At 42.1% G+C, this 487,587-nt stretch overlaps 6 protein-coding genes, 1 long non-coding RNA gene and 1 other non-coding gene across 31 annotated transcripts; 3 read left to right on the top strand and 5 right to left on the bottom strand.

The window, feature by feature from the left end:
* The first annotated feature begins 1,249 nt into the window (after positions 1–1,249).
* Positions 1,250–207,657, top strand: katnal2 (katanin p60 subunit A-like 2). Of its 13 annotated transcripts, none has more exons than XM_087990905.1 (18): positions 1,251–1,473; positions 8,087–8,212; positions 12,974–13,073; positions 136,521–136,591; positions 142,627–142,793; positions 152,987–153,029; positions 154,183–154,285; positions 168,926–169,015; positions 169,124–169,222; positions 175,380–175,457; positions 175,996–176,094; positions 176,179–176,242; positions 180,708–180,826; positions 182,398–182,489; positions 192,272–192,382; positions 198,101–198,263; positions 203,952–204,054; positions 207,518–207,657. In XM_087990905.1, the coding sequence occupies exons 5-18, from the start codon at positions 142,721–142,723 to the stop codon at positions 207,655–207,657; spliced, it is 1,377 nt and encodes a 458-aa protein (XP_087847031.1). In that variant the 5' UTR covers positions 1,251–1,473; positions 8,087–8,212; positions 12,974–13,073; positions 136,521–136,591; positions 142,627–142,720. The 13 variants fall into 13 exon arrangements, 7 of the variants coding, with proteins under 7 accessions (XP_087847036.1, XP_087847031.1, XP_087847033.1 ...); XM_087990900.1 differs by having other exon boundaries at positions 1,252–1,438; XM_087990910.1 differs by lacking the exon at positions 8,087–8,212 and having other exon boundaries at positions 1,250–1,473.
* On the bottom strand, positions 1,503–97,159 carry pias2 (protein inhibitor of activated STAT, 2). Of its 5 annotated transcripts, none has more exons than XM_043715166.2 (14): positions 97,118–97,159; positions 92,833–93,304; positions 84,368–84,452; positions 82,236–82,286; positions 74,221–74,311; positions 72,787–72,921; positions 65,767–65,872; positions 50,065–50,138; positions 49,134–49,294; positions 39,751–39,890; positions 37,402–37,582; positions 33,719–33,852; positions 30,805–30,842; positions 19,460–23,120 (listed from the first exon to the last, which is right to left on the bottom strand). In XM_043715166.2, exons 1-14 carry the CDS (start codon positions 97,139–97,141, stop codon positions 22,920–22,922), a joined length of 1,893 nt encoding a protein of 630 aa, XP_043571101.2. In that variant the 5' UTR covers positions 97,142–97,159; the 3' UTR covers positions 19,460–22,919. The 5 variants fall into 5 exon arrangements, with proteins under 5 accessions (XP_087847014.1, XP_043571101.2, XP_043571175.2 ...); XM_043715240.2 differs by lacking the exon at positions 97,118–97,159 and adding an exon at positions 96,950–97,076; XM_087990883.1 differs by lacking the exon at positions 97,118–97,159 and adding an exon at positions 94,461–94,716.
* Positions 8,313–8,448, top strand: LOC122556048 (small nucleolar RNA SNORA5). The gene has a single exon (XR_006313448.1). It is a non-coding gene; the product is annotated as a small nucleolar RNA SNORA5 (small nucleolar RNA).
* Positions 203,336–246,956, bottom strand: hdhd2 (haloacid dehalogenase-like hydrolase domain containing 2). 5 transcript variants are annotated; one of them, XM_087990932.1, is made up of 8 exons: positions 246,809–246,956; positions 233,736–233,856; positions 228,298–228,506; positions 225,991–226,075; positions 219,431–219,647; positions 214,445–214,508; positions 212,217–212,346; positions 203,336–207,649 (listed from the first exon to the last, which is right to left on the bottom strand). In XM_087990932.1, exons 2-7 carry the CDS (start codon positions 233,834–233,836, stop codon positions 212,243–212,245), a joined length of 780 nt encoding a protein of 259 aa, XP_087847058.1. In that variant the 5' UTR covers positions 233,837–233,856; positions 246,809–246,956; the 3' UTR covers positions 203,336–207,649; positions 212,217–212,242. The 5 variants fall into 5 exon arrangements, with proteins under 5 accessions (XP_087847058.1, XP_043572189.1, XP_043572246.1 ...); XM_043716254.2 differs by having other exon boundaries at positions 203,336–206,632; XM_043716311.2 differs by having other exon boundaries at positions 203,336–204,012.
* Positions 246,957–253,904: 6,948 nt separating this feature from the next.
* On the bottom strand, positions 253,905–269,914 carry ier3ip1 (immediate early response 3 interacting protein 1). Its single transcript, XM_043716598.2, has 3 exons — positions 269,780–269,914; positions 259,945–260,046; positions 253,905–254,174 (listed from the first exon to the last, which is right to left on the bottom strand). The coding sequence occupies exons 1-3, from the start codon at positions 269,868–269,870 to the stop codon at positions 254,119–254,121; spliced, it is 249 nt and encodes an 82-aa protein (XP_043572533.1). The 5' UTR covers positions 269,871–269,914; the 3' UTR covers positions 253,905–254,118.
* Positions 269,915–276,819: 6,905 nt separating this feature from the next.
* On the bottom strand, positions 276,820–291,464 carry LOC148152223 (uncharacterized). 2 transcript variants are annotated; one of them, XM_087994626.1, is made up of 4 exons: positions 291,400–291,464; positions 290,650–290,705; positions 280,730–280,820; positions 276,820–277,162 (listed from the first exon to the last, which is right to left on the bottom strand). In XM_087994626.1, exons 1-4 carry the CDS (start codon positions 291,408–291,410, stop codon positions 276,910–276,912), a joined length of 411 nt encoding a protein of 136 aa, XP_087850752.1. In that variant the 5' UTR covers positions 291,411–291,464; the 3' UTR covers positions 276,820–276,909. The 2 variants fall into 2 exon arrangements, with proteins under 2 accessions (XP_087850752.1, XP_087850733.1); XM_087994607.1 differs by lacking the exon at positions 291,400–291,464 and having other exon boundaries at positions 290,650–290,749.
* Positions 291,465–306,977: 15,513 nt separating this feature from the next.
* skor2 (SKI family transcriptional corepressor 2) lies at positions 306,978–478,967 on the bottom strand. 3 transcript variants are annotated; one of them, XM_087994584.1, is made up of 11 exons: positions 478,835–478,967; positions 458,157–458,227; positions 341,538–341,765; positions 338,249–340,062; positions 337,793–337,856; positions 337,217–337,291; positions 336,006–336,071; positions 334,693–334,791; positions 334,121–334,188; positions 309,894–309,985; positions 306,978–307,113 (listed from the first exon to the last, which is right to left on the bottom strand). In XM_087994584.1, the coding sequence occupies exons 4-10, from the start codon at positions 340,022–340,024 to the stop codon at positions 309,923–309,925; spliced, it is 2,211 nt and encodes a 736-aa protein (XP_087850710.1). In that variant the 5' UTR covers positions 340,025–340,062; positions 341,538–341,765; positions 458,157–458,227; positions 478,835–478,967; the 3' UTR covers positions 306,978–307,113; positions 309,894–309,922. The 3 variants fall into 3 exon arrangements, with proteins under 3 accessions (XP_087850710.1, XP_087850715.1, XP_043572745.1); XM_087994589.1 differs by lacking the exon at positions 337,217–337,291; XM_043716810.2 differs by lacking the exons at positions 341,538–341,765; positions 458,157–458,227; positions 478,835–478,967 and adding an exon at positions 341,012–341,114.
* Positions 388,745–390,169, top strand: LOC148152222 (uncharacterized). The gene is made up of 3 exons (XR_015759457.1): positions 388,745–388,858; positions 389,029–389,255; positions 389,444–390,169. It is a non-coding gene; the product is annotated as an uncharacterized LOC148152222 (long non-coding RNA).
* Positions 478,968–487,587: the final 8,620 nt, after the last annotated feature.

Genomic DNA, 487,587 nt, shown 5'->3' with positions numbered 1-487,587 from the left:
TATTTATGGACAAATAGGCAGAAAGCCGCAACTAAATTCCTGAAGAATTCCTGAAGAAGGGCTCATGCCCGAAACGTCGATTCTCCTGCTCCTTGGATGCTGCTTGACCTGCCGCACTTTTCCAGCAACACATTTTCAGCTCTGATCTCGAGCATCTGCAGTCCTCACTTTCTCCCAGAAAGCCACAACTAGTACCCCAAAAGGTCGCAGGTCCCTCACCTAGTCCATTCCAATACCACCAACACCACTGCTCCTCCCAATACCTTCCCATGTAACTGCAGAAGGGGCAACACCTGACCCTTCACATCTTTCCTGCTCACAATCCAAGGGTCTAAGCAGTCTTTCCACGTGAAGCAGCATTTCACCTGTACCTCCTCCAATCTTGTGTATTGTTTTTTTTTCTGCACCAATGTGGCATACTGTACATTGGAGAAACAAAATGCAGACTGGGTGACCATTTTGCAGAACACCTCCAGTCTGTGCATTTGCAGGATCCTGACCTTCCAGTAGCCAGTCATTTCAACACAGTGTCCTGCTCGCATGCTCATGTCATCTTCAGACTTTGCACTTTACAGCCTTCTGGACTTAACATTGAGTTCAACATCTTCAAATTGTGAACCATTTCTTCCCTTTCATTTAGCTTGTTATCATGTCCTCTCTCCCCTTCCCCATCCCAGAGGCACTGTCTGTCCTTTCAAGTCTGGCAGGAAACACACCATTGTTCTGCCATTCTCACATTTTGATCACTTCATCTGAACAATCAACATCTTTTCTCCATCAGCACTCTACATCCTTCCAGCGCCTATAGCATAAATGCTACCCTCTCCACACTTCACTTCAGCTCTGACGAAGAGTCATCAGACTCGAAACGTTAGCCTGCTCTCTCTCCATGGATGCTATTTGACCCGCTGTGATCTCCAGCATTTATTATTTTCAAACTGTACTGAAGACTGCGGTCACGGTGAGGGGCGGGGCCGTTGGCGTGCGCGTGTCCTGGAAGGGGCGGGGCCGTTGGCAGGCGCATGTCCTGGAAGGGGCGGGGCCGTTGGCAGGCGCGTGTCCTGGAAGGGGCGGGGCCGTTGGCAGGCGCGTGTCCTGGAAGGGGCGGGGCCGTTGGCAGGCGCGTTTACAGGGAGAGGCGGGGTCTGGCCGTTGACGCGCGCGTTTATTGGGAAGGGGTGGGGCCGGGCTGTAGAGACGTGCGATTACAGGGAGAGGCGGGGCCGGGCTGTGCTGTTGAAATGCGCATGTGTGTACGTCTCTCTCTCTCTTTCTCTTTTCCCTGCCCCATATTGGTTGCTGACGTTGTTGTGAGTGTGCTAGCTACAATCTGCCTGCATCTGCAAACATGTTGGGACGTTATCTATCGCTATCATCGGCAAAAGAGAATGCAGTGTTCCAGCTACCGTTACGTATCTGTATTTCAACTTTATTCCAGGTACATCCGATGGAATTCGCGAAACTTTATTCCAGGTACCTTTTTTCCCCGCGTGTGTGGTAGTGTTGGAAGGGGGTTCCAAAACCATCAGCTACTGTGGTGCGAGTTATTTCTAACGGAATTTTCTTAGAAAGCCAGTCTACAAACAGCTTGGAGTTTCGAACAGACCGAGAGTTGAGAACGATCATCAGCTTCCCCTTCAGTTTAGGCGCAAGTGTTATTCTCATCTGTGTTAACGTTTGGTTCAAATTTCTGGGGAACGTTGTCAATCTCCTTTATCTCAACTCTCATTAGTCAGAGGGAAATGGGTCTGGGTGGGTTACTCATCGGAGGGTCGGTGTGGACTGGTTGGGCCGAAGGGCCTGTTTCCACTCTGTAGGCAATCATCGTTGATCATCCGCCTGCCCAACAAAAAAAACAAGTGTGTCACACAAAAAAAGATATTAGTTAAGAGGCGATTATGTTAAAAGATCTTGGCGTAAACATCGAAAACTACAAACTTTTCCCCGCGAGATCGTTAATAATTATTCAGTCTTGCGAATTATACTGTTTAATTTCTCCATCCATTGACGCTTTCCAGCCTTTCTCCTTAAGCAGAAGTTGCTTAAGTTTTCTTTTCAGCTCTGATGTCCTGGATGTTTCTTTCTAATTCTCACAGCCTGGAGATTGTACAAACTAAACTACTGTAAATCAGTTACCATGACGTATTTTTTCTGAACTCAACCATGTATTTCTGTGGTAAAGCTCAACTGTGTAAACAGTTAACATGACCTCCCCAGGTAATTGATGTAGTTATTTAACTTACCTCCCATGCTTTCCTAGAAAAGCTGTCTTGAGATCATTATTCAAAATGACTTCTGCCTTTGTTTAAGGAACAATCACATTCGCAGAACTGAAAACTAGCGTCTTTATTTTCTCCACTTCCAAATCCATATTCCCAAATAATAACATTCTATAATCCTACGTCACACCCTCTTTCTCCCCCTCCCATAAGAAATAAGAACAAGAGTAGGCAGTTCGAGTCTACTTCATCATTCCATAGGATCATGGCTGATCCAACATTTCCTCACATCCATTTTGTGTATTTTCCCTGTAATTGTTTATTCCCCTCCTGGTCAAGAGTCAATTTCAGCCTTAAATATACGCAAGAACTCTATTCATACAGAGTTTTTACAAATACATTAAGGACAAAAGGGTAACTTGGGAGAGAATGGGGCCTCTCAAAGATCAGCAAGGTGGCCTTTGTGTGGAGCCGCAGAAAATGTGGGAGATACTAAATGAGTATTTTGCATCAGTGTTTACTGTGGAAAAGGATATGGAAGATATAGAATGTGGGGAAATAGATGTGACATCTTGCAAAATGTCCATATTATGGAGGAGGAAGTGCTAGATGTCTTGAAACAGTTAAAGGTGGATAAATCCCCAGGACCTGATCAGGTGTACCCTAAAACTCTGTGGGAAGCTAGAGAAGTGATTGCTGGGCCTCTTGCTGAGATATTTGTATCATCGATAGTCACAGGTGAGGTGCCGGAAGACTGCAGATTGGCTAACGTGGTGCCACTGTTTACTGTTTAAGAAGGGTTGAGGAGGGTAGTTTTTTAGTCTGGAGGTCTGTGACCAGTGGAGTACCACAAGGATAGTGCTGGATCCTCTACTTTTTGTCATTTATATAAATGATTTGGATGCGAGCATAAGAGCTGCAGTTAGTAAGTTTGCAGATGACACCAAAATTGGAGGTGTGGACAGCGAAGAGAGTTACCTCAGATTACAACAAGATCTTGACTAGATGGGCCAATGGGCTGAGAAGTGGCAGATGGAGTTTAATGTGAGGTGCTACATTTTAGGAAAGCAAATCTTAGCAGGACTTATGCACTTAATGGTAAGGTCCTCGGGACTGTTGCTGAACAAAGACCTTGGAGTGTGCCGAGTGCTGGCAGGTGGGACTAGATTGGTTTAGGATATCTGGTCGGCATGGGTGGGTTGAACTGAAGGGTCTGTATCCATGCTGTACATTTCTATGACTCTATACAGCTCTTTGTGGCAAGGAATTCCAAAGATGCTCGACCCGCTGAGAGAATAAATTCCTCATCTTTGAGGCATTTTCATTTTCTGTTAATTTCCTCAGTTTGTGAACTGTTGTTTTACTGACAGTAATGCACTGTTCATGTATTGTTATGAAAATCAATGTTTCATGTAAATATATTACTAATATATTCACATTGATTTTTCAGAACAAATCATTTTCTACATGAGTCCACCTCAGTCATCGAACGTTGAACATTACAGTGCAGTATAGGCCCGTTAGCCTTCAATGTTGCGCCGACCTGTGAAACAATCTATCTGTCCCAACACTATTCCATTATGATCTATATGTTTATCCATTGACCGTTTACATGCCCTTAACATTGGCAAGTCTACTACTGTTGCAGGCAGTGCGTTCCACGCCCCTACTACTCTTGAGTAATGAACCTAACTTGGGGATTGGCTGGCAGAAGGCAGAGAGTTGGGATAAAAGGTTCTTTTTCGGAATGGCACCTGGTGACAAGTGGTGTCCCACAGGTTGTGTTCGAGCCGCAGCTGTTCACTTTATATGTTAATGATCTGGATGAAGGGACTGGGGGCATTCTGGCAAAGTTCGCCCATGATCAAAGTTAGGTGGACAGGCAGATAGTACTGAGGAGGTGGGGAGGCTGCAGAAAGATTTCGGCATTTTAGGAGAGTGGTCCATGAAATGGCTGTTGAAATTCAACGTGAGCAAGTGCGAGGTCTTGCACTTTGGAAAATAGAATACAGGCATGGACTATCTTTGAGAAAATTCATAATGCCAAAGTACGAAGGGATCTGGGAGTGCCTGTCCAGGATTCTCTAAAGGTTGATTGCAGGTTGAGTCCGTGGTTAAAAAAAACAAAAGTGATGTTATCATTTTCCTCAAGGGGGTTGGAATATAAAAGCAGCACTGTGCTTCTGAAACTTTATAAAGCTCTATTTAGGACCCATTTAGAATACTTTGTCCAGTTTTGGGCCCCACACCTCAGGAAGGACATATTGGCACTGTCCAGCGGAGATTCACATGGATGATCCCTGGAATGGTAAGCCTAACATGATCGGCTGAGGATCCTGGGATTGTATTCATTAGAGTTTAGAAGTTTGGGGGGAGGTCTAATAGAAACTTACAAGATAATGCATGGCTTAGAAAGAATGGTCACTGGGAAGTTGTTTCCGTTAGACGGGGAGACTATGACCTGTGAGCGTAGCCTAGAGGGGGTCAATCTAGAACGGAAATGAGACATTTCTTCAGCCAGAGAGTGGTGGGCCTGTGGAATTCATTACCACGGAGCACAGAGGTGGCCGGGACGTTGGGTGTCTTCAAGGCAGAGATGGATAAATTCTTGATTTTGCAAGGAATTAAGAGCTATGGGGAGAGTGTGAGTAAGTGAAACACCCATCAGCCATGATTAAATGGCGGAGTGCACTTGATGGGTCTTCCTTCCACTCCTTTGTCTTATGGTCTTATCTGTCCTATATCTATCACCCCTCTATATCCCGTCATGCTAGCCATCATCATCCAAGGAAAAAGGCTCTCGCTGTTCACACTATCTAATCCTCTGATCATCTTGTCTCTATTAAGTCACCTCTCAACCGCCTTCTCTCTAATGAAAACAGCCTTTCCTCATAAGACTTTCCCTCCATACCAGGTAACATCCTGGTAAATCCCCTCTGAACCCTTTCCAATGCTTCCACATCCTTCCTTTTAATGCGGCGAACAGAGCTGTATGCAATACTCCAAGTTCGGCTGCACCAGAATTTTGTACAGCTGCAACATGTCCTTATGGCTTCGAAATTCAATCTCTCTATCAATAAAAGCTAACACACACTGTATGCCTTCTTAACAACCCTATCAACCTGGATGGCAATTTTCTGGGATTTGTACACATGGACACAGAGATCTCGCTGCTCATCCACACAGCCAAGAATCTTACCATTAATACTCTGTATTCCTGTTGCTCCTTCCAAAGTGAATCATCTCGCACTTTTCTGCATTAAACTCCATTTACCAGTTCTGCGTCTTATGTGTGTCTCTCTGTAACCTGCAATGTCCTTCCGCACTGTTCACAACTCCACCAATCTTAGTGTCATCTGCAAATTTACTAACCCATACTTCTATGCCCTCACCCAGGTCATTTATGAAAATGACAAACAGCAGTGGCCTGAAAACAAATCCTTGCAGTACACCACTAGTAACAACTCCTGGATGAACATTTCCATCGACCGCCATCCTCGGTCTTCTTGGAACTAGCAAATTTCTGATCCAAACTGCTAAATCACCCTCAATCCCATGTCTCTGTATTTTCTGCAGTAGTGTGGGGAACCTTATCAAACGCTTCACTGAAATCCATATACACCACATCAACTGCTTTACTGTCACCTGTTTTGTCACCTTCTCAAAGAACTCATTAAGGTTTGTGAGGCATGATCTACCCTTTCACAAAACTGTGTGACTATCCCTAATCAAATTATTTCTAGATGATTATAAATCCTATCTTTTATATTCTTTTCCAACACATTACTCACAACTAAAGTAAGGCTCATCAGTCTATAGTTGCCAAGGTTGCCTCTACTTCCGTTTGTGAACAAGGGGACAACGTTTGCTATCATCCTGTCTTCTGGCACTATTCCTGTAGATAATGACAACATAAAGATCAAAGCCAAAGACTGCAATTTCCTTCTTCGCTTCCCAGAGAATCCTAGGATAAATCTCATCTGGCCCAGGGAATTTATCTATTTTCACACTTTCCAGAATTGCCAACACCATCTCCTTATGAACCTCAATCCTGTCAATGCTAATGGATTAGTATATCAGTATTCTCTGCGACAATATTGTCTTTTTCCTGTGTGAATACTGATGAAAAATATTTATTTAGCGCCTCTCCTATCTCCTTGGACTCCACGCATAACTTTGATTGATCATCTCCCCCTTTCCCCATCATCCCCCAAATCCCAGTTCTCCACCATTGGAGGCAGTGCGTTCAGCTGCCTGGGGCTCTGGGCTCTGAAACTCCCTCCCTGAACCTCTCCGTGCCAGAGAAATTGCTGGACAAAGGTACAGTTACAACATTTAAATGACATTTAGACAGGTACATGGATAGCAAAGGTTCAGAGGAATGTGAGCCAAATGCAGGCAGATGGGACTAGTCGAGTTTGGAAAATCTGGTCTGCATGAATGATTTGGGCCAAAGAGCCTGTTTCCGTGCTGTCTGATTCAGACTCTTAATTGCCCAGAGAGCAGCTGAGAATCAGTGACATCTGTTTTGAATGGTTTTTGTTCCACATTTAGCTCTTGCTCCAAGTCTGATATTCTTGGGTTGCTTGACTGACTGCTGCTGGTACTCCTGCTTACATCTGCTCTGTTACGCTGATACCTTCAGTGTCACTGTCTCTCAATCTTTGGCATCTCCAGCTTTTCTCTGGTAGGCTCTATGCTGCAATTCCTTCCTGTTAGATGTTGCCTTCTCTGTTATCTGTTGGCCTCTGACATTGTTTGCCTTCATGTTCATGCTCTGTTCTGACTATGCTGCTGTCTCTCAATATTTCATCTTGAACGCTTTCACTTGCCACCATACTTTTCAGTGTCTCCACAAGTTGGCAATTATCTCAACCCTGTGTTTATTAATCTAATAATTTGTTCAGGATCAAAGGTAAGTGTGTGATAGCATCAAAAAGGGAAAAACGTGGGTAAAAGGCTTCAATCTCATTGTTTGCTGGAGTGTGTGGGTGAAGGTGTATTTTACCTGTTGTCTTCTCATTGTGTTCCAGACTTGTTAACACATACTGGATGGACTGTTAAAGAGAAAAGTTACAGTTTTTTTAATAGTTCTATGAGCTTGGGTGGCACGATGGCTCAGTGGTGAGCGATGCTGCTTTAAAGTGCCAAGGAACTGGGTTCAATTTCACCCTCAGGTGACTGCCTGTGTGGAGTTTGCATGTTGTCCCCAAGTCTGCCTGGGTTTCCTCCTGGTGCATCAATTTCTTTTCACAGTCAAAATATGAGCAGGTTAAATTGATTGACCATGGTAAATTATCTATAGTGTCTAGGAATGTGCTGGCAAGGTAGATATGCTATGGTAAGTTTGGAGTTACGGGGCTAGATGCTCTTTGGAGCGTCAGTGCAGACTTGATGGGCCAAATTGTCTCTTTTCATACTTTAGGGAATCTGTGATTATAAATGTTAACTGACAAATAGGGATTATTTATTTTGTATTCTGACTTTAAAAAATTTTTTTCAACAGAAATATGACCAAGTTGTGACATAATTTGAAATAATAATTGAAAAGGCAAGCTAGTTCTGTCTATGCAATTATCCATTGAGTACAGTTGATTGAATATGAAGGATCGCCCCTTCCCCTGCAGAAGGGCAAAGGGGATGCATCTGATCACCAAGTAGGTGCTGAGAAATAGAGTAGATCATTTCTAAGGTGTGTAAGATCTGGTGTTCAGGGCTCACGATATAAGACCATAAGACATAGGAGCAAAATTTAGCCATTCGGCCCATCGAGCCTGCTCCATAATTCAATCATGGCTGATATTTTCCTGTTTTCTCCCTGTTTGATCCCCTTGCTAATCAAGAGCCTATCTATCTCTGTCTTGCAGACAAACTTCTGGCTGAAGAAATTCCTCTAAAGGGATGTCAAAGGGTATCTTAGTTGACATTACCAAGGGAGTTCAATATCTCTTTGAAGAACTATTTTTTCAAGTGTCCAGTGGGTGTTCAAAGAAGTAAGTTCTGACAGTACAAGGTTTTGTCATGGGAAATATCAATTAAATTAATATTGAAAAAGCTCAAATTGGGGTAATTGGTGGATTAAAATTTCGACCATGCAGTCATGTATACTTGCGTGTATTCTTTATTATAGTCTACACTCTGAAATGGCTGCTGATACTAAACATGTAGCTCATGGGCCTCTGTGCTCTGACTTGTGAACATGGAGGATAATAATATGCTACGTACAAAATAGTAGATTTTTCAAATAATTTTGCTAAATCTGGATCTAGGCTGTCAGCCTTCTTGATGAGATTCTTCATTAGGATGGAAAGTGAAATTATAAAATGGCAACTCAGACCCTAAGCCTAACAAGAGAAACTGCCGAGGTATGAGTAGTGGGTTGGCTATGATAGATTGGGTAACTACATTGAAAGACATGATGGATAAGCAATGGCTAATATTTAAGGAATGTAGGCATTGCATCAGTTATACATTTGTTTTTGGTGTTCACTCACAACAGGAAAAGTGGTCCAACCATGTCTGACAAAATAAGATCCAGAGAGGAGTCCTATAAAGTTGCTGGCAAGATGAGCAAGCCTGAGAATTGGGAGCAGATTGGGAGTTTAGAATTCAGCACATGAAGACCAAGAGATTAAGAGGCGAAAAATAGTGAGAGGTAACTTGCAAACAACATAAAAGCAGAAGAGAGTGTTGTGAAATTTGACCAGACTAGTTGCTGAGATGGCATGCTGAAATTTGGTCAATTAGGCCTTTATTCACTAGTTTAGTAGAATGAAAGGGGATCCTGTTGAAACATAAAACTCTGCTAGGGCTAGGGACACAGGATGCAGAGGTATGTTTCCTGTATCTGTGGGTTCTCAAGTAAGGGATCATGGTCTCAGGATACAAGGTAGACCGTTTAGGATTGAGAGGAGAAATTGTTTTGCTTGGGGTGGTGAATGTATAGAATAGATTTCTAAACTGTAAAGTCATGGGTGGGTATGGAAGACAGCAGGAATATGGCTTTGCAATAAAGGATCAGTGATGGACTCTGTGAATTTGAATGATTGGTCACCAAATAGCCTACTCCTCTTTATGTCTCTATGATTTTGTCCTCTCCATAGAGAAGGAATAAGAACGTTGTTCCAAGGTAATGGAGGGGAGAGAGTTGCATAATGCCACTTGATTAGCAAACCAGAAGCCCCAGCAAATTCACTGGTGATATGGGTTCAAATCCCACCATTGTAACTGGTGGAATTTAAAATCTGTTAATTAAAATTCTGAAATACGAAGCTAATCTTTGTTATGATGACTATCATCCATCATTGTAAAATTCCATCTGGTCCAATAATGTCCTTGAGGGATGAAATCATCCGTCCTTGCCTGTTGTGACCTACATGTGACACCAGATCCACAGCAATGTGGTTGACTCTTAACTCGCATCTGAAATCCTTTCAAGAGGTGAACCTGTATATGCAGCCCTTGTACTTCTGTGAGGTAATGGTCACTGGTTAGAAGATGTAGGTCAAAAGGAGCCTTGGTGAGTTGCCACAGGATATGTTGTTTATGGTAGACAATGTCACAGTGTGTCAGGAGGAGAGGAAATGAATGTTTTGGATGTCAGAGGGGTGTCAAGTAGACTGCTTTATCCTGGATGGTGTCAAGTTTCTTGGTTGTTGTTGGAACTGTACTTAATCTGGCCAAGTCAAGAGTATTCTATCACACTCTGACTTGTACCTTGCAGATGGTGCACAGGCTTTGGGGAACAGGAAATGAGTTACTTCCCATAGAATTCCGAGCCTGTGACCTACAATTACAGCCATGATACTTATATGATCTATTGAGTTGATTAGAATGCAGGTCAGGCATGTCCTGTGAAAATGAGGGGTAGAAATGGCAAGACTATGGAACCATGGATGACAGGTGAACTTGTGAGACTAGCAAATAGAAAAAAACATACATAAGGTTTAGGAAACTGAAAACAAATGAAGCTTTCGAGGAATATCGGGAAAGTAGAACCAATCGAAAATGAGGAATTAAGAAGGATAAAAGGGGTCATGAAATATCTTTAGCGAACAGGGTTAATGAAAATCCCAAAGCTTTTTACCCTTTTGGTCTGTCCGTTCAAGGACAAAGAAGGAAAATTATACGTGGAGTCAGAAAATGGGTGAGATTCTTAAGGAGTACTTTGCATCAATATTTACTGAGGAGAGGAACATAACAGATGTTGGGGTTAGGGATGGTTGTTTGTTTACTTTAAGTCAAGTCGGCATAAGGCAGGAGGAAGTTTGGGGTATTCTTTAAAAGGCATTAAGGTGGACAGTCGAGATTTGATTTATCCCAGGTTACTGAGGGAAGCGAGAGAGGAAATAGCTGGGGCATTAGCAGATACTTTTGCATCATCCTTGAACGCGGATGAGGACGTGGAGGACTGGAGAATTGCTAATGTTGTCCACTTGTTTAAGAAGGGTAGCAGGGATAATCCAGGATAATGATAGTCCAGTGAGCCTGACGTCCGTGGTAGAGAAGCTGCTGGAGAAAATACTGAGTGATAGGATCTATTTACAATTGGAAGGAAATGGGCTGATCAGTGTTGGACAGCGTGGTTTTGTGCAGGGAAGGTAATGTACTATCAACTTAATAGAATTCTTTTGAGGAAGTGACAGAGTTGATTGATATGGGAAGGACTGTAGATATCATATATGTGGGCTTCAGTAAGGTGTTTAATAAGGTTCTCCATGGTAGACTGGTGGAGAAGATGAAGTTGCATGAGGTCCAGGATATACTAGCTAGATGGAGAGAGAACTGGCTGGGCAACAGGAGACAGTAGTAATAGAAGGGAGTTTCTCAAAATGGAGAACCGTGATTAGTGGTGTTCCACAAGGATCAGTGCTGGGAACTATTGTTTGTAATATACATAAATGATCTAGAGGAAGATATAAGTGGTCTGATTAGCAATTTTGCAGATGACACTAAGGTTGATGGAATAGCAGATAGTGAAGGGGACTGTCAGAGAATGCAGCAGAATATAGATAAATTAGAGAGTTGGACAGAGAAATGGCAGATGGAATTCAATCCAGGCAAATGTGAGATGATGCATTTTGGAAGATCTAATTCAAGAGCAAATGGAAAAGCCCTGGGGAAAATTGATCTGAGTGTTCAGGTCCATTGTACCCTGAAAGTGGCAGGCTGATAGTGGTCAAGAAGGCATACTGCATGCTTTCCTTCATCGGACGGGGTATTGGGTTCAAGAGTTGGCGGGTCATGTTACAGTTGTATAGGACTTTGCTTCGGCCATGTGTGGAATACTGCGTTCAGTTCTGGTCACTACATTACCATAAGGATGTGGGTGTTTTGGAGAGAGTGCAGAGGAGGTTCACCAGGATGTTGCCTAGTATGGAGGGCACTAGCTATGAAGAGAGGTTGAGTAGGTTAGAAGACAGAGGTTGAGGGGGGACCTGGTTGAGGTCTACAAAATCACAAGAGGTATAGACAGGGTGGATTGCAAGAAGCTTTTTCCCAGAATGGGGGACTCACTTACTAGGAGTCACGGGTTCAAGATGAGGGGAAAAGTTTAAGGGAGATATGCATGGAAATTTCTTTACGCAGAGGGTGGTGGGTACCTGGAATGCGTTGTCAGCGGAGGTGGTAGAAGCAGGCAAGATAGCGTCGTTTAAGCTGGATCTTAACAGATACATGAATGAGCAAGGAGCAGAGTCATAGAGATGTACAGCACGGAAACAGACCCTTTGGTCCAACCCCTCCATGCTGACTAGATATCCCAATCTAGTCCTACCTGCCTGCACCCGGCCCATATCCCAGATAAAGGATCTGAAGAGGCGCAAGCCTGGTGAGCCGAAGGGCCTGTTCCTGTGCTGTACCTTTTTGTTCTTTATGACTGGTCCAATTCAGTTCAATTTTTGGTCAATAATAATACTGTCTTTTGAATGTGAAGAGGTGCTAGATTCTTTTGTTGATGGTGGTCATTGCCTGTCACGCGGCGTGAACACTACCTGCCCCTTATTAGCCTAACTTGTCCACATCTTGCTATGTATGAACTGTTTCAGTATCAGAGGAGTGGCAAATGGTGCCGAATATTGAGCAATCATCAGTGTACATTCCCACTTCTGACCATACAATGGTGGGAAGGTCATGGATGAAGCAACTGAAGATGTTTGGGCCTGGGACACATCTGATGCGATGAAGTCCTGGAACTGACCTCCAACAACAGCCATTTTCATTTGTGCTAGGTAGAACTCCATATCTTGGAGAACTATGCCCAATCCCAGATGATTCCAGTTTTGCCATGGCTTCTTCATACCACGTGCAGCGAAATACTGCTTTGATGTTAAGGACAATCACTCTTTCTTGCTGTGATTCTTGTACTATTTAGATAAAAAGGTGCATGCAACATATTTTCTGGGAAGGATCTTGTAGCATTGCAATTGATTGTGAACTTTAACATTTAGCTGCATTTGCACCCTAAGTATTGATTGTCTATTAAAGATCACAATGATATAGTCTCTCGTTTTCATGGCCATTACTGGTCAAAACAATATTACCATTACAGTGGTTGAATTATTATGTGGGGAAATTAAGTAATGAATGTCTTGAACCAGCAATGAGTCCATTAAAAAGAGCTTGGAGCATGACACTGGCCATCTTTCAGAGATATCACTTCATGTGATTGATATTCAAAATGGGAGATAAGCGATGGAGAAATGAAATCAGCAGCAAGTGTTGTGAAAGTCTGAAACCCTTTTCCTCCTTTCCAGCACTGCCAAAAAGACTGCAGATGCTGAACCAAGTGCACATTTCATGGCTACGGTTGATACCCTTGCTTCATAACAAAACATCACCGGGTTTGGAGCAAAGGTAAGTAAATAGAGGTACAGTGAAGTTCATAAAAACCCTGTGTATTTTGGCTTTCACAAACACAGAACTGCTATAAACGTTTCACAATTGTTTAAATATCTTAGTGTTGTTAATATTCTATGTAGAAAATGCAGTAGCTGGTTTACATATGGAAAACTCATACAGCAATGTGATAATGGCTATATAAACTGTTATGATGATTAATGGGACATAAATGGCCAGGACACTGTTTTTGCAATAATGCCATGGAATTTTTCTAAAATCCATCTGAGATTACATACATGGCTTCAGTTTCACATCTCATCTGAACTGAATCATAGCTGACAGAGCAGACATGATCTAATCTAGTAAACCAAAATCAGTTGAAGTTTTACATTTATTTTTCATTGGATTTGGCCATTGCTGGCTTGGCAGTATTTATTGCCAATTCCTGGTTGCCTTTGAGAAGATGATGAGCTATTTTCTTTGAACCACTGCAGTCCCATTTTGTATAGGTAGACCCACAATTCCATAAGGAAGTTCTATGATTTTGACCCAGTGACATTGAAGGAACAAGATATATTTTGACATCAGCATAGTGAGTGGCTTGGAGGGGAACTTGTAGGTAGTCGTAAGCCCATGTATTTGTTGCTTCTCTCTTTCTAGATTGATGTAATTGTGGTTTGGAAGATGCTAAAGAGCTTTGGTCAGTTTCTTCAGTGCATCTTGCTTTTTGTGCACAACTCCTCTCTGAGCAATTTTCTACAATGGTAATTGTTAAATGGACTTGTTCTGTTTTTTTTTTCACCTGATGATATTTTAACAAAGAAATCAAGACTGACATTTCAGTGCAGCACTCAGGGGATACCGAACTAGTGAAGGTACCATTTCAGATTAAACATTAAGCAGAGGCCCAAACTGCGATATTTTTTGAATATGTCTTTTAAAAAATCCATGGCACTGTTTCAAAGATGATTAAGAGGAGTTATGCGCAGTCCCTTATTCAATATTTATTCCTTCAATCAATATCTTTAGTACAGATTTTGTTTTTACTGAGGGTTGAGACTTTGTAGCTTTCTGCTTCTGAAGTTGGGTGAGGGTGTTATTGAGTATTTTTAAGATAGAGGTAGATAATCTTCTTCATACTCATGTTTAACAAAAAAATTATCAGGAGAATATCATCTTATTGAATGATGGAGTAAGCTACTTGTGTTCCTAATTTATATGTTTGTATGCTAGCATTAATCAGTGAGGAGAAAAGTGGAGAGATGGAAATATTTCTGCAAAAAATGCTTCAAAAAATGAATGTTATGAAATGAGAGATTCTGCCAGTTTCAAACTGATTATGAAATTTTATTTTTGTTACTTTTAACTACTTTTGCAGCTGACTTGAAGTCTAACACTATTGGCCAGGCTTTTCCTTAGCATGTCTGAACATTGGCAGACCCTACTGAAAACAAATGCTGGAGATCAGTGGGTCAGACAGCAGCTGTGGAGAGAGAGCAAGCTAATGTTTTGAGTCTAGATGATTCTTCATCAGACTCTACCTAGAGACTCCATTGCAACGGCCTCAGTCTAGCCAGATCATTGCAGAGACCCACAAGTCGAGAGTGTGGTGCTGGAAAAGCACAGCAGGCTAGGCAACATCCAAGGAGCAGGAGAATCTATGTTTTGGGCATACATCCTTCATCAGAGACCCACAAGTGCATGCAAGAGCCTTGGAAAACTCAGTGTAAAATCATTATTTCATGTTGTACATGCTTTTTCTATTTTAGCATTCTGCACCAAGTACAGAATTTTAAGATAAAAAGGTATTCGATCTAGTTAATATAAAACCTATATGGTTTAAAAATTCATCTTAACAGATAAATCAAAACCAGTGAATGAATTAATAAAACTGTTAAAAGTTGGCTATTGTGTATTATTAATTTATGCATGTAACACTAAGTCATGTTCCTAAATAAATAGCTTAAAAATGTGTTGCTGGAAAAGCGCAGCGGGTCAGGCAGCAAAGTAACAGGAGAATCAACGTTTCAGGCATAACCTTCCTGAAGAAGGGCTTATGTCTGAAACATCGAGTCTCCTGCTCCTTTGATGCTGCCTGACCTGCTGCACTTTTCCAGCAACACATTTTTAAGCTCTGATCTCCAGCCCTCACTTTCTCCTTCCTAAATAAACACAACTGTGGAAACTGGAAATCTGAAACAGAAAGCTGGAGAAACAAACGGGTCCAACAGCATCTGCAGAGAGAAAAATAATTGATGTTTGTGTTCTAACATCAGGTCAGTGGACTTGACAATGAGTTCCTGTCAGCAGACCTGCTGTTTCTTTGCAAATCATATTCCTATTTGTTTAATCAATATTCTTATCAATTACTTGTATGTCATTAGTTACAAAATAAAGTTTGAAAACTTGTGTTAATCATGAGCACTATAATGCAGTATAACTATGGCATTTATCCCTTTTGAATAACTTCTACAAATTAAAATTGTTTTTTTTCACAATTTTTCTCCATTTGTTCAAATGGTGTGAGCATTGATGTTTTTCCTCTGACAGCATTTACTGTCGTGTGGTGCTGGAGAAGCACAGCAGGTCAGGCAGCATCCAAGAAGCAGGAGAATTGATCTGACGAAGGGCTTATGCCCCTGCTGTGCTTTTCCACCACACTCGACTGTGATCTCCAGCATCTGCAGTCCTCGCTTTCTCCTGACAGCATTTATTGTCCATTCTAATTGTCCTAGTGTAGATGACTGTGAGCTGCTGCCTTGAGTTCAAGGGGTGGTCAGCCACCTATAATGGTGTTAGGAAGGGAAATTCTTGAATAATCTCAACATGGAGTATTAATTAATCAGCTGGGTATGGTTAAGGGCAAGTGGTAATCAGGCAGTTCCTTTACCCCTGTTTAGTTGGATGGCATGAGATCCAGGATAACTACACCTTAACCTCAGTTGACTCTGTCCTGCCAGTGGGATATGATGTATTAGGTTTAGTGATGGTTATGCATGTGATTGTCAGGTTGTTGCTTGACTAGTGCGAGACAGCAGTCTTCCTCAATGCTGCTTTGCGCCAAGTCAAAAGGTTAATGTTCATTGTTGATTCTGGTGCCTAGCTTGATGCCAGACTTTGTTTTTTACTTTAAAAATTTGATGTGGTCAACTAATGTGACAATATTGTTGGTTCCCATAATCTACATTGTAAAAATACCAACTGAGGTTAGTAATCTTCAAACCATGTTGATAATCATTGCTGGTACAAAAGTTTGTGCTAGCAATATCATCTTTAAAGTATTTTTAGAAATTAAAGTTTACATTTTTGATGAGTTCTCCTGTGTCTCAAAGGTACAACTTCACCTCAAAGTTTTAATACCATTCTAACTTGGACATAAAATTCCTTCACTGTCAGAAACCTTTGGCACTCTGTAGCAGCACTCTGGGTGTATATGCACCCAAATGACTAGAATTCAAGTCAACAGCTCACCATCTTTCAGGCCAAGCCAACTGTACCTATATCTTGTGACTGGATTTTAAGATGAACTTCTGGGAACTTTCCCAAGGATATTGCAAGGGTAGGAGTGTTTGAGTTGTAGGATGAAGCTGGGGCTATTTTCCTTAAGAGATTTATAAAATCATGAGGGGCATTGATAGGGATGTCCAAAATGAGAGAAGACAGGTTTAAGGTGAAAGACTTCAAAGGGACCTAAGGGGCAACCTTTTCATACACAGGATAGGTGTATGGAATGAGCTGTCAGAGTAAGTGTTGGAGGCTGGTAAAGTTAAACATTTAAAAGGCATCTGGATGGGCATGTGAATAGAAAAGATTTAGAATGATATAGGTCAAATGCTGGCAAATGGGACTATATTAACGTAGGCTTTCAGGTCGGCCTGAACAAGTTAATCTTTCCATAGTATACAACTCCATGACTCAACTTCAGAAAATCAGTGGACTACCTGATGAGAGGGGAAAAAACATATTCCAACATTTTCTCGAAGGCTAAATTTTACTACTAATTTTCTAGCTGGGTGTAGTTCCCTGCTTAAGTTTCTGCTTATCATATTGGATTTTTCAACATTTAAAAATTCTTAACCCTCTACTCTGCTACGGTTTTGATTTTGGCTGAACCCTGTCCAGCTTAACATTCTTCCTATAATAGGGCAATCAGAACTGGACACATTACTCCAGAACAAGTCTCACCAATGTCCTAATTCCTATACTCTAAAAGTTTGAGCAATGAAGACAAGAATGCTAAACACCTTAACCATTCTACATGTGATGCAAACCTCAAAGATTTGTGTACCTGAGCCCCTAGGTGTCTCTTCCAACAGTATCCAAAACCCTTCTTTTAATTGTATAAGTCTTGTCCTTGTTTGTTTTACCAAAATGGAATCCTCTTCGTAGGGTATGTGGAACAATCCATCTTCCGCAACTACACTGGCCCCACCCCCCATCTTTTCCTTCGCTACATTGATGACTGTATCGGCGCTACCTCGTGCTCCCACGAGGAGGTTGAACAGTTCATCCACTACACTAACACCTTCCACCCCGACCTCAAATTCACCTGGAGTGTCTCGGACTCCTCCCTCCCTTTCCTAGACCTTTCTGTTTCTATCTCAGGCGACCGAATCAACACGGACATCTACTACAAACCAACCGACTCCCACAGCTACCTGGACTACACCTCCTCCCATCCTGCCCCCTGTAAAAACGCCATCCCATTCTCCCAATTCCTTCGTCTCCGCCGCATCTGCTCCCAGGAGGACCAGTTCAAAATACGTACAACACAGATGGCCTCCTTCTTCAAGGACCGCAATTTGCCCCCCGACGTGGTCGACGATGCCCTCCACCGCATCTCCTCCGCCCTTGAGCCCCGCCCCTCCAACCGCCACCAGGACAGAACCCCACTGGTCCTCACCTACCACCCCACCAATCTCCATGTACAGCGCATCATCCGCCGTCACTTCCGCCACCTCCAAACAGACCCCAGCACCAAGGATATATTTCCCTCCCCTCCCCTATCAGCTTTCCGTAGAGACCACTCCCTCCGCGACTCCCTTGTCAGATCCACACCCCCCACCGACCCAACCTCCACTCCCGGCACCTTCCCTTGCAACCGCAGGAGGTGCAACACTTGCGCCCACACCTCCCCCCTCACTTCTCTCCAAGGCCCCAAAGGAAACTTCCATATCCGCCACAGATTCACCTGCACCTCCACCCACATCATTACTGCATCCGCTGCAGCCGGTGTGGCCTCCTCTATATTGGGGAGACAGGCCGCCTACTTGCGGAACGATTCAGAGAGCACCTCTGGGCCACCCGGACGAACCAACCCAATCACCCTGTAGCACAGCATTTCAACTCCCCCTCCCACTCCACCGAGGATATGCAGGTCATTGGACTCATCCACCGCCAAACCACAACAACGCGACGGTCGGAGGAGGAGCGTCTTATCTTCCGACTGGGAACCCTCCAACCACAGGGGATGAACTTGGACTTCACCAGTTTCTTCATCCCCCCTTCCCCCCACCTTGTCTCAGCCGAATCCCTCCAGCCCGGCACCGCCTTCCTGACCTGCAGTCTTCTTCTTGACCTCTCCGCCCTATCACCCTCACCTTGACCTCTTTCCACCTATCACATTTCCAACGCCCCTCCTCCAAGTCCCTCCTCCCTACCTTTTATCTTCTCCTGCTGAACACTCTCTGCTCATTCCTGAAGAAGGGCCTGTGCCCGAAATGTCGAATCTCCTGTTCCCTGGATGCTGCCTGACCTGCTGTGCTGTTCCAGCAATAAAGTTTCAACTTACCAAAATGGAATACATGAAATTATCCAAGTTAAACTCCATCTGCCACTATTCAGCCCATTGACCCAATTCATCAAAATCTCTTTGTAAGATAACCATCTTCACTGTCCACTATACCACCAATTTTGGTATCTGCAAACTTAGTAACCATTCTTTCTATACTCATTAAAATTTATATAAATGACAAAATCATGAACCTAGTACTGATTTCTGTGGAACACTGGTCATAGGCCTTCCAGCAGAAAAGACGACTTCCATCACGCTGTCTCCTACCGTTAAGCCACTTTTGTATCCAATTGGCAAACTCTCCCTGAATTCCATGTGATCTAACTTTACTGATTAGTCTACCATGCAGAACCTTGTCAACCTGGTCATCTGGATTAGCTCTTAATAATGAAATAGAATTCCTATGATCTAGACTTGGAGGGAGGAAACTACAGGAAAAGTTGAGATTGCAAAAGGTGACGCCATTTCTTTTCTAGAATTTCTCAGTCGTGGTCATTGGAAGTTAGGGTAGGTTCTTAGCAATGTTCTTGCAATAAATTGTTACACAAATAAATACTTTATGAAAACCTTGAATAGTGCTTCAAAAATACTTAAGGCTATCAGAATATTTAATTTCAGAACTTTTATTCAGAACTTCTCTAAAACAAAACTTACAATCATTGTTCATATCAACAAATTTTAAACCACTGCCTTCATAACTGTTAAGATGTAGCACAAAAAAGCAAAGACCTCCTTCCTCACTGATCTTATTTTCCTTGTTCACTGTAATTTTAAGATGAACTAATTTTGCCCTGAAGTGTTGTTTGGATTGTTCTGTATTTTTCAGTACAACAATGTTCTTCTTCCAGAAATCTGATTTCCTGGAGACTTAGGTGCTTTTAAACAGGATTGTATGTTGCTAATGATGGATTCTGGAGTTAAAGAATAGCTGCGGATCCATGAGATGTTTTCCGCCAATAGCTAATGGATCTGGGAACTGTATGGACTCAAGATTCTTGAACTTCTCAGAGGCACAGCTCGCTCAAAAAAAAACATAGTTACAGACATTTAAACAAAATGCTAAAAATGTAACTTCTCGTAAATGTTTTGACATTAAGTAACAAGGACTCAAATTAGTAAAGCAATCAAGAGCCCTCAAGTGCTATATAGTAAACTTGTAAATTGCTTTAGTAGCATGTTTTTATTTGCATATTAATTACATTGTGATTTAAAGCTTTTTTAGGATTACAAAATTGAGTTGATGTAATGCATATGTGACACAAAACTGCTATAACACAACAAAATGGAATGGATGCAATCTCAGTACTGTAATGAAGTTTTTTTTTACAAGTGGTCATGTGGGTAAAATGTTCATATTTCTGGGAATTTATCAGATAGTTTGATTAGGTTTGCCCTTAACCTTCACAACCAGCTATATTAATTGGAAGCTATGCCAAACAGGCCAGAAAATTCAGAAACTGCATTATTCAACATCTTCCAACTGTTTACAACCTAATGATTTGATGTTGCATCAAAATATAATAAATGGAATCTTGACACAAGTACAGGCACTTTGTAACCAGTCAACAGGGTGTTCTAAATACCACTGTGGCAGTACGGCATTCACATTCCAATCAATTATGGCTTCCAAGAATTATTTCAGTCATTGCACAGCAGGCCTACCAGTGGCTGATTTACATTCCTACATCTGCAAGGTCATGTACTGACATTTCGTGCATCAATTTCAAAGAAAGATTTATGCATTAAAGCAAATATAAGTTAACACTAAACTTTATAATTTAAGCCACAGGGAAACAAAGGTACAACTCAATGTTTAGCTCATCTTGTCCAGGGCAATTAGTGATGGGCAATAAATGTTGGCCTAGAAAGTGATACCCATGTCCCAGTAACACTTTTTTAGAAAACTGGAGCACCACACACACACACACACACCCCAAAGAAAAAAAAACATCTCAAAGAACAGAGGCAGATCTTAGGCTTCAGAGAACATGTTTTAGTTTTTAGGTCCCAAATTTATATAACACTACAAGCTTCTTTAGCATAGAAGAAAATAGTGGAACAAGAACTTTATTTCAAATCCCATGACAGAACAAAAGAGACAATATCAATTGCTTCAAAATATTAACTTTCTTTTAAAAGGAATCAGAGCTTTCTCTAAAAAAATTCAGAAAACATCTTTAGATAAATGCCCTACTTTAAGTAGATGAAAAATAGGTTTGACCTATTTTGACCCAGTCAATGCAGCCAAGATGATTTTTTTTTTAAGAATTGCATAATTTCAAAAATAAAATTTAAAACGTTCAACCAAATTAATGAAAGCCTTTTTTGCTAACTCCTCCATCATTCTCTCCTGAAGGCACTATTACTGGGGTGCAATTTCAAAAGGCACCATCTTCTATCACAGAAAAGTGCAGAGCAAACTGCTGCTCTGATGTTATCCAAGGCTCATTCACCAGGGCAGATTTTGGAGGATTCATTTAATGGACATTAAATGAGTACTCCCATTTAGCTTAGAGATGAGACCAATCAAAATATCACAATAAATAGTCTGGCTGTGATCAACAAGCTCAGGATTGACTAGAAATTGTACCTTGAACCTTCTGGACTACATTGCTTACTACAGCACATGGTGCATTTATCCACACTAGATTATTAAGTGACCTAGAAACTAAAGATAACCAACTATTTTCAGCATGTCCTGGCTTTCAAGTACTAAGCACTTCCAGGTCAGAATTGTTACTTTTCTGAAATGCGGAATTGGAATCCAAATCAGAAACTCCAGGGCTTGGCTCTAACTAAACAACTCTATTAGGATTTGTACAAATATTGTGTAACTTTAGGTTCTGCTCCAATCTGGCCCCCATAACACGAAATACAGATCTCCCTTTCAGATCAGATTCATCAACGTTTCAGGCTCAAATGAAGGGCTGTGGCATACAGCAAGAGGAAGTAATCCAAGTGTATACGATTTAATGATTAAATTTTACTACTTCTAATTTTCTCCAATCTTAAACCATAAGAGTAGAGGAATGGGACGTTGTCCACAATTGGTGGTCCATTTACCTCATCTGCATTTCCATTGTGTGTGTAGGAGACCAGACAGTGACTGCCAGCAAGATATTAAATTGGACAGTGCATGTCTAAATAAATCTTGCCTACAGTTTCTTTTCTCCCCACTTCTAAACAGTAGTATCTGGATTTTCTTTTCTGAATCACTGAGACATTACATCATACTGATACTGTCTCAAAATCGGCTAGATCAACAGGTACTGAAATCAGATTCTTCCTAATTTTAATCAAGACCATGCAGTGTTTGCCAGAAGTACAGATTGTTTGCTTATTCCCTGCTTTTCCCAAGAAAATTGCATTAAAATTACAAAAGGAATGCAAACCATTTAAAAAAAGTGTATTTTCTCCATCCTAGAAACACTGTACATGCTTATAGGTAATTCAATCATTGATAAAGAATTACATCTCAGAACTGACTACTACAATATCTTATACTAAAGATCTCAACATCTGGCTCAGTTATTGCATTTGAGTCAGAATTACAGTACTTAACACCTCAGCAACTGTGAAACAAAGGAATTCTTCACAGTAACCAAGGGTATAGTATACTTCGCAATAAAGCACCAATTCTTTGAACTGTTACAGAGACGATGCATGTATTTTGGGTTGGGAAGGGCACCTTGAAAATTCAGAGTCAATAGAGGAATAGAAAATTGCTGTGAACTTCAACAGTGGCTGTAAATGGAACTACACTACATTAATCGCAACAAAATATTACAATTTTGTCTTCTGCTTCCATCAGACTTCAAGCCAAGGATTTCAGATTCCATTTCTGTCATCCATTTTTGTTCTCATTCCAAGGAAGTACTGCACCAGCACTCTGAATGCTGCCAGTCAACAAAGTTTTTGATACTTTGAAAACAAAAAAGTGGCAGCATTGTGGAGAATGCAGTGTTGAAATCGAGTTCTTGGCTGCAATGCGACTACTGTTTCATTCTTCTTCCCTTCAACCACCCCATCCAGCTCCTGAATACAAAATCAAGTCTATGCAAAATTTATCAATCTAAAGAGATGATGTCTGGTATGCTGCTGCCCCCTCCGGCTCCTGCTATCACCCCAGTTTCTGCTCGACTGTTGCTGCTGCCGCTGCCCTCATGATGCTGGGTTGATGAGATGATGCTTCCACCCACAGTGGTGGGTGTTATAGTCGGTGATCCAACAGCAGTGGAGAGATTGTCCAGAAATATAGATTGACAGTACTGTAGTTGAGGAAATAGAGGGAACAATAAAAGTAAATGAGTGCTCTATGATCCAGTATGACCTGACAGTTTGTTAGGAGAAGGGTAAAAACTTTTCCCTCTGAACCATCCCACAGTCGAAGTTATTCAAGTAAAATGCTCACAGACCTCCGACACATTTGCAAGGAAGTAGCAAGGAAAATACTAGAGCAGACGATGCAGTAGATCCTCCCTTCTGGTAGAGTACTTGCTAGACTGTTTAGCACACATCAATATCGAGAGGAATTACTGACATGAAAACTAGAGTTCTTTGTTTCCTTTATGGAAGTGTTTTTGTTTTAAAAACCCGTCAAGCTTTAATTTGAAAAGGTTATTTAATTCCCAATCAATTTACCAAAACATCATAGAATCCCTACAATGTGGAAAGAGGCCATTCAGCCCATTGAGTCTACAATGACCCTCCCAAAAACATCCCACCCAGTTTCTACATTCAGCCTATCCCTATAACCCTGCTCTTCCCATGGCTAATCCATCTAGCCTACACATCCCTGGACACGACAGGGTAATTTAGCATGACCAATCCACCGAACCTGCGCATCTTTGGACTGTTGAAGGAAACGGGAGGACACAAAGACACAGACAGAACAAGGAAACTCCACAGTCACTCAAGGCTGGAATCTAACTCTGGCATTGTGAGACAACAGTGCTAACCACTGAGCCACCATGCTGCCCCCGCCTTGCTAAATTACTAATCATGCTAACTTGTGATCCACTATACAATTAAGAGAAAGCACAAAATTATACATATCATGAAGATGATCTTGAACACTATTATTTCTGTGCGAAGATGCACCTGCATAATTTTGTATTTAAAATTAATAGGAGGGAAGTCGGTCTGGATTACAGTCTGGAACAGTATTGCAATTGTTAGAGCAAATAAGTTATTTTAATTAGACAATGTGTAGGAGTAGGCCATTCTGCCCTTTGAGCCAGAACCATCATTCATTATGATCATGGCTGAGCATCCTCAGTCAGTATCCTGTTCCTGCCTTATCCCCATTACCCTTGATTCCACTATCCTTAAGAGCTCTATCCAACTCTTTCTTGAAAGTATCCAGAAACTTGGCCTCCACAGCCTTCTGGGGCAGAGCATTCCATACACCCACCACTCTCTGGGTGAAGAAGTTTCTCCTCAACTCTGTTCTAAATGGCCTACCCCTTATTTTTAAACTGTTTCCTCTGGTTCGGGACTCACCCATCAGCAGAAACATGCTTCCTGCCTCCAGAGTGTCCAATCCTTTAATAATCTTATACATCTCAATCAGTTCCTCTCTCAGCCTTCTAAACTCTGGCATATACAAGTCCAGTCGCTCCAATCTTTCAGCGTAAAATAGTCCCACCATTGCGGGAATTGACCTCGTGAACCAACGCTGCACTCCCTCAATAGCCAGACCGTCTTTCCTCAAATTTGGAGACCAAAACTGCACACAATATTCCAGGTGCGGTCTCACCATGGTCCTGTACAGCTGCAGAAGGACCTCTTGGCTTCTATACTCAATTCCTCTTGTTATGAAGGCCAGCATGCTATTAGCTTTCTTCACTACCTGCTGTACCTGCATACTTACTTTCATGGACAAGAACACCTAGATCTCATTGTACTGCCCCTTTACCTAACTTGACTCCATTTAGGTAGTAATCTGCCTTCCTGTTCTTGCCACCAAAGTGGATAACCACACATTTATCCACATTAAACTGCATCTGCCATACATCCGTCCACTCACCTAGCCAGTCCAGGTCACCCTGTATTCTCCTAACATCCTTTTCACATTTCACCCTGCCACCCAGCTTTGTGTCATCAGCAAATTTGCTATTATTTTTAATACCTTCATCTATATCATTAATGTACATTGTAAAAAGCTGCGGTCCCAGCACTGATCCCGGCAGCACACCACTGGTCACTGCCTGCCATTGCGAAAGGGAGAAAGTGAGGTCTGCAGATGCTGGAGATCAGAGATGGAAATGTGTTGCTGGAAAAGCGCAGCAGGTCAGGCAGCATCCAGGGAACAGGAGAATCGACGTTTCGGGCATAAGCCCTTCTTCAGGAATGGGGAAAGTTTGTCCAGCAGGCTAAGATAAAAGATAGGGAGGAGGGACTTGGGAGAGGGGCGTCGGAAATGTGATAGGTGGAAAGAGGTCAAGGTGAGGGTGATAGGTCAGACTGGGGTGGGGCGGAGAGGTCGGGAAGAAGATCTCAGGTTAGGAAGGCGGTGCTGAATTTGATGGATTTGACTGAGACAGGGTGGGGGGAGGGGAAATGAGGAAACTGGTGAAATCCGAGTTCATCCCTTGTGGTTGGAGGGTTCCTAGCCGGAAGATGAGGTGTTCTTCCTCCAACCGTCGTTTTGTTGTGGTCTGACGATGGAGGAGTCCAAAGACCTGCATATCCTTGGTGGAGTGGGAGGGGGAATTGAAATGTTGAGCTACAGGGTGGTTGGGTTGGTTGGTCCGGGTGTCCCAGAGGTGTTCTCTGAAACGCTCCGCAAGTAGCCGGCCTGTCTCCCCAATATAGAGGAGGCCACATCGGGTGCAGAGGATGCAATAGATTATATGTGTGGAGGTGCAGGTGAATCTGTGGCGGATATGGAAGTTTCCTTTGGGGCCTTGGAGGGAGGTGAGGGGGGAGGTGTGGGCGCAAGTCTTGCACCTCCTGCGGTTGCAGGGGAAGGTGCCGGGAGTGGAGGTTGGGTTGGTGGGGGGTGTGGATCTGACGAGGGAGTCACGGAGGGAGTGGTCTTTACGGAATGCTGATAGGGGAGGGGAGGGAAATATATCCTTGGTGGTGGGGTCCGTTTGGAGGTAGCGGAAATGACGGCGGATGATGCGCTGTACATGGAGATTGGTGGGGTGGTAGGTGAGGACCAGTGGGGTTCTGTCCTGGTGGCGGTTGGAGGGGCGGGGTTCAAGGGCGGAGGAGCGGGAAGTGGAAGAGATGCAGTGGAGGGCATCGTCGACCAAGTCGGGGGGGAAATTGCGGTCCTTGAAGGAGGCCATCTGGGTTGTGCGTTTTTGGAACTGGTCCTCCTGGGAGCAGATGCAGCGGAGTCGAAGGAATTGGGAGAATGGGATGGCGGTTTTACAGGGGGCAGGATAGGAGGAGGTGTAGTCCAGGTAGCTGTGGGAGTCGGTCGGTTTGTAGTAGATGTCCGTGTTGATTCGGTCGCCTGAGATGGAAATAGAAACGTCGAGGAAGGGGAGGGAGGAATCTGAGACTGTCCAGGTGAATTTGAGGTCGGGGTGGAAGGTGTTGGTGAAGTGGATGAACTGTTCAACTTCCTCGTGGGAGCACGAGGCGGCGCCGATACAGTCATCGATGTAGCGGAGGAAAAGGTGGGGGGTGGGGCCAGTGTAGTTGTGGAAGATGGATTGTTCCACATATCCTACGAAGAGGCAGGCATAGCTGGAGCCCATGCGGGTGCCCATGGCTACTCCTTTCGTTTGGAGGAAGTGGGAGGATTGGAAGGAGAAGTTGTTCAGGGTGAGGACCAGTTCAGTCAGTCGAAGGAGGGTGTCAGTGGAAGGGTACTGGTCGGTACGGCGGGAAAGAAAGAAGCGGAGGGCTTTGAGTCCTTCGTGATGGGGGATGGAGGTGTACAGGGACTGGATGTCCATTGTGAAAATAAGGCGTTGGGGACCGGGGAAGCGAAAATCATTGAGCAGGTGGAGGGCATGGGTGGTGTCCCGAACGTAGGTGGGGAGTTCTTGGACTAAGGGGGACAGGACGGTGTCAAGGTACGCAGAGATGAGTTCGGTGGGGCAGGAGCAGGCAGAGACAATGGGTCGGCCGGGGCAGTCAGGTTTGTGGATTTTGGGCAGGAGGTAGAAGCGGGAGGTGCGGGGTTGTGGGACTATGAGGTTGGAGGCGGTGGATGGGAGATCACCCGAGGTGATGAGGTTATGGACGGTCTGGGAGATGATGGTTTGGTGGTGGGGGGTGGGTCCTGGTCAAGGGGGCAGTAGGAGGAGGTATCTGCGAGCTGGCGTTTGGCCTCAGCGGTGTAGAGGTCGGTGCGCCAAACTACTACCGCGCCTCCCTTGTCTGCTGGTTTGATAGTGAGGTTGGGGTTGCAACGGAGTGAGTGGAGGGCTGCGCGTTCCGAGGGTAAGAGGTTGGAGTGGGTGAGTGGGGTGGGGGAGTTCAGGTGGCGGTTAATATCGCGGCGGCAGTTGGCTATGAAGAGGTCGAGGGCAGGTAGGAGGCCAGCACGGGGTGTCCAGGTGGATGGGGTGTGTTGGAGGCGGGAGAAGGGGTCGTCAGAGGGTGGGCGGGAGTCTTGGTTAAAGAAGTAGGCACGGAGGAGCCATTTATCACTACTCTTTGTTTCCTGTCAGCCAACCAATTTTCAATCCATGTCAGTATTTTGCCCCTAATACCACGTGCCCTAATTTTGCTCACTAACCTCCTATGTGGGATTTTATCAAAGGCTTTCTGAAAATCCAGGTATACTACATTCACTGGATCTCCCTTGTCCATCTTCAGAGTTACATCCTCAAAAAATTCCAGAAGATTAGTCAAGCATGATTTCCCCTTCATAAATCCATGCTGACTCTGACCTATCCTGTTACTGCTATCCAGATGTGTCATAATTTCGTCTTTTATAATTGACTTCCGCATTTTTCCCACCACTGAGATCAGACTAACTGGTCTATAATTCTGTTTTCTCTCTCCCTCCATTCTTAAAAAGTGGGACATTAGCCACCCTCCAATCCGCAGGAACTGATCCTGAATCCATAGAACATTGGAAAAATGATCACCAACACATCCACGATTTCTTGAGCCACCTCCTTCAGTACCCTGGGACGCAGACCATCAGGTCCCAGGGACTTGGCCTTCAGACCTAACAGTCTCTCCAACACCATTTCCTGGCTAATATAAATTCCCTTCAGTTCAGGTCCTTCAGCCACTATTTTTTAATTAACATGAGAACTTTTCTAACTGACCATGCAAAGAAACCAAAGGAGTACATTTCTCATGTTTCTTAGGGAAGGAAATCTTCCTTACTTATCTGTGGGGTCTGGCCTACATGTGACTCCAGTCCCACCTCTGGGCAAATAGGAATGGAAAATAAATGGATGTTTAGCTAGCAATATCCACAACCCATGAATGAATGAAATAAATTGTCCATGGGACTATCAATTTCATCCTATGTTTCTAGAGGTTTTAAAACCATCTAAGTTAAAATTGGATGAAAGTTGGTTGGCTGACAGGAAACAAAGTTGTGATAGACGGCTCCATTTCTGAATGGCAGGCAGTGACCAGTGGGGTACCACAGGGATCAGTGCTGGGACCGCAGCTTTTTACAATATATATTAATGATATAGAAGATGGTATTAGTAATAACATTAGCAAATTTGCTGATGATACTAAGCTAGGTGGCAGGGTGAAATGTGAGGAGGATATTAAGTGATTACAGGGTGACCTGGACAGGTTAGGTGAGTGGTCAGATGCATGGCAGATGCAGTTTAATGTGGATAAATGTATGGTTATCCACTTTGGTGGCAAGAACAGGAAGGCAGATTACTACCTAAATGGAATCAATTTAGGTAAAGGGGCAGTACAAAGAGATCTGGGTGTTCTTGTACACCAGTCAATGAAGGCAAGCATGCAGGTACAGCAGGTAGTGAAGAAGGCTAATATAGCATGCTGGCCTTCATAACGAGGGATTGAGTATAGAAGCAAACAGGTTCTTCTGCAGCTGTACAGGGCCCTGGTGAGACCACACCTGGAGTATTGCGTGCAGTTCTGGTCTCCAAATTTGAGGAAAAACATTCTGGCTATTGAGGGAGTGCAGCGTAGGTTCATGAGGTCAATTCCTGGAATGGCGGGACTACCTTACGCTGAAAAACTGGAGAGAGTGGGCTTGTATAGCCTTGAGTTTAGAAGACTGAGGGGGGATCTTATTAAGACATATAAGACTATTAAAGGATTGGACACTCTGGAGGCAGGAAACATGTTTCCGCTGATGGGTGAGTGCTGAACCAGAGGACACAGATTAAAAATACAGGGTAGACCATTTAGGACAGAGATGAGGAGAAACTTCTTCACCCAGAGAATGGTGGCTGTGTGGAATGCTCTGCCCCAGAGGGCAGTGGAGGCCCAGTCTCTGGATTCATTTAAGAAAGAGTTGGATAGAGCTCTCAAGGATAGTGGAATCAAGGGTTATGGAGATAAGGCAGGAACAGGATACTGATTAAGGATGATCAGCCATGATCATATTGAATGGTGGTGCAGGCTCGAAGGGCAGAATGGCCTACCCCTGCACCTATTGTCTAAAATAGTTGCTTCGCTTATCTTTGTAAATTTTTTTGAACAACAGAATTATTTTTGCAGCTCTCTGGTACCATCCCTCAAACTAAGGAAGATGAAAAAATTATTGCCTGTGCCTCTGCAATTTTAATTCCAACATCCTCCATATTCTTGGATGGATCTTAACTGGTCCAGGTGCCTTGTCAACTTTAAATACAAAACAGCCTATTCACTCAAATTCTAAACTCTTCTAGCAACTAAATTTCCAAGGGCTATTTAGAATCTTCCTCCTTGACAAAAAGATTCATATGCAAGACAAAGACATTTGTTTAATATTTCAGCCATGACTTGTTCCTCCACATATACAGCAGCTTTAATTTCTCCTTTGCTCTGACTTCACAACTTATTATTCTCAATTTTAATGTTATCCTTTTCTCCCAGTATTCTGTGCAACTTGGTATTCCAGCCTATTATCTCCTGATCTCCACATCTTTGCTGAGTTAGCATAAATTCTCCTGATCACCAAAAACAAAGCTACCTCCATCACACTCCCCCATAGTCCCAGCTCTATCCAGGTGCGAAACGCCTGTCGAGGTTCCATTTTCACCATGCCGGTCCCAGTGTCCCAAGAATCTAAAGCCCTCCTTCCTGTATCAACATTCCAGTCATGCATTCATCGATCTTATCCTATTTCTGTTATGAATTGCATGTGGACCGGGGAGCAACCTGCAGAGGGCAGGCACAATGCCTGAGAAAAAGTTGATCTAGATTTCTTGAGTGCCGGGCAAAAGGCCAAGAGACAATTTGGAGAGATGCTAAATCTGTATTGACTGGTATGATGAGTATGATGAATTTTCGTCTCCTGCCACTGGCTCCCTTTGTTCCTTAAGCATCAGTCTGCTCAATGAGCAATTCCCAGTCAAGTCTACATGAAGATGCTGCGACTCCTACTACAGCGGTCTAAGAAGCAGTCATTGAATCTATCACTGTCTCTGCCAAGAACTTGATATGAATAATGTGTGGGGGAGGAAGAGTTAGAGCAGAGGACAGCAGTATTGGGGTACTGTTAGAATCAATCTCGCAAAAGATGTGCAATACAGTCTGCTCTGAACGCGACAGTTCTGTTCTCTTGCCATCTCGTTAAGAAAATCACAAAATAGCCACGCCATTTAAACTAATGGGACTGGAATCGCATTATAACCAATACAGTTCGCGTTCTACAAATAACCATCTAAATTCTTCAATCGTGTTAAAGCGAGTTTGCGTTGAAGAAACATGTTATAGCAGAACTGACTGTATATACAGCACTTGAAGTGTTTCAGGACAGGTGACAAGTATGCCTTGGTGTATTATAGATAGCACCAACTATCACAGTAAAAACTACATTACATGCATACATACCTGAGGATCACTCTGAAATAATGAGAAAAAGTCCAAATCTGAAAAAGAAATTGCATTTACAAATCAGATGAAATACTGTAAAACGATTTGAAATTTAGAATCAAATCAGTATGCTCAATCTTCAAATGTAGTTTAAGTGCAAGCGTCATTTGGGTATGTCTTCCATTTAAGAGAGAAGCACCCATTGAGACACATGGTGTTGCTTATTTTCCAAAGGAAGTGAGGCAAATTGTTGGACAGTAGGAGGGGCCTGAGTGAAGTTTAATTAATATGGGTTACCGCTAATCACATGACAATTCGGTGATCATTGCTGGAAAGTGTGATGTATATTAAAGTCGGCACACATTGATAATAGGAAACATTCAAGTTTATTCACACAAAACAGGAAGCATTGTCACAAATTGATCCTAAGAGGCCAAAGAAACCATCATAGCCAACACAGAGTTTTGGAAAATATATAATTTAATTTTATGTTAATCTGTTAGTATGACCACCTTAAATCACCTTGCATCACTATGATGGCCAGTTGTGAAAAATGAGGAAAATTTCCCAGGTTCACGAAAAAAAGGACAATTCCAACCTGACCAATTATCACTATCAGTCTACTCCCATTCATCAGTAAAGCAAAGGAATGGGTCATCAATGTGCTACTAAGTGGCACATGCAAAGGTCTAACCTGCTCACTGGTGCCAAGTTTGCATTCTGCCTGAATCATGTCTCCTGACCACATTACAGACGAGGTTCAAACATGGAGAAGAGAGCTAAACTCCAGAGGTGAGGAAACTGTCCATGACATCAACACAGCATTTGACCAAATATGGTAAGGAGGAGCTCTAACAAAACTCAAGTCAATGGAAATCAGAGGAATTCTCTCCATTGATTGCACAGAATTAAAAAATGGGTACGGCTCTTGGGGGTCAAACATCTTACCCTCACTGCAGGAGTTCTCAGGCACTATCCTCGGTGCAACTACCTTCAGCTGCTTCAATTACTTTACCTCCATCATAAAGGTCAGAAATGCAGATATTCTCCGATGATTGCACACTGTTCAGCACTACTCACGACTTCTCACACACTGAACAAGTCTGTGCTCATATGCAGCAAGACTGGAATACATCCAGACTTAGGCTAATAAGTAGCCAATAACATTCACACTACACAAGTGCCAGGCAATGAGCATCTCCAAGAAGAGCATCTAACCATTTTTCCTTCATGAACAATGGCACTACACTTACTGATTCTCTCGCATCAACAACCTGGGTAGGTGCATGGGTTTACCACTGATCAGGAATTGAACATCCATATGATGTGGTGGGTAAAATAGCAAGACACAGGCTAGCAAATTTGCAGTAATGCATCTCAGTCTCCCTAAAGCCTCTCCACAATCTACAAGACATGTCAGAAGTGTGATGAAATATTCTCCACTTGCTTATTTGCAGCTCCAATAACATTCAAAAAGCTCAAGTAGTTCATTTAATTGTTATCCCATCCTTCCTCTACCACTGATGCACAATGCCAGCGTGTACTACAAGCAGCACTGTGGTAGTAAACCACTGAGGTTCCTTCGACAGCAGCTTCAAAACCTGTTACTCCAACTAGAAAAGACATGTTCAGTAGATGCAGAGGAATTCACTGCTCTGGGAGACAAGGAAGAAAATTACAGGGGCTTGGACCAATAGTTTTAATCCCTCTCAGGTTACAGGGATGTGCAAGAGGATTGGAGGACAGATGATATGGTTCCATTTTGAACAGGGATGGTTGAAATAAAATAGGGAATTTCAAATCAGTGTGATGGAGTAGGTTCAATGGGTCATTGAATATATTGTTTTGCATATTCCTCAAGCACTTATTGGGTGAGGAGTGCAAATAGTTCCTTGTGCCATAGTTCAAAGATTACACCCATCCTAACCTCATTGAGGATTCCACAAATTGGGTTATCGCTCCTATTTCTCATCATTAGCACACAGAATAAATGGTCCTCGTGTTAAACAGGAGACTATTCAATGCTCAGTTTGTATCAGATATTAACGAGTGAGGGGTTTTACAAGAACTACAATTGCGTGGGAGAAAGAAACATTAACAGATACAGGGAAGCAATAAGGATGAGGGGGCACACGGTGGCTCAGTGGTTAACACTGCTGCCTCTCAGGGTCCCAGGTTCGATTCCAGCCTTGGGTGACTATCTGTGTGGAGTCTGCATATTCTCCCCGTGTCTGCGTGGGTTTCCTCCGAGTACTTCGGTTTCCTCCCACAGTCCAAAGATGTGCAGGTCAGGTGGATTGGCCATGCTAGATTGTCCACAGTGTTAGGTGCATTAGTCAGAGGGAAATGGGTCTGGGTGGGTTACTCTTCGGAGGGTCAGTGTGGACTTGTTGGACCGAAGGGCCTGTTTTTTCACTGTAGTCAATCTAATCTAAGCTAATTAGAATAATTCACAAGGAGAAAAGTACTGAACCTTAATTAAGCAAAATGTCCATTCAGTGGCATAGACACACTGACATTTTGTGCAATTATTACTCAGGGAGACAACATGCTGCTTTACAGCTCAGCAGGTCTTGCAATTAAAGTATCCTCAGAAATGGGCAAGCTCCGAACTTTCTCTATTTATATTTAAAACTAAAGCTAACAAGGGAAATGACGAGAAGAGATAGTTGGAAATAATCTTTAAGGATGCTGAGTGAGCATAGGCTTGAGTACTGGGTACAGCTGTGCTGCACACCACCTATAAAGAAACCAAGTTTAATTTTGCACCTATACTTGTGATTTTTTGATGAGCTCCCAGGCCACAGACACCTGTCGTACTATCCTCCAAGAATCATTGCACTCAAATCAGGGCAGGTTAACTGGGAAATTGACAAATTGCCCTTCTTAATGCGTAAAAGGAGGTATATGCCATATCATAACCTGTCCTTACTTTGAATCTCAGGTGGAAGGGCCATTGTTGAGTGATGGAATGTGGCTGGATAGTCTGCCAACTGAGGCAGAAAACTTGTATCAACAGTCGTGACATTTGGCAATCGAACTGCAGGTGGCTGATAGGCAAGGACCCTGTAATTCAGAGAAATAACAAGTAGTAAGCTTTTTCCATTAACATGAAGAGTGTTTAAAATAAGCCATTTAACACTTAACACAGCCATTGTTATTAAAAATTCCGTGAGGAAATGTATAATTTGTTGTGTACTCAAGACATATAGAAATTTTTAGATTTGAACCTTAGGATTTCTAGACTCAGTCTCCATCTTTGGCACTTGCTAACACCATAGTGGTAAAATAAATGGCCAATTTCTGACTTAAATATGAAATGGACTAAAATGTTTTCTTATTTAAAAAAAAGGAAAAAAAAACACTGACTTACGATAGTCACAGTGATCATTCGACTATTATGATGTGGAGGAGCCGGTATTGGACTAGGGTGGACAAAGTTAAAAATCACAACACCAAGTTATAGTCCAAAAGGTTTATTTGAAAGCACTAGCTTTTGGAGTGGGGCTCCTTCATCAAGTGGTTGTGGAGTATAAGATCATAAGACAGAATTTATAGCAAAAGATTATAGTTCAAAATTTGTGAGAAGATTTGTAGCTCGGGTGCTTATTGTTGTGGTTCTGTTTGCCGAGCTGGGAATGTGTGTTGCAGACGTTTCATCCCCTGTCTAGGTGACATCCTCAGTGCTTGGGAGCCTCCTGTGAAGCGCTTCTGCGATGCTTCCTCTGGCATTTATAGTGGTTTGTCTCTGCCGCTTCCGGTTGTCAGTTCCAGCTGTCCGCTGTAGTGGCCGGTATATTGCGTCCACGTCGAGGTGTTTGTTGATAGAATCTGTGGATGGGTGCTAAGGATAGCTGGTCATGTAGTTTTGTGGCTAGTCACGAAACTAGCCACAAAACGACACGACCAGCTATCCTTAGTAGCCACACACGCAGATGACAAGCAACATGAGTTTGACTGGGACAACACTACTATTATAGGACAAGCCAAACAGAGAACAGCCAGGGAATTCCTAGAGGCATGGCACTCATCCACAGATTCTATCAACAAACTCATTGACCTGGACCTAATATACTGGCCACTGCAGCAGACAGCTGGAACTGACAACCGGAAGCGGCAGAGACAAACCACTATAAATGCCAGAGGAAACATCACAGAAGCGCTTCACAGGAGGCTCCCAAGCACTGAGGATGTCACCTGGGCAGGGGACGAAACGTCTGCAACACAAATTCCCAGCTCGGCGAACAGAACCACAATAAAGATTATAGTGTCATACTGTGATATATTGAACACACCTGGATTGTTCAATCTTTCATCTTTTAGAATGGGTTGCAGATTTTGGTTTATTAATATGTAAACCCCAGAACTTCTTTTACATCACCTTCAAGATAACTTAAGGTTTTATAACAAAAGGTGACATCTCAGCTCAGACAATGCATTAAAGGTGTGAAGTCAGAGTCAGTCTGTATCCCAATCTTGAGTCAGACGTGTTCTATTTCTAGGTGTATGCATGCATAAGCGAGACAGAGAGCGCGGTAGACAGAGACAGAGGTTGAGAGAGAGAGTGAGAGAGCGCATATGAGAGATGGTCTGTGTGATTAGATTAGATTACTTACAGTGTGGAAACAGGCCCTTCGGCCCAACAAGTCCACACCGCCCCGCCGAAGCGCAACCCACCCATACCCCCTACATTTACCCTTTACCTAACACTACGGGCAATTTAGCATGGCCAATTCACCTGACCTGCACATCTTTGGACTGTGGGAGGAAACCGGAGCACCCGGAGGAAACCCACGCAGACACGGGGAGAATGTGCAAACTCTACACAGTCAGTCGCCTGAGGCGGGAATTGAACCCAGATCTCTGGAGCTGTGAGGCAGCAGTGCTCAGCAGTGTGCCACCGTGCTTGTGTGTGCACACATGATAGAGAGTATATAGTGTAGAAGGGTCGTCTGTAGTGTGACATGAACCCAAGATCCTGGTTAAGACCATCCTCATGGGAACTATATTTGGCTATCAGCCTCTGCTGGACCAGTCAACACATAATATTTTGTAAATTCCACTTTGGAAATAGAAGCAGTCTGACTGATGAACGGGATACAGACGGACTCTGACCTCACACTTTTAATGCATTGTCTAAGCTGAGATGTCACCTTTTGTTATAAAACCTTAAGTTATCTTGACAAGATGACTTAAAAGAAGTTCTGGGATTTACATATTAATGAACCAAAATCTGCAACCCATTCTAAATGAACAATCAGAGGGTTAGATAGGGTGGACAGGGAGAGCCTTTTTCCAAGTATGGGGACAGCAAACGCGAGGGGACACAACTTTAAAGTGAGGGGAGATAGGCATAAGACAGATGTCAGAGGTAGTTTCTTTACTCAGTAGTAAGGGTATGGAATGCTTTGCCTGTAACGGTAGTAGATTCGCCAAGTTTAAGTGCATTTAAGTCGTCATTGGACAGGCATATGGACGTACATGGAATAGTGTAGGTGGGATGGGCTTCAGATTAGTATGACAAGGTGGCGAAACATCGAGGGCCATAGGGCCTGTACTGCATGTAATGTTCTATGTAAGCCAGGTTTGTTCAATATATCACTATATGACACTGTAATCTTTTGCTATAAATTCTGTGTCTTATGTTCTTATACTCCACAACCACCTGGAGCAGCAACTAGTGCTTCCAAATAACCCTGTTGCACCTGTGGTGCTGTGCGATTTTTAACACTTGACTACTGGTTGAGCCAGTTCATGAAACCATCAATAAGCTAAACCAAGTATGAACCGAAATCAAATTGACTAAAACCAGTCACTCAAATCTGTACCTCCCATTTGAGTTACACCTTTTGGGATGAAAGTTACCGAGAAATCATCCAGTCTGGGGAGTTACAAGTGAAACAGAGGAGAACACATAGGAACTACCTTACAGGCGATATCTTTTGGGTAGGCAAAGAGAGAAAAAATGGGATTTCTTTTAAAAACTGGAAGGTTTGTTCTCTTTCACTCATCTGTCTCAAAAATATTTTGATTAAACAATTTGGACAATTTGTTGAGGACTCAAGATAATTTCAAATTTTGCTAATGTTGAGAATATACGTCACCAGTTAACCAACCATGATTTCATGTTAAATCTAGCATCAAGAAATGTTTTAAACTCCATGTCATGGACAGTCACTCCTTATAAACTTTCATACTTGTGCTCATGTGTGCACTTGAAGTTGCATTCCTTAGTAATAGAATTCCTCTCTTTCACTCACTTGTAATTGGCTCCTAAGAGTTGAATAGTACCGTTTTAATTAAAATCTGAGATAACTGAATTCAAAATAGTTTTGCAGCTATCCAATGGGAGGGGTTTCACTCCACCTCACATACACACTAGCACCTGATGACAGCAGGTGGTCAGTTACAATGCTGCATTTTCACCAGAAAATTATTTTCTATTCTCACGTGAAAAACGCATCAAGTGAACAATGAAAAGATGGTTGGCCGCATCTGCAGAATCATGGTACAGCAACAACAGCTACAGGAACAAAGATCCAGAAGAAATAAAAACACCTCTTGCCTGCAAAAATCATCTGTTAAGAATAACAATGCAATATACATCTTACTAACCCTTTGCTGGCAGTGTCCTCTGTATCTGCTGGATATAAGCACCTCTTCTTTAGTGGAGGTTCTGTCTCCTCATCAGAAGACGAACTTTCAATGGTGAGATCTATAACCTCAACCTTCTTGTTGATATTTGCTTCACTGGTTGGCACTGCAGAAGCAGTCTTGTTAGTTACGTTTGGAGTTGCTGGAATTAGAAAACAAATGTGATGCAATAGGAAAATAACAAGGGAAGGAGGTAAAGGTTGGAATTCTAAAATAAAACTTGAAAATAGAAATATGTAGCATGTCAATTGCCAACTGTGAAAAATAATCAGTCTGTCTGACATTTCAGATGTATATCTTTCATCAGAAATAAATCAAAATTTCTTATTCCTACAGATGACAAATATATTCATTTTTGTTTTTATAAGTGAACAGGTCTCAGTTTTAAAATGATCAAAGGCTTGCTAAGATGCTGATTGCCAAGATAAGTAGTTTTTAAAAAATGCCTCGTATTCTTTCCATCCTATTCTCCCACATTAAATATCATTCTCTGATCAAGAGAGCAGGCAAATTGTTTAACACATCTGGACAATCCTGATTTGCAAATGTCATTAGACTGTACACTCCGAGCAACTTTTTTTTCAATTGCAGAGTACCAGCCTGGATAAGAACAGAAGAATAAGGAGCAATAGTTGATCAGCTTCTTCCAGAAAACAAAAATTAAAACAGCAGAGTCTGGAGGTGACAAAGGCTTGGGTGGAGGGTGATGCTATGGAGATGGATGAAAGTGACATCTATGAGATGATTTAGAATTGAAACCTCAAATAGGTCCCTGAAGTTCAAAATAGTCCCATGCAACCCGAGACAAAGCTCCAGGAAAGGGGGAAGGAAAGTTTGATTCAAGGTACAAAGGGATTTTCTTACGAGAGGTTGAGTAGCTTGGGGTGGTACTCATTGGAGTTGAGGAGAATGACAGAAGACCCATTAAAACATTCAATTCATAGGGGGCTTTACAGGGTAAATGCAGAGAGGTTGTTTCCCATTGTGGGACAGTCTAGGGCACCATGACAATCTCAGAGTAGGGGGCCACCTATTTAACACAGAGGAGGAATTTCTTCTCTCAGAAAGTAGTGAATGTGTAGATTCTTTACCACAAAGGGCTCTTGAGATTGGGTCATTAAGTACATTTGAAACAGAGATGGACAGATCTTTTAATCAGGAAGGGAATGGAAGAATACATGGATAAGGCGCAAAGTGGAGTTCAGGATTATAATGTCAGCCATTGGATCACTGAATGGCAGAGTAGGCTCAATAAGCCAAATGGCCTACACATCCCTTTAAATTTACTGTCTTAGGAAATGGTGGCGAGGGCATGAAGCCGAGATAGAGGTCAAAGACAATAACTTTGAGCTTTCCAATATAGACTAAATCATTCCTATATTTTCCTCGTCAGTCTTTCATTCTGTACTCTCCACAGGCACCCGATTGCTCAAGCCTCTAATGTTTACACACCAATCTTAAAAACAAATCCTGCACCTTCCAAACATTTGCCTTGCTAATCTAACAAAGTCCTCAAAATATAAAAAAAAAGCTCTTTTTTAAACTGTCACACTTTGTTCAATCTCCACAAACTTCTCTAACTTTGCCATATCTGTTCCTCTGACTTGACTATTTCTGTATACAGTTCCTCCTTTTGCTGCCTCAATAGTGGCGCTGCCTTCAGTTGCCAGGTTCAACTCAAAATTTTCTCCCATTTCCTCCTCTTTTAATCCTCATCCTTTTTAAAAGATTATATAGACACACTTCTAAGTACATCTTCTTTGTATCAGTACCTCTTTTCCACATACCTCGTCAAAGTAACTAGAGCCTCTAACTAGTGAAACCACTACAGCAATGCCAATAATTAAATAAATGTTGAAGGTTTGAGACAGATTACATGCTAATTTGAAGGAACACTCTATAGATCACAGACTGTAGAAGATTGTTTGATGTAATATGCTGAATGAACCAATGTTTTAGCATCCAATTTGACTATATTTCTTTAGCAAGGAAACCTGTGCATCTCTTTTGCTGGCATGCCAAATTCTCACCATTACACTTCAATGAATCACAGCACAATAAAGAATAAAAAACGTAATGAACTCAAATAACCACCGTCTGCTAATTATGTAGATTGGCTCAAGGCAATATAGTCAGTTATGAAAAAGTAGAAAAATGAGCATTAAAAAAGTGTGCTTGCACTATTTTTCTGGCTAATTTAACCCCCAGACTTATAATGTATCAAATTACATAAACATTAAGAAAGCAATAATAAACACTTAACATTGAAATCACTCTCCAGAGAAAGTATCCACACATCTCAGAACTCACATGAAAGTTCAACTTTTGTACATTGAGAGTTGGGTAGTTTTAAAGATTCCTTTTTGGGCCTCATCGGACACCAGGAGCCATCTTCTTGGAATTTAATCTCATCTACATCTGTGCAAGAATTCAGGATTTCCATAAACAGACTGGAAGAGAAAACTAAGAGTTACTGCAATATTAATATTAATAGTTGAAATCTAAAATACCATCAACCAAAGCTTAAATATTTCACTTTCCACACCCAGACAGGGCACCTCTTATTCTACAAAGGAGAAAGAAAAGGGTTATACTAATGAGCATACTGCCACTACTCCCTGATAGTGAATTTTGGCATTACCAATATCATCTTGTTACGGACCTGTCTGTGGCACAAATCTAAAATACACAAACACCGGACAACCTGCAATTGTGTACAGATTTTAATATAATACATCTCAATTACTTAAAAGATACAAAAATTTGAGGGGTCTTGAATGCATATGGATTGGAGTTCGCACATTCTCCCGGTTTCTGCATGGGTTTCCTCCGTGTTCCAGTTTCTCCTATAGTCAAAATATGTGCAGTTTAGATAGATTGGCCACAGCAAAGTGCCTCGTTGTGTTCAGGGATGAGTAGGCTACGTGAGTTAGCCATGGTAAATACAGGGTTACTGGGATGCTGGTGGGGTTGGGTCTGAATGGGATGCTCTTTGGAGAATCAGTGTAGAGTTGACGGGCTGAATGATCTATTTTCACACAGTAGAGACTTAACGGTTCTATGACTGGGTGTTTCCTCTTATGGATGAATTGAGAAATAGTCACAGTTTAAAAATAAGTGCTTGTCCATTTAAAACCGACGAGGCAAAAAAAAAAGAGGATCATGAATCATTAGGCAAAAATGGAGGACAACATATGCTGGAACCCAGAGTTTAGATCATAGTGGTGCTGGTAAAGCACAGGTCAGGCAGCATCCGAGGAGCAGGAAAATCGACGTTTCAGGCAAAAGCCCTTAATCAGGAATAGAGGCAGGGTGCCTCCAGGGTCCTACCTGCCATTCTTCTTCCAGGAGCAGATAGGTGGGAAGAAGATTGGCAGGTAGGACCCTGAAGTCACCCTGCCTCTATTCCTGATGAAGGACTTTTGCCTGAAATGTCGATTTTCCTGCTCCTCGGATGCTGCCTGACCTGCTGTGCTTTGCCAGCACCACTCTGATCTAAAATCATGAATCATTAGAACTTTCTTTGCATAAAAGGTGGTGAAGTAGAGAATGTAAGATTACTGGCATAGGCAGGAATGTGGATTTGAAGTTACAATCAGATTGCCATGATCTTATTGAATCATAGAGCAGAATCAAGGGGCTAAATGATCTACTCCTGTACCTTATTTATATGCTCCCAAGACACTTCACAGGAGTATTATAAAACAAAAATTGATAGTGAGCTACAGAGAAAGATGATGCCCTAGACAAATGATCAAAATTTGAGAAAAAAATACGTTTTGAAGAATATCTTAAAAGAGGAAAAGGGGGTAGTGAGATAATTTAAGAAATGAGTTTCACAGTTTTGGGCTTTGCAACAGATGGCACACCTAATGATGGTGAAGAGACTAAAATTACACAGATGAAGTTCAAGACACTCGGATAAGAACAATGCAAGTACTTCAAAAGGGTTAATGGCTCCATGATATTACAAAAATTAAAAAGGGCAAGGCGACAGAGGGATTTGGAATTGGACTGAGATGAGCATTTTAAGATCGAAGAATTATCCCGATAATACTCAAAATCACAGGCAACAGCAAATGAATCACCAACAATTGGATTTAGGAAGCATTTATAGCACAATAAAATGCCCCAAGACACTATGCATAGGAAAGAGAATGACCAAGCAGGTGATTTAAGAGAACTACCTTAGTGATTAATACCAAATGGCAAGTGTTGAGGATTGCTTTTTGCCTTAAAAAGGCAGGAGAAGTAGCTAATGACTTGAGACAAGTGCTCAAGGAGCACAATCAATCTGGCTGAAAACTCTTAAGAGAATGTGAGAAGGGCATACAGAGGGACCGACAGATGAAGGTCAACTGCGTGTATCCAGGAAATCAAGTTACACAGAAGTAAAATGGGATACAGGTATTTAACATTGGAAAAGATTTTGACTCATGCTGGAGACACGCTAATTTAAATGAGTTGTTATGCGATGTGGGTAGATTCAATTTTAGAAAAGTGTATTGCCATTTTGTGCTGGTCATTAGGAAAAAGACAGATGAACCAGGGCAGAGTGGAGTGAAGTTGTTAGAGGTAGCTGGGATTGGCCTTACTCTAAAGGAAGATGTTAGAATAGTAATAAACATAGGCTGTGAAGTGAGAGTCACAACATTCCTCTATGTGAGGATTTTAGCTGGCCACCTTATAGGGAGATCCAGGAGGTAGTACTGAAGGAGTCTCAGCCCTTGAGTTCATCTAACAGCTTTGAGATTCTTGCTCCCTGTGTGGATGAGAGTGGGAGCTGTAGGGAAGATAAGCAAATTGACTATAGCATCATATTACAAGGAATCATTCGGGCGAGGGAGAAAAGAGAAATGCGATTGTAATCGGGCATAGCGTGGTCACAAGGAATAGACACTGTTCACTGTGGTCAGGATCCAGTGTCCCAAAAACTGCATTGCATGCTTGGTGTCCAGGATCAGGATATCTCATTTAGGCTGCAGATGAACTTGGATTGGGGAGGCAAGATCCAGTTGTCGTGGTGCACAGAGGCACCAGCAGTATAAAGAGAAACACAAAATGCCATGCATCTAGAAACGTGGCATTCCAACCAGAACTCCATCAACAAACATATTGACTTGGACCCGATTTACCATCCCCTGAAAAAAAGAAAGAACAGGAAATAACATCACCATAGGAAATGGCATCACCAACCCAAAGAAATCCAAACATATAAACAGAAAGCAGGAATCATCAGCAATGCTTCGTCTAGAAGCTCACTGAACATGTTACTTAGTATGGTGTCAAAATGTCTGAACATGAACCTTGCAGCTCAGTGAGCAAGCCTACATCCAGTAGTCAAGATGTGGGCAAGAAAATAAATCAGGAGACAGAAAAGGCATGCAAGAAAGGCACCATTACAATAATCATGGGGGACTTCAATATGCAGATGGACTTGGAAATTCAGGTTGGTAGCAGACCTCAAGAAAAAGGAATTTGTGGAATGTTTATGAGAGCTTTTTTGGAGCAGCTTGTGATACAGCCCACTAGGGAAGAGGCAATTCTGGATTTGGTGATGTGTAATGGGGCAGACTTGATTAGGGAGTTTAAACTGAACAAACTCTTAAAGGGCAGTGACCATAATATGATAGAATTCACCCTGCATTTTGAGAGGGAGAAGCTGGAAACAGATGTAACAGTATAATAAAGGTAACTACAAAGACATGAGGGAGCAGAAGGCCAGAGTTGATTGGAAAAGAAGCCTAGCAGGGAAGATGGTGGAGCAACAATGGGAGGAGCTTTTCAGGAGGAACAGCAGAAATTCGTCGCAAGGAAGAAGAAACATACTAAGTGGGGAGCAAAGCAGCCATGGCTGACAAGGGAAGTCAGTGTATGCTTTTGCTTTTATGCTGTCAATGTAGTAAAAGTTAGCAGGTAGCCATAGACTGAGAAACCTTTAAAAACCAGCACAGGATAACTAAAGAAAAGATGAAATATGAGGGTAAGCTAGCTAGATATATCAACCTAAGAGATAGGCAAGAGGACATTGAACCACTGGAAAATGAGGCTGGGAATAAAGAAATAGTGGAGGAACTAAACAGGTACTTTGCATCAGTTTTCATTGTGAAAGACACCAGCAACATACCAGAACTTCAAAGGAAGTCAGGGTGCAGGATTCAGTGTCGTAGCCATCACGGAGGAGAAAGTGTTAGGGGAACTGAAAGGTCTGAAGGTGGATAAATCACCCAGATTGGATGGACTGTATCCCAAGATACTGAAGTGAGATAGCTAAAGAAATTATAGCGACATCTTTCAGGAATCACTGGAGTTAGGGACAGTCCCAGAGGACTGGCAAATGGCTAATGAAACACTCTTGCTTAAGAGGGAGGCAGGAGACAGGAAATTATAGACTAGTTAGCCTGTTTTGGTTGTTGGAAAGATTTGACAGTCCATTAAGGATAAGATTACAGAGTACTTGGAAGTGCATGGTAAAAGTCAGGTTAAGTTGGCAGCTAGGAAGGCAAATGGAATATTAGCAGTCATTTCAAGAGGGCTAGAATACAAGATCAAAGATGTAGCCTTGAGGATGTATAAAGTTTTGGTCAGACCTCATTGTAATATTATAAGCGGTTTTTGGCCCTGTATCTACAACGGATATGCTAGTATTCTGAGGGGAGGCTTGCAAGAATGATCACAGGGGAGAAAAGACTCATTACGTGAGGAGCAGTTGAGGACTATGGGTCTGTAACTCGACAGAGTTTAGAAGGATACTGGTAGGAGAGACTAGGAACCAAAGGCAAAGAGTGAGAATGAAGGGATGATCCTTTAGAACGGAGACAAGGAGTGTGAATCTGTGGTACACATTGCCACAGACAGCTGTAAAGGCCATGTAATTGAGCGCAATTAAGACAAAGATAGATGGGCCCTTGATTAGCAAGGAGATCAACAGTTATAGAGTCATAGAGACGTACAGCATGGAAACAGACCCTTCGGTCCAACCCGTCCATGCCGACCACATATCCCAACCTAATCTAGTACCATCTGCCAGCACCCGGCCCAAGAAAGCAGGAGAGTGGGGGTTGAGAAACATATCAACTGTGACTGAATGGGGCCGTAAGGCTTAAGGAGTTGAATAGTCTACTCTTAATCTTAACTTTTGACTAAACAAAACTCAAAAATTTATTCTATATTTCTACAAATAATATGGTAGACTAATGGAGAAAGTGAAGTCACATGGTGTGCAGGGTGTTCTAGCTAGGTAGTTGAAGAACTGGTTGAGCAACAAGAGACAGACAGTAGTATTTGAAGGGAGTTTCTCGAAATGGAGAAAGGTGACCAGAGGTGTTCCACAGGGGTCAGTGTTGGGGCCACTGTTGTTTGTAATATACATAAATGATCTGGAAGAGGGCACTGTTGGTATGATCAGCAAGTTTGCAGATGACATGAAGATTGGAGTAGATGACATGGAGTAGCAGAAAGCATAAAGGACTGTCAAAGAATACAGGAGGATATAGATAGACTGGAGAGTTGGGCGGAAAAGTGGCAGATGGATTTCAATCTAGACAAATGTGAAGTGATGCATTTAGGCAAGACTAATTCTAGAGCAAATTATACAATGAACGGAAGAGCCTTGGGAAAAGTTGATGGGCAGAGAGATCTGGGAGTGCAGGTCCATTGTACCCTGAAGGTTGCTGCACAGGTGGATATTGTGGTCAAGGAGGCATATAGTATGCTTGCTTTCATTGGATGGGGTGTTGAGTATAAGAGCTGGCAAGTCATGTTAAAATTGTACAGGACGTTGGTTCGGCCGCAATTGGAATATTGTGTACAGTCTGGTCGCCACATTACCAAAAGGGTGTGAATGCTTTGGAGAGGGTGCAGAGAAGGATTACGAGGATGTTGCCTGCATGGAAGGTGCTAGCTATGAAGAGAGGTTGAGTAGGTTAGGTTTATTTTCATTAGAACAAAGGAGATTGAGGGGAGACCTGATTGAGGTTTACAAAATCATGAAGGGTATAGACAGGATGGATAGAGACAAGCTTTTTCCCCAAGGTGAAGGATTCAGTAACGAGAGGTCATGCTTTCAGAGTGAGGGGTGGAAAGTTTAAGGGGGATACACGCAGCAAGTACTTCACACAGAGGGTGGTGGGCGTTTGGAACGAGTTGCTAGCAGAGGTGGTAGAGGCAGGCACGGTAGATTCATTTAAGATGCGCCTGGACAGATGCATGAGTAAGTGGGGAGCAGATGGATACAGATGCTTAGGAACTGACCGACAGGTTTAAACAGTACATTTGGATCGGCTCAGGCTTGGAGGGCCGAAGGGACTGTTTCTAGGCTGTAAATTTTCTTTGCACAAAATATTTAGGGGAGTCAGTGGTGTAGCAGTAAGGTTGCTGGACCAGTAATCCAAAACCAATGGTTAAAGTTTTGGAGACATGGGTTTGAATCTGACCATGGTAAATGGTCAAACTTCAATTCATTAAAATTCTGGAATAGAAATCTAGCCTAATGGCAACAATATAACAACTATTGATTGTTATCAAAACCCGACTGGTTCACCAGTGTCCTTTAGTAAATCTATTAATAACAGTAACTCTGCCAGCTTTTCCTGGTTCTATCCAACATATGACTCTGGATCCATGGTAATGTGGTTGACTCTTAACTGCTTCCGTGACAATAAAGAATGGCCTCGTCAGTGATGCCCACACCCCATGAATCAATTAAATGAAAATAAAATGCCAAATTAGATATAACAATTATTGTTCCATTTATGCCTTTGCACTATTTTCAAGCCTTGTTTCTTGAAGAAACAGATGACCTCCATAACGGATTGACTTTTTTCATCTGTTTAATATCTACCTACAACAGGGTAAAAACAAAGACCGCAGATGCTAGAAACCAGATTTTAGATTAGAGTGGTGCTGGAAAAGCACAGCAGTTCAGGCAGCATCCGAAGAGCAGGAAAATCGACATTTCGGGCAAAAGCCCTTCATCAGGACTAGAGGCAGGACGGAGAGACAAATGAGAGGAAGGTTGGGGTGGGGAGAAAGTAGCATAGAAAGTACAATGGGTGAATGAAGGTGGGGATGCAGGTGATAGGTCAGAGAGGAGGGTGGAGTGGATAGGTGGAAAGGAAGATAGGCAGGTAGGGCAAGTCATGGGGACAGTGCTGAGCTGGAAGTTTGGAACTAGGGTGAGGTGGGGGGGGGGAAAGGGGAAATGAGGAAACTGTTGAAGTCCACATTGATGCCCTAGGGTTGAAGTGTTCCGAGGCAGAAAATGAGGCGTTCTTCCTCCAGGCATTAGGTTGTGAGGGAGCAGTGGTGAAGGAGGCCCAGGACCTCTATGTCCTTGGCTGAATGGGAGGGGGAGTTGAAATGTTTGGCCACAGGGCGGTGTAGTTGATTGGTGCGGGTGTCCCAGAGATGTTCCCTAAAGCACTCTGCAAGGAGGCGTCCAGTCTCCCCAGTGTAGAGGAGACCACATCGGGAACAATGGATACAATAAATTATATTGGTGGATGTGCAGGTAAAACTTTGATGAATGTGGAAGGCTCCCTTGGGGCCTTGGATGGAGGAGAGTGGAATGTGTTGGTGAATGTGTTTCAGCCTGACCATTTACCTGGACCATCTCTGACACCTCCCTCCCCTTCCTGGAACTCTCCATCTCCATTAATGACGACCGACTTGACACTGACATTTTTTTACAAACCCACCGACTCCCACAGCTACCTGGATTACACCTCTTCCTACCCTATCTCCTGCAAAAATGCCATCCCGTATTCCCAATTCCTCAGACTCCGCCGTATCTGCTCCCAGGAGGACCAGTTCCACCACAGAACACACCAGATGGCCTCCTTCTTTAGAGACCGCAATTTCCCTTCCCACATGGTTAAAAAAGCCCTCCAATGCATCTCGTCCACATCCCGTACCTCCGCCTTCAGACCCCACCCCACCAACCGTAACAAGGATAGAACCCCCCCGGTGCTCACCTTACACCCTACCAACCTTTGCATAAACCAAATCATCCGCCAACATTTCCGCCACCTCCAAACGGACCCCACCACCAGGGATATATTTCCCTCCCCACCCCTTTCCGCCTTCCACAAAGACCGTTCCCTCCGTGACTACCTGGTCAGATCTACGCCGCCCCCCCCCCCAAAAAACCCACTCTCCCATCCTGGCACCTTCCCCTGCCACCGCAGGAATTGCAAAACCTGTGCCCACAAATGCAGCTAACACGTACACTTAGGTAAAAGTCAAATTTTTGAGTGCAATTTTGTGAGTCAAAGATAAGTAGTAAATTTTACACAGGTAATGTTTTTGAGCAGCTTACTTTCTATTAAAACACACCTGCCTGGCACACCTCATGGTTCTCAAAAGAATCCACAAGGTAATGGGGAAAGGACCACCCACACCAACCACTTGTTCTTTCTCTTTCTCTCTTGGATTCTATTTTAACACCCTGCGATAGGAAGTGGAAGCACCCGCTGTTACAATGTTTCTCAGGGGACAGGTGAAGAAAAAAAAGAATAACGACTGCACTATTTGAAAATGTCACGCTGATGGCCCCCAGCCCCTTACGTAACCTTTATTGCAGGGGAATCTGAACTAGGTCAGTATTCACTAGCACCTAATTGACAAGGGCTGAGCCTCCTTTCTGAAGGAAGGCCGAGGTACAACGATTAAGGACCTAAGATCCAAATATTTATTTATTTTATGCTCACTCTAGCAGTTCGTCCCTGGATTCTATTGCTATGTTAATTTTTTTGTTACTTTTTTATCTGTAAGCTTCTGCATATCAGGTAGGAACTGGACAGAGTATGGCAAGTATAATTTTTCTGAAATGGATAATGAATTGAGTTTTTCAATATATCTGCAGAAGTTATAATTCAGTTCTGAACCTTCTAGACTTTGATCCCTTTAAAAGCAGGGTCCATATTTGGGATGTGAGCATTTCTGGTGAGGCAGCATTTGTTGCCTATCCTTAATTACTCTGGAGAAGGTGGCAGCAGCTACCTTCCTGAACTAATGCAGTTGTTAGGTATACAGACACCCACAGTGCTGTTAGACTTAGACACAGCAATAATGATGGAACATTAATATGGTTCCCGGTCAGAATAGTGAGAGACTGGAGGGGAACTTACTAAAATGTATAAGATCTTGAAGGGACATTTCAGAGTGGATACAGGAAGATGCTTCCGCTGGTGATGGGAGACTAAAATTTAAGAAGTGGTTTTACTTTTAAGACAGAAGACAACATTTTTCTCTGAGGGTCAATAGTGTAGAATTCTCTTCCCCAGAAGTTAATGGAGAGCAGTGTTTAAATTTATCCATGGCTGAAATAAATAGATTTTAGATAAACCAAAGTCATCAAAGGTTATGGTATAGACAGGAGAATGGATGTAAAAGAACAGCTAAATAGCCCACAATCCACAACTGTGGAGCAGACCCAAAGGGTCAAATGTCCTTCTCCTATGAGGTATATGAAAACCTACTTTAAGCTAAAAATCATGGAATCAAGTTTCATTAGATTGATTTTTACACTAGTATATACAACATTTCTCTACTAACTCCAAAGCATTATATAATTTCTGCAACCTATTAAAAATTCATTTCTCTATTCCTGAATCTTGTGGAAAATTCAAGAGACAGTTTTGTTTTAAAAAGGTTGTACTGAATCAATTTTGATGCTAATGGTCTGGACATACCCATCTATTATTAAACTATCATAGGATGCCTTTTTATCACACACTGGACAAATCCACGTGGGCTTCTTTTCATTCATCTGAAGATAGAGGGCAGCATCGAAGCATTGTAGATGTGTACAGGTGACTGCACGGCAAGGGACTATCAGCCGCATCTTCCCCAACTATAAAATAAAAAATAAATCGAGGGTAACTTATTAATACTCTTAAAAGGGTTACTGGAACTCAATACTGAACCAAACCTGTAATGTCTGCGCTTGTGAAATTAAATGATTATGTCTACTTTAATCATGATAATAAAACTAGTTAGTTTAGGTAAGGGGTAAATGTAGGGGTATGGGTGGGTTGCGCTTCGGCAGGTTGGTGTGGACTTGTTGGGCCGAAGGGCCTGTTTCCACACTGTAATGTAATCTGCAATCCTACACTTATTTATAATGAAATTGAGCAATGTGAAATATTGGGGAAAAGAAATATGAAAGAAAATTATACAAAATTTAATTTTGAACTTTTAAGCCATTATCTAACATGTAGGAAAATTGGAAACTACAAAAAAATCTTTTGAAAACACACTAACATAACAACATTTTTCAATTTCTCTTATAAAAAACATTTATAATTCCAAATAGCAAAACATTCTTTTGTAAAAGACCTGGGAGGTAAATCTCTGCAAGGAGAACTTATGCTAGCTTACAAAGTCAAAAGAATCCTTGCCACAAATATTTGCCCAGATCACAGCATATTCCACAGAACTTTGCTTTTTAAAAAAAAACGACTATTTCAAAGCTTCACGTAACTCGCACAATAAAAGCAAGAATACAGAGCACAGAGTCCAATGTGTGCTTGCTTGAGGAATGAAGAAGAAAAGCATTGCTTAATGACCCCCCCCCCATTTCCTAACTAAACCCTGATCAAATAACACATTTATGAGACTTACGGGACACATCAACGAAACTCTTAGGCTTGTAGTTGCAATCTCGCTATCAGGATCTGCAGTCAGCTTTTCTTTAACTATTGAAAAGACAAGTTGAGAAATGGTCACAATTGTAGCAGAGTTATTGGCAGTTTACAAAAGATTGAATTTGGGTTGCTAATTTTGAGTAATGTAATTGAAGGAAAAGTTCATCAAAATGGTTTTCTAATTGATTATTAGGATAAATTCAAGTTTCTTTGGCTGATTGCTTTGGTAAAAGTACCACTGCAGTTTTTTTCACCTTATATAATCTCAAACAACTTTCCTTACTTGATCACACTAGCCAGAAGATTACCATTAAATAGCTAATGTAATAAATGCCAATCTTTGTAGTTTCAAAAAGAGAGAGTTATTTAAAAAGGGTTCAACTAAAAGTCTGATGGACAGCTCGACGTATATTGCATCTGTAAATACACACTTAATTACAGGCTGTCCTTGTGATTTTCAAGTCCCATGCTTTCTAAACTGAAATACACTGAGTAATTTTTGTTAATTTTGTCATTTCTCTGGGATATAAATTCCTCTCGTTAAGTTAATTATTTAATACCATAAAACCTTGAAAAGCAAAAAGAAAGACTGTTTTTCAAGTGCAAATAGAAACTGCCTTTGATGGAAACAGCAGTAAGAACGAACTTTCAAGGAAGGCTTCCATTCTCACTGAAGTTAAAAGCTTGTGCAACAAGGTGCAAAAGTCAGCATATTGAAAAGGCAGGGAGACAATAAAAGCCACACAGTTTCTAATTAGACCAAAATGAGACTTTTGTGAAACAGAACTCAATAGAACATAAAACATTCTAATGGCAAAACATCTTCCACCAGCACCCTGGTGAAGACAAGGCTCCTTGAAATCTGTAAATAATGAGTTAACAGGAGCCACTCTGGCAGCCAACTGCATTTCTCTACCAGAGTTATACTTAGACAGTGGTATCCTGGAGTCGTAGTAAAACTGGAAACAATGGGTATCGGGTGGCAAACTCTCCAGTGGTTGGAGTTATACCTAGAGTTACATATAGGAAGATGGTTGTGATTGTTGGAGGTCAATCCTCTTGGTTCCAGGACACCTCTGCAGGAACTCCTCAGGATAGTATCCTAGGTTCAAATCGCTTTCAGCTGTTTCATCAACCACAAGGTCAGAAGTGGGGATATTCAGCACCATTCACGAATCCTCAGAAACTGAAGCAGTTCAAGTTCAAATGCAACAAGGTCCAGACAATATCCAGGCTTGGACTGACATGTAGCATTTGTACCACACAACCTCCAGGCAATGACCATCGCACCTCATTGCTGAAGAAGGGCTTATGCCTTTGATTCTCCTGCTCCTCAGATGCTGCCTGACCTGCTGTATTTTTCCAGCACCACACTCTCAACTCTGATAAGAGGTAATCTAAACACTGTCCCTTGACATTCAAAAGTGTTACCATCACTGAGTTCATCAACTATCAACATCCTTGGGGTTACCATTGACCAGAAACTTAACTGGACTCACTACATAAACAGTGACTACAAGAGCAGATCAGAGGCTAGGAATACTCCTGCTCGTAACTCACCTCCTCAATCCTCAAAGCCTGCCCACCATTGAGAAGTCAGGAGAGTGACAAAATACTCACTTGCCTGGATGGATGCAGCTCAAACACACAAGAAGCCTGATATCATCTAGGAAAAAGCATCCTGCATGATTGCCACATCTACAAACATCCACTACCGCCCGACACCTCAGTAGCAGCAGTGTGTACGATTTACAAAATGCGCTCCAGAAAGATTGGATTAGATTCCCTATAGTGTGGAAACAGGCCCTTAGGCCCAACCAGTCCACAATGACTCTCCGAAGAAGAACCCACCCAGACCCATTTCCCTCTGACTAATGCACCTAACATTATGGGCAATTTAGTATGGCCAATTCACCTGATCTGCACATCTTTGGACTGTGGGAGGATTCCGGAGCACCCGGAAGAAACCCATGCAGACACAGGGAGAACGTGCAAACTCCACACAGAGATGCCAGAGGCTGGAATCGAACCTGGGACCCTGGTGCTGTGAGGCAGCAGTGCTAACTACTGAGCCACTCAGCAAAGTACCTGAGACAGCACTTTCCAGACTCACTACCATTGCATTCTAGAAGGACAAGGGTAGCAAATGGATGGGAAATACCACCTGCAATTTCCCATCCAAGTCACTCACCATCCTGACTTGGAAATATATTGCCATTCTTTCACTGTCACTGGATCAAAATCCTGGAATTCCCTAAAAGCATTGAGTCTACCTACAGCACAAGGAACAAAGAAAATTACAATGCAGGAACAGGCCCTTCGTCCCTCCAAGCCTGTGCCAATCCAGAAACCTGTCGCCTACTTTTCAAAAATCTGTATCCCTCTGCTCCATGCCCATTCATGTATTTGCCCAGATACATCTTAAATGATAATGTTTGAGAAGATTTGTAGCTCAGGTGGAAGTTTGTAAGTTTGGTCGCTGAGCTGGTAGGTTTGTTCTCAGAAGTTATGACACCAAGCCAGGTAACATCAGTGAGCTTGCATTGAAGCGCTGGTGTTCTGTCCTGCTTCCTATTGTGTGTCTTGGTCTGTTAAAGGTGGGTGATATCATTTCTGGTTCTTTTTCTCAGTGGTTGGCAAATAGGGTCCAATTCAATGTGTTTATTGATAGAGTTCTGGTTTGAATGTCAAATCTCTAGGGTTTCTCATGTGTTTCTCTATTTAGCCTGTTCTAGGATGGATGTGTTGTCTCAGTCCAAGTGGATCCTAGGACAGGCTAAACAGAGACACGCACAGAAATTCCTAGAGGCCTGGCATTCAAACCGGAACGCCATCAATAAACACATTGATTTGGATCCCATTTATCAACTCCCGAAAAAGAACATGAAATGATATCGCCCACCTTTACAGACCAGACACACAAATAGAAAGTGGGACAAGAACACCAGCATTTCAACAGAGACTCACTGATGATGTTACCTAGCATGGTGATGGACCATCTGAGAACAAAGCTACCAGCTCAGCAGGCAAAATTAAAACCTGAACATCTCAAACGATGTTATCGTTCCCATCTCTACCACCTCTGCTGGCAACACATTCCAGGCACCTACCACCCTCTGTGTAAAGAACTTTCCACGTATATCTCCCTTAAACTATTCCCCTCTCAACCTGAACTCATGACTCCTAATAACTGAGTCACCCAATCTGGGAAAAAGCTTTTTGTTATCCACCCTGTCTATACCTCTCATGATTTTGTAGACCTCAATCAGGTCCCTCCTTCAACCTTTGTCTTTCTAATGAAAATAATTCTAATCTACTCAAGCTCTCTTCATAGCTAGTGTCCTCCATACTCCAACACTCTGGTGAACCTCCTCCACACCCTCTCCAAACATCCACATCCTTATGGTAACGTGGCGACCAGAACTGTACACATTATTCCAAATGTGGCCAAACCAAAGTCCTATACAACTATAACATGACCTGTCAACTCTTGTATTTAATACCCCGGCAATGAAGGAAAGCATGCCGTATACCTTCTTGACCACTATCGACCTGCTTTGCCACCTTCACCTGAATATCCAGATCTCTCTGTACATCAATTTTCCCCAGGGCTTTTCCATTTACTGTATAGTTCACTCTTGAATTGGATCTTCCAAAATGCATCACCTCACATTTGGCCAGACTGAACTTCATCTGCCAGTTTTCTCCATCAGTCCAACTCTCTAATTTATCGATATTCTGCTGCATTCTATGACAGTCCCCATTCACTATCTGCTACTCCACCAATCCTAGTGTCATCTGCAAACCTGCTAATCAGACCATCTATACCTTCCTCCAGATCATTTATGTATATCACAAACAACAGCACGGATCCTTGTGGAACACCACTGGTCACGGTTCTCCATTTTGAGAAACTCCCTTCCACTACTATTGTCTTCAAAGTTTGGGAGAAGATTTGTAGCTCGGGTGCTCGTTGTTGTGGTTCTGTTCGCCGAGCTGGAAATTTTTGTTGCATACTACTATTGTCTCCTGTTGCCCAGCCAGTTCTCTATCCATCTAGCTAGTATATCCTGGACCCATGCAACTTTACTTTCTCCACCAGCCTACCATGGAGAACCTTATCAAATGCCATACTGAAGTCCATGTATATGATATCTACAGCTCTTCCCACAATCAACTTTGTCACTTCCTCAAAAGATTCTAAGTTGTTAAGACATGACCTTCCCTGCAAAAAAACCATGTTGCCAATCATTTTGGAAGAAAATGGAGAAGCCCATTTTCTTCCAAAATGAATAGATCCTATCCCTCAGTATTTTCTCCAGCAGCTTCCCTACCACTAACATCAGGCTCACTGGCCTATAATTACCTGGATTATCTTTGCTACCTTTCTTAAACAAGGGGTCAACATTAGCATTTTTCATTCCTCCAGGATCTCTCACACGTTCAAGAATGCTGCAAAGATATCTGTTTAGGCCCAGCTATTTCCTCTCTTGCTTCCCTCAGTAACCTGTGATAGATCCCATCCAGACCCGGGGTCTCATCCACCTTAATGCCTTTTAGAATAACCAACACTTCCTCCCTCCTTATGCCAACTTGACCTAGAGTAATCAAACATCTATCCCTAACCTCAACATCCGTCATGTACCTCTCCTCAGTGAATACCGATGCAAAGTACTCATTAAGAATCTCACCTATTTTCTGACTCCATGCATAGCTTTCATCCTTTATATACAAATAAGACTTTAGGATTTTCTTTAACCCTGTTACTAAAGATATTTCATGACCCCTTTTAGCCCTCTTAATTCCTCGATTCAGATTGGTCCTACTTTCCTGTTATTCTTCCAAAGCTTCGTCTGTTTTCAGATCCCTAGACGTTATATATGCTTCTTTTTTCCCTTAGCTAGTCTCACAATTTCACCTGTCATCCATGGTTCCCTAATCTTACCATTCTACCCCACATTTTCACTGGGACATGTCTGCACTGCACTCTAATCAACCTCTTGAAAAGCCACCCATATTCCCATATATCAAATGTGGATTTATACTCAAACAGCAGCTCGCAATCGACATTGCCCAGCTCCTGCCGAATTTTGCTATAGTTGACCTTCCCCCAGTTTAGCACTCTTCCTTTAGGACTATTCTCATCTTTGTCAATGACTATTTTAAAACGTACGGAATTGTGATCACGACCAAAGTAATCCACTGCTGAAACTTCAAATCACCTTGCCGGGCTCATTCCCCAACACCTGGTCCATTATGGCCCCTTCCCAAGTTAGATTATTTACATGCTGCTCTATAAAACCCTCATGGATGCTCCTTACAAATTCTGCTTCATCTAAACCTCTAACACGAAGTGAATCCCAGTCAACATCAGAAAAATTAAAATCTCCCATCACCACCACCACCTGTTGCTCATATCTTTTCATAATCTGTTTACATATTTGTACCTGTATCTCACGCTCGCTGTTGGGAGGCCTGTAGTACAGTCTCAACATTGTTACCGTACCCTTCCTATTTCTGACCACTGTCTCTATTGCCTCATTGCTTGAGTCCTCCATACTGCCTTCCTTCAGCACAACTGTAATATCCTCCCTGACCAGTAATGCAACTCCTCCATCCTTTTTATCTCTCTCTCTATCCCACCTGAAGCATCTATATTGTGAAATATTTAGTTACCAATCATGCCCTTCCCTCAACCAAGTTTCAGTAATAGCAATAACATCATACTCCCAGGTACTAATCCAAGCCCTACATTCATCTGCTTTACCTACTACCCTTCTTGCATTAAAACAAGCGCACCTCAGACCACTATTTATCAACTACTCCCTGCCTACTCTTCCCTTTAGTCACACCGACTTCATTATCTGGTTCCTGCAGCTTTTAGTTATTACCTCTTCACCATCCACTAACCTCCTCATTTGGTTCCCTTCCCCCTGCCACATTAGTTTAAACCTTCCCCAGCAGTGTTAGCAAAAGCATCCCCTAGGACATTAGTTCCAGTCCGGCTCAAGTGTAGACTGTCCAATTGTAATAGTCCCACCTCTCCCAGAACTGGTCCCAATGTTCCAAAAATCTGAACCCTTCCCTCCTGCCCCATCTCTCAAGTCACTCATTCATCCTGCCTATTCTTTCATTTCTACTAGCATGTGGCAATAGTAGCAATCCTGAGATATTATCTCTGAGGTCCTACTTTATAAACTCCTTAAATTATGCTTATAGGACTTTATCCTGTTTATTACCTATATCATTGGTGCCTATGGGCATCACGGCAGCTGGCTGTTCACCCTCCCCCTTCAGAATGTCCCGCAGCCGATATGAGACATCCCTGACCCATGCACCTGGGAGGCAACACACCATTCAGGCGTTTTGTTTTCGACCATAGAACCCCTAACTACTCCAAATACAAGTGAATCCCCTATGACATAGGGAACGTTACAGCACATATACAGGCTCTTCGGCCCTTGATGTTGCACCAACCTGTGAAAATAATCTGATGCCCGTCTAACATACATATGGATAATAATGGAATGGCGTTCCCTCCGGGACTACCTGGTCAGGTACAAGCCTCCCTACGACCCACCCTCCCATCCTGGCACTTGCCCCTGCCACCGCAGGAACTGTAAAATCTGTGCCCACACCTTCTCCCTCACCTCTATCCAAGGCCCTAAAAGAGCCTTCCACATCCAAAGTTTTACCTGCACATCCACTAATATCATTTATTGTATCCGTTGCTCCCGATGAGGTCTCCTCTACACTGGGGAGACTGGGCACCTCCAAGCAGAGCGCTTTAGGAAACATCTCCGAGACACCCGCACCAATCAACCACACCGCCCCGTGGCCCAACATTTCAACTCCCCCTCCCACTCTGCCGAGGACATGGAGGTCCTGGGCCTCCTTCACCGCCGCTCCCTCACCACCAGACGCCTGGAGGAAGAACGCCTCATCATCTTCCACCTCGGAACATTTCAACCCCCGGGCATCAATGTGGACTTCAACAGCTTCCTCATTTCCACTTCCCCCACCTCATCGTAGTTTCAAACTTCCAGCTCAGCACTGTCCCCATGACTTGTCCGACCTGCCTAGCTCCTTTTCCACCTATCCACTCCACCCTCTCCTCCCTGACCTATCACCTTCATCTCCTCCCCCACTCACCCATTGTACTCGATGCTACTCTCTCCCCAGTGTATGTCCAATGCCCATTTAAACACCCTTAACATCGGCGAGTCTACTTTTATTGCAGGCAGGCCATTCCTCATCCCTACTAAGTAAAGAAACTATCCTTAATATCTGTCCTAAACAGGCCCTTCGGCCTCAAGTTAAAGCTATGTCCCCTCGTGTTAGCTTTCACCATCTGAGGAAAAAGGGTCTCACTGTCCATCTCATCTAACCATCTGGATTATCGATTAAATCACCTCTCAACCTTATTCTCACCAACAAAAACAGCCTCAGTTCCCTCAGTCTTTCCTTGCAAGACCTTTCTACCATACCAGGCAACATCCTAGTAAATCTCCTCTGAACCTTTTCCAAAGCTTTCACGTCCTTCCTATAATGCGGTGACCAAAACTGTACACAGTGGCTCAGTGGTTAGCACTGTTGTCTCACAGCGCCAAGAACCTGGCTTCGATTCCAGCCTAGGGCAACTGTGTGTGTGGAATTTGCACATTCTCCCCCTGTCCGTGTGGGTTTCTTCTGGGTGTCCCGGTTTCCTCCCACAGTCCAAAGATGTGCAGATCAGGTGAATTGTCCATGTTAAATTGCCCATAGTGTTAGATGCATTAGTCAGAGGGGAATGGGTCTGGGTGGGTTACTCTTCGGAGGGTCAGTGTGGACTTGTTGGGCCAAAGGGCACGTTTCCACACTGTAGGGAATCTAATCATACTCCAGGCACGGCCTTACCAGTGTCTTGCACAGCTGAAGCATAACCTCGTGGTTCCGAAACTCAATCCAGCTACCAATAAACAGCAATACACCATATGCCTTCTTAACAAGCCTATCAACCTGGTTGGCAACTTACAGGGATTTGTGCACCTGGACACCGATCTCTCTATTCATCTACCCTGCCAAGAATTTTACATTAAGCTCAGTACTCTGCATTCTTGTTACTTCTTTCGAAGTGAACTACCTCACTTTTCTACATTAAACTCCATTTGCTACTTCTCAGCTCAGCATCTTATGCCCCCCCTCTGTAACCCACAACATCCTTCAGCACTATCCACAGTTCTGCCTACCTTAGTGTCACCTGCAAATTTACTAACCCACCCTTCTATGCACACATCCAGATCATTTATACAACTTACAAACAGCAGTGGCCCCAAAACTGATCCTTGTGGCACACCACAGGTAACTGAACTCTAGGATGAACATTTCCCATCAACCACCAGGTTTGAAAGAAGTCAGAGGGTGGTGGTTGATGGGAAATGTTCATCCTGGAGTTCAGTTACCAATATCTGATCCAAACTGCTAAATCATCTTCAATCCTGAACTCCGTATTTTGTGCAATAGCCCAAGTGTGGAACCTTATCAAACACCTAACTCAAGTTCATATACACCACATCAACAACTTTACCTTCATCCATCTGTTGTCACCATCTCAAAGAACTCAGCAAGGTTAGTTAGGCAGAACCTACCCTTAACAAAACCGTGTTGACCATCCCTAATCAAATTATTCCTTTCTAGATGCTTATGAATCCTATCTCTTATGACCTTTTCCAACACCTTACCCACAACTGATGTAAGCTCACTGACCTGTAATTACTAGAGTTCTCCTGACTCCCCATCTTAAACAAGGGAACAACATTTGCTGTCCTCAAATCTTCTGGCAATAATCCAGTCGACAATGATGACAGAAAGATTAAAGACAAAGGCTTTGCAATCTCCTCCCTGACTTCCCAGAGAGTTCAAGGATAAATCCCATCCGTCCCAGGGGTTTGATCTATTTTCAAATCTTCCAAAATTGTTAAAACCTCCTCTTTGTCAACCACAATTCTATCTAATCGAGTCGCCTATATCTCCGTATTCTCACTAACATTGGAAAATGGCAATGTAAATACTGACTGAAAGTATTCATTAAGTGCTTCCCCTATGTCCTCAGATTCCACACACAACTTCTCACTCCTGTCTTTGATTGGCCCTAATCTTACTCTAGTCATTCTTTTATTCCTGATGTACCGATAGAAAGCCTTTAGGTTTTCCTATCTGCCAACAACTTCTCATGTTCCCTCCTGGTTCTTCTTAGCTCTCTTTAGATCTTTTCTGGCCAACTTACAACTCTCAAGCCATCTAACTGAGATTTCACTCATCTTCACATAAGCCTTCTTCTTTCTCTTGACAAGAGCTTTAACCTCTTTAGTAAACCATGGCTCCCTTTCTCAACAGCTACCTCCCTGCCTCATACATGGCAGATACAGCAAAATTATTTGCTATACTAAGGAACTTTAGAACAAGACAATATAATTTTAAGATAGAACTGGGCTAATTTTCCCCCATTGAGTATAGCAGTTGGGATGTCACATTGCAGCTGTACAGGACACTGGAATACAGTGTTCAATTCTGGTCTCCCTGTTGTAGGAAAAACATTGTTAAATTTGAAAGGGCTCAACAAAGATTGACAAGGATGTTGCTAGGATTGGGAGCAGCTGAATATGCTGAGGCTAGATTCCCTGCAGCGTCACAGGCTGAAGGGTACCCTTGTAGATATTTATAAAATAATGAGGGGAGAAAGGTGAATTCCCCAGGGTAGGGGAGTCCAAAACTAGAGTGCATAGGTTTAAGGGAAGGAATTTAAAATGGACCCAAGGGGCAACTTTTTCATGCAGAGTGTGGTACTTGTATGGAATGAGCTGCCAGAGGAAGTGCTGGAGGCTGGTACAATACATCATTTAAATGGCATCTGGATGGGTATTTGAATAAGACGACTTTAGAACAATATGGGCCAAATGTTGGGACTAGATTAATTTAGGTTATCAGGTAGGCATGGACAAGTTGGACCAAAGGGTCTGTCTCCATGCTGTACAACTGACTCTAGGATAGGTACATACTTATCAAGGACCCGCAGTAGCTGTTCCTTGAATAAGCTCCACATTTCAAGGGGGTCCATCCCCGGCAGTTTCCTTCCCCATCCTATGCATCCTAAATCTTGCCTAATCGCATCATAATTGCCTTTACGCCAGTTATACCTCTTTCCCTACAGTATATACTTATCCCTGCTTATAGATATTGTAAACATAAACGAATTATCACTATTGCCAAGCTGTTCAACTACCTCCAAATCAAACATTTGGCTGATTTCATTTCCCAGTACCAAATGCAATGATGCATCGCCCCTTGTTGGCCTGTCAACATACGGTGTCAGAAAGCCCTCCTGCACACATTGGACAAAAACTGACCCATCTAAACTACTTGAACTAAAGAATTCCCAGTCAATATTGGGGAACTTTAAGTCCCCCATAACAATTACCCTGTTACTCTCGCTTCTTTCTAGAATCATCTTTGTTATCCTTTCCTCTACATCCCTGGAACAATTCAGAGGCCAACAGGGAGACCTCTCCTTTCCTGTTTCAAACCTCAGCCCAAACTACCTCAATGGACGAGTCCTCAGACGTTATCTCAACTGTTGTAATACTACCCTTGATTAATAATGCCACCCCCCCTCCTTTTACCATCTTCTCTGCTCTTACTGAAACATCTAAATCCTGGAATCTACAACAACCATTCCTGTTTCTTCTCTAGCCATGTGTCTGAAATGGCCTCAACATCAAAATACCAGGTACCAACCCATGCTGCAAGTTCACCCACTTTATTCCGGATGGTCCTGGCAGTGAAGTACACACACTTCAAACCAACATCCCAATTGTCATTGTACTTTTGCGACCTTGTAAACCTATCCCTGACCTCACTATCCTCAACCTCTTTACACTGGAACTACAATTCAGGCTCCCACGCCCCCTGCTGCATTCATTTAAACCCTCCCGAAAAGCATTAGCAAATATCCCCCCAGGATATTGGTACCCCTCTGATTCAGGTGAAGACCATCCTGTTTGTACAGGTCCCAACTTCCCCAGAAATAACTCCAATTATCCAAGAATCCAAAACCCTCCCTCCTGCACCATCGTGTTCAGCTCCACACTCTCCCTGTTCCCCGCTTCACTAGCACATGGCATGGGCAACAAACCAGAAATAACATCTTGTTTGTTTTAGGTCTAAGCTTCCCCCCTAACTCCATGAATTTCTGCCTTAGATCCCCACCTTTCTTTTCCACACTGTAGGGAATCTAATCTAATCTGTTTATGTCGTTGGTGCCTATGTGGAGCACGACTTGGAGCTGCTCCCCCTCCTCCTCAAGGATCCCAAAAACACGATCAGAGACATCACGAACCCTGGCACCTTGGAGACAACACACCAATTGTGACTCTCTCTCAACTATAGCCGCCCCCACCTTGAGCCATCTCCACCAACAGTATCCAAAACAGTATGCCTGTTTTGAAGAGTGATGACTGCAGGGGACACCTGCACCGTGTTCCTCACTCTATGCCTTTTGGTTTCCGTTCCCTTTCTCCCTCAGCAATCTTAATTTGCAGTGTGACCAATTCACTGAATGTGCTATCCATGGCCTCCTCAGCATAGCAGATGCTCCAAAGTGAGTCCATCTGCAGCTCCAGAGCTGTCATGCAGTCTAACAAGAGCTGCAGCTGGACACACTTGCTGAACGTGAAGGAGTCAGGGACATCAGCTGCATCCCTGAGCTCCCACATTAAGCAAGAGGAGCATAACACTGGGTCTGAGATCTCCTGCCATATTTACTCTTAAGTTTAATTTAGTCCAGAAAATAGATAAATTAAACTAAAAAAATTTTTTTTAAATCAACCATACTACTTACTAGGACACAATAAAAAGAGAAAAAGAAAACCCTTACCTTATCAACAAACCAAGTTTTTTTTAATCGTTAGAGGAGGAAGGCGGGTGGGAGACACTACTAGTGCCTCGGGTTTAGTCACTGCCCAAATATATCATTCACTCCCCTTCCCAGAGCGCAATTCGTTCACTCCCACTCAGTTCCTCTCTCACTATTCCTACTGCTGCTGCAAAATGGAGGCCGCTTTCATGAGCTAAGTATTTAAATGGTAAATATACCTTCTCAGCAGCCCCCCGGTCATCGCTACCACTGCTCCCATCACTGCTACATCAGGTGGACTACAGTGGTTCAAGAAAGCAGCTTACCACCATGTTCTCAAGTGCAACTACGGGCAGGCAATAAATGTTGACTGCCCAGCAATATCCCTGTCCCATGAATGATTAGATTTAGATTACAGATTAGATTAGATTACATTACAGTGTGGAAACAGGCCCTTCGGCCCAACAAGTCCACACCGACCCGCCGAAGCGAAACCCACCCATACCCCTACATTTACCCCTTACCTAACACTACGGGCAATTTAGCATGGCCAATTCACCTGACCCTGCACATCTTTTGGACTGTGGGAGGAAACCGGAGCACCCGGAGGAAACCCACGCAGACACGGGGAGAACGTGCAAACTCCACACAGTCAGTCGCCTGAGGCGGGAATTGAACCCGGGTCTCTGGCGCTGTGAGGCAGCAGTGCTAACCACTGTGCCACCGTGCCGCCCATAGGCCAGAGTGGTCTGCAGAGCGGCCAGAGCTGCAGATGGACTTGGGGGAGGGGCATTGGAATTGCGATAGATGGAGGGAGATCAAGATGAGGGTGATAGGCCAGAGTGGGGTGTCCCAGACCAACCAACCGTAGTTGAATGAATAAAAGGAATTTGATTTTATAAACACTACTCTTATTGGGCAGAACAGTGATCATCAGTGCAAACCGCAGACAGCATTCAGCCTTGGTTGCCCAAATAATACCAGGCTAGCCACAAGAAAAGGGCCAAAAGAAAAAGGATATTGCTTTAAGTTGCAATTAAACTATAGTCTGGGCTTGAACTGCCATTGTCAACTGAATCACAAACATATTTGTAGGCAACATAGTTGGGATACAATTACAATGTTCACAATTACCGAAGGAAAAAATAAATTCTGTAGCAAAGGCTGTGATCCAATTTGAAAAAGAAATAGATAGTTCTGCTGAAAGGTCACAGACCTGAAACATAAAGCTTTTTGCCTCCACAGATGCTGCCAGACTCGCTGAGTATTTTTAGCATTTCCTATTTAATTTCAGATTTCCACTTATGTGCCAGAACAAGCGCTGCTAAAAATATAGATTCTTTCAGAAGGTGATAGAAGTACTAAATGGAAGAAAAGAAGTGGATGAGGTGAACTCGGAGTTTCAAAAAACCCTTGATAAAATATCATTCAGGAAACTACTGAAGACTAAGAACAATAAAATGAAGGGTAGGGTAACAAGTTGCACTAAAGGTTGATTAGAACAAAGAACGCAGCAGCATTTAGGGGCAGTCACTCAGTGGCTTGAACTATGCTCAACTATGCTGAGGAGAAAGTGAGGACTGCAGATGCTGGAGATCAGAGCTGAAAATGTGTTGCTGAAAAAGCGCAGCAGGTCAAGAGGCATCCAAGGAACAGGAGAATCGACATTTCGGGCATAAGCCCTTCTTCAGGAATGAGGAAAGTGTGTCCAAAAGGCTAAGATAAAAGGTAGGGAGGAGGAGGGACTTGGGGGAGGGGCATTGGAATTGCGATAGATGGAGGGAGGTCAAGATGAGGGTGATAGGCCAGAGTGGGGTGTCCCAGACCAACCAACCCAACCAAGTTTCAGAGAACACCTCTGGGACACCCGGTCCAACCAACCCAACCACCCCGTAGCCCAACACTTTAACTCCCCCTCCCACTCCACCAAGGACATGCAGGTCCTTGGACTCCTCCATCGCCAGACCATGGCAACACGACGGTTGGAGGAAGAGCGCCTCATCTTCTACCTGGGAACCCTCCAACCACAAGGGATGAACTCAGATTTCTCCAGTTTCCTCATTTCCCCTCCCCCCACCTTGTCTCAGTCAAATCCCTCGATCTCAGCACCGCCTTCCTAACCTGCAATCATCTTCCTGACCTCTTGCCCCCACCCCACTCTGGCCTATCACCCTCATCTTGACCTCCCTCTATCTATCGCAATTCCAATGCCCCTCCCCCAAGTCCCTCCTCCCTACCTTTTATCTTAGCCTGCTGGACACACTTTCCTCATTCCTGAAGAAGGGCTTATGCCCGAAACTTCATTTCCCCTGTTCCTTGGATGCTGCCTGGCCTGCTGCGCTTTTCTAGCAACACATTTTCAGCTCAACTATGCTGAGGCCATGTCAGTTCACTATTAAGCCCATAATTTTAAAATAAGACTCAAGGGAATGATAGCTCAAATTGCAGGAGATCGTGAAGTAAAAGGCATAATAATCAAACCTGAGAATCAATGAAAGGACAATTTGATAGAATGGCAAAATAGACAATGTCAGAGGAAATTCAATAATAATAATGAGGTGGTACATTTTGGCAATAAAATTAAAAATACTTTTAATATGGAAGGGTTAAATGATATGCAACAGCAGAGAGTTTGAGGTTTAGTTCAGGTGGGCAAGTTATTAATCATAACAGCTTAAGTCTATAAGCCCTTAAACAAGCAAATAGAACACTGAGTTTTATGGTAAAACCTAAAAGGTATGATGGGAATCTCCATCATACTTGGAATACTGTGTGAAAACAGAACTACCAATGCTGAAAAGCTGAAACAAAAATAGAAATTACTGGAGAAACTCTACAGGTCTTCAGCATCTATGGAGAGAAACCAGAGTGAACATTTCAGGTCTAGTGATCATAAATGACAGAGCAGGTTCGAAGGGCTGAATGGCCTTTTCCTGCTCCTATATTTCACTTATTTTCTATGTTTTCTTCCTAAGGCCATAATTGGAACCCTGTATGCAAACAGTAGGAGGGATGATACAATAATAATTCATTGAGGGCATTCATAATTACCAAAGATAATGAGGAAAAATTTCCCATCATCATAGAAATTGACAGCACGAGGTAATTGAGCACATTAGGCTGTTTCATTTTGTGTGTCTTGGCCTATAGCTTTGTAGACTGTTGCACTTCAAGTACATTTCCGAGTACTCTTCAAATAGTCAGAAGACCATCTCTATCATTCTTTTAGGCATTCAGTTCCGGACTCCAACCATTCTCTGGATGAATAGATCTCCACGCAAATTTGCTCTAAATCTTCTACCTCAATCTAAATCTTCTACCTCAATCTAAATCTATATCCCTCAATCAAAACAAATAAGAGCCTCCCTGTTGTCTACCCTCAATTTTATACAGTTCAAGTTTCCCCTTGGCCTCCTGTTGCAAAAACAACCTTGTCTATCCAAACTTACCTCATCTTTTAAACTGTTTTAATCAGAACTTGATAATAGACATACTTAAAATTATGGAGAAATGTAACAAAGTTAGAAATAGACCATAGTTAAGGAATCTAGAAAAGCTTAAAGTTGTATAAGCTATTCACAGCTTATGATGTATTACCGAAAAACAAATATACATTGACAGTTTCACAAGCTTTTAACCCTGCTAAGCTCATCAGCTCAAATGGACATCAATGTTATTGTTCACATGATAAAGGAGTTGCTCCAGAACTGAATAATCAACATTAATTTTCTCTCAATCAAACACACAAAAATGACATCAACCCAAAAAATGTATTAGTATTCAACTTACTAAGTGCTCTGGAATGGTCAGAATTCCTAATGCCTTTGTTCCGCAGTCTCTGCAGTAATACAGCAGATGTCAGTTGCTTCACCAAGAACACAGACACGGAATAATTCTAGAAAACAAAAGATACAGATTTGCTTCACAAATTTACTTTTAAGTTCTGGAGTTGGATTAGTCTGAAAAGTGGTAATGCACATGCGCAAGTTATCATTTCTGTAAGACACTGATATGTTGTATTATGTATACACACAGCAATTCAAATCCATAACTATTTAAATTACTCAGTTGCTGCAGTAAGGTAATCCTGGCTATTGTCATCACATATTGCAAAAAGACAACAGTGACATACACAGGAAAGATTTAAATTGCAACACCAAAGAAAAAAAAGTTCTCTTTTAAGAGTAGTTTGCAATAGTGCCTTTAAGGGCTATTTTTAAAAAAAAGTTGATTGTAGCAATGTATTACAGCTTGAGATGCAGTTAAAAGGTCCTACTTAACACACTTCTAAATCTGCTCCCCTTTATTTTGAAGATATGCCCCATGTTCTCATTTCACCAGTCAGTGGAAATAACCTCCCGGCTACTACCTTTTCCCTACCCTTGCGCAGTGCCCTCAAATGCCTCAACTGAATTAGGGCAACACGGCAGCACTGCTTCCCCAGTGCCAGGGACCTAGGTTTGCTCACTATGTCTGCGAGGGCTTCCTCTGGGTGTTCCGGTTTCCTCCCACAGTCCAAAGATGTGCAGGTTAGGTGGACTGGCCATGCTAAATTGCCCAGAGTGTCTAGGAATATGCAGGCTAGGTTGATTAGCCATGGGAAATGTGGGGTTACAGGGATAGGGTAGGTGGTGGGTCGAGGTGAGATACTCTTGGGAGGGTTGGTGCAAACTTGATGGGCAGAATGACCTGCTTCTACACTTTAGGGAATTTATGAGTCCTCCTCCAAGCAGCACATTCCAGACCTGAACCACTTATGCGAAAAAATGCAACCCCCGGTGTCTCCAAAACATCTGGAAAATTCAATCACCAGAGCAAAGAAAAAATCAGAATAGTAATCTCAATACTGTCTTCAAGATGATTTTCCATTCAAAGGCTGGTTTCCTCTCATGTTTGATGTTAATAAGCTCATAACATGCCTATCAACAGATGTGGGAGAGAGCCAGCTGTGATTGTAGTAGCACAAAGAAGGTGAATGCAGCAGCAAGGTTGATAGGTGAAAGGAAGTGAGGGCTACCACGATAAGTGGAGAAGAACTGTTTGCAAGGGTGGCTGACGCCAGGAGATGATACTGTCAGGCCAGGGCTGGGGAGTGGATTAGTGAAGCTGGAAAGAGGAGTGAGGAGTTAGTGTGTGTATGGAGAGTAACTTCAGTCTTTCAACAATGGAATATTCACCTAACTGGGGAACGAGGAAATCTTGTAAATTATTGTACAGTGTCTATCTCAAGGTTGCAGAAGTTCAGAAGCTACTAAATCAGGAAAATTACTGCTTTAATGTACAATGTCCATTGGATAATTTAACACCAGTTTTATTTCATAAGGATTTGCATTGATGTGCTAGCACATCTGAAACATTTTATGTATTGTAAATCGTTTGAAGCACAGTGATGTTTACTGATTCAACCCATTACTTGCTCCAATTTAACTGCTACTATGCCCAGGAAATTGATTCCCCTGTTTGTTGTGGCCTTAGGTTTAATGGAACAGTGATGATTATTGATCATAGTGATGGATTATTCAATTGAACCAAGGGATACTAATATCCTGGGTGGGAAATTTACTAGTGCTATACGGGTGGGTTTAAACTAGCTCAGCAGGGAGATGGGAACCTGTGGTGTAGTTTCAGTGCACAGGAGGATGCGAGTAGGGAGAACATGGACAGGATTTCACAGTCACAGGAGTATGCTGGCAGACAGCAAGCTAGTTTGAACTATGTCTACTTCAACTCCAGGAGGATCCGGATAAGGTAGGTGAGTTTGCAGCATGGTTAGGTACCTGGGACTTCAATGTTGTAGCCATTTCGGAGACATGGATAGAGCAGGCTCAGGAATGAATGTTGCAGGTTCCAGGGTTTAAATCTTTCATTAAGATCAGGGAAGGTGTAGCCTGGTTAGTCAAGGATATTATAATAGTGGCTGAAAGAACTTTTGACTAGGACTCGTCTACTGAGATGGTACAGGCTGAGATTCGAAACAGGAGGAGAGGTCACACTGCTGGGAGTTTTTTTTAAAATATAGGCTCTTCGCAAAGTTCCAGGGATGTGGAACGGGGGATTGGCAAAATGATTCTGGGTAGGAGTGAAAGGTACAGGGTGGTCATTATGGGGGACTTTAACTTCCCCAACATTGAATGGAAAGGCTATAACTCTAGTGCGTTGGATGGATCAGTTTTTGTCCAATGTGTGCAGGAGGGAATTTCCTGACACAGTATGTCGAAGGGCCGACAAGAGGGGAGACCACACTGGATCTCGTACTTGGTAATGAACCAAACCAGGTGTTTGATTTTGTGGCAGCTGAGCACTTTGAACAGTGTGACCATAATTCGATTAAGTTTAGTTTAGAAATGGAAAGGGATAGGTACATGCCACAGGGCAAGAGCAATTATAATGCGATTAGACAAGACTTAGGAGGCATAGAATGAGGTAGCAAAATACAAGGGTTGGGGACAATCGAAATGTGAAGCTGGTTTAAGGAACAGATATTGCATGTCCTTGATAGGTATGTCCCTGTCAGGCAGGGAGGAAGTGTTAAGGTAAGGGAACCATGGTTTACTCAAGAAATTGTATCTCTTGTTAAGAGGAAGAGCGACCATGTGACATTGAGACGTGATGGTTCAGATGAGGCGATGGAGAGTTATAGATTAGCTAGGAAGGATTTAAAGAGAGAGTTAAGAGCAGCAAGGAGGGGACATGAGCAGTCTTTACCAGGTAGAATAAAGGAGAACCCTAAAACTTTCTATAGGTATATGAGGAATAAAAGGATGACTAGGGTAGGAATAGGGCCTGTCAAAGACAGAATTGGGAAGTTGTGTGTGGACCCTGTGGAGATTGGAGAGGTGCGAAACTAATATTTCTCATCTGCTTTCACGGAGGAAAAGGAGAATATTGTAGAGGAGAAGAGTGAGATACGGGCTATTAGACTAGAAAGGATTGAGGTTAATAAGGAGGTGGTGCTATCAATTCTAGAATGTGAGAAAGCAGATAACTCCCAGCTGGCCCAGGGGACTTATCAGAGGGTTTTCTGGGAAGTTAGGGAGGAGATGGCAGAGCCTTTGGCCTTGATCTTTGAGTCATCATTGTCTACAGGTTTAGTACCAGAGGACTGGAGGATTGCAAATGTTGTGCCCTTGTTCAAGAGCAGTAGAGATTACCCAGGTAATTATAGACCAGTGAGCCTTACGTCTGTTATAGGAAAAGTTTTGGAAAGGATTATAAGAGATAAGATTTATCATCTAGCAAGGAACAATTTGATTGGAAATAGTCAACATGGTTTTGTCAAGGGCAGGTTGTGTAACACAAACCTCATTGAGTTGGCCAAGCATGTGGATGAGGGTAAGGCAATTGATGTGGTATATACGGACTTCAGTAAAGCCTTTGATAAGGTTCCACATGGTAGGCTATTGGAGAAAATGCAGAGGCATGGGATTGAGGGTGATTTAGCAATTTGGATTTTAAATTGCCTTTCTGTAAGAAAGCACCAAGTGGTGTACTACAAGGATCTGTTTTGGGACCACTGCTGTTTGTCATTTACATAAATGACTTGGACGCAGGCATAGGTGGATGGGTTAGTAAGTTTGCAGATGACACTAAAGTCGGTGGAGTGGTGGACAGCGTGGAAAAATGTTGCAGGTTATGAGGGACTTGGATAAACTGCAGAATTGAGCTGAGAGGTGGCAAATGGAGTTCAATGCAGATAAATGTGAGGTAATGCACTTTGGAAAGAATAATAGGAAGGCAGAATACTGGGTCAATGGAAAGATTCTTGGTAGTGTGGATGTGCACAGGGATCTTGAAACATTGTGTTATTGAAACATTTAATTATTCAGCAATTGCTGTCCATAAACATAGATCCCTGAAAGTTGCCACCCAGGTTTATTCTGCTGTTAAGGCTGCATACTGGTGTGTTAGGTTTTATTGTTGGAAGGATTGAGTTCCCGAGCAATTATGTCATGCTGCAATTATACAAAATGCTAGTACGGCCTCGCTTGGAATATTGTGTAGAGTTCTGGTCGCCCCATTATAGGAAGGATGTGGAAGCAGAGGAGATTTACCAAGATCTTGCCTGATCTGGAGGGAAGGTATTATGGGCAAGGCTGATGGACTTGGGTCTGTTCTCATTGGAGAGAAGGTGGTTAAGAGGAGATTTGATAGAGGCATAAAAGATCATCAGAGAATCAGATTAGATAGTGTGGACAGTGAGAGTCTTTTTCCTAGCATGATAACGTCAGCTTGTACGAGGGGGCATAGCTGTAAACCGAGGGGTGATAGATTTAAGACAGATGTCAGAGGCAGATTCTTTACTCAGAGTGGTAAGGATATGGAATGCCCTGCCTGCCAAGGTAGTTAACTCAGCCACATTCAGGGCATTTTAACTGTCCTGATGGATGATGGGATAATGTGGGGGATAGGCTTAGATTAGTTCACAGGTCGGCACAACATCGAGGTCCGAAGTGCCTGTTCTGCACTATATTGTTCTATGTTCTATATTCTAATCTTGCTTCTCAGTGTCCAAATACTCAACAGAATAATATACTGGAGACACTTATTACAAGTGCGTTAGCTGATAAAGTTGCCAAAGCCCTACTGGACCATAGGGCTGCTCTATCATGAGACAGCGAGAGTGAAAGCAAGGATTGACAGCGGTTTAACCAAAGAACCACAATGCCTTCCATGAGAGAGTTGGAAAGGAATTTCCAAGTTCTGAAAAAATGTCACTGTACTTGAAATGCTAACTCTACTTTCTCTTCACAAAAGCTACCAGATCTGAATTCCTCCAGTAATTTCTGCTTTTGTTTCAGATCTTCAGCATCCGCAGTTCTTTGTTTTATCTTAAACTGGTTGCTAGTGTTATTGAAACATTTAATTATTCAGCAATTGCTGCCCAATTGACATTTACATTTAATAGCAGGCACTTTCTTTTGCATTGAGTACACTGCTTGTACTTTGCTTCTTATTATTATACTTTGAGCTCTGACATTGTTTAAACAGTTATGACCTGACAGCAAGGTTGTCACCACTACATTATAACAATGGCCAAGATACATTCTTAGAAAAATAGAAACAGAAAACAGGAGCAAGAGTGGGCCATTCAACCCATCAAGCTCACTCCACTATTCAACTTGAACATGGCCAATCGTCTAACTCAAAGCAATGCTCTTGCTCTCGCCCATACCCCTTTAAGCTTTAAACTCCAGAAATCTATTTCTCTTAAATATATTGAGTGATGTTGACTCCATAGCCTTCTGTGCAACAGAATTCCACAGATGAAGAGATTTCTCATCAATGGAAAATCACCTACTGCACATCCAGAGACAGTAGCTTCTTGTTCAGAGATCCCCTCTCATTCCTCTAACCTCCATTGAATTGACCCAATCTCTCCTCATACATCTGCCTTTCGAGCAATTATTTGGTGAATCAAAGTGGCAAGATGGTACTAGACTGTGGTAATTCTTTGCATCTGTCCCCAGAAGATCATCTCCTTCCATGTTTTACAATCGTTCTACTCTTGTAAATCTCAATTTTAATGCCAAAAAGTGGTGCTGGAAAAGCACAGCCAGTCAGGCAGTATCTGAGCATCAGCTCTTCATTGTTTCGCTCCTCAGATGCTGCCTGACCAGCTGGTTTTCCAGCACTACACTTTTGACTCTGATCTTCAGCATCTGCAGTCCTCACTTTCTCCTAAATCTCAATTTTAAGTCTGAAAAATAACAACCATGACCATCTTCTTATGTGCCAGGGTATGACTCCAATCAGCAGAGTGTTCTCCCTCTGAAGAGAAAGTGAGGTCTGCAGATGCTAGAGATCAGAGCTGAAAATGTGTTGCTGGAAAAGCGCAGGTCAGGCTTATGCCCGAAACGTCGATTCTCCTGTTCCCTGGATGCTGCCTGACCTGCTGCGCTTTTCCAGCAACACATTTTCAGCTCCCTCTGAAGCCAAGTGATTCAAATTTTGCAAGGGCTTCTTGTTGCCATATTCTATCAAATGCAGCCTTGACATCAAGGGCTGCACTCACCTCACCAATACTCCTTGGGGCAACATTTTGATTTTCAGGAGTTATTATTTTCATTCTCTGTAACTAACTTATTAGGTGACATAGTTAATAAATATATATTTCATATTTGAACTGAAACTTGGGATATTTGGACACTCAGTTGAAATTAGAAGAGCTCATCAATATCCAAAACCTCCATTAAACTTAAAGCCACATGCACAAGGAAGCCAATTTTTTTTAATGCAGCATTTGAATTGAAACAAGACAAGAAATAGTTAGCGATAAAAAATTGTAAAATAATTGACACTTCTAAACACATTCCATACATTAGTGAGGTCACAGCTAATATGCTTTCAACATATATTCATTAAACTGATTGAATTCAAACAGGCTGTTCCTAAACTTTTCAGTACCTCAAGTCTGTTTCAAATTCAAATTCAACAACCGAAACAGTGGTCATTATAAGAGCATCCACCACATTTTTCCCCATTTCATAGCACCTGAATATATACAACCCAAAGCTCCCAATTCCACATTCATTTGCGAGGTGCACGCTGCCATAACAATTTCAAGTTTCTCTGGTCCCTAGTTTGCTGCAAATTACTTCCTGGGCATATTTTAAACTCTTCTTTCTCCTTTGCAGCTGTTCTTTCCCACTCAACCTCTTTTTCTATCTTCCTACTTACTGCATCTCTTTTAGTGCTTTCCTCTCCCCACTCACCACCTCCAGCCTCTTACTCCTGCCTTGTATCTTTTAAAATAGGCCACCAGTACCTTTATGAAAGGCACAGTTTTAAACATTAGCAGGAGTTACTTACTCTTCCCATTTCTGGTGCCCAAGAAACTGAAATTTGATTGGGTACAGCCGATGAGAGTCTAACTTGTGATGTGATGTTTAAAGGCCGACCAGGTCGCTTCTGCTCAACACCGTTTTTAGGTGGCGGTGTAAACCCCTGAAAATTAAAATTAAAAATAATGATCACGAAGGAAGGTAATAGGACATGAATTTGAATCCCACCCAAGTAGATAATGAAATTTGCATTCAACAAAATCTTTAATGTTAAAAAAATTGCTAGTCAAGCGGTGAGCACAAAACCAACGTAATTTGTCATAAAAGCACATATTGTTCATTAATGCTCTTTCGGAACAGTAATCAGCCATCATCACCTAGTCTGGCCTGTGTGTTAACTCCAGTTCCACAGACACAAATCTTAGCAGGACTTATACACTTAACGGTAAGGCCCTAGGGAGTGTTGCTGAATAAAGAGATCTTGAAGTGCAGGTTCATAACTCCTTGAAAGTGGAGTCGTAGGTAGATAGGATAGTGAAGGTGGCGTTTGGTATGCTTTCCTTTCTTGGTCAGAGGATTGGGTACAGGAGTTGGGAGGTCATGTTGCAGCTGTACAGGACATTAGTTAGGCCACTGTTGGAATATTGCGTGCAATTCTGGTCTCCTTCCTGTCAAAAAGATGTTGTGAAACTTGAAAGGGTTCAGAAAAGATTTACAAGGATGTTGCCAGGGTTGGAGGATTTGAGCTACAGGGAGAGGCTAGGGCTGTTTTCCCTGGAGTGTCGGAGGCTGAGGGGTGACCTTATAGAGGTTTACAAAATTACGCGGGGCATGGATAGGATAAATAGACAAAGTCCTTTCCCTGGGGTCAGGGAGTCCAGAAGTAGAGGGCATAGGAGAGGGGAAAGATATAAAAGAGACCTAAGGGGCAACTTTTTCACGCAGAAGGTGGTATGTGTATGGAATGAGCTGCCAGAGGAAGTGAAGGAGACTGGTACAATTGTACCATTTAAGAGGCGTTTGGATGGGTATTTGAATAGAAAGGATTTGGAGGGATATGGGCCAGAAGCTGGCAGGTGCGACTAGATTGGGTTCGGATATCTGGTCGACATGGACAGGTTGGACCGAAGGGTCTGTTTCCATGCTGTACATCTCTATGACTCTATGTGGTTGACTCTTAAGGCTTCTGAAATGACCAACAGTCAATCGATTCCAGTTGCAAGATAATAAATGCTGGCCTTACCAATAAAAGAAGATGAACATGTACTTAGCATTCTTCCCAAGGCAAGTCCTTCAAATAAACAATGCAGGCAATAGTTCTGCAAGATTCATTTAATTCAGATGCTCAATAAATAAAACATTCCACTTCCCAAGCATTGACAGATTTCCTCTGACCAGCAAATTTCCCTCTTAAATAAACCTCTCCCCTCAACCCCCAAATCTTTTAAAAATATAAACTTACCGGTAGTGGATAAAGTTTTCCATTTACTTTTATACATAAATTATTAGGATAATTGTCTTCCTGCGGACAGCTCGTCTCTGCGAGACAAAACCTGAAATCATACGATTGGGCAACTGGATTAGCAATTGCTCTGGTAAGAATTCTGAAGAAACAAAATTCCTCTTAAGAAACAGTAAATGCCAACTCGGTCAAATCCACTTATCAGATTTAAGACTATGTCCAAAACTAACAATATTAATATCTTGCATTTACAGAAAAACATTCAAAGTTTTAAAAAGTTGTCCCAAGGATATCTTGAGATATCAATTTAGAAAAACAAAATCTAGAATTAAATTCAATATAGCATAGTGAATAAAAGGATAGAACTATTGAACATATTAACTATCTCGGAAGGCTTAAAATACAGAGTTATGAATATTGATAAAATAGGTTTACGACAAAAACAAATGACATTAATGTCCTCACCATTAAATCAGTTAATTCAAAATTCCAAACATTCAGCAACCAATTATCGGGTGAGAAACTGGGCTTGTCAGTGGAAACACTTTGATTCAGGTGAAGAGCTTATGCCTGAAATGTCGACTCTCCTGCTCCTCAGATGCTGCCTGACATGCTGTGCTTTTCTAGGGCCACACTTTTTGACTCTGACTCTCCAGCATCCACAGTCCTCAATTTCTCCACGTTTGGATTGCAGATGTTCGTACGCACAGCAAACACCTGAACAGCATTCAAATTATCTTGCCAGTGTGCAAATCAGGTTTAAGGGGTCTTATGGCATGGTGGTAGTGTCCCTATTTCTGAGGCAGGAGACCCAAGTTCAAGTCCCACCTTCTCCAAAAGTGCGTAATACTTTATCTGAGCATGCTAAGAAGAAAATATCCAAAATAGGTTTCTTGCCAGTTGTGTCACTCAAGACTTCAACCAATATCCTGGCTTATCCCCATTGATTAGGTACACGTTAGCTGCTGATTTGTTCTGGCTATTTCTAGGACTGTACAAACATGTCCTTATTTCTATCATTTGAAGTTATAAATGTCTATAGAAGAAATTGTATGGCAAGCGTTGGAGGAGTTTTCACTGATTTCAAGGCTTCGGTGCAAGCCAATGCTTCCCAGACATGGGTGCATTAAAATCACAGAATTGTACAGTACAGAAGAAAATCATCATCACACCACGTCTGTACTAGTTCTGAAAACAGCTACCCTGCTCACACTCCAGCCCTATTTCCGTAGCCCTCCAGATTCATCACTTTCAAATATATATCCAGCTCTCCTTTGCAATCCTTGTCCACCACTCTCCCAGACAGTACTTTCCAAATCCTGACAACTGACTAAGAAATTTCTCATCTCACTCCTAGCTCTCTTGCTGACAATCTCGAAATTGTGACCCCCTAGTTACTGACATATTAACTAGTGTAAATAGAATATCCTTCTTTACCCTGTCAAAATAGTTCATAGAAGACAGAGGGCAGGGGAACAGGGTTTTTTCTCAAACTGGAAGCCTGTGACCAGCTGCATATCAAAGAGGGATCAGTGCTGTGTCCACGTCATTTGTTATTCGTCACCTACATAAATTATTTGGATGAGAATTTAGGACTAATGGTTAGTATGTTTGCAGATGACACCAAGAATAGTGGTATAGTCGACAGTGAAGGAGGTTAATTGAGAATACATTGAGATCTTATCAATTGGGCTAGTGGATTGAGGAATGGCTGATAGAATTTAATTTAGATAAATGAAAGGTGCTGCATTTTGGTAGATTCAACCAGGGCAGGACTTACAGTCAATGGTAGGGCCCGAGGAAGTGTTTTATTGAACAAAGATCTAGGAGTACAGGTTCATAGCTTCTTAAAGGTGGAGTCACAGATAGACAGGGCGATGAAGGCAGCTCTCAGCATGTTTTCTTGCTTTCATCCCTCAGAGCATTGCGTACAAGAATTGGTGCATCTTGTTGAAGCTCTACAAGACATGGGTATGGTCACATTTGGAGTACAGCGTGCAGTTCTGGTCATCCTACTATAGAGAGGACATTTAAAACAGAATGCAGAAAAGATTTATCAAGATGCTATCTGGACTGGAAGGTTTGAGTTATGAGGAGAGGCTGGATAAGCTGGGACTTTTTAATTCCTGGAATGTAGGAAAATGAGGGATGACTTTATAGAGGTCTAACAAATTACAAGAGGCAAATATAATGATAAATGGCCAACAGTTTTTCTTCACGGTATAGGAGTCTAAAACTAAATGGTATAGGTTTAAGGCAAGAGAAGAGAGGTACAAAAGAGTCCAGAGGGGCATTTTTTTCCACACCGAGGATGGTGAGTACCTGGAATAGGCAGCCAGAGGTAGTGTAGAGGAGAGTACAATTTTATTTTTTTAAGAAATATTTGGATAAGTGCATGGGTGGGATAGGTATGGAAGAATCTGGACAAAACACAGGCAAATAGGACTACATTAATTGTGAAACTGGGGGGCATGGACACATTGGGCCGAATGGCCTCTTTCCATGCTGCAGATCTCTAGGAATTCTAAATTCTAGGAAGGCCAATTTTGATTTTATTGGGAAAGATCTTTCAAAAGTTGATTGGAGGTATATGTTTGCAGCTAAGGGGACAGATGGAAAATGGGAACCTTCAAAAATGAAATCGAGAGTCAGTATGTTCCTGTTAGGGTGAAGGATAAGGCTGGTAGGTGTAGGGAATGCTGGACAGAGGGATAGATAACAGAGCTTGGTACTTGGGAAATCTCACTAACTTGATTGAGTTTTTTAAAGTAGTAATGAAGAGGATTGGTGAGGGCAGAGCAGTGGATGTGATTACATGGACTTCAATAAGGCGTTTGGCAAGGTTCCTCATGGTAGATGGACCAGAGAAATTGAGGTTTTGGTCAAGAAAAGGAAGGAAACAAACATCAGGTATAGACAACAGAGATCGAGTGGATCCCTACAAGTGGTTAAAGACAGTAGGAGTATGCTAAAGAGCGAAATCTGGAGGACAAAAATGGGACATGAAATAGCTTTGGCAAAGAGGGTTAAGGAGAATCCAAAAGGGATTCTACAAACACATTAAAGTCAAAAGGGTAACTCGGGAGAGAATAGGGCCACTTATAAATTAGCAAGGCCACTTTTGTTTGAAACAGCAGGAGATGGGTGAGATACTAAACGAGTATTTTCATCAGCGTTTACTGTGGCAGAGGATATGGAAGCTAGAGAACGTGAGGAAATAAATGGTGATATTCCAAAACACATACATATTAGAGGTGCTGGACATCTTAAAACGCAGGAAGATGGATAAGTCCCCAGACCTGATCAGATGTATCCTAGAACTCTGGGAAGTGAAGGGAGAGATTGCTGGGTCTCTTGCTGAGACGTTTGTATCATTAATCGCCACAAATGAGGTGCCGGAAGACTGGAGGTTGGCTAACGTTGTGCCACTATTTAAGAAAGGTGGTAAGGAAAAGCCAGGGAATTATAGACTGACATGGATGGTGGGCAAGCTGTTGGGGGAAATCCTGAGGGATAGGATTTACACTTATTTGGAAAGGCAAGGACTGATTAGGGATAGATAACAGAACTTGGTACTTGGGAAATCTCACTAACTTGATTGAGTTTTTTAAAGTAGTAATGAAGAGGATTGGTGAGGGCAGAGCAGTGGATATGATTACATGGACTTCAATAAGGCGTTTGGCAAGGTTCCTCATGCTAGATGGGATAGTAAGGTTAGATCACACAGAATAAAGGAAAAACTAGCAATGCGAATACAGAACTGGCGGTGGAGTTTTGTTTTTCAGACTGGAGACCTGTGACAAGTGGTGTGCCATAAAGATCGGTCTGGATCTACTTATTTTTAATCAATTACAGGATATTGGTTCAGCCATTTTTGATGTATTGCGTGCAATTCTAGTCTCCCTGCTATAGGAAGGCTGTTCTGAAACTTGAAATTGTTCAGAAAAGATTTGAGGATTTTGCCAGGGTTGGAGGATTTGGGCTATAGGGAGTCTGAATAAAAGGGGGCTATTTTCCCTGGAGCGCCAGAGGCTGAAGTGTGACCTTATAGAGGTTTATAAAATCATGAAGGGCATGAACAGCATAAATAGGCAAGGTCTTTGCCCCGGGGCAGGGGAGTCCAAAACTAGATAGCACAGTTTTAAGAAAAGAGGGGAAAGACATAAAAGGGACCTCGGGGGAAACCTTTTCACAGCGGGTGGGGCATGTATGGAATGAACTGCCAGAGGAAGTGTTGGAGGCTGGTATGATTAAACATTTTAAAGGCACCTAGATGTGTATATGAATAAGAAGGGTTTAGAAGGATACGGGCCAAATGGGACTAGATTTATATCGGATGTCTGGTCAGCATGGATGAGTTGGACCGAAGGGTGTGTTTCCATGCTGCATATCTCTATGACTCTATTTGAAAATATCAGTAAGGTCACTTTTCTTTATATGTAAATTCTTTCATTCCTGGTATCATTCTAGTAAATCTCCATTGAACTTCATCCAGAGCTTTAACGTCCTTCCTTAAATAAGGTGCCCAGAACTGAACACAATGTGGTCTGAGCAATGATTTGTAGAGGTGTAGCATCATTTCCTTACTTTTACACTCTATGCCTCTATAAACACCAGGATCCTATAAGCTTTCTTAACAACTATTTTGACTTTCTTGGCCACCTTCTGAGAATCATGCATGTGAACTCGGAGGTCCTTCTGCTCCTGTACTCTTTTCAAAGTTGTACCATTGAGCTGGTATTGTAGCCATGTTTCTTCTACCATTTCTCTGCATTGAAATTCATTTACCAAGTGTCTACCCAATTGGCCAAATTGTTGCTGACATTGCTCAGCATTACCCTCCCAATTAATTATATTCTCTAGCTTAAAGCACCGATCCCCAGGGAACACCTCTTAACTTGCCTCCAGTCTGAGAAATGCCCATCCATGCCTACTTGTGTTTTCTACCTTTAGCCTGTCAAGGGCACATCAATCCGAAACATTTCTAATTTGTTAACCAACCTGCCATGTGGCACCATATCAAATGCCTTTGGAAAGTTCAAATATACAGAACTACCCTCTGTGTCACCTTGTCAAAGAACTCAACTAAAACGGTCAGACAATGACCTGCCCTGACAAAGCTCTGTTGACTGTCTAGTATTCATTCGTTTTTCTCCAAGTGTATACTTACCTCACCATATTACTTACTGTATTACAGCCTCCATCAGTTTTCCCACTACTGATATCAAGCTGACAGTTTTGTAGTTTCCTGGGTTGTCCTTTATCCCTTTCTTAAAGGAGTATCACATTAGCAATCCTCCAGTCACTCAACAGTTCCAGGATTTGTTCCCTTAATTCTGAGCAATCTTGGATGTATCCCTTCTGGGTCTTGAGTGTTTTCTATCTGGAGTTCACCAGCCTTTTTAGTACCAGTTCTTTACCTATCACTATACTGTTCAGTTGCTCAACATCCACACTTTCAAATAGGGCCATTGTCACATCTTCTGAGCTGGTAAAGACAGGAGGAATACATAAAAGCAGCAGTTCTGCCATGTCCTTTGCTTCAGTGAGCAGCTTTCCCTGCTTGTTCCTTTTGGGCCCCACTTTATTAACCATTTACTATTAACACATTTGAAGAACATTTCAAAATTTGTTTTAGAGCAACCTGACATCCATTCCTCATGCTTCCTTTTAGTCTTCCTTATGTCAGCTTAGCCTCTCCCCTGCATTTGAGATACTCTTCCTGATCTCTGTCGGAACTGTTATGCATCATATGCCTCCTACTTTTTCTTTATTTTCTTATCAATATCCTTAGTCATTCAGGATACTAGTAGATATTTTTCCATATCAGTAGATAATGGACCTCAAACAAAATGGTGTTCCTTGATCAACAGCAGTTGGCACTGGCTGGTCATAGATTGTTCAAATACATCAAGGCTGCATTCATCCGGGTGTGGTGTTGAGGAGCCCTAGCAAAACTGAATCAACAGGGGCAAAATCCCCTCTGGTTGGAGTCATACGTGGCACATCGGAAGATGATCATGATTGCTGGACGTCAGTCACTCAGCGCCAGGACATCTCTGTAGGAGTTTCTCAAGGTAATGCCCTAGGCCCAACCATCTTCAGCTGCTTCATCAATGACTTCCCTTCCATAAGGTCAGAAGTAGGGATGTTCCCGGATGATTACTTAATGTTCAGCACCATTTGTGACTCCTTGGACGCCGAAGCAATCCATGTTCAAATACACGATCTGGACAATTTTCAGACATGGGCTGACATGTGGTAAGTAACATTTATGCCTCACAAATGCCAAGCCATGGCCACCACAGATAAGGAACAATCCAACCACTGCTCTTTGACATTCAATGGCATCACCATCACCGAAACCCAAACAATCAACATCCTTAGGGTTACCATTGACCAGAAACTGCCACATAAACAGAGGCTACAAGAGTAGGTTAGAGGCTAGGAATTCTGCATTGACTAGCTCATCGCTTGACTCCACAAAATCTGTACATCATCTCAAGTGTGATGGAATACTTCCCATTTCCCTAGATGGGTGCACCTCCAACAATGCTGAAGAAACTTGACACCATTAAGGACAAAGCATCCCACTTTACTGGCACCACATCTACTCCTTCCAGCATGACACTTGTACTATCTACAAAATGCAGTGCAGATATTACCAAGGAACCTTTGACAGCACTTTCCAGACCTACAACTACTTCAATCTAGAAGGATAAGGGCAGCCAACACACTAGCACACATGAAAACCTGCAAGTTTCCCCTCCAAGCCATTAACCATCTTTACTTGAAAATATATCACCATTTCTTCACCGTCGCTGGGTCAGAATCCTGAAATTCCCTGCTGAATGGCATTGTGGGTCAACCCGCATTATGTGGACTGCAGTGGTTCAAGAAGGCAGCTCATTACCACCTTCTCAAGGGGCAACTAGGAACGGACAATAAATGTTGGCCAAACAGTGACACCCACTATCCATGAACAAAATAAAACAAAAATGATTAAGCAACAAAGTTGCTAGCAGTCTTCTTGAAAATTCTTAAAAACTTTGTTTCGGATATGGCTACCACCGATAAGGGCACCTTATTGCCCATCTTTAACTGTCCTTGAACTAAGTGGCTGCTGTGATAGGATTCAAATCCAAGTCCTCATATCATTAGCTTGAGCCTCTGCATTTACTTGTTCAATGAAGTTATTGCTGTGCCACCACCTTCCTGTACTGTCGTCAGCATTCAATAACATCATATTGTTTGCCCGTTTACACTACACCCATAGCAAATTTTTTTTATTCAGCTATCAGATCCTTAATATCACTGTAATAACTCAAATAAGGTCTTCAGGATGCGATTGGTAATTTTATTTTATGTTTTTTCATACCATATTCATATATCTTCTATGGAAGAGGATGAACATATACTTTGCTTCTGGACCAGTTCTGATGCATAATTCTTCCTTATGCATTACTCCTCCATACTCAGGAGAAAGTGAGGACTGTAAATGCTGGAGATCAGAGTCGAAAAGTGTGGTGCTGGAAAAGCACAGCTGGTCAGACAGCATCCGAGGAGTAGGAGAGTCGACGTTTCAAGCATAAGCACTTCATCACAAATGAGGGGGTTGCCCAAAGGGACAGAGATAAATGGAAGGGGGTGGGGCTGGGGGGTGGGAAGAGAGAAGAAGAGGTGGGAAGAGAAGAGGTAGCTGGGAATATCCATTTTCCTTCCCACCCTCCTCTCCGACCTATCACCCTCACCCGCATCTTCATCTACCTATCGCATTCCCAGCTACCTTCCCCTCTCATTTATCTCTCATCCTTCTTGGACCACCCCCTCATTCCTGATGAAGAGCTTATGCCTGAAACGTAGATTCTCCTGCTCCTCCATACTTATATTCTACAACTCGGATTTATGACCAAAATATTGTGCAACTTATTTGTCTCTTTAAAGGTAGAAATGAAACAAATGAAAAAAACAAACTCAGCTCATTTGAACAAGCTGCGAAAAATGGATTAACTTACCTCAACTGAACCTGCACAATATAGTCTCTTCTTCCACCTGGCAAAAAGTCCCTATACGGAATTTGAAAGATCAAGTTACTCAGAGGTAAACAGCATTGCTCCAAGTTCTCTCAAACCGTAAACATTCACGTACCTGTTTTCCCAGTCATAAGAACAATCTTTGAAAAAAGTATTAGTCAAAGATAAAATACTGAAAATCAAAACTACACCCAATAATCTCAAATGAGTACAAAACACACAAACTCATGGGTTTTTTTTTTAAAACATACTCTTTCCTGAAGGCATCAATTCATCTCAGAGGACTGTTTCACAAATCCCAGCTGTACTTTGTTCCGAGTGAGTCATTCCAAATTGAAGTATCTTGATATTTTTCTCAGAAATTGAAACCATTCAGTACAAAGAAGCCCACTTCATTCACCACCTTCAACATTCATACAGATCACCACCGATGTACAGTGGCAGTAGCTGTCTATCATCCATAAGTTGCACTGCAGCACTTCAAGGGTTCATCAGCAACATCAGAAACCCATAAACTTGACCCTCTAAAAGGACAAGAGCAGAAAATGCATAGGAACACCATCTGCAAACTCCCCCCAAAGTCTCTCACTATCCTGACTCAAACATATTATGGCACCTTCACTGTAATTCGGACAAAATCCGTGACAACCTCCTTAATGGTGAGAATGTACCTACACCCCAAGAAATGCAGTGATACAAGGCAGCAGGCTCAGCACCAGCTTCTCAAAGGCAAATGAGGGACAGGCAATAATCTTTGGTGTAGTCAATGATGCCCACATTCCGTGAACAAATTAACAACAATATTATTACAGTTGAGAACGCAGTGGACATTTACAGTGTGCAGTTCCCCCACAGGAGACAATAGATCATAAATCAGAAGCAGGTAACCTGGCTATTTTTTCTTTGGTAAAAACAATGATTGCAGATGCAGGAAACCAGATTTAGGATTAGAGTGGTGCTGGAAAAGCACAGCAGTTCAGGCAGCATCCGAGGAGCAGGAAAATTGACATTTCGGGCAAAAGCCCTTCATCAGAAATACAGGCAGAGTGCCTGAAGGGTGGAGAGATAAATGAGAGGAGGGTGGGGGTGGGGAGAAAGTAGCATAGAGTACAAGAGCTTCAGGGCAGAGGAAATGACCTGGGAGTTGCAGTGGGAGAGGGACTCCCTGAGATTCTTGTAGAGAGAGGAGGAAAACTTCTTCAAGGTAGGCATCCTTGCAAGAGGGTGCCTAATCTAGGGTTGCTAAAGCCAAGTGTATGACCCCAGCTGAAATCACGTAACAATCTGATCAGGATAAAAACCTGTCAATAGAGTCATAGATATGTACAGCACAGAAACAGACCCTTCGGTCCAACTCAACCATGACGATCAGATATCCTAACCTAATCTAGCCACATTTGCCAGCACTTGGCCCATATCCCTCTAAACCTTTCTTATTCATTTACCCATCCAGATGCCTTTTAAATGCTTTAACTGTACCAGCTTCCACTTTATCTGGCAGCTTATTCCATACACGCACCACCCTCTGCTTGAAAAAGTTGCCCCTTAGGTCCCTTTTAAATCTTTCCCCTCTCACCCTAAACCTCTGTACTCTAGTTCTGGACTCGCCCATTCCAGGGAAAAGACCTTCTCTATTTATCCTATCCATGCTCTTCATGGTTTTGTAAACCTCTCTCAGATCACCCCTCAACCTCCAATGCCTCAGGGAAAACAGCCCCACCCTATTCAGCCTCTCCCTGTAGCTCAAATTCTCCAACCCTGGCAACATCCTTGTTAATCTTTTATGAGCCCTTTCAAGTTTCACAGCATCCTTCAGATAGGAAGGAGACCAGAATTGCACACAATATTCCAAAAGTAGCCAAACCTGACCTTTTTTTTGTTGCACAACTGGCAATGTCTTTATCAATTAAACCTTTATTGAACTAAACTTAGAGGTACTTCATAAAATAATTAAATCACTTTCAAGTAACGGAAACAAGTCAGAGAGCTCCATCAAAGTGCATCATGAAGCTTCTGCTGCTTTCCCACCCTCACCTCTTGAGGACAGAAATCTTCTAAAAGACCTTAAGGAAACCCTGGCACTACGTTAACAGAAATACATTTGTCATTCTTACCTAGAAATGCATATTTCTTTTACTTGTTGAGGAGTCAATGCGAAGATGAAGTACTTTTCCTGGAATCGTTGAATGTTTGATGGCACTGAAGTTTAAAAAAGTAAATAATCATTAAACTACACAATGGTAATGCAGTGGATGTACTGTAGCTGCATTTTCAGTGAGCCTTTGATAAGGTGCCTATAGCCACCTTATCAAAAGACATGACCCACTATCACTAGTATCTTTATGTACAGCCGAAGAATGACACCACTTTGACTGGGACAACACATCCATCTTCTCTTCCTGAAGAAGGGCTAATGCCCGAAACGTCGATTCTCCTGTTCCCTAGATGCTGCCTGACCTGCTGCGCTTCTCCAGCAACACATTTCCATCACAACACATCCATCGTAGGATAAGCTAAACAGAGACACACATGGGAATTCCTAGAGACCTGGCATTCTAACCAGACCTCTATCAATAAGCACATCGATTTGGACCCCATCTACCATCCTCTGAGAAAAAGAATCAGAAATGATATCATCCACCTCAAGAAACCAAGACTCAAACAGAAAGTGGAATGTAACACCAGTGCTTCATCGGATGCTCGCTGATGTTACCTAGTATGGTGATGATATGTCCAAAACAAACCTCCCAGCTCAGCGAGCAAACTTACAATCTGAACCTCAACCTGAGCTACAAATCTTCTCAAAAATCACAAAAGATGCCTATAATAGACTCGTGAATAAGGTGATAGAATGTAAAGCAGAATAGATTGCTAGTTGGCTTCTGAACAGAAAGCAGAGTGGCAGTTAAGAGTAATTATGGTGGCAGAAAGTAGGAAACAGTGTCCCACAGGGATCTATACTGGGACTATGGTGTTCATAATATAGGTAAATGCAAAGTAGAATCTATCGGTAGCAAGAATAAATAAGTTACTTATTAACATGTAAGTCAAGATGGATTAGAAGAACAAATGATCTCATAGGATAAGTGCAACAATCACTAAAGTTGCAGACTTATTAAGTCTAAGTATCCCTTGGCAGAATGGAGGATACAATAAATATTAATTCCCCCAACCTTCAGCTATAATGCAAGTCCACAGGGAATTCATTCTCCAACTGAGTCAGTCACAAATGATTATACTGCCTCTTGGAACACATTAATTCAGTTATGCTTTTTGTATATTGGCACTTTGAATAATTTACAATTTTAATAATAGATTCAAAGAATTGTGATTTGTACATGTTTGTACTTTCCCAGTATGTACAAAATCTGATGACAACTTACAATATAAACAGCTCTTAACATAGCAAAATGTCCCAAAGGACTTCTCAATTCCCATGTTAGGTTTTCTCAATCTGGGAAGCAGTGTGCAAAGAGTACCTTTGCGTCCTCATGTTTTAGAAGAATTTGAAAAATAAGAAAATAAGCAACCAGTTTTGATGCCTGATTGATTGAAAGGTGTACAAGTGGACATATTAGAACAAGACTGATATCAATGTTGATACCCTTTCAGGTTGATGCCATCACATCAGAACTGCCAGTTGATTCCTGGAAAATATCTAAGTCCATAGTATTAAACTACTGTCAAAGTTGACTCATAAACTGACTAAAACTGAAACTGCGACATATTGAATTTGTTTTGTTAAATTCTATATTGGACTGTGAATTATATACTGATCTAGTGGGGAAATCATAAGATACAATAGAATATTACTTCATGCTGGAAAAGAACACTCCCTTTATACATTCAAAAACTCTTTATTATGAAACAGAGTCATAGAGCCAGAGTTGTGCAGCATGGAAACAAACTCTTCAGTCCAACTCTTGCATGCCTACCTGATATCCTAAATTAATCTAGTCCCATTTGCCAGCATTTGGCCCATATCGCTCTAAAGACTTCCTATTCATATATCCATCCAGATGCCATTTAAATCATGTATTGTACCAGCCTCCAGCATTTCCTCTGGCAGCTCATTCCATACAAGGACCATTCTCTGCATGAAAAAGTTGCCCCTTAGGTCCCTTTTAAATTCCTTCCCTTAAACCTATGCACTCCCCTACCCAGCGGAATTCACCCTTTTCCCCCTCATGATTTCATAAATATCTACAAGGTTATCCCTCAGCCTGTGACTCTCCAGAGAAACTAACCCCAGCGTATTCAGCCTCTCCCTATAGCTCAAACCCTCCAATCCTAGCAATATCCTGGTCAATCTTTGTTGAACCCTTTCAAGTTTAACAACATCTTTCCTATAGCAGGAAGACCAGAATTGAACACAGTATTCCAAAAGCGGCCTAACCAATATCATGTACAGTTGCAATATGACATCCCAACTGCTATATCCAATGGGGAAAAATTAGCCCAGTTCAATCTTAAAATTATGTTTTCTTGTTCGAGTTCCTTAGTATAGCAAATAATTTCACTGTATCTACCATGATCAATACACGGTACCATGATCATTTTAAAGATCCTGATTAGATATTATAAACTCAAACATTATAAACTCAAATTAGTAAAAGCCAAGCTTAAGCAACTTCTCCTTCCAAGTTAATTTATGGCTAATATCATTCTGACAAATCTCCACTGCATAGTTCTCAAGAATAATTCATCAGCTTGTTGCCTCATAATGCCAGGGACTCAGGTTCAATTCAGCCTCGGGTGACTATGTAGAATTTACACTTTCCCCGGGTCTGCACAGATTTCCTCTGGATGCTCTGGTTTTCTCCCCCACAGTCCAAAGATGTGCAGGTTAGGTCGATTGGCCATGCTAAATTGCCCACCGCGTCTAGGGGTGTGCAGGTTAGGTGGGTTGTGCTCCAGAGAGTTAGTGTGGATTTGCTGGGCTGATTGGCCTGGAGAAAGAGAAGGCTGCAGAGTCAGAGTTGAAAAGTGTGGCGCTAGAAAAGCACAGCACGTCAGTCAGCATCTGAGGAGCAGGGGAATCGACATTTCAGGCATAAGCCCTTCAGCAGGAATGGCCCGCTTCCAAAATGTAGGGATGCTATGATGATCTTTTCTGATTTTTAGTATCAGAAACAAAATGCAGTTTTAACAAAGCTATGTTTAATTCTATCATCTCCCTTTTCAATCTAACCACTTTGAAGTAAAACCCAACATGCTACTTGTCTAATTTATTTTTCTGCGTATTCAACAGCTTTGAGCGACGTGTGTTCACAGATAACAAAATTTCATTGTTTCTCCACAATTTTTTGTCCCTTGTTATTATGAAGGCATACTAATTTGTTATTCTCCACAACCGGAGAGATCAGGAAGTTTAAACGTTTTAAACAATTCAAAAATTGACTTTTATTGTTACAATTCGGTTTTTCTCTTCCCCCATCTAGTCATGGCGGAAAGGGTAGCTTTTGACTTGTTTTGAAGGTTGGATCAATCTGTCTGAATCTTATTTGGGAGAGGGGCGTTGAAGAAAGCATGGCAGAGATATCAGAAGGACCATCCAACTCATATGCGCCTACTGAGGTCCTTAGGTCGCTAATCCGTGGCCACTAAACAGCCGCATTCCACACCCATTGGGATTTAAAATCACAGCAGGGCAGGGTGTGCTCAGGCCATGTAGAAAACCTAGTAGCCCTGAAGGTTAGTATCAGGCCAGGAGGTGACACACCCCCTTTGTACATTTATGTCCATTCTCCAAGCACCCAAAAGTCCAACTTTCCCATTTATCCCACCACCACCCAAATGGGAAGGTGACCTATTATCTAAATGGGGAGACACTTCAGGGTGGTCTGGTGCAAAGGGATCTGGGTACTGTCCTTCATGAGTCACAGCATGCAGGTACAGCAGATAATAAAGAAAGCGAATGGAATATTGGCTTCTATAGCTAAAGGAATAGAATATAAAGATAAAGAAGTATTGTTTCCACTATACAAAACATTGGTAAGACCACACCCGGTGTATTGTGCCCCTTATTTGAGGAAAGATGAAGTGGCGTTGGAGGCAGCTCAGAAGAGATTCACTAGATTGATCCCAGAGATGAGGGGATTGTCGTATGAAGAGAGAATGAATAGTTTACACTCTCTGGAATTTAGAAGAATAATGATAAAAGGTATGGACTAAATAGATGTGGAGCAGATGCTTCCTCTTGTGGGGCATTCTAGTACGAGAGATCATAGTCTTAGGATAGGGAGGAGCAAATTTAAAATAGAGTTGAGAAGAAACTACTTTTGCCAAAGGGTTGTGAATCTGTGGAATTCATTACACCAAAGTGAAGTGGATGCTAGGGCAGTGAGTAAGCTTTTGGAGTTAGACAGATTTTTAAATTGGTAGTGAGTTGAAGGGTTGTGGAGAGAAGACAGGAAAATGAGGGTGAGGAGCATATCAGCCATGTTTGAATGGTGGAGCAAACTTGATGGGCTGAATAGCCTAATTCTGCTCCTACATCGTATGAACTACCTCCTTCTGGCCTCTCACATTAGGCTCCCCAACACCCTCACGAGGAATTCTGTCACCCTAAACCCAAACAATACCCAGAATTACCTTTGGGTTCCTCTTTTTGGGACAGCCTGTAGTCCAGAGCAATAATTCCCCTTCCTAGTTTTCTCTGGGATGCAGGAGAGAGCCTTTAATAAGGTGAAAACAACAAATGATGGAGATCACAGTTGGTCATACAGCATCCATGGAGAGAGCGCAAGCTAATATTGAGTCTATTTGACTTTTCAGCAGAACTGTGGAGGGGACAGCATTTGTGGAGACAGAGGGGTCAAGGAAAGGAAGTGTCAAAATTGGACGACATAAAAGTTATAGAGGGATGGAAATGGGAGTCAAAATGAAAAAAGGTTTTCAAGGTCCTGACCACTCTGTCTCCATTTCAGGGAATAAACTATCCACTGCCATCCACTACAAAGCCACTGACTCCCACAGCTACCTTTACTACAGTTCATCGTACCCTACATCTGCAAGGACTCCATCCCATTCTCCCAGTTCCTTGGGCTATGTCGCACCTGTTCAGATGATGCCACCTTCCAAAACAGCACTGCTGACATGGCTTGTTTCTTCCATGACTGTAGTTTCCCACCCACTGTGGTTGACAGGGCCCTCAACCGCATCTGACCTCTCACCCGTTCTTCTGCCCTTGCTGTGTCCCATCACTCGACAGCATGACTGGGTTCCCCATTTTCCTCACTTTTCATCCCACCAGCCTCCTCATTCAAAGGATCATTCTCTGCCATTTCAGAGAACTCCAGCAGAACACCACCAAATACATCCTCCCCTCAAATCAGTCTGTATTTTGCAGGGATTGTTATCTCTCAGAAACCCTGGCCCATTCCACAACCACCAACACCACCCACCTCCCACCCCGCCCTCTTCTTGGCACCTTCCCACGTAGCCACAGACAGTGCAACACCTGCCCCTTCACCACATCCCTGCTCACCATCTAAGTGCCTAAACAATCTTTCCAGGTGAAGCAGCATTTCACCTGTACCTCCTCCAATCTTGTGCATCATATTCACTGCACCCAATGTGGCCTACTCTACACATTGGAGAAACCAAACGCAGACTGGGTAACTGCTTTGCAGAACACCCCCGGTCTGTGTGCACATGGGACTCCAACCTTCCCGAGTCAGTTATTTAACACAGCATCCTGCTTACATGCCCACGTCTGTCCTCGGCAATGAATCACAACACCAACTGGAGGAAGCTGAAAGCTGTGTTGCTGGAAAAGTGCAGTAGGTCAGGCAGCATCAAAGGAGCAGGAGAATCGACGTTTGGGGCATAAGCCCTTCTTCAGGGCTTATGCCCGAAACGTTGATTCTCCTGCTCCTTTAATGCTGCCTGACCTGCTGCGCTTTTCCAGCAACACATTTTCAGCTCTGATCTCCAGCATCTGCAGTCCTCACTTTCTCCTTGCCAACTGGAGGAAGAACATCTCATTCAGAGTAGGCACTTTACAGTCTTCTGGACTTAATATTGAGTTCAACACCTTAAAATCGTGAACCAACTCCCATTTCTTCCCTTTAATTTGTTAAAATGTCCTCCCCTCCCCCCATGCTACTTACTGTCCTTTCAAGTCTGCAGGAGACACACCACTGTTCCACTATTCTCACATTCCGAGCAATGTGAACTAAGAATATCTTTTCTCTATCAGCACCTTCCATCACTAACTGCACCAGCCCCCGCCACTCCTCCCCCCCCCCCCCTCCAAACTATGGCATAAATGCTGTCCTCTCTGCACTTCACTTCAGCTCTGATGAACAGTCATCTAGATTCAAAACATTAGCTTGTTCTCGCCCTCTCTCTCTCCACGGATGGTGTCTGGATTAGAGTGGTGCTGGAAAAGCACAGCAGTTCAGGCAGCATCCGAGGAGCAAGAAAATCGACGTTTCGGCAAAAAGCCGTTCATCAGGAATCCTATATTCCTGATGAAGGGCTTTTGCCTGAAACGTCGATTTTCCTGCTCCTCGGATGCTGCCTGAACTGCTGCGTTTTTCCAGCACCTGCAGTCATTGTTTTTACCATGGATGGTGTCTGACCAGTTGTGATCTCCAGCATTTGGTGTTTTCAGTACAAATTCCAGCAACAGCAGTAATTTGTTCCCACCTTTCACAGGGTGATTAGCTAGCTATATCACATTTAGCCCAGCCTTCTAGAAAACAGTCCAGAATCTGCACTATGACAGGAAACGAGCACAACAAACTGCAGTGGCAAATTATAGGCCTGCCCATCTCTAGAACCAGTCCACAAGGTCTGGTCCATCAAACCAACATAATGAGTGCAATATATATAACAATGAAGAAAAATAAGTCCACAAGGGATTTAATATAGCTCTTCTAGAGTGTTTTTGATTCAGTTTGACTGAAATTTTTAAAAATGCATTTTGCTTTAAAGGAACAATAATTGAAATGGCTATTGCTAAGAAAATTAAAAAATTTAAATATGTGGGGTGCGTGTATGTGTTCAGATTTATCCTCTTAAAGCTTCATATTCTTTTCTTTGAAAGACTAAAGCCGTTCATTTTCCCACTCAACATTAAAAACAATTATTCAAAGATCAATTCTTGCACTAATCAGGAGGCCCTTACATATCACAATTAATATTACTTTTGCTTCTCTCCGCATTAGGGTCATCTCAAGAGATTTCCAATTAATTACTGAGACATTTTATACTATGAAGAAAACTTTGAAGATTAAATCAGATTATGAAACTCACTAATCATACCAGTCATTGGCCTGTGTTCCAATCCCAAAAGGCTATTTTCCAAATGTGAGTTAATCGAGCAATTATTAGCAGGTTCTTTGACCTTTTTAACTATTATAAGGCAGAAACTCTGACTAAACCTTTCCGTCAGTCAGGACCACAGGCCAATTACAATACCTCAAATAGTAGCTCAGCGAACAATATGCACCCAAGAAAACTCAGGCTAAGTTATGCAGTACAGTTCCCAATTAGGATAATGCTGTGGCTTTCTTTGCCTATATGATTTACTAATTTAGATTGTGGTAATTCAACACAGAACAACTTTGGTGCAAAGGAGGCTATTTGGCTCAGCTAACTGACATCACCCAGTGTTAGTGTCAATTTCCTACTTTTCCCTCTTACCCTTGCACACTATTTCTATCCAAATAATCATTCAATGTTGTCTTGAATGCCTCATTTAAATCTGCCTCCATTACACTTTCAAACAGTGCATTCCATAGCCTGTTCCTGAGTGAAAACATTTTTCACGTCAGCCTTGCTTTATTTGCACATCACTTTAAATATATGTTCCTTTGCTTTTAGGAGTGGGAACAGCTTCTCCCTATCTGCTCTATCCAACCCTTTCAGGATTTTGGACAGCTCTATCAAATCTCCTCTCAGATAAGAGTGCCAACTCTTCAATCTACCCTCACAATTGGAGTTTCTCATTTCTGTACTCTTGCCAATACATTCATGTCTTTCCTAGAATGCGACACCCACAACTGTACATCATAGTCCAGCTGAGATCTAACAGCGGAACAAATGCAAATTAGGAAAATTCTCACCAATGTATATTAGATTAGATTCCCTACATTGTGAAATCAGGCCATTTGGCTCAACTTGTCCTCACCGACCACCCAGACCTATTTCCCTTTGACTAATGCACCTAACACTATGGGCAATTTAGCATGGCCAATTCACCTCGCCTGCACATCTTTGGACTGTTGGAGGAAACCGGAGCACCCAGAGAAAACCCACACAAACATGGGAGAATATGCAAACACCACACAGACAGTTGCCTGAGGCTGGAATCGAACCCGGGGCCCTGGCGCTGCGAGGCAGCAGCGCTAACCACAGCCACCGTATATAGTCAAGTAACTTACTAACACTTGCAACTGAGACAAATGTACTCAAATTTTACCCATTTTTGCAGCTGTATACCATGAAAGTTGCTACCCTGCAGAAGTATGGGCTTGTTAAAAAAGATGCATGCAGCTACTTGGAACTGTGTTCTGGTTAAGATATGCCTTTATTCAAATTACTGTAATGTTTGAATAACAAAATGTACCTAGACTTGTCGGTTTAATAAGCACGTCCAGCACATCATAAAAGGGTATGCTTTTCAGTTGGACATCTGGATGGACAGGATGGATGGAGGGAGAAGCCTCTTGCATTTCTATATTTGGCTTAGTCTCATGTAGCAGCACAGAGCTAACCAATGGAGATGAAGTCTGAGGTGTGGCTGATGTGGATGCCGAAGAATGCGCAATCCCAGAGGTCAACTCAGAGTCACTAGACAGGTTATTGTCCAAAGAGAAAACCGAAGATTTTATAGCTGACAAGTCAGCAAGGCTTTCAATAGTTCTAGGAAAACGTCGTCTGTACAGTTCCTTAATTTTGATCTGAACAGCTGGACTACAACCACTCTTTAAAAGGTGTAGTGCTCTCACAAGGAGTTCATGCTTGCGACCACTTTTGTTACGACCAGCAAAACCTAACAACACTTGAAGCTCTGAGACACGAAAACTCGAAACCATATTCTGAAAGATAAAGCATTCAATGTAAATAATTTCATCAACCATCAATGTTTAGTTTCAACAACATTTAAGCTTCTAATGCTTAACAATTTGAATCAATACTTATCTCAATAGTCCTATTATACTCAATACTAAATGTTGCATAACCTATACAGAAGTTAACTTAAAATTGGTAAATGATGTGGGAGCTGGAACCTCCTTAGTTTTATTCCAACTGCACAGGTCTTACATTAATGAAATAACTGTGTACGGTGTTATTTGTATGTACTAAATAAATGCTATTCCAACAAAGAATTATGTTTGATTGAACTTATAGCAATTTACTGTCATTCATTTAAACTGGGTACATAAGAACAGGGATAGGCCATTCAGCCTATTGAGCCAGTTTTGCCGGTTAGATCAGAGTTGATCATCTGCATTCCAGCTTTCAAGCCTAATGGATGACTATCTTCTCATTAATTTATGACAAAAAGTCAAGGTTATCATTAAATCCATGCTGCAGAGAAGAATGCAACTTACAATACTTTCTGACAAAGTAACTGGTGAATCATTGATAAGAATTGTTAGACAAAGAAATCAAGATCCATCAAGTTTAGCTCCTCCTATTCTGGTAGTCGTTTAATAAAAGGGAAAAGAGTTATTGACTGATGATAACAATGAACCTCCAATTAATTTGCAACAGACCCAGAATTGACAGAGAAAACCTCAAGGATGGGGAGCTTTGGGAACCATAGATCCAAAGTCATTATTTTGCTTCCAAATATGTCATGTCGTGTCGTGTCTTATCACATCACATCTCAACTTATTCATACATTGCATCCTAAAATATTATTTTCTGAAGTAAATATACTTAGTTGAACGTAGATTTACTAACTGCTTCCTCCATCTCCCAAAGGAGACTGTCCCCCATGGTTCTTTTATTGTCTTTTTCCTTCCCCCAAGGAGAGAACGAAGGTTAAGGGAGGTATAAAACAATTTAATGATTCATATCTATTCACAGCTCACCAAATGTTTCAGTCCTCATTCAGATGGGTTACAGAACTCAATAGAAATACATGTATAAGTTACAACAGCCAGCTCAAATCATAAGAGAGCTTTCTGTTATGCATCTGGATCATTCACATATAATAAGTAGTAAAAGATAATTTATGGAAGTCACCAAAGGAACACAGGAGTAGGCAATTCATCCTGCCATCCAATTAGATCTGCTTTGTCTATGTCCCTTGATGTTTTTAGCTGCAGAAGTCTGTTGATTCCAATCTTGAAGCTGGTCAACACAGCTTTCACAGCCCCCTGGGGTAGAGAATTCCAAAGATTGACCATCTGCTGAAAAATTCCTCATCTCTATTTTAAATAGGTAATCACTTAATCTGAAATTACATTGCATTTTAGAAACTCCAGCCAAGGTGATATCCTACTTACAACTATCCAATCATGACTTAAGAATTGTCTTTAAAAACAATGCAATTAAATTAACTACCATTCTTTGAAACTCTAGAGAATACAGGCCCAATTTCCCCAGTGTCTTATGAAACAATCCTGTCATCCCAGGGATTAGTATCTAAACTCCCTACCTGCAGATTTGAGAATTGCAGAAAGCACTCTTAAAACACAGTACTTTATGTAAACACCCAGAATTTGCATGCACAACTCAAAATATAACAAAGCAATCAAAAGCCAAAGTTAATTGCAAAGGAGGATACAAGGTCAGAGCTTTTCGCAGAGCGAAATACTGCTTCAAGGTTGCAAACAGTTCAGTAAAGACTCATAGTGGCAAGGAAGGTGACTGGAACTGGCAGTAAGCGAATAGTTAGGCATGGCATCTGAAAACACTGGCTTGCTTTGGCTGGTCTTCCCAATGTTCAATTTGGTGAAATTGCAGTTTATCCAGGCCGGACATCAGTGAAATTAGTCTACCAATAAAGACACTGGAGGAATCAAAAGAGATGTGGTGAAGTTGAACCAGGTGATTCCAACCTACGTTAAGAACCTGACATCATGTCCTCAGATAAGGCAGTCAAGGGACAGCATTGAAATGAGCTGAGAATTAGTATGGGTCAAGGATAGATCTCTGGATGACTCCAATGAGAACAGGGCTGGGGTGTGTTAAAGTGGTATTGGAAACAGAAAATCTTTGGAGGAGATTTTCTGCCTACAACTGGGTAGTTCAGAGCAGGATCATAAAAATACACTTTAAATCAGCTGGGGATCACCAAAAGCATAGGTTACAGTGTCAATTTGTGAATCTCTACCTAGCTCCTGTTAAAAATTGTTTTCATAAATTAGAAAAACTGCTTTTATGCCTTACCAACTTTCAAAACAGCTATTAACAAAGCTCTAAGTTCTTATTTGATTGAGTATATGCTTTTCATGAAATGACCATGCAAACACATGAACGTGCCAAGTCGAGTGGTTTCAGGCTGCCAAGTCTAAGAAGTCTCTACATGAATCTACTCTCCAACTAGGGAACAATTTCTTCTTAGTTTGTTAATTGTTTGTGAAAATACACCACTAAAATAATACTCTTAGCTTGTCAATATATACTTAATCCATTATCTCAAGTTCATCCATCAGTACTAAGCAACACCCTGCATAACTTGAGAATTTTCAGAATTGATGGAAAATCACTTCAACAACAAACTGTATTTTAGCACTGGGTTATCATTTACATCAGTCAGACCCTCAAATTAGGTAAATCATAATATTTTAGCATTAAACTAATTATGTTAATTCAATCTGATTACATCGTCAACCCTCTTCCTCCTTTTCCATCTGTACATCGTTAACACCTTAATGACAAAAGAAGTGTTCATCAGAATCATATCAATGGCAGTATTCTATATTCTTTATCTTATGACACTGTCAGTACTCACATTGCACCCAGCTGAACCCAAATATCAACTTGTGTTTTATTTAAATCAGTTAACTTGACCTAACAGCAGACATCCCTTATTTGGATTCAAAACATCCAATCAGATTGTGACACTTTAGGTTTGACTATTCAAGTGTGTTAAAAAGGGACAAGTTTTTTTTCCCCACAAGGGAAACTTGACATGGCTAAGTGGTCACGGACTTAAGACAACGGGAACAGACAGCTCTTTATGTAAAAAGGGAAGTTTTTATGACTAAAGTTTTTTTTTTAAAATGTTCAAACGACATTTGTACATTACATCACAATTGAAAAAAACATTTTATTTACTTAGATAAGAAAAAAAAACAAACTAAAGATCTGAAGAATTGGCACCATCAAAAATGCCCACCAAACATTAAGACAAATATAGTTTGAAACATCAACATTAAAAGATATGGAAATTGCTGTCTAAATCATAAAAGACAAAAGAACGTGGCAGGAAAGAAATCACCGAAAATGCAGTTTAGTAAAACGAAAACTTAAAGTAATCAGGACTAAATTCCCTTTAAAGAGTTAGGAGATAACCTCCTGCTCCCAGGAGCAGCTGCCCAGAGAGAAAAGGCGGGGACAGTTGTCAAATCAAAGGCCTAACGGCCCGGTCACTAGTGGGGAGGTAAATATCTGGGCTTTCCAGATCATTACAGACCGACTGATTCGTTTCATATAAATTTTCTCGCGGCGGCCAATTAGTTGTTGAGGTTCCGGTTTGAGGATTTTTTTAAAAAAAATCTAATTACCAGGAACGCTTCCCTGGTCAGGGTTGCTCGTTCCTCAGTGTCTTGCCTTGCCTCTTTTCCCTTGGCCCGCCGTTTCCAGCTGGGCTCCTTCTTTTCTCCAGTTTCCGCTCCCCCCTCTCTCCCTCTGTCTCTCTGACTCCCTCTTCCCTCTCTCACTAGACCACTCACCCTCAACTCGTCAAAATCCGCCATCTTTCGGCCCGTCCCATTATGCACTGCATCGTGACGCCATGCTCGACGTCGTGACGCAGCACGTCAGCCCTGGCCGCACCCCCATGCTCCAAAACCTGCTTCAATGGCTCACATGGCTTCAACTTTGGTCAATTTGTGATCACTATTGTATGGTGTGACTCTCATCTCACCTGCTGAAGTGCAAAGGCAATTTTGGATTCCATACGTTGCACCCCACCAAAATGGAGGGAAAATAAAACAGCATGGTGTAGATCCCAATGTCCCGAGGTCTCTGTCAACAAGTAATCTCAACCCTTGAGGAGAATGAGGTTAGGCCCTCACAGAACAATCTCGTGCCTTATCAGCCTTTCCAACAATACGATATTTCCAACCTTATCTGGAAATCAACATTTGTCTGAACACCCTGTAAGTCTCCAATCTATATGGTGAATGATTAGTCTCCTTGCTTAACACTTAATTTCACCAGTTTACTCATCGTCCCTCCCTCCAACTCAGCACCATCCTCTTGAACTGTCCTACCTATCCATTTTCCTTCCCACCTATCTGTTCCACCCTCCGCTCTGACCTATCACCATCACCACCCCCCCACCTGCATTCACCTATTGCCCTCCAGCCAAGTGCCCGCCCGTGTTTATCTCCCAGCTCCCCACCCCTCCGCCCCCAAAACTGCTGATGAAGAACTAATGCCTAAAACACAAACCTTCCTATTCCTCGGATGCTGCCTGACCTGCTGTGATATTCCCGCACCACACTTTGACCCTTGCTTGTCACGCAACTATCCAAACGAGAGACAAATCTTTCATCCCCATGAAAGAGACCAAAGGTTATGATGATGATGATACCCTCATCGAGGTGTTGGAGAACTGAACATCTTTGCTATTTCAGTCACTTCATATTGACTACCAACCACAGCATGTATTTGTAACAACTTTAACATAACACATTCCAGAGGTGTTCAAGAGAACCTAATCAGCCCAACCAAAATCCTGAGCCACAGAAATGTACACTACTAGAGGAAGAGAATTGAATGGAATTGAATTTATTGTCAATATGTGAAGGCACAGTGAAAAACTTTGTCTTGTGAGCAATACAGACAGATCACAGAGTTAAGTAGCATAGACAAGTAAATAATAGGTAAACAGCGGCAAAAACAAAAACACATGTATAGGCAAATATTAAGAGTTTAAGATTCTAATCGGTATTCTAACAACAGTAGGGTAGAAACTGTTTCAAAACCGGCTGGTGCGTGTGTTCAGGCTTCTGTACCTTATCCCCAATGGTAGAAGTTGTAGAAAAACTTTGCCAGAGTGGGATGGATCTTTGAGAATGCTGGCGGCCTTTCCTTGACAATGGGCATGGTAGACGGATTCTAGAGATGGGAGGTTGGCCTTTGTGATTGTCCGGGCCGAGTTCACCACTCTCTGTAGCCGTCTCCGATCTTGAATGGTACAGTTGCTATACCAGGTATGATACACGGGTGCTGTGTTGCCTCCCAGGTGTCAGGCTTCTTGATGTCTCTGATCGTATTTTCTGGATATTTTTTGGGGATGGGGAGCAGCCCCAAGTCGTGGTCCACATAGGTAAGAAGACAAAGGTTTCCACACTGTATGGAATTTAATCTAATCTGATCTATATCTCTAAGCACAGGGGGTGGGGGGGGGGGGGAGTCTCTTGGTTCTGCGATTGGTCAAAAAACACTAGCAATTCAGTCTGGTTCTGCAAGATTTCACACTTTATTATCACGGCCGGGCACAGGTTGTGTTTGTAGGAGAAAGCTGTGCGCATGGCTTAAGACAAAGACATTTTAATATCGTTTTTTGAAAAGAAGTACAGCCATGGTTACAGAGCAAATTCAAACAATTACCAATCAAATTTAATAAAATGACATTATTGACAGCCACTTAGCCCAATGATATTTACTGGGAACCAACTTTGTTTTACACAAACAAGCTTCTTTATCTCTTTTTGCACCTGCAATTGCAAGTTAAGACGGCTAGTAATGTCCTATCGATTCTAGTTATTTCTATGCTGTAAAGGAAGTATCATCTGCTGATCTTTGATTCAGTACTCAGGAATGCAGCTTTTAGCAGGGTTAAAAACCATTTTAAGTAAAATTGTCAATTTGCAGCCTCGAAGCTGTTTTGTCATGCTACTTGCATTAGGAAGCCATTTTGTTGTTAGTAAGAGCATGTATTAAATGGTTACTCTTGACACAGCCTGTATTCAGACTTTAGGTCCTCCAAAGGCAGGAGGTTTAGAGCTAGGACAAACAGAGTTGTTATCTTTGGTTTGTTGCCTGTGCTATGTACTAGCGAGGCAAGGAATAGGGAGAGAGAGGAGTTGAACACTTGGCTACAGGAATGGTGCAGGAGGGAGGTTTTTGGATTCCTGGATGTTAGAAACGAAAATCGCTTCTCAATAATCGCTCTAGACAAATTCAGGAAAACAAAGTTTTATTAGCAAGTCTGCAGAGTTGGGCACTCTTCTGAGAAAAAGCGCGCTGAGGCTTACAAAGTCTCCCATTATATACAGCACAAGTCCCTCCTCTCCTTGGCTCCAACAAGCCATGAGGTTCACATTCTTAAAAACATCATTATTTTTATCACAAAGTCTGCAACAAAAGGCTCCAGAGTCTCCAAAGTTTGTTGTTTTTCTCACCCTGTAGTCTTATCAGTCAAAGGCTTTAATCTGAAACAGATGTCTCAAGTCGTTCCCCCATCCTGGAGTCTTATCAGTCAAGGACTCATCCTTCCCTGCCTGTGTTAGTGGCTTCATCAATCAAGAGCCTGCTTGTTTTTACTCTGTTCACAAATTGTCAGCATTCTGCACAATTTAAACTATTCTACTTTTGAGTATATAAAATGGTTGTTAGAAAAGAAACAAAAGTTTTGTCTTTTATTATAGATCAGTCTGTGGTCCAGGCACATCTTAAAGTTTAAACCGAAATTACCTCTCACACTGGATAATTGCGGCTCTTTTTGGGGTAGGTGGGACTTCTATAAACAGGATGGTCTTCACCTGAACCAGAGGGGTTCCAATATCCTGGGGTGAAATTTGCTAATGCTCTTTGGGTGGGTTTAACCTAATTCAGCAGGAGGATGGGAACCTAAATTGTAGTTAGAGTATAGAGGAGGTTAAGAATAGGGAGGTCCGAAATAAAGTTTCAAGGTCACAAGAGGGCACTGGCAAGCAAGAAGTTCATTTGTAATGTGGCTATTTCAACGCCAGTAGCATCCAGAATAAGGTGGGTGAACTTGCAACATTGGTCAGCACCTGGGATTTCGATGTTGTGACCATTTCAGAGACATGGGTAGAGCAGGGACAGGACTGGTTCTGGGATTTAGATGTTTCAGTAAGAACAGAGAAAATGGTAAAAGAGGTGGGGGTGTGGCATTGTTAGTCAAGGGCAGTGTTGCGGTGGCAGGAAGGACATTTGAGGACTTGTCAACTGAGGTAGTATGGGCTGAGATTAGAAACGAAAAGAAAGGTCACCCTGTTGGGAGTTTTCTATAGACCTCCAAATTGTTCCAGAGATGTTGCAGAAAGGATAGCAAAGATGATTTTCGATAGGAGCAAGAGTGACAGGGTAGTTGTTATGGGGGAACTTCAACTTCCCAGATATTGACTGGGAATACTACAGTAGTTTAGATGAGTCAGTTTTTGTCCATTGTGTGCAGGAGGGTTTTCTGACAGTGTATAGACAGACTAACAAGGGGCGATGCCACATTAGATTTGGTACAGGGTAATGAACCCGGCCAGGTGTTAGGTTTGGAGGTAGGTAAGCACTTTGGTGATAGTGACCACAATTCAGTTATGTTTACTTTAGCGATGAAAAGGGTTAGTGTACACCGGAGGGCAAGAGCTACAGCTGGGGGAAAGGCAACTATGATGCGATTAGATAAGATTTAGGATCCATAGGATGGGGAAGGAAACTGAAGGGGATAGGCCCAATAGAAATGTGGAGCTTATTCAAGGAACAGCTACTGTGTATGCTTGATAAGTATGTACCTGTCAGACAGGGAGGAAGTTGTTGAGCACAGGAGCCGTGGCTTACTGTGGAAGTTGAATATCTTGTCAAGAGGAAGAAGAGGACTTATGTTAGGATGAGATATGAAGGTTCAGTTAGGGTGATTGAGAGTTACAAGGTAGCCAGGAAAAACCTAAACAGAGAGCTAAGATGAGTGAGGGGAGGACATGAGAAGTTATTGGTGGATTGGATTAGGGAAAAACCCTAAAACTTTCTATTGGGATAAAAGAATGACTAGAGTAAGATTAGGGCCAATCAAGGACAGTAGTGGGAAGTTGTGCATGAAGTCAGGAGATAGGGAAGTGCTAAATGAATATTTTTCATCAGTATTCACACTGGAAAAAGACAATATTGTTGAGGAGAATACCAAGAAACAGGCTACTAGGCTAGATGAGATTGAGATTCACAAGGAGGTGGTGTTAGAAATTCTAGAAAGTGTGAAAAAAGATAAATCCCCTGGGCCAGATGGGATTTATCCTAGGTATCTCTGGGAAGCCAGGGAAGAGATTGCAGAGCCTTTGGCTTTGATCTTTGTTATCATTGCCCACAGGAATAGTACCAGAAGACCGGAGGATAGCAAATGTTTCCTTGTTCAAGAAGACAACTTTGGTAATTATAGACCAGTGAGCCTTACTTCGATGTGGATAAAGTGTTGGAAAGGTTATAAAAGATAGGATTTTTCTCAGGGGGTGGTAGATGGGGTCTAACTCAATGCGTTTGTTGATAGAGTTCCGGTTGGAATGCTATGCTTCTAGGAATTCTCGTGCGTGTCTTTGTTGGGCTTGTCCTAGGATGGATGTATTGTCCCAGTTGAAGTGGTGTCCGTCCTCATCCGTGAGGGCCTTTTTCCTCGGATGGTGATGGCTATCATGAGGGGGCATAGCTTCAAACTGAGGGGTGATAAATGTCAGACAGATGTCAGAAGTAGTTTCTTTACTCAGAGTAGTAGGGGCATGTTCTAAGACTGAGATGAGGAGGAATTTCTTCTCTGAGGGTGTGAGTCTTTGGAACTCATTTCCACTGAGAGCTATGGGGCAGAGTCCTTGTCTATGTTTTGAGATAGATAGATTCTTGATCAGTAGGGAAAGTAAGGATGATGGGAAAAAGGCAAGAAAGTGGATGTGAGGAATGTCAGATCAGTCATGAATGGTTTCACTGTTAAATGGTGAAACATGCTTGAGGGGCTGAATAGCCGACTCCTGTTCCTATTTCTTACGGTTTTATGGTCTTATACATAAACAAGGAAATTCCACAACATGGTTTCTAAATTGCTAAAGGTATGTTCACCAGTAGTGTAGCAAAGGAATAGGGAATCAACAGTAATATTAGAGCCCAGAATGTAGTAGGGCTGAAGGAGATTAGAGAGATCAAGAGAAGTAAAACTATTCAGAAATTTAAATACAAGCATGTGAATTTAAATTGGAAGTAAAATCCATTGAAATTCATCAAGCACAGTACATTTGTCAAAGTTAGAAGAATGGAGGCTTACTAAGAGGGCATCGAGTTGGTCTCAAAGGTAGTGACAGCAAGTACGGTAGAGAAAGAAAATAGCATTCTTTGTGGTGAGAAGGACATAAAGTAAAAATAAACAGAATTCTAGTAGACTCAGTAGGTCTGGCTGTGGAGAGGAAAAAGAGTTAACATTTCAAGACGAGTACGTCTCTTCTGCAGAACTGAGGCTGGAGGTAGGAAGCTCAGCATGTGATCAAGTAGCATGCAGACTTTGAAACAGTGACCAGGGAATGGAATCAGTGTCTGTGGATTGAAGTTTGTGATTAAGATGAAAGGCATTTTTTCCTGTCTTCCCAGTGTTTAATTGAAAGATACCTTCTAGGTTACCCAGGACCGGACTTTGGAAAAACAGTTTGAAAATATTAAGACAGCAAAGATGTTTTATTGTATACAAGACATCTGGATGGATATACGAATAGGAAGAATTTAGAGGGATATGGACCGAGTGCTGGCAAATGAAATTAGATTTATCTAGGATATCTGGTCGGCATGGACAAGTTGGATTAAGAGTCAGATTCCATGCTGTAGATCTCAATGACTCTAGGTGATGGGCATTAGCTGAATACTCTTTATTTGCTTGCGCTCATAACTACTTTCTTATTAACTGAAACTGTGGAATGGAGTGCTGAACTCCCTCAGCTGTAAAGGAAAGGAATGGGAACCCACTGAGGAAAAAAATCAGCTGTTGTGCAGCCATTTAATTGCCAGTTGGCCAGTAATACATTGGAGGCAGGGCTTCCGCAACTCAAGTACAGAAAGTCCTAACTTGGAAAGTTGTCGGCTGGTCAGAGACTGGTGGTTTTGGCATTGTCATCAATAGTATTACACCTGGGATTTGAGGTGATGATTTGCATTTTTTCAGTCCAACAGGGGAGTTTTCCCGGAGTACCAACCTTACAGCCCTGGGCAAGGTGCTTCATGCCTTGGTGAGAGAGAAATCTGGAGGAGATGTCTTGCAATGTGCCTAGGTGGTTACCAAATGCCAGCTGCCAACCTAGGCAGCGAAACTTGCTGGACTGAGGACTTGGTGTGGGCCTCTTCCACTGCCAGTTAATTCTCAATAGACAGGCAGGAGGCTGGAAGAACACAGCAAGCCACACAGCATCAGGAGGAGGAGAAGCCGACATTTCGGGTGTAACCCTTCTTCAGGACCGGGGGTGGGTATAGGGGGAGCTGCAGATAAAGGGGGTTGGCGGGGGGAGGGTGGTGAAGTGGGGATAAATGAAGACAGGTAGAGGATATGACCTGTTTGGTCAATGGGAGGAATTAATCTGGTTGATGGCAGGGAGGAGTGGAAGGGAGGGGGAGGGCCTAGGAAGGTAGTCGAGGGATGCGAAAGGAGATTATTTGAAACTGGAGAACTCAATATTGAGTCCTCTCGGCTGTAGGCTGCCCAGCCGGAAGATGAGGTGTTGTTCCTCCAATTTACGGTTTAGTTTATTGTGACCATCTTTGGCCTCCTCCATTGCCACAATGAACTAAACTGTAAATTGGAGGAACAACACCTCATCTTCTGGCTAGGCAGCCTACAGCCCAGAGTACTCAACATTGAGTTCTCCAATTTCAAATAACCTCCCTTTCCATCCCTCGATTCCCTTCCTAGCCCCTCCTCCTCCCTTCCACTCCTCCCTGCCACCAACCAGATTCATTCCTTCCATTGACCAACCAGGTCATACCCTGTACCAATCTTCATCTATCCCTACTTCACCACCCCGTCCCCCGCCAACCCCTTTATTTACAGCTCCTTCCACACCCACCCCTAGTCCTGAAGAAGGGTACACCTGAAATGTTGACTTCTCCACCTCTTGATGCTGCCTTGCTTGCTGTGTTCTTCCAGCCTTCTGCCTATCTACTTTGGATTCCAGCATATGCAGTTTTTTTGAATCTCACCAAGTTAATTCTGGGAACCAATGAGGTAATGGCTTTAAGTGGACATAAGTTATTTTATAACCAGAAATAATGTTGTTAACACAAAATTTAACTTTGATTAAGTTACAATCAAACAGTGGATCAAGATTTTTAAAAAATCACAGTGTACAGAAGAAGGCCCATCAAGCCATTGAGCCTTTGGTCAATCTTTGAAAGAAAGATACAATTGGTCCCACTAGCCACTAGGTTCCATAGCCCTGTAATTGTTTTTCATGTGAAGTATTTGTACAATTCCCCTCTGGGATCTCTGTGTTCTCAACAACACATAACCTTCTGTCTTTTCTTCGAATAAAAAATCTAAAGCTTCTTTAGTTTCAGACATTGAGGTGTCATGGTGAGTTAGATGGGGCCGTGGCAAAACAGTCATCTTTAACTAAAGTCGAGAGTGCGATGCTGGAAAAGCACAGCAGGTCAGGTAGCATCCGAGGAGTAGGCAAATCAATGTTTCGGGCATAAGCCTTTCATCAGGAAACTCCATCTTTAACTAAAGGGCTGCCGTAAAAACAGAAAATACTGCTATTAAACCAACAGCCTTAATATGAATGCAAGTCATTGATTATGATAGCAATGACTATTATAACAGTTAAAAAGATTTACTCTCATTACATTTTCTGCTGTTTTTCAATCCAGATTCCAGATGTGTAACTCACTACATTGTCCACATTAATAGAGATGATATTCATGTAAAACTCTTAACTGCTGTAAAGTCAGCGTGAAAGAGGAGCAATTGCAACAACAACATATACTTATAGCCTTTAACAAAAAGAAAGCTAACAAGGCATGCATAGAAACATTGTGTAGGGAAACCATTCCAGAACCTGAGGTCTAAACAACTGAAGGTGCAACCATCAACAATGGAGCAATTAAAATTGGGGGTGCATAGGGGCCAGAAGCAGAGGAGTGCAGATGCCTTCGATTGTTGTGGGGCTGGAGAAGATTATAGAGAGAGGGACAGATGAGACCATGGACTGACTTGAAAGCAAGGATGTGAGTTTTAACGGCAGAGTTTTGGAGAATAATGACAGAAACCAGTGCTTGTCTTGGAAGCGATATGATTAAGGTTAGGATCTTCACCCAGGTGGTCTTCCAGTTGCAGCTGTCATGCCTAACAAGAAATCTTGCTTAGATCAGCGACAACGTAATACATTGGAATTTGTTCTAAAAGATGTGTGTAGGGTAGGTGGATATGGATAAATTTCCAATATGTGGTAAGGCACAAGAGAAGACAGCTTAAACAAATTTTTGTAAAGCGTTTGACCAAAGCCTCATGTGGCCCATTTAAATGGCTGTAGGTTATCAACATGCTTAGTTAAATTACATATCTTTTCATGGTTGGCTTGACTTAGCTCCGAGATCCACATAGTGTTAAGTAGAAGTTTCACAGCGCTATTACTTTATAACTAAGGTGTGAGACACATGTCACATGTCATTTTCAACGTCTGTAATACACTTCAGAAGTTCAAAATAACTTCAACAGCTATTCAAATCTCTCTACTACTTCATAATTAATATAAAGGAAAGGCCTGTGAGATGAAAATAATTATTTTTATAAATATGATAATGACTGATTTTTGCCATAACTAACAGCCAATTAATAAAATTCTATTCTTGATACTTTATTAATTGTCACAGAGGTATAGAAAAAGTAGTTCACCCTCTTTGTTTGTGTTATAGTTCAATTTCCAGTATTAACTTGGAAGTTGAAATTTAAAAATAAATAAATATATATAGTTGAATAAGAAATTGACCAATTAATAGGAACATTTTGTTCTATGTACAAATTAGGAGCAGAAGTAGGACCCTTGTCCACTTAAACCTGTTCACCATCAATAAGATCAGAGTTGATTTGATTACACTACATTTCAACCTACCACCTTTCACCCCTTTGCAAATCCATTTCTGCCTTAAAAATATGGAAACACTCTGCATTCACTACCTTCTGAGGAAGCACTCCAAAGACTCATAACCCAGTGTGAGAAATATTCCTCCTCATCGCTCTTTAATGGGCAACTTCTTATTCTCAGTAGTTGTAGATTCTTCCAAAAGAGTTAATATCCTTTCCACATCCATCCTATAAAAACCCAATGTCATATATATATCAATCAAATTGCAGCTTACTCTTCAAAACCCCAGCTGATATAAGTCACGCCTTCTTACTTTTCCTAATTAGACAACTCACCCATTCCAAATATTAGCCACTTGAGCCTTCTCTGAACTGCTTAAGATGCATTTACATCTTTCCTTAAATAAAGAGACTGATACTCCAAATGTGCTCTCACCTGAAAAAAAACTGAAACATTACTTCCTCACTTTTCCAATGAAAAACAGTGCTGGAGAAACTCAGTAGGTCTCACAGCATCTGTAGACAGACTATAAAAATAGGAATAGCTGGAAAGCTCAGCAGGTCTGGCAGCATCTGTGAACAGAAATTAAAGTTAACATTTCAGGTCCGGTGACCCTTCCTCTGAACATACTGAAGAAAGGTCACTGGACCTGAAACGTTAACTCATTTCTCTCACAGATGCTGTCAGACGCACTGAGCTTTTGCCACAGGTCAAGAGTTATCGATGGGGCAAGGGCAATTATAATGTGATTAGGCAAGAATTAGGATGCATAGAAATTGGGTAGCAAAATGCAGGGGATGCAGACAATGTAAATGTGGAGCTGGTTTAAGGAACAGAAAGGAAGGAGGGAAAGAAGGAGAGTGTTAGTTATTGGGGACTCAATAGTTAGTGGCTCAGATAGAAGGTTTGTTGGGAGCGAATGAGACTCGCGATTGGTGTGTTGCCTCCCAGGTGCCAGGGTCTGTGATATCTCAGATTGTATCTTTGGGGTCCTGAAGGGAGAGGGTGACCAGCCTCAAGTCGTTGTCCATGTAGGTACCAACGACATAGGTAGAAAGAGGGATGGGGATGTAAGGCAGGATTTCAGGGAGCTAGGGTGGAAGCTGATAGCTAGAACAAACAGAGTTGTTATCTCTGGTTTGTTACCCATGATAGCGAGGCAAGGAATGGGGAAAGATATCAGCTGCAAGGATGGTGCAGGAGGGAGGGTTTCAGGTTCTTGGATAATTGGAGCTCATTCTGGGGAATGTGAGACTTGTACAAACAAGAGCACTCCACTGGTCACAGGCCTCCAGTCTGAAAAATAGCCCTCCACCACCACCCTCTGTCTGCTACCTTTGAGCCAGTTCTGTATCCAAATGGCTAGTTCTCCCTGTATTCCGTGAGATCTAACCTGGCTTACCAGCCTCCCAGGGGGAACCTTTTCGAATGCCTTACTGAAGTTCATATAGTTCACATCTACTGCTCTGCCCTCATCAATCCTCTTTGTTACTACTTCAAAACATTCAATCAAGTTTGTGAGACATGATTTCCCACGCACAAAGCCTTGTTGACTATCCCTAATCAGTCCTTGCCTTTCCAAATACATGTACGTCCTGTCCCTCAGGTTTGCCTCCAACAACTTGCCCACCACCGACGTCAGGCTCACTAGTCTATAGTTCCCTGGCTTGTCCTTACCACCCTTCTTAAACAGTGGCACCACGTTAGCCAACCTCCAGTCTTCTGGCACATCACCTGTGACTATCGGTGATACAAATATCTCAGCCACGGGCTCAGCAATCACTTCTCTATCTTCCCACAGTGTTCTAGGGTACACCTGATCAGGTCCTGGGGATTTATCCACCTTTACCTGTTTCAAGACATCCAGCACTTCCTCCTCTGTAATCTGGACATTTTTCAAAATGTCACCATCTATTTCCCTACATTCTTTATCTTCCATATCCTTTTCCACAGTAAGTACTGATTCAAAATACTCATTTAATATCTCCCCCATTTTCTGCAGCTCTACACAAAGGCTGCCTTGCTGATCTTTGAGGGGCCCTATTCTCCCCCTAGTTACTCTTTTGCTCTTAATGTATTTGTAAAAACCCTTTGGATTCTCCTTAATTCTATTTGCCAAAACTATCTCAAGTCCCCTTTTTTCCCTCCTGATTTCCCTCTGATAGGCTTCTGATAGTCCTCTCATTAGCAACTCATTGGAAGTTCAGAGAATAGAATCTCAGTTTTAATAATTAAACAAATATTCCTCGGAACTTACTGAAAGGTATCTGCATGCCTTGGTGTCATCTGAAGCCAAGCAAAATCTAATTCCATGTCCTAGTTACGTTATGGATTGTGGAGTCTGTTTAAGTGAACTGGCAAGTTACATCTCATTTATTTATTTTTGATTTATTCCTTAACTGTATCTGTTTGTCTATCAGTCTTTGTGTGAGAGTGGGATCTAGAATCATGGAAAATTGGTTTTAAATCATATAAATGAATTAGATTTATCTTGTGATTTAACATTGCTCTGCTAAAGCTGCTGTACTGTATTATTAATGTATTGTTAAACCTTTTGCTTACACTATAAATGTAGTGTCTGGTAATGGTTATTCACAAAATCTGATACTGGTTATTAAAAACGCCTGGTTAATTTTGAGGGTTATTGAGTATGTTAACTTTACAGTGTTATGAGTATAAGGATAAGGAGGCTAATTTGATTTGGCTGCCTGTCTCCATGTTGTAATACAGCCCGCTGCTAAAACAATTTGTTCAGTCTCACTTCTCTGGCAATTGTAATTTTCTTCAGACCCTCGCTCCCTTTCTTATCCTGATTTACAGATATTTCTGGGATGTTATTTATATCCTCCAAAGTGAAGACTGATGCAAAATATTTGCTCAATTCATTTACCATCCTCTTATTTTCAATTAATAACTCCTCTGTAATGGAGAAACAATTTTTAACCTTTAAGAATGGAATAGATTTTAATTACTTAAGATACTCACCTAACAATTTGCTTCTCTAGCAGAGCAGGAACAAATTCCTACATTATGAAAATGTTAGAAAAAGCAAAAGGAACATCATCTTTCCCACTTTACCTCAGTGCCTTACTCAAAATGTCACCATCTATTTCCCCACATAGATGGTGACATTTTGTTCAGTCACCAAAATGTCTGAACTCCCAGCACTTTGTTCAGTCTCAGTCAGTGACAAGTCACACTGAGATGCCTGTATTAATATGATCTGAGTTACATCAGCCCAGGTTAAAAGAAAAACCAGAACAGAAGTTGCTGGAAAAGCTCAGCAGTCTGGCAGCATCTGTGAAGAGAAATCGGAGTTAACTTTTCTGGTCCAATGACCCTTCCTCAGAACTGAAGTTACAAAATTCATAATTTAAATAAATAAATTTCAATTAAATGTTAATTGTGAAAGACAACAAATTCAATTTTTTAAAGAGAAGAAGATTTCACCTACTTACCAAACTCTCAGCACTCATTTCAAAGTTCCATTTGTTCTTACATGTCTAAGTCATTTTTTTTATCTTAGCTACCAAAAGAGGAATGGAACTTGCTCAGTGGTTGTCTATTTTCTTTCATAATACTATTGCACTTGGAACTTTCAACACTTGAAACTATAATATAACTTTTAACTTATGCATTTCAATGCACATCATGGTTTTTTAAATGTCTTTGTTGTTAAAATTGTATTCTACTAAATCATCTAGACTAAAAAGATACAGTTCAATCCCTGGTCTATTAACTCATTAAACGAGCCTCCTGCTATTGAAATGAGTCACGCAGAACAGGAGGGCCTCCATTTGGCTTTAAGATTGCCAAACCTGGATCTCAGTTTTTTTTCTCCACAACTGCGACAGGAGAGATAAGTTTATATTATTGAATCATTGGTTTCTCTGTGGTTGCAATCTGTGATATTTCATACTGGAATTTGAGGCAGGGTGGTGGACTGGAAGGGAATGTTCTCAATACATGAAACTGAAATTATGTTTTCTAGGCCTGTGACCAGTGGAGTGCCACAAGGATCAGTGCTGGCTCCTCTACATTTTGTCATTTACATAACTGATTTCGATGCAAGCATAAGAGATACAGTTAGTAAGTTTGCAGATGACTCCAAAATTGGAGGTGTAGTGGACAGCGAAGAGGGTCAGATTACAACAGGATCTTGACCAGATGGGCCAATGGGCTGAGAAGTGGCAGATGGAGTTTAATTCAGATAAATGTGAGGTGCTGCATTTTGGGAAAGCAAATCTTAGCAGGACTTATACACTTAATGGTAACGTCAGAGGGAGTGTTGCTGAACGAAGAGCCCTTGGAGTCCAGGTTCATAGCTCCTTGAAAGTGGAGTCGCAGGTAGATAGGATAGTGAAGAAGGTGGTTGGTATGCTTTCCTTTATTGGTCAGAGTACTGAGTACAGGAGTTGGGAGGTCATGTTGCAGCTATACAGGACATCGGTTAGGCCACTGTTGGAATATTGCATGCAATTCTGGCCTCCTTCCTATTGGAAAGATGTTGTGAAACTTGAAAGGGTTCAGAAAAGATTTACAAGGATATTGCCAGGGTTGGAGGATTTGAGCTATATGGAGTGACTGAACAGGCTGGGGCTCTTTTCCCTGGAGCGTCAGAGGCTGAGGGGTGACCTTATAGAGGTTTACAAAATTATGAGGGGCATGGATAGGATAAATAGAAAAAGTCCATAGCATTAAAGGTTTAGATGGAGAGGAATTTCTTAAGTGTGTACAAGACAATTTTCTGATTCAGTATGTGGATGTACCAACTATAAAAGGTGCAAACCTTGACCTACTTTTGGGAAATAAGGCAGGGCAGGTGACTGAGGTGTCAGTGGGGGAGCACTTTGGGGCCAGCGACCATAATTCTATTTGTTTTAAAGTCGTGATGGAAAAGGATAGATCAGATCTAAAAGTTGAAGTTCTAAATTGGAGAAAGGCCAATTTTGACAATATTAGGCAAGAACTTTCGAAAGCTGATTGGAGGCAGATGTCTGCAGGTAAAGGGACGGCTGGAAAATGGGAAGCCTTCAGAAATGAGATAGCAAGAATCCAGAGAAAGTATATTGCTGTCAGGGTGAAAGGGAAGGCTGGTAGGTATAGGGAATGCTGGATGACTAAAGAAATTGAGGTGAAAATGTGTTGCTGGAAAAGCGCAGCAGGTCAGGCAGCATCCAAGGAGCAGGAGAATCGACGTTTCAGGCATGAGCCCTTCTTCAGGAAAGAAGGGCTCATGCCCGAAACGTCGATTCTCCTGCTCCTTGGATGCTGCCTGACCTGCTGCACTTTTCCAGCAACACATTTTCAGCTCTGATCTCCAGCATCTACAGTCCTCACTTTCTCCTAAAGAAATTGAGGGCTTGGTTAAGAAAAAGAAGGAAGCATATGTCAGGTATAGACAGGATAGATCGAATGAATCCTCAGAAGAGTATAAAGGAAGTAGGAGTATACTTAAGAGGGAAATCAGGAGGGCAAAAAGGGGACATGAGATAGCGTTGGCAAATAGAATTAAGGAGAATCCAAAAGGTTTTTACAAATATATTAAGGACAAAAGGGTAACTAGGGAGAGAATAGGACCCCTCAAAGATCAGAGTTGAAAAATGTGGTGCTGGAAAAACACAGCAGACAAAGCAGCATCTGAGGAGCAGTAGAATCGACATTTCGGGCATGAGCACTTCTTCATTCCTGTAGAAAGGCTTATGCCCGAAACGTTGATTCTCCTGCTCCTTGGATGCTGCCTGGCCTGCTGTGCTTTTCCAGCACCACATTTTTCAACTCTGCTACTCCAGCATCTGCAGTCCTCACTTTCCCCTCAAAGATCAGCAAGGCGGCCTTTATGTGGAGCTGCAGAAAACGGGAGAGATACTAAATGAATATTTTGCATCAGTATTTACTGGGGAAAAGGATATGGAAGATATAGACTGTAGGAAAATAGACGGTGACATCTTGCAAAATGTCCATATTACAGAAGAGGAAGTGCTGGATGTCTTGAAACGGTTAAAGGTGGATAAATCCCCAGGACCTGATCAGCTGTACCCAAGAACTCTGTGGGAAGCTAGCGAAGTGATTGTTGGGCCTCTTGCTGAGATATTTGTATCATCGATAGTCACAGGTGAGGTGCTGGAAGACTGGAGGTTGGCTAAAGTGGTGCCACTGTTTAAGGACAAAACAGGGAACTATAGACCGGTGAGCCTGACCTCAGTGGTGGGCAAGTTGTTGGAGGGAATCCTGAGGGGCAGGATGTACGTGTATTTGGAAAGGCAAGGACTAATTAGCGATAGTCAACATGGCTTTGTGCATGGGAAATCATGTCTCACAAACTTGATTGAGATTTTTGAAGAAGTAACAAGGAAGATTGATGAGGGCAGAGCAGTAGATGTGATCTATATGTACTTCAGTAAGGCGTTCGACAAGATTCCGCATGGGAGACTGATAAGAAAGGTTAGATCTCATGGAATACAGGGAGAACTAGCCATTTGGATACAGAACTGGCTCAAAGTTAGAAGACAGAGGGTGGTGGTGGAGGGTTGTTTTTCAGACTGGAGGCCTGTGACCAGTGGAGTGCCACAAGGATCGGTGCTGGGCCCTCTATATTTTCTCATCTACATAAATGATTTGGATGCGAGCATAAGAGGTACAGTTAGTAAGTTTGCAGATGACACCAAAATTGGAGGTGTAGTGGACAGCGAAGACGGTTACCTCAGATTAAAACAGGATCTGCACCAGATGGGCCAATGGGCTGAGAAGTGGAAGTTGGAGTTTAATTTAGATAAATGCGAGATGCTGAATTTTGGGAAAGCAAATCTTAGCAGGACTTATACACTTAATGGTAACATCCTAGGGAGTGTTGCTGAACAAAGAGACCCTGGAGTGCAGGTTCATAGCTCCTTGAAAATGGAGTTGCAGGTAGATAGGATAGTGAAGAAGGCGTTTGGTATGCTTTCCTTTCTTGGTCAGAGTATTGAGTACAGGAGTTGGGAGGTCGTGTTGCGGCTGTACAGGACATTGGTTAGGCCACTGTTGGAATATTGCGTGCAATTCTGGTCTCCTTCCTATTGGAAAGATGTTGTGAAACTTGAAAGGGTTCAGAATAGATGTTGCTAGGGTTGGAGGATCTGAGTTACAGGGAGTGGCTGAACAGGCTGGGGCTGTTTTCCTGGAGCGTTGGAGGCTGAGGGGTGACATTATAGAGGTTTACAAAATTATGAGGGGAATGGATAAGATAAATAGACAAAGTCTTTTCCCTGAGGTTGGGGAATCCAGAACTAGAGGGCATAGGTTTAGGGTGAGAGGGGAAAGATATAAAAGAGACCCAAGGGACAACTTTTTCACGCAGAGAGTGGTACGTGTATGGAATGAGCTGCCAGAGGATGTGGTGGAGGCTGGTACAATTGCAACATTTAAGAGGCATTTGGATGGGTATTTGAATAGGAAGGGTTTGGAGGGATATGGGCCAGGTGCTGGCAGGTGGGACTAGATTGGGTTGGGATAGCTGGTTGGCATGGACAGGTTGGGCCAAAGGGTCTGTTTCCATGCTGTACATCTCTATGACTCTATGACTCTAGTTCACCTCTCAACCTCCTAAATTCCAGTGAAAAAAGTCCCAGCCTATCTAGCCTTTCTTTTTAACTCAAATATTCCATACCTGGCAACCTCCTGGTAAATCTCTTCTGAACCATGATTCACATCAGGGCTACTCAACTCATGGCAATTGGAGGAGTGCAAATATCTTGGGGGCTTGTCAGCCTGTAGCATATTACACAGATATATGAAAGATTTTTAAAAATCAAAACAATATACGTTCTCTATTACAGGGAGGCCAATCTCCATGTTTTCATACACCAGCAATTTCAGGCAAAAATGGCAGAAAATTAGCGTAAAAAATTGAAACTTCAGTGCATGTAGAGTCCAGAATATATTAAAAAAAAACACGAAATTGGTGGAAATAAGTTAGACTGCAAGATTGTGTGACATAAAATCATTAGGCACGGATAGAATGGAAAGTATGAGGCCTTTTCTCAGGGTGGATGGGTCAATTATTAGGGGACACCGATTAAAGGTGCCGGAAGTGTGTGGATGTTTAAAAGAGCTGTGGGAGGCACGTTTTCCACACAAAAGGTGGTGAGTGCCTGGAACGTACTGCCAGGAAGGGGTGAAAGCAGACACAATAGCAGCATTCAAGAAGCATCTACACAAATACATGAATAGGAAGGCAATAGAGGGATAAAGATCCTGGAAGTGAAGACAGTTTTATTATGGAAGGTCAAAATGTGTCAGCACAGGCTTGGAGGGCCAAAGGGTCTATTGCTGTCCTCTATTGTTCTTTGTTCAATTATATAGTATAATGCAGAAACAATGAATGATACAGTTCCTTTTTAAATCTTTTAAATTTTAAAAATAAAAATATTGATCTTTAAGATTTAGGCTTTTCCACAATCTCATAGATAATAGTAAGTTTTTTTGAGAAAAGCAAGAGAATATATTCCAAACAAATTCAAATGAATGTTGTTTTTCTGTGCTTTATTGAAGATATGCAACAAAAATAATTATCCTTGTATAATAAGAGATTGTCACTAGAAATAAGCAAAATTTGTAATTGAATTGAATTAAATTGAATTGATTTTATTGTCACATGTACCGAGGCACAGTGAAAAGCTTTGTCTTACGAGCAATACAGGCAGGTCACATAGTTAAGTAGCATAGATAGAATATAATAGGTAAACAGCGGCAAAAACAAAAACACAGCTCCAGGCGAATGGTAAGAGTTTGTGAGTCCATTCAGTATTCTGAACAGTAGGGTAGAAACTGTTGCAAAACCGGCTGGTGCATGTGTTCAGGCTTCTGTACCTTCTCCCCGATGGTAGAGGTTGTAGAAAAACATTGTCAGGGTGGGATGGTTCTTTGAGAATGCTGATGGCCTTTCTTTGACAGTGGGCCTGGTAGACGGATTCCATAGATGGGAGGTTGGCCTTTGTGATTATCCAGGCCGAGTTCACCACTCTCTTAACCGTCTCCAATCTTGAATGGGTCAGTTGCCATACCAGGTAGTGATACAGCCAGACAGAATGCTCTCGATGGCGCACCTATAAAAGCTGGCAGGGATATTCGCTGTCATGCCAAATTTCCTCAGCTGCCTTTGTAACCAGTGCATCCACATGCGTCCATAGTTCGACCAACTATGGTGGTGTCATCAGCGAATTGTAAATGGCATTAGTCTGGTATTTGGTGACGCAGTCATGGGTATACAGTGAGTACAGTAGGGGGCTGAGTATGCACCCCTGGGGGGCTCCAGTGTTGAGTGTTAGTGACAATGAAATATTGTCACCAATATTTACTGATTGTGGCCTGTGGGTCAGGAATTTGAGGACCCAGTTGCAGATAGAAGGGCTTATCCCGAGATCACAAAGTTTAGTAATCAGTCTCGAGGGGATATTAGTGTTGAAAGCTGAACTGTAGTCAATGAGTAGGATTCTTATGTAGCTGTTCTTGGTGTCAAGATGTTCTAAGGAGTAAAGGTCAAGCGTTATAGCATCTGACGTGGATCTGTTGGTCCAATAGGCAAATTGGAGTGGGTAAAGGGTAGTGGGGAGGCTGGAGTTGATTAATGCCATGACCAGCCTTTCAAAGCACTTCATGACCACGAAGTTAGGGCCACTGGGACATGCTGCATGAGCCTTCTTGGCACCGGGGTGATGTTGGCCCTCTTGAAACAGGCAGGGACTAGCCTGCTGCAGGGAGAGGTTGAAGATATCCAAAAAGACCTCTGCCAGTTGATCTGCGTATGCTCTGCGTGCATGGCCTGGTACTCCGTCTGGTCCCATTGCTTTCCTTGGATTCACATGAAGGAGAACTTATCTGACCTCTGATGCAGTGACTGTTGGGATAGGTTCATCAAGACATGTCAGAATAGGTGTTACCTCTCCACCGAACTTCTGCTCAAGGCATTGAGACGATCTGGGAGGGATATGTTATCGTCTGCTATCTTGCATGACTCTTTTTAGAACCTGTGATGTCAGGAACTGGTGTATGGGAGAAGGATTGACATTTTTGGATCATTGGAATCTCTTTTTGGGTAGAAGTGATCTGTACAAGAAGGACGGATTGCACCTAAATTGGAAGGGGACTAATATACTGGCAGGGAGATTTGCTAGAGCTGATCGGGAGGATTTAAACTAGTAAGGTGGGGGGTTAGAACCCAGGGAGATAGTGAGGAAAGAAATCAATCTGAGACTGGTACAGTTGAGAACAGAAGCGAGTCAAACGGTCAGGGCAGGCATGGAATACTGGTAGGACTAATAAATTAAACTGCATTTATTTGAATGCAAGAGGCCTAACAGGGAAGGCAGATGAACTCAGGGCATGGTTAGGAACATGGGGCTGGGATATCTTAGCAATTACAAAAACATGGCTCAGGGATGGGCAGGACTGGCAGCTCAATGTTCCAGGATACAAATGATACAGGAAGAATAGAAAGGGAGGCAAGAGAGGAGGGGGAGTGGCATTTTTGATAAGGGATAGCATTACAGCTGTGCTGAGGGAGGATATTCCCGGAAATACATCCAGGGAAGTTATTTGGGTGGAACTGAGAAATAAGAAAGGGATGATCACCTTATTGGGATTGTATTATAGACCCCCTAATAGTCAGAGGGAAATTGAGAAACAAACTTGTAAGGAGATTTCAGCTATTAGTAAGAATGAGAGGGTTGTTATGGTAGGGGATTTTAACTTTCCAGACATCGACTGGGACTGCCATAATGTTAAAGGTTTAGATGGAGAGGAATTTCGTAAGTGCGTACAAGACAATTTTCTGATTCAATATGTGGATGTACCTACTAGAGAAGGTGCAAAACTTGACCTACTCTTGGGAAATAAGGCAGGGCAGGTGACTAAGATGTCAGTGGGGGAGTACTTTGGGGCCAGTGACAATAATTCTATTCGTTTTAAAATCGTGATGGAAAAGGATAGATCAGATCTAAAAGTTGAAGTTCTAAATTGGAGAAAGGCCAATTTTGACGATATTAGGCAAGAACTTTCGAAAGCTGATTGGAGGCAGATGTTCACAGGTAAAGGGACGGCTGTAAAATGGGAAGCCTTCAGAAATGAGATACAAGAATCCAGAGAAAATATATTCCTGTCAGGGTGAAAGGGAAGGCTGGTAGGTATAGGGAATGCTGGATGACTAAAGAAATTGAGGGTTTGGTTAAGAAAAAGAAGGAAGTATATGTCAGGTATACACAGGATAGATTGAGTGAATCCTTAGAAGAATATAAAGGAGTATACTTAAGAGAGAAATCAGGAAGGCAAAAAGGGGACATGAGATAGCGATGGCAAAATAGAATTAAGGAAAATCCAAAGGGTTTTTACAAATATATTAAGGACAAAAGGGTAACTAGGGAAAGAATAGGGCCCCTCAAAGATCAGCAAAGGTGGCCTTTGTGTGGAGCCACAAAAAATGGGGGAGATACTAAATGAATATTTTGCATCAGTATTTACTGTGGAAAAGGACATGGAAGACATAGACTGTAGGGAAATAGATGGTGACATCTTGCAAAATGTCCAGATTACAGAGGAGGAAGTGCTGGATGTCTTGAAACGGTTAAAGGTGGATAAATCCCCAAGACCTGGTCAGGTGTACCTGAGAACTCTGTGGGGAGCTATAGAAGTGATTGCTGGGCCTCTTGCTGAGATATTTGTATCACCGATAGTCACAAGTGAGGTGCCAGAAGACTGGAGGTTGGCAAACGTGGTGCCACTGTTTAAGAAGGGCAGTAAAGTCAAGCCAGGGAACTATAGACCGGTGAGCCTGACCTCAGTGGTGGGCAGGTTAATGGAGGGAATCCTTTGGAAAAGCAAGGACTGATTCGGGATAGTCAACACGGCTTTGTGCATGGGAAATCATGTCTCACAAACTTGGTTGAATTTGTTGAAGAAGTAACAAAGAAGGTTGATGAGGGCAGAGCAGTAGATGTGATCTATATGGACTTCATATAGATGGATATAGTTGGAGGATTTGAGCTATAGGGAGTGGCTGAACAGGCTGGGGCTGTTTTCCCTGGAGCGTTGGAGGCTGAAGGGTGACCTTATAGAGGTTTACAAAATTATGAAGGACATGGATAGGATAAATAGACAAAGTCTTTTCCCTGGGATTGGGGAGACCAGGACTAGAGGGCATAGGTTTAGGGTGAGAGGGGAAAGATATAAAAGAGACCTAAGGGGCAACTTTTTCATGTAGAGGTTGGTACGTGTATGGAATGAGCTGCCAGGGGATGTCATAGAGTTATAGAGATGTACAGCATAGAAACAGACCCTTCAGTCCAACCTGTCCATGCCGACCAGATTTCCCAACGCAATTGCTCGTCCCACCTGCCAGCACCTGGCCCATATCACTCCAAACCCTTCCTATTCATATACCCATCCAAATGCCTCTTAAATGTTGCAATTGTACCAGCCTCCACCACTTGCTTTGGCAGCTTTTTGTACCGCAACATGACCTCCCAACTCCTGTACTCAATACTCTGACCAATAAACGAAAGCATACCAAACATCTTCTTCACTATCCTATCTACCTGCGACTCCACTTTCAAGGAGCTATGAACTTGCACTCCAAGGTCTCTTTGTTCAGCAACACTCCCTAGGATGTTACCATTAAGTGTATAAGTCCTGCTAAGATTTGCTTTCCCAAAATGCAGCACATTGCATTTATCTGAATTAAACTCCATCTGCCACTTCTCAGCCCATTGGCCCATCTGGTCCAGATCCTGTTATAATCTGAGGTAATCGTCTTCGCTGTCCACTACACCTCCAATTTTGGTGTCATCTGCAAACTTACTATCTGTACCTCTTTTGCTCGCATCCAAATCATTTATGTAAATGACAAAAAGTAGAGGGCCCAGCACCGATCCTTGTGGCACTCCACTGGTCACAGGCCTCCAGTCTGAAAAACAACCCTCCACCACCACCCTTTTGTGCCAGTTCTGTATCCAAATGGCTAGTTCTCCCTGTATTCCATGAGATCTAACCTTGCTAATCAGTCTCCCATGGGGAACCTTGTCGAACGCCTCACTGAAGTCCATATAAATCACTGCTCTGCCCTCATCAATCTTCTTTGTTACTTCTTCAAAAAACTCAATCAAGTTTGTGAGACATTATTTCCCACGCACAAAGCCATGTGTGGTGGAGGCTGGTACAATTGCAACATTGAGAGGCATTTGGATGGGTATATGAATGGGAAGGGTTTGGAGGGATATGGGCCGGGTGCTGGCAGATGGAACTAGATTGGGTTGGGATATCTGGTCGGCGTGGACAGGTTGGACTGAAGGGTCTGTTTCCATGCTGTACATCTCTATGACTCTATGACTCTATTCAGTCTTTGCCATAGTCATCGGGTGTCTGTCTAGGTCTCTAGTTTGTATCAGAAGTGATTCTTGGCTGTTTTAACGGCTCAGAAAAGGTCATATTTGGATTCCTTATATGTGAGTGGGTCTCCTATAAGTAATTGGTAGTATTCCTACGCAGTAATTGGCTATGGTGTTTCCAAAACAAAGAATTTAATATTACATATGGACGCCATTCAGCCCCTTGAACCATTGCTAGCTATTTGAAAGATCTGTCCAACCTGCGCTCCTTCCTTTCCTTGTAACAACAAATTTTTCATTTTTAATTATTTATTGCATTCCCTTTTTAAACAATGATTACTTATTTTAGTTCGTTGGAGAAGACACATGCATTTCATCTTGCACTCATCAGAACTGACAACAAGAATTCCAAATTTCAAAGAGAGCAACAATATTACCATGTGAGTAAATAACAATAAGTGGTTGGTAAACCAATTCTGACTGGTTCAGGCATTACTATGGAGAATGCACCATTGTGCTACTATCTGAATTTTTCTTTACTCAGAGTGTAGTAAGGGATGGAATGCCCAGCCTGCAACAGTAATAGATTTGCCAACTTTAAGGGCATTTAAATGGTCTTTTGATAAATGTATGGATGATAATGGAATTGTGCAGGTTAGATCAGCTTCAGATTGGTTTCACAGGCCAGCGCAACATCGAGGGCCAAAGGGCCTATACTGAACTGTAATGTTCTATGTTCTATCCCATTATTGCTGAAAATGTATTGCTGGAAAAGCACAGCAGGTCAGGCAGCATCCAAGGAATCATTCCTGAAGAAGGGCTCATGCCCGAAACGTCGGTTCTCCTGCTCCTTGGATGCTGCCTGACCTGCTGTGCTTTTCCAGCAACACATTTTCAGCTCTGATCTCCAGCATCTGCAGTCCTCACTTTCTCCTCTATCCCATTGTTACCAATTTTGTTTAATTGTATAAAAGTCACAGACATGGATATGTTCCCTTTCCCTGCAGTGGACAGGCCCCTGTGTATAAATATAAGTAGCTTCTTGCAAGAATAACTGAGCCACATTGTGAGTTTGAATGACAATCTTAAATTGATTTTTAGTGCAATTCCTAGGACATTTGGATTTGCACAGTAAGTGCTGTTAAATGTAGAATCAACACATAACATTAGACATTACATATTGTGGGCACGGTTAGCACTGTTGCCTCACAGCGCCAGAGACCTGGGTTCAATTCCCGCCTCAGACTACTGACTGCGTGGAGTTTCCACATTCTCCCTGTGTCTGTGTGGGTTTCCTCCGAGTGCTCCAGTTTCCTCCCACAATCCAAAAATGTGCATGTTAGATGAATTGGCCATGCTATATTGCCCGTAGTGTTAGGTGAAGGGGTAAATGTAGGGGAATGGGTCTGGGTGGGTTGCAGGTCGGTATAGACTTGTTGGGCCAAAGGGCCTGTTTCCACACTGTAAGTAATCTAATCATATAAATACATATCCTGAGTTTTGTAAGAATTGATTGATTAGGTGTGAAGAATTCTCTGCTTTTGGGAACAGCCAAAGGATTACTGTATGAGCCAATCAGTACCCTTTCTCATGCAAAATATTTTATGCTTCCTTTGAAATTTAGAATTCTTGCATTAACAGTCAAAAACTTTCAGTAGCATGCTTTTTTAACAATATGTAAGTTCTGTACTACAATAATGTGAAACTAAAAATGAAACAATACATTTAAAACCAAAAGATACTTTGAAATTTTTAAAACGTCATCTTTGATTGACTTTAGATTATTAGGCACTGACAAATGCATTTGGACAGTTCAGAGAAGGCTTACTAGACTAATATCTGGAATGGGGGTTTGTCTAATGAGGATACATTGGACAGCTGGATTTGCATCTGGGGGAGTTTAGAAGAGTAAGAGGTGGTTTGATTAAAAGTATAAAGTCCCAAGTGGTCTTGAGAGTATAGATGTGGAGAAGATATTTTCTGTCATGGGAGGAACTAAAATTTGAGGCCACTATTTAAAAATCAGGGTTTCTCTTTAAAACAAAGTCCAGTTGCTTCTCTTAGAGGTTATGAGTTTTTACAACCTTTCTGAAAAGGTTTTAAATGTTTTTAAAAGGTTGGGATATTCTTATTAATCAATGAGGGTAGAAGTCATCATGGATAGGTGGCATTGCAAATTTCAAATTAAAATCAGTTCATAAGGTCATAAGAAGTAGGAACAGAAGTAGGCCATTTGGCCCATTGAGACTGCTCTGCCATACAATGAGATTCATTTGTGGGACTAGGACATCGCTGGCTGGCTGAAATATATTGCCTACTCCTCGTTGCCCTTGAGAACTTTGTGATGAGCTACCTTCTTAAACCACGGCAATTCATGTGCTGTAAGTAGACCTACAATGCAATTAGCAAGGGAATTCCAGGATTTTAACCCAGCTACAGTGAAGGAACATCAGTATATTTTCAAGTCTGGATGATGAGTGGCTTGGATGGGGACTTACAGATGGTGCTATTCCTATGTATATGCTGCCTTGTCCTAGATGAAATTGGTTATTGGTTTGGAAGGCACTGTCTAGGATTTTTGATCAATTTCTGCAGTGTATCTTGTAGATAGTGCACACTACTGCTACTGAGCTCGGTGGTGGAGGGAGTGGATGTTTGTGGATGTAGTACCAATTAAGCGGCTCCTTTGTTGTGGATGGTATCAAGCTTCTTGTTGGAACTGCACTTGTCCAAGCAAGTGGGGAGTATTCCATCACACTCCAGACACATGTGTATCTTATGAATCTACGTAGAATAATCTTATGGTTCTTAGATTGCCTTCTTGGTGCTCCCTCACTATGTACTTACTTGGAGGCTGCCAATCTCTGTATACTTCACATTGGTTTCTTAATACACAATCGCTGATTTCAATCAAGCAAAAATAGAAATTGCTGGAGAAACTCAATAGGTCTGGCAGCATATATGGAAAGAGGAACAGTGTTAATGTTTTGAGTCCAACGACCACTTGTCAAACTGAAAGCAGTTAGGTAATTGTGGTTGTAGGTATGTTCGCCGAGCTGGGAAGTTGATTTACAGCTGTTTTATCCTCTGTCTAGGTGACATCTTCAGTTTTTTGGAGCCTCCTGTGAAGCACTGCGATACTGTGTATTTTGGAACTTATTTGGTTCCGTTCCTGCTGCTTCCAGTTGCCAGTTCCGGTTGTTCATTGTCGTGGCTGGTATATTGGATCTAGGCCTATGTATTTATTGATGGAGTCTGTGGATGAGTGCTATGCCTCCAGAACTTGCTGTCCTCTTTTTAGCTTTTCCTATGATCCTTGTGTTATCCCACCTAGGCAAACGTACCTACAATGACAGCCATGGGCACCTGAGCTACAAATCTTTACGCAAACCTTGAGCGGTTAGATAATTGGGAGTATTTACACTGATGATGGGGTGGGAAAGGAGTGAGCAGATTTGTGGAGACAGAGCCCAGGGAAGAGAGAGAGAAAATAAGAGCTGGGCGAACAAAAGGGTTGTTGTTCGCAAGATAGGGAAAAAGAAAATCTAGATGGCAGAGACTATGAGTAGGTGAAAATGGGTTAGCTATGCTGAAAGCAACACGTATCATGACAGGGCTTGAAGTGTGTCATAATGTTCGAGGACCACAGTTTGGATGGATCCTGGCTTACAGCATCGAGAGTGGTGTCCAGCCTAGACTTTAAATATGGTGCCAGTGGCATGTTTGCAGTAAGGTCTTGGCATTGCAAGCACCTTGGATTCTGCAAATCTATGGGGATTGCCAGAGTGCCTGGTTCAGTAATGAATGAGGTTAAAAATGGGAAGACAATATGAGAAAAGTCATTCCAAGCCATGGTAGACCAGGTGCCATGAATGTCACTTGACAGTACGAGAAAAGTTCACCTCATATTTATTTTGGTGATTGTAATGAGGTCAGCCAGCTGGACTTTATAGAATTTAAATTCCCTGTATGGGGCTGTTAATCTGTTCCAATCAGGGAGCCCTGGCTGTCAGATAAAAAGATAAATGCCCGGGATCCTGATACTCTGGATAACTGGACCTGGAATGTTACTCTGCTTTCCCTCCACAGATGCTGCCAGACCTGCAGAGTTTGTCCAGCAATTTTTGGCTTTAAAAATGGATTAGTTGTGCTGGGAGAAGCCCATCCACAGCAGGACCGAGGGGAAGGTAAAGAGATTATTCACATTCTGAAGTGGTTAAACTCAGTGTTGAGTCCTGAAAGTTTTAATGTTTAAATGCCTCTGCCCTCCCTCCCTACAGTTTGAAACAATCTCAATGCCATCCTCCAAACCGTCAATCACTGGAACCCCAGCCCACTCTGATAGTCACCACTGATTGGATACAATTTCCCAAGATGGCGGCGTTTATGTATTTCCGGGAATCGGATTGGTTTATGCTCACGTCAATCACCCCAGTGGTTAAATTGGGTGCACGCCTCATTTTGTTCACCCTTCATCTTTTTGTCAAATATTTAATACGATAACATTTTAATAAAGTAAGGAGACAACAAAAGTGCTACAAACAAAACAATGTCTTTGGAACTCTCCTATCAAACTCTAAAAACGGCGCATCAAGCGAGAGAGGCAGTAAGTTATGACAATGACGCGGCTCTTAATGAAATGAGAATGAAGTTTCCCAAATGTTCAAATTTAGTTTTATCCTAGATTTTATCAACTTATTTGTTATCTAGCATGATATTTAAATTCACAGTGGGAATATTAGAAGTGCGGCAACTTTTTTTTGCGATTGTGTTTTGACCATTGATGATGGCAACTACATTGGACTCCGCAAATCCATGATTAACTCGCACCACTATTGGATTAAATTAATATTCAATACCAATGTGATTTTTTTAAAAAGTGCGGTTGAAACACTAAATTATAACTTGAAACTATTAATTCGAGTTCATAAGGTTTGAAGTTATTTGTATGAGTCACTAAAGTTAAAGCAGCGACAGAAGTCTGACAAATGAGGAAATTCAGTATTATTGAACCAAAATTTGACTATTTTATATCACACGGTGGAAGAGTGAAATTTCCTTTTTATTTCATTATTTTTTGTTGAAGTTTATTGTAAGCGTCAGGCCAGTAGAATCGACCGTTTCCATGGAGACTGACTCTGGAGCGCCCCCGGCTGCACGGGAGAATCTTTTCACACTCACCTGGATACGGCAACGAGAATTGGATGCCAGAGCAGGTTGGCCTTCTGGGCTCAATATCAATTTCAATATTTGTAGAGCCTGAGTACCTTTTCCCATGTCCTTACCTCCAGCCTCCATGAACCAGGCCTTGTCATTCACATGGACTGTTGCCACAACCATCCAATTATCAGAAAGTAATGGTCCTGATTAGTAGCTATTGACCCCCCCCCGGTTGACCCTTAACTAGTACTTTGTCTGTACAACTGCTGTTCTCTCTCACTGACTTTCATCGCCACCTATTGTTTACTGCACTCTTCCCCCCGCCCCCAAAGCCAAAACACATCTTCAGCATATATAGTAATTTTTATTGAGCTATGATCAGGTCTGAAAAAGGGTCACTGGACTTGAAATGCTAACTCTGCTTCCTCTCCACAGATGCTGCCAGACCTGCTCAGCTTTCCCAGAAATTTCTGTTTTTGTTCAGGATGATATAATTGATAGACAAGTCAAATGTGTTGTATATCAGAATCCAGTTGGCAAAGGCGTGTCACAAAATTGCAGCGGTATTAGTTTACTTGTGTCAGATGGTTTCAAATTCCTCAAACACTGTGCTGCACTCTCTAGTTCAGCCCCAAACCAAGGGTAGAGAAGACAAGCTTATTCTTCCTTTGCCTGATAATTGCCATATTTTAAAAACAAATCATCTTTCACTTCCTGCAGTTATGACATGGAGTTAATCCCTCGACCAATTTAAACCAGACACACAGAAAAGCTGACCTCGCACTGTGAAATTTTGAGTGGCAAAGAACTATTCCAAATATCACTATTTAAAGAAAAGATTGAGCAATTTTATTCTTTAAGTCCAAAACAGAACATTAAACAACAACGATTTACAACTTCTTTCTCTTAAACCTATTTTTTTATTTCCCACTCTAAAATACTGGCCCCATAAATTCCCTCTTAAATTTATGGTAAATCACTTTTCAAAACCAATTTCCATCTTCAGATGTCAAACTTCCTCTGTGAATTCCTCTAGATTGTCTTCTGTCTTCTGCTGAACAACTTTCTTATGGACAGGTATTTATCAAAGAGCTATTCTGCTGGCGGTCTGTTGGTGCTTGGCTGCTCTTTGCTGTTCAAAGTAACCAATTCTATATATCTCAAAACATTGGACTGTCTCATTGTTTCAATGTCATCAAACATTAAAATTCAAATTCATTGGATTTTGGTATCTTGGGGCATAATTTAAACTGGCCGAATTTCAATTTGTTATGTACCTTGGCAGCGCAGGTCCAGCTATTTGTTTCACAACCAAATGTTACATTTTTTAATTGTTCAGAACACTCTGTACTTTCAGTCAGTCCTTGCCAGCTTTCACGGTCTCTTAAAGGTACAATACACAGCTACACCTTTATAACACTGCCAATACTTACAAGTTTCTGGCTGCTTCCTCATTGATTCCCAGTTGGCCACTGATCAAATCAAATCTCTGAATGCTCAGGCTGGCTGTGACATTTTGCTTTCCTGCAATGGCATAAAGGGAAGGATTGAGTGAGTGGCTCAGAGAAGTGTTAGTGGTGATGCAGGGACAGGAGAGGTGGTGAAGTCTTCTCAGTGAATGAATAGAAAGTGCAGAAGGCAAGGAGAATGAGGTGGGTTAGAGTCATCGAATGGATATGCAAGACCAAAAGAAATAGAAACAGGAGTAGGTTGTTCAGACCTTTGAGCCTACTCCACTATTCAGTAGGATAATGGCTGATCTGATATTCCTCACATTCCCTTTCTTACCCTTTCCCAATAATCCTTGATTTCTCCTACTGATCAAGAATCTATCTATCTCAGCCTTAAGTATGCACAAGGACTCTACTTCCACAGCTCTCTGTCATAAGGAATTCCAAAGACATTCCTGTCTTAGAGAAAAAAAATCCTCCCTTGGCAGTCCTAAATTGGTTGCATTTTACACTAAGGCTATACCTTCTGGTCTTAGATTTTCCCATGAGGGGAAACATCCTCTGAGCAGTTATACTATGAAGCTCCTTAAGAACCCTAAATAAAACAAAGTTAATTCTGTTTTCTCTCCATAGATGCTGCCAGACCTGCTGTGTTTCTCTCGCACTTAATGATTTTGTTTATTTCAGAATCTTGTATATTTGAATAAGCTCACCTCTCATTTTTCTAAATTGCAATGAGTACAGTACCAACCTGTTTACTTTTTCTCATCAGACAATCCCTCCATACTGGGATTATTCTGTTGAACCTTCTCTGAACCTTCTCTGAAATAATATTTGTCCTTTAAATAAGGGGATCAAAGCTGCTCACAGTATTCCAGATTTAGTGTTACTAGCATCTTGTACAGTTGCAGTAAGACACCCTACTCTTATACTCAAACCCCCTTAAAATAAGGGCCAACATTACATGAGCTGCCTTGTGTACTTGTATGCTGGCTTTCTGTACTTTGTGCACAAATAACCCAAGTCTCTTTGGGATTTAAATGATTCTTTTGTTCTCGCTTTTCAAAATGAATAGCTTCATGTTTTCCCATATACTCCTATTGTTGTTTTGGTGTTCATGTTTGCAATAAGGCACTTGACAATTTGTAAGTATTTTCTGATAGTTTGTGATGAAGCAGTTATATAGCTGCAATACATTAGTTATTATATGAAGAATCTGTACAACTACGACAAATGGGGATGGTTCTCTGATACCAGAGGACAAGCAGGTTGTCATTGCACAATGTTGTCTCGTTAAAGTCATGGGAGCTGTATCCTGCTCACAGCTGAGGTGTTAGAGGTCTCTCCCATCAGTCACCCTCCTCTCCTTCTGGTTTGTCTTCCATCAACCTGCTAAGGGGAAAGTGAGGACTGCAGATGCTGGAGATCAGAGGTGAGAGTGTGGTGCTGGAAAAGCACTGCAAGTCAGGCAGCATCCGAGGAGCGGAGAATTGATGTTTCGGGCACAAGCCCTTCAGGCATCATGCCTGAGGAAGGGCTTATGCCCTGAGGAACGGCTTATTCTCCTGCTTTTCCAGCATCATACTCTCGGCATCTACCTGCTAAGGACTGTTCAATGAAGATTGATTTTGACAAAATCTGCTTGATGAGAAACTCCTCTTTGCTCTGAGTCTACCTACTCTTGGTCCCTGTGTGGTTCCTCTAGCACAGTCCCTACACAGTTTTTTCCAGTGTGAAGTGGCTTCCCTAAATTCCTTGCCCCTAGTGCATTTATTCCAGTGCAGAATTGGCCTAGACTCTGTAGACTTCTCATGTTGCCTCCCATCCTGAGTAGTCTTTTCTGACCCCTGACATTTGTTGTTTATATCATATTTGTAGGGGCAGGTAGCTTACACAGTGTCAATCAACTGTCTGAACCCTTTTGACTAATGGCCATATGACAGCCACTCATGGTGCTGAAGGATGATCATCCATCGCCTGCCTTCAACTGAGGATTAGTTTACCATTCTTTCAAAGTTATTTTCAAAAATGACCCACTGATAATAGGGTGTATTTGGTGCCAGATACATTGTTGGTGCTGGTTCAACTGACATCATGACTTGTTTTTTGTATTTCTTCCCTTTATTTTCATATGTTAACATTTTTGAAGTTGATTACTGTTGTAATAGCTGTTAAATCAAATCTCATACTGCACGGTAAAGACTAGGAATGTTCAGCTTTTAACAGATCCTGATATTCAACACTTCATTTGCCAACATTTTGCATATTTGCATAATCTATCAATATCTCTCTGTAAACTGTTTACATCCCTCTCGCAACTTGCCTCTTCACCTATTTTCTGTGTTGTTTGCAAAATTGGCTACAGTACATTCAGTTCCTTCCTCTGAGATGTTAATAAGTTGTAACCATTGTGTACCGGCATCTCCAGCTCTCTATTAGCAAAGAGGTAGCTAACTTGCCTTTCAGAGCTATCTAGCTCAGGATTAGAGTGCAGGAGTTGTTCCTGGCTTTCAGTGTCTGAGTTGCTGGGGTTGGGAATTTAAATATGAACATAGCATGAACATGAATCAAGTTCCAGTATGAATGAGCACTTATGCCTTTCTTGCTGCATGATTCCATGAGCCAGGAAACGTGGAGGCCAGTTGCATAATTGATGAGATGAAGAGCAGACAATTGTTTGAGAAAGTCAATTGTGGACCATGGTGGACCATCTGGCATGAATCTCACTGAATAATAAACTTTGCTAAATTTTGTAAAAACTTAGCCCTTAGAGTTGTACGTAGTTCCAAATAAGACTATCTCTGGGATTCTTTGTTTCTTTAGCCTATGTATAATTATTTTTTAATGGAGGATATGGCCTCCTTATTCTTTTTAGAAAAATACATATAGCCAGACTCCATCATTAGCAGAGATGTATCAACAGATAAATTGTCTTTTCAGTGTTGAAGTTTTTTTAATCTGGTGTGCTGTGTGTGAAAAACATCTCTTATTCTATTTGTTTTATGTCCTCTGAGTGATATGGTTCTCTATTTCAATTGTGCCTTGAATTTGCTTGGGAATTCTGATGACCCTGCGCTACAGGGATTCCTTTAAATCACAAACTGTCCATTTTTGCCTCCTGTGGGTCATGTAGTATGTAAAGACCAATTTTAGTTTTTTTTCTTGACTATGGGCTAAAATGGGAGAAGATAGTGCTTTAAACCAAAAATAAACAAAGGTCTTTGCAATTTTTAAACACAAGTTATTGAAACACATTGTGAATTGTTTTTCTAATGAGTACAGTAGCTTTTATTTGTCATATCTACCATATACAACTGATACAGTAAAAACGAGACAGTGTTCCTCTGGTACCGAGGGTGCTACATTGACAGCATAAACTGCACAATCATACACAGCATAAAGTGCATAAGTGCAAAACACACAAGTTACAGTGTAACAGAAGAATGATGAATAATAAACATTTTCTAGCAGCAATATGGAAGAATTTCAGATGGGAAAAAGTCCGATTATACTGTGTTAAGGAGCCTGATGGCTTGAGGAAAGAAACTGTTGCACAGTCTGGCCGTGAGAGACCGAAGGCGCCGGTATCTTCTGCCAGAGGCAGGAGAGAGAAGAGTTTGAGAGAGAAGAGTTTGCTCTTAGCCTTTCGGATGCAGCGTGTGGAGTAAATGTCTGTAATGGAGGAAAGAGAGATCCCGATGATCTTCTCAGCTGTCCTTACTATCCGTTGTAGGTTCTTACAAGCTGAGACGGTGCAATTTTCGAATCAGGCCGTGAAGAAGCTCAGGGTACTCTCAATGAACCATCTGTAAAATGCAGTGAGGATGGGAGGTGTGGGCGGGGGAGTGGTGTGGTGGTAGTGGGTGTGGTAGGTGGGCTTTCCTCAGCCTGTGCAGAAAGTAGAGACACTGCTGGGCTTTCTTGGCTATGGAGCTGGTGTTAAGGGTCCAGGTAAGATTCTCCGTCAGGGGTATTCCAAGGAAATTTGGTGCTCTTCAGGATCTCCACGGTGGAGCCATCGATGTACAGCGGAGAGTGGTCACTCTGTGCCCTCCTGAGGTTAACAACCATCTCTTTCGTCTTGTCCACGTTCTGAGACAGGTTGTTGGCTCTGCACCAGTCCGTTAATCGCTGCACCTCCTCTCTGTATGCTGACTCATCGTTCCTATTGATGACCCACTACAGTCATATCATCAGCGAACTTGATGATGTGATTCAACCTGTGCTTCGCTGCACAGTCGTGTCAGCAGGATGAACAGCAGTGGACTGAGCACACAGCCCTGGGGGTTGTGTGATGGTGTTGGAGATGCTGTTCCTAATCCGGATTGACAGGTCTTCCAGTAATTGCCAGACTATAGCAACACGACGGCTGGAGGAAGAGCGCCTCATCTTCCACCGAGGAACCCTCCAACCACAAGGGATGAATTCAGATTTCTCCAGTTTCCTCATTTCCCCTACCCCCACCTTGTCTCAGTCCCAACCCTCGAACTGAGCACCACCTTCCTAACCTGCAATCTTCTTCCTGACCTCTCCGCTCCCGCCCCCACACCGGCCTATCACCCTCACCTTAACCTCCTTCCATCTATCGCATTTCCAACACCACTCCCCCAAGTCCCTCCTCCCTACCTTTTATCTTAGCTTGCTTGGCACATTTTCCTCATTCATGAAGAAGGGCTCATGCCCGAAACGTTGATTCTCCTGCTCCTTGGATGCTGCCTGACCTGCTGCGCTTTTCCAGCAACACATTTTCAACTTCCAGTAATGTTGCCTTGTTCAAGGAGTGAGGGAGAATTTCAAACAAAAAAGACAGTGCATGTGGCAAAGTTGCCCAGAGACAACGTTTTGATTGGCTTTTTAATCAGCAATAGATATTTGCTTAAGAGGACTCAACATAGTAACCGTCACTTGATTTAGTTCCTGGACAGGTTAATACAGTCTTGTGTGTTTCAATATAGCTGAAAGCATCAAGGTCTCTTGCTGTCTCTCCTGTCTTTGTAGAGAAGTAAAATAAAATTCCTAGTAGTTAGCTGTTCTCTCTTTTCTCTGCAAGCTGAGCTCTCTGCAAATCCCCTATTAAAAGGAAAAAGAGGGCAGGGGGGTACAGCATGAACATTTTCAGAGCCCCTAAAAGGATGCAATTTCAGTCAGCAAACAGAAGACTGAGAATTGGTGTATCCATCTTGTATCATTTAGCAAAAAATCAGAAGGAATCGAAAGCACCTGAATTTATCAGCATCTGTGATTCAAACTGGTGCCAGAACTCTGCTTTCCTATTCCACCTTGCACCTTCACCACCCCCAACCACGACGGTATTTGTCTTTCATTGTCCTTTACATGTCTATATATGTACAAGAATTTTATGAAAGAGGTAGAATTGAAGTTAGAGTTATGGATTAGGAATTCAAGATTACAATAAAGGTTTTGTTGTTAATGGTGGGGGGAAGTTGTGCATATTCTTTTTAACCTGAACTGGAAATTGGATAGAATGGGCAATCATGGTTTAATCAAATTTTCACATTTGTAACGACATAAACAATTGAGAAATTTGGTGAGAATAGAAAAAAGAAATTCTGGATATCCAGAAAATAAGACCAATCTTTGCATGCAAGATGTCAATGACTAAATGAAAATCTTGCTAGTGAGCAGCAAGGTGTCTATTTATATGTATTAATGTCTCATTATTACCTACTCTTGACTCATTTGTACATAAGTTTCTATTTTCTGAAGGAACAGGTAGAAACTAGACAGCACCAATTCCTACTGTGCCTCTTTTCTGGGCATCCACCTTGGTCAGCATTCCCCAGCATCTCCAGGTCAGTGATCACATGTGCATTCAATCCATGGAGGCTGGAGATTAGCGAAGCAGCAGTTTCATTGCACATCTTTCTTACTTTAATAAGATAGTTCACTGCTTCGATATTGCACTTTGGAGCTTGTTGATAATGTTCATAGCAATTTTGTAAGCAGGGATATGCACACATCTCATGGATTGGAGCAGAGTGCATCTCAGGACTCTAAGCTCACTTGCTTACTTATTTTGTGCCTACTTGGATGTCACAGCATCTCTACATTTTTTCGTTATTGCACACTGCTGCCTCATTCAGAACATGGCTCACACTACTTTATGTCTTAGCTTGCCTTTTTAGTACAAATACAAATCCAGGCATTCTGTAGTGTTTACCAGCAATGGTCAGTCAACGGGGATGGACTTGTTGATGTTTAGCCCTGTGTTATGTCAATGCCACATCAGCAATATGTGCGAGCAACTTATATAATGAATGTATTGAATGGGCCTCAACCAAATGACCCTGATCAGAGAGTAAGAGGAATAGTCTTCAGTTAAATCAAAAGGTCTGTCATCAGCTAGGGGTAGAGTTGTTTGGTGGATGGGAGAGGAGGATGAGAGATGTTGGAGTCATGGTCTGCTCATTGAAAGTTGAGATTTATCCAGGGCCGCTAAATCTGTTGTGAGGATTGGACATACTGGTATGCAGAGGAATTAATAATTGTGAAAAGGGGTAACCCAACTTGAGGTTGGGAGCTAATAGAAGGATAGATCTTGGGAGGGCACTGGAAGGGGTCATTGATTGGCTTTGAATGGGGAGGGAGAATGGTGTATCATAATGTTTAGCATAACTGAGCTGTAGAGTCATAGAGATGTACAGCACAGAAACAAACCCTTCGGTCCAATTCATCCATGCTGACCAGACATCCTAACCTAACATAGTTCCATTTGCCAGATCTAGGCTCAAGATAAAGTAGGGAGACGTAAGTTAGGTGGGAACATGGAGAGGCTTAAATCTGATGGAATTGAGTGCAAGACACAAAAGGAACATGAAAGTTTGGGGGTCACCTAGATTGATGGACTGAGACTAAAGTAATAGAGCCAATGCAGGCAGGATGGGCCAAATGGCCACCTTCTGCACCATAATGCTTCTGTGAACTCGTTCCACATGAGTTGTTTTCTATCCTCATCTGAACCGAAATGGAAATGTAAAATGGCTACTGCCTACAAGCCAGAATGGACCCTCTGAGGGTCTGGGTTCTGTGAGCAATCTGAGGCCTTTCAAAGGGCACTTGCATTAGCTAGGCACTGAGTGCAGGTTAATTAAATCTGTATTCACAAAATTCTGCAGAGAGGCCTCATGCAGACACCACCTGTGTCAACTAAACACCTACGCCACCAGCACCCTTGACTATATCATTGATCATTACAAGTTATCCATAGTAATGACTGTGAAACAGAGGTAGTTTCTGGCGAGCTGTAAAGTTTCATCTACATTCAACAATAAACAAACACATTCCAAGATCTCTCAGCCTGTACAGATCCAGGACCAGCTTACCCCACAACTTGGACTACAAAATGTTCACACTATTATCTTATATACAATACTGCCCTTCTTGGATAATGTGGGGTTGGGATCAGAAGGTTTATTTTAATCGCCCCATATTTGCAACATGGCTTGTACAGCATACAGCAGATCTGCTGTGCAAACGTAGAGGCAAATCATTGCCCTCCTTCTCAGATGCCTCAATGTTTTGAGGATCTTGTTTAAATATTTATTTGTGATGTGACTGCTTACTGCCTTGTTTCTGATACTCCTCACATGACTTATTCAAACCATTGACAGTGAATTTAGACACAGAATCTGTTGTTGTCTGTGCAGTCACTACACTTGGAGCAGAAGTTGTTGAGGAACACATGCACCTGGAAGCCTAGGATCAGCCTAATGCAAAGGTTCCAGCAAAAGGGTGCCATCCTGAAGCAGAGAAATTTGGGTAGGTACATGAATAGGAATATATGGGCCCATTTAACTTGGGGAAACATAGCATGGACGAATTGGACTGAATAGTCTGTTTCCATGCTGTATGGCTGTATAAGTGCAGGAGACTTCCAGACATTCCATCTTCAATGGAATGCCCTCTAGGTCAGTAGGGATCAATGTCACTGAATGGGAATAGTTTTATCATCTACTACAGCATTCTAGGTACTGGGTGCTAAAGTTTCTACAGAGGTAATGGTCAGAGCATCATGTTATGAAGCTCACCCTATATACAATGCAACAACAACTTCAATTGGAGCCATTGATGACTGTAACATGTCTCCTCAACATGACATTCCCATGCTTTCTCAAATCTGGTGGTTTACTGAAGTACAATACAGACTTACGGCTTCATATAATCCTTACATACTGTGCTCTGGACTGTGAGGAATATTGGAAATGAGGCAACTGCTGAAGGTCAAAACAAGTGTACATGGAGGACAGTGAGGATTTGTGGAAGCTGCAGCATTGGACCAAGTTGGAAAATGAGAATGTACACCAGAAGGAATGTTACCTTTTATCATCTGGCAATACAGCATCATCAACTGTAGTAATCCAGACGTGACTTCTTTGGCAACCACTTTCAATAGAAGTCAGATAGGTGAAGACGACTGTAAACATATTTTTACTATAGAGGCAAGCAACCGCTGTTTAATTCCCAACCTTAAATGCAGCTTATCAGTTTGTTCCTTCTTTGCTTTTCCTCTTTTGTGACTAGGTGGCTCAGACAATTTTTAGTCCTGGCCAAATGAAGGCTTCACCTCATATGCTGAATTTCCACGAGGTTGAGGTTTGGAGGTAGATGGACTGGACATGTCTGGAGTGTCCTGAGGGGAGACCTCTTGGGTGTGGGGTGAGGTGGAGGCCGAGGTGCTTATGTGCAGTTTCTCTTCTATCTGGGTGCCTATTGACACCACCCTGGCCCCTTACAAGGAAGGGGCACCTGAAATGAGGTCAAGGTCTCTCATATCCTTGTTGATTTTGTGTGCTGACTACCAATGGGTAAAGCGATGATTTGCAGATCTGAAAGGTCTGTCATCTTCCTCATAAGTGCATGAGGAGATGTGTCCGGGGGAAGGGGGGGGGAGGTGGTCTCTTCATGGTGGAGGTTATGTGGATGTTGCTCGTGCTTGCAGAAAACAAAAGATGAAATGAGTTGCAAAATAGGGATAGAAACTTGGGCATGTTAACCATACATTCACAGTGATAATGGGAGAGCAGAATAGCGCACTGCTTGGTATTAAATCTTTCTTGGCATCATCACATGATCGGTTGTGGTCCTCTCATTTGGTAAGCATTTATACCTTATAGTGGTGGGCAGACACCACGCGGGCACCTGACTACCTGTCTTAACCCATGGCTGCTTTCTCCTGGGATGAAACAAGGGCAAGGATTGATTGAGATATATATGGCTGGCACAGCTGTTTATGGTTGGTGCAGGTTGAGAGAAACCTCACCATTTTTCCAAGTGAATAGGAAGCACGGAGTGCAGGAATGATAAGTAGTCTGGGAAACTGGGGTGGGTGAGGGCAGTTCATGAAAGATGCAACATGCAGTAGTGGGAGTGGTAGACCATGAGCCTTGGAGAGGAGTGTGTAGTGGCAGAGTTGGAGTCAGTGTGTGGTTGCAGAAAGAAGATCATGCCACTTATCTTGGAGTTCAGAAGGTCATTTATCTTTTTGCATGGATTGCCATTCCTCTAGATTGTGGATGTTGCACTGAACTGGATGGTAACTTCAGATCAGACTAGCAGGGTCTGATGCTGTGGTCTACTCTGACAGTCCTGAGGAAATAAGTTGGCCCTCTGTCTACAACCTGGCCTACCAGTACTTCCGGGTACCAGTCAACACCCCTCTGAAGCAAATCCTCACAAATTTCAACTATTTCTGGTTTGTAGCAATTGCAGTGGTGCACAGCTGGGCTTTAAAAATGGCACTGAGAAATCTTGAAGGTCCTGGCGGCAGTGAGTGCACCCACTGCTGGTGAGCAGAAGCTAGTGTGACACAGGCGCCATGGGGATGTGGTGCATACTTAATGGGGTCCGCACAGTAAAATTGCGTGGGAAAACTTGGTAGAGTTTACAGAGAGAAACCTTCCATAAAAACCCCTGAAATTGACACTTTGACGGAATTTTCCCAAATTCTGTGGAGTCAGCTCTGGGATTCAGCTGACAGATTTTTGATATCCAAAATATTTTGTAATCAATGCTAATTCAGTGGTTTTATGGTATACTTGCCAATACATTAACAATACTATAAATCCCTGTCTCTTATAGGATGAAATTCGATCAGAAGCCCGGCGTAAGAATCTTTTGATTCTAATTTTGCACTACTTAACTGAAGAAGGGTGAGTAAATCACTCAGAGAAAAGTACATTTTTGACTGTCTGCTCACTGCGGACTTCATTTTTTTTCACTAAACCAATTTTCTCTGCTTTCTTTACCCCCTCAAATCTAACATCTGATGAAAATAATTTCTTGCCAAGTCTGTTCATTGTTGTTCCCGTGTCATATCTTGCAGTCTTCAACTCTAAGAGTGTCTGTAGCAAATTAAGTTCTTTGCCTTTGCTCCTCACCACAAAATTTGTTCCTATTTACTAACTCCATCTCTATCTCCAGACATTGTCTGATTGAAGTAGGCTGTTCACAACCTTTGCATCCTGTTTAATCTTTTACTGAGCTTTCATAGCATGGATAGGGTGAATAGCCAAGGTCTTTTCCCCAGAATAGGGGAGTCCAATGCTTAGGGAATAGGTTTAAGGTGAAAGGTAAAAGGGACCTAAAGGGAAGCATTTTCACACAGAGGATGGTGCGTGAATGGAATGAGTTGCTTGAAGTGGTGGAGGCTGGTACAATTACAACATTTAAAAGGCATCTGGATGATATATGAACAGGAAGGGTTTAGTGGGCTAAGAGCCAAATGCTGGCAAATGTGACTAGATTAATTTAGGATATCTGGTCAGCAGGCGATGAGTTGGTCCGAAGAGTCTGTTTCCATGCTGTACAGCTCTGTGACTCAAAAGTTTGCCAGAAACCCCCCCTTTAAAAACCTGGAGTAACACTGTCATTGGCATAGAGATGTACACCACGGAAACTGACCCTTCATCCAACTCATCCATGCCGATCAGATATCCTAACCTAATCTAGTCCCATTTGCTAGCAACTGGCCCATAATCCCTCTAAATGCTTCCTATTCATATACCCTTCCAGATGCCTTTTAAATGCTTTAATTGCACCAGCCTTCACCACTTCATCTGGCAGCTCATTCCATACACGCACCACCCTCTGCATGAAACAGTTGCCACTTAGGCCCCTTTTTTAAATCTTTCCCCTCTTATCCTAAACCTATGCCCTCTAGTTCTGGACTCCTCCACCCCAGGGAAGAGGACCTTGTCTATTTATCCTATCCGTGCCCCTCATGATTTTATAAACCTCTAAGGTCACCCCTCAGCTTCCGATGCTCCAGGGAAAACAGCCCCAGCCTGTTCAGCCTCTCCCTATAGCTCAAAACCTCCAACCCTGGCAACATCCTTGTAAATCTTTTCTGAACCCTTTCAAGTTTAACAACATCCTTCCAATTTGGTAGGAGACCAGAACTGCACGCAATATTCAAAAAGTGGCCTAACCAATGTCCAGTACAGCTTCAACATGACCTCCCAACTCCTCTATTCAATGCTCTGACCAATAAAGGAAAGCATATACCAAACACTTTCTTCGCTATCCTATTCACCTGCGACTCCACTTTCAAGAAGCTATGAACCTGCACTCCAAGGTTCCTTTGTTCAGCAACACACCCCAGGGCCTTACCATTAAGTGTATAAGTTCTGCTCTGATTTTCTTTTCCAAAATGTAGCACCTCACATTCATCTAAATTCAACCCTGTCTGCCACTCCTCAGCCCATTGGCCCATCTGATCAATATCCCATTGTACTCTGAGGTAACTTTCTTCGCTGTCTTCTACAGCTCCAATTTTGGTATCATCTGCAAACTTACTAACTGTACCTTCTATTTTCACATCCAAATCATTTATGTACTTGACAAAAAGTAGTGGACCCAGCACTGATCCTTGTGGCATTCCACTGATCACAGGCTTCCAGTCTGAAAAGCAACCCTTCACCACCACCCTCTGTCTTCTACCTTCGAGCCGATTCTATATCCAAATGACTAATTCTGTCTGTATTCTATGAGATCTAACCTTGCTAACCAGTCTACCATCTGGAACCTTGTCGAACGCCTTACTGAAGTTCATATAGATCATGTCCACCGCTCATCAATCCTCTTCATTACTTCTTCAAAAAACTCAGTCAAGTTCATAAGACATGATTTTCCGCGCACAAAGCTATGCTGACTATCCTGCCTGATCTGAAGAAGAGTCACTGGACTTGAAATGTTAGCTCTGCTTTCTGAGTTTCTACAGCAATGTATATTTTTGTTTCAGACCTTTAGCATCTGCAGTTCTTTGTTTTACACTTTGCTGCTCCAAAGGTTGCAAACAATTATGTAATTTCATTGTCTACTAGCACTTCGTCACTCATTGTATCCATATACTAGAAAAAGCAGTCCGTTTTATAGAAACACTTTATAGAATCATGGAAAGTTTACAGAACAGAAATAGGCCACTTGACCCATCAACTGTGGGTGAGCTCAAAAATGAACACTCAATCTAATCTCACTTTCCAGTTATTTGGTCTGTACTCCTGCAGTATACAGCACTTGAGGTGCAGATCCAGACATGTTTTAAATTACCTGAGTGTATCTGTTTCTGTTACCATTTCTGGCAATGATTTCCAGATGTGTCTCCCCCTCTGATGAAAAGTTTTTTTTTGTCAACTTCCCTTTTAATATTTCTATCATTCAGTTTATGTTAATGACCCCTCCCGTAATGATTGATTCCTCCCGTAAGATGGATAGACCTTTCCCATCCAATCTTTCCAATCCCCTCACAATTTTACACCTCTCTATCAAGTGTCTGCTCAGCCTCCTTTTGTGGAGAAAGTGAGGTCTGCAGATGCTGGAGATCAGAGTTGAAAATGTGTTGCTGGAAAATCGCAGCAGGTCAGGCAGCATCCAGGGAACAGGAGAATCGACGTTTCGGGCATAAGCCCTTCTTCAGGAATGAGGAAAGTTTGTCCAGCAGGCTAAGATAAAAGGTAGGGAGGAGGGACTTGGGGGAGGGGCGTTGGAAATGTGATAGGTGGAAAGAGGTCAAGGTGAGGGTGATAGGTCAGACTGGGGTGGGGGCGGAGAGGTCGGGAAGAAGATTGCAGGTTAGGAAGGCGGTGCTGAATTCAATGGATTTGACTGAGACAGGGTGGGGGGAGGGGAAATGAGGAAACTGGTGAAATCCAAGTTCATCCCTTGTGGTTGGAGGGTTCCTAGGCAGAAGATGAGGCGCTCTTCCTCCAACCGTCGTTTTGTTGTGGTCTGGCGATGGAGGAGTCCAAAGACCTGCATATCCTTGGTGGAGTGGGAGGGGGAATTGAAATGTTGAGCCACAGGGTGGTTGGGTTGGTTGGTCCGGGTGTCCCAGAGGTGTTCTCTGAAACGCTCCGCAAGTAGCCGGCCTGTCTCCCCAATATAGAGGAAGCCACATCGGGTGCAGAGGATGCAATAGATGATGTGTGTGGAGGTGCAGGTGAATCTGTGGCGGATATGGAAGTTTCCTTTGGGGCCTTGGAGGGAGGTGAGGGAGGAGGTGTGGGCGCAAGTCTTGCACCTCCTGCGGTTGCAGGGGAAGGTGCCGGGAGTGGAGGTTGGGTTGGTGGGGGGTGTGGATCTGACGAGGGAGTCATGGAGGGAGTGGTCTTTACGGAATGCTGATAGGGGAGGGGAGGGAAATATATCCTTGGTGGTGGGGTCCATTTGGAGGTGGCGGAAATGACGGCAGATGATGCGCTGTACATGGAGATTGGTGGGGTGGTAGGTGAGGACCAGTGGGGTTCTGTCCTGGTGGTGGTTGGAGGGGCAGGGCTCAAGGGCGGAGGAGCGAGAAGTGGAAGAGATGCGGTGGAGGGCATCGTCGACCACGTCGGGGGGGAAATTGCGATCCTTGAAGAAGGAGGCCATCTGGGTTGTGCGTTTTTGGAACTGGTCCTTCTGGGAGCAGATGCGGCGGAGTCGAAGGAATTGGGAGAATGGGATGGAGTTTTTACAGGGGGCAGGATGGGAGGAGGTGTACTGCAGGTAGCTGTGGGAGTCGGTCGGTTTGTAGTAGATGTCTGTGTTGATTCGGTCGCCTGAGATAGAAATAGAAAGGTCGAGGAAGGGGAGGGAGGAATCTGAGACTGTCCAGGTGAATTTGAGGTCGGGGTGGAAGGTGTTGGTGAAGTGGATGAACTGTTCAACCTCCTCGTGGGAGCACGAGGCGGCGCCGATACAGTCATCGATGTAGCGGAGGAAAAGGTGGGGGGTGGGGCCAGTGTAGTTGCGGAAGATGGACTGTTCCACATATCCTATGAAGAGGCAGGCATAGCTGGGGCCCATGCGGGTGCCCATGGCTACTCCTTTCGTTTGGAGGAAGTGGGAGGATTGGAAAGAGAAATTGTTCAGGGTGAGGACCAGTTCAGTCAGTCGAAGGAGGGTGTCAGTGGAAGGGTACTGGTCGGTATGGCGGGAAAGAAAGAAGCGGAGGGCTTTGAGTCCTTCGTGATGGGGGATGGAGGTGTACAGGGACTGGATGTCCATGGTGAAAATAAGGCGTTGGGGACCGGGAAAGCGAAAATCATGGAGCAGGTGGAGGGCATGGGTGGTGTCCCGAACGTAGGTGGGGAGGTCAGCCTCCTTTTGTACCAAGAAGAACAAACCCAGCCTATCCAATCTTTCCTGTTAGCTGCACTTTTCAGCCCTGGCACTATCTTTGTAACCTCCTCTTCTCCTTCCTGGTGCGATTTTGTAATGATGTGACTAGAACTGCACAAGATACTCAAGTTTCAATACCGTTTTTGTCCCAAATGTTATGGAGAGGACGTTTTAAAGTTTCTGTTAGTAGAAGAAAGTGCGGACATTAGAAGCTGGAGATCAGAGTCGAGAAGTGTGGTGTTGGAAAAGCACAACCGGTCAGGCAGCATCCAAGGAGCAGGGGAGTTGACGTTCGAGCATAAGCTCTTCATCAGGAATGGGAGGGGTCCAAGGGGGCTGAGAGATAAATGGGGAGGGAGTGGGCTGGGGGGAAACTAGCCGGTAATGCGATAGATAGATGAAAGTGAGGAGTGATAGTGATAGGTCAGAGAGGAGGGTGACGCGGATAGATGGGAAGGAAGATGGACAAGTAGAACAGTTCAAGAGGGCGGTGCTGAGTTGGAGGGTTGCAGCTGGGATAAGGTGGGGGCAGGGGAAATGAGGAAACTGGTGAAATCAACATTGATCCCATGTTGTTAGAAGGCCCTAAGGTGGAGTTTGGTGGTGGAGGAGGCCCAGGACTTGCATGTCCTTGGCAGAGTGGGAGGGGGAGTTGAAGTGTGGAAAGATCCTTTGGGGCTTTGACGGAATTGAGGACAGAGGTGTGGCCCCAAAGGATCCTTCCACATCTGACAGAGACTTACCTGTACTTTCATACACGTCATCTGTTGTGTCCGTTGCTCTTGATGTGGTCTCCCCTACACTAGGGAGACAGGACTCCAACTTGCGGACCATTAAGAGAGCATCTCTGGGACACACGCACCAATCACCCCACACCCTGTGGCCGAACACTTCAATTTTCCCCTTCCAGTCTGCCAAGGACATGCAAGTCCTGGGCCACCGCCAAACTCTAGCCACCCAATCTCTGGCAGAAGAACGGCTCACCTTCTACCTTGGAACCAACCTCATCACCATCCAACCACGCAGGATCAGTGTTGATTTCACCAGTTTCCTTACTTCCCCTGCCCCAACCTTATCCTAGATCCACCCTCTAACTTGGCACCGTCCTCTTTTTTTTTAGCTCCCGCTGTGCCACTCTGCTTCCCAAATGAACTGTCCTACCTGTCCATCTCCCTTCCAACCTATCCACTCCATCTTCCTCTCTGACCTATCACCATCATTCCCCACCTTCATCTACGCATCACATTCCCAGCTAACTTCCCCCCAGCCCCACCCCCTCCCATTTATCGCTCAGCCATTTTGCCCCCCCCCCAATTCCTGATGAAGAGCTTATGCTCAAATCGTCGACTCTCCTGCTCCTCAGATGCTGCCTGATTGGCTGTGCTTTTTCAGCACCACACTTTTCGACTCAGTTTCTGTTAGTAGTTGGAATAATCTTGAGTTTTTTTTTAATGTTTTGTTTTTCTTTTTCTAAATGTTCTTTTTGGATAGTACAGTTCTGTCAATGTCTTTGAGTGTTACATTTATTTGAATAATATAATCAATTGAGATTTACTTTACATTTCTATTCTGTGTTTGTGAATAGTTATATAGATACAGCAAACACTCTGGAACAAGAAACTAGTCTAGGATTACGACGTTTTGAAGTTTGTGATAATATTGACCTGGAGACTATCCTAATGGAGTATGAAAGCTACTATTACGTCAAATTTCAACGGTATCCAAAATTAACTAAAAAAACAGCAGATGATGGTAAGTATAACATAGTCCCAGATTGTTGAAATGAAAACTGCATATAGAGAGTTAATTCATTCTATCCAGCAAAGTCAAAATTCCAAAGAGTACTTTAGTATGCATGTAAAATTACCATATTTTATATGAACTGGAAGCAGAAATAGACTCTACCATTCAATAACATTGTGACTAATTTGTTTGTGTTTCAAATTTCATATTCCCAACTACCCCAATAACTCTTGATTTCCTCTGTCTATTCCAGAATCTAACCACCTTTTGTCTTGGAAAAAATGCTAAACTCTCACACAGACACACTCTCTCACACCACTCTTGCAGATATAATTTCTAATCTCCATCTCAAAATTTTAAAACACTGCCTCTTAGGTCTGGAGTGGAGAAGGAGGAGAAAGTGAGGACTGCAGATGCTGGAGACCAGAGTTGAAAAACATGGGGCTGGAAAAACACAGCAGGCCAGGCAGCATCTGAGGAGCAGGAGAATCAACTTCCTGAAGAAGGGCTTATACCTGAAACATCGATTCTCCTGCTCCTTGGATGCTGCCTGGCCTGCTGTGTTTTTCCAGCCCCACATTTTTCAACTCTGGAGTGGAGAAGAACTATCCTTTGTACGCTCACCTTTTTCAAGACCATTCTGGATCTTGTACATTCCTTCAATCAAGTCACCCTAGAAATTTCTAAACTTAAGAACACAGAACACAGAAGAGTACAGCACAGTACAGGCCCTTCGGCCCTTGATGTTGTGCAGACCTTTTATCCTACTGTAAGATCAAACTAACAGATGTACCCTTCATTTTACTATCATCCATGTGCCTATCCAAGAGTCGCTTAAATGTCCCTAATGTATCTGACTCTTCTACGCAGTACAATCCACACACCCACCACTCTGTGTAAAGAACCTACCTCTGACATCTCCCCTCAACATTCCTCCAGTCACCTTTAAAATTATGCCCCCTTGTGAAAGCCATTTCCATCCTGGGGACGAAAGTCTCTGACTATTCACTCTTATCTATGCCTCTCCTCATCTTGTACACTTCTATCAAGTCACCTCTCCTCCTCCTTCACTCCAATGAGAAAAGCCCTAGCTCCCTCAACCTTTCTTCATAAGACATGCCATCTAGTCCAGGCAGCATTCTGGTCAATCTCATCTGCACCCTCTCTAAAGCTTTCACATAATTCCTGTAATGAGGTGACCAGAACTGAACACTATATTCCAAGTGTGGTCTAACCAGGGCTTTATAGAGCTGCAGCATAACCTCAATCCCCCTGCTAACGAAAGCCAACACACATACGCCTTCTTAACAACCTTATCAACTTGGGTAACTTTGAAGGATCTGTGAATGTGGATCCCAAGATTCCTCTTTTCATCCACGCTGCCAAGCCTCCTGCCTTTAACCCTGTAATCTGCATTCAAATTTGATCTTCCAAAATGAATCACTTCAAGCTTTTCCAGGTTGAACTCCATCTGCCATGTCTCAGCCTAGTTTTGCATCCTGTCAATTCCCATTGCAACCTACAGCAGCCTTCCACACTATCCACAACTCCACCAATCTTCGTATCATCGGCAAATTTACTAAACCACCCTTCCACTTCCTCTTGCAAGTCATTTATACAAATCACAAAGAGCAGAGCTGCCAGAACAGATCCTTGTGGTACTGTTCAATGAGCTGAATACTCTCCATCTACTACCACCCTCTGTCTTCTGTGGGCAATTCTGTATTCACTCAGCCAACTTTCCCTATATCCCATGCCTCCTTACGTTCTGAATGAGCACCTCCTTACGTACCATGGAGCACCTTATCAAACACGTTGCTAAAATTCATGTACGCCACATCCACTGCTCTACCTTCATCAATGTGTTTTGTCCTCAAAGAATTCAAGAAGGCTTGAGAGGCATGATCTGTCCCTCACAAGTAATCATAAATCCTGTGTCTCAGACTTCTCTCCAATAATTTGCCCACCACCAATGGAACACAGACTTGTCTCTAATTCCCAGAGTTATCCCTATTCCCTTTCTTGAACAAGGGAATAACATTTGCCACCCTCTAATCATCTGGTACTACTTCAGTGGACAGTGAGGATGCAAAGTTCGTTGCCAAATGCGCAGCAAACTCTCTCTTGCTTCCCATAGTAACCTTGGGTATATCCCGTCTGGCCCAGGAACGTATCTATCCTAATTTCTTTTCAAAATTACCAGCACATCATCGTCCTTAACGTCAACCTGTTCAAGCATATTAGCCTGTTCCATGCTGTCCTCATAAACGACAAGGTCCTTCTCACTAGTAAATACTGAAGCAAAGTATTCATTTTGGACTTTCCCTTTCTCTCCAACTCTAGGCACAGGTTCCTTCCACTATCTCTGATCGGCCCTACCCTCAGTCTGGCCACCCTCTTATTCCTAACATGTAGAACGTCTGGGATTTGCCTTAATCCTACCCACCAAGGCTTTTTCATGCCCCCTTCTAGCTCTCCTAAGTCCATTCTTTAGTTCCTTCCTAGCTACCTTGTAACCCACTATAGCAGTGTCTGATTCTTGCTTCCTCAACCTTAAGTAAGCTTCCTTCTTCCTCTTGACTAGATGTTCCACATCTCTTGTCATCCAAGGTTCCTTCACCCTACCATCCCTTCCTTGCCTCAGTGGGACAAACCTATCCAGCACTCACAGCAAGTGCTCCTTAAACAACCTCCACATTTCTATCGTACATTTCCCTGAGAATATCTGTTCCCAATTTTTGCTCCACAGTTCCTGCCGAATAGCATTGTAATTCCTCTTCCCCCAATTAAATACTTTCCCATATCTTCTGCTTCTATGCCTCTGCATCACTATAGTAAAGGTCAGGATGTTGTGATCACTATCACCGAAATGAGCTCCCACCAAAAGATCTGACACCTGACCTGGTTCATTGCCAAGCACCAAATCCAATATGGCCTCCCATCTACATACTGAGTCAGGAATCCTTTCTGAACACACCTGACAAAATCTACTCTATCCAAACTATTTGCACTAAGAAGGTTCCATCCAATATTAGGGAAGTTGAAGTCACCCATGGCAACAACCCTGCTACTTCTGCACCTTTCCAAAATCTACCTCACAATCTGGTCCTCCATATTTCTCTTGCTATTGGGGGGGTCTATAGAAAACTCCCAATAAAGTGACAGATCCTTTGCTATTTCTGACTTACACCCATACTGACTCTGTAGACAAACCCTCCTCAATGACCCCCCCCACTTTTCTGCAGCTGTGACATTATCTCTGATTGACAATGCTACTCCCACACCTTTTTTTACCTCCCTCCCTATTCCTTTGGACCATCCAGCATCCATTCCTGCTCTGTGATATCTAAGTCTCCATAGTAGCCACAATATCTTGGCTCCAAGTACTGATCCATGCTCTAAGTTCATCACCCTTATTCCTGATATTTCCTGCATTAAAATAGACATACTTCAGCCCTTCACACTAACTGCAACTTTGCCCTATCAATTGTCTGTCCTTCCTCACAGACTCTTTGCATGCTGTGTCTGCCTGTTCCCCAGCTACCCGACTCTCAGATCTGTGACTCTTGTTCCCATCCCCCTGCCAAACTAGTTTAAACCCTCCCAAAGAGCTATACCAAACCTCCGGCCCAGGATACTTGTGCCTTCCAGTTCAGATGCAACCCATCCTCCTTGTAAAGGTCCCGTCTTCCCCAGAAGGTATCCCAATGATCCACATATCTCCTTCCTACACCAGTTCTGCAGCCATTTGTTCAGCTGCACTTGCTCTCCGTTCCTAGCCTTATTAGCCCATGGAACCAATAGCAGTCCTGAGATTGCGACTCTGCTTGTCCTGCCTTTTAGCTTCCAACCTAACTTCCTATATTCACTTTTCAAGTCCACTTCCTTTTTCCTAGCTATGTCATTGGTACCGATGTGTACCGCATCTTCTGGCTGCTCACCCTACCCTTTAAGAATCCTGTAGACTCGATCCGAGACATCCCTGGCACCCAGGAGGCCACATACCATCTGGAGGTCTCATTCGCAACCACAGAATCTCCTCTTACTATCATTCTCCTATTCTCCCCGCTTCCCTTCTGAGCCATAGAGCCAGGCTCAGTGGCAAAGACCTGGTCGCTGTGGCTTTACCCTAGTACTCCCTCAAAGAAAAATAGTATCCAAAGCAGTATACTTATTATTGATGGGAATAACCACAGGGAATCGCTGCACTATCTGCCTGTTCCATTTCCCTTTCCTGATGGTCACGCAGCTATCTTTACCCGATAACTTATGTGCAACTACCTCCCTATAACTTCTTTCTATCGCCCCCTCAGCCTTCTGAATGATTCAAAGTTCATCCAGCACCAGCTCCAGCTCCCTAACTTGAGTGGAAATATGACCAGTCTGTCCAATCTAGCATCATCACCTCTGAAAAGCCACCAATGCATTTACATTCATTTTTAAATCAGGAAATCAAAACTGCACATGGTTTCAAGATATGGTCTCCCTTCCCTCCGTTTTTTCCCTTATTCCTCGAAACCTTTCCTATTCATGTCTAAATGTCTTTTAAATGTTGTAACTGTACCTGCATCCACCACTTCTGGCTATCCATTCTAAATACTAACCATTCTCTGTATGAAAAAGTTGGCCCTTACTTCCCTTTTTTAAATCTTCCTCTTCTCACCTTAAAGATATGCCCCCTAGTTTTGAAGTCTTCCAGCCTGGGGATAATATCTTTGCTCTTCACCTTATCTATGCCCCTCATGATTTTATAAACCTCCATAAACTCACCCCTCAACCTTATGCACCAGTTTTAAAAAACTCCCACCCTATCCAGCCCTCCTTATAACTTAAACTCTCCGGTCCCAGCAACATCCTGGTAATTTTTTTTCTGAACCCTCTCCAATTTAATAATCTCCTTCTTATAGCAGGTCGACCAGAACTGTACACAATTACTCCAAAAGTGGCCTCACCAATATTTTGTATAACCTCAAAAAGATGTCCTAATTCTTATAGTGAATCACCTGAGCAATCAATGCAGCCGTGCTAAAATTTTTATTAGATTCCTCTCTTGAGTTCCCGCTGTTACTTGAATATTTTTGTATCCTCTATAGTGAAGACAGAAACAAATTATTTGGTAATTTCAGCCACATTTCCTTATTATCTGCGATTCGCTCCCCTCTGTGTTTGCATCTCTCTTCCTGTGGAGCATAGGTGTTAAGAAGTATTTACCCTGTATAAGGAATTAATATATCAGAAAACTACAAGTAAATAAATAATTGGCTTTAAAATTCAGCTTTGATTTTATATTGACAAGAGATTAGATTAGATTACTTTATAGTGTGGAAACAGGCCCTTCGGCCCAACAAGTCCACACCGACCCGCCGAAGCGTAACCCACCCCTACCCCTACATTTACATTTACCCCTTACCTAACACTACGGACAATTTAGCATGGCCAATTCACCTGACCTGCACATCTTTGGACTGTGGGAGGAAACCGGAGCACCCGGAGGAAACCCACGCAGACACGGGGAGAACGTGCAAACTCCACACAGTCAGTCGCCTGAGGCGGGAATTGAACCCGGGTCTCTGGCGCTGCGAGGTACCAGTGCTAACCACCGGGTCACCGGGCCACCAGAGGGCTAGCAGTTGCCTAAAAAATGTATACATTCTGTTATAACATGTGTTTCGTCAATACGGATTCGCTGTAACAATTGGGGACGCTGTTACTACAGTGCAAACTTTTAAAATTTGTGTTGGCTGTAATGTGATTACAGCCAGCACTTTAAGCGCTATTTCTAAAGCATGATTTTTCTATAATGCAGGGTTGTAGAAGAACGCAACCATCGCTTTATAGAAGAACTGACTATCTGTTTTTAGACTCATTCTCGCTCTCACTATCTGTAGCACATATATATCAGAACACTATTACTTTGTCAAGCAGTGCCACAACATTTTAAAAAAATAAAATTCAATACAAATATTACCTCCTGTTCTGAAAAATCATTCTTCTTTCAGAAATATGAGTAGAAAATGCTCCATACTGAAGAAAGTTATTCCATCAGTTGATAAGTACTATGACATCTGAGAAAATTAGCTTCTTTACACATCATAGAGTCATAGAGATGTACGGCACAGAAACAGACCCTTCAGTCCAACTCGTCCATGCTCACCAGATATCCCACCCAATCTAGTCCCACCTGCCAACACCTGGCCCATATCCCTCCAAACCCTTCCTATTCATATACCCATCCAGATGCCTCTTAAATGTTGCAGTTGTACTGGCCTCCACCACTTCCTCTGGCAGCTCATTCCATACACGTACCACCCTCTGCGTGAAAAGGTTGCCCCTTAGGTCTCTTTTATATCTTTCCCCTCTGACCCTAAACATATGCCCTCAGGTTCTGGACTCTCCACCCAGGGAAAAGACTTTGTCTGTTTATCCTATCCATTACCCTCATGATTTTATACAACTCTATAAGGTCAACCCTCAGCATCTGACGCTCCAGGGAAAACAGCCCTAGCTATTCAACCTCTCCCTATAGCTCAAATCATCCAACCCTGGCAATATCCTTGAAAATCTTTTCTGAACCCTTCAGGTTTCACAACATCTTTCCGATAGGAAGGAGATCAGAATTGCATGCAATATTCCAACAGTTGCCTAACCAATGTCCTGTACATCCGCAACATGACCTCCCAACTCCTGTACTCAATACTCTGACCAATAAAGGAAAGCATACCAAACACCTCCTTCACTATCTTATCTACCTGCAACTCCACTTTCAAGGATCTATGAACCTGCACTTCAAGGTCTCTTTATTCAGCAACACTCCCGAGGACCTTACCATAAAGTGTATAAGTCCTGCTAAGATGTGTTTTCCCAAAATGCAGCACATTTCATTTATCTAAATTAAACTCCATCTGCCACTTCTCAGCCAATTGGCCCATCTCATCAAGATCCCATTGTAATCTGAGGTAACCTTTTTTGTGTCCACTACACCTCCAATTTTGGTGTCATCTGCAATCGTACTAACTATACCTCTTATGCTCACATCCAAATCATTTTTATAAATGAACAGTGACCCAGTACCGATCCTTGTGGCACTCCACTGGTCACTGGCCTCCAGTCTGAAAAACAACCCTCCATCACCATCCTCTGTCTTCTACCTTTGAGCCAGTTCTGTATCCAAATGCTTAGTTCTCCCTGTATTCCATGAACTCTAACCTTGCTAACCGGCCATCCTTGGACTGAAGAATTTAAATTCACCAGTGTCACACCTGTTGTCAAATATCAATGTTGAATCCATGTTTTTGAAAGAGACAGAGGTTTGAAATGTATTAATTAATGAAGAAAATATAATGGATATATCTAATCATATTGACTGTGACGCATGTATTCCCTAAATTTTATTTATACTCTTTTGGATATTAGAAATTTGACTTGCAGTTTTTTTATACATTTAAGGTAGTCGTGAGATTTTCTGGAAACTCTGTAAAAATTGTAAAATTATTGATGTCTTTGCATAATGAAGATAGTGTTTCAAAAAAGGGCACAAGTTTCAATCTAAAACACCATGGCTACATACTTGATCATACTTAAACATACATATGAAAAGTAAGGCTTTGCATAATTTGAGCAAAGCTTTTAAAATAAGGAAGGCACTACTTTGAGATTGTGAGAACCAATTAGTTCAGTTGGGTTTTCAACTTAAGCACCTAAGCTATTTGTGGAGAAAATCTGGAAATTTTCCTACAACCACTTTTAGGTTGTAACAATGATTATTTTTACAAGGTAGGTAAAGGCAAACTTGCTCTCATTCTTAATTTCCATCTTGGTGCCAGTAAAGTGTTCCCAAGGAACCTCAATGAAAACTGGAGCAGCAACATAGCACTTTCTGCTTGGGTACTTTACAGCCTTCAGGACTCAGTACTGAGTTCGGCAACTTCAGAGCATGTTCTCGGTCCTATTTTCCTTGTCTTTCCCTGGCCATGTCTTGTTTACGTCTTGATGTTTCACTGAGTGAATCCATTTTCTCCTTATCACACCTGTCTTTTGCATCTAGTTTACATGTTTATTGCTTCTTTACCACTATTAACACTCCCTTTGGGTTTTGGTCAGGGCACTCTCACCCACTTCTCATCCTCCCCTCTTTGTCGCCAACATCTAAAAATCCCTTTCCAGTTCCAAAGCTGTCAGATTGCAATGTAAATGTTGATTCTCTTTCTCTCTTCAGAGGTTGTCAGACTTGCCAAGTTTCTCCAGCACTTCATGCTTTTATATAAGGGCAAGATTGGGTTGGATGTTAAACTATTATTTCCACAGATGTAGAAGACAGAGGGTGCTGGTGAAGGGTTGCTTTTCAGACTGGAGGCCTTTGACACAAGGATTGGTGCTGGGTCCACTGTTTTTCTTCATTTATAAAAATTATTTAGATGTGAATGTAGGAGGTATAATTAGTAATCTTACAGATGACATCAAAATTTGGAGATGTAGTGGACAGTGAAGAAGGTTAACTCAGAGTACAACAAGCTCCTGATCAGATAGGCCAATGGGCTAAGGAGTGGCAGATAGTATTTAACTTAGATAAATGTGAGGTGTTGCATTTTGAAAAGGAAAATCAGGGCTGGACTTATACACTTAATGGTAAGGTCCTGGGTATTGTTGCTGAACAAAGAGACCTTGGAGTGCAGATTCATAGTTCTTTGAAAGTGGAGTCTCAGGGACAGGATAGTGAAGGAAGCATTTAGTATGCTTTGTTTTATAGGTCAGAGCATTGACTATAGGAATTGCAAGGTCATGTTGCGGTTATACAGGACATTGATTAGCCACTTTTGGAATATTGTGTACAATTCTGGTCTCCCAGCTGTAGGAAGGATGTTGTGAAACTTGAAAGGATTCATGAAAGATTTACAAGGATATTGCCAAGGTTGGAGGGTTTGAGCTATAGGGAGAGGCCGAATAGGATGGGGCTGTTTTCCCTGGAGCGTCGGAGGCTTGAGAGGTGATCTTTTACAGAGGTTTAGGGGCATGGATAGAGTAAATAGACAAAGTCTTTTCGCTGGAGTGGGGGAGTCCAGAACTAGAGGGCACAGGTTGAGGGTGAGAGGGGAGAGATTTAAAAGGGACCTATAGGGCAACATTTTCATGTGGAGGGTGGTGCGTGTATGGAGTGAGCTGCCGGAGGAAGTGGTGGAGGCTGGTACAATTGCAACATTTAAAAGGCATCTGGATGGGTGTATGAATAGGAAGGGTTTGGAGGGATATGGGCCAAGTGCTGGCAGGTGGGACTAGGTTATCTAGTTGGTATGGACGAATTGGACCGAAGAGTCTGCTTCCAGGCTATACATCTCTATGATTCTATTTGGGCAATAGGAACATTTTGTATGATGAATGCTTATTTGCAGAATCCTTCAAGAAAATGTTGGATCTCTTTTGGGTGAGATGGCAATTAGGAGATTAGTTTGCACAGAAAGTGGGTATTCTGTAATCCATTCTGGGTTAATCTGATCTGAATAATTGCCTAAAGGGGTTGTGGAAAATTTGAAGTTTTTCTCCACAATTGGCCCAGTTTTATAATACTTTCCACCTTTTATTTGTTTTCAAAGTTTGGGAGAAGATTTGTAACTCGGGTGCTCGTTGTTGTGGCTCTGTTCACGGAGCTAGGTATTTGTATTGCAGACGTTTCGTCCCCTGTCTAGGTGACATCCTCAGTGCTTGGGAGCCTCCTGTGAAGCGCTTCTGTGATGTTTCCTCCGGCATTTATAGTGATTTGTATCTGCCGCTTCCGTTTGTCAGTTCCAGCTGTCCGCTGCAGTGGCTGGTATATTGGGTCCAGGTCGATGTGCTTATTGATTGAATCTGTGGATGAGTGCCATGCCTCTAGGAATTCCCTGGAGAGAACAGCCAGGCACTCATGGCACTCAACATCATGGCACTCATCCACTGATTCAATCAATAAGCACATCGACCTGGACCCAACATACCAGCCACTGCAGCGGACAGCTGGAACTGACAACCGGAAGCGGCAGGTACAAATCACTATAAATGCCGGAGGAAACATCACAGAAGCGCTTCACAGGAGGCTCCCAAGCACTGAGGATGTCACCTAGACAGGGGACGAAACGTCTGCAACACAAATTTTATTTGTTTAATCATTCCAATGTGCTTAAATGAAAAGATTGCTGATTGTTTTAACTTAACTTTCTTTATTTTGCTTTTAGAAAATTCAAAATTGCAATCACGGAGTGGAGGTAAATTAAAGAGGTAAAAATAAATAATCCAAATATAACATCAAAAAGAAATGTTATATCCAACACCATGTAAAAGTCAATTTTCTTAACTTATTAACTTATTTTCTAATTTTAAATATCACCTTAATTTCCTAGGATGGAATAAGATATAGAGAAACTTTTTATTCACTATCTCTGTGCTGAACATGCCACTCAATGGATGATGGTCACTCTGAAGTAAAGTTAGCAATGAGTTATTAAATCATGAATCACTGACCCCAGCAACCTCTCTCTGTGGCAAGATATTCACCTCTCAATGTTCAGTTAATTGAAGCATTCTTTAATGGAAGATTGTGTCTGGATTTGCTTTCATAAGCAGCAATACAGAAAATAAAAAGCAAAAACAAAAATATTTATTTTTTAAAAGTAAATTCCACTAAATGTAATAAGAATTAGAACATGCACACAAGGTGAAATAGCTAGTAAAATACTTTCTTAAAGGTATTTACTTTTTAAACATGACTTTTTTGTAACTTGTTATAATACAGACATTAACAAGATGCTGCATTTACTTTCAAGGCACCATAGGTTGTTCAATACTTGTTACTCAGATGATGGTCTGATTTTGGAAGGCAGAGAAATGGCTGCTGGGCTTGGGCAGGAATCTCATAAGTGCTAATTTCTAGCTTCTAATGTTGATTCATTTTAACTAGGGTCAAAGTAGCATTTTAACATTCCCACCGTAGCTTCCCTGCCAGGCTGAAGCATATTGGCAATCAATAGGAGGACAAGTGTAAAATGTTGTATTTTGTGCTCCTCTGGCACCATTAGGTAAATTGCAGCATCTTTTGCTGGGATTTTTCTTACCACATGAAATCCTTCTGATACCCTCCTCTCTGCTACTTAGCTACGGCTGTGGAATCAGAAAGTCAGTGATTATGGCAGCACAATTGTCATGAAAATGTATATACATATAATTTATATAAATCTAGATTTGGAAATTATAATGAAAAACCTTAATAAAAGAGTATAGCAGAAGTGTCACAACAGGAAGTACTTTATGTAGACAAGAGGTGCATACAGATGTAACATTTTTAGTGTAGGTATTTAAATTAGAGAATAGTCTTGAAATAGTCTGTAATGCAAATTTATTCTAAATGAAGTTTCTGCTGCATTCTTCAATTTAGGACTCTAAGCTGTGCTTCTAAAGCGCTTCCTAAAATCTCCACAGTACAGCGTCCATGTTCCAAAACTGGAATGAAAAAAACTGAGCAGAAAAATCAAAATCAGGTCAGTTCTGGCGAGTGTTATATAAATTGAAATGTGACCTCTAATATTTCTAATTCGGATTTATCTCTTTTAAATAGAGGTCTGTGCAACACCAGAGAATGAACGTCCTTAGTGGTACACTATATTTGAGTGTTGCGCATCTTTCTCTTTAGGATTTGTAGTTGGATTTGTTGTACAAACCAGTTAGTTCCTGAAAGGGTTAACTAACATCACAAGATGAATTTGGTGAATCAAATTGAATGACTGTTTCTGAGAAGAGATTTCCAGAGTTATGTTTCCTATGAGGTTTTCATGTGTTCCTGAATTGTTAAAAGTATTAACAGCATGTAGCTAATTTGTACTTGGTCTTAAGTTGCATATGACTGTGTGCTTGTTTGTGAATGTGGGCATTGCTGGCTGGACAGTGCTTATTGCTTATCACTAGTTGCCCTTGAGAATGTGGTGGTGAGTTGCCTTCTTGAACCACTGCAGTTCACCTGCTGTGGGTTGCCACACAATATGATTTGGGAGGGAATTCCAAGATTTTGACCCAGTGACAGGGAAGGAATTGCAATTATTTCCAAGTCAGGATGATGAGTGGCTTAGAGGGAAACTTAAGGTTGTTCCCATGTATCTGCTGCCCTTGTCCTTCTTGATGAAAGTAGTCATGGGTTTGGAAGGTGCTGTCTGAGGATCTTGGGTGAATTTCTGCTGTGCATCTTGTAAATAGGACACACTATTGCTGCTTCTGACTGCCGGTGGTGGAGGGAATGGATGCTTGTGGATGTGGTGCCAAACCTGAATGGTGTCGAGCTCCTTGAGTGTTCTTGGAGTTTCACCCATCCAGGCAAGTGGTGAATAATGCATCACGCTCCTGATTTATGGTTTGGAAAAGATGGACAGGCTTTGGTGAGTCAGGAGGCGAGTTACTCAAAATATTCCGAGCCTCTGACTTCCTCTTGTACACATTGTGTTTATGTGGTGAGTCCAGTTGAGTTTCTGTTCAATGGTAAGCCCCCCCTCCCCAGGATGTTGATCATGGGGGATTCGATGATGGTAATACCATTGAATGTCAAGGGGTGGTGTTTAGATTGTCTGTTATTGATGATGGTCATTGCCTGGCATTTGTCATACCCAGGTAAAAACAAGGACTGCAGATGCTGGAAACCAGAGTTGAGATTACAGTGGTGCTAGAAAAGCACAGCAGGTCAGGCAGCATCCGAGGAGCAGGAAAATCGATGTTTCGAGGAAAAGCCCTCTATTTCTGATGAAGGACTTTTGCCCGAAATGTCGATTTTCCTGCTCCTCGGATGCTGCCTGACCTGCTGTGCTTTTCCAACATCACTCTAATCGAGACATTTGTCACACCCAGTTGTGTGAGGTCGTCAGAGGCTAGGAATACTGCGAGTAACTCACCTCCTGACTCCCCAAAGTCTGTCCATTTGGCAATTGTGGCATGACTGTTATTTGCCACTTGTCAGTTCAAGCTTGGATATTGCCCAGATCTTGTTTCATTTGAATATGCACTGTTTTGATATCTGAGGAGTTGCAAATAGTGCTGAACATTGTGCAGGAATCAGTGAACATCCCCACTTCTGACCTTGTGGAGTATCCAGCGTCACCGACCGTTTCATAATATCACATGGAGTGAATCGAATTGGCTGAAGTCTGGCATCTGAATTGGTGGGGACACTGGAAGAGACCAAGATGAATCATCCACTCGGTGTTTCTGGCTGAAGATTGCTGTGAATGCTTCAACCTTATCTTTTGCACTGATGTTCTGGGTTCTGCCATCATTTGAGGCTGGGGATATTTGTGGAGCCTCCTCCTCCATTGAGTTGTTTAATTGGCCACCACCATTCACAACTTGGTTTGACAGATTTGCAGAGCATAGATCTAATCTTTGTTGTGAGACCTCTTAGCTCTGTCTATCACTTGCTGTGTATGCTGTTTGACATGCAAGTAGCCCCGTTTGGTAGCTTCACCAGGTTGACACCTTTTTCACAGAAGACAGTTATATATCTTAGTGGTGGATATAAACAGGCAAAGGAATGGCTGGAAATTGGGAAGCCTTCAAAAAGAAGATCAGAGTCCAGAGAGAGTATGTTCCTATAAGAGTGAAGGGGAATGCTGGATGACTAGAGAAATTGTGTTCTGGTCAAGAAAAAGAAGAAAGCAAATGCCAGGTATAGACAGCAGGGATTGAGTGAATCTCTAGAAGAGTATAAGGTCAGTATGAGTATACTTAAAAAGGAAATCAGGAGGGCAAAAAGGTGACATGAGATAGCTTTGGCAAATAGTGTTAAGGAGAATCCAAATATATTAAGGACAAAAGAAAACGTAGGAAGAGAATAGGGCCTCTTAAAGTTCGTAAGGCTACCTATGTGTGGAGCCACAGGAGATGGGTGAGATACGAAATGAGTATTTTGCATCAGAAACAAAATAGAATTGCTGAAAAAGCTCAGCAGATCTGGCAGTATCTGTGGAGAGAAATCAGAGTTAATGTTTCGGGTTCTCTGTTCAGAACAGAGTATTTTGCATCAGTGTTTACTGTGAAGAAGGATAAGGAGCCACGAGAACTTGGAGAAATAAATAGCGATATCTTGAAAAGTGCCCATATTACAGAGGAGGACATGCTGGATGTCTTAAACAGCGTAAAGGTGGATAAATCCCTGAGACCTGATCAGGTATACCCTAGAACTCTGTGGGAAACTAGCAAAGTGATTGCTGGACCCCTTGTTGAGAGATTTGTTCATTGTTCAGTGAGGTGCCAGAAGACTGGAGGTTGGCTAACATCGTGCACATTTTAAAGAAAGGTTGTAAGTAAAAGCCAGGGAACTATAACTGGTGAGCATGACATCAGTGGTAGGCATGTTGTTGGAGGGGATTCTGAGGGACAGGATTTATGTGTATTTGGAAAGCAAAGGACTGGAGAGGGATAGTCAACATGGCTTTGTGTATGAGAAATCATATCTCACTAAGTTTATTGAGTTTTTGAAGAAGTCTAAAGAGGACTAATGAATACAGAACGGTGGATGTGATCTATATGGACTACAATGAGGCATTTGGCAAGATCCTGCATGGTAGACTGGTTAGGAAGCTTAGATCATACAGAATACAGGGTGAACTAGCTATTTGGATACAGAACTAGCTTGAAGCTAGGAGACAAAGGGTGGTGGTGGAGGCCTGTGACCTGTGGTGTGCATAAGGATTGGTGCTGGGTGTGCTGCTTTTTGTCATTTATATTAAATGATTTGGATGTGAACATAGAAGGTATGCTTAGTAAGTTTGCAGGTGACACCAAAATTAGTGGTATAGTGGACAGCCAAGAAGGTTACCTCATCATACAATGGGACCTTGATAGGATAGGCTAATGGGTTGAGGAGTGGCAGATGAAGTAAATTTAGTAAATGAGAATTGTTGCATGATGGTAAGGTGAATCAGGGCAGAACTTATACACTTAATGCTAAGATCCTGGGGAGTGTGTCCAATCAAAGAGACCCTTAGAATGCAGGTTCAAAGTTCCTTGGAAGTGCAGTCGCAGGTAGATAGGATAGTGAAGAAGGCATTTGGTATGCTTGCCATTATTGGATAGTGCATTGAGTACAGGAGATGGGAGGCCATGTTGCAGCTGTACAGGACATTCATTTGGCTGCTTTTGGAAAACTGAGTTCTGTTCTGGTCTCCCTGCTTTTGAAAGGTGTTGTGAAACTTGGAAGAGTTCAATGATTTCCAAGAATGTTGCCAAGATTAGGGGTTTGAGCTGTAGGGAGAAGCTGAATAGCTGGGGCTATTTTCCCTTGAGTGTCTGACCTTGTTTATAAACTCATGAGGGGCATGAATAGAGTGAATAGTCAAGGTCTTTTCCCCTGCATAGGGGAGTCCAAAACTAGAGGTTTAAGGTGAGAGGGTAAGATTTAAAGTGGATCTAAGGGGCAGTGTTTTCACATAGAGGGTGTTGCATGTATGGAACAAGCTGCCAGTGAAAGTGGTGGAGGCTGGTACAATTGTGACATTTAAAAGGCATCTGGATGGGTGTACGAAGAGTAAGTATTTAGAGGGTTATGGGTCAAATGCTGGCAGATTTATTTAGGTTATATAGTAGGCATGGACAAGTTAGACCGAAGTGTCTTTTTCCATGCTGTACAGCTCGATGACTCTGTCATGTGATTTGCTGGTAATACTAATAAAACCAAGAGTGAGGCACACTCTCAATGAACAAGCTTTTGCTGAAGACCTCATGTGTACGTCCTTCCCTACTTTCCAACTGAGGTACTGATACTAATAAGGATTCAGTTGTTGACAGTGAATCTACCCATGTAATGCTGGTTGCCAGTGTACCAAAATTTAAAGAGCATTCATCTCTAATGATGTGGGAACTCAAAACACCATTCAGAGGACATAGAGGAATTATGAAATTAAATTAATAAGAAACTTTAAACATAGCAACATATTCTACAGCACATAAATAAAGTGAATGCAAGTCTTGGCGGCACGGTGGCACAGTGGTTAGCACTGCTGCCTCACAGCGCCAGAGACCTGGGTTCAATTCCCGCCTCAGGCGACTCTCTGTGTGGAGTTTGCACATTCTCCCCGTGTCTGCGTGGGTTTCCTCCGGGTGCTCCGGTTTCCTCCCACAGTCCAAAAATGTGCAGGTCAGGTGAATTGGCCATGCTAAATTGCTCGTAGTGTTAGATGAAGGGGTAAAATGTAGGGGAATGGGTCTGGGTGGGTTACGCTTCGGCGGGTCGGTGTGGACTTGTTGGGCCGAAGGGCCTGCTTCCACACTGTAAGTAATCTAATCTAATCAAAATGGAACTAAAGCTGCAAAGATGAGGATAAAATAAATAGTAAAATGACAAATATTAAATATTTATTTTGCTTTCATATATACAGACCAGGGAAGTGGTTTGGTTGGACACTATCAGAGGATGAGATTCAAAGTCATATAATTGCATTTAAAATTAAAAGCCAAGAAATAACAAGCAAACAGATGATAAAGCTCTTACTCTGGAAAGATTGCTTCCAGACATTTTAAAATGATCTGGTGATGAGCTAGCAGAAAAAACTTACATATATTTAGTAATACTTTAGTAAAATGGTACAGTTCTGCAGGACTGACAGATCATATTGTACTTATGCTTAAGAAGGGAAATCTGTAGAGAAGCCAGCTTAACATTAGAATTAAATGGGGAAATTCTTAGAACTATTGAGATTTTGGCATTGAAAGGGGCCATTCTTGTTTCATCAGCTTAATTAAATTGTGTGAAGACTTATGACTAGACATATGATGGCTCAGTGGTTAGCATTGCTGTCTCAGTGTTAGGGACCCAGGTTCAATTCTAGCCTTGGGTGACTGTGTGGAATTGGCACCTTCTCCCAGTGTATGCGTGGATTTGCTGTGGGTGCTCCAGGTCCCTCTCACAGTCCAAAGATGTACAAGTTAGGTGGAATAGCCATGGGAAATGCAGTGTTACAAAGATAGGGTACGGGGTGGATTTAGGTGGGATGCTGTTCAAAGCGGGGTGTGGACTGATAGACCAAAAGACCTGCTTCTGATCTACAGGGATTTATGATTCTAAAGCAATAAATATATTACTTGTCAAATATATGTTTAAAATCTCACACATAACAGACTGATGAATAAGATCAAAGCATGTGCGGCTTGCTAACAGTCTACAAAGTAAACCAGGGAGTGGGGGGTAAAGATTACCTATTCAGAATGACAAAGGTGGGGAATGTACTCAGATCACAGCTCACAACCTATATTTTAAGATTTGGTCTTTGGAATCAGAAGCTCCATTTCAAAATTTGTGGACAACACCATATTGGGAGCGATTGTTAACACTGAAGATACCCACAACAAATTACAAGATATAGACTTTCAGACTGCTCAACTGGTTGGCAAATTAATAGAAAAAAACATTAACATTTGGTAAGAATCAAGAGGTCGGATATAACATTAAAGTATAGTAATAGGATCAGAGAATTGAGATCTGGGAGTGCATTAGCTAAACCTTTAAAAGTTCAAATAATGCCATGCAGTATTAAAGAAATAATGTAGAGCAGACCATTAAACTAATGTTTAATTCCAGAGGGAGAAAATTGTAAAGTAGAGAATTTATGCAAAGCTTGTATTAAATGTTGATTAAACTGCACATTACGTATTAGGTACAGTTATGGTTGCTGTATTACAACAAAGGATAGAGAAGCATTGGATAGAGTGCAAAAAAGATTTTCGGGAATGCTGTGTGAACTATGATTTAGCAACAATCAGGAAAGGAGGAATGGTCTGATTTGCTTCACCTTTGACCTAGTAGATAAACTTGTGAAAAGTTTTGATTAAATACACCAAGAAAGATCTGTGTTAGTTTTTGTGGGGAACATCAAATCTAGAAGTCATCCATACAGGATAGTTGAATAAAACTTCCATTTTGATTGCAGTAAATCACTTGATATGCAAACTCAATTCTCCTGATACAGAATGTTGATATAGCCTATTTCGAGAAAGTGGAACTGGTGTAGGTAGTAGTACATTTTTGATAATACAGACTGCAACATTTGTGAAGATTTGTAGCTCAGGTTGAGGTTTCGGGTGTACGTTTGCTCGCTGAGCTGTAGGTTTGATATCCAGACGTTTCATTACCTGGCTAGGTAGCATCATCAGTGGTGACCCCCAAGTGAAGCGAAGCTGTTGTCTCCTGCTTTCTATTTATATGTTTGTCCTGGATGGGGTTCTTGGGGTTTGCGTTGATGTCATTTCCTGTTCATTTTCTGCCGGGTTGATAGATGGTATCTAGATCTATGGCACTGTGGTTGGAGTGCCAGGCCTCTAGGAATTCTCTGGCATGTCTTTGCTTAGCCTGTCTCAGGATAGATGTGTTGTCCCAGTCGAAATGGTGGGGTTTTTTCATCCGTGTTTAGGGCTACGAGGGAGAAAAGGTTGTGTCTTTTTGTGGCTAGCTGGTGTTCGTGTATCCTGGTGGCTAACTTTCTTCCTGTTTGTCCTACGTAGTGTTTGTGGCAGTCTTTGCATGGAATTTTGTAGATGACGTTGGTTTTGTCCATGGGTTGTACTGGGTTTTTTAAGTTTGTTAGTTTTTGTTTGAGAGTGTTGGTGGGTTTGTGTGCTACTAGGATTCCGAGGGGTCTTAGTAGTCTGGCTGTCATTTCTTAGACTTCTTTGATGTATGGTAAGGTGGTTAGGGTTTCTGGCTGTATTTAGTCTGCTTGTCATGGTTTGTTCCTGAGAAATCTGCGGACTGTATTTTTTGAGTATCCGTTCTTCTTGAATATGTTGTATAGGTTGTTCTCCTCTGTTTTCCGAAGTTCGTTTGTGCTGCAGTGTGTGGTGGCTCGTTGGAATAGTGTTCTGGTACAGCTTCGTTTGTGTGTGTTGGGATGGTTGCTGGTGTAGTTAAGTATTTGGTCAGTGTTTGTCGATTTTCTGTATACGCAGGTTTGTAGTTCTCCGTTGTCCTTTTTTTCGACTGTGATGTCCAGGATTGCGAGTTTGTTGACGGTTTCTTCCTCCTTGGTGAACTTTATGCCTGTGAGGGTGTGGTTGATGATGTTAAATGTCTCTTCTATCTTGTCTCATTTTGTGATGACAAAGGTGTCATCTACGTAGCGGACCCAGATTTTTGGTTTGATGGTTGGTAGGGCTGTTTGTTCGAGTCTTTGCATTACCGCTTCTGATATGAATCCTGATAGCGGAAGTCCCATGGGTGTGCTGTTAGTTTGTTTGTAGATTATGTTGTTGAAGGTGAAGTGGGTGGTGAGGCACAGGTCCACTAGATTCATGATGTTTTCGTTGGTAATGTGATTGATGGTGATTGGGGGGGGTGTAATGGTCTCATCTAAAGGTGTGGTAAGTGTTTCCTTTGCCAGGTCGACGTTGATGGAGGTGAACAGTGCTGTTATGTCGGATGAGATCATTATTTCATCTTCCTCTATTTTGGTGTTTTTGATGATTTTTAGGAATTCCTGAGTGGAGTGGATGGAGTGCTGTGACTCTTCTACTAGGTATTTCAGTTTTTGGCCAGTCTGTAAGTTGGTGTTCCGGATAGTGAGACTATAGGTTTGAGCGGGGCTCCTGGTTTATGGATTTTTGGTAGTCCGTAGAATCGTGGGGTGTTGGTCCCGTCTGGTTGCATTTTCTGGAATTCCATCTTATTTAATTGTCTGGAACTGTGTAATTTTCTTAAGTGATATGTAATTTTGTTTCCTAGTTGTGGGGTCAGGTCTAGCGTCACCTGTTGGTGGGTGTTGGTGTCTGCGAGTAGTGCATTGGCTTTCTCTATGTAGTCCCTTCTGTCCAGGATGACTGTGAGCCGACCTTTGTCTGCAGGTAATATAACGATGTTTTTGTCTTTTTTGAGGTTTTCTTGGGCTTTCTTTTCTTGTGTGTTCAGTTTGTTTCCTTCCCTCTTTCGGCTCAGAGTAGGTGCAACTGTCTGTCTGATCGTTTGTTGTGTTTCTTCCGTGAGTTTGTTGTCCTTCAATGTGGTTTCTAATGCCGCTAGGAAATCCTTCTTGTCAGCGTCTTGGTAATTGAAATTTAGTCCTTTTACTAGTACTGCTTTTTCTGTGTCTGATAGGGTTTGGTCTGATAAGTTCTTTCTCCATGCCCCTGTGTTATCAGTTTTGTCTTTGTTTGTGAGTTTGTCAAGTTTTTTTCTTCAGGTCCCGATTTTTCGTTATCTGTGTTTGTCGTTGTTTAGTGTTTATGGCTCATTCTACCGCGTCTGTCCATTGTTGATTTGTTGCTTGTTTGAATAACGGTTTTTGGCATGCAATTTCCCTGTTGTATTTTCGGGTACAAACAAACCAACAGCAGACCCATGGGATCTCCGCTATCAGGATTCATAGCAGAAACGGTAATGCAAAGACTAGAACAAACAGCCCTACCAACCATCAAACCAAAAATCTGGGTCCGCTACGTAGATGACACCTTTGTCATCACAAAACGAAACAAGATAAGAGACATTTAACATCATCAACAACACCCTCACAGGCATAAAGTTCACCAAGGAGGAAGAAACTGACAACAAACTCGCATTCCTGGACGTCACAGTTGAAAGAAAGGACAACGGAGAACTACAAACCTGCGTATTCAGAAAATCGACAAACACTGACCAAATACTTAACTACACCAGCAACCATCCCAACACACACAAACGAAGCTGTATCAGAACACTACTCCAATGATTACATTAGATTATTAGATTAGATTACATTAGATTACATTACAGTGTGGAAACAGGCCCTTCGGCCCAACAAGTCCACACCGCCCCGCCGAAGCGCAACCCACCCTTACCCCTACATTTACCCCTAACCTAACACTACAGGCAATTTAGCATGGCCAATTCACCTGACCTGCACATCTTTGTGACTGTGGGAGGAAACCGGAGCACCCGGAGGAAACCCCACGCAGACACGGGGAGAATGTGCAAACTCCACACAGTCAGTCGCCTGAGGCGGGAATTGAACCTGGGTCTCTGGTGCTGTGAGGCAGCAGTGCTAACCACTGTGCCACCGTGCCGCCCACTACACTGGGCCACCACACACTGCAGCACAGACGAACTTCGGAAAACAGAGGAGAATCACCTATACAATGTATTCAAGAAGAACGGATACTCAAAAAATACAGTCCGCAGATTTCTCAGGAACAAACCACGACAAGCAGACCAAACACAGCCAGAAACCCTAACCACCTTACCATACATCAAAGAAGTCTCAGAAATGACAGCCAGACTACTAAGACCCCTCGGAATCCTAGTAGCATACAAACCCACCAACACTCTCAAACAAAAACGAACAAACTTAAAAGACCCAGTACAACCCATGGACAAAACCAACGTCGTCTACAAAATTCCATGCAAGGACTGCCACAAACACTACGTAGGACAAACAGGAAGAAAGTTAGCCACCAGGATACACGAACACCAGCTAGCCACAAAAAGACACAACTTTTTCTCCCTCGTAGCCCTATACACGGATGAAAAAAAACACCATTTCGACTGGGACAACACATCTATCCTGGGACAGGCTAAGCAAAGACATGCCAGAGAATTCCTAGAGGCCTGGCACTCCAACCACAATGCCATAAACAAACACATAGATCTAGATACCATCTAACAACCCCTCAGAAAACGAACAGGAAATGCCATCACCACAAACCCCAGGAACCCCATCCAGGACAAACATATAAATAGAAAGCAGGAGACAACAGCTTCGCTTCACTTGGAGGTCACCACTGATGATGTTACCTAGCCAGGTAATGAAACGTCTGGATATCAAACCTACAGCTCAGCAAGCAAACCTACACCCCATAATACAGACTTGATGGTCAAAGGGCCTTTACTGTACTACATGATTCAATGAGGCTTATAATGAAATTTGTTAGAACCTTTTTCTCCAGGTATTGTTCAGATAATATTCATCTTGCAATCATTTTATTCAAAAGTTTAAAACTAGCTTCAACCCGTCTGCCTGGATGTAGTTATGTGGTAAAGCCACTGGGTGTCAGGATAGGATTTGCATTTGGTTCAATGTTGCAATATATTAACTGGATTGTAACGCTACTTTGTAGTAAACCATTTGAGATTTTAAAAAAAATTACAACTCTTTCTTCAATGCAATATGGTTTATCCAGTTTAGGGTGGCAAGGTGGTTAGTGGCTAGTACTGCTGCCTCATAGTGCCAGGGACCTGGGTTCAATATTAACCTCTGGTGACTGCCTGTATGGTGTTCGCACATTATCCCTGTATCTGCATGGTTTCCATCGATGCTCCTGTTTTTTCCCGCAGTCCAAAGATGTGCGAGTTAGGTGGATTGTCCATGCTAAATTGCCCATAGTATTCAGGGATATATGGACTTTATGGGCCGAATGGCCTGTTTCCATACTGTGGATACAATGAAACTACGATTCTGAGTTTTCTTTCTCCTGTAGCCAAATCACCAAGTGTTATTGTAATTTGGGCCATGATGTGACTGCTGAATTGTAGCACCTTTTTCATTAACAAAATTTTGAACCCCTATATCCCAAGCTAAGGTTGTCAAGTTTGGTTGATCCTATTCCTGAGGGTTAGGTCACATGATATTCAACAGCATGACATTTGCTGCAGTCTAAGTCAGGGGTTGAAGTACACATTGGTAAAGACAGAATGAGGGATGAGGTCTTGCATCACGAATTAATTGAGCTAAGCAGTAGATTAAAAAGCAGGACCTCAAAAGATTGTAACCTCTGGATTATCCCTCGTGCCTCATGTTAGCAAGTACAGAAATAGCAGAAAAGAGGCAATGAATGTGTGGTTCAGGAGTTAGAGCATGAGGGATGGTTTTAGATGTCTGGATCATTTCTGGGGAAGGTAGGCCCCGTACAGAGGGATGGTCTGTACCTTTACCAGAATGGGACTAACATCCTTGTGGATGGGTTTGCCTGTGTGGTTGGGAGGAACTTAAACGTGTTTGAGGCAGGGCATTAGGTCAATAAGGACAAAGCATACCTTTATAAAGCAACTAAGGCTGAAGGAGTTCAGTAATGTTGAATTTCAAGGGAGTTGGGCGAGGCTGGATGGCCTGTATATTAATGCTAGGAATATTATAGATAAGACAGATGTGTTAAGGGGAATGGATTGAGATGTGGCATTGCGATGTTGTTGCCATCACAGAAACATGTTTGAAGGAGGAATAGGACTGATAACTCAACATTCCAGGATGTAGGATCCTCGGGTAGGATAGGAGATGCAATATTACTTTTATTAATTAAAGAGTCAGTTTCTGCAGTAAGGAGGAACAATATTTTGGAAGGGTCCTTAGAATCCCTACAGTGTGGAAACAGACCCTTTGGCCCAACAAGTCCACACTGACCCTCCGAAGAGTAACCCACCCAGACCTATTCCCCTACATTTACCCCAGACTAATGCACCTAACCTACACATCCCTGAACACTATGGGCAATTTAGCATGGTCAATTCATCTAAACTGCACATCTTTGGATTGCGGGAGGAAACCGGAGTACCTGGAGGAAACCCATGCAGACATGGGGAGAATGTGCAAACTCCCTACAGACAGTTGGCTAAGGCTGGAATCGAACCCAGATCCCTGGAGCTGTGAGGCAGCAGTGCTAACCACTGAGCCACCGTAATGAGGGTCTTTAAATGAGGTTTTGTGGGTAGAGCTTAGGAATAAAAAGAGAGTAGTAATACTGCAGGGTGTGAATTATAAACCCCCAGACAGTGAGTGGGGAATAGAGGTGCAAATATGCAAACAGTTCACTGAAGTGTGTAAAAATAACAATCCTATTTTGTGCATCTAAACCAAAATTTTCCTGGCTAACATCAGTTCTAAGGAAGGATCTCTGGACCGAAACGTTAACTCTGATTTCTCTTTACAGATGTTGCCAGACCTGCTGAGCTTTTCCAGCAACTTCTGTTTTTGTTTCCAATTTACAGCATCCACCGTTCTTTTGGTTTTGATTTGTATCTTCAACTGCTCTTGGAGACAGGGAAGGAAATTACAAGGACTCTGACCCAATTTTCAATTCCTTTCTGGCCTCAGGAGAGGACAGCTAATATGTTTCCACTTTTCAAGAATGGTGGTGGAGAAAAAAATGGGGAAATGACCGGCTATTAAGTCTCTCTTACAACTAGTATGAAAACTATTGGAGCTAATTCTGAAGGAGAGAATTAATCTCCACTTGGAAAGTCAAGGTTTGATCAAGGCTAGTCAGCATGACTCTGTCAGAGGGAGGTCATGACTAACAAGTTTGATAGAATATTTTGAGGAGAAGATCAGGTGTGTAGATGAAGGTAGTGTAGTTGATGTAGTTTGTATAGATTTCAGCGAAGCCTTTCCTGAGGTCCTTACGTGGAAGACTGATGAAGGTAAAAGCACATGTGATCCAGGGTAGTTTGGGTAGTTGGATCCAAAACTGGCTTAGGATAGGAGATGGTGGAGTGGTGGAAGAAGGTTGTTGTGTGACTGCAGGCTGGTAACCTGTGAGATTTACAAGAATCAGTGCTGCGTTCCTTATTATTCTTTGAGAAGAGAATGTGGAGGAGATGATAAGTAAGTTTGCAGATTACACAAAGATTGACCAGATAGTTTCCAGTGGGAGAAGGTCTTAGTTCACAGGAGGATTTGGACATGTTGGTCAGCGCAGCTCAGTTGTAGATGAAATTTCACTCTGAAAAGTGTGAGGTGATACACTTTGGAAGAAGTATCAAGATAAGGGAATACTCAATGAATGGCAGGACATTAAAAAGCTCAGAGGAATATCCCAACATGTCTTCACAACATCATGGCATCTTGTCCTGCAATTGCAGAAGGTGTAACACATGCCCATTTACTTCCTAACTCCTCAGTATCTAAGGCCCCTAACAGACCTGCTAGGTGAAGTAGCACTTTAACTGCACTTCACTCAATCTAGTCTATTGTATTTTCTGTTCACAATGTGGTCTCTTCTACATTGGGAAATGAAGTGCAGACTGGCTGACCGTTTCACAGAACTCCAATGTTTTGTCTACAAAAAAGACCGAGTTTCCAGTTACTTGCAGCCTCAACACACCAGTGTGTTCTTTGGCCAACATCTGACTAATGCACCATTGGGGGGTGGCATGGTAGCTCAGTGGTTAGCACTGCTGCCTCACAGCGCCAGGGACCCAGGTTCAATTCCAGCCTCAGGTGACTGTCTGTCTGTGTGGAGTTTGCACGTTCTCCCCTGGTCTTCGTGGGTTTCCTTCAGGTGCTCCAGTTTCCTCCCACAGTCCAAAGATGTGCAGGTCAGGTGAATTGGCCATGCTAAATTGCCCATAGTGTTAGGTGCATTAGTCAGACGGAAATGGGTTACTCTTTGGAGGTCGGTGTGGACTTGTTGGGCCAAATGGCCTGTTTTCACACTGTAGGGGATCTATTCTAATCTCTGTCTCGGGCTGGCTGCAGAGCTTCAGTGCAAGCTAGAAGAACAGTGCCTCACTTTCCGCTTGGGAACCATGTAGTCTTCTCAATTCAATATTGAGTTCCATAATTTTGGGGCCTGAGCAACTTTTCCCATGCTTTCCCCATGCTTTCCCCTATCCCCATACACCAAACCTTGTGATATAGGCTGTTACGACAGACTACCCATTGTCAGCCACTAATAGTCCCCATTTGGAGCTAATCATTCCCTCAGATGGACGTATTGACACTCCTTTATGTGTCCAACTGTTTTTCTCTCTCTTTGGGCTCTATGCCCACCTAACGTTTACTCCCCCCCCACCCCCCATACCTCCATCTTCTGTATAAAATCCATACCTTTCTGATGAAGGGTCACTGCTGAGATTTTCCAGCAATTTCTGTTCTTGTTTCAGATTTCTAGCATCTGTGGCTTTTTCTTAGAAGGTTTAGAGGGACTTTGTGAAAATAAGTTTTCACCCAGAGGGTGGTGGGAATCTGAAATGCACTGCTTGGGCAGTAGTTGAGGTAGGAAACCTCAACCTTTAACAGGTGCTTGGATGAGTTACCTGAAATATCACAACATTCAAGGTTGTGGTCCAAATGCTGAGAAATGGGACAACTGTAGATTTGGAGTATTTTTTGTTGGCGTACACTCAATGAGCTAAAGGACCTCTTCTGATCTCTGACACTATGATCACTTTTTTTTGGTGCTTAATTCAGGATAATGGGCAGTCTACACCTCCTGAGACATCAGAGTTTGGTTTGAATGTGTCTACTATTAAAGTTGGAGAAGGACTTCATCCCAGACGGGTAGGTGCTAAAATGCTCATTCTTGGTCCTGTGACTGATAAGAGAAATGTTGATGTTGAAACTTGAGCAAGTTTTCTCAATTTTATTTCACTTTTATTTTATGTACAGGGCCAGATCATTGACTTGCGAGGTATGATTCAAAATGCTGTCAAAGATTCATCAACTGAAATAGCAGTCAACAGCCTACATTACAACCAAGATCCTTCAGTGAGTTTGGTTATGAAGATATGAAAGGTTTTGAGACCAGATTTGATTTTCTTGAAAATGATGCTACTTGAAATCCAAAAATACACCAGTACAGTACAGGAACAGGTCCTACGACCCACCAAGCCTGTGCTCATTTCTAGTCCTTATTTAGACCCACTACTTATTGCCCATGAGTGGTTTCTATCCCTGTTTGCCTCTCATTCATTTGTCTATTAAGAGGCACCTTAAATGTTGTAAACATGCCTACTTCCATCACTTCCACTGATTCCAGGCACCCTCCGTGGGAAAACTTCTCCCTTAAATTTTCCCCTTCTCACCTTGAACCTGTGCAGTCTTGTAGGGCCTTTCTACCAGGGGAAAAAGCCTTTGAGTATCCGCCCTGTGTATGCCTCTCATCATTTTGTAGAGAGCTACTAGGTGGCTCCTCAGCCTCCATCTTTCCAGTGAAAACAATCTGAGTTTATCCTACCTCTCCTCATAACTAAAATCCTCCATACCAGGCAACATTCTGGTAAATCTTCTCCGCACCCTCGCCAAAGCATCCATGTCCTTCTGGTAGTTTGGCAACCACGCTGCATGCAAAATTCCAGTTTTGTACAGCTGTAAGATAACTTGCCAACTTTTATATTCAGTGCCCCAGCCGATAAAGACAAGCGAGCTATCTGCCAGCTTGACCTTATCCACCTGTGTTGCCACTTTCAGGGGTCTGTGGGACTATACGTCCAGATCCCTCAGTATGTCAGTGCTCCTAAGGGCTCTGCCATTCATTAAATAATTTGCACCTCAATTTGATTTTCTGAAATGCATCACCTCACATTTGTCCAGATTAACCTTTTATGTGTCATTTCTCTGCCCATATCTGCAATCTATCTATATGATGCTGTATCCTTTGACAATCTTCCTCACCAATTCTAATTTTGGTGTCATCTGCAAACTTGCTAATCAGACAATCTACATTTCTTTCAGATCATATAAAACAAACAGAAGTCCCAACACTGATCTCTGCGGAATACCTCTAGTTCCTGATCTCCATTCCGAAAAGCATCCATCCACCACAATTCTCAGTATTCTATGACCAGACCAGTTCTGGATCTATCTAAACAGCTCACCCCAAATCTCATGAGACTCTGTTTTTGTATCAGTCTGCTATGAAGTACCTTATCCACTGCCCTTTCCTCATCAATCTTTGTCACTTCACGAAAACTCAATCAAATTGGTGAGACATGACCTTGCCTGCACAAACCCATGCTGCCAATCAAGAACCTATCTACCTCTGCCTTAATTACACTCAATAACTTGGCCTCTACAGCCTTCTGTGACAATGAGTTCCACATACTAATCATCCTTTGGCTGAAGGGATTCCTCCTCATTTCCGTTCCAAAGGGTTGTCCCATCACTCTGAGCTTGCACTCAGGTCCTTGTCATCCCCAATCTACATTCCCCAGTCCCTGCCTAATATCGTCATAGGTGGCCTTCCCAAAATTTAGTACTTTTACCTGAGGACTAATCTTTTATCTATCTATTTATAAAATTATGACCTCTGTTCTCAAAATGCTCCCCCATTTGAAACTTCAATCACTGGTTGGGCTGATTCCTCAACACTAGGTCTAGTATGCCCCCCTCCCTAGTTAGATTAGATTAGATTCCCTACAGTATGGAAACAGACCCTTTGGCCCAACAAGTCCATACCGACCCTCTGAAGAGTAACCCACCAAGCACCATTCTCCTACCCTATATTTAGAGATAAAAAATCCATTTACCCTTGACTAATGAACCTAACACTATGGGCAATTTAGCATAGCTAGTTCACCTGACCTGCACATCTTTGGATTGTGGGAGGAGACCAGAGCACCCACGCAGACACAGGGAGAATGTGCAAACTCCACACAGACACTCACCCAAGGCGGGAATCAAACCCGGGTCCTTGGTGCTGTGAGGCAGCAGTGCTAACCACTGAGCCACCGTGCCACTCCCTATTGCTTCACAAAACCCTGCTGGATGCACCTAACAAACACCCTCCAGCAGAAATAGCAGCACAGTGGTATACATTTGGGAGGGAGTTGCCCTGGGTGTGCTTGCACTGATTGCGGACCCAATGAAGTCTCATAGCTTCAAGTTAAACATGAGCAAGGAAATTTCTTGCTGATTACCACGTACTGCCTTCCCTCCACTGATGAATTGGTATTCTTCCATGTCAAACAACATTTAGCAAACACTATACACCAAAAGTAGCTCAGCAGCAGTACTACTGATTGAGCTGGTCACGTCCAAAAGGACATAGCTGCTAGACTGGGTCTGCAGCAGGTGGTGAGGGAATCAACAAGAGGGAAAAACGTACTTGACCTCATCCTTACCAACATGCCAAATGTGGATGCCTCTGTCCATGACAGTATCAGTAAAAGTGACCGTTGTGCAGTCCTTGTGGACACAAAGGCTTGCTTTCACATTGAGAATACTGGCCATTGTGTGTCTGGCACTATCACTACACTAATTGGGACAGAGTTAGAACAAACCTAGAAACTTAAGATTGGGCAGCCATGAGGCGCTTGTGGGCCATCAACAACAGCAGAATTGTAGTCCAGAGTGTGGAGCTGGAAAAGCACAGCAGATCAGACAGCATCCAAGGAGCAGGAGAATTGAAGTTTTAGGCATAAGCCCATCATCAGGAATGAGGCTTGTGAGCCGGGGTCTGAGAGATAAATGGGGTAGGGGGGTGGGGCTTGGGGGAAGGTAGCTGAGAGTGCGATACCTCTACTGAGGTGATTATCGCAGTGAGGTGGTTACCCCCCGCTTCATCTACCTACCACACTGTCAGTTACTGTCCCCGCCCCCCCAGCCCCACCCCTTTCTAATTTATCTCTCAGCCCCCAGCTCACAAGCCTCATTCCTGATGAAGGGCTTATGCCTGAAACATTGATTATCCTGCTCCTTGGAAGCTGCCTGACCTGCTGTGCTTTTCCAGCACCACACTCTCTACTCTGATCTCCACTATCTGCAGTCTTTACTTTCTCCTAGTAGCAGAATTGTACTCCAGCACAATCTGTAACCTTGTGGCCTGGTATATCTCCACTCAATCATTACCACCACCCCTTATTCTTTGGAGAGTGCAGGCGGTCATGCTAGGAGAAGTACCGGATATACCGAAAAATGAGGTGTCAACCTGATGAAGCTCCCAAACAGGACTACTTGCATGCCAAACATTATATGCAGCAAGTGACAGATAGAGCTAAGTGATTCCCACAACCAACAGATCAGATCTAAGCTCAGCAGTCATACCACATCCGATCGTGAATGGTGATGGACAATGAAATAACTCACTGGAGGAGGAGGTTCCACAAATATCCCCATCCTCAATGATGGAAGATCCCTGCACATCAGTGCAAAATATATGGTTGAAACATTCCCAGCAATATTCAGTCATGTGTATTGAGTGGATGATCCATCTTGGCTTTCTGCAGTGGCTCCAGCATTACAGATAGCAGTCTTCAGCCACTTTGATTCACTCCACATGATATGGTTGGAGACACTGAAAAGCTATGAGGTCTGACAATATTCTGCCAAGAACACTGAAGACTTGTGCTCCAGAACTTGCCACCCCTCTAGCCAAGCTCTTCCAGTACAGATACAACTGTGTTCTGTTTGATGTTTTAAAACATTGCCCAAGTATGTCCTGAACATAAAAAGCAGGACAAATCCAACCTGGCCAATTACTGCCCCATCAGTCTACTCTTGATCATCAATATACGATGGAAGATATCCTCAACAGTGCTAACAAGCAGTAACTGCTCAGCAATAACCTGCTCAGTGAAGACCTGTCTAGGTTCTGCCAGGACCATTCTGCTCCTGACCTCATTAAAGCCTTTGATCAAATGTGAACAAAGGAGCTGAATTCAAGAAGTGAGAGTGACATTCCTTGACATCAAGACTGCATTTGACTGAGTGTGGTATCAAGGAGCCCTAGCAAAACTGGAATCACTTGTATTGGAGGCCAACTCTCTGCTGGTTGGTGTCATACCTGGCACATAGGAAGATGGTGATAGTTATTGGGGTTAGTCATCTTGGCTCCAACACATCTCTGCAGGAATTCCTCAGGGTCGTGGCCTCAGCCCAACCATCTTCAACTGCTTTATCAATGACCTTCCCTCCATCAATGACCTTCCCTCCACAGAAGTGGGGATGTTTGCTGATGATACAATGTTCAGTACCATTTAAGATTGTGATACTGAAGCAATCGATGTTAAAATGCAACAAGATCTGGACAACATTCAGACTTGGGCTGACAAGTGGTTGTAATATTCGTGCCGTACAAATGTTATGACCATCACCATTAAGAGACAATCTAAACACTGCCCCTTGACCATCAATCATCTTACTATCACTGAATATCAAACTATCAACATCCTGGAGTTACCATGGACCCAGAGCTTCCCACATAAACACAGTGGTTGCAAGAGAGGGTCAGAGGCTAGAAATACTGTGACAAGTAGCTCACTTCCTGACTCCCCAGAGCCTTTCTATCATCTACAAGGCACAGGTCAGGAATGTAATTGAATACTTCCTTCTTGCCAAGATGAATGCAGCTCCAACACCAGTCAAGAAGCTTGACACTATCCAAGACAAAGTAACCGCTTGATTGGCGCCACATTCACAAACATCCACTCCCTCCTCCAAGACACTCAGTACACACTGCTGCTAATCTATAAGATCCACTGCAAAAATTCACCGATGAATGTTTGACAGCACCTGCCAACTCCATGACCACTTCCATCGAGAAGAATAAGGGCAGTAGATACATGGGAATGCAACCACCCACAAGTTACCTTTCAAGCCACTCAACATTTTGACTTGTATATATTGCTGTTCCTTCACTGCTGCTGGATCAAAATCCTGGAATTCCCTACCTAACAGCATTTTGGGTCAACCCACAGCAGATAGATTGCAGTGGTTCAAGAAGGCAGCTCACCACCAGCTTCTCAAGGGCAACTTGGGATGGGCAATAAATGCTATTCAGCCAGCGACACCCAACCCCGACAAATGAATGAAAAAAAGAGTAATCTCTCCCTGTCTGTTCTTCCGCTTAGCCTTACTGGCCTTAGTCTCTAATTCCTCCTTGGTCATTTTTCTTGCCGACCTACTGCTCTTGTTTCTATCATTAGTGCCAAATCACTTCTGTACCATTTTTACCTGTTGCATAGTTTTTATGTTTTTGTGTTCGTCATTGAAAATATGATAAGTGATTCTATTCTTGGTGTTATTTTAACTGAGAGTTACCTGAACCCTTTCATTTGTTTGGTAACAGGATTGACTGCATTCCGTATTTTAAAGTAGACAAACAGGAGGTCAGGAGAAGACAGCAAACCAGGCAGCATCAGGAGGTGGAGAAGTCAACATTTTGGGTTGAAACCCTTCATCAGAACTTGAGAGAAAAAGAGAGTTCAAAAATTAATAGAGGGAGAGGGTTGGGGCTGGGGGAAAGGTAGGTGGGATAGTAATAGGTGGATGCGGGTAGAGGGTTATTGTCTTAGTCAAGATTAGAGTGGTGCTGGAAAAGCACAGCAGGTCAGGCAGCCCAGGGTTCCTACCTGAAATGTCGATTTTCCTGATCCTCAGATGCTGCCTGACCTGTGCTTTTCCAGCACCACTCTAATCTTGACTCTGATCTCTGACAGCATTCTGCAGATCTCACTTTCGCCTGGTTATTGTCTTAGGTCAGTGGAAAGGGTGGAGCAGATTGGTGGGAAAGAAGATGGTCAGGTCAAGGAGCCAGGGAGGAGAGTAATGTTGAGGGTGGGGAGATAGTGAGACAGGAGGTGAAATGGAAGGAGGAGGCGGGGCTGGAAAGGGAGCCAGGGGATAGGTGAAAGGTTATTTGAAATTGGAGAACTCCTGATGTCGCCTGGCTGCTGTGTTATTCCAGCCTTCTCTTTGTCTACTTTGGATTCCAGCATCTGCAGGGTTTTTTTCTCTCTATATTTTAAAGGCCAGTTCAGAGATTTTCAGTATTTGTCAATGAAATGTTAGAAATCTAACAACGTGATCCAGACATGTAGCCTGATGGATGTTGCATTCCATCAAGAGATATGTTGATAGGTATACATGTTCAAAGTCATCTACCATGTACTGGTGTACTAACGTGCTTGAAATTTTTTGTTGGTAGGAACGCCTGATAAAACCTCTGGGTGCCTTCATCGGAATGAATGGTGAATTGAGAGACCTTGCTGTTGTTGTCAGTAAGGTAAGTTGTAGAGAAATTTAATTTCTAAACCTGAATCACCTATAGTCGAACAGCCTCTCAATAGCTTCAGCAAAAGAATGTAAAGGATTGTGAGAAAACAGTCTTTCAACTTGTAGCTTTGGTTTTGCCTTATAGGCAGGTATTTGTAGTGCGTTTCAGCCTAAGTAATTATGAACTATGAGCACAAATGTAAGATGGAACTTAGAAATTTTTTTTAAAATTTGCAAACATGAAATTGAAGTAGAACTAGTAAAAATGGACAACAAGTCAATCTGGTGAAGGATCTTGCACAAAATGCAAATCATATTTTTGTTGTTTGGCATTGCTATCATGTTTTTGTTCTTTAGCTGCTATTTAAATATTTATGCAATTGTAATCTTGAGAAGGAGCAGCGCTCCGAAAGCTAGTGCTTCCAAATAAACCTATTGGACTATAACCTGATGTTGTGTGATTTTTAACGAAATCTTAAAAGAAATTTAAAGTAATAATTCCAAATTCTAGATATTTTAAAAGTTTAAATTGATTTTATCTACTTAAGGATATTTATCTACATAATCCAAATGTGAGATGGGATGACATAATTGGGCTGGAGCCAGCCAAACGACTTGTCAAAGAAGCTGTTGTCTATCCTATTAAGGCAAGTTATTTTTAATTTAAAATAATGTTCTGTGTTTTCCTGATTATACATATGATGCTTAATCTTGTACGTCTTTACCTCTAGTATCCTCAGTTGTTTACTGGGATTTTGTCCCCATGGAAAGGACTGTTACTTTATGGACCACCAGGTAAGGATTTTTTATTTTGGAATTAAAAACAAAAACATGTGGAAATACTGAACAGGTCAGGTTGATTTGTGCAGAGACAACCAAAGTTAAAGCCTGATGGCCTCTTGTGAGAACTCAAAAGGAATTTTTTGAGAATTAGCACAGACAGAAATTGTTTAATAATAAAATAAATAATGATCTTGCTTTTGGATCAGGAAATCATAAACTACAATGTATTTTAAGGGGCAAAACTAATATTATCAAATAACGGCAGCAAAAACAACTTATACAGTGCTTTTACCATCATAGATCACTATATGACCACTTCTGCACACTTTTCAGAAGCAGATACTGGATAGGAATCCTGGCTGATATTCATTCTCAAGGGTACTGAGTTAACTCTGGTATTCCTTTAAGAAGCTCTGAACAGGTCATAGCCAGGATCCTCATGGTCTTCATTTCTGATATGATATTGGGAGGAAAGATTGCTCACCAAAGTGAACTAGTGTAGCAGAAGTGACAGGTTCATGTACGAAGAATAGAATGAGGGCCAGATGTTGGAAGCTGCAATTATTAATAGAACTTAAGTCCAGTATGACTGATTGCATACAGTGGCTTTTGGCTTTCGAAAGAGTTCAAGTAAGTTGCTGGACAAACCAAAGTCCTGTTTGTCATTCTTTCTGGAGGAGAGTTGTTCAGTTACGTGTTCAGGGCAACATTACAATTTTTTTCTCACTCAGGGTGGGGATTAGTTGGTCGAGGTGTCCTGTGTGTATGTGTGTGTGGCAAATGAGCACATTTCAGAAAGAACAAGTTGGCCAGAACAGTGAAATTCAAATGAAAAATAGGGGTTGCCTTTCATTGTAATTTCCTCCTCTCTGTCTGCTTTTGTAAATAGTACTTATGGAGATGGTCCAGCTGAATCTCAATCTTGCAGTCTCTCCTCCCATTGTCAAAATCCTCACAGTGATGCTCTCCCACTCCCTGCCAATAGTCTGTCAGATATTCACACCATCCCTGACCGACAGAAATCCTGCTATTCATTAATGAGCCAATGAGAAATAAATGCTTTGAGGGGACCAGCTTCTGATTGGGGTACAGCCCCTTTCAAAATCTTATTGTTGCGTTTGGCTGCATTTTGAACAACAGATTGGCGGACCAGCTAGAACCCCTTTTCTGGCCATATTGTGGTTGCTGTTGTTGGGCTGCTATTAGACATGCCTCTTAAAGATGCTAAATAGCATGGAAAGGATTTAGTAACAGAACGTAAAGCTATTGAAGGCTGTTGTCAAGTCTTATTCCTTTTAGGCTTTCTCCCTATATATCTTTAAAGAAGTACATGCTATAATGATCATTTCATCTCTTAAGGAAGGATAAAAAACATTATAAATGTTCTGTTAGTTATGCATGCTTTAAAAGAAACTGACATACACTCCAGTGTGGTTAGAGTGCAAATGGGACCCATTGCTTATATACAGGTATATATGAGGCTCATTCATCACTTGATTGTCAAATTAAGTGACTGTCCTGTTGTAACTGGAGCATATCAGCAATGTTGCAGCTGCATTGGTCTCACATGGAATAAATGCTGAAAAGGAGGCAATACTATTACATAAAGAAAATTCTAGGGACTCCTAACCCTTGCTGCTCATGATGCAGACTTTCATTCTATCTGAACTGAATTCAAATTCTGACTCAATCTATTCCACCAACCTGTCCCCAAATTGTTCTTAAAAATAAACATAAGGAGCTGCAGTAGATTGTTTGGTCCTACAAGTCTATTTAATTATTCAGTAAGATCATAACCAATTTTCTTCCCCATAGTTTTCCCATAAACTATAATTCCCTTATTATCCCAGACTGTTCCCTCTGTTCTGGTATATTCAGTGACTGAAACACCCACATCTTTCTCCGATAGCAAATTCCCAAAATTCAGAATCTTTTGAAGAAATTTCTCCTTATCTCATTTGTCAATAGCTGACTCTGTCTGAGACAGCAACCCTGTGTTTAACATTCCCAGCCTGGAAGAATATTTTTGCAACAACAAGCCCTTCAAGAATATTCTATATTTCATTACATGACCTCGCATTCTTCCAAACTTTCGGCCCAGTCCACTTAATTGTTGTCAAAGAACAATCCTCTTGGATTGGGTGCCAGTGGTGATGGAGGTCACTGAGCAAGGAAACAGAGCAATTCTGAGCCCTCCACCAGCAATTGGCAACAGCAAGGGAGAGCTGCTAGAGCAGTTGAACAGGCTGTCACTGGGAAAGAGTGTTTGGTGAAGAGAGGGTAGAAAGGAAGGGAGACCGAAGAACTTTTCAGCCCAATACAACTCACATGGTAATTCCATGTACATAGGATAAGCAAGGAACTATTTACTCTATGTTTCCCTTCCTGTTTGTAATGACCTAATAGCAGTTGAATAAAGAAATACTGATTTATGATCCTTTTGGCTGTCCATGTGTTCAGATCTCACATTAATTCATCGTAAATGGCTGACTTTATTCTGAGACTGCAAGCCTATATTCTAGATACCTAGCTATGGGAATGTTTTTCAGCAATAAGCCTCTTAAGATTATTCTATATTTAATTAGATCATCTCTAATTCTTCAAAACTCTGAACCTAGTCCACTCAATTTATCCTCAAAGGAAAATCATCCTATTATATGAACAAGAGTGTGGTGCTGGAAAAGTACAGCCGGTCAGGCAGCATCTGAAGAGCAGGAGAATCGATGTTTCGAGCATATGCTGTTCATCAGGCATGAGGCGCTTGGAATGATGAAGAGCTTATGCTGGAAATGTTGATTCTCCTGCTCCTCGGATGCTGTCTGACTGGCTGTGCTTTTCCAGCACAACACTCCAGATTCTGATTTCAAGCCGCTGCAGTCCTCACTTTCTCCTTATTATAGGAACAAATTCTAGGAAAATCTACAAGCCATACTATCGTTGTCGTGTTCTCCTACAGAGAAAAGCGTGGAAATGAAGAACCAATTGACTGGCCTTTTAATATAACTGTTCTATGATTCTATGTTCTTCCTTGGGTATGTACACATTCCTTCAAGAGTGGCCTCACAATTCCCTATTTATAACTGTAGTAAGACATTTTTACTTTTTTATTTCAGTTTCTTTGTTTTTAAAAAAAAGTCAGCACACCGTTTACCTTTCTAGCTGCTTTCTGCAGATGACTTAACTTTCTGCAATTCTTGTACAAGATACCAAAGTCTCTTTAAATACAAACATGTCCGAATCTTATGTATAGGAAAAAATATTCTGCTTTCTTACTTCTCCTGCTAAAGTAAATAATTTCAAACTTCGCCACAATGCTTGCCATATTTTTGCCCATTGTCTATAATATTTTTGTGGCCTCTTCACCATTTACACGCCCACCTAACTTCACTGTACTTGGATATGGCACATTTAGTCTCCTCATCTAAGTCATTAACAGCTGAATCTTAAATCCTTGCAGTATCCTGCTGGTGTAAATATGTCCTATTTTCATCTACTGACTTCTCTGTCCACTAATTAATCCTCAGTCCATTCTAATATATTGCCCTATTCACATGGATACCAATTCTAAATTCTAAGCTAACAGTGGAGCAGTATTCTTGTGTAGCAATGCTGCCTGAGTGGATTTAATGCGTGGCTTCAGATTGACTCCTGACAGATTTAATAATAACTCAGTAAATAATTTTCAGTATAGTTTTAAGCAGCAACACTGAAATTGAGAAACTAAGACTCCTGCCATTTCTCCAGCTGAGATTTGCCAAATCAATATGGATGAGAGGGATCAAGTACAGGATCACCCTGGTCAGCATAACTTGATTGATCACATCCATGTTAATGTTTGAGAATATGTCAATTAATTTTCCCATTTTTCTCTCCCCAATTGCTCTTTACCTAACTCTTATTGTTACTAGTGTATGGATCCACAGAGCTGAAAATCATCCCAGTGACGGGCAGTAGAGTAAGTGTTGACAGACGATTTGATTATAGTGAGCATTATAGTCATGCTCACTCAGCTACCAGTCACACATTCACACTTTTACCCTTTCAACCAGGCTCTCTGTTCTTAGTTAACTTTTTTTACTTACTAGCCCAGAATTCTAAGTGCCCCAACTGCTACCTGTTGCATTTAATAAGGTCAGCATCAAAAAAGAATGAAAGCTGAAGTTTCTCTTTTGCAATTTAATGGTATCTTTGCCAGTACCTTTGACCCATTAGGCCCATTGAGGGAGCTATGTTTATGATTTTAAGTGAATATTTTGTTTTGGATCAATGTTATTAGCCACAGCTTGATGTTCTATGGTTTTTAAACAACACAAAGTGAGTTGTACATGGTTATCAACAAATTATTCAAAAGTATCCTCATTGCTATATACTCCTTTATAAATTTTGCATAATATCTGATTATATTTTTTAAAGACAAACGAGTCTTTTTAATTTCTTTGAGTGTCTTAAGAAATATTAATGACTATATTTTGTTAAGGTACTGGAAAAACATTGCTCGCAAAGGCTGTCGCCACTGAATGCAACACGACTTTCTTCAACATTTCCGCCTCTACCATTGTCAGCAAATGGAGAGGAGATTCTGAAAAACTTGTCAGGGTAGGGAACTTTTGTCAGTTCCTCTGTCAAATATTTTTGTTTCATAGGTGTCTCCCTTGGAAGGCTTCTACTATTAAATATGGTAAATACCATGTGTAATGTGACACTGAGCCATACATTGTACTTAGTAACTTCAGTTTCAAAAAGGACTAGAAATGGGATTAGACATCTAACCTCTAGGCAAAAGTGAGGACTGCAGATGCTGGAAACCAGAGTTTAGATCACAGTGGTGCTGGAAAAGCCCAGCAGGTCAGGCAGCATCTGAGGGGCAGGAAAATCGACGTTTCGGGCAAAAGCCCTTCATCAGGAATGATGAAGGGCTTTTGCCCTAAACGTCGATTTTCCTGCTCCTCGGATGCTGCCTGACCTGCTATGCTTTCCCAGCACCATTCTGATCTAACCTTTACAGCCTACTCTAAGTCTGATCAATAGCTTTAACCTGATTTTTCTGTTTGCTACCTCTATGCTTTGGCTTCCAAAATTCCATCTATCCCAACTTGAATTTACTCAACACTGGAACATCTGCAAATCTCTGGGGTCAAAAATTCCCAAGATTCACAATCCTTTGAAGAAATTTCTCCTCATTGGCACTGAGTCAAAATCCTGGGAATCCCTCTTTAATAGCATTGTGGATCTACTGACATCACACTGACTGTGTAGCAGTTCAAAAAGGCATCTCACTACCACATTCTCAAGGGCAATTAGGGATGGGCAATAAATGCTGTCCCAGCCAGTGATGCCGGTGTCCCATGAGTAAATTTTTAAAAATTCAGTTCTAAACAATCCAGTTGGCCCAATATTGAGCCCCTTCAGAGTCTAAAATGTTTCAAGGAGATCATTTCTCATTCTTCTAAACTCCAGAGTACATTTCCAATTTACTTAACCTCTTCATCACAGGATAAACCTCTTTCCCAAACTAGTGATCCTTCTCTGACCATCCTTCCCTGATCATCCTTCCCTAAATATGGAGACCAAAATTAAACGCAGCACTCAAAGTGATCTTATCAAAGCACTAAACAGTTCCCTTATACTTAAGTTCCATTCCCCTTGCAATAAAGGCTCATATGTTTTTTGACTTTTTAACTGCTTGTCATATGTTTCTTGTTTGAGTACAGCCAGAACTTGCTCTTCATTTTGATATTTAAAAGTTCCACACATTTTAACAAACCCTGCTTTATTGAGAACTCGCAAGACAAATTCTTCCCAGCTGTACACCACTGTCACCAATTCTGGTAGGTTTGCACTGCCAGTGCCACAGCACACTTTGGGTGGTAATGGTGGTGTCTGCGTTTTTACAAAGTATGATTCCATGTGTATGTCTGTGTCAGGCTGTATTGTTTGTAGGGTAACCTTCCCCAGATTATTGCTGAGCAGCTTTGGCATTGTTGATGACACTTTCCATCACTTTACTGATGGTTGAGAGTAGACTGATGGGACGGTAGTTGACTGGGTTGGATTTGTTCTTCTTTATTAATATTGTGTTTTTCTCCCCATTTCTAGGTTGCACAATGTTATCCTTATTTTAATATATAATTTTATTTCTAAAGCGCATTACCTCTTGGTTTTTCCAGGTATTGTTTGAACTTGCTCGATTTCATGCTCCCTCTACTATCTTCCTGGACGAACTGGAGTCTGTGATGAGCCAACGTGGTAGTGTCCCAGGGTCAGTATTCTCAATTGTATTTTTTATTTTTAAAATTATTTTTACTATCTCTCACCTTGTGGGTGAAAGTCTGCCCTGGTGTGCGCACATGGGAGTAAGTTGTGAGGTAAGTGACAGAGGTAGGCTTCATAAACAACAAGGAGAGAACAGGGGCAGCCATTTCATAAACAGTATGTGAGTGAGACAGAGAAGGAGGCCACATTAAACTGTGTGTGTATTAGAGACAGCAGCTTCTGAAACTGTGTGTTTGTGTATGTAAAAGATGTGAGAGAGCATGAGAGAATGGGGACAGCAGGGACTTGCCGTCAAGTATTGAGGGAGGGAGGGGTGGTGTCTCTGGAACATGATGTAGCAACAAAGAAACATAGCAATTATGAGTTATTGAGCAGCTGATGATAGTAACTGTGTTACAATTACAATAATTTTAAACAATAGAAATTTCCAAACATGGGCAGGGAAGGTAAGGATTTATTAACAAAGTAAATGGTGTTGATTTGTCAATAAAAGTAACAAATTTCTATTCAGCTCTATTGCAAGTAGTACACGATTACACTTAAAATAACTTCATATAAGTAAAAGTAACTAAAATTGAAGTAAAATACATACTCAATATATGTCAGGGCAGCTCAACCAAGTGGAATCTCTGTCAAGTGATATGTAGGCAGTTGTGGACATTCTCGTGACCTAAATGACTCCGTGTTTAGGAGGTCTAGGAGTAATTGGAGTTACTGAGGTACATCCACAAGGCACAGAACCACATGGAAAGCACTTTCAGAGAGGTGGTCACACTGCAAGTTAGAGGTAAGTGGGCAGATAGAGAATGGGTGACTGCCAGGCAATCTGAGAGACAGACAGGTACTGCAGGAGTCCCCAGATGTCCCACTACCAACTGGCTTTAAAGTCGGGATATTGGTGAAGATGATGGATCCCTGAAGGAGAATAGTGAGAGCAAAGCCTGTGGCATCACAAGTGGTCCAGCTGTGTAAAAGGGGAGGAAGCTGCTGAAAATGTGTTGCTGGAAAAGCGCAGCAGGTCAGGCAGCATCCAGGGAACAGGAGAATCGACGTTTCGGGCATAAGCCCTTCTTCAGGAATGAGGGGAGGAAGAATAGTAGAAACCTATTAGTGATGAGGGATTCTCCAGGGGAACAGACAGGCTTAGATTAGATTCCCTACAGTGTGGAACCTTTCGGCCTTTCGGCCCAACAAGTCCACACTGGCCCTCCGAAGAGTAACCGACCCAGACTCATTTCCCTACGTTTTTCCCTGACTAATGCACCTAACACTATGGGCAATTTAGCATGGCCAGTTCACCTGACCTGCACATCTTTTGGAATGTGGGAGGAAACTGGAGCACCCGGAGGAAACCCATGCAGACATGGGGAGAATGTGCAAACTCCACACAGTCGCCTGAGGCTGGAATTGAACCCGGATCCCTGGCGCTGTGAAACAGCAGTGCTAACCACTGAGCCACCATGCCACCCGTAATTGATATGACTCCAGAATGGTATGTTGCCTTACTTGTGCTAAGGTCGAGGAGTCACAGAATGGCTGCAGGATGTTCTTCTTAGGAAAGGTAAAATTATGATCAGATATCATGGTCTGCAGTGGTACTAATGACCAAGGTAGGAAAAGGATGTGGTCCTGAAATCAAAGTTTGGGGAGCTAGGTAGAAAGTTGGCAAACAGGACCTCTTAAATTAGTAATCTCTAGATTACCCTCAGTGCCACGACCAAGTGAGCACTGAAATATGAAAATAAGACTGGTCAATGTGTGATTTGAAATATCATATAGGAGTACATGGTATACGGTTTTAGATTTATTTTTCATTCACCCTATTCAGAGATGTTATGGATTTGAACCTGGGTCTCCTGGCCTAGAGGCAGTGAACTAGGAAGCAGTTCAGAGAAGGTTTACTAAACTATTACCTGGAATGAGCAGATTGCCTTATGAGAAAAGAGTAGACAGACTTAGCCCGTATCCCCTGGAGTTAGTCAGGGTGACTTAATTGGAATATACAAGATTGTAGGGAATTTGTTGGGTGGATATTGAAAGGATGTTTCCTCTTGTGGGAGAATCGAAAATTTGGCATCATAGTTTAAAAATAAATAGGTTTAAAATAGATGAGGAAACTTCTTTTTCTGAGAGTTGAGTCTTTGGAATTCCCTTTCTCAAGAGGCATTGGATGCAGAACTTTGAAATATTTTTAAGGTAGAGGTAGATAGATACTTGATTAGCAGGGGATGAGTGATTATTGTGGATATGCAGGAATGTAGAGTTAAGGTTAAAATCAGATCAGCCATGATCCTACTGAATGGCAGATAGGCTTGATGGCCCTATGTGACCAACTCTTGTTCCTTATTTGTATATGAGCAGTATTTAGGATGCAATATGAGAATACATAAAATGCTGGGGGAGGCAGATGAGACTGAAATAAAAGTTGAAAAAGTAGAAGTGGATGGATCAGAGTAAGGGAGAGAATTGGAAAGTCTGAATCAGGGTGACATTGTTCGGCTGCATACATGTGAACGTATATAATTAATAAGATTGGGGAATTGCAAGTGCAGATTGCATATGGAATCATAACATTGTGGTGATAATGGAAATCTGGTTCAATGAAAGGTAGGAGCGGGGATTAAATATTCCTGATTTACATGTCTAGAAAGTACAGGAAACCTTAAAAAAAAGGGAGAGATGGTGTTTTTGTTTAAGGAGAGGGAGAGAATGTTTCAAAGGTTTCAAGAAAAATTAATTTGACTAGAGCTGCAGAATAAGAAGGGTCCAATTACGCTGCTTGGTTTAATCTATACACAACCATAAGTAGGAAGGGGTGTAGAGGAACAAATATACAAGGAAATTAGAGAAGTGTAAACATCATAGAGTAGGTTTAATGCAGGACTTTAAATATATATGGACTGTCATAATTGTAGTGTAAGGAGCAGCACCGGACAGCCATTCCTAGATTGAATTCTGGAGCATTTTCTACAGTGGTGTGTGTTCAGTCCAAATGAAAGGAGCCCTGGTTCTTGTGATTGAGGTGAACCAAATAGATTGGTGTCAGTAGGAGAACATTTTAGGACCAATGATCATTGTCAGCTTAAACATTATGGTGCAATTTGAAAAGGCATTTATCAATCCAGAGTAAGAATAACAAATTGGTGGAGATCTGATTTTGGTGAAACAAGAACATAGCTGGGCCAGATATCTCATGGACCTTTGGTTCCAATCTAAGCAATGGCTGAACAATGAGCTACCTTCAAAGAGGAGGTGGTTATGAACAAGAGGAAGCCCACTCGGTCCTTTTAGCTTACTGCGTCATTCAATAATATCATGGCTGAGCTGATTTTCACCTCAACCCAAATTCCTGGATATCCTTGATTTAATCATTAATCTTCTGGGTAATCAAGAATCTATCTGCCTCATGGTTCAGGCACAAGGTATATTTCCTCAAAATGAAAAGGTAGCACAAACAATCTAGTGCTCTTAGAACGTCAAATGAGGTATTAGAATCATTGAGTCATCGAGATGTACAGCATGGAAACAGACCCTTCGGTCCAACCTGTCCATGACGACCAGGTATTCCAACCCAACCTAGTCCCATCTGCCAGCACCCGGCCCACATCCCTCCAAACCCTTCCTATTCATATACCCATCAAATGCCTTTTAAATGTTGCAATTGTACCAGCTTCCACCACTTCCTCTGGCAGCTCATTCCATACACATACCACCCACTGTGTGAAAACGTTGCGCCTTAGGTCCCTTTTGAATCTTTCCCCTCTCACCCTAAACCTATGCCCTCTAGTTCAGGACTCCCCGACCCCAGGGAAAAGACTTTGTCTATTCATCCTATCCATGTCCCTCGTATTTTTGTAAACCTCTATAAGGTCACCCCTCAGCCTCTGACGCTCCAGGGAAAACAGCCCTAGTCTATTCAGCCTCTCCCTGTAGCTCACATCCTCCAACCCTGGCAACATCCTTGTAAATCTTTTCTGAACCTTTTCAAGTTTCACAACATCTTTCCGATAGGAAGGCGACCAGAATTGCACGCAATATTCCAACAGTGGTTTAACCAATGTCCTGTACAGCTGCAACATGACCTCCCAACTCCTGTACTCAATATTCTGACCAATAAAGGAAAGCATACCAAACGCCTTCTTTAATATCCTATCTACCTGCAACTCCACTTTCAAGGAGCTATGAACCTGCACTCCAAGGTCTCTTTGTTCAGCAACATTCCCTGGGACGTTACCATTAAGTGTATAAGGCCTGCTAAGATTTTCTTTCCCAAAATTCAGCATCTCGCATTTATCTGAATTAAACTCTATCTGCCACTTTTCAGCCCCTTGACCCATCTGATCAAGATCCTGTTGTAATCTGAGGTAACCTTCTTCGCAGTCCACTCTAAATTTGGTGTCATCTGCAAACTTACTAACTATACCTCTTATGCTCACATATAAATGACGAAAAGTAGTGGACCCAGCACCAATTCTAATGGCACTCCACTGGTCACAGGCCTCCAGTCTGAAAACAATCCTCCACCTCTGTCTGCTACCTTTGAGCCAGTTCTGTATCCAAATGGCTAGTTCTCCAAATGGCTGTATTCTAACTTGCTAACCAGTCTCCATGGCGAACCTTGTCGAACGCCGTACTGAAGTCCATATAGATCACATCTGCTGCTCTGCCCTCATCAATCCTCTTTGTTACATCTTCAAAAAAATCAGTCAAGTTTGTGAGACATGATTTCCCACGCACAAAGCCAAGTTGACTATCCCTAATCAGTCCTTGCCTTTCCAAATACATGTACACCCTGTCCCTCAGGATTCCCTCCAACAACCTGCCCACCACCAACGTCAGGCTCTCTGGTCTTCAGTTCCCTGGCTTGTCCTTACCACTCTTCTTAAACAATGGCACCACGTTAGCCAACCTCCAGTCTTCCGGCACCTCATCTGTGACTATCGATGGTACAATATCGATGATGTTAATTAAGTTAAGACAGAAAGTATGCTTATGACAGTGTCAGATAGTAAATACAGTTGAGAACCAAGCTGAATACAAGAAGTTCAGAGAGGATGTGAGAAAAACAAAGAGGGAATCTGAGAAAAGACTGACAGTTGACAATCCTGAAGTTTGAGTAAGCATGTCAGTAGTAAAAAGGGGTAGTAAAAGGAGGCATGATTAAAGGACTAAAAAAGAGGATTTACACACTGAGGGAAGAGGCATGTTTGAGGCACTAAATAAATACTTTGCATCTGTCTTTAATGATAAGCCAGATGCTACCTAGGCCGTAATGACAAAGCAGGAATCTCAGTCAATCTGAAGCATTTAAAATTGATAACGAAGTGGTGTTTGATAAGCTGTTAATACTTGAAGTTGCAAAGACAGTGGGATGAGATTAGATGGATCTGAAAGTTAAAGTTCTAAATTGGAGGAAGGCTAATTTTGATGGTATTAGGCAAGAACTTTCAAAAACGGATTGTGGGCAGATGTTCACAGGGAAAGGGACGGCTAGAAAATGGGAAGCCTTCAGAAATGAGATATCGAGAGTTCAGAGAAAGTATATTCCTGTTAGGGTGAAAGGAAAGGCCGGTAGGTATAGGGAATGCTGGATGACTAAAGAAACTGAGGGTTTGGTTAAGAAAAATAAGGAAGCATATGTCAGGTATAGACAGGAGAGAGAAAGAGTATAGAGACAGTAAAGAGAGTATAAAGGCAGTGGAAGTACACTTAAGCAGGAAATCAGGAGGGCAAAAGGGGACATTTGGCAAATAGGTTTAAGGAAAATCCAAAGAGGTTTTCACAAATACATTAAGAACAAAAGGGTAACAGAGAGAGAATAGGGCCCTTCAAAGATTAGCAAGGTAGCCTTTGTGTGGAGCTGCAGGAGAGGGGGGAGATAGTAAATGAGTATTTTGCATCCGTATTTACTGTGGAGAAGGACATGGAAGATCTAGAATGTAGGGAAATAGATGGTGACATCTTGAAAAATGTCCATATTACAGAGGAGGAGGTGCTGGATGTCTTGAAATGCTTAAAGGTGGATAAATCCCCAGGACCTAATCAGGTGTACCCAAGAACTCTGTGGGAAGCTAGAGAAGTAATTGCTGGGCCTCTTGCTGAGATATTTGTATCATCGATAGTCACAGGTGAGGTTTTGGAAGACTGGAGGTTGGCTAACGTGGTGCCACTATTTAAGAAGAGTGGTAAGGACAAGCCAGGGAACTATAGATCAGTGAGCCTGACGTCGGTGGTGGGAAGGTTGTAGGAGGGAATCCTGAGGGACAGGATTTATATGTATTTGGAAAGGCATGATTAGGGATAGGCAACATAGCTTTGTGTATGGGAAATCATGTCTCACAACTTGATTGGGTTTTTTGAAGAAGTAACAAAGAGGATTGATGAGATAGATGTGATCCATATGGACTTAAGTAAGGCATTCGACAAGGTTCCCCATGGGAGACTGATTAGCAAGGTTAGATCTCATGGAATACAGGGAGAACTAGCCATTTGGATATAGAACTGGCTCAAAAGTAGAAGAGAGAAGGTGGTGGTGGAGGGTTGTTTTTCAGACTGGAGGCCTGTGACCAGTGGACTGCCAAAAGGTTTGGTGCTGGGACCAGTACCTTTTCGTCATTTATACAAATGATTTGGATGTGAACATAGGAGATATAATTAGTAAGTCTGCAGATGACACCAAAACTGGAGGTGTAGTGGACAGCGAAGAAGGTTACCTCAGATTACAACGGGATCTTGATTAGATGGGTCAATGGGCTGAGGAGTAGCAGATGGGGTTGAATTTAGATAAATGTGAGATGCTGCATTTTGGAAAAGCAAATCTTCACAGGACCTATACACTTAATGGTAACGTCCTAGGGAGTGTTGCTGAACAAAGCGACCTTGGAGTGCAGGTTCATAGTTCCTTGAAAGTTGAGTCACAGGTAGATAGGATAGTGAAGAAGGCTTTTGGTATGCTTTCCTTTATTGGTCAGAGTATTGAGTACAGGAGTTGGGAGGTATTTTGTGGCTGTACAGAACATTGGTTAGGTGTCTTTTGGAATATTGCATGCAATTCTGGTCTCCTTCCTATCAAAAGAATGTTGTGAAACTTGAACGGGTTCAGAAAAGATATACAAGGATGTTGCCAGGGTTGGAGGATTTGAGCTTTCGGGAGAGATTGAATAGGCTGGGGCTGTTTTCCCTGGAGCGTTGGAGGCTGAGGGGTGACCTTTATAGAGGTTTATAAAATCATGAGGGGCAAGAATAAGATAAATAGATAAGGTCTTTTCCCTGAGTTGGGGTAATCCAGAACTAGAGGGTGTAGAGGTTTTGGGTGAGAGTGGAAAGATATAAAAGGGACCTTACAGGCAACTTTTTCATGCAGGGGATGGTGCATGTATGGAATGAATTGCAGAGAAAGTGGTGGAGGCCGGTACAATTACAACATGTAAAAGGCATTTGGAGGAAAATGGGCCAAGTGCTGACTAAAAGGTCTAGATTTGATTGGGATATCTGGTCGGCATGGATGAGTTGGACTGAAGGGTCTGTATCCATGCTGTACATCTCTGAGTCTATCTGAGGATATTGGAGGAAGTGAGAATGAAAATTGCAATGGCATTGGCAATAATCTTTGTCTTCCCTGGATTCTGGAGTAATGACAGAGGATTGGAGAATTGTGGCCTTGTAAAGGTAGGCCCAACAATTATGGATCAGCGACTTGAATTTTTGTGGCGGTGAAACTTCATTAACTGTTTCATGAGTGGCCTTTCCTCCATCTTAAGGTCAGAAGTGGGTATGTTTGCTGATGGTTCAGCACCATTTACAGATCAACTCTCTTATCTGCATTGATGCATTAACCTTTACTCATCACTGTCCCATGCAATTTTATACCTGTGCTTTGTGCTGAACCTTCTGGTCTACATTACTAATTCATGAACTGAAACAAACATGTGCAGCCACTGGATTCTTGAATCAATGGCTTTGGCTCTGGCCAATGCCCCATGACGGTGAAAGTGAGGACTGCAGATGTTGGAGATTAGAGTCAAAATTAGAATGGTGCTGGAAAAGCACAGCAGGTCAGGCAGCATCCGAGGAGCAGGAAAATTGATGTTTCGGGCAGGAGCCCGTCATCAGGAATAGTGATGAAGGGCTCCTGATGAAGAGTTCCTGCCCGAAACATTGATTTTCCTGCTCCTCGGATACTGCCTGACCTGCTGTGCTTTTCCAGCACCACTCTAATCTTGACTCAATGCCCATGATTCCTAGTCACTCTCTTTCCACTGCATAACCTTTGACTATATATCCACAGACTATATATATGTCTATATATATATATATATAATGACTTTGACTATATATGTCTTTTCTCATAAAAGTCTGTCACTGTCTCCACAACCTTCTCAAAACTGGAAACACTTTCCTCCAAACTGATTTCCAACCTATCTGCAAGTCAACTTCATCTCTCCAAGTTTAGCTTCGAATTCTCCTGTATGCACCCTTCCCTCGTTTGTTGTACCAAACTGCAATAATTTGCATGTATCTAGATTCTTCAGCCCATTGACACTATCCTTTAGCTATCCTCTCCTCTTTCACCTTGGATAAGACTGCAACAACCCTCTGTTTCACTTGCCATTCTCTTAAGTATCTGATTGAGGTGGATGTTGGACCCTCCATATGTCTGCAGTCCTAATTTCTCCATCCTCCTTTTCTTGCTAACGCTCTTTCTTTGTGTACCCACAGGAGGCGAAGCTGCAGCCCCACTCATGTTACCCACTACTGTTTCCACAAAGATTGCTGACAATCTGTTATCTCTCTACAATATGTTCATTTGTAAACAAGACCCTTACCGTGTTGAAGTAGGTTATTTTACAGAATAATCTGTGGGAGACTCAGCAGGTTTAACGATCATTTATTGAGTCAACATTAGGAGAAGACTTTCGCAGAAAGGATTCTAAGGCAGGTCTCTGCCAAACAGCAACATACATCAGATATTTATACACCAGGTCACAGAGACAGTCTATCATTTTATTTGTAAAATGGTCTGGTTCAGATAAATAACTTGTTTCCCACAAATCAAAATGGCATGGGTGCCAAAAGTCTAAATCTACTTCCCCTGTCCCCTGGCCTTGAGTTCCCCATAGCAGAATACCAGACACAGTTATAGCAGCAGTTCGAACTTGCTTGTGTGTTTATTACTTTTTAATCTGACAACTTTTTTTTCATAAAAGTAACACGAATTACTATCAGGCTAACTAAATTCCCTACCTATTTTTAATGTAATTGTTGAACCCATTTTAATATTTTTTAATCTTCCCCATATAAATTGATGTGGGTTTAGCCCATGTCATAGCCAAGATTTTCTTCTTACGATTTCTGGGATGTTGTATTACTGGAAAAGTCACTGATGTCCATCCCGAATTGTACTCTCACACACTAGCTTGTATTGAAAATTGCTTTATGTGGCACTGTCTTACCTCTTATTGCAACCTCCTGTTTGGCTATATCATCCTTAGTTAGCTTGGTTGTCACAGTTGTCACAATTTGGGGCTTTTCTTGTCAGTAGAATGAGTTGTGTGATTTGATAGGAAAATTTTGTTTCTAAATTCCAATTCCTGTATGACTTCTTCAGAACTTATGTTCTGGAGAAGAGTATGACTGGACTTGTTAACTCTTTCTGTCTTTATGGACGCTGCCAGACCTGTCAAGTTTCTCCAGCAATCTCTGTGCTGCACATTTCCAGCATTCACAGTATTTTACTTTTTGAGGAAGCAGTTTGTGTTTTCGTTACAGGGGAGAGCACGAAGGAAGCAGACGGATGAAGACTGAACTCTTAGTCCAGATGGATGGTTTGGCTCGTTCTGATGACCTTGTCTTTGTTTTGGCAGCTTCTAACTTACCTTGGTAAGAATTAATTTTTTTTTTACACTTTCAATTCTTTCTCATTTTGTACATACATTTTCTGCCCTTTAATATTTGATGAATCAATATTATTAGCTGTAATCTGTTTCCTGTCTCAATGGTTATGCAAAAGGGGTCCAGCTTCCCACCTCTGCTGCCCCTTTTAATACCAGTACTGCCAGAACTGAATGCATCAGAGGGAATAAGTTAGCAATTTAGTGCATTGGGAAGGAAGTGCTGCATTTTGCCTCCAAAATGTGAAGTGTTTCGCAAGTAAATATTGATTTTTATTAACCAGTAATTTAAACTGGAAAGAAACAAAAAAATCTCAAAAAACTAAAATCTAAACGTTAAGCATAAAGAGAGTGGAGAGTAGACACAAGTGAGAGCACAGAGCTGATTGGAGGTAACTTCTATTGAGTAAATCCAAAAAATAATACACACAATCAAGGTGTAATGTCACAGAACATTAACAGTTAAATGCGTGGCGACAGGGATGGTGCAGGAGGGAGGGATTCCGGTATTTGGATAACTGGGGTTCTTTCTGGGGAAGGTGGGACCTCTATAAACAGGATGGTCTGCACCTGAACCTGAGGGGCACCAGTATCCTTGGGGGGAGGTTTGCTAGTGCTCTTGGGTGGGGTTTAAACTAACTCTGCAGGGGCTTTAGGGTGCAGGACCTGGAGTGTAGGGAGGTTAAGAACATGGCATCAATTTCAAAGGAGGGTGCCTGTAAACAGGAAAGTGGCTTGAAGTGTGTATACTTCAATGCAAGAAATATACGAAATAAGGTAGGTGAACTTGCAGCGTGGGTTGGTACCTGGGACTTCGATGTTGTGGCTATTACGGAGACATGGGTAGAACAGGGACAGGATTGGCTATTGCAGGTCCCAGGGTTTAAATGTTTTAGTAGGGTCAGAGGTGGGGGTAAAAGAGGGGGAGGTGTGGCATTACTTGTCAAAGATAGTATTACAGCTGTGGAAAGGACGATGGATGAAGACTCGCCATCTGAGGTAGTTTGGGCTGAGGTTAGGAATAGGAAAGGTGAGCTCACCCTGTTAGGAGTTTTTTACAGGCCACCTAATAGTCCTAGAAACGTAGAAGAAAGGATGATTCAAGAGAAGAGTGAAAGTAATAGGGTGGTTGTTATGGGGGACTTTAACTTTCCTGATATTGATTGGGAAAGCTATAGCTCAAGTTCGTTAGATGGGTCAGTATTTATCCAATGTGTGCAGGAGGGTTTCCTGACACAATATGTAGATAGGCCAACAAGAGGTGAGGCCATACTGGATTTGGTTCTGGGTAATGAACCAGGCCAGGTGTTAGAATTAGAGGTAGGTGAGCACTTTGGGGACAGTGACCACAATTCGGTGACTTTTACTCTAGTGATGGAGAGGGATAAGTGTGCACTACAGGGCAAGAGTTATAGCTGGGGGCAGGGAAATTATGATGCGGTGAGGCATGACTTAGGATGTGTGGCTTGGAAAAGTAAGCTTCAAGGCAAGGGCGTAATTGATATGTTGAGCTTGTTCAAGGAGCAACTATTGAGTGTCCTTGATAAGTATGTACCCGTCAGGCAGGGAGGAAAGGGTCGTGTGAGGGAGCCGTGGTTTAATAAGGAATTGGAATCCTTTGTTAAATGGAAGAGGGCGGACTATGTAAAGATGAGGCGGGAAGGTTCAATTGGGGCGATTGAGAATTATAAGGTAGCCAGGAAGGACCTGAAGAGAGAGCTAAGAGCAGCAAAGGGGGACATGAAAGGTCCTTAGTTGGTAGGATTAGGGAAAACCCTAAGGCTTTCTATAGGTATGTCAGGAATAAAAGAATGACTAGGGTAGGAATAGGTCAAGTCAAGGATAGTAGTGGGAAGTTGTGTGTGGAGGCTGAAGAGATTGGGGAGACACTGAATGAATTCAATCAGGAACAGGACATTGTTGTCAATGTGAATACTGAGTCACAATTAAGTAGAATGGATGGCTTTGAGGTATGTAGAGAAGAGGTGTTGGAAATTCTGGAAAGGATGAAAATAGATAAGTCCCCTGGGCCTGATGGCATTTATCCTAGGATTCTCTGGGAAGCAAGGGAGGAGATTGCAGAGCCATTGGCCTTGATTTTTATGTCCTCGTTGTCTACAGGAGTAGTGCCAGAAGATTGGAGGCTAGCAAATGTGGTTCCCTTGTTCAAGAAGGGGAGTAGGGATAACCCTAGTAACTATAGGCCGGTGAGTCTCACTTCTGTTGTGGGCAAAGTCTTAGAGAGAATTGTAAGGGATAGGATTTATGAACATCTGGATAGGAATAATGTGATCAAGGATAGTCAGCATGGTTTTGTGAAGGGCAGGTCGTACCTCACAAACCTTATTGAATTCTTTGAGAAGGTGACTAAGGAGGTGGACGAGGGGAAAGCGGTAGATGTGGTGTATATGGATTTTAGTAAGGCGTTTGATAAGGCTCCCCATGGTAGACTACTGCAAAAAATATGGAGGTATGGCATTGAGGGTGAGTTGGAGGTTTGGATTAGAAGTTGGCTGGCTGGAAGACGACAGAGGGTAGTAGTTAATGGCAAAGGTTCATCTTGGAGTGCCGTCACTAGCAGTGTTCCGCAAGGATCTGTTTTGGGACCATTGCTGTTTGTCATTTTTATAAATGACCTGGAGGAGGGGTTAGAAGGTTGGGTGAGCAAGTTTGCGGATGATACGAAAGTCGGAGGAGTTGTAGACAGTGAGGAAGGATGTGGCAGGTTACAGCGGGATATAGATAAGCTGCAGAACTAGGCAGAAAGGTGGCAAATGGAGTTCAATGTAGCTAAGTGTGAGGTGATTCACTTTGGTAAGAGTAACAAAAAGATGGGGTACTGGGCTAATGGTCGGATACTTGGTAGTGTGGATGAGCAGAGGGATCTTGGTGTCCATGTACACAGATCTTTGAAAGTTGCCACCCAGGTAAATAGTGCGGTGAAGAAGGCATATGGCGTACTGGCTTTTATTGGTAGAGGAATTGAGTTCCGGAGTACTGAGGTCATGTTGCAGTTGTATAAGACTCTGGTGCGGCCGCATCTGAAGTATTGTGTGCAGTTTTGGTCGCCATACTATAGGAAGGATGTGGAGGCACTGGAACGGGTGCAGAGGAGGTTTACCAGAATGTTGCCTGGTATGGTAGAAAGATCTTATGAGGAAAGGCTGAGGCACTTGGGGTTGTTTTCATTGGAGAAAAGAAGGTTTAAGGGTGACTTGATAGAGGTGTACAAGATGATTAGGGGTTTAGATAGGGTCGACAGTGAGAATCTTTTTCCACGTATGGAGTCAGCTATTACAAGGGGGCATAGCTTTAAATTAAGGGGGGGGTAGGTATAGGACAGATGTTAGGGGTAGGTTCTTTACTCAGCAAGTCGTGAGTTCATGGAATGCCCTGCCAGTAGCAGTGGTGGACTCTCCCTCATTATGGGCATTTAAGCAGGCATTGGATAGGCATATGGAGGATAATGGGCTAGTGTAGGTTAGGTGGGCTTGGATCGGCGCAACATCGAGGGCCAAAGGGCCTGTACTGCGCTGTATTCTTCTATGTTCTATAACAGTAATGGTTTGACAACGAGTTTTACTGCTATCTATTTTTCCCCTCTAAATTAGGGGATTGACTCAAACGAAGACATTTAGTTAGTAGTTGGACAAATGGAAGATGGAAGGACACCAGAGTTCCACTGAAGGCATTCTGTGCCATGTGGAAACTCCAGTATGTTTCTGCATACAGTGGGCACCGCATGTTTTTATCTGGAGCAGCTCAATCTCTGGGTTTGAAGCTTAAGTAGCAGCTGGAACGCAAAATGTCTAGGCTGAGTATTATTTTAGACATTAAATGAGGTAGTGACCCTACAAATTAGCAGGTAATGATTGAAAACTTAACCACCATTAAAGGAGGTGGGAAGTGCAAGAGTTCCTAACTGCATCTTGCTTTTGAATTGGTATTCCAGTTCTGAATCCTGCCTTCCTCTGGGAAGTATAGCCAGAACCAAAGACAGGAGTATCAGCTTATAAGGAGAAGGGAGAATGAAGGTCAGGAAAGCAATGGTGAGAGGGAATTCCATTGTAAGGGGTAGAGAGAAATTTCTGCTGTCATAGACATCAGTTCACAATGGTATGCTGCCTTCCTGGTGCCACTGTTAGGGAAACCATTGCACAATTAAACAACAGTCAAATAGGGAGAGCAAACAGCGAGAGATTTTGGTACATATTTGTACCAACACTGGAATGGATGGTGAAATAGAGTCAGAAAGACACACAGCATGGAAACAGACTCTTTGATCCAACTCATCTACCCCAACCAGACATCCCAGTCTGACTTAGTCCCATTTGCTAGCATTTGGCCCAAATTCATCTAAACCCTTCCTATTCATATACCCATACGGATGCCTTTTAAGTGTTGTAATTGTACCCATCTTCACCACTTCCTCTGGCAGCTTACTCCATACACGCACTACCTTTTGTGGGATAAAGTTAGTCCTCTGGCCCTTTTTAAAATTTTTTCCTTCTCACCTTAATCCTAGTTTTAGACACTCCCAGCCTATGAAAGCGACCTTAGCTATTCACCCTATCTGTGCCCTTCATGATCTTATAAACATCTATAAGGTCACCCCTCAGTCTCCTAAATTCACATCCAAATCACTTGTATAAAATGATCCTTATGGCACACCGCTGGTCACAGGATTCCAGTCTGAAAAGGAACTTTTTACCATGACCCTGTCTCCTACCTTCAAACCAATTTTGTATCCAATTGGCTAGTTCCCCCTGGATCCAATGTAATCTAACCTTCTCAGCCAGTCAACTTGCTGAACCTTGTTGAAGGCTTTGCTGAAGTCTATATAGACATTGTCTGCCACTCTGCCTTCTTCAATCTTTGTCACCTCTTCAGAAAACTCAGTCAAGTTAGCGAGACACTATTTCCCATGCACAAAACCATATTAACAATCTCTAATCAATGCTTGTCTTTCCAAATACATGTAAATCCTGTCCCTCAGAATCCCCTACAACTTACCCACTATTGACATAAGGCTCACCAGTCTATAATTCCCTGGCTTTTTCTGACAGCCTTTCTAAAATAATGGCACATTAGCCAACCTCCAGTCTTCTAGCACTTCACCCGTGGCTGTCAATTATACATACATCTCAGCAAGGGGCCCAGCAATCCCTTCCTTTGCTTTCCACAGGTACAGGGATTTATCTACTTTTATGCATTTCACTACTTCAAAATGCTTGAATATATTCATCTCAAGAGGCTTTGTTGAGCTGTGCTTTAGAATCCCATTATGAAACTTGGTTGTGATTCAATACCCCACTAATATAGCTATGATCAGCAGGAGTCACTTACACATACATCAAATGAATTGTGAGCTTTATTTGACTGACCATTTTATGGGCAGTTAATAGAATGTTTTTAAAATACGTTTTTAAAATGGCTATCGGTTGAATTTGATGTTTACGTGGGCGTTTCAAAGACTTCTAAATGTTATTATGGGTCTCATGAGTTCTGGATATATCGCTATTTACACTGCTCTCTAAGGTTTCAATTTCTGCACCTTTTTTTTAGTCTTCAGAACGAAAGTGTCTGCCCTTTGGAACAAATGATCTGACAAAATGGTTAAGTTTGGTCATTAGGCCAACTGAGTGCAGAAGAGTTGAAGCTTCAAAACATCTTTATATTAATAGGGCCAATCAAACCTTTTCTGCAGGGAATTGGACCATGCCATGTTACGCCGATTAGAGAAACGGATTTTAGTAGATCTTCCTTCCAAAGAAGCAAGGCAAGCAATGATTCTTCATTGGCTGCCTCCTGTCAGTAACAGTGGGGGTGTGGAACTTCAGACTGAACTGGACTATAGTTTATTAGGAGAGGTGGGTATTGCATCGACGCACAAGTTCATTAAAATTATTCTGAGTTACTAATGCAAAATGTGGTGTTGGTATTGTTTGAACACAATGTCATAGTTGTTGATTTATTTTGTTGCTAAGTAACAAAGATATGACTTAGATTAAGTGGTTTATATTTACTGCTATTTAATTTTTCACAAGTTAAATTCATAAACTGGTCATGCTGATTGGATAAAAAGCTTGTTCTGGAGCTAATATTGGACAAGAAACAAAAGATGGGTTTAGAAAAGCTCTAAATAGCAACTGCGGAACCATTGCTAGGTGATGCTGTCTGAAAAATTGGTCATTATCTGACATTGATGCACACATTTTCTGGAAATCTGTAAATGTTCTATGAAAAGATAATAGAATCAAGCAGACTGTTGGATAAGACTGTATGGGAGAAGTAGCAAATCTGGAGGGGAAACTAGGTGAGGGAGTGGATTCTGAATGCAATGTACCAGATCTCAAAATATTCCTCCATAAATTTCCCCCATATTACCTAGAAAAAATCACTCCTGGGGGAGACCAGAGAGAACTCAACTCCGTTATTAAGGTGGAGAAAGTCAGAAGTCACACAACACCAGGTTATAGTGCAACAGGTTTATTCGAAATCACCAGCTTTCAGAGCGCTGCTGCTTTGTTGGGTGACTACACCTGACAAAAGAGTAGCACTCTGAAAGCTTGTGATTACAAATAAACCCGTTGCACTATAACCTGGTGTCATGTGACTTCTGACTTTTGTCCATCCCAGTCCAACGCCGGCATATTTACATCATTGAAAGTGAGATAATCAGTGAGGACCAACTCTTCCAATCATAGGCTGTTTCTCTCCCATGCTCGCTGATAGGCTCACAGAGCCTAAGCCTGAGAAACTGCCTGTGATGGAGGAGTGGTTAGGGAAGGGAGTGCAGGCAGCAGATCAATTGTTGGGGAAGGTGGAGGCCAGCTTTCACTGTATTCACTGGGGCTGGGAACTGCAAGGAGGGAGGAAAGAAGTTGAGACTGTAAGGGTTTCTTCAAAGTGGACATGCCCAGAAGAGATGTGGCAGTGAATTAAATACTAAATAAAAACCGAAAGAACTATGCATACTGTAAATCAGAAACAAAAACTGGAAAAGTTCAGCAGTTCAGCATCTGAGAAGAGAAACAGAAGTTAACATTTTGGTTCCGGTGACCCTTCCTCAACCTCGGGTCACCATACCTGAAAAATTAACTCTGATTTTCTTTACAGATACTGCCAAACCTGCTGAGCATTTCCAGCAACTTCTCTTTTTGAGACTGACAGGGTTCTGGTAGAAAGGGGTCATACTACAAGGGAACTGGGAGAGGTTTCAATGGAGGTCATTAGAGAGAGTGGGAACACTGCAAGGGATGTAATGCAGAATACTACTTCAAATCATTTGGGGGATGTGGGCATTTCTGGCTGACCAGCCAGCTTTTATTACTCATTCCTAGTTATTCTTCAGAAAGTGGTGTTAAGCTGTCTTCTTGAACCCCTGCAGTCCATGCGGTGGAGGTACACCCACAATGCCCCTAGGGAGGGAATGCAGGCTGCAAAGGGATGTAGGGGAGAGAGGAAGGCTGCAAGGGCAGGTGCATAGGGTAGAAAATAGAAGATTGCTTAAGGGTGGAAGAGAGAAGCCTCAAAGAAAAAAGTTTCAATCCAGTTGACAAAGGAATACTCAGCTATCTAGATGAACTTAAAATCACTAAGGCGCAAATAAATGTAGAATTGGTACCTTAAGGCTAGGATGTGGAGGTGCCGGTGTTGGAATGGGGTGGACAAAGTTAAAAAATCACACAATATCAGGTTATAGTCCAACAGGTTTATTTGGAAGTACTAGCTTTTGGAATGCAACACCCTCATCAGGTAGTTGTGGAGCAGGATCATAAGACGCAGACTTTATAGCAAAGAATTACAGTGTCATTCAACTGAAACAATATATTGAACAAACCTAGATTGCTTTTAAGTCTTTCATTTTTTAGGATGGCTTGCAGGTTTCAGTTCATTAATATGTATATCCCAGCACTACTTTTAAGTCACATTTTTGAGATAAGGTTTTATAACAAAAGGTGACATCTTAGCTCAGACAATGCATTAGAGGTGTGAGGTTAGAGTCTGTCTGTATCCCAATCTTAAGTTGGACTGGTTATTTCCAAAGTAGGAATTTATAAAATGTTACATGGATCGACTACCAGCATTGACCTCTTGCAGATTGTGTGTTTTGAGCCAAATAGAATGTATCTGCAAATACAAATTCACCCCATAGATTTATATGTATGTGTGTACGTGCATGAGAGAGAATGCGTGAGAGAGTGCATGAGTTACAGATAGTGAGGAGGATTGGCAAAGGATACAACAGCATATAGATAGATTGCAGATTTGGGCAGACAAATGGCAGATGGAGTTTAATCCGCACAGATGTGAGGTGATTCATTCTGGAAGATCAAATTCAGGAGGGAATTATCCAATAAATGGCAGAACCTTTAGCAGCATTGACTTAGTGAGGGATCTGGGCGTACAGGTCCACAGATCCCTGAAAGTGGCAACACAGGTGGATAACGCTTGCCTTCATCAACCAGGACATCAAATATAAAAGTTGCCAAGTTATGTTACAGCTGTGAAAAACTTCAGTTAGGCCACATTTGAATATTGTGTGCAGTTCGAATTGCCGTACTATCAGAAGGACATGGATGTTTTGGAGGGGGTACAGAGGCTGTTTAGCAGGTTGAGGGGATTTTTCGGTAGGGGGAGGGGCCAGGGAAGCTTTGCTTTCACTAGAAAGGTGGAGGCTGAGGAGTGACCTGATAGAGGTCTACAAAATTGAGAGGCATAGATAAGGATGGGTAGTCAGGGGCTTTTTTCCCCCCCAGAGTAGAAACGTCAACTACAAGAGGACATAGATTCAAGGTGAGAGGGGCAAGTTTATGGAATAAGTGCAGGCAAAATGTCTGACGGTGGTGGATGCTTGGAATGCAGTGGAGTTGGTAGAAGCAGTCATGTTAACAATGTTTAAGCCATATAAGACCATAAGACATAGGAGCGGAAGTAAGGCCATTCGGCCCATCGAGTCCACTCCGCCATTCAATCATGGCTGATGAGCATTTCAACTCCACTTACCTGCATTCTCCCCGTAGCCCTTAATTCCTTGTGACATCAAGAATTTATCAATTTCTGCCTTGAAGACATTTAGCGTCCCAGCCTCCACTGCACTCTGTGGCAATGAATTCCACAGGCCCACCACTCTCTGGCTGAAGAAATGTCTCCGCATTTCTGTTCTGAATTTACCCCCTCTAATTCTAAGGCTGTGTCCATGGGTCCTAGTCTCCTCACCTAATGGAAACAATTTCCTAGCGTCCACCCTCTCCAAGCCATGTATTATCTTGTAAGTTTCTATTAGATCTCCCCTTAATCTTCTAAACTCCAATGAATACAATGCCAGGATCCTCAGCCGTTCCTCATATGTTAGACCTACCATTCCAGGGATCATCCGTGTGAATCTCCGCTGGACACACTCCAGTGCCAGTATGTCCTTCCTGAGGTGTGGGGACCAAAACTGGACACAGTACTCCACATGGGGCCTAACCAGAGCTTTATAAAGTCTCAGTACCACAACAGTGCTTTTATATTCCAACCCTCTTGAGATAATTGACAACATTGCATTCGCTTTCTTAATCACGGACTCAACCTGCATGTTTACCTTCAGAGAATCCTCAACTAGCACTCCCAGTCCACTCCGTACTTTGGCTTTACGAATTTTCTCACCATTTAGAAAGTAGTCCATGTTTCTATTTTTTCCAAGAATATCTTGATAGACAACTGAATGGGAGGTGAACAGAGAAATAGAAACTGCCTATGGGCAACAAGTAGTTGGTCTAAATAAGAATTAGGAATTAGTGCAGGCTTGGTAAGCCAAAGAGCCTGTTCCTATGCTGTATTGTTATTTGTTTTTTGCCAGTAGCCACTAAGTGTCCATGTGTCAACACAATTACAGAAGGTAATACCAGAATGCATCAACTAAATAATCTTGCCATGGCAGGCATTTGACTTCGATATAAATGTGGAATGAAAGGCTAGTCTAATTGCAGCCACATAACTACAGTTGATTGTCAGTAAAAACCCATCTGATACACTAATATCCTCTAAAAAATTTGCCATCCTATAAATTCTGGCCTGTACATGACTTTGGGCTTACAGCAATGTGTTTGACTTGGAACTGCCTTCTGGGCACTTAGAAATGGGTAATAAATGCTGGCCTAGCCAGCAATATATACCCCCATGAACTTTTTTTTTAAAAAAAAGAGAGAATGAAAAGCTAGTCACGAAAAATCTCAAGTGCCCTCAAGGAAAAATAAATGATTTGTGCTCTGCAACACAGCAGACACCGGGTGCTGAAGCCTTCCAGTTGCAGGAATTCATTCAGAGGTCAGTTGTTTAGGACCATGCACAATTTTGACAAGTGTTGAGTATTTAGGAGCAGACAGAAGATAGGCCGCTGCAGAAATATACATTGAAGGGACATAAGAATTCACAGAAAAGGGAGACAACTATTGCAGTTCTGTAGTTGAAGGACTAGGAACCCTCCAACCACAAGGGATGAACTCAGATTTCTCCAGTTTCCTCATTTCCCCTCCCCCCCCCACCCCACCCCCCCACCTTGTCTCAGTCAAATCCCTCAAACTCAGCACCACCTTCCTAACCTGCAATCTTCTTCCTGACCTCTCTGCCCCGCCCACTCTGGCCTATCACCCTCACCTTGACCTCCTTCCACCTATCGCATTTCCAATGCCCCTCCCCCAAATCCCTCCTCCCTACCTTTTATCTTAGCCTGCTGGACATACTTTCCTCATTCCTGAAGAAGGGCTCATGCCCGAAATGTCAATTCTCCTGCTCCTTGGATGCAGCCTGACCTGCTGTGCTTTTCCAGCAACACATTTTCAGCTATTAATACATTACCCTGGCGATAAAATGGATGGTGAGGCAGACTGATTTTACATACCTATGTAAGGAAAGGCGGGAACAAATGGGTAGACTTCAATTTTTGGGGGGGGGGGGGGGGGGGGGGAGAAGAGGAGGAGCAGGGGTGCCTCTGTGGATCAAGAACACACTTCTTCCACACCATTTGCTTGACACAACCTCAATTCCCACCCTGTCCTGGACTCAGTAATAGCCACTATTGACTCTTGGTGCTGACAGAAATGATGGACTACCAGCTGCTCCCAAGGCAGGACTCCCTCTCAAGTGAGGGATAAAGGTGCCACTTAAGTAGGATTCAGCCAACCGCAGTACAATGCAACTGCAGGGCAGGCTTGCAAAGAACAAGTCAGCATCCAAGAATTTTCTTCCAAGCTATCTTGTGTAGTTCCACCTCCCCTCAATGCCACCACCACCACCCCAGCACTCCATTTCCCATATCATCTTGTCTTCCTGTTTAATTGATTTTTTTTTTGCCACTTTTGATTTCCCAATACTCCTTGTCATGGTTTAATTTTCACAGCAACTTTGCCTTCTAATGACACATGTGGTGGATTTGGGTCAAGATGCTCTACATTTCTGCTATTTTCTTTGTGTGACATTCATGTGGGAGCAGTTCAAAAGACATCAGTTTAAATTTGTCAAAAACGCAACCACATTCCTTGTATCATTTAATTCTGTACTTTCTATAACAGGAGACCAAAGGTTATTCTGGCTCTGACATCAAGTTGGTCTGCAAAGAGGCAGCTATGCGACCTGTGAGAAAGATCTTTGATGCATTAGAAAATCACCAACCAGGTAGACTAAAGAAAAAAAAACTGAGCAGCAAATACATTAGCCACACAAAAATAGTGATTGAAATCGTAACTAATACATTGTGTGAAACAAATTACTGTGCTTTCTGGTTTGCTCCTTTTTGAATATACAAACTAGGAACAGTAGGAGGACATTTGGCTCTTCAATTCAGCGCCACCATTTAATATGAGCATGGCTGATTTTCTATCTCAATGTCTTAATCCCACTTTCTCCAGTTATCTTTTGATGCCTTTAAAGTCTAAAGATGTACCTCTCTATCTTAAATATATTCAGTGACTGGGCCTCCAGAGTCTTCTGTGGTTGAGGATTTCACAGGTTCATTGTCTTTCTAAGTGAAGAAATGTTTCCTCATCTTGATCCTAAATTAATCTACTCCATATTCTGAGACTCTGTCTTCTGGCTCTAGAGTTCCAAACGAAGGAAAACATCCTCCCTTGTAACTGCTCTGTCCAATTTAGAATGCTCAAATTTTATATTAAAATTTTATACATTTCAATCTTCTCCAATCCTTCTAAACTCTGACATTTACAGGCCAGTCAGATCAATATCTTATTACAGTACACACCTGCACTTTGGTTATCAGCCAATGAGACTCTGCTACACTTCCCCATGACAAGTATATGTTTCCTTACGTAGGGAGACCAATTCTGCATGTAATACTCTAGGTGTGGTCTAGAGTAATAACTGTAATAAGACATTCTTGCAATGAAGACCAATATACACTTGTTTTTCTAACTGTTTGCTGCATCTGTCTGTCTACTTTCATTGACTGGTGTACAAAGGCACCCAAATCCCTTTGTGCATTCACATTGCCTAATATATCACAATTTAAATAATACTCTGGTTTTCACAATGAAGTGTATAACTTTTGGCAATCTTATATTGTCATATGCTTGCCCACTCATTCTACTTATCAAGTCACCTTGCAGCCTCCTTATAACCCATAATCCTGCTCAGTTTTGAGTCACCAGCAAATTTGAAAATATGCATTTAGTTCTCCCATCTAGATCATATATTATCCATCATGAATAGTTGGGTCCAAACATTAAACCTTGTGGTACTTAATTGGGCACTGCTAATTGCTCAAAACAAAAAAACATTTATTCCCACTCTCTTGCTGTCTAACAAACAATTCTTGATTCATACACCACATTTCGTGTGCCCACTAACCTTTTATGAGGCACCTTATCAAAAGCATTCTGGAAATCCAAATGTACCATATCCACTGATTCTCCTCATTCACTTTACTAGTTAAATCCTGAAAAATAAAACTTCAGTAGATTTGTTAAGCAGAGTTTGCCTTTCACAAACCCATGTTTAATACTGTTGATGCTTTTCAAATGTTCGGTTATCATATCGTTTATAATAGACTGTAGCATTTTCCCCACTACAGATGTTAAGCTAACTGGTCTGTAATTTTTTTTAAAACCTCTTTCCCTCACTTTTCATGTACTGGGGTTATGTTAACTGGTAGGCAATATCCGAATGGTATTATCACTAGATTATTAATCCAGACACCCTTGTAATGTTCTGGGGACCTGGGTTCAAATTCCATTATGACCTACGGAATTGGAATTCAATAATAATGTGTAAATAAAAGTCAAACCATGAAACCATTGCGAATTGTTAGAGAAAAACCCGTCTGGTTTATTAGTATCCTTTAGGAAAGAAATCTGTCATCCTTATTTGGTCTGACCTACATGTGACTCCAGACCCGCAGCAATGTTGTTGACTCTTAACTGTCCTCTGGGCATTTAGGGATGGGCAATAAATGCTGATCCAACAGTGACACCCACATCTCGAATGAATAATGTAAAAAAAAAATTTGCAACCCTCCAATCTGTAGGAATTGCTCCAGAGTCAATAGAGTCTTGGAAGGTGAGCACCAACTTATTAAATGTTCCACAACCATTTACTTTAGTACTTAGGAATGTAGATTATCGAGCCCTGGTAATTTGTTAGCGTTTAACACCATTAATTCTGCCAGACCATTTTCTTACTAATACTGATTTCCTTCAATTCCACAATTTTACTAAACCCTTGGTGCTCTCACATTTCTTTATGTCATCTTTGGTGAAGACAAAATCAAAGTACTTGTTTAATTCTTCTGCCTTTTGCTTCTCATTATAATTTCTCTTGCTTCTGGCTGGAAGGGATTTGGCTTTACTGATCTTTTCTCTTCACAATATGTTCATCATATCTTTATTTCACAAATCCTTAAAAACCATAATCATGACTAAAGAGGAGTTGTTTGTTATTTAAACAACCATAATACTGTTATTTTGTGATGTTCTGAAGGTAGACTTCACAAGACTGTTCCATCTGGGGTGGAATTTTATTCCTCTGGACGAAAGTTCAAAAGATGGTCTAGGCTGTGCTGGGTGATTGAACAGGAAGACATCCCATCACCTTCATGCCTTCCCTTAGTTAGGTCTAGGCCATGAGGTCTCTTGACGGTTTTCCCACCTCAGGGACAACTGAGGTCCTTAAATGGCCATTGTTAACGGTCTTGCTGTTACTGGTATCTCATGAGCATCAAGAGAGGCCAGGATATGCAGGTCTACAATGAGGAATACACTAGATTTTAGTATGTTCCCTCCTGAACATTTTAACATTGCCCCTGTCAAAAAGAGTGAGAATGGTGATCTTCACAGTAAAACAACCTCCCTGCCCCCACTTCACCTCTTAACACAATCTCTCTAACTGCCCCTGGCAAATCCTCTCCACACACATTATTTAAGTGGCTCCATCGTCAATCATCTTACTATGCTGTAGAGCAATAGCTGGCAGCTTTTCAGGGTGGGATGGTGCCCTGTGCACTAAATTTCTGGGAGGTCTGATAGTGAAAAGTAGCTGCCAGATGGAACTTAATGCCATTAGGCTTCCTGAAAATGGCCATTTGCAGTCACCATTAATTTTCCAGTTGGTAACAAGCCTACACTGATACCATTACATTCAGCCTTTAAACCTGTTGTTTCTTTGACTAATTATACAAAGGGAATTGAGTTTTGGCCTTACTTTGATCACCTGGTGAACTACATACATTGTTTTGGGCCACTGTTTTACCTTTGGGCAAGTTTCATTGAATGGGTTAGGGGAATGATGATGGGATAACATGCTGGCTGCATTCAGAGTAAAGAAATTTGTTATAAGAGGCTTCAAATGGGATGTCAGGAAGCTTATGGATGCGAGTAAAAGGTAGTCTCAAAACAATTTCTGGTATCCCTGGATAGAAAACCACCAGAAAATACTGGAAGCATTTGGCCAGTCTGGCACTGGCAGTGGAAAGGGTAGCAATGAGTATTCTAGATCTTGGCCAATCAAGTTCAGATCAAATCATGTAGTTGAGCTGAATGTGCTATGACTGGGAGAGCGTGATTTTTCACTTGTTCAGGTACTATATTCCAGATAAAGCATGTACAATTTTCACTTCTTTTGCATTCAGGAAAAAACAGCCTACCCACTTTTCAACTGGAAACAATCTCCACAAATGATGTTCTTGACGTGATAATTCATACCAAACCATCTGCTAAGAATCTTTGTCAGAAATACACTGCCTGGCAGCGTGAATATGAATCTGTATGAATCAAGAGATGCAAAAAACAATTACAACAAAAAATGTTTCTTCCAGATTGAAGGCTGGCTATGGTGACCTATGACATTTTAAAGCAAAACTGTTTCTTTAAGAATAAGTTGGCATCTGCAAGTTGAAAATTCAATAGGAGTATCATTTCTAGACTTTTGACTACAGGTGCTTTTAACATAATGGAGACATGCAAAACAATAGCTCAAACAAAGGTCACCAAAACACCACTCACATACAGTTCAGTGATTGAAGCAAATGTTAGAACTGTCATTGATGGCAAGCATTTCACAATATACAGAGGCAGCAGAGAAAGAAACATTTTGGTGAAAAAAATCTCACTTTTTAAATTACACAGTTTTTATGATATGTAGGTATCTAAGTAATTTCAGGTATTAGCTGGGAGTTATGATTTATTGGCCTCTTTATCCATTGGCTGCTCATGGCTGCTTCATACCATGCCAAGATTAAATCTTGTGTTAGAAGGTTAATGCTGTTCAAAAGCCATTATTTGCCTCATTGACAGTCAATGGACAAAAATTTGCTCAGCATTTTCTCTTAGTTCATTATCTTTAATTCAAGATAATTTTAAAATGTTTTGATAAATTATACCTGTACTTATGAACTGTGAGATGGGAAAATAAAAGAAATGCTGCCTAAAACTTTCAAATGTCTTAAGTCTTTTCTCATAATATTAAAAATTGCAGTTTCAAATGTCCTTAAATTTAGTACTGTTGCAGAATTTTTCTCCCCAAACTGTATCATACTAAAGTATCCTGTGAGGAAGACGCATGCAGATTATTTTTGGTAGTAATCAGCCACCCATCAGTGGAAATATGTTTCCTACTGCCAGAGTGTCCAATCCTTTCATAATCTTATACGTCTCAATCAGATCCCCTTTCAGTCTTCGAAACTCAAGGGTATACAAGCCCAGTCGCTTCAGTCTTTCAATGTAAGGGTATCCTGCCATTCCAGGAATTGACCTCGTGAATCTACGCTGCACTCCCTCAATAGCCAGAATGTCTTTTCTCAAATTTGGAGGCCAGAACTGCACACAGTTACTCCAGGTGTGGTCTCACCAGGGCCCTGTACAGCTGCAGAAGGACCTCTTTGCTTCTATATTCAAGTCAGCATACTATTAGCCTTCTTCACTACCTGCTGTACCTGCATGCTTACCTTCATTGACTGGGGTACAAGAACACCCAGATCTCTTTGCCCCTTTACCTAAATTGATTCCACTGAGGTAGTAGTCTGCCTTCCTGTTCTTGCCACCAAAGTGGATAACCATACATTTATCCACATTAAACTGCATCTGCCATGCATCTGCCCACTCACTTAACTTATCCAGGTCACCTTGTAATCTCCTAACATCCTCATCACATTTCACCCTGCCACCCAGCTTTGTATCATCAGCAAATTTGCTAATGTTATTGCTTATCATTCTATATCATTAACATATATTGTAAAAAGCTGCGGTCCCACACTGGTCACTGCCTGCCATTTCGAAATGGAGCCGTTTATCACTACCCTTTGTTTCCTATTAGCCAACCAATTTTCAATCCAATCTAGTACTTTGCCCCCAATACCATGCACCCTCATTTTACTCACTAACCTCCTGTGTGGGACTTTATCAAAAGCTTTCTGAAAGTCCAGGTACACTACATCTACTGGATCTTCCTCGTCCAACTTCAGAGTTACATCCTCAAAAAATTCAAGAAGATTAGTCAAGCATGATTTCCCCTTCATAAATCCATGCTGACTCAGTCCTATCCTGTTACTACTATCCAGATGTGCAGTAATTTCATCCTTTATAATAGACTCCAGCATCTTTCCCACCACTGAGGTCAGACTAACTGGTCTATAATTTCCTGCTTTCTCTTGCCCACCTTTCTTAAAAAGTGGTATAACATTAGCCACCCTCCAATCCTCAGGAACCGACCCCGAATCTATTGAACTCTGGAAAATAATCACCAACACATCCACGATTTCCCGAGCCACCTCCTTCAGTACCCTGGGATGCAGACCATCAGGCCCCAGAGACTTATCAACCTTCAGACCTAACAGTCTCTCCAACACCAAATCCTGGCAAATATAAATTCCCTTAAGTTCAGGTCCTTCAGCCACTGTTACCTCTGGGAGATTGCTTGTGTCTTCCCCAGTGAACACAGATCTGAAGTACCAATTTAATTCCTCTGCCATTTCTTTGTTCCTAGTAATATATTCCCCTGTTTCTGTCTTCAAGGGCCCAATTTTTGTCCTAACCATTTTTTTGCCTTGCACATACCTAAAAAAGCTTTTACTATCCTCCTTAATATTCTTGGCCAGTTTACCTTCGTACCTCATTTTTCCTCTGCGTATTTCCTTCTTAGTAATCCTCTGTTGCTCTTTAAAAGCTTCCCAGTCCTCAGTTTTCCCACTTATCTTTGCTATGTTATACTTTTTCTCTTTTAACTTTATATGTTTCTTTACTTCCCTCGTCAGCCACGGCCGCCCATGCCTCCTCCTGGGATCTTTCTTCCTTTAAGGAATGAACTGATACTGCAACTTCTGCATTATACACAGAAATATCCGCCATTGTTCCTCCACGGTCATCCTTGCTAAGGTATTGCACCATTGAACTTTGGCCAGCTCCTCCCTCATAGCTCCATAGTTCCCTTTATTCAATAGAAGTACTGTCACTTCCGACTGTACCCTCTCCCTCTCAAATTGCAGATTGAAGCTTATTGTATTATGGTCACTACTTCCCAATGGCTCCTTCACTTCGAGGTCTCTGACCAATTCTGGTTCGTTACACAATACCAGATCCAGAATTGCCTTCTCCCTGGTCGGCCCCAGCACCAGCTGCTCTAAGAATCCATCTCTGAGGCACTCCACAAAGTCTCTTTCTTGAGGCCCAATACCATCCTGATTCTCCCAGTCTACCTGCAGAGAGTGGTGGCTGTGTGGAATGCTCTGCCCCAGAGGGCAGTGGAGGCCCACTCTCTGGATTCATTTAAGAAGGAGTTGGATAGAGCTCTCAAAGATAGTGGAATCAAGGGTTATGGAGATAAGGCAGGAACAGGATATTGATTAGGAATGATCAGCCATGATTATATTGAATGGCGGTGCAGGCTCGAAGGGCTGAATGGCCTACTCCTGCACCTATTGTCTATTGTCTAACTGAAAAATGTTAACTCTGATTTCTCTCCACAGATGCTGCCAGACCTGCTGAGCTTTTCCAGCAATTTTGTTTTGTTTTTCTGACTTACAGCATCCACAGTTCTTTTGGTTTTTAATTTGTTTTGATTTATTGTTGTCACATGTAGCTAAGTACAGTGAAAAGATTTGTTTTACAAGTATAGGCAGATCACAGCAAACTAGGATATTGGTTGGATTATGGGTCAACTCATTTTAGCATATGGATTATTTCTGTACCTAGTGCATGTCTGCCTTCACCAGAATCTTTTACATTTTGGCAAGATCATCAGTAGATAACCCTACGAGCTCCAATTCTGCTGTAACTGCTGGAATTTGCTAAAGCAGAATTTCTAGACCAATTTCCATTTTCCAAAATGGTGACACAACCAGATTTGACAATTACACAGATTCATTAATCTGAACTCAACAAGTAGTTAAATTATGGACAATGGCTTGACAAATCGAAATGGGCTGGTAATTGAATGGGGTGTGTAAAGGTGCTCTGCTGACTCTCATTTCTGATCTAAATAAATGCTTGGACTCAATGCAACATTTGTATTGGATTCAAAATTAGCAGCAGTAAGAAAGCAAGCAAGATATTATGGAAAATTGAGAGAATATGTATCAGCATTCATTAATAAACAGTGCAGTACAATTATATGCAAGCTTCTGTACTTGCATATTGAAAATAAAATTAGTAGGCATAAACATTGCAAGCTTGAACAATGTGTTAATGGGAAAACTGAAAAGAACCTGGTATGTTCGATGACTTGATACGACTTTGTTCAAACATGTGAACCTTTAAATAACAGTGAATGAGATACCAGGTAACATCAGTGAGTCAGTTGGGGTCTATTTACAAAGGAATTTATGCCAAAAATCTTTGAAAGATTTTAGTTGCTATGACATGACAGGTACGTGCTTACTAACAGACCAGAGAAAAGTGAAGAGATTGGTCTGTGGTGGTAAAAATATTTAGATAAATTATGGATCCGCAACCTCAGTTATCTTACAGGGGACCATATATTTCAGATTAAGTAGATATACAAAGACAAGTGAGCACCACGTTAGAGGTTTAGTTCTATGCTTTGGAAACAGTCAAGAATACCAGATGCTATTAGGTGATAGATATTTGCTCCACAAGAACAGAGGCTTGTGGTTCTTGGACAAATAACAACCTTCTTCCAAAATTAATTTGACAATTTTCCAGGACCATAGGTATTGAAATACATGAAACATCAGTTTGATTCATCATTGTCACAACTGTGCAAAATTTTGTATTTTGCTTTGTGTTTGATTGAATTTCAACACATGAAATTTTGATATTCTGTCATTTGAAAATAACTTGAAGTTGTTTGGTGATCTGTAGTAGTACGTGGCCTACCTAGGATGTTATCCATTTTATGAATTTTACAGAAGTTTCTTTAGTATGTGGTCGACAGCCTGTGGAAAAGCATCACATATCAAATATGGAGGAGGGTTTGTTTTTCCTCCATCTCCAGGTTGGTATTTTCCTGAAGGAAATAAGCAGCAGTAAAATGAGTGTTGGTGATACATCAAAGAATTATTTTTGTTTTTGCAAATAGCTTATATGAACTAGCAACAGAGAATTCATTTGATGATTACATTTTTTAAAATGTTGTTCAATATCATAAATCACAGAGCTTTTATAGCAAGGGAAAAGGACATTGGCCCATTACGTCTATGTTGGTCATAGAGTCAGATGTACAACCCAGAAACAGACCCTTTGGTCCAAATCATCCATGCTAACCAGATATCCTAAATTAATCCAGTCCCATTTGCCAGCATTTGGCCCATATCCGTCTGAACCCTTCCTATTCACATACCCATCCAGATGCTGGAGATCAAAGTTGAAACTTTATTGCTGGAACAGCACAGCAGGTCAGGCAGCATCCAGGGAACAGGAGATTCGACGTTTCGGGCACAGGCCCTTCTTCAGGAAGATTCCTGAAGAAGGGCCTGTGCCCGAAACGTCGAATCTCCTGTTCCCTGGATGCTGCCTGACCTGCTGTGCTGTTCCAGCAATAAAGTTTCAACTTTGATCTCCAGCATCTGCAGACCTCACTTTCTCCTCGCAGATGCCTTTAAAACATTGTAATTGTCCCAGACTCCACCACTTCCTCTGGCAGCTCATTCAATATATGCACCACCCCCTGCGTTAAAAAGTTGCCATTTGGGTCCCTTTTATATCTTTCCCCACTCACTCTAAACCTATACCCTCTAGTTCTGGACTCCTCCACCCCAAGGAAAAATCTTTGTTCTAATCCCATTTTCCAGTACTTGACCCATACTGTTGTATGCTAAGGTGTTTCAAGTGCTCATCTTAACCTTCTGAGTGTTTTGAGGGTTCCCACCTCTATTACCTTTTCAGACAGCGAGTTCCAGAAACCCACAATTCTCTGGGTGAAAAATGTTTTCCTCAAATTACCTCTAAACATCCTGTTTAATAGAGAGATCAATAACCAACGGGGCACAGATTTAAGGAATCTTTCAAACACACACCTCAGAAGTTTGTATCTCAAATCATCTGAGCCTTCTCTGCTCTCGGGAGAACAACCCCAGTCATCTAGGGTCTCTTCATAGCTGAATCATTCCAGCCCAGGCAGCATCCTGGTGAATCCCCTCTGCACTCTCTCTAGTGCAATCAGACCTTTTCTATGATGTGGCAACCAGAACTGCACAGACTACTACAGCCATAGCCTAAAACATACAACTCCATCATAACCTCTTTGCTTTTTTATTCAATGCATTGACTAATAAAGGCAAGTATCCCATTAGCCTTCTTAACTTCCTTATCTACTTGTCCTGCTGCCTCCAAAGTTTAAACCATCCTGTAATCTCCTCAAATTTTCATGTAATCTGTAAATTTACTGATCATTACTGCCTACAGTCATGTCTAGATCATTAATGTATACAACAAACAGCAAGGATCACAGCACCCCTTTGGTATGCCACTAGACATAGTTTTTTTTTTGCTGGAAGCCTGTCTTCAACAACCGTTACCTTCAGCTTCCTGCCACTAGGTCAATTTTGGATCCAATTTGCCAAATTTCCCTGGATCCGTGGGGTCTTACCTTCTTAACCTGTCTGCCAGGTGAGAACTTGTCAAAAGCCTTACTGAAGCCCATGTAGAGTACATCAACTGTAATATCATCTACACACCTAGGCATATCCTTAAAATTCAATCAAATTTGTTAGATGTGATCTCCCCTTTACAAAGCCATGTGGACTTTTCTAGACCCATCTTGATTAACTTTGGCTCTCCAAGTGGAGATTAATTCTGTTCCTGCAATTTTCTTCCCCAGTGGTTTCCATTTCACAGACGTTAGACTCACTGTACTGTTGCTTCCTGGTTTATCCCTCTTAAAATGATGGTAAGTAATAACATCATTGTGAAAATGTCTCACCTTTTTATGAGCAATTTCAGAATATAAATAAAAAAAAAGAGACAACATATTAACCTAAGTAAACATCTAAAGAAAATTCAGAAGGCAAAGTATTACCCCTTTTTACTGAATTAGTCTGGATGGGTGGCGATGGCAAAATAAAACATTCACTATAAGTTTCGGAAATAGTTATAAGCATACTTACCAGTTTTTACCAAAATCCCCAACAGCCCAGCATTTTGTGCTCCACCAACGTCATCCCTAGCATCCTATAGACAAAAAAATTAGTCAAAGTTAACATTTCTCCTTTTCTACACTAGATGCAACAGAAAAAAAATTAAGCAACAGAAATAAGCAAGGAAGCAGAGTAGATTAAGGTGAGATAAACTGTAAACAAAGCTGTATATCTCCCAAAAACTGTAAAGAATTTCCTAAACAGCAGAAAATAAAAGGCTGGTTTAAAAAAAGTGTAGGCTAATTAGAGATGGAACACAAAATATCTTCTGAAGGATGAAAGATGCTAAATGTGAACTTGGCCTATTCCCACAGAAGCATATTGCATAGTGATAATGAAAAAGTTAATGAAATAGTTGCCAAATGTAGATATGAAACTCAAATGATTGATGCACCAGGCCCTGATCATTTACATTCTAGAATGCTGAATGAAGTGTGAAATAAATAACAGAAACTTTAACTACAATCTTTTAAACTGTTACTCAATATGGAAATTGGATGGGAAGGTTACCAATGTAACACCTCAGTTTAAGAAGAGATAAGCAAGTTATGCATAGACCAGTCAGCATAATGTCAGTAATAGGTAATCTTCCTAAGGCCATAAGAGATAAAATGAATATTTACTTCGACATGAAGATTAATCAAGAACACAAGTTATTGTTGTGTTAAAGGCAAGAATTCAAGATGATTCTTGTGAGCAAACCATGGTACACAGATGAAAAAAATGCCACAAACGTATGTTTTATAAGTTGCTGTATAGTTCGCTTGTTTATAATATGAAATACATGCCAAAATGGAATATGAAGTGATGTTTAGGAAGACAGATAAAATGTAGTCAGTAGTTAACAATTGCATTTCATTTAAAACAGGTATAAATAATCATCATGCATATATTTGCACATAGTGGTAAAAAACAATTTTTAATATTCCACAAAAGGTGGACATGGAAGGTAGTGGAGGACAAGAGAACTGATTGGAGTTTGAGGGGACTGGAATGAGAAGAGGCTGGAGGAAGACAACCGTTACCTTCACAGGAAGGTAACAGTTCAGGCAATGCAATTGGAAGTGGAGAGGGAGGGACAACAGAATGGCGCAGGGAGGGAAAACAGAAGGAAGAAAAGTGGAGGTGTGTGGGGAGGTGGAATAAGGGAAAGAGAATGGAGGGAGAGCAAGAGGAGGAGAGGAAATAGGAAAATTTAGATCACTGCACTAAGTTTTTCATGAATTCCAGAAACCAAACTGTATTTTGAAAAACATAAATCTCCCTTCAGTTTGTGATTTTAAATGTATATCTTAAGGATACCATCACAATAGACTTTTATTCCAAATTACTTGATCAAAACTTTCAGAATTTTGGATGGCTCTATAGGCTCTCTTAACCTTCATATCCCATACCTTCTCTTAAAAATACAATCTCAACAATATTTTCTGCAATTTTCTTAAACTGCTCCATTGCCAAAAAAATTGGACACATTCCTCCATCATTGACTCAATCAACACTTTATTCAACTCTTTGGCTTACACTTTCTATGCCTTACATTTCAAAATCCGAGATCTTGTTTCCTCATCAAGGTCAATATAAATAGAGATTCTTATAGGCAGACATTTTAAATCTTTTAAATGACTGACTATCTAATACTGCTGTGGCATATTCTTAATGTCATTCATCATAGAATTATAGAATCCCTATAGTGTGGAAGCAGGCCATTTGGTCCATCAAGTTCACACCAACCCTCCAAAGATCATTTCACCCACTCCCAACCCTACCTATCCCTGTAACCCTGCACTTTCCATGACTAATCCACTTAGCCTGCACATTCCTGGACACTAGGGGCAATTACCATGGCTAATCCACCTAATTTGTACATCTTTGGACCACTGAAGGAAACTGGAGTATCTATAGGAAACCCACACAGACACATCAAGAATGTGCAAACTCCACACAGAATCACCTGAGGGTGGAATTGAACCTGGGTCCCTGACGCTGTAAGACAGTAGTGCTAACTGCTGAGCCACCATGCCACCCCAATCTATTTATTTCAGTGAATCTTTAAATATACGATTCAAGATATTTTGAAGATGATTTTGCACTAGTCAGCATTCAATCTGAAACTACTGGTTAGGGTGAAGCTAGAAATTTCATAAAAGCAAAAATGACCATAAGATGATAAAACACAGGTGTACAAGTAGACCATTCAGTCCATCGAATCAACTCTGGCACCCAATGAGATCACGACTGATCTGATAATTTTCAACTCCACTTTCCTGCCTTCCCCCCGCCATAACCCTTGATTCTATTACTTATAAAAAAAATCTACCTCAAACTTGAATATATTTAATGACCCAGCCTCGACAGCCCTCTGCAGTAAATAATTACACAGATTTACTACCCTCAGAAGAAATTCCTCCTCATCTGTTTTAAATGTGTGGCACCTTATTCTGAAATTATGCCTGTTGGTCCCAAACTCTCCCACTGAAAGAAATCAACCAATCTACATCTGTCTGTTAAGTCCCCAGAGAATCTTGCCTATTTCAATAAGGACACCTCTCATTCTTCTATATTTCAATGAGTACAGGCCCAAAACTACTCAAAAGACAGAATTCTGTTCTGAAGGGGGATCAGTGGACCCAAAACATCAACTCTAATTTCTTTCCACAGATATTGCCAGACCTGTTGAGATTTTTCAGTAATGACTGTTTTTGTTTCGGATTTCCAGTATCCACAGTTCTTTTTGTTTTTTGGTTAATGCCCAAACCACTGAACCTTGCCTCATTAGACAGTTCCTCCATAGCTATTGTCAGCCTATTGAATCTTCACAGGACTGTCTTCAATGTCAACATATCTTTTATAGAGTCATAGAGATGTACAGCAAAGAAGCCCAAAACTGTTCACAAAGTTCCAGCAGTGGTCTGACTAGCGCATTGTTAAAATTTTAGTAAAACTTTCTTACTTTATACTCTATTCCCTTTGAAATAAATGCCAGCATTCCATTTGCTTTCCTATTACCTTTAAAGTTGGATGTACTTGTTTTTGAGATTCATGGACAAGGACTCCTAAATCCCTCGAGTGGACAGGATGGATTAATGACTAGCATTGCTGCTTCACAGCATCAGGGACCTGGGTTCAATTCCACCTTCAGTTGATTGTGTGGAGTTTGCACATTCTCCCCATGTCTGCATGGGTTTCCTCTGGGTTGCACCAGTTTCCTCCCACAGTCCAAATATGTGCAGGTTAGGTGGACTGGCCATGCTAAATTGCCCAAAGTGTATAGGGATGTGCAGGCTAGGAAGTTTAGGAGAAAGCAAGGACTGCAGATGCTGGAGATCTGAGTCGAGAGTGGCAGGAGCCTTTTATCAGGAATGGGGCTAGGAAAATTGCCATGGGGAATTCAGGATTATAGGGTAGGGGTCAGTTCTGGATGGTATCCTTTATTCTTTCACAGGATGAGAATGTTGCTAGCTAGGCAGCATTTATTGCCCATTCCTATTTGCCCAGAGGACAATTAACCATATTATATCTGATATCTGATGTAGGCTAGATGAGGGAAGGATGGCAGCTTCCTTCCCTAAAGGAAATTAATAAACCAGATGGGATTTTTCTGACAATAGACAATGGATTCATGGTCATCATTAGTCTCAATTCCAGACTTTTTTTTATTGAATTCAAATTTCACCATCTGCAGCAGCGACATTTGAACCCAGATTCCTAGAACATTAACTGAATCTCTAGATTCACAATCCAGTGATAATACCACTAAGCAATCATCTCCCCCTGCTCTTCAGAGAGTCTGGTATGGACTCAATGGGCCGAATGGGCTGTTTCCACACTGTATGGATTTTATGATTCTCTGTTCTGTAGCTTCCTGCATGCAGTCTTTCTCAAATTTAAATATTATACAGCTCCTCTATTCTTCAAAAAGTGATGCAAAACCAATAAGTGTGTTTTAAGGGTTATCGTAATACTGAGCACCAGCATGGAAGTGACTTTACTGTTATCTATAAGAGATACAGTTAATGCAAACTAATTTTTTTCTACCATTTGTTTGACTTAATTTACAAAAACCAAATTCAACGCAGTGATTTATAGCCTTAACAACTGGCAGAGCTCAGCAGGTGAGGAGATATCTCTGTATATGGTAAACTAAAAACCATGTCAAGTATTCTGTCGGACCACTGGGCTTGCTGCATTTATTATGGACAGGAAAAGAAACATTTCCAAATCAACAGAATAGTGGCTCAGCCACTGAACTTGAGGAAATTAGTGAGTGTAAAATACTTAAAAACTCACTAATTCATTCTAAAAAGGCAGATTTCAGCAATCCCAACATCACTGTAAACTGGTATCCATAAAACAAACCATAACAGCTAGAGTCAAATGTAATCGAAATGCAAAAAAACCAACAAATCAGACCAAGTACTGTGACACTTCGCTTAGAGACCCCCATCCCAAGTACCACTCAATTCTGGAGAACCGAGGCAGGTGTAATGATGAGTGATATTCTTTCTGTATCTAGGATTGAAACAAATTTCTAGGAAATATTACTCTGTCTGACCAGAGCATGGCTGCCCAGACTCAATGTCAAAGATGTTCCACTTACCTAATAAGGATACTGCAAGAACACAAAGAATTGCTAAAAATTGTGAAACAAATGAAGTCCTTACATGTGATAGGAGTGACCACCTGACCAACTCGTAACAGACTGTGCTATAAATTCATTCTGAATCTGAAAGTACCAGCAGATTCTAACCTCCAAAAAAAATGAACCAATAGAAGGCAATATTAACAGTACATTAGCTATGCCATTGGTCTTTACTGTTTCCTTTTAAGGCCAAAGGAGACCAAACAGAAGGAGAGCTAAAGCCAAATACTGAATTTTTAAAAAAAATGGAAAGGAAGGAGTGAAAGAAGGGCAAGTTCAGTTGACAAATTCAGTCAGTTGACAAGCTCAGTACATACATCACCAATCATAACTGCCTCTTCTGGTTGGCATCCAATGCTTCGGAGAGCCTCAAGGAAGAATGGTTTCTCTGGTTTTCCTACTACTGTGGCCTTGACATCTGTTGCATATTCCAGCCCAGTGATAAAAGGTCCTGGCCCAAGTGATAAGCCATCCAGTTTTTTGTAGTACCTTGCCTTGTGTATAGCAATTAGAGGAGCACCATCTAAAATTAACCTAGGTGAAAGACCAGATAAGAGAAGACAGACATAGACCAAGTTTATATGAGGAGTAATTGTATGTAGAGAAAAAAAAGATTTTCATTGTCCTTTTCTGTAAACATAGTTCTATGGGTACAGTACCCTGCCAGGGTTGTTTTTTGTGTGAACCTAGAGAATATTTCAACATGTTATTAAACTCTGGAGTAGAAGCAAGCCACGTCTGGCCCTCAACTCATTAAGATACTCTGCATAATACATTTAAGGTGTACCTGCAAAATTATTATTGTTGTCCATAACTAAGAATCAAGACTTCCCCCTTCCCTTTTCAACACTACAAGAATTAGGAAGCAATTGATTCATTTAAACACATTTATGATCACACTCTTAATACAGTATATTAAAACATTCCAAAGTGCTTCACAGAAAGGAGGTGAGAAAAGTAGAGAAGTGGAGAGGTTTACAGAAGTAATTCCAGAATTTAGGCCCCATTGTTAAGTTACCAGTTCAAGACAAGTGAAATTACTCTGAAAATATATTTTTCCAAGAACTCAAAACCTTCCATAACCCTTTCTGCCTATAAAGCCAAGTCCATTAGACAAACTGCATTCAGCTCAGCTTTGTAAAACACTAAGGTACTGGTCAGCAGCAACACTGATACGTCACTTTGTATACCACCACAAGCAAAGGTTGAGGAAGCTCTGGACGTGCTGTACTCCACCACTAATACCCTGGAGACAGAACACCCCGAGGCCCTGTTTATTGTAACTGGCGACTTCAATCAAGCCAATCTAAGGAAGGTGTTGCCCAAGTACCACCAGGACATGATCTGCCCCACTAGGGGCCCGAACATTTTAGACCACTGCTACACCAACTGTGAAGGATCCCTACTACTCCATCCCCGGCCCTCATTTCAGGAACTCTGACTATAATGCCGTGCTTCTTCTCCCGGCTTACAGGTGAAAGCTCAAGCAGGAGACCCCCTCGCAGATACATGTCCAGTGCTGGTCGGAGGAGGCAGAAGATCAACTCCGGTGCTGTCTGGAATCGGCTGATTGGGCCATGTTCAAACAGTCTGCATGAACCTTGGACAACTACGCCATCACCACCACAGACTTTATCAGCAAGTGTGTGGAGGACTGCATACCGAGGAAGTCAATCCGGGATGTTCCCCAACAGAAACCCTGGATGAATCAGCACATGCAGAACCTGCTCAAAACCAGGCGTGAGGCCTTCAGATCAGGAGACATACTCAAATTAAGGAATCTAAGTATGACCTTCGCAGAGCCATTAAGACAGTCAAGGACCAATACTGATCTAAACTAGAAAGCCAGACAAACATCCGATGACTATGGCAAGGACTGAATGACATCCCAGGTTCTAAAAAGAGACAGTGCAAAATAGCAATGACACATCCCTCCCAGATCGTCTCAACGCCTTTTATGTTCACTTTGAGCAGAATTTCGGCAGAGAGATAACACCTATTCCGACAAATCCTGACGAATCTATCTCAACAGTCATTGCATCAGAGGTATGATCAGTTTTCCTTCGTGTGAATCCAAGGAAAGCGATGGGACCAGACAGGGTAACAGACTGCGCACTCAGAGCATGCGCAGATCAACTGGCAGAGGTCTTCTTGGACATCTTCAACCTCTCCCTGCAGCAGGCCACTGTCCCTGCCTATTTCAAGAGAGCCAACATCATCCCTGTGGCTAAGAAGGCTCATGCAGCATGTCTCAATGACTACCGCCCAGTGGCCCCAACTTCGGTGGTCACGAAGTGCTTTGAAAGGCTGGTCATGGCATTAATCAACACCAGCCTCCCCACTACTCTTGACCCAATAGATCCACGTCAGATGCCATATCACTTGTCTTTCACTCCTCCCTAGAACATCTTGACACCAAGAACAGCTATGTAAGAATCCTACTCATTGACTACAGTTCAGCCTTCAATACTATTTTCCCCTCAAGACTGATTACTAAACTTAATGATCTCAGACTAAGCCCCACTCTCTACAACTGGATTCTCAGTTTCCTGATCCACAGGCTACAATTAGAGAAGATTGGGAAAATATTTCATCCTCACTAACACTCAACACTGGAGCCCCCCAGAGGTGCATACTCAGCCCCCGACTGTACTCACTGTATGCCCATGACAGCATCACCAAATACTAGACTAATGCCATTTACAAGTTCGCTGATGACACCATCATAGTCGGTCGAATCTCAGATGGCAACGAAACAGACTACAGATGGGAGGTGGAAGACCTAGAAAAATGGTGCACTGAGAATAATCTAGGTCTCAATACCAGCAAAACCAAGGAACTCATTATTGAGTCTTGGTGGGATGTTACTCATGCCCCTCTACACATTAACAGCACAGAGGTGGAACGAGTGGACAGTGTCAAGCTCCTGGCAATGGTCATCAACAACAAGCTTTCTTGGACTCCATGTGGACGCACTGGTTACAAAGGCCCAACGATGTCTCTTTTTCCTCAGGCAGCTGAGGAAATTTGGCAAGACAACGAATACCCTTACCAACTTTTATAGGTGCACCATCGAGAGCATTGTCTGCATGTATCAATACCTGGTATGGCAACTGCACCATTCAAGATCAGAGACAGTTATAGAGTGGTGAACTCGGCCTGGACAATCACAAAGGCCAACCTCCCATCTATAGAATCAGTCTACCAGGCCCACTGTCAAGGAAAGGCCACCAGCATTCTCAAAGATCCATCCCACCCTGGCAATGTTTTTCTACAACCTCTACCATCGGGGAGAAGGTACAGAAGCCTGAATGCACACACCAGCTGGTTTTGAAACAGTTTCTACCCTACTATTGTTAGAATACTGAATGGACTCACAAACTCTTAGCATTTGCCTGTACCTATCTGTTTGTTTTTGCTGCTGTTTACCTATTATCTACTGTCTATACTACTTAACTCTGTGATCTACCTGTATTGCTTGCAAGACAAAACTTTTCACTGTGCCTCGGTACACGTGACAATAAATTCAATTCAATTACGTGAGCACATAAAACGTTTATCTTCCGGTTAGATCTCATATGAAAGTACCAAATTCATCCTTCACCCAGCATTACCAAGAAAAGTAATTATCACTATCACATTGTTATTTATGGAAGCAATTGACTGCTGTATTTTCTGAATAGTGAGTACTTTAGGTAGTTCATTGCTGTAATAAACTTGGAGATTTCCAAAGTCTAGAAAAACGGTATATAAATGCAAGTCTTTCTTTCTGTTCCAATTTTTAGTCATTTTCCAGATTAACTGTCCTAGTACTGAAATAAGTTCACATCCAAGGTGGTTCACCACCAGATACTTTCAAATGCAGTTTGGAAATGCTAAACAGTTTACTGTTTTTCATGGGAGAGAAATCAGACTTAACATTTTGGGTTGAGTGACCCTTCCTCAGAACTAAAAATCACAACACCAGGTTATAGTCCAACAGGTTTAATTGGAAGCACACTAGCTTTCGGAGCGACGCTCCTTCATCAGGTGTTTGTGGAGGGCTCAATCGTAACACAGAATTTATAGCAAAAATCTGCAGTGTGATGTAACTGAAATTATACATTGAAGAATTGATTGTCTGTTAAGCCTTTCATCTGTTAGAATACAGTGATAGTTTCACTTCTTTCGTGTGTAAATCACAAAACCCTTTTTTTTAAAGTTGCATTCTCGGGTTAGCTGTTCACAGAACTGGTAGTGTTGGAGGTGAGTGAAGGGGTCTGAGGGACAGGGAGAGGACTCTTGTCCAAAGAAATGGGCATTGAAGGCGACAGAAGAAGAGTTTAATTTTACGTTGTGCCCAAAATTCATTAAGGTGGGGACAGAGGGATAAAACTGAGACCTTTGCAGAGTGCAGAACATTTAGCATCGGAGAGCAGAACGTCAGGAGGGACAGTAAGGAGGTAGGGTTCAGGGAGGGGATGAAGTCAGAGGGAAAGGGAGGAAAGTTTTCAGAGGGGTGTAGGTATCTCTGAGGTATTGCATCTTGTGTGCCTTGATGTCTGAAAGGAAAAGAAAAAGTTTCTTGTTAGCACACGGACTGAACCAGCGGATGAAGTGGAACCGGGGAGTGGTGCAGCCCTGAGCCAGCGTGATGATGCTGTTGGAGAGAGATCTCAAGAGTGTGCACATGATGAAACATAGCATTGAGTGTATATCTCAGGGTGCAGTGAGAACAGCTGTCTGTAGAACTTAGAACATCACGAGAATCCTGGGTGGATTCAAAGCACTAAGGATGAAACGGTTGTTGAAATCCACATGGGGTGAGTCTGAGCCAGAGGCAGTCACTGAAGAATGTGGTGTGGTTGTGGGAACAGGTTTTAGCAAATACCTGGTCAAACATGAGGAGCAACATTGAAATTAATGAGCATGGACAGCAAAAAGGATTAGAATGTAAATCCTGTCAGAGAGTGGTCCAGAACTTCTTAAAGGTGGGCATGCTTGGCAGTGATGTACCAATGAGTTAAATACCAAATAAAAACCAATAGAACTGTGGATGCTGAAAATCATAAACAAAAACAGAAATTGCTGGGAAAGCTCAGCAGGTCCAATAGCATCTGTGGAGAGAAATCAGAGTTAATGTTTTAGGTCTAGTAACCCTTCCTCAGAAAGGCAGATTTTTTTGGTTACTATTTTTCCATCTTATTTCATAGTTTCAGCAGTTTTCCTTTTAATTTGGAACATTTTTTGTTTTTCTGTCATGGTTGATTAAAGAATATAATTTTCTCATGTGTCTATCTTTGATGTGTAAATATCACTTCTTTACAAGCAGACAAAAAAATGCTGTCAACAGCCTTGCCTACTTGGGTTTGGTAGGCAAGATATTGTATCTGGTAAATTCTGTCTGATTAGCTCTTCCATGTAGTCAAGGCTGTACCAAATCTTAATTCCACCTACACAGAACCTTGATCTTCGAATAGTTTAACAAAGTTGTAAAATTGTTAAATAATTCACAGAAGTCTAGGTACCTTCATCCTTTGCAGTTGATATCTATCAACTATTGGAACTCTGAAGTTGTTTGAATCTTCTGCATTTTTCCATTTTAGAACTCTCGACATAGAATCCCTAAAGTATGGAAGTAGGCCATTCGGCTCATCAAATCCACACTGACCTTCCGAAGAGCCACCCCACTACCCTATCTCCGTAATCCTGCATTTTGCCTTGGTCTATCCAACTAGCCTGTACATCCCTCGTCATGATGGACAATTTAGCATGACCAACCCATCCAACCTGCACATCTTTGGACTGTGGGGGAGGGAATGCTGACTGTCATATTGACCTCCAGAGAGGAAGAAGAGATGTATCTTGCAATCTTTAGCTATAGGGATCATTTGTAGCAGCCTGTCCAACCGTACTTTTGGTTGCTAAGGTAGCCGGACCCAGGTTGTCTTAAGATAAAGGATAAAATAAGAAAGAAGCAAAATTAGTTGAAAAAAAAACCACAAAGAAAAGAATAATCAAGAATGATATTCACACAGCAAAGTTGGGGGGGGTGAAAACTCTGCTAAATAGGGAGACATACTTTTTTGGAAACAAGGCAAGGCAAGCGAGAAGATGGCAGATTATATAATCAGGATTGATGGTCATATATTACATGCAAGGTACAATTAACAGAATGGCTCAAGGATCATTGCTAAACCCACAGCAGTTTATTACCTAATAACAATTACTTCAATGAAGGACTGAATGCAAACATATCTGTTTTCATATTCCTGATGATACAAACCTAGGAATGTCAGTTAGCAATGAGGAAGATGCAAAGAGGTGCAAAAGGATGTAGACTAGTTAAGTTATTGGATTGGTAGATAAATTATAGTTACGCACTTTAATATAGAACAGTAAATAAGCTGTGATCACTTATTCTTAGAGGACTTGAAGGATAGCCGCTGAGCCGTTGTTTCTCCTGATATCTATCTAATGTTTTTTTAAAAACAGGGTAGGCAATTTATCTCCTGCCAGTTTTTTTTATGTTAAAAAATTTTATTATTCAAAGATTACTTGCCATGACGATGCCTGTTTTTGTGCTTACACCTGAAAATGAAGATAACTCCAGGTCAATTCCAAAAAGTTCCTCCCTTTCCCTTGGAGGTGCTGAGTTTCTCGGCTATGGTACAACAGGCTCCCTCAGTAACCTCATACATTCCTCACTTGCAAGCTGAGACAGTGAGTGTCACGAGGCTATTTCCATCCAACATAACAATATTATTTCACTTTCATATACATTCTAATCAACCTGTTGAGTGATGTTATTACACACTTTTGGAGCAGTTGGGACTTGGACCCAGGCTTCCTGACTCAGAGGCATGGGCCTCTCCATTATTTTAACTTTTACTCTTACCTGAATGCCTTGTTCAATGTAGTGTAATTGAAGTGCTGTGGAGCTAATCCAATAACCACAGCATTAGGATCACTTGTGTCTATTCCTGAAAAATAAACATTTTGATTAACTTTTTGAACTCGATAGAAAGTGCTCCAAGAAGAGACAATTCTTGATTATTTTTTGTTAATTAAAAGAGAAGTTCTCAAACGTTATTTGATTTTATTTCATCCAAATTTCTGGTTGCTCCACCTATTCACATGCAGTTAGATAAACTTCCATTGCTCTGTAAGCTTCATATCTTATTCAATCCTGGGTCGGATGCAAATTACCTCACGTCCTTAAAATGTACCAAAGTGCATCACAACCAAACAATATTAATGCATAGTTGATATTGTTATGGCAAACAAATGTGGCAGTCAATTTGTGCATTGTTTCACAATCAACAAGATAAGTGACCAATTCATCTGTTTCTATTGGTTTATTTTTGAATTGAAATGGCTTTCAGGGGCACTGGAATAGCTCCCTGCTGTTCTTCAAACTGTGCCACAAGATCTTTTCCACCCACTTCAGCAAGCAAAAAGGATCTCAGTTTAGTCTAATCTGAAAGTGAGCAGCCTGACAACTTTTTTTTTGAGCAAATTCAAACATCTGATTCAGGGTGACAGCTAGCCTTCATACCAACATCATAATAGCGAATTTTAAATTACAAGGACAAAAGTTGATAAAGATGAAGTGTCAGATAGAGTTTTGGTACTTAAAGCTAATGAGGCATTGGGACCAGATGAGATGCATTAAAGGATGTTGAAGGAAAGGTGTGCGGAAATTGCTGAGGCACTGGCCATAATCTTTCAATCTTCCCTAGCTGCAAGGAAAGTGCCAGAAAACTTGAGAACTGCAAACCTGACAGCCTTGTTTAGAAAATAGTTGCAAGGATAACTCCAGAGAGTCAGTTTAACTTCAGTTATTGGAAAGCTTCTGGAAACAATCATTTGGGAAATAATTAGTAGTCACGTGGATAAAGATGGGTTGATTTGGAAGAGTCAGCACACATTTCCAAAGGTGAAATGGTGTTTAACTAACTTGCTGGACATTTTGAAGAGGTAACAAGGGTTGCTGATGGTAATATTGTTGATATGGTATATATGGACTTGCAGAAAGTATTTTATACTTTACTCAATTGTTTTACACAAAAAAGTTGGAATAATAGTGACAGTAGCAACATTGTTACAAATTGGTTGAGTAATAAGGAAGAGAATTCAGCTCAATGGATATTTTTCAGGCTAGATGAAGGTTTGTAGTAGGGTTCCTCAACGGTTAGTAAGGGGACACTTTATGGATGTTACAAAACCTGGATATATTGAAAACAGTGAGAAGGACAGTGCAAATCTCAAAAGGACACAGATAAGGTAAGGGAGTTATCAAAGAGGTGGCAAAGCACGAGGTGATGCATTTTGGCAGGAAGAACATCTAGAGACAATATAACAATTTCAAAGGGTACAAGAGCAGTGGGATTTATGTATTTGTGCATAGCTCATTGAAGCTGTATGACAGGCAGAGAGAGAGAGTGCAATTAATGAAACATACACCATCCGAGGCTTTACTTGATGGGGTATAAAGCAAAATAGCAAGGCGTTGATGCTGAACTTGTCTAAGATGGTTGTTAAACCCTACCTGCAGTACGGTGTACAGTTCTGGGTGCTATATTGTAGGTCAGATGTGAACACATTGGAGAGAATGCAGAAGTGTTTCCAGGGATGAGAAACTTCAGATATAGGAGGATCGACAGGATGGGACTCTTATCTTCACAGGTAAGGTGGCTAAGAGGAAATTTTATAGAAGTATTCAAAATCATGAGCAAAGAGGGAAAAACTGTTCCCATTTCTAAAAGGATCAAAAACGAGAATGCACAAATTTAAAGCGATTTGCAAAAGAAATAAATGGACTGTGAGAAGAAACATTTTCACACAGTGAGTAGTTATAGGAGATCTATAGCATGGAAACAAGCCCAGCGTACACAATTTAAACTGGTCTCGTTTGTCTGCATTTGATCAATATCATATTAGGAGTATGAAATGCACTGCCTAGAAAAGTGGGAGACGGCAGGTTCAATTGAGGCATTTAAAAGGGATAATTATTTAAATAGAAACAATATGCAAAGATATGATGCAAAGGCAGCAGAATGGCACTAAGTCATCAGGCTGACTTGGACAGCCAGTAGACATGATGGCTGAATAGCCTCCTTCTGCAGTGCAGTAGTTGTTTGGATCTTTGACAAGTCTTATCCCTCTGTACCATCCCATTCAAAGCCATTCAGAGTCAGCATACCTTCAAAGTCTTCAAGTGCACTATCATCCACCAAGAGTAACGGTCTGATCTGCTCTTGCTCAACAAGATTTCTGGCTGCCGTTAGAGATGTGAAGATCTCTTCCTCGTGGATGTCAAAGTTGAGCTTCTGTAGTCGTTCAAACAGTGTTCGTTTACACTCCTTGGTGGTGTTAGTCACAAACCTCACAGCTACAGGAGCACTGCGCAACCTATGTAAATTACTGAAGTCAATGCTAGCTTCTTTCTCAGCTCATTGCATAAAACAGCTTCTTTCTTAAAAAAATAATTGCACAAATGTAGAGGTTATCTTTGAAATGTCATTAGAAACTATAACCAAAGTTAAATCCAAACATATAGAAACATCCACCAGTTATTTTTGACAATTTATTTCAGAAATCAATGAAATTTTAAGACTTCACTGAAGATTTTTTCCAATCAAAGAAATTGTTAACCACAACTAAGCATAAAAATCTGTTGATACTATACAAGCTTTATAAATTGAAGAGAGATGCCTAGTAGCAAAAAGGAAGTTGCATACACATTCTGTTCTATAAATATGCTATCATATTAATAAAGGTATCAGCACATTTGTCCAGAGTCTAGGCACAAAACAGACAAGGGCATAGGATGAACTCAGGGTGGAAGACTTCAAAGTTCATCGCCAAAAGCAGCTCGGTGACACCATGACAACTTGGTCAGTAAAGTACAGAACTGCAAAAGGTAAAGCTGGCATATTTGCAACTATCCTCGGCCTAAGTGCCCATGTGGATGATCCATCTTATTTCAAGTCCCAAGCTGGCATTAAATTAAATTATTCTTTTTCAAGCATTCCCCTCGAGACTTGGTTGAAAATTATTTTTTTGACTTTTAGGGACAGCTTTTTTGTTCTTACGAATTCATTTATTAGCTGACGTGATCATACACTAACAAGATCGTCTGGAATTCTGTTGATACATGAAGTACTTGGACCAGCACAGAAGCAAGTTAAAATAATTTATAAATACCCACAATAATAACCAACTTTCCATTAATCTTAAAGTCACAACAAGAAAAGCATTAACATCACTTAATTAAAATTTGTATAAGGTAATAGGCACAAGTTAATACTTATTTTCAAAAAAATAAGCAACAACCACTTCTACGCATGAAAAGCCATCACCCCAAACATAACTTTCACAGACTGGTGAAATCATAGTTAACATATGAGAAAAGAAGTGAGTCAAACAGTCAGGGCAGGCAGGAACAAAGCAGAGAACAAAGTAGGTCTGATAAATTAAATTGCATTTAGTTCAATGCAAGCGGCTGAACAGGGAAGGCAGATGAACTCAACATGGTTGGGAACATGGGACTGGGATATCACAGCAATTACAGAAACATGGCTCAGGTATGGACAGAGCTGGCAGTTTAATGTTCCAGGATACAAATGCTATAAGAAGGATAGAAAGGGAGGCAAGAGAGAAGTTGGGGGTTTGGGGGAGGAGGGGGGGGTGGGAGTTGATAAGGGATAGCATTACAGCTGTAGTTAGGGAGGATATTCCTGGAAATACATCAAGGGGAGTTATTTGGGTGCAACTGACAAATAAGAAAGGGATGATCACCTTACTGGGATTGCATTACAGACCCATAGTCAGCCGGGAAATTGAGAAACAAATTTGTAAGGAGATTTCAGTTATCTGTAAGAATAATAGGGTGGTTATGGTAGGGGATTTTAACTTTCCAAACATAGACTGGGACTGCCATAGTGTTAAGGGTTTAGATGGGAGGGATTTGTTAAGTGCGTACAAGACAAGTTTCTGAGTCAGTATGTGGATGGTACCCACTAGAGAAAGTGCAAAACTTGACCTACTCTTGGGAAATAAGGCAGGGCAGGTGACTGAGGTTTCAGTGGGGGAGCACTTTGAGGCCAGCGACCATAATTCTATTAGTTTTAAAATAACGATGGAAAAGGATAGACCAGATCTAAAAGTTGAAGTTCTAATAGGGAGGAAGGCCAATTTAGATGGTATTAGGCAAGAACTTTCAAAGGATGAATGGGGGCAGACGTTCACAGGTAAAAGGGTTGGCTGGAAAATGGGAAGCCTTCAGAAATGAGATAGAGAGACCAGAGAAAGTATATTCCTGTTAGGGTGAAAGGCTGGTAGGTGTAGGGATTGCTGGATGACTGGAGAAATTGAGGGTTTGGTTAAGAAAAAGAAGGAAACATATGTCAGGTATAGACAGGAGAGATCAAGTGAATCCTTAGAAGTGTATAAAGGGAGTAGGAGTATACTTAAGAGGGAAATCAGGAGGGCAAAAAGGGGACATGAGATAGCTTTTGCAAATAGGGTTAAGGAGAATCCAAAGGGCTTTTACAAATACATTAAGAACAAAAGGGTAACTAGGGAGAGAATAGGGCCCCTCAAAGATCAGCAAGGCGGCCTTTGTGTGGAGCCGCAGAAAATGGGGGAGGTACTAAACAAGTATTTTGCATCAGTGTTTATGTTGGAGAAGGACATGGAAGATATAGAATGTGGGGAAATAGATGGTGGCATCTTGAAAAATGTCCATATTACAGAGCTGGATGTCTTCAAACGCATATCAAACGGAAATCCTGAGGGACAGTATGTACATGTATTTGGAAAGGCAAGGACTGATTAGGGATCATCAACATGGCTTTGCACATGGGAAATCACAAGTGTCTCAAACTTGATTTGAGTTTTTTGAAAAAGTAACAAAGAGGATTGATGAGGCCAGAGCACTGGACATGATCTATATGAACTTCAGTAAGGGGTTTGACAAGGTTCCCCATGAGAGACTGATTAGCAAGGTTAGATCTCATGGAATACAGGGAGAAATAGCCATTTGGATACAGAACTAGCTCAAAGGTAGAAGACAGATGGTGGTGGGGGAGGGTTGTTTTTCCAGACTGGAGGTCTGTGACCAGTGGAGTGGCACAAGGATTGGTAGTGGGTCCACTACCTTTCGTAATTTGGATGTGAACACAGGAGGTATAGTTAGTAAGTCTGCAGATGATCCCAAAACTGGAGGTGTAGTGGACAGCAAAGAAGGTTACTTCAGATTACAACAGGGTCTTCATCAGATGGGCCAATGGGCTGAGGAGTAGCAGATGGAGTTTAATTTTGATAAATGCGGGGTGCTACATTTTGAGAAAGCAAATCTTAGCAGGACCACACATTTAATGGTAAGGTCCTAGGGAGTGTTACTGAACAAAGAGACCTTGGGGTGCAGGTTCATAGCTCCTTGAAAGTGGAGTCGCAGGTAGATAGTATAGTGACGAAGGCTTTTGGTATGCTTTCCTTTATTGGTCAGAGCATTGAGCATAGAGGTTGGGAGGTCATGTTGCAGCTGTACAGCACATTAGTTAGGCCACTTTTGGAATATTGCATGCGATTTTGGTCTCCTTCCTATCGAAAGGATGTTATGACATTTGAAAGGGTTCAGAAAAGATTTACATGTATCTTGCCAGGGTTGGAGGATTTGAGTTATAGGGGAGGCTGAACAGGCTGGGGCTATTTTCCCTGGAGCGTTGGAGGCTGCAGGGTGACTTGTAGAGGTTTATGAAATCATGAGGGACATGGAAAGCATAAATAGACAAAGTATTTTCCCTGGGATGGGGGAGTCCAGAACTAGAGGGCATAGGTTTAGACTGAGAGGGTAAAGATATAAAAGAGACCTAAGGGGCAACTTTTTCACGCAGAGGGTGATGCATGTATGGAATGAGCTGCCAGAGGAAGTGGTGGAGGCTGGTACAATTGCAACATTCAAAAGGCATCTGGATAGGTACATGAATAGGAAGGGTTTAGAGGGATACGGGCCAAATACTGGCAAATGGGACTAGATTAGGTTGGGATATTTGGTTGGCATGGACGAGTTGGACTGAAGGGTCTGTTTCCATGCTGTACATTTCTATGACTATGTTTCAACATGTACATAGACACAAAGTTGTAACATTTTCATCAGGCAATTTTTCAGCACCATTCCTGACCCTTCAGATATTGAAGCAGTCCCTGCCCATAAACAGCAAGCGTTGGACAATACCCAGGTTTGGGTTAATAAATGGAAAATTATGTGTGCGCTATATTAGTGCTAAGCAATTTCACTGGAAAGTGAACTGGACCAGGATATCAAAATTGTGGTTGCAATATCAGGTCACAAACTGGGAATTCTGTGGCAGGTAAATCACCTCCTGACTCTCAAAAGCTTGGTTATTGTCTCCCAGCCACAAGTTAGGAAAATGATAGAATATTCTCCCCTTACCTGGATGATTGGTGCTCTAGGTACACTTCAAAGGCTCATCACTACACAGTTCAAAGCAGCACAACTTTTCACAGCCCCCAAATAGAATCTTTGAAACCTGCCACCTCTACCATGTAGATGTTCCTCTTTAAACCACACAGCACCCTGACTGTGGCTGGGTCAATGTGCTGGAACTCCCCTCTCTTAACAGCGCCAACACCACATGGACAGCAACAGATGATGAAAACATCTCACCTACATTTTCTCAAGGACAGTTTGGAATGGCAATAAATAATGTCGAGCTAGTGACACCCAAATCTCATGATTCCATAATAAAGTGCAAAGGGGTCAATGCCTATTTTAGCACTGTCTGTGATCCCTCCCTTCCTCTGAACCTGAGCACCACTTTACCAGATTGGGTAACTCTCAAACCAGATGGCCCTGAACATGCTGGCCTACACGCATCCATTGTCCCTGAAGGGCCCAACGCCAAAACAAAAACTCAAATAAAAAAATACTGGTGAGAATCTAAACTCTGGATTTAGGCTGTTGTCAGGAGCAACCAATTAATACATGCCCTTACTAACAGCAAAATGGCTTCTTAATGTAGTAATATAAAGTAACATAACAAAATAGTTTCTAGGCTGAAAATTGACAATTCTGTTTAAAATGGCTTTTTACCCTGCTAAAAGCTGCATTCCTGAACTAGCTGAACCAAACATGAGCAGACAATGCTTCCTTCACAGTATGGAATTAACTAAGCTAGATAGGACATTACTAACCATCCTAGCTAACCTTGGAGACACTGGTGCCAAAAGATAAAATGTGCAAAGTTAGTTCCCAGGAAATATCATAGACATGTGTTAAGCCAATAATGTCATTTTATTAAATTTTATTGGATTTACTCTGTAATTAAGGCTGTACTATTTTTCAAAAACAGTTATAAAAATTGAATTTCTTTTAAGCCATTTGCACAGTTTCTCCAAGGAACATGGAAAAGTGTTTAACGTCTGTGCTGCTGGACAACCTGAGCCCGACAGTGATAATAAAGTGTGAAATCTTGCAGAACGAGAATTGCTAGTGTTTATTTGACAGATTGCGGAAGCCAGGGACCCCTCCTGTGGGTCGAGATCTTCACTGGAATGTGGATCTGGAAGGGAAGGTAAGTAAAAGGTAACGAAAGTAAGTGGGGGCAAACTTACTTCTGTAGTGCTTCCTGTGCACCAGATATGGCTGTATCTTCAATGTGTAATGTTCCACTGAGATCTACTAGGACAGCCTTTAATGCTCGTCGTGTTGCCATTCTCTATTAACAAATATAATCTGTCAACATAAAATAGGGAAAGGAACAAAAAAGCACTCAGATTGGCAGATCTACTTCTTATTTGCTCTAGGTAGAGGAGTAATACTAAAAAGGCTGTATTTATTGCTTGTCCACGTACTGAAAAAATGTGCTGCTAGGCCTTCCTCTTGAATTATTACATTCTTTGTGGTGGTACTGCACCCATAAATTTGTTAGAAAGGGCATGCTAAGGTTTTGATCCAGGTACAAAGGCATGCATTGATTCTCAGATCCACACCAATGTTTCTTCACATCCAGGATAAAAACAGTGTAGAACAAAATCATACAAACAAATATATTGCTATGGAGGTCAGTTAGTTCAATTGGTTGACAGCTGGTTTGCAATACAGCATGATGTGAACAGGGTGGGTTCAATTCCCAAGCTCCTCGGATGCTGCCTGACCTGCTGTGCTTTTCCAGCACCATTCTAATCTCGACTCTGGTTTTCAGCATCTGCAGCCCTTGTTTTTACCTCAATTTCCACACTGGCTGACATTACCATGAAGGACTCTCCTTCTAAAACTCTTCCCTCACTAGAGACCTGGTGATCCTCAGGTGAAAACCAGCAATCATCTCCCTCTAATGAACGATTCTCCTAATCTCTTATTTTAAAAGGAAGACCCTCTATTTTTAAATAAAGTCTGCTTGTTCTAGATTTCTCCTTGAGGGGAAATATCCTCTCAGCATCTACCCTGTCAAGACCCCAGAATCTTATAAGTTTCAGTTTACATTCTCTCATTTATCACATTGTGGGCCTTGTGGCTGGGCCTTAAACAAATCCTGGAACCAGTGTACTACTCTACTATTACCCAGTGATAGGATGTTTCAAAGTATACCAATGTTAGAGGTACACAGTTAAGCAAGACTGTCACTGGAATTTCCAATATTAAAGACAGTATCAGTGTCAGTGTCAATTGTTGTACAAACCCATCCTGTCACCTTTAGTGAAGGAAATCTGCCATCTTTGCCCAGTATTCACACCTGCTCTGGCCTATTTAGGACTGCAGACCTCAGCAATGTTGACAACTTTTAAAGTTTCTCTGAAATGGCCTTGTCAGTTGTGGTAAAGTCACTACAAAATCTAAACCAAGGAATGAAACAGGACAGATCACACGGCATCAGTGTAGACACCAGAAATCCCAGCCACATCATATCTGCAAAGTTCTGAACATCTGGATGTTGTGCTGAGATTAGGAGAGCTAACCTATAGACAAATCAAGCAACATTACAAACATGGAATCATACCTTACTATGTTCCAGACACCATCATCTCCATCCTCTGATATGTTCTGTCCTACTAGCAGGACAGATCTACTAGAGGTAGCAGAACAATGGAGGTGGTGGTGGTGATGATGATGGTAGGGAATGGGGGAGTCACTCCACAATATTGAAGTTTAATGGCATCGTCCAGTCATAGAGTTGTACAGCACGGAAATAGACCCTTTGGTCCTACTCATCCGCTCTGGTAACCTAAACACATCTAGTAGGAGAAAAAGTGACAAAAATGTGTTGCTGGAAAAGCGCGGCAGGTCAGGCAGCATCCAAGGAGCAGGAGAATCGACGTTTCGGGCATGAGCCCTTCTTCAGGAATGAGGAAAATGTGCCAAGAATGGCTAAGATAAAAGGTAGGGAGGAAGGACTTGGTGGGGGGAGAGCGTTGGAAATGCGATAGGTGGAAGGAGGTCAAGGTGAGGTTGATAGGCCGGAGTGGGGGTGGGGGCACAGAGGTTAGGAAGAAGATTGCAGGTTAGGAAGGTGGTGCTGAGTTCAAGGGTTGGGACTGAGACAAGGTGTGGGGAGGGGAAATGAGGAAACTGGAGAAATCTGAGTTCATCCCTTGTGGATGGGGGGTTCCTAGGCGGAAGATGAGGCGCTCTTCCTCCAGCCGTCGTGTTGCTATGGTCTGGTGATGGAGGAGTCCAAGGACCTGCATGTCTTCGGTGAGGTGGGAGGGGGAGTTGAAGTGTTGGGCCACGGGGTGGTTGGGTTGGTTGGTCCGGGTGTCCCAGAGGTGTTCTCTGAAACGTTCCACAAGTAGGCGGCCTGTCTCCCCAATATAGAGGAGGCCACATCGAGTGCAGCGGATGCAGTAAAGGATGTGTGTGGAGGTGCAGGTGAATTTGTGGCGGATATGGAAGGATCCCTTGGGGCGTTGGAGGGAAGTAAGTCGGGGGGGGGGGGGGGGGAAGGGAAGGTGTGGGCGCAAGTTTTGCATTTCTTGCAGTTGCAGGGGAAGGTGCCAGGAGTGGAGGCTGGGTTGGTGGGGGGTGTGGACCTGACGAGGGAGTCACGGAGGGAGTGGTCTTTTCGGAACGCTGATAGGGGAGGGGAGGGGAGGGAAATATATCCCTGGTGGTGGGGTCCGTTTGGAGGTGGCGGAAATGACGACGGATGATACGATGTATATGGAGGTTGGTGGGGTGGTAGGTGAGGACCAGTGGGTGGTGGCGATTGGAGGAGGAGCGGGAAGTGGAGGAGATCTCGTCCCATTATTTGGACCATATCCCTCTAAACCTTTCCTATTCACGTACCCATCCAGATGCCTTTTAAATGTTGTAATTATTCCAGTCTCCACCATCTCCTCTGGCAGTTTGTTCCATACACACACACCACCCTCTGCATCAAAACGTTGCCTGTCAGGTCCCTTTAAAATATTTCACCCTCAACCTAAGCCCTCTAGTTTTGGACTCCCCTACCCTAGGAAAATACCTTGGCTATTCACCTTATCCATACTCTTCATGATTTTATAAATCTCTATAAGGTCACCCCTTAGCCAAGTAAAATTTAAACAAGGTGACCTCCTGCTCATTACTGTGTACAGCCCCTTGGCTGATGAATCACCACTTCTCCACGTTAAACACTATTTAGCAGAAGTACTGAGAGTGGCATTTCACAGAACGGAACCTGGATTGGGGATTTTGATGCCCATCACAAAGCGTGGCTTGACAACAGCACTCCTGACCAAGTTGGGCAAGAACCATTCATCTATTGCAGTAAGTAATGGCAGAAACAAAGGGTAGCGCACCTCATTCTCCACAATCTACTTGTCACAGAAGATGCATGTTTCCATCACAGTATCATCAGCAAGGACCACCACACAGTCTTGTGAAGACCAAGTCCTATCTTCACATTGAGGATACTGTACATATGTTGTGTGGCATTACCACCATACCAAATGGGACAGACTTTGAACAGATCTAGCAACTCAAAACCTTGAGGTGCTGCAAGTCATCATCATCAGCAGCAATGTACCAAACCACTATCTGTAATCACATCTATCCAGAGTATCCCCCATGCTACCACTAAGTCAGGGCAACAACCCTGGTTCTATGAGAAATGCGGGACAGCATGGCAGCAGAAAGACTACATGTTAGCCATGGGTAAGGTCCCAGAAAACTGGAGGGTAGCAACAGGGTGGTGGTGGTTTTCAAACTGGAGGCCTGTGACCAATGGAGTGCCACAAGGATCGATGCTGGGTCCTCTATTTTTGTCATAGAGTCATAGAGATGTACAGCATAGAAACAGACCCTTCGGTCCAACCCGTCCATGCTGACCAGGTCCTAGGGAGTGTTGTTGAACAAAGAGACCTTATAGTGCAGGTTCATAGCTCCTTGAAAGTGGAGTCACAGGTAGATAGGATAGTGAAGGCGGCGTTTGGTATGCTTTCCTTTATTGGTCAGAGTATGGAGTACAGGAGTTGGGAGGTCATGTCGCGGCTGTACAGGACATTGGTTAGGCCACTGTTGGAATATTGCATGCAATTTTGGTCTCCTTCCTATCGGAAAGATGTTGTGAAACTTGAAAGGGTTCAGAAAAGATTTACAAGGATGTTGCTAGAGTTGAAGAATTTGAGCTATAGAGAGAGGCTGAACAGGTTGGGGCTGTTTTCCCTGGAGCGTTGGAGGTTGAGGGGTGACCTTATAAAGGTTTACAAAATTATGAGGGGCATAATTAGAGGAGAAAGATTTAAAAGGGAGCTGAGGGACAACCTTTTCCACAGAGGGTGGTTTGTATGTGGAATGAACTGCCAGATGAAGTGGGAGATGCAGTTACAGTTGCAACATTTAAAAGATATTTGGATAGGTACACAAGGAAAGGTTTAAAGGGATATGGTCGTAACATAGGCAAGTGGAACTAGGTTAGTTTTGGACAATTTGTTGGTATGGATGAGTTGGACAGAGGGGTCTGTTTCTGTGCTGTATGGCTCTAATGCTGTCTTTTATTTGCAGCATAATCTGATTGCCACACAGGTAGTTTTGTGTTGTAGCTTCATCAACTCGACACAGATTCTGATATCACAGAGACAGAATCTTCCATGCTGACCAATATATCCATCCACACTAACCCATTTCCCTGCACATGGCCCATAAATTCTAAAACTTTCTGATCCGAGTATTTATCCAAATGCCTTTTAAATACTGTTAATGTACCTGCCTCAACCACTTCTGCTGACAGCTCACTGCATATGCATACCACCCTCTGTGTGAAAAATGTTGCCCCTCAGGTTCCCTTTTATTCTTCCCCAATAACATTAAACTGATGCCCTCTAGACCTCGATTCCCCAACCATGGGAAAAAGACTGAGTGCATTCACCCTATCTATGCCTCTAATGAACTTATACACTTCTATAATATCTTCCCTCCGTCTCCTTTGCTGTAAAGAAAAGGTCCTAGCTTGTCCAAACTCGCCCAACTCCAAATCAAACTTCTATCTCTAATCTCAAGATTCATCATGTTCCTCTTCTCAGTGAGAGGCACATCAGCAATCCTCCAGTACTCTGGCACCTTACCCATTGCTGTAAATGATATAAATATTACCGCTAGGAGCCCTGAAATGTCTTCCCTAACTCCCTAAAATATCATGGGATACAATTGATTAGAAAGCTGTATAAATTTCCAGGACATGTTTTTGAAGGCCTCCAGCATTTCCTCTTCAGTAATATGGACTATTTTCAAGACATCAATATTTATTTTCCCTGAGTTCCCTATCTTCTCGATTTATGGGCATCGCTGGCTGGGACAGCATTTATTACTCATCCTCAGTTGCCTTTTATAAGTTAGTGGTGACTTGCTGCCTTGAATCATTGCAAACCATTTGGTGTGTACACACACACACACACGCACAGCCTTTGAGGGAGGTGTTCCAGGATTTTGACCCAGCAACAGTGAAGGTACAGCAATACATTTGGAAAACAAGATTAGGTAACTTGCAGGCGGTAGTGCTCCCATGCATCGGCTAGCCTTCTCCTACTAAGTAGTGGAGGTCATAAGTTTGGAAGGTCATGCTGTAAGGGCCTTGGTAAATTTTGATAAGGCATCTTGTAGGTGGTACACACTGCTGGCACTGAGCTTCAGTGTGCAGGGAGTGAATGTTTGTGGATGTGGTGCTAACCAGACTGCTCTGTCTTGTACATTGTCAATCTTATTGAGAAAGATGTTGAGTTGCACTCACCCAGGCAAATTGAGAGTATTCCATCATATTCCTGACATGCGCATTATAAAAGACAGAAAAGGTTTTGAAGAATTTGGAGTTAAGCTGCAGAATTCTAAACATGCTCTTATTTGACTATATTTATATGGATGGGCCAGTTCAGTTTCTAGTCAAGGACTGGACCTAGGATATTAACAATGAGGATTCAACAATGGTAATGCCATTAAACTTCAAGGAGTGATGGGTAGATTCTCTCTTGTTCAAAATAGAGTCAGAGATTTAAAGCATGGAAACAGACCCTTCAATCCTACCCGTCCATGCCGACCAGATATCCCAACCCAATCTAGTCCCACCTGCCAGCACCAGGCCCATATCCCTCCAAATCCTTCCTATTCATATACCCATCCAAATGCCTCTTAAATGTTGCAATTGTACCTGCCTCCACCACTTCCTCTGGCAGCTCATTCCATGCACGTACCACCCCTCTGTGTAAAAAAGTTGCCCTGTCGGTCTCTTTTATATCTTTCCCCTCACCCTAAATCTGTGCCCTCTAGTTCTGGACACCCCGACCCCAGGGAAAAAACTTTGCCTATTTACCCTATCCATGCTCCTCATAATTTTGTAAATCTCTATAAGGTCACCTCTCAGCTTCCAACGCTCCAGGGAAAACACCCCCAGCCTGTTCAGCCTCTCCCTATAGCGCAAATCCTCCAACCCTGGCAACATCCTTGCAAATCTTTTCTGAACCCTTTCAAGTTTCACAACATCTTTCCAATAGGAAGATCAGAATTGCACGCAGAATTCCAAAAGTGGCCTAACCAATGTCCTGTACAGCTGCAACATGACCTCCCAACTCCTGTACTCAATATTCTGACCAATAAAGGAAAGCATACCAAATACCTTCTTCACTATCCTATCTACCTGCGACTCCACTTTCAAGGAGTTATGAACCTGCACACCAAGGTCTCTTTGTTCAGCAACACTCCCGAGGACCTTACCATTAAGTGCATAAGTCCTGCTAAGATTTGCTTTCCCAAAATGCAGCACCTTGCATTTATCTGAATTAAACTCCATCTGCCACTTCTCAGCCCATTAGCCCATCTGGTCCATCTGTTGTAATTTGAGGTAACCCTCTTCGCTGTCCATTACACCTCCAATTTTGGTGTCATCTGCAAACTTACTAACTGTACTGCTTATACTCACATCCAAATCATTTATGTAAATGACAAAAAGTACAGGACCCAGCACCGATCCTTGTGGCACTCCAATGGTCACAGGCCTGCAGTCTGAAAAACAATCCTCCACCACCACCCTCTGTCTTCTACCTTTGAGCCAGTTCTGTATCCAAATGGCTAGTTCTCCGTATTTCAGGACATCTAATCTTGTTAATCAGTCTCCCATGGGGAACCTTGTCGAAACCTACTGAAGATCATATAGATCACATCTACCACTCTGTCGTCATCAATCCTCTTTATTACTTCCACAAAAACTCAATCAAGTTTGTGAGACATGATTTCCTACACACAAAGCCATGTTGACTATCCCTAATTAGTCCTTGCCTTTCCAAATACATGTACATCCTGTCCCTCAGGATTCCCTCCAACAACTTGCCCACCACCAATGTCTGGCTCCCTGGTCTATAGTTCCCTGGCTTGTCCTTACCACCCTTTTTAAACAGTGGCACCACGTTAGCCAACCTCCAGTTTTTCTGCACCTCACCTGTGACTATCGATGACACAAATATCTCAGCAAGAGGCCCAGCAATCACTTCTCTAGCTTCCCACAGAGTTCTCGGTACACTTAATAAGATCCTGGGATTTATCCACCTTTACCCGTTTCAAGACATCAAGCACTTCCTCCTCTGTAATATGGACATTTTGCAAGATTTCACTATCTATTTCCCTACAGTCTATATCTTCCATATCCTTTTCCACAGTAAATACTGATGCAAAATACTCATTTAGTATCTTCCCCATTTTCTGCGGCTCCACACAATGGCCGCTTTACTGATCTTTGAGGGGCCCTATTCTCTCCCTAGTTACCCTTTCGTCCTTTATGTATTTGTAAAAACTCGTTGGAATAATAATTGCCTGGAATTTATGTGGCACGACTATTGCTTGCCACTTATCAGCCTACTCCTGGATATTGTCCATGTCTTGCAGTCCACATCCAAACACAGCCTCAGTATCTAAGAAGTTATGAATGATGCTGAACATTATGTAGTGAACATCTTCACTTCTGATCTTCTGATGGAGGAAAGGTCATGAATGAATAGGCTAAAAATGGATGAGCCTAGGACCAGGCTGATAAGTGGCAAGTAATAGTCGTGCTACATAAACTCCAGGCAATTATTATTTTGAACAAGAGAGAATCTAACCATTAATCCTTGATGTTTAATGGCGGCTGAAAATGGCTGAGCCGAGGACATTACCTCATGGAATTCCTGTGAGAATGTCCTTGAACCGAGATGACAATCTCTAATGATCATATCAATCTTCCTCTATGCTGGGAATGATTCCAACCAGCAAAGAACACTCCCTGTAATTTCCATGTTTTGCTACACCTGCTGATGCTACACACATCAAGGCCATCACTCTCACTTCACCTCTGGCGTTTAGCTCTTCATTCCATGTTTGAATGAAGACTATAATGAGCTTAGGAGTTGAATGGCCCTGGTGGAACCAACACTGAGCATCAGTGAGCAGATTATTCTTACTGGTTTGCATTGTTGATTACCACTTTTGTCAGTATACTGATGATCAAAGGACTAAAGAGCTGAATGTTGGAGATGAGATGAGATGAGAGTGCCTTGATGTTAAGATAGCATTTGGGAAAAGGGTGAGAAAGTGACTTTAAGTAATGTCTTTCAGAGAACATCGTTATTGTGAAAGTACAAGTTCAAAGTGACATTTTGGACAGAAGGGGTCCTGATTAGTAAGGGGTCGATAGGTGAGTTTTCGTTCTATTACTTTCAATTTCCATTAACTTTTACTACTCTAAAACATTATGGGTATGTAAGATTTAGAATAATAGAATCCCAACAGTGCAGTTGGAGGCCATTCAGCCCATCAAAAAAGCATTCCCCTCAGTATCCCACCCCACCCAATCCCCATAACCCAGCATTTACCATGTCTAGGATAAGGGTGCCCTGTGGCTATCTCCTGTCACAAGTACATCATTTTGGGTATTCAGGGATTGATGACAGCAGCCAGACCACTGGCACCACCACTGCTGTTGTACAGCAGGGAGTGTCAAAGTGCAGAAGAGCAATAGCATAAGAGAGTCTACAATTAGCAGCACAGATAAATGCTCATGTGGCTGCAAAAGAGATCCAGGATGGTGTGCTGCCTCCCTAGTGGCAAGGTTAATGATGTCTCTGAGTGGTGTGGGATATTCTCAAAAGGGAGGGTGAGCAGCCAGAGGCCATAGTACATATTGGTACTAACGATACAGGCAGATAGAGAGCTGAGGTAGTGCAAAGGGAGTTCAGGAAGTTAGATTGCGAATTGAACAGGATGTCTCGAATTGTAATCTCAGGATTACTCAGTGCCACATTCCAGTGAGACTAGGAATAGAAAGATTGTACAGTTAAATACATGGCTAAAGAGTTGGTGTAGGAGGGAGGGTTTCAGATATGTGGGTCATTGGGATGTCTTCCAGGGAGGGAAGACAAAAAGCCTGGTTTGCTAGTGTCACTCAGGAGGATTTAAACTAGTGTGGTGAAGGGTGGGAACCAGGGCAGTAGATCAGCAAGTAAAATGACCGAGGAGTTTGAGACTAAGGCCGGTAAGGCTAAGACGAAGAAAGATGGGGGGTGATGGTGGGGGGGTTATTGAAATGGAGGCACTGGCTGCCTGAAGTCTATTTGTTTTAACACAAGCAGTGTGATAGGGACAGCAGAAGAATTTAAGAGCTCAGATTAGTACATATAGTATTGTAGTACATATGGTATTGTAGCTATTTAGAGGTTAGTCAAAAAGAAAAAGGAAACATACATAAGGCTTAGGAAATGGAAGACAGACAGAGCCTCGAAGAATACAAAGATAACAGGAAAGAACTCAAACAAGGAAGTAAGAGGGCTAAAAGGGACTGCGAAATGTCTTTGGAAGACCCTTCTACATATATAAGAGAAGAAGAGGGTAGCTAGAGAAAGGGTAGGTCCATTCAAGGACAAAAGGAGGAAATGTATATGTGGAGCTAGAGGAAGGGGGTGGTCATTAACAAAAACTTTGCACCAGTATTCACAAAGGAGAAGGAAATGGTGGATAGTAAGTCTCAAAAGGGGTATGTTGATAAACCAGAGCATATCGATATTTAAAAAAAAAAGTGTTGCTGGGTGTTTTGAAAACAAGTCCGTCCTCAGGACCTGGTGGGATTTATCCCAGTACACAGAGGCGAGGGAGGAAATTGCTGAGGTCGTGCACAAAATCTTTGTATCCTCTTTAGTCACAGGAGAAGTTCCAGAGGACTAGAGAATAGCCATTGTTGTTCCTTTGTTAAACAGATAATCCAGGAAATTACAGGCCAATGAGCCTTATGCCAGTGGTGGGAAAATTATTGGAGAAGATTCTTAGGAACACAATTTATTCACCTTTGAAAAAAAATACAGACTTATTAGCTATAGGCAGCATGAATTTGTGCGGGCAAGTTCATGTCTCACAAACTTGATTGAGTTTTTGATAAAATGACAAAGATGACTGATGAGGGCAGGGCAGGGCAGTGAATTTTGTGTACAAGGCCTGATGAAGGGCTTTTGCCCAAAACGTCGATTTTCCTGCTCCTCGGATGCTGCCTTTCCTGCTGTGCTTTTCCAGCACCACTCTGATCTAAACTCTGGTTTCCAGCATCTACAGTCCTCACCTTTGCCTACTGCAAGTTCAGAGTCAATATTAGCAAATATTTCATTGAAGCAGCAAATCAACATCTGGATCAGGGTGATTGGAATGAGGCCCAAAGTCACAAAGTAGATGCTGCCTATGAAAAATGGTAGGACTGGTATTCTGAAAAGGAATAGGTGTATAGATAAGGAAGGATTTATTAAATTGGAGAGGGACATAAGTGGCAATTATTTTCCACAAAGAATTATTCATATATGGAATAAACTGCCACAGGAGGGGGTAGATTATACAATTAGGTACAGTTACAACATTTAAAAGACATTTCAACACATACATGAATAAGAAAGGTTTAGAGGAATATGGGCCAAATGCCCATTGGTGCACAAGTTGTTGGAGGGAATTCCGAGGGACAGGATTTACACGTATTTGAAAAGGCAAGGACTTCGAGATAGTCAACATAGCTTTGTGCGTGGAAAATCATGTCTCACAAACTTGGTTGAGTTTTTTGAAGTAACAAAGAGCACTGATAAGGGCAGAGCAGTGGACATTACCTATATGGACTTGGGTAAGGCGTTTGACAATGTTCTCCAGTGGGAGACTGGTTAGCAAGGTTAGATCTCATGGAATACAGGGAAAATTAGTCATTTGGATACAGAACAGGCTCGAAGGTGGAAGACAGAGGGTGGTGGTGGAGAGTTGTTTTTCAGACTAGAGGCCTGTGACCAGTGGAGTGCCACAAGAATCAATGCTGGGTCCACTACTTTTCATCATTTATATAAATGATTTGGATGTGAACATAGGAGGTATAGTTGGTAAGTTTGCAGATGACCCCAAAATTGGAGGTGTAGTGAACAGCGAAGAGGGTTACCTCAGATTATAATGGGATCGTGATCAGACAGATCAATAAGGAGTGGCAGATGGGGTTTAACTTAGATAAATGCGAGGTGCTACATTTTGGGAAAGCAAATCAGAGCAGGACTTATACGCTTAATGCTCAGGTCCTAGGGAGTGTTGCTGAACAAAGAGACCTTGGAGTTGGGAGGTCATGTTACAGCTGTACAGGACGTTGGTTAGGCCACTTTTGGAATATTGTGTACAATTCTAGTCTCCCTCTTATCGGAAGAGTGTTGTTATGTATTTAACATGTTTTACTATTTTGCGTTTCATTATATTTTAAAACGTCAGAACTTTTTTTAAAAATCATTCACTCTAAGTTGAGTCACTTCTGGGATATTGTTTCCAATTCTGCTCTCCTTTTAGGAAAATCATTGTGAAATTTAAAAGGATACTGAAAAAAATGACAAGGATTTTGCCAGAGTTGGAAGGTTTGAGCTAAAGGGAGACGGATAGGCTGGGGCTGTTTTCCCTGGAGCAACAGAGGTTGAGGGTTGACCTCACAGAAGTTTTAAAATCATGAGCGGCATGGATAGGGTAAATAGACAAAGTCTTTTCCCCAGAGTGGGAGTCCAGAAGTAAAGGGCATAGGTTTAGGGTGAGAGGGGAAAGATTCAAAAGGTACCTAAGGGGCAAACTTTTCACACAAAGTGGTGCGTGTATGGAATGAGCTGCCAGAAGTAGAGGAGGAGGCTGGTACAACTACAACATTTAAAAGGCATCTGGGTGGATATATGAATGGGAAGTGTTGAGAGGGATATGGGCCAAATGCTGGCAAATGGGACTAGATTAATTCAGGAAATCTGGTTGACGTGAACACATTGGATCGAAGGGTTTATTTCCATGCTGTACATCTCTATGACTCTAATAGTCCTTAAATATTAGGTTAAATTGAAAGCCTATTTTTGGGGTTGGTATCTGATGATTCAGACAGTCAAAAGCCAGATTGTTAACACATGGTTTTCTGTCAGAAAGTCATACAGCACAGAAACAGACCCCTTGGTCCAACTTGTCAGGGCTGATATCCCATTCTGACCTAGTCCAGTTTGATCACATTTGGCCCATATCCCTTTAAACCCTCCCGATTCGTATACACAGTACCCACCTAAATGCTTATGAAATATTGTAATTGTACCTACCTCCACTGTTTATCTGGCAGTTTGTTCCATACACGTGCTGCCCTGTGTGAAAACATTACCACTCAGGCCCTTTTTAAAATCTTTCCCTTCTCCTCTTAAAACCATGCCCTCTCATTTTGAACTCCTCCACTTGAGGAAAAAAACCTATCCCTGTCCCTCGTGATTTTATGAACTTCCACAAGGTCACCTCTCAGCCTCTGATGCACCAAGGGAAAATAAGCCTCTGCATATTCAGCCTCTCCCACTATCTCAAACCTTCCAGCCTGATATCATCCTCATAAGTCTTTTCTGCATCCTCTCAAGTTTAAAAACATCTTTCCTATGGAACGGCGACCAGAATTGTACGCAGTATTCTAAAAGTGGTCTCAATGTCCTATACAGGTGCAGTATGACGTCCCAACTCCTTTACTCAATGCACCGACCAAGCGTGTTCCTGAATTCAAAAATAGCCCGTAGCTAATCTGCAAATTGACGTTTTTCATTTGCTTTCATGTACACTTGAAGACAATCTAATGTTAAAATACTTTCCCTCTCCACATCCCACTAAATACTAACACTCCATCCAAAATGTATCGCAATGCATTAAGTTCGAGACTTAATCACCTCCGTTGCAATGAAGAACGTGTACTTACTTATTTTTTCTTCATAAAGGTAAAATACTGCTTGTGAACAAATAAGCAGAGCTTCTGCCGTTAAAATAACATTGAATATAATCCTCCACCTCCTGGTGTCACCCTGACATTGGCAGCTACCATTCACCTATTTCCGGTTTGTCACCCACCCGCGTTGCCAGGACAACCCCCTGGTCAACCAGCCCGGCTCGACCTGGCCCCTCCTCCGTCACGGGACCTGGCCCCTCCTCCGTCACGGGACCTGGCCCCTCCTCCGTCACGGGACCTGGCCCCTCCTCCGTCACGGGACCTGGCCCCGCCTCCGTCACGGGACCTGGCCCCGCCTCCGTCACGGGACCTGGCCCCTCCTCCGTCACGGGACCTGGCCCCTCCTCCGTCACGGGACCTGGCCCCTCCTCCGTCACGGGACCTGGCCCCTCCTCCGTCACGGGACCTGGCCCTTTCGGCCTATATCAACATTTTTAATCACTTCATTTATTTTCCATTTGAAGTTTAAATTACGTCTGTCACTAGCGTTTATTAACCGGTTTACACGAATGATTTTTTTAAATCTTTATTCTCTCTGTAAGCATCCACACCGGCCGCCAACTAAACGGGCCTTTGGGCGGAGTCAGAATGATCGTGAAGTCTCAGCCACGTCAAGAGGAACCCTTGTTGGGAAAGGGTGACCTCCGAGATGGATTGGGAGGACTCCTAATGGTTACTGTCCTGTCACTGCATTAGTAATGCCAGGCTAATGTTATGGAACGTGAGTTCAAATTTCACGATGGGATGGTGAAGCTTGTATTTAATAAAAATCTAGAATTAAAATCCAGTTAATGAGAACCAATGTCATTTAAAAAAATGTCTGTTTCATTAATGTCCTTTAGAGATGAAAATCTGCTGTCCTTACCTGTTCTGACCTACAGGCTACAGCCTACATTAATATGGGCACTTGCATAGACCCCAGCTATGTCGAACAGTCCCTTCTCAGCACCTACACAGGCACTGTTCCCCAACTCTTCCGCCGTTACATTGATGACTGTGTCAGTACTGCATCCTCCACTCAGGCTGAAGTGGACCAGTTCTTCACGCTAAAAGCTCCCTGCTTCCATTCCTGATGAAGGGCTTCTGTCCGAAACGTTGGTTTTCCAGCTCCTCGAATGCTGCCTGACCTGCTGTGCTTTTCCAGCACCACTCTAATCTAAACAACAGTTCATTGACTTCACCAACAACTTCCACCCTGCCCTTAAATTCACATGGTCTATCTTGGACACCCCCTCCCTTGTCGACCCTCTGGCGACAGTCTACGAACTTACATCTACTATAAACCCACAGACTCCCATAACTACCAGGACTACACCTCCTCTCGCCCAGTATGCTGCAAGAACTCCATCCCATTTTCCCAATTCCTCCGTTTCTGTCACTGCCCTCCCCAGCCCTCTCTGCTTTCCACAAGGACTGCTCCCTTTATCACTCCTTGGTTTGCGCCACACTCCCCACCAATCCTGCACCACCAAATCCCCTGCAACCGTAAAAGATGTAAAACCTGCTGGTACACTACCCCCTCACCTCCATCCAGCACCCCAAACAGTCCTTCCAGGTGGGAAAGAGATTCACCTGCTCTCTTCTAACCTAGTTTACTGTATCAGGTACTGCCGATGCGGTCTTCTCTACATCAGTGAGACCAAACGTAAACTAAGAGCATGTTTCGCCAAGGATCTCAGCCGGGTCACCTAGTCACCGCCAATTTCAATTCCCCTTCCCATGCCCTCTGCGATATGATCATCCTCAGCTTCCTCCATTGCCACAGTGAATCAGACTGCAAATTAGAAGAACAACATCTTGTCTTCTGCTTAGACACCCTCAGCCCAGAGATCTCAACATTGAGTTCTCCAATTTCAAATAACCTCCCTTCCCATTCCTCGACTCCCTTTCCAACCCCTCCCCCTCCATTCCATTCATCTGATCAACCCTTCCTTCCAGCAACCAACAGGATTCATTCCTTCCATCAACCAACCAGGCCTTAGCCTCTACCTGTTCACCTATCACTACCTCCCCATCCAAAACCCTCCCCTACCTTTTATCTGCAGATCCCCTCACCCGAAGTCCTGAAGAAGGGTTACACCCAAAACGTTGACCCCTGATGCTGCCTGGCTTGCTGTGTTCTTCCAGCCTTCTGATTGTCTACTTTGGATTCCAGCATCTGCAGTTTTTTTTTGTCTACATTAATGTGGTTGACTGCCTTTTGAAATAGTGTAAAATAGGATTGACAGTGAGCAAGAATAGGCAGTAGTGGCAGAATCAGAGCTGGGTTAATTAATTCTTTCATTTTAACATTCATATTTGATCTTGAGCATGATTAATTTTTAACTTATACACCTCTCTGAGGAACACCACTCTAACAACTCAGTTTTTCATTTAGTTTATATTGGTTGTGTGAAAAAAAATGCTACCAGATAAGTTGCCAGAGTGCTCCTACATTTTTACATTGAGAAAGAGCATCTCATTTCTGACGAGATTCCAGAGCTCCTTCAGAAATGCAGAGTGCACTCTTAATTTGACAGGTCTCTCAGTGCAGGCTAGTTGAAGAAAATCATCACATCCTTTTATTTCACAGTCATAGATATGGTATTCTGCGACTTGAATATCCAGCATCACCGACAGCCACTTTGACAGGTCGTGCGAAAGTGTAAAGTTAGGGTGAAAGGTTCGGACCGTGTAATCATTATGCTGGAGCACAAAGTCAGAAAGAGCTAAGTAAGCAGTGGAGCATGTTTGGGAGTGCACAGGGGTTATCAGGTTTGGCTGGATGGGATGTCAGATTACAGTGGGAAGGAGGGGTGTAAGAGTTTGGGAAAGTATAGTCAGAGAGGTTGAATGATAAGACCAAAGAACAGTACACCACAGGAACAGATCCTTAGGCCCACCAAGACTATGCATGATGCCTTTCTAAACTAAAAATATTTTGCCTCTACACAGGTCCATATCCCTGTATTTCATGCCTATTCATTAATCTGCCAAGATGTCTCTTGAACATTGCTTTTGTATCTGCCCGAGGAGAGAGATGAGTTTAGTGACGAATGGGCAGTCAGTTCCTGGATTGTTGTCTGTAAGGTGGAGGATCAGTTTGATAGTTATCCAGGAGTTAGATCAGGTTTTTTAATTGTTTAACTTTTCATGGATAACAATTTAGTTAACTGCAGCGGAACCCTTTGAATTCTCCAATTTAAGTGGATACTTTCAGAAGGTTTCAGGCATAGAGGAATTACCAATAGTAAACTTCAATTTCCTGAGCAATTCCCTCAGAGTCTACATCAGGGATTCCATAGGGCCCTGATATACAGCTCCCATCTACATTGCAAAAATGGCTATGTGACTATTGGAAAATCCAGGACAATGTATTCAGTCCAATTTAAATTTCAATTTATTTTCCCTCAACATTTATCCATTTTAGATTACTTACAGTGTGGAAACAGGCCCTTCGGCCCAACAAGTCCACACCGACCCGCCGAAGCGCAACCCACCCATTGCCCTACATTTACCCCTTTACCTAACACTACGGGCAATTTAGCATGACCAATTCACCTAACCTGCACATCTTTGTGACTGTGGGAGGAAACCGGAGCACCTGGAGGAAACCCACACAGACACGGGGAGAATGTGCAAACTCCACACAGTCAATCACCTGAGTCGGGAATTGAACCCAGGTCTCTGGCGCTGTGAGGCAGCAGTGCTAATCACTGTGTCGCCCTACTGGATTCTGCTTCCATTACTGTCTTTGGTGAACTATTCCATGTGCTAACAGGTCCCACCTGCTTGAGAGTTGTGTTATAACATCGACTTACATAGAAAATGATTCTTCTAAATGTCCCCGTTATCCTTGCAATGATTTTAAATAGATGCGTTCTGGTTACCTTGAAAGGCCCTGTACTCTCATAAATGTTATTGTTTTAATGATGTATGAGAACTTTTTAAATTTTGAACTAATTAATAGGGTTGCAGAATTGTCTTTCAGGTGAGCAGAAAATAAAAGCTGGATTTTCACCAGATTTTCTAATTATTGTGGATAAAAATCCTATCTTTCTCTGATAGACTGCCTGAAAATTAATACATTTTGTAAAGCGGTTCTTTCACTGATATCTTTTGTGCCAACTTAGCTCTATTTGTGGTTTCAGTACTATTCCTCACTCTGGATCACTTTGAAAAATGAAAATTAATTTATTAAATCCTGAGGGTCCCTGACAACTTGTATTATCATCATCTTTAATGAACTCATTGGGACAGGTTGTGACACACCTCCAGGGCAGGTGGGATTTGTATCTGGTCATTCTGGCCTAGAGGTAGTGACACTACCATTATACCAAAGTCCCCTTAAATGTTTTTTGATCAACCTGTTCAGACATGTACAACACACCTTCCTTTGCACATGCTCAGTAGCTATTCAGACTATAATTAAGAGGCAGCACAGTGTCTCAGTGATTAGTACTGCTACCTCACAGCGCTGACAATCTATGCTCGATTCCAGCTTCAGATAATTGTCTGTATCGAGTTTGCACATTCTTCACATGCCTGCCTGGGTTTCCTTTGGGTACTCCAGTTTCCTCCCACTGTCCAAAGATGTGCAGGTTATGTGGATTGCCGCTTTACATCGCCCATAGTGCCCAGAGATGTGCAGGCTACGTGAGTCAGCCATGGGAAATGCAGGGTTACAGAGTTTGGGTGGGATGCTTTTCAGAGTGACAGTAAAAGATTTGATAGGCCGAATGGCCCACTTCCACTCTGTAGGGATCCTATGATTCTAACACTTTATTTCACAGTGGGGGGTAAGGCCATGATGGAATTTGAAAATAAAAACCAAGGGTTTTGAAACTGAGGCATTGCTTGACCAGGAGCCTATGTAGGTCAGTGAGGACAAATCTGATTGACAACTAGACTTAGTAAAATTAAAGCATGGGTAACAGACTTTTGGATAACCTCAAGTTTGCAGAGGATTACTGGCCAAGAGTGGGTTGAGTGATCAAGTTGATTTGAATGAGAGTATACAGAGCATGGTTCGTAACTTTGCAGATGACACCAAAATTGGTAATTTGTAGACAATAAGGAAGGTTATCTAAGGTCAAAGAGATCTTGATCAATTGGGCCAATGAATTGTTAATTTAGATAAATGTGAGGTGTTTTATTTTTGTAAGATGAACAGGGCAGAACTTACACAGTAAATGGTAGGACAATGGGGAACGTTGTAGAACAGAGAGACCTAGGGGTTTAGGTACATAGGCAGAGGTGGGTACTGCAGATGCTGGAGATTAGAGTCAAGATTAGAGTGGTGCTGGAAAAGCACAGCAGGTCAGGCAGCATCTGAGGAGCAGGAAAATTGACGTTTCAGGCAAAATCCCTTCATCTGGAATTAGGTACATAGTTCATTGAAAGTTGTGTCACAGGTAGATGGAGTGGTAAAGGCGATGTTTCAAATGCTTCCCCTCATTGTTCAGACTATTGAGTATAGGAGTTAGGATGTCATGTTGCAGTTTTACAGGACATTGATGAGACCATTTTTGGAGTAGAATTAGAATTAGAGTTGGGTTTATTGTCACATGTACTCAAGTACACAGATATAGGAGTACAATGCAAAGTGTACAAAGTTGCCATTTCCAGTGCCAACCCAGGTACAAGGATACCTAGGTACAATATCTTAGATACAAATTAGAAAAATAAAGAAATAAAGGTAAAAGATCAGCATTCCAGTCCTTCTAAAGCGAGTTCACGCTGGACTTCACCGTGAAGCCAGAAGTTTGGGCTGGGCTTCCACGAGGAGGCCTGCAATCCATTGAGTCCACGCTGTACTGTGTAGTTGTGGTCCTGGTATAGAAAGGATATTATTGAATTGAAGAGGGTGCAGAAAAGATTGACAAGGAGGGTTTCAGTTATAAGCGCAGTCTAGATAGGCTAGTACTTTTTTTTTCACTGGAGCATTGAAGGTTGAGGGGTAATCTTTTTGAGGTTTATAAAGTCATGAGGGACATAGATATGATGAATACCAAACAATTTTTCCCTAGGGTGGGAAGTTTAAAACTAGAGGGCATAACTTTAAGGTGAGACGAGAAAGATTTAAAAGGCACCTGAGGGAAAATGTTTTTTCACTTCGAGGGTGTTTTATTTTATGTGGAATAAACTGCCAGAGGAAGTAGTAGATGCACTTACAAATTTGTATAGGTCCACAAATAGGAAAGGTTTGGAAGGATACGGGCCAAATGCAGGCAAATGGGACTAATTTAGTTTGGGAAACTTGGTTGGCACAGACAAAATTGACCTAAGGGTCTGTTTCCATGCTGTATGACTCTGAGTGGTGACAGAAGTATAGATGAGAGTCTCAGCAATAGGTCAGCTAAGGCAGTGGTAGACCTATGTGATGTTAGAGAAATGAGAAAAGGTGCTGCTATTCATTGTTCAGATATGTGACCAAAAATTCATTTCAGGATCAATATGACACTAATGTTATGAAGTGTATGGTTCAACTTCTGATAATTTCCAGAGATATAGAGCCAGTCACTAGGGGAACAGAGATTGTAGAAGAGTCAAAAACAATTGTTTTATCTTTCCAATGTTTAACTGGAGGAAATTCATACTGATCCAGTATAGCACATTGGTTGAGCTGTGAGATAATTTAAGAGATAGTGGAATGATTAGTGATTTATCAGAAGTCACAGAAGACATAAGGATTAAGACTATGCTATCCTCCACATATCCAGCTTCAGCACACATACCTTATTACCATAGAACTTCTTTTTGATTGGTCATAAAATACTTGATTTTGTCACTTGGTTGCAATTCCTTGAAAATTCAAAAATAACTGTGTCCGAGAGCTGCAATCTGTGAAATTCAACAGTGAAGCACCAAATAGACATGATAAGCAATGTCTGGAACAAATCAAATCTTCTTCAAAGTGTTCTATCCTGTGTACCTTCCCTCATTTATCCAACTCTCACCTGTATGTTGTTCCCAGTGCAATAAAGTGACTTGTGCTCCTCCTCTGCATTACTCACATCACCATGTAACACAATGTTCAGAACTGTACATTTCCACAGTTTAACTGGAACAGGACACTGAAAAGTTGAAATCATTTTTTGCATTGATCCCATTTTCTTTTATTTATGTCTACAAAAGTCTGAATTATGCAATGCCACAAGTTTGTCTTTACTACAGTTCAAAGGAACTTCAAAGGAGATCATGAAGTTAAACAGTAAAATGTGCTGTAATTTTCTACTTGTGTAAAAAAATCCCATGTTATCTTATCACCACAGAGGAAAGTGTTGACATTCTTTTGCATTTCTTCATCCAAAAAGTAACAAGAGTACAATTGTTATGGAGTTCAATACTATCAACGGCACTAGAAAGAAACAAATAATGTCAGTTATTTTATTGTTCATCAATGTGGAATAACCTCAATACATGTACTGTTAGCTCAGATGACAAATACATTGCACAGTATGAAAACTGGTCAGGTAGATTCTGTAACTAGCTTCTACTAAATTAGTGGGATGTAGCCAAGTCAATAATGGACAGGCATGGTGCCATAACTGGCCTTAGAACACAGACTGTCAAAACAGGGAAACATAACAGGCAAGATTTCACCTAGGCTCTTGCCAGAAATAAGGACATTGAAAAGAATAAGTTGAATGATGATGGGCTACAGCTTAATAGACTTTCCCTCATGGTAAAATATTGTGGAGCATTTAGCAACTTAGGAGTTGGGAACAGAAGAAGCTGGGGTGAAGAGGCAACTTCAAAGTGTACCATACCCTTAGTTCAAAAATAAATCAATGAATCACCACTTCCCACCTATCCAAATGGAACCGGAAAGAGTGTGCAGCAGGTCAGCACTAACTGTGAAGCAGACAGAGTGCATGGAGTTGTGGTAGAAAATAGACAAAAGCTACAAAGAACCCCTTCCAATCCATTTCTACTGTCAGAGCTAAAATGTGATATCACAGGAAAACAGGTAGGTGATTGGTAGGTATTTCTCCTGAGTTTTTTTTTGTTTGCCAAGCAATTTAAATCAGGAGACATTATTACAGTTGAAGAATGCAATTAAGAAATTCACTTTTAAAATACTTAATGTCTAAATTAGTTAAGTAAGAGATAGCTGGGCAGGCGATGTGCTGCAGCTGTAGTTTGTGGGAATTGGCGGACACCAGTGCAATCCACAATCAATATATCTGCAACAAGTGTCAGCTGCTAAAGGAACTTCGGCTCAGAGTTGATGAGCTGAAGTCTAAGGTTGAAATACTGTTACATATCAGGGAGGGAGACAGTTACCGGGCCACAGTGTTTCAAGAGATAGTCACATTCCTTAGGTTCATTACATCAAATTTAGTCTGTATCAGAGACAGGGGTTTATGACTTTGACTGAGGCAGGTATTAGTATCTAGAACCTAGCTTTGGAGGAGAGGCTGCGAGTGGTCTTGTTCAATAGGAATGAAGTTCTCGGTCCAGTTGTGAATGAAGATATTGTCTGCTGGGAGGATGAGCAAACTGACCAGAGCATGATGGGGGAAGAAATTGAGAAAGATGATAATAATATAAATAATACATAGTATAGTAAGGAAAATAAATAATAACAGAGTCCAAAAGGCTATGTTGCCTACCAGGTACCAGGGTTCAGGACTAGAGGGGAACTTAGAATGGGAGGAGTAGCATCCAGTTGTCATGGTACACACTGGTAGGCCTAGGAAGGAGGTTCTGACAAGGGATTATGAGCAGCTACAGTCTAAACTGAAAAGCAGAAGTAACATATCAGGATTATTATTGCCATGTGCAATTTGGTGTAGGGTAATTAATTTTAAAGAACTAGGCTCAAAGTCTAGTCTGGAACAAAAAGATTCCAATTCATGGGGCAATGGCACCTTTACTGAGGAAAGAGAGAGCTGTTCTGTTGGGACAGGCTTCACTTGAACATATTGGGACCTGCAAGCTAGTGAATTATATTATTAGAGTTGTGTGGAGGGATATAAAATAATTAGCGAGAGGAGGGTTCAATTGATAGAAAGTTTAAAAATTCAAAAAGAAACAAGTCGAGAGGAAGGGTAGTGAAGAGATGACCACTAGCAAATTGTGACATGAAGGGGCAGAAAATATAAGCAAGGGTGCAGTTGAAATTAGAACCAGAATAATTGTTGACAGTAAAATGTCAAAGTTTAAGACTCTTTATCTAAATGCATACAGAATTTGTAACAAGACAGATGATTTGACAACACAAATAGAAATAAATAAATAACTTCTTAGCCAGGTTGTTTGCAGAGTGAACAGAGCTGGAAATTCAATATTCAAAGGTATTTGACATTCCAGAGAAAAGCCAAAAAAATAGGTGGTATTATGGCATTGTTAATAAAGGAAGATGTCAGTGTGGTGATGAGAATTAGAGTAGATTACTTACAGTGTGGAAACAGGCCCTTCGGCCCAACAAGTCCACACCAACCCGTCGAAGCGCAACCCACCCCATTCCCCTACATTTACCCCTTTTACATTCTCCCCGTGTCTGCGTGGGTTTCCTCCGGGTGCTCCGGTTTCCTCCCACAGTCCAAAGATGTGCAAGTCAGGTGAATTGGCCATGTTAAATTGTCCGTAGTGTTAGGTAAGGGGTAAATGTAGGGGTATGGGTGGTTTGCGCTTCGGCGGGTCGGTGTGGACTTGTTGGGCCGAAGGGCCTGTTTCCACACTGTAAAGTAATCTAATCTAATCTAATCTAATCTAATCTAAGTAATCTAATCTAATCTACCTAACACTACGGGCAATTTAGCATGGCCAATTCACCTGATCTGCACATCTTTGGACTGTGGGAGGAAACCGGAGCACCCGGAGGAAACCCACGCAGACACGGGGAGAATGTGCAAACTCCACACAGTCAGTCGCCTGTGTCGGGAATTGAACCCGGGTCTCTGGCGCTGTGAGGCAGCAGTGCTAACCACTGTGCCACCGTGCCGCCCACTAACTGGAGTAAATGTGATAGGTTGTGATTTGGAATCAGTTTGAATGGAAATAAGGAAATAGCAAAGGAAACAAGTTGCCTATAGTCCTCAAAAGAGTTACCTCACTATAGGGTAAAGTATAAATTGGAAATTAATGAAGGCATATAGAATGTTCATGGGTGATTTTAATCTACATATTGACTGGACAAATCAGATGAGCATGAAAGACAAATTTGTAGTGCGTGTCAGAGATTATTTCTTAAAGCAGCAAATTGCAGGATGTACTCCAGAATAAGTGACTTTAGATCTCATAATATGTAAAGAGGTAGGATTAATAAGTGATCTTATACCTAAGGATTCTCTAGAGAGTAACGATCATATTTTACAATATGGTGGAACCTCAAATTCAGTTTGAGGGAGAGCAACCGAGTTCTCAATCAGGCATCCTCAACTTAAATAAGGGGCAATGAATAAGGTATGAAGAAAACATTGCCTGAAGTGGCTGGGAAAATAGAATAAGGGGAAGGTCAGTAGGTGAGCAATGGAATGATAATAATGAGGAAGAAGTGAAGTGACAGAGGGATTGACAATTCTAGAAGAGTTATGAAATAATTCAAATAGTGAGAGTAAAGATGAAGAAAGACACAGAATTAAAAAACCTATAAATGACCTGTTAGACCAAATAGAAGATAATATTGCCAAAAATAAGCATAATATGGGAAAGTTGTAAAATAATGGATGAAATTACTTCTAGGTTATTAAATTAAAAGGATAATGGAAAGAAGAAAAAGATGATAAATAGTAAGTGAGATCAAGTCTGGAAAGGAAATAGCTCCCAGATGAATAATGCAAGAAGGAGGTACGTAAAAAGGAAAAGTAAGTTTAAGAAAATGCAAACGCTATTTAAATACAAAAGGCAGTACCTACAAGGGAAATAATGGGAGCTTAAATAATATTTAAGCAGATATTTCAGAATGCACAGCAAAAGTTATTTGGGCCAAAAAGGAGGACTCAATGAGAAAGATGAACTACTCATGGTTAACAAAGGTGGCCAAAAAAAGTATCTATTAAAAACTAAGGCATATAAAGCAGCAAAACATTGTGATAGATCAGAGGAGGAGGAGTATTTTAGGAAGCAGCAATGGATGACTAATAAGCTAATAAAAAGGGAGAAATTTGATTACGAAAGTAAATTGGTAAGAAATAGAAGAACAAGCAGCAAGAGCTTCTATGCGTTTATTAAAAAAAAGCTGAAGTTACTGGGGAATTGATAATGAGGAACAAGGAAAAAGGCAGATAATTTAAGACACCATTTTGCATCAGTTTTTATGGTGGAGATGACCATAAACATCCCAAAAATATCAGACTAGTAAGATACTAATGGAAATAAAGGGCTTGCTGACCGTCTCTATTGCAAAAGACCAAGTATTTGACAAACTAATAGGACTGAAAGCAGATAATTCATTAGAACCTGATTACCTGCATCCAAGGATTTTAAAAGATGTGGCTGCAGTTATAGGGAGACATTATTCAAAATATTCCAGAACTCACTAGATTCTGGGAGGATTGGAAAACCGATAATATGATGCCTCTGTTCAAGAAGGGAAGGAGTCAGAAAGCAGGAAGCTGTAGGCTAGTTAGCTCAATACTGGTCATTGAGAAAATTCTTACGTCCATTATTAAGGAAGAAGTTGCAGGAAAATTACAAAAGCTTAATGCAATCCAACAATCAACAGGATTTTCTGAAAGGGAAATCATGTTTGACAAATTTGCTAGACTTCTTTGAGGATATAACAAGCAGAAGGTAATGAATTGGTAGATATTGTGTTTTTGGGCATTCGATAAGGTGTCACATAAAATGTTATTACACAAAACAGAAGCTACATTACTGGGGATAATGTATGTGCATGGATTGACATTTGGTTAACAGAGAATTGGAATTAATGGGTCTTTTTCATGTTGGGAAGGGGTAAATAGTGAAGAGTCATAGAATTAGGCCTCAATCATGTATCATGACTTGGAGGTGATGACTGAGTGTAAAGTACTCAAATTTACATATGGTACAAAAATAGGTGGGAGGAATTTGCTGAGGTCATTTAATGGGTCCGAGGGGTTACAGATAGGTTGAGTGAGTGGGTAAAACCTTGTCAGATGTAGGAAAATGTTGGAAAATGTAAGGTCATGCTCTTTGGTAAGAAGAGCAAAAGGCAGCTTATTATTTAAGTGGAGAGAGACCCACCAAAAAAGTTAGCAGTGAGGGATTTGAGTGTTCTGTGCATGAAATGTGAAACATTAACATACAGGTGCAGCGAGCAATTAAGAAGCTAAATAGAATTTGGCCTTTATTGCTTGGAGGTTGAAGTTTAAAAATAAGGAAGTCTTGATCCAACTATAAAAGGTGTTGGTGACGCCATATTTGAAGTACTGTGTACAGTTTTGGTCCCTGTTTTTAAGAAAAGGTATATTGGTATTGGAGGTTATTTAAAAGTGATTCACCAGAGTGATTCCTGGAATTAGGGCTTGACAGATTAAGAATCGATAAATAGATTAGACTTTTATTCATTAGAATAAATTAGAATCAAAAGAATGAGGATGTGATCTTATTGAAACACACAAGTTTTTGAGAAGGTTTGACCAATGTTGATAAAATATTTCCACTCGTAGGGGAATCTCTAACTAGTGGACACAGTTACAGCATAACTGGCAGTCATTTAAAAAACTGAGCTACAATGGAATTTCTTCCTCAAAGAGTAGTGAATGTCTTGAGTTTTATATCCCAGAGAAGTATGGAGGCCAGATTACAAAATATTTAAAGAGAGTGTATAGATTTTGAAATATTCAGTAGTTGAGGGCTATGAGGAGATGGCATGAAAGAAAAAGAGTTGATGCCTGGGACAGATTAGCCATGATCTTATAGCATGGCAGGGCAGGCTTGACAGGCCAGGTGTCCCATTCTTGGTCCAATTTCTTAATGTTCTTATGAAAAATAAGAGAGATGATTTGCACAAGAGGGCAAGCAGGAATCTACTTTTGTCCTGTGGCTGGTAAAAGATCGTAATCACCAAGCTTCAAGCTTGCTGGGGATAATTTTTTAAAAAATCAAAATCCTTTACTAAACAAGAGGCAGATAGGGTTCAAAGTCTTTGCAGATTAAGTTTGATTGAGATCGGATAACAGATCTGCAGAACTTACATCTCATCACCATTCGTACGGATCGTATTAGATTTACAAGCTGTGATTTAATCCCTGGCTCTTCTCCAAAACCACCAATGCTCTGGTCTGTTCCCCAGCCAACTACAAAAACAATGTCAAACAAAGTTCACTTATAAACTTTAAAATCCCGTGCACTTGTTTTGGCAGTTTATAAACAACGGTAGAGCTCTGCAATAACTTCGTTAGTTATGGATCAGTTAAAACAGTTGTGCTCTCATTGAATTCAGTCTCTTTATCATTACAGAAATACAAAGAAAGGTACCAGGAGATGACACTGACAATTCGCCATGGTCTCCTAGACCCAATCATTTTCTAAACTGTCTGCTGCAGCACTAAAAACAGATAACGCTTGAGAAAGATTAACTTGCATAAGATTAGGAGTAGGCCATTTAGCCCCTTTATAATTTGTTTGTAGAGCGTGGTATTCCCAGCTAGACCAGAATTTATTGCCAATCCCTAATTGCTCAGAGAACAGTTAAGAACTGCCCTAGGTCTACAGTCAGATAGAATAGGAGATTTCCTTTCCTAGAAGACATTGGTTAACCAGATGGATTTTTATGTCAAATAACAGTTAATGGTTCACATTAGGCTAGTTCTTATTCCAGATTTAAAATGAATTCAAATCTCACCCTTTGCTATAGTGGGATTCAAACCCACATGCGTAGAACAATAGCCTGAGTTTTTGTATTATTAGTCCAGTGATATTACCACTACACCACCATCTCCCCTTCAGCCCATTCCACCATTTAGTGAACCCATGGAAAATTGTGACTTAACTTATAAACCTGTTTTTGGTCAACATTCCTTAACACATTTGGATATCAAGAATTCACCACTCATTTAAAAGTTATAATTGACCTCACTTTAGATAAGACATTTGAAACTTGAATAACAACCCTATTCTCCTATCTTCTCCCTCTAATCCTTGATTCCCTTAAAAATCAAGAACCTGCTTATTTATCTTAGATATACCCAATGACAGGGCAACCATAGTCCTCTGCGGCAATGAGTTCCACAGATTTACCACCCTCTGGCTGAAGAATATTCTCCTCATCTCAGTTCTAAAGAGTCGTCCCTTCACTCTTGAGGCTGTGCCCTCAGGTCCTAGTCTCTTCTACTAATGGAAACATCTTCCCCAATATTCTGTAAATTTCAATAACATCCCTCCTTTGCCTTCTAAACTCTATCCAATACAGACCCAGAGTCTTTAATCCTCTTGTTATGCCCTTTAATCCCTGGCATCATTCTTGTGAACCTCCTGTGGACGCCCTCCAATGCTAGTACATTCTTCCTTAGTTACGGAGACGGAAACTGCTCACAATATTCCAACTAGGGTCTGACCAGATCCGTTCAGTAAAAGACTTTTCACAATACTGATGCAGCCACTGTGACTCCAAACACAATACCCAGAAACAATGGGTGAGAAAAGCATATTTTACCAAAATAGTATATGAATCTGGACTCCATTGCCTGCCAATAGTCAAACCATTAGAAACTAATTGAGAGAGTAATTGGAAGAGATTAGAGTTGCTCTGGTCACATAACAAAGTTTTTGCGAAGGGTTTTAAAATGCATGTTCTGGTTAGACAGAGAGAAACATATATGCTAACAAAGAGCAAAGACCCTGCCTAAGAACATCTGTCATAAGCCACATGCGGCTTAAGCTGGCCTTGACATTTCTATCTGAGGAACTGTATCAGGGTTTCGTTATTGTACCTCGACTGGAGTACAATAAGTGAAATCTGCAACAGCGAATCCATCTTTATAAACTACCAGAGCTTTCTTCAGTGAACAGAGATTACAAGCCTGCATCACTTCACGTCTTCAACCTGGGAAAATACAAGTGTAACAGAGATCTTGAATTATAAATGGATGCTACTTTGATAATTACAATCTTCTCCTGAGTGTGTGTATATCTGAATAAATGCAGGGTTGGGGGAAGTTGTGCACATTCAGGTGTTGAATAATAAACATTTAGCTTTCTTTTAAAACTTAAAAAACCATGTCTCTTGCCTGTTCCTGATAATTAAAGTTCTCAGAAGACATAAAACTTCTTGTTTAATAAAATATGCTGTCTTCAATCAGTGCAAAGATGAATAAAGAAGGGGAGCTTTGCTTATCATCTGTCTTCTGTTCAAAACACAATTTCCTGTCCCAGTCAGTAATCTGACTTTCAATAACTTCAATTCCATGAACTTTAATTTTAGCAGACCTTATCCTCAGACTGGATCTGCCAAAAAGGTCTTCTGAAAGTCGTGATGTGATTTATATATGTTTTCATATCATTTATCTTTGAGTTTGGATTTTTGTATTTTAACCAATAATATATAGATTTTCCATGTCAGAAGGAATTTAATGATTAGTATTTCTGCAGCCATGGTAATTTCTTTTAAAAGCACAAATCAGAGAAAATGAAAGGCTTTTGTTTTCATTAGAAGAATTAAGAATGGACAAAGTAAATAGCTGCGCATTAGGCTCTAGCTTGGAAGGTCATGAATTAACTTTTATTTCCTCTTTTAATCAGGACTTGGGGGAGAAAAAGAATTAAGCTTCAGGTTGCGCAGTTCTGCTGGGTCTTGGCTCAAGCTGTCGATGTAAAGTGGTTGCTTCTAAGAAAATGAGTTTATTTGAAATGTTAAGAAAAAGATTACCTCAATGAAAGGAATTCAGTCAAAGTTCCTGACCGGAAGTCTTTGATTAAAACCTTGACAGGGTTTTTTTGAATCTGAGAAAGTTTAAGCTCAGTTGTAGGAAGGCTCCAGCAACAGGTTATTAGACTCTCAAATGTTGGATTTGAAGCTACAGTTAAATTAAAGCCTGTATGGGTGATAAAGGAAGGAATTCTCTTTGTTATAAGTACTATCATGGGGTGCTTTTGGGATTAATATGATTATATTCTTATTGTATCTTAAAAAATCCTTAAGTTTGAGCTGTATATAAATATATTCTCTATTTAATTTTTTTGTATACGCAACTGTTTTATTGTTCAACTCAATTCTGTAAATTTGACAGTCTGGCAACATCTGAGGGTAGAGAAACAGAGTAATGAATAGCTGTATTATACTTGAAACATTAACTGTGCTTTTCTTTCCACAGATATTTTCCTGAACACATTTTAGTCACCTTACCTATCAGTTTTGTCAGACATGACCTACACTTTACAAATTCATGCTGCTTCTCTCTAATCAACTGAATGTTTTTTTGAGATGTTCAAATACTGAGTTTCGAAATTCCCTTCACCCACCTTTCTTAAATAGCAGATTGAAAAATTCCATGCTTCAATCGAAAGGAGTGGTTCCCAAAGCAGGAGACTTTGGAAGGTTAGAATTACGACATTTACAATGTTCTCCTAAAACACTGAATAGAATCCAGCGATTCCTGAATATTTGGCACTTTTTAATGCTATTAGCTTCACCATAACTCAGTTTCCTTCCATTAATTTTGATAATTCACTGATGCAAAATATTTGTTAAATGGTGAGGCGAATACAAGAAAATGGCAGACATTAGCAATTTTCAAGAAGCCATATATCTCTTCACCACCCTCTTTATCCAAATAATTCAAAAAATTGCATGCATTTCTTTTGATTTCCCTTTTGTAGCTCAATATCTGCTGTCATTTCTTTCCTTTGCCATAGAGTCAGAGTCATGGAGATGTACAGCACCCTTTTGTCCAACTTGTCTATGCCAACCAGATATCCTAAATTAATCTAATCTCATTTGCCAGCATATAGCCCATATCCCTCTAAACCTTCCTATTTATATACCCATCCAGATGTCTTTTAAATGTTGTAATTGTACTTGCCTCCACCACTTCCTCTGGCAGCACTTCCTTGTCCCTCAGACCCCTTTTAAAACTTTCCCTTTTTACTCTAAACTGCACCCTCCCAACCCTGGAGAAAAAAAACCTAGTTTATTTATCCTATCCATCCTATTCATGATTTTATAAACCTCTATAAGGCCACCCCTCAACCTCCAATGCTTCAGGGAAAATAGCCACAGCCTATTCAGCTTTCCCCTGTAGCTCAAACCCTCCAACCCAGGCAACATCCTTGTAAATCTTTTCTGAACCTTTTCAAGTTTCACAACATCCTTTCTATAGCAGGGAGACCACAATTGCATGCAGTATTCCAAAAGTGGCCTTACCAACGCCCTGTAAAGCCGCAACGTGATCTCTCAACTCATACCAAATGCCTTCATCACTATCCTGTCAACCTGGGACTCCACTTTCAAGGAGCTATGAACCTGCACTTCAAAGTTTCTTTGTTTAGCAACATTCCCCAGGACCTTACCATTAAGTGTGTATGTCCCGCCCTGATTTGCCTTTTCAAAATGCACATTTATCTAAATTAAAATTTAGATGATCTTCACTCATCTGCCACTCCTCAGCCCATTGGCCCATTTGATCAATATCCTGTTGTTCTCCGAGGTAACCTTCTTTGAGGTCTACTACACCTCCCATTTTGGAGTCATCTACAAATTTACCAACTGTGCCTCCTATGTTCACTTCCAAATAATTTATATAAATGATGAAAAGTAGTGGAGATAACACCGATTCTTGTCTCACACTGCTAATCACAGGCCTCCAGTTTGAAAAGCAACCCTCCACCACCACCCTCAGTCTTCTAACTTCGAGCCAGTTCTGTATCCAAATGGCTAGTTATCACTGTATTCCATGTGACCTAACCTTGCTAACCAGTGAACTTATCGAATGCCTTACTGAAGTCAATATAGATGATGTCCTCTGCTCTGCTCTCGTCAATCCTCTTTGTTACTTCTTCAATAAACTCAATCAAGTTAATGAGACACGATTTCCCACGCACAAAGCCAAGTTGACTTTCCCTAATCAGTCCTTGCCTTTCCAAATACATGTAAATCCTGGCCCTCAGGATTCCCTCCAACAACTTGCCCACCACTGATGTCAGGCTCACTGATCTATAGTTACCTGCCTTTTTCTTATGACCCTTCTTAAATAGTGGCACCATGTTAGCCAACCTCCAGTCTTCCAGCACCTCACCTATGGCTATTTACGATACAAATATCTCAGCAAGGGGCCTAGCAATCACTTCCATCACCTCCCACAGAGTTCGACGGTACACCTGATCGGGTCCTGGGGATTTATCCACTTGACTCTTTCTCCCCGCCATGATCCGTACCTTTCTTCAAAAAAGACGACAATTTTTCTTTTATTCTTATGTTGTTCCTTATCTCTGTATGGATAACCAAGGCTGTATTTTTGAAAAATTGTGCTCTTGACCCTTAAGGTTGTAAACTGATTTTATATCATTTTCACTTGTTTTCTGAACACATTCCACTGATCTTCTGTCGTTTTGTTCACTAACAGAACTGCCCAGAGCAATCCATCGCTCTTTACAATTTAGTCAATCTTACCTAAATCTACAGTCTTACTAGCTGTTTCACATTTCCCTCTTTCAAATTCAATCCTATTATGATAGTTATTTAATTAATAAATAAATAATAAGCTATTAACTGAACCTGGTTCATTAATGAATCTAAGAAGACCAGTCCCTTGTTGGTTTTAGGACGTAATTCACAGATTCACAAATGGTTGTAGCAAAGGTATAGGCTATTCTTCCTGCTATTTCTGCACCGATCTCCATAACAGCAATTCACATGGTGCTACTCCTGTTCCCCTCCACGTAGCCCTGCATATTCTTCCTTTTTCGATAATAAACATCCATTCCTCAGCCTCGGCTGAGACTGCAGGACATAAGTACAGACCGTCCGGTCCCTCAAGCCTACTCCACTATTCAATAGGATCATGGCTGATCCAACATTCATCCCATCCACTTTCTTGTCTTTAGCGCATAACCCTTAATTGTTTACTAATCAAGAATCTCTCCATTAGCCTGAACCTGACTTGACCACATACTCAACTTGTGTACTTCTGATTGTGAAAGTTTCTCATTTTTCATTGTTTCTTTTGCCAATTGCCTTGAATCTGTTCCACCAATGGGAATGTTACTGGAGTCACAGATGTACAGCACAGAAATAGACTCTTCAGTCCCACTCATACATGCCAACCAGATATCTCAACCTAATCTAGTCCAAATTCGCACTTAGCCCATATCCCTCTAAACCGTTCCTATTCGTATACTAATCCAGATGCCTTTTAAATGCTATAATTGTACCAGCCTCCACCACTTCCTCCGGCAGCTCATTCCATACACGCACCACTCTGTGTTAAAACGTTGTCCATAGGTCCCTTTTAAAATTTTTCCCCTCTCAACCTCAACCTTCTAGTTCTGGACTCCCCCACCCCAGCGAAAAGACCTTGTCTACTTATCCTATCCATGCCCCTCATAATTTTATAAATTTCTGTAAGGTCACCCTTCAGCATCTGATGCTCCAGGGAAAAGAGCCCCAACCAATCAGCCTCTCCCTATTGCTCAAATCCTCAAACCCTGGCAACATCCTTGTAAATCTTTTCTGAACCCTTTCAAGTTTAACAAATTCCTTCCAATAGGAGGGAGACCAGAATTGCATGCAATATTCCAAAAGTGGCCTAACCCATGTTCTGTACAGCTACAACATGACCTGCCAACTCCAATACTCAATGCTCTGACCAGTAAAGGAAAGTATACCAAATACCTTCTTCACTATCCTATCTACCTGAGAGTCTACTTTCAAGAAGCTATGAACCTGCACTCTAAGGTCTCTTTGTTCAGTAATACTCCCCAAGACCTTACTATTAAGTGTATAAGTGCTGCTCTGATTTGCCTTTCCAAAATGCAGCACCTCATATTTATCTAAATTAAACTTCATCAGCCACCCCTCAGCCCATTGGCCCATCTGATTAACATCCTGTTGTACTCTGAGCACTCCCTTTTACTTTTTCACTGTTCACTACACCTTCAATTTTGGTGCCATCTGCAAACTTACTAACTATACCTTCTATGTTCACTTCCAAATCATTTATATAAATGATGAAAAACAGTGAACCCAGCACCAATCCTTGTGGCACACTACTGGCCACAGGCCTCCAGTCTGAAAGGTAACACTCCACCATCACCCTCTGTCTTCTACCTTTGAGCCAAATCTGCAGTCAAATGACTAGTTCTCCTTGTAGTCCATGAGATCACCCTCTGCATGAAAACGTTGTCCCCTAGGTCCCTTTTAAATCTTTCTCATCTCACCTTAAAAATGTGCCCCCTAGTTTTAGGTCCAATATCAAACAATGATGAGACAGAATACTGGAAACAGACAGAGTGCTTGGTGATGTGGTGCAAACATAACAATTTCTCCCTCATTGTCAGCAAAAGTAAGCAGCTGATCATTGACGTCAGGAAGCAAGGAAGAGGCCTCTCTTGATCTATGTCAATGGACCTGAGGTACAGACTGTCGAGAGAGTCAAGTTCTTAGGAGTGACGATAACCAACAATCTGTTCTAGGCCACCCGAGTAGATGCGACGGTCAAGGCGACACAACAATGCCTCTTCATCCCTCAGAGGCTAAGGAAATTCAGCTTGTCCATCAGGATATTCACCAACTTTTACAGATAGAACACCTTCTGTGGTGCATCTGGATGTATCATGTCTTGGTACAGCAACTGCTCTGCCCGTGAACATAAACTACAGAAAGTTGTGAACACAGCCCAGAAAATTACACATGCCAACCTTCCATCCATTGACTCCATCTACACTTCTCATTGCCACGGAATGGCAGTCAGCATCTTCAAAGACCCCTCCCACCCTGGTTATGATCTCTTCTGACCTCTTCTGTCAAGCAGATGATACAAAAGCTTAAACAGACGTACCAACAGGTTCAAAAATAGCTTCTTCCCTGCTGTTATTAGACTTCTGAATAGACCTCTCAAATTTTAAATCTAATGTTGATCTCGCTTTTTGTGCACCTTCTTTGCAGCCATAACATTGTATTTCTCGCTCTGTTCAATCACGCTATGATATTTACATGTTACGATCTGTCTGTATAGCATGCAAAACAAACATTTTCACTGGACTTAGGTACATGTGACAATAATAAATCAAATCAAAAATCTGAACCCTCTCCAATTTAATAATATCCTTATTGGCTTCACCACCTTGTAAACCTCAGCATGACATCCCAACTCCGATTATCAATGGTCTGAGAATTAAGGCAAGCTTGCTAGCAAGCTGAGGTGCAACTTTCAAAAATTTATGTACCTAAACCTCAAGGTCTCTCTGTTTGACAACACTACCCAGGGACCAACCATTAATTGTATAAGTCCTGCCCTTGATTCTTTTACCAAAATGCAATACCTCACATTTATCTAATTTAAACTCCATCTGCCACTCCTCAGCCCATTGGCTCAATTGACAAGATCCCATTGTAACCTTAGATGATCTTCTTCACTGTTGACTATACCACCAATTTTGGTGTCATCCACAGACTTAATAACATGCTTCCTAAATTCTCATCCAAATCATTTATATAAATGACAAACAAAAGTGAACCCAGCACCAATCCCTGCAGAACACTGTTGGACACAGGCCTCCATTCAAAAAAATCCCTTCAATATCACACTCTGTCTCCTACCATCAAGCCAATTTTGAATCCAATTGGCTTGGATATAATTGGATTAGTCTGTCACGTGGAATCTTGTCAAAAACTTTATTAAAGTCCATGTAGACGACAACTATTACTTTGCCTTCATCAATCTTTTTGGTTACATCGTCAAAAACCACAGTCAAGTTTGGGAGACATGATTTCCCAAGCACAAAGTTTCAAAATAGTTTGAAAAGAATATCTTGCAATCATTCAACCCAAAAGGACTGGCATTTATATAGCACTTTAAAATGCTTTACAGACAATAAAGTACTTTTGAAACCTACTCAGGAAACATGACATTCAATGTGTTCAGCTAGTCTCACAACCAGCAATGTGGAAATTACCAGTTTTTTTTGTGGTCAACAATATCTTAAGTGCATGATTTAAAACACATTGTACATGTTGTCAACACCAACATATATGGCAAAGGTGCCACTGCCTCCACATGCAAAAATAGCACCACTGACATCCCACCACTGTGACTCAGGATGCGCAAATGATCTCAGTGACACCTAAGAAACTGTCAACCATCTCAGATCTTGCATCCTTTGCCATAATCCACTGCACTTGACAGTATTACTGTACAGGCCATCAGTATATCTCCTGCAGACGTGGTGGCAATAAATGCAGTCTAGGAAAAAGGCAAAAAATTGGGATTTTGCCAGATTGGGAATTTGATGCAGAGGAAGGGTGTGATGCTTTTTGCCTCCAATTCCTGCAGTGATACCTGCAACAGATAATTGAGCTTTTTTTTTAAAAAAAAGCAAAAGCACTGTGAATGCTGGAAATCTCACAGAAAATCAGAAATAGCTAGAAAAATGCAGCATCTAAGGACAGAAAGCAGAGTTAACGTTTCGTGTCCAGTGACCCTGCCTTGGAACTGAGCATCCCTGTTTTGAGCTTCTCCAAATGGGCAGTGCCTTCAGCTGCCAAGATCCCAATCTCGGGAATTCCCTACTGAAACTCTTCAAGGAACTCATATAAAATCACCCCTTTAATTGGGTCATCTGAGCTAATATGCCATCTAGAATCTACGAAAAAACACCCTACGTCTCCCCTTTTCTGATTTTAAAATTGTCCCGCTTTCAAGCACCGGGTTGGGGGAGAGGGGACTGTTGTTTTCCATGAGAGGCAGGCGCTATCCTGTCAGTTGTTGTTGTTCCCTGGGTGAGCTGTCCTGCTTGTGGGGTCCCTTTAACAACAATCCCCTTTAAGAGGATTTTGTTTTAAATTTAGTTTCCCGGGGTGTTCAGGTTCACACTTACTCTTGTTGAGGAAGCGTTCTTCATGCAGCACAGCGACAGCATTAACACAGAGCAGCGCGGCCTGGAGCAGTGAGTACAGTGTGAAAGCCATGGTTACTGGGAAAGGGGAAAGGGAGTAACTAGGACCAAACACGCATGCGCTGGTGTCAGCTACCGCTGCCACCTCACCTCGTCCCACCCCCGGCGACTACAGCAACTCACCGCAGACAAACCTCGCGATGAGGCGGGCAAATGCCAAAACTCGAAACAGGACCTGAAAGGGGAACAGAGGGCTGTGCCGGGTATTGGAGACCTCAAGCCAACAAATACAGAAATTGCTGAAGAAACCAACAGTTTGTGGTAGCATTTGTGGAGAGAAACAGAATTAACGTTTCGATTCCAGTTACCCCGTTTCAGAACTCACCGTAAACTGGAGATGCCAATGTCAAATTAGCATTTTGGCTCCAATGATGAGACTCAGCATAAATTTATGAACTTGGTACATTAAAAGCCATAGTTACAGCGCATTCTACAAGGTGTAAACTTTTTTCAAGGGATTTTACAGTAAAACCTAACAACAGAAAACTGGAAGGAGCAAATTACTGGAATCTGAACTGAAAACAAAAAAATGCTGTGGACCACAACGGGTCAGGCAGCATTCTTGCAGAGAAAGCAAGCTAACTTTGAAGCTTTTAACATCAGAGCTGAAATATTAACTTGCTTTCTCTTCATGGATGCTGCCTGACCTACTGTTGCAGCATTTTTTGTTTTCAGCAGAAACGTGGAAGCCTTGTGAATTCACTGCTGGATGAGGAATTTCATTTTGACGGCACCTCAAAGGTGCAGCCACTGGAAGGGTCGAGAATAACCTCTGGTTTTCACGTTACTTTCCACATGGTTGTGACCTCAAAGTTGCTATATTTTAATTGTTTGCCATAGCAAGATCCACATCAATGACCCGTATTTTCCACTGGCCAGATAGTTGTTATTCCAGACAACAAAAATAATTTGCTGGAAAATCTCAGCAGGTCTGGCAGCGAAAGCAGAGTTAACGTCAGCCATCCCACTGTCAGAACTGATCACTGGGCCCAAAACATTTTGTTTCTGATCTTCAATATCTACAGTTCTTTGGGATTTTGTTTTGTTTAGTTGTGGTTCAAGGGTAGGTGGAAGTTGCACACAGTAACACTCTCTGAAGGAATTGCCCAGGAAATCGTCTTTTCGCTGGGCAATTCGTCTATGCCTGGAATCATCTGAAAGTCTCAGTTTGAATCATAGACTTGGCAGGGATGAAATGAAATAAAGTGAAACAGTTACTCAGGAAAAGTTAGAATATCTAACAGACAGCATTCTTACTTTATAGCCCCCCAACTACACTTCACCCCAGACCACTTACACCCCTCCAGACCCTGTCCTATTACTTCCTCCTCACCCAAGGGGCTTGACCATTCCTTCATTCCTGTTGGACCCTGACCTGGGAACTGACTCCCTACCCCTTCCCCACTGTTGGAAAGTGGGATCAGAATAGATAGTTGCTTGATGACTGGTGCAGACACAATGGGCTGATGGGCCTCCTTCAATTCAAGAAAACTCTGTGACTCTATGTCTGTGAGATCCATGAACAACACTGCAACTGAGGACAAACAAGTGTCTTATATAAATTTATCATTACCTTGCTCTTGTACTCTCCACGCCTATTAATAAAGATTAGGTTATTGTAAGTTTCATTAACTGCTTTCTTAATGCATCCTGCCACCTTAAATGGCTTATACATAGACCCCTTTAGAATTGTACCTTTTATTTCATACGGTCCACCAAAATGCATCACCCCACACTTCTCCGCATTGAATTTTCTTCACTCCCATCCACTCATTCCACTAGTTTGTCTATGTTCTTTTGAAATTCTACACCATCCTCTACACAATTTACATTGCTTCCCCAAAGTTTGTATCAGCTACAAATTTTAAAATTACTCCCTGCCCACCAAAGTTTATCAATATAAACCTTCTCAAAGCTTGAGAAACATGGATTAACCACTACTGTCAGTTTCCTATCACTTAGCAAATTTTGTATCCACATTGCTACTGTCCCTTTTATTCCATGAGCTTGAAATTTACTCACAAGTCTGTTGTGCAGAACTGTACAAAATGCCTACAGAAACTGTTTTGAATTCAGTTTGAAGAAGGGTGGCTGGACCCGAAATGTTAACTGCTTTCTCTCCAAAGATACTGCCAGACCTGCTGAGTTTCACCAGAATTTTTTGTTTTTGTTTCTGATTTCTAGCATCCATTGTTCATTGGGTTTTTTAAAGTATAAAATGTATTTGCATTAACTACATCAACAGCATTCTCTGGATCAACTGCCTTTTTCTTTATTAATTCAGAATTTGTGGGCTTGGCTGGCTCGGGCAGCATTTGATGCCCACCGTAATTGGGGCAGGTGATATTGAGCTGCCTCCTTCAACTGCTGGAGTCAATACGGTGAATGTGCACTCGCAATGCTGTTAGGGACAGAGTCCCAGGATTTTAATCTAGCAACAGTGAAGGAAAAGGAATATATTTCCAAGTTAGGATGATAAATAGCTATTTTCAGATAGCGGGGTTCCCATATATCTGTTGTCTTTGTCCTTCCAGATGTTACTGATCATGGGTGTGGAAGATGTTGTCTAAGGAGCCTTGCTGAATAGCTCCTGTGAATCTTTTAGATACTGCTGCTGCTGAGCATCAGTGCTGGAGGTTGTGAATGTTTGTGGATGTGGTGCCAATCAATTTGCCATGATGTCACAAGCAATCACTCTTATGCCACCTCTGGAATTCAGCTCACTTCATCAAAAATTCCAAAATGTCAGTTAAGCATGATTTTCCCTTAAAAAATTAAAGCTATCTCTTCCTAGCTGAACACATTATTCCACTTGGTTACTAATTTTGTCCCAAATTATTATTTCCATGTTTTCCTAACACCAATGGTAAAACAACTCAATTTTTCCAGTTGGTGGCTAATCTTTAACTTTTTTTTGAACAAGGACATAATATTTGTAGTTTTCCAGTCCTCTGGCAGCACCAGCCAAAGGAAAGCTGAAAACGTATCGCCAGTGCCTCCATAATTTTCATTCTTTTCCTCCATTATCCTTAGATTTACATCATTTAACCCTAGTGCCCTGTCAAAATTCAATTCACAAGCCTATTCAATATCTCCTTCTCAGCAATTTTATCCCTTATAGCTACTGCATTTGCTCTTCTTTCACCATTGACTGGATAACATTTTCCTCATTGATTAAGATGGATGCAAATTATTCATTGAATGTCATACCTTTGTTTCCATATGTAAATCTCTTTTTGGTCTTTAATCAGTCCTACTCCTTTTACCACCATTTAGCATGATATACCTGTAGAAGGCTTGAGGATTCTTTTCTATCTTAGTTGCCACTCTCTTTACATGCTCCCTCTTTGCAATGATGGGACTTTAAATTATTTCTATATACTTTTCCATTTTATTTGATCCTCTTTTTTTAAACTTTGCGGCATAAGGTTATTTGATCGGTTGGTTCTACTATTAATCTGGTAACAAAGAATCCTATCGGAATGATGTTGTGAAACTTGAAAGGGTTCAGAAAAGATTTACAATAATGTAAGCAGGGTTGGAAGATTTGAGCTATAGTGAGGGGCTGAATAGGCTGGGGCTGTTTTCTCTGGAGCATGAGGCTGAGGGGTGACTTTATAGAGGTTTATAACATCATGAGGAGCATGGATAGGATAAATAGACAAGGTCATTTTCTTGGGGTGGGGGAGTCCAGAATTAGAGGCAGAAGTTTAGGGTGAGAGGGGAAAGATATAAAAGAGACCTAAAGGGGCAACTTTTTCACGCAGAGGGCGGTGCATGTATGGAATGAATGCCAGAGGAAGTGGTGTAGGCTGGTACAATTACAGCATTTAAAGGACATCTGAATAAGAAGGATTTAGAGGAATATGGCCCAGGTGCTGGCAAATATGACGAGATTAGGTTAGGATAACTGGTTGGCATGGATGAGTTGGACCAAAGGTTCTGTTTCTGTGCTGTGCATTTCTGACTGTACGACTCTAACTGCGGTGTAACACAGCCAAATCTGATGAAGTGGACTGTTAGCTTTTATTGGTCAACATTTAGTGAGGTTGTAATAAATTATTATTTCTTTGATCTGTTGTTTTAATGTCTGCATGCTTATTTGGACAAGATTAAGAGATGTGAAGTGAGGTAAAGCTTTTATTATTGATACTATAAAGGATCTGTCCAATCAACACTTCTGTAATGTTGTAATTGCTACAAATTCTGTCAAAGAAGATTTCTCAGTGGGTGTTTTTTTATGAGCTTTTCATGAATAGCCCATTTTGCTGTATGGGATTCATTGGTTCTGTGGCCTTAGGTTGCATGAAGGTTGAGGGCTAGAAGGTCTTTATTACAACTAGGACAGAGTCCAAGAGAAATGGGTTGAAACTTTATTGCTGGAACAGCACAGCAGGTCAGGCAGCATCCAGGGAACAGGAGATTCGACGTTTCGGGCACAGGCCCTTCTTCAGGAATGAGCAGAGAGTGTTCAGCAGGAGAAGATAAAAGGTAGGGAGGAGGGACTTGGAGGAGGGGCGTTGGAAATGTGATAGGTGGAAAGAGGTCAAGGTGAGGGTGATAGGTCGGAGTAGGATGGAGGCGGAGAGGTCAAGAAGAAGACTGCAGGTCAGGAAGGCGGTGCCGGGCTGGAGGGATTCGGCTGAGACAAGGTGGGGGGAGGGGGGATGAAGAAACTGGTGAAGTCCAAGTTCATCCTCTGTGGTTGGAGGGTTCCCAGTCAGAAGATAAGACGCTCCTCCTCCGACCATCGCGTTGTTGTGGTTTGCCAAACCACAACAACGCGACGGTCGGAGGAGGAGCGTCTTATCTTCCGACTGGGAACCCTCCAACCACAGGGGATGAACTTGGACTTCACCAGTTTCTTCATCCCCCCTCCCCCCACCTTGTCTCAGCCGAATCCCTCCAGCCCGGCACCGCCTTCCTGACCTGCAGTCTTCTTCTTGACCTCTCCGCCTCCATCCTACTCCGACCTATCACCCTCACCTTGACCTCTTTCCACCTATCACATTTCCAACGCCCCTCCTCCAAGTCCCTCCTCCCTACCTTTTATCTTCTCCTGCTGAACACTCTCTGCTCATTCCTGAAGAAGGGCCTGTGCCCGAAACGTCGAATCTCCTGTTCCCTGGATGCTGCCTGACCTGCTGTGCTGTTCCAGCAATAAAGTTTCAACTTTGATCTCCAGCATCTGCAGACCTCACTTTCTCCTCCAAGAGAAATGGGGCAAACCTTCATACCAAATCTCCTTGGCACCTGCCATCTCAGTGACTACATCTGAACTACCTCTGGGGTCAGTGACCCTCAGTTCACCTCCTTGAAGTGAAACTAATGCATACAGAGGTCACTTTAATGGACACTGATCTGCCACATCTAAAGTTGAAATTTCTTCCTTGTTAGCGAAAATCCGGTTCATAGAATCTATATAATTAAAAAAAAAACACACAGCAAACTACTTTATATAATTATGAATTAAAAAAACCTTTAAAAGTACAATAAAATTCCACAAACTCTGGACCATAGATGAGACAAGTAAAACAAGTTGCAATTACAGAATTGTCACCTTCTGTAATATTCAAAATTGGGCTCTGGATGGAGCTTGGAAAAGGGGCAAGGATTAAAATAATTGACAGCAATAATTGTAAGCACCAGCAATTAGCAAATAAACATTTCTTTTAGATAAATAATTTTTAAAAACAGACTAATAAAAAAAGCGCATTCATATTCTCAGATTGTACCTATGGCTTGGCTGAAGGTTTGCCAAGAAGAAACTTGTTAACCTTGCCTTCATTATACTGATATGGAAGTTCATTGCAACAGTGAAACTGTTCCACTTTATAAATAAATGAGCAACTATTGAGGCTTAACAGACAACTTATACCTGATATTGCTTAGAGACAGGATTTCCAACTTGCAGAGTGCTATTGTCTGGTGTTATTGTGTAGGGGATTGCATCATCAAAGGGAGTTGTTTTCTCTTCTATCAGAGATACTGCACAATGGGCTTTAGAAAAAAAACTTTCAATAATTTACCTATTTCCCACAATGTGTCACCTTGATTGGTTGAGACAAATCCTCTAAAAATGGCACTAACCATGACCACCATGTAATCTTCTATGCCTTGTAAAAGTGGGAAACATCAAAATACAGGCACAAAATGGAAATTAGCTCCTAAAGTTCCTACATTACAGCAATGACTACACTTCAAAAGTGCTGTAAAATACATTGTGGTGTCTATGGTTTTGAAAGGTATTATAGGAATTTATTTTTGATGCATGTCTTGCACTTGGTGTTGCAGAGGAGAGTAGGATGTCTGGAAGAGGGAAACACTATGTGGAGAGTCTTACAGGGGTCTGAATGGCATGGGATGTGGCGAGATGTGTGGCAAACATTCACTAGATTGATCCCTGTGATGAGGGGTTGTTCAGTGATGCGTAGCTGAGTAAATTGGGTACATATGTGGGGATAAGTGGCATACAAGACTCTGAAAGAGCTAGACAGGTAGATGCTGAGAGATTTTTTGCGTTGGTCGAGAAATCTAAAAACACAGGGCCTCAGAAAAGGATGCATTATTAGGACTGTGACAAAAAGAAATTACTTTGCTCAAAAGATTGTAAATCTAGGGAATTATGTGCCCCAAATGGTTGTGGATGCTCCATCATGATAACAAAGACTGGGATAAACAAATTGTTGGTTTCTCAATGTATCAAATGCTACGAGGATTGGGCAGGAAGATGGAGTTGAAGTTGGATTGTGTTAAATGGCAGAGCAGACTTGCCAGTCCTTGACTTCCTTGAAATGCTATTTGCATGGCCTCAAAAGTGTGGCAACCAACCTGTTCCACTGAATATTCGGTTATGTGTGCCTAGTCTTATTTTTAAGACCCTCAGTTCTCCTCTTAACTAGCTCCTGCACCACTCTGTATTTCTCAGACATAAAGTGAACACAGCATTAACAGTTTTAACACTGACTGCTCTTTGTATGGGAAAAAGGAATGGGTTGAAAAGAACAGCCTGAGTCAAGAAGAGCTGAGCTTATGCATGTATGCAACTAATATCACTGTGTTTGATGAATAGTAATATGGATGTCATTGATGGCACATTCAGTTGGGTATATCGGTGAAGCACTTCTCTGCACATGTTTCTCTTGATACTTTTTGTCCTTTGGTTCACAAGTACAGGAGCTGTGTGATTGGTTGGACAGATGCGGTGGTGAACTTCTATTTTGGCTATTTTTCTCATGGTTGTAGGTTACCGTCACAACTACTCCGGTACTGGCTTCTTCTAACGATCTGGCTTCCTTCAAGTACCTGAAATCAAATCGAATCTCATCAATGCTCAAAAAACAAAAAGGTACAGAAACAAAGGAGCAGTGGGGGAGGTTAACAATCAGCTGTAAGAGGAATAGTTATGATGAGATTTCACCACCAGGACCCTACTGCGAATCCTCTTACAAGGATGCCTACATAGAAAGATGGTTGTGTTTGTTGAAAATCAATCATCTCAGCTCCAGAATACCTCTGTGGGGGTTCTTCAGGGTAGTGTCCTCAGCCCAACCAGCTTCAGTTGCTTCATCCATGACCTTCCCTCCATCATAAGGTCAGAAGTGGGGATGTTTCCCGATGATTGCACAATGTTCAGCACCATTCTCAACTACTCAGATACTTTGTGCCAGGTATAATTCCAAAGAGCAGAGAGTTTCTCCCCAATACCCATTAATTCCAGTTTTGCTGGCTCCTGACCTAATATTTGATTTAATGCTACCTTGTCATCAAGGGTCATTTATTTGTAGATGTGGAGTCACATATAGACCAGACCAGGTAAGGATGGCAGATTTCCCTCCCTAAAGAACATTAGTGAACCAGATGGGACTTTTTGTAATGACAATTGAGAATGGTTACCAGATTTTATTGAAATCAGATTTCATGGTGCAAATTAAACCCAGGTCCCCAAAGCATTCGCCAGAGGTGCTGGATTACTAGTTCAGTGATGATACCTCGACACCACCTTAATATAGATGCAGATTCTTCAGCTTTGTCTTTTGCACATGTATGCTGGGCACCTCTATCATTGAAAATGGGAATATTTGTGTACACTGCAACTCCCATTAGTTTTTTATCCACCACCATTGATGACCAGATACGGCAGGCCTGTAGAATCTGGTCCATGCTTGTGAGAATTACTTTGCACTCCCTACTGCATACTCCCTCTCTTGTTTGGGATAGAAGTAGTTCTATCTAGTAGCATCTTCACCAGGTTGACACCATATTTTTAGGGGATGCCTGGTGCTGTTCCTTGTTTGCCTTTCTGCATTCTTCACTGAACCATCCCAGTTTGTTGGTAGTGGTATGGTAGAGGATATGCCAGTGTATTAGGTTACAGATTGGGGTTGAACAAAATTCTGCTGTTGATGACATGTAGCTCCTCATGGATGCACAGCCTTGAGTTGCTGGAACTATTCAAAATCTGTCCTGTTTAGCACAAAGATAGTGCCACACAACATAACGGAGGGTGTTGTCAATGTGAAGAGGAGACTTTGTCTCTGTAAGGATTGCACAGTTGTCACTTCTACCATTACCACCAAGCATGGACAACATCTGTGACAGGTAGATGGGTGACAACACCATCAAGAAAATTTTTCCCTTTTCTTGTTCTCCCAATCTTGGTCCATTAAGGTGGGTGATACCATTTCTGGTTCTTTTTCTCAGAGGTTAGTAAATGGAGTCCAAGTCAATGTGTTTATTGACGGAGTTCTGGTTTGAATACCAGGCCACTAAGAATTCCCAAGCGTGTCTCTGTTTAGCCTGTCATAGGATGGATGCGTTGTCCCAGTTGAAATGGTATCCTTCGTCTGTGTGTAAAGATACTAGTGATAGTTGGTCATGTCGTTTGTTGGCTAGTTGGTGTCCGTGTATCCTGGTGGCTAGCTTTCTGCCTGTCTATCTGGCATAGTGTTTGCAAGCACTATAACAAACATTACATTGGACTGACAGGCATAAAACTATCTATCACGACACACGAACACCATCTAGCCAACAAACGACATGACCCACTATCACTAGTATCCTCACACACAGACGAAGGATACCATTTCAACTGGGACAATGCATCCATCCTATGACAGGCTAAACAGAGACACACATGGGAATTCTTAGTGGCCTGGCATTCAAACCATAACTCCGTCAATAAACACATTGACTTGGACTCCATTTACCAACCTCTGAGAAAAAGAACTGGAAATGATATCACCCACCTTAATGGACGAAGACACATAAATAGAAAGCGGGACAGAACACTAGCGCTTCACTGGAGGCTCACTGATGATGTTACCTAGTATGGTGGCCGAAACGTCTGAAAACAATATGCCAGTGTATTAGGTTACAGATTGGAGTTGAACAAAATTCTGCTGTTGATGACATGTAGCTCCTCATGGATGCACAGCCTTGAGTTGCTGGAACTATTCAAAATCTGTCCTGTTTAGCACAAAGATAGTGCCACACAACATAATGGAGGGTGTTGTCAATGTGAAGAGGAGACTTTGTCACTTCTACCATTACCATCAAGCATGGACAACATCTGTGACAGGTGGATGGGTGACAACACCATCAAGTAAATTTTTCCCTTTTCTTGTTCTCCCAATCACCTGCCACAGACCCAATCTAGCATTTAGGTCTCAACCAGCTCAGTCAGCAGTGGAGCTACCAAACCACTATTGGTAATGGACATTGAAGTCCCCTACCCAGAGTACATTCTGAGCCCTTACAACTTAAGTGCTTCCTCCAAATTATGTTCAACACGGAAGAGCACTGAGAGGGAGTGGTAGGTAGGAATTACCAGGAAGTTTACCTTGCCCATGTTTGACCTGATGCCACAACAATTCATGGTGTCCAGAGTTAATGATGAATACTCTGAGGGTAACTCCTTTCCAACTGTATAAAATATGGTACCATCTTTGGTGGGTCTGTCCTGCTGGTGGAATAAGACAAACCAAGAGATGGTGATAATGGTGTCTGTGACATTGTGAGATAATGACAAGGCTTGACTGGACTGTGGGACAGCTCTCCCAATTTTGGTACGAGCCCTCAGAGGACTCAGAGGTTAATAAAGAGGACTTTGCAGGGTCAACAGATCTGTATTTGCAGGTGCCATTTTTGGTGTCTCAGTCAATGCCAGATGGTCCAACCAGGTTTCATTCCTTAGTTTAGACTTTGTAGCAGTTTGAAGCAAAAAAGTATGTTGCTTGTCCAATTCAGAGGGCAATTAAGAGCCAACTACTTTGCTGTGGGTCTGGAGTCACATATTGGGCAGATCACATAATATTAGTTGATTTCTTTCTCTACAGGGCATTAGTGAATCAGTTGAGTTTATATAATAATCAACAATGGTTACATGACCATGATTAGACTAACATTTTTAATTTAATTCTAAATTTTACTAAGCTCAAATTTCACCATCTGCTTTGACGGGATTTGAACCCATGTCCTCAGAGCAATAGCCTAATGCTGTGGTTTACTAGTCCAATAAAGAAAAGCAAAAAGACACCACTTCCTCTCAAATGTTCCCAAGTAGTCAGTGTGACAACCCAGAAGCATCTTAAACTTTATTTTCAAACTGTTAAACAATAGGAAAAGGAAAATGTTTTTGCTAACATTATAGGTATGACTGACCCTTGTGCACCCACAAAGGAAGTTCTGTGTACATCTGGACTATCTATTTATTTGTTCAGATAGTAACCTGGAACTGCAATATGTACATGATTGTACCTGATTCAAAACCCAACAATTGCACAATTAACATCTGTTCATGTAACTCAGATTGTCACCCAACTCTAACATAGCCATTGGAAATGCCTTTAAATAGTAATTATTCAAACTTACTTTCTGAGCATTTTCACCAGTGTGGCAATACCAGTTATCAGAAGGATCACCCCACTCACTAACAACATGACAATCTCATAAACAGTGGAACCTGCATTCAAGAAGTGGAACAAAATAGTGACAAATTCAGTGAACAAACTACAAATGTTTAGAAAAGTGCAGAAATCACAAAATCATTCTTCCTAATATTTTGAACAAACTGGACCTGAAGAAGGCTTATTCACTATGAAATGTTGCAATGAGTCACATCAACTTGAAGGTTCTCATTTTGTTTCGTGATTTATGCCCAGCTGAGCGGAGACAACTGCCTAGTGATATTATCACTGGACTGTTAATCCAGAGTTCCAAGTAAAACAAGTAAAAAATCTGGGAAATACTAATAATGGAATTAATCTGGATGAATCGGTTGTCAGGGAAAACCCATCTGATTCACTAATATCCTTCAGGGAAGGAAACTGATATTCTTACCTGGTCTGGATGATATGTGACACAGAAATGTGGTTCAATCCCACAAATGAATTTTGTTAAAAAGGTTTCCAACTTACCTTGGTCCTTGAGTTCACTTTGTTTTGGCTGCTGGGTCAGGACAAGACTAAGTTTGCCATTGATGTCTACCACAATTGTTTGTTTTTAAAGATGAGAAAGATTCTAGATGCCGAGTATCAGACAGGTTACTCACAGCACAGGTAATGTCCAAAATATAGGCCCTATTACAATGTCCAACAATCAGAATGAAAGTTCTGCACTTAATATTTTAGTCTATATATATATATATTTGTGGGATGTGGACGCCACTGTCAATTTTGTTGCAATTCCTAATTTCCTTTGAATGCAGTGACTTGCTAGGCCTTTTCAGAGGGCAGTTAAGAAACAGCTGCTTTGCTGTGGGATCACATATAGGCCAGACCAGCTAAGGACGAATGGCAAATTTCCTTTCCTAAATGGCATCAGTGAAACAGGTGGGTTTTTACAACAATCCACAATAATTGTAGGACAAGTTCAGCAAGTTTTTATAACTTCAAATTTTGTTGAGTTCAAATTACATTATTTTCCATAGTGAAATTCAAATATATGTCTCTAGAACGTCATGCTATTCCAGAGACATTACCACTATGCTATCATCTCCCCTATTTTGTTTTTGATTATCGATTCTTTTATTCAATCATTCACTCACTTACTGAATGCACCAGCAGTTATTGCCATTCCAAATTGCGCTACAGCAGGTAGTGGTGAGCTGTCTTATTAAATTGCTGCAGACCATTTGGTGTAGGGGCATCCAGCCCCAGAGTGCTGTTAGGCAGTGAGTTCTAGGGATTTTGACCCCGTGCAACTGGAGGAATGATGACATGTCTCCAAATCTGAATGGTATAACGTAACTTGCTTGATTTATGTATTTTTTTAATATCATTTATTTTAGAGTTTAGATTTTAAACAAGTACTATATGGATTTTAGGTTGTGTGTATGAGAGGGTTTAATGATTAACTTGTTAGTATTTCTGGAGCGTAGATCATTTTTTAAAAAAACAATTTTATGAAAGAGCGAATTCCTGGAGAGTAAATGGGAATTTGTTTGCATTTTTACAAGCAGACAGAATAAACATTGACAAACATTAGCCAGCTATAAGTTAAAATGATCAGAGATTGATTTCTTTACTTGGGGAAATACTGACAGCTTAAACCTTTTGGTGCCAGTTTGCAGATTTCCCTGTTGAAGCTTGACATATGAAATTGGTGTCATTGAGCAAGGAATTGGTTCAGAGAAGTTAGAAATAGGTTGACTTAAATATAAGGGTTTCATTTGAATTATTTGATTCAAATCCTGAAGGGGCTATTCAAAGCTTAGAACATCTAATTTCAATTCTGTGATTACTCAAGGATGAGGCTATCCGACTTTCAAGATCAGGAACGAAGTCTAATATATAAATATTACCGAGAAGGGAATTCTCTCTGGTGTGTGATTACTGTAAAGGGATTCTGTTGGAATAGATTTATGGCATAGTATTTTAATACGTGTTTTGAAATCTGTCAAATTGTGTAATATGTTCATTTTAGTTTATTCTGTTTTAACTTTTCTTTTGCCTAATACGTTTCTGCTTTATTGTTAAAGCCACATCTGTAGCGTTGTGTGCTTGCGCTTTAGTTAAAGACTAGCTTGTTCAAAAAGAAATCTAACAAGCCAAATGTCAGTCTAGGACCTGACTTATTTACTAATAACATCAGCTGAGATCATAATAATAGTGAGTAACTTGGAGAGGAACTTGTAAGTAATGGTGGCCTTCCCAAACATCTGTTTCGTTGCCCTCTACATGGTTGGGTATGGTCTGCACTCTTATTAACAACAATCAAAGGAACTCTTGGATGGTTAACACTTGCTTTCTCTATGGCAATACCTCAGTCAATTAGAGCCATCCTTTTTCTCTTGTGGCATAAGTTGCTGTGATTGTTGAAATTTGAAATTAGCACATTTAACCTAATGAGTGCAAGATCAGAAATTTCATGTTATTTTTTGGGCAATGTTTAAGTTCATACTATAAAGGGACTGTTTTAATGAGTATGAAAGCCAGGTGCCACAAATTCTGTACATGGTCAGGTCACTTAATAGCAGGTGTGTGAAAGATAGGCTTTCAATCATTTTAAATATTAATGCAGGAACATGCAATTATAAAACCATACAAAAACAAAGGTAATTTCTTTCAGGGGCATGGCATGAACTTGCAGTATCTTATCAATTTATATCTACACAGTTTCGTTTGAGCACAGATCATCTCTTAAATTGAAATGTCACATTTTAATGACCAGTTCACCATTATTCATGTTGATTTATGTTATTATCTACCATCCTGACAAGCATTTAACAGGACAGAGAGCTGGCTGAACTAAGTCCAATCCTGTTTATATAATTTAGATAAAGGATTTAAGACTTGATTCAGGATATTCCCTTGCAGTAATACCATTGGAATCCTGTTTGAATCACATTTTGTTCCTGACCTTGACAGATATTCAGCGATAGAAGACTTTGTATATTTTAGATGAGTTACCTGACTGTTTTTGTTGTTCCTGCCTTGCAGCTGAAGTAGATAAGCAAGCTGTGGGAATCAGCTATATATGTGATATGGCCCTTAATGTTATTTTTCAATCAGACAATCCCAATTTACAGCATTATTGTTTGCCTACAACTAGTTGCAAAGACTTCTGGAGGTATGGTTAGTAAGTTTGCAGATGACACCAAAATTGGAGGTGTAGCGGATAGCAAAGAAGCTTACCTCAGAGTACAATGGGATCTTAATCAGATGGACCAAAGGGCTGAGGAGTGGCAGATGGAGTTTAATTTAGATAAATTTAGATAAATCAGGGCAGGACTTATGCATTCAATTGAAAGATCATGGGGAGTTTTGCTGAATAAAAAGACCTTGGAGTACAGGTTCATAGCTCCTTGAAAGAGGAGTGTCAGGTAGACAGGATAGTTAAGAAGGTGTTTAGTATGCTTTCTTTTATTGGTCAGAGCATTGAGTATAGAAGTTGGGAGATCATGTTGCAGCTGTACAGGACATATGTTAGGCCACTTTTGGAATATTGTGTGCAATTCTGGTCTCCCTCTGAGAGGAAGGATCTGGTGAAATTTGAAAGGGTTCAGAAAAGATTTATGAGGATGTTGCCAGGGTTGGAGGATTTGAGCTATAGGGAGAGGCTGAATAGGTTGAGACTGTTTTCTCTGGAGATTCGGAGGCTGTGAGGTGACCTTGCATGATTTATAAAATCATGAGGCATGGATAGGGTAAATAGACAAGATCTTTTCCCTGGGCTGGAGAAGTCCAGAACTAGAGGGCTTGGTTTAGGGTGAGAGGGAAAAGATATAAAAGGAACCTAAGGGGCCAATGTTTTCATGCAGAGGGTGGTGCATGTATGGAATGAGCTGCCAGAGGATGTGGTGGAGGCTAGTACAATTACAACATGTAAAAGGCATCTGAATGGGTATATGAATAGGAAGGGTTTGGAGGGATATGGGCCGGGTGCTGGCAAATAGGACTAGATTTATTTTGGATATCTGGTTGGCATGGACAAGTTGGACCGAAGGATCTGTTTCTGTGCTGTATATCTCTATGACTGTATGATTCTATGGCTTTAGTGACTCCTTAAATTACCAAAGACGGCCCACTGCTTGCAACTCTGATGATAGGCATGTGAAATGTTCCGAAAGGGCCAGCATTTCTAGGATGCAAATTATGAAAAATACTTTTATGATGTAATCCTATCACTTGCAAGTCCTCGGAATGCACATGCCATTTTTTTTGGGTGGATGCATCCAGGTTTCCTGTCAGCTCTGGTGGAAAATCCCAGAAATGAAGCCTGAAAGCTGAAAGGCTCCTGAAGTAATTCTCACCTATGTGTAAGGACTGCCTGTATTTGGTCTGACCATATTCATTTTATTCGTGGGCAATTACCCATTCCTGTGGCAGCTAAGAGTGACCACATTGCTATCGGCCTTGAGTCACATGTAGGTCAGAGCAGGTAAGGACTGCTTCCGTATTTGAGGAGTGAAGACTCTCATCTTTGTGATATCCAGTGTCTCTAGACATTTCTTGGTCACATTAAATGAGTGAAATTGGCTGAAGACTGGCATCCATGATGATGGGGACCTCTGGAAGAGGTTGAGATGGATCATTCACTTGGCACTTATGGAAAATGGATGCAAATGTTCTAGCCTTATCTTTTGCAATGGTTTACTGGGCTCTCCCATTATTGAGGATGGAGATATTTGTGGAGTCTCCTCCCCCAATGTGTTGTTTAATTGTCCATTAACATTCAAGACTGATGTGACAGGACTGCAGAGCTTAGATTTGATCTGTTGGTTATAGAATCACTTATCTTTGTCTATCGGAGTGCTGCTCCTTCATCAGGTTGCTAGTGGGGTAGGATCAGATTGTGTCCTATGATCCTGCCCCACTAGCTACCCTACGAAGGAGCAGCACTCTGAAAGCTTGTACTTCTAAATAAACCTGATGGACTATAACCTGGTGTTGTGTGATTTTTAATGTTGTTAGATGAGGCATAGAATGCAAGAGCAGGGAGGTTATATTGGAACTAATCAAGAGGTTAGTCATGGCTCACAACAAATCTAGCCTCCCAGCCTGCCCTAATCCCTTGCAATTTGCCCACCAAGGCAGCAGGCCCACAGCAGACACTATTTCCATAGCCCTACACTCATCCCTGAAACATCTGAATAATAAAGATCCTATGTCAGGCTTCTACTTATTGACTACAGCTCTGCCTTCAATCCTACAATCCTAACCAAACTAATCTCGAAACTCCAAGACCTAGTTCTCTGCTCTGCCCTCTGCAACTGGATCCTTAACTTCCTGACACACAGTGAAGATAGCCAACAGTGCCTCTTCCAAGACAACACTGGTGCCCCAAAAGGATGCCTGCTCAGTCCCCTACCGTACTCCCTGTAAACTCATAACTGTGTCTGCCAAATTTTGTCTGAGATCTATTTATAAGTTCACTGACGACACCACCGTTTTAGGCCAGTTATTAAACAATGATGAGACAGAATATAGGAAAGGGACAGAGTGTTTGGTGACATGGTGCAAAGATAATAATCTCTCCATCAATGTCAGCAAAACTAAAGAATTGATCATTGATTTCAGGAAACTAGGAGGAGGGCACGCCTCTATCTACATCAATGGAGCTGAAGTGGAGACAGTTGAGAGCGTCAAGATCCTAGGAGTGATGATAACCAACAATCTGTCCAGCTGCATCGATGCAACAGGCAAGAAGGCACAACAGCACCTCTTCTTCCTGAGGAGGCTAAGGAAATGCAGAATTTCCATAAGAACCCTCACCAACTTTTACAGATGCACAATAGAAAGCACTTTATCTAGATGCATCTTGGTTTGGTATGACAGCTGCTCTGCCAAACACCGTAAGAAACTACAGAGTTGTGAACACAGGCCAGACCATCACACATGCCAACCTTCCATCCATTGACTCCATCTATACTTCTCATTGCCGCAGAAAGGGAGCCAACATCATCAAAGACCCCTCCCACCATGGTTATAATCTCTTCCAACCTCTTCCATCAGGCAGAAGATACAAAAGATACAAAAGATTAAACACATGTACCAACACAGGTTCAAGAATAGCTTCTTGGATGGTCTACACCTGAACCTGAGGGGCACCAGTATCCTTGGGGGGAGGTTTGCTAGTGCTCTTGGGGGGGGTTTAAACTAACTCTGCAGGGGCATGGGAACCCAGATTGTAGCTTCAGGGTGCAGGGCCTGGAGTGTAGGGAGGTTAGGAACATGGCATCAATTTCCAAGGAGGGTGCCTGTAAACAGGAAAGTGGCTTGAAGTGTGTATACTTCAATGCAAGAAGTATACGAAATAAGGTAGGTGAACTTGCAGCGTGGGTTGGTACCTGGGACTTCGATGTTGTGGCTATTACGGAGACATGGCTAGAACAGGGACAGGATTGGCTGTTGCAGGTTCCAGGATTTAAATGTTTTAGTAGGGTCAGAGGTGGGGGTAAAAGAGGGGGAGGTGTGGCATTGCTTGTCAAAGATAGTATTACAGTGGTGGAAAGGACGATGGGATGAGGACTTGCCATCTGAGGTAGTTTGGGCTGAGGTTAGGAATAGGAAAGGTGAGGTCACCCTGTTAGGAGTCTTTTACAGGCCTCCTAATAGTCCTAGAATCATTGAAGAAAGGATAGGGAAGGTGATTCAGGAGATGAGTGACAGTAATAGGGTGGTTGTTATGGGGAACTTTCACTTTCCTGATATTGATTGGGAAAGCTATAGCTCAAGTTCGTTAGATGGGCCAGTGTTTGTTCAATGTGTGCAGGAGAGTTTCCTGACACAATATGTAGACAGGCCAACAAGAGGTGAGGCCATACTGGATTTGGTTCTGGGTAACGAACCAGGCCAGGTGTTAGAATTAGAGGTAGGTGAGCACTTTGGGGATAGTGACCATAATTCGGTGATTTTTACTCTCGTGATGGAGAGGGATAAGTGTGTACTACAGGGCAAGAGTTATAGCTGGGGTCAGGGAAATTATGATGCGGTGAGGCATGACTTAGGATGTGTGGCTTGGAAAAGTAGACTCCAAGGTAAGAGTGTAAATGATATGTGGAGCTTGTTCAAGGAGCAACTATTGAGTGTCCTTGATAATTATGTACCTGTCAGGCAGGGAGGAAAGGGTCGTGCGAGGGAGCCGTGGTTTAATAAGGAATTGGAATCCCTTGTTAAATGGAAGAGGGCGGCCTATCTCAAGATGAGACGTGAAGGTTCAATTGGGGCGATTGAGAGTTATAGGGTAGCCAGGAAGGACCTGAAGAGAGAGCTAAGAGCAGCAAGGAGGGGACATGAAAGGTCCTTAGTCGGTAGGATTAGGGAAAACCCTAAGGCTTTCTATAGGTATGTTAGGAATAAAAGAATGACTAGGGTAGGAATAGGTCCAGTCTAGGATAGTAGTGGGAAGTTGCGTGTGGAGGCGGAAGAGATTGGGGAGACACTGAATGAATACTTTTCTTCAGTATTTACTCAGGAACAGGGCATTGTCGTCGATGCGAATACTGAGTCACAAATAAGTAGAATGGATGGCTTTGAGGTATGTAGAGAAGAGGTGTTGGAAATCCTGGAAAAGGTGAAAATAGATAAGTCCCCTGGGCCTGATGGCATTTATCCTAGGATTCTCTGGGAAGCAAGGGAGGAGATTGCAGAGCCATTGGCCTTGATTTTTATGTCCTCTTTGTCTACAGGAGTAGTGCCAGAAGACTGGAGGATAGCAAATGTGGTTCCCTTGTTCAAAAAGGGGAGTAGGGATAACCCTAGTAACTATAGGCCGGTGAGTCTCACTTCTGTTGTGGGCAAAGTCTTAGAGAGAATTGTAAGGGATAGGATTTATGAACATCTGGATAGGAATAATGTGATCAAGGATAGTCAGCATGGTTTTGTGAAGGGCAGGTCGTGCCTCACAAACCTTATTGAATTCTTTGAAAAGGTGACGAAGGAGGTTGATGAGGGGAAAGCGGTAGATGTGGTATATATGGATTTTAGTAGGCGTTTGATAAGGTTCCCCATGGTAGGCTACTGCAGAAAATACGGAGATATGGCATTGAGGGTGAGTTGGAGGTTTGGATTAGGAATTGGCTGGATGGAAGAAGACAGAGGGTAGTAGTTGATGGCAAAGTTTCTTCATGGAGTGCCGTCACTAGCGGTGTTCCGCAAGGATCTGTTTTGGGACCATTGCTGTTTGTCATTTTTATAAATGACCTGGAAGAGGGGTTAGAAGGTTGGGTGAGCAAGTTTGCGGATGATACGAAAGTCGGAGGAGTTGTTGACAGTGAGGAAGGATGTGGCAGGTTACAGCAGGATATAGAGAAGCTGCAGAGCTGGGCAGAAAGGTGGCAAATGGAATTCAATGTAGCTAAGTGTGAGGTGATTCACTTTGGGAAGAATAACAAAAAGATGGGGTACTGGGCTAATGGTCGGATACTTGGTAGTGTGGATGAGCAGAGGGATCTTGGTGTCCATGTACACAGATCTCTGAAAGTTGCCACCCAGGTAAATAGTGCGGTGAGGAAGGCATATGGCGTACTGGCTTTTATTGGTAGAGGAATTGAGTTCCGGAGTCCTGAGGTCATGATGCAGTTGTATAAGACTCTGGTGCGGCCGCATCTGGAATATTGTGTGCAGTTTTGGTCGCCATACTATAGGAAGGACGTGGAGGCACTGGAATGGGTGCAGAGGAGGTTTACCAGGATGTTGCCTGGTATGGAAGGAAGATCGTATGAGGAAAGACTGAGACACTTGGGGCTGTTTTCATTAGAGAAAAGAAGGTTTAGGGGTGACTTGATTGAGGTGTACAAGATGATTAGGGGGTTAGATAGGGTTGACAGTGTGAACCTTTTCCTGCGTATGGAGTCGGGTATTACAAGGGGGCATAGCTTTAAATTAAGGGGGGGTAGATATAGGACTGAAGTTAGGGGTAGGTTCTTCACTCAGCGAGTCGTAGGTTCATGGAATGCCCTGCCAGTAGCAGTGGTGGACTCTCCCTCTTTATGGGCATTTAAGCGGGCATTGGATAGGTATATGGAGGATAGTGGGTTAGTATAGGTTAGGTGGGCTTGGATCGGCGCAACATCGAGGGCCAAAGGGCCTGTACTGCGCTGTATTCTTCTATGTTCTATGTTCTATGTTCTTCTCCACTGTTATTAGACTTCTGAATGGATCTCTTATTTCAAATATAATGTTGATCGTGCTTTTTGTGCACCTTTTTTGCAGCTGTAACTTTGTATTCCATGCTCTGTTCTCTCACCCCTATGATCTTTGTATGTTATGATCTGCTTGTACTGCACACAAAACGGAACCTTTCACTGCACTTAGGTACATGTGACAACAATAAATCAAATCAAATAATAAGTCAAATCAAACTGTATAAAATGCTGGTTAGATCACAACTGCAATACTGTATGCAGTATAGGAAGGATGTGATTAGATTAGAAATGATGCAGAGGAGATTCACCAGAATGCTGCCTGGGCTGGAGAGTCTATGAGCTATGAGGGGATGTTGGATATGCCGGTGTTGTTTTCCTTGAAGCAGCAACGACTGAGAGAGGATCTGATTGAAGCATATATGGTTATGAGGGTCATAGATAGCATGGCTAGGAAAGCACTTTTTCCATTAGTAGAGCCATCAATATCCAGAAATCATAGATTTTCATTCAAATTTAATGCTATATATGACAAACACGATGCATATAAAACTATTTTGTTGTACACAACCCCACTCCATTGTCACATGGCATTGTACTGCCACAGCAAAACAGTCTTGTAAAGATCTATCCAATGGGATCTCAAATTTAACATACAGGCCACATAGCATAGTCATGATATTGAGTATTCAGATTCAAAACTTACCCATCCTAGTGTCCAGCAAAATAACATCAGCTGTTGATACATAAACGTCCGTTGCACTGAGACAAAAATAAAGTGATTTCATTAGGTGTAGTGATTTTGCAGATTGGGAAATCCACAATGCCATACCAAGGGGCTGTCCTACAGATGGAAGCTTGACAATAGTACCTGCTTAGAACAGGTTGAATCTGGCAGGTTAAATTATATTACTAGTTTTCTTGCTCTTTGGTCAAGCAAAGCTGCTCTATATGAAAACTGGTTAAATATTAATATGAACAAAGAACCCAGCAGATCATCTACTCTGCACTAAAATTAAATGAAGATAAATATTTATCACAATTGCAAAGAATATTTACATTTGTTTTCCACCAGATAAAATTATGCTTCAATCAAAACAGTCTGGCAATATAGAGTCATGGAGTCATAAAGTCATAGAGCCGTACAGCATGGAAATAGATCCATTGTCCAACTTGTCCATGCCGACCAGATATCCTAAATAAATATAGTCAATATTGCCAGCATTTGGGCCATATCCCTCTCTATGACCCTTCCTTTTCATATACCCATCCAGGTGCCTTTTAAATGTAATTGTACCAGCCTGCACCACTTCCTCTGGCAGCTCATTCCATACATGCACCACCCTCTGCATGAAAAAGGTGCCGCTTAGGTCCCTTTTAAATCTCAGAATTTATCTTGTCAAATGTTTAATTAAAATACACAACATCAAAGCAATTCTTCAAAGCCATTTCATACCTTGTGGCCATTATATGAGGCTCTGGATGTGACCGTGTACCTTGAATAAAGAAATCTAAAGAAGAAGTCAGCAAGGGTATTCCTGATAAATTTGCTCTCTTACGGAGCACGTTAATTGCTGGGAGGTGCTCTCTTAACCTAACTTTCAGAAAGCCATAAAGAAAGCCATTTGTTTTTATTTAATCAGTTTATTGTCTTAAAGCATAAAGATCGCGCAGTAAGACTAATACACACTGCTGTCAAATCCAGGTTTGCCCATACAAATGGAAATGTTTGGGAGCAGGAGTGATTTGTTGTCTTGTTATCAGTTGTCCAAGTTCCATTCATGTGTTCATTTGATAACACTCCTGGGTTGTTCCCTGGGGGATTTAACAATTTTGATAGTGCTATATAAATGAATGTCTTATGATTTATGCATACACTCACTTCTATTAATTGAAGGGAAAAAGTTTTCAAGGAAGAGGTTTTGACTTTTTGCTTAATTGCCTTTGTGAGTGAGAGATAAAATGCTTATTGTATCTTTATGTATTTGTACCATTGTTCTGAAACATCGAATGGGTTACACAGAAAGTGTGGACTCAATTTTGAGGTCTTCCCTGCTGCTGGTGAGACATGAAAATACTAATGCTGGCTGCCATGCTGGTCTAACAATGCCTTTCCAGCTCCAGAGCATGGTCCTATTATGCTATCCAGTCAATTAACCTAAGAAATGGAACTTGTTAAAGAGTTCATTGAATGCTTGTGGAGGGACATGTTCAGATATGGACTTAGGGCAGAGCAGCTAAGGGTGAGCAACAAATACTGGCTCAGCCAGTGATGCCTGTATCCCATCAACAAAAACTAAAAAAACTCAATGCCATTACCCAGAATAGTAGCTTGTTGCTCTGATTTCTAGTCCAGAGATGTTCCCATTATCCCTTAGGATATCTCGTTTCCTGCATTGGGCATCACTCTTGTGAACAAATGTTTCTTGATAGCATCAATTTCATGGTGAACAGGGGTCATTCAAAGTTCCGCTTTCACACAATAGAAAGAGCCCATAATGTCAGGAAATAAGTTACATGCCCCCACCCCACTTCAAAAAAAACTCAGTCATTCATCCTCAATAAAGAGGATGCTCTGGAATCTAGCAGGCAGGTTGAAATGTGCAGTATTGTACTGGACAAAAACTGCCTTGTCCTTCCATATTCTGATTTTTAACTCTGGGCATTGGGATTTCCTGAAGCTTATGAAAACATGGCAGCCAAGCTGAGGTGAGGACTATTGGATCCAAAAGGTATGTGTCTTTCCACCTAGCTGCTTGTGTCAGCAACCCATCACCATCCCCAGCACGACTGGACACAATCACCCCACCATCTACTCTTTTGCTCTATATCCAAACTGTCTCCACTTGTCTTACTCCACTCCCCATCTCCCAGAACATGTTTCAGGGAGGACCAAGCTGGTGGAGGACTGGAGAATAGTTTATGGTCACAGGGGGCTACTTTCTGACCAAGAAAGGAACAAAAATGGTAAAGGTTCAGCAGGAGAGTTTGGCATGATGCTTAACTTATATGTATTTTGTTGGGTCATAGAAGGTAAGGAGAGAATTTAAAAAGGAGAAGGCCAAAGAGGCTGGTGAGAACCTGACAAACATTCAGTCAGATGTGATTAGTCAGATGGAGTCAGCAAGTAAGGGAAAGGTTGTGGGGGATTGGCTGACATAAGACTCATGGTCCTTGATGCCTGAAAGAGGATGAATTGGATCGAAGGGTCTGTTTCCTTGCTGTACATCTCTGACTCTCCAAGTCTCTCCCCTTCTTTAAACACTTGTTGCAAGCTACATTTATGACCAGGCTTTTAGATATCAGTCCGCATATCTCCACTTGCTCATGGCATGTGAACATCATTGACAAGACCAACATTTATTGGCCCCTAAGAAGGTGATCTTAACAGCCACCCTGAATTGCTGTCTTTATTTCTGGTGTCAGTACAACTGTGCTGCCCAAATAGATGGCGTCCCAGTATATAGAAATAGTTGCGACATTTAAGAGGCATTTGGATGGGTATATGAATAGGAAGGGTTTGGAGGGATATGGGCCGGGTGCTGGCAGGTGGGACTAGATTACGTTGTGATATCTGGTCGGCATGGACGGGTTGGACCGAAGTGTCTGTTTCCATGCTGTACATCTCTATGACTCTATGACTCTTAATGTTTATACCAGTGGAAAGATGGAACAAGACAGTTGTTTGGGGTATGGTGAGTTCATGGGTGTTTCTAGTTTTAGGGGCCAGGGGGAGTGGGTGGGGTGGGGTTGCTATGCTGCAAATACTGCTTTTAGTGTTCTACTAACTGTGTGCTTGCAGAATTATCTGTTTCATTGAATCTTCTGTTCGTCTCAGGGCAGTTTAAACGGCTTTCCACACTAGTTATGTTCTTTGCTATCTCTACTGTTTGTGAGGCAATTACATGAGTGTTTTTTTTTTGGTAATAAATATGAAGCTGGAAAATAAGTATTTACGTACTGACCAGGTAATTTGAGAAGGGCCAATCACAAAGATAAAATCCCCGTACAATGAAGCTTCGGTAAGGACAACCTAGAAGTGAATCAACTACTGAGAGCTCATTGTGTTGTCACTTGTTGCTGTGGCTTAATAATTACATTTGGGAATACCCAAAATTTCTTTTGCTAGTTTGACATAGTTTAAGCTGATCACTGTGTTGCTGAGGGTATTTGTCGAAGTATTAGTGAAAACACCGAGGTCAGCGACTACTTGTGTTTGGAGGAGAAGCAGACAGTCCAAGCAGCCAAGTCACAGTTTGAATGGATGGGTCATTGGAAACATCTCATCGGAGGAAGGAAATAGTTGTCAATGGAGCTAGTGGCAAATATCCCAGACAAGACAGGATTGACATTAAAGCATTGCAGGCTATAATCTGTTTGAAAATAATAGAGAAAGAAAAAGAATAGAATAAATCATAAATACATAATGGCTGCAGCAATGAAGCAGCTGATAATGAACAAAGGATTAGAAATGAATCAACTTTGCAATAAGGAAACAGTTGCAATATTGGGGATAAATTGCAGCCAATGGGAAATGAGTCAGAACAGATAAGAAAAGTAAGTCTGGGAGAATGAATAAGGAACAATGATCTCAACATCATAAATTTTAAGATAGTAGTCAGAAACTATATACAAAGAACAAAGTATTCAGTTGGAAAGAAAGCCAGTGATAAGAAAATAGGAATGGAATTAAGGAAGGTCAAATGGAGAAACTACAAAGGACAACTGTGGGTAATAATTAAAGCAGAAATTGATGGGCTCATAGAAAAATCTCTTTTGCACAAAACTCCATCATGGTCCTTACTTGAGGAATCATTGAATAGGATCATAGAATCACTACAGCACAGAAGAAGATTATTCAACCTCTCATATTTGTGCTGGTTCACTGGAAGAACAACTCATAATTGTATTCCTACAATTTTTCCCTGCAAGTTTTGCTTCAGATAATTAACCCATTCTCATTTGAAAAGCATGATTGAATCTTCCTCCATCAGACTGTCTTCAGAACAGTCCAGATCCTAAACATGAGCTGCACAAAAAAAAATCCTCATTCATTGTTGCATTTTTTGACAACACAACAAATTGGTATTTGGTTCTTGATGCTTACACCATCAGGAACAGACTTCCTTTCCTTACTACTTTATTCAGACCCCTCATGAGTTTAAAACCTCTGTTAAATCTCCTTTTGTCATCTCTAATCTATGCATGTACCTCAAGTTCCTGAACCCTGGACTCATTCTCTTCAAGCTTGTGATTTGTAATGTCAAGGCAACTCACTCTCACCTTACCAAAAGAGTTAAATAACACATGTCTCGCAAACTTGATTGAGTTTTTTCAAGAAGTAACAAAGAGCATTGATGAGGTAGATGTGATCTATATAGACTTCAGTAAGGCATTCGACAAGGTTCCCCATGGGAGACTGATTAGCAAGGTTAGACCTCACGGAATACAGGGAGAACTAGCCATTTGGATACAGAACTGGCTCAAAGGTAGAAGACAGAGGGTGGTGGTGGAGGGTTGTTTTTCAGACTGGAGGCCTGTGACCAGTGGACTGCCACAAGGATCGGTGCTGAGTCCTCTATAGGGAGAGGCTGAACAGGCTGGGACTATTTTCCCTGGAGTGTCGAAGGCTGATGGTGACCTTATAGAGGTTTACAAAATAATGTGGGGCATAGATAGGGTAAAAAGGCAAAGTCTTTTCCCTGGGGTCAGGGAGTCCAGAACTAGAGGGCATAGGTTTAGGGTGAGAGGGGAAAGATATAAAAGAGACCTAAGGGACAACGTTTTCACACAGAGGGTGGTACGTGTATGGAATGATTTGCCAGAGCAAGCGGTGAAGGCTGGTACAATTGCAACATTTAAGAGGCATTTGGATAGGTATATGAATAGGAAGGGTTTGGAAGGATATGGACCGGGTGCTGGCAGAGATTAGATTGGGTTGTGATATCTGGTCGGCATGGACGGGTTGGACCGAAGGATCTGTTTCCATGCTGTACACCTACCTCTATGACATTGTGACTCTATAACATAGGGGAGATGAGAGTGATTGCACTTGAGATCAAGGCTGTATTTGACTGAGTGTGGCATTAAGGATCTCCAGCAAAACTGCAGTCAATGGGAATCGGGGGTAAACCCTAAACCAGGTTAGCATCAAGAAACTGGTTGCAGTTGTTGGATGTCAATCAGCTCAGCTCCAGGACATCTCTAAGCAAGTTCCTCATGGTGGTGTCCATCTTCAGCTGCTTCACCAATGACCTTCCCTGCATCTTAAGGTCAGAAGTGGGGATGTTTGCAGATGCTTACAAAATCTTCAGTACCATTCACAATTCCTTGGATACATGCTCATTGGCAACAGGACCCGGACAACATTCAGGCTTTGGGTGATAAGTGGCAAGTAACATTCATGCCACGCAAGTGCAAGGCAAGGACTATCTCCAAAAGGAGAGAGTCTAATCATTTCCCCTTGACACACAATGGCATTATTATCAGTCATCCCCTCTGTCAATAGAGACCATGGGTTTCCATTGATCAGAGACTGACTTGGACTTGCCATACATGAATACGCTGGTTACAAGAGTGAGTCCAAAACTAGAAATACTAGAAAAACCCACCTCCTGGCCTTAAAGGCCGGGCCACTATTGACAATTTACAATTCAGGAGTGTAGTGGAGTGATTTTCACTTGCCTGGACGAGTGCTTCTCCAACAATGCTCAAGAAGCTCAACACCAACACCAACCAAGACAAAGCAGGTCACTTGATCGACTTGTGTACCGTCTACATAATGCACTGCAGCAATTCACCAAGCACCTTCCAAACCGGGGACTTCCACTATTTAGATACAACAAAGGCAGCAGATATGAAGGAACGCTACCACCTATTAGTTCTCTTCCATGCACCAGTCATCCAGACCTGGAATTACACCATTGTTTCTTCACTGTTACTGGAAGGGCCCTTCTTAACAGCAGTTTGTACCAACATCTCACAGCCTATCACCACCATGCTTTACAATGGAATGATGTGGTTTGGGAAGACAATTATCTTCTTCAGGGTAAATAGGGATGGTAAATAAATGCAAGCTTAGCCAGTAACACTCAGATCCGATGAGTAAATATAAATTACAAAATAATTCAAAGAACTGTGGATGCTGAATATGTGAAACAAACAAAATCAGAAATCAGGCCTAACAGGGCAGCTTATCAGCGGAACCTTCAATGAGGTGGCACGGTGGCACAGTGGTTAGCACTGCTGCCTCACAGCACCAGAGACCTGGGTTCAAATCCCGCCTCAGGCGACTGACTGTGTGGAGTTTGCACATTCTCCCCGTGTCTGCGTGGGTTTCCTCCGGGTGCTCCGGTTTCCTCCCACGTCCAAAGATGTGCTGGTCAGGTGAATTGGCCATGCTAAATTGCCTGTAGTGTTAGGTGAAGGGGTAAGTGTAGTGGTATGGGTGGGTTGCGCTTCGGCGGGTCGGTGTGGACTTGTTGGGCCGAAGGGCCTGTTTCCACACTGTGGGTAATCTAATCGCATCTAAAGTATAACCCAATTCTCGAGGGCTTCTAACACAAAGAGACTGAGGTAGTGGTGCCTTTCTTCTCTCCACCCCCCCCCCCCACCTTCATTTATAATATTTATTGTTGAGGGAGGCACTGTTTGGGAGTATAAGAGTGACACGAAAGGTTTGAGAAAGTATCTCCAAAGAGGGGTATACAAGGATCAAAAGTGAGATCCCAAACATGCATTTCTGTAGCACCTTCAGGTCACACTTGGTAGCCACATTTTGAGAGGGTCTTTCGGGATGCCAGTTGTGACTTATATGTTTTCCTTGGAGGTTTTAGCATATGGCAACTCATTCTCTACTTCCTTAATTTCCCCTTCTTGCCCCAACTCCATAGTTTTATGCCCTAGTATAGTAGAGTTTTCTGTGTACATTAGACATACAATTTGCTTTAATGGCTTTTCCTATGGGGCTTCAGGATCCCCGCTGGCATCCAGAAGATTAATACTTTTTCCTGGAGACTCTGAGATCTTCCTGGAGGGTTGGTAACCCTAGTTGTCTTCTGAGGAAAGATTGAGTAGATTGGGCCAATGCTCATTGGAGTGGAGAAAAATAAGCGGTGATCTTATTGAAATGTATAAGATCTTGAAGAGGCTCATGGGGGAATCTAGAACTAGGTGTCACGGTTTCAGTTCCAATCATAGAATCCCCTCAGTGTGAAAACAGACCATTCAGCTCATCGAGTCCAGACTGACCTTCTGAAGAGCATCCCACCCCCTTACCCTATCCCTATAATCCTTCAATTCCCACAGCTAACCCATCTAGCCTGCACATCCCTGGACACTATGGACAATTTTTCACTGGTTCATAGACACTCAGAAATCTGGCACTGGGGATTTTGTTGAAAGCCCCAAATCCCATTCCAGTTTCACACCCTGCCACTGGCCATTTAAGTAGAACAAAATTCCAGTGGCCTTTTCTCAACACTGGGCTCCTGCAACTTCTCAAACTGGCAGGTGAGCCCTCTGTCACCAACACTGAATTCCGTTGTTAGATTGAAATTAATTTCTGCCTGTAAACCGAGTACAGATCATTTTGCTATAACGCGCGTTTCGTTAACACAAATTCGCTGTAACACGATTGACCAATTGGGGACACTGTTTCTAAAGCGTGAACTTTTAAAACGTGTTTTAAAACATTTTGGTGCTGTTTCTAAAGCACTATTTTTCTATGACACAGGGTTGCACAAGAACACAGCCAATTTCGACGGTATTGGGAACAACTTTCGAAAGCTGATTGGGAGCAGATGTTCGCAGGTAAAGGGACAGCTGGAAAATGGGAAGCCTTCAGAAATGCGATAACGAGAATCCAGAGAAAGTATATTCCTGTTAGGGTGAAAGGGAAGGCTGGTAGGTATAGGGAATGCTGGATGGCTAAAGAAATTGAGGAGAAAGCCTGAAGAAGGGCTTATGCCCGAAACGTCGATTCTCCTGTTCCTTGGATGCTGCCTGACCTGCTGCGCTTTTCCAGCAACACATTTTCAGCTAAAGAAATTGAGGGTTTGGTTAAGAAAAAGAAGCAAGCATATGTAAGGTATAGACAGGATAGATCGAGTGAATCCTTCGAAGAATATAAAGGAAGTAGGATTATACTTAAGAGGGAAATCAGGAGCGCAAAAAGGGGACATGAGATAGCTTTGGCAAATAGACTTAAGGAGAATCCAAAGAGTTTTGACAAATATATTAAGGACAAAAGGATAACTAGGGAGAGAATAGGACCCCTCAAAGATCAGCAAGGCAGCCTTTGTGTGGAGCCGCAGAAAATGGGGGAGATACTACATGAATATTTTGCATCAGTATTTACTGTGGAAAAGGATATGGAAGATATAGACTGTAGGGAAATAGATGGTGACATCTTGTAAAATGTCCATATTACAGAGGAGGAAGTGCTGGAGGTCTTGAAACAGGTAAAGGTGAATAAATCCCCAGGACCTGATCAGGTGTACCCGAGAACTCTGTGGGAAGCCAGAGAAGTGATTGCTGGGCCTCTTGCTGAGATATTTGTATCATCGATAGTCACAGGTGAGGTGCAGGAAGACTGGAGGTAGGCTAACGTGGTGCCACTGTTTAAGAAGGGTGGTAAGGACATGCCGGGGAACTATAGACCGATGAGCCTGATGTCGGTGATGGGCATGTTGTTGGAGGGAATCCTGAGGGACAGAATTTACATGTATTTGGAAAGGCAAGGACTGTTTAGGGATAGTCAACATGGCTTTCTGCGTGGGAAATCATGTCTCACAAACTTGATTGAGTTTTTTGAGGAAGTAACAAAGAGGATTGATGAGGGCAGAGTGGTAGATGTGATCTATATGAACTTGAGTAAGGCGTTCAACAAGGTTCTCCATGGGAGACTGATTAGCAAATTTAGATCTCACGGAATACAGGGAGAACTAGCCACTTGGATTCAAAACTGGCTCAAAGGTAGAAGACAGAGGGTGGTGGTGGAGGGTTGTTTTTCAGACTGGAGGCCTGTGACCAGTGGAGTGCCACAAGGATCTGTGCTGGGTTCTCTACTTTTTGTCCTTTACATAAATGATTTGGATGCAAGCATAAGAGGTAGAGTTAGTAAGTTTGCAGATGACACTAAAATTGGAGGTGTGGTGGACAGCGAAGAGGATTACCTCAGATTACAACAGGATCTGGACCAGATGGGCCAATGGGCTGAGAAGTGCTAGATGGAGTTTAATTCAGATAAATGCAAAGTGCTACATTTTGGGAAAACAAATCTTAGCATGACTTATACACTTAATGGTAAGGTCCTCGGGTGTGTTGCTGAACAAAGAGGCCTTGGAGTGCAGGTTCATAGCTCCTTGAAAATGGAGTCACAGGTAGATAGGATAGTGAAGAAGGCGTTTGGTATGCTTTCCTTTATTGGTCAGAGTATTGAGTACAGGAGTTGGGAGATCATGTTATGACTGTACAGGTCATTGGTTAGGCCACTGTTGGAATATTGCGTGCAATTCTGGTCTCCTTCCTATCGGAAAGAGGTTATGAAATTTTAAAGGGTTCAGAAAAGATTTACAAGGATGTTGCCAGGGTTGGAGGATTTGAGCTATAGGGAGAGGCTGAACAGGCTGGGGCTGTTTTCCCTGGAGCGTCGGAAGCTGAGGGGTGACCTTATAGAGGTTTACAAAATTATGAGGAGCATGAATAGGGTAAATAGGCAAAGTCTTTTCCCTAAGGTCGGGGAGTCCAGAACTAGAGGGCATAGGTTTAGGGTGAAGGGGAAAGATATAAAAGAGACCTAAGGGGCAACTTTTTCATGCAGAGGGCGGTGCATGTATGGAATGAGCAGCCAGAGGAAGTGATGGAAGCTAGTACAATTGCAACATTTAAGAGGCATTTGGATGGGTATATGAATATGAAGGGTTTGGAGGGATATGGGCTGGGGTGCTGGCAGGTGGGACTAGATTGGGTTGTGATATCTGGTCGACATGGACGGGTTTGACCATGCTGTACATCTCTATGACTCTATGACTATTTGGGAGAAAATCATCTCCCTCCAGCTCGATCTCAGTGCACATCCCATCTGCTCCATAGAGGGCCTGCTATAAGGCAAAAGTCACGAAAGGTGCTGTTACTGGTGTTGCTCCTATTTCTGATGCTGGTGTTGTGGCTTGTGGCTTCTCCTCTTGGCCTTGATTAAGGATGAAACTTGCTCCCATGCTGTGGTGAAGGCTGGCAACATGGGAATGCACAGCCAATAGTGAGTGAAATAGTAGACGCATGAAATGGTTTTGTTGAGGCTGGCAGCCACTTGTCAAGCACTTTCCGATCAAAGAGCAGCTTTGAACATCAGTCTGTCAAAGGTGATAGCTGGTGCTCTTCAGTGTAATTGATCAAAGCCTTCCCAGTTCGCCAGTTTCACTGAAGCAACACATCTCACTGTGCACTTGCCTCGGGGACCTTGGTGAATTACTCCTAGCTCGGAACCAGGTTTATTGGCTGGAAAACTCCAGGATTCAGGGCTAAAAGACCTTCTGCTTGGCTGTCACAAGCTGTTAGGTACATATTTAAGAATCATATGCAATAAGATATTGTGACAAGCTGTTTAATTTCTTACATGACAGATCCAAGGAGTATCTCTCCTGCTTAAATCCTGCCCCTAGCAGATAGCCAGAAGAGGGCAGTGTCACATCAAGGTTTTGATCTGACATTACTTCTGGGACTCCTCCAGTCAGTGCACCCCTAAACTATCTCCCACATCCTGTACATTACAAGAGCAAGCACATTATGAAGAATGCAGTTGCAATTTAAGTATTGTACCATTACTAGGCTTCAAACTTTAGGTTGGATGGGAAGGCCTAAGAGAGGACACAGAAAAGGTTTATGAGAATGTTTCTGGGGATATTGGACTTCAGTAATGTAGGTGAGTTGGAAAAGCTGGGGTTGTTTTCCGTAGAGTAGAAAAGGTTGAGAAGAGATCTGATAGCTGTGTTCAGAATTACAAAGTTTCTACATAGCGTAATTAGTGAGAAACTGTTCTCTTTGTGGGAATGGTCAAGGGCCAGATGACACACACTTTGGTGACAAAACTACGGAAGGTGTCATTTATTGGGCCAAATGGCCTGTTTCCATACTGTAGGATTCTATGATCTATGAAATATTTTTTAAAGCTGCAAATGATGATGATTTGAAAGTGCATCACCTAAAAGGATGGTGGAGTAAGTCTATTGAGGCTTTCAAAATGGACTTCGCTAAGTACATGGAGGGAAAATGATGGCAGGCTACAGAGAAATTGAATTGAATGGAATTGAATTGGATGATTTATTGTCACTTGTATTTAATAAATAAATAGTGAAAAATTGAATATGTTTCCACACTCCAGCACTATTTTGAGTTTCAGAAAATATTAAGATATAGAATATAACTAAAAACAAAGCTCTTCCTCCCTTGATGGGGAACACCATGGGGAGGGGGATAGGTCTCCACAAAGGGCTCCAAACCCACCAATGTCCCTGCATCACAGTCCATTCCAGGAGTTCTGCTCTGGACCGACCACATCACTGCTGATGCAACCATTGCTCTTGTTGATCCAGCAGGAATACCGATTCCGGCCTATCACGTTGCTGCAGCTGAAGCCCAACATCCCAATTCCAACATCATCTGCAGGGTCTGCCTTCTCCACTCTCCCAGAGGCCCACCTGCTGTCACCACCATCGTGAAAGCCAGTGTCGCTGCCATCGCCTCGAGTCCTGCGCTGGGTTATAACATTTCAGTGCCATCCCTCGGTGCCTACACTCACTGCCATCGTGATTTCTCTGAGGGCTCGCTATCCCCGAGGAGCTAATTCTTGCTGTCGCTGCTGCACATTCTCGGGAGGCTGGGCTTGTTCTCACCTTGCCGAAGACACCGGAAAGGCTTTTAAAGAGAAAAAGGGACAAAAAAGAGCAAAAGTAAAGAGCAAAAGTAAAAAGCAAAAGCAAAAAGCAAAAAAGGAAACAAAGCAAGATGACTAGCCAGGAGCTTGGATGCAGCGCTGCTACTCTGCTGCCATCTTGAAAATTGGGTATTGGAGAGTGGGAGTAGCATGATCTCATTGGGCCAAATATCCTTCTTCTGTGCTGTAAATATTCTCTAATTTTGTAATAGAATCATTGAAACATAGAAGACAGAGCAGGAGTAGGCCATTCAACCTCTCAAGTCTGCTCCACCATTCGATATGATCATGGCTGATCATAAAACTCAATACTCTCATCCTGCCCTCCCTTCAGATTCCTTGATCCCTTTAGCCACAACAGCTGTATCTACCTCCTTCTTGAAAATACTAAATGGTTTGGCCTCAACCATTTTCTGTGGCAGTGAATTCCACAGGCTCACCATTCTCTGGGTGAAGAAATTCTATCTTATCTCAATCCTAATCACTTATCTAATACCATCTCTCTTTTAATATAGATTTGCTTCAGTGCCTCCCTCTCACTAAACCCTGTGTTCCCCATCAAGTATGGTAAGTTTTTCATGTCCTCCTTTGGGAAGACAGAAGCAAAATATGAATTTAGTTCTCCATTATAAATTCCCCTGTTTCTGACCATATGGGATCTATATTAGTTTGTGGCAATCTTTTTCTCTTACCATACCTATAGAAACGTTTACAGTCGGTTCTTATGTACAGTGCAAGCTTACTGGCTTACTCTATTTTCCTATCCTTAATCAATCCTAAGATCTGTTGTCTTTTTCTTACCAATTTGTATGCCTTTTTGCAACTAACACTAAGTCAAACTTTGCTTGTCAGCCATTTTGCCCACTGTTTTCTTTGCATTTTTGCATCAGACAAAGATAAACGATGTTTGTTGTTTGCCCATTTGCTCTTTGAATGTTTGCTATTGCCTACCCACTCTTAGTAACATTTCCCAATCCATCATAGCCAAATCACGCCTCCATTGCCCACACAATCAATTTAGATTTAATCAAGTTGACAGTTCAGGGTTAATAATAATGGGTATTTATGCCTGTGCTGTTTTCTCACTAGATTCATACCTCCACAGCTTCACAGAATTCCTACAGTGTGGAAGCAGGCCATTCAACCCATCGAGTCCACACCAACCCTGTAACCCTACATTTCCCGTGTCTAATCCACCTGGCCTGCACATCCTGGACATTATGCTTAATTGAACATGACCAATACATATAATCTGCACATCTTTGGATTGTGCTAGGAAACCCACCCAGACACAGGCAGAATGTGCAAACTCCACACAGACAGTCGCTCAAGGTTGGAATCGAACCATCATAGTTTCCCTGATTAAGAGTCGGGAACATAGTGTCAGAATTAACTACATTTACAGTTTCCATCTTGATGAAGAATTCTAGCATATTGTGGTCACTCATCCTCGAGGGGTCTCTCACAATCGTATTACCCATTATTCCTTTCTCGCTGCACAATATTGAGTCTAAGATGGCTTGTTCTGTAGTCGGTTCCTCAATGAATCGATCCTCAACAGGATTATGGCTAATTTGATTCTATATGCAGATTAAAGTAACCAATAATTACAGATGTTCCTTTACTGTAAATATCTCTAATTTCCTATTTAATGCTAATCCCAACATACAGCTTGGTAATCAATGTACCACACCCACTAATGTTTTTTCGCTCCTTAGTATTTCTCAATTCTAGAAGAATTAAAGTAGGGATAATGGAAAAAAACCTCAAACAAAATGATATGAAATGGCAGGACTTTAAAAATGTACTTTTACTCAGGTTTCACTAACAGGTTAACCAACATTAAAAGACAATGGAATAAATCATTAAAAGGAAAATTATGACTGTAGTCATAGAAGGAAATGCTTGACAAAACAGCCAAGTTTAAGGGTGATAGGTTCAGATGGATTGCAGCTGGACTGCAGATGGATTTCTGAGGCAGCAGGGTGACTCAGTGGTTAGCACTGCTGCCTCACAGTGCCAGCAACCTGGGTTCAATTCCAACCTCTAATCTGTGTGGAGTTTGCACATTCTCCCTGTATCTGTGTGGGTTTCCTGACACAGTCCAAAGATGTGTTAGTGAGGTGGATTGGCCATACTAAATTGCCCCATAGTGGCCAGGCATATGTAAGCTAGGTGGATTAGCCATGGGAAATGCAGGAATGGGATGGGATGGGTCTCGATGGAATGCTAGTCGAAGGGTTGGTATTGACTTGATGAGCTGAATGGCCTGCTTCCACACTGTCGGATTGCTATGAAACTGTGGAACTATGTATCTACTGAGAAAACAGCACACAGGCATGAATATCTCTAATTATTAACCTTGAATTGTCAACTTGATTAAATCTGAATTGGTTTTGTGTGCAATGGAAAACATATCATGATTGAAGATAGACACTTCACCAAAATTTGAACTTTAGGAGCAAGTTTTACCCTGCCTCTAATTATGGCAGAACTGGTCTGGAATATTTTTAATCAACCTGTTCAAATATGCAATGACACCCTCTGGAGCAGATAGGACTGGAACCTGGGCTTCCTGGGCTTGAGAGGTCTACCACACTACCACTGCACCACAAGACCTTCTGAGTAGTGCTGGAATGTCAACTCTGAATGCACAGTATAGGACCTTATTCAATTCAGAGCATGCAGTTATTGTGGCAGAAATGTCTTGGTGTAAACATCAGGTGGGGACTTACTTATCCATATTTAGGACAACACGGTGGCTCAGTGGTTAGCACTGCTGCCTCACAGCACCAGGGTCCCAGGTTCAATTCTAGCCTCGGTTGACTGTCTGTGTGGAGTTTGCACATTCTCCCCATGTCTGCATGAGTTTGCTCCGGTCTCCTCCCACAGTCCAAAGATGTACAGGTTAGGTGAATTGGCCATGCTAAATTGCCCATAGTGCTAGGTGCATTAGTCAGAGGGAAATGGGTCAGGGTGGGTTACTCTTCCGAGGGTCAGTGTGGACTGGTTGGGCCGAAGGGCCTGTTTCTGCACTATAGGGAATCTAATAAAATATTCAACCAATTCATAGATAATGAGTAGCCACATGGGCGAAGTACTGAAACCATTGGACCAAGAGGAGCCATGTACTTTCAATGAGGAGATTAAAATAGATTGCTAAAATATTTATAGAAGATAAATTCACTGTGCCTACATTCAGCATCAGTGAAGAAGTGTGATTAACAATATCTGAATTGAGAAATCAGTATTTTCTGAGCTACAAGTGTATGCCTGTATATATTTTTGTTTCCACTCAAACAAAGATAAACTTTCATATCATCATTCCATATCCCAAGACAATCCATTTACCTTCATTGCAGTAATTGATATATGCCAGGTTTTATTTACACACCTAATTAATTAGGGATTTGCACAAAGAGGATTTAAATACATTTTAATAATAACAGTAATATTAAATACACCCAATATTTAAAGCCAAAATATTTCAAGTGATAGAGGATACTCTTATTTAACCGTTAATAAATTAAGCAGGCAAAAGCAAGAGAAGGATTAGAGTAGTGGTGTCAATTCCTGTTCATGATCTGCTTCCCTCCTCTTGAGCTTAATGCAATTCCAGTCCACTAATCAAGAGCTGAATTTGTAGTATTTCTTCCAGAGAATCGTTCAATGAGATAACTGATGGTCTTCTTGAAGTCCACACACACGCACATGCGTGCACACACACATACACGTACTTTGTTGTTCATTAATCCATTGTGTTCACAGAATTTACATTGGCTTCCTAACCTCCTTAAATTGGGCACACTAATCCCCCTTGAAGCAGCTCACCGATCTTCTTACGAATGGTTTTAGTAATCATCCAAAAAAACGTTCTCAACAGTCTCCTTAAGGTAAGATTATTAGTACCTTAAAAATGGACACACCAATCTTCTTAGAGTGGACTCACCAGCCTTCTTTATGTCACAAAAATATCTAAATATAAGCACCACCAACTTAAGAAGCCAGTTAATTGTGATTCTTTATGCTACTAATAAAGTTTGAACTCATGATAATGTCTCTTAGGAAATCATTGTTTTACATATTAACTATTGTTGAGTTTGAATTTCCAGGGTTTCACATTGTGCTTGGTCCTTCAGTCCTTTGCTTGATCTTCCTTCTGATGCTCAAGGCTTGCATGTGGAACTTTGCTCTATGCTTATATCTTACAAATGACGTGCACTTCATCATATGCTTCTGTGCAATGAAGAAAACCCAGTCAATATAAAACCATGGTTTAAAGAAGGCACTCATATTCATATTTTGAGGAGGGAGGCAATAGCCTAATGGTATTATTCCTGAATTGTTAATCGAGAGACCCAGGTAATGATCTGGGGATCGGGGTTCAAATCCTGCCAAGGCAGCTGGTGGAATTGGAATTAAGTAAAAATCTGAATCAATTGCCAATTGTCAGGGGAAAAACCCATCTTGTTCACTCATGCCCTTTAGGGAAGGAAACTGCCATCCTTACCTGGTCTGGCCTATATGTGACTCCAGACTCACAGCAATGTGGTTGACTCTTAGATTAGTACTCTGGCCAATTAGGGATGGGCAATAAATATTGGCCTAGTCAGCAATACCCTCATCCCACAAATGAATAAAAAAAGAAAATTTCCACATGCAAAAGTGCACAATCTCCACAGGGTAAGGTACGTTCACAGGAACATGATTAATTAAAACATTCACACTGAGCTGAAGAAGTAGATGAAGATAAATGGGTGGCATGGTGGCACAGTGGTTAGCACTGCTGCCTTACAGCACCAGAGACCAGGGTTCAATTCCCACCTCAGGCGACTCTCTGTGTGGAGTTTGCATATTCTCCCCGTGTCTGTGCGGGTTTCCTCCGGGTGCTCCGGTTTCCTCCCACAATCCAAAAATGTGCAGGTTAGGTGAATTGGCCATGCTATATTGCCCGTAGTGTTAGGTGAAGAGGTAAATGTAGGGGAATGGGTCTGGGTGGATTGCGCTTCGGGGGGTTGGTGTGGACTTGTTGGGCCAAAGGGCCTGTTTCCACACTGTAACTAAGCTAATCTAATTACAAAATAACTGTCAAAGGCACAGCTTTTAAAGGGAGGGGTGGAGTAGGCCTAAAATTTAGAGACAACACTGGGGAGTTTACAGGACTGATGATTGAAGGTCTGTTCACTATTTGTAAATCAAAAGAAGTGAGGGTGAATGAGAGTTCTTGTACAGTTATAGGAATGGATAATGGAAAGAGGTAGTTAGAGTTAGATGCTCGAAGAAATTTGCAAACCAGCATATAAATGTGGGCGGCACGGCGGTAGTGGGCGGCACGGTGGCACAGTGGTTAGCACTGCTGCCTCACAGCGCCAGAGACCCGGGTTCAATTCCCGCCTCAGGCGACTGACTGTGTGGAGTTTGCACGTTCTCCCCGTGTCTGCGTGGGTTTCCTCCGGGTGCTCCGGTTTCCTCCCACAATCCAAAAGATGTGCAGGGTCAGGTGAATTGGCCGTACTAAATTGCCCGTAGTGTTAGATAAGGGGTAAATGTAGGGGTATGGGTGGGTTTCGCTTCGGCGGGTCGGTGTGGACTTGTTGGGCCGAAGGGCCTGTTTCCACACTGTAATCTAATCTAATCTAAATGTTAAAATTGATGTACAAGTGAGCCAGGAAACTGAGCAATTACAGGGGCAATGGACAAATGGAATTTAGTGCAAGTCAGGACAAGGGTAGCAGAATTTTTGGATTTGATTTGATTTGGGATGGCACGGTGGCTCAGTGCTTAGTACTGCTGTCTCACAGCACCAGGGACCTGGGTTTGACTCCAACCTCGGGTGACTGTCTGTGTAGAGTTTGCATGTTCTCCCTGTGTCTGTGTGGGTTTCCTGTGGTTGCTCCGGTTTCATCCCAAAATCCAAACATGTGCAAGTTAGGTGAATTGGCCAAACCAAATTGCCCACAGTGTTCAGGGATGTGAAGGTTGGGTGCATTAGTCAGGGGTTAAATTTAGTTGAGAGTGTGGTGTTGGAAAAGCACAACAGGTCAGACAGCATCCAAGAAGCAGGAGAATTGACATTTCAGGTTTCCTGATGAAGGGCTTGTGCCCGAAACATCGTTTCTGCTGCTCCTCGGATGCTGCCTGACCTGCTGTGCTTTTCCAGCATTACACTCTTGACTCTGATTTCCAGCATCTGCAGTCCTCACTTTCTCTAGGGGATAAATGTAGAGTGGGTTACTCTTCAGAAGGTCGGTGTGGACTTCTTGGGCCGAAGGGCCTGTTTCCACACTGTAGGGATCCTATGATGTATTATTGTCACATGTACTTAGCTACAGTGAAAAGTTTTGTTTGCGTACAGTACAGGTGGGTCATACCATACAAAGGTCATAGTTTTCAATTAAATTAAGTTAATGGAGAGGCAGATGTGAATAAGAGGCTACTTGAAGAACATTTCAACAGAACCTGATATAAAGAAGGCTGGTGAGCCAGCGGAACTTGGGCTTTGTTGAAATTAATGTGCCCAAGCAACCACCACCATAAAGTACAAATTATGCTTACCTCACATCCTGAGACAAACCATCAGTCTGTGATCACAAACTCTCTCTAGTTCTTCTCCTACCCCAACCCATTTCCAGGACCTATGCCAGGGATCCCACTGAAGAGACAATGACCCAAATTCAATTAGATCACATGGGTACGCATGGCCGGTTGCTTGCTGCAAATGCTGAATTGAAATGCAAGGTCCATTTTTGGGACAACATTGAACCTTTTTTTGTCATGCTTTGGTAGCACTCCACCAATTACACATATAAACAGGCCATGACAGATTTTTACTCACAGGTATAGGTTGGTGCACAGTGCTGAGCACTTTCAATATCAGGATGAAAATCTTCTCACTATATTCCTTCTCTCTCTCCCAGTGCTCCCTCCAAATGGTCACTGTGAAATGTTCCTCTCAAACCTTATTAATTTCCCTCTTGTAATGTGTTCACAACATGAATTTAGCCACATGTACTAACCCAAAGCTTCAGTCCTGTTCATGAATTGTTTAGCTTTTATTCATCTGTGTGCTGAGTCTTTCTTTCCTCATCAGGCTTGCTGCATATGGAATCTGAAAGAATGGGAGAGAGAGAGGGAGACAGACGATGAATTAGAGCACAAGATAATGGGGAGGTCACCAACAAGAAAGGGTATGACTATTTATGTTGTCTAAATGGACTTTGAAAAGCCATTTCATCACAGGAGATGGTGTGAACACTGAGACTGCATAGAATTGGAGGTAAACTTGTGCTGAGTTGCCATGCTTGGATGTGCCAGTGTTGGACTGGGATGGACAAAGTTAAAAATCACACAACACCAGGTTATAATCCATTAGGTTTATTTGGAAGCACTAGCTTTTGGAGCGCTGCTCCTTCACTAGGTGGTTGTGGAGGTTGAGATCATGTTCACAGAATTTATAGCCAAAGGAGTCCAGTGTCACGGAGATGTGATACAGTCAACAATCTTAGATTCAAACTTTCATCTTTAATAATGGAATATGCTGGTTTCTGTTCTTTAATATATAAATCCCAAAACTTCTTTTAAAGTACATTCTCCAGATATCACAGGTTTTTAAACAATAGGTGTGAAGTCTGTTTGTGCCCCAATGCTATGTCAGACTGACAAACCCTCTGTACAGTTTTACAGAGTTGTAAATGGATTCTTGCAGTTTTTGTGCAAAAGAAAATGTAATTCTGCAGAAACAAATTCACCCCATAAGCTCATATGTGTGTCCATGTCGGAGCAACAGATTGAGTGTGCATGTGAGTATGTGCGTGTGGGTGTGAGTGCACATGATAGAGGGTGTATGTACAGTATGTATGTATGTATGTATGTGCATGTGTGTAGTATGTGTGTGAGGGGGGTGTGTATATGTGTGTGCACATGAGAGAGTGCTTGTGTATGAGTGAGGGTCTGTGTGTGTGTGTATGTGTGTGTGTGCGTGCACACATGTTTGTGTCATGCATGGGGCCACCTCTAGTATGACATGAACTCAAGGTCCTCATTGAGGCCATTCCCATGGGTACTGAACTTTGCTACCAGCTTCTGCTCAGCCACTCTGCGTTGTTGCTTGTCCCAACGTCCGCCTTGGAGGATGGTCACCTGAAGGTCCGAGGCCAAATGTCCTGGACCAATGAAGTGTTCCCCGACTGGGAGGGAACACTCCTGTCTGGTGATCATTGTGCGGTGCCCATTCATCCGTTGCCATAGTGCCTGTTCTGTCTCACCAATGTACCATGCCTCAGGGCTTCCTTGCCTGTAGCTTATCAGATAGACCACGTTGGCCGAGTCACATGAGTACTCGCCACATAATGGTGGGAGGTGTCCCCATATGTAATGGTGTTAGCAGTATCGATATTCTGATACGTCTTGCAGTAGCTGCTGTGGCATGGTTGTACGGTGTTGTTGTCCTGAAGGCTGGGCAGTTTGCTACAAATCATGATCTGTTTAAGGTTTAGTGGTTGTTTAAAGGCGAGAGGTGGAGGCGCAGAGAAGGTCTTGGTGAGGTGCTCATCTTCATTGATAATGTGTTGCAGGCCGCGTAGAACATGGTGAAGTTGTTCGGCTCCTGGGAAGTGCTGGACAATGAAGGCTACCCTGTCAGTTGCAGCCTGTGTCTGTCTCCTGAGGAGGTCATTATGGTTTCTTGCTGTGGCACATCGGAACTGGCGGTTGATGAGTTGATCATCGTACCCTGTTGTTTTGGGGGTCATCCTTGAGCACTTTCAAGTGTCCGTCACGTTCTGCCTCATCCGAACAGACCCTGTGTATGCATAGGGCTTGTCTGTAGGGGATGGCTGTCTTAATATATTTGGGTAGAAGCTGGAGACGTGCAGCATTGTGAGGTTAATGGTAGGTTTGTGGTACAGTAAGGTGCTGAGGTGCCCTTCTTTGATGGAGATGCATGTATCCAAGAATGAGACGGACACTAAAGAGTAATGCATGGTAAGTCTGATGGGATGAAACTTGTTGATATCACTGTGTAGTTTCCCTGCTCCTCCACCTCTCGCCTTTAAATAACCAACAAACTTCAAACAAATCACGATCTGTAGCAAACTGCCCAGCCTTCAGGACAACGCCGTACGACCCTGCCACAGCAGCCACTGCAAGACATGTCAGAGTATCGACACAGGTAACACCATTACGCCTCTCATCATATACGCGTCTCATGTGACTCGGCCAACGTGGTCTATTTCATAAGCTACAGGTAAGGATGTCCTGAGGCATAGTACCTTGGTGCGACCAGACACTACGCCAATGGATGAATGACACAGCACAACAATTAACAGACAGGAGTGTTCCCTCTGAGTTGGGTGGATTTCGGGACAAGCTGAGCAGAATCTGATAGCAAAGTTCGATACCCATGGGAATAGCCTCAACTGGGACCTTGGGTTTATGTCACACCAAAAGTGACCCCACTATACAATGCACACACAGACAGACAGACAGCCAGACAGACAGACTGTCAGACAGAGAGACTGACAGACACACACACCTTCATACACAAGCTTTCTCTCATATGCATACACATACACCCCCCACGCTCACACCAACACAAGCACCCTCTCACACATACCCCATCACACTCACACACATACTTAATCAAGCTTACACACATACATAAAACATAGAACATAGAGCATTACAGCGCAGTACAGGCCCTTCAGCCCTCAATGTTGCATCGACCCATGGAACCAATCTGAAATTCATCTATCTTACACTATTCCCTTTTCACCTATATGTTTATCCAATGACCATTTAAATACCCTTAAAGTTGGTGAGTCTACTACTGTCGCAGGCAGTGCGTTCCATGCCCCTACTACTCTCTGAGTAAAGAAACTACCTCTATGCCTGTACTATATCTATCACCCCTCAATTTAAAGTTATGTCCTCTTGTGCTAGCCATCACCATCCGAGGAAAATATACACACATGTTCTATCACATGTAGTCACACCCACATGCACACACTCACATGCACACACATATAAGCTTATGGGGTGAATTTGTTTTTGCAGAATTACATTTTATTTTGCTCAAAAACTGCATAAATCCATATAAAACTCTGTAAAACTATAGAGAGGGCTTATCAGTCTGACATAGCATTGGGACACAGACAGACTTCACACCTATTGTTTAAAATGCTGAGTTATCTTGAGAATGTAATTTAAAAGAAGTTCTGGAATTTACATATCGAAGAATAGAAACCAGCATATCCCATTATTAATGATGAAAGTTTGAATCTAAGATTGTTTGCTGTATCACATTTCTGTGACACTGGACTCCTTTGGCTATTCTGTGAACATAATCTTAACCTCCACAACCACCTGGTGAGGAGCAGCGCTCTGAAAGTTAGTGCTTCCCAAATAAACCTGTTGGACTATAACCTGGTGTTGAGTGATTTTTAACTGTGATGAGTTGATGACTGATTGGGAGATAAGGCTCAGAGAGTAGGGTGGGAAAGTATTTTGACAATGTGACAAGTAATGTTTTGACTGATTGGCTAGGAGAAATGCTGCAAATGGCATGAGGCCAGCCATTATGGGTCTAAGAAAGGAAAATTGGAATACTTTCATAGTGGTGCGAGACTAGGTGGATGAGGGACAAATTAGTTCAGGTAGTAATAGAAAACAGGTTGTAATGATTCTGTCCCCGACTCCCCCGCATTTCTGAAGAAGGGTCAATGGATCCGAAACGTTAACACGCTTTCTCTCCACAGATGCTGCCAGACTTGCTGAGTTTTCCCAGCAATTTCTGTTTTTGTCCCCGACATTTAAGCTCCCTGGATAATATCCAGCTCCATTAATTGGGGTGAATAATAAGTATCAAGTGCCATTTCATGCTGATACACAAGGCACCCATTCAACTAAAGGAGGAGTAAAGGAATTCAGGTGCCCATGTACATAAATTATTGTAAAGTACAAATAGTATTCAGAAAAGCGAATAGAAGGTCAGGCATTATCCCAATGGGGTTGAGAGGTGGGGGTGGAATTTGCTTTCACTTGGTCAGAAACCAGTTGTGAATACTGAATTGTGAATGTCACAGAACAGGAACATATATGAAGGAGACGCAGCACAGTTTCTCGGGAATGATACTTGGAACCGAGCGGCTGAAATTAGGAAGACAGCTTGCACAAACCTACCTTGTATTATACTGTTTAGAATGTTGGGATGTAATTTAATTGAGGTGTTTAAAACGATAAAAGAATTTGAATGAGTTGATTCAGAAAAAAAGCTTTTGTCTCTGGTGTGGGAAGCAGAACAAAAGAAGACAAAATTAGAGCTAGGGCCTTTGGGAGTGAAATCACAAATGCCTTTTCACTCAAAAAATACTGGTTACGTGAGATTCTCTCCCCCAGCAGTCTGTGCATGTGGGTCAATTGAATTTGTCAAGACTGCAGTTGGCAGAATATCATTAGGGAAGGGATACCCATCAAAGACAGATTAATGGAGTTAAATGACAGAACATCCATGATTTTATTGAATGTTGGAATAGGTTGAAGAGACTGAATAATGTACTCTTGTCCCTCTGTATATTCCCACTTAAAATGGGCCAAATGTTGTTCCAATGTTTGAGAGAATGCAGGTTCGTAGAATCCCTACAGTGTCAAAGTAAGCTATCCAACCCATCGAGTCCTTACCAACCCTCCGAAGAGCATCCTACCCCCTACCCTATCTGTGTGACCCTGCATTTCCCATGGCTAATACACCTCAGCTGCATTTCCCTGGGAACTATGGAGAAAGTGATGACTGCAGATGCTGGAGAGTCAAGTCGAAAATTGTGGTGCTGGAAAACGCACAGCAGGTCAAGCAGCATCTGAGGGGCAGAAGAGTCACCATTAGCCCTTCATCAGGGATGTGGAGAGGAAAGGGGGCTGAGAGATAAAAAAGGAGGTGGGGGGGAGGCTGGGGGGAAGGCAGGTGCAATGGTTGTAGGAAGTGATAATGATAGGTTGGTGGGGAGGGTGGAGTGGACAGGTAGGAAGGAAGATGGACAGATATGTTAGGTCAAGAGGGTGGTGCCAAGTTGGAAGTTTGGATCTAGAATAAGGGAAACTTGGAAATTGGTGAAGTCAATGATGCTATATGGTTATAGGGTCCCAAGGCAAAAGATGAGGTCTTCTTCCTCCAGTTGGCAGGTGGCTTTGTTTTGGTGGTGGACAAGGATTTGCATGTCCTTGGGGGAGTTGAAGTGATCAGCCACAGGGTATTTGGGTTGTTTGGTGCGTGCAGACCAGAGATGTTCCCTGAACTGCTCTGCGAGTTGCCGCCCTGTTTCCCCAATGTAGAGCAGACCACATCAAGAGCAATGGACACACTAAGTGAGGTGGGAGGATGTTCAAGAAAATCTCTGCCAGCTTTTAAATGATCCTTTAGGGCCTTGGACGGAGGTGAGAGGGGAGGTGTGGGCACAGGTTTTACACCTCGTGTGGGTGCAATGGAAAGTGCCAGGTGTAGAGGGTGGGTTGGTGGGGAGCGCGGACCTAATGAGAGTCATGGAGGGAATGGTCTCTGCGGAACACAGATAGGGGTGGGGCAGGCAATTTACCATGGCGAAAGTGGGTACTGCAGATGCTGGAGATTAGAGTCAAGATTAGAGTGGTGTTGGAAAAGCACAGCTGGTCAGGCAGCATTCGAGGAGCAGGAAAATCAACGTTTCGGGCAAAAGCCTTTCATCAGGAATTTCATCAAGAAACATAAATTTTCCTGCTCCTCAGATGCTGCCTGACCTGCTGTGCTTTTCCAGCACCACTCTAATCTTGAGGGCAACTTACCATGGCAATCGATCTAACCTGCACATCTTTGGACTGTGGGAAAAAAATCAGAGCAGCTGATGGAAACCTGCACAGACTCAGGAAGAATGTACAAACTCCACACAGAAGGTCACCTGAGGCTGGGGTCCCTGGCGTTGTGAGGCAGCAGTGCTAACTACTGAGCCACCGTGCCACCCCCTAAAGTTATTTAGGTTTCTACTGGACTGAACCTCTGCAATAATAAATCATATTTTATAAAGCAGATCTTTCGATCATCTAATGGTGTGTTAAACACTTTGTACAGTGTTTCCCTGGGCTGCGGTTCTGCTGTCAGTAAAGGGAACTAATTTTTGTTACCTAAATACTGACAGCAGATCATAGGAACGCTTGTTGACAAGCTAACTTACTTAAGGTGTAAATGTAAAAACACTTTAAAAGGACATATAGCATGCAAAGAGAAATAAATAGAAAATGAAAACAATAATCAAATCTTTTCCAGGATCTCATGTGGAAATTCTCTTCTCCCCCAGTTCCTTTTGTGCATTTTTAAAAACCAAAGCATGATGTTACCTAATTGTCCCTTCTTGCCTTACCTCATTTTGTCTTTTACTCTTTATCGATATTCAACCTTAACTGTGAACTCACTGAGTTCCTCCCACAGTTCAAACATGGGCAAGTTAGGTGGATTAGCCATGATCAATTATCCATAGTTTCAGGGATCTGTAGGTTAGATGCACCAGCCATGGGAGAAATAGTTACAGAGATGGAGTAAGGGGATAGGTCTGGGTTGGATGCACTTCACAGGATTGGTGTAAACTTGTTGGGACGAATGGCTTGTTTCCACACTGGGGATTCTATATTTTAAAATAAAAGCCATGTAGAATGGAGAGCTTCCCAGTTCAGGTATGTTTCTCTGCTGGACTGGCTGCTCTTTTCTGAGATAACTGCAATATTCTCTGATTAAAAGAGATAAAATCAGCCACCATTCCCACTCTTGCTAGTGGTCAAGTGGGTGAAGGCATGCCTTTGTGGACATTCAGGAAGCACAGGATTTGACTTGGTGTAACTGGTTACTGTCGATATTGAACTTGCTAGCTCATGCTGCCAGGGTTCATGTGTGAATCACTGGATGGGCTACATAGAATCTAACAAATTACCATCTTGTCTCAGGGGAGGATTTTTATTATACTGTCAGCTTCTCTGACCTTACTTCAAATTCTTCAGCCAATGCACAGGTGGAATCATAATTCTTTTCTTTGTTCCATGGGGAATGCTAAACTAAAATGCTCAGACTGCAGAATATCATAATTACTGGGTCCTGTACTGTCTTCACAACTTGGTTTCTAACTGTAAAAATCACTTGTAAAAGCACATTTTCAGATTTCAGCTGTTAGAACTTAATTGAATGTTAACCCTTTGTTGTGTTCCGCATAATGGATGGGGATTGTCCCAAAACTTTTTTCATTTGGGGGACAAAATGTGGAGCCTGATTTTGGATGGTCTGTGACCAATCTGTTCAGCAACTGATCCTAGAGACTTAATAATCATTGTCTGCTCCCTTTTGAAATAAGTCAGTGATGTGATCAGGATTCTTCAGCAAATCCATGGGCACTAAGAAAACTTTTAGGAGTTCAAATGAACCCTTGTAGGGATGCAGGACAGCCCCCCGAAATGTGACAAATATCAAAACTGTCCCCAGGTACTGGCCTTACTTAGTTGGCTTCAACGCCACTATACAACGCTGCTCCCGCACCTCCCCCATACACACACACACACACACACCATTTGTTTGAGGGCTTCTGGCTATATTGCTGTTCTGTTGGGAAGGAAGTTGTGGGGGTCACAAAATAGACATCCATTGCTCATCAGTCTAAGTTAAGTAAGACTGGAGTACAAACATCAATCAAGTCATTTCCAGGGCCCAGTTAGCGCAAGAGGTTAACACTTTACAATCTATATCCCTCAGTCACTTCCTGAAATCACAGAGGTGACCAGTTTCATTCGTCTGTTCCAATCAAAGGCATTTTTGCTTCTTGCTCCAGTTCTCGGATAGGAACCCAGTAATTATGGTATTCTGCAGGCTGAGCATTTTAGTTTAGCATTCCCCATGAAACAAAGAAAAGAATTATGATTCCACCTGTGCATTGGCTGAAGAATTTGAAGTAAGGTCAGAGAAGCTGACAGTATAATAAAAATCCTCCCCTGAGACAAGATGGTAATTTGTTAGATTCTATGTAGCCCATCCAGTGATTCACACATGAACCCTGGCAGCATGAGCTAGCAAGTTCAATATCGACAGTAACCAGTTACACCAAGTCAAATCCTGTGCTTCCTGAATGTCCACAAAGGCATGCTTTCACCCACTTGACCACTAGCAAGAGTGGGAATGGTGGCTGATTTTATCTCTTTTAATCAGAGAATATTGCAGTTATCTCAGAAAAGAGCAGCCAGTCCAGCAGAGAAACATACCTGAACTGGAAAGCTCTCCATTCTATGTGGCTTTTATTTTAAAATATAGAATCCCCAGTGTGGAAACAAGCCATTCGTCCCAACAAGTCTACACCAACCCTCTGAAGTGCATCCAACCCAGACTTATTCCCCTACTCTATCTCTGTACCTCTATTTTTCCCATGGCTGGTGCATCTAACCTACAGATCCCTGAACACTATGGATAATTTATCATGGCCAATCCACATAACTTGCATATGTTTGAACTGTGGGAGGAACTCAGAGCACCCGGAGGAAACACATGTAGGCACGGGGAGAACATGCAAACTCCACATAGACAGTTGCCCGAGGCTAGAATCAATCCAGGTCCCTGGCACTGTGAGGCAGCAGTGCTAATCACTGAGCCACTGTGGCTTAATAGAACACAAAGTGGTATGTTCGTGAAACCAGCTTTGGAATGGTCTATATCGCTTTGCAGAATGCAACAAAGGATTGTCATTCACTCAAGAGCCTAAAAAGTACTGAATGAAATTGCAAAATAGGAATTGAAATACTTTAAGCCCAAGAGTGTGCCATAGCATTGTCACAACCCCAATCCATACAGAGTTTCTTTAACAGGAGCTCATTGTTATGTATTGGCAAAAAGAATGAAAGAAATCTTTGAGCACATTCTTTTTTAAGTTCAGGTGTGAGTTCAAGCCCCATTTTCGGGAATGAGCATGTGCACTAGTTTGACATTTAACTGTGCAAAAAGAAGTGTTGCATTGTTTGAGCTTTCATGACTAAGATGAAACTGCGGCTGTTGTCTACTCTCGATGCTTCAACAGACATTAACAGTCACAAAGCAGTATTCAGGGAAGAGCAGGATATTCCACATAAACTGGCAGAGTATTGCCATAAAAAGAAGATGGACTGATCGGTCATTTCTTTGCTGTCTGTTGGATATCACCACATGCGAAACAGTTAGCACATTTACACTGACATAAAAACAGTGAAAACACATTGAAATCAATTCATTGAATGTGAAACAGTTTGTGAGACTTCTGAAAATGCTACATAAATGTAACATATTCTTCATATGGTTTAACTCTGGAGCTATCATTTTACAAAAACCATATTTAAAGATACAACTAGAATTGATGGAACCACTGCGGAACATTTGGTGGAAGTGTGTAGAATTTGAAATTCTCACCAGGAATATGGTATGTCTACGAAATGTGAAACACAGCTTTCACCTGTTTCCTCACAGCAAAAACCCTGCTGCTGACTGTTTGTTACAATCACAAAATCAGAGAATTCTTATAGCACAGAAAAAGGTCCATTAGTCCACTACATCTGTGCAGCTCTCCAAATGTCCATTTTGCTCTAATGCCATTCTCTGTTCCCTGTAACCTACTCATTGTACTTCATCAAACAATTGCCTAATTTCCTTTTGTATGTTTTCACCCCGGCAGCACAATTTCAGGCACTGCATTCCAGAACCAAATCACTGGTTATGTGAAAAAGTTTATGAAATTGTTCATCTTCAATACTTCATTCAGATCTTCCCTGAAGCTTTCTGTTTTCCAAGGCAAACAGTCTCATCTTTTCTAATCCATTTTTAGAACTTAAATTCCTCAATCCTGAAACAAAGAATGAGAAGGGCTCAAAGGGACCACTGTTATTTGTAAATATATAAATTATTTGTATGAAATTCTAGGTTGTACATTTGTAGACAACATGATGATTTGTAGAAGTGTGGATAGTGAAGAAGGTTGTCAAAGGATACAGCATGACATACATCAGTTGGAAAATTGGGTGGAGAAATGGCAGATGAAGTTTAATCTGGATAAGTGTGAGGTGATGCATTTGGGAGATCAAATGGCAAGAGGAAAGTACACAGTAAATGGCAGGACCCCTGGGAGCATTGATACACAGATGCAAGTCCATAGCTCCCTGAGTACACAGTAAATGGCAGGACCCTTAGGAGCATTGATACACAGATGCAAGTCCATAGCTCCCTGAAAACGGCAGCACAAGTAGATACTGTGATAAAGAAGGTGTACAGCATGCTTGCTTTTATCAGTAAGGGCACTGAGTTTAAAAGTTATCAAATCATATTGCTGAATAAAACTTTGGTTAGGTCATTTTTGGAGTTTTGTGTACAGTTCTGGTTGCCACACAACAGGAAGGATGTGGGGACTTTGAAGAGGGTGCAAAAGAAGTTTACTGGGTGTTGCCTGGATTGGAGTGTTGTAGTTATAAGGAGACGTTAGACAAACTTGGATTATTTTTGTTGGAGTGTCAGAGGCTGGGAGACCACTTATTAGAAGTATATAAAATTATGAGAGGCATGGATAGTCAGAGTCTCTTTCTCAGAATGGAAATTTCAAGTACTAGGGTGCATAGGTTTAAGTTGAGAGCTGGAAAGTTTAAAGGAGATGTTGAAAGGCAGGTTTCGTATCCTGAGGGTGGTAAGTTGTTAAAACATGCTGCCAGGAAAGGTAATAGAAGCAGATGTGATCACAATGTTTAAGAGACATTTAGACAGACGTATGAAAAAGCAGGGTATGGGAGGATATCGACCATCTGTAGGCAGATGGGATAGGTTTAAAATGACATCATGGTCGGCATAGACATGGTGGGCCGAAGAGCCTGTTCCTGGGTTGTGCTATTCTATGTTCATTCTCGTAAACCTCTTCTGTACTCTCTCCAATGCCCTTAACATTTTTCCTAAAGTGTGGCATCCAGAACTGGAGGCAATATTCCAGCTGAGGTCTAGCTATTATCTAAAGCAGGTTTTACAAAATATCTGATTTTGTGCTCCACACCCATATTAATAATGCTGAGGTCACAATATGCTTTATTAACTGCTTGCTCAACCTATCTTGTCACCTTTATTGATATATACATTCTTACACACCTTCTAATGGGAGTCAATGGCCTAGTGGTATTCTTGCTTGATTATTAATCCAGAAACTCAGCTAATGTTCTGGGGTCCTGGGTTTAAGTCCCTGGATGGCAGATGGTGGATGCTGAATTCATTAAAAATCTGGAATTAGCAATCTAATGATGACTGTAAAACCATTGTCAATTGTTGGAAAAGTCCAGCTGGTTCACTAATGTCCTTTAGGGAAGGAAACTGTCATCCTTACCTGGTCTGGTCTATACATGACTCCAGACCCACAGCAATGTGATTGGTAGGCTACTGCAGAAAATACGGCATTGAGGGTGAGTTGGAGGTTTGGATTAGGAATTGGCTGGATGGAAGAAGACAGAGGGTACTAGTTGATGGCAAAGTTTCTTCATGGAGTGCCGTCACTAGCGGTGTTCCGCAAGGATCTGTTTTGGGACCATTGCTGTTTGTCATTTTTATAAATGACCTGGAAGAGGGGTTAGAAGGTTGGGTGAGCAAGTTTGCGGATGATACGAAAGTCGGAGAAGTTGTTGACAGTGAGGAAGGATGTGGCAGGTTACAGCAGGATATAGAGAAGCTGCAGAGCTGGGCAGAAAGGTGGCAAATGGAATTCAATGTAGCTAAGTGTGAGGTGATTCACTTTGGGAAGAATAACAAAAAGATGGGGTACTGGGCTAATGGTCGGATACTTGGTAGTGTGGATGAGCAGAGGGATCTTGGTGTCCATGTACACAGATCTCTGAAAGTTGCCACCCAGGTAAATAGTGCGGTGAGGAAGGCATATGGCGTACTGGCTTTTATTGGTAGAGGAATTGAGTTCCGGAGTCCTGAGGTCATGATGCAGTTGTATAAGACTCTGGTGCGGCTGCATCTGGAATATTGTGTGCAGTTTTGGTCGCCATACTATAGGAAGGATGCGGAGGCACTGGAACGGGTGCAGAGGAGGTTTACCAGGATGTTGCCTGGTATGGAAGGAAGATCGTATGAGGAAAGACTGAGACACTTGGGGCTGTTTTCATTAGAGAAAAGAAGGTTTAGGGGTGACTTGATTGAGGTGTACAAGATGATTAGGGGGTTAGATAGGGTTGACAGTGTGAACCTTTTCCCGCGTATGGAGTCGGGTATTACAAGGGGGCATAGCTTTAAATTAAGGGGGGGTAGATATAGGACTGAAGTTAGGGGTAGGTTCTTCACTCAGCGAGTCGTAAGTTCATGGAATGCCCTGCCAGTAGCAGTGGTGGACTCTCCCTCTTTATGGGCATTTAAGCGGGCATTGGATAGGTATATGGAGGATAGTGGGTTAGTATAGGTTAGGTGGGCTTGGATCGGCGCAACATCAAGGGCCAAAGGGCCTGTACTGCGCTGTATTCTTCTATGTTCTATGTTCTATGTTCTATGACTGTTAACTGCACTCTGGCCAATTAGAGATGGGCAATAAATGCTGGCCTGGCCATTGCCACCCACTTCCCATGCATGAATAAAACAAAACACCTCTGCACCTGCACTCCTTGTAGGATTGTACCTTTCATTTCATACTGTCTCTCTATATTCTTCAAACCAAAATGCATCACACTTCTCCACATTAAACTTCATCTGGTATCTATTCTCCTACATCCTTCTCACATTGCTTCCAGGTTGTGAATTATCTGCAAAATTTGTAATTGTGCCCTATACTCCAAGACTCAATCATAGACAGGTATTAGGAAAGGCAAAGGTTCTAACACTGACCCTCCATTAAACTCCAGTCCAAGTATTCCACCAGCCTGAAAAACATCCATCATTCTTTGCTCCCTGTATTCTATCCACGTTGCTGCTGTCCCTTTTATTTCATGAGCTCTAACTTTGCTCAAAAGCCTGTTTTGCGACACCATTAGAACTTCTTTAGAGAAGTCCATGTACACCATAAGACCATAAGAAATAGGATCAGGAATGGGTTGTTTGGCCCTCAAAGCCTGCTTGATCACTCAATAGGATCGTGGCTGATCTGACATTCCTCATGTCCACTTCCTGTGTTTTTTCCATAACCCTTGATTCCCCTATTGATCAAAATCTATCTAAGCCTTAAAAACACAAAGACTCTATCACCACAGCTCTCTTTAGCAAAGAGTTCCAAAGAATCACAACCCTCTGAGAGAAGAAATTCCTCCTCATCTCAGTCTTAAATTGACACCCCTTTATTCTGCAGCTACACAGTCTGGCACTAATCTCTCCCATGAGGGGGTAACTACATTTACCCTGTCAAGCTCCTTAAGAAGCCAAAGAGAAAGTGAGGACTGCAGATGCTGGAGATCAGAGTCGAGAGTGTAGTGCTAGAAAAGCACAGCAGGTTAGTCAGCATTCAAGTAGCAGGTGAATCGATGTTTCGGGCATAAGCCCTTCATCAGGAAGGCTTATGCCCGAAACATCGATTCTCCTGCTCCTCTGATGCTGCCTAATCTGCTGTGCTTTTCCAACACTACACTCTCGACTCCTTAAGAATCCTATACGGTTCAATGAAATGACCTCTCATTCTTCTAAACTTCAGTGAGTAGAGTCCTAACCTGTTTAGTCTTTCTCATAAGACAATCCCTCCATACCAAGGATCATCTTAGTGAACATTCTTTGAACTGTCTCCAATGAAATTATATATTTCCTTAAATAAGGACACCAAAACTGCTCACAATAGTCCAGATCTGTTCCTACCAGCTCCTTGTACAGTTGCAGTAAGACTTTCCTACACTTATACTCCACCAAATTGAAATAAAGGTGAACATTCCATTAACATTCCTGATTACCTGCTGTACCTGTGTGCTGGCTTTCTGTGTTTTGTGCACAAGGACCCCAACTCCCTTTGTGCTGCAGCTTTTTGCAATTTTTTCTCCTGTAAATAATATTCTGTTCCCTTCCAACCTGAACATTAACAACCCTCATCAATCCTCTCTGCTACCTCTCTCAAAAAACTTCAGCAAGTTAATTAAGTATGATTCGCCCTGAACAAATTCATACTGACCATAAAGCTTCACCAATGTTCTACAATCATAGGAGCAGGAGTAGGCCATTCAGCCCTCAAGCCATTCAATGAGATCATGTCTGATCTGTGGATTCACTCCATATATCTGCCTTTAGCCCATATCCCTTAATACCTCTGGTTAACAAAAAAAAATCTATCTCAGACTTGAAACTAAAAACTGATCCTGCATCGACTGCCACTTATGGATGTGAGTTCCAAACATTTGCCATTCTTTGTGTTTAGAAATGTTTTCTAACATCTCCCCGAAATGTTTGGCCCTGATTTTCAGACTATGGCCCCTGGTTCTAGAATCCCCAAACAGTGGAAATGGTTTATCTTTATCTACCCTGTCTTATCCTGTTGAAGACTTTGATCAGTCACCCCTCAACTGCCTAAATTCTAGAGAAAACAGGCCTAAGTTGTACAATTTCTCCTTGTAACTTAACCCCTGCAGACCAGGTATCATGTTTGTAAAACCCATGTTGTACTTCCTTATGAAACATCCATTTATCTATAACAACTTACGTGAGTGGCCTTTTAAGAAATTATTTTCCTTTCCCAATATATACATTTTGGATGACACCAAAATAAACAGTAGTTTCAAGGGGAAACTTTAAGAGCCAATGTTTCAATTTAAATACTCATATGGCAACTCACCACAACTTCTCAACAGCTATTACCAGTGGGTAATGAATGCTGGCCTGGCCAGCAACACCTACCTCCTGAAAAAAGATAAATAAAATTTGTGATTCGCACATTTTTAGCCATTAGGATGGACAATTTTAGGATGGACAATAAGGGGACTTTCAAGTTACAAAGTATTTCCTTTCCTTTAATAGAATTGTGGGATTACCACTAGAGGGAGATATTTACTTTCCTTCCTGGGAGCTTTTAAATTACAAATGTAATTTACCTTTCTATAAGAGTACCCACACTCATATCTCAGGGTACCTTTACAAAGCACTGGAAAAAAAGTGTGACTACAAATCAGGAGTGAGAAAGAGGCAAATGAAGAAGTGATGTGTTGCCTTTCACAATTGCTTTCACTGATAATGAAGTATTTTTGTAGCCAATTTGAGCACTGCAAAATCCCACAAACAACAATGCGATAAGGACCAAATAATCTATTTTCAGTGACTTTAATTCAAATATTGTTCCCAACTCCAGGAATAACTCATCTGCTTTTCTTTGACATAGTGCCGTTGGATCTTTCACTGCTCCCTTACATTAAATGGTTTGGCCATGCTAAATTGTCCATCGTGTCCAAGGATGCGCAGGCTAAATGGACTAGCCATGGAAAATGCAGGGTTACAGGGATAGGGTAGGGGAGTGGGTCTGGGTGGGATGCTCATTGGAAGATTGGTGTAAACTCGATGAATTGGAGGGCCTGCTTCCACACCATAAGGATTCTATAATTCTACCTAAGAGGATAATTGATGTTAAATTAGTTGTTAATTTCAGATCTGAGATAGATAAATTGTTGTTAAGTAAAAGTATTAAGGGTTATGGAGTGAGGCCACAGATCATCAATGATCTAACTGAATGGCGGAACAGGTTTGAAGCGTTGAATAGCCTACTCCTGTCTTATGTTGTTATTTCCTATTTCAGACAAAAACTTGGTTTGTCATCTCTGGAAGTGCAGCGCTCCTTCGGTACTGCACTGGGTTATCTGTGTAGTCCTTTGTACTCAAGAGTCTAGATAGGACTGAAATCTACAGATTTCTGATTCAGTGTCAAGAGTGCTTCTTCTCACTGAGTTACACTGACATAACTGGAAGACGGTAGTTTGGGAGCAGACTGATACACAGCTTTTCGTAGAGAGGGAGATCATATGGCAAAAACATTGAGGTGGTGATCCTAGAGGCTGTGAGAAGAAATAGCAAACAGTGAGGGAAAGAAATGAGTGAGCCATCAAAGTAATCTAGTGATATTGAGATGGAAGGGGGTGTGATGCCATGCAGGGAATATGAGGTTAGAACAAGAGTCATTAAAGCAGTTCAATAGAGCATGGCAAGCCAATGGAAGTTGGCATAGATGAAGTGATGGGGGGTGGGGGGGGGTGGGCGTGGAGGTGATGCAGACCTTATAGTGCACTGTAGGATAACAACACAAGCTACAACATACCAGAAGAATTATAGTTTGTGGGGCACAGAAGCATGGAAGCTGCTAAAGTATTACTAGCCTTCAGGTGGTTCAGCTTCAGAGTGAAGGTAAGAATCAGCATGTCCAGGGTCTGCACATTAAGATTTAGCCTGAGGCCACAGAGATGAGAGATTGATGAGTTGGTCACAGGGGCATAAAATATCTGAAGGAGCCAAAAGGATAACTTCGATTTTAGTTGCAGAAATATTTGGCTTATCAGGTCTTGATGTCGGGTGTACAGGGCTAATTTCAAACCTGGCGAATATGAGATGTATCAGTGATGAGAATAGGTCTTGAAGCTCTAATAAGCTCTAATTTGTCTAATAAACCAAATTCTGCAAACTCAAGATCCAACTATATTTAAATATCTCCTGTGATCATTTTACCTAGCCGACTATTCTAAAACTCTTTGGGTAAATATATTCTTCCTAATATCTTGAAGTGAGATACCGTGGATTCTGGAATGTAGATTTCTGATCAAACCCAAGGAGCAAAATAGACAGCATTGAAAATTAACAAGGCAGAAGACATAAACAGAAATCCCACTGAAGCGAAGAGTCAAACTTCCTTAAGGTTCTGATAACAGAGCACAGACTTGAAACTGTTTCACTTTCCACAGGTGTTGCCAAACCTGCTGAGTATCTTCAGCAATTTTTGTTCTAACTTGCAAATATATCACCTTCTTTTGAAGCAATACTTAGGATTTACCCAAAGAGTGAATATTATTTTCGTAGCAGTATTCCTGTCTCTGGTTCAGAGGAGTTAAATTTGGGTTGCAGTCCAGACAGCTCCAGCAAGCAGAGTGCCAGTGCTGGACATTGGCTTGATAACCAGTGAGGGCATTTCTGTCTGATGGGTGTGAATGGCACTGGTTCCAATGTAAGAAAGCTCCTGAACTACATTTGAGGAAAAGTATTCAGACATGAAAAGAAAGGTAATGGAAAGAACCCTCAGGCACTTGTCCCCAGCAAGTGAATCCCAAGTCTGAAACACAGGCTATTTGAATGTATATTAATAATCACAGGTAGATAGAGACAACATAGCTAAAGTTACTGAGGCAGATGAATTTGTGATTAGATACAGAGATATAGAATGCAAGTGGAAATGGTGGTAGATTATGTCTTCAAGGCCGAGATTGATAGATTCTTGTTGTCTCGAGGAATTAAGGGCTACGGGGAGAACGCTGGTAAGTGGAGCTGAAATGCGCATCAGCCATGATTGAATGGCGGAGTGGACTTGATGGGCCGAATGGCCTTACTTCCACTCCTATGTCTTATGGTCTTATGGTCTTATTTAAAACCTAGAAAATCTGTAAGAAGAATGGGATGAGAGGAGTTGGAAATGGAATTGTTTTAGCACAATCAACAAGAAAAGTGGGCTTATGGCAATGTCTGCTGAGAACCTTAAGCCCTCCGGATTGAGTAGCAACATTCCATAAACTAAAGCTCTCATTGTTCATGATAATACCTCGTGGACTAGTTACAGATGGTTGGGGGAATCCATAGAGAATGGGACATTACTGTGCAGGGTTTTACTTTTGGGAACTCTTCAGCTATACCTATTCTGGGAATGCTTGATATTGATAGCCAGTGACAGAATGGAAATGAAAGGAAAATGTTTTCAATTCCTCCGCACAAATGTTCCACTTTGAAGTTCCACTTTAAAAATATGAGAAAGTTACCAGAAGATAAATTTTCTCAGAAGTGTACTCCCACCAACGAGCCTCACTCATTGGCAGAATATATTACAGATTGTAGTAATATTTTCCACAATTTCCCAATACATTGCTCAAATCAGTGAGACTGTGCACTAAAGTGTGTCTTCATAACATTTAATTTAATGCCAGCTGTCTTAATATACAGTAACTGAAGAGGACCAAAATTGGAACATTGGTGTGGCTAGTGTCATATGTGGAGACAAAACCGACAATGGAAATAAATAAAAGAGAGACTAACTTGGATTGGTATTGCTCCTTCTGCAGTGCCTAGATGCCCCAAAGTACTTTATAGCCAATGAGGCCTCTTGCTGAGATATTTGTGACATTGATAGTCACAGGTGAGGTGCCAGAAGACTGGAGGTTAGGTAAGGAAAGGTGGTAAGGACAAGCCAGGGAACTATAGACCAGTGAGCCTGACGTCGGTGGTGGGCAAGTTGTTGGAGGGAATCCTGGGGGACAGGATGTACATGTATTTGGAAAGGCAAGGACTGATTAGGGATAGTCAACATGGCTTTGTGCATGGGAAATCATGTCTCACAAACTTGATTGAGTTTTTTGAAGAAGTAACAAAGAGGATTGATGAGGGCAGAGCGGTAGACGTGATTTATATGGACTTCAGTAAGGTGTTCGACAAGTTCCCCATGGGAGACTGAATAGCAAGATTAGCTCTCATGGAATACAGGGAGAACTAGCCATTTGGATACAGAACTGGCTCAAAGGTAGAGGACAGAGGGTAGTGGTGGGGGGTTGTTTTTCACCTTGGAGGCCTGTGACCAATGGAGTGTCACAAGGATCGGTGCTGGGTCCAATACTTTTCATCATTTATATAAATGATTTGGATCTGAGCACAAGAGGTATAGTTAGTAAGTTTGCAGATGACACCAAAACTGGAGGTGTGGTGGACAGCGAAGAAGGTTATCTCATATTACAAAGGGATCTTGACCAGATGGGCCAATGGGCTGAGAAGTGGAAGTTGGAGTTTAATTCAGATAAATGCAAGATACTGCATTTTGGGAAAACAAATCTTAGAAGAACGTGTACACTTTATGGTAAGGTCCTAGGGAGTGTTGCTGAACAAAGAGACCTTGGAGTGCAGGTTCATAGCTCCTTGAAAGTGGAGTTGCAGGTAGATAGGATAGTGAAGAAGGCATTTGGTATTCTTTCTTTTATTAGTCAGAGTATTGAGTACAGTTGTTGGGAGGTCACGTTTACGGCTGTACAGGATATTGGTTAGGCAGCTTTTGGAATTCTGCATGCAATTCTGGTCTTCTCCCTATCAGAAAGATGTTGTGAAACTTAAATGGGTTCAGAAAAGATTTACAAGGATTTTACCAGGGTTGGAGGATTTGAGCTATAGGGAGAGGTTGAATAGGCTGGGGCTGTTTTCCCTGGAGCATTGGAGGCTGAGGGGAGACCTTAAAGAGGTTTATAAAATCATGAGGGACATGGATAGGATAAATAGACAAAGTATTTTCCCTGGGGTCGGGGAGTCCAGAACTAGAGGGCATAGGTTTAAGGTGAGAGGGGAAAGATATAAAAGAGACCTAAGGGGCAATTTTTACACACAGAGGGTGGTGTGTATATGGAATGAGCTGCCAGAGGAAGTGGTGGAAGCTAGTCCAATTGCAACATTTAAAAGGCATCTGGATGGGTATATGAATAGGAAGGGTTTGAAGGGATATGAGCCAGGTGCTGGCAGGTAGGACTAGATTGAATTGGGATATCTGGTCAGCATAGACGAATTGGACAGAAGAGTCTGTTTCCTTACTGTACATCTCTATGATTCTTTGACTCTAAGTCTTTTTTTTAAATACAGTCTGTTGTAATATAGCAATAGCTCTGTCATTCATTAAACTGATATGTCAATGTGATGCATTTAGAAAATATTGCAGCTGTACACTGACTGGTATGACAAAGGACCATGTATGTATTTTGTTAGAAGGAGAATTACTGATCCTGGTTAGGCAACTGATAGACTAAGTAGGCAGATACTGAGACAAATAAAATGAACAGAGGAGCTGAGCAGGGCTAACAATAATAAACTATGAGCAAGGGCACAATATGGCAGAGAACTCCTCATTAACCTTTTCCGTGTCGACACAAAGAGCTTAAGGGGAATAATAGCATCTTTCAAAATCAGGAACATTCTTATTTTCAGAAAAAAAGTAGATCAGCATTGTTTCTAATCCAACGGAAGGACAAATGAACAAGATCACCAACATCTGGAGATTTCATTATGACAAGGGAAGGAGATCTAGGTTATGTTCTAATATCCAAGCTGAACAGTATTATGTACAGGATCACATCATATCAATTTGTGTCACATATGATAATGAATTTTATATTAAGTTGGTTATGTGGATGCTGTTAAGAATGTGCTAAATAAGGGACAACCTCATTTAGTTGGGAGTGGATAACACATCAGATAAAACATGGCTTGAAGTAAGTTACTAAAAGGATAAGACATGTTTTGAAGAATTTTGCCCGTAGACCAGAACATGTTATGGATGGGATAACTCATACTGGAGTGTGATAACAATAGGTTAGCAACAGTCTGGTAGTATTACATATAGTTTCAAACATAGGCTAGCATGTGTAAGAGAAAGGAGAATGTGTGGCTTGTGATGTGTTAAAATAGACTAATATATAATGCATATAAGCAAATCTTAGCAGGACTTATACACTTAATGATAAGGTCCTCGGGAGTGTTGTTGAACAAAGAGACCTTGGAGTGCTCCTTGAAAGTGGAGTTGCAGGTAGATAGGATAGTGAAGAAGGCGTTTGGTATGCTTTCCTTTATTGGTCAGAGTATTGAGTACAGGAATTGGGAGGTCATGTTGCAGCTGTACAGGACATTGGTTAGGCCACTGTTGGAATATTGCGTGCAATTCTGGTCTCCTTCCTATCTGAAAGATGTTGTGAAATTTTAAAGGGTTCAGAAAAGATTTATAAGGGTGTTGCCAGGGTTGGAAGATCTGAGCTACAGGGAGAGGCTGAACAGGCTGGGGCTGTTTTCCCTGGAGCGTCGGAGGCTGAGGGGTGACCTTATAGAGGTTTACAAAATTATGAGGGGCATGGATAGGATAAATAGAGTAAGTCTTTTCCCTGGGGTCGGGGAGTCCAGAACTAAAGGGCATAGGTTTAGGGTGAGAGGGGAAAGATATAAAAGAGACCTAAGGGGCAACTTTTTCACGCAGTGGGTGGTATGTGGATGGAATGAGCTGCCAGAGGATGGGTGGAGGCTGGTACAATTGCAACATTTAAGAGGCATTTGGATGGGTATATGAATAGGAAGGGTTTGGAGGGATATGGGCTGGGTGCTGGCAGGTGGGACTAGATTGGGTTAGGATATCTGGTCGGCATGGACGAGTTGGATCGAAGGGTCTGTTTCCGTGCTGTACATCTCTATGATTCTATGTTACAAAGTCTATGTAACATGCTTATTCTTTTTTGATTATGCCATGAGTTATAAGCACTGCCTTTATTGTGGATATTACATTTTACAACATTTAACAATGAATATTAATGGACCGTTCCACTGGATGGAAGGGAAAGAGATAGAAGCCAAATGTGATTGCTCTCACTTCTTCACATATGCATATTCTACACTATAGGCGACTGGACAATGGTGACATTTCTGGCTGATGTTTCTTTCCCACATTCCTAAAATCAACCAGCCTGACGTAGCTAAATTAGTGTATACAAAGGATTAACAGCACAACTAATTCAGTAAGATAACCACCAAGGTAGTCAGGCAGAATCAACATGGTTTTGTCAAAGGAAAATCATTTTTAACTAATTTATTGAAGTTCTTTCAAAAAGTAACCAGTTCTGTAGATAAAGCACAACTAGTGGATATATTTACTTAGATATCCAGAAATTATTTGATAAGGTGTCACATCAAAGATTATTGCAGAAAATAAAAGCTCATGGTATTGAGGGTAACATATTGGCATGTATTGAAGATTGGCTGGTTAATAGAAAGCGGAGAGTTAGAAAAGGTGGGTCTTTTTCAGACTGGCAGGATTATATAAATATTGCGCCACAGGAGTTGGTGCTAGGACCTCAACCTCTTATAATTTATACAAATTATTTGGATGAAAGGACAAAATATACGGTGGCTAAATTTGCTGATGGCACAAAGATAGCAAGGAAAGTCAGTTGTGAAGATGACATAAGGAGCCTACTAAGGTATTACAGATAGAGTAAGTGAGTTGGCAAGATCTGGTAAATGGAATGCAATGTGGCAAAGTGTGAAATTGTCCATTTTGGCAGAAAGAACAAAAAAAGCGTAAAAGCAAAATATTGTGTGTGCTGGAAATCTGAAACAAACACTGAAAATGTTGTAGAAACTCACCAGGTTGATCTGCATCTGTGGAGAGAGAAACAGAGCGAGAAAGAAGCATATAATCTAAATGAAGAGACGTTTCAGAGCTCTGAGATGCAAAGAGATCTGAGTGCCCTAGTGTATGAATTGCAGATGGTTAGTATGCAGGAACAGCAAATAATCAGGGAAATCAATAGAATGTTATGTTTTATTGGGAGGGGAATTGAGTGCAAGAATAGCGAGGTCATTCTTCAGTTATATCGAGCACTGATGAGACTACATTTGGAATACTGTGCAGTGCTGGTCACCATACTTAGGTAAGAATGTTAATCTGTTGGAAGCAGTTCATAGAAGTTAATATCTGGAATGAGCAGATTGCCTTATGAGGAAGTGCTAGACAGACTATAGCTGTATCCTTTGGAGTCTAGAAGAGTCGGAGGTGACTTCATTGAAACCTATGAGGTCCTGAGGAACTTGACTGGATGGATATTGAAAGCAGATTCTGGATTAGTGGTGCTGGAAGAGCACAGCAGTTCAGGCAGCATCCGAGGAGCAGTAAAATCGATGTTTCGGGCAAAAGCCCTTCGTCAGGAATAAAGGCAGAGAGCCTGAAGCGTGGAGAGATAAGCTAGAGGAGGGTGGGGGGTGGGGAGAAAGTAGCATAGAGTACAATAGGTGAGTGGGGGAGGGGATGAAGGTGATAGGTCAGGGAGGAGGGTGGAGTGGATAGGTGGAAAAGAAGATAGGCAGGTAGGACAAGTCATGGGGACAGTGCTGAGCTGGACATTTGGAACTAGGGTGAGGTGGGGAAGGGGAAATGAGGAAACTGTTGAAGTCCACATTGATGCCCTGGGGTTGAAGTGTTCCGAGGCGAAAGATGAGGCGTTCTTCCTCCAGGCGTCTGGTGGTGAGGGAGTGGCGGTGAAGGAGGCCCAGGACCTCCATGTCCTCGGCAGAGTGGGAGGGGGAGTTGAAATGTTGGGCCACAGGGCGGTGTGGTTGATTGGTGCAGGTGTCCCGGAGATGTTCCCTAAAGTGCTCTGCTAGGAGGTGTCCAGTCTCTCCAATGTAGAGGAGACTGCATCGAGAGCAACGGATACAATAAATGATATTAGTGGATGTGTAGATAAAACTTTGATGGATGTGGAAGGCTCCTTTAGTACCTTGGATGGTGGTGAGGGAGGAGGTGTGGGCGCAGGTTTTGCAGTTACTGCGGTGGCAGGGGATGGTGCCAGGATGGGAGGGTGGGTTGCATGTTTCTTCTCGTGGGAGAATCCAGAACTAGAGGTCATAGTTAAAAAAAAAGAGGGTCACCCATTTAAGACAGAGATAAGGAAACTTCTTTTCTCTCTCAGAGGAGTGTAAATCATTAGAATTGCTTTCCTCACAAGGTTGCAGGTACAGTATTTTAAAATATTGTGAAGGCAGAGATAGATTCTTGATCACCATGGGGACGTAGAGTTTTGGGGAATATGCAAGAGTATGCAAAAATGTAAAGTTGAGGGTAAAATCAGACAGTCAGAAGATGGTCTTATTGAGTGGGGGAACAGCCTTCGAAGGGCTGAGTGGCCAGTCATGTTCCTTGTTGGTCTGTGTGCATGTGCACTATGATATAATCACTGTCCTCAGCTTCAGTCTGCTAAAATTACATAGGGAAGCAGGCAAAATTTGGACGATTTTTTTCCCAGTCTTTCCAAATCCCACTTTAAATATATCTGTCCTGAAAAAAGAGCCTTATTTTGGCCAGCCTAAAAGCAGAAGATAGTTTTGAAAATGAGTTTGTTGTTTGCTATTTTAGACGTCACTATAGAGAGTTAGCTGCAAGTTGGTAATTAAATGGCCACGTATCCAAATGTTTTGAGCTGGCGAACGAATTCCTGAGACCAATACACAACCTTAATAAGCAGTGGAAGCATGTAAGAAATTCTGTCTCACCATCTGTAATTGCTGCACCATTTCCTCTCTGTAGGCGAGCTCCCGCTTCATCTGGTCCTGGAAGTTATCTGATCAATTAATGGATGAATGAACAGAAAACGTGGGTCAGATAAACTCGGTTTTATAGAGGTGGCTATCAACTATATTTTACATTATCCAAACAGCTAACAAACCAAACTTCATTCTAATCATCGAAAATTATATCCCTCGAGTTCAACAGTTTGCTGTATGTCTTCACGCCGCACTAAGTTCGAGAATCACATTTTCACAGATTTTCAACAGTAACATGCGGTGATAGCTTTTGTTATTTTTACAATTATAGATCGCTGCACAAATCGACCATTTACCTGCATGCAGTGCCCATACCAGGCAGTTTGTAATAAGAAATAGAGAGCCAGAACGATGCTTCCTTAAATTAATGATTATCTTAAAGGGAGTTGCACGTTTTTTAAAAAACAAGATATTGCGGATATACTGTTGTAAACTGAGCATGGTGTGTTTTTATTTTGCTGTGACTGCTACAACCGAGCTGAACACAATGCTTAAAAAAGAGGAGAAAAATAATATCTTACTGACAACAGTGAAAGAAGCGTTACCCTTTAACGCCTGAAATTCCTGTTCTAATCTCCGCCTCAAGTCAATCTGCTCCAATAACACTTTCTGAAGTTCTTCTGGAAATAAAACACAACGCTTGATTTAAAGAATGCAAAACTATCTGGTCTTGATACCTATTTATATAACCACCCCTTCTCCGGCGAAATTACACATTTAACCTGTCAAATCCTTATAATTTTAACCGGGCCGATGACATCTAGCAAATGTCCATAAATATTGGAATAGGTTTCAACTCTTCGTCTGTTTATATCTATGCTACTCCACCAGAAACGCAAAGCTTTTTGTTATTTCTCACTGATATCCTGACTCGGATATTTCTGTGTTCACAGGTCTCTGTTTGTCTTTCTCCTTCATTCCTTATTTATCAAATCATTTATCTTAATCTCTTATCCTATTTATGTATCTAGTAATTATAATTTTATTTTGCATCTATCTATAATGACGGTGAACGACCTTCTGAATTGTAGAGTTAGGTTCCTTCTATTAACTTATCGGTTCAATTATTAATTTCCCCACCAAAAAAGAGCACAAAACTCCATTTGTTATAAAACAAAACAATGCAATAACAAACATACAATAAAAACAGATTTATTCGGACCGTTGAAGTAATGTATAATGATATAAATTACTGTGATTCAGTAACATTCAGTGCATTTTACAGATATTTTAGTCACATGCAACACGTAGAGGTTTTTAAACATTGCTGTTCGGTAATGAAGAAGATGAAATAAATGTATCATTACAATCTGATTACAGGACCTTTTTAATTTATATTAGGCAATAATGTCAAATATGAAGGGGAAAATATGCAACATGTTCACTTAAAACGCAGCAATCTTTATTCATGCTGCTTAGGTACCAAAATATCAGCGCAGTTTCTCCGGCTGCGTTATTCTGTGGTGATTAAAGACTCAGAAGGATTGAAACAAAAGCTTACATGGGTAGATCGATGAACGTGTAGATGATTACTGTATGGAGATTCGGTTGTAAAGGGACTCGTGATGATATGTAAATGATATACTGCGCGATAGTAGACTTAAATAGTACACTAATACAGGCAGGTAAATCAACTTGTTAGATATATGGATTTCAGCACTGGCATAATATAAAAGGGTAATCAATAGTAATGTTTATTCTGGTTGAAAACACTCCAATGAAGCGCCTTGGGACAGCTTATTCAAGGCGCTATATAAATACAAGCTGCTGTTGTTTATAGAGTTATTTACATTTATGTAATGGCGAGCCACATGTAAACACTGAACACGTTTACCTTTCTCCATATTTTCCACATCAGTCTTGATAGAAAGTGGTGATGTTGATTCTTGCGTCTGGTCACCTATCCAATTAAAAACGGTAAAACCCTTTTACAATCTTTACGGGACATTCACTTTTCAAATCAATATCGTATAGGGGTTTCACTGATTGTAAGTGTTTATTGTTCTTAAACGGTGATTTGTTTAAAATGGCGACCCCGCACACCACAAAATTCCGTGTAGTGGGAACTGTCCCCATTACAATATTAATTGTCTCTATCCACATTCTTTAACAGGGATAATGTTTGCAACTGTAAAATAAAATAGACAATCTAAAGCATTGCTAATTTCTCCGGGGAAAGTGGTATTTAAATAAAATGATACGTTGTGAGTATATTGTAAGGGACTTCTCCCCTAATAAGAGCAAAAAAAAGCGTGTGTATTTTTGTTCATTCTGAACCCTCGATGTTCGCTCTCATCTGACAGGCAAATTTGCAGACATAGCCCCAGGATAACAACCTCGTTTGACAGTCAATTAACCGCGAATCGACAAAGCCAAACGAGTTTGCATTACATAAATGGCAAATTAGATTCTTTTATTCTCTCTCCCTCCCCCTAGAACAGATACCTCCCCCGCTCAATGCATCAGAACGCGGCATCAGAACTTCTAATCACGTCCTTTGCTGTCTTAGGTAAAGCCCTTGGCGACATTTAGCAATAAGAAAAGGTGGATTCATTTAATTTGTTTAAGATAATAAAGGGAATTTTCTAATGTATTGTATGCGAGGCTCATTATGAGCCAGATGATATCAGCGCTGATGGCTGTCATAAAACACCTTTATTATCTCTGTTGACAAATATTAAAAGCAACAAGCTTCATACATCCAGCTTTTGAAAGGGAACAATATTGCATTATGTTAGTGTAAAATATTGTTCATTTTAGTTTGTTCTTTCCAGCCAGTACTAATATGGTGTTTATATTTTCATCTTTCTAATTGCATGTGATAACCTGGTTTCACTTTGTCCCGCAAACTCAAGTTAAATTAGTCAATGTTGTTGATTTATTTGCAACACCTCCGGATCCTTTGTAATTTTTGGGGGGTGTTTTCCCTTTGAATTTAGCACTTGTAGAATTTTCTTTGCGAAGTATTCTCTTTCTTTGTTACCTTAATTATTCGATATAAGTTTTAATTTATCATAGTCTTTCTGGTCATAGTCACTCACTTACCCCCAGGTTCCCGCCAGAACCCCACCCCCGAACTGTCAGATTCCTCCGTGAAACAATCCTGCTGTTTAATTTCAACTGCAACATAGAATACATCAGTGCGGCAAAATCACACACAAAAAAGGTGGAAATATGATGGGGGTTAAAAAAGGTCACCGACAGAAATAGGGCCAACGGATAAACAAGGGGTCAGCTAAATGAGGAGTGGGTAAACAATTTGTCCAGCGTCAACAGATAAACAGAAGGTCAAAGTAATGAAAAGAGGGTAAACAATTTATTCAGGGTCAACAGATAAACAGAAACAGAGAGAGAAAAAAATGATGGACCCAGCCACGGAATCACAAGTAAACACGTGTTAGAGAGGAAACCAGGTCACAGGTAAACAGACAGACAAATACATAAAGGACCAAATGTTAACAATAAGCACAGGGCCACAAAAATAAAGTGCATTTAAAATATATATAACATATATAACATGTATTGTTTAAACTGTTGTTCCAGGTGGAACTTTGAAATTGACCGGTATAATTTGTAATTCCCACAAAGTTGTGTTTAGAAAAAGTGTCATTTTGTACTTACTGGAAAAACTGTCTTCATCTTTTTTAGGGTAGAGTGAATGCTTTTTGGTTCCATTTTTAAGACCCTGTTGGAAGATTACAAAATGATAGGAAATATTAGAATTATCCGGGAATGAGGGGGAGGCAGTTCGCTTGTTGGAGTCGGTGTTGTTAATTTGCTGAGAAACCTTGTTTGTAAACTTGGCCCCATGCTGTGTAATGGAAACGAAGACGGCACTAATGTTCAATAATTAAAAGTCCCAGGAAAGGGGGGGGGGGGAAACACATGTGGATGAAAAGCAAATCAAATCACACATTACAGAGAATCAAATTATGAAATAGAATTTCGAGGCTATATTATTGCACTATTGATTTCTTTAGGGACACGATCGTCTTTAGCCGCGCCTCTAGGCGCATGTTCTAGCCCAAAGCTGTGTTGCAGTCATAATGAGCTAAATAGCCGAAAGGTGATATTTACGTCTTTGTAATTGGGCTGCTCCAATGATACTGGATCGCAGGGAGTGGGTCCCTTATCAATGATTGGATCTTCCTTGGCCTCTCTCTTGTCAACACTTGGTTCCATTTTGGAGCTAGAGAAGTGACCCGGCTCTTTAGTCGCTGTAAACCCGGTGTCCTGTGACAGGCTTCTGCTGTTGTTGTGGGTGTACTGCTCCAGAGGGACCCCCTCTTCCTGAGCGTCTGCTGAGAGTTTGTGGGTCTCGACATCCACCTCTTGCTCTTCCTCGCTCGCCACGCTGTCGCTGTGGTAACTGCAGCTGGTACCCGGGGAGGGGTGTCGCTCTGAGCTGAAGTCCTCGGCGTTGCCATGAAGTTTGGCGATGCTCTCGATGTCCTTCACCACCGGCTTGAAGGCCGAGAGGTAGCTCTGCTTCCGGGCTGTGAAAGCAGACACCTCCAGGAGCTTGAGCCTGCCTTCAGTGGGCAGCCTGTGCTCCTGGCCTCCCGCAGCACTGAGGCTGTCCCTGTCAAACAGGCTGTCTCTGGGAGCTGCTACTGCCAGGCCACCAGCTTCGCTTTGGTCAGACACATCCAGGAAAGTCTGCCTTAAATTCGGGGACTCCCCCACTGATGTGATGGCACTGGGTTGGGGATGTAGGTAGGTTGGCACCGGGATGCCATTGGCCGCCCTGGGGGGCCAGAACATACACAGGGGCGGGTAGAAGGTGTCCTTTCTGCCGGGCCACAGGAGACCCGATAGTCCAGCCTGCTTCGGCTCCCCAGCCAGGGAGTCCGCGTCGTCCTTTTTCTGGCACAGCCCAAAGGCAGGGAAGGTGTAAGGGTTGGGAAACAGGGAGGCCGCCGGGAATTTCTGCAGCATCCCAAAGCCTTTGCTGGGCACCGGGATGACTGGATAACTGCGGAGGTTTTTCCGAGAGGAGGCGCTGCCTCCGTCCTCCTCGTCCTCAGCAAACCTGGCTCTCTTCTGGGAGAGCTCCGGGCCCATCATGTGGCTGATCACACTGTTCACCGCTTTCACGGAACTGAGCGGGCCGCAATGTCCGGGCAAGGCTCGTTTCCGACTGCCCCCGTTAAACATGGCCTTGACATCTTCCCAAGCGTAGGTCAGGTCCTGGGGAGGATTCTTGTCAGTCAGCCTGAGGTGTCGCCTCCAGGAGTTGAAGTTGGCCGCATCAGGTTGAGTGTACTTAGCTTCTGGAGTGCGGTGAGAGTGGAAGATGAACTTATTGGGAGAGAAGTACATGCTGCAGTAGGTACACTTGATGCACTTTGCCCTTGAACTGTTGTAACGGGCTGGTATAAAGCTGCCCCGGCTCCCCCAGGCACATTCGTGGCTGACGTCGAAAGCAAAATTATCAGGCAGCTTCGGAGGCTTGTTCTCGCCCAGAAACGACTTGCAAAGTCTCTCGGCTTCCCGCTTGGTGATCATGCCACATCTCCGCGATGAGATAGGCATGGCGCCAGCCCTGCGCAGTATCTCCAACTGCACCGGAGTACATTGCACACAGGTGATCCCCAAAGCCACCCTCCTGTTGTGGATTTCATTGTAACTGTAGTTTTTGAGCAGAGTGTTGGAGATCTGAGCCAGGCACAGCCTCTCCTGGTTGTCAATGATGAGGGACACGATTGGTACCCCGTACAGAATGACCTGGCCCACTTGATTGGGCTTCATGGGGAGATGGGGGGATCTCTGCTGATTCAGGGAATCCTGTTCGAAGGAACCCGTCGGTGCCACATCACTTGGTGCTGGGAGTGCGGTAGAGACGCTTTCCATAGTGCTCGATGCTTATTTAGAAGCGCTTCTCTTTGTACCTGCGCCATGGAGAAAAAAAAAGAATAACATTAAAGCAGAGAAGAGAGCGTTACAGTCTCACAATGTGATCAATATTAACATACACCTTAATAGGCCATCGATCAAAGCGTCGCGGTTGCTAAAGGCCTTTTAATCCCAGATATAAGCACCAGAAGATTGATTCAATACGGGCACGGTGCTAATGAAATTGTGAAATGTTCTTATGTACAGTAATAGATTAATCAATATATTGTAACGACTTGTCAAAAACTGATAACGAGACAGGCACATCCCTGCAATCTCTGAATAACCCCGCATGGGAAAGAATTCCACCTCCCCCCAACCAAAAAAAATTAATTTAACAGGAAACGCCGCGTTATTCATCGCAACCTCCCCTTCGCCGGACGGTTTTTTTTTTGTCTTAGGCAGGAATGAATTAATTCAATTAATAAAAGCAGCAACTTGTTCCCATTTAGCCCTGCTCCCTTCGCTTCCTAGTGGCTTTTGTTTTCCCACCCAAACAAGAAAATATCCGTCCACAGAAAGCTCTGCGTAAAGAATCGCGGCCAGGAAGCGAAACGGTGGATCCATTCAGATCGCTGGCAGTGGAGGGAGACGGGCGAGCGGTCTAAGTGGAGACAGTTGAGACACTGAGAAGGTACCGGAGTCAGGAAGGTACTGAGTAAAGGGAAATAAAGAAAGAGAGATATATAGAGAGAATCCCGAATGGGATTTTATATATAAGCGTTATATCAGAGAAAAGTAGGAAGTAAAATACTGTAGAAGGAAAAAAAAATTCCAATAAATAAATTACCGGGATTATCAAAGTGAGGTGCAGGCCCGACAGACTCATGAACTCGGACAAGCAGAAGGAAACTACTGAGCATATTTTATTCACCCAATCGATCGACTACTCATTCTATTGACATCCACCGCTTTCAATTAAGTATTTTTAAGTCAACCAATTACCTGGTGCACAAAGCCCCGGACAGGCCGTTACTCCAGCATAGTGGCCTCGGCGGCAGCTCGTCCCGCACCTTGCTGTCAGCCCACCCGCGTGTTCGCAACCCCTGGTGTGTCTGACCGCTGTTTGCACGGCACATCCCAGAAGCTGCGGCAGTCACAGGCTGCTCTGGACTGTGATGGAGCTGAGAGTTTAAGAGCTGCAGGGAGCCCCCGGGCTGAGTGTTCCAGCTCTGAACTCTCAGCCCTACCATCCAACAGCAATTATCACAGCTGCTAACGTCACTCCCTGACTGACACTGGATAAATGGACTTCTCCGGCATCTAATAAATTCAGTGACTCCCAAACGTCGGGCTCCAGGCTAGCGAGCATACCTTTAGAGCTTTACATACTGTAGAGAACTATTCAATTGAATTCAGTTTCTTTAACGCTTCCTCGCTCTAAGTGGTACTTAGATTAATCAAAATAAAATTATCGCTAGATAATTATTGAAATATGTCGACAAGTCCATCCACATCATTGAAAACTTACCGTTTAGTAGGGCCAATGAAAGACTTTTTAAACGTCGTCTGATGTTCAGCTGGTTCTTTATTTGTCTTTCTTCGCGGAAGAAGGGATTTCCCTCAATTCTAACGAATGTAACCCGAAATATTTAAATACGCGAAGCGAAAATTAGTTGAAAAGTTAAAAAAAATGCTCCGCGTCGGCTCTATCATTAGCAACTTCGTCAGAGCTCCCTCTGTTAGTCGGGTTTCCATTCTGTATGCAGACAGGCAAAACAATTTTGAAAAACATCGTCAGTATATTTAATGCCAGCAAACTAGGAGCCCCTGTGCTCCAAAACCTTCCAATACTTAAATTACTGTTAATTATTTAGTAGCTCTTCAATACACAAATGTCATACCGTCTGTATTACAGCGAAGTCATTAAATGAAATATAGTGTACATGTTTTGTACCACACTTCTATACTGTAGGACGCACGCACATAGCCACATGCTGAGGTGCCATACACTACTGTATAACGAGGGTCATCGGTTTGGTTTTGGAAGCGTGGGAGCTTGATTCATGTGCGCGGTTTGTGGTTGTTGAAGTTAACTCTTCAAAAATACAGAACTGTTCCAGAACATAGTCTGTTCCAGTGGACGGAAAAGTACACACCCTGCACTTAAGATTCAGACAGATCTTTAAAGAGAAGGATGTATATTAATTGCACATAATGTGTGGAGAACTGGTGAAAAGGCCGTGAAGGTGATGAAAATGAAGGTAGAGTGGATAGGGGTTGATGTGACTGAGACAGCGAGGAAGAAGTGTTGAATTGGAAGCAGAAACCTGGTGAATTCAGAGGGAAACAGTAACTGTACACTAATAAAGGGCCTTCTGGAGGAACTGCAGTGAGAAATCGGGCATCTCTTGATCCAACTCGACAAAGTTGGCTTTGAAACACTGCACCCAATCCGTACAAACCGCGATCGATAACAAACTGTAAAACCGTGGGGCTGCTTGTGACACGATCTTCTGTGATTTAACGACTGGGCAGGGTTCTTGTGAGCCAGCCGGGCGGATCGGTGGTGACTGGCTTCACAGCTCATTCACTTGTCTCTCTAAGCAAATCAATTGTTTGTTATTCAGTGGGTAGCTCACGTCAGACACCTGTGAAAGCACAAAATCCAGCGATGACTCCTTCAGCCACCGCTCTGCGGTCCGTTCACAGGCAGCTTTTGTCTCATGGACTGCGCTGCTACTAATTGCCCAGCGGATACGACCACATTCTCAGGCGGAAATTTTTCAAACCGTTAACCCTCTATACTGTTGGCCGAAGACAGACTCAATCGACTCCATCTCTAATTTGGACTTTCAATTCTTGCTAAATCTGAATGCGAACAGTTAACCTGAAAATTTACAAAGTGTGCGGAAATATCTGAAAAACTAATTCAGCAGGGCAAGGCTAACATTAAAACAGTATTCGTCTATTTAAACCAAATTAACTTAAACTATTGAAAGATTGATGGATGTTCGAACTCTCATTGTTAGCATTAACTACTGCGGTGAGATTCGAATCAGCCTCTACGGGAAAGATGATTCCCAAGTTTATCCGGGTCCAGTCCGGTTTGGAAAATCTAACGACAACGGGTTACAGCGCAACATGACGCGCCTTTCGCAAAGTGGGGCAGCTTCACACAGAGAGGGAAAGAGACGGGAAAAATGTCAAGCGCGAAAGAGGATAGCAGAAAGAAAAAGACGAAAAGGTAAATAGGACACAGAGAGACAAAACTAGGAACAGGAACGATTCAAAGCATTTAAAATTAGAATCCAAAACTTGTTAAAAGGCCTTTGACTTTTTTGCTATATTTAGAACTTTTAACTTGTATCACCATTCCTATTCGACTAAAGTGACTATCAGATATTAAATAAGTCATAGAATTAATCAGGGCATTAGTAATAATTACACTGTCAATGACAATCTTAATTAGTAAAAGGAAAAGGGATGATAATTATTAAACAATGCTACTTGTACTATTAGCGTTAATGCTTCTGTTAGCAGTAAAAATAGTTCTTTGTGTTCACTCAGTTTCTATATTAAATAAAAACTTCTCTTCTTCAATCTACCACTGTACCAGTTTATTTCCGAAACCAATTCTGTTCAGATTTTAATTTCAGCAGATGTTGGTAACAAGACGGCGTTTCTTTTAAAAGAAAAGAGCAGCCTTTATTAGTCCATTCATAGAATATTTACTATCGCGAATTGGCATCGGTTTTTAAGTGATTGACTCAGACTCGTTTCATGCCCACGTTTCTGTCTCTCTCTGTCCCTCTCTCCTCTCTGATATTTGCCAGGTTTGACCCCCCCCCCCCCCCCCCCGAAACCTCTCCTGCATCCGCGTGTTTGCTTATTTGCCTTTGCGCCACTGCCAAATAAAATCGAAGCAAACGCATCTTCCATCGAAGTGATTTGGATCCATTCTGAGAGGTTGCTAAGGTGAGAGCGGGGAGGGTTGAGAATGGTGCCGCCGCTATTGTAGCTTTTGTACAATTATTCAAAGGCGCTCCGTTTCCAGACCGGGACTCAACGGTTACTTTGAAGATTGTTAAATGTGCAAAACCGCTTCCCCAATTCCTGGACCCCGCTTCCCCCTTTACTTCATACACAGACACGATGCTCATTATTGTCACAAACTCGCGAGGGTTTGTTTTTAAACGTTATTTTTTTAACAGCTAAAACTGTAGAATAATCATTCGTGTTCCGGACATGGTTAGTATGAAACTTCACTGGGAAACTTAAAAAAAAAGGACCTTCGATAATTCAAAATAAATTAGATCTAGGACTCTAATTTCCCAGCACAGGAGGCCATGCGCTCCCCCGGGGTGTTGGACAAATGAAAACTTCCCTCCATTGTCCAGTTTCTTCTCTTTTTCCAAATAAACACCCAGGTTTCCCTAAAAATATGTCACGACAGCTTTCGCCTCAATTAATCTCTGCGAGAAATCACCCTGTGGTTGGAAAACTCTTTCCCATAAATCATCGACCTGAAACGTTAATGCGTTTCTCTCTCCACAGATGCTGCCTGAGCCGGGGAGTATTTCCAGAGTCTGATGATTTATTTCAGGTTTCCAGCAACGACAGGATTTTACACAAAACATTAAACATTTGGCGTTCTCCTCTCCGTACTCCAGCTTTCTCCTACTAACTCGAGTTTCTCATTCCAGAAATTATACTGATGAGGATATAAAAGGCAAAATAGAATAGAAGAGAAACTCCCATTGGAAAAGGAAATCCTGGGGTCAAAACGGATTGAGGGTTGTGGCTAAAATGTTCACATTTCTTTGTAAAGAAATGCTACTGTCCCGGTGAATAAACGCAGTTTTAAACTGGCAGGATCCCATTGATAGAAACAACGGCTTCCCCAAGTACACCCATTATTCAGATTTTCATTACTAGCCTCCCTCCTCCTTCTTATGCGATGCTATCTTTAGGATTCGTTTTCTTCTAAAAATGGTCAGAAATGAGACGACACCAGGTTGTAGTCCAACAGGTTTCTTTGAAATCATAAACTCTCGGAGCGTTGCCCCCTCCGAAGAGCTTGTGATTTCAAATAAACCTGTTGGACCAAAACCTGGAGTCGTCTGACTTTGTCCAGCCCCCAGTCCAACACCGGCACCTCCACATCATGGTTCTGTAAAATGGAACATTGTTAACTCTCTTGGAAGAGGCAGTACGTCTCCCGATCGCGTCCACACGAACAGTCTAATTGTCAAATATGTACCTCCGAGAATTTATTTCACACAACTCCAACGTCAGAACCCTTTCAAAAAATCAGATTTTAATATGTATGTCTCTGCTGATTTTATGAATTGGTTAAAATGGTGTGGTCTGATCCCAGAGTGACACAGCCTTGTAGCATATGGAGGCCATTACACAGATTTTAGCTGGACATTACCAGGGTCGTGAATTTCTGTTAATTTTCAACTCAATAGCCCTTCTCAATAATCCACTTCACTATTTAAATAGTATCCTCTAAAACATATATTCAGCTTGGAATAGGTAATAAGCAACCTTACAATATCCAACTAACCGTCCAACTGAACAGTGAGACCAACAGTTTAGCAGTAATCTCATTCAACACAGCATTTGACTTAATCACCTCACTTCAAATCATATACCTAACATTTTGTTTATACGAAAGAGTTAACCTGACGCGGCACCAACTAATTTAATTTTGATTTTGTTTGACAAATTCACTGTTCTCCAGGAAAACACTGCAACGTAGAATTCTCGAGTTAAAATGTGAAATCACAAGCATTGGGGAAGGTTAGTATGTCCATGGAAAACTCTCAATGAATCCGGATCGCTGCTGCAGTCTTGACTTTTTAATTTATAAAATAATCGAGTACAGAAGGAGGCCATTCGACTCATTGTGTCTGTACATGTTCCTTGGTAGAGCTATTATTTAATCCCACTCCTCTGTTTGCTGCCGCTGCCTGGTAAACGTTTTCCCTTTGCGCATGTATCCAATTCCTATTTGAATTATATCATTCACGTTCAGGCAGTACATTTCAGAAGACAACAAGTTGTCGTCCAAGAAATGTTTCCTTGAGTCATCTCACGCTCTTTTGCCTGCCTCCTGGATGCTGACCCTTCTGCTGCTGAAAGGCTTCCATCAAAATTATTCATGACTTCAAACGCCTCCATTAAATCTCCTCTCTATCTTCTATCTCCTAAGAGAACAACCCCATTCTTAAGATAAGTAAAACTTCACTCGAAATGTTAACTCCGTCTTTCTCTCTCCTCAGATGCCTCCAGACCTAGATTAGAGTAAGCTTTTCCAGCGCCACTCTAATCTAGACTCTGATTTCCAGCATCTGCAGTCCTCACTTTTGCCTCCATGCCTGCTGAATGTTTCCAGCAAGTTTGGTTTCATTCCGGAATTCCAGCATCCGCAGTATTTTGCTTTGATTCTACTCAGCCTTTCCACTCTCTGCACATCACTGAAATCCTTTAGTCCTGCTACCGAGCTCGAGCGAATTTTTCTCCCCCGAAGATCTTGACTCTCTTCCTAAAACGCGATACCAAAAATTAATTCAATACTACATCTATGATGTAATCAGTGATTACTTAAAAAAGTTTAACATAACTTTATGCACCGTATTCCTCTATTAATAAAACATGGATCCCACATTTTAAAACAAAAAAATTCTCAAATTGGCAGGCCACTTTCAAAGATATATATTCTTCCTCTGTCACTCTTCTTACCAAAATGTATCACATCACACTTGTCTGTGCTGAATAGCATCTGCGCATTTAAAAGCCTGTTCATGCCGTCCTGCAGTTTCTTACTGTCCTTTTTATTGATCACTGCAGTTCAGAGTTTAATGCCATCTTTGCAAACTTTGAAATTATGATTTACGTGCCCGAGCCCAGCTTATTAATATTCATCGTCGGGGCGGACATTTGTATACGACATTCAAGTCTGAAAAGCAACTTTATCATCGCTGCCCTCTGCTTTCCAACCCCCCAGCCAAATTTGTGTCCACATTGCAGCTGCTCTCTTAGTCGCGCGGGCTTTATTTTGTTTACTAATAAGTCGTCAAAAGATGTTATTTCTTCAGTAACAAATCTGTTTATTTTTATTTATGTAAATAACTTAATAAACAATCAAATTCCCTATGACTTTAAACAAAATGTGATTACGATTGGCTTCTATTAAGAGCGTATTGCGCAATCAAAACCCAACCGTTTGGAAGACTATTCGAGACTAACTTAAAGTTTCTGAGAAATGTCGTGAGTGGAGATCGTATGGAGGCCTTGACAAAATTCGGTTCAGAAAATACATGGACCGATCTTGCAAATATTAGATTTGAATGAGGGATGGGGTTCTGCATTGCTTGTAGTAACCCATGCAAGTAGCTAGCTATAACTATAGGGGGACTACAAGGGGACAGTGACCTAAAGATCCCGAACATCAAACTGGAGAGACGTGAAATTTCAGTGATAGCATGAAGAGGTGAAATTCAGTGTAAAACCACAACGTGAATTTCTCCTTTGGGAAATTCCCTTCGATTTAATGATAATAATACACTGAACGGGCCTTTTGTTTGATTTTGTTATTTATCTCACTAATTGAACCAAGTGAGAAGAGGGAGCAGAATATTTAATCATAGAATTTGCATAGTTTTCCTGGGTGCTCACGAGGGACATCTCACCATAGCCACCACCACAATTCGTAGATGCGCTCATTTATTTGTCCACTTCTGTTTTTGTGTGTGCATTGGTTTGTTTTACTGACTGTCCTCGGGAAGTGACAATACGACATTTATTGACGATCTCCAGCTGTAAAGTCTGCATTGCTCCCTACCTGTTGTAGAATAGTGAGAGTCAGCACCACCCATACAATTAGAGGAACAGGTGGACCTTATACTCAGTACAGAATACTAGCAGAAATCTGCTTTTGCGAGTACGTGCATACAAATGTGAGTGATTGCGAATTTGGAAAAGGCCCCAATATAATCAGTTTTACCTCTCCGTTTACACGCTTTGTTCCGTCTGTCCGCTAAAACCGCACGCATCAATACTAAGGCCTGGCCAAGTCTCACTCCTTCTATCCCTGCCTCCATTGATTCACATCCACAATGAATTGAATACAAATTTCGAATCTCTATTTCCGGATCCCTCGATGACCTTTTGCCTGCAACTTGCCTCAAGCCTAAATCACACCTTTCATTGCTCTCAAACAGCTCTCCCTTGAAACGCTATCAATGGTTGTCTCATGAAAACCGCTCTCTTCCATCGCGTTATCAGTTAGTGCCCTACTCCTCTTCTCAATTCCTGCTCAGAGTTCAAGAACCATCCTTTGTGATTCACTTTGGGTTGTTTTGCAAAGGCATTGCGCGAGTTTAAGTTGTGTTTGTGGAGTGTGTAAGATGCCTGTATTTGGTCTGTGAAATCCTGAAGAGTGGAGGTGACAGTCTCAGAACGTGATAGATCCCTGTTACTATACATACTAGGAATACATGATGTGGAGGAGCCGGTGTAGGACCTGGGTGTACAAAGTTAAAAATCACAAAACACCAGGTTATAGTCCAACAGGTACTCGCTTCCAAGTTGCTCCTATCAGCGCTCGGAAAACTAGAGTAGCTTTTTATTTGTCATTTCTACCATATACACCTGATAAAGTAAAAACCAGACAGTGTTCCTCCAGGACATAGGGTGCTACATGCATAGCACAAACTACACAATTGTACAAAGACGTAAAGTGCATAAGAAGTGCAAAACACGCAAGTTACAGTGCAATACAGTGTACAGGAGAATGATAAAAACATTTCCCGAGCAGCAATTCGAAATCGCTGTTTTCCCTGGAGCGTCCTTTTAGAGGTTTATAACATCATGAGGGGCATGGTTAGGGTAAATAGACAAAGTCTTTTCCCTGGGGTGGGGGAGTCCAGAACTAGAGGGCATAGGTTTAGGGTGAGAGGGGAAAGATAGAAAAGAGACCTAAGGGCAACTTTTCCACACAGAGGGTGGTGCGGGTATGGAATGAGCTGCCAGAGGAAGTGGTGGAGGCTGGTACAATTACAACATTTAAAATGCATCTGGATGGGTATATGAATAGGGAGGGTTTGACAGGATATGGGCCAAGTGCTGGCATATGGAACTAGATTAGCTTGGGATATCTGGTCGTATGGACGACTTGGACAGAAGGGACTGTTTCCGTGCTGTACATCTCTATAGCTCTATGACTCGTGGAAAATGGGAAAGAGTCCGATCATACTGTGTGAAGGAGCCTGATGGCTTGGGGGAAGAAACTGTGGCACAGTCTGGCCGTGAGAGACCAATGCTCCGGTATCTTCTGCCAGATGGCAGGAGGAGGAAGAGTTTGAGTGAGGGGTATGTGGGGTTTTCCACAATGCTTCTAGCCTTTCGGATGCAGCGTGTGGAGTAAATGTCTGTATTCTTCCAAATAAACCGGTTGGACTATAGCCTGGTGTTGTGTGATTTTTTAACTTGCTGGGAGTACAACACTTGCGCACTCAAAATCTCAGCAAGCCTCTTCTAAATGCCATCAGACCCACCATGCTAGCCACAAATTAATGTCTTCATCCTTTATCGATTGACATCTTCGCTGCAATAAGTTCTATTTTAATTATGAATTAAAAAAAATACAGCCTGCTCTCCCCGTCATTCATAGTAAACCACACTCAGTGAGTTTAATTGGAGGGAGACCTCCCCTTTGGGAACAGCATCGGTACGTGGTTTCAGAAGGTTCAACATTGGATTGTGGAACTGCAGATCAACATGGATAGGCCGTCTTCTCACTGTAACTGGGTTAAAATGACACCTGTATCACGTACAATGTACACAGCAATCCTTAGGAACAGAAACGTTTTAAAGACAGCAGAGGTGATAAAGACAGAAATTAATTAGAAGGGATCTTTTATAAATTATACATTTTCTGTCTAACTTCAGATGCTTCAATTGATGCTCCAATTCTCAAAAGGCTGGCTACACGATGGTGAGGACAAATTTGAAACACACGCACGTACGGACACAAACACACCCACACCCAAACACACTTACAGCCACAAGCAATACAGCCATACACACACACAGACACACACACAGCCACACACACACACAGCCTCACATAAACAAACACACCCACACCCAAACACACTTACAGCCACACGCTATACAGCCATACACACATACAGACACATGCCCACACACACAGACACACACACAATCGGGATAAACGATCCAAATTACAGGCTAGGCAGCAGCATCTAAAATTCCAGCGGTACTAGGGGAGAACTTCATTCTCCTCTCGTTCAAACGAAAATAAGAATGTTGACAAAACCGAAAGGACAAAGTTGTCCTCCTTTTAATTGCAGAGAAAGGGAGATGTGCTGTGGGGGTGCTGTGCTATAGGAGAGCTAGCTATCGGGGAGGCGAGAGGCCAGTCTCATTTCGATCAGTCCACCCAGCAGTAACTTCCCTCACAGCCAGGCCCCATCGCTTTGCAGGGAAGTCTCCTTGCTGTCACAGCAGTACAGAGTCAGCGGCTCACCACTTCGGCCGCTGTCCCTGTTCCCAGCGATAAAGCAGACTGAGGGCACCTGTATCTGAGAAGGGAGATGTTTGAATTCCCTTCTTAGGTTTACCTTTCCATTCAACGAATCGTCATCTCTTTTTGTAAAACCAATCGACAGAAGCAGTCAGAGGGAGAAACGGGAGTGAGTTTATGTGTGTGTGTTTGATTATTGGCTGTGTGTGTGTGTGAGAGAGAGATTGGACCTTCAGACAATTCCTTCAGTTAAAAATCCCATTCTAACAATCCCGGGATCACACGGTTACGAGAAATCAAAAGTGGCGGGATTCGAAAGAGAATTCAGAAATCCATTTTCACCTTCTTCAATGATCGATGCCAGGTCAATTGTCTGTCACTCGGACAGCGAGGCTGCTCGGAGCAATGCGAACAGTGAGTACTGTACTGTACACAAGGAACCTCTGTGTGTATATTCCGAGCCCCCAGTCACTGAGCTACACACAGCAGCAGCAACTGCAGCACACAGAAAGTAACAGGGAGAGAGAGAGAGAAAACCAACTGGACCCAGCACAGTGGGTCACAGACAGAGACTGAGGCACAGACAGGCAAATGGATTCCCATTCCTCCCTCCCTCCTCTCCCTCTCTTTTCCTATCTTCCCACCACCTTTCCCTTGTACTGATGCCCACTTATCTCTCCCCACTCACCATCTCTTACTTCCATTTCTCCTCTCCAATCTCTCAACTGACCTGTCCCTCCAATTCTCTCTCCCCGTCCCTGCCTTCAGCCCACCCCTTCCATTCTCCAACTCTCCTCTTACCCCATCTTGCCCTCCAACCCTGAAGGCAGGGTTAAATTGTACCTATGTAAATGCCTGAAGTAGAGGGAACAAAATTAGGGAACTGAAAGTGGAACTTGTTCTGGACGATATGACACAATAGCATTCACAGAAATATGGCTCAAGCCTGAACAGGACTGGATACTCAACATCTTGGGTTATAAGGTTTGTTTTAGCAGAAACAGAGTATGTAAAAAGGGAAGAGATGTAGCAGTCTTGGTCAACGATAGCATGCATAGCCCTTAAACAAGATGCAGTTCCTGAATTAGAATCTTTATGGTAGGAGGTGTGAAACAGAAAGGGTGTGGTGACATTGTTGGGCAAATATTATAGATTTCCAGATAGTGGGGAGGAAATGGAAGAGAGCAGCTGTTGGCAGATTATGGAAATCTGCTGGACAAGTAGGTTTCTGATAGTTGGTGACTTCTAACAACTTAGGTTAGACTGGGATAAAGGTAGAGTGTGGGGCATGGAAGGGGAGAAATTCTTGCAATGTGTGCAGGAGAACTTTTTGGAACATTACATTTCTAGGCCTACCACGGAGGAAGCTGTGCTGGAGTAGTGTAGAACAGGGAGACTTAAGGGTTCAGGTATGTAATTCTTCAAAATTTGTGTCATAAGTAGACAAGATGGTTAATGAGGCATTTAGCACACTTGCCCTCATTTCTCAGACCTTTGAATATAGGATTTGGAACACTATGTTGAGGCTATACAGGACGTTGGTGAGGCATTTTCTGGAGTACTGTGTGCAGTCCTGGTCACCCTGCTATAGGAAGGATATCATTAAATTGGAGAGGGTTCAGAAAAGATTTACCAGGATGTTGCCAGGAATGGAGGGGTTGAGTTTTAAAAAAAGGCTGGAGCTTAAACTAGGAGCATGTTTTTAAGGTGATGGGAGAAAGTTTTAAAAAGGATGTGAGGGGCAACTTTTTTACAAAGATTGTGGAATGAACTACCAGAGGAAGTGGTGGATGCAAGTACATTAAAGGATATTTGGTAAAGTATATGAATAGGACAGGTTTGAAGGAATATGGGTTAAACACAGGCAAGTGGGATGAGTTTAGTTTGGGAACATGGTCAGCATAGACTAGTTGGACCAAATGGTCTGTTTCCATGCTGTATGACTGCATGACTATGACTATGGTCCTTGAAAATGCGGCAGCCAAGTGGAGAACATCAGAGTGGGGGCAGCATTTGGGAAATAGTGATCATAATACAATAAGGTTCAATATTAAGTTGGTAAAGGTTAAAAACCAGCCAAAGTATAAGACCCCAGACTGGAAAAGGGCAGATTTTAAGGCTCTTAAAGTTGAACTGAGCACATTAATGGAAATGCATTTTGATGGATAAAACAGTAGATGGAAAATGGAAAAAATGTAAATAAGAGATATCTAGAGTACAAGTTAGAAATCCTATATTCAAGAGAAATAAGTATACAATATCCAAGCTAGAGTATCCTCGATGACTAATGATATTGATGCGTTAATAAGAAAAAAAGGAGGCATATAAAGAATATCGGACTAACAATTGCAACAGAGATCAGGAAGAGTATCTTGAATGCAGAAGACAGACTGAGGCTGAAATAAGGAAGGCTAAAAGGAAGCATGAGGAATGGATGTTAGGTTGCTAAAACAAATAGTAAAACTTCTTCAAACATGTTAATGAAGGATAGAATGGGCTTCAACAAGAACAAGCAGGGTAAACTGCTCACCAAAGGGAAGGGTATGGTCAAGATATTAAATGAATATTGTGCTTCTGTCTTTACCAAATTACCAAATTAGATGGTGACAATGGCCCAGTTGAAAATGTTGGTGTTGAGCAAATGAGCAACATATTGATAGATAAAGAAGAGGTGATAAAAAGGCTGGCAGGACTCCAGGTAGAAAGTCACTGGTCTGGAATGCTGAGAGAGGCAAGGCATAAAATTGTGCTGCCATTGACTGAAACTTTTCAGGCATCTCTGAATACAGGATTAGTCCCAGGGGACTGGAGGATTGCAAATATGACACCATTGCTTATGAAAAGAACAAAGGATAATCCGAGAAACTACAAACTTGTCAGTTTGATATCAGTAATGGGAAACTGATGGCAGCTATAATATGGGTTAAGGTAAATACAGGTATACACTTTGAGAAAAATAGTTAAGACTAGACAGCCAACATGGCTTTGTCAACAGCAGGTCATGTCTGACAAATTTAACTAAGTTATGAGGTGACACAGGCAGGGGATGAGGTTGGATTCTGTGGATATTGTATATTTGGACTTTCAGAAAGCATTTGATACTGTGCCACATGGTAGGTTATTCAGCAAATTATAAATGGTGGGTCCTTGGCAGCATGAATTAGAAGTTGGCTAAAAGATAGGAAACAAAGGGTAGGTGTAGATAGACAATTCTCAGATAGGAGATGAGTTGAAAGTGGTGATCCTGAGGGATTGGTGTATAGAGACCTACTTTTTCTGAAAGATTTGGAACTGTGGGTTGAGGACAAAATATCTAAATTTGCATATAATACTAAGCTAGGGAGAATATTGAATTGTGAGGATGATGCACAGTGATTTCAGGGGGACATTGACAAGTTGGCCAAGTGGACAGGCACCTGACAGATGAATTTCAATGCAGAGTAATGTGAAGTAATGCATTTTGGTAGAGGAAACAGGGAGAGACAATACAGGCTCAATGGTACAACTTTGAGGGGAGTACAGGAGCAGTGGGACCTTGGGGTTCATATGCAAAGTTCTCTACAAGTGGCCAGGCCATTTGAAACAGTTGTTAAGAAAGCTTAAATGATCCTTCTGTTTATACATAGAGGCATAGAGTATAAAAGCAAGGAAGTGATGCCACACCTCTAAAAACATTGGTCAAACCACATTTGAAGTATTGCATTCAGTTCTGGGCACCTTATTTATGGAAGCCCTGGAGAGCGTGCAAAGGAGATTTACTAGAAAATACCAGGAATGAAGGATTTTAAACATAAGGAAAGATTGGAGAAACTGGAATTGCTATCCTTGCAGCAGAGATTAAGAGGTGACCTTATAGAGGTGTTAACAATTATGAACAATTTTGACAGAGTAAAGAAGGATATTTTGTTTTCCCTAGTTGATATGTCAATAACTAGGGGTCATGATTTCAAGCTTGTCAGCAAGAGAGCTAGGAGAAACATCTTTAGTCAGAGAGTTCTTAGGATTTTTTTTTAGATTACTTACAGTGTGGAAACAGGCCCTTCAGCCCAACAAGTCCACACCGATCCCCACCCAACCCTACAGGCAACTTAGCAGGGCCAATTCACCTAACCTGCACATTTTTGGACTGTGGGAGGAAACCGGAGCACCCGGAGGAAACCCACGCAGACACGGGGAAAATGTGCAACCTCCACACAGTCAGTCGCCTGAGGTGGGAATTGAACCCAGGTCTCTGGTGCTGTGAGGCAGTAATGCTGACCATTGTGCCATCCATTTGGAATGTGAAGCCTGGAAGAGTGGTGGAGGCAAATTCCACAGAAGGTTTCAAATCAAAGCTGGATTTGAAAATGATAAATTTAGAAGTTGAGGGAGATTGGGCTGGAGAATGGGACCAGCTGGATAGCTCTTTCTGCAGCCAGCACAGACATGATGAGTCAAATGACCTCTGTCCATACTGTAAAATTCTATGATTCTGTGATTCATTTCTTCCCTCTCTGTTCCTCCTTCCATCTCTCCTCTGAATCCATCTCTCCTTTCATCACATATCTTTCTCCATCCCTCAATCTATCTCTCTTTCCCCATTCTTTCCTTCATCGCTCCTCTCTTTCAATCCATCTGTCCAACTTTCTCTCCCCTCCATCCATTTCTTTATCCAATGCTCCATTCTCCACCTCTCCCTTGCCCCCATCATTTCTCCTCTCTCCACCCAACCCCTTCAACACACCTCTCTTCATTCCTCCTTCCATCTCTCCTCTCCCCATTCCTTCCTTCCATCGCTCTTCTCTGCTCATGTACAATCTTTGTAAATTAACTAAAACAAACAGACTTCAATGTACATAATTTGTTAAACAGAATTCTAATATGAAAACGTTTTACAGGTTAATAAACTTCCCAAACTCTTTTCACTTGCTTCAAGTGGAAAACCCATTTTCATAGGCAAGGATCAACCTCTGAGCTGAAAGTTGATTTGATATGTATAATTCCTGTATTAACCTGCTGTGGGTGAATCATGAAGAGTCCAGTGAATACCAAACTGAGAATATTATAATGAAGAGAAACATGTGTAGTACTCATAATGAACCAATGTCAGTCCCGTCTCTAACCCTCAGGGGAGAATGGACCCCAACATTCAAAAAGGCTTCTTTATGTTTGTCACGTAAATCTGTTCTTTAAATAATTCCTGGAACCTCATCTCCAAAAGGTTCAGGAAGTGACTTCTAAGAAGGATCAGTTTCCAAATTCCTGGCAGATCCTACGAAGTACTCTAAAGTTGGCCTCATTCCATGATCTCACTGCAGGCCTCAACCTTGACCTCTGGGTGGGTTCTACTTCTTTATTTACTTACATGAGGTTCATCTCTGAACATTGGAATATAAGGACAGGAGTAAGCCATTCAGCTCACTGAGCCTCCTTCACCAATCAGTGAGATCCTGGCTGATCATTTGCATCAATGCTGCTTTCTTGTGCTATTCTCATTTTGCTTGGTCTCATTAATCTTCAGAAATCTATCGATCTCCATCTTGAACCTGCTCAATGATTGCCCTTTCACAGCCCTTTGGGGTACAGAACTCCAATGATTTGTTACCTTGTGAGTGACTAAATTCGTCCTCATTTGAGTCTTAAATGGCCTGCTTGTATTCTGCGATTACATCCCTTGACCATCAGTCAGGGGAAGCATCCTTTCTACAACTCCCCTGTCACACTCTGTAAGAATGTAGTCGCGATTTGGAGATGTCGGTGTTTGACTGGGGTGATTTTTAACTTTGTAAGAATGTATACATTTCTGTAAGTTCACTTCTAATTCTTCAAAACTCCAGAAAATATAGTTCTGAGGAAGGGTCACTGGACTTGAAATGTTAACTCTGCTTCCTCTCCACAAATGCTGCCAGACCTGCTGAGTTTGTCCAACCATCTCTGTTCCTGTTGTAGAAAATACAGATCCAATTTCCTCAATCTTTCCTCACAAGAGGATCCTGCCTTTCCAGGGATTAGTCCGGAGACCTTCATTGCACTCCCACTATGGCCTTCCTAATTAAGACCAGGGAAGAGCAGTTATTCTTTCCATTCATATAGAGAATAATTAAACAGGTGAATTGATCTAATGTTGTTTATAATGTTGTTTACACTTTTTGGTGTATAAAATGTCAAAATAACAACTGTGGCTACACTTCAAAAGTAATGTAACGGATGTGAAACATTTCAAGATGTCTCAGTGATGTAAAAGGCACTATATCTGCAATGTTTACTCTATTAAAATTGCAGATAAATGCTGAATTTACGTGAACGCTTTAAACACTTGTACACTAATGTGTCACACATTTTTTTCCCCCTATTCAGTTTTGAGTGGAGCATTATAGAATTTTTAAAAATCTGTTCAGTTATTCCTCAACAGGAAATGTCAATAGACAATTACTTAAATCCTTCAACCTGCTCATCAATCTCTTCAAAGATTCTAACACCTTCAACTGGAATGACAAATCTCCGATTGCAGGGAAAAGTAATGCCTCAGAGCAGGCCTTGGGAGTTATGCAAAAATGTGAGGCATGAAATTCTCACAACAAGGTAAAAAGAAATCCAAACTGCACGGAGAGGGAGGATCTTGTGCAAAGGTTAAACAAAACACAGAGCATTGTGGTCAGGACCACTCAGGTAATAGCTGCTTTCCCCTTGTGTAGATTTTTTTCCCAGGCTTGGAGTTAGCTGTTCTAACAGATTTGCAGTCACAGTTCCCTCCATGCCGGGTCCACTGATTGACCTGGATCCCTTATAAGCAGCACAAAAATTTCTAGTTTATTGAGATTCTGTAATGCGCTCTGAGTTTTCTGCTCGACTGCTCTGCTCCCCAAGCCCACCTTCTGTCTTCCACTCAGAAACACTTGACTATTCTTTGATCTGCTCTCCTGGGGACAAGCTGTCTGACAAATGTTCAGACACGGGACATGGCAGGTTCGAGGGATAAAGGAATTACTTCAGTTTACGAAGCACCAGAGGCAAGTCCTTTCCATAAGGATTTCAACACTGAATTTGAATTAGGCACTGGTGACAACTTTAAAAGGCTGATAAATTTCTGGATTGCAATGCCAAAATCTATGGGTATTTTTCTTTTTAAAGTTTGTTTCTAATGCTTAATTAGAAGCCAGGCACGGCCAATAACCCCATGGAAAATGTAAGCCAAAGGATTTGGGAGATATATGAAACTCTCTTAATAAGTTGTGAAAAACAAATGGTGCAATTGGTGGGGTCCAAGAGACTGAGAAAGAATAAACCTTCATTGTGGAAGACAACATTTTATAGCTGACTACTTGAGGGTGGTAAGCTGATTAGTTGGGAATCCGGGTGCATTTCTGCAGAACCAGCCATCAGGAGCTGATATGAGTCTACAATGTGAGTTTTTTTTACATAGTTTGTGGAAAGACTCCATGCCAAATTGTTTTATCCTTTGATTGGTTGCAGCTGTTGCTGGTAAAATCAAACTTGTCAACATCCCTAATTGCCCTTGAACTCAGTGTGCATTGCTGGGCCAATTTAGAAGATTAGATTAGATTACTTACAGTGTGGAAACAGGCCCTTCAGCCCAACAAGTCCACACCGACCCTCCGAAGAGAAACATCCCCCCTATATTTACCCCTGACTAATCCACCTAACACTACGGACAATTTAGAATGGCCAATTAACCTGACCTGCACATCTTTGGACTGTGGGAGGAAACCGGAGCACTCGGGGGAAGCCCACACAGACACAGGGAGAATGTGCAAACTCCACACAGACAGTTGCCCGAGGCGGGAATTGAACCCAGGTACCCTAGCGCTGTGAGGCAGCAGTGCTAACTACTGAGCCACCGTGCAGATTTCCTTCCCAAATGAATATTAATGAACTGAGTGGGTTTTAAGAAAAATCAGCAATGGTTACATTTGCTCTGAAGGAGGGATACTGAACCCGTCTGTGCTTCATTCAGCCGCATGGGTGTTGAGTTTCGGCTTGTACCTCATGTTTCTTTGGCAATCAATCAATCAGGAAGGAAGCAAAAGGAATTTGTTAAATGAGGACAATCACAGCCCCCGTAACAAAAATGGTGGGACACTCAGATACCCTCAAATATAAAGATTAAAATCGAGAGTTTTATCTCAATTGTGGATGCAACTACACGTTGCCACTTCGTAATGCAGAATGCTGGAGCATTCCCAAAGAGAGTAGATTTAAAATGACCAAAAAAAATTCCAGAACAGAGACAGGCTGTCTGGCCTAACCAGTCCTTGTTGGTATTTTGCTTTCACATGAGCAAGAGACTTAATCTCAAACCAAATTTTGTCCATGTCCCGATACCTCTCATGTTGGTGAGAGGAGAAATATTTAAAAGGGTGGTGCATGTATGGAATGAACTGCCAGAGGAAGTGGTGGAGGCTGGTACAATTACATCATTTAAAAGGCATCTGGATAAGTATATAGAGAAGAAGGGTTTAGAGGGATATGGGCCAAGTGCTGGCAAATGGGACTAGATTAGTTGAGTGTATCGGCATGGACAGGTTGGACTGAAGGGTCTGTATCTGTGCTGAACATCTCTATGACTCTATGTTCTCTGTCCAATATTACCTTCCACAGCTTCACAATCCATTGTATAAATATTGTTTCTTCTACTCTCTGGCTTTTGTCTCAATACTTAGAATATATCTATGGCCCCCTGAGCTCTCTGGAATTCTCCAATATGCTGTATTGCAAAGTGGGAATATGTGGCTGGATCCTCCAAACAGCTCGAAACAGTTTGCTTCTAAGTAGTCTTTCTCAATCCTCTCAGAATACATTGCAAACAATACAAACCATTGCTATTGAATCATAGAATCATATAGTTACAGAAGAAGCCCTTCGGTCCATCAAGTCTGTACCACCAAAATGGTGGATGGTGGAAGGTCAAATTAATAAGGTATTTAAGAAGACATATGGGACACATAGAGTATAAAAGCAGGGAGGATGTGTTGGTACTTAGGTTGGACCGCATCTGGAGAATTATATGTTGTTCTCATCACCACACTACAGGAAGAGAGTGATTGTACACTTCAAGTGCTTAATCAAGTGGTTTTAGAGGTTGTGAGGTTCCCCCTCAACTACCCTCCGAGGCAGTGCATTCCAGACCCCAGCACTCTCTGGATGAGAAAGCTTTTCCTAAACTCCCTCTGAACCTCCAGCCATTCATTTTAAAATTATGGTCTCTTGTTGTGGACCCTTCTACTAAGGGGAATAGCTGCTTTTTATATACCCTGTCCATACCCCTTATAGTGTTACACATGTCTATCAGGTAGGCCCTCAACCTTCTCTGCTCCAAAGAAAACAAACTAATTCAGCCTCTCTTTATAGCTAAAATGCTCCATCCCAGGCAACAGCATGTGAATCTCCTTTGCATCCCTCCATTACGATCATGCTCTTCAAGTAGTGTGGTGATGAGAACTACACACAATACTCCAGATGTAGTCCAACCTAAGTACCGACATAACCTCCCTGCTGGGTACTCTATGCCATGACTGATAAAGGCAAGTGTCCCATATGTCTTCTTAAATACCTTATTAACTTGACCCTCTGCCTTCAAAGATCTGTGGAAGAAGATCAATTATCATAGAATCCCTACAATACAGAAAGAGGCCATTCATCCCATCGAATCCACACCAATCCTCTGAAGAGCATCCCATCCAGACCCATCTGCATAACCTTACATTTCCCATGGTTAATCCCCACTAGCATGCACATGATTGGTTGGTACGGATCTTAAGGGTGACAAATAAATTGACAGGGATAACAAAATGCTGAAGATCAAAAGCACAGATCATAAGGGTGGGTTATTCATCTTAGATCCTTTTGATTTTAGCCAAAATGATATGCTGTTGCCTGTAGAATGATACCCATTCTTTACTTTGATAGTTGATCCAGTGTACTTATGTCTTTGTTAGAATTCTTTCTTTTCCGCTTTCTTGGTTTACCAATTTCTCACTCCCAGCTGAGAAAAGGTGGGGGAGAGAGATGTTTTCAGTTCACTGGCTCTGGAGGTCTCTTATTGCTCTGCACTTACAGATTTGAAACAAACTACAGCTCCACCAATCGAAGGGCTGTTGTCAGGCAATCTTTCCTTAACTCAGTAACTTTTAGTGCCACACTGTCTCAAAGTAACTTGCTCACTGCTTCGAAAAGCAACATTGTCTTGTACAACTAAAACTGTACAATTTGATTTTTCTGTTTCTCAGGGTAGGAGGAGAATCATAAGTACTTCAGAATTAAAGACAGTTGGGGTCTTTAATGAGAGGAAAATATATGGAAACAAAGTAGTCGTTGCTCAGTGGTGAGATTCTGAGGGGAAATTCATCAAAAATGTTTTTCAATATTGAAATTCTGATTCTTTTAATTGTTTTTGGTTTTTTTCCCTACTTCTGCGCCATGACTATTGCCACAGCAAGGACAGGCAAATTGTGCTCTTGAATCCATATCCCACTTCCTTGCAGCACCATACACAGGACAGGGGTCCATGGGAAGGGGTTTTCATGTATCTGATCTAATATATATCAGACCTGACAGCTATCAATGGTATCAGTGAAGAGGATTACCTTGCATCTATAACTCATGCTCTGAATATGCATTACATTTCTATCCCAATTTAATGGTTTACTCCAATATAAATATTTAATTTTTCCTTTAATAGCTAAACTTTGAACAGCTTACAATTAACATCAAATTTAAAAGAAAATCCTATACATTTTAATATGGTACACTGTGCCAGCACCAGTTATAGCCTGAACCTACTCTGCAAGGATGTTCTCATGAGGATTTATGCAACATTGATATTGATGATAGACGGAAAATGCCGTAGACAATGTTGGTTTGCACCAAGTGCTATTACGCAAGTGAAAACTAAATAGGTTGGATAGGAAAGTATTACAGATATTGATCACTGCAATCTCAATGTACCTGAGGAGGCCAGTGTCTAAATGCTGCTGCCATATTCATAATGAACCTGGGCCTGCTATGTTTGAATCCTAGGCTCATTTAAAGACTTTTTTTTTGCTGAGATACATCAGCTGAAGTGTATGGACAGTGACTGTTGGTGACAATTTATTTAATGCTGTAGGCCATTATAGTTTTTATTTGTTCATGGGATGTAGGCATCACAGGCTGGGCCAGCAATTATTATTTATTCCTAGTTGGTGTTGAAAAGGTTGAGTTGCATTCTTGAATTTTTGCAGTCCATACATTTTAGTAGACCCACAATGCCATTGGAGAGTGTGTTCCAGGATTTTGATCCGGTGACACTGAAGGAACGATGATCTATTTCCAAGTCAGGATGGCAAGGGGCTTGGAGGGGAACTTGCAGGTGATGGTGTTCCTATGTATCTGCTGCCCTTGTTCTTCTAATGAAGGGTCACTGGACCCGAAATGGTAACTCTGCTTCCTTCCCATGGATACTGCCAAATCAATTTCTGTTTTTGCAACACAATATCTTATGAGCTTAGAAGAAGATATTGGGGCAATAGGTTGACTCTGACGACAGAACACATATTCAGTTGAAGCAAGAAGAAATAGCAAAACTATCACTTGACCTCTCTTTTCTGAAAGACTGTACCTAAGAGAGTCTGATAAGCCCTCACCATGGCACAACTGGAGTGTCCAGCTTTGAACTTATGACCAAGTCTTTGGAACTTGAACTCAAAAGCACCTGACACATTTAAGGATTATGTAGGACAGAAAAGAAAGTGCTGTTAAGGCCATAACCAGATCAGCCATGATCTCATTGAACAGTGGAGTTGGCTCAATAGACCATGTGACCTACTCTTGCTCCGATTTCTTATCAATGACCTGCTGAAGAGGTCATAAACTTAGTAGTAAAGCTGAAATTATTGCCACTGAGATTCCTGAAGAAGGGCTTATGCCCGAAACGTCGATTCTCCTGTTCCTTAGATGCTGCCTGACCTGCTGCGCTTTTCCAGCAACACATTTTCAGCTCTGATCTCCAGCATCTGCAGTCCTCACTTTCGCCACTGAGATCACTCAACTTGGCCTCAACAGAATTTGTGTGGGTGAATGGTTGACTTGCATGGAGCTAGTAGCTGCTTGGCATGACATCTAACACATCTCAAGCACATACCAGTTCCATGGGGCCAGAAATTATGATACCTACCAACTTTTCACCCAAGGACTAACTTGTCTCTACTCCTTTGGGGACCAGAAGTGGAAAAGGACTGATTTATGGAAAGAAAACAGATGCAGATTTTGATAGAAATCATAGAATAATGCATATTCTCATTTCAACCTGGTCTCTGTGGTTTTTCACATTAGAATAAATATCTTGTGCATTGCGCAGATGCCCAAAGCCAGCTGGAAGATTAAATGTGACACAATTCAGGTGGAGATTCACTGACATGTATGTATACCTAACTTTTGAACACTTCCTTGACTGTTTTGTGTCTCTACACATGATCCTGAATCTGAAACATTGATTTTTTTTTGCTTTAAGCGAGAAGAAATAGCAAAATTATCACTTGATCACTCTTGATTATAAAGCATAGATGGTGAGGGAATACACAAAAATATTAAAAGACACAAAAAGAAGAAATAAGATTTGAATGATTAAAATATGTTTGTTACCCTGCTTTACAAAAAGTTACCTTTCAGATGAAACCATTGCAAATGTCCTCATGCATTAACCTTCTAGATTGTGGATTCTGCTCATGACCGTCTGACTTATAAAAATCAGAAAGTGCTTACCAGTGCCTGTCACTGCTGATGAGAATACTCTAGTGAAAAGTAATGATTCTCTTGGAATCCCATGAATTTCAAACATGGATAATTGGAATACTTCCAAATGACAAGTGGGATACAGGATAATTACCCATGCTTTCCAATTACAAGATTTAATGGCTTTTTTTTTCCCTCAACATGTTTCAACATCCTACATGACTAAAAGTTGTTAGATTCTTAAGGGTTAATAGACAACTTTAAAATACATTCTACAGGACGGTAATCAAGCTGATTATGAGGTGAGGGGTTGTGAGGAAATGGGATGTCTTGAAGAACAATGCAAATAGACTATTAAAACAAGACTAAAGGAAAAGAGGTCATTACAGGAAACAACTGACTTGAAGCCTCTGGCCATAACAAGCATATATAATGATTATATAGAATTATATTAATCAGTTAATACTGCTGAGATATCAGTAGTACAGGATACCAGTGACATTGCCCAAGACTTAAGTTTTAGGAGGACAAATTCTGATTCCTTTCCTTGGTATTTTCTCCCCTCCACTTCTGAGAACGATGATACAAATTGCATTCTCATGGTGAAGCCAAGTGAAGAACCTTTTAGTGCGAGATTCAGGCACGTCAAATAGAATGTATATATTATATACATTTATGGATGCACAATCATACATTCACCAGCCAGACTTTCCAACACTTTCCAGTAGGGGCCACTGGATAGCAATTGGAGTCATGAAGCTTTATCCATCGTCAGCTTTGGAATATTGGCATACTGACTAAGGTCAATTAATTCAGGAAGACGAGTGAACAAGACTAGGATCTTTTTGGCTCAGTATCTATTGAGTGTTACACATCAGCACTGAGCTGTGGGGAAGTGCATCAGGGAGACTTGAATATTTTTTTCCATTACAGCACAGAACAATTGAAGCTAGCCCAATGACTCAGAGGGTAAAAGCCATCTCCAGTATCACACTGATCAGAATGAGTCCAGTTTCAATCTTGCACCGAACTAGTTGACCTCAGCAAGGACTGTAGCACAATTAATCTCAGTAATGGATAAAAAAGCAGTGATGGCTCCACTCCTGATTTCTGTCCATTGATTCACTCTAGAAAATGTCGAGTGTGCACATGAATGTTTGCTGAGGTTAGATATATCTGCCCATCATGGATGAATGGCCTGTCACTACTGAAGCTCAAATGTGGAGAACGGTACTTTTACTGCAATTTCTGCCCAAGTCTGTGGATTGCATCCTAATTGGAGTCAGAATGTGGGGAAAGAAGAGAAAATTGGAAAAACAAAGAAAATATCATGAGAGGGAATCAATATGTTCACTATGCCTATGCTGTGAGAATGGTATAGGAAAAGTACTACTGAGGTTCACTTTGTTATTTGATAATAAAGGTATGTACGGCACTTGTTCTGCAGCTGAACATAGCAACGACTTGCATTTATACAGTGCTGTTAATGGGATAAACCCTCTCAAGCTAATGCAATGGTACGAACCAAAAGTGGATCTCTACAATGATCATGTATTTCCTGAGGCAATTTTATCAACACAAAGAGCATAAAGGCACAGTAGGCACATTGATTAGCTCAATGTAAGAAAGGGCTAGGCTAAGAGCTATCACAGGGTTTCGATAAAGTTACTCCCAATGTCAAAAATAACTCATGGGGGAGTTTTCCCAGCTAAGGTGAGGGGGGCTTTAGGCAGAGAGTTAAATCACCTGAAATTCATACTGGGAAGAATCTTGGGTCCTTCTTCCCATGGCAAATTTGGTATCAAGCAGGAAGCATAATGAGATCACTCTGGTGTGTTTGGTGAGGGCTCACATGGTGACTTATCCCTCAAGGTCATTCAATGCCTGTTCAAGGGACTCAGCATGGGCGAGCTGGTAAGAACCAACTGCCTTCTGTCCTTGCTGCTGACCCCTCCCTCTCCTACAATCCCTATCACCTACTGCTGCCATGCAACCATCACTCACCTCTGCTTAGGTATGTACCTCTTTGATCTGAGGCCTTGGATAGGTGCCATACTGGCAGCAACTGCTGAGTATGGAAAAGCAGACATCTCTCAGTGGGCAGCCCACCTGCCATTAGGGCCCTTGATCCCAGTTAAGAAGCCCTCAGCTGATTTTTTGACTGCCTGAGTGACAAAAGATAGTTTGGGCCTGCCATTAAAGAGATGATGTGGAGATCTAGTTGGTTCTCCAGTCAGCAGCCAAGACTGCTGTTGTCTTCACATGATTCTGCCCACCAAGTAGGGACCTGGACATCTTTTTGTTCTCTTTCCAGTTTCTGTGGAGTGCACTTGAAGTCATAAAAGAAACCCCCTTTGCTCCACTGGGCAAGTTATTAAAAGAAAAAATAAATTAAAAGAGGAGATGGCAGATAAATGAGATAGGATAAACATAAAAGGAATGCAGCATCACAAAAATGAGTAAAGTTGTAGGATCGGGATCAGACGTAACCTAATTCCTGAGGAAAATGTGAAAATTGCAGACGCGCTGGCCTTAATATTACATTCAAAGTTTGTGAGAAGATTTGTAGCTCGGGTGCTCGTTGTTGTGGTTCTGTTCGCCGAGCTGGAAGTTTTTGTTGCAAACGTTTCGACCCCTGGCTAGGCGACATCATCAGTACTTGGGAGCCTCCTGCGAAGCGCTTCGTTGATGTTTCCTCCGGTGTTTATAGTGGTCTGTCCCTGCCGCTTCCGGTTGTCAGTTTCAGCTGTCCGCTGTAGTGGTTGGTATATTGGGTCCAGGTCGATGTGTTTGTTGATGGAGTTTGTGGATGAATGCCATGCCTCTAGGAATTCCCTGGCTGTTCTCTGTCTGGCTTGCCCTATGATAGTAGTGTTGTCCCAGTCTGGGACAACACTACTATCATAGGGCAAGCCAGACAGAGAACAGCCAGGGAATTCCTAGAGGCATGGCATTCATCCACAAACTCCATCAACAAACACATCGACCTGGACCCAATATACCAACCACTACAGCGGACAGCTGAAACTGACAACCGGAAGCGGCAGGGACAGACCACTATAAACACCGGAGGAAACATCAACGAAGCGCTTCGCAGGAGGCTCCCAAGCACTGATGATGTCGCCTAGCCAGGGGACGAAACGTTTGCAACAAAAACTTAATATTACATTACTATTTAGAAAAGCAAGAAGAATAATACCAGCCATTATAAGCTTATCATCCAGCATCAGTTCTGAGGAAAATACTAGAGAGAACAGAGACAATAATCAGGGCAAAATTAATGGGATTTGGAACATATGAACAAGAAGCAGAACTAGGCCATTTGGCCTATCAAGCCTGCTCTGCCTTTCAATAAGATCATGGCTGATCTGTTGTGTTCTGAATTCCACACTCCCACCTACCTCCATTAATCTTTGGTTCTCTTGTCTAACAAGAATCTATCTAACTCCACTTTAACCCATATTCAATGACCCATCCTCTACTATTTTCTGAGGCAGTGAGTTCTAAAGTCCCAAAATCCTCCAATTGGCAAATCATTCCAATCATCCCAAAAGGGGGACTCGGAATTTTACAACAGTTTCCCCGAGTTCTCAATTTACCAGAGAGACATATTTTCCAGATCCACCTTGTCAAGACCATACCAACTTTATAAGCTTTAAGTAAATCACATCTCGCTCTTCTAAAATCTCATGAAAACAAGCCCAGTCTGTACAATCTTTCCTCATAATCCTTGCTATCAGTGGGTTGTCTTAAATGGTAAACTGCCTCTCAACTGCCTCAAATGTGTTTAGATCCTTCCTTAAATAAGGAGAGCAAACAGCACACAATATTCATGATGTGGTCTCACCAATGCCTTTTAAAAATAAAAAGCATCATCCTTACTTTTATGTTCAATTCCTCTCATCGTAAAGGTGAGCATTCCATTAGACTTCCTGATTAATGCAGTAACTACATACTAACCTTTTGTGACTCAAGCATTGATCATAAAAATCCCTTGCACCTCAAAATTCTGCAGTCATTTTCTGTTCAAGTAATATTCTGCTTTCTTATTCTTCCTTCCAACATGAACAACCTCACATCTTTGCACAATTATAGATCATCTGCCAGATTCTTTTCCCCACTCATTTAAACTATCTAAATCCATTTGCATCCTTGATATGCCATCTTCACAGTGTACTTTCCTACTTATCATTGTGTCATCAGTAAACTGGGGCATCATGCCTTTGAACACCTCAATTATGTTATTGATATAAATTGTGAAACGTTGATGCCCTAGAACATACCCCTGTGGAATCCTACTTGTCACATCCTGCCAATCAGAAAAAGACCGATTTTGCATACTCCCTGCTTTCTGCCAAGCTAGATCATCTTCTATGAAAGCTGACATGTTAACCCCTACACCTTGAGCTCCTACTTTGTGCAATTACTTTTTATGTGGAAGGATAGTAATACATCTCAAATAATAAATCTAATACACAGACAGATAGATGAAATGGCAGACACATGGCAGATTAAATGATTTCAAAAGAGGTGCGCAGAAATCTTACGAAGCTTTGAAAGTGATAACACAAGTTGAAAAGGTCCAAAGATGTATAGGATGCTTTGTTTTATTAATAGAGGAAAAAATGCACAAAACCCAAGCAAACATCAGCTGAAATAACATTGTTACTTCCAGTCACCACATTTTAGGAGGTCTGAGAAGATCTTCGAGTGTAATTTACCAAAGTAGCTACAGGGATGAAGAGGTTGGAGAGACCAAAGAAATGAAAGAATCCAAGGCTATTCTCAACAGAAGTTTAACAGGAGATTTGTTAGAGGCTGTTAAAATGTTCCAGTAGTTCTGACAGTGTAAATAAGATGAAAGTGCTGTTAGTGGCAGTCGGATAAATGACTCGAAAACACAGACATCACTGGCAATCTAGAGTCAACATGTAAATTTTTCTCATGCAGGGCAGATTCACCTCTGATTTTCACAAAGGAATTGGATAAATACTAGAACAGCAATACTTGCTGTGCAATGCAAAAAGGATAAAGGGGATGGGAATGATTTACAGAGTCAAAGAGTTGTACAGCATGAAATCAGAACCTATCATCCAACTCATCTATGCCAACAAGATATCCTAAATTAACCTTGTCTTATTTGCCAGCATTTGGCCCATGTCCTCTAAACCCTTCTCATTCATGTACCCTTTCCAGATGCCTTTTAAATGTTGTCATTGTACCCATCTCCACCACTTCCTCTGGCAGCTCATTTCATAGACATACCACTCTCTGCATGAAACAGTTGCCCCTTAGGTCCCTTTTAAATGTTTCCCTCTCACCCTAAAACTATGCCCTCTTGTTTTGGATTCTTCTACCCTGGGAAAAAGACCATGGCTATTCACCAAATCCATGCCCCTCTCGATTTTATAACTCTCTTTTTGATGCCTCTTACACTGGCATGATGGGTTAAATGGCCTCTTTCTACACAGTATCATTATATGATTGTATTCTTCAATAATTATGGCCACCAGTGCTAAGTATCTCCCTGATTGACCAGATAATTGAAAGTAGGTAATTAATTAAGATAACCAAATGTAATTAATTCATGAATTGATCCATCTCACATGCAGAGGTAGTCATAATTATCTACTATTGGTGCACTGTATTTAGTCTCAACAATATGTTTCAAATAACAAAAACAAGAACTTTAATGTAAGGCAAGAAAGTTGAAGTTGCTTTGCACTGTAGCAATATCAGTAATAAGGTTTTTATTCCCAATTCCAATTTTCCACACAGGTCTGTGATACATGAATGCTCAATTATTTTGAAAGATAGCTAGATAGTACATGACACAGCTAATAGATATCATTAAATAGATTAGCAATTTATGATCATTGGTCTACTTTGTGTACAAGCTGAATAAAGCTGATACCACAAGCCATAGAATCATAAACATTTATAACACAGGAAGAGGCAATTTGGCCCATTCTCTCTGTTTTGGAAGCAAATTGCACACGAATGAAGACATTCTATTTTTGACTTTATTTTTAAGGGATATGTATCAACCAGCACACAACAGAGAACCCCACTGTACTTATTCAAAGTAAGACCATTGGATTACACATCCACTTGAGAGCAAACTTAGAAGTCTAAATCTAGCATCTCATTTAACAGTGATCCCTTAGTCCTATAGAATACTATTCAGGTTTCTAGAATTGCACCTTGAGCCTATGACATTCTGACTAAGAGACAAGGAATGTGCCAGAGCCAAGTGTGCAGGCTGATATAGAGATGCCTGCTTTTACCATTGTTATCTTTCACATTATTGCTTTTTAATTATGTCATAATATTGCTGAATGGGGAGTAGATGGCCAAATGGTATAATTGGTGGATTATTAATCCAGAGACCCAGGTAAGTTTTGGCAACAGAGGTTTGAATCCTGCTAAGGCAGATGTTTGAATTTGAATTCAATAAAAGTCTGGAATTAAGAGTCGAATGATGATCATGAATCCATTTCAATTGGTGAAAAAACCATCAGGTTCACTCATGTCATTAGGGAAGGAAACTGCCATCCTTACCTGGTTTGGTTGACATGTAATTCCAAACCCACAGCAAAGGGTTGACTCTGAACTTCCTCTGGGCAATTAGAGATGGGCAATAAATGCTGGCCTAGCCAGTGGTGCCCTTATCCCTTGAATGAATAAAACAAAATAAAAGTAACTTACAGTTGAAGCTTTTCATTTTGTGTTCATTCAGACAGATGCAACAATGCTAATTTTCAATTTATATTGCAAGGGGAAAGGATGCTCCTCGGTTAGCAAGTCAACTCTGACCTGTCAATGTGATATCATGGAGAATGCACCAGGCTTGTATTGCTCCACTATTTAATTTTTTTGTTAAGTCACTAAAATCTGCAGTGCCTGGGCACTTTTGACTGCAGAGAGCAGGTCTTTGCATTCCTTTTGTTCATTCACGGGATGTGAGATGCTGCTTGCTTGACTAATATTTATTGCCCAACTTTAATTGCACTTGAAAAGGGAGTGGTGAGAATGTGAATATATGTAACTTCTGGCAAGCCACATTATGAGCCAAATGGATAATTTAAAATTAATTATTAGCGCAATTGTCAGTATTATTAATTCAGTAAATGATGCCCAATTTTAGAATCACATCTAATTTAGCAAGTATGTTTGGAGTTTTGTAAGATCAATCTAGTTAGGTACGATTACAAACATTCAAAATAACGTACTATTTGATGCAATCTGACAGTTATTTGGACATGTGGAGTAGAGTCATAGAGTCCAACCCATCCATGCCGACCAGATATCCCAACCCAATCTAATCCCACCTGTCAGCACCCGGCCCATATCCCTCCAAACCCTTCCTATTCATACACCCATCCAAATGCCTTTTAAATGTTGCAATTGTACCAGCCTCCACCACTTCCTCTGGCAGCTCATTCCATACCCATACCACCCTCTGTGTGAAAACAGTTGCCCCTGAGGTCTCTTTTATATCTTTCCCCTCTCACCCTAAACCTATACCCTCTAGTTCTGGACTCCCTGACCCCAAGAAAAATACTTTGTCTATTTACCCTATCCATGCCCCTCATAATTTTGTAAACCACTATAAGGTCACCCCTCAGCCTCCGACGCTCTAGGGAAAACAGCCCCAGCCTGTTCTGCCTCTCCCTATAGCTCAAATCCTCCAAAAGTGGCAACATCCTTGTAAATCTTTTCTGAACATATTTCCGATAGGAAGGAGACCAGAATTGCACGCAATATTCCAACAGTGGTCTAACCAATGGTCTGTACAGCCGCAACATGACCTTCCAACTCCTGTACTCCATACTCTGACCAATAAAAGAAAGCATACCAAACACCTTCTTCACTATCCTATCTACCTGCGACTCCACTTTCAAGGAGCTATGAACCTGCACTCCAAGGTCTCTTTGTTCAGCAACACTCCCTAGGGAGTACATAACTGTCATTGCACCAGAACTAAAATCCAGACCCCATGTTCTCATCTGGGCGGGAGGCAGAATGCTACTTTGGGTTGAGGACAACTAGTGAAAAACATCACTCGTGGTGCTACTGCACAGAAACAGCATGAAATGGCTAGTTTACCTTTTACTGAAATTCTTCATCAGCTAAAAAGAACATGTCTCTACACAGTGACATTTTTTTTCTGGAATTGAACAAAGCTATGTGCGACAATAATTTACTGGTTCATTCTCCATGGCAATATATTGACCAATTACATCAACTAATCAGTACCCTCTTCTCATGTATTGCTGTTGCCTTTGAATTTAGTATTCTGGTATCTATTCTGATGATTGCAAGACAAAAAGCTTTAACAGCAGGTATCTCTTTGTCCATAACTTAGGTTCTGTGCTACTAAGTGACTATTTATTTTAATAAACAACTTGTATCACTGACATTGTAAGATCACCCAACCTGCTCTATTGCCATTGCCTATCAGTGAGACAACATGAAAAAAACATCACTAAGGAAGTCTTCTCTCACTTTTTCCCTATAACATCACTCTTTACTGTCCATGGACCAGTTGAAGCAAAGAGAGATGTGCAGGCTGATTAAGTTAAAAATGACACAACACCAGGTTATAGTCCAACAGGTTTAGTTGGAAGCACTAGCTTTCGTAGCGCTGCTCCTTCATCAGGTGGTTGTGGAGTGCACAATTATAAGACACAGAATTTATAGCAAACATTTATAGTGTGATACTGAAATTATACATTAAAAAATACTTTGATTGTTTGTTAAGTCTCTAATCTGTTAGAATGACCATGATAGTTTCACTTCTTTCATATGTAAATCCCAAAACTTTTTTTAAAAGTTACATTCTCAGGTTAACTTTAACAATTGATGTCAGCCCAAATAAGATGTTAAGATGGTGAAGGTGTTAGCCCCCTGTGTTCCCTGTCTGTGCCATAATGTTTAGACTGATTCTAATCTAAAAAATGAGTTAACAGAGTCTTACATGGATTCTTGCAGTTTTTGAGCAAAGTACAATGCAACTCTGCAAATACAAATTCACCCCACAAACGTATATGTGCATGTGTGCATGTGTGTGTGTGGGTGTGTGTGTATCTGGGGTGGGGGATTGTGAGTGTCTGTGAGAGAGAGTGTACTCACCATGGACTACTCTCTACTATCTGTCTCATTCTTGGACACATGCATCTCCATCAAGGATGGACACCACACTCTACCACAAACCCACAGACAACCTCACAATGCTACACTTCTCCAGCTTCCACCCAAAACATATTAAAACAGCCCATGCCCTATGGACAAGCCCTACACGTACACAGGATTTGCTCAGTTGAGGAGGAATGTGAAGGGAACCTGGAAGTATTCAGGGATGCCCTCATAAGAATTGGTTGTGATACTCAACTCATCGACCACCAGTTCCGACGTGTTACAGCAAGGAACCGTAACTTGGAGACAGACACGAGCTGCAACTGACAGGGTACCCTTCTTTGTCCGGTACTTCCCAGGAGCCGAAAAACTACGTCAAGTTCTTCGCGACCTGCAACTCCTTATCAACGAAGTTGGGCACCTCGCCAAGACCTTCCCCACACCTCCACTGCTCGCCTTTAAACAACTGTCAAACCTCAAACAGATCATTGTTCGTAGCAAGCTGCCCGGCTTTCAGGACAACTCCATACAACCCTGTCATGGTAGGCGCTGCAAGACGTGTCAGAGTGTGGACATGGATACCACCATTATGCGCGGGGACATCTCCCACCATGTACGTGGCAGGTACTCATGAGACTCAGCCAACATTGTCTATCTCATATGCTGCAAGCAAGAATACCCTGAGGCATGGTACATTGGTGAAACCGAGCAGAGGCTACAGCAATGGATGAATGGGCACTGCACAACAATTAACAGACAGCAGTGTTCCCTCCCATTTGGGGAACACTTCAGTGGTCCAAGACATTCGACCTCAGACCTTCAGGTGATCATCCTCCAAAGTGAACTTTGTGATAGGCAGCAGTGAAAAGTGGCCAAGCAGAGGCAGATAGCTAAGTTTGGTACCCATAGGGAGGGCCTCAACCTGGATTTTGGGTTCATGTCACACTACAGGTGAGCAACATTGCACTATACACACACACAGACACTCCTACACATGTGCGCGCACACACACTCTCCTATACACACAGACACACCTATACACAGATATGTACATAGACACTTACACACAATCCTACAGACACACACACTCCCACACTCACATATGCACCCTCTCACTAACTTAGACCCCTTTACACTCACACACACACATATACACTCTTCTCTCACAGACACTCACAACCTCCCACCCCAGAGACACACACACACACACACACACACACACACACACACACACACACACACACACACACACACACACACACACACACACACACACACACACACACACACACACACACACACACACACACACACACACACACACACACATGGAGGGCGTTCGCCCGAAATGTCTATTCTCCTGCTCCTCGGATGCTGCCTAATCTGCTGTGCCTTTCCAGCACCACTCTGATCTAAACATTATGGCACAGACAACAGAACACAGGGGGCTAACACCTTCAACACCTTAACATCTTATGTGCACTGACACCAGTTGTGACAGTTAACCTGAGAATGAAACTTTTAAAAAATGTTTTGTGACTTACATATGAAAGAAGTGAAACTAACACGGTCATTCTAACAGATGAGAGACTTAACAAACAGTCAAGGTATTTTCAATGTATAATTTCAGTTACATCACATTGTAAACTTTTGTTATAAATTCTGTGTCTTACAATTGTGTCCTCCACAACCACCTGATGAAGGAACAGCACTCTGAAAGCTAGTGTGCTTCCAATTAAACCTGTTGGACTATAACCTGTTGTTGTGTGATTTTTAACTTTGTACACCCCAGTCTAATGCCAGCATCTCCAAATCAGGCTGATTAAGGTATTGTCAGTTTGTGATGGGAGGCAGATGGTAAAAGGGTGAGGGTGATTTGCTTTGATTTTGTTATTCTTATTCAGGCAGAATTGAATGGGCAGTGTGACAAAACAAAGCAAACTGGTGCTAGAGGTAAGGTTCTTAGCTTTTAGTTTTTTATTCATGTAATAATTATTAAATTTATTCATTCAAATTTTTCCCCATCTCAAAAATTATTCGCGATTTTTAAAAAATGAGTTCCACCTAAAAGACAGACAGACTTGACAAATTCTCTTTAATTTGTCAAAATCACCTAATTTTGGTTCCTTATGGCATTTCAAGTACGAACACCATATATTACTGGAGTCCCGCAAGGGTCCATTTTGGGACCACAGCTATTCATGTTATACATTAACAATCTGGACAAAGAAACTGAAGGCATTGTTGCTAAGTTTGCAGATGACAGAAAGATAGGTGGAGGGACAGGTTGTGTTGAGGAAGTGTGGAGGCTGCAGAAGGACTTGGACAGGCTAGGAGCGTGTGCAAAGAAGTGGCAGATGGAATCCAATGTGGGCGAGTGTGAGGTTATGTACTTTGGTAAGAAGAACAGAGGCTTCGACTATTTACTAAAAGTGGAAAGGTTTTGGAAATCTGAAGCACAAAGTGACTTGGGAGTTCTAGTTCAGGATCCTCTTAAGGTTAACATGTAGGTTCAGTTGGCAGTTAGGGAGGCAAATGCAATGTTAACAATCATTTCAAGAGGACTGGAATACAAGAGCAGAGATGTACTGCTAACGCTGTATAAGGCTTTGGTAAGAATTTGGAATATTGTCTTTTTAAATAGTGCACCTGGAACATTAAGGGAAGTCAATATTCGCCTGTTAAAAGGAAAAAAGTGCTTTCTAGCCTTAAGAGGGAACGGGTTGATATCACTTTGTTGCAGGAAATCCATCTTGATGATGGGGAGCACCTGAAATTACAACAGGGGGGTTATGACCATGTATTCTTTTCATCATTTACTACTAAAAGTAGGGGATTGGCGGTACTTATCCAGAAAAATCTTCTGTTTACATTATTAGAGCAGGTGAAAGATGAGCAGGGACGGTTTGTGATACTTAAAGCCCTGATACATGGGGAGGAATATGGCATTTTAAACGTCTACTGTCCTCTGGCGCATCCCCTCAAATTTCTGATTAGTGCTTTCTCTAAATTGAGTGCTTTTGGAACACGGCACATTATTATGGGGGGGGGGATTTTAATTGCCTTTTGGATCCGACAGTGGACAGGATGCCTTGTGGGCCCCCAACTATTTCTTCGCAGGCCAAGCAGGTGGTTGACTTATGCGAGGAGTTGGGGCTGGTGGATATTTGGAGATGTCTTCACCCTACCAGCAGGGACTTCACCTTTTTTTCAAACCTACATAAATGTCACATGAGGACTGACCTCTTCCTGGCTTCCTCGGCCCTTCTGGATTCGATTATGAGTTGTAAAATTGGGAATATAGCTATCTCTGATCATGCGGCAGTATATTTGGAGGTTAAGGCCAAGAGTGAAGGGCTAGGTTTGCGGCACGGGCATATGGACTCTTTTCTCCTTAAGGATTCCAAATTTGTGGAATACTTTTTGAAGGATTTCAGGAATTCTTGACTATCAACTCAGGCACGACTAGTAGTCCGTCTATGCTATGGGAGACTGCTAAGGCTTTTGCTAGGGAATTAGCTATTTCCTATTCGGCTAGCCGGAAACGACAGAAGGAGGAACAGCAGCGTCTACTTGAGACGTGGTTGAAAACCGTGGAGGCTACACATTTTGCGCGGCCTTCGGTGTACTAAGCTACAGTGGATCATGGCCCTTCAGGCAGCCTTGAATTCAATACTGGCACAAAACGCAAAGAAAGAACTTGCTTTTGCTAGACAAAGGCTGTTCGAATATGGGGATAGGGCAGGGAAGTAGTTAGCGTGCCTGACTAGGAAAAAGCGTGCTCCCCAATCCATTACTGCAATCAGGGACAGCGCCAGGGTCCTTACATACGATGCTAAAAAGATTATTGAGGCTTTTTGGAGCTTTTACTCTGAATTGTTGCAAAGACAGGAGGGCTAAAATGGAGACCTTTCTTAAGAACATGGACCTCCCAGGGGTAACCTTGGAATAGGCCTTGGAATAGGCCTCTCTCCTTAATGCCCCCTTGACGGTTCAGGAAATACAGGAGGCAGCTTGGCAACTTCAGATTGGGAAATCGCCTGGCCCTGATGGTCTTCTGGGTGAGCTTTACAAGGAGTTTATAGGGATTCTGTCGGGGCCGATGTTGCAGATGTACAATTACTCCTATATGCATGAATGCCTACCACCATCTTTGAGAGAAGCTAATGTTTCCTTAATTCTTAAGAAGGGGAAGGTTCCTGAGGATTGTGCCTCATACAGGCCCACCTTTCAATTAAATTCAGATTTCAAGATTCTGTCCAAGATCCTGCCGCTGAGATTGGAAAGGGTGTTGCCCATATTATTAAAGAGGACCAGACAGGCTTTATAAGGGTCCGTAGGTCCTCTAATAATATTAGAATGTTGCTGAATATGGTCCAAGTTTGTCAGCAACGATCGATTCAGGGGTTGGTGATTTCCTTAGATGCAGAGAAAGCATTTCACCGGGTGGAATGGCCATATCTATTTTATGGCTTAGAACAGTTTGGGTTGGGTGGAGTCTTTGCTAGGCAGGTAGAGGTTTTATATCGCCACCCTCTGAGCACGGTCATTATCAATGGGGTGAAGTCTGGGAATTTTATGATTGGTAGGAGTAGTCGGCAAGGCTGCCCTCTCTCACTGTTGTTGTTTACATTGATGATAGAGCCGCTGGCAGAGGCCATTCGTCAGTCCCGCTCCGGAAGTGGGATCGAGGGCACACTGTATGCGGATGATGTCCTTCTGTTTTTATCAGACCTGATGACCTCCGTACCCCATTTGATACAATGTATCAATTCATTTGGGGCTATTTCAGGATATAAGATTAACTTTGCAAAATCGGAGGCAATGCCTTTGTGGAACCTTAAGGATGTGCCAGAAGTTGAAGGTGGCCCTAAGTTCCCTTTTAAGTGATCACGGGCAGGATTTCAATACCTAGGCATTTTTATTACCCCCAAATTTGATCTGTTATTTCAGACTAACTTTGCTCACTTGCTCGACAATATTAGGCGAGATCTCCAGAGATGGGAGGCTCTTCCAATTTCATGGCTGAGCCAAATATCTCTCATTAAGATGAATGTTCTTCCTTGTTTGCTTTATCCCATGCGTATGCTCCCTATAATTTTTCCCAGATCAATGCTGCAGAAGCTTATGGGGTGGTTTGGTTACTTTGTCTGGCATCGTGGGCAGTCCCTCATCAAACTTACTAAATTGCAGTTGCCTCAAGGAGGGGGAGGAGTTGATTTCCCAGACATCAGGAGGTATCAATTGAGTTCCCTGCTGTCTTTTGCCTGTGATTGGGTAGGTAATGATCCAAACTCAATATGGCTGGATATTGAGGCCTCCCAAGCAAAGTGCCCTCTTATTAACCTGTTGTTCATGGATAAGATGAGGACAGTTATGGACCACTGCCGGAACCCCATTGTCATTCGTACAGTCAAGCATGGAGGGCAATGCATCAGAGTGAGGACTGTTTATCCAAGACTTCGCCACTTACACCTATAGTTGGCATGCCAGGGTTCCGACCAGGGATGATGGACTCAGGGTTCAAACTATGGGCAGTGAGAGGAGTTTCTAGTTTGGGAGACTTGTTTGAGGGGAGGTTATGATGTCTTTTGAGCAACTGAGCTGCAAATACAGGTTACTCAGCAGAGATCTTTTCCATTTTTTCCGGCAGAGATTTCATCCAGAAGAAGACTACGCTTCTCACTGAGCCCTACAAGCCTGATACAGAGAGGTTGTTGCTATGTTCCACAAGCACCCTTTCGGTTAGTGCCCTCTATCGCCTGCTGGGTGGCAGGGCCTGGCAGGATATTAACTGGTTATGTGAGGACTGTGAGCAAGAGCTAGGAGTGGAGATCTCTTCTGAAACATGGAAGAACATATGGGAGAATATTCAAAAGATCTCAATCTGTAATAGGACATGCGCAATGCAGTTAAAAGTTCTGCACAGGGCTCATCTGGCATCAGACCATCTGGCGAAGTTTAAAAAAGGGGCATCTTCAGTGTGCCCCAAATGTAAAATAAGTGAAGGTACTCTTACCCATTGCTTCTGGACATGCCACAGGCTCCGTCTTTATTGGAGCACTGTGGCGGGAGAGATAGGGAGGGTATTGAGGACTGAAGTCAAAATAGACCCGACATCTCTCCTCTTAGGTCTACCGAATTTACCATCTTTAGGCGGGCATGGGAAGAAACTATTTAATATTCTTGCACACTGTGCACAGAAGAATATTCTGATGAATTGGGTGTCTGAGAACCCGCCAGGCTTGCTGGGATGGCAGAAATTAATTATGGAGCACATTCCCTTGGACCTTTTTACAAACATGGTGCACCACACAACAGACCATTTTTATAAGACATGGCAGCTCTACTTAAGTTATTTGGAAATAGATTTGTCAGTTGTCTTAACTAGGGTGTTTGTTTAATCAGGATGGTTAGATTTGTCAAGCCCTGGGCGCTGGAGAGGGTCTCCTTAGTTAATACGGTTATATATACAATGCTCCTGTTCCTTTGTTTGGGAGCTTTGCGCCGAGCATAGCTGTTTTGTATTTTGTGAGTTTTTTGGTTTTTTTTGGTGTTGCTTTACACAGTGTTAGGGTTTGTTTTATATTAGAGGGTAGGTTAATAGTTAGGAGACAGTAGTTCTGTTGTAATCTGTATGTTTTTCTTTTTATTATACTGATATTTGTTATTGATTGTATTTTTCAATAATTTTATATATTGGTAAAGTTAAAAAAAATTGCTAATAAATATATTTACAAAAGAAAACAAAATGGTGCCCGTTAATTCAGAGACTGGGCCCTCTGACTATAGACTGTCCCATGTGGGGAAACATCCTCTCAGCATTTACCCTGTCAAACCTCTGAAGAGTCCTTTATTGTATGAATGAGATCACTTCTCATTCTTCTAAACTTCAATGAGAGGAGTCCCAACCTGTTTCAACCTTTGCTCATAAGACCATCCCTCCAAACGTGGGATCATCCTAGTGAACCTTCTCTGAACTGCCTTCAACGAAATAGTGCCTCTCCTTAAATAAGGGGACCAAAATTGTTCATAATACTCCCGGTGTGGTCTCACCAGCACCTTGTACAGTTGCAGTGAGACTTCTTTGCTCTTGTACTCCATCACTTTATTAATGCAAACAAAAACAAAGAACTGTATATGCTGGAAATAAGGTACAAAAACAGAAACTCCTGGAAACCCAGCAGGTGTGGCAGCATCTGTGACCAGAAAGCAGAGTTAATGTTTCAGGTCCAGTGACTGTTCTTGGTAACTGTTCTGGGTTTTTCCAGCAATTTCTGTTTTTGTACCTCATCAACCGAATTTGGTAAATCTTGCTTTCTTCCTACACTTTTTCAGCATCATTTCGTGCAATAACTACAATATTTTAAGTAATGCCAAGGGTCATCATGTTTATGCAGACGGCTGACAGAGTATTAGAGAGGGACAAGGCAAAGCTCCATATTGACCGTACAGCACAGCAGCAACATCCAAATAATGTGTTCCTTTGATACAGCACAACACTTTACTTAGTGACAAACATACATTTTGAGAACTGTTTTGCTTGATGAGTGTGCATTTTCAAGTGATGCCGTATTGACTATCAGTAAGCAAGCATAATATTGACATCACCTAGAGACATACACAACTTTGACGGCAGTTGCTTTATTATCATGTCGTAAAGTCAACTTTTAAAATCCACATTGGCCTGGAGCTTCCAATAGGGATGATGGTAAAACAGTCAACATTTGTCTTAATTTATTTTCTTAAACTGATAACCACGTCTGCAGTCCGCACAGGTGAATTTAACAGTGAAATCCAGAACTCACTGTCAATAATTTTTTTTATTTCAAAAATATACTTTATTCATAAAATTATTTGGATGTCTATACAATTGGTCATGCCATTCTTGTGCACACATTACATTGCTTTACATACATACATCGAAATTTATTTTTCCTATATACAAGTCTGTACATTTACTATCCAGCTCTTCTGCTGAGGCATCAGCGGAGCCCAAATGACTGGGTGGGCCCCCTGTTCTTCTTAGGCAGGCAGACGTTACATGGTGGACTTTCCCCACCGCGCCTTGGCGGCAGCTGCCCCAAGCTTCAGTGCGTCCCTCAACATGTAGTCCTGGACCTTGGAATGTGCCAGTCTGCACTCAGTCAGGGTCAACTCCTTCAGCTGGAAAATCAACAGGTTTCAGACCGCCCAGAGAGCGTCCTTCACCGAGTTGATGATCCTCCAGGCACAGTTGATGTTCGTCTCGGTGTGCATCCCGGGGAACAGACCATAGAGCACGGAGTCCCGTGTCACGGCGCTGCTCGGGACGAACCTCGACAAACACCACTGCATTCCTCTCCAGACCTGCAAAGGCACATCCCAGAAGCAGGTGTGTGACAGTCTCGTCCCCCCCGCAGCTGCTTCGAGGGCAGCGTGTGGTGCGGCTGAGAGTCCGGGCGTGCATAAAGGATCTCACAGGCAGAGCCCTTCTCACCACCAGCCAAGCCATGTCTTGGTGCTTGTTGGAAAGTTCTGGCCATGAGGCATTCTGCCAAATGGCTTTGACAGTCTGCTCAGGGAACCGCTCGATAGAATCCGCCCTTTCCTTTTCTAGAAGGGTCTCAAGTACACTACTTGCTGACCACTTCCTGATGGACTTGTGGTCAAAGGTGTTTTTCTTCATAAACTTCTCCACGAAGGACAGGTGATACGGAACGGTCCAACTACTTGGAACGTTCTGCGGCAGCAAGGCCAGGCCCATCCTTCGCAACACCGGGGACAGGTAGAACCTCAGTACGTAGTGACACTTGGTGTTTGCGTACCGGGGATCCACACAGAGCTTGATGCAGCCACACACAAAGGTGGCCATCAGGGTGAGGGTGGCATTGGGTGTGTTTTTTTCCCCCGTTGCCCAGATCTTTGTACAGCGAGTCCCTTTGGACCCGGTCCATCTTTGATCTCCATATAAAATGGAAGATAGCCCGGGGACTGCAGCGGCACAGGTTCTGGGAATAGGTCAGACCTGTGCCACATATAACAGCAATGACAGTGCCCCACACCTGATGACCAGGTTTTTTCCTGCGATGGAGAGCGACCGTAGCTTCCATCTGCAGAGTTTCTGCCTCATTTTGCTGATACACTCCTCCCAAGACTTGGCGCATGCCCCTGCCCCCCGTATCAAATACCCAACACCTTCAGGTGGTCGGTCCTGACGGTGAAAGGGATTGAGGATTGGTCGGCCAGTTCTTGAAGAGCATGGCGTCGCTCTTGCCTCAGTTTACCTTGGTCCCTGAGGCCCATTCAAACTGATCACATATGCACATGAGTCTGTGCACAGACAGCGGATCCGAGCAGAAAATGGCGACGTCATCCATGTACAGGGAGGCTTTGACTTGTAGGCCCCCGCTGCCAGGAATAGTCACCCCTCTCAGGCTTGCATCCTTCCTGATGGACTCAGCAAATGGCTCTATGCAGCATACAAACAAGGCAGGAGAGAGAGGGCAGCTCTGCCTGACTCCAGATCTGACTGGGAAGCTATCTAATTCCCACCCATTGATTGAGACTGCACTGACAATGTTGGTGTAGAGCAGTCTGATCCAATAGCAGATTCCCTCCCCAAAGCCCATTTTGGAGAGAACATCTCTCATATACGCGTGTGATATCCTGTCAAAGGCTTTCTCCTGGTCCAGGCTGATGAGGCAGGTGTCCAACCCTCTGTCCTGCACGCAGGCGATTGTATCCCTGAGGAATGCGAGACTCTTAGCGATCTTCCTGCCCGGTACAGCACAGGTTTAGTCAGGGTGGATCACCGATCCCAGAGCAGACCTGACCCGGTTGGCGATAACCTTTGACAAAATTTTGTAATCCACATTCAATAGTGAGTATGGTCTCTAATTTCTGATTTCCTCCCTCTCCCCCTTCCGCTTGTAGTTGAGGGTGATAATGCCTTTCCTCATGGATTCACTCATGGTACCTGCCAGAAGCATACTGACATACACCTCCAGCAGGTCCTGGCCAATCAAGTCCCACAGAGTGGAATAGAGCTTGACCAGTAAGCTGTCGCTTCCGGGAGTTTTATTCTTTTCAAAGGAGTCGAGGGCCTTGGTCAGCTTGTCCAGAGATAGTGGCTGGTCCAGCCTCTCCTGCATTCTGTCATCTGGACATATGCCATTTCAGAGGTTGCACTGTTGAAGTCCCTTTTATCTCCGTATCAAGTAGAAATCACTGAAACAACAAGAACTTACCCTATTACACACTATTAGGCTCAATGCAAATTCTCTCAGAAAGGAAACATCCCATTGGATGTGATAAAATTGGATGTTTAAAAGTGTACTAAGTTCATTATTACTGCCAAACAGCCTACCTTACCTTATATTTTTACAATGTAAAATTTCTCCAAAAAGATACATTATTTTTGTTTCTTTATGATACTTTACCCAATAATTTATTTCAATTTCCCTTTAACATTTCAATACAAAGTGAAAACTTCAGTGCATTTTACCTCCTGATTGAGAGAATATTTCAGTGAGATTGGTAGTTACTGCTTCTTCATGAGATCACTATTGCTGGACACCTGGAGATCCTCTTTACTTTGCACCAGATTCCAACTGGTGTCAAGAAAGGGTGAAACCAGAGAGATCGCTAGATCCACCAGGACAGCTTTCTTCAAGGTAAGCACTGTCCCGACCTGGCTGACCACTATAAGTGATAATTATGTGTACAAAGAGCTCATCTGATTCACTGAACCACTGTATATTGTTAATGTCAATAAACACTCATCTGCAGAGTGATGGTTTTACCAACATAAAAATGTTGCCTGCATTTGGATGCAGATGACTGCTGCACTGTTGCTTTCTCCAGCAATTTCTGTTTTAATTCCTGATTGTGTGTTTGCAAGATCATGAAGGTACTTGACAGTTTGATTTCTGAAAGGATATTTTCCCCCCTACTAGGATAGACTAGAACAAGAGGTCTCACTTTCAACATGGGGGATTGCATCCATCAGCATATCCCTTCGGCTATTCCCATCAAATAAGGTACTGACTACCCAACCTTCTCATGCTTGCAAAACTCAAAACACAATGCCCAACATTTGATGTGATTCTACAATTGGACAGAACTTGCTAAATAATCCTGATAGTGTGAAGAATTATGCTGACAACCAAATTAAGATTGGTGGTTGGGCTCACACTTCAGTGCACTTGGCTGAAGCGACATATACTAGTACACAGGACCCTGTGCTTTGGAGAGAGGAAGAACATGTATGTGCAGAACACTTGTTCCAATTTAATAAAATAGGTGACAGATATTCTCTGCTTCATTTCTAAGGTTGGCTTTAGCCAGAGTCGACATGCCTCGCTTAAAATGTCAGTCATCATCTAACATGTATTTTCTCCATGGCTACGCCACTGCCAATCAGAATCAGTACCCTCTTCTTAGACAGTACAAATGCTGAATTCCTTTTATGTTAGTATTTGTTGAGAATTGTCTTGTTGAATGTAAGGTTTAACCAAATGTATCATTTTCTCAGCATAATTACATATTATTAAGATAACGGACTTTTCTAGTTAAGACTCACTAATGGGCTGTCCTCTACTACTGTAAACCAAGCAGGCCCTTAGACCCTGAGTGTATGAGGGCTTTCTCTCTGTCTGGCCAGTTATATTCAAATTGTGTGGAGGTATTCCTTATTCTCTTACATAAGAAGTTGTTGGGTTTGGCTTTGCATAGGCCAGGTATTAAGGTAGTTTTTTCAGCTTACACTATGACGTGCCTTATTCATGGAACGTTGGGGAGGATGTGTGGGTGCAAAGAGATTTCTTCGCAAGGATTGATTGGTCAGTCCATACAAGGTGAAGTACCTAGTGGAAATTCATAGGTTTTCATGTGGAGCACCAGTCTACTTCTCTATCTGGATTCCTGACCAGCGAACTAACAAGAGCTGGAAACTAAGCTGACCACTTGTTTAGAACACTGAATAGGACAACTCCAAGTGTTGTTGTATGTGGGTTGAGTACTTTTTAAAATCCATTCATGGGATGTGAGCATTGCTGGCTAGGCCAGCATTTATTGCACATCCCTACTTGCCCTTGGGAAGACAGTGGTGAACTGCTTCCATGAACCACTGCAGTCCATCTGCTGTAGGTTGACCCATAATGCCCTTAGGGAGAGAATTCCAGGATTTTGACCGGAATTTCTAAATGGATGGTGAGAGGCTTGGAGGAAAATTTGCAGGCAGTGGTGTTCCCATGTATCTACTGACCTTGTCCTTCTAAATGGAGGTAGTCATAGGTTTAGAAGGTGCTGCCTTAGGATCTTAGGTTTTTGCAATGCATCTTGTAGATAATACACACTGCTGCAACTAAGCATTGGTGGTGGAGGGAGTGGATGCGGTGTCAATAAAGTGGGCTGCTTTGTCCTGGATGATGTCAAGCTGCTTGAGGGTTGTCAGAGCTGCACCCATCCAGGCAAGTGGGGAGTATTCCACCACACTCCTGACTCATCATAAACCAGCTGACTGCCGCCATATTTTAAAAGCTCATCACTTTGGTACCTTTGTCACAAATATGCAAAGAAAACTCATGACAGTTTTTCTGAAATGAAAATCGACACTGGGGTGTTGCTGAATACTGAGTCTCCCATTTAGGAGACACTGTGTGTCTCTGCTGCCAGACAGCAACATTCTGCCTTCAGATTCGGCAGCAATGGGTTTACATTTAGGTTTTTTTAAAAATCCACTTAGGGGATGTGGGTGTCTCTAGCTAGGCTAGTATTTATCGCCCATTCCTAATTGTTCAGAGGGCAGTTAAGAATCAACCACATTGCTGTGGGTCTGGAGTCACGTATAGGCCAGACCAGGTAAGGATGGCAGATTTCTTTCCCTAAAGGATATTAGTGAACTAGCTGGGTTTTTCCAACAATTGACAACAGTTTTATGGTCATCATTAGACTCTTAATTCCAGATTGGATGAAAATTCAGCACCCACCATCTGCCATGGAGGCACTTGAAACCAGGACCCCAGAACATCAGCTGAGTATCTGGATTAATAATCTAGCAAGAATACCATTAGGCTATCGACTCCCCTAAGAAGGTGTGTAAGAATGTATAAATCAATAAAGGTGACAAGATAGGTTGAGCAAGCAATTAATAAAACATATTGTGTCCTTGGCATAATTAATATGGGTATGGAGCACAAAATCACAGATATTTCATTAAATTTGCATTAGATAATAGCTGGACCTCAGCTGCCTCCAGATCTGGACACCACATTTTAGGAAGGATATAAGCACATTGGAGAGAGTACAGAGGAAGTTCACAAGAGTGAACATAGAACAGGATTCCAGATTCTTTATTGTATTCAGATTCTACCATCTGCCATGGGTGGATTTGAACCTGGGTCCCAAGAGCATTAGCTGACACTCTAGATTAATAGCTGAAAAATGTGTTGCTGGAAAAGTGCAGCAGGTCAGGCAGCATCCAAGGAACAGGAGAATCGACATTTCGGGCATAAGTCCAAAGAAGGACTTATGCCCAAAACGTCGATTCTCCTGCTTCTTGGATGCTGCTTGACCTGCTGCGCTTTTCCAGCAACATATTTTTCAACTCTGGATTAATAGTCTAGGATAACACCACTAGCGCATTGCCTTCCCATGCAAATGACATATTTCTCTGTCAATTATGTTGGAGTGGATGTGCCCTCAGACCTTTTTTTGGAAATTGCCTTTTATTTGCACCATGTCAAAGTTTGAGACATGGAACTCTCTAAGAGAATGGTGTAAGAGAGTTGCTGGTCAGAAACAAGCCCCTCCATCAGCAATGTTATAGGAGGCTGACAGAGGAAATAGCTTAGAATGTGGAGTCGATCAGACTCTGGGATAAGTTGTATGGTGGAGGAGTTGGCTGGATGGTGCTGTTACAATTAACCATTAAGACATCGGTTAATGTCCATACATGAATAAAGTGATCCAGATCCTCATAACTATTGTGTTCAGTCCTGTGAATGCACAGGCAATTGAGGCAGCTCAAGAGAGCAGTGAGCTTCGAAACTGACACCTGTCTGTCAACGGTTTGACATTTGAAACATAACTGTCCCTTGGGATTCTGTGCCCCACAATTTGAGCCGTCTCAAGGGAATTCCACCCTCCTTCAAAGTGGCATGGAATAGTTTCTCATATGGGCTGCTGCACGCTCTCCACTTCCTCACCATGGTGCAGTGGCTGAATGTTTCTTGTCATAATGTTCTATATTTTAGCATTGGAGATCCCCGGTGTGGGAGCTCGCTGCAAAAGGGTTTCCCCATTGGGGATCTGCAGTGGACAGTGGTGTACAACATGTTCAATGCAACAAAAATTTAAGAAGGTTCAACAGGTGTCAGTCTTTACTTTCATTTGCAGCCTTTACTTCGAAGAGTAGAAAGGAGGATTAATGGTAGCACTCCAACCCAACCGTGAGCTGCTAGTTGGTTGGTTTCACCATAGTCCTACCAAACCTTCGGGCTGCTCGATCAATCAAGAGGGATAGGACTGGTAGTAGTTTAACCCAAGAGTCACCGTGAGGGGAGAGTTTATCATGGTAGCTACACCATTGCAGGAATTCAACCCATCCTGTTGGCTTTACTCTGAATTAGATACCAGCCAACCAGCCCACTGCACTCATGACAATGCCATCCAGAGATTTGAAAAATTGGATGAGATCTCATTGAAACTTACAAAATTCTTACAGCACATGACAGATTTGATGTTGACAGGATGTGTCCTCCCAGCTGGTGAGTATAGAACAAGGAAACAATCTCAGAATAAAGGGCAGGCCATTTAAGACTGAGATGAGGGGGAACCTCTTCACTCAGAGGGGGGTAAATCTTTAGAATTCTCTGCTTGAAATTGATCGATCTTTGGAAACCAACTACACCAAGTGGCGAAAATGGGACAAAGATAGATGATTAATGAACCAAACACTGCAGATGCTGAGCGTATGATACGGAAACAGAAAATTTCTGGAGAAGTTCAGCATATCTGATTGCATACATGGAGATAGAAACAAAGTTAACATTTTGAGTCCAGTGTGACTCTTCTAGATTATTTGAATGGGGAGGGGGGGAAACAGGCCTGATGGGCTGAATGGTTGATTCCTGCTCCTATTTCCTATTCACTGCAGCGGCTCAGCAGAACTGCTTTGACAGCATATTCCAGAGCATTGACATCTATACTCCTTCCTAACAACACTGCGGTGGTACCTACACCACCTAGTCTGCATCAGTTCGAGAAAATAATAGGGTTAGCAATGCCCACAGGAGAAGCGAAATCGACGTTTCGGGCAAAAGCCCTTCATAATTCCTGATGAAGGGCTTTTGCCCGAAATGTCGATTTCGCTGCTCCTTGGATGCTACCTGAACAGCTGTGCTCTTCCAGCACCACTAATCCAGAATCTGGTTTCCAACTTCTGCAGTCATTGTTTTTACCTCATTGTATTCCTTTCGCCCATTCCAAATTCAGCAATTGGCCCTGATGTCTGCTCCTCTTCCTGCTCTTTGTCATTTCCAAGCATGTCTTTGCAAATCAGTGCTCAGGGCTCACCTTGCCCTAAAACCTGGTGTGAATCAAGCCTCCAGTAAAATGCCCCAGTGAAACACTGGACTGTTGCATCTTCAGACAATTCCACCGCTAATGGCCCCGTGTAATAATAGTTTTGCTACAGAACAAGCATCAGGCCCATTGTTCAAAGTAGGAAGAAAGTCCAGATGAGTTGTCCGGCACACCTTCGTAAAACAATGCCACGTTGTAAAGAAATGGCAACGTGTGATTATAAACAACTAGAGGTGTAAAACTTCACAGGGAACTACCCGGGACTCTGTTAGCACTTTCAGCAGATCCAGTCTGCCCTGAATTACAAAGAAACGAATCCGAGTTTGTAGCGCACCCACATCTCCCTTCAATAGTGGAGCACAGACTGCACTTCAACTACATTTACTACAGACTGTGATTTACTGAAGCGAAAATCAGTCAGTTAAAATTAAATCGAACGGGCCTAGAGGTAAAAGGCGTGTGAAATCATTTTTTTTTTGTTTTGTTTTCAAAGCACAGCGTGCAGAGGGGCTGAGGATTCAATTCTCCGTTAGCTATGTTCTTTTGAAAACAAACTGCAATTGGGGAATGGTACTGGAGCCACAATTTTTCAATGCGTGCTTCTGCACGATGGAGAGAGGGAGGACACCTTTCCCTTTAACAAAAGACCGAGCGAGCTGAGGGAAGCCAGCGGCAGCGGGTGGATGAACCAGTCGCGTTGCTTACCTCGGCAGAGCCTGGATTGGCGGGTCCCTCATGTTGCTGGGTGGGGCGTGTAGCTGGACAGGAAAACATTCAACAGTTCAGGAGGCGGACTGTCCCCTCGCTGTGGATCATCTGCCCGATTCGTGACGGCACTTTTCCTTTCTGTTATTTAATCCCCCACCTTGGACTGTTGGAAGGTGAGCGCTCCACGGGATAGTTAGAAGTTTTCTTTTTTAAAGATGTCCAAGTGTTCTCCGCACAGCGATAGTTCCACCAACACCTCCTCTTGCAGCTGCCTCACCACACTGACAACACCCAGGGCAGCATGAAGTGCTGAATAATTGTTCTGTGCTTTTTGTTTTGTCAGAGTAGGGAGGAGGCGACACCGTTCATTCCTAATTTTCCGAGGACTACACCGACTACGATCCCACGCGGAATTCCGCACCTGCACACCCGGAAATTCACCGGGACTCCAACATCGCCGGGAAGATAGTTCTAATGGAGCTGCCGGAATTGAATTTCTACGAGTTTGACCCCCCTTCGATCAGAGACTATGTGTTCAGACTCGGAGAATAACGGAAAAGCTCCTCGGCTGTACGCCTTGTTTTGAAGAAAATCGTGTTTGCGGTGAAAGGGATAAACGCGGATACCCAGCTAGAACTTGTTTGTTGGAATTAGCTGTGCAGCGCCAAATAGAATTGTTATTTGTATTGACAATGGCTGTTTTTGTCTGCATTAGTTTTACCCATATGTATTTTAAACATGTTTTTTTTTCTTCACAGTTTTAGCCAAAGAGGCACTGAACGTATGACACGAAAAAAAATACTTCGCCTTCCAATGAAGTCAACAAAATCCCTCATCGTCATCAACTCGGGGTGATGAGTTTCTGCTGACTGGACAGCCATTTCTACATTCATGCGGACAGGATGACCTCTGAGATGAGTGGGATCCAGAGCGCAGGATTTTCCTCCTTTCTTTCCTCCTGTTTGCAGTACCTCACCATGAAGATGTTGGACGCAAAGCATGAGGCCAACATCCTGAACGAGTAGTAGCAAGCTCCTGGCAGTTATCAAGGTGGTTCACTGAGAACTGTTGGGAGGACAGAACGTTGTGTTGGAGATGGTTTTCAGGCATCCGGACACAGCTTTGTCTGGAGGCTCACTGAAGATGTTACCTAGTATGGTGACGAAACGTCTAAAAATGAACCTTCCAGCTCAGCAAGCAAACCTACATTCAGAACCTCAACCTGAGCCACACATCTTCTCAAAACACACTAACAGATTCCAGTCTGCCCAGGTTGATCTTGCTGGAGTTTTGCTTGTGGATCTGTCTTCAGCAAGGACTCTAGCAGTTGTTTAATTACTGTCAAACTGCGATTTTTGTTAAGGTCATTGTTTAATCTCAATTTGTGAGGCACTTGTTAACACTAACCCCGAACTTCTAATCCTCTGGAAATTTAAAGATGGACAACGGTTTTGCTATCTCTAAATAAAAATATACTTTGGAAGCTTCAAGTGTAGAAACTTATTCATACACATCAAACATGCTGGAAGTCCACTGTAGGGGTCAGGAGGAATATCCACTCTGAGCTATTAGACACATCCTTTATAGGAGAAAGTGAGGATTGCAGATGCTGGAGATCACAGTTGAGAGTGTGGTGCTGGAAAAGCACAGCAGGTCAGGCAGCATCCGAGGAGCAGGAGAGTCAACGTTTCGGGCATAGGCCCTTCATCAGGAATCTTTTATTGGGTCTGATTTCAGAATTGCAGCATTCTTCTTTTGTTTTAAAGGTAAAAGATGTGAACACTTATAATGCAGTCACCAAGTCTAAAAGATAAATGGTTTTGTGCCAGTGCCCACACCTGAAATGCCAACACTAACAAGACTAATGGCCAAGCTATATAGTTAATTAAAAAACTTGCATTTATATAGGGCCTTTCACAACCTAAGTGCTTTACTGCTTTTAAACGGCAGTCACCAAGACCATCTACATCAACCTCTCAAAGTAATTAATATGTCCCTCTCATGTGTGGTTGAAACTTTTAACCACTCTCTAGTCAGCCCTCGGTGTAATTTAGAATAGAATAGAAAATTATTGTCTAGTGTACTTTGCATGAAAAGGACAGTTGCACAAGTATGGTCCCTATATTAATGACAGAAGTATACATAATAAAAAAAAGTAAAATTAAGACAAAGTCCATCACAGTTCAGAAAATGGCTCCTGGGCTCCGGAAAAACCAATTAAGGAATGATGGAAAACCCAGAAGACACAGCTGGGAGGAGACCTGCAAGCCAACAATGAAGAAGACTTCCCAAGGGGATGAGACCTCTACACTGGGACAAATGATTTGGATGTGAATATAGGAGGTATGGTTAGTATGTTTACAGATGACACCAAAATTGGTGGTGTAGTGGACAGTGAAGAAGGTTATCTCAGAGTAGAACTGGACCTTGATCAGATGGAACAATGGACCAAGAAGTCGTGGATAGAGTTTAATTTAGATAAATGTAAGATGGTGGAGCAGGCTTGAGGGGCCAGCTGAGAGAAAGTGAAGACTGCAGATGCTGGAGATCAGAGTCAAAAAGTGTGGTGCCGGAAAAGCACAGCAGGTATGGAGTCAGCTATTACGAGGGGGCATAGCTTTAAATTAAGGGGAGGTAGGTATAGGACAGATGTTAGGGGTAGATTCTTTACTCAGCGAGTCGTGAGTTCATGGAATGTCCTGCCAGTAGCAGTGGTGGACTCTCCCTCTTTATGGGCATTTAACAGGCATTGGATAGGCATATGGAGGATAGTGGGCTAGTGTAGGTTAGGTGGGCTTGGACCGGCACAACATCGAGGGCCAAAGGGCCTGTACTGCGCTGTATTTTTCTATGTTCTAGGTCAGGCAGCATCCGAGGAGCAGGAGAATCGACATTTTGGACATAAGCCCTTCATCAGAAATGACGTGCTGTGCTTTTCCAGCGCCACACTTTTCTATGCCTGCTCCTATTTCTTATGTTCATATGAAAAATGGATGGCATGGGACAGTTGGGCCGAAAGGGTCTACAACATGAAAACAGGCCACATGTTACATTTTGGTAAGGCAAATCAGGGCAGTACTTACATACCTAATGATGGAGAGTGTTGCCAAACAAAGGGTTCTAGGGGTGCAGGTACATAGTTCCTTGAAAGGATAAATAGAGTGGTGAAGGAGGTGTTTGGCCTGATTGCCTTCATTGGTCAGCACACTGAGTATAGGAGTTGTGATGTCACATTGTGGCTGCATAGGACATTAGTGAGGCTACTTCTAGAATACTGCATACAATTCTAGTCTCCCTGCTATGGAAAATATGTTGTTAAATTTGAAAGGATTCAGAAAAGATTTACAAGGATGTTGCCAGGGTTGGAGGGTTTGAGCTATAAGGAGAGACTGAACAGGCTGGGGCTGTTTTCTCTGGAGCATTGGAAGCTGAAGGGTGACCTTATAGAGGTTTACAAACCATGAGGGGCATGGATAGGGTAAATAGCCAAGGTCTTTTTTCCCAGGGTAGGGGAGTCAAATCTATAGGGCAGAGGTTTAAAGTGAGTAGGGGAAAAATTTAAAAGGGATCTAAGTGGTAACCTTTTCAGCAGAGGGTGGTGCATGTATGGAATGAGCTGCCAGAGGAAGTGGTGGAAGCTGGTACATTTAAAAAGCATCTGGATGGCTATATGAATTGGAAGGGTTTAGAGGGCTATAGTCCAAATGCTGGCAAATGGGGCTAGGTTAATTTAGGATATCTGGTCGACATGGACAAGTTGGACCGAAGGGTCTGTTTCAGTGCTGTATGACTCCATGACTCTATGACAAGACTACCACACAGGGAGACAGCCATGCCACACTGGACACCCCCCTCTGATGCTCCTCCAGACACTGCTTGGCTGCTCTTCCATCATTTGCCCTTCATGAACTTGAATTCATTCAAAATTGCATTGGGTCCTGATCACACTTAACGCATGTGCTCACTGAACAACATTGACCACCAGTGCATCAGCAGCTCAATTTTAGAATTCTTTGAAGAAGGGTCACTGGACTTGAAATGTTAACTCAGCTTTCTATCCACATATGCTGCCAGACCTGCTGAGTTTTTTTTCCAGCAATTTCTGTTTTTGTTTCCAATTTCCCACATCTGAGTTCTTTGGGTTTTATTTGTTTAAAATACTCTGTGGCCGTTCCTTTTTCTTTATCTGTAACTTCCTCCAACCTGTTTTTTAATATACTGATTCAGAGATAAATATTGGCCAGAATACCATGGTTAAATTCCTTTTTTTAGACAGAGAATCATTGGTTTGTTTTACACCAACCTGACTGTAGGTGCGGCTGTGGTTTATTTGCGTAACTTCCTATGACACGTCGAACAGTACACCACACCGTGGTACAGCATTTGAATGGCAAACTAGATTTTTGGTTTTGACTCTAATCCCAACATTTGCAACATAGAAGCAGGATCTTTGGCAACAAATTCAAACTTGGTCAGCATAGGTATGGTAGGGTGAAGGGCCTGTTTCAATGCTCTGATTGGATGAAATCTTTTTTATATCATGACTAATTGCATTTGGGTTAACTTTATTTCATGAAGAGTGTTTGGGTAAATACCCTTACTCTCTTTATGCATTGTATTAATGTCAACTTTTTATGTCTTCCCAATTCTCTCTGTTGGTATTAACTTGTGAATCCGGGGAGCACCGCAAGTGTGATGTTCCCTCTTCCTGCACTGAATCCTCAGTTTCCCCTAGGCATGTACCTTCTTGATATGATTGAGATCAAGTTGTGAGGGTGGGGTGTGTGGGTGGTGGGAGGGACTTAAACCTTTAAATGTTCCTGTAGCATGGCATTAAATATTAATGCTCAGTGCTTCTGTATTCCAGAGGGTGTTTGTGTTACTTGTCTTTTATAAATAAAGCATTGAAATTTCCAGTGTGAAGAGCATTTTGATTGCAGTTTAAGCTTGTTGAAAGAAGGTGCAGGGATTTTGTGAATTGCTTTCATATTATTTCCTAACCAGGTGAAGGATCATCATGAAAACATGCATGACTTTTCCCTTTACCCATGTTGCCGCACTAACCAATTCTTTTCTTTCGCCTTTTATTTTAGACTTTTAGAATGTGTATGGTTTATATTTCTATTGTTTCATTCACTGGCATTCATGCTGGAGCATGAGCTGTGGAGAAATTTCATTCAGTTCATTGTTAGGGTTTAGCTTGTTTACTTCAACCTGATCACCATCATTATTGTCCCTTTCCCTTCTTCTTTGTGATTGGCTACTTGCTGAGATTTGCTTTTTGAATCAGTTTCTTCATACTCTTCTCCAAGTCAAACTCAGAGTTAAGACTGGGGTGCTAGAAAAGCACAGCAGGTCAGACAGCATCCGAGGAGCAGGAGAATTGACATTTTGGGCAAGAGCTCTTCATCAGCAGGGTTCTTGCCCGAAACGTCGATTTTCCTGCTCCTCGGATGCTGCCTGACCTGCTGTGCTTTACCAACACCCCATTCTCGACTTTGATCTTCAACATCTGCAGTCCTTACTTTCTCCAAATCAAACTCACTCTAGTGAATTTAAATTGAAAGTTTCCCCAAACTTTCTTTAGTAACTTCACAATCACTGACTATCCCTGTGATATTCAGCACTCTTCAAATATTCATAGTATTTCATCAAAATGACTCGCTTGAGAAGCATGTGTTGGTTTGTCCTGTCGCTGCTCAGAACCTCAGTTCCCTATTGCCCTGAGTCTCAACTGTTATCCATTTATGGAAGTCAGTCAATGCCCAGTTCTCTTTCCTTTGGTCCAGTCCTCTTATCATCCTATCTTTCATGCGATATGAGTTTCATTGGCAAGGCAAACATTTATTGCCCATCCCACGTTGTCTTTGAGAAAGTATTGGTGAGCTACCTTAATCCATTGCAGTCGGTACACTCACAGTGCTGTTGGGAAGAGAATTCCAGGATTTCGATCCAGCAGCAGTCTCACTCTTTATTTCTTGCCGGGTTTAGCCTCATCTCTGACCTTTCCTTTTCCAAACATAGAAAATCGGTTCTTAGCAGAGACTTGTCTGACTCTCTTTAGCCTTCTCCAGTTCAAGATTCTTACCTTTTCCAGTCATTTAATTAAAAAGACTGCTGTAGTTTTGCTGGCCTCTTTCAAAACTTCATTCTTAGGATGTGATTATCGCTGGAAGGCTAGCATTTATTGCTTAAACCTAATTGCCCTTGGAGCTGGTGGTGAATCACTTTCTTGAACTGTTCCCATTCATGTCCTGTACATATGGCCACGGTGCTGTTAGACAGGGAATTTCAGAATTTTGTTACAGTGAAAGTGAAGAAATAATAATATTCCTGATCAGAGGGGAGTGTAACTCACAAGGAAGGTATAGGTGGTGTTCTCATACCTCTCCTGCTGATGTTCTTCTGAGTAACGGAGGTCAGAAGTTTGGAGGATGCTGTCAAAGGAGCTTGGGTGAGTTTCAGCAGTGCATCTTGTAAATAAGTTCCAGTGCTGCTATTTTGTCCCATTGGTGGAAGAAGTGCATTTTCAAAGTGGTGGATGTGACACCAATTAACGTACAGCCTTTCCTGTATGGATTAAGCTTCTTGTATCCCTTTACCCGTTGCATGTGTCTTTATCCACTGAAGTTATCTTCCTCTAAACTGGTAGATTTGTGTTCGCTAAGATTCGATTTCTGTTCACTAAGGTACAACTCTGCTATTATCATCAAGTCTGATGAGAAAAGGCTACTTTTGTTATATAACAGAAGAATGTCTAACAGACTCAGATCCAAAGTTAACTTTCTAATAATTGTTGACTTCTTTTGGATGTGACCCCATCACTGAACCTTCAACCTGTTATTTAAACAACTACATCTATCCTGTGCATCCCTTTAAATAGTTTGTACATTTCACAGAATCACAGAATTATTATGGTGCAGAAAGAGGCTCTTTAGCCCATTGTGCCAGCACTACCTATATTACCCAGTGCCAGTCTTCTGCCTTTTCTCCATATCTTTGAAATAATCATCCAATTCCCTCTTGAATTCCTCAATTGAACCTTTCTACCCCACACTTCAGGCAGTGCATTCCAGACCCCAGCAACATGTTGTGTGAAAAGTTCTTTTCACACCGCCCCTGCATCATTTGCACATCACTTTTAATCTATGCCCTCTCGTTCTTTTTTGTTTATTCTTTCACAAGAAAAGATGTATAATGCGGAATAGATTATTGTTAAAACAGAACGTTGGGAAAACTTTAAAAGCCAATGGAAGATCATCCAAGAACAAAAGAGTCACCTCAGGCGACTGACTGTGTGGAGTTTGCACGTTCTCCCCGTGTCTGCGTGGGTTTCCTCCGGGTGCTCCGGTTTCCTCCCACAATCCAAAAATGTGCAGGTCAGGTGAATTGGCCATGCTAAATTGCCCGTAGTGTTAGGTAAAGGGGTAAATGTAGGGGAATGGGTCTGGGTGGGTTGCACTTCAGCAGGTCGGTGTGGACTTGTTGGGCTGAAGGGCCTGTTTCCACACTGTAAGTAATCTAATTTAATCTTAAAAATAAACTTGTGGAGCAAACTTGCAAGTAATGTCAAGATGGAGAGCTTGAGCTTATTTTGGTTTCAATGAGATCAGTAACATCCCCAAACCCCCCTCTGCTCCAAAGAAAAAAGGCTTTCATCTCTTCACGGCTGAAGTGCTCCATTCCTGGCAACAGCCTGGTGAATCTCCTCTGCAGCCCCTCTAGAGTAATCATATCTTTCCTACTATGTGTGACCCGAACTGGACACAGTATTCCAGCTGTGGCCTAACCAATGTTCTGTACAGCTCCAACATAACCTCCTGCTCTTATGCCTTGACTGATAAAATGTCTTGTATGCTGTCTTAACCATCCTATTGATCTGCTCTTCCACCTTCAAGGACAAGTATCCCAAGATCCCTCTGTTCCTCTGATCCTCAACTGTCCTGCCATTCATTGAGTACTCCTGTTACTTCTTCCAAGTGAATCACCTTATACTTTTCAGGGCTAAGTTCCATTTGCAACTGATCTGTACATCTGACCAACCCTTTTATATCTTTCTGTAATGTAAAACCTTCTTCATCTTTATTGACCAACCAACCAATCTTCATGTCATCTGCAAACCCACTTATCATCCACCCCACATTCTCATCTCTATTGTTTATACATATAACAAACAATAAGGGATCCTGCATGGATCCCTATGGTACACTACCGGACACCAGCCTCCAGTCACACACGCAGCCTTCTACAATCCCTCTCTGTCTCCCACCACTAAGTCAATTTTGGATCCATTTCGCCAAGTTACCCTCCTTTCCATGTGCTTTTACCTTCTTTATCAGCCTCCCATGTGGGACCTTGGCTGAAATTCATATAAACCACATCAACTGCACTACCCTCATCTATACACCTAATCACATCCTTGCAAAATTCCATCTAGTTTGTTCGGTATGACCTCCTTCTGACAAAGTCCTGCTGACTATCCTGATCAAACCTTTCTAATTTCTTGCTGTACTTGCAGTCACTCACTTTAGATAATATGCTTCCCTTTTATTCTTCCTGCCAAAATGAATAATTTCATACTTTCTCACAATTTACTCCATCTGCTGGATCTTTGCACATTCACTCAACTGACTTATAACAATGTATAGCCTCCTTATGTCCTTTTTACAACTTACTTTCTGTTTAAATTTTAGATCATCAGTAAATTTAGCAATTATATCTTTGGTCCCTTCATCCAAGTCGTTTATAGAAATTGTAAAATGTTGAAGTCCCTCTGGCAGGCAACATGTTAAAGCTTGTGAACCAGATAATGACTGATTTATGCCTAATCCTTATTTGCTGTTAGCCAATGAATCTTCTATCCATGCCTACAGCATGAAATCTTAATATTCATTGTAATCTTTGATGTGACAGCTTATTAAATATCTTCTGGAATTCTAAGTACAGTGCACCCACCGGTTCTCCTTCATCCATAGCATGTTATTTTCTCAATTAAATCCAATAAATTGATTAACACGATGTCCATTTCACAAAACCATGTTTGAACTGCCTGGTTACCTTGAAATGCTCTTAATGCCCTGCTATCACAACTTGATAGTAGATTTTAACATTTTCCCTATGGCAGATGTTAAGCCAAATGACCCGTAGGTTCCTGTTTTCTTGCTTCCTTTTTCAATAAAGGAGTTAGTTTCACTACCTTACCTTAATCGAGGAAATTTTGGAACATTAAAAGCAACGCATCAACTATCTCATTATTGCGTCGATTCAGTGGGCTGGTAACTGTAAATCAAGTCCTACTACTCCGAATCTTTGTCCCAATATTGACATGTCCAATACTAGGGGGCATGCATTTAAGGTTAGAGGAAGGGAAAGTTCAAAGGAGATACGAGGGGCAAGTTTTTTACACAGAGTGCGGTAGGAGTCTTGAATGCACTGCCAGGGGTCATGGTGGAGGCATATATGATAGGGGCGTTTAAGGGATTTTCAGATAAGCACATGAATATGCACTGAATGGAAGGCTATGGACCAAGGGCAGGCAGAAGGGATTAGTTTAATTTAGCATACGCTAAAGGGCCTGATCCTGTGCTGTATAGTTTTACATTCTGTGTTATTCCCCAAGTTGAATCAAGTGTTAAAGTTATTCTAGAAATATGCACAGTATCCTAATTTACCTGTCTTTCAGACAAAAGTTGATAAAAAGCATGAACAAGGTTTCTATATTGAACAAGAAGTTTTATTCATTACAAATATTAGAGTATAGCTACAGAAATGCAGGTATTAATCATTGGCATGTAACAAGACAAAATAAAACTCCAATATCCTTACAAGCTCTCCCTTATATGAACATAAACAAACAAATAGGGCAAAGAGTTTATTGGCAGAGATAGAAAAATTGGAAAGTCAGTTCAGTGGTCTTTGCTTCTCAATTCCAATGATCTTTCTTTGGCTGGCCAGATGCTTAGCGTTCAATTGTCTTTTTTTGAATGCTTCCACAGGGTTGCAAGAGGCACACAGCGACTGGTTCATCGTAAAAAGCTCTGATTTATCAATTCAAAGGTCAAAGATCACAGTAAATGCTGCAGGAAAGTAAACTTGTTTTTCTCCAAATTTAAATTGAGTTTTCTTTTACTGCAGGGAACAGGAAGCTTCAGCTAGGAAGAACAACTGCACACACATGCTGCCTGAACTGCTGTGCTTTTCCAGCACCACACTAATCTATGTCTTTCTCTCTCTTTATCTCTGTAACTTGTTTCCAATTCCAACCTACTCAGTTTTAGCTGAGAAACAACTTCACTTGTAATTTACTCCTTGGTTCCTGATCATGTGTACATTGCAAAAGACCACAGCCACACAAAAAAAAAGAGTTTACAATAGGTATCAAGCTCCTTGCTGTGAAATTATGCAGCCATCCTAGTTAATCCTTATTTTTAAAAACAGCTTTTTCACTTTGCAGTCCACAGTTTTCAAAGACAGCAAAAAAAGCCATTTCTTGTAAGACACTAGGATGATGTCCATTGGGACCTGGAAACTTGTCAGCCCACAGCTCCAAAAATTTGTTCAGCACCACTTTTCTGGTGATTGTAATTTTCTTGAATTCTTTTGTCCTTTCCACTTGCTAATTTACAATTAATTCTGGGATGTTACTACTATCTGCTATAGTGACGACCTATTCAAACCATCTGCCATCTCCCTTATTAAGTTTCTATGGGACTAAAGCTTGTTTTGTTAACTCTTTCTTTTTAAAATTTCCAGAGAAAGTCTGACAATCTGTTTTTATATTTCTAGCTAAATTCCTCTAAAACTCTAAATTTTCCTTCCATATTAATCTTTTAGTCATTCTTGGAATATTATCTGTCATCATGATGTCCTAGCCCCCTATCTTCAAGTTGAACAGCTGGCAACCTTTTCACAAACACCACCCTGCTCTGCTCAGTTGAACTTGCCCTTGTCTTGAACAATGTCTCCTGGTTATATAGACTTGCTCAGTTAAGATGTTGTTATGGGATTTCCTTGTCTTTCCTATGTCCATTTCTTTTGAGTTCCATAGAACATTCTTTTTTTCCAATTATATTAATCTTCTCTGGCACTTTTATTCACTACATTGATACCTGGAATGTTGCTGTTTCCTGTCTTTCTTCTGATATAAGAACTTGCTAATTGTGATTCCAACTCAATTTTATCAATTTCATGTGGTCCTTGACTCATTCCACCCGTATCTGGATTGTCTTGCCTTATCTCTGTAACGGTCTTCACATAGATTTTACATCCACTGCCTCCTATATTATGTACATTATACTTGTTCCCTCTCATTTCCTGTAAAGACTCTGCCTCTTTGAATTTCTCCATCATTTGCATTTACTCTGATTACTCCACTTTCCAGTTGGAACAGAGGAGGCTTCTTCTCTGCAGTTTTTGATTCAATCAATAGTAGTGTCTGTTTGATTTTCTGGGCTTCTGCTTTCTACCTATCAGCCTCTGTAAATCACTGTTTCTTTTTCCAGCACCTTCTCTATATTTTCAATGCCACAGGCATATATTCTCCTCACCCATGTTTTCCAGAAAAGTGTTCCTTCTGGGATATCCTTTATTATTTTACGTCCCGCACATCCATCTGCTCTCACCTTCCTGTACTTGCCAGATTGCTTCCTCTAATGCTGTAATCCAGGTCCTCAAAAATCCCCTCCCTGCTGTAATCTGGTAAAAAAAAATCACATCAGGACTATGCTTCCTTTCATATTCGGCAAACACGGATGAGGTGATAGCTTTCGCTGGGCATTTTGTTTCTCTCCAGAAGTGTGATACTGGTTTCTTTATGACTTGCCAATTTTAAACCCCTTCCCCTTCAATCTCTTTCCCTATATCCCCTTTAAACCCCTTCCCCTTCATTCTCTTTTCCTATATCCCCTTTAAACCTCTTCCCCTTCATTCTCTTTCCCTATATCCCCTTTAAACCCCTTCCCCTTCATTCTCTTTCCCTATATCCCCTTTAAACCCCTTCCCCTTCATTCTCTTTCCCTATATCCCCTTTAAACCCCTTCCCCTTCATTTTCTTTCCCTATATCCCCTTTAAACCCCTTCCCCTTCATTCTCTTTCCCTATATCCCCTTTAAACCCCTTCCCCTTCATTCTCTTTCCCTATATCCCCTTTAAACCCTTTCCCCTTCATTCTCTTTCCCTATATCCCCTTTAAACCCCTTCCCCTTCATTCTCTTTCCCTATATTTGTTTAAACCCCTTCCCCTTCATTCTCTTTCCCTATATTTGTTTGCCCCGAACTGTTTCAACCAGGTTGAACAGAACGTACAAGATTGATCATTTACCTTTCTCCCGGGCATTGAGAGAGCCCTCTGATTGGAGCATTCACTTTGATAAACTCAATCCTCAATTGAACTTGTTGCACCAGCCGAAAGAAGATACAATATTAATCTTTCTTTTGGATGTAGCTAACACTGAAAAAGCTGCATTTATTATCACCAGTAATTATCCTTAAAGGATAACTGTGAACAATTGGAGTCTATGTGGTGATGTATTCCCATAAGGGTGCTCGGTAGCTGAGAAAATCCAGGATGTTAACTCAACATAAATTGAATGGCAAGCTATAAATCAGGATGTTTTCTCCCTCTCCTCCTGTGTCCACTCCCCGTGTATTCTCTTCTCATATCCCCACATCCCCTCCTCACCCTGTCCATTTGCCATCACATCCATATACACTATCACTTATGTCCTATAGGCTACTATACAGCACTGGCTAAGGTGACATTAACTAATTAACTAGAGGCTCGTTACCAGTGACATTCCACAGGGATCGGTGTTGGATCCACTTTTGTTTGTCATTTATATAAACTATTTAGGTGAGAGTATTGAAGGCATGGTTAGTAAGTTTATGGATGACAGCAAACCTGGTGTGTAGTGGATAACAAAGAAAATTAAAAGAGATCTATATCAATTGGTTCAATGGATTGAGGAGTTTAATTTGGATAACTGCATTTTGGTAAAACAAATAAGGACTTAGACAATTAAAAATAGGGCCTTGGGTAGTTTTGTAGAACGAAGAAACCTATGGTTCAGGTATATAATTCTTTGAAGTTTGCATCACATATAGACAGGGTGGTTAAGAAGATGGGACGTTGTGTTGAAGTTATACAGAACAAGGCCTCTTCTGGACTACTATGTCCAGTTCTGGTCACCCAGTTACAGGAAGGATGTTATTAAACTGGAAAGGGTTCTGGAAAGATTTATCAGGGTGCTGCTGGAACTGAGGGTTTGAGTTATAAGGAAAGGCCGGATGGGCTGGGACATTTTTCACTGGAGCATAGGAGGTTGAGGGGTGACCTAACAGAGGTTTATAAAATCATGAGGGGTATAAATAAGGTGAATGGCAGATGTCTTTTCCCTAGGATGTGGGATTTCAGGAATCGGGGGAATATTTTTAAGGTGAGAGGAAAAAGATTTAAAAATAACATGGGGGGTAATTTTTTTACACAGAGAGTGATTCGTGTGTGGAATGAACTTCCAGAGGGAGTGGTGGATGCGGCTCCAGTTATAAAATTTAAAAGACATGAATAAGAAATGTCTGCAGGGATTAAGGCCAAGCACAGGCAGGTGAGACTAGTTTAGTTTGGGGATTATAGTCAACATGGACTGGTTGGACCGAAGCATCTGTTTCAGGGCTGTATTTGATTCTGTAATATTGTTACATAAATATAGCATTGTTACCAGTTTTCAGTCACAATTAGATATTGTCTCTGAAATCAATGAACCCACAGTAAGTCCCTGACACTAATACACATACGAGGGGGCTAATTGTTCATTCTGTTCGGAGCAGCCTTTTATATCCTATGGTCTTATTCTATGCTGTATCATTCTGCTCCAGAGGTAAATACATCAGAAAGCACATCGCCATCACAACACAACTGAAAAATATTGATTATCTTAATGCATTATGCACTCTGCAATTCTTTGGAAAGAAGTGCATGCATCAGTCCTCCTCCTTTGACTTGTCCTGCCAGTGCTTTGGAGGTTCCCTATGGCATTAATGTTGAGGATGGACATGACCTTCACTTCCAAAGTAGTACACTAACAGTAAGAACACTGACCTAAATAACTGTATCATCTTTTGTAAATCATTTCAAGACACTTCAACAGTGGGGTGTGGATAGCTGATACATCTACCTGGACCTGCAAAAATAACTGGTACAGTCTTGGTAGGTGAGACCAATCTGACTGCAGTGCTGTTGATCACCTTGGTATTCTTCCTTTTACACAGTGACACTGTGAGTGTGATATCCTGGGATAAAGTGACAGTTTTGTTAGTCAGGCATTTATACATCCTCATGCAGCAATCAGTTCTATTCTCCCAAATTCCTTTGGGTAGTCTCCAACTACACTAATTGTCTACCGATCCAATGCTTTTACACCTTTATCCATGGATTCCTATGCAAGTGCAATGAGGGATAGGCACAGAGCATCTGATCTGTCTGATATCCCTCATTAATCTTTTAATTATATCAAACATCACTGGGAAGCTCTCAGTTCCGTAATAAAGACAAAAATAAAGTCAGAAAACCTGGCAGAATTTTTGACTGAGAAATGGATTGCTGACAGTTGTCTGCAGTTGAATTTCTCCACCTGAATCAAATTTCAGGCAGCCATTATTAAATGCTCAAAATAGACAAGACACTGTTTATATATGCAAATTAAATAGGAATAGCCTGTTCTAAGGTGCTGAATAAAGCTTTCATGGCTGAATAGATGAAAAGTATAGGACATGTACCAATCACACTTAGTTCAAGCATTAAAAGGTTATCCATTCCATAGAGAGACCATTTGGCACTTCCTGCTGAAAGTAATTGTTTTAAACATTAAGATTTTTTTTGTTAATGATGTGTTCTGTTCACCTGAGAAACACTGCCATTGGTCTTCTTCTCCAGTATTGTTCCCCTCAACCTGGTACCTACCTGAAGGATGTTGCCAGTGTGACATGGGCCTCAAATTGAATTGTGAGCAATTAATGGGCTCTTCACAGGCACAACTCACCCAAAATATTTAGTCTCGACCCAAGGCTCCATTTACAATTAGCCTTGGGCGTTCCAGTTTGGACTGTTGGTTGGTGTCAGAAAATACATTGTATCGGATTTTAATCTCCTCTTTCACCTCCTTCCCATCCTTGGTTTTCAGTCCTGAACCCTAATACTGTATTAGTAAACCTGAGATGTCACCAATGGTTGCCTGCACAATGTCTGCTTTAAATGAGAAAACTGGGGCTATCATTTTTATAATTGGTATAGCTAAACTTCAAATGAGTTATTTAATATATATGATGGGAAGAAGGGTAGGTTTAATTGGAGAGATTTGAAGTGCCAACAGCATCAGGCCTAGAATTAAGGAACTGGAGAAAATATGACAAAGCATGTTGCTTATGTCACTGTGAATATATTTAATAAAACAAAGAATGCGGAAGATCTGAAACAATCACAGAAATTGTTGGAGAAACTCAACTAGTCTGGTAACACACTGCACAGAATCTGCCAAGCTTGCTGAGTTTCTCCAGCAATTTGTGACATATTTAATACTTTACCGAGAATGATCGAATTGCCAGAGAAGTGGGAGGAAGCTGCAAATGGTGCCCTTATTAAAAAGAAAAAGATTAAAATGACAGCCAGGTAATTATAAAGTGAGGAGTTTAACCATGATTGCTAAATCAAAAATGTAGGGGAGGTGCTGGCTTCATGACTAGTAATCCAGAGACCCATGTAATGTTTAGACACCTGGGTTCAAATCCTGTTGTGGTAGATGGTGAAATTTAAATTCAATTTAAAAAAAAATCTGGGATTAAGAGTCTATGATGACTGAAACTGGCTGTTCGTTGGAAAAATTCATCTGGCTTACTTCCTTTCAGGAAGGAAACTGCCATCCTTACCTCGTCCAAACTACGTGCAACTCCAGACCCACAGCAATGTGGGTGACTCTCAATTGCCTTATGGGCAATTAGGAATGGATAATAAATGCTGGCCTAGCTAGTAATGTCTTTACAAAAATGTTTCATTGAGACCATTAGATGCAGGAACAGAATTAGGCCTTTTGGCCCATTGAGTCTGCTCCAACATTTGATCATGGCTGATATGTTTCATATTTCTAATCTCCTACCTTCTTTTGTAGCCCTTGGTCCCCTTAACAATCAAGAATCTATCTATCTCTGTCTTAACTATACTCAGTGACTTGACTTCCATAGCTCAATGCAGCAATGAGTTCCACAAATTCACTGAAGAAATTCCTCATTTCACCCCTTCATTTGGAGACTGTCTCTCCTATTTGTGGAAACATCTTCTCCACGCCCACTCTATCCTCCTACTTCTACCACACCCCAGCCCCCATTATTTAGTTTCAAGCCTTATTCACAGCTCTAGTTATATGATTCATCAGGACTCTGGTCCCAGCAGTGTTCAGGTGGAGCCTGTCCCATCGGAACAGCTCCCAGTGTCAATGTCCCATGAATCCGATCCCCTTTCTCCCACACCAATCTTGGAGCCACACATTTACCTCATTAATCATGTTGACCCTGTGCCAATTTGTTTGTGGCTCAGGTCATAGTCCAGAGATTATTATCTTTTTGATTCTGCTTTTTCATTTTTCCATCGTTATTGGTACCTATATGGACTATTTACCTACCTGTGTGGATTGCTATTACGGATTATTCACAGGCTCTATCAGGTCAGCTAGCTCCAATGTATCCACTTGGATTTCCAAACCGTTTCCGATAAAGTGTCACGTGACCGGCTGTGTTCTAAAATTAAGTGCCGAGTGTCGAGGGGGATATGAGAGCTGAGTGCAAGTTGGCTGTAGGACTAGAGCAAAGGGTTGTTTATGTGATTGATACTATTTTACATCTGCCTGGCACTTTGAGAATGAATATTATATTGTGGTGTTTACTTATTAAAGACACTGATGCAGGAGAATCCAGTTAAGACTGAAAGCTTGCAGTTCCCTTAATGACTTCGCAGATCAAACTAGTCATGAGCAAGGATGTCCCGGGTTAGATATGCCGACTGCACTGAGGTAGCTGATTGGTGCTAGAGCAGTGGGATTGGTTCCTTGTGCTCAGGACATGACAGTGAGGGCAGAAAATAGTTCTTCCACAGCTCTTCTTCCTCTCCTTCATCTGAAATAGACAGTACCTGGATATTGACAGGTTCAGGAATTACTGTGATATCTCTTTCTGGCTGAATGGTGCTCACTAATATAACTCATGAAAGACAAAAAGAAATAATAGAAAGACTTGCATTTATATAGAAACCTTCATCTCCTATAGTATGTTGCGGTCAGATAAATAGTTTTTCTGAAGTGCTCTTATGTAGGAACATGCAGCAGCAGGAATAGTAGCATAATGGTCCGATTACAGGACTAATAATCAAAAGGAGATCAAATCTACAATAGCAGCTGGGGGAATTTATATTTGATTAAATAAACCTGAGATAAAACACCAGTCTCTATTGCGGAAACCATGAACCTACTGAATAGTTGTAAAAACACATCTCTTCACAAATAGTCTTCAGGGAAGAAAATCTGGCCATGTACTCCAGACTTACAGCTATGTGCTTATGAAATAACTCCACAAGGGACGGTGTCCCGTCACCATTTATTTACCTAGGCATAGTACTTGACACTGGTCTTGCTTCCTCAGTGCCAGCTCCCTCAGAGTGAACAGAACGTCTGACACTCCTGTTTATTTTTTAAAAACTTTTTTTCAAGCAGTGTCCTTCACATCAAAGGGCTATGCTGTGTGATCAAACAGTGAAGGGGAGGGCAGGGTTTAAATCAAAATAGAGTTGGAGGGGGAAATAATGCACTCCACTCCCTGTGGCGCCCACCTCTCCCTGAACAACTCCAGGGTATTGGTGGAGACCGCGTGCTCCTTCTCCAAGGACACCCGGGCTCTAACGTAACTGCGGAAGAGGGGCAGGCAGTCGGCCCTAACGACCCCCTCCATGGCCCGCTGCCTCGACCTGTTTATGGCTAGTTTGGCCAGGCCCAGGAGCAGACCCACGAGGAGGTCTTAAGACCTGCCCTCCCTCCTCCGTACCGGGTGCCCAAAGATCAGGAGCGTGGGACTGAAGTGCAAACAAAAGCAGAGGAGGAGGTTTTTAAGAAAATCAAAAAGGGAGTGCAAACGCCCACACCCAATATACACATGGTCCACGGACTCCACAGCACCACAGAACAAGCAGTTGGGCTGGGAGTCCGTGAACCACCGCAATCTGCGGTTGCAGGGGACTGCTGCGTGCAGCACCCTCCACTCCAGATTCCCAAGAGAAAGGGGGAGGACTCCCACGTAGAGAGCCCTCCACTGGGGATCCCCACCGCCCGGTGGCAGACACTCCTGTTTATTTATTTATTTTTTCTTTTTTTCTTCACAAAGGGCACACTTCTGTTTATTTTTTTTCTTTCTTCTTTTTTTAAATTTTATTTATTTTTTCTTTAACCCCCACACTACCACCTAAATGCGGTAGTGCTTAATTTATCCCCAGCACCCATGGTGTGTGTGTATACGTGTGAGACACAGTGAAAGACACAAAGTGCACGAATCTTTATTCAATTTCCACCACCAGGAAGATAGGAAAACACCCGGGTGGCCAGTGACAAACACTGCCCTTCACCTCAAAGGGCAGTGCTGTGTGATCAAAACAGTGAGGGGGAGGGTAGGGACTAAATCAAAATAGAGTTGGAGGGAACACTCCTGTTTATTTTTTTTAATTTTATTAAACAAATTACAAAAACAGTTTACAACAAACAGTTACATTTACAGCTGCATACAAGAGACAGCAATTTTACAAGGGAGAGGAGCAGCAAAGCCAGGCCCCAAACCCTACCATTCAAACAGTTTACAGGGACATGAGGACAAACCTCAAATCCCAGTTTCACAAAGATATAAAAGAGACAACAGCAGTGACAGTTGTGCATTAGACAGTACTGTTACATACAAAAGTGCAGACAATACAGACCCAGCAAGCCCCCATCCCTCCCACCTTCCGACCACTCTAAGGCAGCCCGCCCCTACCCACCTTCCGGTTCTCGGTCCACCCCATGCCCCTTCCAGTTCTCGGTCCGCCCTGACACGCCTTTCGACGACCTCTAGGACAGCCCGCCCCGGTACCCACCCAGGGTGACAGCGGTCAGGACAGCATACCCACCTTCCGGCTTCACTAACCACCCTCAGCACCTTTCGACCACCTCTGGGGCAGCCCGCCCCGGTACCTGCCCGGTGTAACACTCCTGTTTATTTATTTATTTATTTTTTTATTTTATTAAACAAATTACAAAACAGTTTACAAAAAACATTGACAGCTGTACACAAAAGACAGCAGTTTTACAAGGGAGAGGAGCAGCAAAGCTAGGCCCCGAACCCTACCGTTCAACCATTTTACAGGGAGAGGAGGACAAACCTCAAATCCCAGTTCCACATATGACAAGACAGTGACAATGACATTTGTACATTAGACAATACCGTTACATACAAAAGTGCAGACAATACAGACCCAGCAAGCCCCCGCCCCTCGCACCTTCCGACCACTCTAAGGCAGCCCGCCCCTACCCACCTTCCGGTTCTCGGTCCACCCCATGTCCCTTCCAGTTCTCGGTCCGCCCTGACACACCTTTCGACCACCTCTAGGACAGCCCGCCCCGGTACCCGCCCAGGGTGACAGCGGTCAGGACAGCATACCCACCTTCCGGCTTCACTAACCACCCTCAGCACCTTTCGACCACCTCTGGGGCAGCCCGCCCCGGTACCTGCCCGGTGTAACACTCCTGTTTATATCTGTCAGCCAGAGCTCCCTAATTGGACCAGATTAACAGTCCCAATCAGGAACCTGAATCTATCATGTCTACCTGGCTGACCCCGTTACAATCACTATGGTTAACTCTCAATTGCTCTCTGAAATGGCTTACCAAGCTACACAATATAATCAATCCATTGAAAGACAATATGAATTTAGAGGTACAGCTTTAAAGGGAGTGCAGGATTAGAAGGATCTTGGTGTATATGTGCACAGATCACTGAAGGTGGCAAATGGAGAGAACACTTTAAAAAAAGCATACAGTGTTAATAAGATCACAGACTATGGAAATCAGAACAGAAGCATACAGTTTGGCCTAAAATGCCTGCTCTGACATTCAATAGTATCATGGCTGATCCTACGTTTCTCATGTCCATTAACCTATTTTTTTTCCTCTGTAACCCTTGATTCTCTGACTGATCAAAAATCTGCCTATCTCAGCCTGAAATATACCCAAGAACACTGTCCTACAGCTCTCTGTGGCAAGGAGTTCCAAAGATTCACAACCCTCAGAGAAGAAATTCCTCCTCATCTCAGTCTTAACTTATTCTGAGACCATGCCCTCTGGCCCTGGACACTCTCACGAGGGGAAAGATCCTCTCAGCATTTACCCTGTCAAGTTCCTTCAGAAATCTTTATGTTTCAATGAGATCATCTCTCATTCTTCTTAACCCCACTGAGGAGACACCCAATCTCTTTAACTTCTGCTCTTTAAGGCAGTCCCTCCATACCAGAGATCATTGCCGTGAATCTTTTTTTAACTGTCTCACATGAAATACTATCTTTCCTTAAATAAAGTGTCCAAAACTGCTCACACTACTCCATTTCTTTTGTTCCTTTGTTCTCCATTCCAAAATGAACAACTTCATATTTTCCCACCTCATACTCCATTTGCCAACTGTTTGCCAGTTAATTAGGGTTGAAACTTTATTGCTGGAACAGCACAGCAGGTCAGGCAGCATCCAGGGAACAGGAGATTCGACGTTTCGGGCACAGGCCCTTCTTCAGGAATGAGCAGAGAGTGTTCAGCAGGAGAAGATAAAAGGTAGGGAGGAGGGACTTGGAGGAGGGGCGTTGGAAATGTGATAGGTGGAAAGAGGTCAAGGTGAGGGTGATAGGTCGGAGTAGGATGGAGGCGGAGAGGTCAAGAAGAAGACTGCAGGTCAGGAAGGCGGTGCCGGGCTGGAGGGATCCGGCTGAGACAAGGTGGGGGGAGGGGGGATGAAGAAACTGGTGAAGTCCAAGTTCATCCCCTGCGGTTGGAGGGTTCCCAGTCGGAAGATAAGACGCTCCTCCTCCGACCGTCGGGTTGTTGTGGTTTGGCGGTGGATGAGTCCAATGACCTGCATATCCTCGGTGGAGTGGGAGGGGGAGTTGAAATGCTGTGCTACAGGTTGGTTGGGTTGGTTCGTCCGGGTGCTCTCTGAATCGCTCCGCAAGTAGGCGGCCTGTCTCCCCAATATAGAGGAGGCCACACCGGCTGCAGCGGATGCAGTAGATGATGTGGGTGGAGGTGCAGGTGAATCTGTGGCGGATATGGAAGTTTCCTTTGGGGCCTTGGAGAGAAGTGAGGGGGGAGGTGTGGGCGCAAGTGTTGCACCTCCTGCGGTTGCAAGGGAAGGTGCCGGGAGTGGAGGTTGGGTCGGTGGGGGGTGTGGATCTGACAAGGGAGTCGCGGAGGGAGTGGTCTCTACGGAAAGCTGATAGGGGAGGGGAGGGAAATATATCCTTGGTGCTGGGGTCTGTTTGGAGGTGGCGGAAGTGACGGCGGATGATGCGCTGTACATGGAGATTGGTGGGGTGGTAGGTGAGGACCAGTGGGGTTCTGTCCTGGTGGCGGTTGGAGGGGCGGGGCTCAAGGGCGGAGGAGCGGGAAGTGGAGGAGATGCGGTGGAGGGCACCGTCGACCACGTCGGGGGGGAAATTGCGGTCCTTGAAGAAGGAGGCCATCTGTGTTGTACGTATTTTGAACTGGTCCTCCTGGGAGCAGATGCGGCGGAGACGAAGGAATTGGGAGAATGGGATGGCGTTTTTACAGGGGGCAGGATGGGAGGAGGTGTAGTCCAGGTAGCTGTGGGAGTCGGTTAGTTTGTAGTAGATGTCCGTGTTGATTTGGTCGCCTGAGATAGAAACAGAAAGGTCTAGGAAGGGGAGGGAGGAGTCCGAGACTGTCCAGGTGAATTTGAGGTTGGGGTGGAAGGTGTTAGTGTAGTGGATGAACTGTTCAACCTCCTCGTGCCAGTTAATTAACCCATTAATATCTCTCTGTAAACTGTTTGTCTCCCTCTTGTAATCTGCCTTTCCATCTATCTTAGTGATGTCTGCAAATTTGGCTATAGTACATTCACTTCCTTCCTTGGTATAACGTCATTGGTATATATTGTAAACAGTTACGGCCCCCAGCACTGATCACAGGGAACCCACAGGTCACTAAGCTGAAAAAGAGCGCGTTATCCCCACCCACTGTTTCCTGGCCATGAGCAAATTTGATATCTGTGCCAATATAAAACCGTGTTAATAGCCTAGTGATATTATCATTAGACTATTAATCCTGAAAATCAGCTATTGTTGGGGACCAGGATGAGGTGAAGCAAATTATTCCTATGGATGTCCTACCACATGCTGCAAGCAGAGTCTGGCAGAGAAATCTTATTTTTTATTCACACAATGTGGGCGTCACTAGCCAGGCCAGCATTTATTGCCCGTCCCTAATTACCCAGAGGGCTGTTAAGTGTCAACAGCATTGGTATGGGTCTGGAGTCACATGTAGATAAGGATACAGTTTCCTTTCCTAAATGGCATTCATGTGGTAGCTTTTTCCATGATCCAATATCATTTTCTGTTACTTCTAGATTTTTAAAATTGAATTCAAATTCCACCATCCACCATGGTGAGATTTGAACCTGGTGCCCCAAAACATTTCCTTGGTTGCTCGATTAATAGTCTAATGATAATACCACTAGGTCATCATTTCTTTCAGGAGACAATCAGTCGAGTTACTAAGTGAAGGAAGGTCCTGTCTGAAATGTTGAAGCTCTTGTTCCTCAGATGCTGTCTGACCTGCTGTGCCTTTTCCAGTGCCACACTCTACCAGGATCTACTGTCCTCACTGATCTGCATTACTAAGTGAGCCCATTTTCATGACAAACCTTCAGATCCCCAACTCAGAGTGCATTGTTTGCCTTTAACACTCTAAATACTTCTTCCAGTTGTATTAAACATGGAGGAGCACTGATACATCAGTTGAGGGAGGTTTAGATGTAGCAACCAGAGGGAGATTTTCTTCTCCATGTTTGTCCTGATGCCTTGAGACTTCAGGAGACCTCCAGGGCCATTCTCTCTGAATTATTACTGCTGTCCCATCTCTGGGAAGTGTCCTGCAATTCAAATTGGATCTGCCAATGGATTGTGAGGAAGGAGTCTGGAAGAGCTTCCAAGCAGACCAATGGAATCCCATTCCCAATTGTGCTATGGAAATTTACTGCAAACATAGATGTAGTCTTGAGATTATTATATTTTTATTTATATTCAGGAGCATTGTGGTTTTACTAGGCCGTTATGTATTTCTCAAAACAAATTTGCTACTTCTTGGAAAAATATATACAATGCAGCATTACAAAACTGTTTCTTCTTTATTCATTTGTGGGAAGTGGGCATCATTGGCTAGGCCAGCATTTATTGCCTGTCCCTCGTTGCCTTTGAGCCACCTTGAACCCAACAGTTCATAGGTGTAGGTTGTACCATGATGCTCTTATGGTTGGGCATTCCAGGATTCTGACCCAGCGACAGTGAAAAAATGGTCAGGAATTTCCAGGTCAGAATGATGAGTGCCTTGGAGGGGAACTTGAAGGTGGCGGTGTTCCCATATATCTGCTGCCCTTGTCCTTCTAGATGGAAGTGGTTGTGAATTTGGAAGGCATTGTCTAAGGATCTTTGGGGAATGTCTGCAGTGCATCTTGTAGATAGTACACACTGCTGCTCCTGAGCATCAGAGGTGAAGGGAGTAGATGCCAATCAAGTTGGCTGCTTTATCCTGATTAGTATCAAACCTCTTGAGTGTTGCTGGAACTACAATCCAGGCAAGTGGGAAGTATTCCATCACACTGCTGACTTGTGCCTTGTAGATTATGGACAGGCTATGAGAAGTCATGAGGTGAGTTATTCACCGTAGTCTTCCTAACTTCTGGCCTGCACTCGTTGCCATTATGTGGTGAGTCCAGTTGTGTTTCTGGTCAATGGTCACTCCCTCAGGATATTGATAGTGGGAGATTCAATGATGGTGACACCATTGAATGTCAAAAGGCGGTAGTGAGATTGTTTCTTATTGGTGATGGTCATAGTCTGGTACTTGTCTGGCACAATTGTTACTTCCCACTTGTCAGCCCAAGCCTGGATTTTGTCTGGAACTTGTTACATTTGAACATGTATCGTCAGTATCTGAGGTGTCATGAATAATGCTGAACATCGTTCACTGATAATTGCACATCCCCACTCCTCACCTTATGATGGAGGGAAGGTCTTTGATAAAGCAACTGAAGATGGTTGGGCCACGGACACTACCCTGAGGAACTCCTGCAGAGATGTCCAGGAGCTGAGATGACTGACCTCCAACAACCACAACCATCTTCCTATATGCCAGGTATAACTCCAACCAGCAGAGAGCCTGCCCACTGATGCCCATTTGTTCTAGTTTTGCTTGGACACTTTGACATCACACTCTGGACCTGATCAGGTGTTTCCCAGAACTTTGTTGGAAGCAAGGGAAGAGATTGCTGGGACCCTTGCTGAGATATTTGTTTCATCAACAGCCATGGATGAAGTGCTGGAAGATTGGAGGTTGGCTAATGTAATGCCAGTATTTAAGAAAGGCTGTAAAAGAAAAGCCAGGGAACTATAGACCGGTAAGCCTTCTGTCAGTGGTGAATACGTGGAGGTTCTGAGGGACAGGATTTACTTGCATTTGGATAGGCAAGGTTCCTCATGCAAGACTGGTTAAATCATATGGGATCCTGGGGAACGAGCCAATTGGATAGAAAATGGACTTGAAGGTAAAAGACAGAGGGTTGTGGTAGAGGGTTGCTTTTCAGACTGGAGGCCTTTGACCAGTGGTGTGCCACAGGAATTGGTGCTGGATCCGCTACATTTCATTATTCATATAAATGCTTTGATTGTGAAGATAAAAGATAATTTTGCGGATTACACCAAAATAGGTGGTATAGTAGATAGTGAAGAAGATTGCCTGAGAAAACAATGGGACCTTGATCAGATGTGCCAATGAGCTGAGGAGTGGCAGATGGAGTTTAATTTAGATAAATGTGAGGTGTTGCATTTTAGTAAGGCAAACCATGGCAGGAACACATACAGATAATGCTGTAGCCCTGATACAGATAATGCCAAACAAAGAGACCTAGGGGTGCAGCTGCATAGCTCCTTGAAGGTGGTCGCAGGTAGACAGGATAGTGAGAATGGCATCTGGCACACTTGTCTTCATTGGTCAGAACATTGATTTTAGGAGTTGGGACATTATGTTAAATCGGTACAGAACAACAATGTGGCCACTTTTAGAGTACTGCATGCAATTCTGGTGTCCCTTCTATCAGAAGAAGGTTGTTAAATTTGAGAGTACAGTAAAGGATGTTGCCAGGATTGGAGGGCTTGAGCTATAGGGAGAGGCCGAATAGACTGGGACTTTTCCCTTAAAATGTCGGAGGCTGAGGGATGACCTTAAAGAGGGAGATGGGTATGATGAATAACCAAGGTCTTTTTGGAGGGAGTCCAAAACTAAAGGGCATAGGTTTAAAATGAGAGGGGAAAGATTGAAAAAGGATCTGAGAGGTAACATTTTCATGCAGAAGGTGGTGCATGTCTAGAATGAACTGTTAGAGGAGATGGTGACAGTGGATGCAATTATAACATTTAAAAGTCATCTCCTGGGTTTATGAACAGGAAGAGTTCACAAGGATATGGGCCAATTACTGACAAATGGGACTAGATCAGATTGGGAAGTCTGGTCTACACAAATGGGTTGGACTGAAGGATTTGTTTCTCTGCTTTATAACTCTGACTTGTGGACTTGATAGAATCATAGAATCCCTATAGTGTGGAAGCAGGTGATTCAGCCCATTGAGTCCATACCACCCCTGCAAATTGCATCCCACCAAGTCTCATCCCCTGACCCTATCCCTGTAACTCTGCATTTCCCTTACCAATCCACCCAACCTGCACATCTTTGGACAGTGGGAGGAAACTGGAGCACCTGGAGGAAGTCCAGACAGGCTCAAGGAGAAAGTGCAAACTCTACGCATACAGTCACCCCAGGCTGGAATCAAACCCGGGTCCCAGGCACTGTGAGGCAGCAGTACTAATCACTGAGCCATTGTGCAGGCCTGTCATTCCCATCTTATCTCTGAAATTTAAGTACTATATCCATGTTGAACAAAGGCTGTAATGAAGTCAGGAGCTAAGTGGCCCTGACAGAACCCAATCTCAGCATCACTGAACAGGTTATTGCTGAGCAGGTACTGTTCAATAGCACTGTTGATAACACTTTCCATCACTTTACTAATGAGCGAGAGTAGACTGATGGGCGGTCCTTGGTCAGGTTGGATTTGTCCTCCATTTTGTGTACATAACTGGGCAATTTTCCATGTTGTCGGGTAGATGCCAGTGTTGTAACTGTACTGGAACAGCTTGACGAAGGGAATGGCAAGTTCTGGAGCACAAGTCTTCAGTACTATTTCTGGAATGTTGTCAGGATCCATAGCCTTTGCAGGATCCAGTGCCTCCGATTGTATCTTGATATCACAGAGTGGATTGAATTGGCTTAAGAGTGGTATCTGTGATGCTGGGAACCTCTGGAGGAGGCCAAGATGGATCATCCACTTGGTAGTTCTGGCTGAAGATTGCTGCAAAACTTCAACTTTATCTTTTACATTGATGTGCTGGGCTCTTATAACATTGATACCGGGGATATGTGCAGTGCTGCCTCTTCCTCCTCCAATGAGTTGGTTAATTGTCCAATTCACAATTGGATATGGCATGGTTGCAGTGCTTAGATCTGATCAGTTGGCTGTCGGATTGCTTAATTTTGTCCATTACTTAGCATGCTGTTTGGTATGCAAGTAGTCCTGTTTGGTGGTTTCACCAGGTTGACATCTCATCTTCATGTTTGCCTGGTGCCGCTCCTGGCATGCCCTCCTGCGCTCTCCATTGAACCAGGGTTGATCTCCTGGCTTGATGGTAATGGTTGAGTGGAGGATATGCTAGCCCATGAGGTTACAGATTGTGCTGCAGTACAATTCTGCTGCTGTTAATGACCCACAGTGCCTCATGGATGCCTTGTCTTGAGTTGCTAGATCTGTTTGAACTCTGTTCTGTTTAGCACAGTGATAGTGTCACACAACACAATGAAGATTATTGTCAATGTGAAGGCAGGACTTCATCTCCATAAGGACTGAGCCACAAGTTCTTACTGAAACTGTTATGGACAAGCAACTTTATGTGGCTAGCTGATGTTCATGTATCCTGGTGGCTATTTTTCTGCCTGTTTCTTCCAAAAGACTATGCAGACCTCTTGGCATCATGGTAGCCCACAAACCCACCCACACACTAAAACAGTAGCTAATGAACTTAAAAGACTCTATACAGACAGCAAGCAAAACAAACATCATTTACAAAATACCTTGCAAGAACTGTAACAAATACTACATTGGACAAACAGGCAGAAAACTGGCCACCAGGATACATGAACATCAACTATCCACAAAATGATATGACCTACTATCACTAGTATCTTTACATACATGTGAGGAAGGACACCAGCTTGACTGGGATAACACATCTATCCTAGAACAAGCCAAACAGAGACACACACGAGAATTCATAGAAGCATGGCATTTCAACTGGAATGCTATTAACAAACACATCAATTTGGATTCCATCTATCACCCTCTGAGAAAAAGAACAGGAAATAACATCACCAAACACAGGAAATGACATCACCAACCCAAGGAAATCTAAACATACAAATAAAAAATAGGCATTAACACCAGTGCTTCACTGGAGGCTCACTGATGATGTTACCTAGTATGGTGATGAAATATCTGAAAATGAACCTTCTAGCTCAGCGAGAAAACTTACATCTAAAACTTCAACCTGAGCTACAAATCTTTTCAAAACTTGCTAATAATAGACTTAAAAGTAGATAACAGTGTAAAATTTATGATCTGTGAATCATGTCGTCATGCTGCAAGATGGCTACACATTTTGAATAATGGCCTCTTTTATCAAAAGGGCTTATGCCTGAAATGTCGATTCTCTTGCTCCTTGAATGCTGCCTGACCTGCTGTGCTTTTCCAGCACCACACTCTCACCCTTTTTATCAGAGCCTTACAGGTGTTGCTCTGACATTCAAAGACTGCCTCACTACTGTCAGCTCTTCACAGTGCTCTCCTACTCCACTACGTGAACCTCTTGGTCCTGCTCCGCCATTCTGGGATTACCTCTTCACAGTCAGACATCATGATGCAGCTCTGGTGTCCCAGAGTAACCTTGCTATGGTCAGAGTGTCATGGTGCGACTCCATTCTTCGGCATACAATTCTCAGAGAGAGCTGCTGAAACCCCCTTGCTGGGGCCAGGTATTCACAGTTAGGACTATGTCTTGGCCTGTCCGATTGGATTGAGTGTGGTCCTGCAGGAATTTCACACTGAGCTTATTTTCACAGAAAGCACTCTATAGCACATGTTATGGAGCTAATTCCAGTTTCTACCGAATCCTCTGAAATATGCTGTCCCTTATTTCCTAATGATTCATGGTTGAGCTGTGTAGAGGGCAGCTGTGTGATGCTTTCACTTGTCAGCTATGAATGTGCCATTGTAGGTTTAGTACAAATAGAATGAGTTATGGATGGCATTGAGCAACAATAACTACTGTATCTCAAGGCACAACTCTGATCGTAACTCACTTGTGACCTTGTCGCGCATGACGTACAAGTCAACCTCACTTGTGGAGGTAGTCATTTCAGGCATCTGTCTATGAGTGACAGCTTTTCTGCATATCCTACACATAAATCCGTAATCTACTATTTCTAATGACTTGTCTGTGAATAGTCTCACTCTAAAAGCCGCATTAATCCAGTGGATGGGGGGAGGGTCATGTGGTCAGTATTTCTCTTGGGGATGCTGTTGCTGTTTTAAGTGCACATTGTAACTACCAGCGTTATCCTACAAACAGATTTTAATGGGGCTATTAGTGTAAAAGAACAGGAAACATTCACAAACATCCCTTAAAATATTCATGAAAATGTTTAATCGGTTGCTTAATCACCATTCTTTGCACATACATTGCAAGAGGGTAGCTGACAGCATTTCTTTTCTATTACTGACTGATAAGACATTAATAAACTCTTTTTAGGTCCATGATTAATGACAGCTAGTGGAACTAGCTCTTTTAAAGTAAGTCTCTGTATTAACATTACACTTACAAAAATGCCAATACTTTGCTTGCACAGTATTTTATCTTCATTCTTGCAACAAATCTTCCTGGACATTAGAATACTAAACTTATCCAATATCTATATACAGTACTGTTGTGGCTTGGTAGCAAACAATGGGGTAGAAATCACTCTCTGCATAATTTAAAGATGCGTTGCTACTTCAGAAAAAAATTTGTGTTTGTTAATTTAACAATTGTGTTATCCTGCGTCAAATACACTCTGTTATAAGTGTCAGCGCACTTTCAAACAACTTGTTAAAACTAATGAATGGTGCAAACTCTGCCTATGAGAGGAACATAGGAACAGGTGTAAGGCATTCAGCCCATCAAACCTATCCGCCATTCAATACATTCCATGTTAGGGTTAGCTCATGCATAATTTGTGGGGTTGGACAAAGTAATAATTGTTCCACAATGACATTGCTTATTCTGATTGGGCCTTCCATTTTCAGTGGTGCATTATTAGCTGACTATTTGTGATCTGAGAGTGTGGGGCACAGTGTGGTTGGGGAATTGAATGCTTTATCAATAGATTGCTAAAGTCCAGAATGTGGCACAAGTGTGGATTCAGGATAGTGGGACAAGGAGATCTGCTTTTTAGTCTTTTTGTTTTACCTCCAGTTTCTTATCTCTAACATGCTAATCAATAACTAATTAACCAATCAAATAAATTATTTAGTTTATACCGAGACAGCAGGATCTGTAAGATAACTGGAACGTGTGGGAATTTTTGGAGAGCATTGTGACCCGAGCCAGTCATATCTTAGATAAGCATCTGTCGCATGACTGATTTTGCCTCAAAGTTGTTGGAGTCTAAGACACAGACATTGGGGAGCATCAGGGAGTGGGAGGGTTACCTGGGTATTTGGGTGGAATTTAAACTCCTTCCCCTTGTAAGCCTTGAGGTAACGGAGTTGTGTGGCTTAATCAGACTGGAAGGCGCCAGTGGGGAGGACATCTCCTTCTCAATTACAAACCCCCCTTCCATCAGTCAAATTGGGGTGGGCAAGGTCAAGTTGACCTGAGGCAAGCTGTGGTCCTTAAGTGGCTAGTTAATGACTAGGGGTATCACCCTACCTCTGGGGTTTTATTGTCTGTGGTGGTTATTTGGGGGACCATGAAAGGTCTTTTGGAGAAAGCTGGTGGCCTGCCGTTAGAATTCTTTGAGGAGGTAACAAGCAGGATAGATAAAGGGGAAATGGTGGATGTAATACATTTGGATTTTCAGAAGGTGTTTGAAAAGGTACAACACTTTAGATTATCTGTGAGATAAGATCCCATGGTACTGGAATATAATAGCTCAGATAAAGGATTGATTTATAGACAGCGTTGGGATGGGGGGGCATTTCAGGATCATAGAAGATCATAGAATCACTACAGTGTGGAAACAGGCCATTCAGCCCATCGAGTCCACACCAACCATCTGAAAAGCATCCCATCCAAACCCCTCATCCCTCCAGCACAAACACTGCTGACTTGCAACTTCATGAAATTGCCTACCTCTGCGCAACCTCTGCCAATCGTCTGCAGAAACCTTCATTGTGCCTTTGCCCTTCCAATGTCAGCTATTCAGTGTTCTGCTGGCCAATCTCCCGTTCGTCTCCCTTCTTAAACTGCAAGTCATCCATTACTCAGTCCTTCGTATTATATCCTTCATATCTGTCCTTGCTATCCTTAATATTGGTCCACTGATACTTGCAGTAATTTGATTAAACCCCAGTCTCTGTAAACACAATTCCTTCCCTGTCCAAACTTTCCATTCATCTATCCATATGCATTTTCCACTCTCTTTGTCTCATCATTGGTAGCTTTATACATGAAAGGACATTGTATGGATTGCTCATAAAGGGCAGTACACTTTCTTACTCTCTGGAATTCCCCTCCACAATCTCTCTACCATCCTCTGCCTCTCTCCCTTCCTTTTCCTTGAACGTTTACAATCTGCCTCATTGATCGATAGTTTGGTAACCTCCATATGCAGCTCAGCATCAAATTCTGTTTGATAATGTTATTGTGATGTGTCTTGGAATGTTTCTCTATGTTAGAGAATAAATCAGCTTAATGCCCTGAGGATGTTTGATCAGATGGCAGATTTCCTTTGTCGTGCTAGACTCCATGTTACCTGGCTGCTGGATATAAAGGGAAATAAGGCAGAATAATATCTGAACTCATCCAAATCTCCACTTGTTTAAATCAATAAGCTGAAAGTGTTAGGCTGCATTATTGGTAGTTGATGCTTCCTCCAGAGAAACATGGAAAATAGGTGCAGGATTAGGCCATTCAGCCTTTCGAGCCTGCTTCACCATTCAATATGGCTGATCATGCAATCTCAGTATCCCATTCCTGCCTTCTGTCCATACCCCTAGATCCCTTTAGCTGCAAGGGCCATGTCCATCTCCCTCTTGGTTAGAACTAAAGACCTGGCTCCAACAGCTCCCTGTGGGAGAGAAGTCCACAGGTTCACAATTCTCTGAGTGAAGGAATTCTTCCTCATCTCAGTTCTGAATGACTGACACCTTATTCTTTGACTGTGACCCTTAGTTCTGGACTTACCCAACATCAGGTACAGTCTTCCTGCATCTAACTTATCGAGTCACATCAGGATTTTATATGTTTCTGTGAGACTTCCCCTCAATCTTCTAAATCCAGCAAGTACAAGCCCAATGGATCCAGTTTTTCCTCATGTCAGTCCTGCCATCCTGGGAATCAGTCTGGTGAACATTTGATGGATTCCCTCAATAGCAAGAATGTTCTTCCTCAGATTAGGAGACCAAAACTGCACACGATACTGAAGGTGTGGCCTCATCAATTTGAATCCTTCCTGCTTGTACCATCCCTCAAGCCACATATTCGCCTTAACTAACCTGCCATTCCTATTCTAACTAGCATGTGGCTTTGGTAGCAATCTCAAGATGATTACTTTTGAGGTCCTACTTTTCAGTTTAACTGCCTAAATTCAGCTTATAGGACCTCATCTCATTTTTTTACCGATATCGTTGGTGCGTATATGCACCATGGCAGTTAGCTGTTCACCCTCCCCTCCAGAATATGTTGCAGCTGCTTCGAGATATCTTTGATCCTTGCACCAGGGAGACAACATAGCATTTTGGACACTCGCTTGCATCCTCAGAAATGCCTATCTATTCCCCTTCCAATTGAATCTCCTATTACTATAGCTCTGCCACTCTTACCCTGTCGTCCTGTGTAGCAGAGCCAACCACAGTCCCATAATCCTGTAGCTGCTGCCTTCCCCAGGTGAATTGTCTCCCCTAGCAGTGGAGGGAGATGACCATAGGAGACCCTCGTACAGTCTTGCTATTCTTCCTCTCTCTGTTGGTCACCCATTCCCTATCTTTCTCAGTAATTTTTATCTGTGGTGTGACCAATTTACTGAACGTGCTATCCACAATTCCCTCAGCTTTGTGGATGCTTCAAAGTGAATCCAGCCACAGCTCCAGAGCTAAAAAGTGGTTAGACAGGATTGCAGCTAGACACACTTCATGCACATGAAGGAGTCAGAGACATCAGAAGGATCTCTGAATTCCCACAGGAGGAGCATGACACAGGTCTGGGATCTTCTGCCATGACTTAACCTTTAAGGTAACTTAACAACAAGAGCAGTAAAGCTAAGAGAAAATAAGACAAAAGAAAAATTATTCACCAGTCACCAACAACTCACTTATCTGTTGGTTGTGACTTCAATTTCCTTCTACTTCACTTTTACCCTTGTGCTTTCAGCAGTTGCAGTAGTTTGCTCCTCCTCCTCCGACTGCCTTACCTCACTGCTGCTTGCCCTTCTCACCAAAGCCCATTTCGCACTTTAACCTCCAATTGCAAAGCTGCCCTTCTCAAAATGGCTGCTCCAGAAATGGCTTGCCTTCCTTTTATTCACTCCTGGTTGGTCACTGGTGACTGAGATGACTCCTCCCAGAGTCCTCCTAAGTTGCTTCTCCACAACATCCTCTGTTTCATAATTAAACTCTTTATGCTCCACCCATACCAAATTATGTATGGATATAAGTTTGAAAGTGATGAAGTTAGAGGGCTATGGAGATAAGGCTTGAGAGTAGGACTAGCTGGGTCATTCATCTTGGAGCTGACACTATAGGTTGAATGGCCTCCTTTTGTGAATCTATGATTCTAAGTAGCAAAGAGTGAAAATCTGCCTCTGAGGTTCATTCCAATGCCATTCATGATCTAGAATTCAATGTCTGGGCCTGAGGGCACTGTCAGGTTGGGTGTAGTTACTGTTTTTAATTCCTATTTTAAGGTATTTCAGATGTATCCAGAGATTGAAACTCTGAGAAACCCAGAATCATTGAATGTCATTGCATAGTTTGGCACTTGGTCCTTTAAATAAAAACAAACAGAACTTTTAGATAAAAATAAAAGCAAATTACTGCAGATGCTGGAATCTGAAACCAAAAGAGAAAACGCTGGAAAATCTCAGCAGTTCTGGCAGTATCTGTAAGGAGAGAAAAGAGCTGACGTTTCGAGTCTAAGTGACCCTTTGTCAAAGTTTTGACAAAGGGTCAGTTAGACGCGAAACGTCAGCTCTTTTCTCTCCTTACAGATGCTGCCAGAACTGCTGAGATTTTCCAGCGTTTTCTCTTTTGGTTTCAGAACTTTTAGATCATTATTCAATTTAATCAAATATCTAGCATCAAAGTAACTGTCCTCCACAATGATGGAAACCAATGTGATTTTCCAGTTTGTGGCTGACTATAAATAATTTGTGTTGATAAAAGTGAAGGGGAACAATTGAAGGGTTGAGGCATAGCAGGAAATGCAGAAGCCTTTTTATTTGGTTTTGATTGCTTTATTGAATTTTGGCTATGGTAGAGTGTCCGTTGGATTCTGTTACTAGTTACCATTTGACCTTATGATTTTTTTGTTCCAGTGTCCCACTTGTGGTTGTCTAAATCGTTTTATTTTAAAACGTGTGACAAAGGTAACCCAATTGGGTATGTGCTAATGACAGGAATATTTAACTGTGAAAGTATTACTGTCAGTATTGTTAGTTTGGTATTAAGGGCATTAGTTAAAAACTTTCTCTTTCTTAACTCCCCCCACCTCTGAGCACACTGACTTCACCCATGGAAGAGGTAGGACAGCTGAAGCATGGGTACAAAGTTGGTTGTGTAACAGGACCACTGGTGAAAAGTTCCTTTTTGGACTGGAGGAAGGTACACTAAAGATGGACACACAGCAAAACAAAGTTCAACCTGTTTACCACTGTTACCTATTTCAGAGAGTTGAGTCCAGAAAAATGACAGCCACTACCACAGCCCCTTAGGGTTCTACTTAACTGACTGCTTCCACATTCTTTCTCATGGACTATAGAGACAATTCGCTGAGTCCTTTCCAAATCCTTTGATATGAACTTTACACAAATCAGAAAGCCCTAACTTTCTCACTTCTAATAACCTGCAGATTTATAACCAAACTCTCCTAGTTTGGAAGTTTCACAGACTACTTTTCTGCTCCAGAAACTAAATCGCCCAGAATCCTTCTTCTAGGACACTTGTTTCTAAACTCAACATTGACGATTTCTGAACTGAAATGAAAAAACTGCTTCTGAACTGTATTTAAAAAGAAACTTGCTCATTTTAGATTTTTTCACATGGAGAAAATGCCAAAGGCATGTTCTCTTTCTCTCATAAATGCCACAGTACAAACATCTTTCCATTAAAACTACAGGGTCTGCAGTCATCTGATGTCTTACAAAACATTGGAGTGAACCCTGATCCAGAAGGATTCTCTGAACTTTCTTTTTAAAAGAAAACTCTTCACAGAAGTAACCAACACACATTTTTATCTCTTTTGAAATTCAAACTCCTAAATGATATTAATGTGTATAAATGATTCACCTTTCATCACACAAGACACACTTCTGGAGTGTAATGGAATACTCCCCACTTGCCTGGATGGGTGCAGCTCCACCAATACTCATGAAGCTTGACACCATCCAAGATAAAGCAGCTACTTAATTTGTACCCCATCTACAGTCTTCAATATTCACTCCATCTGCCACCTCACACAGTAGCAGCAATGTCTACTGTCTACAAGATTCAGTGCAGTAACACACCAAGACTTTCTTCATAGCAGCTTTGAAATCCATGAACTCCATGAAGGACAAAGGCAGTAAATGCATGAGGTTGTCACAACCTACAAGTTCCTCTCCAAGTCACATGCCATTCTGACTTATGACCATAAGACCATAATAAAATGGAGACAGCTGTTAAGCCCCTTGTGCTAGGATCATGGCTGATCTGACATTCTTCACAAATACTTTCCTGTGCTTTTCTGTAACCCTTGATTCTCTACTGATCAAGAATCCATCTATCGCAGCCTTAAATAGACACAAAGACCCTGTCTCCACAGCTCTCTGCAGTAAGAATTTCCAAAGACTCACCAACCCTCTGAGAGAAGAAATTCCACCACAATAATAAGTGGAATAGACATTTCCCCAGGGCAGAATTGACTGGTACGAGGAGTCATAGTTTGAAGATATTAGGAGGAAGGTATAAAGGAGATGCCAGAGGTAGGTTCTTTACACAGAGGGTTGTGAATACATGGAATGCATTGCCAGCTGTGGTGGTGGAAGCAGAGTCATTGGGGACATTTAAGCGACTGCTGGACATGCACATGGATAGCAGTGAGTTGAGGGGTGCGTAGGTGAAGTTACTATATTTTACATTAGGATTAAACCTCGGCACACCATCATGGGCCAAAGGGCCTGTTCTGTGCTGTACTTTTCTATGTTCTATGTTCTATCTCAGTCTTAAATTGGAGCCCCTTTATTCTGAGATCACACCTACTGCTCCCATGTGGGAAACATCCTTTCAGCATTTACCCTACCAAACCCCTTAACAATCCTAAGCTTCACTGAGATTACCTCTCATTCTATAGTGAGAGTATAAATTTGGTTAAGAGTAGATCATATAAAGCTCCCTGGTAGTTGTCACAACTCCTAGATCCAGAAACACTCTCATGTATCTGGTGCATTTGAGGATCCAGGAATATTACAAGGCTGGCTAATGGAGGACAAAATCTATTAATGACAATGCACATGATATCATTTGCATCCCCCTACTGAAGCAGAACCCACATACAAGTGACCTGCATACCTCCGCCAGGGTCACGGTGAAACAAAGCAGAGGGTTGCTGGAGGGTGGGGTGTGGTCTGCAGCATAGTCTGGATAGAATGTGCTGCATCATCTGGCTGTGCTGTGCTCTGCCCAATTGGAGCAGGCACCAAGGCAATGTGATGGAAGCTGAAGTATTGGGAGAATGGGAGCAGTCTCCTGAGGACGATGTTGGGGAGATGCTACGGGCCAGACAAAGTCTCATTGACACTCGGTTCCAGTAGGTGACAGCTGGGTGCAGCAGATCATTGTAGACTGTTAAACAGTCATTGGGTTTGATGGCAGTATTTGGTTTGCTTTGTGAGAACAATTACAGTCTCTATTGGTTTGGTTTGTGTTCCTTTTTGCTGGCTGTAAATAAAAGCTCATGTTTGTATTTGTCCAATTGCCTGCCTGTCAGTGATGTTCCCCAAATGGACAATAGCAAACTGGAAGTCTGCAATGGGCACTGGGGACAGAGTAGTGTGGACCTAAAGACAGTGTTGGGAAGAGATGTAGCTACAGACAAACTGTGTAGGACGGTGATTAAACCATGACTACAGTGAGAGAATGTGCCACGAACAAAGAGACTCTGGGGCTGCAGTGCCACAGTATTTAATGCTGAGGGACAATAATGGATTGCCAACATTTACCCAGGTGCCCCACAGCAGCCTTTCAGTGATGGTGTGGCTGCAAGAGACGCCGTTTGCTGGTGAGTTGTTCTGGGAACAATGCATGGTAAGATGAGTATGGAATCGGGTAAATGCTATAGGATTGTGTAGGTAGTTAATACATTTGGTAAGATCTGATGAACAATCTTGCTGGGCTTGCAGTGAGAATCCTTTCAAAAAACTTGCCGCACGTCATACTGCTAAAAATATGTAAGATTTAGCCCCTTGAATTGGATGATCATGAAGTGCAATTTTGAAATAGCAAGTTTCAGAGAATGTTAGTGCAATTAGTATAGGCCACTTTTCTTATAGTTATACTTACTTATAGTTAACTTTTGGATGGAGTATTTGGAACTGCTTTCAGAAAATTGCTTGTGCACTTGTTTTAAATCAACAAAATAGGTGACAACAATTCTCTGGTTAATTTCTCAGTGTAATGTCTTGACCAATCAGAGTCAACCCAAAGAAAATATTGACAGTCATTAATAACCAGTTCATCCTCCATGGCAATATCTCTATCAAACAAAACTCACTTGCCAACTAACCAATAGTCTGTTCTTATTATTATGAACCAGACCAAACACCCTCAAATATATTAAGATGATAGCCTAGACTCCAACTTTTTCTTATTTTGAAAGACAAGTGTAACCTACAACATCCTTCGGCACTATCCACAACTGTACCGAACTTAGTGTCATCCGCAAATTTGCTAACCCATCCTTCTATGCCCTCATCCCAATGCAATTCAATTGGTCGAACTACCAGGTATGAAGCAAAACACAACTTAATTTTTACACTCTAGTTAAAATATGAACAAAGAAAAGAATTGGAATAACTTTATTGGAAAACTTAAAAGAATAATAGATTATTCAATTGTTCTGATATAACCCCATCATAATTGCCTTTCCTCCAACTATAATGCTTGCCCTGCGATATATATCTATCCCTTTCCATCGCTAAAGTAAACATAACCGAATTGTGGTCACTATCACCAAGGTGCTCACCAACCTCCAAATACAACACCTGGCCGGGTTCATTACCGGATTTATAATCATCTAGCAAAGAATAAATTGATTAGGGATAGTCAACACTGTTTTGTAAAGAGTATTGAGTTCTTTGAGAAAGTGACCAAACAGGTGGATGAGAATAAAGCAATTAATGTGGTGTATATGAATTTCAGTAAAGTGTTTGATAAGGTTCCCCATGGTAGGCTATTGCACAAAATACAGAGGCATAGGATTGAGGGTAATTTAGCAGTTTGGATAAGATGAAAGAAGACAGAGGGTGGTGGTTGACGGGAAATGTTCATCCTGGAATTCAGTTAATAGTGATGTACCGCAGGTATCTGCTTTGGGGTCACTGCTGTTTGTCATTTTTATAAATGACAGGATGAGGGCATAGAAGGATGGGTTAGTAAATTTGCGGATGACACTAAGTTCAGTACAGTTGTGGATAGTGCTGATGGATGTTGTAGGTTACAGAGGGACATAGGTAAGCTGCAGAGCTGGGCTGAGAGGTGGCAAATGGAGTTTAATGTGGAAAAGTGTGAGGTGATTCACTTTGGAAGGAGTAACAGGAATATAGAGTACTGGGTTAATGGTAAGGTTCTTGGTAGGGTAGATGAACAGAGAGATCTCGGTGTCCATGTACATAGATCCCTGAAAGTTGCCACGCAGGTTGATAGGGTTGTTAAGAAAGCATACAGTGTGTTAGCTTTTATTAATAGAGGGATTGAGTTTCAGAACCATGAGGTCATGCTGTACAAATCTCTGGTGTGGCCAGACTTGGAGTATTGCGTACAGTTCTGATCACCGCATTATAGGAAGGATGTGGAAATTTTGGAAAGGATTCAGAGGAGGTTTACTAGGCTATTGCCAGGTATGGAGGGAAAGTCTTATGGGGACTGTTTTCGTTACAGAGAAGAAGGTTGAGAATGACTTAATTGAGATATATACGATAATCAGAGGGTTAGATAGGGTGGACAGTGAAAGTCTTTTTCTTTGGATGGTGATGGCTAGCACGAGAGGACATAGCTTTAAATTGAGGGATGATAGATATAGGACAGATGTCAGAGATATTTATTTACTCAGAGAGTAGTAGGGGTGTGGAATGGTCTGCTGCATCAGTAATAGACTCGCCAACTTTAAGGGCATTTAACTGATCATTGGATAGACATTTGGATGAAAATGGAATAGTGTATGTTAGACGGGCATCAGATTGGTTTCACAAGTCGGCGCAACACCAAGAGTTGAAGGGCCTGTACTGCGCTGTAACGTTCTATGTTCTATGTTCTATAGTAACATCCCATAAACACACCCTTGGCAAAGGAAAATTCAAATTGTCTCACATACAATTCTAGTAGCAGGAAGAGTACCCCAGCTTTTAGCTGTAATAGGCAGATAAATTACAACTTCCACATCTAGCTTCAAGACCCCAGCAACTGCTGAATGTTAAAACTAAAATCCTGGTTCTGAGGGAATTTGACCCCCATCCCTTTATGCTGCTTCTAATGTTCCAACTTTAAAAAGAACCAGAGCTAGCTGGGCTCAGAGCAGACAGCTTGGCTCCAAGTTTACAACACTTGCTTTCAAAAGAAACATGACAGAATAAATCCTTCTTAAAGACACATCTTGTAACATTACATTGCATACGTGCTTGTATTTCCTCGACATCTTTTGCAAATTGATCTGATGAGTGCTTTGACAAAATGCTTTTTTTGCAGCACTTAAATTCTGTGCTACAAAGTGACTATTACTAGGATTCCTCAGATGTACACAGGGCTCTGATTGGACTTAACAGTATATTAGCAAAGCATGCCTTCTATGGCACTCTGCTCAGAAAATCATGATTTGGAGATGCCGGTGATTTGTACAGAAAATCATGTCATGGGAGAAGCAGAGGCCCTAAAAGATGAATACGTCCGTGGGCTTTGCACGCTACTTTGGGCCCACTCACAAGGAACTGCTATTGTTGGTCTACCCAGCCTCTACTGTGCACAGCGCCTGACAACCTGCACAGAGAGCGTCAGCCCCTTTCCCATGTGATTAAGGGACCCCGTTCTGTTCATATGTGCCTCCCCCACTGTAGCTACTTATTCAGCAGGCAGAGCAGCTGACAGACTGGGACAATTTAGGCCCAGTAGCTTAGCCCTGTGCCTTAAGACACTGCTGAACAGACATTTCACAGGTTTTTCACCTGGAAGTTATATAACTCATTAATGTCAGGTTCACTAATGTCATTAGGGCAAGAAACTGCCATCCTTACCTGGTCTGGCCTACATGTGATTCCAGACCCACAGCATTGTGATTGACTCTTAACTGCTCTCTGGGCAATTAGGCAGGGGCAATAAATGCTGCCTAGCCAGCGATGCCCTCATCCCGTGAATGAATTTTAAAAATCAATAGAAATCAAACTCCCATATAATATATAAATGTACATAGTATAAAAAAAGGTAGTGATAATCATGTACTGCAAGGTGCACACTCATGCCTGTAAACATCTGTCACATGCTTATAGATTTTCATGAGCATCTTCAAAAAGAAGTGGCTGATAAAACGTTTTAATATACAACTGTGATTGAATAAAGCTGTGTCAGCAGTTCTCACGAGAGCAATGCTTCAAACGTTTAATGCCTCTACTGTTTGGTACAACTTGTCCATCTTGGTATTTGGCATTCTTGAGTCTATCCTGATGAATGCACAACAAAATAGTGACACTATGTGAAGATAGAATCTTATACTGTTAATGTTAGCCCTCATTTCCTTAATACCTTATCCCTAAAATGACTAGGTTATCCATGCCTGTCACTGACAATGCCCTTACCCCTTACTCTATACCAGAAATTGTGCCTTCAAACTTTCTGGATTTGAGAGTAATTGTTTCTCAACATAGTTTGTTTTGTTTCTGCCTTGTCTCCCAAGTCATGTTGCTAGGAGGATGCTGCCTGAACTGCTGTGCTCTTCCAGCACCACTAATCCAAAATCTGGTTTCCAGCATCTGCAGTCATTGCTGGGAGGATGACTGACTCTCAGTCTTTACACCAACATGGCTCTGTCACAGCAGAGTGGTTGCAGTAATTTTGAGGCGCCCCACTTGGCAGGAGCTGACAATATTTTCCCGGTGGGAGAGCTCTCCTGTTCAGGTGATGGGCCCTTACACTGAGTCAATTGGAGTCGAGCCAACAAGGAGTTCAGATCAGGAGATTGTATTCATTTGTGCGAGATCACAAAGAGCAGGAATCCTGTTGTGGGCATTCTTCCCCTTTGAGAATGGGACAAGGCAATCAGACCTACCTATTTTAGTCCCAATCCAATATCGACCAAAGCTCAAAATGGGCCTCCTGTTGGCTTATTGAGCAGCTGACTGTGTGAAGACCATGGGGAAGGGGATATCCAACAAGATAATGCAAAGTATAGAGACATTGTCTTCTCTGGCTTTTACTTTCCCTTCCATTGGAAACCTGATCAGCTTCTGTCCTGAGCAATTTGGGAAGATGTTGCTGGCTGAGGTGCAGTTGAATCCACATGAAACTGTTCAAATCTGGCAAGCATGCAAAAAGGAAGCATCATATACTCCATAAGGAACAATGTTTATAGTTTATAACAAACAGCCAATTCATTACATATTGTGCATATTAACCAAATTTTCCTGTATATCATTATTACCTGGAAGTGTACACCAGATCCTTCCCATTTCATTGCTGATGCTTTCAGACCAATTCACTAAGCTGTGAAATTTGATACCAATGATTCTTGCCCTGATCTATGTCAATCAAATAATTTTTGGACTGGTCTATCCAGGGATTTAAGCCAAATCAAAAAATTGGCTTGAAAAACAGAATTGTTGTAAAAATGATCTTCTATATAGATCAATGCTCACAATGGGAGCTGAGAGCCAATTGTAGCCTGGTTCACCTTCACTCTGGCCTTCAGAGGACCTACTTCTCCATGTTTACAGGACGTTGGCAATGAAGGGACTCAGGGCTCTCATCCTCTCAGTAAAATGAGGCACAGCTGATGTTCTACAATCTCCCAATAATCATACAGTTAACTGAAAGGCCCCATTTAAACATGAAAGCAGCAAGTGGAATTTGCTGAAAACCTTTGATGGTTCTCCACCAGTGTAAGTATGGCAGAATGGATTCCAGCCCAAAGTAAAATACTGCGGATGCTGGAATTATGAACAAAAAGTGCCAAGAAATTGGAGTGTGGGAGAACGAATTCCAACATCTATTGATCCTGTCCTTTGCGGAGTCTCTCGGATCATTGCCAGGCCATGTCACTTGTGTGTATTTGCTAAGCACGGGCACCAGTGTGGACACAGCTTGAGTGCCCGCCAGAAGAAAGAAGTGGAATTTAACATCAGGTGGCTAGTTGGTAGGAAACCCCTTTGCTCCAAGTGCTGGCAGACAGACGGATTGCATCATTGAAGGGACAGTCAAATTGACATAAATTTCCTGTCTCAGGAACCCCTCCCCTCAACCTCATTCCCTGTGATGTTAAACACAAGACCAAGTTTGAGGGGGCAAAAGAAATGTTGTGTTTCTGGGTCCTGCTAGGGTTATTATAATAGTGGCAGAGATTCATTGTCTCAGGCTGCTGCCTGATATTTTGCTCCCCTGTTGGACTCGATTCTTTGGAACCAAGGCTTTTCAGCATGCAAAGCCGCATTGATTTTAAAGATCTTCTCTTGCTCACAGTGAACAATTCCCCACAGTCAGATAATTAAAATCAGGATATGTTTCTGTGTGGAGTTATAGCTGCTCCATTCCATGCTGTATTGCGTTGTCACACTCCTGGAGGTTAGTAAGGTGGCCATTGGTAAGATAAAGAAGAACAAAGAACAAAGAAAATTTACAGCCCAGGAACAGGGCCTTCGGCCCTTCAAGCCTGAGCCGATCCAAATGTACTATCTAAACCTGTCGGTCAATTCCTAAGCATCTGTATCCCTCTGCTCCCCACCTACTCATGCATCTGTCCAGATGCAACTTAAATGAATCTACCATGCCTGCCTCAACCACCTCTGCAAGATGTAAGTAAGTATGTCTCTAGTGAAGATAATTATACTAATGATGGTAGTTGTTTACAGTTGCACAGGCTAATTTAATTCTCCTTTGTGCCTAGGGAATTCTGTGATTCTAAATGCATAGTGAGGATGGATCAGGAATTTCCAAGGTTTTTACTGACAGGAGATAAGTAAGATTTTCTCATTATAGGAAATGGTTTATAAAGGGATTGCCATGATTCTGAGGGATTGGAATGGACGTTCTATAATAATGGGAATAGTTTTGGAGTTTTCCCAAGGTCATGGGGAAATTGTATTCCTTGTTTGGTGGAGCAAGGCAATGGAATGGGATTTTCCTGATGGGAGAAATAGAATGGATTTTCTCTGGAAAGAGGGTGTGGAACAATGGGCAGGGAATGGAGTAGATTGGAGTCCCAAGACTGGGGAATAGAATTGGGTTTTCCCTAATGGGTAGGAGGAAACAGAATGGGGTTTCTTGGATTGTTTACTGAAAGGGGGGAATGGCATGACAGTTCCTATATTGGGAATTAGAGTAGGGCTTCTTCAGAGGGGAAGGGAGAAATGGAATGGAGTTTTACTGATTGGGTGGAAATGAATGGGAATTCCTCAAGTTGAGAGAGTCACGACAGAATGAGATTTCTCCAAGGATGTAGGAATGGAATGAAATTTCCCAAATTGGATGGAAGATGGGCTTTTTCTCTGCTGTGACTGAATGGCTCCCATTGTCAATACAAATTGGAGATAGGATTACCAAAGCTGGATAGATGTATTCCTTATGTCTAACTGCATGAGAGAAAGAAAGAAGTAAGGCAAAAGACGGAAGAAATGGTGGCTTAGTGGTTACCATTGCTGCCTCACTGTACCAGGGCCCTGGGTTCAATTCTGGTCTCAGGTAACTATCTGTGTGGAGTTTGCACATTCTCCCCGTGTCTGCATGGGTTTCGTCTAGGTGCTCTGGTTTCCTTCCACAATCCAAAGATGTGCAGGTTAGGTGGATTGGCCAGGCTAGCGTGTGCAGGTTAGGTAGATTAGCCATGGGAAAATGTAGGGTTACAGGAATGGGTCTGCGTGGGATGCTCTTCAGGGGAGTCAGCGTGGACCCAATGGGCTGAATGGTCTGCTTCTATACCTTAGGGATTCTATGAAACCAAGAAGAGAGGAAGGGAGAAAAGACAAAATGAAAAACTGTTAGAGAAAGAGGGAAGAATTATTCCTGATTCTTACATTTTATTTTCTGTATTCAATATGGAACTTGGCAGGTTGGAAGATGCATGAAGGTGGGGCTGCATATGGATTGAACACATTTTAAACCAAACTGTTCAAACATGTTATTATGTATCACTGTTTTCAGATGGAATGTAAATCCAGACCTTCTGACCCAGAGGCAGAGACATTACCACAGTGCCACAGGAGTTCTTGCATGTAGCTTATATAATTGAGACAATTGGCCTGAACTCAGGATCATGAAAAATGAACCCATGTTCTCAATGTTTTTCCCAAATTCAGCTTCAGCACTGATAAGGGCTGGTTGACTCAGTTCTGACACACTGTCCCAATCTTTCAGGAGAGGAGGATAAAGATTGTTTTGAAAAGAATGAAAGGGGAGAAAGCGCATTTTAAATATTGTTTTTGTGTATTACACAGAGAAACAGGGAGTTAGTTGGTCACACCTTGACAAATTTCTCTAAATTAATGGCAAATACTGATCCTCCTGTAAAATTAAAAAAACTGCTATGTGGTACGTGACTCACTGACAATGCCAGGAATAACCTTCCAAATTCTGTAAGCAGTCAGCAGAGGGAGTCTGCATTCAGGTCTCATGGAGCCCGTGTCTACAATTCATTAGAATTTGTACTTTCAAAAGCAACAGAGCAAAGAGAGTATGTTACAGTGGCTCAACCATACAGAATACCATCAGACACATTTCTTGAACATGTTAATTAAGAGCTGATGGCCCTGAAGTTTGCCTTAATATATATTATATCAAAAGACAGAGATGCTGCTAAAGACCGACCGTAAACATTTCTTGCCCTTTACATAAGATATCAAGAAGTTCCCCCAACATTCTCCCTCCAAAATCTGACATTCCTAACGCACTTTGACTTCTTCTGGCTAATATGTTTTCTTTGTTAAGAGACAGTTTTGAATTGCTAACACTGTTCTAGATTTAATTCCATTTTACCTATTCTTTCCTGCCCTGAATCCATTTCTTTCCTGGGGTACAAGTGTAATGATTGCTTGACAACTACTTAATATCTTGGCTCATGACCTGTGCCTGCCCTGGGGCAGTGAGTCTGAGTAAGTAGGTATTTTGACCTCATGGGTCAAGCCCAATTCTATCCTCATGTCCATAAATGTGCACCCAACATTGGCCCTTGACTAGGGCTCAGAAATGGAATCATTTACTCTTCTCTTAGAGTCATAGAGATGTACAGCATGGAAACAGACCTTTCAGTCCAACCTGTCCACGCCGACCAGATATCCCAATCCAATCTAGTCCCACCTACCAGCACCCGGCCCATATCCCTCCAAACCCTTCCTATTCATATACCCATCCAAATGCCAATTAAATGTTGCAATTGTACCAACACCCACCACTTCTCCAGAAGCTCATTCCATACACATACCACCCTCTGCATGAAAAGGTTGCCCCTTAGGTCTCTTTTATATCTTTCCACTCTCACCCTAAACCTATGCCTTCTAGTTCTGGACTCCCTGATCCCAGGGAAAAGACTTTGTCTATTTATCCTATCCATGCCCCTCATAAATTTGTAAACCTCTGTAAGGTCACCCCACAGCCTCCAACGCTCCAGCGAAAACAGCCCCAGCCTGTTCAGCCTCTCCCTATAGCTCAAGTCCTCCAAACCTGGCAATCTTTGTAAATCTTTTCTGAACCCTCGCAAGTTTCATAACATCTTTCCGATAGGAAGGTGACCAGAATTGCACGCAATATTCCAACAGTGGCCTAACCAATGTCCTGTACAGCCACAACATGACCTCCCAACTCCTGTACTCAACACTCTGACCAATAAAGGAAAGCATACCAAACGCCTTCTTCACTATCTATCGACCTGTGACTCCACTTTCAAGGAGCTATGAACCTGCACTCCAAGGTCTCTTTGCTCAGCAACACTCCCTAGGACCTTACCATTAAGTGTATAAATCCTGCTGAGAGTTGCTTTCCCAAAATGCAGCACCTCGCATTTATCTAAATTAAACTCCATCTGCCACTTCTCAGCCCATTGGCCCATCTGGTCAAGATCTGTTGTAAACTGAGGTAACCCTCTTCGCTGTCCATTACACCTCCAATTTTGGTGTCATCTGCAAACTTACTAACTGTACCTCTTATGTTCGCATCCAAATCATTTATGTAAATGACAAAAAGTAAAGGACACAGCACCGATTCTTATGGCACACCACTGGTCACAGGCCTCCAGTCTGAAAAACAACCCTCTACTACCACCCTCTGTCTTCTACCTTTGAGCCAGTTCTGTATCCAAATGGCTAGTTCTCCCTTTATTCCATGAGATCTAATCAGTCTCCCATGGGGTACCTTGTCGAACGCCTTACTGAAGTCCATATAGATCACATCTACAGCTCTGCCCTCATCAATCTTTGTTACTTCTTCAAAAAACTAAATCAAGCTTGTGAGACATGATTTCCCACGCACAAAGCCATGTTGACTAACCCTAATCAGTCTTTGCCTTTCCAAATACATGTACATCCTGTCCCTCAGGATTCCCTCCAACAACTTGCCCACCACTGAGGTCAGGCTCACCGGTCTATAGTTCCCTGGCTTGTCTTTACTGCCCTTCTTAAATAGTGGCACCACATTTGCCAACCTCCAGTCTTCTGGCACCTCACCTGTGACTATCGATGGTACAAATATCTCAGCAAGTGGCCCAGCAATCACTTCATTAGCTTCCCACAGAGTTCTCGGGTACACCTGATCAGGTCCTGGGGATTTATCTACCTTTAACCATTTCAAGACATCCAGCACTTCCTCCTCTGTAATCTGGACATTTTGCAAGATGTCACCATCTATTTCCCTACAGTCTATATCTTCCATATCCTTTTCCACAGTAAATACTGATGCAAAATATTCATTTAGTATCTCCCCATTTTCTGTGGCTCCACACAAAGGCTGCCTTGCTGATCTTTGAGGGGCCCTATTCTCTCCCTAGTTACCCTTTTGTCCTTAATATATTTGTAAAAACCCTTTGGATTCTCCTTAATTCTATTTGTCAGTGCTATCTCATGTCCCCTCTTTGACCTCCTGATTTCCCTCTTAAATATACTCCTACTTCCTTTATACGCTTCTAAAGATTCACTCGATCTATCCTGTCTAGACCTGACATATGCTTCCTTCTTTTTCTTAACCAAAGGTTTTCTTATCTAAGGATGTTGAAGATAATTATAGTCAGATCAGCTAGCTGAGCAAAAAGCAAGGATTAAACCCAGGGTCTGCCTGGTCTTTTTTAAAGTTAATTTTCTTTCTTTCTGCTCTCGTACCTTTTGCTCTGACTGGGCCACTCACTATTTACCAGTAATAAGTTAGTCCCATTTCTGCTTCGATGCAGCACTCTGAGAGACATTCCTGTGGGAATGGTTTGTTCTCTGGTTTCACCATCGCTTCCTGCTTGAAGGTTCATGATCATCTCAATCTGAATCATGTAGCTGAGACCGTGAGTCTAACTGTCTTAGGAATCATCATCATCTTGCGCTGATTTGTTGGCAACTCCCGTAACTTCTTTTCACTTGTGATTAACATTCCAGTTTTTACCTCCCAGGTTTCCTCCCCTCCTATGCTGGAGGTGATACCTTGTGCTGGGGTAGAGTTTGTACAAACAATAACGTTTAGAAATGAACTGGCCTTTCTGGAGCACTGTTCTGAGGTATACAGAACAAGGTGGATGGGTATACGCCATTTGCAAGTTTTACTGGTTCTTCCTTCTTGGAGGGGAAACTGGAGTGACCAACTTGAGTCCCATGATTTGGGGTGGGGTGAGGGAGTACCTGAGTGCTGGAACCATGGGTGTGTGGATAGATGTCAGAAAATTAAACCTACAGACCTGGAGAGGTTAATTCACAAAATGGAAGGAAAAGCATAGGTGGAGGGGATAGGCAGAGGGGCAGAAGCAGCAGTGCGATTTGCCCAGAGGAGGGGAAATTCCATATCATGTGCTTTGCCCAGATCTTACAGCCCTCTAGGGACAGCTCTGGGTAGAATAGACACCAGAACCCACTTCATTCTCTCTGCCAAGTGGGTAAGATGAGTTTAGGCTGCACATGTCTAGTCTATTCACTTGCAAAGGAGGGGAGGTGGGCAATGAATAGAGCATTGAGATGGGTCTCTGGAAAATAAGCTGAAATAGGAGCTGCAGTCTGAAAGCATTGCAGCTGATTTTAGGGGCTTCACTGCTGTCCCTGTTGAGATCAGCTAACTCCACGAAGGTCAGGAATTAAACCTGAAGACTCAAGGTGAATGGAAGCATAGGCTCAGACAAATAGGTAATCCAACTTAATATTCTCTCACAATACATCTGGCAATGCTGAGTATAATCGTCAATTATTAGTGGGTAATGTTTGAAAAAGATTAATCTGGTTATGCACCTCCAAGTTATTTATGGGATTGCACTATACCTTTGCCAGCACATGTCAGGGAGCTTCAAAAAATAATAATTAATTGTGTGAAGTACTTGGAGACGTTTTGACAGGTGTTACAAAGCTATATATATGCAAATATTTATCTCTATTTAATGTGCATTGAATATTAATCTACCCGCACTGCTCAGACCTTTGGACTCATAAATAAAAGCACTATTTCTATCAGGCAGTAACATTTTTAATACTGTCCGTTTTAAAGTTTTTTGTTGCTGTTCTCTGATTGAGAGTGCCAGCACCTTACATGAGTCCCCTTGGAACTGCATGTGAGCAACATGTCCACAGTTTTCTAATCAATCCTGTCCTTCTAACACTCCTAAGGATTTGTTCATTGTGGAGGGAAGTTAAGAGTCAACCACATTCTTGTGCCCTGGAGTCCCATATGGCCAGACCTGGTAAGGACAACAGATTTCTGTCCCTAAAGGACAATAATGAATCAATTTCATTTTCCAATAATTAATGATAATTGTCCTATACTAGCTTTAAATTCCAGATCTATTGATTGAATTTAAATTCCACTAGATGCTATGGTGGAATTTGTGCTCTTGGCCCTCAGACTATCAGCCTGGGCCAATAATGTGACCACTACCCCACTGACTCAATTATAATGTTGGTGACATTGTGTGGTCAAGTGCTTGTCTAAAATGAGAATCAGAAGGATAGATTTAACATGGTGCCAATTTGTGTGGAAGCATTGGCATTGTGGTAATTCTCTGGACTTGTAATCCAGAGACCCAGCAAGAGTTCTTCGGATATGGGTTTAAATATCCATGGTGGAATTTGAATTCAACTTCTTAAAAAAAACTAGTCAAATGGTGACCATGTAATCATTATTGAGTGTCCTTGAGGGAGGGGAAACTTCCACCCTCATTTGGTCTGACCTACACATGACTCCAGACTCATAGCAAAGCAGTTGACTGGAGGGCTAATCCACTCAAAGGCAATAAGGGATGGATAATACCAAAGTCCCATGCAAGAATTAAAAAAAGAAAATTGTCCCACTGCGCAAGCATGCTCCAGTTTTTAAAAGGTTCTGACCGTGCAAATATCTGCTAACTTTCCCAGGTTCAAGATCACCTCAACTCCAGCATATGTGTGGCATCATTAAAATCCATTTAGCAGTCTGAATGCTTATTAATTTTAGTGTCATTTTATTGTAGCTGGAAGCTCAAGGGCATGTGCAAAATTCTAGTACTCGGCTATTATTCAGGTGTCGTACATTAGGCCAATTTACAAATTATATTCTTCCTGTCACTTAACTTGTTACTTTTATAAATACAAGCCTGTCATTCTGGAGTATGTGAGATCATTTTTTACTCTGCTATAATTCAGTGGAAAAATAACTCTGAAATATGCCAAATATGAACTTCTATCGCCTGCTCCAACACGTTAAGATTAATAACTGTCAGTTTTAAAACAGAAACAGTAAAACAGAAATATACCGAGGTGCTGAAGAGCACGAGGCAGTTACTGGCTCAAAAGTTTAATACTCTGATACCCTCTCCACTATTTCCTGTGTTTTTTTCAACCACCTTCTTCAATAAAATATTCTTTTGCCTTCGGATTTGCTGTCATCGTCTACCTTCATTGTATTCTTGGACAGTCCAATTCATACCTTATGGGAAGTAGATCAATTTAGGTAGCCTTTTGCCTTTTTTGTTAGAAGCTCTGTAACTCTGTGATGTGGCTCCACATTTTAAACTGACATTTCCTTGTATTTGGCAGTGCAGTGAATCAGGAGATGGCTGTAATGAGAAGAGAAGGGTTGAAAGGTTTTGTGTAGACCCTTAATCAGATTGTGCTTCCTGCTGGGGGAGGGAATAGCATATGATCTGTGTCCAGGGCCTTCAGTGTTAGTCATCCTGTCATTGGTGACTGTGTCTTCAGCATCTAGTTCTGAAGGTGTGGAATTCTCTTCCTAATCCTTTCTGACTCTTTACCTCTTTTACCTCCTTTAACAGGCTTCTAAAAACCCACTTCTTTGTCGAAGCTTTTGTTCATCTGCCTCAATATTTTATTATTTGTGTTCAGTGTCGCATTTTTCTTCATAACACTTTGGTGAAGCACCAAGGGATGGTTTATTGTTTTAAAATGCTGTATAATTACAACCTGTTTTTATTGCTCTCTCCATTTCCATTTTCTAATTTCAATGTGGTAAATCACGTCAAATCTGCTACATCATAATATGATCCTTTTCCTCATTAATCTCCCCTCAGTTTTTTCTGTTTCCTTTACCAACTTAGGTATTTTCAGGAGATCCTTCCAAATATCAGTTCCATTCATGTCTTTTTCTTGTTTTATTGAGATGATTTTAGAGAAAAAAATGATAGATTAAGCAGTGAGTGTCATGTGATCAATTCTCTGTTTTGTGCTTCAGTTTGAACTCTTCCTAATTTTTCAGAGAATATTTGCTTTCTTTTCAATTTTCAGCCCTCAGTTCTTAGCTCAAGTATTTTTATACATATAATTGAGCCAATTGTGTATGTCAGGAGTTTCTAAATTTGAGTCCAAATATCACAATCCCATAAGATCGGTCACTGTTCACTTGACACCTGGAGATTTTTACTATATCCAGGACAGGTGTGGTGCTTGAGGGTGGGAGTGGAGATTCAAATATCATTCAGCTCATTGTGTCACACCAGCACTCTGAGCATTTCACTTTGTGCAATCTCCTGATTTTTCCCATACCTCTACACAATGGTTAGATTCCCTACGGTATCAAAACAGGCCCTTTGGCCCAACAGATCCACACTGACCCTCCGAAGAGTAACCCACCTAGACCCATTTCCCTCTGACTAATGCACTTAACACTATGGGCAATTTAGAATGGCCAATTCACCTGACCTACACATCTTTGGACTGTGGAAGGAAACCGGAGCAAACCCATGCAGACATGGAGAGAATTTGCAAACTCCACACAGTCGCCCAAGGCTGGAATCGGACCTGGGTCCCTGGCATTAAGAGGCAGCCATGTTAACCACTGAGCCACAGTACCACCCCAATGTTTCGATTTAAATAATCATTCAATGCCTTCTTGAATAAGGGCATTGAAAATAGATAAAAAATATGAAACTCTTAGAGTAATTCACTTCCTGAACCAGTGAGAATTCATGTGGATGAGCAGAATGTTAAGACTGCAAGTTTAGCAGTGGAAATGACAGATGGTTATGAGTTGATTCATAAAGCAAAGTTTGGCTTCCAACATCAATTTCAATCTGTGAGGGAAAGAAATTGGGGAAAAGAGAAATCCTCAGGTGGTAATGGAAAAGGACATCTCATTGAAGATAGTAAAGATGGTTTACCACCAGATAAAAAGGAAATCCATGAAGGAGAAAGAGAAGTAAAAAGGCTTAAGTCTTTTCACAGCAATAAGGTAGACCATGTGAATTTGCAGTTGGCTTAAAAAAACACTGGGAGGACAGATGTGGGAAAACAGGATAAGACAGTGAGTTTTGTTGAATTGGTGAAGGAAAGCACAGTGGAACCTGTCAGTGGCTGGAAGAGAAGGATGTGCCAGATCTCTTTAATGAATTTAATTGCAAGCTCAAGATTTACTTATGTAAGCCAGGAGGAGTAGGTAAAGAAATTAAGATTTTAAGAGATACGGGAGCAAGTCAATCTCTGATGGTGAGAGATGAGGAGATATTTAACTCAGAAAGAGGATTCATGGTGAGAAGAGCAATGTTCCATTATATAAAGTCAAGTTGGAGAGTCCAGTGAAAAGTGGTGAATTGGTAGTGGGAGTAATAGAGAAATTCTCAGTTCCAGAAACAGAGGTTATCCTTGGTACTGATACAGCTGGATCACAGGTGGGACTGATGCCTACTGTGGTTGAAAAGCCATTGGGAAATCAGGCAGCTGAGGAGTTGTACGAAGAATATTGATTTATGTGTTGTGGGTGTTGGTACTGAATAGGTTGAAGAAATAGAAAGATCTCTAGACATTAAAGGCATCAAGGGAAACGAAAGAAAGTGAAAGTAGGGCCTTGAGTTAGAGGATCAACTATGATTGTGTTGAATGATGGAGCAGATGATTATAAGAAAATAGAGAAGATTGAGAAGACTTTGAGTATGGTGTTGGCGTTGATACACATTAATATTGTCAGTAATGTCTCTGAGACAATTGTATATATCGATCATAACCCCTTAAGAGTTTTGGGAAAATGTACGGATAAAAATTCCAGACTGTTTAGATGCTTAAAAATACTTGAAAAGTCTTTTCTTTCTGTAACTTTCAATCACAAAAGCCAGAATCCAATGCAAAAAAAAACACTTGCAACAACCATTTATTTAGAACTCAAGATCTTTCAATATTGGAAGCAAATTGCACATTTGTCTTTTGGATCAAGATGGTCAGCTTCACAGTTAACGTTCACAGCAGCCTTAACCTTAACCAATATGCCACTGACCACACACATACATTGTCTTGTATGAACTCTATCACCAGCATGGAATCAATTAAGCGAGAAACATAGAAAGTAGGAGCAGGAGTAGACCATTCGGCTGATCAACCCTGCTCCATCATTCAACACAATCATAGTTGATCCTCTAACTCAAGGCCCTACTTTCACTTTCTTTCGTTTCCCTTGATGCCTTTAATGTCTAGAGATCTTTCTATTTCTTCAACCTATTCAGTGATTTGGCTTCCACAGCCTTTTATGATGAGAATTCCACTGTTCATCAGCCTCTTAGTGAAGAAAGCTCTCCCCCTCTTAATTCTAAATGGCCTACTCTATACCCTAATATTATGACCCCTTTGTTCTTGAGCCCCCCAAACAGGGAAGCATCATCTTTGTATTCAGTTTCTCTACTCCTGTCAGATTTTTTGTACGTTTCAATGAGATACCCTCCCATTCTTAAAATGAATACAGGCACAGTCGGCCCAATCTCTTCTCCCATGATCAATCTGCCTTCCTAGGAATCAATCTGCTGAACCTTAGACATATTATCCTTATGACAAGAATATCCTTTCTTAGATACTAAGACCAAAATTGCAGACAACACTCCAGTTCTGGTCTCACCAAGGCTCAGTACAGGCTCTGTACTGTTCACTCAACATACCATTGGCTCTTGCACATCAGCAGCTATTTATATAGTAGTGTGTACATCATCTGCACTATAGTCACAGCTCATTCATTCTGCATCAAGCCTCCATGCTCCTTCATTCCACTAGAGCACCATACCAAATACTGGGCTGTTGGGCAATAAGGACTAATCCCTCTGACAATATTTTTTCAGAGCCAAAACCATATCTGCAAAGCAACCCAGCTGCAAAAGCCATGCTCAATATTGTTCAGCAAAAATCATTTGTTCAGATAAGACGTCAGTTGCCTAAAATGATTTGCACAACCTCTACAGTATGAAGCTGAGCTTGTATCTGGATTTTCGGTCATCTTCTGTAAATTACACAGATTTGCGATCTTGAGGGAGCAGACTTTAGCTGGGCAGCAACAAGTGCATCAGGAGGAGCAGGAGGTGGAGAAGGATGTGGAAGAGTTGAGTTAGCAACCACTAGAATCTTCATGTCTAAACTCTCAGGGACCAGCACAACAATTGGAAACCTTTAAGGTGCTGCTGCATGAATGGCTTGCCTCATCTCTAATTATATTGTGACATGATTTGTTCTTAATATTGGAGAGCATATTTCCACCATTGTAGTCTCTGACATGGACAATGAATAAAAGGTTTTAAGAGCAATAAAGAAGAGAAGGTTTTAAGTGCTGATCAGTAATGTAATTTCTTTCTGTAGAGGTTGCATTTAATACTGAAGTGCATATTCAGTCTGATAGGGTTAGGTATTATAGTATGTTATTGTAGGACTGTGCATTAACTACTCTCTGACTGATGTATTAAGCATTATGTCTGATCTTTAAAGGGGGATTAATGGAGATTTGTGGCTCCACTTAAGAGTTTAAATATCACTCTGACCCAGATTGTTTTTCCCTTCACAATGATTGAGGAAACAATAGGCGATGTTCGACCACATCTCCAGCTACGGTGAATAACTCTCCACTCTGCTAATTGCAATTTGGTGGGCTTAGTACACCTCCTTACTGGAATACAAATCCAGATTGTTTTCTTAATTCATTCACGGTTGTGGGTGTCACTGGCTAGGCAGCATTTATTGCCAATCCCTAATTTACCCAGAGAGCAGTTAAGAGGCAATTGTCGGTCTGGAGTCACATGCAGGCCAAACCAGGTAAAGATGTCAGTTTCTTTCCTGAAAGGGCATTAGTGAACCAGGTAGGTTTGTTCAGCCATTGACAATGGATTCGTGGACCTCATTAGATTCTTAACTCCAGAGTTATTCTTTGTTGAATAAGGCAATGTGACATCAGGGCACTGGGTATGTTGAAATAGAGTAGATGCCTTTAATCTGTTGAGGTTTATATCTGTCCATATTGTCCAGAGGTGAAGGTCAATCTTTTTCTAAAAATCTTGTTGTGTGTACTTTATTTTCACCATCCTTTTTGTGATCTCAGTTTCCTTGCTGAACATAGGAATAGGAGCAAGAGTTGGCCGTACAGCCCCACAAGCCTGACCCATTATTCCATAAGATCATGGCTGATCTGCCCCTGGCCTCAAGTCCTGTTTCATGTCAGCTTATTATAACTCTTAACTCCTCGATATTTCAAAAATTGATCTCCTTCCACTTTAGTGACACAACATTCACATCTTCGCAACTCTATGGGGTAGAGAATTCCAGACGTTTACAACCCTCTGGCAGAATAAATTCCTTTGCATCTCAGTTTTAGATGAGTTCCCTAGTTTAAGCTATCACCACCAGTGGAGAGGTGTTCTCAACATCTACCCTGTCAAACTCCCCAGAATCTTATAGTTTCAATAAGATTCTTCATTAGCGAGTTTTGAGAAGATTTGTATCTCAGGTTGAAGTTCTGGATGTAGGTTTGCTCGCTGAAATGGAAGGTTCATTTCCAGATGTTTCGTCACCCTACTAGGTAACATCTTAAGTAAGCCTCTGGGCGAAGCATTGTTGATATTTCCTGCTTTCTATTTATATGTTTGGATTTCTTTGGGTTGGTGATCTCATTTCCCTTGGTGACATCATATCCTGTGGTGATGTCATTTCCGATTCTTTTTCTCAGGGATGGGGTCTATTTGATGTGTTTTTTGATAGAGTTCCGGTTGGAATGCCATGCTTCTAGGAATTCTTATGCGTGTCTCTGTTTGTTTTGTGACTAGTTGATGTTCATGTATCCCGACATGACCCTCTCTTACTAGTATCCTTACATACATATGAGGAAGGACACTACTTCGATTGGGACAACACATCCATCCTAGGACAAGCCTGAGGAAGAAGAGATGTTGTTGGGCCTTTGTAACCAATGCGTCCACATGAAGAGTCCAAGAAAGCTTGTTGTTGATGACCACTCCCAGGAGTTTGACACTCTCCACTCGTTCCACCTCTGTGCTATTCATGTGTAGGGGAGCATGAGTAACATCCAGCTGAAACTCAATAATGAGTTCCTTGGTTTTGCCATCATTTAGAGCTAGGTTGTTGTCAGCGCACAATTTTTCCAGGTCTTCAAACCTCCCATCTGTAGTCTGTTTCATTGCCATCTGAGATTTGACCGACTATGGTGGTGTCATCAGCAAACTTGTAAATGTCATTAGTCTGGTATTTGGTGACACGTCATGGCTTTGTGCATGGGAAATCATGTCTCACAAACTTGATTGAGTGTTTTGAAGAAGTAACAAAGAGGATTAATGAGGGCAGGGCGGTAGATATGATCTATATGGACTTCAGTAAGGCGTTCGACAAGGTTCCCCATGGGAGATTGGTTAGCAAGGTTAGATCTCATGAAATATAGGGAGATCTAGCCAATTGGATACAGAACTGGCTCAAAGGTAGAAGACAGAGGGAGGTGGTGGAGGGTTGTTTTCAGACTGGAGGCCTGTGAGCAGTGGAGTGCCACAAGGATCAGTGATGGGTCCATTATTTCTCGTCATTTATATAAATGATTTGGATGTGAGCATAAGAGGTAGAGTTATTAAGTTTGCAGATGACACCAAAATTGGAAATGTAGTGGACAGTGAAGCAGGTTAACTCAGATTACAACAGGATCTTGACCAGATGGGTCAATGGGTTGAGAAGTGGCAGATGGAGTTTAATTTAGATAAATGCGAGGTGCTGCATTTTGGGAAAACATACATTAGCAGGACTTACACACTTAATGGTAAGGTCCTAAGGAGTGTTGCTGAACAAAGAGACCTTGGAGTGCAGGTTCAAAGCTCCTTGAAAATGGAGTCGCAGGTAGATAGGATAGTGAAGAAGGCGTTTGGTATGCTTTCCTTTATCGGTCAGAGTATTGAGTACGGGAGTTGGGAGGTCACGTTGCGGCTGTACAGGACATTGGTTAGGCCACTGTTGGAATATTACGTGCAATTCTGGTCTCTTTCCTATTGGAAAGGTGTTGTGTCATTTGTGACATCAGAAAAGATCTACAAGGATGTTGCCGGGTTGGAGGACTTGACCTCAGGGAGAGGCTGAACAGGCTGGGGCTGTTTTCTCTGGCGCGTCGGAGGCTGAAGGGTGACCTTATAGAGGTTTATAAAATTATGAGGGGCATGGATAGGATAAATAGAGTAAGTCTTTTCCCTGGGGTGGGGGAATCCAGAACTAGAGGGCATAGGTTTAGGGTGAGAGGGGAAAGATCTAAAAGAGACCTAAGGGGCAACGTTTTCATGCAGAGGGTGGTACGTCTATGGAAAGAGCTGCCAGAGGAACTGGTGGAGGCTGGTACAATTGCAACATTTAAGAGGCATTTGGATGGGTATATGAATAGGAAGGGTTTGGAGGGATATGGGCCAGGTGCTGGCAGGTGGGACTAGATTGGGTTGGGATATCTGGTCGGCATGGACAGGTTAGACCGAAGGGTCTGTTTCCGTGCTGTACATCTCTATGACTCTCTGACTCTGTGGTTCCCATTCCTCAGCACATTAGTTTAAACCCACCCCACAGTGTTAGCAAAAGCACCCCCTAGGACATTAGTTCCAGTCCGGCCCAGGTGTAGACCATCCGACTGAAATAGTCCCACCTCCCCCAGAACCGGTCCCAATATCCCCAAAATCTGAACCCCTCCCTCCTGCACCATCTCTTAAGCCATGCATTCATCCTGCCTATTCTTTCATTTCTACTCTGACTAATATGTGGCACTGGCAGCAATCCTGAGATTACTACCTCTGAGGTCCTACTTTTCAAATTGGCTCCTAACTCCCTAAATTCTGCTTGTAGGACCTCATCCCATTTTTTTACCTATATCATTGGTGCCTATATGCAACATGACAACTGGCTGTTCACACTCCCCCTTCAGAATGTTCTGTAGCTGATCTGTGACATCCCTGACCCGTGCACCTGGGAGGCAACATACCATTCAGGAGTCTCTTTCTCGACCAGAGAGCCAGCCACACTCTCATGAATCTGGCTGCTACTGCCTTTCCCTGGGGAGCCATCTCTCCCAACAGTATCCAAAACGGTATACCTGATTTGGAGAGAGATGGTCGCAGGGGATATCTGCACTGCCTTCCTGCTCTTTCCTTGCCTTTTGGTCACCCATTCCCATTCTTCCTCAGCAATCCTAATCTGCGGTGTGATCAATTCACTAAATGTGCTATCCACAACTTCCTCAGCATCGTGGATGCTCCAAAGTGAGTCCATCCACAGCTCCAGAGCCATCATACGGTCTAACAAGAGCTACAGCTGGACACAATTCCTGCATGTGAAGGAGTCAGGGACATCAGTGTGTCCCTGAGCTCGCACATTTAACAAGAGCAGCATAACCTAACATGGTCTGGGATCTCTTGCCATTTTTATTCTTAAGCTTAACTTAGCCCAACTATAATATCAAATAATAGTTAAATGAAAAAAGAAAAGAAGAAAGGATTTTACTAATTGTACGATAAAAAAGAAATAGAAAATCCTTACCTTTTCAATACACTACAGAATTTATCTTTTGGTTAGAGGGGGAGGGCAGCTAGGAGACACTACACGTGTTGTGTCTCGGGTTTAGCCGCTGCCCAAATATATCAGTTCACCCATCTTCCTAGAGTGCACTTCGACCACTTCCACTCAGCTCCTCACTCTCACCGCTCCCACTCAGTTCTGCTGTTGAAATGAAAAGGAATCCTCGCTGTCACTGTTCCTGCTACTGCTGCAAAATGGAGGCTACTGACTCTTGAGGTAAGTCCTTCTAGCGGGAAATTTACTTTCCCAGCAGTCCCCTGGTCCTCGCTTGCACAGTTCCTGCTGCTGCTGAAAATGGAGGCCGCTGACTCTCAAAGTCAGTCCTTTTAGAGGGAACCTTACCTTCTCGGTAGCCCCCTGGTCCTCGCTCTCACCATTCCGCTGCTGCTTCAAACTTTCGAAGTCAGTTCTTTTAGAAGGAAATTTATTTTCCCGGCAGTCCCCTGGTCCTCACGCTCACTGTTCCTGCTGCTAAATGGTGGCCTCTGCTGATATGACAAGCATCATTGCTGGTGCCAGGCACCAAGGTAGGTGTTTTTTGATTCATTCACAGGATAAGGTTGTTACTTGCTAGGCAGGCATTTATTGCTGAGGGATTCGTGTCACATGTAGAACAGGCCAGGTAAGGATGGTAATTTCCTTCCTTAGTGAACCAGATGAGTTTTTCCTGACAATTGACAATGGTTTCATGGTTATTATTTGACTCTTAATTCCAGATTTTTTTCATTGAATTCAAATTGCACCATCTGTCAAGGCAGGGTTTGAACCTTGATCTTCAGAACTGGGAGTCTGGATTATCAGTCCAGCGATAATACCACTAGGCCATCACTTCCCCAATGTAGCTGAAGTCTAGCTTGCAGACCCTGGAGAAGAGGATAAGGTGGGTGGGAAGCTGGGCTTGAGAGGCCAACGACAGGAGAGTAAGTGGGCATGGTCCCTGATGGGACAACACCCCGCTCCCTCAAAGAATGTTTTAGTTTGAGACTGGCCCAGACAGCTATTGCTAATGGGATTTCTAGAGGTCAGCACCTCACTCCTTGCCACTGGAGACACAGTCACTTCATTGGTTATTTAAGGGCCTTATTTGGTTGATAGTTGGGTGGGATGCCTTATGCCCCCACTGTACCCTCTAAAATTTCATACAAGCTGGGACAGGTGAAGAGGTCAAGTCCACCCACTGGGTTTTACAATCCCCCCGTTCCATCTTCAAACCCATCCATGAGGGAACATAAATGCAGCACTACAATCTGAGTACATTGTGCAGTTCTGGTCTCCTTGTTTTTGGAAGAATATTATTCGGTTGGAGAGGGTTCAGAAAAGATTTATCAGGATGTTGCCAGGAATGGAGGGTTTGAGTTATATGGAGAGGCTGGATAGGCTGGGACTTGTTTCACTGGAGCGCAGGAGGTTGAGACACTAAATAAAAACCAAAATAACTCTGCACGCTGTAAATCAGAAACAAAAACAGAAACTGCTGGAAAAGCTCAGCAGGTCTGGCAGCATTTGTAAAGAAAAATCAGAGTTCACCTTTTGGGTTGGGTGGGGTATAGAAAAGGTGAATGGTAGGTGTCTTTTCCATAGGACAGGAGATTTGAAGTCTAGGGAGCATTTTCAAGATGAGAGCAGAGTGATTTAAAAAAGACATAAGGGGCAATGTTTTTACACAGAGAGTGGTTCACATGTGGAATGAACTTCCAGAAGAAGTAGTGGATACAGGTTTGGAGGGAAATGGGCCAAGTGTAGGCAGGTGGGACCAGTTTAGTTTGGGATTATGGTTGGGATAGACTAGTAGAACTGAAGGGTCCGTTTCCATGCTGTATGTCTCTATGACTCTCTGGCTGTTGAGGAAAACAGTTGAGTAATTGGGGGAGTTTTCTTTGTATGTTGTGTCTGTATGGTAAATATGTACACATGGTGTAGGATAGTTATTATAATGCTTTGACAAAAATAGAAATTGCTGGAAAAGCTCAGCAGGTCTGGCAGCATCTGTTGAGAGAAACCCTTCCTCAGAGGATGTCCATCTTCCAATGTCTCTGATTTACTGCATTTGCAGCTCTTTTGGTTTTTATTATAAAGCTTTAATCAGTCATGATTTACCATTGAATTCATGTTTACAATCTTTGTCTATTATCATATGATAGTTTCACATTAACAGGTTGGAACTTTTCTTTGCTCACAAAGGTTGTAGAATTGGGGATTGATACCTTGATGCTAGTGCCACTTATTCAGGCTATTGACCTATTTCCATTGGGAAACTGATGATCCAGTATTATGAAAATTACAATGTGGTTATAAAACTGTGGTTAACCTGGCAGCTGCCAGCAGAGTTGTACCTCTTCAGAACTCGTCTAAATGTCTGGCTCATGAGAATGGTTATGCAGCGGTTGTATCACTGGACTAGATATCCTTAAATCTGGACCAAAGATCTGCAGGCATGAGTTCATAATCTCACTAGAGCAGTTGGAAATTTTAACTTTTGTTAACAAAACAAGCATAACAAACAAACCTGAAGATGAAAGATTGCATTTGTAATGGCTACTAGTTTGCTCTAAAACCTGTCTGATGTGTTTTAGAGGAGGAATTCTTCTGTCCTTCTGTGGTGTCGATTATTTGTGTTCCCAAACTAATCGATTCTGAAATAGCCTTACAGTTGTCAGGTCGCCAGATCACCACCATGTTCACAATGACAGCTAGCATTTGCTTTTGAGGTTTACAACGTAAAATAGGTCCTTCAGCCTAGCTTGTCCATGCTGCCCAGTTTTCACAGTGTAAGCTAGTCCCATTTGCCTGCATTTGGTATATACTGCTCCATACCTATTCCATCCATGTACCTGTTCAGATGTTTCTTAAATTATAAATTTGTACTCACCTCCACCACTACCTCTTGCTTCCTGTTCCAGACACTCACCACCCTTTGTGTGAAAAAATTGCTTCTATGGACACTTTTAAATGTATACCTTCTCACCTTAAACCTATGCCCTCTAGTTTTAGGTAATTAGGTAATGAATTAGGTAATGAATCCTGGCATCCAATGACCATGAATTCGTAAAAAGTAAAGCACCATGCTTTTGGATGCCCCAGTGAATAATTTTGAAGGCAGATTGTTGCCTTCAATGACACATTAACTCATTTGGTTAGAGACCTCTAATTATATAAGTACATTCCTACTATAAAGAAAAATTCCAAGGAGTGGGCCACTATCCATACTCAACTAAAAAAACAGTTAAATAGAGAATTAAATCTAATGAAAAGCATACAATTGTGGAAAATTGAATGGAATGCCAGATAATAGATCAGAATACAAAGAACAGCAGAGAATGAATAAGAGGTTGATCAGGACAAATAAATTGGATCATAAAAGTAAGCTAACTGGAAATGTAAAAGCATAAACCAACAGTTTCTAAAGGTATCAAAAATAAAAGTGTCAGTAAAGTGAATTTGGTCCTCTAGAGAGAATGGAGAATTAATGGGAGATAATAAAGAAATGGCAGAACCTGCAAGAACCTGCCCAATTCCCTTTTAAAATATTTATAGAATTAGCTTCCACAATGGCAATTTTTGTCTAACCAAGTTCCCTGACACAGTTAGTTTGAATACTATTTTACTTAATCCTTTCTGCTCAGATTTATGGAATGAAATTTGCTTGATCTCTGCATTGGGTTGGTAGCTCAGCTAAATGGGACAGACAACAGTGCTGAACTGGATTGATCAACCAGTGCAGTTGCTTGAATGGCTGGTGTTCAAAACTGAGATGTTCTGAAGATGAGTCACACCAGACTCAAAATGATAACTCTGTTTCTCCCTCCGCAGATACTGCCAGACCTGTTGAGTTTCTCCAGCATTCTCTGTGTTTGTTTCAGATTTCAGCATTGACAGTATTCTGCTCTTAATAGAGATGCTGCAGCTTTCATGTAGGGAGAAGGCACTATAAGGTCTGTCCATGGTTTAGGACTGAAATAAAGGGTGCTCATTGTTAGTACGGCTTAGGCTTTGCCTGATTTAGTGACCTAGGGCTGAATTTCCTGGATGATAGAACCATTTTTACTTTGCCTGTACAATGGGATGGCTACTGCAATATTCCCAGACATATCCAATTAGGAGTCTGACACTTGGATCACCATTCAATTAAAGCTGGTTATAGAGGCTGGAAGACAAATATGCACTGATAATATAGAAAATAGGAACAGGGGTTGGCCATTCGGCCCTCTGAGCCTGCTCCACCATTCCATAAGAACTTGGCTAGTCATCCAACTCAGTTCCCTGTTCTCACTTTCCACCCATACCCTTTGATCCCTAAGATCTAAGAACTATAACTATCTCTTTCTTGAAAACATTTAATGTTTTGGCCTCAACTGCTTTCTGAGATGGAGAATTCCACAGGTTCACCACTCTCTGGGCGAAGAAATTTCTCCTAATCTCAATTCTAAATGGTGACCCCCCATATCCTCCCTCGTGACTCCTGCTTTCCTGGTCTTCGGGAATGATTACGTGTGTATGCAATAGCTTTAGCTGCACTGGCAGTGAGGGTCCTGCTGACTTCAATGCAGTGAGACAGAAGGTGGCATGAAATGGAGCTGCAAATTAGTTTGCGCTACTGGCAGCCATTTCATCACCATTAGGACTGTCCTTGACATCAATCTCCAAGACATAAGCATGATCATTTCAGTCTTACCCAATTTTAGCTTTAGCGTGCTGATTGTATTTACTGTTATGACACTCTGTGCACTAGCCTTTACAAACTGTAGACACTGTGGGTACCCAAGTGCTGGAAGTGCCATTGGAAAATGCCATAAAGTGCTTCATTAATGACTTCAGTTGGCTTTCTGCCACTGATGCTTGGGTTAATGTTGGTGCACAGGAGTCAGTGGAGGTGGGATTATGTCATTTATGTCAAAGATAATTATTTCTCATAATCCTTAACTCCCCCCCCCCCCCCCCCCCCACTTCCAAATCTGCACCCAATGTCTAAATTGAGCAAGAAGTCCTTAGGAACAGGAACGTAGAATGTTCCAAGGAAATCTTGGCGGGGCAATAAAATGGACAAAAAGAAGTAACAAATGGAATCCAGTATTAGTAAATGCAAGGTGCTTGACCTTGCCTAAAATTAGAAAATTCGGCATCCAATGTGGGTAAGCTTGTTGATTTAAACAAGCAGGGAGACTTGAAGATTCAAGTTCACAAGATGTTAAAAGCAGCACCAGAAGTGGATAAAAAAAGAAAAAAAATCCTGAGTTTGGAAAGAAGGTAGAATATAAAATTGAGGTTGTAATGGTGAATTATTAAACCTTAGTAAATTAATGATATAATGTGCAGCAATTGCCCTCACATTATTGGAAGGATGGTCAGGTAATGGAGCAGGTACAGTAGAGCATAATGGGATTCTATCTAGTATGAAGATAGATGAACAAAGAGTTTTAAAATTGGGGTGTTTTCTTTTAAGTAAAGGAGAATATAATGTGTTTGATGGAGATGTTAAAAATAATGTTGAGCTAGGACAATGTAAGTTGAAGTAAACAGTTTCCAGTGAATGAGGGGTGTGAAATGAGGAAACATATGTAGGAGATTATATTAATAAGAACATTTTTAAAGTTATAAATTAATCAATAGAAGCTTAATAATTTTAATTATTCTTGACATGGGTCCCAAGTTCAAATGTTGGTGACATTGGGTGATTTGCTATGGAAGGTGTAAATGCACAGGTGGTATTTCAGGAGCAAGGATTATCATTAGTTGGCATTAATTTGGCATAAGGCCGATAAAAGTTGATGGTGGAGGGATGCCTGTTGACATATGGAGCAAAAAGGAACAATTGGGGTGCATTGGGACTGGACTGGTATGAATTTGATTGGGTGGAGTTTGTAAGACGCAGGGTGGTGAGTACGTGGGCTGATGGCTGCAGGGTTATTTTTTGTAGTTGTTTTCTCAGATGGGACAATATGCTGGATCATCAAGGTTTACCCAGTCTGCCTCTGCACTATGCACCCCTTCTCTGGGTGCACTAAGCATGACTTTCCTAATAACTGTCCCATCCCCAACAGTACTGAAATAAAACTTACCAAGCACTCTGGTGATGAAGAAGGCATTTGGTATGCTTACCTTCATTGGTCAGAGCATTGAGTAAGGAGTTAGGATGTAACGTTGCGGCTGTACAAGATATTGGTCAGGCCACTTTTAGAATTCTCTGTTCAATTTTGGTCTCCCTGCTATAGGAAAGATGTTAAACTCAGGGTTCAGAAAAGATTTACAAGGATGTTGCCAGGATTGGAGGGTTTGAGCTATTGGGAGAGTCTGAATAGGCTGGGGCTATTTTCCCTGGAGTGTCAGAGGCTGATAGGTGACCTTATAGAGTTTTATAAAACCTAGGGGGGATAGCCAAGGTCTTTTTCCCAGAGTAAGGGAGTCCAAAGTTAGAGGGCATAGGTTTAAGGTGAGAGGGGAAAGATTTAAAAGAGATCTGAGGGGCAACATTTTCAAGCAGAGGGTGGTGTGTCTGTGGAACAAGCTGCCAGAGGAAGTGGTGGAGGCTGGTACAATTACAACATTTAAAAGGAATCTGGATGGGCACATGTATAGCAAGGGTTTAGAGAAAATGGGCCAAATGCTGGCAAATGGGTCAATTTCAGATATTTTGTCGGCAGAGATGAGTTGGACCAAAGGATTAGTTTCCATGCTGTACACCTCGATGACTCTTTCCAGGTTGGGTTTGCAAGTTGGGAATTGTCCTGTTTCTGTGCTCTCTATTCATGAGCAAAAATTCAGGCATTTGTCTTTGGCAGAGGGCTATTGTAACTGTACAATTGTGCAAAGTAGATTAAATAACCTGAATTTTATTTATCTTGACTTTCCAAAAAAAAAGAATGATTAATTCAATACAACAGATATTAATATGCAATATAACAAAGCTATATACTGTGGATGTGGGAGATCTAAAATACAGAAAAGGCTGGAGAAACTCAACAGGTCTGATAGCAACTGGAACAGGGAAACAGAGTTAACCTACTAAATCCAATATGACTCCTCTTCAGAGCTGTTATATATACAAGTAAAAGATTGAATGAACTAGATGAGAAAACTTATTCTGTACATATATATAGTACACAAACCATATTCAAAGAACATGTACACAATAGAACATGAATTCTGTTGATTGTTAATTCCCAAATGTTATCGTACTATTTTAATTATTAGCAGTCAAATTAATTTAAAGAAATTATGCAGTTAACACTAATGTACAAAATCTTACTTGCTTTTCTAAAATTCCTCTTTCCCATCATTTATTGGAGGTTTAACCCAGTTGAGGTAAATGAGTGAATATTTTTGCTAAAATAGTGTAAAGTGAAACTTCAGAAAAATGGACTGGGTCTCAACATTATAGGTTGATGGCATCCAGCTCTATGTTGCACTACATCTTTCAGTTCCTCCATCTCTAAATTATGGGATAGTTCATCTGAAAATTTTTCCAACTAAATATTACTGACACTGAAGTCATTTTGTTTCCATCATAAACTCTACTTCTGAGCCACTGACACTCTCCTCCTTGGCAATATAGAACATATTTCTTCTTAATCATAGAATCCCTATAGTGTGGAAGCCAGTCTTTACGCCCAAGTCCAAACTGATCCTCCGAAGAGTATTCCCCTACCCCATTACTTTACATTTCCCCTGACTAATGCACCTAACCTACATCTCCCTGAACACTTGGGGCAATTTAGCATGGCCAATCCACCTAACCTGCACATCTTTGGACTGTGGGAGGAAACTGGAGCAAACCCACACAGACACAGACTGAATGTGCAAGCTCCACACAGACATTTGCCTGGGTCTGGAATTACCCTGGTCCCTGGGTCTGAGGCAGCAGTGCTAATCACTGAGCCACCATGCTACTCCTTCTGTTGGCAGAGAATGAGGCCTTGTGTCTGAATAGTTTACTTCTGCAAATCAGCCAAATTGCAGCTTGACTGATTATCTGAGACCTTGCACCTTGAAACAACCACAAGGATGGAGAGCCTACATTCCCTTTTATTTTCTCCATGACTAATTGACTAATCACAGTCAACCTGCCAACCAATTAGCATCACGGTGTTTTCTGCAGGACAAAATGTTCTGATAGTTTGAAATTTGGCATTAGTTGTGATGAGTGCAAGATGAAAATCCCCAGCAACGTGTCTCTTCTTTCAACAGTATTTAAATCCAGGGCAATCAAGCAACCAGGATTTACAAACATAATGAATGGAATCCTATTGGGCTTGCTCTTGCTTCATTGCTCTGTAATACAACAAATTAAACTCCAAAGAAATGATTCTGCTTCCATATGCATTTGATAAGGTAGCACTTTTTTTTTCTATCTACCAGACTAATGCATGAAATGGGCAGGTTGTCTTATGAGGACTGGCTGGGCCTTTATCTACTGGAATTTGGAGAGTAAGAGGCGACTTAATTGTAACTTAATTGTAAGTCCCATTGGTCTTAATACAGTGGATATGGAGAGAGTGTTTCCTGTTACAGGAGAAGCTAGGATTTGGGTCACTGTTTAAAAATTGGGGTCATCAAGTTAAAACAGAGTTAAGATTAATTTTTTTCAAGCACGAAGTGAAAGGGTATCAAGAGTGGGCAGGAATGTGAATTTGAGGTTTCAAATAGATCAGCCATGATTTTATTGGATGGTGCAGTAGGCTTGAGAGGACAAATAGCAGCACCCCCCCCCCCCCCCCCCCACCGGGTTTGTGTGTATGTAATATCTTCCTTCCATCTTCAAAGATAGATTGAGCACAGTTCCTCAATATCAACCCAACATCTTAAGTTATAAGTTCTGATCAATTATACATCTTAACATGTAGGTGTAAAATGCAACTGAAAGATGGAGTGGAGTATAAATTGAGTCACTATTCACTACGACCTTTTCTAAGTTGCCCCTCAAGATGAATTGCTATTCCACCATTGTCAGATTGGGATAATGGTGATCACTGTGCCATTTCTCAAACCCATCAGCTCCCACTTCTACAGAAGGTACAGCAATGTGGCAGAGAGAAAATAAATCTGCACATTATTTCCAAAACTTCGTCATTTACCAAATACCTTCTTGTGGGAAACAGCTGGCACAAAGATTGTGTAAATTGTTGCCAAATACTTATTACTTATGGGACAGTTGGTGCCTTATTCAGTATTCGAATGGCTGTTATTTCCTCTCTAAGTGGCTGCAACGTTCCTCATTGGCCCCTCAAGGGTCATCTGCATCCAATTACTGCATTAACCAATGAATTCTGAATTCCTACAACTGGCACTGGACAGCTTAACAGCCTTTTTAGCACTTTACATAATGCAATTTCATCAGACTACATGGAATAATGCAATTAGCTGTGTTTCTGTTAGATTTAATTTAGCCACGGGTGGCTGACTTTCCTTTGACACCGAGTGTGACAGCACAAGAAGTTTAAAAGTGATAATAAGCATTACAGAATGCTAGAGGTAAAAACAATGACTGCAGATGCTGGAAACCAGATTCTGGATTAGTGGTGCTGGAAGAGCACAGCAGTTCAGGCAGCATCCAAGGAGCAGCGAAATGGACGTTTCGGGCAAAAGGGCTTTTGCCCAAAACGTCGATTTCGCTGCTCCTTGGATGCTGCCTGAACTGCTGTGCTCTTCCAGCACCACTAATCCAGAATTACAGAATGCTATTCAATGCAACTCAAATTGTGAAAAACATATTGTTCAAATATTTTTTAAATGTTTTCTAAAGACAGGCAACTGAGTAGTCCTACAACAGCTGACAACAGTTCAATGGGACATGACACAATGGCAGAATTCACCACGCTGACCTGGAGAATAAATGCAATTATTATGTAGAAGGATTTTGGATACATCCGGGAGTAACATGCAGGAGGCTTCATACACAAACATTCTGTAGTACTTTCAGTGAAGGAGACTAGCGCTATAAACTGTTGCGTGACACACCACATAAATTCATTTTAGATTGTAGCATTTAAATGACTACTTTGTTCATATTGAGAGATGATGCACTGTTTTCTGTCAAGATATGGGCATGAAATGTAACATTCATTATTCTACTGCTAAGTTTGAGCTGTCTGTAAGGTGGCCCAGTTCCCTTAAGGCTAGAAAGTCTAATATCAACTCAGGTCACTTGGAGCTTAATTGCTGTGTGGCAGACTGAGCAGATATAAAGCTACCTGCAAATGTCCAGGTCAGAAGAAAGCATCATTAAATGACATTTTAGCAGGTTCTTCCAATTTTTTGAATCTTGTTTGAAATGAGTACCCTTCTTTCTCTCTTTATTTCTTGGAACTTAAAACAAAAATTTGAAGTGTGGTTGACATTCTTAAAACATTTTATATAGATTAGTGGATCATCCATGGCCTAGTACACGGGGTGCCTATGTTCTGTAGCTCCGAGTATTGCACACATACTCATTAACTCACTTTCCATGCTGACACTGATGGAGGTTTTAAAGTCAATGGGAAGGTAACTCTTGTTCACAGGGACATTAGGTTTGAATCTTGAGCACTCATCTGACCTGTGCAGTCAGAAACTCGAGTCTGGCTACCATTGGAATGGGTATCCAATTGCTGAAGAAACTAGTTAAAACTCATCCTGAGCTCCATCTGTAAAAAGTGATAAAGTCTTCACAAACTCAGTCACTTCCATGTGCCAGTCGTCCTACCTGAACCTCGGCCATTGTGGAGGCTGGTATGCTTCATCTCAGTGACCTGTCCCTTTAGGGCAATGATGAACCTGGTCAGGGGCAGAGACAGGTGACATTATAAAGAGGAATATGGAAATGGCAGAGACATTAAATCAACAACTGTCTTTGTGATTGCGTGGACAAAAATCATCCTGGAAACATTGGGGAACCAATGATTGAACAAAAAGGGTGATCTTAAAGAAATCAGTAGGTGAAAAGAAATAGCTTGGCATCAACAGATAAATGACAACACTTGGAAAATTATAACTTGATGAAGCAGAATCAACATAGCTTCATCAAACTGAAATTGTCAAATCTGGTAAGAGTTTTTGGAGAATATAGCAAGTGAAATGGATAAGGGAGATTGTAATTGATGTGAGGTATTTGGTTTTCCAACAAGTAATTGATGAAATTCCACATAAAAAAAAGTTATTACACAAAATTATGAATCTTGGGATCAGAAGCTTGGATTGAGAATTGATTAAAGGACCAAAATTAAGAGGAATAAATGGGACTTTTCTCAGTTCACAGCCTTTGATTAGAGATGGCATTGCAAGGATTGGTACTTGGGCCTTAACAATTTACAGTCTACGTTAATGATTTAGATGAGGAGACTGAGTGCAAAGTGACCAGATTTCCTAACAAAGTCAGTTGGGTAAATACACAGTGAGGAATAAACAGAGACAGTGAAGGAATGTGGCTTGGATTGGTGAGTGGGCATGAAAATGGCCAATGGAGTACAATGTGTTGAAATGTGAACTTATCCACACTGGTAGGAACAAATTCAAGAAAGTAGCATTACGTTTAAATGATGAGTACCTAGGAAATATTTTAATTCAGAAGCATATGGATGTTCTTGAATCACTTGCTGTCAAACTTACATGACTATGATGTTCCCCTCATCCAACAGCATCCTCAGAAGTTCCACAACTGACAGGGTGCTTTGGCCAACAGCTGTCTCCTTTAAAGTGATTGACATTAACCTCTACATCCCTAAGCAGACATTGTTAGTTCCGTTAATACCAATTGCATAGTGCAATTCACCTTTGATCAACATTTTATGCATAAGCATTTGCACTCTGCATACTTTGCAAATTTGCAAACAAATGTATACGAATGAAATGTAGCAGGAGCTTGTAAATGCACGCTTCATGTATTCTCCCCTTCCCTTATGGAGACATGGGTTCTGATTTTTTTTGCTGAAAGTGACAGTGACTCCGTCCACCCAGGAAGTGATGGGAGGGAACATGGCTCGCAGTGGACACCATCTGCATGAGCCCTAATCCCGATTATATAGGAGCCCCTGGAACATTCAAGGCTGAAGCTCCTCGGATGCTGCCTGAATTGCTGTGCTCTTCCAGCATCACTGATCCAGAATCTGGTTTCCAGCATCTGCAGTCATTGTTTTTACCCTTTCCCTTCTCACTACCCCACCCATCCCTGCCCTGCGGAGACAGATCATATTGAACTCAACCTCAATCTGTCCTTCCTGACCCCAGAATCCTGGAATTAGAAGGTTAATAATGCCTGCTCTGCTCTTCTCAGTTTCCTATGTGGAGGCCATGGTGGTGTTCACTGCCAATAACATGCCTCACCCTTGCCCTGGCTAACATGTCCTCTGACACTGTTTCACATTCCCTATACACCTTGAGCATCCCCTCCACCACCCCGTCACAGCGCCTTTGATGTCCCTGCCTGGCCTTGACTCCCCCACCCATTTTATCAGCGATTGAACCTACAGACCCCTCGCATAGCAGATGGACACTGACTTGGATGAGCAGTCCCTGGATGTGACTGACCAGGCCATGATTGCTGTGTTTGTAATTCCCTGACTGATTAAACTTAATTCTCCTGTTTGTGATGGCCTTTTTAGGACTGACTTCGTGGATTGTAGTTGGACAGATGCCCCGACCTTGAGTATTGCGAACTGACAATGAGTGTAGCCGGGTTTCTGGAGAGTGTGCTCACTGTGCTTCTAACTGACGGTGCTGGAAGCCCCTGACAGACTGTGACTTCCCTCCTTGGTTAAACTGAGGATTAGCCAATTTGTGATATAGCCATTTGATTGAATATAAGAGCAGTATGTTTGCCATATAGGCAGTTGGCCAATATTTTAGGTGTTAAACTGATGTCTCAGTGCGCTGTGCATCAAAATGCATTGGATGTTTATATAACTGCATTAAAGAGGTCATGAACTAATACCTTTGGTTCTGGTTGAAGGTAATAATGTGTGAATTAATAACGTGCTAACTAATAACATGGCATGGCAGGTGAAGCAAGACAAGGCATGGATGCTTTGAACATGCAAATACATGCTGTGGTTCTGTTCGCCGAGCTGGACGTTTTTGTTGCAAATGTTTCGTCCCCTGTCTAGGTGACATCTTGGGAGCTTGGGAGCCTCCTGTGAAGCGCTTCTGTGGTGTTTCCTCCGGCATTTATAGTGGCCTGTCCCTGCCGCTTCCGGTTGTCAGTTCCAGCTGTCCGCTGTAGTGGCCGGTATATTGGGTCCAGGTCAATGTGTTTGTTGATGGAGTTTGTGGATGAGTGCCATGCTTCTAGGAATTCCCTGGCTGTTCTTTGTTTGGCTTGCCCTATAATGGTAGTGTTGTCCCAGTCGAATTCATGTTGCTTGTCGTCTGCGTGTGTGGCTACTAGGGATAGCTGGTCGTGTCGTTTCGTGGTTAGTTGATGTTCGTGGATGCGGATCGTTAGCTGTCTTCCTGTTTGTCGTATATAGTGTTTTGTGCAGTCCTTGCATGGGATTTTGTACACTACATTCCACCCCACAGCTCACCAATAGGATAAACAACACACTGAGGAACCTACAAAAAAACGGACAGATAACCAGGTCTGACCTACAAAGAATGAAACCTGAAAGCAACAACACCCCCAGATTTTATGGACTACCTAAAGTGCACAAACCAGACATCCCACTCAGACCCATAGTATCACTACCAGGGACACCATCACACAAACTGGCTAAAGAACTACAGCAGAAACTGAAACACCTGATCAGCGGATCCAGACACTCTATACAATCAACACAGGAATTCTTGGACATCATCAGAAATATACACATAGACAAGGAAGAATCCATGGTCTCATTCGACGTAATGGCACTGTTCACCTCTATTGACAAAGCCCTAGCCAGAGAAACAATAGCCAACCTGCTGAACAGACATAACAGACAACAGGACGTTGAACCCATCAACAAAGATGGCATACTTAAACTACTGGACTTGTGCCTCACAACACACTTCACATTCAACAACCAGATATACGAACAAATCAACGGAACACCCATGGGCTCACCGATCTCGGGACTCATAGCAGAATCAGTAATGCAAAGGTTAGAACAAACAGTCTTACCACTAATTCAACCCAAACTCTGGGTCAGATACGTTGATGACACCTTTGTAATCATTAAAAACACGGAAATAGAGAAAACACACCGGATCATCAACTCCACACTCACAGGAATCCGATTCACGAGAGAGGAAGAAAAGGACAACCAACTCCCATTCCTAGACGTGATGGTTCAGAGAACACCAAACGGAGAATTCACCACAAAGGTACACAGGAAAGCCACACACACAGACCAAGTCCTGAACTATGAAAGCAACCACCCCAATACACACACATGAAGTTGCATCAAGACACTATTCAAAAGGGCCATAACACACTGCAGCACACCAGAACTGCAAAAATGAGGAAGAGGAAGATCCTGGGCGGCACGGTGGCACAGTGGTTAGCACTGTTGCCTCACAGCGCCAGAGACCTGGGTTCAATTCCCGCCTCAGGCAACTAACTGTGTGGAGTTTGCACATTCTCCTCGTGTCTGTGTGGGTTTCCTCCGGGTGCTCCGGTTTTCTCCCACAGTCCAAAAATGTGCAGGTCAGGTGAATTGGCCATGCTAAATTGCCCGTAGTGTTAGGTAAGGGGTAAATGTAGGGGAATGGGTCTGGGTGGGTTGCGCTTCGGCGGGTCAGTGTGGACTTGTTGGGCCGAAGGGCCTGTTTCCACACTGTAAGTAATCTAATCTAATCTAATCTAATCTTCAGGAACACCTATACAAGGTATTCGCCAAAAACGGATATCCTCGCAATTTCATCAACAGATGCCTAAGGGAAAGACAACGGAACGAGGACATGCCGCAACCCAAAGGACTAGCCACACTACCATACATCAAGAACGTCTCAGAACTGACAGCCAGACTACTGCGACCACTAGGACTTATAACAGCACACAAACCAACAGCCACACTCAGACAACAACTCACCAGAACGAAGGACCCGATACCCAGGATGAGCAAAACTAATGTAGTGTACAAAATCCCATGCAAGGACTGCACAAAACACTATATAGGACAAACAGGAAGACAGCTAACGATCCGCATCCACGAAACGACACAACCAGCTATCCCTAGTAGCCACACACGCAGACGACAAGCAACATGAATTCGTCTGGGACAACACTACCATTATAGGGCAAGCCAAACAAAGAACAGCCAGGGAATTCCTAGAAGCATGGCACTCATCCACAAACTCCATCAACAAACACATCGACCTGGACCCAATATACCGGCCACTACAGCGGACAGCTGGAACTGACAACCGGAAGCGGCAGGGACAGACCACTATAAACACCGGAGGAAACACTACAGAAGCACTTCACAGGAGGCTCCCAAGCACTGAAGATGTCACCTAGACAGGGGATGAAACGTTTGCAACAAAAACTTCCAGCTCGGCGAACAGAACCAGAGCAACGAGCACCCGAGGTACAAATCTTCTCACAAACTTTGAATGCAAATACATGCCAAGTGAATGAACGCTAAGTGAGCCTTGGATGTAGCCTGGTCCAGTCTGTGAGCTGGTATCTGGCCCTGTGCAGAAAGTGACCCTGTTGCAGCTTTTTAATCCCAGTTGCCAACCTTTAAAGAGACGTGCAATCCTTTTACACATCCATCCCCCATCATCAGGGCTGCCTCAGGGCTCTCTGCTTCTTCCTTGGAAAAAGGCCGGCAATGTGCCCATCCACCACCACCCTCCTCCCCCTGGCTCAGCTCATCCTCACACTGAATTACTTCTTCTTTAACTCCCCCCCCACTTTCTTCAGGTCAAATGGGTAGCCATGGGTAGCTGCATGCATCCCAGTTATGCCTGTCTCTTTGTGGGGTACATAAAATACTCCATGTTTCACTCCTATTCTGGCTCCCACACACAACTCCTTCTCCAGTACCTCCATGACATCATCAACACTACTTCCCTCTCTCGTCTGGAATAGGAAAAGTTTCGCAATTTCGCTTCCAGTTTTTCATCTTCACCTGGTCCATCTTTGATATTTCTGTTTTCTTTTCTGTGGAGAGGCTGGCTACCAATATCCACTATAAATAGACTAACTCCCACTGTTACCTTGATTATACATCTGCTTCCTGTAAAGACTCTATTCCATTCTCCCAGTTCCTCTGTCTCTGTCTCGTCTGTTCTGATGAATTAAGCTTCTACAAGAGAGCCTCAGAAATGTCCACCTTCTTCCTCAAACGAGGATTTCCTCTGCCATGTCCAGCTATCCCCTGCATTTCCATCCTCACCCCATCTCTTCCCTCTCATAACAGCAATAGAGTCTTCCTCATGCTCACCTACCATCTCAACAGCACCCATATCCATAGGATCATCAGTCATCACTTATGCTACCACCACACACACAGTCCCCACCCCTCCCTTATCAGCATTCCCTTCAGGAATACTGTGTTCAGTTCTGGTCTCCCTCTTGTAGGAAAGATGTTGTGAAACTTGAAAGGATTCAAAAAAGATATACAATGATGTTGCCAAGGATGTTGGAGAGTTTGAGCTAATAGAAGAGGCTGAATTAGGCTGGGACTATTTTCCCTGGAGCATCAGAGGCTGAGGGGTGATCTTGTAGAAGTATATAAAATCATGAGGGGCATGGATAGGGTGAATAGACAAGGTCTTTTTTCCAGAGTAGGGGAGTCCAAAACTAGAGGGCATAAGGTGAGAGGGGAAAGATATAAAACGGATCTAGCACACTACTTTTTCACACAGAGGATGATGCGCGGATGGAATAAGCTGCCAGAGAAAGTGGTGGAGGTTGGTACAATAACAACATTTAAAAAGTTTCTGCATTGGGCATATGAATAGGAAGGGTTTAGAACCAAATGGGCTAAATGTTGGCAAATGGGACTAGCTTAATTTAGGATATCTAGTAGGCATGGATGACTTGGATCAAAGGGTCTGTTTCCATGCTGTATATCTTTATGACTCTATGACACTCTAGTCCACTCCTCCTCCACTCTTAACATGCCCCCACAGTCCCATGGCACCTTTGCCTGCAATTGCAGAAGGTGTAACACCTGCCTGTTTACTTCCTCCCTCCTCACTATCCAAGGCCCCAAACACACTTTCAAGGTGCAGCTGCACTTTGCCTACACTTCACTCAACCTAGTCAACTGTATTCACTGTTCACAATGTGGTCCCCACTACATTTGGGAGACAAAACACAGACTGGGTGACTGCTACGCAGCACACCTACGTGCAAAAATGACTGTGAGCTTTCAGCTGCCTGACTTATAATGCATCACTGTGTTCTCTGGCTAACATTTCTGTATCAGGCTTGTGGCACTGCTCCAGTGAAGCTTAGTGCAAACTGGAAGAACAGTACCTGATTTTCCGCTTGGGGTCTCTGTAGCCTTTGGGATTCAATACTGAGTTCAATCATTTTAGGCCATGTCCTTACCTCAACCTCCACACACCAGGCCTTGTTATCACATGAGGAGAAAGTGAGGTCTGTAGATGCTGGAGATCAGAGCTGAAAATGTGTTGCTGGAGAAGCGCAGCAGGTCAGGCAGCATCCAGGGAACAGGAGAATCAACGTTTCGGGCATAAGAAGAAGGGCTTATGCCCGAAATGTCGATTCTCCTGTTCCCTGGATGCTGCCTGACCTGCTGCGCTTTTCCAGCAACACATTTTCAGCTTGTTATCACATTGGCTGCTACCACTACCATCCCATTGTCAGCTACTAATGGTCTCTAATAGCAGCTATTGATTCCCCCAGGCTGAACCTTACTAATTTCTTTAGGAATTATAGAATTCCTACAACGTGGAAACAGGCCATTTGGCTCAACAAGTTTACACTGACCCTCCGAAGAGTAACCCACCCAGACCCATTCCCCTATCACTCTAGATTTCCCATGACTAATTAACCTAATCTAAACATCCCTGAACACTTTAGGCAATTTAGCATGGCCAATTCACCTAACCTGCACATCTTTGGATTGTGGGAGGAAACCGGAGCAAACGCACGCAGACACGGGGAGAATGTGCAATCTCCACACAGACAATCACCTGAGGCTGGAATCAAACCTGGGTCCTTGGCACTATGAGGCAGCACTGCTAACCACTGAACCGCTATGCCACCCCAATTCCTTTGTCTGTTCAACTGCTATTTTCTCTCATTGTGCGCAATCTGCACCTATTGTTTACTCCTTCCTACATCCCCACCCTCCCAACCCATCTACAGCATACATCCCAATCTTTTTCTAGCTACAATCAATTGTGAAGAAGGGTTAACTGGACCTGAAAAATTAACTCTGCTTTCTCTCCACAGGTTCCCCATGGTAGGCTACTGCAGAAAATACGGAGATATGGCATTGAGGGTGAGTTGGAGGTTTGGATTAGGAATTGGCTGGATGGAAGAAGACAGAGGGTAGTAGTTGATGGCAAAGTTTCTTCATGGAGTGCCGTCACTAGCGGTGTTCCGCAAGGATCTGTTTTGGGACCATTGCTGTTTGTCATTTTTATAAATGACCTGGAAGAGGGGTTAGAAGGTTGGGTGAGCAAGTTTGCGGATGATACGAAAGTCGGAGGAGTTGTTGACAGTGAGGAAGGATGTGGCAGGTTACAGCAGGATATAGAGAAGCTGCAGAGCTGGGCAGAAAGGTGGCAAATGGAATTCAATGTAGCTAAATGTGAGGTGATTCACTTTGGGAAGAATAACAAAAAGATGGGGTACTGGGCTAATGGTCGGATACTTGGTAGTGTGGATGAGCAGAGGGATCTTGGTGTCCATGTACACAGATCTCTGAAAGTTGCCACCCAGGTAAATAGTGCGGTGAGGAAGGCATATGGCGTACTGGCTTTTATTGGTAGAGGAATTGAGTTCCGGAGTCCTGAGGTCATGATGCAGTTGTATAAAACTCTGGTGCGGCCGCATCTGGAATATTGTGTGCAGTTTTGGTCGCCATACTATAGGAAGGATGTGGAGGCACTGGAACGGGTGCAGAGGAGATTTACCAGGATGTTGCCTGGTATGGAAGGAAGATCGTATGAAGAAAGACTGAGACACTTGGGGCTGTTTTCATTAGAGAAAAGAAGGTTTAGGGGTGACTTGATTGAGGTGTACAAGATGATTAGGGGGTTAGATAGGGTTGACAGTGTGAACCTTTTCCCGCGTATGGAGTCGGGTATTACAAGGGGGCATAGCTTTAAATTAAGGGGGGGTAGATATAGGACTGAAGTTAGGGGTAGGTTCTTCACTCAGCGAGTCGTAAGTTCATGGAATGCCCTGCCAGCAGCAGTGGTGGACTCTCCCTCTTTATGGGCATTTAAGCGGGCATTGGATAGGTATATGGAGGATAGTGGGTTAGTATAGGTTAGGTGGGCTTGGATCGGCGCAACATCGAGGGCCAAAGGGCCTGTACTGCGCTGTATTCTTCTATGTTCTATGTTCTATGCTGCCAGACCCGCTGAGTTTTCCCAGCAATCGCTGTTTTTATACAGTAAAGAGTATCAGTTTAAAGAGAATACAAGAGCAGAGAGACCTCTATGTGTATGTGAATAAGTCATTAAATGTGATAGGACGGGGTGAGGACAGTTAGTAAAGCTTAGAGTATCCTGGGCTTTATTTATAGGGGCACAGTATACCAGAGCAAGGAAGCTAGGCTGAACTTGTGTCAGACACATTAGAGCTCAGCGGGAGTATTGTATACAGGACGATGTAAACATATTGTAAATAGTGTAGAAGAGGTTTACAGGAATGACTCTAAAGATGAGAAACTTCTGTTATGAAGATAGATTGGAAAATATTGTTTTCCATCGAGAGGAGAGATTAAGAGGAGTTTTGATAGAGGTTTTCCAAATTCTGAGGGACTTGGACAGAGTAGTTAGGAAGAAAATGTACTGATACACAAAAGGATTGAGAACAAGAAGGTACAGTTTTAAAATAATTTTCAAAAGAAGCAAATGCAAAGTGAGAAAAATATGTTTACATACAGCAAGTAGATGGGATCTAGAACATAGTGCTTGAGCACTGAGAGACAGCTGGCAGACTGAGATCTAGTGATGCTTGATGTTCAATCCCACGAGGCAGAGTTGGCAGAGAATGTATTCCAAATAGTGGAACAGTAAAACTGCATCAGTGTCATGAGGTGCTCACACTGGCCAAACCAGCATTGTGCAAGTAGGCACATGCTTGTGAAACGTAAACTTCGGGAATGTTTCGCTGAGCATCTCAGACTGGACCTTCCAGTCACCACCATTTTAATTCCCCTTCCCACTCTCTTTCCGACCACCCTTGACCTCCTCCATTGCCACACGGAATCCAACCACAAATTGGAGGAACAGCACCTCATCTTCCACCTGGGTAGCCTACAACCTGGAAGACTCAACACTGAGTTCTCCAATTTCAAATAGCCTACCTTCCCATCACCCGACTCCCTTCCCAGCCCCGCCCCCTCACTTCTATTCCTCTCAGGCAGCAGCTGGATTCATCCCTCCCATCCCAACCAGGTTGTACCCTCTACCTGTGTTGACCTATTCCTACCTTAACACCCTGCCCCTGCCACCTCCTTTATCTGCAGCTCCCCTTACACCCGTTCACATCTGAAGATGGGTTACACCCGAAACGTTGACTTCTGCACTTCCTAATGCTGCCTGGCTTGCTGTTTTCTTCCAGCCTCCTGTTTGTCTACCTTGCTGTCTTTGGGCAGGACCCACTGCAAAGTAGGAATGGGTCTGATTGTGGGCAGGGATGAGCCTATAACCAAGATATTTAATACAATCCTAACTGTTTTTACTGACCATATGTAAATCTAGCAATAAATTGGAACAAAACATATGGAAAATTATGGAGATATTTAAACCTAGATTTTGATAAGAGTAGGGAATTAGGGGAAATTAAGTTCCTATTCTCCAATTTATCCCAATTGTTTACAATGTACAGAGTAAGAAAGAATTTCTAACAGATTAGTACATGTACTGTATATCATATTGAGCTATGTGTGGTTCACAAGGGTCAACACATTACAAAATGATTCTGTTTAATTATTAACCAGACTCTGTCTACATCATGTCCATTTGTATTTTGTGGCTGTAGAATATTGAGCCTCTGCCATGTCCCAGTAATTTTCTTTACTCACTCATGGGATATACATGTTGTTGATAATACCAGTATCGTGGTGATCCCTAACTGCCCTTGAGAAGGTTGCTTGGTGAGCTTTCCTTCTTGAACTGCTGTAGTCCAGGTAGCGTGGGTACATCCACAGTTCTGCTCAGGAGCGAACTTCAGTATTTTAACCCAGCAGCAACGATGGGACATTGATGTTGCTGAAAAAAGTCATGTCTTAAAACTTTCCATCTTATACTCATCAGGACAGGTGCAAGAATATTAAATTTCAAAGGGAATAAAAATGTATCCTGCTTGAGAAATAGGGTGCTGACTGGTTAGCAAGACGAAGGATTGGTCAGCAAGTGAATTCTGATTGGTTAAGGAGTTGCCATAGAGAATGTACCAGGGAACAGTTACCCTCAATGCTTATGTTTAAATTCAGTAGAGGCAAAAGGAATCTAATCACTGGACACAGTGTTATGGGAAATGCACCAAAGAACAGTTATCTCCCAAAACTTTGTTTAATTGAAATCCCTGAACAAAATCCTTTTGCTTACAAGAGACTCTGCCCTGTGTATGAATATAAGTAGCTTCTAACAAGTATAATCGAGCCACATTTTGAGTTCACCTGATAACTACTCCTCGGATGCTGCCTGACCCGCTGTGCTTTTCCAGCACCACACTCTCGCCTCTGATCTCCAGTATCTGCAGTCCTCATTTTCTCCTACCTTAAATTTTAAATTGATTATTCATGTAAGTCTTGATACACTCTGGTTAGTTCAGTAAGTGTAGTCCAATCATAAAATCGCATCTAAGTTCTGAGTCCTGCAAGCATGCGCTGGTTGAATGGAATCAGTACTCTGCCTGTTGTGAACAGTTGAAAGGTTATGGTGTTGTTTTATATGATTAAGCAGTTGTCAAGATGTATAGTCTAATACTGTCATGCCAGCACTGAAATTTATATACGAGTGTGCATACTGGAAGCTGCTTATATTAAATCACAGGACCCCGTTCGTTTGCAATCAGAACGTACATTCTGCATATTTCAATTTAACAAAACAATTGATAGTAGTAGTATTTTATGTCAATGATTCATAGTTTTTTATCTGTAGCTAGAACGTACTTATTTTCATAAGTAGTAATTCCTTTTAAGAACTGAAATCTAGTCCGTGCTTTCCGTCAACCTAAGTTTAAAAGACAGGTAATTTGAGAAAATCTGCATATTCTTAAAAACCTTAAACTTTTGTTAAACTCAGGGAATTGTGGGCTTTGATTTCTCATGCACTACCCCAGTGAGGCATGCCAAAGTTTGGGGATCCTTCTAGGATTAACTTAAAACAGAAGCAATGAGGATCTGGGTGTAATATTAGTAAGTAGCACAGGTGAAGGAAAACACTAGGTTCTGTAGTGCATAAAAGACATAGCACTGGAAGTGGCAAAAGAATTTCTGCAGAGGGCAGAATTGTCCTTTGCAGTCATAAGAGAACCCTTAAAGAGTAAGTTGATTGATTTGGTGGGTAAACTGGAGGTAGACTTGCCTGGCAGAGGAAGGAATGTTGAGATAATTGAGGTATTAGCAAGGCATTTGGGCTTAGAGGAAATAAAAGAGAGACCAGGTACTCCATGAGTGAAAATTCAGAACGGCGTGACATTCAATTACTGTTAAAGCAACTTGAGCACGAGGAAGAAACTAGAGATGACAAAAAAAGACAAAGAACAAGCAGAAAAATGATGAGGAATCACAAATAGAATTAAGAAGACAGGAAATGGAAATGATAAAGCAGGAAATGGAAATAAGAAAACTAAAATTAAAATTGTAAAGGGAAAATATGAGTTTAATCTTAAAATGCTGCAGTTGAAACAGGAAACATCAGATACTGATTTAGGCTTCAGTGAGGAAATATTGGTCATAATCAAATGTCCAATAAGGATTTTAAAAGCTTTTCACAGGGTCTACTAATATTTGAGGAAAAGGATATAAAGTCATTTTTCATTGTCATTTGACAGGATCATTAAGCTTGGAAGAGGACTGGATATAGTTCACACAGAGTAAGTTGACAGGTAAAACACAGGAAATTTATGTTTCAGTGTCAGAAGAGGTTTCTTGGATGAGGACATTTTGAAAAATAAACTATATTGGTTCTATATGAGTTAGTACCGAAGGCAAGCAGGCAAAAAAAATCAAATAAACAGCTAGAACAAGCATATCTTAGGCCATAATATCACAAGGTATAGGAGCAGAATTAGGCCATTCATCCCATCGAGTCTGCTCCATGATTCAATCATGGCTGACATGTTTCTCAAACCCATTCTCCTGCCTTCTCCCCATAACCTTGATCCCTTACTGATCAAGAACCTATCTTGCTCTGTCCTAAATACACACAATAACTTGCCCTTCACAGCCTTCTGCAGCAATGAATTCCACAGATTCACCACCTCTGGTTGAAGAAATTGCTCCTCATCTTAGTTCTAAAGCATCGTGTTTTCACTCTGAGGCTGTGCTCATGCATCCTAGCCTCTCCTACAAGTGGAAACATCTTCTCCGCATCTTCTCTATCCAGGCCTATCGACATTTTGTAAATTTCAATGAGGTCTACTCCCCACCCATCCTTCTAAACTCTATCGAGTACAGTTCCAGAGTCCTCAAACATGAAAAGTCCTTCATCCCCAGTATCATTGTTGTAAACCTCTTCTGGACTCCCACCAATGCAAGCATATCCTTGCTTAGATACAGGGCGCAAAGCTGCTCACAATATTCCAAATACAGTCTGACCAGAGCCTTATACAGCCTCAGCATCTCTGCTCTTATATTCTAGCCTGCTCGAAATGAATGCTTACATTGCATTTGCTTTCCTATTGAATTGCATTATATTGAATTCAAAAAGATTATGTAATATAATTTTGACAGGTGGATATAAGCATTAGAAGCTGAACCCTCAAATGAAACTCTTAGAGAGATTATTTTCCTCCATGAATTTAAAACCTCACTAATAAGAGCCTATGCAGAAAACTGAAGAGTTGCAACTTTTCTTTTAGTTCAGTCATGGGTTGAAGGCAGCACAGGCTAGGCCAGCACTTATTGCCATCCCTGATTGTCCAGGCACAGTTAAGTGTCAATCACATTTCTGTGGGTCTGGAGTCACACGTAGGCTGGACCAGGTAAGGATGGCAGTTTCCTTTGCTAAAGTCCATCAGTGAACCAAATGGGTTTTCCCTGACAATTGACAATGGTTTCATGGTCATCATTAGACTCTTAATTCCAGATTTTTTTTAAAAGAAACTCTATTCAAATTCCATGGCGGGATTCAAAATCAGATCCCCGGAACATGCTTGAGTCTCTGGATGTATAGGCTGGCAATAATACTCCTAGACCATCATCTCCCCTGACTGCTAGGCAAGCAGCAATAATGGCTGACTATTATGAATTAATCCATAAAACTAGGCCTCTTCTCAATCACACTCATAAATTCAAAAGGAATAGAAAAAGGGAGAGTGAAAGGAAAGCACTTAGCCGAGGTAAGGAATGGAGAGCTGGGAATGCTCCTTGGACTCCTTCTCAGAACAGAAAGGAAAGTGCTGAGGGTGGAGGTGAAAATCAGAAGACAAAGTGAGCAAGGTAAGCCACGTTCATTCAAATCTGATTAAGGTTCTAACTATATGTCTAAAGTTTCCAGTAAGTCATTAACAGTTTGAGTATAAAACAATTGAAGTCAAATGCATATCATCTACAAACATGGGGAGCTTTAGAGAGCATTAGCCACTCTAAACCATGATTTAGATATATTGTACTGAATACCCACAGGATTGGGACTAAGAATTGGATTTCTTACTGTTTGCTACCAGAGATTCCCCAAATTCATCTACTGAGTTTAGCCCATTTGAATTAATTTAAGGTCATGAGACTAGAGGTCTATTAAAATTGGTTAGGGAGAAGTCCTGATGGAGGGTTATGCCCGAAACACTGGCTCTCCTACTCCTCAGATGCTGCCTGACCTGCTGTGTTTTTCCAGTGCCACATTTTATCGACTCTGACTCTCCAGCATCCACTATCTCCTAGAAGTCTTTGAATCAAAAGACAAATCCTCAATATTAGATTATGCGGCCACAATTCTAGAAAGACTCACAGGAGCATTGAAGTTACCACAAGAGTGCTTGAAAGTTTCGCAAGCAAAAATGTAGGAATGGATTAATAAATATTCAGCAGCTAAAATGTTTCCAGTGGGAGATGAAGTGTTGGTGTTGTAGCTTTTATAAGGCAAATCCTGAAAGCAAAATGTGATGGTCCATGCAAAGTAGTTGGAGTTATTGAGATATATATTCCTAATTGGAGAAAGAAGAATAAGCATAAACATGTTGAAAAAGTATCATTGTAAGGAACAGGATAACTTCCACCTAGAAGTTCAAGAGCAGTGGGTTCTATGGGACTCTCTCACTTGGGCAGCATCTGAGGAACAACAGAGTCGATGTTATGCCTACAGCACACAGAATGTAGAGGTAGGCCATTCAGTCCACTAAGTGTACACTGACCCTCTGAACAGCAACTCATCCCAGCCATTCTATTCCTGTAACTCTGCATTACCCATGATTAATCCACCTAGCCTGCACACCATGGGCAATTTAGTATGGCCAATCCATCTTTGCACTTTGGGAGGAAACCCACGCTGGCAAGGGGAGAATGTGTGAACTCCACACAGACAGTCACCTGAGGGAGGAATCGAACCCGGACCTCTGACACCGTGAGGCAGCAGTGCTAACAGAAAGCTACCATGCCACTCTGAGTGGTTCAAGAAGGCAACTCATCACCACCTTCTCAAAGGTAACTTGGGACAGGCAACAAATGCTGGCCCAGCCAGTGATACCCATGTCCAATGAGCAAATAAATAAAAAAAAAGATGTGTCAGATAGTATGAGTAGTGGAAGATGATAGAAAGAATAAGATTGAGGTGGGAAGAGAGGTAGTCATTTTTTCAAAGTAGCTCTCCAGTAGTTCCACTAGCTAACAGAGAAATATTGGGACAGTTAAACACGTGCTCATATTTCGGAAAAAACAACAGGAGGAACTTGTAAGACTACTGAGAAAAATTCAGGTAATCCATAAACAAGGAAATACTTCATTAGCTAGGCATAATGTGAGTGTTGAAGAAGCAGGATTGATAAAACAGTGTCCTTATGGATTGAGCCTAGAAATACAAGATCAGCTGAGATTCAATACATATTGAAAAACCACTTGATTGAACCAAATCAAAGTACCAATAGTGTTGGTCTGGAAACTCCATACAGATTATGGAAAGGTGAATGGGGTCATGGAAACAGATTCTTACCCAATTTTTTGGTTAGAAGATTGTATCAATAAGGTTGGCAGTGCCTCGTTCCTTTTTAAGATTGATTTATTGAAGGACTACTGGCAAATTCCATTCACGTCAAGGACTAAAGAAATATATGCTTTTGTTAAACCAGATAGGTAATGCCAATGTCAAGTAATGCCATTTAAATTAAAGGTATATTCCAGAGATTTATGAACCTCAGCTATGACTTGATTCATAACTCTGTAGTTTATTAGATGAGCTTGTGATAAATAGTAACACAAGGAAAGAGCATGTAAGACAAGTAGCAGAAATAGTTAAGCAATTACAATTGGCTGGCTCAGTAATAGCTTTAGCCAAAAGTGGACTTGGAGAAGAAAGAGTAACTTACCTAGGACATATTGAAGGATAAGGATTAGTTTTACTAAGGACAGTGAAAGTAAAGGTGTAATAGAATTCCCAGCATCTAAAACTAAAATACAAAGCAGAATATGTAAGGGTATGGAATGCTTTGCCTGCAACGGTAGTAGATTCGCCAAGTTTAAGTGCATTTAAGTCGTCATTGGACAGGCATATGGACGTACATGGAATAGTGTAGGTGGGGTGGGCTTCAGATTAGTATGACAGGGCGGCGCAACATCGAGGGCTGAAGGGCCTGCACTGTGCTGTAATGTTCTATGTTCTATATTCTATGATGGTTAAGAAGGCATTCAGGATGTTTACCTTCATTGCTCAGACTTTTGAGTACAGGAGTTGGGATGTCTTGTTGAGGTTATACAGGACGTTAGTGAAGGCCACTTTTGGAATGCTGTGTACAGTTGTGGTCATCCTGCTAGAGGAAGGATATTATTAAATTGGAGAGGGTTCAGAAGAGATTTACAAGGATGTCTAGGATTGGAGGGTTTGAGTGGAGAGGCTGGGACTTCCTTCACTGGAACATAGGAGGCTGAGAGATGACCTTATAGACGTTTATAAAATCATGAGGGCCACAGATATTGTGAATAGCAAAGGTCTTTGCCCCCAAGTAGGGGAATTCAAAACTAAAAAACATGGGTTTAAGGTGAGAGGAGAAGAAGTTAAAAGGGGTCTGAGGGGTAACTTTTTCACACAAAAGTGGTTCGCATGTGGGAATGAACTGCAGGAGGAAGTGGTAGATGCAGGTACAATTACAACATTTGAAAGACTTTTGGACAGGTGCACGAATAGGCAAGTTTTAGAGGGATATGTACCAAATGTAGGTAAGTGGGACCAATTTAGTTTGGGGAACGTGATCATCATGTATGAGTTGGACCAACTGTCTGTTACTCTGCTGTACGACTCTAGAACTCTATGAATATGTGGTTTATTGGAAATTTGTTTCTAATTTCAGCTTAGTAGAAATAAATTTAACAAATTTGTTAAAGAAATAAGTCATGGTCAGCAGAATGCCAAGCAGACTGTGAGAAGCTGAGGGCAATTCTAATAAGTGAACAAGCCAATGATTTTTCCAGACCTTTCAAAATGGCAACGGTTGTTAATGATTGGGTAGTTAGGTACAGCCTTGTTGCAGGACGACGAGTCAGGAATTAAAAAGCTAGTGGTGTACTTGTCTAAGAAACTGAACCAGTGTTCAGTATTTTTGATTGTGGACTGAACTAGAACAAGGACTAATATAAAAACAAAAGATTGTGGAAGCTTGGCTTTGTGTTTGGGAAGTCATGTCTCACTAACTTGACTGAGTATTTTGAAGAAGTAACAATGAGGATTGATGAGGGCAGAGTGGTGGATGTAATCTATATGGACTTCAGTAAGGCGTTCGATAAGGTTCCTCATAATAGCCTGGTTTGCAAGGTTAGATCACATGGCATACAGAAAGAGCTAGCCATTTGGATACAGTACTGGTTCAAAGGTAGAAGACAGAGGGTAGTGGTGGAGGGTTGTTTTTCAGACTGGAGGCTTCTGACCAGTGGAGTGCCATAAGGATTGGTGCTGGGTCGACTGTTTTTTGCCATTTATATAAATTGGATGTGAACATAGGAGGTATAGTTAGTAAGTTTGCAGATGACACCAATACTGGAGGTATAGTGGACAGCAAAGAAGGTTACTTCGGAGTACAGATGGGCCAATGGGCTGAGGAGTGGCAGATGGAGTTTCATTTAGATAAATATGAGGTGCTGCATTTTGGAAAGGCAAATCAGGGCAGGATTTATACACTTAATGGTAAGGTCCTGGGGAGTGTTGCTAAATAAAGAGATCTTGGAGTACAGGGTCATTACTCCTTGAAAGTGGAGTAGTGATGAATGCGTTTGGTATGCTTTCCTTTATTGGTCAGAACATTGAGTATTGGAGTTGGGAGTTCATGTTGCGGCTGTACAGGACATTGATTAGGCCACTTTTGGAATATTGTGTGCAATTCTGGTCTCCCTCTCATAGGAAGGATGTTATGAAATATGAAAGGGTTCAGAAAAGATTTACAAGGATGTTGCCAGGATTGGAGGATTTCAACTATAGGGAGAGGCTGAATAGGCTGGGGCTATTTTCCCTGGAGCATCGGAAGCTGAGGTATGACCTTATGGAGGTTTATAAAATCATGAGGAGCATGGATAGGATAAATAGACAATGTCTTTTCCCCGGATGGGGGAATCCAGAACTAGAGGACACAGGTTTGAGGTGAAAGGGGAAAGATTTAAAGGGGACAAAAGTGTTTAGAGGGATATTGGCTAATGCTGGCAAATGGGACTAGATTAGTTTAGGATATCTGGTCAGCATGAACGAGTTGGACCAAAGGGTCTGTTTCTGTGCTGTATGTCTCTATGACACTATTGCTGCAAATTCTTTTAAAGCACGTAAATTGACACTCATTGTAAGTGCTGTTTACACAGCTGTTGGTTCAAGCAGTGCAGAAAGCTACATTTTAATCAAGCTGGGACAGAGGGATATATATAAATGAAGATTTGGATGGCAATCTGTAGCTGCTTTGTCTGTTAGATGATGACTATTTATTGATATCAAAGGCATCCTAATTGCTAACAACTGTGAGGTTGACTCCCAGTTGCAGAACAACTTGGGGGTTATAAAAGTCCAAGTTAAAAGGTGTTGGACTGACACAAGACAAGGAGGTATTTTTGATCTACAGCACAAAAAAAATCTAAAGCCTCATGGCAGCCAGTTTATTTGTCCTCATCAGTTAATGTAAGCTGTCACTTTTACTTAATAAGTCAGAGACCTTTATATATGTGAATGAGTAGCCTAGTGCTTCCTGCAAACAAGTGAAAGTGCCTGGAGAAGAAAGATCCGATCAGCAACAGGATCAGCTCAGCAATCTCAGCTCAGAGACTACTGATCTGCATTCCCAGTCTTTCTCTCTACCCATAACACCCACTTTAGTGAACCAACACATTCAAGAACAGTTTCTTCCTCATTGTTATTACAGTGTTGAATGGACCTCTCAAATTTCTTGCTTTTGATCTTGCTTTTGTACACCTTCTGTGCAGATGTAAATTTGTATGCCTCATTCGGTTCAATCATCCTATGATTTGAATGTCCTTGTATGTCATGAACTGTCTGTATTGCACACAAAACAAAACTTTTCACTGTACCTAGGTACATGTGACAACAATAAGTCAAATATCTGGGTGGAGTTTTATAAGGGAAGTTTTACCTAGTAGCTATATAATGACAGTTCACAAAATTGTTTATCTGTAATTAGAGTCTATTTATTGGTAATGACAAGTCATTCTTTTTAACCTGGTCCATTGTCTCTGTCAACCTAAGTCTAAAAGGCAGGGTAAATGGGGGAATTCTCTATTCCTTTGAAAATTGTTAACTTTTGTGATGATTCTGGGAAAAGCTCGATTTCCAGTCCATTACCCCAGTGAAGTGTAACGCTTTGCTTCATATTTTGGAAAGTCTTTATGTTGAAATGATTTCAATATTTTAAAGAAATCCTGACTGCACCAGAAGGTATCTCACTGTCAATGAGGGGAGGGTGTCAGCTGGCGAAAGCTGAAATACAACTATAACTGAGCTAACACTTCACTTGGCCACTGCTCTGAACATTGCGTGTTGAAGTGCATGCATCATAGTTTTATGAGACAGTTTTTCTCTTATGATGGTGATGGATCTTAAACTCTGGCTGAAATCTACCTCAATTATAAATAGTGACTGCCCAGGAAATAATTTGTCAGTTTTACTCAGCTTAATTTTTCAATTCTCCCTTTCAAATAATCATCTAATTAGAGATTTTTCACTAGGTCTAATTTTCTACATCTATGTTTGGCACAAAATGCATTTGACAGTCCAAAACAACTTTTGATAAGCAAACATTTGAGACTAAACACTAATAATTTTTAAAATGTGTACCTGCTTTCAGAAATTGTTGTCTTTTTCTATGTGGAAGCAAACATAAGGAGGAATTTTGATTCGTTTTGTGTCAGTTTGCACAGTTTCTGCTATTTTATACTCTGTTCGTGATAGTTTCCAGTTTAGGTAAAGTTAGTAGAGCACTGTTACCAGTAAACCTTTTTCAATGTGTCCCCATGTGCACAAATAATAAGGAATTTAACCTTAAAACAAAGAAAATTTAATAATAGTAATACCCGTTACCCCAATCCCAGCTAGGACCACCAGTTATAAAAGGCCTCAAGTGTAATAGGGACCCTGTACAATTCTTTTCCATGGCCACCCAGGTACAAACATGACTGTGAAACAAAAGCAGGTAGCAAAATGAACAACCCCATGGGCTGAATTTGACCTCAACCTACAGAGGGACACATTTTCAGTTTGTGATTGAACTGGGCCTTGTAATGGCAGCTGTTTGAAAATACAGAATTCAACTATTCTGTAAAAAGTTCTGTAAAATCGATACCGCATGCAACATTATCCTGGGAGCTAAACAATGCAGCCTTTGGTATAAATATGACAGATCCCCAGTTCCCTCTGTAATCTACCCCAGTAAGATATTATTGGATTTACCTTGAAGCTAAACAGAACAAACTGGGACATTCAGCATTCACTCAAGTCAGTTCCCTACAGGGTTTCTGATCCATACCTCCTAGATCACAGAACAATTCCATTCTCCATAGTCTACTTGTTAGGAGATTTCAACACAGTCCAGCTCAGCATGGCCTGTCCATATAGTGTCCAGCCTCATCCCTTGCTGAAGGAAGCAATGCTATGGTTCAGCACAATATTTTCAAAATGATATTGTGAGCAAAGCTATTATTTCTGAATGTATTATTAATGTGAAACATGAGAAGTTGAAGCTGCAGCACCTGTTGGATAAAGTCCGATGTTTAACAATGCGCCATTAAAAGCCTCTTCCATTTAGGCTCTTGAAGGCTTAATTTTCCTGGAAGAATATTGATTTATTTTATTCTTCCATGGGATGTGAGCATTGCTGGCAATGTTGTCAATCCTTTATAGTCCTTCAACTGATTGGCTCCCTAGGGCAGTTCTGAAGGTGGTTAAGTATCAGCCATATTGCTATGTATCTGGAGTCATGTGGAGACCAGATCAGGTAAGGATTTCTTTCTGTAAAGCACCTCAATAAACCAAGTAGAACATAGAACATAGAACATAGAACAATACAGCACAGAACAGGCCCTTCGGCCCACGATGTTGTGCCGAACATTTGTCCTAGCTTAAGCACCCATCCATGTACCTATCCAATTGCTGCTTAAAGGTCGCCAAAGATTCTGACTCTGCCACTCCCACAGGCAGCGCATTCCATGCCCCCACCACTCTCTTAGCTAACTGAATTTTAAAGGTAGTAACTTGACAATTACATTTTCTTTCAAAAATGGCATAAGTATTAAAAATAGGTTCCCATTACTTTTTCACCTTCTCATCCTTTTCCTGTCCAGTTTTGTTCACCCCCACTCCGAACAGTAACCATTTTGAACATACATACAAGCATACAAACTAGGAGCAGAAATGGACTATTCAGTCCCAGCCATTGAATGAGTTTGTGGGTGATTGTTTTTGTGTTTTGAATTCCCTATTCCCACCTATATCCAATAATGTTTGATTACCTGGCCCAACAAGATTCTATCGGATTCTGTAAAATCGAGAAAAGTAAGATTCTGCCTCAGTATGGTACTCCAGATGTAGTCTCACCATAACCTCCTCACATTGATGTCTAATTCCTCTCATAATAATGGATAACATCCCATGAGTCTTCTTTCTTATTTGCGATACTTGCATACTAACACTTGACTCATGCATGCCCAGATTTCTCTATAGCTCATAATTCTGCTGTTGATCTCCTTTGAAGTAATACTTAGATGTTTTATTCTTTCTGCTAAAGTGAACAACTTTACATCTTCCCACATTGTACTCCATCTGCCAGCTTTTTGTCCACTCACTCAATGTATCTGTATCAAGGAGGTCTGTAACTGCCTTACATCCTCTTCCTATCTTTGTGTCATCGGTAAATTTAGCTACCGGTCTTCACTCCCTTGATCTAAGTCATTGAAATAGATTGTAAAAAACTGAATGCCCAACACAACACTTGAGGGATACCACTCATCACGTTGTACATCAGAAAAAAAGGCCCCATTTATGCATACTCTTAGTTTTCTGCTGGCCAGCCAATCTTCCATTTAGGTTACCCCTTTCACAATGTGTTCCTACTTTGTGCAATAAGATTTCCTGTAGCACATGGGCAAAGGAAATCCAAATGCAGTATCCACAGTACACTCCTTCGAATATCTTCAATAAATTGGTTAAACACAATATCCTTTTCATAAACCATGCTGACTCTTCCTGATTACTTTCGGTTTTTCTAAAGTCATGATTTCCGTAATGATCAATTCTGATATCATCCCCATACCAGATGTCAGGCTAGCTGGCCTGTCCCTGCTTTCTGCCTTCCAGAACCGAGTGAGTTTTGGAAAATTAACACTAATGTATTTACAGTAGCTCCTTGACATACGAACGACCCCGTTCATGAACAAATCGGTTTACGAGCAGGATTATACGTAAAATTTTGCTTCAACGTACGTACAAAATTCAAGGTATGAACGAAGATACGAATGCAAAAGGCCCGTGTGCGACCGCGTGGTTTCATTGTTCTGCTTTGCTACGCGCTTGTTGAACGCAAAAGCTCTCGGGCCCCGTGTGATCTCATTCAGTTCGTCTTTGGCGTGTGCACTGTGAACAGCGTTCGTTGCTATGTCCAAGCTTTCTTACGCTATCTGAACAATGGGAAAAATTGATTCAGTTCGCGAACTTTTCGGTTCGCGATCCGGGTCCCGGAATGGATTAAGTTCGTAAGTCGAGGCGCTTCTATACTACTTCATAAACCATCTAAGCCCCATGGATGAATTCATAGAGTTGTACTGCACAGAAACAGACTCAACTTGTCCATGCCGACCACATATCCTATTTCCCAGCATTTGGTCCATATCCCTCTAAGTCTTTCCTATTCATAACCAATCCAGGTGCCTTTTAAATGTTGTAATTATATCTGCCTCCATACGTATTCTGGCAGCCCATTCCATACACACACCACCATCTGTGTGAAAAGATTGCCCCTTAGGTCTCTGCTAAATCTTTCCCCTCTAAACTTAAACCTATGCCCTCTATGCCCCTTCCCTGGGGAAAAGACCTTGACTATTCACCCTATCCATGCCCCTCATGATTTTATAAACCCCTATAATGTTACTAGTCAGCTCCAGGGAAAACAGCCCCAGCCTATTCAGCCTCTCCTTAGAGATCAAGTTCTCCATTCCTGGTAATATCTTTGTCAGTCTTTTCTACACTGTTTCAATTTTATCAGCAGCGAGACCAGAACTGAAAGCAGTGTTCCAAAAGTGGCCTAATTTAGTTTTGGTTTGATTTATTATTGTCACATGTACCTAAGTACAGTGAAATATTTTGTTTTGCCTATGAGCAGATCATAACATACAAAGATCATAGGAGTGATTGAAGAGCAAGGAACACAAAGTTAAGGGTGCAAAGAAGGTGCATAAAAACCAAGATCAACATTAGATTTGAAATTTGAGAGGACCATTCAGAAGTCAAATAACATTAGGGAAGAAGCTGTTCTTTAACCTGTTGATATGTGTGTTTAAGCTTTTGTACATTCTGCCTGATGGAAAAGGTTGGAAGAAATTTGAACTGGGATGGGATGGGCCTTTGATGATGTTGCCTACTTTTCCATGGCAATGAGAAATGTATATGGATCAACTTCCATCAAGAGTTAAGGACTTGACAACCTACAATTTGATCAGTCCGCTCAGTACCACTTCCCTAGTGACTGTAACTTCACAAACATCCTCTCTGTTATCACCACCTGATCTGCGTGTTATTATTTGTGTGAAAAGAGAAGTTTGTTCATTTCATCACCATTTCCTTATTATTTCCCATTTTCACACTCTAGAAGAGCAACATTCACTTGACTTGCTTTTATAAAATTCAATATGGCCACCCCTCGGTCTCTGATGCTCCAGGGAAAATAGCCCCAGTCTACTCAGCCTTTCCCTATAGCTCAAAAACTCCAAACATGGCAGCATTCTTGTAAATTTTTTCTGAACCCTTTCAAGTTCAACAATGTCAGGGAGTCTTGAATTGAATGCTGTATTCTAAAAGTGGCCTCACAAATGTCTTGTACAGCTGCAACATGATGTCCCAACTCCTACACTCAATGCATTGACCAATGAAGGCAAGTGTGTCAAATGCCTTCTTTACTACCCTATCTAGCTGAGACTCCACTTTTAAGGAAGCATGCACCTGTACCCTTATGTCTTTGTTCAGCAACACTCCCCGGGGCCTTACCTTTAATTGTATAAGTCATGCCCTGGATTGACTTGATTGAGTTTTTTGAAGAAGCAACAGAGAGGATTGATGAGGGCAGAGCGGTAGATGTGATCTACATGGACTTCAGTAAGGCGTTTGTCAACCAGTTATGGGTGACTGGTTAGCAAAGTTAGATCTCACAGAGGACAGGGAGAACTAGCCATTTGAATACAGAACTTGCTCAAAGGTAGAAGACAGAGGGTGGTGGTGGAGGGTTGTTTTTCAGACTGGAGGCCTGTGACCAGTGGAGTGCCACAAGGATCGGTGCTGGGTCCACTACTTTTCTTCATTTATACAAATGATTTGGATCTGAACATAAGAGGTAGAGTTAGTAAGTTTGCAGATGACACCAAAGTTGAAAGTGTCGTGGACAATGAAGAAGGTTATCTCAGGTTACAACAGGATCTTGATCAGATGGGCTAATGGGCTGAGAAGTGGCATATGGAGTTTAATTCAGACAAATGCGAGGTGCTGCATTTTGGAAAAGTAAATCTTAGCAGGACTTAATGGTAAGGTCCTAGGGAGTGTTGCTGAATAAAGAGACCTTGAAGTGCAGGTTCATAGCTCCTTGAAAGTAGAGTCACAGGTAGATAGGATAATGAAGAAGGCATTTGGTATGCTTTCCTTTATCGGTCAGAGTATTGAGTACAGGAGTTGGGTGGTCATGTTGTGTCTGTAAAGGACATTGGTTAGGTCACTGTTGGAATATTGTGTGCAATTCTGGTCTCCTTCCTATTGGAAAGATGTTGTGAAACTTAAAAAGGTTCAGAAAAGATTTACAAGGATGTTGCCAGGGTTGGAGAACTTGAGCTATAGGGAGAGGCTAAATAGGCTGGGCCTGTTTTCCCTGGAGCGTTGGAGGTTGAGGGGTAACCTTATAGAGGTTTACAAAATTATGAGGGGCATGGATAGGATAAATAGACAAAGTCTTTTTCCTGGGGTGGGGGGAGTCCAGAACTAGATGGTATAGGTTTAGGGTGAGAGGTGAAAGATATAAAAGAGACCTACGGGGCAACTTTTTCACGTAGAGGGTGGTACGTGTATGGAATGAGCTGCCAGAGGATGTGGTGGAGGCTGGTACAATTGCAACATTTAAGAGGCATTTGGATGGGTATATGAATAGGAAGGGTTTGGAGGGACATGGGCCGGGTGCTGGCAGGTGGGACTAGATTGGGTTGGGATATCTGGTCAGCATGGACGAGTTGGACCGATGGGTCTGTTTCCGTGCTATACATCTCTATGACTCTATGACTTACCGAAATGCAACACCTCACATTTATCTAAATTAATCTCCATCTGCTACTCCTCAGCCCGTTGACCCATCTGATTGAGATCCCATTGTACTCTGACATAATCTTCTTCACTGTTTACTATACCATCAAATTTTGGTGGTTTGCTGAGTGGGTAGGTAGATAGCAGATGTAGTTCCATGTGTTATGCAAAGAAGTGTGAAGTGATGCATTTTAGTGGAAAACACATGCACAGACATTAAACAATAAGGGGCACAATTCTAAAGCATGCACAGGAGCAAAGATCCTTTGGTGTATATGTGCACAGGTAATTGAAGGGGGCTGTTCAGGTGGAAAAAGCAGTTAATAAAATAGTTAGTTTTATTAATAGAAACATAGAGAACAAGAGCAAGGAAGTATTGCTGAGTTTGCATAACACAGTATTTGGACCTTGACTGGAGGATTCTGTACAGCTTTGAGTGCCACGCATCAAAAACAATATGAATGTATTGGAGAGAGTACAGGAGAGACTCATGAGAAACTTCAATCGTGATGATGGCTTGGAGGAGATGTTTTGCATGAAGAGTAGAGGCAAGAAGAAATCGAACTGAAAATTTCAAAACCATGAGGAGCTGGATTGAGTAGTCAGCAAGAAACTGTTCCCACTCATACAAGGATTGTACAAAAGAGGGGACGGTTTTAAAGAAATTTGCAAAGAAGCAAATGTGAGAAGTGAGGGTTTGGAGTGCACTACCTGAGAATGTAATGGATGGAGGTTCAATTGAAGCATAGAACAGAGCATTAGATGGTTACTTGACCACAACCAATGTTCAGGGTTTTGTGAAAAGGCACAAGAATGGCACTAGGTAGTGATGCTCATAACTAGATTCAGTGCAGGCACAGTAGGCTAATAAATAAAATTCATTTGTGGGTTATGTGTGTCGGTGGTTGGACCAGCATTTACTACCAGTCCCATTTGGCCTGGAGAAGATGCTGGTGGGCTGTCTGTTTGAACCGTTGCAGACCATGTGTTATAAGTCGACCCACATTGCCAGTTGGTCCTCAGTTCCCTTGGTTATGGAAGGTGTCGGTGGCGTTGAGAAATATATTCATCAAAAGAATCTTGTTCCTGAGTCACTGTCCAGCAGCTTTTACTACAAAGTAATCAGATTTGGTGTTGGCTGTCATTATCTGATAAGAAGTATTAAAGTAGACAGACAGGAGCTGGAAGAACACAGCAAGCCAGGCAGAATCTGGGGTGGCTCAGTGGCTCAGTGGTTAGCACTGTTGCCTCATAGCACCAGGGTCATGGGTTCGATTCTAGCCTTGGGCAACTCTCTGTGTGGAGTTTGCACATTCTCCCAGTGTCTGTGTGGATTTTCTCTGGGTGCTCTGGTTTCCTCCCACAATCCAAAGATATGCAGGTTAGGTGAATTGGCCACACTAAATTGCGCATAGTGTTAGGTGCATTAGTCAGAGGGAAATGGGTCTGTGTGGACTGGTTGGGCCAAAGGGCCTGTTTCCACACTGTGGAATCTAAGAATGTTTAGAAGTTGATGTTTCAGTTGTAACCCTTCTTCAGGACTGGGGGTTGATGTAGGGGGAACTGCAGATATAGGGGTTGGCGGGCAGGGTGGTGAAGTGGGTTTTAGGTTAAGACAGGTAAAGTGCACAACCTGGTTGGTCAATGGGAGGAATGAATCCAGTTGGTGGAAGGGAGAGGCCCCCTTCCTGCCACCAACCAGACTCATTCCTCCCATTGACCAACCAGGTCATCCCCCCTACCTGTCTTCATCTAGCCCCACCTCACCACCCTGCCCTGCCAACCGTTTTATCTGCAACTCCCCTCCACCAACCCCCAATCCTGATAAAAAGTTACACCCAAAACATCAACTTCTCCACCTCCAGATGTTGCCTGGCTCACTGTGTTCTCTCTACTTTGGATTCTAGCATCTGCAGTTTTTTTTTGTCTCTAAAGAAAGTATTAAAGCGCAGTTGGTGACTGTGCAATTGTATCTCAGGCTGAGCCACCAAGAGCATTGGAAAGAGCGGGAATTTGTAAGACACTATATTAGTTAGAGTTGGCTGGGATCGGCGCTGGTTAAGATGCATATGTTTGTACACGTGTCTGAGAGTGTTTGTGTGTGTGTGTGCGAGAGAGAGAGAAAACAGCTTAATGAAACAATGTAATTAGCTTGTTACAATTAAAGCGACTCAACTGGATAAATTGTAATCACCCGGAATGAATCTCGGCATCCCTGCAGGTGTCGTCCAGGCATATGAGGAGCCGTATTTGCATAATTAAAATATACAAATGATAATGGATTTTGTAGTCAATTTCCAGAGGGTGTCAATTCGGAAATATGAAATACAATAAAGTTTAGCCTGCCTTGAGGTAATGAAGATGACATTTTGATGTGAGGGGTGTTTATGCCACATATTCTGGCGGAGGGGAGAAAAAGATTAAAAAGTGATATTAGTTAATAGTTCCACAGGCAGAAAGCGATAGAGCAATTACTTTTTGTAATTGTAAGACGGCTGTTTTACATGCTTCCATAACCTCAGGGAAGCCTTTTCTTATTACATGAAATGGGAAACGAATTAAATGTGTGAGGGTGGGCCGAAGACCGGCTGAACCAAAAATAAAATGACACGAGATGGAAACAGATTCGTTCTCCCCAGCACTCTCTCTCTCTCTCTCTGAGTGGATTTTAACAGGAAGGCAGCTTGGGACGCGCGGGTTCAGCCAGTACTTTCTGACGAATAAGTCCTCACTCAATTTGCAAAATTAGCATTTGGGCAAAATGAGAAAAAGTACAGGACGAAACGTTAACTCTGCTTTCTCTCCACAGATGCTGTCAGACCTGCTGAGTTTTTTTTCCCGAGCTGTTTCTCTAGTTGGTTTTTGATTTTCAGCATCTGCAGCTTGTTGATGATTTTCTTTTGTACATGAACTTGCACACACTCCCAGACATTAAAAAGGAAAGGCATCCATAAGTAAGGATTCGATAATAACGATTCTTCTGCACATGCCAGTGACACAATCAAGAAGCATTGACATTGTTACATGGTGTAAGTCACTGGCTTTCAGCTGAAACATCAATAAAGCCGTTACTGATTGTGGACTCTTACAGCAGAGCAGGTTATGATGCACAAAAAAAACCGAATATTTAAAAAATGAAAACTGATATGACTGCTATCTAAGAATGATACTTTTAGCATTGGCTTTTCAAGTGAATAAAAACATTAAAGGGAATATGTTGATGAGGGGTAAAACGCATGCCATAAACGGTGTGCTGCTCCATGTTTTAAGGTGAACGCTTTGCTCTCCTCCCCACAGCTAAATGCACAGGCTCCTCTGGGGCGCACTGAAATCCAGCCTCCAACTGTTCAAAGGAAAGTGCATTCTGGCGACCCGAGTAAAGTAAACAAATCGAATAGTGGTCGGACAGGACAGAGAGTACGCTCATCTCTCAGCCCTACCCTGAAGGCCTTAATGCAGGAGTAGGGTCCCCTGACCATCTCCACACAAACGCTGTGAAGGCAGTGTACCAGAAAGCAATGGGAATGGGTGAGTAAGCGCCAGCAATCTCGTTCAAAGGAGTCGGATGCAGGCTGCAAGACGTTTACTGATCACAAACATATAGTCAAAGACAATGCATTCATCTTCGCTTCACAAATGAAGAATTGGCCTCATAG

Source organism: Chiloscyllium plagiosum, unplaced genomic scaffold (genome assembly GCF_037043375.1).
Source record: "Chiloscyllium plagiosum isolate Xiang-an unplaced genomic scaffold, Cpla_swu_hap1 HiC_scaffold_1, whole genome shotgun sequence".
NCBI classification, from domain to species: Eukaryota; Metazoa; Chordata; class Chondrichthyes; order Orectolobiformes; family Hemiscylliidae; genus Chiloscyllium; species Chiloscyllium plagiosum.
The sequence above is the reverse complement of the archived record's forward strand: the minus strand, read 5'-3'. Positions and strand labels throughout refer to the sequence as shown.

What these genes read in the sequence shown, in the direction of transcription:
- pias2 (XM_087990876.1), bottom strand. Translation starts at nt 93,346, where the DNA reads ATGGTTGATGAAATTATTTACATTGAATGCTTTATCTTTCAGAATATG. An exon ending in TATTAAACCGACAAGTCTAG is followed by an intron (nt 84,453 to 92,832) that starts GTACATTTTGTT and finishes TTTAAACTTCAG; the next exon opens with TGCCATCAAACATTCAACGA. An exon ending in GAAAACTTTATCCACTACCG is followed by an intron (nt 72,922 to 74,220) that starts GTAAGTTTATAT and finishes TTTAATTTTCAG; the next exon opens with GGGTTTACACCGCCACCTAA.
- katnal2 (XM_043715317.2), top strand. Translation starts at nt 124,361, where the DNA reads ATGTCTTTGGAACTCTCCTATCAAACTCTAAAAACGGCGCATCAAGCG. An exon ending in ATTCTGAAAAACTTGTCAGG is followed by an intron (nt 180,827 to 182,397) that starts GTAGGGAACTTT and finishes TGGTTTTTCCAG; the next exon opens with GTATTGTTTGAACTTGCTCG. An exon ending in GCAGCTTCTAACTTACCTTG is followed by an intron (nt 192,383 to 198,100) that starts GTAAGAATTAAT and finishes CCTTTTCTGCAG; the next exon opens with GGAATTGGACCATGCCATGT.
- hdhd2 (XM_087990932.1), bottom strand. Translation starts at nt 233,836, where the DNA reads ATGGCAACACGACGAGCATTAAAGGCTGTCCTAGTAGATCTCAGTGGA. An exon ending in ACATTGAACAAGGCATTCAG is followed by an intron (nt 219,648 to 225,990) that starts GTAAGAGTAAAA and finishes TCTTTCACCTAG; the next exon opens with GTTAATTTTAGATGGTGCTC. An exon ending in GGGGATTTTGGTAAAAACTG is followed by an intron (nt 212,347 to 214,444) that starts GTAAGTATGCTT and finishes TATTTCCTTCAG; the next exon opens with GAAAATACCAACCTGGAGAT.
- ier3ip1 (XM_043716598.2), bottom strand. Translation starts at nt 269,870, where the DNA reads ATGGCTTTCACACTGTACTCACTGCTCCAGGCCGCGCTGCTCTGTGTT. An exon ending in AGAACGCTTCCTCAACAAGA is followed by an intron (nt 260,047 to 269,779) that starts GTAAGTGTGAAC and finishes TTGTTTTTGTAG; the next exon opens with TTGGCTGGGGAACAGACCAG. An exon ending in CGTACGAATGGTGATGAGAT is followed by an intron (nt 254,175 to 259,944) that starts GTAAGTTCTGCA and finishes GTTTCTTTCTAG; the next exon opens with TGCCGTTGATAGTATTGAAC.
- LOC148152223 (XM_087994607.1), bottom strand. Translation starts at nt 290,731, where the DNA reads ATGAAATCACTTTATTTTTGTCTCAGTGCAACGGACGTTTATGTATCA. An exon ending in TTTGCTGGACACTAGGATGG is followed by an intron (nt 280,821 to 290,649) that starts GTAAGTTTTGAA and finishes TCTTGAATGCAG; the next exon opens with GTTCCACTGTTTATGAGATT. An exon ending in CTGGTGAAAATGCTCAGAAA is followed by an intron (nt 277,163 to 280,729) that starts GTAAGTTTGAAT and finishes ATTTGATTTCAG; the next exon opens with GTACTTGAAGGAAGCCAGAT.
- skor2 (XM_087994584.1), bottom strand. Translation starts at nt 340,024, where the DNA reads ATGGAAAGCGTCTCTACCGCACTCCCAGCACCAAGTGATGTGGCACCG. An exon ending in CGCTTCTTTCACTGTTGTCA is followed by an intron (nt 334,189 to 334,692) that starts GTAAGATATTAT and finishes TTAATTGATCAG; the next exon opens with ATAACTTCCAGGACCAGATG. An exon ending in TGGTGCAGCAATTACAGATG is followed by an intron (nt 309,986 to 334,120) that starts GTGAGACAGAAT and finishes CCATTCTTTCAG; the next exon opens with ATTCCATATGCAGCAAGCCT.